Source organism: Perna viridis, chromosome 11 (assembly GCF_037379345.1).
Source record: "Perna viridis isolate PV_CMFRI_1.1 ecotype Kerala chromosome 11, ASM3737934v1, whole genome shotgun sequence".
NCBI classification, from domain to species: domain Eukaryota; kingdom Metazoa; phylum Mollusca; class Bivalvia; order Mytilida; family Mytilidae; genus Perna; species Perna viridis.
In genome coordinates, this window is record NC_142455.1 from 11,545,100 (window position 1) to 12,085,790 (window position 540,691).

Genomic DNA, 540,691 nt, shown 5'->3' on the forward strand with positions numbered 1-540,691 from the left:
TAAAACAACTAATCCATTAACTAGCAGTTTGACAAAAAGATGGATTATGGATTATTTTATACTTTTAAAACATAATCATCTTTAACAGTTAGTACTTGTGTAATAATACCGACGGTCGTTTCTCTTAAATAAATTTCTATTTTATAAGATAAAATTTATGAACTTAACACCTATGTAAAAGGCAGAAACATGTATGCACTTTGCTAGATTGGTTAGGATTAAACTTGAGATAAAGCAGATTCAACCAGAACCCATGGTACAAAAATTCTAAGAAAACCAATCGACCCTTTTCTAATCGTAGGGCTAAGTGTTGAAAAAGAAAAAAAATATATGTAAAAAACTACATAAAGAGTGTTTAAGTATGTGAGTAACTTGTTTGTTTGTTGGGGTTTAACGTCCGAGCAGCAATATTTCAGCTATATTCAGACGATAAGTGAGTAACTAAATTATTTATTAAAGTGACATGTGTACTGTATATATGTTTTCAAAAACAAAAAATTATACTTATATTATTTTACACCCAGCCCATTGGACCTACAAGTTGAACCTTTAAATTTAACCACATGACAGTCCGAAATTGACATATTTTCATATATATTAGAGAAAACAGTTTCATCTAACTTCAAACAAATATAGATACTAGTAGCAGAAAAAGAAAATACAGACAGCAAAGGTTAAATAAGCTGCATATCTATTCACGATTATACACCAGAGGGCGTAGTTGTTTCATGGCATTGAGTATGTCTTTGGCTAGTTTCGAGGATAGTTTGTAGATAAATGCTTCAAAATTGACAAGATCTGAAATATTATCAACAAGAATGTCACCAAAATGTTGCACTGTGAGATCGTTGTATGCAGTGCACTTCAAACTGAAATAACGCTCATCTTCAACGTCCATATCGTCAAAGAATCTACATGTCCGTCCTTTCTTGTGATTGTTCGATAACATATCTTCCTGTCTCGACGCGTAGGTGGGGGATTGGTATTCCATACCTCAGTTGTGATAGATACGACCGCTAATTCTTGTTCAAATTCAGTCTAACTATATTGTCCATCTTCAAAGACAGATTTCAACTTGGTACAAATGTATAAGATCATTGTAACTTCGGAACTCAGTAAATGTCAATATACTGTAGAATAATGCTGGATCTGTTTCCTCTCAAAAAATTATGTTAATCACGATTTTGTTTTGATATATATAATAATCATCCAAATCTAACGTCAATAGTTTTTCTTCTAAGTCTGAGCAACAGTTTTTATGGCTTCTACTGTAATCGTGATTGAAGGCTTTCTTAGTTATACGGTCATCATCTAATTGCACCATTTTATAACTGAAGAAACAAGAAATTTTTAGTCTTTTAAACATTTTTTCATCAAGTCAATAATCTGTATCCGGTTCTTGCTTCATTGGACGAATTCTTTTAAAACGTACGTACCGGTCTGACAACAGACTGTTAGATGTAGATGACCGCATATTCTGATGTAATTGAAAACTCGTTTTTTGTTTGTTTGTTTGTTTGTTTGTTTTTATTATTATTATTATTATCATTTTGCTTTTGTTTTGTTTTGTTTTTTTATTTCTATTTCTTTAAAGGATATATATAATAGCTGTTGCGTTTCATTTCAATTATATAAATAAGCAAAAATAATGTAATTTGCATGGACTTGAATGAAATCAGACTTTGAAATGTCCTTATTCACAATTGACAAAGAAATTCCGAGCAATATCAAGATTACATGTATGCCAAGAATATTTTCGCTACATGATAAAGCGGCACCAAAAACCGAAGGTTTTGCGGTGATAAGCACGTGACTGGTGTATCTAATATCCAGTAAAATAAAAAGACAACTGCTGTCCAACACGCTCAGATGTAGAAAATAAAATATGTATTTAAATTCATGCGTGATAGTACGTTATGGAAATATAATTCAAACTCCTGCAGTCTCATTCCAATTCAGTTACCTTGGAAACGATTCGTCTGCAGGTGCGTGCACGAGAGCCGAAATGTTAAAATAAACTGATATTTATTTTATTTTTTTCATTTTGACAATTGAGCACGAGACATTACTACCGCGTCTCCTTTGGTCGTTTATAGGGCATTCAAAGCCTTAAATGTTAAGAAAATAATATTGCATTTCTTACAGGCGATTAGTTCGTTTGAGGGCTACATTATGCAGAAAGCGCGACAAGATATAAAAACTTCTTTATTCTTGAGTTGAATAAGGCCATGTTAAGCCATCTCGTACCGTACAGATCAGTAATGAGTCCCGGAAATTCAATTTATATATTAACAATAAAATTATCATAAATTTAGCTAGTTTTATTTGGCTGTAATCGACAGATCAGTTATCAAATTCGTTACATTATCCCCTATCAATAATTTGACAGAGCTAAAGCAACCGACGCGAAAACCAAAGACGGAAATTTAGATCATTTTTCACTTTTTAGTCGATGAAAAGCCCATCTTCTCGTGGTTTACCGAAAGTTTTAATATTAAGGTAACGTCTCACAATCCATCAAGATTTGAAATACATTTTAACAAAGTTAAATCGAAAGTTTTAGGTGTAAAGTAACGAATCTCAGGCAACGATGATATTATAAAAAAAAACTTGTCTACAATACGCTTTGCAATGACGTTACAGGATTGCAAATGCTTGGCTGACGGTGCGATTTTTCTTCTATCATATCAAATATCGAATTCTCAAATTAAACATTGAATTCAATATTTAAAATAAAATTACATATGTACATAATAAAAGACAAAAAAAATCATGGTGAATTTTGTAAAACGATGTAAAAGCATTTTGTCATCTTTTTGACATTAATCGCAATTTTTCATGCCCGGACATACTTAAAGAGGGGATGAAGAGTTGTTTGTTTTTTTATTTTGGCAGATAGAAAAATACTTATGATACTACATGCAATATAGCGAAGGTAACATCGAAAGCGCACTCGAGCTATGGGGCGCGTGCTCTTATTGCAATATTTTTTTTTTCGAATAGGCACGGATTCATTTTTAATTCATCGGAAGTGCAGTCTTGTGACTCGGTTGTCCCGTCGATTGCGCCTCTATTAGTGCACACTCGTGCCGAAATACCTGGTGGTTTTCATTTATGCATGCACGAACAATCTTCCATGAAAGAAATTGCCCGATAATCAATAATTTGTGTAATCAAAAGAAAATGTACTATGATCCAAAGAGCCTCTTGACTTTTAGTGTTGACAAAACAAATGTTTACATGAAATCAAAATTTCTTTAATCGAAAACAAATTTTAAAAAACCTGATAAAGAGATGAAGCAAGTATTTTTATCCGAGGACTTTATGTCGAAGTACCGAACAATCTGCACTTGTTGACCCCTGGGGGCCAAATAGCAGACGACACATTGATCAAAGACGGCTATCAAATCGCATTCGACTGGATAAACAAAGTTGAGTTGTACTTTTGAAATAGCACTCGTGGGTTTCCATTTCACTGAAAGAATAAATATTTATTTTTCATGTAACTTTTCGATACTCGTAAATTATGATTCGTTTTAATTGTACCAAATTAAAGGTACAAACGCCACCATGTTGTCACATGAGCTCTTCTGACATAAAGGAGAAAAACCACTAGTCGGCATGACCATCCGTCTTCTATTGAAAGCATCGTGATTATTCTGTGAACATCTTTATGAAACCTTGAGTTTGATCAACGGTTTAAATCATTAAATTTGTGCATTTCTGCAAGAAAATATAATTTAATATTGTATCAATGACAATTAATAAAAGTATACCGGGAGTTAAGTTTGTTTAAGACCGTTACAAAACAATATTGCACCTGCAGATCGGTCGATTTGTCGTGTCAATAGAAATACGTGTAACCAAGAAGCAGTCGTTGTACGGTGTCTACTGATTTGCTACAAATAAAGTAAAAAAGTCTTAGGCTCGACAAATGGTTTTAAAATGATTCCTATAGACACCACGGATATGAAAAGACCATTTCATTATTCATATATTTGAATTATATTTTAAATTAATTTTCTATTTTATATCAATTGAAATTCGATAGTTTATAGTGCATTTTGATTTTCATGGAAACGAGTGTCAGGATTTATCTGGGTTTATATTTGGGGGTAAAGGCCGAGCGAAGCAAGTCAAGAAAATATGGAAGGTAAAATTGTGGAAATCAAGATTTCATGTAAAAAAAAACGCCGGTCCACCATGTATGAATCCGCATATATGGTTGGGGTTGCGTTTTTCCATCTTAATCACCGATATTTTAGTATATTTATTTTTACATCCCTTTGTTTAGTTTATTTATCCTACTCCCTAAAAATCAAATGATGCTTTAAAGATAGTGCCTCATAGTACCAATAATGTCAATTGTCAGTCACGGATCCGAAATAGCACAGCAGTCGGAAGAAAAGAAAACTGTTACCAGCTCGCCGAGAAAAAAATCTTTCGATATTGACAAGTTTACGAAGCTATGATAATAATAAAACCTTTTTAGAATTCATTTTCATTACAACATGAAAAACAAAAGAAAAAAAACATTGGCAGACTCGGGATATTTCAGTTGATAAGTTTTTGTTTTTTGATGGGTTTTAGATTTATTCTGTTTCCTTTCAGATACTTAAATCAAGATGAATATTTTAAAACAAAGTTCCTGATTAAAAAGCACAGTATAAAACGCGCTCTAGTTTTAACACTTGTAAGCCTTTACTAGTACATATTTAAAACAATAATAATGAATTGAACCGTTCATTGAAGTTCGCGGACCCGAGTCTGTCGCACAGGTGCTGATTTGTTGGGCGTGAAGGTCGTTAGCCAGTTTAGCCTTGTAACTGACTAAATTGCATTATTACGACATATTTTGAGCTTAATGTATCAATTCATCTAAGCCAATTTATTCGCCTCACTTACATTATTCAATCTTTCTTTTGCCACAGAAAATTGCAATAAGCGACACATTCGTATAGGTACGCAATGCACTTCTGAATATAATGAATTACCTGCGTATACTCGATGTTCATATTTACAATTACAAGTGTAAAAGAGATCGTGGAAGTCTGGTAACTACTTTATAAACTAAAAAGACCATATTACTATATTACTAAGAGCTAATGTACATAACGTGGTTTTATTCTATTGGTCGTCATCCAATTAACCCAGATACGCTTACTTCCGTTGTTTAGTTTTGTTTTTCTAAATAGAAAGAAGCACCGCCATCACGTATCCATTTAAGATATCTGCTTTGAAAAGTGAAAAAGTTAAATTTAATTTTCACTTTTAAAAGAAAAAGAGGAAAGAGCATTTTGAAAGATAACCCATGGTACCGCCTCGCACATAACACATTAAAATATAGCTGTCGTCTCGTTGATTGGCAAATGAAAAAAATACTTGTATTTAGTCCTATTTTTCGTGCAACCTCTAGTTGTATGCTGTCTTTGTACTAATGTGCCTTTAACGAGTTCTTTACCTCTTCATTTCAAAGTTACACTTAAAGTACATGGGGCACACATTCCCGGTTTTAGGATTTGAGCTTAGCGTAACATGCATTAAAACCAGCAATTCAAAGCGGAATAGGCAGCATCCCCTAGTTTGTATCAGTTGTACTATTGTTGTCTACAACATGTACAGCCATGAAAATTATGTCGTTTGGAATGAGACGTATTTATCAAAATTTTTATTCACTGCTTCTTTTCAAGATCTACTCAAACATAATTTGTTAGCCTGTCCGTATTTATTCCATAAGCAGAATCAAACGTCGATAACTTAAATTTTCAATCGCATTTCAATTGTAGAAAATAATTTAAAGCGGAAAGATATTTGTTTGTTTGTTGGGGTTTAACGTCCGAGCAGCAATATTTCAGCTATATTCAGACGATGAACATGAAATTGATGATAAAATGAACATGAAAAAATGATGAAATGAAAAAGGGATGGGACACAAGGGCAATGGGGTCGACAAATTTTGATTGCCACTGGAAATAGGGAGATGTGGGTAGGGTCGGGCAATTTAGCCTCCTGTGGCGGAGCCCTGTGGTTCCTACTCCGGGAGAATACCACAGTAGGGTTCTTTAACGTGCGAGGAACGTGGCATCTTTCCCGACACGGTGCACCACTATGGTTTGCGGTCAGGTTTTCCGTATCATAGCCTGACAACCCCAGCATGTAACACGCCAGGGGTACCCCATTCCACCACCTGGGGCACACATCCCAGTTGCTCTGTGAGCACTATTTAGTCGCCTTTTACGACAAGCTTAGCGCTGCTGCAGGCCTATTCTTTTGACACCCGGACTTGCACGGGGCTAAAGCGGAAAGACAGCAATACACGACAACCTGGTTGGCGGTCTCATTGGGAAAAAGAACAGTTAACATTTTTCTTGGAAAATATTTTCACTTTGGTAAGTACCTAAATAACTTGAATAAATTATTTGAAAGTATTAATTTTCTTACCACAGCTCCAAAGAATCAAATATTTGAATTTGAAGTCCGCTGCTGTACATTGCTCTAATCGGACAGTAAAGAAGTCTGTCGGGTTGAAGAGTTACTTCCCTTTGCTTAAAAAAAGTCAAGTCAAAGTCGGTAATATGAAAAGATCTATTGGCGAAAGCGTGATAAGTTAAATTATTATCTACATATATTGTTACATGTAGATCTTAAAGACAATGCAATACGTGATAATCTGGAATAAAATACGGTGTTGTTTTATTAACTACATGTATGAATATAGACTGTATCTGGTTCTTCTAACTCATGTTGTCAGTTTTTTATGGACTGCCTACCAGTGTAGACATACAATTCGTCAAACTTTGAAAGATATTAAAATGGCCGTCAAATGTCGGATGGAGGGGTTACGCTAACGTGTTATTTTGGCAGTTTTATAATTGTCAATGTCTTGTTTAAGTGTCAGTGTGTCACGGTCAATATGACCAGTGCGTTTGTGTGGTCTTTGAAGGAAATTAAAAAAATCAAATAATATACAAATCTAATAGTCAATCTAAGCGGGGAAATTCGGGGTGTGAAGCACTTTTTGTTCTTAAATATGATTAATTTTGTGCTTTTGGCAAAATGAGCAAATTATAACCTTGAAGTTCCGGCCTCTTTTTAAAAACGTCTCGAATGGAACCCAAGTTTTAAAATTTCTTGATCCGCCATTGACTTCATACATTTTTCAATTTAGTATCAGTCTCTGTAAGAAGGCAGTCGGTGAAACATGGTATGAAATAACCCATCATTTTGATAGCGTAAATTTGACTATTTCTACCATCAGAATCAACGAAAAACGGCAATATTATCTCTATCATGTCAGCGCATTAAGTAAATATAATTTCACTGAAATGCACTGAAAATGAACATTTCAATGGCAGATTACTCTGTCAAACAAAACCCTCATTTTTATTGCATTATATTGAAAAATTTCTGTGCAAAGCCAGTCATGCAGAGATCAAATAATGGTCTTTTCAAATAGAGAATGTATCCTTGAGTGATATTACATTGTCAGATCGGTAGGGTTTTTGACATGCATGAATCTGATTTTTTTCCATTTTGGCAGAATCTTGCGAACACTTGCACTTAAAGACAAAGTTAAATTTGTGTTCTAATAACGGTATAAAACAAATTTTAGTTACTTACGAGGTTGTGGTTGGAATCAAAAACTTTGGGATTTGACAGGTGTGAATGACTGTGATCGTGTTCGCATTCTTGATGTACTAGAACTTAACAAAAAGACAATGTATTGATAAATTGTTATGAACAGCTCCGTGTTAAAACCAGGCAGAAACTAATGACAAGGGATTTATGTATAATATCTTAATCTAAAAAATCTTTTGATCGGAAATCATTCAGTAGACATCATAGAAGCTGTATTTGACAATTGTAAGTGCTTAAATGAAAGTTGGTCACTGGAAATATTAACACTTAAACTTTGGTTACGTTCTATAATAGAAAATATAACGAGAATAGATATAGTGTATATGTCAAAGAGACAACAACACCACCGGGATAACAATGTCAGCCTAAGGCCATCCATTGTTCTTCAATGAAAAATACGGTAAAATTTTCCACCAACATTTTAAATATACATATATTCCCAATACTTAATAGCAGAATCAAGGAGAGTTGTGTTAGGTAGGCCTAAGGTACGGGACACCAATCTTACAAATCATTGGAACGTTTGTATTCAGAATTTTACATCAATCTTATGTAAGCATCAAAGTAACTTGGATTGATTTCATTCTGTTTCAAATGAAAGCTTGATAGGATATGGTGCAATCGAATATGATACAAACATCACTGACTCCAAGAGTTAAGTCCCTTACCTTAGGTCTATCTCCATCAGACGTAACATGAGTGTTTGAACAGTTTCATTGATTATCTTAAATCACCCCCTGTCTGATTTTTTTACAGACCCATACTTAATTTATCACGATAGTACTCGCAATGTTCTTTAATGTTTATTGTCCTCCTGTCCGTCCTAAATTGTGTTTGTCCAATCAGTTGTACCCTCATACAATCTTCAATTATATAGTGTAGATTTGCATGACAAATCTAGATCGTTGAATACACATGTATATCCCAATATAAAAAGGTAGAAATAGTTTTAAAGTCAGAAATACTTTTCATGTCATTCTTTGTGACGATAAATATAAGTACGCATGTCACAGATTGGCCATTGTTTGTAAACCTAGAAATTAATACATTTTTGTACATGTAGCAAACAGCTGGTACCACGTTTTATCTTATTTATCAAACTTTTTGTAGCGCTCAATATCAAATACAACCCACCAATGATAAACGTTGACTTTCGATACGAAATAAGTCGATCTAGAATAATTTCGTATTTATATTTCTTAAGCAAAAAATGGACATAATAAATCCTGTTCATTTTCAAAATATGTTACAAACTCAACATGCCCTCTCTGCACTGACAAGTGAATTGAGCATGTTTTTGTCAAATAAATCCAGGCTTTAAACGGATAAGCTGTGAGCTCTCGGTACAGTGTCGATAGTTGGTCATCAACCTCATGCATCCAGCTACTTCAAAATTTGTTAATTATTGTGAACTTGCGCATATGATTAAAACTGTCTATTTTGTAGAAAAAATTGTTACATGTACTTAACAAATGATTCATAGTAAGCAAACCCACGAGGAGCTTTTAAGTTAGGATGTTATTACCGTAAAAAAAAACCAGGAAGTCACTATGCGATAGTATGGTATTGGAAAAGACATATTGTTCAGTAATTTTAGGAATAACATAAACCGGATAGTTCATTCCTTCTCCGTATCCGATTCTCTTCTCTGTAATATAAAGAAAGAACTATCGGATTAAGAATAACTGAAAATATTTGATACTCTTCGGGAAATCGGATAGTTAACAAATTGTGCAATTTAATATGTTGTCTTCTTAAGTATGCCATTGCTTGGTATCATTTTTCAAAGCGCGCAGAGTACATTTTTCTTCTTTTTTTTTCGAACACTCACACTTTCTGTAACATTCTGTAAGGAATAGCATTTCTCAAATTTCAGTCTGTTTTTCCCCAGATTTGAATATGTTATATAAACCGACATATTAATATCTCTGTGTTTGTGTGCTAGTAAGTAAGAAATATTTTTCTGTATAGAACTTTATTTTTCTATATCCCATTTTAAATGCATATGAAAATCTTTCATACTTTTTGTTCTGAATAATCATACATATTCTTGGACCGAATTTGTTTTATAAACACCCATATTCATGTTGACAATTTAGAAAGTTTCGACGGGTGCTGGTATATCCAGGATTTGATTTAAGTAAATTTACAGAATTCAGACGAGGTGATCCACGCATGTTTAAAATCCACCAACTTTACTTTTATTTCCTATTCAGAATCAGTTACAGATCACATAATCAGTCTTGGTTTTTCATTTGGGTGTTGCGCTTTTGAGATAATTATATTTAGATTGTTCACGAATTTAGCACTTTGCTAGAGTTATCGTTCTTGATTTGCTTTGATTTGGTTGATATTAGTGTGAAGTGAATGTATGATTTTCTCAAAAATGCAGATCTGAATACAGAAAGGACTAATGTTACCTACAAATATAGCATCTAAAGACTGAAAAAAAAATGTTTGTTTGGTGAGTTTTTCTACACCATGAATCTCCTGTACCACAGACAGTGCCTGAATTTTACATGGAATGGTATTAAACGGATTTCAATGTAATTGAGAGTATTGCTGTACAATCATGTGATCAATCATGTGATCACTTACAGTCAAACATGTCTTGTCGACCACAAACATTCAGCAACAACTTAACATTCAAACCTGTCTTAACGACCACCTGTATTCAGCAATAACCCATCTTACAAGATTAGGATTGTAACATCGCTGTTTATACGTAAATTTAACCTGTATAGAAAGACCACCTGTCTTATGAGATTATGTTTTTTCTCTTATGGGAGGACCCTTAAGATAGTGAGACTGTACTAAGAAATTTGACCCCCCCCCCCAGAACTAAGAATATATGTATACTAAATATGTATTGACTATGATATCTAATATAATTTCTTGTCACTCTTGAGCATCACAGTACACTTTGTCGACAATACCAAGGGCAGCAAGTTATTGCAAAATAAATAAATATAGAGTCGGACAAAAAATTTTATATTCATTTTTAGCGAAATTGGCAACATATTTATGCATTGTAAAGTTTTTGCTTTTTTGTTTTTTGTTTGTTTTTGTGTGTGTTTTTGTTTGTGTTTTGTTTTTGTTTTGTTTTAATAAAGCATCGTGAGGACACAGAGATTGAAAGACAGACCAGCAAAGAACAGAAAAGTTATAAAATATAACAGCAAAGTAGCTTCGAAATTCACAAACTGACAGTCATAAAAAGAACAAAATCGTTTTCAGTAAAAATATAACATTTTAATAAATTTAAATATGAACACATTTAATACATATATAAACAATTTACAGTGAACCAATATTTGCATCAATTAATATTATGGAAGACACGCTGCATACATTGTGATACGAAAATAGAATCACAATTAAATTTAAAAAAAAAAACATCTTAACCCTTAAAATAGCAAAACGTTGCACTTAAAGAAGTACTGTCGAGATCAACAGTTTCAAATCGACATCTGATCAAATGGAAAAAAATAAAAAGCGCAATTTCATTCATAAGTAATCATGTTTAAGACATTTTTATCACGCATAATCACGTATTTGACAGAGACGTTTGAATAGCATCGAAATTAAATCGGATATTATGTCTAAAGTTGTATTTTAAAACACTAGGTAAAATGCTACTGAATTACGGAAGTTATGGATATTTATTTATCTAATAGAAAATGATCAAAATTTAAAGGGTACGATTGAACAGTTAAACGATGGTGAAAGCGTCTATTGACACCGATCAAATCTTACCTTTAAACAGGTAAAAAAGAAAAACAATAATAAAATCATAATTCCATTTCAAAAATAAACATTGATTTGTAAAATTACGTATAGCTGTAATAATGAACACATTAGCATTGTCTGACTAGCCATGGTGAAAATCGTCGGAAGTAGAAAAGTCTTCCAGCATATTTTCTTGGTTTTATAATTTTCCCGATCTTAACCGGTGTGCGATTAAATTAATTTCTGGACTGTCACTTTTAATATAATGGAAAACAAGTATGTCAGTGTTGTTGAACGTTTTCAATGACAGTTATATGTTGGAGTCAAGATACCATTGCTATAATTCCCAATTCCCGAAAATAGCACAAACGAGCCTAGTTTCCATTTAACGGAAAAAAAACGGAAAATCTTAAAGTTCCCAACTCGTGTCGGGTTATAGATTACTGCTATCATCAGTATCAACCATGGCGTCTTGCATTGCCCGGTAAATGTTTTCGTCCATTGCCGTTTGATATTTCAAAAGTTTTACATCATCGGGATCGTTTCCGTCAGATATGTCTTTCATAAACGATATATAGGTCATTGCTAGACGAAGTGTTTCAATGCGGGATAGTCTCTTTTCATAATTAAATGCTGGTAGCCGTTTTCGGAGTTCGTCAAAAGCCTCATTTAAATGAAACATACGCCGTCTTTCACGTATATTAGCAGCTTTTCTTTGCGAAACAGTCTGAACTCGTTTTCTTTTCACTTTTCCAGTTTTTGAATTAGTAGGCGAGTTTTCACTACTGAATTCCGGGGAGGAATGTAATCTTTCATTGGGTTGATACGAAAAATTACCAATTGATGAATGGTGACCACTATATTCTCCTTGCCAATATGAAGAACCATTAGTGATTATCTCCTGCTGTGGAATTCCATTTCCAGAGTGATACCCGATGTATGGCTGGTATTGCACTACTTCTGGTTGTCTAGTTGGGTCCATCTGGTGCCATTCGGAAGCTGAATAATCGGGATATACTAATCCTCCAATTACAGGTGAAGACGAAGACTGCGGAGTCACATAAGTCATGCCTGTGGAACCGTCATATACCTGGCCAATTGTTTCACAAGTCTCTTGCTGAGGTCGTTCCATAGCAAAACCACAAAAGTTCCGTCCCTTGAACCGTGGTGAAATAAAGTTAAGTTATTAAACAAGTTTAGTACTTCAAATTCACAAATTCCTTCTACCTTTTGCAAAAAATTTTGTCAGCATATGTTTTCATCATATGTATGAATAAATATAAACTTATGATGATGACGTGTTCGCTACTGCAACAGGTTGCGGAATATTGACTTAGTGAAGATTGAAATGTCCCGTTATATCAAAGTAGTTTGGCCCTTTTATAATACCAGTCAAAATATCATCAAAAGACGCAGGTAAAAATTATGAGTTAAATAAGGTGTCAGTTATTCAAATTATTATTGGTCCAGGAGCCTTTAAATGTTAAAAATCTTATAAATTTTGACAGTTCGCGTGTTGATAGGCGGGGTTATTTGTGACACGTGACACTCGCGAGACTTTGACTGCCATTTTAAGTTTCAATACATAAATCAAGCCATACAAGATGTGACACTCGGTGCGTGTGCCATTGAATGGTGGGCGGAGCTTGTTAGAAATCCGATTTACTTCTGAAATATTTTAAACCGATGAAAAAAATATATTTTTGGTATGTAAACACACTCATAACTAAGATTAGTTGTTTGTTAAAATGTGGTTTCTTCCGCTATAATTATTCAATATTTTTGAAGTATACGTGATCACACAGAAAAACAAACAAATAACAATGACCCTGGGTTATACCAACAAATCAAAATAAATAATAGTCAACCATTTATTTCTGAAATGGACAGGACACATTAAGGTCGTTTGTAATTTTCAACGTTATAATTATAAACAGCACATATTACAAACGATCCACTGTTCGTATAATATTTGTCAAAAAAAAATAAGTACCACATATTACGAAATGGTTTCGCACATTTAATAACTTAATTTATTTCGTAAAGTGGCTCGGCGAGTTATCAGTTTTGAGATTGGGTAGTTAGACGTTATAAAAACGAAACTGCCGAGATATCGTACGCTTACTACACAAGTCGTGCACTTAATATGCAAACGTTGCCTTATAAGATCGCAGATTTCAAAAGTAACAAATATTAAATGTATGGGGAATATAATGATGCACGAATAATCGGAATTATTTCAGTAGTCTGAATAAATTTAAAAGCACTCTAGAGGGTACTAAATCTTATTTTATCAAAGGGTTATCTGTTTTATTCAATTTTAACAAGCATCTTTCTAATCTTGTATGTATTTAATGCTTTAGATGGGAAGAGAGTTATTTTTACCAAATTGCAAACTTTTCGTTTTTAGTAATCAAAAAGCAGGAAAAAATATCATAATTTATATGTAAGTATTCACGTTCAAAAAGCTGTTAGATGTTAGTTTTTTTTTATACAATTGGATTCTGAAACATTGTGTTCAAACCTGACACATTACAAAAAAGGTCATAAGCGAATGTCTTTCTTTTTGCTACTTTACATATGCTGTTTTTTTTTTATATTGATGAACCATAACTTAAGTATCCAAGAGCCCAGTTTATCTAATACCCACATTGACAAAGGAGGCTGACGGAGTTAGGGGTTGGGGCTGCTTCAGTAATTTATAGTTGTTTTTTTTTTCATTTAATCATCAAATATTTCGAGCAAAAAAGTAGGGTCGGGACCCTGCTCCTCTTTGATTCTAAAATCTTGGAATTTTTGGTCGGTTCTCTAACACAAAGCTTCTAAGCATTCAAGAGTGTAACTTAAGCGTTGTTAAACTCTGATATTCCCGAAATCATGTAAAATCAATCACTTTTAGTCGGTCTTTATACATCAACATTCTTTCTTTGGCAACCTGAGTATTCCAATATCATTCTGTTCACATATGATAAAACTTATGTATTAATAAAACAGTCTCCGGGACAATTCCGGTGACTGCAAAAAATGTTCTTTACTATTTTAAGCCGCAACGAAAAAATAATTGTCAAAGATGATCGATGCAATAAATAATATACTGGTAAAAAATTGACATAAGTTACATAATAAATCGTGACTACATTGTATCTAAGTAGAATAAACTTTGTCTGGGGAAATTCGAGGCTACTTCAAACTTAGGCATTCCGAAATCCCGTATGACTGACACTTTTAGCCAGACATAAAACTCAAACCTTCCTCCCGGGCCAGCTGTTTATTTCACCAACTGTTTTGATAAAGTGGAACTTGTAATATTACGTCGCTTAGATACAAGTAATTTCGTTTGGTACGTCCTGAAACGAAACCCCTTCCTTTCATGAGCAACCTGTGTATTCCAATAATCCTTTGTAAAGAAGAACTTGTCTTATCAGACACCTGCGTATTCCAAAATCCTAAATAATATAACATTTTTGTCTATTTTAAGTCAAACACTTTCATTGGTGTGAAAACTTGTAAATTTCCAAATACTTTTTTCGTCCGATTAGAATTCTTAACCATGTTTGTCGGATTACACAGATCTCAATGTATACGTTCAAAAAACTTAGGGAGAAGTTCGCGCAATCAGTCCTTCTTTAAAACATGGAATATTTTTAAACTATTATACAGGGTTTCGATGATATAGGTTACACAGTACTTAGGTACAGATCATTTTCTTCTCGTTGGGGGAGGCTGGGATTTTATGTTGAGTTAGAATTTTTTTCACGCAAGTGCGAAAGTTTTTTTCAGCAGCAGCGGAGTTATATGCATAGTTGAAAACCTATACTGCTAACCAACACTGGGGGAAATATTGAATCATAATTTTAATGTCCATGGCCGAGTGAAAAAAATGTTCTGCTCAAATTTGGAATCATTTTATTTTTATCAGAGTAATTCCATAATTCCAGACCCCCTTTTCCATGTATAAAAATGGTTAGTGCTTCATTTTTGTTCAGTGCACAATCACACATCAGACGCAGATTCAAGGAGTGACATACCGGGCGTATGTCGGTAAAAGTATAAAAAAATTGGGGAAATAATTTCTTGATTGTTCATAGAATTATAACCCCAACAATTTTCTTGCCTCGCTTGGAGGAAAGGAGGTCGGATAACGACGACGACACACCTCCTTTAGAATCTGAACAGTTTCAAAACTGTTCATTATTAGTAAAGCAATATAAAAGTCGATACACCCAACCCACCTCTAAATCCCCCTAAAAATTTTGTAAAGGATCTGCAATGTATAGTATATAAATACAATTTCGTCTATCGGTAATAACTCAACAATTGTGTTTCTCTCCACTACAGCAGTGCGAGTGTTAAACTTTGTTATCAAATAAAAATAAATTCTTTCATAAATTAACAAAAAAGACAAATTATAGAAAAATTCTGGTCTTTTGGCTTCCCTCAAACCGGATATGTCAATTGATATGTTTTCAATCCAAATTAACTCCTAAATGATTGCATAAAAGTGGGTTTTAAATTCTTAAAATGGGATATGCAGAGTGACATCTTGCCGGACACGCGACTCGTGTGCTGGTTCAAATTTCTTCTATTGATTCGCACAAACAGTGGCTAAATGATCTATACGCGCTATTTAAATATACTGACTGTACATAGAAACGCACCGTCAATCTAGACGAAATAGTGACCAAGGGGTTTTAATGTCCTTGACTGTCGGGTCTCGCACGGACGATAAGAATAAGTTTTTTTTTAAGAAGTAGAATAATCCCTTGTCCCTAATTAACTGCAGGAATCAGGATTGGAACGGTGATCAAAGAATATAATCCAAGAAGGAAAAAGACATGCACAACAAAGAAAATGAAATAATCGAAATAACATTTAATAGACAAAAAACAAAAGTAAAAGAGCAACCCGGACTTCCCTAAAAATGAGAGAATTGATCGGGTGCACATGAAAGGTAAGCGTCCTCTGCTTTTTCTAGAAACTATAATTATAGATAATAAATTGTTATTTTCATGACTTTTGGAAGTTGTTTTAAAAATGGAGATAGCTGAATTGTATATGAAGTTATTTCGTAGTAAAAGTCGGAATAATATGTTAATAGAATTTTTGATACTGCTCTCTGAAGACTAAAATCCTTGCGTCTCTACAAGAATGAACATTTTTCTCTTTTCATTCTTAATAAATTGCAAGGAAATTTTTGAAATATCAATTTGTCAAGAGTTTTTAATACTAAATCCATTCGGAAACGGTAAGGGTGTGCAAATAAAAGCTGGTGCGTTATTGTAACTTTTCAGTATATTTCTTGATCAAATAAGTCATCGAACTGTTTCGAATTACACTTATGGGTATACCGATATACTCCTTAAAAAATTATTTCTTTATTTTTAGAATTGCATGTCATCTCATCTGAAAACGATGGATAACCTCGATTGTGTAGATATAAAAGTAGTATGTCTACTAACTTTAAAAAAAGTATGTTTTGTCCCAAATAATTAATCAATACTGTCGAAAGCAGACAGAATACTAAGTATTTCAAAATGGTGGAGAGTGTACATTATCATGATGTCCTCTAGAAATCTTTGTCACGTGGAAGACGGCGAGGATAGGGGTATGTATTTGACACTGAACACAGGTCTTAAAGCAAAGCATATCGCTTGCATGCATTTTTTGAAAATTTTACTTACGTATCTTGAAAACGATACCACAAATACTTCTATTATTTTTACTCAAAGAATATAGCATTTCAAATTTTCAGACTTTAAAAATAAAAAAATACGCCACTCATGCTGAAATTACCCAACACATAATTCAATTCCAATATTTGGAATAAAACGGTTTTTTTTTTCGCTTTATTAGGTCTTTTTGTAATCGCAGACATTAGAATAAAAGTCTCCTAACTCGGGAGGGGGGCAGTGAATGCCATAACCACGGTATGATATACATATAGGTGGTTTTACTGTTTTTTTTTTAAACGTGCTCAGTCTAATAAATATAGCCCATACTTAATCATATTATTCAACTGCAACCATGCAACAAAATTCGAGGATAAGCATAGCGAAATTGGCGTGAAGGCTGAATTAAAATTACCACTAAAAGCTTTAGACGAGAGAAGACATAATTAAATTGAAATTTTTAATTCGTTATTCCAATTTTAATCTATTCATCTCCATTGAACGATGCAGACAGGTTTCGATACATGCGTTTTCCATATTCACAAAAGTCATAAATAGTCTTTCTTTGATGGTGTTTAAAATCATGCTTTACATATAATATATGAATTTATTCAAATATTATCAAATGTTATCAATTCTTCCGGTCCAGTAATCATGGAAAATTAACCTTTTCAAAGACTTGCTTTTAAACACCACGAAAGACGAACGCCGCGGATATAAAAGACGGATGGTGTGAACTGTCCGTTGCTAACAGGATTAAACTTCTGGTTTATTTGTAGTTTGGTTTTCGGACATGCTGTTTATTTGTATTTTAACGTGCTGTTTCGACATAATTAAGAAATAAAAAACATGTTAAAATTATTGAGAAGGATTAAGTCTTTAAATGAGAGGGTAGTTAATTCACGGGGTTTTATAAATATATCCAGGAAAGTGGCAGGGCGGTCATTGTTAAAAACTACTGTTCAAAGATGGCCGTGAGAAATCGTAGCAGTTATCACCGTACAGAGTGCATGTAATATTTCGTCATGTTGGACAATATAGGAAACACTTAGCATTTTGCTGTTATTTGAGAAATATGAAAATGTGTTCACATTGAAAGGAAAACTAGGTGAAGGTACATGTATTCATTTTGAAATGTTAAACAAGCACGATTGAAAACGAACAAAATGCCCCTTTTCCAAATCAAACCAAAACAAAACAAAAATGAAACACACACAAAAAAACCCAACAACAAACAATTAAAAAAACCAAAAAATTAAAAAAAAAAGTTTCAATGACCCTGTGTGGTTTCTTCTACAGAAATGGCCGTTTATTCGATACTATAGAAACGTACCTTTAACTCTTTTCTTCATTTTGTTGTCATTTCATTTTTCGGATTACTTACTTATAAAACATTTTTTTAGTTACTTTAATTTCACGTATCGCGTGTACGACCTCGTTTCCGATAACCTGATTTCGGAATCTGACCTATATAGGTTTCCAGCAGATAATTAATTAATTAATTCAAGTCAGTTATCCTTTAGTCTTTTTACAGACACCCTGGCGAAGCATTTCGAAATGCTACACAGAGCACATCTGCATCGTATCAAGGAGACAGTTACGCACATTTTTGATGTTTGTTCGAGTAACATAAAGCGCGTCTCTTGACGTAGAGAGGTCCTTGGTGTTGAAGGCTAAATTACTCAACGGGTAACATCGCCGCACAATATGAATAGGAAAGGTCAAATCGTCGACCTTGTGATCTCTCATTTCAAAACGTTTATAAAAACAGAGATGCACTTCTTTTCTTAAGGTTTCTGAAGTAATAAATTGATAATGCATGCATTCGATGTATTTTAAATTGACTTAATACTTCATACATGCTTTGTGAAGAGTAACTGTTACTGAGAGAGGTTTGACTCCGGCTTTTTTTTTATCTTTATCCCTAGTTTAATTCTACAAAGTACCTTCTTGTTTAAAAATGTCGGCTGGACTAACAGTCGTTCATTATTTAAACCATTGCCCATCAGCTATTTACTACAGTGACCAGTGAACCTGGCCAAACCCAACACTGAACAATTTAAAATCTGTGTAAACCAGACACTTCTTTAAATTCCCTTTGTTTCAAATTAAATTTATTTCTAATCTTATTAAACCGAACACCTGTCACAACCGAACAGTCCGGAAAGGGTTCGGTGTAGACAGGGTGCACGGTACGTACTGTAAAAAGTGATATTTAAAAAAAATGACCATCTAAAAATCATGCAGGAAGTGATGGGTAGAAAAATCTCATGTAGTATATTTTGATATATTTCAGAATGATTCAGGTTATTGAAATTTATCAAAGGTTTCATCTATGTTTTAGGGGCGAGGAAAGGCATAGTCAAACATTCCATAATTCATTGTGAATCCCCTATGAATGATAGAAATTCCATATTTTACGACTTTGTAAACTTACTTCCGGAGCAAGTTTCGGTTAATTTATTAAACCAAGAAGATGATGACATTCTTATAACATTCCTTGGTGGCATTACCGAATTTGCTAGTAAACTGGACTCTGACATATGGTACCAGCTAATGCTATGCGTCGCAGGTCACATACATAAATTGCACACTAAGTTCAGGAAAGTGTTTTTAAAGTTAAGATTCAGTACTTGTATTTAACATTCAATTAAGTGTATCATAGTCAATATAATTATGCTACATACCTACAATTTTGTATCATCTACCTACAATTTTTTTTAATACAGTCATATTTACATATACATGGTATATATGGTTTGTAAAAGTATTACATCAATTAGTACCCATATGTGCGTGTAGTTTTCTTTTTTTTTTTGTCAAGTGACTATTGTATTGTATTTGTGATCTTTTTTCTTGTTTTATAAATCTCCATCTTTTGTAGGAAACAGAGAATCAGTCTTTTACAAGAAGGATTCAAACGAAATATTTTTGTCCATTATACAAACATGGAAATCCAAATTTAACTTATGATCAAAATGTTCGTTTAATAAAACATGTCCATAGATATATCATAGAAACTAAAAGATTTTCTGTTGTTTGATGAAATAGTGATATGCCCATGTTTTCTTCACCATCACCACATTCCTCTCAACTCTCTTATTTTTTCTTTCCTTTTCTCAAACTCTTCTCTCCTATGTCTTATTTTTCACTTTATTTTTTTATCTAGTGTTTGAAACATGTAATTGATGCATGCTCGGTTTGACAAAATATTGTATATTGCTATTGTATATGGGAGAGGACCTCGTAAGTATGTTTTACTTTTGTCCAATCTTTTTTGTTTATTACAAATAAAATATGTTTAAACTAAACAAACAAAATGAATATTTCTAGTCAACATACACCAAAATGATTATCACTATATGACAATTTTTCGAATGAATCGATTTATCCTCATTCTTTGTGAAGAAAACTACATAAATGCAAATCGATTTGAAATATTTATGTTAAACATACTACAACAAAAGACTAAATAAAACTGTAATCAAATACTTCATAAATCGGTACTCTACAATCCAAGAAGCATACAAACTGATCCGATCCGATTAAATATTTATTTACCTTATTAATCAATAAGTAAATGACATCATTTATTGTGCCGAGCGTTTTGTCGTTCGTTGCGTAAAGTCCATCCATCCTTTCTGACTTCCCCCCACTAGTTTTCAGATTTTGTAAAGAACCAAATATCTATCCTGTATATTATCATGTTAACCAAGAGCTTCGTTTAGAATGCATACTGAAGAACCAATGGTTTAAAGTTGTCGTGTAATTCCATTCTTAACAAAATTCCAGGAAAAACGGTGCACGTCCCACTCCACCTTCATGGTTGAAATCATATGTGTTGGTTTACCATGTGAATACTGTGCAATGTTTACAAAAAAACTATCCGGACAAACATACGACACGGGATGTCGTAAAGTGTGGACGTGCAAGGTGGACGAGGCATGTGATACAATTGTGAATGGGTGGGTTAAAGCCTTCCTAGCCCGTTACTATGACCTAAACGTACGATTTTTATCAAATGTCTGGAAGTGTTCTGTAATTTCGGCAATAGTCTAAGTGGTCTACATTGTATTATGAAACCAAGGTTATATATTAAGTCATATTGAACTTAACCATAGTTTTCGGTTAAGTATCCGGCAAACCTAAAGGCTAGAGATTCTAACGGTAATACCAAATACTGCAGAATAATAAAACATTTTACCTGATAACTTTTCTGAAATTATTTGTATTTCTCAAATGTTATCAAGAAACATTTTTAAACATTATTAAAATTTTAACAATCATTTCAAAACTTGTTTCGTTTATCAATAACCCATTCCAAAATAAATACAGTCTTGAAAAAAAGCGTGTACAAAAGATCGACGACCTCTCATGATAAACTTAATATCGGCATTTCTCCGTATTTTCATAAAAATTAATCATTTGGATATTCATAGTCAATTTACTAACGCACGCAGTTTTGTTGTCAATCTTGTGCAGCTTTTGATACGACACGTGACCGCCACGTGTCTTACAATATACCAGACTACTTAAGCCTCGATATGAAAACCTACCTGCGAGCGCGCGTGAGCAAACGAACAAGCTCTTGATGCAGACAGCAAACCTTGGATTATGGTAATGAAACTTAAGATGGTTTTTGCTTAATTAATACGCTAATTCAACATGATATAGCGAAGTACATATTGAAAATGAAATATGCAATGATAACAAACAAACGACAAGGCAGACGTTTGATTATTTTTCATACCTTCCATTGGAAAAGTCGGTTACCAGAAGAGAAACTACGAAACAAAAGTCTGAATTAATTATATAAAATAAATGCTTAATATTTTTTTTCGTGAAAGTCAGACAATGGCTATGCCTGAAAAATCTATTCTTGGCTAGAAAGCACCAGTGTCCCGTTACCATTTATGAGGTATTTTACAATTTATTATTAATATTAGTCAGGAAAAGTACCAAGAATTTAATGATCTGATTTACTTATTTATTTCGTAAAATAAAGACCTTTAACTTACGTGTAAGTTTGGGATTAAATCTCTGTTAACATGATGTAGGCAGTAATCGCCTCCAAGGTAAAAACAAAACAAAACAAAACGGAATAATTCGTTGGTTTCCGAAGATCAAAAACGTTATATTTTGTTTACAGTCGTGCCAATTGGTTAACAACCCCACACGATTAGGTCACATGTTCCTCACGAAGTCAGCTGTTTCCCATCTGTAAAAGAGTCTCCTGCATGTATTAGTGGATTTTCCCAAGATTAAATAAAAAAAACACAAGCCTGTTACAAGAATCTCCTAACTAAACGTGTTTTACTCCCGCATGATCTGCCTCAAAGGAGTCGGAACTTGACCAAGGACTTCCTTTATTTTCATTTACACTGTACATATAACTAGGCCGTGATGTGTATCCGACTATATCATAAGTTATTTACAGTACAGTGATAAGTACACCAAAAACTTGAATTGTGTAAAGCCAAGATTTGATTGTAAGGCCAAGATTTCATGCAAAAATAGTTTTTTTTATCAATTTTAGGGGTAATTAATGCACTCTCCACCCGTATGAATCCGACAATCCGACTTTCTTGTAAGATAGAACGATAAAATCTCCCACTAAGTGATCTTATGAGTTGAACTATCATGACGTGCATATACATTACTTTTTCAGACATATTTTTGTTTTAGAAAGTTTAGTTGAGACGACAAAAAAATCCACTTCTCGTATTCATGTAGCAGAAAATACTATAAAATCTTTAAATGCGTCATTAATTTAAATTTTCCGCATTTCATTTTTATTATTTACATATTTGCATAATTAGCGAGAGCACACACAGTTCTTTTCACCGGTGGTGTTTCTTTTGACAGTGAAACGTGTCAGTCACGTGATTAATGTTGTTTCAGACTATTTAGTCCTCTTGAAAAATTGGCTACCTGTATTTCACACGTGGACAAAATTAGATGACGTTATGTTGAAACTAGTACTTTTGAAATTTAAGCCAGGTTTGGCTGGACTTGCGTCGAATAATATGGATGAGCAATTGTCAATATTTACAAATGAAAAAAAGAGAAATTCAGAAGAAAATAAATAAACGCTGTAGCGCACGTTTGTAATTTGTTTTGTCTTTCTTACGGCAAATTCATTTTTAATGGTGATGGAACTGTCATGTATGACACAATAATATTTTTTTCTCTTTATGGTTGTTTATTTCATATGTGTAATCGAAATAAAAAAAATAAAATAGTGACGATCTAGAGATGAAATGATAATGATTGAAAACGCTTGAAATGAAAATGCACTTTGTTTGATTTATTTGCAGAAGATTTTTGGTACAAAATACTGTTTTGTTAGACCTTCTTTCAATTGAATGATGTGTATTTATTTAAGGAGGTAGACCTAGGGTAAGGGACATAACTCATGAAGTCAGTGATATGTTTGTATCATATTCAATTTCACCATAGCCTGTCAAGCTTTCATTTGAAACCGAATGAAATCAGTCCAGGTTACTTTGATGCTTACATGATATTGATGTAAAATGCTGAATACAAAAGTTCCAATGATTTTTATGAGTTGTGTCCCATACCCTAGGTCTACCCCCTTAAGTTTATATGTGTATATTTTTGTTGCTGCAAGTTCGTTGTATGTATGCTTTATTTGTTATGTTCATGATGGAGAAGACAAGATAAGTTGGTATAATATTTGTCTGATCCATTTGCTAATAATTCAATAAGATAAGTTTAAACTACATACTATCTCAAATACATAAGAATATAATTATATAGATTATCATTCAATAATGCACTGAAACTTAATGTTTCTCTTTTTTGTCTTTAAAGAGAGAGAATTTCAATTGTTAAGTGTAAGCACTTCTAAGAATCAGGCAAAATGGGAAAAATCGGGAGCATGCATGTCAAAACCCCACCGATCTGACTATATGATATCACTCAAGGATGCTTTCTCTATTTGAAAAGACCATTATTTGGTCTCTGCATTATTGGATTTGCTCAGAAATTTTTCAGTAGAAACTGTGAGGTTTTTAACAGGGTTATCTTCCCATGAAATGTTCATTTTCAGTGCATTTCAATGAAATTGTTACTATATTGTTTAGCATGATATGGAAAATCATGTCTGTTTCCCTTGATTCTGATGGTGCAATTAGTCAAATTACAGTATTAACTATCAAAATGATGGTTTTTTTTCATACCATGTTTCACCTACTGCCTGATTCTGACAGGGACTTACACTTAAAAGTCACTCATGCTATTGCAAGAGAGAGTATTCATGAAATAATGCCCATAAACCGTTCGTTTTCAGTATGGTAATACATTGTAAATATCACTTATTACCGATATAACTTGCAACAAGAATCTTCAAGTTGGCGTATCAATTTTGAACAGAATATTAAAAAAGAGTATTTGAGTCCAATTCATATCGAGATCTCTTTTCTTTGAATAGGCAATTCCTTCAAATTGAAAGTAACTTTATTCGCCAGTTTTTAAGCACTTACAATGTATGGTATTTGTGCTTTGTTATTTTTTTTAATTGATATTTTAAGTTAAAGTTGTATACTTTGGCTTCATATCTATAAATACTTTTTATCTGTTTACTTTCGCATGATCACTTTTCTAGACTACTTCAGTTGTATCTGTCAAAACTGACGCTGTAATGGTTAAATTTCTAATAATTTTGAATTTCAAAACTTTAGTCTATTATAATGAAATAAGATTTCCTCCAGACGACAAAAATGGTTACTTAAATGTAAGTTTTTGTAAGAATCAGGCAAAATTGGAAAAATCAGAAACATGCTTGTCATAACACAACCAATCTGACATTGTAGTATCACTCAAGGATACTTTCTCTATTCAAAAAGACCATTATTTAATTTCTGCATCCCAGGCTTTTCTCGGACATTTTTCAATAGAATGTTAGAAAAATGAGGTTTTTGACATGTTCATTTTCGGTGCATTTCAATGATTTTATAACTCATTTTACCAAAATGATATGGAAAATATTGTCTGTTTTCCTTGATTATGATAGTACAAATAGTCAAATTGCACTATCGAAATGATTTTTTCATACCATGTTTCACCCACTGCCCGATTCTTACAAAGACTCTACTTAAGAGCTTCGATTTTACTCAGTTTACATATGTGGCGGCAACCAACAAAAGGGGGACTATTAGATTTTGAGTGGGGCAGGGTGGAATAATTCAAAAATAATTAGACTTGTTTGACAAAAAAATGTTTTGTTCTTTAAGATGGGGAAACAAATATTTTTATCCTTTCAAATTAATCAGACCTAGGCATAATGGTTTCACATATATGTGAAACACTAAACTTTGGAGAATCGTATGAATTAACTTGAAGATAGAAGTACAACTTTGTATATACTTGTCCAAATACCATCGTTTTCATCTTGAGTTAGAAACTGCTTGTTTTTATGCGAAAATTAGACTGAAGATACTGAAATTAAAAGTATTCAAAGAAAAAAAAAACTGCGTTTCTACTAGGCTCATTAACTCTGTCCGTGGCTTTACCGTCGTTATCGTATAAATATGTTTAAAGAGAGATAATTCTATATACACAATGGTAACTGTGTGATAATATTGGCAAACAATATGGAACCATTCAGAGACATCAAAAAGTATTCATCATCAATCACAGTTAAGTTTCAACGCAGGAGTACCATTGAGTTTTAACAATATCATATCATCACATCATTTTTGCATACATTTTCAATGTAACATTGTAACATTCAACATGTAATATTTTGTTTATATTTTGTTCAGTGATAACATTGATTTGCTTTCTAGCTTATATTGAAATCATCGACATGTGCCTTTATGGTATAATTTCTGTTAAGATAAGAAATTTGCTTGTACTTTATTTAAAATTTTACACGTGCTTCAAGTTGTGTACATCAAATCCTATATTTTGCACACTTTTTTTCCGGTTAACACTGCTTTACAAACAAGTACTATCTTTGCAAAAAAGATAGCCGACGCAGTAGAATTTGTTCTTTTTTAACCATCGATTTTCTATCCAATTTGAGTATTGTCTAGTTTAACCAACTCTGCCAGGTGGCAATTTTATGCTGCTTGTTTGCCTTGCAATATATCGGAAATAATTGATAAACCTTAATGGAAGCGGGAGGTTAAACCCGCTTTAAAGCCTAATTTTACCCAATATTTCCATTGGAAATGATTGCGCCAAGTCAGGATCATTACGGTTGTTCCGAACTTTCCGGTTTTGCCTCCGTTGATACTTCCATTTGTTATACGAACCTTTCTTTTTTTATGTTTTCTTTTGACTATAATAGCGTTTGAAATTTATCAGATATGTAAATTTCGTTTTACACTGCATTCATTATTCAACATATTTTTGTCACAAGGTACATGTTTGTTCTCACCGATTCTATAGTTTTCACCATACTTCGGATTGAAATTCCTCAAAAACAATTTAAGTGTTATTATCCTATTTTCTGTGTTATATATGTTTAAAGAGCGACAACTCTAGATAGACAATGATAACATTACTTAAGTAATACTCCAGTTATGAATCGTGCAAAATATGATTCATGGTAGGAAAATTTACATATTTTTGATATTTTGTTTAAAATTTTCAGGTACCCATATACCTCCCATTTACGAATCTTTTTGTCGCCAAAAAATGAACAGAAGAATTTTTGTATTTTTTGGCTACTTTTTATACCTCGTTGAGGCAAAAAATCTATTTTATTTTTTCTGCAGAATGTAGTAAACTGACATATGTATGTATCATCATGTAGACCAATGTCTAAACTTTACAATAGTACCAAGAAATTTGCGGTAACACTTAGGGTTTTACGGTAAAATGTGAAAAATGTACGCCGAAAAATCGCTAAATTGACATATTTTTGAATGTCAAAACCCCTAGAGTTTTAATGCTTCGGTAAAGAATGGCTTATTTGGTATTTTCTATTAATTAGTATTATCATACTTCTGGGGTTGTTTTGATGAATTTGGCGATTTTCGTAGTCAGAATTTATCAAAAAATGCGAAAAATGATCGAACTACGATATTCTGAAAAAAGCGAAATAACGGGTGATATAGAAAAAAATCTGAAATTCTGAGAATTCCCCTTTTTACGATTTTATAGTAGTTATTACCCCAAAAAGAAAATCTAGACGCCTGAATTGATCAGATATATTGGGAACATCATTGTCTTAATTATGAATACCTAAAATATGAGTTCTACAATGTCAAAATGCTGTGAATAAAAATTTAGTTTGATACTGAGACAAGTTTTCTAGGTATAGGGGTGATATTTTTAACATTTTTTGAAAATCCTTACTTGAAAATTAGTTTTTCGTGGTTTATTTGTGTAGAAAATTAAATTATCTATCGAATGATACTAAATTTGAGACGTTTTAGTTGAGTAATAACTTGTAAAGTCGAATTTATGACTTTTGACAGAAAAATCGAAAATCCCATTTTTCGCATTTTTTTACTATGAAAATGGCTAAAATTCATAAAAGAACCCCGGAAGTATAAAGTGTGATAAAACTTAACAGAAAAAAACAAAAAAACAAATTAGTCATTTTTTACTGAATCATTAATACTCTAGGGGTTTTGACATTGAAAAATATGTCAATTTAAGCGATTTTTCGGCGGTGTAGGGGTACATTTTCACATTTTGTCGCAAAACCCTAAGCGTTACCGCAACTTTCTTGGTACTATTGTAAATCGGAGACATTGGGCTATACGGTGATACCTGTATTTGCTTAGTTCATTCACATATGCTATCAAAGAAAGGCTAAGGCCTTCAAACAATTGAGTCACAATAATCTTTGCTTTTTGACCCAGAGGGGTGCAAATATAGGCTTATACTGAAAGAGAATCCGAGAATATTCTTTGGCAATAAATTTATTCGGTAATGGGAGGTATAGAGGTACCTAAAAATCACCATAAAGTTGATGAGTGGGGGGTGGGGTGCACGGTGGACCCTCCCAGCCCATGGACTAAAGTATTAAACACTGTTTTCCAGAATTTTATGGATGTGTAAGAGTTATTGCCTTTGAAAGGGGAAATAATGCTGAATGTTATTTTTACTTATTAATTATATTTAATTAGAAGCTCTTTCTTGAGTAACGTACTTATTTACATAACGATGTAAACAGTGAAGTTGCCATTATTACATATACTAAAAACTTTGATGAATGTTCAGAACTTACTGTACAATACACTCCTGTAAAATATCCTTTGTAAATAGCTCAACTTTCCGTGCATTCCACTTACAGAAAATTACATCGAATAAATATAACTGTTTCCCATAATAGCAGTCTACTTATAAATAATAAGTCAACTGTCCATATTATATGACAATTTTTTTTTTGGAACCTCAATAATGCTATGACCGTCAATTTTGGCTCCAATGCAATTTCAATTTTGACGTCAACCCACAAATGTTTTAAGTAGCTGTATATGTAAGAATCATTATCATGCAAAATCTGAAAAATGTGATACACCCCAAAAAATGCTACATATTTTTATTTTTATAATTAAGTTGTTTTATAGGTCTATATTATGAAATGTGAAATTATTAATTCACATTTTTTTCACGCTTTTTACTCATGAATCACATTTTGCATGATTGTTTTTCGTTTTCTGTTTTTGTTTTTTTTTTTATGTGATTATTTAAAAAAAAATCTTCTCCTCAGAAACTACTACACAGAACTCAATGAAAGTTGGTATTTTTGTTTTTAGGATATCCTTAACAAAATGACAGTTTGGATTTTTGATTGACTGAAAACACGGCTGTCGTTACTTAAATTGATCATAGCTGTCAGACAGTAGTGTTTTGCATATATCTCCAAAACCGTTAGTTTAAGCTAATGTCTTTCAATTGCTAAAATGATCCTTATTATAAGGCCTACGAAAGTCTTCAAGGGATCAAAGGTGTAGACGACTCCATGTAAGAGTTATTGCCCTTGAGAGGAGAAAAATGACTTTTTTACAATTGTCAGCCAATATCTTGAAAACTATGATAGAATGAAACTTTCAATTGCTGAAATGATTCTTATTCTTATTATAAGGCCTACAAAAGTCTTAAATATTAGGGATCAAATTGTCAGCGGACTCCATGTAAGGGTTATTGCCCTTGATATGCAAAAAATACGTTTTTAGCAGTTTTCAGCCAAAATATTGAAAACTATAATAGAAAGAATCTTCCTATTGCTGAAATGATTCTTATGATAAGACCTACCAAACTATTCTTGGAGTCAGGAAAACTCCTTGTTCGAGTTCTTGCCATTGAAAGGCAAACATTTAACCAGGTGAGCTATTCAGGCTAATATGAGCCTCTTGTTTTATTGCTTTTAATTGGCTTATTTCGTGTGTTTCTAACGCCAATAATACAATAGAAGTTCTTTTAAGGAATGACTGTCACACTTTTTTCGGTCTATGAAGAAATTACCACAATCACGTGGTGCACACTAAATAATCTGCGTAGCAGATTATTTTCAAGTGTGCACCACGGGTATAGGTCTACCAGAAAGCGTTTTACATCTTAAATTAAATTATTAGGGTTTATACAACTGATAATTGGGGTTGGAATATGAATAAAACAAAGGGTGATAATCAGGAGAAGAAGAGTCCATGTAACTAGTAGTAATTTCAAGACACAAACCGGAAATTTGGAAACAGTTGGAATAGTCCTGCTTAATTTTGTACAGACATTACCTTTTGGAATGATGTATAAAACCAGATTTTGTAGCGCAATATATCTCTCAATCCTATTACAGTTACTACTTTCCGGTATTGCAATACACACAGACAGCACAAAGTTGCCATGGGGAAAAGTTGGTAAAGTAAAAAATAAGAAAAGCTTTATTCATGATAAAACCCTCTTTAATGTGATCAATTATGGCATCGACTAAGGTTTGTAAAGTGTCACTTTCCAAAAAATGTTTCTTTGGTACCGCAACAGAAGTAAATTTGTTAGATCCCTTGTCTTCATGCACATTCCCGGAAAGAATTTTCGCCATATTCAATTACATTTCTTTTTGTCTGTTAAAGAGAAAATATGCGCATTTTTTAAAATAATGATTATCACAATTACATAGTATTTAATATCATTGACAATGGAATTATATTCAACCTAAATTGTATGGGTGGATTTGGAAAATGTTTTCAATTGAAATATAATTGAATTTTAAAATATACTAAAACGTAACCTAGGAAACCATAATTCAAGCAGAAAAATAAAATCCCAGGATAAAGACCTATCAAGGGTAATAGACACACATAACAAAGAACTTGAAATGACCAAATTAACATTAGAATACTTTTAGTTTCGTATCATTACTTCCTGTCTGTAGATGATCCTTCTTTTTCCGTTGCAATATTGTTGTAAAATGATACATTTGGATTTGTGCAAATACAGTAGTCACAACTATGTACATTTGTAAAATAAACTTAATATGCATATGCTAAAATATGTTTCACATATGTAAACTCGAAATATGCCATGCATATAAGATTGATATATGCTATGATTCGAAACACAATTTAGTCTATTCATTTCCATCTTATATGCGTTAAATATGATATACACATAAAACGCAAAATGTATGTAAATTTCTGTAAGAACCAGACAAAATGGGTAAAATCAGAAATATGCATGTCAAAACCCCATCGATACACTTGATAATCAAGGAAGATTTCTCTATTTAAAAAAAAAAAAAAAAAAAAAAAAAAAAAAAAAAAAAAAAAAAATTATTTGATCTCTGCATCACTGCATTTGTTCTGAAATGGCTCTAGATTGTTAGAAAAATATGATTCGTTGCCCTTGAAGTATTCATCTTCGTTGCATTTCAATTAAATTATAACTTAATTAGTGATATGGGATCATAATGCAAGTAGTCAAATTATACTATCAAAATGGTGTTTTGTTTTATACTATGTTTCACCCACTGCCTGATTCTTACATAGACTTATATATAACATTTGCAATACATATCACATGCTACATAGTGATACAAATGTAATAAATTATGATAAACACAATCCATACAATTATAGCTTGTGAACATTTACATGTATACAGGTGGAATATGCACTTTACTGAAATATTTATGATAGCGTAAATTAAAAAAAATATTGCGAAAAATTGCAACTAACTTGACATGTTTGTGATTTGAGGTCTTCTGTCAAAATCGCAAAAACCCAAAATCGCAATCCTCACTAAAATTACAAACTCGCAAAAATTAATCCGCAATATAATTTCTGAACCTACAGTTTGCAAAGCAAGCTATTGATAATGAGAATGGACATGGTGAAAGGACAACAACCCCAAAAATGAAAAAAAAAAAAAATCAGCTCAAGGCCACCGATCGATGAGGAAACACTTACATCACATGGTCTGAAACAACATTATACACAAGCATAGCGAATATATACTCGATATACTCTGGCAACATTAAAGTAAACTGAAAGTGAAAACGAAACAACATAAACAGAGGCAAAAAAATTCCTGACTTCAAACAAAAATGAAACCCATCATCCACGCCTTGCCTCCCCATAACTCTCCTGCTATTTGAGTTGTTTTGATTACATTATTTATTGTTCATTGAAGTTCCTCATAATAATTAGTATTAAATACCTAAAAATCTATTAGGTATCCTTATCATAATTTATTGTTTGCATCAATCACAACTGATTACATATACGTTACTGTAACAGTTAACTGACATATCAGCTCCATACCAGTTTAACTCATAGTCTATATATTTACCTGGATGAATATCAAGCTTTAATGATATTTCTCTTTGCATTGTAGCATCGCTATTTACAATTGCAGCACATTTCAGTACATGAATGTTGGTTAGATGTTCTGGACCCAAGGTAATGTTAACTTTCTTTTCAGTGGTGAACAACAGCGAAGTATCTCGTACGAAAACCTGAAATGTTTTTATACTATAAAGACCTAGTCAGTGTAAAACATGACATAGTTTAAATACACCACTTTGACCCATTTATTATACATGACACAGTTTAAATACACCACTTTGACCCATTTATTATACATGACATAGTTTAAATACACCACTTTGACCTACCCATTTATTATATATAGATGGAATTATAACATACTTTGTGGTTAATTACGGTTTAAGAATATAGAGTACTAGTATATAAACTAAATAAAGTGATCAAGGTAGGTACCACTCTCAAAATTCACTTTTTATATATTTTTTATTCTAAAACTTTTCCAATTTTCTTTGACCAGTTTTCCTTTTGCACACAACCTGAGCAAAAATGTCGTGGAGATAAAATAGTTTATTTTTAGAATAAAGAAGACTTCGGCCTCTTTTGAGGGAAAGATATTTTATTACTCTGGTGCGCTTTAACAAACATACATCTGCCATACTTAATATGAAATCACTGTATTGTACTGAATTTACATCTACCCCAAGATATTCAATTGCAGATCTAATAACCTCTCATCTTTAATTTTCAGCTAAAGTCAATATCTAGGATATTCCTTAATGCAATATTTTTATTCATACTTTTGATAATATATTGAATTTAGCGCTGAAACATTCCTGACTTAAAATTTTGTCTTTGACAGCTGTAGATTTATTTTATAATATGTTATTTACACTTTCATTGTAAATGGAATAGAATTTATATTTCTTTTCCCTAAGTTTGACTTGTGCTTGTGTGTTAAATACACACACACACACACACACACACACACACACACACACACACACACATATATATATATATATATATATATATATATATAATGCTTTACCTAAAATAAATATGCAGTTCAAGCTAGCAGAAATTTTCTTGAAACAAAATGCCTTTACTTCAAATTTATGGCCCAGCTAAATCTAACACCAAGAAACATAAAATGTTAAAATGTCCATTCAAATATGGAAATTGGTCACTAATTATATCTAGCTTGCACTACACTAGACCACACAATATTTGCCTTTTCAAACAAAAAATCTGTTCTGGTAAATCTGTACACTTATTTTAAAATTTGATGTTTACACTTCTGTTGTTAGCAATATACTCTGTTATCTAAGATGTAGTTATTAATTTGACATGGCATGAGAGCTTCTTTTTGTATTACTCTTTTCCGATTTACGGTTGTGCATTGCCTATAGATACAGGGTTTTCATTACTAAGTATAGAAGATGTGTTAAAGCTTAACAGCAATTAATATAGTTAATTTAAGAAAACAGAGTAGGTCCTCCCTTGAGTAATGACCTTTACCTGTAGAATTTCCTTAGGTAGTAAACTAGACAATTAATAACGAGGTTTAAACTTTCATTTCTGTCATTTAATGGGTATTGAAAGAAAGTTTCAATCTCAAGATTGAAGAAAACTGCCGATGTAATTTGTTTTGAGTATTTTTTTACTATATATATTTTGCATTAAGACTTGCAGAGGTAACTAGATACCATTGAGAAAGAATCCAACTCACTGGGCCTTGCCATGGTAAAAAATCTGTACACCAATCATGTACAACGCATGCAATTTAACACGCAAAATTCTTTACAGCCAAGACAAAAACCATATGTATGGTATTCGACACATTGTTTGGGACTGATTTACACTCATGCTAAATATTAGAAGCATACACACCAAAAGATAAAAAGAGTAACATCACAGATAAATTAATTAGATATTGAAAACACATTTCAAGGTCAAAGTTCATCAACCATGGTAGGGCCACACATCGTCTTTAGCTGATCGGTCATTATACCCAATATCAAAAGCATACACCAAATTACAACAAAAAATGTTTCAGTTCGAACACGGGCTTGTATACCTAATTAATTAATTTGACCTTCAGGACAAATATCAAGGTTAAAGTTCATCGACCATGGTACCGTCACACATCGCCTTGAGCTGATCTACTATCATGCCAAATATCAAAAGCCTACACCAAAAGACGATAAAGTTACAGCCCGGGCCCGACTTGTTGCAGATGAACAGACAGATTACTATTGGGCGTCCTTCAAATATAGGCAGAACAGTAACAATTAAGCCGACTGAAATATTCTATGCGTTTCAAGATAATATTTTTAACTTAGAGGACAGACAATGTAAGACGGGGTGCTTTTGGTCTCACCGAAGTCTCGTTAGTTCCTATTTCAACACCGTCAAGGTACATATAAATAACAGCAGCTGGATTGGATCCCAAAGTTTTACATATTGATATATAATTGCCCTTAGGCAAGGAAATTGAATGAGTGTGGTTTGATGATGTATCAAATTCACTGTCTGCCAGGGAAAGAGTCATCTTGTCAATGTTTTCTATAAAGAAAAAGTTAAGAACTATAAAAATTCGAACGTTTTTTATGTCGATACGTTTGAAATTGGCATCAATGTATTAATGTACGGTATGTAAATTGTATGATTTATATAGAAATCTTTATATTACCGCTTTTAGAATCATAGTTAAAATGTGTGTTTTTTGGTGTTTTTTTTTTTTTTTTTTTTTTTTTTTTTTTTTTTTTTTTTTGTTTCTTTGTTTCTTTGTTTGTTTTTTTTTTATCAATTGTCTTTTCGATTTATTTAAAAACTACATTGTATTTAATTGTATTAACATTGACGATCGTTCTTAGGGTAGTATTTTATGACTTATATGCTCTCGTAAAAATATGAAAATACCAACAATACTGTACGTGTAAAACAAGATAAAAATACACAACTTGAAAAATTAAACAATCAACACAGAATATGTTTTGTTCTGTAGATTTGTAATTATACAAAACATTTACATTGAAACAACTAATAAACTTTTCAATTAATTTGCAGTTTTTGATTCTGTTTATTATTTTGTACTTATTGATATTGAGTACATTATAATCGTTTTGATTTCGTTTTTTGAACGCTACTTTTAAATCATCCTTCCTTATCAATTAAAAAAATGAGTATCATATTAGTTAAAAGTAATTTAACAGCTTTTAAATAAGTTTTGTTTTATGAAAAAATAAATTAAAGTGTTCTACTTCTGTACTGTGGTACATTTTTGGTCTTATATTTACAAACTCCGACACGATTCACGTGTCAGCTAAATTCTTCCCAGATGGATATAATGAATAATTAAATAGAAGTCTTTATAAAAATCAGACGGGAGGTGATTCATGCATGTTAAAAACCCACCAACTTTACTACTGATTTCCTATTCAGATACAGTTACATACCACATAATCAATCTTTAAGAGTTGCGCTTTTGAGATAAGATTTAAATAGATCGTACATGAAATTAGCACACTGCTAGAGTTATCGTTCTTCTTGATTTGCTTCGATTTGGTGTGACATGAATGTATGATTTTCTTAAGTGCAGATCTGTATACCGAGGAAACTTATGTTACAAAAAAATATAGCATCTGAAGACAAAAAATAACATTGTTTGGTGGGTTTTTCTACACCATGAATTCCCGCAGGCAGTGTCTGAATTTTATGTGGACTAGTACTTAAATCATACCAAAGATTTAAAAAGGTATTTGAGATGTATAATAAAAGTGATTCCACTCGTTTTCAATTTGCCATAACACTCACTGAAAACAATCAAGTCAGTTTGATCTGCTATTACATTTTCTTGATCAAGTACAAAGGCACATCTATAAATGCCGTCATCAGCATACTTTACACCTGCAAAAGATAAACATTCGAATCTGATATATATCCGAAGAACTTTGACTTTGTCTTTTGCCCGTATACAGTAGAATTGTAATATTTATTATTTTTTTTTATTTAAAGATTACTATCACATCACATTGGCCTTTATTTATTTTGGTAAACATTTTGTAATGACTAACGCAAACTTATTCGTTTAAAATGTCAGTGGTGAAAAAATCGTACTCCTTTTCCAATTAGTTTTTGAAGGAAGACAAATTCTGTTTACTTCAGTTAAGGGATGAGGTTACTGCGCAGTAGTGGAAAAGTTTTATGATGAAATCTCGAATTATTGCTGAGATTGTCAAATTTTATTTAACTCCTTACAAATCAAAATCCTACTTACAGATGCATCGTTTAATCTTACCATTCGAAAAGCTCAGTTTGACGACGGTTTGGCTACTTGTTGTTGACAAATTAATGACATATCTATCTTTTAGCTGTGAAACTACAGTATCGTCCTCTGAGATCCCTTTAATTGACCCATCACGTCCAATTTTTTGCCATCGAATATTTGTATTGGTTCCAGATACTCTACATGAGAGTGTTGGCTGATCTCCCTCTTTAATTTTGAGTTGTTTGCTGTCGACACTTACAGAAATAAACTGTGCTGAAATGTCTTAAATAAAATGCAGTTCTTAATCGAAATATAATAGAAAGTTCCAGTAAGAAGATTTTTAAAATAAAACATTATTATTTAGACAAGCAAAACTTGGTACAGAATTTAAAAAAAAAAACCTTCTAAACTTAGTCGCCATCACTTTTACAGTCCTCAGTAAAAATACCCCTTCGGATATCAGATTTCTAATCGCCGAACATATAATAGACATATTGCAAACTTCCTCGCAAGCAATTAATGATATAATTAAATCATACTTTCAGGTTATCGTCAAGACCGTTCAACAGACGTATTGAAACAAAACAGTTCTCTGCTAGGATAAAATCCTTGTTTTAATTGGTTAATTGGATACACGAATCAAGAGAACGGTACATATTTCTTCGAGTTTAAACTAGTTGTGTATTCACAATTGTTGGTAGTTTTGATGGAGTGCAATACAAACACAGCAGTTATTGAAAGAAATGAACTTACCATTTACAATTTTATTATATCCTCTCCAATCTTCTGTGCTTCTCAGAAAACTAACCTTTTGCTATAGATAACTCCCTATTGCTCATTGTACCCATTCAGCATTTTTGTCATTATGTCATTTCATAACGAACGTATATTCTATATCTTTTGAAAATCTTCAACATTAAGGCCATTGATTTAATTGAATGAAATGGAATTTTGAAATGAATATATGCTTTTAGAACCGCATTTCCTATTCGCCCAATAACATGTTTCTGTTCCCATATCTTAATTAACCGTATTTTCTTTGAATGGACAACACATTTATACTTATTTGCAAATCTGTGCCGGCCGATGATTCGTGCATGACAGGTTTCAGTGTTAACATACCAGGGAAAACACTTATTATTGTATTCAGGACGAAAGGTTCCGAATGATGTTTTACTTCGGATTCAGACCTCGTTTTATGACTCAAACTGATTTCAAAAGGCCATTGGTTTGACTAAGGTTTTTTTGATTGATATAGTTGTAAATCGACAAAGGTTACCAATGTTTGCCGAAAAAAGAAAAAAAGGTATATAAAATTTGAGGAAACAGTTTTGTATAATATTATACGATTGGTCTGCATAAAACGTTAACAGTTACGTATTTTATGATGTTTACTTAACTAATTTAGTTCCTGTTAAACGTATGCTTAATGTCAAAGAGTAATCAAGGAAACCAAGGTTACAGCGGTAATCAAAAGAATGTAATCTAGGGACAAAGACCAGACATGGAAAAGAGACATAAACAACAAAGAACATAAAATAACTAAAATCATACATACAAAGTAACAAAAGCAAACTCGACTCCACTAAAAACTGGGAGCATGGACCAAGTGCAGGGTAAGCGTCCTCTGCTTTTCTAGAAACACCCGCCGAGTGAATTTAGGCACATAAAAATGTGGTATACCAATTTCACATTTGTTTTGTGAAATGCGTCATGTTTTTTCCCAATTTTTAAATGGTTATTACGTTCGGGTGACGTAGCAACCAAAGCATAAAAATTTCTTATTTTCTTTCAAACAATTGTTCATAACATAGCATAAAAAATTTTCTATTTTCGTTAATTTCACTTAAAATATATACTATACCTTTAAAGTTATCGAATAGTAGTGTTAAAAGTACTATCATTACAACCATTTTGAACATTTATTATGAATTCCGTTGAATAAATTTCAAACTAAAAGATCCAACTGCGTGTTCAAATCTTAAAATGATAAGACTGAGAACAAAATAGAAAAGGAAAGCTGTTATTGATGGGCTTACTTTATAATAATAAAAAAAACCTATTAGTACAGGTTTAAATAAGAATCACGTAGAGGATTAATGTTTTTGTCAACATTTTTAATAGTATTTCTGACCCCGTGCAGGTCCGGGTGTCGAAAGAATAGGCCTGCAGCAGCGCTAAGCTTATCGTAAAAGGCGACTAAATAGTGCTCAGGAACCTAGCCGGGCGCTAGGCGCTCTGCCCACAGAGCAACTGGGATGTGTGCCCCATATGGTGAAATGGGGTATCCCTGGCGTGTTACATGCTGGGGTTTTCAGGCTATATTACGGAAAACCTGACTGCAAACCATAGTGGTGCGTCGTGTTGGAAAAGATGCCACGTTCCTCGCACGTTAAAGAACCATGCTGTGGTATTCGATAGGAGTAGGAACCTTTGCGCTCTGCCACAGGAGGCTAAATTACTCGACCCTGCCCATCTCCCCTTTTTGTAGTGGCAGTCGAGATTTGTCGACCCTGTTGTCCCTGTATCCCATCCCTTGTTTCATTTCATCATCATTTATGTTCATTTTATCATCCATTTCATGTTCATCGCCTGAATATAGCTGAAATATTGCTGCTCGAGCTTTAAACCCCAACAGTCAATCAATCAATCATTAATAGTATTTCTGCATCCAACATGTCTCATTGATGACTTGATATCAACTCAGTTAGCTGAGGAGGTTGGCAAAGTATAAAACAAGAAAGAAAAAGACTGATTACATAAGAAATGTAAGTCTTATTCAGTAACAGGGTGAATTCTTGAGGGAGAATCTCTTAATCTTAAAAAAGGATTGTAATGTTGGTTAGAAAGTTCAGAAGAAAACTTTATGTTGGTTATAGAAAGTTCAGAAGAAGATTTAATGTTGGTTATAGAAAGTTCACAAGAAAACTTAATGTTGATTAGAAAGTTCAGAAGAAGATTTAATGTTGGTTATAGAAAGTTCACAATAAACATTAATGTTGGTGAGAAAGTTCACAAGAAAACGTAATGTTGGTTAGAAAGTTCAGAAGAAAACTTTATGTTGGTTATAGAAAGTTCAGAAGAAGATTTAATGTTGGTTATAGAAATTTCAGAAGAAAACGTAATGTTGGTTAGAAAGTTCAGAAGAAGATTGAAGTTTGGTTATAGAAAATTCACAAGAAAACTTGATGTTGATTAGAAAGTTCAGAAGAAAACTTAATATTGGTTATAGAAAATTCCGAAGAAGATTTCATCTTGGTTTTAGAAAGTTCAGAAGAAAACTTAACGTTGGTTAGAAAGTTAAGTAGAAAACTTATTGTTGGTTATATTAAGTTCAGAAGAAAACTTAATGTTGGTTAGAAAGTTCAGAAGAAGATTGAAGTTTGGTTATAGAAAGTTCACAAGAAAACTTGATGTTGATTAGAAAGTTCAGAAGAAAACTTAATGTTCGTTAGAAAGTTCAGAAGAAAACTTAATGTTGGTTAGAAAGTTAAGTAGAAAACTTATTGTTGGTTATATAAAGTTCAGAAGAAAACGTAATGTTGGTTAGAAAGTTCAGAAGAAGATTTAAGTTGTTTAGAAAGTTCAGAAGAAGATTTAATGTTGGTTATAGAAAGTTCAGAAGAAAACTTAATGTTGGTTAGAACGTTCAGAAAAAAAACATAATGTTGGTTAGAAAGTTCAGACGAAAACTTAATGTTGGTTATAGAAAGTTCGTTTTTATATTTGCCCGCTTCTTGTGTGGACCTGTTCTTTGCATACGTTTACACACCAATCATGTACAACGCATGCAATTTAACACGCAAAATTCTTTACAGCCAAGACAAAAACCATATGTATGGTATTCGACACATTGTTTGGGACTGATTTACACTCATGCTAAATATTAGAAGCATACACACCAAAAGATAAAAAGAGTAACATCACAGATAAATTAATTAGATATTGAAAACACATTTCAAGGTCAAAGTTCATCAACCATGGTAGGGCCACACATCGTCTTTAGCTGATCGGTCATTATACCCAATATCAAAAGCATACACCAAATTACAACAAAAAATGTTTCAGTTCGAACACGGGCTTGTATACCTAATTAATTAATTTGACCTTCAGGACAAATATCAAGGTTAAAGTTCATCGACCATGGTACCGTCACACATCGCCTTGAGCTGATCTACTATCATGCCAAATATCAAAAGCCTACACCAAAAGACGATAAAGTTACAGCCCGGGCCCGACTTGTTGCAGATGAACAGACAGATTACTATTGGGCGTCCTTCAAATATAGGCAGAACAGTAACAATTAAGCCGACTGAAATATTCTATGCGTTTCAAGATAATATTTTTAACTTAGAGGACAGACAATGTAAGACGGGGTGCTTTTGGTCTCACCGAAGTCTCGTTAGTTCCTATTTCAACACCGTCAAGGTACATATAAATAACAGCAGCTGGATTGGATCCCAAAGTTTTACATATTGATATATAATTGCCCTTAGGCAAGGAAATTGAATGAGTGTGGTTTGATGATGTATCAAATTCACTGTCTGCCAGGGAAAGAGTCATCTTGTCAATGTTTTCTATAAAGAAAAAGTTAAGAACTATAAAAATTCGAACGTTTTTTATGTCGATACGTTTGAAATTGGCATCAATGTATTAATGTACGGTATGTAAATTGTATGATTTATATAGAAATCTTTATATTACCGCTTTTAGAATCATAGTTAAAATGTGTGTTTTTTGGTGTTTTTTTTTTTTTTTTTTTTTTTTTTTTTTTTTTTTTTTTTTTTTTTTTGTTTCTTTGTTTGTTTTTTTTTTATCAATTGTCTTTTCGATTTATTTAAAAACTACATTGTATTTAATTGTATTAACATTGACGATCGTTCTTAGGGTAGTATTTTATGACTTATATGCTCTCGTAAAAATATGAAAATACCAACAATACTGTACGTGTAAAACAAGATAAAAATACACAACTTGAAAAATTAAACAATCAACACAGAATATGTTTTGTTCTGTAGATTTGTAATTATACAAAACATTTACATTGAAACAACTAATAAACTTTTCAATTAATTTGCAGTTTTTGATTCTGTTTATTATTTTGTACTTATTGATATTGAGTACATTATAATCGTTTTGATTTCGTTTTTTGAACGCTACTTTTAAATCATCCTTCCTTATCAATTAAAAAAATGAGTATCATATTAGTTAAAAGTAATTTAACAGCTTTTAAATAAGTTTTGTTTTATGAAAAAATAAATTAAAGTGTTCTACTTCTGTACTGTGGTACATTTTTGGTCTTATATTTACAAACTCCGACACGATTCACGTGTCAGCTAAATTCTTCCCAGATGGATATAATGAATAATTAAATAGAAGTCTTTATAAAAATCAGACGGGAGGTGATTCATGCATGTTAAAAACCCACCAACTTTACTACTGATTTCCTATTCAGATACAGTTACATACCACATAATCAATCTTTAAGAGTTGCGCTTTTGAGATAAGATTTAAATAGATCGTACATGAAATTAGCACACTGCTAGAGTTATCGTTCTTCTTGATTTGCTTCGATTTGGTGTGACATGAATGTATGATTTTCTTAAGTGCAGATCTGTATACCGAGGAAACTTATGTTACAAAAAAATATAGCATCTGAAGACAAAAAATAACATTGTTTGGTGGGTTTTTCTACACCATGAATTCCCGCAGGCAGTGTCTGAATTTTATGTGGACTAGTACTTAAATCATACCAAAGATTTAAAAAGGTATTTGAGATGTATAATAAAAGTGATTCCACTCGTTTTCAATTTGCCATAACACTCACTGAAAACAATCAAGTCAGTTTGATCTGCTATTACATTTTCTTGATCAAGTACAAAGGCACATCTATAAATGCCGTCATCAGCATACTTTACACCTGCAAAAGATAAACATTCGAATCTGATATATATCCGAAGAACTTTGACTTTGTCTTTTGCCCGTATACAGTAGAATTGTAATATTTATTATTTTTTTTTATTTAAAGATTACTATCACATCACATTGGCCTTTATTTATTTTGGTAAACATTTTGTAATGACTAACGCAAACTTATTCGTTTAAAATGTCAGTGGTGAAAAAATCGTACTCCTTTTCCAATTAGTTTTTGAAGGAAGACAAATTCTGTTTACTTCAGTTAAGGGATGAGGTTACTGCGCAGTAGTGGAAAAGTTTTATGATGAAATCTCGAATTATTGCTGAGATTGTCAAATTTTATTTAACTCCTTACAAATCAAAATCCTACTTACAGATGCATCGTTTAATCTTACCATTCGAAAAGCTCAGTTTGACGACGGTTTGGCTACTTGTTGTTGACAAATTAATGACATATCTATCTTTTAGCTGTGAAACTACAGTATCGTCCTCTGAGATCCCTTTAATTGACCCATCACGTCCAATTTTTTGCCATCGAATATTTGTATTGGTTCCAGATACTCTACATGAGAGTGTTGGCTGATCTCCCTCTTTAATTTTGAGTTGTTTGCTGTCGACACTTACAGAAATAAACTGTGCTGAAATGTCTTAAATAAAATGCAGTTCTTAATCGAAATATAATAGAAAGTTCCAGTAAGAAGATTTTTAAAATAAAACATTATTATTTAGACAAGCAAAACTTGGTACAGAATTTAAAAAAAAAAACCTTCTAAACTTAGTCGCCATCACTTTTACAGTCCTCAGTAAAAATACCCCTTCGGATATCAGATTTCTAATCGCCGAACATATAATAGACATATTGCAAACTTCCTCGCAAGCAATTAATGATATAATTAAATCATACTTTCAGGTTATCGTCAAGACCGTTCAACAGACGTATTGAAACAAAACAGTTCTCTGCTAGGATAAAATCCTTGTTTTAATTGGTTAATTGGATACACGAATCAAGAGAACGGTACATATTTCTTCGAGTTTAAACTAGTTGTGTATTCACAATTGTTGGTAGTTTTGATGGAGTGCAATACAAACACAGCAGTTATTGAAAGAAATGAACTTACCATTTACAATTTTATTATATCCTCTCCAATCTTCTGTGCTTCTCAGAAAACTAACCTTTTGCTATAGATAACTCCCTATTGCTCATTGTACCCATTCAGCATTTTTGTCATTATGTCATTTCATAACGAACGTATATTCTATATCTTTTGAAAATCTTCAACATTAAGGCCATTGATTTAATTGAATGAAATGGAATTTTGAAATGAATATATGCTTTTAGAACCGCATTTCCTATTCGCCCAATAACATGTTTCTGTTCCCATATCTTAATTAACCGTATTTTCTTTGAATGGACAACACATTTATACTTATTTGCAAATCTGTGCCGGCCGATGATTCGTGCATGACAGGTTTCAGTGTTAACATACCAGGGAAAACACTTATTATTGTATTCAGGACGAAAGGTTCCGAATGATGTTTTACTTCGGATTCAGACCTCGTTTTATGACTCAAACTGATTTCAAAAGGCCATTGGTTTGACTAAGGTTTTTTTGATTGATATAGTTGTAAATCGACAAAGGTTACCAATGTTTGCCGAAAAAAGAAAAAAAGGTATATAAAATTTGAGGAAACAGTTTTGTATAATATTATACGATTGGTCTGCATAAAACGTTAACAGTTACGTATTTTATGATGTTTACTTAACTAATTTAGTTCCTGTTAAACGTATGCTTAATGTCAAAGAGTAATCAAGGAAACCAAGGTTACAGCGGTAATCAAAAGAATGTAATCTAGGGACAAAGACCAGACATGGAAAAGAGACATAAACAACAAAGAACATAAAATAACTAAAATCATACATACAAAGTAACAAAAGCAAACTCGACTCCACTAAAAACTGGGAGCATGGACCAAGTGCAGGGTAAGCGTCCTCTGCTTTTCTAGAAACACCCGCCGAGTGAATTTAGGCACATAAAAATGTGGTATACCAATTTCACATTTGTTTTGTGAAATGCGTCATGTTTTTTCCCAATTTTTAAATGGTTATTACGTTCGGGTGACGTAGCAACCAAAGCATAAAAATTTCTTATTTTCTTTCAAACAATTGTTCATAACATAGCATAAAAAATTTTCTATTTTCGTTAATTTCACTTAAAATATATACTATACCTTTAAAGTTATCGAATAGTAGTGTTAAAAGTACTATCATTACAACCATTTTGAACATTTATTATGAATTCCGTTGAATAAATTTCAAACTAAAAGATCCAACTGCGTGTTCAAATCTTAAAATGATAAGACTGAGAACAAAATAGAAAAGGAAAGCTGTTATTGATGGGCTTACTTTATAATAATAAAAAAAACCTATTAGTACAGGTTTAAATAAGAATCACGTAGAGGATTAATGTTTTTGTCAACATTTTTAATAGTATTTCTGACCCCGTGCAGGTCCGGGTGTCGAAAGAATAGGCCTGCAGCAGCGCTAAGCTTATCGTAAAAGGCGACTAAATAGTGCTCAGGAACCTAGCCGGGCGCTAGGCGCTCTGCCCACAGAGCAACTGGGATGTGTGCCCCATATGGTGAAATGGGGTATCCCTGGCGTGTTACATGCTGGGGTTTTCAGGCTATATTACGGAAAACCTGACTGCAAACCATAGTGGTGCGTCGTGTTGGAAAAGATGCCACGTTCCTCGCACGTTAAAGAACCATGCTGTGGTATTCGATAGGAGTAGGAACCTTTGCGCTCTGCCACAGGAGGCTAAATTACTCGACCCTGCCCATCTCCCCTTTTTGTAGTGGCAGTCGAGATTTGTCGACCCTGTTGTCCCTGTATCCCATCCCTTGTTTCATTTCATCATCATTTATGTTCATTTTATCATCCATTTCATGTTCATCGCCTGAATATAGCTGAAATATTGCTGCTCGAGCTTTAAACCCCAACAGTCAATCAATCAATCATTAATAGTATTTCTGCATCCAACATGTCTCATTGATGACTTGATATCAACTCAGTTAGCTGAGGAGGTTGGCAAAGTATAAAACAAGAAAGAAAAAGACTGATTACATAAGAAATGTAAGTCTTATTCAGTAACAGGGTGAATTCTTGAGGGAGAATCTCTTAATCTTAAAAAAGGATTGTAATGTTGGTTAGAAAGTTCAGAAGAAAACTTTATGTTGGTTATAGAAAGTTCAGAAGAAGATTTAATGTTGGTTATAGAAAGTTCACAAGAAAACTTAATGTTGATTAGAAAGTTCAGAAGAAGATTTAATGTTGGTTATAGAAAGTTCACAATAAACATTAATGTTGGTGAGAAAGTTCACAAGAAAATGTAATGTTGGTTAGAAAGTTCAGAAGAAAACTTTATGTTGGTTATAGAAAGTTCAGAAGAAGATTTAATGTTGGTTATAGAAATTTCAGAAGAAAACGTAATGTTGGTTAGAAAGTTCAGAAGAAGATTGAAGTTTGGTTATAGAAAATTCACAAGAAAACTTGATGTTGATTAGAAAGTTCAGAAGAAAACTTAATATTGGTTATAGAAAATTCCGAAGAAGATTTCATCTTGGTTTTAGAAAGTTCAGAAGAAAACTTAACGTTGGTTAGAAAGTTAAGTAGAAAACTTATTGTTGGTTATATTAAGTTCAGAAGAAAACTTAATGTTGGTTAGAAAGTTCAGAAGAAGATTGAAGTTTGGTTATAGAAAGTTCACAAGAAAACTTGATGTTGATTAGAAAGTTCAGAAGAAAACTTAATGTTCGTTAGAAAGTTCAGAAGAAAACTTAATGTTGGTTAGAAAGTTAAGTAGAAAACTTATTGTTGGTTATATAAAGTTCAGAAGAAAACGTAATGTTGGTTAGAAAGTTCAGAAGAAGATTTAAGTTGTTTAGAAAGTTCAGAAGAAGATTTAATGTTGGTTATAGAAAGTTCAGAAGAAAACTTAATGTTGGTTAGAACGTTCAGAAAAAAAACATAATGTTGGTTAGAAAGTTCAGACGAAAACTTAATGTTGGTTATAGAAAGTTCGTTTTTATATTTGCCCGCTTCTTGTGTGGACCTGTTCTTTGCATACGTTTACACTTCCTTTACGTCCTTTGGTAACCAGCCATTCTGTTTTTATCCCAAATGTTACAATTGTTACATTGATTTGTTTCACTCAAGTGTTATAACGAGTAGGTCATTCTAACAAAATAAAGCGGCAAACTAAAGGAAAAAGGAAAAAGTCGTTGTGCAAGGACGAATTCTCGACAGAATATATGACAAAATTGAACATTCCATGGAGAGAATTTGAGGTTTTCACCACCGATAATCTTTATACTAATGTTATATATAAATTTGAGCCACATGTTCTTTAATCCACAGCAATGGACAGAAAAAAATGTTAAATATTTCCACCATTGTTTAACAATGTAGATTAACAAATATAACAAATTTAACTGGGGCTGCTCCTGAAGAAAAAAAAATGCTCTTCCGAAATTTTTTATCTAATTCAACGTAAAATCCAGGGCCCCCTATCGAAAAGGAGTGGTCTGTGCCTTACTGAGAGACATTCATGGTGTGTTTGTTTCTTTTTTTGATAATCAAATCAATTGTTAGAACTGTCATTTGGTCGCTCCCTCCCAGAGACTCGAAGTCGTACCGCTGTGACATCTATTAAGTCTAATAATAAACACACACACACACACACACACAGACATATATATATACAACGTCTCAGAATGTGACGATTCTATTCGCTACACTGCTCCATCGGATCAAATTGATACAGGGAAGATAACGTAAACTTATAGAAGGGCCTGAAAAGTTCCCAACGATGTTAGAACAGTCAAATTTGCGAAGCAAATTTTTGTCGTTCCCTCCGCGGGACTCGAACTCATACCGCTGTGACATCTATGGCAACACCGCCTGCAAATTGATACAGGGAAGATAACGTAAACTTATAGAAGGGCCTGAAAAGTTCCCAACGATGTTAGAACAGTCAAATTTGCGAAGCAAATTTTTGTCGTTCCCTCCGCGGGACTCGAACTCATACCGCTGTGACATCTATGGCAACACCGCCTGCACTAAGTCCAGCGCCCTAGACCACTCGGCCAGCTAGGCTATATAAAATATAGCTTTCGCTGGCCGGGTGATTCCTCCTCGTAGGAAAATCAATATTAAACAACGTCTGAGAATGTGACGACTCTATTCGCTACACTACTACATCGGATCAAATCAATATAGGGAAGGTAATGTTAACTTATAGAAAGGTCTGAAAAAATCCCAACGATGTTAGAACTGTCATTTGGTCGCTCCCTCCCCGAGACTCGAACTTGTACCGCTGTGACATCTATGGCAACACCGCCTGTACTAAGTCTGGCGACGTAGATCACTTGGCCAGCTAGGCTATATATAAATATAGCTTTCGCTGGCTGGGTGATTCATCTTCGTAGGATTAATCCATGTTAAAGAAAGTTCACAAGATGATTTAATGTTAGTTAGAAAGCTCACAAGAAGATTGAATGTTGGTTATAGAAAGTTCAGAATACGATGTAATGTTGTTTAGAAAGTTCACAAGAAGATTGAATGTTGGTTATAGAAAGTACAGAATACGATGTAATGTTGTTTAGAAAGTTCACAAGAAGATTGAATGAAGGTTATAGTAAGTTCATTTTTATATTTGCCCGCTTATTGTTTGGACCTGTTCTTTGCATACGTTTACATTTCCTTTATGTCCTATAGTAACCAGCCATTCTGTTTTTATCCCAAATGTTACAACTGTTACATTGATTTGTTTCACTAAAGTGTTATGATCAGTAGGTCATTCTAACAAAGTAAAGCGGCAAACTAGAGGAAAAAAGGAAAATGTCATTGTTGAAGGGCGAGTTCTGGACAGAAGATATGAGAAAATTGAACATTCCATGGAGAGAATTTGAAGTTTTCAGCTCCGATAATTTTTATACTGATGTTATATATAAATTTGAGCCAAACGTACATTAATCCACAGCAATGGACAGAAAAAAATTGTGAAATATTTCCACAATTGTTTAACAATGTAGAATAACAAATAAAAACATTACCTGCGGCTGCTGCTGAAGAAAAAAAATTGCCCTTCCGAAATTTGTTGTTCTAATTCAACGTAAAATCCAAGGCCTCGTATCGAAAAGGAAATGGTCTGTGCCTTATTGAGAGACATTCGTGGTGAATTTGTTTCTTTGTTTGATAGAAATATGGTTGAATATGGTAATTTTAAACATGGTGCTGATAAAACAAATCTGCATGTAAAATATTATTAATAACAAACATCTGAAATCGCGAAAATTCTCGTTGGTCACATGACAACACGAAATCTGAAAACATTTCGAATTTTGCAAAATGCCAAAGTTATAAAGTTCATAGTAGTAATTCTAAATGGTTGTGATATCAGTATCTAACCAATTATGTTCTTTTGACCTAATTTTTGTGCTCTTGATTCCGAAATATGTAGACTTGATATGAATTCCATACACTTGATTCGAATTTAAAACTATTTTGTTCGAATGGTATGAGGGTAGTGGCAGTAAAATATGCGATTGTGCAAAGTAATTCGATGAAGCTATTTACCGCCGTTCATATTTCCTCATACTTGAAAGCATTCTTTAAATATTAATACAATCGAATAATGAAGTGCATTATGCCATCAAAACATTTATAATCTACTAAATCTGCATATGAAATTCTCGGAAACAAACTTCTAGTTCTACTTGCAGTGAACATGAGTGTCATGCGTACAGGAACATTAGCCTGAAACATATCTTTCAGAATTATTGCAATATATATATATATATATATATATATATATATATATATATGTAACTGTCAAATTGCAAATGTTTGTCGTTCCCTCCGTGGGACTCGAACTCGTACCGCTGTGACATCTATGGCAACACCGTCTGCACTAAGTCCAGCGCCGTAGACCACTCGGCCAGCTAGGCTATATAAAAATATAGCTTTCGCTGGCCGGGTGATTCCTCCTCGTAGGATTAATCTGGGGCTGCAATTCAGTACACGATGTATGGTAGTACGGGACAGTTCATCTATGTGTTATTATGTAGGATAGAGGATCAAATTTTGCAAATTTGGCAGTTCCAACATCGTTGGGAATTTTGCAGACCCTTCTATAAATTTACGTTATCTTTCCTGTATCAATTAGATCCGATGGTGCAGTGTAGTGTTTAGAGTCGTCACATTCTGAGATGTTATATATATATATATTATGTAGGACACAGGATTAAATTAATGACATATCACAACAAAGCAATATTATACAACGTATCAGAATGTGACAATTCTATTCGCTACACTGCTTCATCGGATCAAATCGATACATGGAAGATAATGTATACTGATAGAAGGGTCTTAAAAAATCCCATCGATGTTAGAACTGTCATTTGGTCGCTCCCTCCCCGAGACTCGAACTTGTACCGCTGTGACATCTATGGCAACACCGCCTGTACTAAGTCTGGCGACGTAGATCACTTGGCCAGCTAGGCTATATATAAATATAGCTTTCGCTGGCTGGGTGATTCATCCTCGTAGAATTATTCCATGTTAAAGAAAGTTCATAAGGTGATTTAATGTTAGTTAGAAAGCTCACAAGAAGATTGAATGTTGGTTATAGTAAGGTCGTTTTTTTATATTTGCCCACTTCTTGTTTGGACCTGTTTTTTGCATACGTTTACATTTCCTTTATGTCCTATAGTAACCAGTCATTCTGTTTTTATCCCAAATGTTACAACTGGTACATTGATTTGTTTCACTAAAGTGTTATGATCAGTAGGTCATTCTAACAAAGTAAAGCGGCAAACTAGAGGAAAAAGGGAAAATGTCGTTGTTGAAGGGCGAGTTCTTGACAGAAGATATGACAAAATTGAACATTCCATGGAGAGAATTTGAAGTTTTCACTTCCGATAATTTTTATACTGATGTTATATATAAATTTCAGCCAAATGTTCTTTAATCCACAGCAATGGACAGAAAAAAATGTAAAATATTTCCACCATTGTTTAACAGTATAGATTAATAAATAAAAACAATTAACTGCGGCTGCTGCTGAAGAAAAAAATATTGCTCTTCCGGAATTTTATTTCTAATTCAACTTAAAATCCAATGCCCCGTATCGAAAAGGAAATGGTCTGTGCCTTACTGAGAGACATTCGTGGTGTTTTTGTTTCTTTGTTTGATAGAAATATGGTAGAATATGGTAATTTTAAACATGGTGCTGATGAAGAAAATCTGCATGTAAAATATTATTAATAACAAACAACTGAAATCGCGAAAATTCTCGTTGGTCACATGACAATGTGAAATCTGAAAACATTTCGACTTCTGCAAAATGCCAGAGATATATGGTTCATTGTAGTAATTTTACATGGTTGTGATATCGGTATCTAACTAATTATGTTCTTTTCATCAAAATTTTGTGCTCTTGATTCCGAAATATGTAGACTTGATATGAATTCCATACACTTGATTCGAATTAAAAACTATTTTGTTCGAATGGTATAGGGGTAGTAGCAGTAAAGCATTCGATTTTGCAAAGTAATTCGATGAAGCTATTTACCGCTGTTCATATTTCCTCATACTTGTAAGTATTCTTTAAATATAGATATAATCGAATTATGAAGTGCATTATGCCATCAAAACATTTATAATCTACTAAATCTGCATATGAAATTCTCGGAAACAAATTTCTAGTTCTACTTGCAGTGAACATGAGTGTCATTGGTACAGGAATATTAGCCTGAAAGATATCTTTCAGAATTATTGCAACACACACACACACACACACACACACACACACACACACACACACACACACACACACACATGTATATTATGTAGGATAGGGGATCAAAAAATGATACACATTTCCACAACAAATCAATATTAAACAACGTCTGAGAATGTGACGACTCTATTCGCTACACTGCTCCATCGGATCAAATCAATATAGGGAAGGTAATGTTACCTTATAGAAAGGTCTGAAAAAATCCCATCGATGTTAGAACTGTCATTTGGTCGCTCCCTCCCCGAGACTCGAAGTCGTACCGCTGTGACATCTATTAAGTCCATAATAACAGATGAACTGTCCCGTACTACCACGAGGAGGAATGACCCGGCCAGAGAAAGCTATATTTATATATAGCCTAGTTGGCTAAGGGTCTACACCACTGGACTTAGTGCAAGCGGTGTTGCCATAGATGTCACAACGGTACGAGTTCGAGTCCCGCGGATGGTACGACAAATTTGACAGTTCTAACATCGTTGGGAATTTTTCAGACCCTTATATATATATATTGCAATGATTCTGAAAGATGTCTTTTATACCAATGTTCCTGTACACATGACACTGAATACAATCATGGGCAAATTTGTGTCAGATTACATGAACATCTTATAGGATATATTGATGTTGTAGGCCTTTATTAATTCCAATGATTAAATGAACCATTTATCATTCTATATTTATTAATGAAGAGCTAAATAAAATCTTAAATTTTGGATACATAAAAAACTAGTTATAGTCTGAGCAGGAACGGACTACATTTAGCTTTCAACCGATTTAATTTCTCCTATGGTTGTAAAGTTGTTCCTCCGGATATCTCGGCACAATTTGTGTGAAAAAGTTTATGCCATTTGCAATTGCATTTCTTTTTTTCTGTAAGAGATAAAACACACAATTTGAACGTGTGAAATATTTGAAATATGCAGTAAAATATTTACCCTTTTTAGACGATATTGATAGCTTAATCTGAAATAATTTTTAATCAATTTCAAAAATATCTTTAACTACAAGTGTTATTGTATCTAAACTCATTTGTTGGGAACAAAAACACGTACATTTTAACAAAATATCCAAAACCTGGTTTATTTATACCGAACGTCGCATGCGAGACTAATGATAGACGCCCAGCCTTTAAATTGGTTTAAGAATAATAAAATGGATTCAAAAACAAGAAAAGAATTCAAAAAAAAATATTTACATGATCTAGAACAGGTATTATATATAATGGACAGCCGTTTACCTACCCTATCTCGTCCCTTCCAGCTGTCCTCCCTTATTTCAAATGGTTTACAGACGTAAGAAAAATGGGTAAGTACGATGCTTGGTTGTAAACTGTACTTTACTCATTTTAAAGAATTATAAAGTCATGTTTCTATTTTAAAACTAGGTAAAAAACTGTGAGCAATGCTCATTTACAAATAACCCTACTGCCCTATTCCGAAAATGCATCATGTGACCCCAAAATCGATTTAGATCAAAGTAGGAGATGTACAATTGAAAAAAAGTTTCTGTGAATGTTTCATTAAATTCCATCAATGGTGTATGATATGTAATGGATATGAGATGGAAACCATTCTGCGTATCGGAAGGAAGGAAGTGCCGACGAACGGTATGAATGAAGGAAGGACGGACACCACAATTATCACTATATACTCTACACGTCCACTTAGAGTGATGGTATTTAAATATGAAATACTGTTTTCGATGGGCTTTTTTGTTGGGTACTAGCAAATATTGTAAATAGTGAAATTATTGCAGCAATTGAATTTTCTCTATTGTCGCGACAAGACCTGTAAGGCGAAAATGAATCTGTCGTCAATATTCCTCATCATATTATTAGGAACAACAGCATATTACTGAGAAGAACCGGGAAAAATTGTACAGGTTGTCGGTATATCGTATTTCTTTGGTGTACAAGATAAAGTCCTAGAACTTTATAACTACATTATCATGGTTATTAGGCATTTCATTTGTATAAGTAACTCGTTAGGTGTTTCTAGGAGAGCAGAGAATTCTTTTCCTACGCCTCATAGGTTTTTTATTGGGTTCGATGCTAAGAGTTGTCCTGAGTATTGAAGCTCAGCGAAAAGCTTACTAAGAAAAAAGTTCTTTTTTTGTAATTATACTGTCAGTTGGAGAATACTGCACACTCATGAAGTGCTGAAGGGATGTTGCCACAGATGAAAGGAAAGTTGACAATCGGAATGAAAAGTCATCATGTTTGTCGTAAAGTTTGGCCAATAGTTCTCCTTTACCATCGATTTCTAAGTGTAGGTCAAGATATGAGCCTGCTGACCTTACAGTGTTTGTAGTATCCTTTATCTCAAGTTCTTTGGGTAGATGCAATGTATCAAATCCCCGAAATTAGGATTGTTTAAAGATAATACATCATCTTTAAACAATCCTAATTTTGTAAATATCTTCCTCTGTATATTTGGAAGATGATTTGGAATTATTTCTTACAAAGTATGAGGAATCTCTACCAAGAACAATATATTTGTATCTAGGTGTACCATCTTTTTTGGAAAAAAACAACGATGTATAATGTCGGTTTTTAACTGAGTATTGGGAATAGAAGTATACAGTGTTGACAAATCATAGGTTTTAATGCTATTATTTTCAGATAATAGTCTTGAACTGATTGTCTCCAAAAGATCTTTCGAATTTTTCAGGATCCACATTGAAATAATACCACTACGGGAGTAACAAGTGTTGGGTAGGACTGCAGACCCTCTTTGACAGTTGTGAGTATAGAAGTTAAAAGTTTTGAAAGAGGTTTGGTGGTACATTTTGCAGATCCAGCTATGAAACGTTGTTTGTATGGATTCTGGTGGAGTTAAGGTCTTATCACTGCTATTATTTTCTACGTCTACCTCTGATAGTAAACATTTGATGTAAAACGTTTTGCAGACAAAAACAATGATGTTTTGGGCTTTGTCTGCTGGTACCACAACATACTTGTCATGTATAGGAGACAAAGTTTTTGCTACATCGAAAACTGATGTAGCTTTGGCACTCATTGACCTACTTAAAACTTTCATTCGTTTCAAAATTAAATATCTCACGGCCTTTAACCACTCTGACAAAGTTCGAAGAATGATTAGAAACGTAAACAAATGGATTTTTGCCTCAACGAGAAAACAAAATTCAAAAATATTTTAGTTTTCCTCTTTAAAAGAAATCGTAAATGTGAGGTATCCGGGAAGCTGAAAATCACATTTTGGTTGATGAGTAGGCGGTGTGCATGGAGGGTTATCTCAGCCCACGTACTATGAAGGTTATTGGAAACATTTCTATATTAGATGATAGAGCCGTTTGTATGTCTTTTCTTTATTGGTGGTTTACAAATGTGTATTGATATGTGGGATTATTTCAAAGATGATATTTTTTGTATTACTTAACAAAAGCTGAAAAATTAACTTAAGACAATTTGAGAGAATGTAGTTTTATTATGTTTATTAGAAAAGGACACGCCAGGTGACTTTTCAGAACATTTTAATGTACATAAAATTCAAATTATTATGTTAAAGACTTCAGAGGTATTCAAATGAGAAAAAAAATAATAGTGATACTAAAGATGAAATTATTAGTTCTGTTAATGGTATGGATAACAATATATCACCAGGGCTTTGTGGGTTGCCAAAAGAGTTCTATGTCAATTAATTGATATTTTTTCACTATTGTTATTAAAAAGGTATGATAATATTTTTGTTAAAAAAAAATTGTCAGCTAGTCAAAGAACAAGTTATATATCTTTAATTTGTAAAGATGTCTCTTGATGATAAATGTTATCGTCCTTTTAGTTTAATCAATACTGATGTAAAAATTTTAAGTAAAATTATAAGTAACAGAAAATAAATTAACTTTCTGAAAAAAAAATGGTGTTGATCAAACTTGTGCTGTAAGGAACAGAAGGGAAATAGTAATCAAGAGAACCAAGGTTATAGCGGTAATCAAAAGAATGTAATCCAGGGACAAAGACCAGACATGGAAAACAGACATACACAACAAAGAACATAAAGTAACTAAAATCATACATGCAAAAAAAAAACAAACAAAAAAACAAAAGCAAATGAGCAACTCGGACACTGAAAACAGGGAGCATGGACCAGGCGCACCGGTAGGGTAAGCGTCCTCTGCTTTTTTTTAGAAACACCAGCCGAGTTGCTCATAAAAAGTCAAGTTCGAGGTAGACTAAAGAGAAAATGAAAACTATGACACGTTGAACAAATCAGTTTTCATGGCGCAGATGGATACACCGTAGCGATTCACGAGTTCATGATGACGACCTTATTGAGAGATATTGATGCTAACGTTGTTGGTGGATACTAAAATTGTACTATTATTCTTCATAACTTTAAATTTTAGAACTGTATGGATTAAAAGTAATTGTAAACAGTTTAATAGTAAACATTTTTCTAATTGATATTTACGGTGCGAAGTTGACTTTTATAGGTTTCACTGAGTTTTGGTGATCAAGTGACTTATTCTGTAAAGTACAATATTACTTTTTCTGAGTTTTTGTTTTTGCGATTGATTGATTCAACTTTATTATACCAAGGTTTCCTTTATTTTAACCTTTGTTTCCTTTATTTTAACCTTTGTTTCCTTTCTCATCTTTCCTTTTCGAGTTAATGGGATGGTGGGATTTTCTAATTTACATCAGTAACATATCGACAAGGCATTTGAAATTATTTGTCCTTCAGATGTGTTGTTGTGGCAGCAGGTATTATAACATGTTTATTATATATAGATTTGAGATATAATTATTTATCCAAATAATTCTTATAATAATTTACTTGTATCAAAGTTGATATTTATATATAATTTATTCTTGCATGTGTACAGGTATTCATTGTGATATCTATGTTTTAGTGTATTTTAAATTATGATGTTTGAATCTGATGATATAAACTGTTTGAAATTTAAACGAAAATTCCCTGGTCTTTTTAGTCCAGGTTACTTGCTTCTTGAAGGTAGGTCGGACCGTTTATGTCTGCATCAGTCCTTACAGACAGTAATAATGGTTTAAAGAAACATTTTATCATAGATGGAGCAGCTTTTTATACATTGTTTTTATTTAAAGTTAGGCACCACATATTCATCTAATGAGCTTTCAAAACGTACGCAAAAATAGCCTGACACAACGATTAGTGTATTGTGTTACGTCACTCATGCAAAACGTGAACATCTAGTATGCAGAATTGAAATTATATGTTTTAAATACCACAATGCGAGATTTCTTTGTTGCGATATGAAATTAGAGCATTTTTCGCAATCAATTCTAAATTTTCAGTATATAGTGGGATAAATGTGGTTGAACTAATGTTTAACTTATTTTTTTCTAATTTTGCTTCAATTTTCATACCGCTTGACCGGTGTGGAAAAAATGTTCTCATGACTAGTGACTTTTTTTTATTCTCAGAGTTCGATTGGCTTAGAAATCGATTGTCTTGGACTCTATCTTGAATCGCCTCGATTGCCATTGTAGTTATTTCCGTTAAATAAGATAATTTTGGTGTTTCTTTCCTTAAATAAGAATTACGAAGGGACTCGGGAAGATTTGAACTGAAAAAAACCTTCTGGTTTCTTTTGTTTGGAATGTTTGCATTTGTGTAACGTCAACATGATTCCCACGAATCGGAATCATAACGTTTCGCGCACTTTTCATTTTTGGGTATTTTTGACCTTTTGACATTAGAGAAACAGAATCTACACTCAAAGCTTGTTGATTATGAATTTCTCACATCTTGTGAAATAAATGTTATAGTTTGAATGTCTCGGCAAACCTCGCGATCAAAATTATAAAATTTATTTCACTCGATGTGAGAAATTCCATAATCAACTCGTTATCGTTGTAGAGTCTATATATATATCTATACTCTTGACACTTACTTCGAATGATATCAAGCTTCAAGGATATTTCTCCTTTCAATGTATTATCGTCATTCACTATTCCTGCACATCTGAGTATCTGATTTTGATGTTCTGGACCGATGGTCAGCTTCACTTTCTTTTCAGTGTTGTACATCAGGGAATTATCCAGTGCAGAAATCTGAAATATAACGTAAGTGAATATTCTATAATCTCTGTAAATTCCAGAGCCTTGTGAATATTACATTCAACTTACGACCACGTTCATGACATGTATTTGTTATTCTATGTATCTTAAACGTTCCATTATTGAAGTCTCTTTTTGTAATAGGAAGTCTCGTATATTCCCTTTGGTCGAGACATCAGCAATGTTAAACCAAATAACAATACATAATTAATTAAGTTAAATGTTATTTGAGTACAAATCGGTCCGTCCCCCATTTGGCAAAGCCTAAAATCATATAACATTTTTTGGTGTTTTTAGTTTTACAGTTTGACTCCGATTTTTAAGCTAGGATGGTTGTTTGATATATACAGTTAAAAGTCATTTGCGTTCGGTTCCAATAATATGGAATAGAATGCGTCAAGGTGAGCCGATATCTCTTCTCTTGTTAACCCCGTTGATTTCTCTGTTTTTAATAGAAACATAAGATATATTATCACACTAAGATATAAATTTATGGGCATAACAAGTGTATCATGAATAATAATGTATAAAAAATTAGATGATATTGCTGAAAGGTGCATAGCGTATTATTTGACACATTTTGTGTGTCATTTGAAATATTTTGTCATATCATGCGACAATTTTTTTGGTATCATTTTTCGTGTATTTTTTTGTCATATTTTGCTTTTTTGGTCTCACCGATTTCTTGTTAATTCCTACTTCAACATCGTCGAGGTAGATTTTGATTACAGACGCTGGATTGGATCCCAAAGTTTTACACGTTGACATGTAATTTCCAATAGGCAAGGAAATAGAATGAGCACTGGTAGCTGCTGTATCAAATTCAGTGTCTCCTATGGAAAGAGTCATCTTGTCCATACTTTCTATGGAAAAAAAATTACCAGTCAAATTTGATACCCTTTAAGGAGGTAGACCTAGGGTGAGGTACACATCTCTTACAAATCATTGAACTATTTGTGTTCACCATTTTACATCAACCGTATGTAAGCATCAAAGTCACTTGGACTGATTTCATTCTGTTTCAAAGGAGAGCTTGAAAGGCTTTGGTGAAATTGAATATGATACAAACATATCACTGATCTCAAGAGTTATGTCCCTTACCCTAGGTCTACCTCCTTAACTCATTTCATCGTTATTAATGTATTGAGGTAATCTGTTCTTCCACGATAACAATGAGCAATGCAATGTTTAATATGTTATAGGCATGTGAATTGGTTATAGAAGCAAGCATCGTTAGAATAAACAAATTTTGAATTCTCATTTTTAACCTTATGCACATTTCCAGCTTTTTCCGTTTCAGTTTTAGCGGGTCTGATTCATTATATGTACAAAACTCAAATATATAACAGTTTTCCGTGGATAGCAGAACAATTTTACACATAAGATGTGACGTATACAAATGCACGTCAAATTAACGCAACTCTCAGCTTTGCATAAATTCCATTTTTCATTGCCTTTTCAATCTTAAAAAATATGCTTTTATTGAAGCAAATGGAACATCAGAGACATATTTGTAAGTACAATGCAACTTGTCCAGCACTTTGTATATAAAGCAGGATTGTGGTAATCGTAATTGGTAATCGTTATCGAGTGTAACCCATTATTACATAATGTGTAGTAGAAATTTATCTGCAATTGACATAAAATTCGGTTAGATGTAATTGTTATTTAATCGATTTAATCTCACACAGGCCTGTAATTACCGATTACGTTTCAATTACGTTTCGAGTACAATTTGAATCATAGGTAAAAATGAGCTCTGCACACGTTTCACACACACTTTTTACTTTAAAACACACCTTGTGTTATAGGTGAAATTTTGCATGCGTGTCGAATAAGCATAAGTCATTAAAATAACATTCACTTTATAGACACATCTTAAACGCCTGAGGGAAAATTATTTTAAAAATAAAGTATATTAATTAAGTGACACGGTTCAAGTCCTATTCCTCCCGTCTTTGATTCGACCAATTATCAAACTCTTATAAAAAAATTAAATAAGTTTAATATTTTATTTTATTCATTAAAAAAATAATGACTTTTAAAATATATTAAGCAATATATGTACTTAGTTGTTATTTCATTTCAAAAGAAGACAATAAAGCACTTTTCAATTTCGTAAAACATCTAAACAGACACGAAAAATGAATATTGGTCAATTTTGTTTTGTTGTGTGATCTGAATCCAGCAATAGTTTACATTTGAAATCTTCTTTGTAGTTCCTGAGGTAGACTTTTCAAGTTCAAATGTGAAATTATTTCTTTTAATGAGTGTACTCTGCATTGACATCCAACCAAATGGTTGTCTACCTTTGAAATATATAAAGAACATACTAGAACCATGTGTGGTATAGATTACAGACTGATTGTACTAGCATGTCCATTTTTGTTCTAAATATTTGGCTAACCTCTTTTGAACATATGTAAACATGTTGAGCTGTATTTAATATTTAATATGATGCCTTTTTCAAATGGAAGGTTATTTAATAGTAATTTCCAATCATTATTATTATTATTTATTCTCAATGAATTATTAAACTATTTCACAACGATTAAACGATTTGACTTGTAATCCATTACAATCAATTATTTTTAAAGAAATAATTGGGAATTACTATTCAACTACATTCAATACCATTTGAAAATGGCATCACTTGATATACTGCTCCATATATTTATATATGAACATTTTGGATTGTAATAGTAAAACAAGTCATACATTAGTTTAATCGATTAATAATCGATAACATGAAATCTGTCCTGTCATCTAATATATTAAAGATCATGCCATACATTAGTTTAATCGATTAATAATCGATAACATAAAATCACTCCTGTCATACACTACATTAATAATCAATTGGTGTTGTTGCCTGTAATTGCGCCCATCCTAGCTATGCAGCACAAAAAAGAAAAATCTTGAAAACGATAAAAAGTAACACTTATATATTCTAATTCATTGATCCCGATGAGTGTCATTATCTTTCATTGTCGCAAAACCTCCTTGTTAAGATTTAAAGTGCATTATATTGAACACTTACCATGTTGCTCCGAAAGACCCCAGAAATAACCCAAAATAGTCTTTGGAAGTCAGAGAAACAATGTTATTTAGCATTGTGACGTCATTAATCATTCAGTTTATGTTCAGTTTGAAAAAAAAAACAAAATATGCCAACTTTCTTAATGGCGTCCACATATGAGAATACGTCTATTCTAGTAATGACTTTTCGCGGGTTTATAATCTACGTAAAATACCATGCCTGATTATTTAATTTAAAAACTGTTTTGATACAATTATGTACTGTGGTAATCATAAGATTGCTCTATGAATCGTCCTTTATAGCAGATAAAAGAAAGTGGTACTCATTGTAATTCCTATATGTGTACGTAATTTTAAAGTAATAAAAGTTCTCCGGATACAAAACGAAATGATTGTCCTTCTGACAAACTATGAGTCAGTAATGTGTTATTAAGTCTTAGTGAAATCAATGCTTTCGTTGTTTCAAGTTTACTTGTTATGATAATAACCTGTCTGAAATTTGTGGTCGTTCCTTACGTCTCGTTGCAATAAGGTTTGTTTAGTATATCCAGGTACAATTGTTAAACATTTATACAATATTGACCCGAATCCGATTTTATTATCGCATAAAGCCCAAGCTGGTTTTAAAGGTTAAGACAAATATTACACCAAAACCCGAATAAAGCCAAAAGAGCATGACCACAGTCTACCTAGTTTTCATAGTTTTCCTTTCCTATTACGTCTACTTGACTTTTTATGAGCAACCCGGCTGGTGTTTCTAGAAAAACAGAGGACGCTACCCTACCGGTGCATCTGCTCAATGCTGCCAGTTTTTAGTGGAGTCCGAGTTGCTTTTGTTACTTTATATGTTTTATTTTAGTTACTTTATGGTCTTTGTTGTGTATGTGTGTTTTCCATGTCTTTGTCCCTGGATTACATTCTTTTGATTACCACTAGAACCTTGGTTCCTTTGATTGCTCATTCAATAAGCGGTAGTACTCACTCAAAACAATCAAGTTTGTTTGAGCTTCTGCGATGACATTGTTGGTATCCAAAAGGACGACACATTTATAAATTCCATCATCTGCAAACCTTACGCCTACAGTAGAAAAATATGAAAGGGAAATCAAGATAACCAGAATTCAAAAGTTAAACAAAAGAGTACGATCCAATGATAACTACGAACTAGAGAGGGAAAATAGAAACATACAACAAATAAAATGAAATAACCAAAGTAACACGAACAAAAAAAAAAAACAAAATCAAATGAGCAAACGGTCTCAACTTAAAACTAGGCACCAGTAGCAATGGTAGGGTAAACGTTAGCCGACAGATTTTACCCTACGCTGTTTTATATTTAGAAAATGTGATTTTTGTGTCATATGCTACAAATATGCCTTCAAGCTGATAACAGAATTAGCAAGAACTTTTTGCATATTTTCTACATGTTTAGGATCAACATATGAAACTCGCATGTTTTTTTTTTATTCCACCCATTTCAAGCTTGTCAAAATAAATTATATTTTATTTATTGTGTTACAAAAGTTTACTATTTATATATTTGTGGTCTGCACTATATCAAGAGTAGAAGGTAAATAGGAGAAAACAAACATTATTCATCCAAAGTAAACTCTCTTGACTCTTTTTCAACATAAGCGATCAGTATAATTGAAAATCGCGCACAATACCGTATCTGATTCGCATTTTGTAGTCCTGGATTTCAATGAAGTTATTTGATTGAAAAAATAAGCAACAGCGCGATTTTTAATAATAAATAACGGTGAGATATTTTTGTTCTTCTTGTAATTAAGATTCGAAGCGTACTTGCTTATATAATTTGGTCTAGCAAGTTTGAAATGTGGACGTATTGTATAGGTTTTTGGAAGCATGTTTTTTTCGATTTATTATTTTGTTTTGTTTTGTTTTGTTCGTTTTTTTCTTTCCTTTTTTTTGTGTCAGGTAGTGATTGCATCTTAAAAGTGAAAAACTAACATCAAGTTTTAAGATATCTCTAAGTTTAATGTTTCATTTTTAGAATGAATGCGTCGCCCCTTACACCTTATCATTTTGGCTATAAATTTGTTCGGGGAGTTGAATTATTGTATTTTGACTCAAAGCAGATTATACTCCCTGGCAAAGTGACTTGTGCCGCTGCAGAAGCAGGACATGCGTACCCTTACCCAATCACCTGATGTGGGGATTCATATTGCTAGTTTAAGTATTTTATGTGTTGTGTCTTGTTTACCTCGTCTTCAGATTAACATTTTTATGTTATTTTGTTCCGTTTTCACATTCAGAAAATGTACTTAATTTTTATGTATCTGAATTTTCTTATTATTGACGCATCGGTATTTTTTCAATTATTTTTTCTGTCGATAATTTGTCTTACCGTTCGTAAAACTCAGTTCGACCGTGTGTTCTGATTGCCGAGGCTTTGATAACAAATTGATGGCATATCTATCTTTCAGGCTTTCAACCACACTATTATTCTCTGAAATCACCTTTTTTAAGCCATTACGTCCGATCATTTGCCATTGGATCTTTTCAGTTGATCTACGTGCATGACATGAGAGTTTTGGTTGATCACCTTCTTTAACCTCGATCTGTTTGCTGTCGATACGTGCAGAAATAAACTGTGCTGAAGTGTGTTAAAATTATAAATATTTTTTACAAAGAACAAGCCTTGGAAGTGTTTTACTTTACCGTATTATGAGAATAAGGCATGACTTTTATTCTTTACTTTTTGTTTATTTTAATATTGTTTTTTTTTTTATCTTTTGGTCGCTTTCATTTTTATTTATAAGAAATTTCTGTCATGGCTTTTTTTTTAAATATTCTTAATTGAATATGATCAATATATGACACACAAACATGTCATGTCTTTTCCTTTTTACTTGACCCAATGCCCAAAGTGACAGAAATGATGTTGTCAGAGGCATATCCATTATAGGAAATATAAACATTATACCAAAGAAAAAAACAAAAAATGTTTTTATTTTAGTACTAATCTATGATTGATAATTGTATATCATGTAAAATACTATATAAGTACAACTTATTTATTCAAAACCGTTCCATTTACGAGAATTCAACTTCAAATTGGTTTGCACACCTAAATTGAATAATTTGAAAGCACGAACCTCGGAAATACTGACCAGTCGATGATAAATACTTTCAAATGCAAATAAAATAAAGTTTGCTAATTAAATATCTTTGAATCATATTTTTGCGTAATTTTGTTATCTAAAATATGCAAGTGTAAATATACGTATAGCAAACCACTTTTCGTCATTTGCAATTCAAAAAATGCCAACGGATACAAAAAGAAAGCAACACGACGTCTTTTCCGCATATCTATGGTTTTAGATGTCGCAAATAAAATCCAGACATCAAATTTTCCAGAGATTGTATGATCTTTCATCTTTCGTCTACTCTGCAGTTGATTTTTATGAGCAACTCGGCGGGTGTTTCTAGAAAAGCAGAAGACGCTTACTCTACCGGTACGCCAGGTCCATGCTCCCAGTTTTTAGTGGAGTCCGATTTTCTTATTTGTTTTGTTGCTTTGTAAGTATTATTTTGTTTTTTATGTATTTTTTGTTGCGTGTGTCTGTTTTCCCTACCTGGTTTTTGTCCCTGGATTACATTCTGTTGATTTCTGCTAGAATCTTGAATCCCTTGATTACTCTTCCAGAGAATGTATGAACTTGAACCTTTTGATATTTTATTTCAATCCGGGGAATACAAATTTTACCTGTAATTGTATCGATGAACATTGTAGAAAATACCATCACAAGTACTGAATCAAACATGTTCAGTAGATTTTGTATGAACAAAAATAAAGATTGACGGATCAGCTTTTTGCCCTGTAAAGAAGAATCATATATATTGAAGAAATAAACGACAGGAAACTTTTAATGTTGATTGACCTCTTCAACGGTTTACAGAAGTGTCAGAATCTGTAAAACCCTAAATTAAGTGTAATAACTTAGATGGTTTGAATTATTCGAAAATATTTGAGTATTTCGTTAAATCAATAATTACAAAATCACCACCTTATTAAGAATGGTTCTGTCTAAAAACAAGGCAATGGGTGAATCATCTTATCTCAAGATAATAAAACTGGGTAAGTAGCTGTCTTTTTAAGAATCATGTAAAATCTGAAAAATGTGATACACTCCATAAAAGGCTACATATTATTATTTTTGAAATTAAATTGTTTTATGGGTCTGTACTATGAAATGTTTAATTATTCATTCAAATCTGCCTGCTCTTAGGAGATAATCCACATTGAAAACCCAGTAGAATATACTGTATTTGAGCACGATTTACAGAGTTATCTCCCTTAATTTTTAAATCTACAGTGTATTCTATATATTTTTTTTTATCTCCTAAGAGCACAGGTAATATGAAAAACCACATGTTAATTTCTGTTTACTATGACATTTCAAACAAAATATCAAAAATAAAAATATGTAGGCTTTTTACCCATTAATCACATTTTGCATGATCCTTAGCTGGAGGGCTACTTAAGTACATTTGTCATGTCTTAAAACAACTCTTCATAAGTTCATTTGCTTAGAAATATAGTAATAACTATATACAATATACAATGTAACATAACTTGGTTATATTGTACAAATTTCCGGGCTTTTCTTTAGTAGACCGTAACAAAATTTAAAGTGTTAATATCTTCAGTGACCAACTTTCTTCTGTACTTTTATTTTTAAATACAGTTTCTATGAAGCATACCAAAGGATTTCTAATCAAAACAAATTTGGGATTAAGACATCCAAGAATCATTAATCATAACCTTCCACTTTGCTTTATAGCTGAGCTGTGTTTAAGTTTGATTCTTCATACAAATCAGACAAGAGATGATTCATGCATGTGAAAAACCCGCGAATTTATATTTATCTCCAATTCAAAAGACCACATAATCAGCCTTATTTCTTCATTTGTGTTGCAATTTTGAGAAAAACTTTATATATATTGTACATGAATTTGGCACTTTGCAAGAGTAATCAATCTTTATTTGCTGTAATTCGGTTGAATTTAGTAGAAGATAACTGTATTGTTGCATATTAATGTATGGTTTTCTCAAAAGTATAGATCTGAATACAGGAAAGGTTATAGTTTCGTAAAAAATATAGCACGAAAAAAACATGTTTTTGGGATAAATATACACTAACTTACGGAATTATTAATGAAATCTATATACAATAATTATATTCGGAAATTACAATTGTAAATCAACTAAAATCAAGTACTATCTTTAAAAAAAACAGACAGCCGACGCAGTAAAATTTTGTTCTAAAAAACTTCTAAGTTTCTACATTTCTTTCAAGAAAATAATACATGGCATGCAATATTTAAGGTTCCGATGAAGTTTTTTTTTAACGCAGTTCCAAATTTTCGATACAGATTATTTCGCACGCCACTAAGTTATCAGTATTTGGCCAATCGGGAAAAAGAACTGCGATCAGGTAACTTGCGTTTCCATAGAAGAGCATCCTTAAGATCAAAGGGTAAAAAAGCGAAGCTATACCGACTGCGTCGGAAAAAGATGAAATAATTCATTCAAATAAATATGTTCTATAATTAAGTCATAATAACATACATTGAACTTACTTAAATCTGTAGAATAGATAATAAGACTGTCATAGATGATAATTTTTGCCGATTTTATAAATTTTCAGAGTAAAAATGCAATCGATGAACATTAGCTAGTGTTGGGCAATTACTTTTTTTAAAGAAATGGGCGTTTCTCTTCCATAAATGGGCATGGACATTTCTACATTAAGACGACCAAAGTTAGACAGTCATGCGCAGTTAAATTAAAACTAGGCATTGGCGGCGATTTGTGTGCTAGTATCTGAGACGTTTCGTCACAATTGATGGAGATATTCTCATTGAAACATGTAGATAATATTCATAATATGCCTCGTTTTATTGAAGAAATAGTTACTTTTACTAGTACCAAACGAAACTCCAAAGTTTTTTTTTTAAAAACTTTGAGAAGTTTATTGAGCGATTCTTACTCGATCTGTACACTCATCTACGAAATCCAAGATCTTCGATAAGTACTCGTGTAAGAACTTACAGACGTCACTTCTTTCTGCTTAACGTGCTTTAATTTTATCAAATAGGTATTTTTGGTTTGGTATTTAATTGAAGTAAATATAATATATTTTTTTCGTTTTTAATTTATAACAAAATTTGATATTGAAAATCAAATGTGATGCTTAAACAACCGATTAATCTGTAAGTTTTACCTGATAGAGATGTTAGTTGCTTAATTGTAAATCCAGAGCATATCCAAACGAAAATGTTCATGTTTTTATTTAATAAAGGTAAATGTAGCCACAAAATGTATTGTGTTTTTTTAGTTTCGAAGACATAAAGCATAAGTTATAATGAAACATGAATAACATAGTAACTCCATAACTGTGATTCGTCATTATAAACAAAAGGCAATGTCTCTTTTTGACAATGTTTATTTATATTGAATGTCATTTTTCTATCTTGGAATTTACAAAAAAACTCAAGTATTTCAGTCAGTGGGTTTCTTGTTGCTACTACAGTGTGATCAGTCTAAACCAAACCCATTTCGGACATTAAGATTGGTTTGGTTTAGACAGGTGTTCGGTTAAGACAATGTTCAAAATACATTTACATTTATATGAGGGGACTGTAAAAAGTGTCTGATTTAGGCAGGTTCGTAGTTATTCAGGATTTGGTGTAGACAGGTTCACACTGTTTATTAAAGTACTCCTAACCATTTGATAATAATAAATGATAACGATATGTTGCAATAATTGACTAAATATATTAGTTTTAAGAGTAGTATGATCAAAGAGTTAAAACCGTCTGATGTTAACCATGTACACAAATCAATACAATAAATGGCATTTTTGCAGTTTATGGGGAAACTAATTTCGTTTCAACTAAACATTATGATATGTATGTAATATAATGTACTGTTTAACCAGAATTGCAAATCAATTACAGTAGGTAATTGTGTTCGCCACATCAAAATGTCAAGCGAGAAATATGTTCGTGAACAAACAGAAAATATTTGTCAGATCGTAAACACAGTATCTATCGAATAGATCTGAGTCAGAGGCCTGGAACATGTTGGAGCGCTGGATTTCACTTAATTCCTCGGAAAAAAATTTATGTCGAAATATTGTTAACTACACTATATTTTTCAATGATAGCCAACGTGTGATACCGAGCGTTATCGCAGGTAGTATCTCTGCATATTCAAACACCAAACAATGTAAGCAAATCTCACATTTCGTGAAGTGGTTTAAAACAAAATAAGTCTTATTTTGGTAATTAGCGATCTTTCTTTCATGGCTCTATCATTTAAGATTACCAGTTCTAATTGTCTAATAAATAATACAAATTTTCAGTGACAAGATAACTTAAGATTTTCATGTTATACTTTAAGATATCTAGGATAAAAGCTGAGGTTCTTAATCGGTTGGAAGGTATCCAAAATACAGAAAGCGAAATAGCAAAATGTAAATGAGAACACTTCTTTTTGGCTTTGTTTCTCTTTTGTTGTATTTTTTGTTGTCATTTTTGTTGTTTTTTTTTGTTCTATTGTTGTTCTTTTTTTATTATTGTTTTTTTTTGTGTGTGTATTTTTTTTTTTTTTTGCATGTTTGTTTGTTTGGCTTTTTTATATAAATATAGCCTTCATTTAGACAGGATAAACACATGTAAGTACCTTATACTAGTTCACAAAGTGGTCCTGTATCATATTACATATATACATCATACAAATATCTTAAAAACAATGATGTCATGGTGTTTCATAAACATATAGAAAAATAACCTTCTGAATAAGATTTTTAAACGACTTTAACATGTTACAATTTCTTATGTTTTTGGGCGAATTGTTCCACACTCTGGTACCAGACACTGTTAGCGAACATTGATGATATTCAGTACGAGATCTTGGAATAAATAACAAATTATAATTATACTAGAACTAATTGCATGTGCATATTTAATTATATATTCAAATATGTAGGTGTGCAATTGTGAAGTATTTTAAAAACTAAAATAACCTTTATGAATACAAAATAGTATGATATCCATCTTAGTACAGATAGTGATGGAGTCAAAATAATTCTGATATTAAGTGAAATGCGGGAAGCCGCCTTTTGTAACTTAAAAATTATTACATTTATTTATTGTTTGCGTTACACCATACAGTACAACAGTAATTAAAATGTGGAAATATAATACTGCTATAAACTTTAAGTAAAGCTTCATTTGACATAATTGGTCTTAGTCTTCGAATTACACTTATTTTTATAGATATTCTTAAGAAACTATATCAAGGTGTGTCTTCCAAGTTAAACATACATCTATGGTAACACTCATCAATAAAATGTCTGATGTATCATTTTCTAATACAACATCATTGATTCTAGTACAATATTATTAACCTTTGCCAATTTTAGACTTTTTCCAATCAGCATACAATGAGCATTGAGATTTTATTTCAAGTTCATAGTTAATGTGTTCTTATTCATTCAGTTTATATACGTAAGTTCAATTGATTTTATCTTTAATAATTTGTACAGATTTGTCACATACATCAGTAGAGGTGTCGTCTGCATATATAGTTGGAAGACAACATTTAAGATATGACTGATAATCATTTACAAACTTTAAAAAATGGAAAAAAAGTATAAAAAGTGGACGTTTAATGACACAAAGGTATAACACTATCTTGTTATGTTAATTATGAAGACATTTTAAGTAGCAGTCTTAGTATGAATCATGCAAATCCTGTAATATGTGAAAAATCCCCACAATATACTTTATAGTTGCTTTATAAGTCTATATAATTGTATTATTATTCATTCAAATCTCTCGTTTCTTAGGGGATATTTCACATTAAAAATCCAATAGGTTCTATTGTATTTTAGTGTCATTTACTTAGTTATCCCCCTTAACTTTTGAATTCTACAGTACATTCTTTTATTTTTTTATCTCCATTGAACAAGGGCTATATGAAAAGCCACATGTTTCTTTCTGATTACTACATTTTAAACAAAATATCAAAAAAAAATATGTAGGCTTTCCAACCATGAATCATCTTTGCATGATTTTTGTGTGGAGTGCTACTAAAAACTCTGATATTGTTATTTATCAGGTAATGTTTTATATGCATTAGATCCCTATAACATTCGAGTTTTATAAAATATAACTAGTGTTTGATTTTCATGAAAAAAGAAAAAAATATCTTACAGGTTGAATATTTTTCCGTATATGGTAAAAGGATAAATAATATCTAAATATAAATATGATACATGATAACAATAGCGCAATTATATCTCATCGGTATTTAGCCAGATCTTTACCCCAACATGAAGCCCAGAATAAAAGACAGAAACGTTTATGATAGGTGAATAATAAAAAAAGGTATTTTTTATGAAAAAAAGTGTACGAACTGTAAGGAACCAAAGGTATAAAATTTGAAAGCTAACAGCCCATATATGTGTATATTATACTGCACTTTAATAAGGCTTACTGGACAAAATGATGTTTGAAAAAGAATCCCCCTTTCTGATCCTTAACTTACGGACAGAAATGCTGCATGATATTGTGGTTTTCATACATTTTAAGGAACATCGCGTTAGATTAAAGAAATTTCACCTGGACCAATTTTAAGATTTTACTGGAAGTAATGACCCTCCCTTCACCCATACGGAAATAGCATTGTGAATAATTGCGCTCTCGTATTCATTTGTGTTGTGTCAAAGTTTTATCAGAAATTCACAAGAGTTGTAGTTCTTTTTCCACCAAAATCACTTTTAACTTTGCAAACCTAAAATGGTATATTTTACTGTTTATAGTAAAACCTCATCTAATAAGGCATATATACTTCTTATAGGATATTTACGTCATGTTACCTTTGTTTAGATTTTTCGAAATACAAATGAGCATGCTTTGGTAATTTTTCATTTTTTAGTTCTATGATATAATAAGTTTTAGTAATGATTTCATATCATTGTTTAATCAAATAACTTTTCTGATATATTCTTTATACATATCATGCCTTTGAATAACATTTGTTTAAAGCTTTCGGAAGACTCGTTATAAAGGTGACGAATGAAGTCAGAAATTCTTCAACATTCACATAAAAATATACGTATATTTTATATATGTAGATTTTGAATGATATTAAACATCAGTGTGTACAAAAGTACTATAATTGCCTTATTTTTGTTGCTATTCCGATCTATAAAAGAGAATCCAAAAAAACTTAAACCAGATAATTATATCTAATACGAAATAACAGTTTCAAATATAGACAAAACCATTTCTTCAATTAGTACCCCTCGGTGATGAATTTGGCTTCCTATTACGATATTTTGGTTTTAAGTACTACTAGTACTAGGATTTGCTCAGACAATTTTCTATAGAATGTTACAAAAATGAGGTTTTTGACAGTAATCTGCCCTTGAATTGTGCAAATTCAATGCATTTCAATGAAATTATAACTCAATACACCAACATGATATGGAAAATCTTGTCTTTGTTTCCCTTGATGATCATGGTGCAAATAGTCAAATTGAACTTTCAAAATTGAGGATTTTTCTATAGCATATTTCACACACTGTATGATTCATATAAACAATGACACTTTATCCTTCACAGATATTTTTCAAACATGAAAACATTAAGTATTTTGTTCTTTGTATGATCAGTTACAATTACATTTGGCTTTATAAGTATATATTCAGATCTGTCTTCAATAAATTCCGTTAAGACGTTGGTAGTGAATTCAAGGAGACATGGATTAAAAGGTATTACTAGTAGATATAATTCAATTTGAATCGGAAAAGCTTTCTCATTTGTTGGTTCTCGTTGAACATGCCAGATCGAAACGGTCAATAAAAAGTGTAAACTGTCCCAAAATATGTTGTTGAGTATAACATATTCAAACAATAAAAATATTCCATATAATTCAATTTTTGATGACTGACTCCAAATCTTACCAGATCCGTCATCAAAACGTTATTACGAGTAATCAAGGAAACCAAGGTTATAGCGGTAATCAAAAGAATGTAGTCCAGATAGATTGATTGATTGTTGGGGTTTAACGCCCGAGCAGCAATATTTCAGCTATATTCAGGCAATGAAATTTTTGGTGCCACCAGAAAAAGGGGGTGGGTAGGGTCGGAAAATTTGGCCTCCTGTGGCGGAGCGCAAAGGTTCCTATTCCTATCGAATACCACAGCAGAGTTCTTTAACGTGCGAGGAACGTAGTATCTTTCCCAATACGGTGCACCACTATGGTTTGCGGTCAGGTTTTCCGTATTATAGCCTGACAACCCCAGCGTGCAACACTCCAGGGGTACCCCATTCCACCACCTAGGGCACACATCCCAGTTGCTCTGTGGGCAGAGCGCCTAGCCCCCGGCTAGGTTTCTGAGCACTATTTAGTCGCTTTTTACAACAAGCTAAGAGCTGCTGCAGGCCTATTCTTTTGACACCCGGACCTGCACAGGGACAAAGACCAGACATGGAAAACAGACATACAAAGAATATAAAGTAACTAAAATCATACATACAAAATAACAAAAGCAAATGAGCAACTCGGACTCCACTAAAAACTGGGAGCATGGACCAGGTGCACCGATAGGGTAAGTTTAAGTTAAAGTTTTATTAAGTTTGGGATTATTTGAATTGCAGGGTGCGGACCAATTGCCTTTAATGACGTCATAATACCAAAGCATATTGTACAAAATAAGTTTTGTACGTGTAAACTGCCTCAAACCAGGTTATTTCGTAAAAACCTATTAAAATAAGAAGCATTCCTTAAAAACCAGTCCAAGGATAAAGACTAGACTATACACACAGACGATAAAACGTAAAATATCAAAAATAACACGTACATATTAAAAAAAGGGTAAATGAGCAACTAAACCTAGGCGCACGGATGAGGAAATAGTTAAAGTAGGAATCCTCTGCGTTTCTGGAAACAACACCGAGTTGCTCCAGGGTAGACGCAAGAGGAAAGGAAAACTATGACACGGTGAATAATTTTGTCCTCATAATACAGATAGATACACCATTATTATCCAACAGTTCATATTGACGACCAAATAACTGTTGAAGTGATGACTTTAACCAAGTAGCAGATGCGGAATAAAAGAAACCAACAAACAATTTTCAAGAATTATCATATTTATACCCCAGAGATAAGAACGTTTATTCATATGACACAAAAGACAAGATGACACGGTCTAGCATCCAAGTCATTAAGTACTCAATGAGGTCTTGAATATCCACATATATAATTAAATCTGTATTTTGTATTCCGTCGAAGAAAACTAATGCGGTTTGTAGAATATTCCGTTGATCAGTGTATTTAATCTTGTTCTTATTTAGCCTTCGTTGAGTGATTGATCAAAAAGGACTACGGAGAAATTTTCTAAGAACTGATTTTTTTGCTCGTAATAATTTAATCAATTTTAAGAGCGTAGAAGCATTTTGTGAACAACACAGAATCGTTTTGGGATAATTGAGGGAAATCAAATATAATTGTCGTCTACTGAGCGAACAATCTGATTTTGATGGAAATTATCAAATTAGTTGTGATGTTCGTTTTGTTGCTTAAAAACGACATACAAAATATTTAATTCGTGGTTTTTTTTTATGGAATGTTATCAGCTTACAAAAATTGTTGAAGCTCTTTTTGTGGTAAGTACTTACTGATTCTTGTACTTGTATTATCGAGTTTAAATAATTGTTAGAAAAAAGTCCACGAAACTGATCTGATATCGTAAATTTAAATTGTGAAAAAAATGATAATGAAAAAACTCACAATTTAATTTTTTGTATTATTCGCGATTGTAAAACAATAATAATCATGATATTCACGTTCTTCCTTAGTCAGTGTGACCGATGAAGCATTTGTATACACTAAAATGAACCTACTTGTAGAAGAACTATACTTCTAGGCGTACGGAGCCGTCGAAACTTGCTAACGAAGATAATAAACCCGTTAAAATTAAAAGAACTGAAAATCAAATACTTAGTTTTATTATTCAACATATTTTACCCATTCGAAGCATTCAACCTAGGACATGAAGTTTGTTAAAAAAAAACTATTGAATATCTCTCAGTTTTTATTTCTAACTTAAATAAGAACGTTGTTTATTTTTTTGTCTTGGTATTGCAACGGGCTTTGTTACCGAACATTATTTTCTCTTTCAAGTATTTGAACATTCGTAACTTTACAAGTTCCACGCAGCAACAGGCGTTCGTTTCTACTCGAACTAACCGCTGCAGACAGGCCTTTCGAACATCTCCGGGGTAATTCAAATCATACGTCGTTCGACAATCGGATAACGTCGCATAAAGTGATTTAATTTTCCCGACTTTGCAAATTCTTTCATATTCTGACAGGGCTGACTGCCACGTCTAGTGTCAATATCTAAGGTCAGACGCTGTTCGCAGTTCTGTAATTTTATTGCATTTTATTTTGTCGTTTCACAACGAAAGATCATACCGATTATTTATTCGCTCACAGTTAAATATTTGAACTTTTCTCAGTCACCTCAAGGATCACGAAAGTATAAAAAACGACACTCTGAAAACATGCTTTGGCATAATTTTACCGTAAAAAACCAAGGAGAAGAGTTTATCAAAGATTAATTGGAAAAATATAACGTGTTTCAAAACTCTTTAGACCAAAGCCATGGTAAAAACGTGATAAACACATGATCAACATTTTGTGCAACACATGGGCTGCGCCTATTCAAACAAATATGAAGAAACTAGTCCAATGAGAATCGAAATAAATACAGTGAGACCTGTTTAAACCGAACTTCTACCTGACATTACTTAAAAATGTGTTGTTATTACCAAGATTAAAGTTACAAATACAATAAGACAAAGGGATTTAAAAAACAATGTCTGGTATAGACAGCCTTTTGGATTTTAAACAGTTTGATTAAGGAGGTAGACCTAGGATAAGGGAAACAACTCTTGCAAATTATTAGAACGTATTTATGAACTATTTTACATTAATCTCATGTAAGCATAAAAGTAACTTGGACTGATTTCAGTCTGTATCAAATGAAAGCTTGATAGGCTTTGGTGAAAATAAATATGATACAAACATATCACCGATTTCATGAGTTGTGTCCCTTACCCTGGGTCTACCCCTTTCAGACATAGTAATAATAGTAAAGCACGGGAACGTTTTATGAAGCACATAATGAATTTTCCAAGAAGACATCCCAAAAGTGGCAATAGAAGATTAAACTGAAACGGCTATGCTGTTGACATATTTATGTACAAATATGGTTTAATGCAATAAAAATATATAACTTGGATTGTCTTTTAGATTTGAAACCGAGAAGTTGAAATATGTTTCTGATTATGTTTTTTGTTTGTTTTTTTTTTTTGTGCATGTGTTTTTTTTTGTGTGTTTTGTTTTGTTTGTATTTATGTTTCTATATTACGTGGTGGATATTGGCATATAGTAATGTTTTGTTATTTTTAATTATTGAGTAAACCTTTTGAAGTTTTTACATTAATATGTGCATTTCTAAACGTTGAAGTAGGCATTGCATCAAATTTACTAAAAACGAAGAGAAAGAATCTTATTCAAGAGCTGCGATTAGATGAAAAATTCTTCTGCGACCCTTTGTAAAGGCAAATTGATGATGTACATATCTGCGAAGACTCACTATTATTATTGAATCTACTTCACGATAAAACAGCTGTAGACATATTCTTTTAACGACTCAGTGCTAAGTTTATTTACTCAGCCAATATTTTTGTCACATTGATGGCAATTTGTAATAGTGGTATTCTTTATAGATCTTTACTTTAATGGCGAACGGCGCGTGGAATTAAGTGATCAGTTCATATTTGTTTTCAGTATTCAACAACTGAGTCGAAATATTTCACCATCGAATATTTTTATTTTATATATTTTCGAAAAAATATATATTTTTTAATATTATTCAATTTGCCAATATTAATGCAAGTTTAACGGATGAACAATATTTTAAATAAATTTAAGATAATTAAAAGTAAGAGGCAACAGAAATCGTTAAAGAAACTACTAACTTCGGCAAGATTTGATACCAGCATATCGGAAACTAAATTTCAAAAATGCAAACAACCAAGGTGTGGTATTTGTGCCTACATTTTAGACGGTAAATCTTTTACATTTAAATCAGGAGATGTATTTAATATACAGAGCAGTTTTATGTGTACCTCAGAAAATCTTTTGTACAATGTAACTTGCAGTAGTTGCGGAGAAAACTATATTGGACAAACGGGAACATCACTCCGGAAAAGATTTACAGTCCTTCGACAACAAATCAAAATTCCAGAATATCGCAAAATACAATTCGGTGCACATTTAGAGAACTGTGGAAATAAGAACTATACAGGAACAAGAACGTATTAATAAAGAAACATTTTTATTCAAAAATATAAACCGACATTTTACCACTTGAAAATAAATAAGTAAAAATATATAAAGGTAAAATAAATGCTAGAAAGATGAATAATAATAGATTTGTCACCACGACGTTATTTATAGCTGTAATATTTATAATGAACGTTACTTTCACTTTCGTTTTAATTATAACGCGACGTCACCAAGTAACTCTTAATAACGTCTTCAACCATGATTATCTGCAGAAACAGTGAAATCGGTAGGAGAGGAAAGATATATATATATATATATGTCTCAGAATGTGACGACTCTATTTGTTACACTGCTCAATCGGATCAAATTGATACAGGGAATATATATAAACGTATAGAAGGGTCTGAAAAATTCCCAACGATGTTAGAACAGTCAAATTTGCGAAGCAAATTTTTGGTCGTTCCCTCCGCGGGACTCGAACTCGTACCGCTGTGACATCTATGGCAACACCGCCTGCACAAAATCCAGCGGCCTAGACCACTCGGCCAGCTAGGCTAAAAATATAGCTTTCGCTGGCCGGGTCATTCCTCCTCGTAGGATTAATCTAGGGCTATAACTTAGTGCACAATGTATGGTAGTACGGGACAGTTTATCCATGTGTTATTATATAGGATAGAGGATAAAATTAATGATGCATGTCACCTGGATGAACTGTCCCGTACTACCAGGCGGTGTTGCCATAGATGTCACAGCGGTACGAGTTCGAGTCCCGCGGAGGAAACGATCAAAAATGTGCTTCGCAAATTTGACAGTTCTAACATCGTTTAGGAATTTTTCAGAACCTTCTATAAGTTTATGTTATCTTCTCTGTATCAATTTAATACGAATAGTCATCACATTCTGAGACGTTGTGTGTAACTTTTTTATAGAGGAGCAAAATCCTTGTCACATAAGACAAATGGTCATTAAAAGGCATAGGATGCACTACATAGATATTTAAAACTCATTCTGTTGAAGAAAGATTATTGCTGAATATAGTTTGTTTGACTTCAATACTTTTCTTAATATTAAAATATAATAATACAGCTACATTGGATGAATAATGTGTGAATCATATGTAAATCATAAAATACTCAACAAATGTAAATCATTAATACACACGCGAAAACTTTATTTGATATCTAACGTTATCTATCTGATCAAATCATGATCAAATCATGATCAAATCATGTAAAAATCATTTGTTACACAACATATGATTCTGTTTCTGGACAGAAATAGTTTTCTCCCTATTTTGATGTGGTTTACAATATTTTAGGTACATTTTTGTCGATAGCATCCACAGAAGTGACAAACGAGAAATGCGAATGGAATTTTAAGTGAAGACATAGGAATTCAGCTCATGAAGAAGCAGAACCAATTAATTTCCACAAAAAAACCTGAATTTTCAGGTTGTTCAATTACTCAATGTAATCTTTTATATTTGAATTCAAATCTTGTACATTGATCACTGTCATAGAAAACATGGTGATCTTAAATGATTGTAAATTAGTGTCAAATATGTTTGTTTTTTTTTTCATATATCTGAGTTTGAAATAATTTAAACATGTTACTGTTGCCGTGGTGTTATTTTCGCAATTTTCAAAGTTAACCACTTTTCATGGGTGTAAATTTATGCAATCAGTTGTCTAAACATCGTCCATAACTCAAACAAGAAACTGTTTGCATGGAAATAATTTCGCGGATGTTTCGTGACAGAAAATAAAGCTAATTGCCTTGAATAAAATCCATCTTTATAGGTTGATATAATAGTGCTGATTCAAATATGAAAGCCTTATTGACTCTCAAGTGCTATTTCCTATAAGAATCAGGTATATCATATTGAAAAAACAAACAAATCTTTCAAAGAAATCTGGTTTAAAATGGTATCAGAAATGCAGACATGGCATTTATTTCTTCTTTAAGTGTCAGATATATATCATATAAAGTGTAAAGCATTACTATCAACAACAGAAGATACATATAGCTTTCCCCTCTATTTAAAAAAAACTTTGAACTAGCTTTTCTGCATGTTCTGACACTTCTAAACGAACGAACTGTTAATTCTTCTTCAGTAGACTATAAACTATGTGCCAACATTGTCAAAGAGTAATCAAGGGAACCAAGATTATAGCGATAATCAAAAGAATGTAATCCAGGGACAAAGACCAGACATAGAAAAGAGACATACACAACAAAGAACATAAAGTAAATAAAATCATACATACAAAGTAACAAAAGCAAATGAGCTACTCGGACTCAACTAAAAACTGGGAGCGTGGGCCAGGTGCACCGGTAGGGTAAGCGTCCTCTGCTTTTCTAGAAACACCCACCGAGTTGCTAATAAAAAGTTAAGTCCTCAATCTCGAGGTTCTGCAATAGCCTTTTATAAATGAAAATTTTTGATGCAATGGGTGAAGTATAGGAATATGAAATAATTGGTATGGATTTGTTTATGAAATATGGGAGAATTGTGTTGGTAACATTTTTGTGATGGAGGATGTTAGTCAAATTAATTGCATTTACACCTTTGTTGATAAACGGTAGTGGATGAAATGAACGTTTTTCTTCATCTTGACTTTTCACACAAACTGGTTTAAAGAGACTGTGGAAACCAATATCCAAAATGATGGCAACAAGTCTGTGTAATGATGAGGTGGGGTCAGAAACAGGAGTGTCAAGACTTATTTTGTAAATGGAGTGAGAGATATAGAATAAAGTCTGGTTCTAATATTATGAAGTCAAATTAGTCACTACGGTGTATCCATCAGCACCATGGAAACTGATTTCTCCAAAGTGTCATAGTTTTCTTTTCCTCTTTCGTCTACCCCGGATTTGACTTTTTATGAGCAAATCGGAGGGTGCTTCTAGAAAAAACAGAGAAGGCTTACCCTACCGGTGCACCTGGTCAATGTCACCAGTTTGTAGTGGAGTACGAGTTGCTCATTTATTTTGTTACTTTGTATGTATTATTTTAGTTACTTCATGTTATTTGTTGTGTTTGTCTGTTTTCCATGTCTGGTCTTTGTCCCTGGATTACATTCGTTTGATTTCCGCAAGAATCTTGATTCCCGTGATTACCCTTTGACGGGTGTTTAATGGGTTAAATAATATCAAATCTTATTAAGCTTTAAAATTTCCTACCTATGATGTTGAATTAATGTACCTGAAATTTTCAATAAAAAAAATCACTTTTTACAGAAATTCGGGTTTTGATGTATTACATAGTATTTTTTTTATATTCTGTTTAAACGGTATTTGAAACTATATTATTATTGTGAGAAAAGAACAATGCATTTGATCTCGAATTTTGTATTTTGTTATTTTTTTTTAATTCTCTATCATTTTCAATCCAATTGTATACTTTTAAAAGGAGACTTTTTGAATAAATGTTAGTAGTTTCCTAACGTGCAGCCCCGTGCAGGTCCGGGTGTTAAAAGAATAGGCCTGCAGCAGCGCTAAGCTTGTCGTAAAAGACGACTTATTAGTGCTCAGAACTCTAGCCGGGGGCTAGGGCGCTCTGCCCACAGAGCAACTGGGATGTGTGCCCTAGGTGGTGGAATGGGGTACCCCTGGCGTGTTACATGCTTGGGTTGTCAGGCTATAATACGCAAAACCTGACCGCAAATCATAGTGGTGCATCGTGTTGGGAAAGATGCCACGTTCCTCGCACGTTAAAGAACCCTACTGTGGTATTCTCCTGGAGTAGGAACCATAGGGCTCCGCCACAGGAGGCTAAATTGCCCGACCCTAACCACCTCTCCCTATTTCCAGTGGCAATCTAAATTTGTCGACCCCATTGTCCTTGTGTCCCATCCCTTTTTCATTTCATCACCATTTCATGTTCATTTTATCATCAATTTCATGTTCATCGTCTAAATATAGCTGAAATATTGCTGCTCGGACGTTAAACCCCAACAAACAAACAAACAAACAATCCTAACGTGCTGATGTCAAATTTTCTTTTGAAATATCATACAGATATATTTTTATAATAAAAGTATTATTAGCTTGCTATAAACTACATTTATTATTTAGATAACAATGGTTTATCAATTATCCCTTTGTAAAAACAAAATGATAATTCATAATGTGAAATAAATTTGGTAATTTTCCTTTTGGACTCTCTCCCGTTTCAAAAAGTCACAAAACGAATACCAATCGCCAATTACTAAATATATGATTATGTTGCAAACAGTAAAATGTAATTCCTCATGCCAAGAACGCTTGAAAATTTAAATTGTGCGCGGAACAAGTTCCGCATTTTCGTTTAATCTGAGCGTAATCATAATGTAATTATTTATTCTTTCCAATTAATTGTCCTATTAATCTTTCGCGTGATATTTGAGAGATGTTTTTTTTTTTTTATAATTTGTTCTGTGTAATAGTAATATATATATGTTAAATAATTCAGATGGTTTTACCTGCACTTTATGTCATTTCTACATACCATGGCAGAAACCTCTCCTCCGTCCAAACTTTTGACCTAGAATGGTAAACCTTATAAATGGCAATCGTTATTGATCGATATGATAAAAAGCTCATATCAATTCAACAACTACGTTCAGTGAAAATGACATTGACTTAAATCCCGTGAGCTTTAGAAAGAGTCATTTTTCTACAGGAAATACGCATTGACATATGGTTCTTACATAATTGAGGATTTAAATGCGAAACTAAATTGCCTAAACATCGATCGATTATGAGTGAACAATTTTCCTTCGAAAGATTAGGATTTCAATGATTATTAAAAAATAAGATGAAAACAATAAATAATATACACTGTCCAAATAAAATATATGGACAAACATTGACAAATTGAATGAGTTTGCCATCATGGTAAAAAAATGTTTGCACAGTGCCGATTAACACGTGCACAATGTATTGGTTTGCTCTAGTTTCGTGGCGGGATACTTTTCCTGACTTCCAGTTTTCCTCATAACGCTTAAAAGGTTTCATTTTTAACGGCTTCATTATTTTGAATATTTAAATAAGAACGAAGAGTATGTGCCCCAACCCCACAACTTATGTTCTTTTCTTAAATGTATATTTTTATGCTATGACTGTAATCATATTTTACTTTTTATTTGCAAAATGAAAATATTTTAATTTATATTGAATCACCTCCGTAATGACGTTCATGTTTCTGACCTGCATGTATACCAAAACATTTAAGTACTAATGCGGAGTTAATGAATCTTATGTAATACATTAAGCACAACATATATTGTCTAAATATTGTATTTGTATTGTTTTAAGTTTAGTAGTGAAGCCGTTTGTTGATGTTAGTCTACGTTTGTCTTTTGCTTCCTCCTATTAAATGGGATAATGCATTGGATAACAAGGTGTTGCTGCAGGCAGCAAAAAAAGCAGGATTAAAAAAAAATAGACAGCTTTGCAGTTAAATGTCGTCCTTGAAAAACTAACATATATAGTGCCTGATTTAGAATCAAGAAAGTGGTAATTAAGGTGATTGGATTACAAAAACCCATTCTGTCCCTAGCTTTGTCCTCCAGAGGAGCTCTCATGAAATTGACCGATTTGCGATTGTCGTTAAATCTTACCCCAAGAGAGAACAACTTGCGGCAGTTTAGCCTTCTGCATGACATGCGTGATGTATTGCTAAGCCATAGGCGAAATAAATTCCGGATATTGATGACATCCCTTGCTCTCTGCGGGAGATATTAATTACATTTTAACAAAATACATTTATTCCTCAATAAGATTTAACATAAAGTGCATTTTTCTCAACTTAACGTTGTCAGATCTGATTACCTCTAACATTACACTGAAAATAAGAGCTGTTTGATATATAATTGAAAACCCTGTTGGAAACATGTTCGAATGAATGTTAATTTATTTACATTGTGTATTTACACAATGGGATTAGTAGCAAAGAAGCATTATCGGTAAACATTGCATTTTCAACATCCTCTTTCAAAACAAAGTCAAATCGAATAGAAATATTTTGGAGCTTTTCAAAGTTACTTTTACATTAATGTAAAAGAAGCGGTTACTCAGAAAAAATGAACAAAACCATTCACAAAACTAATTCACTCCTAATTCCTGACATTAAAATAACTGAATACGTTTAAACACGGTAAAAGCGCCAGTTGTAATTTTTTAATTTTTATTTTGTTTTATCTTTATTTTTTCATTTATTTATTATTTTATTGCTGAAGATAAACTTTATCTATACACATCCACATCTCGTTGTGAAAAAAGTTCTTAGTTATTAACCTAACAGATTTTAAATGGAAATAAATATGTGAATTTGTTCTGATATTTGCATCAAGAGATTTGAAATATTAATATATGTGTATTTAGCCAATTGTTGCACCATATTATGTAAAAGTTTTATTATATTTGAAAAGAACACTACATCCGGAAATGGACCTTTGTGAGGTGAGACGACGCGTGTAAAACGAGGTGAAACGCACTCGTCTTAACCAATGAAACGTCTTAAAAGTGGCAGCGTCATAAGCATATTTCAACAAAGGCAAGATAATTTTGTCGTCACTATATACAATATTTCATGAAATTTCATGAAACTAAATAATATATGTTTTCACGGTTAAAACATGTGCTTATACTCGATGATCAAAGATCGGGTTATCTATCACTTGTTTGGAAAATTCTTGGTCTTTTCACTCGTGAAAAAAACTTAATTTTCTTAAACTCGTGAAAGACAGCAGGATCTTTTTTCAGTCATGTAAACCTATTAGACTATTGGTTGGCTAAAAGACAATAACAAAAAAAAAACATAATAAAACTGGTCTGAACCAAACCATTTTAAGACTTTGTCTGGTTTAGGCAGATTTGGTTCTCCAAAATTCAATATTTATTTTAATTGATATAAAGTTGTCTGTTTGTACACATTTAGTATTATTTTAGGTTTGGTTTTTGAAAGTACAATTATGTTTATTTATCGACAGCCAACATCATGGAGTGACAATTTTGTTTTCAATAAATGTTTGATCATTACCTAATTCCATTGAAATCTTTTCAGACATGTAGTTCATTTAAGGAAAACTGAAAGAAACAATCATTTTAATGTCCTTTTATTTCATTACGTGAATCTTGTTTTTGCAATTTTGTAAAAACCTAAAGCATGTACACAATTGGAATGCATTAGTATTTTATTCTGGTTTTTTTTCTATCAGATATTGAAGAATGTATGCATTATTCAAAGTTTAAAAGCAGCACCAAAGGTGGGTGTATTATTTTGATTACGTACAAATATTGGTTAGTGCCAGGCAATGTATAATTGCCAATTCCAGTATGCTTATACAAGTATTTCAAGCGGTAACCTATCAACAGCAGCAGTATAGCCAAATATGCAGGAAGATGTGAATCCAAAAATGAATTGGACTTAAGAAGATAGACCTAGGGTAAGGGACATAACTCATGAAATCAGTGATATGTTTGCATCATACTCAATTTCACCAAAGCCTCTCAAGCTTTCATTTGAAGCAGAATAAAATGAATCCAAGTTAATTAGATGCTTACATAAGATTGTTGTAAAATGGTGAATACAAACTTTTCAATGATTTTTAAGAGTTGTGTTCCTTACCCTAGGTCTACCTCCTTAAATAAAGAAAAACATCGAAATGGGTAGCCTAATCCTATACAGAAAAGTCCTACTAAGTGCAATACACTGAGTGAATCTTCCGGGGTAAAGTTTTTAAGTTCTTAATTCTGAAATTTTATAACAATGCCTGATATAAATCGGGTCGGACAAATCTGGCTACTGAGCTGGTGAATATCCTCAGGTAACTTTGGTCCATCCATTGTCGCGTCGACTCATTGGTTGCTAAATACAAAAATATTACTAATGTTTAATGTTGCAAATTCCGGTATATGCGTGAATGCGTGAAAAGGAATACCGTTTTGGTTCTATTTTTTTTTTTTTTGCAAACAGTCCATGTAAATGACATTGTGGACGAATAATGGTACGTACTACATTAGACGGTTAGTATTGATTGTGGGGGCTATGTGAACAAAACCGTTCTGTAAAAGAAAGCAATGATTGAAAATATTTTTTTTCAAGGATTCTACGTGTGCTGTCGTATCAAGCAGGACTTTTTTTTATGTACCTTGGATGTTTTTAAGGTGACTTTGACTAAAAACGCAGAAAGCGTGCTTAGTAATGCGCTATCAAATTTGTAATTGGTAATTGAACGTTTCAGCTAGCTAATTTAGTGGTAAAATCTACTGTTTCAAAGTGCAAATTGGTTACAAAGCGCTTGTCATCTGTCATTATTTGACTATCTTTGAGAAGGAAATTTAACAAGAAGCAGTTCCTAGACAATGTGCACTAATAACCCAAATAAAAAGTGTTCTTTTTTCAACGAAATAACATAATGTTTGGAGTTTCACTTTGGTGCTTATTTAAGTTATTTGTAAGGCTAAAAAATTAAGACTTTTTTTAACTAATATAACGTGGCATTGAAATGACAAAAACTCTTACGATAGCAAAGACAACTTTTTATTTTAATAAATTATATATTGCATCTGAAAATATGGACAACTTTTTCATTGTTTTCAAAAAGGTCTGCATATGAGAGAATAACTTTCGAAAATATTAAAAGGCGAAAAAGGAATGCATAATCTTCAGCTACGGTCTTTGGATAAAAATAATAAATTCTAACCATCAAAGCTCTACCATTACGATTATTGATTATATACAAATCCTAGTTTGATAATTACGCAAAATGAAGTTAAACTTTGATTAAATTATGAATTAAGTTGCGTATTGTTGCAAGTTGCATATTTGGCAAGATAGATCATCATATTCTCGACAATATTCTTCCGTAAGATGATGCAATAAATGAAAAAAAGAAGACAGATTTATTTAAAATATATGATTGATTGCGATATATTTATAATGTGAATGTAGATACCAAATAAGTTTGTAAGTCATATGCACATAAATAGTATAACATTGTTGACGTAGATTCACAGTAATACCATCATCCGCACTTAAATTTTAATTTTATTCGTGATGGTAGTTCACTGACCTCGTGAGTTCAACATAATTGTTTGGTCGCAAAAAAAAAACATTTTACGTAAAGTGAATGGTTAAATAATGTATCCATAAACGTAGTGGTCAAAGGAGTTTCATAATTGAGTTATGGATGCACATAAATGCCTTTCTGCACAGGCATTCGTAGCATCGGACAAAATAACAATTTTTAATGCATATTTACTCAATAAATATGATTCAATATCTTTCAATTTACAGACGCGTTGTATTCAAAGAAATTGATGTGCATTGCATTATATTTACTTCAGATTTTATCCAGAAACAAAGGCATCAATCAAAATTGTGAAATGTCTGGATATTGAGATGAAATGCAAAATGCTGTCTTTATAAAAGCATCATTAGTTTTGTGATGAATGAATTTGGAAGCTAATCCGGTTTACCACAAGTTGCAATACGGACATCGATTTCTGTTTAAGAGCAACGCTGCTATTAAAGAGAACTAATCATCACTCGGTGTATTTTATTTCTGTCTTTATTCTTAATATGAATATTCAACATAATTCTGCAGTTTTAGACAAATTATTTTAACTAGTTTTAATTTATCAGCATCTCAACTCGGCAGATGTCTCTGTAAAGTATGGGACTGTACCAATGTGCCTTTTGCATACATGAAATTTTGATGCAGTCCATTTTACTTATTTTACTTTCCCATTTGTCTATGAAGTTTTATGATCGCCATCATGAACTCGTGGATCGTTATGGTGTATCCATCAGCGCCATGAAAAATAATTTATTCAACGGGTCATAGTTTTCCTTTCCTCGTTTGTCTACTCCGGACTTTAGTTTTTATGAGCAACTCGGCGGGTGTTTCTAGAAAAGCAGAGGACGCTTACCCTACCGGTGCACCTGGTTCATGCTCCCAGTTCTTAGTGGAGTCCAAGTTGCTCATTTGCTTTTATTACTTTGTATGTATGATTTTATTTACTTTATGTTCTTTGTTGCGTATGTCTGTTTTCTATGTCTGGTCTTTGTCCCTGGATTACATTCTTTTGATTACCGCTATAACCTTGGTTCTCTTGATTACTCTGTCTAACTTGTAAGCTTTATTTGATTATAGTGTTTGTATTGTTTTTTTTTTGGACTAGTCGACCCAAGTTTATGTTTCTCTTTTTAATCCCACCCCCCCCCTTTTCATAGTTTTACATTACAAATCTCTGAACGGAATCATTAATGTGGGCAAGAAAACTTCTCAGTAGTTTTTTTTTACCGTCCTTATCATTCCATAATTAGTTATTTGGAATGTTTACTAAATCGGATTTAACAAACACCATTATGATTGGTTGTCAATATTTACATTTATCATTCTATTTCGAAAATTGGATCAAAAAGAAAAATCTCGGAGACAATTAATCATAATAAACATGTGATTTACTTTTAAAAGAAAATACATTCTGATGTGTTAATATATTTTATGTTAAGAATATCAAAACAAAAGGATAAAAATTGAAAAATTAAATCATGAAGTAATTGATATTCAATACCCAAAACCGAAGCGACAAAAATTTTCCAAAATTAATCAAAATCCAAGGGCATGGCCTGAACGTAATAACAAGAAATGGAGACGATCTTCTGACACAATGCCACGATGGGAATTAAATACAATTACAAATAAAAAATAAAGTTGAGGAAAACACAAAAACTAGAGCACTAAAAAACTCCCACAAAATATCAGGTGCTCCTGGTGGATAAGTATGTTATACTCCGCCAGCGGCACCTGTCACAATACAAGTGGGTAAATTCTACTAAATTTTCAGTTTCCGATTCAAAAGTTAACCCAAATTTAGTTCTACCATTTCTGCATTAGGTAAACTTAAGTCACAAAATGGTATAAAAGTGGAAATAGGGATTGGCATGACGAACTAATATTTTAAATGAGAAGAATTGTCTATCTTTATGTATGTTTCGATTGAAAAAAAAGAAAGGTCAAAGTATAATTATAATGCAACGTTCTTGGACACTACTCTTATCAAACGTTGTTTGACAATCGGTGACGTTACGTAAAATCATTTTGTCCACTTTCTTATATTTTCTGAAAGACTGCCTGCAGCGTTTAGAAAATATTTCGGGCGTCAGACGCTGTTTCGGATTTTAGGATACGTCAGACGATGTTTCGGAACTTGATAATATGGAATTTTCCATTTCATATTATATTACAACCCTTCGACCGAAATTAATCATGGAGCAAACATTAGGGTTAATGTTGACGTCTTTGGGTTATCAAAGAATGCAAAAATAAGATTTTGTCAATCGTATGCCTATCTCATTAATCATAATGTAGAGAAGTATGTTTTATTCGTGGTAATTCATTTCGTCGGAATTGTATTTGTGTGTGAATATCTGAAATCACTCAAATATACGTAAGGCATTCCAGTTTATTTCAGAAAAAATATTTCTTCTTTGCGTATTAAAATTCATCTTAGATAATTTAAAAATACCAATAGTTCATCCAAAAAATATTTATTATCTGCATTTAGCGTAAATATTCCATCATTGAGTCAATATTAGCTTCAGATACAATTACTTATGTTAGTTTTTCTGTGACAATATTCTACAACCTACTTCAAACACTATTTAATTAGCAATTAATCCTCTGTGAGTCATATTTAATTTATCTATCGAAATATTATGTTTTAGTATTTGAATTATCCCTTTTTCTATTTGTTTTATATAACTACCGTTTTTATTCCGCAACATCTGTTGTTAAAATTATCTAATATCTCTCTCACAAGTTTCATGTGTTCGCGCCAATAATCAAATAAACTCTTTTGTGTTGAGTTAATGATAAATAAATTTGTGGGTTAAACAAGAAATGGTAATTCGTTATTTTCAATAACATGGTTTCCTCTGATAGTCGGTGATAGTAATAGTATTTCGAAAAATGGACTATATGTGTTGGTTAACTCACCGATTTCCAAAGAGTGTGTTAAACAAAGCCTGTAATTGATGCAATTACCAAACATTTTTCAATTTAGTCGAAAAATTAGATGTTAATACGTGAAAGCAATCGCATATTACTTTATCAATAACTTAAAGATGGCCTATTGAAATGACTGTGTGCTTTCTTTAAGTTCTATTTAGTTCGCTGTAATTGACAAAACCAACAAAAACAATTAATTGATCCGTTTTTCCAAGGTAAGTTGTCAGATTTTGTATTTTAAGTACTATATTATGTAAGAATCATGTAAATTCTTAAATATATGATACACAAAAAAAGGACAGAAATTTAGATTCTTGTTATTAAGTTCTTTTATGGGTCTATCTGCTGAAATGTTGATTACGATCTATATATGGGGATAACCCACATCAAGGATTAAATTCTTTCGATTGTATTTCAGTTTTAATTTGCATAGTAGAATTCTGAATTCTAAACTACAGTCTATTTAATCCATATCTCCAGGGATTAAATGAAAAGCAACATGTGAATTTCTCTTTACCTTAATATTTAAAAGAAAATATCGAAAATGAAAATATATAGACTTTTGCATGATTCTTAGAAGGAATATGATTGTCATTGTATTTGAATCAACATATTTTACAGCAATTAATTACAAGAATGGAAATCTAGTAACAGAACGAACTAAAGTCTCTTTTTTCCGTTTTTTTAGAAGAACAAGTGATGTGGGTTACACCCAATCTCAGTATAATGTAGTATTGAGATATGCAATTTTTATTAGTGAAAGCAAAAATATAATTCGTTCAGCACAAAAGTGCAAATAAATTGAAATCTTGTTTTACGCCTTAATGTTTTTGAATACATACCAGCCAACACCTTTGTATTTCCGAATTCTTTAGTTTGTCCTATGTTTTATCCATTTCTAAACTTATTGACCGATGTGAGAAAATATTACTGTTCTCTAAAAAGATTCGAGTTCTCATGCGCTGATTGGCCATAAAAGAAATTTCATAATCAACTCGTTGTATGTTCTATATATCCAAATCCTTTATATTTCCCAATATTTTACGATTTAACAACCCAAAATTTGTTCGTACCGAACAATCCGACACCCTAATATGTTTTCATACTAAACATTTCGACGCCTTTATTTTTCCGTAAACTTAACAATCCGACAACCTGATATACCATAATACTTAACAATCAAACACCTTAGTGTTTCTAGAAAATCAGAGGACGCTTACCTTACTGGTACATCCGGTCCATGCTCCCAGTTTTTAGTGGAGTCTAAGTTGCTCATTTACTTTTGTTGCTATGTATGTATTGTTTTGGTTAATTTATGTTCTTTGTTGTGTTTGTGTGTTTTCCATGTCTGGTCTTTGTCCATGAATTACATTCTTTTGATTTCTGCTAGAATCTTTGTTCCTCTGATTATTCTTCCAGAAATTTGATAATCTGTTTATTTCATTTTCAATCAAGTTATTAAAAAAAAAACAAAGCTATACTAATCAAATGTACCACCTAGCTCATTTTCACTCTTAATATCCCTTAATTTCATTGTGTATCATCAAAATTATTTCCAACACATTTATTTATCATACTTAAATTCATTGAATCAAATGTATTGTTTTTTCCCTAAGGGTTCAATATATCAAAACCTCAGATCCTATAGGGACAAAATTAATGTATTAACAAAAATATGTACGTAATTTATTGATAAACAGTACCTTTGTCATTCGAGCATTATTTCTCATACTTACGCGTATCAATTGAACCTAACTACAGGCAATCTAACATGTAGGCATTTAGATTAAAGCCATGTTACCTTAATATAGTACATGTGAAGCGGATGCATTTGTAGAGATGTGTAATTTGGTTAAAAAACTGGTGCGGCTGAAACATATTTAGCCTGTGATGTGTCTTTATAAACAACTGGAATTCTCGTTGTTCACGTGACCAAAACATGTGCGCGTTTCCATCTCGTCACAAATACCTTCGCTTCATTTAAGAAAGCGCTTTTCCCAATTTTTAACTTGCTATTCAACAGTTAAACGATTGACATCTTAAATTTTTTTCTTGAAAATTGGCCATCTCAACAATTTTAGCAGATTGATTTTGAATTGTCTTTTTTTTTAAATGGATAAGATATGAGCAATTTGATGGATGCTGCCGGGCTACTGTAGGAACGATACCCTTACCCCGAACCTTGTTATGTTCGTTTTTGATAAATATTTCACATTTTTCGACATTGTTTCCCCTGAGTGATGCCCTTGATTTTTTGTAAATTTTCATCAGGTTTGATTAATATGCACTTCTATTATCAAAAGTGCAATCTTCAAATACAGAAGTTTTTTTCTACCTATCAAAAAGCACATGGGCTACTCGACAAATGTTTCTCAAAAGCTGAAAAAGTAATCCACGTGCTGAAACGGTTTCCTACATCCCATTTTATACAATGTTGCTTATTTAATATTACGTATAACTTTTTGTAAGAATCAGGCTAAATGTGAAAATTCAAAAACATGCATGTCGAAACCCCACCGATCCACTGACGGACATAATGCCACTATTTGATCTCTGCATTACTGGATTTGCCTAGAAAATTTTTAATAGAATGTTAGTTTTTTGACAGAGTAATCTGACCTTGAAATGTAATGTTCTTTTTCAGTGCATTTCAACTATAACTCTTATTACCAAAATGACATTGAAAATCTTGTCTTGTTTCCTTGATTCTGATAGTGCAAATAGTCAAATGCACCAACTTTCAATTTCATTTTTGTTATTTTATGTTTACTTGTCTTGCCATTTAGTTTTATACATAGAAAGCATTTCAAACCTGTAGGTACATGTATCTTAAATCTGCTTAAAATGAAAATAATGCAAATCTAAAAGGCAGTTTGGCTGTTCTGTTGAACCACTTTGTGAGAAGAAGTAAAAATAAATTAAATTATCTTTGCAGTAAAGTACATCTCACTCATCCAAAAATAAAGTCATTAATAACACAGAAGAAATTATAAAGATAACAGCATTAGTTGGTTATTAAGTGTATTTAATTCATTTGATCGTGAATTATCAGCAGAATGAATGTGACTTAGGTGAAAAACAACAAGATTGCTCATTTGATCGGCATAAATTTATGTAAATTTCAAGGCATTTGTTGTTTAATGTATTTTTTTTCAATCCTGAAGTCATTTATCAAGGATAGAATACCTGATAAATGTGTTTTGATGAGCTGATCAATTAGTTTTTGTTATCAGATATATCAAACATTTGTATTTGATAATTGTTATTTTTAGAGCAACATCTGTAGTCATATTTAATGTTTGGACATAGACTGTAGATATGAACTAATTAATATATATAAAAAGTGCCAAAAACATTTTTTTTTGTTTTTGTTTTTTGCTTTTTTTTTTTTTTTTTGAAGTATTTACCAGTTTCAATTAAGATTGATTTTGTTTTGAGCTTACGTATTGTGTAGGTAAAACATATCAATGTATTTAATTAACTATTTATTCATTTTGAGTTTATTGGGAATAAAAGATATGTAACATGACGTGTACGCTAGTAACTGCTGTCCTTTGAATCCTTAAGTATCAGTCTTAGTAAGAATCATGCAAATTCTGTAAGAATGTGATACACCCAAAGAAAAAGGCTACACACTTTATTTTTTGTTATCAATTTGCTTTATAGGTCTATATGGTCTATATGATGGCATGTATAATTATTTATTCCAATTTGTCTGCTCTTAGGAGATAATCTACATTGAAAATCTAACAGTGACTATTGTATTTTAGTATAAGTTTCAGTTTTAGAGTTAACTCCCTTAATTTTGAATTACATATATATATATATATATATATATATATATATATATATATATATATATATATATATATATGTGTGTGTGTGTGTGTGTGTGTGTGTGTGTGTGTGTGCTTTCAAACCATGAATCACAATTTGCATGAGTTTTATGCGGATTGCTTATTAACAGTTATATGTATTAATCAATGTAGTTCTGGATTTCAAATTTGTTCGGTTGAGACAGGTGTTCGGTTTTCAAAGATTTAAAATACATGTATATTAATATCAAGTATCATTAATGTAAAGTGACATTAAGAAGTGTCTGTTTCGGATTATTAAGGGTTCGGGTTAGACAAATTCTACTTTACTGAAATATGTGAATATTTGGTATATTATTCATATAGAATATTATGTATTGATCCAAGGTGCACTTGACTATGTCAACCGGTAAAGCTTTTAATCATTAATTAATTGATTGAAGTTTAACGGTATATGGCAGATAGTTTATGCATTTCAGAACGGGAACAATTGACCAATCGAACAGATCTTGCCTTATTCAAGTCCGACAGACTGAGCCGTATTTTTAATGTGCTAGCCCACAAAAGCAACTGTCCGCAGATACGCATTCCACACTATTCGTACTCTTTATTTTTTAAGTGAAATACCACCCTTGCATTAAGTTGGGCTCTTATGATAAATTATACCCACGTAAACAAAAATAAATAATCTTTAATGCAAAATGCGCTTTTATAAAATGCTCAAGGCTATGCAAAGTTCGAAATCCTTGAAATATAAGTGGATAGCCATCTTGCAGAACTCTCCTATATAAAGGAAGATCATACCGATAGCTTCCGATTGGCTCGTGACGTCACTAAATCGGTTTGGTACTGATACAAAAACTGCAAATAATATGTAATCAAAGAATATTCCGTAAATATTTCTACGATCATGTTATCTAATCACCAAAACACGATGACTTGTCAAGCTTACGATTGCACGAATTATAAAAGAGAAATGTTCTTAAAGTTTTTTTTACCAGCAACACGAACATTCTTCGGAAGTAGCCATAAGATTTTCCTAACAAATACCAGTCATCTGGCTGCAAATCCTGTTGTTCGTCAATGATGTTTGACATTTGCTTATACATGTTTTTCCTCAATCTCTTCTATTTATTTTGAAAATGTTGAAATTATAGAGGAAAAGTCCGAAATTGGCGATTTCTGTTGACATCGTAATCAATTACCTATTTACTTTCACTTTACAAACCGACTTCGTGACGTCACAGTTCAACCGGTCATGGTGGCGCCCTACAAATTTCCTAATTATAAATCTCGATTTATTAATTAAGAAAAGGAAATTAATTTGTTTCAATTAAAATTTTCATGAATATTTAACAAGTTAGTTTTGATATTTATGACTTGCACAATAACATGGTCTTCTCCTTTAATCCGAGCCAGCTGTTGTCACTCCATCCCATTACATGCCGCGTTTGCAATTTCAATAATTCGTGGTTTTGTTTAGACAGATTTTACTTATAGAAAATAAAGAGTGACTTTCAAGTGGGACTTTTTGTACCTTAAACAAACTATGAGACCATAAACTTGAAATGATTATCCGATAAAAAAAAATAATATAAATCAACCTTCCACAAACTTTTTGGAGACAGAAAGAGGGGAAAAAACTACGCCATTGATTTTTCAATGATCATTACCTCACGTCAACCTGTAGCTGTTTCAGATCGTTGTATTCTGAAATGATATTTCTTAAAAATTAACAGGTGTTTCAAGATATCTTGATTGATGCAAACGAACTCCTACGAAAACCTTACAAATATATCTGATATTGGATTTTAACGAGAATTCGAAAGATATATTTTGATTCCATAAGGACGGTAAATCTGTGCATCATTCGAACATTTCTTTAAATTCAAATTAATTTTAAATTTACGTGTAATCATAAACCAATAAACCACCTGATCTCACTATAAAAAAGGTTGTCTGGATTTTCATCTGCTTAATTGCATTTTAATAAGTGAATTTTCATTGGTATCTGTTTGTGAAGAATTAAGATCACAACATAGCATATTGTCAGTCGATTCAAACCGGAAGCATCGACAATTTCAGGAATAAAATAATTACTATGTTTTATAAAATGTATAAAAATCAATGAACATGGTATGCGTTATTTGAAACCATGTCCTATTTGGTGGTCAAATTTAAAGAAAAAAGGCATACAAGATATACTTAGGAAGGTCATATGTAGTACAACATTTCCTTTACACGTGACCTATGCATTAGCATTAATATCATTACAATAATGATAATAATAATAATAATAATTATGTGTTAATTCAAAATGGCAGCTGTCGATCAATCAAATGTGCAGTTTTTAGTTATTGTAACTGCCAGATTAGTACTACGGAGATGCGATTAATGTTGTAAAAAGCAACAAAAAAAAAGATAACTTAATGTACAAAAACTAGAGCGATAGATCAAATGTAATGTTTTTTTTTTTTTTTTTTTTTTTTTTTTTTTGTTAAATTTTAGAACTAGTTCAATACATACATAAAAAAACTATTAAATAATGTTATGTATCCATACCATTTCTACAGGATTGCTTATATATGTATTACTATATAGAATTGATAATGGTGAACTTTATCCTTCGTATAATATGATATTGCACTTGCATGTTTGAGTATTAAAATATCATTTCCCTACTATAAATGCAATCACACTATATAAGTAGCACTCTTTGTAAGAATCATGCAAATTCTGTAATATGTAAAGCAACATTTTTTTTTATTTCTGTTGTTAAGTTGCTTTATATGTCTATATAAGGAAATGTATAATTATTCATTTCAATCTGTCTGTTCTGAGATAATTTACATTGAAAATCTAACAGTTTCTATTGTATTCAAGTGTTATTTACAGATTTTCTCTCCCTTAATTTTGAGTTTTACAGTACATTCAATTTAATTTATGTCTATTTACTGAAACATTTTAATAAAATATGAAAAAAAAATATAAAAATATGAATGTCTTCCAACCATGAATCACATTTTTTGGTTCCCTTGATTATTCTTGCATGATTCTAAGATAAAGTTATACTTAACCTTTGACCATGTAATGCGATATATAAACACTTTTAGAGCTGTCAATGTCTCATGAACTACGAAGTAATAATTAATAGCAATCCTCACAGTTTATTTTCGAATCAAAACTAATATTTCATAATTAGGGATGGATGGCAGGAAATTTTAAATTTTCCCAAAACACCATTATATGTAGATAGAAATGAGAATTCCTAACCTCTCTTCTGAATTGAATAAAATTGCAAACCCCTTTTTTGACTGTTATTGTAATAAAAAGTTGGAAAAGCTACATCATAAAAATCTAAAATTTATCGAGACTTTCTCTTGCAGTACCTGAATGTTTAAAGACTCCCTCCAACATCAACCACTTTCAGCACTCTTTTCTTTATAAATGACAGGTCCGGTAATCAATTTTTTAGGATATTTGAATCTTACCCTGCGAACCAATTGCAAGCAACGTAAATGAAGTCACAGCACCATCAGACGGCTCTATACAAATCAAGTTAAATCATTGATAGTAATAGGATAATGAATATGATCCCGAGTGCGGAAGAACACATAGACTGAATGAGTGTGCAGAACTTGAATCCTTACGTTTTTTACCTTCACATAACAACAATTTTTTCTGCATTTATGTATCTGCACTTTTTAGCAAATCATACATTTATCTCTCACTAAAATCAAACACATGAAATCAAATCAAGATCGATAACTATTGCAAAGTGCACATTTAATGTACAATCTATATATTCTTATCTAAAAGCGCAAAAACCAAATGAAAAACTAATACTGGTTATATGATCAGTTTCTGTTTCTGAATAAGAAATAAAACTGAATTCGGTGGGTTTCTGAAATGCACGAATCACTTTTTGTCTGATTTTTAGATAGACTGCTACTTAATTGTATTATTACACATATGTCACTATCTATATAATAATTATTTAACGCCTTGGTTTTTTTTGCATGATTAAGGAAACACTGCTATGTCCCTGAATTGATATAGGAGAAGACATATTTAAGCCTCTCCTCTCCAATCTTTTTGATTAAATGTCAATATTTTTTTTTAAATGAACAAAAATGAATTATTTTATTAACCAATTAATCATTTATCATCTACTGAATTTTGATAAAAAAAACTGAATTTATTATTTGAGTATTGCTTAGTTTTTAAACTTGGACATGAACATGAACTTTTTATCATTTAAATTATTCTCTGTTTCTTTTCCTCGACAAAAACATGCAACTTGACAGCATTAGCCAATTTACTACAGAACAATGCCAAATAAAAATATGATTAAATAACAACAATTTTTGTGTGACGTCATAATTGCCTCTTTGCAATCAAAATCAAAAAATAAATTTTCTCTTGAAACATAATTTTCTATTACAATATCTGCTAAATCCATTTACACAGGTAGAGATGAGATTATATCTCGAGTAGGCCCTGATAGCAATTTTCTACACCGGTAAATTAGTTAAACATTTCTATACGGAATTACACTTATGTAAAATCTTAAACTTTGCTTGTTAAATCAAAGCTGCTTCGCAGTATCTTTATCATTAGAGTATAAATTCACTGCAGTGGATCTGTTTTTTCTGAACAGGTAAGAATGTTCTTTAATTGGAGAGTAATTTTCGGTATTATGTTGTCTACACGCTTTTGTGAATGGCATGGATTCTGACAAAGTAAATGGCATTGATAAATATAGGTACTTATGTGATTTTCAGACGTGATATTTCTTAAAGAACTATTAAATTCGAGTGAAATCTTTTTAAGTTTCAAATTATTTTGAACAAGTATGTTGTCTTAAAGCTCAGTATTGTAGGACTTAAGGCGGTAGACCTAAGGTAAGGGACACAACTCTTTAAAATCATTGGGACGTTTGTATTTAGGCTCTTTATATCAATTTCATGTAAGCATCAAAGATTGATTTTATTGTGTTTCAAATGAAAGCTTGAAAGACTTAGGTGAAATTGAATGTGATAAAAACATATTTCTGGTTTCAAGAGTTATGCCCCTTACCCTAGGCCTTAAAGACTGAAATGCCTATTACATAAGTTACATACTTATTTCAGACATTTGACAAATATTTGTCACCATAACGAATTCAAACTTTTTTCTTTCGATAGTTTTGGTTTTCAGTGCTTCTTGAATACAACTAATATTTTGATTATGATCTTCCTACATATTTGTTTTTAATGCTGCTTGTGAGGGGTTACTCCTTGAAACACGTGTACAGCATATCGAAATTTACAATTTATACAAATTGGTATTTTTTATTCATGACAGTAAAACCTGTCAAATCCAAACCCTGAAATATTGAAAAAGAGTTCTGACAGATTTCACTGTATTCAAAATTTATCAGCCTTAAAGTTTATTTTACCATAAATCTGCATACTTTTACAACATGAAAAAGGAAAAGAATGATAATTATAATATAGTTAAACTGTGCTGTAAGTTATTTGTTTTATGCAATATAATACTTGCGCACAATAAATGCTGGATTAACCCACCTTTCATTTTGACCTGTATCAAGTCATTGCTATTGCGGTGGTTTCGAATTTCCGGATTGTACCCTTATATTGCAATTTGGTATACGGACGTTCCTTTATGACTGTTCCGTTTGACTTTTGCCTGTATTTTTTCCGTTCGGTAATTTTATTATTTACCTTTACTTGTCCTAGGTCTGGTTTTCTTCTTATGTAGATCTGTCCACAAGTTAGAAATTATTATTTGTTGTTCTTTTGAATGAGGATCTCCTTCATACTGCATCAAAACATGATCTAAATATTTAAGAGGGCACCTATCTAAGTTTTAAATGCAGAACTGCCTTAGTAAACATATCTGATATTAGTATTTCCAGCTCGTTTTCATATATTAAAATACAATGGAAAGAAAGCCTGTTAAGTATAAGGTTTTTTTTATAAATATCAGGCAAACTAGGAAAAATCAGAAATTGCATGTCAAAATCTAACTGACATGACAATATATCACTCAAGTATTTTTCAATAGAAGGTTTTAGACGGAGACGCCTATAAAATGTTTATTTTCAGTGCATTTCTATGAAATCATAACTCAATTTACCAAATTGATTTGGAAAGCCTTGTTTTTTCCCTTGATTCTGATGGTGGAAATTATCAAATTGAACATTCAAAAAGGTTTTTTTTTTCATACCATGTTTCGCTCACTGCCTGATTCATACAGAGACTGACACTTAAAACATAGTGGAAGGATAGCATGTTAAGTTTGTATGCACCACATGATTGGAAGCTTTCCGGTAAGTTTGTGAAGCACCAGGCCAGAAAAGTAGAAATTTAAAAACTTATAAGTTTTGTTTAAGCAAGCAATTTTGATGTGATTTCAATCTCTCAGACACATCAAATTGATTGATTGGTAAAGGTTTTATTTTTATTTTTATTTTTATAAGTCTAAATGATTGTACAACGACACCGATAAAGATGCTAATACACTATAACAACAATAAAAATGAGCACAATGTTCGGCCTACTAATGACCGTCTTCAGTGTCTTAAAAAAGTAAGTGTGTAGGAAAGTAAATTGTATGTGAACACAACTCACTATCTAATCAGGTGAATACCAGTAACATTTTAAAATTTTATCGACAGTTAACAAAGATATTGAACATTGTGTTAAAGAGACACATGTCTATTAACATCTTTTTCGGAATCGTTGTGCAATCCTTTATATACATATGACTTGTATGTTCCAATGTCGGCATTTTTCTTATTGAATAATATAGATTTTATTGTTAGTATTGTTATTTCATCTGGAATGCATAGAAGAGCCTATGCTTCTTGTCATTGACTTATTGTATATTATTTCTTGTTTTTAGCAGTCTTTTAAATTTTCTCTTTGTTCCTCTTTGTTTTGTTGTTTTGTTTAGTTGAATTTTATTTTATCTGACTATAATATTCCATAAGTCTTTGTCTCTTGGGTCTCTGATTTCATTTAAATATTGTACTCGATCTTCATTCAATAATATCGTTGTTTGTTTACTTTAATATGACTACCAAAGTATGGAAACAAAAGGTATATATTCCCCAAATTTTAGATTTTTCTAATTTTCTACACTAGTTGCCCTTATTTTGCACTTACTGAATGCAATACCATTAGCCTAAAAGTCTTTGGCACTGATTACCTGATTTAAATTTTTCGCAATTCAGTTACACTGATCTATTTTTCCTATCGGGCAACTTATAGTAATGCATTGCTCTTTATCTTGTTATTTTTCTATTCTAAAAAGGGCCGTCTGGAAATTTGCTTCGTATTCAGAAAGTGAGTGCACATCTGTCACCAGAAATACAACGCTTTTAAGTCGCATTTATTAATATTTACATAACAAACCCAACATCCAATGAAACATGAAGTGTATGCCTGTATGTATAAAGAAAAACATTTTTCGATAAAATGTACATTTAATAGTTTAGCTAATTGTTAAGGAAGACTGAGTAGACCTTAGAATAAAATTTGCATACTGACAGTCTGCATTTTGTTGATGTTTGTGCAAGCGTGACTTAAGTTATATTCTTGATTTGAAATTCAATAAATAGTAAGAAGAATTCTCAATTTTGAAGATCATAATACAGTAGATAAAAAAGTTTGAAAGCAAGGTTATGTGAACCGGTGCCTAATATTTTTTTTCTTGATAAGTCATAACAAGAAAAGTCTTGATAAACCCCTGATAGAATGTCATCTGATGTCATAAAATGGCGGGCGACTCGGCCCAAACAGATAAACAAACAAGTCGTACACGAGTGTTCATCATGGGAGTTACAAAATTATATGTTGGCCATTCTTGATTGATTGACTGTAATAAAAAATAAAAAAAATAACATGTACTTTTATAACGACAAAATTACATATGCCTCAATACGAAGGGTAATAAAACAGAACCGAACTGATAAAATCTAGGCAGTAATAAAAGGAATATTCTTATAGAAAAACATATGGCAATGTAAAGGGCAAAAGTCGGAAAAGTTGGAAAACTACCGCAATGGTCATGACTTGGTACAAAAAATGTACAGGCATTTTAAAATGAAAGGTGGGGGTAAACTAACTGTTAAAGCCGCTAAACTTCCCGCTTCGATTACGGTTCATTATTACCGGTGCAGTATTTACGATGCAGTATCTCATAATTTTATCCGTATACACTTGGAGTGAACGTTAAGTGAATATCCAAATTAAAAAGTGGGTGCTATCATATAAGGGAGTGGGGCATCATTTCAAAGGGCATTGTTCGCAGTTTTTTAGTTAATAGTATTTTTTTTATGGATATCAAAAATTGTGTTTGCTTCTTATTTTCTTATTTGGTAGATAACTTCATGTTTTCGGAATACAGTATTAGCAATCTTTTATAGTTTGAATAAGAACTTTTCTCATGAGAACTTCATGTTTATTTTGGATGATTATATCAAGTGCTTAAAAAATGTGTACTTTGACTTGTAGCAAAATTGAAAAACTACTTCATTGCAGTTTTAAATCACACGTTTTTACTCGTTTTGTCGAGTTTAACGTTTTATGCTTTGCCTGAAATACGATAAAAGAGCTAAAATGACGTCATCAAACAATCCAAATAACCAAATTATTAATTCCATGCGGGTACTAAATTGTCTATAAAATGCGTATTTAATGCACAATATAGAAGTGGAGTTGACTGATGTATTTGTATGCTTATTTTAACTTGATTTTTGTAACGTAAAATACCAACTTTGATACTCTTGAGAAATAGAATGTTCTAAATGCAGCAGAGTAATTTTTCAAAATGTTGCATTATTGACATATTCCTATGCGCGTGTATGGAAAAGATATATCAGATAGAAAAGCATAGTAAATATAAATCATGAATCTTCATTCTGTAAGCTTAATTTATTCATTTTGTTTTTGGTCTTTAAAGGGACAAAAATGATTAAATTCGGTGTGAAAACTTACCTAGAGTAATCTATAAAAAAAGAACAGGTCCGTGGCGTTTATTATTGTCAATACCCATCATAGAAAAACAAAAGACTTTGTTTGATAGAAATCTTTATAAAAACTGTTGTTTACTCAATTTTAAAATTTGTTGTCTAATCGGGTTGGCCATTTACACAAGAGTGGCACAAACTTATATTTTTTTAAAAAGGTGTACGTATTAATATCATTTATACTGCAACCATTCTATTTGAGCAGTTAAAATGTAGTGACTGAACATTTACAAGTAATATACGGTCACTGACTGGATATAACTTTCTGTTGTGACATCACAAACGTTATATTGTTTTGAAGTTGCCAGAATGTCGTCCGTTGCAAATTGAACATGTTGTTTTTCATGCTTAAAATATCATTTATCTCTTAAAATATTGTTGCCGTTGAAAGACAATAACAGTGCACTGACTTGACAAAAAAAACTTTGATATACGAATTCGGTTCGAACCGGAAAAAACGTTCGGGAGAGCCTAGCATTTTCCCACTGTTCTAAGTCTCATTATTATATCAGGTTTATTTTAAGTCGGTGCTCTGTTGTTGTCCATACAAAACTATCGACTGTATTATTTCTATAATCAAGTCAACTAATTTTCATGTGGTATTCATCTATTTACGTCTTTATAATATAAACGACCAGTTTCCTCAAATACAACAAAGTGGGATTATTTGTCATTGTTATCTAATTAAGAAGCCTCGTTTTGATGATGAATTAATAACTGATTACTAAATAGTGAGGTATTATGAACATAATTAAGGACGTTAGAAAAGGATTCTTCATAACAATGAAATCAATAGTCAATGTGATTTACCTGTTTTTTTTTCTTAAAATTACAACTTGCCAACAGTACAAGGCATGCAATAAAGGTGAATTTACCATGGGTTTATGGGTTTATTATTAAGTTTTACATGGTGACTTCATTTTAAATGAACCATTTTCTATTTGAAATTGCCTTACTGATGAAGATATCGAACATCCCTTTATTTTTACTCATGGGTTTATCAAACATTTGACCTTTTTAGATTGTCACTAGAGCAATTCATATTGTCCAGTTTAAATAACTCATTGGTACTTTTGAGGTAATATATTTGATTTAGGTACACTGAAACCTCCAAAGTCTTCTAACTGTATTATATACAGATTATTCAATAAATAGCTGATTAATGATTATGACAATCTTATTTGCATTGTAAATATAAGTTTCATTGGACATAGAACATTTCATTCGCAATCAGTTTAAGTTTTGGGATACATCGTATAACAGCAAAAAAGAAATCAGAAATAAATTAATGTGAAGTTGCATTATTACACATTGTATCTTCCAAACAAGTGTATTTGTTTTATTTTAATAATCAAATCCAAACTTTTAGAACGTATAATGTTCATACATTATTACTGTTATTCTAGAGCTACAAAAAAGAACAATAATATAACTTTTCAACGTATGCAAATGTGCGTACAAATATTATTTTTTTTAATAGTAAAGACACGAGGTAATCACGAACGTGCAGATAAAATATAAAAATTCTTGCGAACATTTTATAACGCAATTATTCGATGCTGCAATCTAAATTTCAGCAGGAGATGTAGATTAACCCTAATGAACCAAAAAAATACAATACAAAAAGAAAACAAAAGAAAACAAATTACAAAAATGAATCAGATAAACCCACTTATCTTCATTAAATCCTACTACAATGGTTCTGTATTTCTAGCCTTTGTTTCATTCGGCAAAGTATACATCGATTTCAAATAAAAAAGTGTCAAATTGCCTGCAACATGTGGGTAAAAGTATGGGCAATCAATGTAACAAACGGTCATTAAGGTCATGAGAGAAAACTGTAAATCTGTCTAGAATATATATTTAAGTTAGAACAAAGACGCATATGAATTGATTAGCAATAATGTCTTTATTCAAAGAGACAGTTATTGTGTAAGAGAGAATGAGGTTAAAATAAATATTTCTGACCAATTGTTTTAGACCATATGTCTTAGAGTTCTTAAAAGTTTTGAACCTATTATTCTATACGTTTAGTGATTCCGAGTTGCTCATTTACTTTTGTTGCTTTGTACGTATTATTTTGGTAATTTTATGTTCCTTGTTATGTATTTTCCCTGTCTGGTCTTTGTCCCTGGATTACATTATTTTGGTTTTCGCTAGAATCTTGGTTCCCTGATTACACTTTTATTTCAAGCTCCTATTTAACAATTTGTAACAGGTACCAATGCCTAAGTGAACCATACTCTAAAATCTGAACTCGCTTCATTTTTCCTGGTAATATCATTGGATATATTTTGCTTTCCGATATCCAATATTCTGTTTCTGACCAAAGATGAAATATTAAAGACGATGTATTTTATTTTATCCACAGTACTGTTTTGACTACTGATTTTACCAACTTTGTTCGATGGCCTTTGACTACTGATTTTACCAACTTTGTTCGATGGCAGTTTTTTGCCTCCGTTTTTATTGCAACATACCGGAAACAATTCACTGAAATAACAGCAGGGTATCTAGCGCACTACAAAACCTTGTTAAACCCACGATTTTAATCGTTTATGCCAGAACCGAGGCTGGACTTTTCCGATTGTTTTTCTAATTTCCGATTTTTTAGTATTGCAATTTGTTGTATGGACTTTCCTTTTTCCATTTTTAATTATGATTATATTGCCTAGCGTATATAAATTCAGTAGTTTTATTATTACCCTTTAATGCCTTTAATCGCATTTGGGATTTTTTTTACACTATTTATACCCTTAATTGTAGGTTGGAGTAGCTATTTATTCTACGGGTACTTTTATTCTAGGGTATCAATTTTAGTTGCTTAACGAGAATAGTTATGATGTCTATTTCAAAGAGACAACAATCCCATCGTAATGAAAATGTCAGCCCTAGGCCACCCATTGGTCTTCAATGAATGGCGACGAAATCCTCGTACCACTGGGCAGGCTGCAGCTGGTAAAACATCATTATACACAGGTTCAGTAAAGAGTTGCCCCTAAATACTCAAGTAATACAAAAATGAACTAAAGGTGAAAACGAACTAAGACATACCGGGGCCATAAATTCTTGACTTGAGACAAACGCAAAAAATGCGGCGGGGTTAATGTACTTTGGCATGATCACAACCCTTCCCCTTTAAATTCTGGCCGCTGTAGAAAAAGTATTACACAATTAAAATGTTGTTTATTGAGAGGGGGTATCAATTGTCATTGCCTTGCTTTGAAATCAGTCAGAGCATTCACCACAAAAATGTCTTTATCTTGAATATCAAGTTTGGAAACGAAAACACACATAAATTTGTATTCTTCTTAAAAATATTATCCACAGAAAAAAGACAGAGACAAAAAGGTGGAATCGCTTGAAAGAGTAAACAAGGAAAGCAGAATTTGAGCGTAAATCAAACGAATGCAATCCAAGGACAACAGGAAAACAGGCATAAACTACAAATAACTTGATATAAACTATACAACACACACAAAGAAATAAAAGTTAATTCGTAACTCGGTTCCACTAAAAAAATGAGAGCATGGACCAGGTGCACCGATAGGGTAAGCGTCCTCCATTTTTTCTAAAAAAAAAAACCTACCGAGTTGCTCAGAAAATGTCACGTTTGGGTTGAAAGATCCTCTTCTGTTTCTGGCCAAGTATTTGTACATATCTTTCAAAAATGTCGTTTGTTCAAATGGACATACCATTTTATATCGATTTTTTTTTCATTCTAACCCCATTAAGAAAATATGTTATTCAGCACATCAATTTTGCATTAGAGGTAACAAAATCTTGTTTAAGGGCTATAAATATGTCTAGGTTGAACTATCAGTCAGGTGATAGACGAATAAAAAATCAATTAGCGTTCTTTAATCAGATTTTTTCATTGTGACCAATCAAATAAAAAGGCTTGTTTATAGTAAATGCGTTCAACATGATCCCTTTTCTTACAATAAAAAGGATTGAAAATATAACGTACGAACTTGTTTTCCGCCGTAGCTAAATAATAAAAAAGGCTTATTGAAACAATTATTCTTTCTTAGTATATCAATGATACAACAAGCTTTAACCCCCTTTTTCTACGTATACAAAAAGTAGATTTCTTTAGCTAACCGTTAATCTTGTCCCGTTGGTTAATCAACTTTTAAAATAAAAATTCTACGTTTTTTCGCCTTGTTTTTTCTTTACCTTAAAAACGGAAACAAAAGTATTGAAATTAAATGGTATGTAAACCTTGATATTTTGGTTTATATATTACCAAATGAATATTTGGTGTTTATTCTGCAAACGGTACATGTGATTGAATAAAGTTTATAGAAGTAAAAAGAGGAGGAAGGAAAAAGAGAGATTGGAAAACCGCTCATATATTGTATAGCGATTTATTGATCACACTTATAAAACTTGTCAGAACTGCATCAATTGGAAGAATGTCTGAAAGGAAAAGAGAGTAATTTAGGCAATCAATGTGCCAAAAAGGTCATAAAGGTCAGAACTACAAACGTTATGTCTAGTAAATGATACATGTGTGTATTAAACACCGATTAGTGTTTTTCCTATACTTATTTGCTTTGGTTCATCGTAGAAGAAGATTGATTTATAGATATCAAGTTATGATTTCTCCTTGTTATGACGTTATAAGATCTTGTAAAAATATAATAAATCTATCCAAGACATTGAGCATGAGCCATTGGAACAAACGTAAGTTTGATTTTAGTGCGACATATTAAATAGAAATAAGGCATGTTAAGCAACATCAGCTGAAGATATCACGGATACAATCCCATTTGCAAGGAGTATCCGTTTATAAAGAAAAGTGTATTCCTTGAGTGATGTTTATAACCTATTAAGGCCTAAGATTCTGTTCTCTTCAATAAAAGTATCGTGTTAGGCATTTTCTTCTTTTATTACTATACCATACAAAAGTGAGTGGTTCTTTCGTAAGTTTTGAGAGGATGTTTTGACACAATCTTGTCAATAGAACTATTATCCATATACACTATGTATACCACAATAATATATACTATAGTATTATTGCGTAAGGTTTTCCCTTTTGCATAGTTATTGGTCCAACGATAGCCATATAGGACTGATGCGTTGCAATTATAACTTTATTAACTACCTAGTCCAATCCGTCATATTAGTATGATCTTCACCAGGACAATATGACGTATTGGACGGGAAAAATACGTATTGGACGGCTAAATTTCGTATTGGACTAATAAAATTCGTATTGGACGACTAAATCCCGTATTGTGCACTTTTGTATTATGTATTGTTTTGGCAGATTTTTTAACATATTTAGTATAATATTCAAACGGTAGTGAATAAAGAATATTACATGCCAAAATCTGTACTGCAATGCCGTTTCAACAGGAGACTCAGATATCAATCCAATGGCTATCAGTCCGTGAGGTAATGTAGGTCGAGGGTTGATACCGGATATGATACAGATTTTGACATGTCATGTTCATTATATCATAATTTTTAACTATACTTCAAGTGTGTTCTTTGTTGGTGCGATATAGGTCTAGGGGTGTGATATAGGGTTAACGATATAGTTTAAACAATCTCTAATAATCAGTAAAAAGGGTATATTTTAATCTAGATATATGATATAAACCATTATATCCGAGTTCTACTCTTACCAGTATACCTCTGAATCAATGACATATAAATATGTTATGGCGTCACTAGGACATAACTCAAAACATTCATCATGACATTATGTAGTGATTTTAATTCGTACATCAGATAAATATTATCCAAGCCATCACATAAATGGTCATGCCATTTTATCAAAATGGTGTGAACAAATACGAGCAATATCAGGGATTGTTTCAGCAATTTCGTAAAGGTTCTTCCAGAGGGATATGGGATATAGGAGGTTCTAGGCTATTATTTGCTAATTTTTGTCACATTTCTGTAAAAATTAACAATTTTTTTCTAATAATAGGGTTCTGACCACCGGAACATACCACTTACATTAATCTGCCACTAAATGTTTTAAAGAAGCCATTCTTTTTATTCCATTAACGTGTTCTTAATCAATAACAATACCTGTACGTTTTACTGTACATAATTGACAAAGAGACTACAATAAGTCGGTAGCATAGTTCTTCTATCGTGGATTATATTTTTTTTTCAGAGCTTAGTTAAAAATGATTTTACACATTTTGAAGACCTTTCGGTTCTCTCTGCAAGTGTTTAGGTTAAACGCTGGTACATTTGCGTATCACCAAATCCGCGATTTGTTTCTGCTGTGCTTTTTTGTCATCATGTTAAATAAAGGAATTTCTCGGTATATATGGCGAGTCAATAAGCTCCATCTATGTAATGTGAATAAAATCCAGTTCGTCAAGAAATGGCAAATGATAGTTTACATAAGCATTCACCTGTATATGTTAGGAAGCAGAAATAGCTACATATAAAAAAAATATAAATAAGCGTGAAAATAACTTACAACCAGAAACAAAATCTATGAGTTATATCAAATAAACCTAATTTATTCTTATTGTGCATGCTAAATATTGCTGTATAGAATATACTGCTGTTTCATTCACTATAATGTTTCGACATGTTAACCATTAATCAATATTTCGAATCGATTTTATTTGATGAAAGTCGACACATGGTCTACTGTTGGCAAAAACCTAATTTTTGGTTTTCGAGTGACCAATGGAGAGTTTGTATGAGGAAGTCGGGTTTTAAAACTACTTACAATTTTACAGAATGGTTAGAATGGTATTCATGTTGAACATACTGCAGGGATAACGACTAGACAAAATAAATAGACATGCGCAACAAAGAACATAAAATAACCACAATAACATGCATATCATGTAGTAACGAAAGAATAAAGTGTAGAAGATAGCACATAAAAGATGTAAACACTTATACAGTTTACCTTCATATATCTTTTTTTTCAATTTAAATGTATTTATCCCGCAGATCATTATAGGACCCATTCAACAGGTGGGTGGTATATTTTGCGTCTGTTCGTCATTCACCCCATCCTAATGTTTCGTCACATCATTTCCGCTCTCAATGAATAGATTGATTTTAAATTTAATATTTGCTTTATGTTGACGGGTCATGCCATTCCGGCTGTTGTCAAATATAAACTCCCTGTTTCATGGAATTTTGATATGTTCAACTATATGGAATGATAGACAAAATTTTCATCAAAGAAATCTCTGCTCTCAATTCATGGATTAAATTACATATTAGTAAGTGTCATTATCTGAATTGGAAATATGTTGTAAGCCATTTTGGCTGCTGTTCTATATCAACTCCGTGCAGGGTAAAGTATACCTAATACGATACCACTAGTAACAATGCTATTCATGAGTTAAACCAGTTATTAAAGGTAATTAAGAATAAGTTATTTTCTCTCTGGGGCAAACATTACGTTCCTTGTCTCTGATGCTTAACTTCCGCAATACTTGACAAGGTTTATTGTCATAAAACTCTCTCAAGTTATAACGGACAATAAGGAAGTTTACTAGACGACAAGAACTATATATAAGAACGGAAGGAAACCATAAGTTTAGCAATCTTTTAAACTCAAAGTTCAGTAAACATAGACGTACAATGGTGTTTACATTCCAAAATAACATATTCACAGTTACCCATTATCCCATCACTCTTTTCCCCATTTTGCATGGCCTATTGTCCAATCATAACAACATATTCTCATCCATAATTTAACATTTTATGAGCAACTCGGCGGGTGTTTCTAGAAAAGCAGATGACGCTTACCCTGCCGGTGCACCTGGTCCATGCTCCCAGTTTTTATTTGAGTCCGAGTTGCTCATTTGCTTTTGTTACTTTGTATGTATGATTTTAGTTACTTTATGTTCTTTGTTGTGTATGTCTGTTTTCCATGTCTGGTCTTTGTCCCTGGATTACATTCTTTGGATTACCGCTATAACCTTGGTGCCCTTGATTACGCTTTAAAAGATGATTATACATGTTAAGACATAACTCATGAAGTCAGTGATATGTATGTATCCTATTCAATTTCACCAAAGCCTATCAAGCTTTCATTTGACACAGAATGAAATCAATCTAAGTTACTTTGATGCTTACACGGCATTGATTGTTGTTTTCATTTTTTATCCGACATTTCTTCATTATGTTTTCAATTAATTTTCGTTCCCAATTTCCTCTTGCCCATTACTCGAAAATTTTCATCATGTACAATTACCGTTTCCAAATTTCCCCATACCCTGTTAAGTGCAAAGTTTTGATTTAGCTTTTTTAGTTGGGAGACAACAAAGACATAGAAATCAGACATTATCAAGAATAAGTATCAGGTTTACAACGGAAAATAATAACACGCGCCGAGTGTACCGATATTAAAATTGTCATATAATATTTTAAACACTACTTGAGTTGCAAAATTGCTTGTATCTTCAAATGAAAACGATGATTTAACATTTTTAGTAAAGAATTCACACAATATTGTTACTTGTTGTTCGTAAATTTTAGCCAATGATTTAACTTCTCAAATAATATAACCATTCTAAGATTTTTGGGTTAAAATGAGCAATTTCTTACACATACGTTATATTCGCAAGAATTTTAATGAATATCAAAGCATGCCTCCAGCGGTACCTTTCGACCATGCAAAAATAGAATATGTTACAGTTCTGTTATACACTTGGTAAAATTAAGCTTCACTTCCTGTTGGGACGAAATATGAAAGTGATATATTGTAAAACGGGAAGTGGTTATAGAATAAGCGGAAGTGAATGAAATACGAACGTTTACAAATACAAATTGTTTTTTTTTTTTTTTTAATTTCTACCTTCAAATAAATGCTTCCTTTTTATGCTATATTACAAAGAACAAAAGGTAAATGCCAAGTGAACAATGGTTTTCCGCTGAAGAAATAACATATTGAAAATCTGTTTATTTTTTAAAAATAATATTTGTTGGTATTCTCTGGTACGAAACTATAAATGGAAATAACGATAATGTTCCCTTAGCAAATTATATTCTTAAGTTTGCTTAATTCATGAAATTGAAAGGCGCCATCTTAAATCTTGGATAGCGTCTAGAGAAGATTCACTTTCATAAACCATCCAAATGAACAAAATGACAGAAAATGGAAGAAAATCATTCGGAAATGAAATGCCACAATTTTCCTGATACAGAGTGGTCATATCTATAGTAATCTGGTTGTGTCGTAATCCGTTCAGATATCACATATCGTAAGGTTTGCCTTTTAAATTGTAAATTTAGTCGTACGAAATGACGTTTGAATAGAAAATTACATAATATGATGTCATTACTAGTGACACATTTCTCACTCTCGACTTTTCATGAAATCAGTCACTCTTTACCAAACCTTTCTTTAACAGTGTTAACTTCAGTGATTCTGAGCGAATAAAAATATAACATAATTATTTAGTTTCATCTTTAAGTGTTTATGTATATAAGTGGAAAACTTTTTTGTGAGGTTGGAAATTACATTAGCAGTGAACTACTATCGACGTTTCGTTCTTTTCTTTCTATTATATATATGATCCGTTTCAATTTTTTCACACAGTATGTTTGATGATACAAGCAAAGGAAAAAGAAAAAAAATATTTGAAAAAAACGTGATATAACTTAATCAAGAAACCGAAAAAAAATTACATGTCATAAGAGATGAACGAACTCACTACTTTGGTGTGAGATTTGTTTCGCTAATTAAAAAAATCATTGGCTGTAAATAAGATATATATATAATTGCTAATGGGGATATATAACACATAAAGAGTTACTAATACATTTTTACTTTGATAGAACTCATCTGAAATGTCTATTTTCAGCGTTTTCAGCGCTTGTGGTAAATGAAAACTGCATTACCTAGCAATATGAGCTTCTTCAATCATGTTCCTGCTTTATATTTGATAATAAATGCTCAACAAATATATCATCTGAATGTTATCCTTATTACACATATCATGAAAGTGGTCTAATGTGTAAGACAAAAATTGCCTATTTATTTTATCATGATAAATTGTGATAGAACTTTAGGACATATAAACAACTTCAATGCTAGTAAGATACATCAAAACATGAAATACACACCACTGTTAAACCTCCATTAAATGTAAGTGTTTGTAAGAATCTCTATTTGAAAAGACCTTATTTAATCTCTGCATCTCTGGCTTTGCTCAGAAATTTTTCAATAGAATGTTAGAAAAATGAGGTTCTTGAAAGAGTTATCTGCCCTTGAAATGTTCATTTTCAGTGCATTTCAATGATATTCTAACTCAATGGGTCAGCATGATTTAGAATTTTTGTTCTGTTGTCGTTGATTCCGATGGTGAAAATAGTCGAATTAAACTTTCATAATGGTGGTTTTTTCATACCATGTTTCACCCACAGCCTGATTCTTACAGTTACTGACAATTAAAACACAAAATTGATATTGTGTATTAAAATCAGTGTTAATTATTTCAACCTTTTCTTCAACACTTCAAAGTTTGAAAATTGTTTATCTTATGTAATTAGGTACATCATTACATGTTCAGTGAAATTGTATGATTTCGTTTGTATATTTGTTTTGATCTAAGGAGGTAGACCTAGGGTAAGGGACATACCTCATGAAGTCAGTGATATGTTTGTATCATATTCAATTTCACCAAAGCTTATCAAGCTTTCATTTGACACAGACTGAAATCAATCTAAGTTACTTTGATGCTTACACGGCATTGATGTACAGTGCTGAATACAAACGTTCCATTGATTTTAACAGTTTAGTCCCTTACCCTAGGTCTACCTCCTTCAGAATGTGATAATGGGGGTACTCACATTTCATTTTTCTAGTAAATCTTCTAAGTGAAAAGGGGGATTACATGTGCTAGTTTTGTCAAACAAAAGGATTGAATACATTGGATTTTCTTTGTAATATTACTACATAACTCAATTAATTCATAAAGCAACTAATTGATAGATCTGTATACCTACATCAGAAAAATATTATCAATGTCATCGTTTTATATATATATATATATACGACAATATTGTGTTAACAGAAAGTTTAACAACAATTTATTAATAAGAAACATATGGTATACTAAAGCTGTTGATGTATGTAGATTAAACTAACCTAACCTCATAATATCCAGCAACAAAAAGGATATGCATATATGGAACGTTTTCAGTCGTCTATATTAAGGGGTGTTTTCATTTTTAAATATTTCATTTTTAAGAAAACATCATGTACCATACAGAAGTGTTCTAACAATACACACCCAAGTTTGTTGATATGTATCGAACCACATAAATATCAATTTCAGAAACAATTACAATGTTTCATTATTGCCAAAATGCGACAGAGTTTCAAATCGCAAAAATGAAAACTCGTACCATGGATTTCTGAACATTACTGTTGCGGATGTTTGCTCAAAGTCGCAAAAATTAGAATTGAATCTTCAACTGAAATGACAAATTCGCCATAGTTATTGCACGCAATTATTTCTGAATTTTCAGTATTTCTATATTTCAAAATACTTGAGTATATATTTACGATTTAGTTTGTTATTCAATCTGCAATAAAAAAAATACTTGATTGGTGTTTTGTAGTTCTCTATTTGTAGAGTCTTTAAGTAGCACTCCAGCTAAGAATCATGCACAATGTGATTCATGGGTAAAAAACCTACATATTTTTATTTTTGATACATTGTTTGAATTGCCATAGTAGACAGAAATTAACATTTAGTTTTTCATATAGTCTGTGTTCTTAGGAGATAAAAATCATATAGAATGCACTGTAGATTTCAAAGTGAAGGTAGATAACTTGACACTCAAATACAATAGAATCTATTGGATTTTCAATGTTGATTTTCTCCTAAGAGCAGGCAGATTTGAAAGAAAAATAACACATTTCATAATATAAACATATAACGCAACTTAACAACATGAATAAAAATATGTAGCCTTTTTTAAGGTGTATCACATTTTTCAGATTTTGCATGATTCTTACCCAAGCAGCTACATAAAACTTTTTAAAAAATTTCTAAAATTTTTCATATATTCATTCAACCTAGATCAAACACACGAAGCAAATCTATTGGATAGGAGTTGTTTACGTATTAGAGATAGATTAGGTACTTGATTTCTATTTTTTAGTCGTGAATGTATAAAGGGATGCTATATGACTCCTATCTTGGTCGTTAAACAGTTCGTTATTTACAGAAAAAAATAATGTCATAATAAAAAAAATAAAAAACCGACAACAAGTATCAAAGGACGGATTAAATGTCTGCCATGGAAACTTCAAAGATTACAGAGGCTGCCATTTTGGTCTCTGGAGTATCATTAAGGTTCATTTTATTAGCTCTTTACGCAACATTTGATCTACTGTAGACTTGTATGGCATAAAGATTTGATTAAATTATTGGAACACTTTAAAACATTCAGCCCTACATTTGTTTTAATAGAGGAAATGATATTGGTAGTTTTTAACACATGTTAAAATATTGAAAGAACGACTTTAATCTCAATTGATGGGGCATCTAATATTCATATCATCTTCTTGGTAACTAAGAATCAAAATTTGCTTAAAACATGTCTTCAATTAAGTCATATTGAGAGCCTAATGGACCCTGCTGAGTTTTTACCTCTCCGTTCTTAATTTTCATCCACTCTAAACACCTAATCACCGCTTTATGAGTGAAGTACTCGCGCTGCTTTTAATAAACCAACAGATTCGAGCTTATTTAATTGAAAGTAGGCGATAGGAGTTTTGAATCTTATCTTACAAGTGCTTTGAAACGCATCAGAAAGCTAATGTCTATTTTGGTTCTTTGTACGTACCTGCAGGTGATTGAGATACTTATGGCTATTATTCGTTAATTATCCCATACTAAATTGCAGAACTAGGCATTAGGTATTATCTTTTGGTATCCATAGTCCATTTTGATTTTTTTTCAAATTAGTAATTCGACGTGTAGTTTGTTTAATTTTTAAAATATTCCCCTCAAATTGCTGGCAAAAAGTGTGGGCTTCCTTACAGCCATTATTATTCGAAAAAGTGTGTGTTTCCTGTTTCTGTTTAAGTCACCTACACAGCCAAAAGTGTCACACATGAGAATCTATTTATTAAATATTATTTGCAAAAAACATGATTATCATATGTCTTAAAGTCAAATTTACTACGAGAATCATATGATTAGCAAGACAAAGTATGTTAAATTGAAACTTTAAAAGTACACAACAACTTCATAAACAACATTTGTTTTCTTATATAGCGCCTTACACCATCCTAATGATTCTGTTCAAAATTCAGCTTTACAAGACTACGTGATTCATTTTTTATTTTTATTATTATTATTATTATGTTTACGATTCCTTTTCGTTTTGTCTTCGTTCTTTGACATTTAGGTTTTGAGTATCACGGTAATAGTAGTTGCCTTTGATTTTACTTTCAGTAAAGAAGAAAATAAACGGCTATATTTTAGGTACCAGTCTTGTATTGCGAATTCCTGAGCGGGTGTACTTCAAAACAAGAAGGCTAAAAATATAGTGCACTTTTTTTGGCCTTATCCTATTTTAATTTTTGTTTGTTTATTTGATTTAATTTTTTGTTGCAAATGATCATCATTTTTCATCAACAGGGTAAATATTAAGCTATGACACTTACTAAAAACGTGTTTTGAGGAAAAACAGTATTTTCATGAAAAATACTGCTTCAGAAAAGGGGTCCATTAAAAGAACTTAAAATAAAAGTGAAAGTAGAAAATGTCTATTTTCAGTTCGACCTGTTCTGGTGTACCCAATTGCCTTTTTATTTGAAAATTTGAAAATTTCAAGTTTACTATGTATGATTGATTGATTGATTGATCAATTGATTGTTGGGGTTTAACGCCCAAGAAGCAATAATTCAGCAACATCCAGGCGATGAACATGAAATGGATGATAAAATGAACATGAAATGATGATGAAAGGAAAAATGGGATGAGACACAATGATAATGGGGTTGACAAATTTTGTTTGCCATTGGAAATAGGGAGAGGTAGATAGGTCGGGAAATTTAGCCCCCTGTGGCGGAGTCCAATGGTTCCTACTCCGTCAAAATACCACAGAAGGGTTTTTTATCGTGCCAAGGACGTGGCATCTTTCCCAACACATTGCCCTACTATGGTTTGCGGTTAGGTTTTCCATATTATGACCTGACATCCACAGCATGTAACATACCTGGGGTATCCCATTCCACCACCTGGGGAATACAACACAGACAAGCTGAGTGCTGCTGCGAGCCTATTCTTTTGACACCCAGACCAGCACGTGGTGGTTTATTGTAGTGGCCCATGGCGCAATGAATACAATACTGTGGCTTTGAGTGTTGTATATAACAGTTAATTGGCACAGGTGCTCATTTAGTTAATAGCAATTAGATTAGCGTTCAACTGGTGTTTACGTTTACAATGCGTTAATTGAAAAACTTCATCGTTCAGCATCATTTTTTCAATAATGTATACCATGATGAAACTGACGGCTGCTATTTCACTGATTAAATATAAAATGTTTTACGATGTATGAGTTAATGAACATAAAAAGCAGCAAGTTCGACAAGGATATAAGGTTACTTGTTGCAAGAGCAAATATAACCAGTATAAATTGACCAATGTATAGGTATCAATAAAATAATTCCTTAAACCGAAATCAGCTGACTTTTGACAACATTTGATATTACAAGTATTTTTGTATGAAGACAAAAAAATAACTTTGTTGAAAACTTTGTAAATCAACCTGAAGAACCTTTTAAGAACCAGACTGGACAAACTGTGACATTTATTTTCAGTGTCACTCAGTTCAGTAAGGGTAATTATCAAACTTTCCGAACGGACGTAAGATAGAGAAAACTATATGTTCTGTATATTTTACTTACAGTACCTGAACCGATCCGTGAAACAAAAATTGCGATCGGTCATCGATCACCGATCAGTCATCGATCCGTCAAACCGATCCATTAAGACGTGACCACAGAGCGGTCACTATATTTTACGGTTTTCGTTGTTTTCTTTGTCAATTTTACACATATTTACAAAATGCAATATATTTAAACATCATTTTATATTTTTATTTCACATTTCCTTTATTTTAAACAGATAATCCGTCATTTAACATAACAAAGCTGCGATCAGGTCGGTCACCGGTCATCGGGTATCAATCCGTGAGCAATCGATCAGTCAGCGGTCATCGATCCGCCAAAATTGTTGCGCTGATCGGTTCAAGGTTCAACCAGATGTCTTATCCCAACCGAATTGATCTTAGTCCTTTGTTTTATTTAATATCAAATATATATCTTATGACCTGTAAGGAATCTTGTAAAGGATTATGTCTCCTTTCATTCATTTATACATATGAACTTTTTTTTGTATTCGAGTCGTACGCAAACAAAACACAAAATTATCCAATAAAATAATTCAAGTAAACATAGTATAACCAATCTCTAAGCAGTAGTTTCTTGTTTGTAAATTCTTGTTCGTGCGGGTTTCTTCCAGTATGATTTTTTAAATTTTTTTTTAGGGGGGGGATGCTTTAGTCCATCGTTACATTGATTGAACTTAACAGATTATCTTCGTAAATTAAACACTTAAACACTTACTATCACATATTTTCAATGTTTGAATCATCATCGCAATGTTTCGCATAAAAATAAGATACATTATCACCTGTCTGATTCTGACATGAACTAAATCATGCAATTTTTACTAATTTGTTCTTATCTTGAACCAGCGTTAGTGTTTTCCATAAACATGATGTTTATCCCTTGAACTTCTACTTAAATTCACATTTGCACTTTTCTCTTTAGAACAAGGAAATGTTCAGTAAAATTATATTTGATTCGTTTGGATTCACAGTGATCAATTGCATGAGAATTTTCTTTGCAGGAAATACCGAGTGAAAACGAGAGCACGTGAACTGAACTCATTTTTACATCGATGGTCGTCTCACCTCACAAACATTCATTTACTTAGAGGGTAAATTCTTTAAGTTACGTTCGATGTACTTTACTACTTCTAACACTTCTTTCCGACTGCTATTAATAAAGTTTCTTACGCTAACATTTTGTATTAAGTTATTCACTGTTTTGATTTATCTAATAGAGTTAAGCCATTGTAATTGAAAGTATGTGGTATTAGTGGCGTAACTAATCTAGCAAGTGCTCAGTAAAGATCAGAAAGCTTTAGCTGATAGCAAGCTATTTATTTAACAGCAGTGTTTCTATATTCTCGAGATTCTATATTTGATAAGCAGCTAATAGAACCTGTAAAATTTGCAAGAAATGCTACATTCTTGGTACATATTCCGAAACCTAGCAGGAGAAGACATCATTTAATGATATCATCGAAATTCTATATAATCAACAGTATGAAAAGATTACAAAACCAAGAATTATATCATTTAGCGAAAATAGTCCACAATAGAAAAGAACAAACAAAATTAAAATTGATGTTTTAGTTTCCACACATTGTGTGTTGGTAATCGGACTTTGCAATGATAGAAATAAAACTCAATATCAACCTTTTGTAACAAGTGACCATGTTTCATCGTCGTTTATCAGAACAAAAACGGACAGACGATTTTCCAGTCGTGCAGAGCATTACTGTAAAAATATACTTAGAAATACTCTATATAAATTGGCATATGGTTGATATTGGTTTTTTTTGCAATGATTGCAATGATTTGCAACTTTCCCTTCAAACTTAGACATTACAGGTGTCGGTAAAAGCCTATAAATGTTGTAAAATCATTTTTTCCTTCTAATTGCTACTCAGATAATCTGATGTATTACGTTGATATGGTTTCATGAATTCTTTTTAATTGAGGACGCGGTTCTGACTCAAATAATCTGAAATATTTCGCAATAAGTCGCGAATATTCATTTCCGGAGAGGGTAAATTCTTTAAGATACGTTCGATGTGCTTTACTGCTTCTAACACTTTTTCCGACTTCTATCGATAAAGTTTCTTACGCTAACATTTTGTAATAAGTTACTTACTGTTGTGATTTATCTTATAGAGTTAAGCCGATGCAATTGAAAGTATGTGGCATTAGTGGCGTAACTAATCTAGCAAGTGTTTAGTAAAGATCAGAAGGCTATTTATTTAACAGCAGGGGAAGACATCATTTGATGATATCATTGAAAATTCTATATAATTAACAGTATGAAAAGATTTCAAAACCAAAAATTATATTCACCTACCGATAATAGTCCACAATAGGAAAGAACAAACAAAATTAAAATTGTAGTTTTAGTTTCCACACATTGTGTGTTGGTAATCGGACTTTGCAATGATAGAAATAAAACTCAATATCAACCTTTTGTAACAAGTGTCCATGTTTCATCGTCACTAATCAGAACAAAAACGGACAGGTAATTGTCCAGTCGTGCAGAGCATTACTTTTAAAATATACTTAGAAATACTCTATATAAATTAGCATATGGTTGATATTGTTTTTGCAAAGATTGCAATGATTGCAACTTTCCCTTCAAATTTAGACCTTACAGGTGTCGGTAAAAGCCTATAAATGTTGTTAAATCATGTGTTCCTTCTAATTGCTACTCCGATTATTTGATGTATTATGTTGGTATGGTTCCATGAATTCTTTTTGAGGAAGTGGTTCTGACGCAAATTTACCTGCATTATTTCGCAATAAACCATGAATATTGCAGTTATAAAGAGGACAAAATCCTATAATTTTTTTTTACACACAGCAAAGCCTGACTCATTTGATCATTTTTTTTTTTTTTTTTTTTTGGTTTTATTATTTTTTATGTCCATATAAGGTATTATACAGCTATTAATTGACACGTTTTCATTTAAACTTTCGACGTATGAAGATGTGGTAGATTTTAAATAAGTTAATTGGAAATCTGTTTTAATATAATTTATATCATTAAATGATAATGATAGTTACTCGTTAATGGTATACTGTAATTTTACTTTTGTTTCGATACGAACAAGCGCGAATAAAACTTAAAGTTGATTTTGATAATCTTCAGGGCAGAGAAATATTGACTGTCAAGGGGAAATAACTTAGTAAATATTTCCGGTAACATATGTTGGACGGACTATGTACCCCCAATTTATCGAGGTTGGACATTTAAAGAAAACAAATATATGCAATTAAAGCATACATTTATGTTTTATTCATTCATTCATACATTCTGGTCATGTATTTGAATTTTGACGTATTTGAATTGTCTAATTTATCATGCTTCTTTATTTGTTGCCGATATTGAAATGACATGTCGACATTTGGCGTGACTTTTTATTGTCTTGTCAATGATATGAAACACATCATGTTATCATGATTAATATAATAATACATATCTGAAATTACATACGGGAACTTTGTTTCCAAACGTTAATCATTGAATAAGATAGCATTAGCTGTATCCTGATATTACATACGAGACCATCTCTCCTTACGTGAAAAATTTCATGCGTAAAAGTTCACCTCACAAGAGCGGCGCAACAATACGGCCTATGTCAATTAGCAGGGAACATCGATGATATCAAGAAATCAACGTAGGTGACATTTAGAAATATTACTATCTGGTGCATTAGATGTAATTTAAGCACTTGAAAAATTAATTTCAATCTTCATCCTCAAATCAACGTATCAAGATAAAATGACGAGATTGAACGAATAGGTTTTATCTTTTTTATCATTTATTATGATATTGGAAAAGATTCGTAATATTATCGCTTTTGTAATTATGATGTTATATTTAACGTACAAAGTACTAAGTATATGAAAACATTACCTTCTTAGTAAATTGACCTAGATAAAAGACGCTTAAACGTCCTTATACTTGTTTCGTTTGTTTGTTTCCTATGTCTTTTTATCATTTTGAACATTCTAAAAATGCTTCTTGCCCTTGGTATCTTCCATTCAATATATATGTTGAATAATGAGACGTGTGTATTTAAGCCAATTCATAATGCAACCAATCTATATCTTCTCTAGAATGGTAGTCTGAGATGATTTTATAAGCCAAAAAAGCAGCCGACTGCATGATGTGTACATTTTGTTGAAACACTATCAAATAGGATTATCGTATTTGCCGGAGCTCGCCATAGATACGCGGATTGTCACGTTTTTGTTTTTGTTGGTGACAATTTTATGCTGTCCATTTGTGTTGGATTAAACCAAAAGAAAAAAATAACCGTAATGAAAGCGGGGATTTAGCGCGCTATAAAACCATGTATTACCCACATTCCATTTTGGAATGCGTGTACCAAGTCAATACCGTTACTATGTTTCCAACTTTCTAGTTATTACCCTGATATAGCCAATTGGTAAACGGACTTTCCTTTTGACTACTGCTAGATTTAATCAGTTCGATAATTTTGTTACTACCCTTCATTGGACTTAGTTCATCACTTCAAAATTTCTACCATCAACAACAATGAAATCATTCTTTGTTATGATATGTGAGAGATTTGTTCACAAACTTACGTTTTAACCCGTGTTTGACATCATATATGAACATTATCATTTTTAGGATTGTAATTTAATGATTTCAGGAGGTGATCGAACAAACAAAATGATAAGACGTGATTAAACTGTTACAAATTATCTAGCCTTTTGTGTGTAACGGAATTTTGATTACTTTCGTAACCTGAGAATTTACTGATAAATGATCAAGTTTCTACAATCTATAAGAAACCGAGCTGTTCATTTCTGATTCACCTTTGTTATAGGTAAAACTATAAACGAACCAATTAGTTGAAATTGCTACATGTACCTTCAATTCTAAATTTACAGTCAGTAACATAGTTAACCTCAGGCACTAGATTCTTCCCTTGTTTAAGGAGGTAGACCTAGGGTAAGGGACATTACTCTTGAAATAAGTGATATGTTTGTATCATATTCAATTTCAATAAAGCCTTTCAAGCTTTCCTTTGAATCAGCATGACATTAAGTCCATGTTACTTTGATGCTTACATGAGATTGATGTAAAAAGGTGAATTCCAATGATTAGTAAGAGTTGTGTCCCTTACCCTAGATCTACCTCCTTAAATGACCATTACATGATGATTTTTTAGGTTGTTACGTGGACAATTGACAAAGTGATTTAAACAGTCTATCAGACACAATGCTAAATACCTGTGGAATCAAAGACAGTATAAATCTCCTTGTCAATTGTTTGGTTAATTACCTAAGGCAGTTCATTAGGTAATGACCATTCAATTAAAGGAACTCCAACTCTACTTGCATTACTATGTGCGTAAGTATATGAGGCACCATCTTCCTAAAATCATTAAAATGATTCGGCTATTAGTTTGCGTTCCATTGTGGTTAAACCTGCGTTCTATTGTAATAATTTTAATTTCAGGGCAACTTTCTTTACTTTTTTTTTTATCAAATCGGTTTTTTTTTTAATTTCTGTAGCAACTTTAATAATGACCACAACAACAATAACAAAGTGTACCAAACTGACAGCCGAATTGTAGGCATTTGTCAAAAGGAATATTTAAGAAAAATTATAACGGCAATTGTGTTTTCCCGTAGATATTATAGAGACGATGCGCAAATATAAGTACAACAAAGTTTGCCCTATATCAGACATATACAATTACGACCAAAGAACTTGTTCTAAAATATCAGAGACAACATAAGCTGTACTAAATTAAGGCAAAAAAGAAAATCAGGGATATACACAATTAAGTGCAATGAGCTTGCCTTAAGATATCAGAGACAACGTAAGCTGTAGAATTGGTCTCTCGAGTTATATAAACGTTTTATTCCATAACCCCATTACGAAACACCCAATATCTAGTGTTTTCATTTAGTTAGTTCTTTTTGTTATGTACGCATGGGTCGGTTAAATTGGGTTTCGTCCGTCTACATTGTAAAAAATGACCTTTTGATTATAAAAGACCGTTTACATTTCCATCATTGGATTATATTATTCCATTAAATCTATACAGCCGTAGACATAGTTTTTCCCACAAGGCCATTTGACCAATGTCTTTTATTATTCTTAAACAATTCATGATCACGGTGTCTGGGCACCAAGGGGAGGTAAAATTTAATAGTATAATTTGAATATCTGAATCAGACCGGATTAAGGTTTAAAGGCAATTTACTTATGGAGTTTTTATCTTATGCTTTAATAAAAATTCTGACTTTACTTTTTTCTATAAAGCTAGTTGCCCCTTGCAGGTCCGGGTGTCAAAAGAATAGGCCTGCAGCAGCGCTAAGCTTGTCGTAAAAGGCGACTAAATAGTGATCAGAACCCTAGCCGGGGACTAGGGCGCTCTGCCCACAGAGCAACTGGGATGTGTGCCCCAGGAGGTGAAATGGGGTACCCCTGGCGTGTTACATGCTGGGGTTGTCAGGCTATAATACGGAAAACCTGACCGCAAACCATAGTGGTGCACCGTGTTGGGAAAGATGCCACGTTCCTCGCACGTTAAAGAACCCTACTGTGGTATTCTCCCGGAGTAGGAACCATAGGGCTCCGCCACAGGAGGCTAAATAGACCGACCCTACCCATCTATCCCTATTTCCAGTGGCAATCAAGGTTTGTCGACCCCATTGTCCTTGTGTCCCATTCCTTTTTCATTTCGTCATCATTTCATGTTCATTTTGTCATCAATTTCATGTTCATCGTCTGAATATGGCTGAGATATTGCTGCTCGGATGTTAAACCCCAACAAACAAACAAATAGAAAGCTAGTTGGGCAAATACTAGATAAAGCATTGTTGCCCACAGATTAAGGTCCTACTCCCGAAAGTTCTATAGTCGCATTCCATGTCCTGAATGGCCAATTTAAGGCGTTTGCAATATGACATACGGCCTCCATTTTTCATAAATATTCCCCCTCAAATTGTATTAGAGGGGATGTTTTGCATGAAGCAAGAGTCGCTATCCTTTTTTCACCGTCGTTTCAAGTTGCGTAAAGGATTTTCAATTATACTCTTATCTCTAAATTTTTCAGCAATTACACTACATAAAATAATCAGCATGTTTTGTTGCAAGTGTCTTATCACCAGAATGCAATAACACATATATATCGTTTTATTATTCGAAATAAGCAACAGTAACATTTTAAATACTGAGTTTGATAAACATTGTATTATCGTAACACGTTTCCTCTAATATCGTTTGAAATAAAGAAAGTAAGTAGTAACTGGTATGTCTAGATGCTATTATTTTAGTCAGTGTTCTTCCTCTAATTTGCGGAAAGCATTTAATATTCATTTTTTCCAGAAATAAGGTATTCAGACAGTTAGTGAACCCGGAACATGAAACGTTCGGTACATTCCCATTAGGGTCAATATGATACGATCTAAAATCATATAATATGATTTGTCACTTTTTCTGAAAGCTAATTATTAAGGTGACAATTCTAGACAAAATAATTTCAAACCTATTTCCAATTCTGAACATCACGCACATTCATAATGACTTAGACCATGATTAAACCTGTATCGTAAAGCACGCAATGTATTAAGATTATCCCATATTCGGGTTTGTGGTGCCTTACATTTTATTTCAATCATCGTTGTTAGTTTCTGTGAAGTAAACTGTCCACAATGTAACCCTTCTAAACTTTTCTTATATGTTCCTACCTGCTATGGGTTCGTCTAGATGTAAACAAAAACTAAATATTTTATTTAAATGACCTCATATAAGGTGAACAGAAATGTTTCTAGAAATAATGGGATACCATTGTACATGAGCAAATCAGGAATAAATAATAACAAATATTGTAATTGTCGTATCTAACAACGGAACAAGTCTTGATAAACCAAATAATGGATAAGATGTCCTCATTTTAATTCATTTTTTTTAAATGAAATGGTGTAAGGACGTTATTATTTAATATTTTGTATGATTTATATCTTTTTTTTTATCAATTTCATATATTTTGACGCTGGTCTATTTGGGCCATTTCAATTACCTGTAACATTTCTTAATTTAAGGCTCTCCGCGCATGATTACTTTTCCGGATCACCTATGGATTTGTTTGTGTGTGATGTCTTGTATTCCTCACTTTCATTTTTTTTATGTAATTCTAGTTCATGCTCTTTACTTTATTGTGTATATAAAGCGAATGTGTTTCTTATTTCTATGTTCAGGCAATACACATGCATTTCGAAGCAGGCCATACACTTGCATTTCGAAGTATAAAAATTTTCTTATTTCTTCGGCATTTTTGTTGATATCAAACTATGGTACTTATAAATGAGGTACTAGTTTCGTACAATAAGGCTAAATCTTAAGGATATTTTCAGCTATCAGAGCAAAGCAAGAAGCCTCCTTTCGGTTCCATGAGAATTAATTATAGATTGTCAAAATAGATTTGATGCTATTATATCCATATTATAATTAAGGGTTCAATTTTGGATACATCGATAATGAATTTCTTCTCCGCCTTCTCACATGCATGCCTCGTGCAACGGAACTAAATCAGCATTCCAGTTCATTTCACATTACATGTCAGTTACTTCTTATGTCTAAATGATCTTTCGTGTTATTATAACTGATTTCACAGAAGTTTTATGCTCCCAGTTTTTAGTGGATTCCCATTTGCTCATTTTATTTTGTTTCTTTGTACGTATTATTTTGGTTATTTTATGTGTGTTTCTTTCCCCTGTCTGGTCTTCTTCCCTGGATTGCGTTTTTTTTTTTTATTTCTGCTAGAATTGTAGTTCCCTTGATTACTCTTGTACAAGACATTGTGATACACATTTGAACGGCTACGTCTATTTTTGTCCTTCTTTTGAATGATATTTTATTCAAGCTTTTTTTCTGTTTTCTGTCGTCTTTTTCATTTTCTTATGTTCAAGAGTAATCAAGTGAACCAAAGTTATAGTGGTAATCAAAAGAATGAAATCCAGGGACAAAGACCAGACATGGAAAACAGACATACACAACAAAGAACATAAAGTAACTAAAATCATGCATACAAAGTAACAAAAGCAAATGAGCAACTCGGACTCCACTAAAAACGGTACGTGGACCGAGTGCACCGGTAGGGTAAGCGTCCTCTGTTTTTCTAGAAACACTCACCGAGTTGCTTATAAAAAGTCAAGTCCGGGGTAGACAAACGAGGAAAGGAAAACTATGACCCATTGAATAAATCGGTTTTTATGGTGCAGATTTATACACCATAACGTTTCACGAGTTCATGATGACGACCATAAAACTTCTGTAGTGATGACTTCAATCTTGTAGCAACATAACCCTGTTCCAGAAGCATATTAGAGTTCTAGCGCGATGCAAAAAGTTGCGTAGTTTCGGCAAGCTCTGGCATAACGTATGAGTTGTGATATGAACACTCCATACGCAGGTGCTGAAGGGATGTTGTCACAGATGAAAGGAAAGTTGACAATTTTGAATGAAAAGTCATCACGTTTGTCGTAAAGTGTGGTGAACAGTTTTCCTTTACCATCGATTTCTAAGTGTAGGTCAAGATATGAGGCTGACTTCACAGTGTCTGTAGTATCCTTTATCTCAAGTTCTTTTGGGTAGATGCGATGTATCAAATCCCCGAAATTAGGATTGTTTAAAGATAATACGTCATCTATATAGCAGAAACTGAGATTAAAGGATCTAGCCAAACGCTAGTCTCTCTTCCGGATCAAATTGTTAAATCTTAAACAATAAATTTCAAACATAATCGACGCATCTGCTTAGAACGCTATAAACCAATAGCATTATATATGTATAAATTATTCGTTGAGAGTAAAGAAAATGTTTCAGAAAACCGTGTTTCAGAATATTGGCAAATTATATCTTCAAAGATTTAACCCTGAATGACGATTGTTTTTAAACCGTAAAGGACAATGACAAAATTACTGAACTGCAACAGAACAGATAACAAATGGCAAAATCAAGCCAAAAACCGTATAAAGTTGGAATCAACCGCAACGATCCTGACTTGTTACACGCATTTCCGATAGAAAAGGAGGGTTAAACCAGGTTTTATAACGTGTTTAACTCCGCCATCTCAATAACGGTTAACTGTATCTTTATAACTATCAAAAATACATAACCTTTCAGGTATTGACATGCACATTGGTATTTCAAACTCTTTGTGGAAGGTCATCAATGATAAACCAAGACAAAGGATTGCACTTATACACCAGAGTCTCTCGAATAATTCTTAAGTTTAAGGCTTCCGTCTTTGACACTTTTCTTTCATATTACATTAGAAATTTGACAGGTTGTGTAATGGAAACGTCTGTTAGTTATCTGTAAAAGGTTCGTAATGACAAGATTATTGTGAATCCTGTAAAAATTGCATAACAATGTCGGTTTTGTCCTAGTAACTTCCGGACTAATTGTTCTGACATTTTCCCGATGCAGCATAAAGCACTTCCTGAGATTTGCTTATTTAATGAATAAATCCTTGGTTGGATAATATTTTGTTGTTTTAAGAAGATTGGGATGTGAAGTATTATATAAAATACTGTTGAATACCATACGTATTAATTATATTAAATTCGGTCAGTTCACGTAACATTTTATTCGGCCAATCAAATTTAAGCTTTCATGATTTTAAAGCATAATTAAAAGAGAAGAAAACGAGTATTCTGATAAGTCAATACATCAGATATTATTTATCATATTTATCAGAATTAATAGTATTAAAAATTTCAAAATACCTGAAACATTGAGACTTCATTAATTGTATTGCGCATGGCAGAACCCCTCCGGTGATGAATTTGACTTCCTATTTCGATAGTTTGTGTTATGATTACTTCTTGTATACAATTATGTTTGAATTTAGATCGTCTTATATATTTGATTCTAATTCTGCTGATGAGAAGTCACTCATTGAAACACGTGTACAGCATATCGAAACTTGCAATATATATGATTGGTATTATTGTATTCTAAAAAAATAGAGTAGAAAACGTGCAAGCTGTAAATGGATGGAACAATAAGATTGCAAACCATTATAACAGCGGATTGAAAACAAATTAAAAAATCAGTAGAATAATTGACGTTTGCATTTTAGAAGGAGTTTGGTTTTTTTTCATTTTTCATGAACCAATATGTACTTTTCTCATCGGCATCGTTCTTTAAAAAGAAACAAAACAATATTGCTTATTTCAAAAGAAAAACGTAACATGGACTTCACAGCTGGAAGATTCATTCAAGCTGTAATTCCGTTTAAATGTGGTTATTGTGTTAATGTAAACGACGTCATTCTTAATTATTTGTTTTTCTTAGCTGATGGAATATGTAAATTACTCTGCAGTAATTAATTTATTTCAGCGATCATTTTCGTTACCAGGAGAGAGATTGCTGACCCCAAAAGTTTTACAGAAAGTGCAAATCTAAATTTATTTTAAAATAACCGATAAATTTCTAAATAAAATACAAAGATATGTTGGCTACACAGCTACACAAATCCACTTCAACTTCAATATTAAATATAAAAGTACAAAATGTCTTTATTTTCTTCACAATCAGGTCGTCAGCATGTTCCAAACATTCCTTTCTACAATTACATAGTAATCTTACATGTCATGTTGTTTTCTTTCCAGGTGCATATCTGAAACATATCTTTCAAGAAAGGATCAGGATGCTACTCAAAATAGATGTAATTAGGATTTTCATTATAGCATGTAGGTATTTAATTTGCATAGAAAATATTATTCGAGTAAATTGAATTACTTTTGCAGACACCTCGTACAAAAACCTCAATGCTATGCGTTTAATTAAATCACAATCCGTGAGATTTCTTGGAAAAACTAATTATTTTAGAATGTAACAAAATAACAGAAGGGGATAACATACACATTATGTATGGATATATTGTTTTATGCGCCAGGAATTTAATTAGACCTCAAAGACAAGTTGAAGCTGAGTGTCTATATTTACCTTCATAGATTTTCTATAATGTTGATGTAGTCATCAAGGCAAACCCCAATTCGAACAGTGATTAATATTTAACCGTTCTAGACACCGTCAAATTCAATTCTAAAAAAAATAATATACATCAACTGGAATTGATTTTAAAATGGTTGAGCAGGATTCACCGCGTTTATTAGACAGCGTCTTCTTTTTTTTTCCCCAAATTTATGTGATGTACGAGTTGTGGTATCAAACCAGATGGTGTAGACAATGAACTATCAAATCTTACTCATCATTGAGGTTTATCAATCATACACCATTTTTTAAAGGTACAAACGAGCCTGTTTCCTATTTGTTAATCATATTTTATTTCGATTTCGGTTGTTGTCTCAAAGTTTGTAGAACTGAGAGAAGTTTTCTGATTAATTGTGTTTAAGTTCGGAAAATGGATAATAAATAGTTTAAAAAATTGGTTTTATTTTCAAGTAATATAATAATAGTTATATCAAAAACCAAAAATTAAGTAGCAGTCTTTGTAAGAATCATGCAAAATCTGTAAAATGTGATACACCCCAAAAAAGGCTACATATTTTGTATTTTTGTAATTAAGTTAGTTGTTTTATGAGTCTTTATTATGAAATGTGTAATTATTCATTCGAATCTGTCTGCTCTTAGAAGATAATCAACATTGAAAATCCTATAGATTCTATTGTATTTGAGTGTCATTTATATCTCCCTTAATTTCGAAATCTACAGTGCATTCTACATATTTATTTCTCCTAAGAAAACAGGTTATATGAAAAACTGAACGTAAATTTCTGTTTAGTATGGCAATTCAAGCAAAATATCAAAAAAATATGTATGCTTTTCACCCATGAATCACATTTTGCGTGATTCTTAGCTGGAGTGCAACTTAAAAGACAAGCAAGACACTTAGCAACGGCGAACTAAAAAAAAGCATCATAAGCACTATGTAAAAACCAAAATAAACAGATGACTTTTTGCAAACTTTAGATAAATTGGTATCGCTTTCAAAACAAATTAAGGAGCTCTTTAGCGAGTTAAATAGTTCCATCGTGCACATGTATCCTATATATTATCATTGCAAACGTATGAAGTACCAATCCATACAAAATTCAGACACTGCCTATGGTAAAGTGGTTCATGGTGTACAAAAACCCACCGAACAAACGACGGTTTTTCGGTCTACATACGTTATATGTTTACTAACAATAATCATTTCCTTATTTAGATCTATACTTATAAGAAAATCATATATATATATATCTCACACTAAAATCTACCAAATGGAACTGAATCAATAACGACATTTTAAAGACAGAATAACTCACATAATACATTAATGAATTACTGATATGTTTAATTTTTAAGTACCAGTCTACATTAAATTCAGACACTGCCAATGGTAAAGTGATTCATGGTGGAGAAAAACCCACCAAACAATTGATGCTTTTTAAGTCTACATATGCTATACTTTCACAGAACAATAACCATTTCCGCACTCATTTCTGCACTTTTAAGAAAATCATACATTTATTTCCCACTAAATCAACCAAATGAAACCAAATCAAGAATGATAACTCTTGCAAAGTGCCAATTTCATGTACAATCTATATATTTTTATCTCAAAAGCACAACAAACAAATGAAATGCTAATACTGGTTCTGTGATCAGTTACTAAAACAAAACTGAATTTAGTGTGATTTTGACATGCATGAATCACCTTCTGCCTGATTTTTAGAAAAACTGCTACTTAAGAAGGTGAGTCTCTACACTAAGATCACGTACAAACATTCAATATGTTCAAATGAAATAATGTTTACCATATTAATTTGTTTAATTACACAGTTACAAAATTAACGGCTTTCTGTATCAGTTTTAAGGTATGTCTCTACAGATGAAAATGAGTTCCGACTTGTGCGTGATTTAATGACTAGTTACGAGAAAAGAATTCGTCCTTCACAGAACAGTTCAAAAGCTTTGAATGTTACATTTGGTGTCGCATTAGCACAAATAATTGATGTTGTAAGTATTTTATCTAATGCTATGGTTTAAATGTACTTATTAGGTATTGCATTGTATAAGTGATAAAATGAGATAAATTTGGTTTGGAATGTTTACGATTTTTTTTTATTGTATGTGACCATTAGGACCAGACTATGATATCATAAAATAAAGTCAGATCTATAGTGAAACACGTCTAAACCGAACCCTGAATAATCCGAATTCCTATATTCACCATTCACTTTTAAAAGGCCCTTCTGAAGGTATACGTAGAGTAAGGGACATAACTCTTGAAATCAGTGATATGTTTGTATCATATTAAATTTCACCAAAACCGTTCAAGCTTTCATTTAAAACAGAATAAAATAAATCCAAGTTACTTTGATGCTTACATGAGACAGAAATAAAGAGCCTTGATACCAACGTTCCAATGATTTGTAGGACCTCTTTAATATCAGTTTAAATGAATCTTTAACCTTGATAAATCAACACCTGCCTAAACGGACAAATTTTAAACTCTAAAAAGGAAACGGTGGACAGGTTTTACTGTATCAATAGTACATTTTTTCAGACACATTACAAAATTTATAGACCTGTCTATTATAGATGTAGTCATGACCTACAAGAATTGTTCTTGTAAGACAAATGTATTATTAAATAAAATGATGTTATAGGTAGAGCTAGACTTCCTTACAGTAAATCTTTGGAAATATATATATAGCAAAGAAATGTCGAAGCCATTAACCTTTCTCATTGTACAATTACTGTATACCTCCGACAACACTTAACAGAAGAGCAGTTAGAGGGCTACAACATGTTTATACTTTTGAATCATTCTTAATTTTGAAAGCAAAAAAATCGAAGGTATAGAATACTGAAACCATAAACCAAATGACTTAAGGGCATCGAAAATAATTAGTTAAGACAAAAGGTTACAGAGAGATATTTTAAAACCAAAAATCAAGTGACAAAGTGATAACAAGGCAACCAGGATTCGAAGGTTTATAAAAATTTTAAATAATCCACGGGTACCGACCAAACAAAGACACAGATACTCACAACAAAAAATATGAATGACCCAAATAGCACGAACATAGAACCAAAAGTAAATGAGCAACTTTGACTTGACGAAAAACTTGAATCATGGTCCAGGTGTACTGGTCGGGTAAGCATACCGGTTAATGGAAAATAAGCATGGAGTGTAATAGAATTCATAACGACAAAATTCGGATTTATCATTTGCTCGTTGCAGCCCAAATGTGATATCCAATATCAAATATTTAAATGAGTAAATTAGTGTTACCTAACCGTTCTGATTGTCAATTTTCCTTTACATAATAAGTATAACGATATCAATAGGAAAAATCATAATGCACATTTAAAGATCGTTTCATGACATATATTTTTGGGTATTTTTGCGATAGAATACGCATTTTTTTTTTCGCCCTTTTTCTTTACATTTCAGTTACTAATTTTTTTTTTTATATCTTTTATTTCAGGATGAAAAGAACCAGATAATAACTACTAACTGTTGGTTAAACCAGGTATGTTTCCAGTGAGAAAAGTTAAAACCAAAGTCGGTCCATTTTCGTCTTATAGGAAAATGTTTACTTCATGTATTTTGCCCATCAATTAAGACCCGTGTTGACCTGTAGAAGTTGAATTGTTCGTGGCTTGGCGTTTGGTGGATGACTTGTGTGATATTTGCAAACATACCACATCTTCTATTTTTCTACTTAACAATCCTTTTACATTCTGAGGCCCCTCCTATTGGTTTCATTTTTGAACTGGCAGTTGCTTAAGCAAACCTAGAAGGATTCATCTTCCTATTATATTGTAAGACTCCGGTATACTTCTAATGCGAGATTAAAACCATTGTTTTCATCTAACGAAAATGTATACATTTTTCAGGGATGGTTAGACTACAACTTAAGATGGGACCCAAGGAAATATGGAAATATAAGTGTGATCCGTCTCCCATACTCAGAAATCTGGCGACCTGACATTCTTTTGTACAATAAGTATGTATATTATATCAGTTCTTACTTAGCTTTTAAATCAAGTCCCAGAAATGGGTAACTTCTAGCAAAAAGTCTGTTACATAAAAAATGAACAATTCATAATTTATGATTTAAGAATTACGGGGCATTGAATGTCATTAAAGTATAATTTTGTATTATAACAACAATACATTTGTTACTTTGTATGTATGATTTTAGTTACTCTACGTTCTTTGTTGTGTTTGTCTATTTTCCCTGCCTGATCTTTGTCCCTCGATAACATTCTTTTGATTTCCGCTAGATTCGTGGTTTCCTTGATTACTCTTTCAATTAGTACATACGGTTTCAGCTAACTGAAAAATTCGATAATCAAAATTACTAAGACTTAAAAAGAAAACGAAGAAAAAACGAAACAACTTACGACAATTACCGAGATAGAAAAAAAATATTGTAATCTCCTACGTAAATGGATGTAATATCAACTGTGTCCACTTTACTTACAGCCAGGAAAAGCATCAATATCTAGTTTGTTCTTTCATTCGGGAGCTTAAAAATGGCATCACGGCAGTTCCATTTTCGTATATTATGAGGGATAATAGTAAATGAGATTAAGAACCAAACCAGTTTCAGAAAATGTTTGATAGCTTCGTGTTCAATAATTAAATACAAATCGACTCATAGTCAGTTCGGTCAATTGCAATTCAGAGCGTGTATCATAACAACAATTCAAACCATATATCAGCACGATTTAAATCATATTAGAAGTTTGTAAGAATAATATAGCAGGGCTAATAAATTCAAAGTAGTATGAATTTATATTTCTCCTGGAGCGTTTCAGGTTTCATCTTTCTAATATTATTCCTAAGGATGGAGCATCAGCGACCGTTTTATTTGAGCAATCAAAATGCATCAACCGTATATTTATAAATGATATACGGTCATTGACTGAATATAACATTTCCGTTTCCGTTATATTTCAGTCACGCACATTAAATTGTTTTGAAGTTGCCATGATGTCTTTCGCTTCAAATAAAAACGTTGTTTCCCTTTCTTCAAATTTTGTTGCAGTATAAAAACCATTAACACTGCACTGACTTGACAAAACCTTTGATAGACGAAATCGGCTCGAAACAGCGAAAATACTCGGCACAGCCTTGCATTTTCCTACGGTGTTAAGCCTCATCTGTATATCAGTGCAGTTATTGTCTATATATCTAAATGCTCAAAAACACGAAGGGCTCAAAATCTTACTCTCGGAAGTGACAAGATGAACTTATCGTGTATTACAGGAAGTCTCGCGTATTTCCTTTGGTCTAGACATCAGCGATATAACAATATAGCAGTGCATTATCGACAAAGTTCAATGTTATTTAAGTAAAAATAGCTCCGTCTCTCAGTCAAAGCCTTAAACCATATAAGATTGATACATCATAAAAAATTCGAATGATACAGTAATGGTACCCTCTGATGTAGTATTCTCAACATTTTTTTTTCAGTGCGGATGTTACGTCATCATTATCACAAGTCAGCACAAACGTCATCGTGACATCAGACGGAAATGTGACGTGGTTATCGATGTGGATATTTAAAAGTTCTTGTTCAATCAATGTGAAATATTTTCCTTTTGATGTTCAAAATTGTTCCATGGACTTTGCTTCATGGGCTTATGATGCTTTCCAGCTAAACATAATAAACAATGCTGATGATGGCGACCTGACAAATTATGTCAGTAGCTCCGAGTGGGAGCTTGTAGAATTCAATTTTCAAATAGAAGTAATCACATTTTCGTGTTGTCCAGAACCGTACTCGTTTATCAAATATTTCTTTGTGCTCAACAGAAGACCGCTTTTCTACATGTTTAATTTAGTGATGCCTTGTATGTTAATTACTCTCGTTGCCTTGTTGGGATTTTATATGCCTAGTGAGTCTGGAGAAAAGGTTTCTATGGGGATTACAACACTACTGTCGATGACAGTCTTTCTGATGATAGTTGCTGACAGTCTGCCACCATCGTCGTCTGATGTGCCTTTGATAGGTAAGATATGAATGGAAAGTGAATTATGTATGTATACCTCTTTTATGATAAAAAAAAATTGTTTCTCTAGTGTTATCACATATTAAATTTTACAGTTACCCGATAAGTAATGGAAATAATTCCTTGGTTTGTCATTTCGATATCTATTGGTCAGAATTCTTTGTGACGTCTACAAAATACCGGAAATAGATATGAATAAATTCTGACGTTATGGCCATTGATTCGCATGCCGCTGACCGCACGTTAGAGTTAAACGTTTTAAATACTCTGAAAACTGATATTTCGCACTCTATTTACATGTGTAATACCAGATTTCTCACTGTCGATAGTTAAATTTGTATTTTGGAAGAGACCATCTCGATGGAGACGCATCGATGATCCACTAAGAAATATGTGCGGTTACTGTTGTCTTTGAAGTCAAATATTTTTAAAGTAGGTAGTTTTAAAGAGGTTAACATATAAGTTGGATGAACTGAATGGTCTCAGACATTAGAAAAAGCTCGATGAAGAAAAATGAATTTCTTAAACATCATATTAACTTCAAGAATAATTGTCTTGTTTATAAGTAACCTGCTGACAGTTGATTTCCTTCCCCCGATCTTACCATTCCATTTGTTTTTTAAGATTAGATATTCATGGGAAATATCTCAAGTTCTTATACTCATCATTAACTTGATGCGTTTTTCATGTGTAAAATATTCATAGAAAACGATGAAGGAACTTGTCCTTGTAATATCAAAATCACTTCAAGAACCCTTGGGAATTCGATGCATCAAAAAGAACTCTTCATTGAGAAAAATAAAATTGATATTAGCTGACTAAGTATTCTTGTATTTTACGTCTTTTAAAAGTGTACTTGAGGAAAATGTAATGCCCTCTAATTTAAAACAGGCGAGGTAGGTTATATTGAATGTGTATTACATTCAAATGTTATTTCGAATTGACAAATCTTTTATAGAATTTGGTCATAAATAATGAAAGTTAGGCTTTTTACAATATTGGACAGGCAATATTGGCAGAAAATGCGTCCTTTGCAGGATAAATATACACTACATATTCAGTGTCCTAGCATATCGGAAATATGGGTATGAGGCTAAGAAACGGGGGTTCAGCGAGGCTTTGCCGAGAGATTTACGTCCGTTTCGCGCCGAGTAACCCACATTTCCGATATGCTAGGACACTGGTTTTGTATTGCCTTTATCCTGCAAATAAAAAAAATATTGAAGTCAATTCTATGTAAAATCGCTTTTTTACGTGGTTACAAAAAGTACCCCTACTGCGCCTTTTTATTTCCAATGAAGAGAAATATTACATGCAGAAGACGTACAAAATGTATGACTGATTTTCTAAGCGACATCGACAAGGAGGCCGCCATATTGTTTACAGTTTCCAAGGCAGAAAGTAGTTCCCACGTTATTCTAAAAATAACTGCCCAATATCGATTTACAATATTGGACAGGCAATATAGGCAGAAAATGTGTCCTTTGCAGGATAAATAATGAATGTAAGGGCTTTTTACATGTTTTTGGCCACTAAACGCAAAACTCTGGCTTTCCCTAACTAACATGACGTTACATTACTTCATATAGAAAGATGCTTGTATCACTGCACAAAGTTCTCATTACAACTATCAAAAGAGCATACTTAAACGTTTTTGTACTAAAAAGCTATGTCAGGAATGGATTTAAATATTAAACCTTTTTTTAATTGAAATACATCTAAACAAATATCAACAACCTTCAATATTCAGGTAACTGTCTCAGCGTTTTTGGCAAAAACCACCATCGTACCAATACGTGTAAGATTTCTGGTTAGAATCTGTCAAAAACCAGCACACAAATTCGAACTCATGTCAGAATGCATCTGTACAAACATTGTGAAGCCTTTAAATGATCTTAAGATTCCACACTTTTTCAATAGAACATTATCATGACAATGCCAGAAGTTACAACAATCAAATGCACCGTCACTTGTATTGAAACCTGCAAAGAATTAATACTCTGAACCCAAATTGCTGTTGCAGCTCATCTGTACAAACATTGCAAAAACAGTATCATGACCGTTATTACTTAAACTGTGCTTAGATGTCAATGCACAAACAAAAATCAATATTTGTAACTCTGTTTCCTGTTTAACTACAACTGTACAAACATTAATTTGGAAATAATTTAAAAACCAGCGTACTAGATTGGCACGCTAATCGTGACAGACGACATAATTACGCGGGAAAAGCCTCCATTGCATATTAATGCAAACACATACGAAGTACCAGAAAAAGGCAATAAGAATTAAGTGCATTTCAATAGGAGTTAAGATCTTAAAGTGTTCATTCGCGATAACTTGCAATGAAGATCGGTGAAATTCAAAATTTTTGTGTACACATGTGGAATGTTCTTGCGAATTTAGGATGTCTTTACATTTTTTTGTATTAACTTTTTTTCTCTGGAAAACATACATTTTTGGGTCACTAAACGTTCATACTTACACTTTTTATTATGTAGTAACAAAAAATTTATCTGGCTCACAGGAAATTGTCGTTTCATATTACTTAAATGATAAACACAAATCTCACAAAAGAGGATTAGTTTTAGTTTTACTGTCTAATAAACCTTTACCAAATACTACTTATAAATATAAACAGAAGTTTATATGAGTTTTTTTCCTGATAACATTTAAAAATATGAGACAATCATCCATCCACCAAAAGTCAAGCAACGAACAATTAACTACCATGAGACACTCATATTGACAAGAGGGCTTTATAGAAAGCATGAGTTAAAATAGTTCGAAGGGTGTAATGAGAGCATATGATTCAGCGTTAAACAAGTATATTTGTTTTACTTTACATAATTATGACCACTACATCTTTCTTTCTCGATGAAATGCCCAACAAGTCCAGCCAACTAATGAATGGCAACAGTCTAATGCACAGAGGGCATTCATGCTGTTAGTATTTTAAAATTCTACAAACAAACTGGCACACCCAGTACTTAACACAGCCTCTTGATGGAAATAAGTACAGTGCAACGGAAATAGCGTCATGTTCATACCATGTGATTTTTTTTCACATCCTGTATTTTTAAGCTAGCTGAGTGATACGTAGTAAATCATGAAGAGGTTATACGCATGCGAATGACATTTTACTAGAATAATGCGGCCGAAAATTCTCATCCTTTTTCGTTTGCACGAAGAAAAACCTAGCTACATTAGACAAAAGAATCTGTCCGGATTTTTGTTCAATATGATTCTAAATTTAAAACTGGACTGGTTGATTGCTTCTTAACGTCTTATGGTAGGCATTTCAGTAAAAAATATATTTGACCAATCGAAAATATCCTGCTTTGTATTAGTCCGACATGCTGAACAGCATTTTAATATGCTTACTCATAGAAACAACAGCCCACAAGGAAGGCATATTACTCTTCTCGGACACATCACCACATTACTCCGAGCAAACTATAAGCGTCAGCCTATATCTCTGTAATGTCGACGCATGCTTTGTGAAGAAGCATTGAATATGAAAGTTAAAGTCTGTGATATTAACCCACGACCTGGCTGAATATCGTTAAAAATACCGAAGCATCAGCAGTGGTATAATTCAAATACGCCAAAATCAAAAATCGAGGCCTGAACGTGAACATATGGAACTGAGACGATCTACATACGCAATGTAGCGAACCGAATAAAAAAAAGATTACACATAAAAAACAAGACGTTACACACAAAACTAAAGCACTTAGTCTAGCAATATGAACTCCCACAAACACTGTGACATCAGGTGATCCGAAAGGATAGGTTGTCCTGCTCCGCCTGTGGCACCCGCCATATTACAAGTGAGTATAGTCCGGTAATAATCTAACACTATTGACATTAAGATTTAATCTGACTGAAGTGTTTACTATTACGTGTTTCTTTAACTCTTGTCAGTCCTTGTTTTGTAGTGTTGAATTTGTTTCGTCATTTGCGACCTCATCTATGCTAAAGGCAACATAAAGTCCTATCTGATATATGTTTCAATCCATGGAATCTGCCTCATTTTACCATTTGTTACCTTTTTAGTACTGTACGATGCCGTTTTTCTACATGTACTTCCAATACGTAAACATTACTGTTTCAACCCATTATCGTGTTTCAAATCATAAGACATGTTATCGCTGAAAGGTAAGTAGATTTGCAAACTCGGATTGAGAAATATGTGACAATTGCTATAAATCTGTTTAGATATAATCTGGTTTATGCATTGATATGTTGCCATGCGATTTAAATTTATTTACCTCAGACAAATCATATCCCAGAATGCATGGCTTCATAGCAACATACTATTTTAAGGACCAGCAAATGTGTTTATTACCCTGATAGACAGATATATAGCAATATTTGTATTTATTGGCTCCATCTGGTCATTGGATAATTTGTTTTTCCTTTACTATTCAATTCAACAATATTTACTACTATTTATTATTCCCAATGTTTCCAGAAAAATGAATGTTCATATTATTGTATGATGTGGGTGCGGTTTATCTACTAGACGTGTTAATGCAGAGAAAATGTCATTAGGAAAGGGAAAAAAAGCTGGGTTGTTTCTAATGCAGTTTATATATAATATCTAACCAAATTATTTTGATAGCTAGATTTTGACTCGGATAAAACCATTTTTTTCCACTTGGCTTTCATTATCTTTCTATTTGTCAACCTCAATCGAACGCAGCGCTCCGACCGTAAGTAGACGCATATTCGCTATTTTTAAGCTTTTATAAATACTTCTGCCACACACAATTCTCCCGCCTCTTAATTCAATTTTTTTGCAGTAGATCGGAAAAGCTTCGCGTATGTTCATGACTTGTGGATACAAACATAGCATAATAATATAATAACTTCCGGTATACAGCATGCGCGTTTCAGGGAATAACAACATTGTTTACTTCCCGTATAGCAGAGGTGATAAGCTAACGGAAGTGAGAGCGGTTACTAGATCTGCGGAGTAAATGCTAAGTTGTAAATACAGCCTTTTTGGGTTAATCAGTGCAGTATGCCAAAGCAAATTTGCAAACATTTTTAAAATGAAAAGTACTAGTACATTGTTTTCCGGAATAGCTGAGATAAACTACATTAGATGAGGGATTCAAAGTATAAAAGTAAGAGGTATTTAAGTCTGCGGAGGATTGATTGATTGATTGATTGAATGATTGATAGATGTCTTCCTACCAGGACCTTATTACAAGAACATTTGAAAAACTTTTAATATCAAAATGATTGATTGATTGATTTGACAGGGTGAATGAGTGAAAGAGTGACAGCCGAAATTGTCATGGTAGATATATCATGCATCATAAGACGAAAACATTTTATTGATCGTGCAGACCTTGATTTGTACTAGTCAACACGCCGAGATATGTTTTTAATGTACTAGCTTACAGCTTGGTATGTTTGCACAGGACTGTTTTTTTTAATGATAGAATTTTTGTTTATATATCAAGAAAAAAAAAACATTTATATACCTTTAGAGACACTGGTACTCTTTCATTGAGGATGCATCATGGCAACGGCGACAAGACATCTTATGTTATAAACAATCTAAGTAAGTAATCTTCCCCAGTTATTGTATGGCTCAATTACCACTTAGCTACCGCTAGCCATGTCCATCTCGCCCTTGATTTGATATATCATTGCAATAGTCTATCCTTTGGGGGGAAGATCCGATGGTTTCGGTATTATCGTTTGGCAGTGTTAACATAAATCATTAGGTAAAATCAATACCGCGTTTAAATTTCGGAAAATCTACATAATAATGTAGGACGTACGTCACTAATGCTCCGTTTAGTGATAATAAACCAGCTTCACCTGCGTATGGAGTTTTTATTTCCAAGTTGTTAAGGCATGCCAGATAGGAGCGACTATTCTGACTTCAACGTCTTAGTATGCCATTATTGCCTGAGAGACAGGCTTCTGGACCAAGATATAAGATACTTCTTATTCACCGACTCATGCAGCGCTATGAGTTTGTCGTAAAAGGCGACTAAATAGTGCTCAGAAACCTAGCCGGAGGGAGGGGGGCTAGGCGCTCTGCCCACAGAGCAACTGGGATGTGTGTCCCAGGTGGTGGAATGGGGTACCCCTGGCGTGTTACATGCTGGGGTATTCGGGCTATAATACGGAAAACCTGATCGCAAACCATAGTGGTGCACCGCGTTGGGAAAGATGTCACGTTCCTCGCACGTTAAAAAACCCTACTGTGGTATTCTCCTGGAGTAGGAACCATATGGCTCCGCCACAGGAGGCTAAATTGCCCGACCCTACCCACCTCTCCATATTTCCACTGGCAATCAAAATTTCTCGACCCCATTATTCGTGTGTCCCATCCCATTTTTTTCATTTCATCATCATTTCATATTCATTTTATCATCCACTTCATGTTCATCGCCTGAATATGGCTGAAATATTGCTGCTCGGGCGTTAAACCTCAACAAACAAACAAATGTAGTTTTTACTTGTATATTATTTTTATTTTCATCTTGAACTTGACGCGCCTTCCCCACAAAGTTCAAGACTTCTTTTTGAGCTACTTAATTATGATTGTACTTGCATTTAGTTCTTTTTATTTTCATTTATTTATTGTTCATACCTTCTGTACTGTTATGATTAATGGGTTTACCTATTTTGACCCTTGGCAATTCTTTGTTACCCGTTTCTGTTGAAATTGACCGGAAATAATGAACCGTAATGAGAACGCTATAAAACCTGGTTTAACCCACCTTTTATATTTGAAATGCCTGTATCAAGTCTGAAGCATTGCTCCATGATAGTTTCAGTTTTTACTCTGATATTGCTGTTTGTTATTCAAATGTACGGACTTTCCTTTAGACAATTTCTTTTGACTATTGCCTCGGTAATTGTGTTATTACCTTGCATTGATGACAATATGAAAACAGGTTAATCGAACTTAACTAACAATCCTACCAATATGATACTAGGGGTGTTAAGTCTGAGGCATATTGGGTTGAGACTCACGAATATCAAAGCTCATTCGGTGCCATTTTCCTTTGATCTCGTGTTTTTTTTGTCTTATATCTTTCAAACTTTCACCAAATCTCATCCAGATTGGCAGCTCTGTAGTACCAAGATTAACTGACATAATTATTTGCTTAGTTAGGCAATATGGATGACAAATAATGTAAGAGATGAAATTTCCCTAAATCAGTTTTCTGAACAAGACGCCTTTCATTGTTGTAATCATAAGCTTTCATTCAATTCAATAAAAGTACTGTGCAGAGCCAAATCCAGACACTTTGAAAAGGATGGTTGCTAGCCGAGGTTCCTTAGAAAAAGGGGGTACTAGGATATTATATGCCGTTTTTTTTGTCAATTTTACCCCGTTCTGGATCCGATACCTCTGTTAAATATGGATCTCTATTTAAAACTGTGATTGCTGTCAAATATAAAAAGATATAAAATGAGTTATGTACAGGAGATTGAAGAATGTAACGAAGTTGTGTGATTAAGGCCACACTACTTACAGACATTCAAAAAAAAAAGATACTATATTCAATTTTTACATATTCCTAAAATGTGGCCATTTGGTGCCTTTTCCCTACCTACGTATCAAAATTCAAAGATGTCATAGAGAAAACAGCAGACCAATATTATAATTTCAAGGAAGGCCTTAAACCAGAAAAAAAAATTACAAAATGATGTTTTACCCTCTACATTTTGAAGAAGGCTATCTTTGACTTGTATAATGGCATGACCGGTCTAAATATGTGGCAAAACGTATGCTTGTTGGCTTGCTACACAATGAATCAGATTCGGGATGGACAGAATATAAAATTTTCATTTTAGTAATTCAAATGTTAATATTACTAACGGTAGGTATTATAACATTTGATTACTAAATTAATTTTTTTATATAACATGAGTTTATCACTATCTGGACAGACCTTGCAATCATTATGACTGTGAAAATACAAAATATGTATAATTAAATGTATTTTACGACTTAAAGGTGAAATGATATTTTTATGGTATGAGGAAACTGGTGCACTTAAAAATGTGTCAGCTATGGGAAAAAACAATTTCTACAATTAAAACGTAAGTTGTTTGAGTCGTTTATTAATATCAATCTATAAGTCTGAGTGCTTAATGCAACAATAAAAACACGCGACTATTTCTTGTACTTGCCAGACGTCAGACAAAAATGGAACTATGGCTCATTTGTTTTTCGTTCAAGGTGTCAATCAACAATGAACGGATAATGCCAATTATAAAGTCATCCATTACCATAATAGCCCAGACAAAACTACATTGTAGTAAATATTTGACTGGCCAATGACCTATACTAGCCTATAAAAGAGTCAGGTAGTCATTAGCATGATGGCTACAATGCAACCGTCGTACTTAAATAGCAGTCCTCATAAATATCAGACAGGAAATGATTCATGCGTTTACAAAAAAAAAACACCGATATCACATTTATAACTTATTTAGAATCAGTTGCAGACCACATTACCAGCCTTCATTTTTCATTTGGGTGCAGCGCTTTTGAATTAAAAATGTATATAGATTGTACATGAAGTTAGCTCTTTGCAAGAGTTATCTTTCTTGGTTTGCTTTGATTTGGTTGATTTTAGTGTGAAGGAGACTGTGTGGTTTTCTCAGAAGTACAGATTTGAATACAGAAAAAAGTTTTGTAGCAAATCAAAATTTAGCATCTGAAGACCAAAACAAAAAAAACTTTATTCAGTGGGTTTTTGTAGGCCATAAATCACCTAGCTATAACACAGGCAGTGTCTGAATTTTATATAGATCGATTCTTTAATGTCATTTTTGTGTCGAAATGTATAACATGTGCAAATAATTTAATATGACCATTTTTACTGTTAGAAAAGAAGCCGTCGTTTTTATTTTATTTTACTTTACCCTGATCAATAAAATATATCTTGAACTTTAAACCACGCCCCTTTTAACCGGACTACTTTTACCAATGAAATATTCCTGTCTAAAAGAAAGGCGTGTGTATTGGAATAAATTATCATAATTTTTGCACAAACATTAAATTATAAGGGATGTAACTAATATCTGTATAGGTATATATAATCTTGTATAAAGAACTTTGGTTCAATTTACGCATAACATAACTGCAATGGGGAAAGACTAAAGCTATAATAAGGCCCTACGTAAATTTATTGCTTATGATTTATCATATACATACATGTAGATTAACAATGTAAAACCCCTTGATGACTTTGCAACTGCAGTCCTAACTCTTATTTGAGGAAGTACTTAAATAGCAGTCTTTGTAAAAATCATGCAAATTCTATCAAATGTGATACACCCCGCAAAAAAAAGCTACACATTTTTATTTTTGTTATTAAGTTGCTTTTTAGGTCTATACGGTGAAATGTATAATTATTCGTTCCAATCTGTCTGCTCTTAGGAGATAATCCACCCTGAAAATCCAAAAATTTCTATTGTATTTTAGTGTCATTTACAGAGTTATCTCCCTTGATTGTACAGTATATTCTATATAGAGTTTATCTCCCAAGAGCATGGGTTATATGAAACAACCACATGTTAATTTCTGGTAACATTTTAAACAAAATATCAAAATAAAAATATGTAGGCTTTCCAACCATGTATCACATTTTGCATAATTCTTAGCTGAAGTGCTACTTATTACAAAACTGTCATTGGCGAATGGTTACTTTGTTGATATCATATGCAATATGATTCGATAAACTATGATCGATACAATGCAGAACTTTACAGAATAAGCTTTACGGAAAATTCCATATTTCCTGTTTTATTACATACCTTTACCTCTTTGCAAACTTAGATGTAAATTAAGATAACATGTGCAAATGACATGGACGGTATCATTTCTTAAAACTATATTCTAATGTTTTGAAAACACATTTTTTCGGCATTGTTTCGCGGGTGGAACCGACGACCTCATGCATGAACTCGAGACGAGCACACTACCATGAGACCATAAAAAGGCAGCTGCGGAGGAAACAGAGACAATTGTACCTATGTGTCGTGCTGAAGTTTACCTTTAGGCTGCAAGCTAGAAGTTCTTTTATCCAAGATGTGGTCCCCGTAAACTTTACCTTAACCAAAACAAATTTACCTTTGACCGATATCGTGCAATGAACAGAAGAGGTCATATTTCATACAATGAATGCGCAAACCTTTTAAAATTTGATACAATTGCCTCGGTCTTATTTTATTCAGAACATTCCAGTAGAAAAATCCCAATTATCATAAATGAAGATGGGTGCAAAAATTGTGTTTGCTCATTTAGTATCAGTATGTATGAACATTGCAGTTGTGGATCTAACCCTTTTTATAGGAAAATATGCCGGTTTCATGTGTAAAAATGACAAAAATGGAAAATATTGTTTTAGCACATCCCTTTTTTCTGTAGAACCCCAGCTGGCACAACTCCTTGTCTGGATCCACCCCTGCCTTAACAAATTTTATAAAATTATCCTAGCAAGCGTCTTAGTTAGTTGCGCTTTTATGAAAATAACACGCTCAATATGCTAGATCTCGGAAAATTCATATTCAGTATTATTTCAAATATGTAAACATTGTCTCCATCTTCCATGTACTATAATGCCAATTACTTCGTTAATATTTTATCATTGGATTTCATGATGAACTTTGTAGTTACGATCTCTTTTCGTGTCTGATAAATCTACATTCAATACCTCTCCAGGGAATTTGTCTCAAAGAAAATCCAGACTATAGAAGTCCTTGAGCAAAACGCAAAGATCACGTCTGCGACTCGAATAAACCTGACTTGTAAAGTTAGATTAATTTCAATGTAAGCCTAAATTCAAAAGAATCGACGGCATTTTTACAAAAGCTTTGTATGAATATCCGCTCCAATAATGTTTTAATACATGGTATTACTTCATAATAAGCAAATAAGTCTTTGGCAAATATCCTTGCTGTTCGATTTTAATCAGATATTTCAAGGCGATTCTCAAAACTATCCCTGAGCCGAAATAATTGACGGTATGCTTGTTCGTGACGTTGATGACGTTTAGAGTAAAAGTTTAACAATACATATAAAATATTTGATAGATCTAGTTATAAGATAGCATTTTTAATTATATTCTGACCCCACAATTTTTTTCAGTTCACTAACTCAGAATTAAATGGTCATTCCATTACCCAATTTACTCCGCAGACCTATAACTGCTTCCTGGTTAATTGCATGTACGTATCACTCCGCTAGCTTATATGCTCTGCTATTCATGAAGTGAAAAAAAATCACAAGGCATGATCTCTACTCATGTGTGAAAATTTCGCGAGGCTGTTTCCGTTGTACTGTACTTACATGTATTTGCATAAAGGGTATGATTAAGCACCGACAGTGGCTGCGATGTAAAGCTTTGAAATAGCGAATATACCGTCTGCGCAGGAGATGGCACATTTCCCAGAAACGCAGTTTTATTTCAAAAGACAATGGTCATCCCATTACCCAATTTACTCCGCAGACCTAATTGTGTGTTCAACAGTTTTTCATCTACCAAGATCTATACACAGTACTGTCTCTTGCAAAACGATCTTATTATTTCAAACACATGAAAATGGAGGGTGACCATATAATCCACCATTTTGACGGACAGCAAAGTCGACAGATTTTCCATCATTCATTGCCTATATTTATGAAAACGTTCGCTCAAGATACAATGTAACTGCCTAACGACCAAACTATTAGTTAAGTTGCGAAGTGTTAGACACGGCCGCTAATATAATGCTGGTCATCGATACAAATCATCTCTACAGGGTCTTATTAAGTGTCTAATTTTTACAAAGATATGTCTCTATGAGTTCGACATTGTCCGTAATATCGACAGTTTATAATAGATGGCTATATAATTGTCATGGCCGTATCTGAGATGATTGACAAGTCGACTGAGAAGACGTTATTTTCTGCGGGTAGCTTATTTGGCTTTTCTTCTGACCTGAACGAGTTGTGGTATAGAAAAGTTATACCAATGAATGTTCTCTTTATTTATTTATTTATTTATTTTATTTTTTATTTTTGCTTTTGTTTGTTTTTATGTTTCTTAAAACATGAATGGCAATTTTTTGCTTCTTGTTTCTGGGTTGATCTTGTTTTGTTTTTTTCTAACTAAATTGATGTATTGTTTAATTGTAATTCTGCTTATGAATTACCTTTTTTTCCCCTTTGTTTGTTTGTTTTATTTTTTTTAATATATGTCTTCCTGTCCCCAATTATCTTTTTCTTCTGTTTTACATCCTTTTTAGTGATTTTTATAGTAAATTTGTGCTTAGAAGTGGGATCTTTCAATGTTTTGATTGAAAACTCAGTCGAAAGACCAAGTTGTAACGGTTGTCGTATTCATATCAATCTGCGAAATATTTTCAGTGGCGGATCCTGAAATTCCTAAACGTGGAGTGGGCTGACTAACATGAGGCGAATTTATATTAGATGTACAGTTAACATAATAAAGGTTCTCGGTGGGGATGTAGATATGGCCTTCTATAAACCATAATCATTTGAGTCAAGATGAAGACTGTTTCCTGTGTTTTCAGTAATCAGCATGTTCATAACTATCTGTTGCATAATATTTAAAAAAATCGGTTGCCGGATAAGACGGCTGTCGGCGGAAAATCCCTATTAATCAAACTCTAAATGGATGCTCTGCAGTAAATTGAAGAAAACGTCATAACTATGTTTGTTCCAAATAAGAACAGTCATATTTCAAAATGAAAACCAAACCAAGGTCATCTAGACAATGAGCTAACTCCTACCTCGAAAGAGATACCATCTTTACATTGCCACGTTCGGGTTTATCTGAATCCCTGTCGTTTAAATTCTACGATTTTGTCGATAAAATTCACAAGATGGTTCAAAAGTACAGTTTTAGCTTGTCAATTTGCAAGACCGGGGAGTGAAACATGATGTTTTTTGTTTGTAAATTACTATAATTATACCAGAGAGACACGTTGACAACAAAGACGTGGAAAATTTAATAACTCGAGCTACTTACCAAGTCAGTATATTTAGAGATCATCTACAGATAGTGCCTGGAACGATTTGTTTAGTTGAAATCAGAACAAATACTAATTGCAAATATGACTTTGATGATAATGTTGCGCAATTGACCTTAACTAAGTTGTTCCTTTTCAGGCTCGTGCATTTATTGCAATTTGAGTTTGAAGGACGCGTTTACCTATTAAATTTGTCCTAGTTCATTTACACCTTTATATAACTGTTTTAAACGATGAATGAAGACATTGTGATATTTATAGAGACGGAACACCAGCGAAATCCTTAATTTGTGTCTGAAACATGAACGGCTCAAAATCGTTTTGTCGGAAATGCCATGGCACGTATGTACGTAATTTGGAAGTGATTGTTTGAACTTACATCGCCTGGTGGGAAGTCTCGCGTATTCCCGTTGGTTCAGACATCACTTAAAACATGTTGGCGGTACATTACCGACAATTTTGAGTACAAGAAGTCCCCACTCTCATAGGCACAGCCTAAAATCGTAATTACAAGTAATGTATCATGTGATAAATGATGTCTATATTTAAAGGAAACTTTGTTCAATTTAGGGTTTGGTTTCTAAAGAAATAATATTTAGACAAATGTTATCCATTATTTTTAGCTTTGACCAACTTTATGTTCGAATTTCCCATCCGATAGGTAGCTAATGTAAAATTTCAGGAAAAAAAATTATGAAAACAATATGTACGAATAATAATTCCACGATTCAATGGTTGATCCAGTGCCTAGGTCTGATGGTCGGAGCCCTCGTCCCTCTTATTGTTACTTTCATTCGTTATTTAAGTATATATTGACCAATTATACCCTGAATCCCCTTTTTGCTGGAACATCCTCTCTGGAATTGCCACTATTATCAGAAACATTTTGATAATGTAGACTAACACGAGTCTTAAATATATCTAACTATTATGAACACACGCGCGTTAGAAACTTGTCGAGATTTCCCGTTTATTTCATTTTACTTGTTTGTCTATCATTAATTGAAAGTACACGGTTAAAACGAACAAAGTGTATAATATGCATCTATATATATATGTCCTCAGTCTTTCCGGTTTATATTTTAATATAAAATAACATGTTGTGCAGGATACATTCCTAATTATGGATTATGGAGAAACCGTATATCTAGATAACTTTCAGATCGGATATACCGGTCGAACAGGAAATCCTGAAATCGTGATAGGCAAGAGATATCGGGCGGCTCTGAGGCACTAGCTGCAGAACCCCACCAATGTCATTACCCATCTTAAACGGTTATTAGTCTATTCCGTAATGTGATTGTAACCTACATAAGATTTATCCTTGTGAGAACTTCATTATCACTAAACTGTTGGTTGCTTATATAAAGATTAGTGTTGGTAAGCTATTGTGTTCAGTCTTAGATCTCATTGGTTGAATTGTGGGTGTGAAGAAACCGATCGGGTGATTGATTTTTCTTTTTTCAAAAGCTATACTAATTTTTGAATTAGATAAAATTTGATTTTTCTTTATGATTTACGTATTTTACATAAATTCATTGTTCCGTCAAAGGCACCCAAAGATGTGTTCACGTTAATGTTTAGAATCTAAACACTAATTATTTTCACAGTTAACTTTTAATGAACTATGAAATAGTATTATAAGTCCCCAGACTTGGTTCCAAAGAGATTAGATTATTTTTTAGAATCTAAACGCTCATTTATCGTCAAATCCTGATAACCATATGGTATTACCTAGCTGACATTTTCACCTATTTCAGATTTATGTTTACAAAATCTAAACTCTCATATCTCTCGGTCCAAAATAACCTAATTGTATTACCTCACTGGCATTTTTTCTATTTCAGGACTTTACTATGGGATTAATATTGCAATAGTATCTTTTGCAACGGCAATGACAGTATTTACTCTCAACATTCATCATAAAGGTGCGAGAGGTTACGAAGTTCCGAATATATTCCGAAAATTATTTTTTGGTATTGTTGCGAAGTTGTTATTCATAAAATTGGATCTACCACCAGAGCCGGGTATGGTAAGTTATGATTATTAATAAATAAGTTACAGCTCTTGTATGGTATAATTTTCCTACTCTTCCCATACCCTTACCCTATTCCCAATCCATACATTCCGATCACCATCCGTCCTAAAATCCATGCCCCATCTACACATCCTCGATCACCATCGACATTCCCTATACTCCATTCTCCATCCCCCATTGATCATAATATGGAAGCCTTCCCCATGCAAGTACTGTGCTTTAGTACAAAATAAAAACGGAATGTTTAAGAGCGTTCATAGTTTCGTCAACGGTACTTTTGTGCCAAAATTAAAATTGCCAACGGGTTGCTATTGTGATTTGTATCTGGAAAGTTTGCTTCTTTAGCCGGTTGTACGTGTAAAAGGAACCCCGTTTATCCTTGGCAGGTATTCCTACTGTTAGTGAAACTGTGAACGCGCTTATACGTCACCATGAGTCAATCGTTTTCGCCCTGGACTGCATGAATATCTGCCAAACAAATGTAGATCAACAAATTCTCCAATTCCTTTTATAACATAGAAACCGTGTCAAGGTCTTAGTCTAATCAAAAGATTACTAAATGTGAACAACTGTGAGCACATTATGCTCTCTTGACATACCCCCTCCACTCCAACGGAAACCAAATAATACAATCTATATCTCGATTAAATTTTAACAGAAGCTTTTACTGTCTGCAAATTTGCCTTAAATAATTATTCTACATTTGTTTTTGCTCACAAAATGGATTGAAATATAACTTTTGTTCAAAAAGCTTGGTGCAAAATCGTTTCAATTTGTCATTCACATTTTTACACCAATCGGAACTACATGTATTTGTTCTTTTTGTTTCACATGCCAAATTGTGTGTATACATGACTTTGTATAGGTAGTAATTTAAGACTTTTATGTAATAAAGGTTTAAAAAAAATCACCTTTCACATCAGCCCTGTTTGATACATTCGAAAATACTGAATCGCATTTTAACATCGATGATGACTTGGCAAAATACGACTGTCTTTGAGTATAATATTTGAATATGATACAGGAATACCTAAGCAACGCTAGAGGGTCCTAGAGGTTGGTTAGAAAGCCATTTTCAGACATGATGCAATTAGGAGGAAAAATATTATAAACTCTTACGTTGTAAGAGTAACACAGGAGTACATTCTGTAGTCCTATATTATTGCCAGTAACATATAATAAAGAAAAAGTATGTTTTCTCAGAAAATGACTAAGTAATCGAATTTACTTAACTCCGCACCACGCATTTCGGATACATCCCGAGTAACTAACTTTATTTGTTAATTATCCTAAGCTAATAATGTCAGTCGATGAATGATATGCGATATATACAAGTGCCGTGTCATTGTCCTTGACCTTTTGTCATCTTATTTACGGACCTTTCGGTGGTGTTGACACAATCTGTTTACAGAATCTAAGAAAAATGATATTAATGTCAATAAATCTGTCTTTCTCACTGAGACGGATGCATGCTGTCACACGTTGACGGATGGGTATTGAATATTGGAAAAAAGTTTCCAGAACTTTACCTGTGTATACGTAGCATACTCTACAACTGGCACGGTCTTGTTAACTGGCTTATCAATAGTAGGTTGATTTGGAAGCCTGTCTTCACAACAGATTTAAAATTTATTTTGTTTGTTTTGGGTAATTGTAACCCTTAAATGATTTTGTGCTAAACAACCATTATCTAATTGCTTGAAACCGTGTTTCAGTGCAAGTTTCAATATTTTTTTGTCAGAAACTTTACCGTCACGCGACGATGGCCTTTGAGATGAAAGAACCATGACGGAAGTGACACCTTCCTAACTGAATTCTAAGTGATTTAGACATATTTTAAAGATTGTGTGAAAGTTTTTTTTTTCAACAGCATGATAAATACCTTGTTAGCATATACCAATCATATGTCAAAACCAAATATCCTTCTAATCGAAAGAAATCGAATTTGACAGTTTCTGATTCAGATGAAGGAATGACCACAGTTGTTTAAGACCGGATTAAAGGGTATGTTATCTACAATTATATTTTGAGAGGATATTGCACCCTTTCTTCATTTGGTCTTAGCCTGTATTCATCTGATTGCCGTTCGAACCTTAGTTTCTTTATAGACAGAATGGTCGTATATATTTTGGTACTAATAAAGCTTTACTGACAGAAAGTGTGTATATTCTAAGTTGAAATAAAATTCAAACAAACACTATAAATAAGCAAGTCTGTCTTCTTTTTCTCAAGATAGTTGTTAAAACTATGCTTTAGGTTTAATCCACAGAAAAGCATGGTATGACTTAAAAAAAAACTCGATATAAGGAGAACGCTTTATTACCAATTAAAGCTCACATAAGGCATATCAACATGTCCTGATAAATATTATGTTACATGTTACGTATATCTTAAAATAATAATATAATACTTCAAAATATTAATAAACATGGTCATTTCGTCAAATCAAGAATAACGACGGCAATTCTTCCGTGATCTTCGTGTTAACTGTTGGATGGTCGATAAATGAGCATGCGTAGAGCATGCTCAATATACACTTCCGCTGTTACTGTTCTACCCTTGCCCTACCTCGCGAAGTGTATATTGAGCATGCTCATCGACTTAACACAAAGGGTCCATTTTCTGAAATACGACGATATCCAGTGAAATTCGATATTACGGCGAGATTGCACCATGAACACATTTTAAAACTGATCGTAGTATAAGAACGCAAATTTAATTTATAACCTCCTGTCGCGGCGGTCTAATAACTTTACAAGTAATAAAGCTGTCATTTTATTATTAACAATTCATAAAATAAAACTCGGTCTTTATCTTTGATGGATGTCTACTTAGTTCCGTCTGTGTAATCCAGGGATATTATTCTTTAACTGTCAATAAATCAGACAAACCTCCCACGAATAAACATTATTTGCCGATCAATCGGATTGTGTGCCTTCTATTAAATGGGTATACATAGTACTACAAGTGTGAGGATTTTTTTTTCAAAATTAAACAATATCAAGGAGGTAGACCTAGGGTAAGGGACATAACTATTGAAATAAGTGATATGCTTGTATCATGTTCAATTTCACCAAAGTCTATCAAGAAACAGAATATAATTAGTCTAAGTTAAGTTGATGCTCACATGAGATTGATGTAAAATGCTGAATACAAACGTTCCAATGATTTGTAATAGTTGTGTCCCTTACCTTAGGTCTACCTCCTTAGATGCTATTTATATTTTTTAGGGAAAAAAAAGAAACAAAAGAATGGGAAAAAACGGGAAAGATACTATGACTACGATATTTTTCATTTAAAAAGGGTTTTGCAACCGACATGATTAGATTGACCGATATGCCGTTTAGAAATGATAATCGACCATCACCGGATTTGAACGTAAACGAACAGCATAGAAGGTGTCGTGCTGGAAGCAGGAGCAGCACAACCTTAATGGGCACCTGAGGTTTTAGTGAAAATTGCTGTTTGTCTTTTTGCTTTGTGCGACTTTTTGAAATAATGTCCCGCTTATGTTTATGGACACTTCGTTTCATCGGTAATAAACTATGTCTACTTCTCCTTTGTCAGATACAATGAGGAGAAAATCGGCAAGAATTGACCACACTTGGTGCTTAAATAAACAGCTTTGAGAGGCCATGTCAGGTTTTAGACTTTGCCGTGCACATAACTGATATACTATCATAGCAATTGATAGTAAGTTTCGATTTCAAAGAACAGCGCTTTTTTGTATTGCGTCATAATTTATGATTATTGAAAGTTTACATTATTACCAAAGGCTTGTTTGATTTTTTTAAAGACCTTTCCAGTGATAAAAACCTATAATTGATCCCCGGTACCTGCTGCATGTAAATTATCATATCTTTCAAGTAATAACTAACATCTGTCTATTCTATATTGTTAAGTGTCAGTCCTTGTAAGAATCAGGCAGTTGATGAAACATGGTATAAACAGCCCATCATTTTGATAGTGTAATTTGACTACTTACACAAACAGGACCAAGGAAAACAGACAAGATTTTCCATATTATGTTGGACCATTGAGTTATGATTTCATTGAAATGCACTGAAAATGAAAATTTTATGGGCAGACAACTCTGTCAAAAGTCTCATTTATTTTTAAGATTCCATTGAAAAAATTCTGCGCAAAGCCAGTGATGCAGAGATCAAACAATGGGCTTTTCAGAGAAAGTACTCTTGAGTAATATTACATTGTCAGATCGGTGGGGTTTTGACAGGCATGTTTCTTATTTTTCCCATTTTCCTGATTCTTACAAACACTTACACTTAATTTCTGATTCATATAATATCAATGAACGTTTTGAACGCCAGGACATACAATGTACAATGCATTGTTAACGGTTTACGATTCACTAGCAAATTTGCTCATAAGTAGTACTGCTGCCCTGCATTCATAACAACTACGATACCTGTATGAGGTGACCTATATTTAAATCATAGACTGAAGTCATCAAAGTCGCTTATCGCCTTATATTCTATGCCACCGATTTTAGCTTGCTTTCAACATCCGAAATGGCACGAATTCGAGCGCCTCACCCTCCAACAAATCTACTGTCCAAATAATCATAGACAGTCACCTGGGAGCTTGTAAACTATAACATACACACCCATAGCCCGGGGGGCGGGGTTCTTGGGGGTTCTCAATATCCCCTTTTAAGACAATCTGTGACTATTAAAGTGGATAGCACCTCATGGTGCGAGGTGTAGGGCTCGCTTCGCGAACTCAATATCAATTGCCAAAGTACTAAAGTTTCATTAATGAAGTCCAAAAAGCAGGAAAAGCCTAAAATATCACAAGCAAATTACCCGGGAAAATGTTAAAATGTTTTATATTAATTTTTCTGTGGGCACTTTTTTAGCAAATTAAATTTACAATACTTAGTTTTGCTCAAATCAAACTATGACTGCTGTCTGCTGTCGGAGCGACTGCCAATACATTTCATTTAAAGTGTGACCGGAAGTAAACTTATTGAATATATCATTCTTACGCATTGAAAACTTCTACCCAATACTAAATGGCCTTTCTAAAACCATTAATCTTTCTCCTTTGTTTATGTCTTATTACCTAACCTTGTTATGATTTTGACATTAGCCGTCTGGGTAATCAGAATGTGTCTTCCTAAATGGCCATCAATCGTGCAGTACTCCCACAAGGAAAAAGATATTTACCATATCAAAATACTTCAAGCAAAATCCTTAAACCATCAATTTGACACGTGCGTGCAGTTAAATGCGTCACAAATTGTGCATAAATTTATATACGTATGTTCCAATTGGAGAGATTAATCAGAATCTTGCATCATTGGAGACGGGATGGCGACACACGCTACTTTTTACCGTTTTCCTTGTGTGTGGAGTTTTTATCTTTCTTTTAACTTACTTTCGAAGTGTAAGTTTTTGTAAGAATCAGGTAAAATGGGACAATTCAGAAGCATGCATGTCAAAAACCCACCGATCTGACAACATTATTTCACTCAAGGATGCATTCTCTATTTGAAAAAACCATTATTTGATCTCAGCATCACTGGATTTGATTAGAAAATTTTCAGTAGAATGTTAGAAAAATGAGGTTTTTCACAGAGTTGTCTTTTTTCCTTGATTATCCAGAAGAAATGGTATTACTGCCACTGCTCAAAACATATACTAGTAGTAGAGTAAGCTCGAAAAACGAGTGAACTCAATAAAATTCTGGTGGTGTAAATAGTCAAATTAAAATTTCAAAATGGTGGGTTATTTTATACCATGTTTCACCCACTGCCGGACTCTTATAGAGACTAACACTAAAATACCTCCATTTCTTAAGTTACTTAATTGCCTTCAAACGTTAGATTTAAGTTTCAAAATTCATCTAAAATAAAAGACTTACTTCATGTTTAAGTAGCAGTCTTTATAAAAATCATGCAGAAGGTGCATGTCAAAAAAGCATGAATTCACCTTTATTGCTAATCCAGAAACTGGTACATATCACATTACCAATATATACAGACTTTTGTTACGTGAAAATATAGCATATGTTGTAGGACAAAAAATCGTTCGTTTTGTGCATGGGTCCTCTATACCATGAATATCCTCTGTCATATGCTGTGTCTGACATTTATATGGACTTGTACTTAATTAATGAGGGGTCCAAATGCAAAAAATCTTTAATTTTGATTTGCTATTATATGATTTCCTGTTTTACTCTAGTTTTCTTATTTTCTTTATTATTGAAACCTATAGCAGGGACAAAGGCGATGTTGCTATGTTTCGCCAAAACATTATTTCGGTGTAGATAGGATGCGAAAATAGTTCGAACTAGATGAAAAGTAGAAACAAAGACCTTCTTTGCCATTATATTTTTTATTTATCAATTTATTTATTTATTTGTGTTTGCTTATACGACAGAAAATGACACACCTAATTTGAAACCATACACAGGAAAAAAATGCAGCATACGTGTTTCATATGTTTCGAGAAACGAATGAAAAATATTTATATTTAGAACAAACAGCTTAATTCATGAAAACAGGTACGTATAAATCAAACGTGTTCTCCAGTGCACTTCGTATAATATGAAAAGAGTATGATTTTAGAAATTACGTTTTTACCATCCTCCCAAATCAGGGTTTTGAGTCCACCCTCGCTCCCTCAAACCCCCATCCTCCCAAGTCAGGGTTTTGAGTCCACCCTGGCTCCCTCAAACCCCTGACATCACTCATTCATATTTAGCGGGTATCGTTCAGCCTATTCCGATTGGTTGCTTCTCCGGATGAGAAGCACCAATGAAAATCAATTTAACATGAAATATCTGTGGAAAGGTAAACAATAATACCAGGTAATGGACGATCCAATATAGTAACTGAAATTTGTATGATGTCACAAATGATGCAGTATGAGCAAAAATGATAATTGTAGATTCTGTTTAGAGTCTTTACTGAAAAAAATGACGTTATATGTAGCAATTTTGTAAGTTATATCGAAGAGTTTCTATTACGTGTGGTTTGATTGGATTTTGGATCCGGGTTAAATTCAAGTAACTCACTAGATGGCGCTGGACGATACCCGCAAAATATGAATGAGTGATGTCAGGGGTTTGAGTGTGTAGCAATTTTGTAAGTTATATCGAAGATCCAGGTTAAATTTAAGTAACTCACTACATGGCGCTGGACGATACCCGCTAAATATGAATGTGTGATGTCAGGGGTTTGAGGAAGCGAGGGTGGACTCCAAACCCTGACTTGGGAGGATGGTTTTTTACATATGTTTCTTTTTTTTCCTTCTTTTTTTGTTGTTTTGTTTTGAAAGCCCCCTAATTCTTAGAAATGCATACGAAGTTCTGTATGAACTGTACTAATTAAAATGTCATTTCCTATTTGACCGACTTCATAATTATTTGAACAGTACGTCCATGCCCACAAGTCAAGTCAAGAATATACGTTAACTTAATATTAGTCTGGCACTGCAGCTTGATATACAATATAAATCAATTATGTCCTGATGGTAGGCAAGAAAATTTGTTCTTATCCTGAGAAGGTGAAGCTTTTCTCCTTAACATCACAAGAAATCGACCATAAAATTAACACCATAACTTTTCACTTTTCCTCAGAAAAACTTCGAATTTATTTTCTGCGGTTTTATATAACAGAACTGTAAAGAAAAGTGCTAAGTCATAAATATCTAATTATACGAGTGCATTGCTGCAGGTAATATGCAATTTGTTCTGATTTGTATGAGGAAATACCACATTTGTCTCTGTCAGAATATGGCTTGTTGCAGCGGCTTGCAATCATTCATACGACCTTAAGACTGTTATGTAATACTTTACGAGGCTTATTTCTTATTTATTGATTAAAACCTCTGATTTGATAGAAACTCTGAAAAACAAACTGGAAAGTAAAGTAATATTAATGAGCTCTACTTTCATTAAGCTTCGCAAAATAGACGTTCGATTCTTTTTTCTCTTTTTTTTTTACAAAATTGATTAATTAAGTAACTATTTGATTGAGGGAGGTTCAGCGTTTCAATTTGTCTCGTTTATTCCAAATCGACTCTTCATTTTTGGTCTTTTCTATGATTTTTGGTGACCTAATTTAAATGACCTGAACTTTGTCCTGAGTTTTGCGTTAGATGTATTTAGTGGCTGATCACGAGGGTAGCAGGGATTGAAATACCCACTTTTGTTGTACAGATTTATCAGTTTGTTTTTGGCAAAAAATAGCAAACAATAGCCTGGAACCCTATTTTTCCTTTGCCCTCTTGCGAAGTATCTGTAATCGTCTACTCTGTCCTGTCCTATATATTTTTTTACAAATTTGTTCATTTCTAGACTTGTCTTATTATTTAAAAAAAAACTGATTTTTACCCATATTATATTATGATGTCAATATCCTCAGATTCTGGTACTAGATATGTAAATTCTGTTATAGGCTAAATTCGGATCTTTTACAATTGAAATAATACGTGCAAAATGCTAACAATGTAAACCGATTGCACAAAAGTGCATTCATTAAACGAAACTTGAGGCTTAATCAAATTTTGGTTGCTGCATTATGCTGTATACAATCCGTCAGTATTAACTGCGGACTCAAGTCAAACGTTGCTAAGGCAACTGTTGATTTCAATTGATATTGTATATCAAGCTCCAAACAGCGTCTTATGGTCGAAACTCGCTATAGACAGTCGTCTCAGAAAATAAAGACTTGTGAAGTCGGGCAAAATATCTCCGCAGACCTATAACCGCTTCCTGATTTATACTACATATCACTCCGCTTGCTTATAGGAGGTGATAATTTCACAGGGCACGATCTCCGTTTATTACAAATTCTAGAAACTGTTTCCGGTGTACAGTACTAATTTGCATGAAGGATGGGTTTGCTCACTAAGTGTGGCAGAGATCTAAAGCTTTGAAATAGCGAATATACAACTTCGAAGGACATTGAAAAACTGAATGATTGAAGCGAAGTTATCCGAAGCTTATTTGAATAATGGAGACATGTAGCAGCTGTTTGTAATGGAAGAATAAAACGCTTGCTGCGGTGTGGTTGTATATAACAAACAAGCAATATGCATAGTAGTTGCGTTTATTTAACTGTGACCGGTCTGATTTAAAATACTTGTCTATATAAAGTCCCTGCATAAACCCACCAGGTTGTAAAATCTCAAACAAGCTTAGTCAGAAATGTACTATTAAATATCAGCTAATTGTCCGGTTGATGTAATTGTAGGTCATTGTCAATCCTTCGAAGTAGGCTCTCCTTCCGTTTGTGAGGTACAAAAATATTTTCATTTTTAGATTCTGAGAATAACAAGATATACATGTACTTATAATTATTTTACAAGCTCGTCGTTGTACTATAACAAAAATGGACAAAAGATCCATACAGATATCTGAGCTAGGAAAAAAACCAGATATTTTAAAATGCAATGTTTGAATGTATTTTTAATGGTGTTGAATTGGTTGAAATAATGATTGTGGTGCCAATGTCAATTTTATTGTAACCTGTGTATTTTGTGACATTAAACAATAATGAAATGAATATATTTGCGCAGATGTTTTATCTAAATTTATTACTATTTGGTGTGTATGTGTGTGTGTGTACGGTTTTGTTATTTTTTGTCATTTTTCTTAAAGTAAGTGGTTAGGTGCATCAAGGAACGATTGAAAATATTGCCAAATGGTTTGACGGAAAGCCAGTCCTGGATCTGCCAATGTACATGGATTTTCATGTTATAATGCAACAGTGCAAAACTTCGATAAAGCATAAAACAAACTCCCCTTTCTCTATGTTAAAAGTCTCAAAAGAACTCAGTAGAAAAGGCATATTGAAAGAAATTAAAAGCAAAAAAGAGAGTTTTCTTCAATCATGTCGAACATTGTACCAAAATATCTTGAAATCTCCAAAAGGATTTCGAGTTCATCATGTAGACGGGCAGACAGACGGACGAACAGCGGTATACCATAACACATCTGTCAAAAAGACGGGCAAATAAAAATGCGTTCTTGAAGATAATTTTTCAAAATATAATTTAAAAAACTGTCAACTTATCACGATTATTATAGTGGTAGCTCCAACAATTTCACAAATGACTGCAAACACAAATACGAGTTATCTTAATGTTCAAAATACTCTGACAAAAATATCTCACAAGACACAATAACCATCGAGGTATGTCGTTAAAACAAAAATATTCAATTATTTTTACCCTTGATGACATATAGCATTAAACACTAGTATCGATAAGACTAAGCCATGCAAAGAATGTAATTTCATTTTTCAATGTGTTTACTTTTTAGTTTGATTTGGTTTTTCTTATCGATAAGACTAAGCCATGCAAAGAATGTAATTTCATTTTTCAATGTGTTTACTTTTTAGTTTGATTTGGTTTTTGTATTTGTAAGACTTGCTTCAAATCTTTCCGTAGTAAATAACGTGCAATGGTTTCGCTTCGTCTGATTCCGTAGTAAATAAAGCGCAATGGTTTCGCTTCGTCTGATTCCGTAGTATATAAAGAGCAATGGTTTCGCTTCGACTGATACCGTAGTATATAAAGAGCAATGGCTTCGCTTCGTCTGATTTCGTAGTATATAAAGCGCAATGGTTTCACTTTGCCTGATTAGATTTCGAATGATTTGTAGTTGCTTCACGTGCTTCAAGTTTTTTTGTTTATTGTTGTTTTCCCATGTTTTTGCTTTTCCTTTCCTCTTTGTCTACCCCGGATGTGACTTTTTATGAACAACTCGGCGGGTGTTTCTAGAAAAGCAGAGGACGCTTACCCTACCGATGCACCTGGTCCATGCTCCCATTTTTCAGTGGAGTCCGAGTTGCTCATTTGTTTTTGTTACTTTGTAGGTATGATTTTAATTACTTTATGTTCTTTGTTGTGTATGTCTGTTTTCCATGTCTGGTCTTTGTCCCTGGATTACATTCTTTAGATTACCGCTATAACCTTGATTCCCTTGATTACCCTTTGCCTGTTTGTTTCGTTCATTTGTGTAGTCCAGATTGCGATACCATTGCTCTTTATATACTACGGAATCAGTCGAAGCGAAACCGTTGATATTAAAAATAAATTATTGATATCAATAAATATAACATATTTATTCACACGTTCATAAATATTGATATCAATAAATGATTTATCAACACGTTAATAAATATTTATCAACATGTTAATAATTAATTATTGATATCAATAAATTGTACGATTTATAAACACGTTAATAAATATCTATTAACATGTTATTAAATCATTTATTGATATCAATAAATAGATGAATTATTAACGTGTTGATAAAGAGGGTGCCACTATAGGTGTTTTAATCGTGGTCAGAAAAGTGTTTGTAATGCTTAGTTTATTGGATATTGCCCAGCTAGCATCATCTGGAATAAGATTTAATAACACGTGAACATTTATCAACATGTTGATAATTCGTTCAATTTATTGATATCAATCAATGATTTAATGTTAATAAATATTTTTCAACATATTACTAATTCATCTATTTATTGACATCAATAAATCATTTATGCACATGTTGGTAAATATTTATAAACATGTTATTAAATATTTATTAATATCAATAAATAGGGAATAAATTCCACAACAGCTTGCCATATATTGTAACACCGACAAACAGTAATGAAACCATTTTTAAGTTATGGGGTTTCCATACGCTAACTAAGTTCAAATATATACATGTGCCTACAAACTACATCATTAAAAAGCAAAAGAACTATATTTGGAAACCGTTTGACCCTTCTGATCTCAAAACAAGTTCGACGTGTCCAGAGCCGAACCGATGAAATTAAGGCGTGAAAACAATACTGTTTTGTTTCCGGAACACAAATCGCGGAGTCTACAATGAGTTTTACCTCGTGGCTCATTAGTCACAATCTGCCTTCATTGTCTGTTTCTCTAATTTAAGACTATTGCCGCAACAGACTCAGATAACACGTCACGTATATTTAGCGATACAATCTAATAATCGCTTTCAATTCTGTTAACTGAATCAACCCCTTCGATTTGGCTGCTAATTCAGTTACATTTATCAGATACCATCGGTTCAACTAGGTATGAAATAATTTTACAGTTTCAAAATATGATTGAATATACACTTAGCCGATACTTGATCGGACAAAATATTGTTTGTAGATGCTTGTAAATTCCAAGTGGTCCTGGATGTCAAAAAGTTATGATTATAAGAGCTATTCGCTACTCCTACGTTGAAATATGCATCATATTTAAAATGTCAAAGCTTTTATTTTCACTGCTTAAACCAATAGATCTGAAAAACAAGTTTGTTGTCCCATAGAATTGCAACCTACAATCAGTCTGGTTTAGCCGTAAATTTTCGATAAAAATCTGTTAATTTTAATATATTTATGACAAAATGCCATGCGTCTTGTATACACAATGACTTCACAGTTGAAAACGTCCTAACCATTTCGGTTTACTCTGAACATGATAAAAATAGAAAATAACTGCTTTGTCTAAACAAAAGTAACAATTTTCTTTCTTTAAACGAAAGAGTGTAGAGCGTTTCTTTTCATCAAAAACAAATATATTGAACTAACTGCAGACATTAAAATCCCTTAAACTACGTGCACGTACTCTTTTGGGAGATTGATGGGCAAAGGCAATGCCGCTAAAAAGAGGTATTGCATTTGCCAATCGATCTCCAAGTTATCTCTCACCACAGTAGCATGTGCTATCATTATACGACTTCGGGCGGATTTTTAGATAGATGCATACAACAATGCACCCGCAAAAGGCATGCTAATACAAACGCACTAGCTTATGAGCTATTTTTCCTCCTTATCTTTCAGGTTCCTGTGCCTCAGAGCGACTACTACAAATACGAAGATCAGCCCTCCGAAAATGGCGGGATTTCGTCACGGTTTACTGGGAAACTTAGTACTAGTAGTGGAACTAGCGAGAATTGTGATAATCAGTTCTTGAAAGTACTACATAAAGTAAACCAAACGATTGAACGGAATGAAGTAAGACTTGCAGAACAGGACAGACGAGACTATATAAAGCAGGAGTGGCAACAACTTGCTCTCGTTATTGACCGGATGTTAATGTTTATATTCATTTTTGGACTGTTGACAGTCACCATTGCGCTTTTCTCTCCGGGAAACCAAGACGTTGGGGATTTACCGGAAGGAATCTGACCATGTTTCTTGTAGTGTGTTGCTCGTGAGAATGCTTTGTTGTGATTGAGAGGATTGGATGTAATGCAGTGACATCTTATCGTTTAGCTTTGACAATCACAAGCAATTATTGAAAGGATATAGATACTTACAACTGAATATTAATGAAAGTTACACAACATGCCTCGTAGATTCTCCGGGAAGTATCATGCTTCAAACGTTCATTAGAGCATTGACAAGAATGTTGCGGTTATCGAGAACTCAAAATCGTACGCACTGTTTAGAGAGTTAATGGATATACACTTCAGAATTTCTTCTAAGAAAAATCGGCTTAAGGTCAGAGTGAATTTTATGCTGCTCGTGTGTCTTTGTGAGATGGAAGGGCCGTGCTCTTTAACTGTACAGTAGGAACTATTGTCACATCTCGTGACACCAGATGGAGAAAAGATGGTGCTAAATATAAATCGTATATCTTTGTGTGTAAATATCGTGTGTCAAAGTATTTATAGTACTTCAAAATGAGGTTTTGAAATCATTCTTGTCTTGGGGAAAAAAACCTTGCTGCAGTGATAAATTATTATTTCTAGTGTCTTACAGCCTTCAAAAATTAGCCACAACTTGTCAGTTCTTTTCACACTTAAGAACAACTGGATATCAATCGACATTATTCTTCTCCTGTCCACAATGCGGCTCAATTTCAACACCAAGAGGCTAGATATCAATTACGATAGGAAACATTTTATAAATCCGTAACATCTCACGTTTTAGTGACTGTAACGAGAACTAGACTCGTTAAAACCACCATCAGCGACTATGACAGGATCTCTTCCTGTTTTAGTGATTGTCACGTGAACTATTCCCGTTAAAACAACCTTCAGTGACCAATGACCGGGCCTCTCTCTCTTTTAGTGAGTGTAACTAGAACTCTTCCCGTTAAAACCACCTGACCGGTCTTTTTCCGTTAGCGATTGTGATGAGAGCTATTCCCGGTGAAACCATCGTCAGTTACCAATGACCGAATCTCTTCCCGTTTTATGGTGACAGAACTATTCCCGCTAAAACAACCATCAAGGACCAATAAAAGGGTTTCTTCACGTTTTAGAGATTGTAACTAGAATTATTCCCGTTAAAACCACCTTCAGTGCATGACCGGGTCTCTTCCCGTTTTAGTGATTATAACGAGAACGTGCATGTTTTTCCGTTAAAACCACCTTCGTTGAACAATGACCGGGTCTTTTCCCGTTTGTAATGGTCACCTTCAGTAACCGATGAGAGTGCCGTTTTCCTTTTCCGTAACAATAACTTTTAGTAACAATTATCTTTTGGTCGGTGGTAAGAATTAACTTAAGTCGTCAGTACTGTTTTGTTTTCAAACTCTTTGGTCTGTGTGAGTAAGTACATTTTCTATTCCAAGTACACACACTCACTTTTAGTGACCTCAAAACAAAAATTGTAAAACCTGACTAAACTTAACCTTGAATAACTCGAAAACTTGTCTAAACTGAACACTTTTCGATTGATTGGTTGATTGTTGGGGTTTAACGCCCGAGCGAACACTTTTCGAAGCCCTTTCATTAATATCAGTTAAAAGTATTTAGAACATGAACAAACCTAACACCTGGCTAAACCAGACAAATTGTACAGTCCAAAAAGGATTCGATATAGACAGATTTTGGTGTTATTTCGAGCGATAACATTAAATTTGAATTAAACCGATCGAATGATAGTACAACTGTTCCTTTTGTGATCACATATTGGGAACACCTGCGGTGACCGATGAAAGGAACACTTTCCCTTTTTATCGATCACATTCAGCGATCAACTGTATTTTATTTTATTTTCGTTCCCGGAAAAGTTCAGCGACCAATAATTAAAAACGATCATCTTTAGTCAATTGTTCTTTTTTTGATGAACAATGGAAGGAACACTTCCAATTTTTACTGATCACATTCAGTGATCAACTATAGTTAATTTCAAACTCTTTCCGATCACCTTCAGTGTTAATAATTAAGAGCGATCATCTGAAGGCGGAACAACTGTTCCTTTCGTGATATCGATGAAAGGAATTTTTTATCGATCACATTCATTAATCATTTGTAGTTTATTTCAAATTCTTTACGATCACCTTCAGTGACCAAGCATATCAAATATAATGTGATGATTCATATAATTGTGATGCATGTACTTATACTAAATGCTTGCTGATATTGTATTTGTACATTAAAATGAATTTTATTAAGTTTTAATTTGTCGTCCTCATTGAACTTGGAAGTCCAATCAAGGGCAATCACGATTAAAGCGATGACAAAAAAACTCAGTTGGTAAAGACGATAAGACATGCTTAGATGCAGATATTTAGGAAAGAGTCTCAAGCTTTTTTATTAGTAAGTGATTTTTTGTCAGAAATGCACAAAGTTAACAAAGCTTTCCCTTAAAAGTAAATGAGAATACCGGACTCCACAAAAAATGTTGAATCGTGGACCAGGTGAGCCGATAGGGTAACGCCTACCAAAATTTCTGGATGCATGTATCGAGTTGTATTTTTTTATTTTCAACAACGAATTACTTTGAAAACAGCTTTATTTATGGTATTCTGATGAAGATATGGTCTGATTGTCAAATGAGATTTGCGGTTAACATATGACATAAAATTTGAAATGTTGAATGCTATATGCGAAGCCTTGTGTCCCCATCGCCTAAAAAAGTCCTTAACTCATTTAAAATTTGTAGAATTAAAATAGCGGTGCAATGTGATCAACGATATATTGTGTTTAACAATTCTGCAAAATTTGAAGAAAAAAATCCGTAAATTAATCATTCCAATTGTGCAAAATACAAAACAAAAAAACAAAAAAACAAAAACAAAACAAAAACAGCAAAGTCCCAAAACAACAACAAAATATGTCGAATCAAAATGGCGGCACAATACGATCAACTACGTATTGTGACTAACATTCCTACAAAATTTGAACATCCGTTGAGCGGTTTTCGATGAGTTGCGTCCACAAAGTGCTAATATGGTGAAGCGTGTACAAAATTAACTAAATCCCAAAACTCCTGTAAAATGTGTCGAATCGTGATGGCGTTGCAACTACATAATAATGGTGACCATGACAAAATATGGACAAAATCCGTTAAGAGGTTTCCGAGGAGTTGCGTTCAAAAAATCGTGTGACGGACGGACGGACACACAAACGCATGGACACCGGTATTTCTGTGTCCCTTTCCGCATTGCAGCCGGGGGAAATGTAAAGAAAATGAACGGACATAGTGAAACGCAACAAATGACTAGCATATAAATTTATTTCAAACAGTATATACCTTCAGAGGTTATCGTGAGGTTTTCAACATGTGTAAACTTTCCTTTCGACAAGCTCTAAAAGGCGCCAACAAAATGAGTAATAAATCTACAGGTATGTGTAAAGAGGTAAACCAAGGGTAAGGGACACAACTCTTACAAATCATTGGAACGTTTGTATTTAGCATTTTACATCAATATCATATAAGCATCAAAGTAACTTGGACTGATTTTAGTCTGTTTCAAATGAAAGCTTGATGGGCTTTGGTGAAATTGAATGATACAAATGTATCATTGATTTCAAGAGTTCTTTCTCTTGCCCTAAATCTACCTCCTTAATTCATAGAAAATAACCTTCGTCGAATCAAGTAATACTTAGTTTTAATCTTATCAGTTCAATAACTGTGCAACTTTTCCTTTCGTGATCGCATATTGGGAACACACCTGGTTACCGATGAAGGGAACACTTTCCCTTTTAAATTTGTGTAACATACTACACGAAATGGATACCCATGAATGTGACAGACGGACAGGCGGAGGCGAGCTGCTTCACCGCTGTAAAACAATACAATACAAAGTGGAGACCAATTCCAACGTGGCAGATCAATCGAAAATGGCCAAAATGATATTTACTGCGCCAGCAATATCTTTCTATTTTCTTCTCCTTTTTAACTATTAAAAAATGTTTCAAGCAGAATAGGAATTAAAACATTCCATCAACTTCTACAATTCTTCAAAATTTACTTTCAATCTAACTGAACAACTAGAGGCTCTAAAGAGCCTGAATCGCTCACCTGGAGATTTTACATCATTTAATGGTATCATATGGGACGAAAAATTCAATTAAAGAAGCTCCTATATAATACTACTTTATGATTATCATTTCAGCTAACCGCTTAGCCATTTAAGCAACACGAAATCTGGATAATTTAAACAAGAATTTATAGATCTATACATCCCTGTAGTTTTAAAACATTGGTACTTGGGGTTTCAGAGTTGATAACAGCAAAAAGAAAATTAAAAAGGACTTGCAATGCTCAACGTTTTCTATAAAATGTAGTAATTTAACTTGTTTTTTTATTTACAGTGAATAGTTATTATAACTTAGTGTTAATGGAAAAAACCCTCTATAGAGTAGTAATCAAAACATCCTTGTTATCTTTTAGAATATTTTGTCTACAAAATCACGCATTAACACACTTCTTGTTTTTTTCAGGCCATGCGTAAAATCGTTAAGAACTATCATATCAAAACCATCACTTTTTTGGCATCATCGAGAGGTTATGTTTGAACAAATGATTCCAGTAGTACGAGGTTTTATACGATGAAACGATCACTTACCAAAAACAATATTTATGAAATGTCACAAAGCCTTTGAACCTCAGAAAAATGCAGAATTGATTAGTAGTCTGTCTGACATTTCTCGGTATGATATTCAGCAACCCACATTCGGTTTCTGGTATCGTTCTGGAGTAACGAGTGTATGTCAGCTCTTTTCCAAAAAGAAGCAACGTCCGTGCGAAAGGTTAGTCAATGACGTTAAAAACTCCCCTAGTCAAAAGAAGCAATATATTCAAGTATATTCTTTTAAAATTATTTGGAAAAAAACAGCTTTCGGAATCCTGATTCGATCACCTTGTCAAAAATGTCCTTTTTCCGACGCAGTCGGTATCGTTTCGCTTTTTACCCTTTGACTTTTAAGGACGCTCTTCTATGGAAACGCAAGTCACCTGATCGCAATTCTGTTTCCCGATTGGCCAAATACTGATAACTTAGTGGCGTTCGAAAAAAAAACTATCGAAAATTGAAATTGCGGACCATGTGATATTTTCTTGAAAGTGTAGAAACTTATTAATAAAAAGAAGAAAATTTTACTGCGTTGGCTATCTTCTTTTAAAGATAGTACTCTTTTCACCTTCCGAGGCAATTACAGTAACAAATAGCCCCTACTATACTTTTGACCTCAGGTTAATTTTATCGATTGGAAAATTCCTTTTACCTCTTTTTGTGTTTCTCAAGCTTCTTTCTATTTTCAAGTTGGAAGAAAAGTTAAAGAAAACAGACGTTGATGGGCGCAGTGATAGAACAATTCACATGAACCTTCCACCCTTGTGAACAAAGGCCTTGGGGTAAATAAACGAATACACATTACGACAGTCAAGTATCTATTGAAATCTTCTGTCTGGCACAATTTTGATTACAAACTTCACCATACCAGAACATGGTACATTGATGTATTACTCTTCAACAAGTAAGCCTTTATGTTGGATTACTTCCCCTTGCAAGTATCTAAAATCAGATTTCTTCATGCAAAAGTACAGGGCACAAATTTTATATAGTTTCGTTCAAACTTATTGAATATTGGTCTTTTATGGAACAAGGAGATTTCTTAAACTTGCTTTTGACCATATGATATGTAAGTAAATTAATAAACTCACGTACAAGGAACATGCACATGACTGATTTACAGAGTGGGATTTATTGTCCGTTAGCAGATATTTCATGCATTACATGATGAAAACATTTAATATTTTGAATAGACCGTGCTTTGTACTAGTACAATTTCTATTGTGCTTGTTCACAGAAGCAACAGCCCACTGGAAGACATGTTATCTCACTCAGGCACATTATTCCGACTCAAAGCCTACCAGTCATCACTTTGTCTCATATAAGCTGCCTGCTTGGTGGAGAAGCAGTGATTTCCAATTTTGAAGTTTTTAGTCTGACTTTGCAATCATGAAAACACCATATTACACACAATATTAGATAATAATAGATAAAAACATCATTAACTAAATTAAATCTGTACTTGATAGAAGTTGCAATAACTGTAACACAAATTAGAACCGTTGTCACAAACAAGAGCTGCCTCTCTGAAGAGCATTTAGTTAAATGAACATGTGAAAACAATATACTACAGGATCATGGTTTAAATTAAGGTTCTTCCCATGTCAAGTATGTAAACATTTTACATTATAAAATAGGAAATATTTTTCATTCTTCTATGTATTTTGAATGAAATACACTCCATTACAAACCATGCACAAAAACTTAATTTCAGTTTAAATGTATTCCCCTGATACAACCAAGATTGGGAGGTCCTTGGCAAGCTGTGAAAGGTACTATTAAATATTTTGGAAAGTTTCTATACCCCTTGCCTGGGTTTTTTTTTCTTTTTAAATGTGTGCATAAAAATATTATTTTACCAATTTCTTGAAAATGTAAAAAATTCATTATGATGTATGCAAAAAATTAAAACTTTTCAGAACATTTCAGTTTATCATGTATTGAAATACATTTATAAAGGATATATCAGCATTCTTGTGTGTGTACATGTGGTTTCTAGATCTTGACTCAGTAAGTATCTTAAAACCAGCTTAATTTGTATCAAAAAAGCACTTACATATACTTTACAATGTTAAATATCCAGTTCTCTTGTATATCACCATAAATTGTGACCAAAGGGAATGAATTGGATCTCTGAAGCCTTTATAGGAATTAATTGGATCTCTGAAGCCTTTATAGAATTCAAAACTTGCCTATCAATAGGAGCAAGGATTTTGTTCATAGTACATGAAAATCAAAATGCACCATGGTGCACAAACTGAGTTGCATCCCCATTTTAGAGGAAGAAATATTTTTACTTTTGACTTTTTTTTCAAATCAGATGTGAACCTTTTGAGACTTATTTTCTTCTAAAAATAATCCTTTGCGATGTTAGTTGTGCTTGCAAGGTCTTCACATGAGAAAAAATCTTTAAAAATTTACAGTACGCAATCAGCAATTATCTCCCTTCATGCACTTCTCTACATAATATGATGGCTAACATTAAACAAAGCTTCATTGAAAAACAGCAAACAGTTGAGAGGGGATCCATTTAAGAGAAATGTGAACAGAAAGATGGGCGGGTATTAAAAGACCGGCAGATACAGTGATTATGTACTCCAAAATGTTAAAATATCTCAGAGTTTGGTTTCAATCAGATGTAAAGTTTTTAAGTAATGGTTTGAAATCCAAATTTTTATGCAAAAATGTAAATTTTTTTTGGCATACTAGACCATGACCTGAGGTTGTTTAACCCAAACAAATCTTTAGAAAAAAAATATTACCATATAATACACCACAAAAGTACAATTAAAATTAAATTTCATGATATTTTCTATTAAATATGGTAAAATAAGTGAAATATAAAATGGTAAAGCCATGGATTAAAATTATCCAACAATGACATCAACTAATTTTACCATATAAATGACCAGGAAAAACTTCTCAAGACTATTCAAAGACACTTTCTTGGTTTCAGACCATTTTTCCTGAAAGCAAATGGAGGAAATAGAGGGAGACAATTCTTATTACCTTTCTATCGAACCCCGACCCAAAAAAAGGAAGTGATGAGAGTATTTTTACAATGTACATAGCCCGGAAATCAATCAGGAAGGTGCTTTGTTATTTTAAGTAGCACTCCAGCTAAGAATCATGCAAAATGTGATACATGGTTTTAAAGTCAACATATTTTTATTTCTGACACTTTGTTTTACATGTTATAGTCATAAAGCAAACTGATCAAAAATAAAAATGTGTAACAATTTTAGGGGTGTACCACACATTACAAAATTTGCATGATTCTCAAAAGAACTGCTATATAATTTCATTAACATGGTAAATGCATTGAGCAAAGAGGCACCCTCAAACATGAAAAAGACAGGTCTTAAAAAAAAAAATTAAATTTAAAAAAAAGTGAATGGTGATTGATTTTATATTATTGATGTTTTACACTTATTTTCTTGATGATAAATAACAATAATTGTACATTAGCATGTTAGATACTCAGATAATGTGAAACAAATCCAGTGAAACCTGTCTAAACTGAACCAAAACTAGAAAAACTGTGAGTAATGCTCACTATACTGAATATTACATGTCAAAATCTGTATCACATGTGGTATCAACCTGAGACTCCTAAGGGCCACTGGCCTGCTGGGGTGATATATGTCAATGTTTGATACAGGATGTGATCAAGATTTTAACATGTCATTTTCATTATATCATATATTTTAACCATATGGTCTATGAAGGGGTGGCATATAGGGTATATGATATAGGTCTAGGGGTGTGATATAGGGTAGACAATGCATATACAAAAAAGTTATATTTAATCTAAATATAATAAAAACTGATATCCCCATTTGATAACATGCACCTTTTGACCTCTGTTCAATATCAGTGAATAATATGAGATGGGTACCCCTATATGTAGTACAGACACACCTGTCAATATATACCCCCACTTGCAACCTGTCAAAACCAGATATTTTTTTCCCTTTTCACCAGTTTAATGTATTCTGAACCTGAATAAACCAACAATGATCTAAACCTAACAAAGTCAACAGTCTAAAACGGATTTGACTTTGATAGGTTTCATATTATATGTGAGTTTAAGGAGGTAAGGCACATAATTCTTGAAATCAGAGATATGTTTGTATCATATTCAAATTCACCAAAGCCATTCAAGCTTTCCTTTGAAACAGAATGAAATCAGTCTAAGTTACTTTGATGCTTACATGAGATTGTTGTAAAATGGTGAATACAAACATTCCAATGATTTGTAAGAGTTGTGTTCCTTACCTTAGGTTTAACTCCTTAAAGTAAATTTTGATGGTTTCAATTCCTGTCCTACACCCATAAAATGCTCAATAAGGGTAAAATTGTATGGATCTTTCATAGTAACCCATCATTTACAATTCTTTCCATTTCATGATAAATGAGTTCATCTTCTGATTCTCCATTGGAACCAGAAAACATAGTCTCAGGAACTTCTTGCGGTTTTCTTGCACTACCTGAAAAAAAAACAAACAAACAAAAAAACACACATTTTAGAGTTGCTATCTTAGAAATTAAAAAAATTAAAATTGGCAATATTAAAGAGGAATGTAATAGTTCAATAGCCTAAGAACAAATCCAGTTAACAACATTACTATATAAATCATAGTTCTTACAGCCTTTATAGTAAGCTTTTTCATCAACAGGCCCAAATTGTATTAGAACTTTTTTTTATATAAATACATAACTAGCCAGTTAGTGGAATTTCAACAGGCATACTAGCATTTGTACCAGACTAAGGCTTTTGACTACCGGTTTATAACAAAGACAGTTCTTACTAACAGGCAACAGTCATTGGATTTTGAACAAAACTTCACATCCTATGACTAGCTGTTCTCATTTTATGTCACATCTCCATTGTTTTTTCATTCTGATCCAGTAAATCTCCTTCAGAAAATTATAAATAAGTAATAAATTGGCATTCGTCAAAAAAATAAAGGGAGTTTCCCTATTAAGAATATATACTTTCTCAATGTTTCAGTTCAACGGATGCAAGCATAAAACAGAAACAACATTGTTCTAAGCGAGAAGAGTGAAAAAAAATAATTAAAACTTAATAATCAACAATTCTAATGGAATTTGTAAGGCTGTAGGGAAAATGACATTTGTAGTAAAAATATAGGGATAATAGGAGATTTATAGAAAAATAGGGTGCTTGATGGGCTAAATAGGGAAGAAGAAATTTACAAAAAAAGGGGAATAAATGTATGATTAAATCAAGAAAGATAACATAAAATCTGGTTTCGTAAAAGCAGAACCACACAAATCTGCAGAAAAAAACCCACCTTAGATATTTTTTAAATAGTTTCTTATACATACCATAGGGTTTATGACCATGAAATTCTGAAGGTGTACTGAAACATTTAACACCAGGAGAGACCTTGGTGAATGGTGAATCATCATGGTAGGATATATTAATACCCATTCTCTTCTTATCTGCTTCAATATCTGTTTGAACAAAAAGATGTCATTTTTTGTATCTTCATTTTAAAGAAGAGGTATTTTACTAGAAAAAGAAAATGTTATTGTCTTAAAATACTTAAGCATCAGCATCAGACATGATTTTACTAAGCCAACAAAAAAAATTCATAAATTAACAAAATGTGTAGTATATTTACAGTAAAAAAAGAATAACCCTGAAATCAAGATTTGAAAAATCTTATTTTTGATATAAATCAGAACAAATCGTGTCTGTAGCATGTGTTAAGATCAACCACTTCAAACAACCCTTAAAATGAAATATTTTCAATTCCAAATAAAAAGGTCATTAGGTTTTTAATTATAAAAAAAAAATTCTTTCAATATTGTTCTTCATAGATAGACATAATTAGTTTTTTATAATTTGGGGATCTTTTGTGCCAAAAAGGGAATCTTTTGTGTCAATTTATTTTTCAAATTTTGTAGTTGAACTGTGTCCAAAAAAAAATCCTTTTGTGTAAACATACAAGTGAATTTGCAATTTATATATATTTATACTATAATGATAATATATATTGTATATATTGTAAATATCAAATTTATTTGATATAACATATTAGTAAACATAAAAATATTGAAACATTTGAACACACACAAACTGCCAACTTGTAATTTCACCAGACATCAGATGATTGTATTTCTCAATAAGAAATGTTTCTTTTTCAACTTCTTAGAGTGAACAAACTACTTCTACAGATCTTTTACAGGTAAACTGGCACAATTGGTAGTACTTTTGGGGCAAATTATGTACATAGGCTCAAAAGGATGATGTCCTAGATTCATTTTACCTTCCTCTAACTGACAGAGAGTACTGTATTCCTCCAGGTCTTCTAGAATTGCAGTCAAATCATCTGAGTCCTCAGCCTCATCTTGTTCTAGAAAATAAAGATAAATATGCAAAATACACACAAATACACCTATCATCTACTGTTACTCATTAATAGCTAAATTATTTCAACTCTGTGCAAATATCGCAAGGTATGTGCTAGAGATCCCTAACAAAGCAACCAAATTTTGCTCCAAAATAAAGAGTTATCTCCCTTTTTCAATGAATTTCAATGCTAATTAGTGGATGACTTAAATATTACCTGTAATTAACTAAAATGACACTTTAATTAATGACAGGGTTTCAGTTTTTTACATCTTTCATTACCTAAGCTGACAAAATGGCTGAAGAGTTCGAGTAAGTCAGGGTTACTCTCTAAGATTCAGTACGGACGGACTAGTCAGTTCAAGTGTTCAAGAAATGGAAGTTCAAGAAATCCATGGTTATTTATGTTGATTTTATAATAGAAAAGTCTGGTACCGTATTTTGGTTTGTATTATGTGCACATTTTTACATAGAATTATTTCCAGAACATTGAGGTGCTTATTATACATTAATACATAAGAATTGACCACGACATTAAAGATTTTGGTACGTGAAAAGACATTGCGTAATGTAAACAAACAAACCGGAAGTGAAATGCTACTGACAGAAATTTTATTTAATCATCAAATACATCTTTAAGTATTAAATTTTTAGTGATATTTTATTAAATCATGTTCAAATTACTTAATAACATGTTTCAAACAAAGGTTGTACAATATTTCCTTCTTATGAAGCATGGTTAGAAATTAATATGAAACAACTAAAAACCAAAAAGTAACTAATTCCGTTTTCGTCAAACCCTCCTTATCAAATGCTTTTACAGCTGAAAATGATAATTCTGATACATCTTTCTGATTGTTTCTTACAATTTTCACGACTTTCGATTTTGTTTTATAAGCCATTTCATATGTCCCGTGTTAATTTTATCATGCTTCGAAATTAAATTATCAAATTTATCTAGCTACTGATGTTTACATGATGTTTTAGTCTGCACAAAAGTTTCTTTCCTTTACATTTTCATAGGAAATACCACATCAAGGTAAATAAATTGACCGAATAAATTGCAAAATATCAATTTTTTTTGTCTTACAAAATTTTACTGCAACCTAAGTCTAAAAAGCTTTTTTTCAGATGTTTAGACCTTCAAAATTGCACTGCGCACAATATATAAATGTACACTATACACACCAAAATATGATACTTCGAATTGTGTTAGAGAAATCCAAGGTGTTCGAGCCAACCGAGTTCGAGCAAGTGAAGTTCGATTGTATTTTTTTTTTCTCTCTTTAACCATTGCAGTTAATCAAAAACCAACATTCAGTTTTAAGAAGGATTTGTGATACGTGATGGATGAATTTTATTTTGGAAGTGAAAGTTGTCATGTGCAACCCACGGCCTGGTTTTTGCATAGACATCCCCTAAAAACACCAAAGTAACAGGAAGCACAGAAACATTTTTGAATTACAAGGCCACTTCTCATCATAAACACTTATACCTTGAACATTTGTGAAGCTTCCAGATTCCTCTTGTATCATGAGATCTCCAGCTGCTGCTTTAGGCTTTCTCTTCTTTTTAAGTTTCTGGATTTCGGATTCAAAGTCTCCACCAGTTACATACAACTCATATGGATAGATGTTCCTGCAAAATACAATGTCAAAAACTGTTACAGCAACTTCATTAAAAAGATCAATCTCAAGTATGGAACCTTCATTGTTTAAATCTTAGATTCGTGTTGCTAAAAACAGTAAAAAAATTTGATGGGAAATATAGAGAATACCAAACAAACAATAATCTACATATGCCATATTTTTTGTAACAATAGTCATCTGTATTTTTGAGAATACACTGTCATATTGATGGATTTTTGTCAAAACTACACCATCCTCTATTTATTGACAAAATATGCGTCATTTTTTTTTTAAATTGGGAAATTTGAAATAACAGTGCAATACCTTGAGTTTGTAGTTACAATCATTAATCGTATAAATGATAACAAGAAAAATTATTGTAAATTTATGTAAAAGCACCATATTCATGCAGTACTAAAGCTAACAATGGGGAAATAACTTACCTTATTTGGGATAACTTTTGAGCCATTTTTAAAAAAAGTTTGGAAATTTTAATTAGGGGGAAACAGCCTTTCTGGGCAAAAAAAATATCACTGACACTACATTCATCCCCTATTTAAATCCACCAAGGATGATTATTGTTGCGAAGTGTAAATATACAATCTACATGTATAAAATTTTGTCTCAAAAGTGCAATAATTCATTGAAAAAATAAGACTAGTTATGAGGTCCATGACTGTTTCTGAATTATTAATGTTAGTGAATTTGGTGAGTTTTGACATTCATGAATCACCTCCTGTCTTATCTTACAAAGACTGTCTTAAAAAAATGGTTTGAGCCAAATACATACATTTTTTAATTGAAGTTTTTGTGAAGCCAGTGCTTTAACTTTATTATTTTCCAATAATATTTACAAAAAAAGTTTATTGGAAAGAGTGAATAAAAAAGATATGATCACAAGCAAAAGATTTAATATAATCCGAATATTTTATTTTTTATTTTGTTATTTTATTTTTTTCTAATTTTTATTGTTTTGTTTACCTTCAAATATTTGTTGTTATTGTTTTACATTTTTCGGTTTTGTTGTTAAGCAGAAATTGGTCAAATATTTGGTTGTTCACTCTATATAATTATCTTATCAAATATTCCAGTGTAAAAATAATGATAATTCTTATAGTGAAATAAATTCGGTAATTTCACTCCTGGACTTTTCCAGCTAAAATGTCACAAGAATATCAATCTGGCATTCACAAAATTTTAAAATTCATATTGAAAATAATATACTATGGAGAAAATCTGTATTATAAATAGAAAATTTGAAAGTATTATTGTTTGTGGGGTACCAATTTTCATGGTTTTTTGTAGGTTTGGTAGACCATGAAATTTGGTCCACAGCAATAAGGAAATTTACCATTAATTTATCTGTCACTATTGTCAGATAGTTTCAAATCCAAGAACTCAAGAATCCATGAACTGATCATTTTTCTTAAACCACAAAAATTTGTACCCATGAAAAAAAAAGTACCTTCACAATTGGTTATTGTGATTTATCAAAATATAATGTGCCAAGAACATCGAAGATTTAAGTAGTACTCCGGCTAAGAATCATGCAAAATGTGCTTCATGGGTGAAAAGCCTACATATTTTTATTTTTGATATTTTGTTTGAAATGCTGTAGTAAACAGAAATTAACAGTCGTTTTTTTCATATACCCCGTGCTCTTAGGAGATAAAAATTATATAGAATGCACTGTAGATTTCAAAAGGGAGATAACTCTGTAAATGACACTCAAATACAATAGAATCTATTGGATATTCAATGTTGATTATCTTCAGGCAGATTTGAATGAATAATTACACATTTCATAATATAGACCCATAAATCAACTTAAAAAATATGTAGCCTTTTTTGAGATATATCACATTTTACAGATTTTGCATTATTATTACAAAGACTACTACTTAACTTGTGTGGGGAAATATTCTTTCACACTGGTGAACATATTTTGGTTAATTGTTATCCTATAAACATTTCATGTTTTTTTCCCATATTGTGTTTTACCGTTTAATATTCCAGTTATTCAGTTAACTCTAAAAGCATGTGGTTCTTACTAAAATTAAAAATTTTAATCAAAACTGATACTTGTCAACCTTGTATAGAAATTCTTTGGGCCAGCACCAGGAGCAAAGTTAGTCTCTGTCACATCTCTAAATACTGCAGACCACTGTTTCTTCTTACACACCTGACGACAAAAACATTTTCCTTTTATGGCCACAATAAAGTAATTTTTAGATTCTCTGTCATTTTTTCCAAAAAAAAATAAATAAATAAAACGAGAAAAAGGAAAATAAATCTTTTTTTTTTTTTTTTATTTCCTACTATTACATGTATTATTTAAATTGCAATAGGAAATTACAAAACAATACAATAAAACCCATCAAAATTAATTTCCATCTTCTCACATGTCTGATGCTCTTTTTCATGAAACAAATGACTAAAGCCTCTTTTTTAATTCTGAATACTTTTATTATCCATGTCAGAATTTGGCTAAACCTAATGATTTTGGAGATATATGCAAAAATCTGCTGTATGACCCCTAAGTTCTATTTTTAGTAATGGTGGCCATGTTTTTTAATCGATCAAAAATCCAAACGGTCATTTTGTGCAGGATACTCTAAGAAACAGTCATTATAAGTTTCACGCAAAACTATTCAATAGTTTCAGAGGAGAAAATGTTTGAAGAAATTGTTAACAATGACGACGACTACGGATGCCAAGTGATGGCAATAGCTCACATGGCCTATGGCCTGGTGAGCTAAAAATCATGAAACTGTTCATAGGTTTTACTAGTATGTAATAATGAAATAGCTTCGTTCTCAATGGAAAAACATCTCCTGACCAAATAGAGAAGGGAAATTGTCCAAGTATGATGTATTCTTTTCATGTTAAATTGGATTTCTGCCTTTGTGCAGAGTCCAAAGAAAGAGAAAATATTGGTGTAAAAACATGATATAGTTGCAGAGAAAACTGTTACAAAAACAGTGAGACAGAATGACAGACAGACAGACAGAAGGACAAGTGGAGCAACTAAACTCTTTCCTCTGGGGAGAGCGGTCTAACCATACCTCTTGATAACCACCTCTTTCATGTACAGCCAAGAATAACTGGAAGACTCCAACCTGCACATGATGCCAATTTGCCATAAGATTTACATTTACATCATTTCTTTTCATAAATCTAGCTAGGTCATGGAGGAAGGCTTTCTCATTCTTCTTATACATCTAAAAACAGAAATAAACATTAGTGGTATATATCAGTGGACTATAGTTTGCTTCTAAGCAGACAAGATTTTACAAAACTAAAAAAGAAGAAATATGAAAAATGGTAAGTAAGCATACACTAATAAGAATCAAAATGATAAAATTGATATTTGAAAAAGTACAAGAAAATCATGTTTTCAGACCTTTTTACTATAAGACAAAGCCTAGTTTTAGTCGTATTTTATGAAAATGAGTAACAAAATATTAGTATTATGGAGAGATTTACATTTCATAGCGTGTAATTTGCAGTCAACATGAGAAGAAATTACACTGAAATTGTAGTGGTAAACAGGTCTGTGTTTTTAGGAAGAAAATATCTTCCATGCTCTGGAGTATTGAATTTATAAACTATTTAGGCAAAAAAAAAATATAAACTATTTAGGCAAAAAAAAAATATGTCTGTTTCCTGCTACCCTATCTATCCCAGTTTTTTTTGTGCCTACCCTTAACATTTCATGGAAATTTGGCCTGAAGCGCCATTAGAGTCTAGATTATTTCCTGATAAAATCCATATAAAAATATTTTTGAAAAATAAAATAATATCCCTACCTATCACCCATATCTTTTTCTAGCTGGTAGAAGGAAACCAGACTATTGTTATTTTTGGCTGTTACAGATGAACAATTAATAATTTTTGAAAGGTGATTCGTAAATGAAGTTTATGTCTTCTGCAAATATGGTTTCTATTTATATGGAATAACACTAATTCTTCAGCATAATTTCAATCTTTTCTGTGTATCTAAACAGATCACCCTTAAGTATAGTTGTAACTAAATTTCCTAGTTTTTCCAGACACTGTGAAATCTGTCTTAACCAAACCCTGAAAATGTAAGTACAGTTGGACCTCGATGTGTCAAACAAGGAAGAGTAGAAATCTCGAATGACAAACCAATTTTTAAGTCAATGCAAAACTCCCCTTACTCCAATACAATTTTACCTTGGATGACTCGAACTGGGATAACTCAAGGTTTTCAGTCAGTCAGTCAATAGGACTTCGAGGTTAATTAACCCTGATGTCACAAAGTCAACTAATTAGTTGGAAAATGGATGGCTTTATTACAAAACATGATCAAAGTGTGTTTTAACAACGATTAGCATGGCTTTTGAAATTATTTGTTGACACACTGTATGGCTTGATTTGTGTATTTAATTAATCCAAAATAGCGAATGAAGTGAAAAAAAAACAAAACAAAAAAACAAATTGTGTTAACCACACGTCAGAATCCACACTAACAGTGATATCGGATATTTTAATCAAAATAAATAAATTACAGATGAATTGTAACGGTATCTGAACATTTAATTAAACATAGAAAAGACTATAGTAAGTGTGTTTCAACAACTACATTTGTTTCGCTAGTGAATCTGCAATTTTATAGTACTAATGTAAAGCACATGGTTTGACAAAACTCCTGATTGTGAGTCACAGAAACAGCATGTTATTAACTTATAACGTTTTTGATGAATAAAAAAATAAAAAAGGAAATTTTCCTAAAACAGTTGGCGCCGTGCACTATTTAAAACATAATATACAAACACAAAAAAATAACTTCCGATACAAAACACAAGACATCATGTACCGGTAGTACCCAGTAAAGTGAAGAAGATATTCATGTACAAGCACAATAAATGATGTAAATAGAGAAACGATTGTCGACCAAACTATTTCAGGGTTATACTTGACCTTGGATAACTTGAACCTCGGATAACTCAAACATTTTTGCCTGGTCCCTTCGACTTCGACTTAACGAGGTTCAACTATTTGTCTAAATCAGCCACACTACAAAATCCCTGTATATTAAAAATTAAATGTATTTTGAACCTTGGTAAAGAGAAAACCTGTCCAAACAGAACTAATCTAAGTCCAAAAGTGGTTTAGTTTCACTGTATTTTTTTTATAGAGGTCAGTATCCTGGTGCCCTGTAGAAAAGTGAATCACTGAGACTTAAGGATTGTTCTGGAATCATAATTCTCTGTCATCAATGGGTCAACGAGAAATGTAAGTGAACATGAGCACTCTAACTGCATTGTCCACGCAGTTGTAATGGTTAAAGGCCATACTGACTGGTGCCTTGTACTAAGCTGAATCACTGAAGCATTACAATCCTGTGGACCAATATCTTCATTGAGTCAAGAAGAAAATAGGTGAAAAGGAGCATTCAAACTGCATTGTACACCTCAGATTGTAATGGTCATTTCAAATTTTTCAGGTCATGAGGATTCATTTGTATCAATTCTATGGGTCATTTTCAGTGATATTCTTTGCTTTAAATTACCTCCAAATTAAGGCTGCTTCTCCTTATAAAAGTTTTCCAAGTTGTCAACCAAAAAAAAAAAAAAAAAAAAATTAAAAAAGAAGAAAAAAAAAAAGAAAAAAATAATCCCAAATTTGATATGTTACTACCAAATTAGTAGTCTAATTGTAGAGCATGGTGTTTCTTTGTGAAATTACACTAATTAAATATTGATGACTTTTCTTCTCCAATCATCCTATAGAAATTGAAGATTTTTTGTGTAACGTAAATTTATAATTTAAATAAAGATTTTTTACGGCTATTAAAAAATGGTGCAAATTTTTCCCAATTCAAAAGGATAAGGTACATGAAATTTTAAGGTTGTGGCCATCAATATCACTGAAGGATTCAGACAAATAGCCTAAAAAATAAAGTGTATTTTCCCCATTTCAAAAGGATAAGGTACATATAGTTTTAAGAACATCCTTCAATATCACCGAGGGTATTGGACACATGGCCTCCTCCAAAGTGATTCAAGGTTACCTCAACATCAAGTCTAAACCTCTCCTCCTTAGATTTATTGCCCAGTGTAGTGTTATGGTTCAGTCTGGAATAGGCAAACTTCTCGGCAGAACTGGCACAAGAGCTAGCAGATGATGGTGGGTAGTTATAGCTCTCAAAACCACTGTCTTTACACTGGAGATCATCTACTGCTGAAACAGATTCACAGATAAAGTTAAATGGTCTTTATTCAGGCATGCTTTTAAGACACAAAAAACAGGGCATTCATGGAACATTGATACCTGCCATGTAATGGTGATAAAAGGAGGATGGCTAAATGCTCAAAATGGCCTAACTAAAAAAACATCGCATGGATTTCCCAGAAAATTGAACTTGATCTGTATTTAAAGGAATTTAACAACCGAACAAAGTTTAACAAAAAATTGTTAGTCAGTTCTCAAGTTATCACCTGGAAACTGTTGAGGGACAGAAAGACAGACATGCAACTTCTCACAATATACATTGCAACTTTGGGTGGTGGGGTATAAAAATAAAGGAAAGTTTGTTGCATCAGAAGTTATTTTATCAATACACCATATCTTTAACCTATACAAGTACATGGTACAAACCACCAAACTGAAGCTGCATACTTAAGTAGCAGTCTTTTTAAGAATCATGCAAATTCTGTAAAATGTGATACACCTGAAAAAAGACTACATATTTTTATTTTTGTTATAAAGTTGCTTTATAGGTCAATATGATGAAATATAAAACTATTGGTTCCAACCTACCTGCTCTTAGGAGATAATCCACATCCAAAATCTGACAGTTTCTAATGCATTTTAGTGCCATTTACAGAGTTATCTCCCTTAATTTTGAATTCTACAGTACATTCTATATAATTTTTATCTCCTAGGAACAAGGCTTTTATGAAAAGCCAAATGATAATTTCTGTTCACTATAACATTTTAAACAAATTAAATATCAAAAATAAAAATACATAGGCTTTCCAATCATGAATCATATTTTGCATGATTCTTATCTGGAGTGCTACTCGATCCCATAAAAGGATTTTCTGTATTTTAAGCCACAAATATTTCTAAAATCCTGAAAAGTGTTGCATGTTGATTTCTGTTGTGGGTATGTAAATTCTCATGACCAATTTTTTTTTTGTAGATATCTAATAATTTCTATAATTCTCATGAAATTTATAATTCACAAGGGCATTGCTGAACAATACAGTAAATTTATAAATTCTAGATTACATTGATCATTACAATATGCGCTTCTCTGACCACTGCAAAAATAGAGAAAATTAGTACACAATGAAAATTAATATTTAATACAGTACAACCTTCCTTGAGTTTCCTTACCATACTTAAATTGACACAACTGTAATCTGTCATCTTTTGACATGGATACCATTCTTTCTGCTTCTTCTCTTGACTTCTCATACTTGGCCTTCTGAGATTTAGTTTGCTGTTTTGGTGATTTTCCAATTGTTGACTCCTGCCTCAGACTTTTACCACTCTAAATGAAGAGACAAATAGTAAAGTTCACAATTTCAGGATGACTGTAATATTATTTCAGTACCAATAGTTGGACGTAATTTTCAGTCCATTTCGTTTCCAAGTTATGAACCTTAAAACAATTTTTTATTCCTACAACATTTAAATGCAACATACAAAAAAAGCAAAAATTAACTGGCATGCCTGATAGGGCTCTTTTTTATGTCAGAAACATTACATGAACCCCACTTGCAAAAATTCATTTTCTGATTGGGACTGTGGCAGATATTTATCCATAAAAATAAAGTAGTAAGGAAATCCCTGTCTCGATTTTCTTTTTTTCAAACCTTTTGTGATATATTATCAGTTGAATACAGGCACACTCTATCAGCCTTCACCCAAGCATGACTATGGACTGGTCCAAGGAATTCTACATGAACAGATTGCATTTGGCTCTGGTCTCCCTCACAAAACAAACCTACGGAAGGATCCTGTGTTACAAGAGCTGGCCATCTGCAAAGAGAAACAAATTGTTACATTGATAAATATTTTTTTTTTACCTGTTTTTTTATATATAAATTACTCTAACAAGAAAGTGCATGAAAACATTTTTTTTCTGAAATTGTGTTATGCTTCACTGCAAAACAAATTTTGCAATTAAGCATAACACAATTTCAGAAAAAAGTTTTCGTGCACAAAGGGGGGTTGTTGTTGGGGGTGTATGTGTTTCAGAACTCACCTGTATTTTAATATCTAAGTATTGGGGTTCATTCTTTGATAACAGCATAGTCTAATTATTCTAATGTAATTAAAATCTAATGGTGGCACCCCTATTATGCTTTGGTGTTCTGACTTCCCTGTGCATTTTTTTCTGGAATAGCCCTTAACTTTAAAATTTCAGGTTTACTGTAAGACTGTGAATTAAGTCTGGAATTACAATGTATTAGGAAAAAATGGTTTTAATGCTTTATATTTAAAACTAAAACTTGGCTACAGCCCTTGATATCAGGTTTTTAATTATTACTTTATCTCCCTGTGTTATTTTCTTCAATTTTCTATTTTCCTCAGATTAAGACCGATTTTTTTTACATCTAGCCATGCTTGACGAAAACTCTCACCTTTCATAACCATCTAGCTTAGCCAATACTAATGTTCCTTCAGAATAGATATTTCCTGGCTCATCTTTAAACACTGTATCATGAGAAGCATCATTTATGGCAACATTCTGATTCATTCCACTCCCTTGTCCTCTATTAACCCCAAAATTACATGAAGTTTTCTTAGCAACTTTATTCTTCACTGAAACTGATTCCAGATTGTCCTGTAATTTCTTCTTTTTACCAGGTTTATTAGGAAGGTCATTTTTATTTTTTTTCTTCGAGACTGCTGGTATTTTTGTAGTTAATTCAAGTTCATGAGTGTGTACTGTATTATTTAAGGTGGAATCTAGCATGTTTATATCATCCACTGGTTCACATTTTACCTGTATCTTATCTACAATTAAAGGGATAAAATTCAATAATCTGTCAACATGGAACTCCAGAAATTAAGGAATTCTTCCTTACAAACTTCTACACTTTATTGGCCTTAAATGTAAAATCCTGTTTGAATTTCTCGTTTTTTTTTTCATTGTCTTAAGCGTGGCTAGATGATACTAATTATGGAAATCAACTGATAATTTATCACAAAAGGTTTGAAAATAGAGAATCGAGACAGGGATTTCCTTATTAGTATCACATTGCATATGCTTAAGACAATGAAAAAAAAAACAAACCAGAAATTCAAACAGAATTTTACATTTTAGGCCAATAAAGTGTAGAAGTTTGTAAAATCAGAACTAAATTGTCAATAAAACAAAAATGGTAACAGCAAACATGGCGAATACAAAAGCACAAATACAGTAAAAATATGATCAATTACACATGGTGACTATCAGTCCTACAAAATTTGAACAGAATCTGTCAAGTTGTGTGTCTGTCCATCCATCCAGAGTGTGACTGAATGGATGAATAGACGAACACTGGTATTTCTATGTCCCATTCAACGTATCTGATACACACCCCTACAAATTGAACTCTCCACAATATATCTGATCAATGCATCTTTTCATAACAAACCTAGCTTTGGCTTAAATATAATAAAATTAAGCCGATCTTCTGTGTTTAAATTCATCAGATTTTCTGCTTCTGTGACAGCATCATCGACCACTGATCTCTTGTACGAACTTTTCATGCCAGTTGTGGATTGTTGTTTTATGTTCACTTTTTTCCTTCCTTTCTTTTTGCTTTTAGTTTCAGCTTTCATTTTCTGAAGAAAAAATATTCAGATTGATCTGGCCTTGGTACCACAAAAGTCTGACAATATTCATAACTTCCATTGCAACTACAGTAGAGGTCTAAGGATTTTATAGTCACAGCTTTAAATAGTCATCAGTTCTTTGTGGTGACAGGGCTAGAAAAGATAGGTCAGACTTTGACCTATAAATAAGATATGATTGTCATTTGGAATGATGTTATTGAAGGACAGCCATACAAGACCGTAACATATTTTTAAGTAGCATTTCATATAAAATTAAATTTTGGATGGCATATTATAGGAGTTGGTTCCCTATTATTGTGTATTTTATACAGAATTTATTTTTGAAATTTTCGTGAAGAAATTTAAGGAGGTAGACCTAGGGTAAGGGACACAATTCTTAAAAATCGTTGGAAAGCATCCAATTAACTTGGATTCATTTTATTCTACTTCAAACAAAAGCTTGAGAGGCTTTGGTGAAATTGAATATAATACAAACACTGATTTCATGAGTTATAGGTGATGACCCTGGGTCTACCTCCTTAAAGTTTTCTAATTTTGGCAATTTTTTTCTTCATTTTCATGAAAATGCACTATGAGTAGGGGAGATAACTCATGTTAGATCATTAACTTTCGTATATTCTTTGTAAAAAGTTTTCTTTGTAGAAGGTAAGCCATTGAAAAAAAAAAAACCACACATTAGTATCGAGAGATTTTTTTTCTTTGTTTGGCTTGTTATAATAGATGGCTTCCTCTTCAGACTTATATCTTTCAGCTCTTTTAAGATATTTTTTAAGAAAGGAAGTACTTGAGAACAATGTTTCAAATGGATATGCAAAACTGTAATTCATAAAAATTTACAAAGAAAACACTACAAATTCAATTGGTTGTAAAAGATATATCTGATTGATGTTGGCAATTATTTTAATCCTTTTATTTTAAATACTTAAAACAAGCAAATTAAATTTTAATTTAAAAACCATCATGTACCACCCATCCTTACAAATCATGTTTGATTTTATTTGAAACTGTACTTAACACCCTTCCACATAAATTACAAACTAGTTCTAAAATTTGGTTTAAACATGTCCATTTACATGTTGCAAGAAATATTTGAAAATATTAGATAAAAATAAAGGAGAAAAGTTTTCAGATGATAGGGAAACTCCAACCTTCCCTTAACTTCAATTGAGTGCTTCAAGTGTAGTGGAAACTACACCAAGACAACCCTAACAAGCAGGGCTGTCAATATCAAATTGAAAAATGTACATCATAGTAGCAGGTCTAGGGATAAGGTGCAAGGGGTTGGCACCCCCCTTTTTATTTGAAAATTTGTCACGTTCATGTGTAAAATTGACAAAAAATGGCAAATAATGTCCTGTTCCCCCCTGCCTTTTTCTCGGCTGGCACCCATCCTTTTCAAAGTGTCTGGATCCACCCCTGCATCAATTTGATGTATAGTGACATGTCGATGAAAACCTACTGTGCAACTTATTATTCAATTTTAATCAATTCAATGAAGTATTCTCAAAATCTACCCTATCGAAATTTATTATTAAGGGAAGGCACTTTTTCACCACGACATTCACCCATAGAAGTTCTATTGATATTTTATATTAAACTCCATATTCTATCAAGAGACCTGAACACCCACCCATATACAAAGAATATAAATGCCTGAAGGCTTAAGACACATGCAAGTAAAGAGACTGAAAAATATGAAATGCCTACATATTTAATTTAGGTGTATGTTCTCTGTGACCATATAGTGTCACATTAGTAGCAGAAATCCAAGCATGGCTGTGATTTTTACCCAGGCATTCTACATGATAATGAGTAGGGTATATTAACAATATAAGTGCCTTCCCCATCCCTTATATGTTTTACTGGAACAGCCCTAAAATATAATATTCCTGAAGGCTTAAGACATGCAAGTTAAGAAACTGAAAAATATAAAAAATGTTATGCCTACATCTTTAGTTTTAGGTGTATCATCTCTGTGACCATATAGTGTAACATTAGTAGCAGATATCCAAGCATGACTGTGATTTTTACCCAGGTATTCTACATGATAATATGTAGGGTTTTGGTCAACATCAATATCACAAAAAAATCCTGTTGTTGGATCTCTTGTCACCATACCTGGCCATCTGTTGATGATAAAATAAAACGAAATGTCACATAGAATTAAGACAATATTTTCTAAATGGTAACATACAATGTTTATATCTTTTTATGATAATCAATAAATAAAAGAGCCTTAGTGAGCGTGTTCACATACCCCATGTGTCCCCTTGTTGGATACTCAAGTAAATTTGCTTGTAAGAGAAATACATGTAGAAGGACCCCAATAAAAAATAAATACCTGGTAAGAGTGTTTTTTTAGGCATTAGACCTTTATCTTCTAACTAAATTCTGTTACTCAGAATGGTAGTTTCAGACTCCAGACTGTGATTTCTTTGAGTTTTAGTTAATCCAAAGTAAATTTCATCGTAGCGGAACAAAACGTACACTAGACCTGTAACTTACCATGGTGAACTTGTATACCAAAAATCAAGTCATAATCTGCAAGCATTTAGAAAGTCTGAAAAACTGTTATTTCTGTGAATTTCAAGACCCGTAATTTTGGTAAAAATCATTGGAGCGGAACCAACTACAAACTTGTCCTGTAACTTGTGGTGAATTTCTGTATTAAAAATCATGTAACTCATCATGTAATGTAATTTTGGTAAAAATCATTGGAGCGGAACCAACTATAAACTTGTCCTGTAACTTGTGGTGAATTTCTGTATTAAAAATCATGTAACTCATCATGGTTAACTTATATACCAAAAAGTCACGTCAATATCTGCAAGCGTTTAGAAAAAAAGTCTGGAAAACTGATGATGGACTGATGGACGGGTCAAAAACATTATACCCCTTGCAACTTTGTTGCGTGGGGTATAACTACAGTTCATACCTTCAAGATTGGTGTTGGCCTTCATAATATTTCAATTTGCAAGTTCAGCAATGTTCTTCCTTTTCCCCTGATATTTTCTAAAGGGATGCCCATATTTTGAATTTTTAGCAGCTGATCAAAATTTTTCTAATGCAATAACTTTTCTGGATTTTAGATATTTCAAGAAAAAAAAGAGGGAAGGAGGTGTTTTTTTCATACTCCTTTGTTGCACCAAAAAGTAATTGAAAAAAAGAAATATGTGAGCAACGGCTCACTAGTGATATCTTCCATTTCAATCACAATATAAGGAAAATAAACTCCAAGGTAGACTGGAAGCTGTTGTCAAATTCTTCAAGAAAAAAAAAACAAACCATATGGCATACCTACGTGTACAGGAAAAATGTGTTAAAATTTTAAGCCAATGTTATGAGTAGTTGCTGAAAAAAATGTTACACACTGAAACAGGAACATCAGTAAAACAGTATACCACCTCTCCTTTGGAGAAATAAGAAATAATTATAGTGAAATTAATCTAAAGCATGCAATGATTTTATTTGTTTTATCATTCTTATATTAATTCATATTTAGTTTTAGCATCCACTTGTGAGTTAAAATTCATATCCATATGTATATATGTCCATAACCAAGGGATTAATCAGTAAAGAAAGTGAGTGTACGAATATTTTGAGTCAAGGCAATATTTAGTAGGAAAAGCTCAGGGTGTAAACATTGAAGCATAGAGGCAGATCCAAGAAAGTTTGAAAAAAAGGGGTGTTCAATAAAGGCTCTTGAAAAAGGGGATTATATACAGGCTATCATTTGCTTTCATTTTTGCTCAGATTTTGCATGAAATGAACAAAAAGAGGAAGGGGTTCCAACCCTGGAAATCTCCTGGATTCGCCACTGATGCACATGTTATATATAATTACAACTATGCCACTAATGCCTATAAGTTAGATATTCAAAACATTACAGAAATTAAGAGGATATAGGATACACACATTGAATCACCATATTACCATTTTCAGTGACGTCCATATCTCCTTCCAAGAAATCTAAATAATTTTATCGAAAAAAAAATACAACCAATTACAAATCAAGCAGTTTTTTTCTGATTAATGTCTTGAATAGCAGTTGTTAGCAAAAAAATAACAACACATTTCAACACTCGATTATCACAAAAATAAGTGGTTATAAAATATTAAGAGTCTATGAAAGGAATAAACAAAAATTAGAACTCTATTTATTTATTTTGTGTGAATTTTTAGTCAATAACAAAACTTTTCTACTAATTTTATTTTAATAAAAAAATTAACACAAAGGGAGACAACTCCAGTGCAAATACCAACCTGCAGTACCCATGCATTTTTGCCCAAACAAGAGCACCCTCTGTGAGCTGGGACATAACATATTTATATCCCAATTTTTTCGCTAGCTTGTCATAGGCAGTGTAGTCCTCTTCTGGCTTATAACAGGTGTTGTACTGAGAGTCACGATTCATGTAGCAATACCACTTGTCATCATCGCCAATTTCTTGGGCACTCGTGTTTGGAATTTGTCGCCATTTTTGGCAGTCAACATTGTCACATTGTATCCAGGTATAATCTTCAATCTAAAATGTACAAGTCTTTTAAAAATTGCAGAGTTGTCAAAATCTTTTACATGCTGGCTGGACAATGGGTTACCAACACTGACAATTGGTAAGACCCATCAAATTCTGACCAGACCCATTTTTACTATGAATTTTACTATATAATTAAAACTAATAACTGATCAAGTCTTCAAAATATTTTAGTTTGTTAAAGAACTAATGTATTACCTTTTTTCCAGTTATAATATAATATTAAGATAATTGAAACTCTATTGATCGTACTAATCTCAGAATACACTTTTTATTCCATTATTTTATCAAGTTTATTTCCTTGCAATACTCAATGACTGCCACATTAGTTATTTTATCAAAAAAATTCACGATAAAAACTTTATGGGATGAAATGATTTTGGGATAAAGTAGCATAATATCGACATGTGCAATACAAACTTCTGGTTTCCAGCCTAAGATCAGATCAGGGTAGCAGTAAAAATCATCGTCTAGGTAAACAAATGTATGTTGGTAACTTCAGTCCTCATAACTGATTGATTAATATTGGACCAAACTCCTATGATAACAAAAACCGGACATCCGCTCAGACAGAGTGAAAATTTCTACCAAATCTAGCATCCAATTTGTCCTAAGGTCTGAGGGATTTCAGAAACTCTGAAATTTATTATTTTGCAAGGCCAAAACATTTCCACCTGTCCAAATTTTGTTCTATTTACCAGACTATAAAGAAAGTCAAGAAACTTAAACTGTCCTAAAGTTGGTTATATTGCTAACTTGGTAAAAAAAAAAACAATCAGTAAATGTACCTGTTTAGTTATTTTTTTGTACTGTTCATTCTGTTTTGTCTTAGACCGTGTTGATGGAGAGGAACAGCTTGACACATCACACATATCCTCTAATACATGTTTATTTTTTAAGATATCATTGATGTATTTATCAGTAACATCCTCAGACTTCTCACTGGAACTATCTGGTACTGTGGAATAAACAAAAAGAAAAGAATAATTTTGGGGAAAACTGGTCCTATGGCAGATTTTTTATGCATTTAAGCATGAGAACATTTTATAAGTAGCACTCCAGATAAGAATTATGCAAAATGTCATTCATGGTTGGAAAGCCTACATATTATTATTTTTGATGTTTATTTAAAATGTTATAGTAAACAAAAATTGACATGTGGCTATTCATATAACCCTTGTTCTTAGGAGATAAAAATTATATAGAATGTACTTTAGAATTCAAAATTAAGGTGGGTAACTCCATAAATAACACTAAAATACCATAGATTCCCAACATGGATTATCTCTTAAGAGCAGACAGATTGGATAATTACATGTATATACATTTGTATTTCATAAAATAGACCTTCAGAGCAACTGAATGACAAAAATAAAAATATGTTGCCTTTTTTAAGATATATCACATATTACAGCTTCTTACAAAGACTGCTACATGAATTTATCAAACTGTACTAGTCCGACAAGTTCATCTGTATTTTCAATATGGTAACGCATACAAGGAACAGCCCAAAAGCTTACACAACACATCACCAGATCTTAAATTAGAAATGGAATTTTCCAATATCAATGGTCAGAATAGGACACGAGCAATTTACTGAAACTGATTTTGGCTTAAAGACCGTCTAAAATATGAACACATAGGAATTTTTACTGGTCAATTGATCCGACAATAACAAGAATTGGTCCAAGGCAAAATTTATGGGACTTGCCAATGACAAACCTTCAGAATTACTGCTTACACAATTCCGGTCAGTCCAAAAGGAAAACTTATCAAGATGTCAAAAATAATGATCAATTTACACTAACATGTATTATTAGTGTAAATTTCAACCATTATCTTTACATTTAATTCATGTGCCTGATCAGTGTAATTGGTGAATTAGGTGACTGTTTACACAAAATGTTGACACTTGTTGAGAGGTCAATGGTGATAATGATGAGTGCTAGAAAAATCACTGCTAATAAATTTTAGTGAAACTGACTGTTTTTACTTATCGTCCAATTGGGATTTTAATTGCAATCATCCATGCATGTCTTATTTCCAATATTACCATGTTTCTTTCTGGATCTTGTTAGTCTTCGGTACTCCATTTCTACATAAAAAAAGTTTTAAAACCATGAAAACAAAAACATATGAAAGTGTGTTTAAATCATTCTTTACAATCTTTATGATAAACCAGTGGTTCAAAGGATTTCATGTCGATCCGTCACCAATCATAAACTCGATGTATCGTGCATTAAAAATTCATACAATTAAAATATTAAATATACATGTAAATATTGAATATATAAATTATCTTATCCTTTCCTCTGTCTTTTTCTTAAATTTCACAATTCAAAAGTAGATGATAGTTCATAAGATATTGTTATGAGTTCAGTTTAGAGTAATTACATATGATTATTACATTACAAAATGAAAAGTAATTGTCTAATTTAAGTAATTTTTTTTATCATTTAAGGGTTATTGTTTTCTTTTTACTTGTTTTTAATCAAAATTTTTGTGAACATATACATGTATAAATGAAACAGCCTGCAAAGCATGTCTTTATCTCTGAATAAATATACCAAACTTTATAGTTTCTCCAATTTAGATACCTACATGTACCTTGAAAGTGTGATGACCATAGTCATGAATAAAACTGGATGTAAATAACCAATTCTGGCATATGACAATAAATTTTACGTCCACATAAATTTATACAATATAATTATTAGAGGGGATGGATCAACCTGCTACCAATCAAAGCCCAAGGATGGTTAAAAGGCTAGTGGACCTGTAAAAATTCCTCTAACAGACCAGATATACATGTATCAATATAAAAAATCTCCAAATAGAATTTGGATAAAAACAGTCTTTGAATTTAGCCACAAGTCCCATGGTCTTGGCAAGTAAAATTGGTATGCCGCATTGTTAAATTTTGATATTCATAGGCCCGACTGGCTTGAAGATATTTAGGTACGGTACAGAAAGACATACTGTACTGTGACTGATCACCAACATAGTGGTACGCCACTCTGAGAGTAGTAGCCAATAACATGTTTATTTCTTCAGAATAAAGGTCTGTACATGTATAGGATTCAACTAGCCCGAAACATGAAATGTACACATCATATCAGTAGCCGAATAAATTTTTAATGAATATGAAGCAAGATTGAACAATGTCACACAAGTTACTGAACATTTGGTTATAAATGTATCTTATTATGACTGAAAGTCTAAAAAAATATAATGTTAAACATATACAGCTTGCATATGTACATTGTAAATGTACATGTAGTATTCAGCTAATTTTCGACATTTATGGTTACCATAAATACACTGTATACATGTACATGTACATCAATGCTTTAAACTTTTTTTTTTTTATAGATTTTACAAATTACAAATAAAAAAAGTTTTAAAAAATATAGGCTACACATATTTTTCTGTCTTCTTGTAGTGGGTTATTCAGGGGCTTATAGCACAGGGATAAGGTGTTCAATGATGGTGAAAAGAGGGCCAATGGGGGAAAACTGTGTTCATACATGTATATATAAATGTAGACCTGTGGTCCAACATAGGTGGACAGCACATTTTTACTTGCATGTAAATCATATACACATACCTGGAAACTATAAATATTGGGCAAGAATTAGGACGAAAAAGTAATAGGGTGAACTGACCCGGATTCAAAGCAAACTACAAAATTACAACCCCCCCATAATATTGTTGTTCCAAGTTAAATAATTCAGAATAGATAGGTCCAAAAATGACAACTGCATATATCATATGATGAATTGTGCACATTTCTTGGTATGCATATATGATTCAGAAAATAAAATTTAGGTTTTTAAGAAGTACAAGATCGATATCTAGAGTAAATAGGCTCTAACAGGGATTCCTCTTGAGTGCAAACCTCCCCAAATCATAGAAGACAAAGATCTCATACTGGTTATCAGTACAAACTGATCGAGAGCCCGATTTCAGCCTGACTGGAAGTTATATCCTGCACAACTGTCATTTAGAGTTAAATTGGTATAGTTTCATATTTACTTTTACTTAAAAATGAAATGTTTGTATGGTTATAACAACAGAATTAGTAATATTCATACACCTCTTTTCTTTCTCTTGTACCGTACATTTGAAGGAGGAGGTTTTTTTGGTTTTCAGGTAATAGAACAAGCGGCTCCCAGGACCCTGAATCGCTCATTTTGTTGAGTTTTGCCTTTGAAAGGCAATAAATTTAAAAAGAAGTTGTCCAACAATTTTGACTCAAGAAGACTTTGGTAGGAATTATCATAAGGATCATTTCTTTCTATCTATCATAGTTTCCAAGATATTGGCTGAAAACTGTAAAAAAAAAAGAAGAAAAAAAGTCACTTTTCCCCTTTCAAGGGCAATAACTCTTATGAGACTGACTTTATAGCTGATCTGATCAGAAAGAAAGAATATCGTTTGGCTAGATCCTTCAATCTCAGTTTCCGTTATATAGATGACGTATTATCTTTAAACAATTCTAATTTTGGGGATTTGATACATTGCATCTACCCAAAAGAACTTGAGAGCAAGGATACTACAGACACTGTGAAGTCAGCCTCATATCTTGACCTACACTTAGAAATCGATGGTAAAGGAAAACTATTGACCAAACTTTACGACAAACATGATGACTTTTCATTCAGAATTGTTAACTTCCCTTTCATCTGTGGCAACATCCCTTCGGCTCCTGCGTATGGAGTGTTCATATCACAACTCAGGCTTCTGGAACAGGGTTATGTTGCCACAAGATTGAAGTCATCACTACAGAAGTTTTATGGTCGTCATCATGAACTCGTGGATCGTTATGGTGTATCCATCAGCACCATGAAAACTGATGTATTCAACAGGTCATAATTTTCCTTTCCTCGTTTGTCTACCCAGGACTTGACTTTTTATGAGCAACTTGGCAGGCGTTTCTAGAAAAGCAGAGGGCGCTTACCCTACCGGTGCACCTGGTCCATGCTCCCAGTTTTTTGTGGAGTCGGAGTTGCTCATTTACTTTTGTTACTTTGTATGTATGATTTTAGTTACTTTATGTTCTTTGTTGTGTATGTCTGTTTTCCATGTCTGGTCTTTGTCCCTGGATTACATTCTTTTGATTACCTCTATAACCTTGGTTCCCTTGATTACTCTTACAAGGAATCATCTGACAAGTTTTATTCCTGAAGACTTTTGTATTCCTAATAATAAGGATCATTCCAGCAACTGAAAGAATTTGGCTAAACTTAATGGTTTTGGAGATATATGTGAAGAACTACTGTCTGTCTGACCTGTATGTTCTATCATTAGTAACTGCGGCCATGTTTTTCAAAAGATTAAAAAATCCCCACATCAGTTCTACGCATTATACCCCAAGGAACATTCATACCAAGTTTGGTTCAAATTGGTAAAGCAGTGTCAGAGGAGATTTTTGAAAGAAATAATATTAAAAACAGCAATAAAATGTAGAAAAAGGGCAATAACTCCAACATGAGTGAACAGAGATTTAAGGTCTCACTAACCACTTCTAACGTTGCCATTACTTTACATGTTAAAAGTAATTTTCAAAGTCTCACTGTGAATTCCCAGGACAAATGACACCTTAAAGCTGCATACCGTTGCGAAGCTTGGAAAATAAGGCTTCCAAAATCATTATGCTAATGGTACGATGATAGTAGAAATTCTTCACAAAATTTACTTGAATAAATAATACTAAAAATCTACATTTTTACCTGTTCTGCTAACTGACAGCATGGAGGCAAATTACTCACACATGTAAACAATATTCATACACTTTTGTAGTTAATTACATATATGATTTTAAAGTACACATTCTCAGCTTTATTTTGACTACTCTTAATCATAATACACACAAATAATGCATTTACAATGCATATGTCTAGGTTCGGTGTGTTTTTGGTACTACATAGGGGGGTGGCCATTTGACCCAGAAGTGGTTAGTGAAACCTAAATGAAAAATTGACCAAAGACAGATCTCATTATGCTAAACATTTTTACCCCAGTCAGAATTTAGCTAAACTTATGGTTTTGGAGATATATGCTAAAAACTACTGTCTGACCCATATGTTCTATTTTTTGTAACAGCCGTCATGTTTTTGAAGGATAAAAAATCCCCAAATCAGTTCTATGCAGGAACATTCATACCAAGTTTGGTCCCAAAAAATTGTTAACGACACGGACGCTGAGAACAGATTATATTCAAATTTCTGGAATTGTACAATTAATGAAACAGACCCGCTATATTAAACCAAAACGGATTGCTGCATCCAGGTGGGGATCCAGGATTTTAGATTAGGGGGACGCAAAGTTAAAATTTCACTGCGCGGAGGCAAACAAATTTTTGAGATAAAATTTTTTTAATAGTCTTCTAGAGTGGATGCAATGTAGATATCTTTTGTGGTAATATTAGCGTGAAATTAAAGTTTTCACCTAAAAAAGCCTTAATCTACCCCTGACAACCCATGCTTTGCAAATTATTTTTTTTGGGGGGTGGGTGCATGCCTGCCATGCCCTTGGTATCTGTATCTATATGGTAAACATGAGAACTCAAGAATTTTATATGAAAACAATGCCACCCTAACTAGCCAGACAATCCACATCATATCAGTTAGGACCTATAGGACGTAGGAGTTCCAGAGACATATCTATAATTAATCCCTTTTGGGATTGGGTGCTGGTGGTGGTAAAAAAAATACATATCTCCCAAAAGGGATTAATCTATAACTATTAAGGCCTCTCTAGCTATTAGTTCTATAACATAAAACTACACATTATGTTTATCATTCATGTTTTCATTGGATATTTTCGTTTTTTTTCTTATAGTCAAAATGCGAACAAAAGATGAAAATATCTGATGAAAAATTGAAATTGAAAACATGAGAGATAAACAAATAAAACATAAAATGTGTGGTTTTATGTTATAGAACTACTCTAGCAATATAAATAATTACTTCATCCTCTTACAGGTTAAAGGATTCTTATAGTGATCTGCCTAAAAAATAAATCCTCAAATAGAATGAAATATTTTACATTTTTCACCCGGGCAATTCATTTTGACTAACTTTTATTAACTGGGAAATTCTTATTATTCTTGCTAAATTAAGACCAATTCTTAATGCCCTTTTGGACAGAAAAATAGAGACAACATTGATGAGATCATCATAATAATTGGCGTGACATATTAAAGTATGCAAATGTACACCTTCAACTTTCACAGTAAGGATGCTAGAAGTCATAATTTGCCGCCATACCAAATATCAGATAGTCTCCAAAAATATTCGATATATATTCAACATCAGGAGTATGATCATGAACAGCAATGACTAAAATTTAAAAATAAAATTTTTAAAAAAATCATAATAATTTGAATTATTTTATAATATTTTTTTATTTCGTTGTTTATAGATTATAAATTTCAACCTAGGTCATCGATGCGCTTTTTAAAACGGGTTATTTCGCCATGCAGTTGAAGATGTTTTACTGTCGAAAACATTGTTTTTGTTAAGAAAAATGCAGGTAAATTTACCTTTTGGTCAACCAATATTCAATTTTAATCTATTTCATATTTACTACAACATTTATTACATGCGAATTCACCATTATTTACTATAGTAATTGTCTGTCATGGTCTGGCCCAAATATTAGTGATGCCTGATGCTGACTGCTGTGTCCTGTGGCTGTGATGGACTGGTTGTGGTTGTCTGGGGTTGTCTAAATTTTCATTCATTTCAAGAACCTCACCGTCCTCAGTACCTGCGCTTAGTTTTCTTAAGTGTTGAAAATATGTATATTTCTTTTTTTCGGAAGCATCACATCTGTTAAGGCTGAACAAGTAACCTATAGCTTACAATGTCGAACTGGTGTAACTGCGTGGGAACATCCCCAGGAATTAGGCCTAAAAGTGCTGTTTTCACTATTTCATAAGTTTATATGGGGTAAGCATTGCCTGAATAAGTGAGCTTCGTGAGCTTTACCATACATGTACCATCTGTGCGAAACTCACAAAAATAATAAAGGACAGTACAAAGAGTGATGGTCGACCTGGATGAAAATTTTTGCTTCGCAAGTTCAATATTTTTATTTACATTTAAGCAGCAAGCGAAATCAATTTTTCTATTTGAAAATCCGTCTTGTTAATTAATAGGGGATTTTTTTTTTCAATAAATGAATAACTTGAAATTTTGTTTCCAAAATTCCAACCCCATACCCCCCTTTCCCCTAACTCTCAAAATTGTTGAAAACTTTATAGCACTTTGCAATACTTTACATTTTCTATCCCTTAAATGCATCTTTAGCAACATCCATTTCAGTTTTGGCGAGTTAGATAAGTCTGTACAGATACTGGAAATACTACAGTTCTACATGAATGGTGGGAATATTTTACACATACATGTATCATGTGACGTAAACAAAATTCAGACAACAGCTGCCAATTCTAAACAAGAAAATGATTGCCTTTCCTATCTTAGAAAATCTATACATTGATTCTGATTATATAATCAGAGTTAAAATTTTTTCCAAGGTGGGTTAGGTTCTTGACCACAGCAACAGTGGAACAGGGGAGACTTACGTACAATGTACATCCACCAAACTTTTTTTAAAAACATCATATTTACTTCTTATAATAAGTAAAAAAAAAATAGAAGAAGACTCGAAAACTAACAGAAAAGATGAATTTATTTTTACTGAAAGGTAATCTTAACCTATGTATCTTTATTTGTTTGGTTTAAGGAAGTGATGAATTTTCTTCATAAGGACAGTCACTTTTTGTTACTTCGGGGACACAACTTTTTTACCATTAGTATATTTGGGAACCTTAAGGGAAATGTAGATAGTACATGTAATAACTGTATAGCTCAAACCACTTTGCAGTGCTTGCTATAAGCTCAAGTACATGTACATGATGTAAAACACACTATATTAAGGTCGGCAAATTGTAGATATTATAAAGTATACCTTCTGCTTATACGATTTACAATTTATGATCCCATTTTGTCCATACTTCCATACAATAATTTTGTGATTTAATAAATAAAAAAACAAAAACATATCATTGGTCCATTGTATATGTACATGCATGTTTGTAAAGCACCCTGAATGAAAGGTAATCCCTACAAGTAGTATGCCTTTCAGGGGTTGTTTCCAGTCTGCTGAAAATATATAGTTTATATTAAGGCTCCAGAAAGGATCTAAAATGCTGCTCATTAACGGACAAATTTTACTAATGACCAATGACTGTTTCCCAAAAGTGGACATACAAATTTTTCAACTCTTATGATTTACAGTCTGTGGTTTTTTTAGTCTGTAAACATCCTGTCTAACTGTCTAATAATTGTTTATGGAAATTAACTGACAGGTGTGCGATAATATTAACCGATGCGCAACCATCTCTGACTGTAACTGATTAGTTGATTGCATATTTAAATTAACGGTAATTTAAATGTGCCTCCACTAAGCACAGAGTCTGCAAAAACTTGTTTTGCCCTGTCCAGTCAGTCCCACAGATATTTAGCCAGTCCCACTCATTTTCGTAAATTTACTGTTAGTGAATTAAAATTCTTTAATGACTCTGTGGTATGCCAAGTTGCTTTTCATTTTGTTGTATTGACTTGTTTGTTGAGCTTTTTTCCCAATCTGTTTTCAGAAATGGCTATTAATACAGGTATATTTATTTCCCATTTTGCATGTGATTAGTTTAGTAACTTTAGTTTGTATCAATATAATTATCTGAATATCAATAATTTTATTTTATCATAATCATTCTTCAACAGCATATCTTTTATTCCATGAAAAGTTTTCTGCTTCAGTCTACTCAAAGTCAAACTCATCACCACTGTCCATTTCCCCATTTGCTGCTAAACAGTACATGTAGCTCTTGATTTTTGTCTGTTTTTGTGATCTAACTCTTAAATCACAAAAAAATGATTCAAGCCATTTCCCCATGATCATCATCATCTTTTATAGGTTTTGTATTATTAGTCCAGGCTTTCAAGTGGGCCCTTATTTTCCTAATTTTCCTTATTTTTCAAAAGCAGCCCTATTTTTGTTGAGAAATTCCTTATTTTTTGAATTTTGAAATTTTTAAATAGTAATTTCCCTTTATATTGTTTGTATTAATGGAATCTAGCTTTGTATACTTTCAGAAAATGAACACTATGATCAAATAAAACACCTCAGAAGACATTTTGATGGTCATTAGCAGTTCACAGCATTCTTTGGACCCATACTAGTTAAAACTTCTAATGGTCGAACTAGAATGCTGAATACAACTGTTGATGGCCACTGACATGATCTTCTGGGTTGGTAAATAGCTTTTATATTGTTGTCTTTATCCAGTGGTAAGTAAATTATTTTTCTTTTAGTATTATGATTGAAAAAGAAAGAATGTCATCCCTTATTTTTGTGTTAAAAGCCCGAAAAAATCCTAAATTTAGCCCTTATTTTTTACAAAAAGTCACTTGAAAGCCTGTTAGTCTGAATATATGACAGTTGCTTGGTCATATGGCAGGAATGGCACTAGTAAAGTGTTGAATAGGCCACATTAGTCATTAGCACGATGTCAACAATCTGGTACCTGATGTTAACCCTGAAATGGAATTACGCAAACCAGTCAACATCTAATAACCAAACAAATAATCAAACCAACAAAGCATTGTGACGGCCATTTTTTACTGGCGTCCTTGGACCATCGCTCATGATAAAAACATCAGACAACCCCGTTTTTTTTACAGTCAGGACCGGCAGGACCGACGAATTTCGCGTACTCTGCAAGCAAGCACCATTGCGTACACCAACGAAATGAAGTGACTCTGAGAATTTTCATAAATTTATTACTTGATTTATAAAATTAAGAAAAAGATTTATAAATATTTTACCCACTCCATCATTTTCCCACCAATCTTCAGTGGTAACGAAAGTACATGGTGCTGAAACTGTAAAGTATAACAAATCAGTTTGGAATTATTCATTTATCAATCACAACCCATTTGAAAAAAAAAATTTTGATCACTCAGAACTTCTCAGCTAGTTGCTGATGAGATAAAAAAAGTCTGATAGATACAATGTTTTATCTGCTTGTTAGAACAGCCATGTGTGGTTGAATTGGCCCTGTTTATTTTTTTGACAGTCACACATTCAGATATTTTGTAACAGACATGAGTTACATTCATTAAATGGGCAAAAATTGTACTAAAACGTTATTTAAACAATTTTTTATAATTTATGATCCATGGCCATACACTATAAAACCACAAGGGAAACAGGCCCTCATCTTGGATTTCATTACCTACTTCTCTCTGAATACCAAAAAATTGAGTCAATCCCCATGCTACATGCCTTGTTATTATCTTTAATGGTACAGGAAGGATCTCTGTCTCATTCACGATTACTGTCTCGGGTCTCCTCACAGTGGTATTTTTTATAGTTCTTGTACAAAGTGGAAAGTTTTCGTAAATCCTGCCCAAAGCAACGTAACTGACGATTCTGTTGTAATCAGGTATTGTGCAAGGGACAGCTTCTTTGCTTTTGAAGATAAGCCACGAGATATGTGGAATGAATTTCTGAAAATAACAGATGAAACTATTTCCTTAATTAAAATATGCCTCAGTGATTGTCTTGAATATTTGAACTAAAACTTGGGGTACCTATACAATACATGTGGAGCAGGTCATATCTTACATGTTCCCCTACAACTTGTAATATATTTATATTGTTTGCTTTATATGCTAAATTTTTTTTTATACCTCCTTGGCTTATACATGTATTAAGTACACTGTTGCTTTTAAACAACCTAAAAACAGCCCTTTCCTCCCAAATTCTCAATGACTAGCCCGAATAATAGAGGACTGTATAGGATTCAACTAGCCCGAAACAAGAAATGGACACATCATTTCACTAGCCCAAATCAATTTTTACTAGTCCCGGGCTTCGGGCTAGTGGCTAAAGGCGAGCACTGCCTAAAAGACTCATTCTTGACAGAAAAATAAAACATAAATTTGCAAGAAAATGAGTCAGCATGTTTTTGTGTTTTAAATTTACCTAAGAAGTGGGTACAACTTCCAAAATGAGAAACTTTGTATGATTTAAAATTTACCTAAGAAGTGGGCATAAATGTAACTGCCAAAATGAGGACTGGAAAATGGATGCAATATAAATATAAATGAGCTGTATAATTATCCTATTATCTTGATAAAGAAAACAAATACAGTAGTTTGAGTGATCTGCAAGTACACACTGCAGTTAGTTCTTTAAATTGTCACTAATTGTCTGGCAGATGTAATGTTTTTACTATTTCGCATAGATGCTCCAAAATGCATAAGAAAAATCAGGAACATTTGTTATTGGCAATACATTAGTATAGTTACAGAACTAAATGTTGTTGCAGCAACGGAGCCTTCATGGCTTTCGTTTTATTAAATTGTATCTTATTTCTGAAAAAAAAAATTGGACTTGGCAGGTTACTGGTCAGGCTTGGGGAAAAAAAGTTGGAAAAGGCACTAATTGGCAGGTTACTGGTCAGGCTAAGGACACAATAACAATACAAACATACAGTAAAACCTCTCTAAACCAAACCCCTTTTGGACAGTAGAATTCGGTCGGTTTGGACAGCTGTACGGTGTATCAAGGTTCAAAATACTTTAAACCGACACAATGGGACTTCAAAAGTTGTCTTGTTTTGGCAGTTTTTTTGGGTTAATTCAGGGTTTAGACAGTTTTCACTGTATACATGTATGATTCAATAACAAGATGTCTTGTTTGGACTAAACTCCTTTAAGTTCAAAAATGAATACTGACTCCACTTCAGTTGACATTAATGGAAAGAAGGAAAGATGTGCTCAATGTATTTTAAAATAGTAGAAATAAAAAATGCACATTTGAATGTAAATAAAAGTTTTCTCGTTTATTATTTTGAATTAAAACTTCAGAATTTCAATTAAGTTTGGAGAAATGGACCACAAATAATGGGCTTACAAACATCAACCTATTACATGAACATGTTGTTCAACTGAAAAAGGCCCTGAAATACTAAAGTGGTTGTCTCATTCATACACTACTACATAAAAACCCCGCAGTTTGAGAAATATGCCCCGAAAATGCTCTTTCACCCATTATCCCACCTAAAAACCTCCATGGGGATTTTCAAAAGTTGGCAGGTATGGTATTATTGTTGTAATTGTTGTAATTATTGTAATGTTTTAAAGCTTACAGAAAGCTAGGTGAATTGGGTGGGACCACACCCCTTTTTAAATTAACTCATAAAACCTAGCGCAGAAAGTGCCAGATGTGCTAAAAATATATATATAAAAAAAAAAAGATTGACCCTCCAATACATTGTCTCCTCCTTTTGTTAAAACTTGCAGACAGCTCTGTAAATGTACCATTTAGAATAAAATTGTCAGTTTTGTTGGTTTGGTCAACAGTAATTTGTTCAGACTAACAAAAAAAACAACAAATTGCGTAATTTCACTATTCTGGTCTTGGTTTCAAAATACATCATGATCAAACAACCTACATATTATGTACCTATATTCATCAAAAACACTTCTTTATAACTACTTGTATACAATGTATCTTTGCTTGTGTTAATTTTATGTTGAATTAAGGAGGTAGACCTAGGGTAAGGGACATAACACATGAAATCAGTGATATGTTTGTATCATATTCAATTTCACCAAAGCCTCTCAAGCTTTAGTTTGAAGCAGAATAAAATGAATCCAAGTTAATTAGATGCTTACAAAAGATTGATGTAAAATGCCGAATACAAACGTTCTAATGATTCTTAAGGGTTGTATCCCTTACCCTAGGTCTACCTTCTAATATGAATTTTTGCTCTATTTTTTTTTATCTTGCTTCATAACATTCTCTCTAAGTGATTGAAAAGGCAATAACATGATATAAGACCACTGAAACATCCATGCTCAGATATACATGTACATGTAGTTGTATTTATTCAAAAATTAATCAGAATACATGTAATATTATATACATGTTCAAGAGGTAGCTATAAGGGTGTCTGTATAACTTTAAGATATGATTGGGACTTTTGCATTTTGTAATAACCATTAGGTCAATGCCAAGGTCCCCAAGGGTATTCATCAACCAGTAGTCAGGCTTTGTACATATAAAATGTATATCATATATTATCGAAATTTGCAGTATTACAAACATTCTTTGTATTTTACATGGTAGAACCTTTGATATATTGATATTTTATTCAAATGATGCTGATGAGAGGTTATTCTTTGAAACATGTGTACACCATGTTGAAATTTGCAATACTAATACAGTTAGTACTTTGTATTTTATACTTCAAGGGTTCTGTTTCAGCAGTCATAATGCATTGATTGTATATGCGCTCCATTTATCAACAGATACATGTACATCAATATGGCAATATGTCATGCAAAAATAAGTGTCATTTTATGGTTTTGCCCGTATCATGGTAGGGAGCTTCTAAGTGTTTTACTTGACATGCTTGTAGCTCTAGATACACCTTTATATTTCTTGCTTTAATTTTATGACATCAATTTACATACTCTTAGGGTAAAGAGCAGACATTAACCTAACTAGGAATTGTTTTATATACAGTAAGCTCCTTAATGATCATGCATTACCGGTAATTGCATTGGAAGAACGCAATTAAGTGCTTTCTATTGATTTTATGGCCATGACGAGAATTTTTGACTTGTAGTTCATCAATTTAAAGATGTTTCCATGTAATTTACAGGTAAGGAAATATCATAAAATAAAATGTTTCAGAAATTTGATAATTAGTCATGATGTACAAAAATGTATTAAGCATTAATTTGTCTTACATGTACTTTATGAATTCATGTAATTCAGGCTAATTTTTAAATATCAGTCTTTATAAATATCAGACAGGAGGTAAAACTTGCATGTCAAAACCTATGAAATTCACTTGTATAATTTCTTATTCAGAAACTGTTAAATAAGAAGTCCTGGTTTGTCATTCCGTTGTTGCACTTCTGAGATAGAAACTACATGTACATGTATATAGATTTTACTTGAAACTAAAATTTTGCAAGTGCTGATTGTTGTTCTTGAAAAGGTTGAATTAAGTTGTTGATTGTATTTTTTTTTTTTTCAAAATCCAGGCCTGTTTGTAGAAAGGAATATATGAAGTTACATAATAATATGATCTACATTTACATATATGTAGATCCAAAAAGTATTGTTTGTTTAGTGGGTTTTTCTGCACCTCTATCATTGGCACTGCCAGATTTTTAGATGGATTGGTACTTAAAATAACATGTTATATTTTTGTTTCATCAATCTAAAACATAACATTCATGACATTCGTGCTAAAGGAATCTTATATTATCATCTGTGAAAGTTTTTGACCTTGTACAGATCTATGTGTATGACTTCAACAAAAAAAGTGTTTGTTCATGAATTTTAAACATGATATACATGTATGTCCTCTAAACAACTACATGTATTGAATATATAATTATGGGTTCAGATCCAAGGTTATGAGTTTTTGGTGGTTTTGAAAATAACATTACATGTACATTATGTATTGCCATTTAGAAATTTTCTGGTTTTTTCCATGTTAAGCATGTGCATGTACATGCATATTTGTACTTTTGATTTGTAAGCTTGTGATATACATGTACATGTATGACAGCTAATTGGAAAAAAATACATTATTATTTTGTTGTTGTTGTTGATTTTTTTCTTTAAAAAGAAGGACAAACATAGATCAAAAATGTCTTCAAGATTTTCAACTTAGAAACAAGAATTGTTTCTCTTGAAAAATAAATCTTGTATTGTAAGGTTATATTCTAATATGATGTGCTTCAAAGCTCTTTAGACTACAGCCGTGGTAAAAAAGTTATAAACACATGACCAACGTCATAGACATTTGACAGTTTTTTTGGGACATCATACATATACATAAGTTTATCAAATTTTAGTCATTACAATTAAAAGTTTTGGTTTTGTATCCTTACATAACAATGCCATAATTGATTTGTTGAAATTCTAATGATATTGTATACGAAATCAATTGATACACTAATTAAGTCCTTTATACTCTAGCTCTTAAGTAAGGGTATATTGTGATACTTGTGTCTGTCTGTCTGTCCTTTCACCCCTGTGTGACTCTCTTGCAATGCTGATTACTATAGTATACATTCAAACTTCGATTGTATGAAGCATATTTACCATTCAGGAATTATGACCCTTTTCCACTATGAAAATTTTGGATGAATTTTTCACCAGGAATTTTGTTTAGAGGGAGTATTGAACCACAAGTCCCCCTACTTCTTTATCATATATGCTTGAGTCATGAATTTTAGAGGCGACATTGGATGTTTTTAAAGGGGTATCTCCATAAAAAGAGCTCTGGAGTAAACATTGAGAATTTTCAGGTATCTGTGATCATAATAATAACTGATAATAATGAATTTTCTCTAGTTTCGAAGAGTGAACAACAAACCTAACAATAAGATTTTCAAGCCGTGTCAAATTTGTAGATAACCATATTAAAGCCCTAACTGTCATGACTAACCATTTTTGAAGTCCAGTAATTAGCGCAGAGAAACTGACGTCTAAACATTCATGCCATGTTCACAAAAAGGCGGAAAATATCAATATGAAGTGTTTGAATTTTAACAAATTAACTTGAATTGCTTAAAGAGAAAGTTTTTATAATACTGCAGTTGATCTAATTGAAATCTATTATGACGTTAAAAAACTGTCAGGGATATGAAATTATAGCATTCAATTTCAAGGGGCGTTATTGCAAAAAACATCACAAAAGAAATATTGTCCTGTCAAAAGATTAACAAATTACATTAATTTAGTTCTATTTTCAATGTTTTTGTGAAATTGTTTGGACTTAATGCGTTTATGTTGTGATAACCAGATTTTGCCGATAACATTATTCGAAATTGTGAATAGATACTATTGGTCTGCACTGAAACACACTTTTCTATTATCACAATATATGATGTTATCATGCAATCAAATAATTTAAATGCCAATTTTACCAATAAATTGATGACAACCTTGTATAATTTGTCTGTCGTGCAGTCAAGCATGAAAGTTTGACAATTGTCATATGTATTCATGCACCTGATTAAATTACACTCGGTACTACAGACAACATTGCATTTTTTTGGTAATACAGCCTGACTTTCATGACCTTTTGAAGGTTTTTTTACTAATGATTGAATTTTTTTTCTTTTGTGGTTTTTATATGTGAATAGAGTTATCTCCCTTGCTAGTTCAATTTATTTCTGCACTGGACATGTAATTGTAAGATTGATGGAAAGCCTGATTCATTTTCTCTATTTATAAAGTAAGCTTGATTTATAACTAATTAGTATTCATTATATTAAATCATTCCAATTAAATATAGTGCAAAATAGTGATGCATGTACATGTATTTGGTGTATTCAGGTTTATTTTTGTGAAATCACTTCAGTACACATTCTGTGCATGTAACTGACCATTCTGGCAAGGTTGAGCAGCACATTAAGAAGTGTAGAAGTAATTAAAAAGATAACTGAAAGTTTCAAATGATTGAAAATTAAGAAGATCTGAAAAATTCCCAACAATGTTAGAACTGTCAAATTTGCGATGCAAATTTTTGGTCGTTCCCTCCGCGGGACTCAAACTCGTACCGCTGTGACATCTATGGCAACACCGCCTGCACAAAGTCCAGCGCCCTAGACCACTCGGCCAGCTAGGCTATATGTGGTCCCGCGGAGGGAATGACCAAAAATTTGCATCGCAAATTTGACAGTTCTAACATCATTGGGAATTTTTCAGACTTTCTATATCTTTACATATTTTCCCTGTATCAATTTGATCCGATGGAGCAGTGTAGCGAATAGAGTCGTCACATTCTGAGACGTTTGTATATATATATAATTTGGCCGAAATATATCTAACAAACTTCACTATTTTTTTAAAAATGACCTTGACTACAGAGGGGGTTGTAAACCAGATTTCATTTCTCACATTTTTTAAATTATCATCACATCAAGTGTTTTCAGTACAAATATTTAGATATGTGTTTGAATAAAATTAACTATAGAATCTACAATGAAATCAAGTTGATTATAGAATTTGATGTTGTAAATTTCCATAATTAAAAAGCTTAAGTTGTAGATTCTGTTTCTTTTAATTTTTCCACATCTGTGTCATGGCAGAAATTCTAGCTATTGTCTGCCTATGATGTCAAAACTTGTTACAAGTGAACAACATTAGAAGCATCACAATGTTGCTTTCCACCAATGAGAATTGTAGACAGTGAGATACAATCACATATCAACCAATCGCAACTCTCAATTTTAGCCAATCAGCACATGAGAACATGAATCTCTCCAGAGATGAAAACATTTTTTCTTACACTGGTCATGTGGTGTAAAAATTGATTAAAAATTAGAGAAAGTAATTTTCCTAATTTAGAACTACATATGCAGTCATATAATGAGAATAGGTATGGTGAATATGTCAAAGTGACATATGAAAATGTAAGCCCAAGGCCTCCCATTGGTCTTCAATGAACAACGTGTAATCCCTATTGTTTGTCTTAATTACCTTGGAAATTAGGCTGTTTTGTTTACCCTGTTGAAAGTCTCCCAATTTGTCAGAAAAAAAATGGCAAAACTTATCCCAAATTGAAGATAAACTACTTCCCAATTTGTAGTCAAGGGGTAGGATATGGTGGTTCTGTTAAAATATACACTGATTACATTTTATTGTTAACGACTTGTCTTTTTGTTAACACCTTCTTTAAAATTAATCACTGTAACAACAGATGTAAAGCTTTGTTCGGTAATTCGAAATTTTCTGATTTAAAAAAATGATGCATATTATCCCCAGTAAAAAAGGGATGAGGTAGTTTTGAAAAAAAAACAACAATATGTACAATAGACATAGAGAAAATCAATTGTAGCCAGTGAATTTCATCTGATACCAGAATTTAAGATAGGACGCCTACATCGGTTATACAATGTATAACCATATTGATAGCTTGGTATCTTTTTTTTCTGTGGTTTTCAAACCACAAAATAAAGTATGAATCAATAGTGATATAAAATTACTGTATTTTTATAAAAGATGAAATATAAAGGAATCCTGAATTGATATATCCAAATCAAGGGTATGGAAATTTTGACAGCCCATGTCGGATATTTTATCAAATTTCATCAGACATTTGTGTCAATCTTTAACCATCATGACTTAGGGCAGAGGGGGATTAATAAGTTTTCTTTGCCTATTTAGCTATATTGGCATGACAAACCCCCTAAGTAAGGGTTAGTATTATCAGGTATTTTTTGTGTTCTTTTTTAAATTCCAAAATAATTCCAAATTAAAATAATACCTTGTTTCAACAATTCACAGTCATAAATTCATATGTATAAATTATCATCATATTTTTTGCCAAGGCTCTGATTTACATGTTCATATACATGTAGTAATAATCTTCCAAATAGCAGCACATGAAACACAATAATTATTTGCCAGATCTATAAAATAGAAAAATACACTCATGATTATTTACCAATTTTTGATAATTGATAAGTCTGGCATCTTAAGGGAACTTTTTCTGTACATATTTCACATCCCATGTGCAGTACACCTTGTACAAGATTTGCCTGAAATTTATAAAGATCAACATAAAACAAATTAGTCATGATGCCACTTACGAAAATGTAACTGTCATATAAAACCGTAAAAAACATCAAATTTTGATACATGTTTGTCAGTTTATTGTTTTGATCTAACCACGAGATTGACAATTAATTTGCAACTGTACTCATATTTATAACATCGTAAAAATAGTTTACATTTATTGTTTAAATAAGTATTCAGTTTTGTGCTATGCATGGCACTGCATTGTGCATTTTTTAGGGTAGTTAAAATGAAACTTGCATGCATGTACATGTAAGAACATGATTAAAGAACTTTTTATAAAATTTGTTTTTCACACTTTATACATGTATGATGTGTCTTGTCTATCAATTTGATAATATTCATTGGTTGTAAACGAAAAAAAGTTTTGAAAAGAGGCTAATTTTAGCATTTTCATTTAGAAGTTTAAAATTTAAAGAGGGTACTGTATGAAAATGGATCTTAAAAAAAACATAGTTTGAAAGTTCCTTTTAATTGCCTTGCCCATCCTCGTGGTATTTGATTGTCATATTTTGTGGTTTAACTTTAACTTAGGGAGGTGTCCATTCATATACAAATGCGGCATCTTTTCCTGGCTGATTGCACTGGGGTAGGGAGGATTTTTTTTATTAGGGCCTAATCTAGAGGAAGAAGTGAGCAAAAACTTCTCCTTGTTTGTGTCCACTTCACCCATTTGTTATTGACAGGAAGAAGTTTTTCTAATAGATTATGCACAGGCAAATATTTTTCACATGAAATTCATGTTAATTAAGCTTCACGTGAAATTCATTTGAAATTCACATGAAATTCACATGATTTTCATGTGAAATTCACTAAACATGAATTTCATGTGAATTTCACATGAAGGCTCCATTCACCCGAATTTTACGTGAACTCTGTCACTTAGTTTATTTGCTCAATTCAGGCGAAAATCATGTGAAATAATTTTGCCTGTGTATAGACAGAAACATCAATATGGTTATTTTCAAACAGTATTTACTAAAAGATCTACATGTAGTTTAGGCCCAGTGGTACTGTGTCAGTGATTTTTTAAATTATTGGTATGGTTGGAGCAGTACCAACCGTGTATTTCCTACACCCATGGAGTGTTTCTTATAGGAAAGGAAAATAACAATTTTAACCAGTTTGTTGCCACATATATGTCTTGAGTGGGGTGACATGCTGTCCTGTAGGTTGTTACCATTGTGGACTACTGTGAAGGTTTTATTCATGGATACCGATTTTCATGGTTAAGGGAAAAAGCGTCAGTTTTTCGATTTTTGAATTCGTGGATTTGACAACTCCATATATACAAATTAATGGGTTTTTTACTTTGCATTGGGAACTGAATTTAAATTACTAAACCGACAAAATCCCCAAAAACCACAAAAACTGGTACCCCACAAACAATGATACTTTCACAGTATAATGTACATTGTACATGTAGGTGTTCTTACAATATTAGAAATAACAGTACAGTTGAAAGTCAGCTTTCAATATAGTTGTTTGGAGAAAACGATATGTTCCATTCCGTCACTATATGCAGTGACTGAATGGAACAATTGATAGTGCTAATTAGGTTGAACCTCAATATCATTTAATTCTAGTGAAATTATGTATTTAAATTTTCAGACCAAAAATGCCAACAGAGAAGCAAGTATACTCCATGTAAAATCTAGTCATTAAATGGCCGTCATGGAAACAGTGGTTGCTGTGGCAATTGGTATCTTAGCAACAATCTTTGTTGCCTCCCTTGCCGGTCTATTATATGTGTGTAGGGTGAAGTGTAAAAAAACTGATCTCATTACTTCTCAACTGAAGGACACAAGGTAAGCATACACTGTACATTAACCAAAAATTATTTCTACTCGCATATAAAGAAAAGAAAAAATTATCATGAGGGACAAATTTGTATGGTGAATATAACTATTGTTCTGTGACATTGTATGATTACTATACATATTCACTTCTGTCAGAATCAATTTTGATTTCTCCATTCTTCACAGTCAACCTAAAACATTGGCATTAAGGCTTGACATGAAGCTTTCTGATCTACAGACCTAAACAGTATTTATAGATACATTTACATGTAGTACTGGTCTGTGAATGTTATTTTTACATTCCTACCAGCATTTTGCCAGCTTGTGGTTTTAAGCTACTGGTTTGTTTGTTTGTTGGGGTTTAACGTCCAAGCAGCAATATTTCAGCTATATTCAGACGATACTACTGGTTTATTGTGAAGACTTCATTGGGGTTACTATTTTAAAAAATGTCTTAAGCTTTCTTCTTTTGCACACATACAAGGATACTTTCTATTAACAAGATTTCAATTACATACAGAGAGAAGAATTTTAAAAAGTTCCAATTGAAATATTTTTTACCCAAGTTTTATTTTTGATGGAAACACAATGGAGTGTTGAGCCACAATTTAGAGTGGTAACCCATAAATGAACTTTCTTATTTTTATTTTGGTCCCAGGGACAGATTCAGACTCTTTGAAAGTAGGGGTACCAGCTGGGGTTCTTCAGAAAAAAGGGAGGGGGTGCTAGGATATTATTTGCCATTTTTTGTCAATTTTACACTTGAAAATGACAAATTTTCCAATAAAAAGGGGTGCAACCCCTACACCCCTGTCTGAATCCACCACTGGGTTGATAGTATTGTGTATAAGTTGACAAATTAAGGCTTGGCTTCAGTAACAGAACAATATATTAGTGAATGGACATGAGATGTACTATTGTGCAATAATCATTTGTTACACATTTTCAGGTATTTTATGTTTAACTTAAACAGTGAAATTTAGTACCCAAGGAAATACATATTTTCTAATGAAAAATACTCAACCTAATCTCAAACCAAGAATTTAAGTAGCTGTCTTTGTAAGAATCATGCAAAATCTGAAAAATGTGATACACCCCAAAAATAGCTACATATTTTTTTTTGTAATTGAGTTGTTTTATGGGTCTATACTATGAAATGTAAATATTCATTCAAATATGCCTGCTCTTAGGAGATAATGGACATTGAAAATACAGTAGATTCTATTGTATTTCAGCGCCATTTACAGAGTTATCTCCCTTAATTTTGAAATCTACATTGCATTGTATATAATTTTTATCTCCTAAGAGCACGGGTTATAAGAAAAACCATGTTTATTTCTGTTTACTATGGCATTTCAAACAAAATGTCAAAAATAAAAATATGTAGGCTTTTTACCCATGAATCACATTTTGCATGATCCTTAGCTGGAGTGCTACTTAAAATTAAGGAAAATGCTATTTACAGTATCGTTGTCTCTAGCTGAGTTGAGGCATATTCTGCATATTGGGTAATTTTGTGGGATGCTTATTTTGGCATATTTCAGTGGTCTGTCTAAATATCCAAAAATTAATTCAACAGAATATTCATTCTGGTTTTAAGTACTTTGTGCAACACTAAGCAAATCAGAAACACCAAATTTTCATATACCTTTTTGCCTAATTATCGTTTAATTTTACACCACCAAAATAATGGGCCGTACGGTAGAGTTATTTTTGTCGATTAAGGTTGAGGATTGGAATTGACCTATCAGTGGCCCCAAGCTTAGAGATTTGTTAAGCTGGTCATAATTCAGCAGCATTTACAAAGTTTCTTCATTGAAATTCATTGGATTAATATATTTTTTTTTAATCTTTATCCCTTGTTACATTGTACTTCAAACAAAAAATATATAGACAGTAGCTCTTGTATACCAACATGTAGTTGTACTAATATGTTTTCTGAAAGATTGTGAGTTTCAGCTTTCTTCATACATGTAAGTAAACAAGATTCATTTTAGTCCATGCCATCATTTTGAATAGTTTTTGAAGCTCATTTGTTGTATTAATAGATGTACAAATTTCTCATTCCATATTCATTGACTCAGTACATGAGTACTATGATTATTTTAGATAAAGTTCTACTACAGTGATATTTTCACTCTATTAGATTACATACATTATCAGTAGCTTTTGAAATGAGGAAGCAATTTTATTCTGACATTTGAAGTCAAGAAAAGTCTTGATATTTGATTTTCTAGTTTCTGACGATATAATTTTTGTCAAAGGAGTTATTGTAACTGAAACTTGATACAATGAAAAACCCTTAAGTCTAAAACTGAAACAGTTGTTGTTTTGATCAGATTTTCATTGATCATAATATTTAAAATAACGCCTTCTTTTTGGCTGACAAAATTGGCCTTATATGTATAACTGTTAATCATTTATGTAACCCAAAACAAATACATGTAATTTATTATGTGTATCTCTTAGTTGTATTAACACATTTGTCGGTCATTCTGTAAAATTTGAGGGAGGAAACAGTTTCCACTTCCGACCTCTAACCCCCATCATCCCTCCTACACATGGCACTTGTTAGGATATAAACATTGTATCAGTTGAATGTTTTTATTTTTGTGCATGTACTCTATTTATTCACTATAGTCCACACTATACTTGTCTGCAGATTTGAAATGATATACTATTTATTCACTATGGTCCACACTATTCTTGTCTACAGATTTGAAATGATATACTATTTATTCACTATGGTCCACACTATTCTTGTCTACAGATTTGAAATGATATACTATTTATTTGCTGTGGTGCACAATATACTTGCCTACAGATTTGAAATGATATACCATTTATTGGCTGTGGTGCACAATATACTTGTCTACAGATTTGAAATGATATACTATTTATTCACAGTGGTCCACACTATTCTTGTCTACAGATTTGAAATGATATACTATTTATTTGCTGTGGTCCACAATATACTTGTCTACAGATTTGAAATGATATACTATTTATTGGCTGTGGTCCACACTATACTTGTCTACAGATTTGAAATGATATACTATTTATTCACTATGGTCCACACTATACTTGTCTACAGATTTGAAATGATATAAAGGGTAGCAACTGCAGATCATGGTGGATATTGGGTTCCCACCCTTTTGCATATGGAATTTTGCCAATTTTTAGCGGTCTATCTGAAATAGGCAAAATAAATTCCGCAAAATATAAACTCTTGGCTTAAGTACTTAATGTGCAACTTACCAGCTGCCAAATTTAGAAACATTAAAACTTTTTGTGTACCATTTTCTTCAAAATTACTAAACAACCTTCCATATGTTATAATGTACCCGTAGGTGTTCTTACAATGTTAGAAATATCAGTACAATTGCATATTGGCAGCCAATCTAGTGGTTTGATGATTTGATGTAAATAATACATATGTAATACTTGCGGACTAAAAGCTTTAAAATCTGATGTTTTATATTCATTATTTATTATATCATGTATATAGAGCTTTTTGATTTAATGAGTTGGATGAGGAGAGTCTGCTTGATCGGTAAAATATTCTTGCCTTAGATACACAAAACACCTGCCAATGGATCTTTAACTATGATTAAAATAAATACATGTACAACCTTAGTCTTATTAAAATCAAACCTATCAATTGCTCCTTTTAATCACTGCATAATGATTGTATTTTTGTTTAAAAAATTGTACATGTATGAATGTTGTGCCTTATTTTGGCTGAACGATTAAATAATTATCCAACTCTCTTTCCATTTTATTAATATCTGGATAGGTACACCTTTTATAAATTTCTGAATCTTCTCCTTGATATTATTAAGTAACAGATAACATGATATCTGTTATGGGACGAAGATGACGAAAAAAGGGAAGACCAGAACAACAAACTGACATACACTAAACTTTCCATCCTTCTGTCCAAAAGGTCAAAAATTTAGACATACAGACAGAAGTACAGCTGATGCCCCTATTTCCTGCAGGCTGGGCATAGAATTTAATATTACAGTAATTATTTAATTGCCATATTTACTAAAGATAGTCATTCCAGAAAATCATTCAGTTTTGTATTTCAGTTTCAGTATCATTATTATTCTTTGGAAAAAAGATACATGTGCCAATACACTGTACATTATAAATTCATATCCATTGTTTGAGCTCATGAATTTGCATTTATATAATATGAGTTAAAATTCTGAAGTATTGAATTTTTTTTCTTTACTTCTTTCTCATAGGTCAATATACAGGTCCTACTTCATATATAGATCAAATTGATAAACCAATTAATTTCATAATTTTAACACTTTTTCAAATTCCACACCTTAATGAAGCTACAAAAATGCTTTATGTAAATAATCTGCTGTAATTTGAGATCAGATTTTATTTGCCTGATATATTAGTGTTTTTTTTTCAATTGTACTCTTTTCCTGTCCATTTATTTTCTTTGAACCAACAAGGCTACAAAAAGAACCTTCTGTTTAGATTAAATACCCCTCAGATTTTTACGTGACTGATTGTCACATACGAAATTTAGTATAGTTCCACTTAAAAATCATGCAGAATTAATAAAAGATGATAATTGCATCTATTAGAAATACATTGCTACTGTTTTCACTGCCTAATCTCTTGCTATTACAATAATAGCAAAAAAGCGGTCTCGTCAATTTTTCCTCAGCATTGCCAATGCACAGAATAATGGTAATTTATATCATTTTTTACAAAACATCAGGTTTTTCTTAAACTATTGACAAAAAAATCATTTCTTGCCTTATTAGGATGGTTTGATATGTATTGACTTTATACTGTCATTATTTGATAATTTCATTTCTGTAGCTTCAATTTAGCCTGAATCTACTGAAATTGTATTGGTAAATTTCCTGCCAAAAAGTTATATTAGTAATATAATCTATACTGAAAAACCTGTCGAAACCAAACCCTGAATAATCTGAAATCCTGTCTAAACCAAACCCTGAATAATCTGAAAAATCTGTCTAAACCAAACACTGAATAATCTGAAAATCTGTCTCAATCGAGACACTTTTTAAAGTTCCATAATATCAATTTAAATGTATTTTTAACCTTGGTGACTGAACACTTGTCAAAATCAAACACATTTGTCTGTCCTATAGTGGTTCTGTTTAGGCAAGTGTACTATACAGGGTATGACGTTAAAAGTTTTCCTATTGCCCAGGACAAGTAAAACTACCATTCCAACAAGTACCGGGTAAAAGTTAAATTATACAACCAGATTTTAGTCATTTTTAACATACATTCACAAAAGGACAACCTAGATGTCACTTAGGGCCTGTAGAATTTTCATCAACTTGCCTGATAGGACAAGGTTCATAAAGTGTTAATGTTATACCCTGCTGTAATGGTATCATACCGAGAAATAAATCAAAGACAAAGAAATAGACAGTTCAGAAATTCAAAGGGCTTCTCTCTGCCAGATTTTAAGGTGGAGTCATACTTTAGGTCTATTCTATTGTTTTGTGTTTTTATATCCTTGATTGTGACCTGGTGTGACTTTTAGAAGTAAATCATCTTTGATCTGTGGACCATCATTTAAATGTGTCTTAAAATTGGAACAGTGGTATTTTAAAGTACAGCCCTTCCTTATGATTCTGTAAAGAATGATTCATACCCAGTAATAGAAACTTTGGGTTTATTAGGTGGAACAGCAGTACATGTATATACTTGTGTATAACCGTAGCAATTTTATATGCTGCTTATGTGATTCATGATACATTCTTACATTTTCTTTATGCCATATTCCTTTTTTTATAAGAAACTTAGTATTTTGTCAATTTTGTGCAAAAATTTGGCGAAATATGAATAAAAAGGCAGCCTGAATCCCCCTTTTTTCTGAAAAAAAACTTTAAATATATCTGAATCCGCACTGGTGCAATTCTTGTATGAAGGAAGTTAATTTTAAGGCCAAAATTAAAATTATGCTTGTTTCCACTCACCCTACCTACCCATAAAAATAGACCCTGTCAAAATAATTTTATTGCCATTCTATGACAAGATTTTTTTTTAATCTTCAAAGCAAAATTTTTCACTTCTTTGATCATTGTTTTAACATAATCAGACAAACTGCCTCAATGGTCCATGGGTAGCGTACTTACCTGGAATGTGGGAGGTTTTGAGTTGGATCTATGGCTGAGTCACATCAAAGACTTAAAAATTGGTCCTCTGCTTCTCCACCAAGCACATGGTATTTATGGATGTATAGTGATGATAGGTTGGCATGGACACAGAATAATGTGTCAGATTGGGGTGTCATACCTACCTGTGGGCTGTTGCTTCTGTGAGCTAGCACAATAAAATCTGGCTTATCTTGCCGGATTGGTACAAAGCAGGGTTTGTTCAATTGATTAATTTATCTCATCCTGAAATGCATGAAAAATCTGCCAAAGGATGTTAAACCATAATAATTCAATCAATCATTATTAAATGCAGGAGGTATTAGTGATCATGCTGACAGTGTTTTCTTCTGTCCCTCCATTTGTATGTCCATCCATTCGTCTGTCCCTCAATTCATCGGTGCAACCCCAGTGGTTGTAAACAACTTTTCTGAAGTTGCTGAATAGAATTTGATTAAATTTGCACACATTCCTCATAAGACAGGCACGGATCCAAAGACTGGCATACCAGGCGTATGCTCCCCCCCACCCTAAATCGGTAAGAAAAAAAATTTTCACCACAAGTTTCACCCCATAATATGTTTTGCCTTGCTTTGCACGGCATTTAATTCAATTTACACCCCCCTAAACTCAAATCCTGGATCCGCCCCTGTAAGATGATACCATTCTAACCTCATATTTCCATCTGAGTAATCTTTGGGGTTTCAGGGGAAGGGAGTAGGGATATGATACCTTTGGGTTCAAGGTATAACAGAAATATGAACCTGGGAATTGACTTTACCAGGAAGTTTACCTGATTGTGATAAACACTACATAATACTAGTATCTCAATATATATATAAATATCAATATTATTATCTGATATCTGACAGATTTTCTGTTTACTAGGTTAATTTGGGATAAGATTAATTTAATTAGGGCAGTTGATGTAGTTTCTTTTATAAAACTTCCAAAAAAGATATTGTTATATATGTAGGACTTAGTTTTTGTTATGAACACAAATTTGAAATACCAAAATGAGGAGTCAAAACAATAACAAAAGAAGCGAAAAAACTACATGTGAGGGTTGAAATATTTTGAGATATCATTCAAATGTTTGAGTCATGCTATGTCTTTGGTTCAAATTGTTAGTGGATATTAGTATTAAGACATTCCTAATGCTCAGACAAGAGAAAATAGGAGAGACATGTATTGAAAATAGATGCACAGTAAATCCTTAGTTGAAATGAACGATTTTACCCTAGTGTGAATAGTGTTTGACAGATTTTGGGGAGATTCATTATTGCTGCTACATGTAGATTATTACCAGATAATACTTACTTGCAATATGTTAGGAGGTGCTGTTGGAGCAGGACATGCTTACCCTTCCAGAGCACCTGATGTCACTCCTAGTTTTTTGTGGGAGTTCATACTGCTAATGGTTTAGTTTTTTCATGTGACCTCTTGTTTTCCTTATCTTAAGTTTTTATGTGTAATCTTTCTTATTGAGTTCACTACATTGTGTATATAGATAATCTCAGTGTTTAAACCATGTTTTTAGCTTTTTACATATTTGAAGCATCCTTCTGATGACGCTTCAGTATGTTTATGCTGATATTTAGCATCATTGGGCAAATTTACAACCAGTATATATCCTCCTTGAAAGAAGATTAGAATGTTGGTTCTGTATGAAGTGTCTGAGGGATTCAAATTTAACTTCAAGAGTAGGCGGTCCTTGGCTTTTCCAAATTTGAAATCAATAGTCCACTTGAGGAAAACCTAAAATCCTAAATAAGTGTCAGTAAAGTGGAAGGTCAAGGACCCAAGTAAATGAATTTTCAATTACCCTCAGTCAGAAATTGAGGGTTCCATTATTTTAACTGAATGACTGCATGGAACAATAAGTAGATGTGATTTTAATTAGTTGGGCTAGGCAGCATATGGATATATGCCAGAAGGAACTAAGTTGCATGATTTCTACAAAAATACTCTTAACTCAGGGTCATATAGGTCATGTGTAATATGGAACATTTTGTTAGGCTGATAATATTACTTCTTAATGAATAAACCAAAAGGAGAAGGGTTGATAAAGGCTCTAATTGGTATAAAAACATAGACTATTGTTCCTACACCTTTCTATTCCACAAAAATTGTCATTTTGAACTTGGTCTTAACTGAATAATCTGTAGTCCAAAACATGTTAAATTAATCAGATTTCACTGTATATGTGTGGACCATCTCCTGCTAAATATTGTGTGGTAAGAGAAACTACCTTTGGGCCTGAAATAAATGTTCAAAGATTCATTATTTGTGTTTCAGGCCTGATGTACAGTTGATAGAAGAGGACACACCTCAGCATCCATCGGACCTTGAATTAGATGATGTGCGGATATCTAATCCTCGACTAGATCAGTTATTACAAGACGAATCATGGGTGGATGATGCTACGTATGTATAGTTACATTGGATTTCAGCGTGTTGCATTCATCCTGATTGTAAATTCTCAATGCAGTTAATTAATATTTTCATCATCAGGTGACTGAACAGGTTCATTAACATTATCTACAAATTTCATTGACAACATACTCGTCTTTAAGAAGCAACAATGTTAGATCTTTAGCTTGTTATCCTACAAGAATTTAAGTATGAAAACATTGCCATCCATATTTTCAAACTAGGTATAAGGTTCAATTGCATTTTATCATAAGCAAAGTTGAAAGTCTAAAGACTTTGTTATTGACTATAGAATTCTTATGATCTCACCATGAAGGTGTTTGATGTTGTTGCTTTTTTTTAATCCTGCAAAGATATATTTTTATGCTGATTAACAAAAGATATGTTCATTTGCAGTGGTCTTGTTCCGCACTGTATAGCCATTCTGAAGACCTGCCATATATTGACAGAGAGACTTGTTGGCATGACGATGGGGAATTCACAGATGATACGCACACAGGAACTACTCACAGAAATAATTGCAGTAGCAAAGCGAATTAGTCCTAGGGTAGATGAGGTTGTTAATTCTATGTATCCACCTCTTGACCCTCGACTTTTAGAGGCAAGGTATGACATATTGTATGAGGGATTAGTCCTAGGGTAGAGGAGGTTGTTGATTCTATGTATCCACCTTTTGACACTTGACTTTTAGAGGCAAAGTAAGTTATATTGTATGATTGGTTTAGTCAGAGGGTACCATAGGTAAGTTTGTTAATTCTATTTACCCCACCTCTGATAATTATCAGTTGAAATCAACTAATCGGCGCTCTGTATTTTAATCATGTGAAGACGGTGTATTTCTGATACACGGTCACTATTTTAGCAATACCCGGTCAGTTATCGTTTTTTAGTTTACTACAACCAAAATGGCGACCAAACATTTTGCGTCGCTTACAGCAGAAGATATTCAAAACAAAACTACCATAGAGGCAACACAAGGGTAAAAATTGGAACACATCAGGAACATTAAAGAAAATTATTGCTATTTAAATATCGGGTATAAACAATTTTTTTTTTCTTAAAAAACAAAAAAAAACAAAAAACAAAATGGTTGATAGGGTAAATTCGTTACATAGTGATTGAGTGGCTGTGTACGGAATTTACTCTGGTCAGTAGATTCCATACCTGGCTCAGCTGCGCCTCACCGGATATGAAATATACTGACCAGGGTTAATTCTGTACACGGACACTAAATCACTATGTAACTAATAGTATCCACCTCTTGGCCCTCGATTTTTAGAGGCAAGGTATGACATATTGTATGAGGGATTAGTCCTAGGGTAGAGGAGGTTGTTGATTCTTTGTATCCACCTCTTGACCCTCGACTTTTAGAGACAAGGTAAGATATATTGTTTGAGTGGTTTAGTCAGAGAGTACCATACACAGCCAAATGTGCCACATATGATTATCATATGGTGCTCGATTCATATGATAATCATATGGTAATCATATGAAAATCATATGAAATTTATCATATGGTAGTCATATGATAATGTGGGCTTAAAAACATATGATAATCATGTCTGTGAAAAACATGTGATTATCATATGATAACCATGTGATTATCATATGTTAACTGAAACACATGATTATCATATGGTGCTAGATTCATGAGATTCATATGATATTCATATGATGCAAACCATATGATTCTCATGTGTAGCACATTTGCCTGTGTTGGTAAGGTTGTTAATACTATGTATCCACCTCTTGACCCTTAACTTTTAGAGGCAAGGTATGACATATTGTGTAAGGGATTAGTTCTAAAGTAAAGGAGGTTGTTAATTCTATGTATCCACCTCTTGACCCTCAACTTTTAGAGGCAAGGTATGATATATTGTATAAGGGATTAGTTCTAGGGTAGAGGAGGTTGTTTATTCTTTGTATCCACCTCTTGACTCTGGTATGATATAACAAATGATGTCTTAAAAGTGCATATCATCGCAAAGCTTGGGAAGTAAGGGATTCAAAATCATTATACTATAGATGTGTGATGAAATTTTAACTCTTTTCACTATTCAAACTGAAAGCATGAGCAAATTACTCACATATGTAAACAATATTCATACACTTTTGTAGTACATGTAAATTACAGATATGATTTAAAAGTTGACATTCTCAGCTTTAATTAAACTACTATTGATCAACATACACAGAGAAAATGCACTTATAATGCATAAATCTGGGTTCAGTGTGTTTTTTGATACTGCACAGAAGGCCGTTCGACCCGGAAATGGTAAATAAGGCCTGAACATTTCTGTACATTTTATTTTTTGTAGGTGCACAGCTCTAGTTCTGTCGGTCAGCCATCTTGTTTTGGTAACCAAGCACGCTTGTCAGTTTGCGGGAGCAATAGACTGGATTGACCAATCATTAGCTGATATTGAAGAACATTTAAAGGTACATTGTAAAACCTCAACATTAAGTTTGTATAATTAGAACTGTGCTATTTTTAAGGGATATATAATGTATATATAGCCCTGTTCCTCGGTCTGTTGATTTGTCTCAATCAAAACTATTTTGTTTGTTTTTAGCTTATAGCTTGAAAACCAAAACAGATAAAAAGAAACATTCAATTGTTGAAATGATCTTTATCAAAGTATTATATAGTCCAAGTAGAATAGCAACTCTTTATTTGATTTATTGCATTTAAGGTGCCAAAAAATATTTTTTTGACTATGTTAGTGAATCAGGGTCTCTAGACATTCAAGTTATATTATGAACATTGCAATCAGTCAGAACTAAACACTGATTAACGTGATTAAACCGATAACCTGTCAAAGTAAATGTGTTCAAAACAACTTGATGTTTCTATGGGCATTAAACATATGAAACCAAAAATCTGTAAAAAAAAAAAAAAAAATTAATCAAATGCTCTTTGTCAAGAGAAAGCATTTAGATCTGTCAGTGTTATAGGATTTTTCAGAAATTGAGGTTTCCTAGGGAAACATCCATATAAAATCTACTTTCCCACAGGCAATGACTGCTTTCCTAACAAAATAAATCCTTACAGCATATAAAGTTTTCAACTTGCCACAGGAAAGTGTGACTAAGTACCTAACTTTCCCTGGCCCAAATTTCACTTGCCCCAGGTAACGGGAAATAGGAATCCTTAGAACACTGCCAGTTTTACTGAAGGTAATTAGATACATTATATGCTTGTATTAAAAGACAAATCTTTATTCAGAAATAATATAAGCTGAGAACATGGACCAGTGGCACCATATACTGATTCATTTGTATCATCATGTTTAACTGTCAGTTATCTCCCTTTTTTAAGCCTCATCACAGCATTCAGTGCCCCTTGGGAGTAATTTGTCCCAAAAACTCTCAAATTTTCTTCTTATTCAACCACAAATGACAGTGGAGATCTTTACTAGCAATGGACATAGCAGAGGTAGATACAAAATATAGTCCATCTCTTTTCACTGTAAAAATTCCTGATCTAGGATCATATATCTTCCCATCATTTAGCCAGACATGGTCAAATTTGATGACTTAATGTGGTTTCAAACTTTTGGTTCGAGTCAAAGAGGCTGTAAATGCATAGTTGGTCTTATAGTGGTAGTGATGATGATTATCTAGAAAAAAAGGCAATTTAATTATACATACTGACATTTATTAATATTATTCAAAGAGGATATATTCAAAACAAGGAAGTGAATGGGATTTTTTTCTCTTTTTCTACAATTTCTCTTTTATTCCCTCTTCAATACAAATGGATCTATAGGTAAAGTCAGAAATCTAATCATCTCTCTCTGAACTGTTTTCATAATGGCATTTTCATTCTGTACTTCATAATTTTGTTCTTCTTTGTATTGTTTTGTTTCAGTATGTTTAAACAAGGGCATACAGGTTATATGCATATACTGACCTACATTTCTTGAAGAATGTTTTTGTCTGAACCTACACATCATGTCCAAGAGGTCATCACTGAAAGAGCTACCTAAAAATGAGTTCTAAACAATGTCATCCATGTTATTCATTTGGTTTTAGGATGTCTTAAATATTATTTGAGAAAAAAGTTGAAAATCTGTTCAATTATTTTGTATATATGAAAATGTATTTCAATTAGATATATGAGGGAAAATGTAGAGTCTATATAGTAGAAGTATTATTATGATGAATAAATTTTGCTTTCTTTAAATTTTCAAAATTTCAAGAAAATTCTGAATGACTGTAATAAAGTTGATAAGTTCAGCTTCTCTTGCTTCTTTATAATTTGGTTGTTTTATTTACTTTTTGGACGGCTAGATATTTTTCGATTGATATGATATGAACAAGTGTTATAATGAATTTGCCATTGCGATTTGAAGTTGTGTGATTATGACTCATTGTCAATTAAACCTGATTGGTTCAAAGCAATGTTGTGATGTTTCTTGCCTTGTTTTTCCGTAACAATTGGTGATGTCATAGACAATCACTAAAATTTCTGCAATTATATTATTTTGAAGAAGTGTCATTTTTCTGTTGCCATAGATTTTATTACTTTTGTTGTCTAGGCCTTTCAGAGCTTACTAGAAGGTGATTTACACTTATTGAAAACCTTTTGGTGATCTCAAAGTTTCTTAGGTGGTGATGACTATTTGATTCATTTTCTGTGTGCTGCACTGGGTTTTATTCAGTTTCATTTATATTGTTTGCCTTAAGGAGGTAGACCTAGGGTAAGGGACACAGCTCTTACAAATCATTTGAACGTTTGTATTCAGCATTTTACATCAATCTTGTGTAAACATCAAAGTTACTTTGACTGATTTCATTCTGTTTCAAATGAAAGCTTGATAGGCTTTGGTGATACAAACATACCACTGATTTCAAGACTTAAGTCCCTTACCCTAGGTCTACCTTCTTAAATCACCTCTAAATAAGGCTCCCAACATATCCAAAAAAATGGCTCATAAATGATCCCAAGTCAGATAATTTATTTCTCAATTGTTAGTTTCAGTGTTTCTGGTTTATCATTTATGATTTGTGTTTTTCTTGTTATCCTCTATAAGATTAATGATTTTAACTATAAACTCATGATCAAGGTTATATACCAATATCCCAAACTTCCCAATTCATGTTTACCCAGTGAAAAGAGGATGGGATAGTTCTATAATAGCCAACAATATCACTGAGTGTTTTGTTAATATTAGCAAATTTTTTTATGAAGTAAAAATTAATTCACCTGGACTGAAGATCCATGTGAATGGTTGTCTTCACTTTACATCTGGAAGGTCACATAAGACAGGTTTGACTATTGAAGAATTTAAACTATACCAAAAATTAACCTTTGCATTCAAGTATATACTGTAAACCACAAAAATTTCGGGCCATTTTTTTAGCTCACCTTGCCGAAGGCTATGTGAGCTATTGCCATCACTTGGCGTTCGTCGTCATCGTCGGCCGTCGTCGTTGTTGTTAACAATTATACATTATATCTCCTCTGAAACTACTTGATTAATTAGAACCAAACTTGGTATGAATGTTCCTTGGGCTATCCTGCATAGAACTGATGTGGGGATTTATGATTCGTCAAAAAACATGGTGGCCATTACTAAAAATAGAACATAGGGGTCAGACAGTAGTTTTTCACATATATCTCCTAAATTGCTAGGTTTAGCTGAATTCTGACGGGGTAAAAGTGTTCAGCATGATGAGATCTATCTCTGGTCAAATTTTGGTTTTAATCTGTTAAGCCATGTTGGAGTTATTGCCCTTTTTCAACGATTTTTGCTATTTTTAATGTTATTTCTTTCAAAAATCTTCTTCTCTGACACTACTTGACCAATTGAAACCAAACTTGGTATGAATGTGCCTTGGGGTGTACTGCATAGAACTGATGTGGGTATTTTCGATTTGTTGAAAAAAACATGGCTGCCGTTACTAAAAATAGAACATACGGGTCAGACAGTAGTTTTTCACATATATCTCCAAAACCATTAGGTTTATCCAAATTCTTTCAATAGCTGAAATGATCCATATTATTCGGACTACAAAAGTCTTCATACTCCTTGTAAGAGTTATTGCCCTTGAAAGGGGAAAAATTAATTTTGTTTTAAATAGTTTTCAGTCAATATCTTGAAAACTATGATAGATTAAAAGAAACTTTTAATTGTTGAAAAGATCTTGTAATAGTCCTACCATGGACTTTTTGAGTCAAAATTGTTGGACAACTTCTTGTTTAATGTATTGCCTTTGAAAGACAAAATTCAACAAGGTGAGCGATTCAGGCTCCTGGGAGCCTCTTGTTAATGTTATTTCTTTAAAAAATCTCCTCTGAAAATAGAACAAAGGGGTCAGACAGTAGTTTTTCGCATATATCTCCAAACTGTTAGGTTAAGCCAAATTCTGACATGGGGTTAAAGTGTTCAGCATGGAGAGATCTATCTGTGGTCAAATTTTCATTTTAATCTATTAAGCCATGTTGGAGTTACTGCCTTTTTTCAATGTTTTTTTGTTGCTTTTAATCTCTTTCAAATATCTTTTCCTCTTTCACTACTGGACCAATTAGAACTGAACTTGGTATGAATGTTCCTTGGGGTTTCCTGTATAGAACAGGTGTGGGGATTTTTTATCCATAGAAATACATGGCCACTGTTACTAAAATTAGAACAAAGGTATCAGACAGTAGTTTTTAGCATATATCTCAAAAACAGTTAAGTTTAGCAAAATTATTTCTATAGCTGAAATGACCTTTATTATAAGGCCTTCAAAAGTCTTCAGTGATCAAAGTTGTCAGGTGACTCCTTGTAAGAGTTATTGCCCTTGAAAGATAAAAAAAAATGACTTTTTTTTTTACAGTTTTCAGCAAATATCTTGAAAACTATAAAAGATAGAAAGAAACTTTCAATTGCTGAAATGATCCTTATGATAAGCCCTACCAAAGTCATCTTGAATCAAAATTGTTGGACTACTCCTTGTTAAATTTATTGCCCTCGAAAGACAAACTTGAACCAGGTGTGTGATTCAGGCTCCTGGGAGCCTCTTGTTAAATTTTGTGAGTACTACTCACTGCAATTTTAAGTAGCAGTCTTTCTAAAAACCAGACAGAAGGTGATTCATTTGAGTCCAAAATCCACCAAATTAAGTTTTATTTCTTGTTAAGAAACAGTTACTGATCACTTAACCAGTCTTAGCTTTTCATTTGGTTATTGCACTTTTGAGATAAAAATTACATAGATTGTACTTGAAATTGGCACTTTGCAAGAGTTATCGTTCTTGATTTGGTTTCATTTGGTTGATTTAGTGGGAAATAAATGTATGATTTTCTAGAAATTGCAGATCTGAATGCAGACATGATTATGGTTATGTGAAAGTATAGCATATGTAGACTGAAAAAGCATCATTTGTTTGGTGGGTTTTTCTACACCATGAATCACATTATCATAGGCAGTGTCTGAATTTTATGCGGACTAGTACTTTATACTTTAAAGCTTTATATTCTTGATTTCTTTGATTTATTTTTAGATATTACGAGCAGCCAGTTCTGCCGATGAATCAACTCGCACATCGTCATCTTCAGGATCGTCGGAAGATAGTAACACTGAAGCATCAACTACTGAAGTGGACAATCCCTCTAATGAACAGTCTGAAGTGTAGGAAACCAACAGTGTTAAACAATCATGTGATTAGCCGAAGAATAGGTGTCAAATTATGATATGATTAGTGGAAGATTAAGTTAATTTCTTTCATGTGGTTAGCCGAAGATTCGATTTATAAATATTATTTTGATTAGCCGAAGATTAATTTTATAAGTATTGTGTGATTAGCTGAAGATTCAGTTTATAACTGTCATGTAATTAGCTGAAAATTCAGTGTAGAGCTATCATGTGATAAGCCTTAAAGAGAACCGCAAGGCCTTCCTTGTGATCTCATGACCTTCATACGTTCTCTTGTTGTAATTTTATTATGGGTCATTGTCTCGTGTGCATTTTCCCAACATATCTATTGACTGTATGTCACAGCAGTTACACAGAATATCTTTGATCAGCTTAAACAGTTGATATTTACTTGAGCCAGTACAGTGAAAACAAAACAATCAAGTAGTGAAAATAACCAATTTGAAGCTGCTTTTCACTTTTTTTGCCTCTAAAATCATTGACATAATAGCAGTTATCAAACACCTTGTAATTCACAAGTAAGATACCCAGTCAGTTAACTTGTTGGTAAGGTATTTTTGAAGTTCATTTTGAATGTTCAAAAATACATGAAAATCACAAATTCTTGCCTACTGAAGATGTTTGGTGAAAAATTATCATTGAATAATGTTACAATGGCAAGTTTATAGAATGTACTGTAAACATATTAATTTTTGCGGGTGCTCATTTTTGTGGATTCTTTCAAGTGAGCATATTTGTGGGTATCAATTTTTGCAGTTTCAAACAAAATGTTTAGCGTTGAATAGTGTTAAAATCAATTTCATAGGTATCATTTTTTGCTGTTTTCTGTCCACCGGGAAAATCAGTATGTTTACAGTATAATGAATGAAAGGAGTTAATGAATTAATTGTTTAGCTAACTGAGCACAATTCACCTTAACCTGATAATTTTTATGGTTGAGTTAGCAAGAGTGCCTGTGGCAAAATTACAAGGTTATGGTCACCATCTGTAACAATTTCAATTGCACAAGCCGTCTCAGATTGTACTGATATTATACAGTGTTTGAAAGGAAATTATTGGTCAGTAGGAACATAGGAAAAAATGGCAAAATAGTGACAATGATACTACTGAAGTGTAAGTTTTTTTTGTAAGAATCGGGCAAAACAGAAAAAATCAGAAACATGCATGTCAAAATCCCACCGATCTGACAAAGTAATATCACTCAAGGATACTTTCTGTTTTCAAAAAGACCATTATTTAATCTCTGCAACACTGGATTTGCTCACAAATTTTTCAATAGAATGTTCGAAAAATGAAATTTTTGGACAGAGGTTTCTGCCCTTAAAATGTTCATTTGCAGTGCATTTCAGTGAAATTATAACTCAATTTACCAAAATGGTATAGAAAAATCTGTTTGTTATCCTTGATTCTAATGGTGCAAATAGTCTAATGAAGCATTCAAAATGGTGTTTTTTTTTCATACCACGTTTCACTCGCTCCCTGGGATTAACACTTAATAGCTTGTTATATTTGCACTCTGATAATTATTGTACAGTACTTTACATGTTGATGTAGTCATTGAAAAAAAAAATAATTCACATAAACAGGGTTATCATTGTCAGATCAAATTACTGTGTTTTATACTATTTTTCTATATTGTACCTTTATTTGTCATTTTCAAACATGAAAACAATCAAAAATTAGAAGAAAAACATTTTGTAAGAACAGTTTTCTAAAGGCATTCAATGTAAAATGTCTGAAACTTATTGATATTACATGTATGTTTGTATGTTTTATGCAAAACTTTTAGTGCCATATTTTTAATCTTTTCTAATGCAAACTATCTTCCAATACATAAGCAATATTTTTTTAGAACCATTAGTTATCAAAAACTACCATTTTTTGTGAAACTTGTTAAATGTAAGATCTATTTTATATGTCCTTTCTTAAAATTTTTACATGTTGTTCTTACAGGATTTGGTTATAGTTTTGAAAATATTACCGATTACATTTCCATTTTGTTACCGCATACATTGCCAAAAATTCATAATTGAATAATTCATGCATTTAAATTCCTGATACATACATAATATATGAGTTATCTCTCTTTACTGCAGATTGAAACTTTCAGGTACAGCTCTACTTGTACTGTACTTGTTGTATTTTACAGCATCCTAATTATTGCTATTTTTGTGTTGGACAAAATAAGTAATATTGCAGCTGTACCTCTGTATTTTTACCTAAGAAATTTGTAAGAAATAATAGTATATTTATTTTGAGATCACTAACATTAATCGGAACACCTCAACCTTTCTGGTTACACAAAAAAATAACTTCAAAGGCACTAGGCGGAGGGATCTGTCCATAATGTGACTGATCAGGTTCTAAAATTATAGTTAAACTGGTTGAATTTTTTAGCATTACTTTTTTTCTTAGCTCCTCACCTCGCGCCAAAATTCTTGGAAGAGTTGTTCTTTATTTCTAGTGCTATCCAACAAAAATTTTTGATTCGCATAAGACTACAATTCCAGCATGTTTTTTTTCAGGAAGAAATTCTCCTTTCTGTATCTGAGGTTATTTTTTAGTGTAGCCTAAATGGCCAAGTAGTTCCGATGCGCTAACATCATAAATCATTTGTGGGAGGGACTAGGATACATTAATTTTGCATTGCTATAAATATGTCTATTCTTGTCACAAAGGTAAGAAATATTAATCTTTAATGATCAAACACAAAATCATTTTCAAAATTTTGCAAGGTTATACATGATTGGTCTAGATTGTCATGTGACAAATGTCATTCTGCATGATCTCAAATCAGGATGTGATAGTTCCTTAAAGAAAACAAATCAACAAGAGGGGCTTGATTTGTTTTTCATACGTGAAAAAAAAAAGGTTTGTCATGTGTTTAAAGTTATCAGAATGTTTGTTATTGAATGAGATATTTTAAGAATGAGAATTTCATTACAAAGCATGTAAACATGCTTTGAAAAAAGTTTTTGAATATTGCTGAATATTTTTTTTCTTGTATTTGTTAATTTTTATTGAAAATGTTGATGTTTTTTTTTAGATTCATGAAATTGATGTATGACCTATAATGAATATAAAAGAAGGTTGTTTATGAAGTTGGCAAGTTTTATTCTTAAATCACAATCCTGAATCTTACATGCCTTACTACTGACTATATAGAACTGTTCTTTGGTAATTTAATTTATGTTTACATCTTTATCTAAGCAGGATACTAAGATGGGATGTTGCGAAAAATGAGTTCATACAGTATTTTCAGAATGAACTGCATTTTTTTATTTCTCCATAAATCAGTACATGTATCAAATGCAAATACACATTAATACATCATTTTTGCTTTAATTATAGAATTTACTGTATGTTTATGATATTAATTTGTTACTACATTTGTATATATATATATATTATAGTTTATTTTAAAAGGAGGTAGACTTAGGTATAAGGGGTGTTACTTTTACAAATCCTTGGTATGTTTGTATCAATCATTTTATATATTTCTCATGTATGCATCTTAGTAACTTAGGGTGTTTTCCGTTATAATGTTCATTTCGCTTGAATCACAGATTTGTGTTCCATTATTGGTTTGTACCCTGTGGTTCATCTCAGTCGACAAACCAGATAAACTGGAAGTAGAATTAGAGAAAGTTGGTTCATACTGATTAATGGAAAACAAGCTTAAATTGATTTCAATCTTTTTCAAATGGATGCTTTACAGGCTTTAACAAAATTGAATTATACATTACAAACATATCACTGATTTTAAGAGTTATGTCCCTTAGCCAAGGTCTACATCAGAAGCAATTAATTTTAGCATAATTAATGAAGAGTAAAACATCAAATTAACTGTGATCAAAAGAAAAATAGAGAGAATTTGTTTATGTTGAAGAATTATACACCTCTTTATGCAGATATATTTTGCAATATATATTGAATTATTGCAATATTATGATGGTTTATTGCAATGATCCAAATTACCGGTAGCTGAATAACATGGATTTTTTTTCTAGATTCATATTCTTTTTTCTATTTGCACTATTGTGACTCAAGAACTGTGTGCCTTTCTTTCTTAAGATGATGCAATAAATTGTAATAAACTTTTTTAAGAAAAAGATATTAATGATAAGTATTATTCATGTGCAAAATGACATTTATATTGTGATTATTGCAATAAATGTGTAATGTCGACAAATGAATTGCTAGGCATTAAAACAAAACAGACCCCTTAAGTATCAGTCTTTTTTAAAAATCAGACAGAAGGTGATTCATGCATGTTAAAAACCACTGAATTCAGTCTTATTTCTTGTTCAGAAACAATTTATGATCACAAAACCAGTCCTAGTTTTTCATTTGTTTGTTGTGCTTTTGAGATAAAAATCATATAGATTGTACATGAAATTTGCACTTTGGAAGAGTTATCATTCTTGATTTGGTTTCATTTGGTTGATTTAGTGGGAAATAAATGTATGATTTTCTTAAAAGTGCAGAAATGGTTATTGTTCTGTGAAAGTATAGCATATGTAGACTGAAAAAGCATCATTTGTTTGGTGTGTTTTTCTCCACCATGAATCACTTGACCATTGGCAGTGTCTGAATTTTATGTGGACTGGTACTTAAAAATTAAACATATCAGTAATTCATTAATATATTATGTGAGTTATTCTATCTTTAAAATGCCATAGATGCCTTTTTATGATAAGGGACTTGAGGTATGTTTTGTTTCATGTTGATTTTTCTAAATATATAATTTTTACAATTTTTGTGGATTTTATAACCAATATCAAACCATTATAACTGTTCAACGCAACCTCTAATTAATTAATTAATCAAAATATTTTTCAAATTATTTTACAATTTTTTGTATATATTTATTGAGCATTTGTTATTACAGTTAAACACTAGCCTTGATTTTTTAGAACATGTTTACCATTGAGTAAGCTATTTTATTCGCTGCAACAGGAAGTGGGAAAGGTATTATGGGATACTGTCTGAAAAGTTAGGTGTCCGTCTGTTTGTCTATCCCTAAACAGTTTCCATTTAATAGCTTTTAGAACGGCTCAATGATTTTTTTTTGTAACTTTGTGCGCTGGTAAATACCATAAAATACAGATGATGTTAAATTTTCAGCAAAATCTAAAATTTAGCTTTTGAGTGCCAACCCCTTTTTTTCACCATTACATGATGTTTTTCTGTAATTGTATGTACATATATTAATTCCTTTTGTAGAAAATACAACAGAAGTTTTGTGATCTCATTTACAGGGCTTCAGTACCTCACACTTCTGAAAAAAAATAGCTTGTAAAGTTTTTATGTGTCTCAAACGTTCGCTCTTTTTTAAGATAAGTGGAGTAAGGGCCAACTTTGCTAGTACACAATATGACGCAAGTCAGATACTACAGATATGCGAGTAAATTTGTAATAATCTTTTAGCTACATTTTGTATATTGAGTGCTTTATCAATGTTTATGATTTGAAATGTATTGGCTGCAGGTTTTTTTTGTTAAAAAAGATGTTCATCAAAATTAGTTCATTTCTTATGTCATTCAAAGATAAAACATAACATATGAAGTATGTATATTATATTATTTTTTTTTTTTCAAAGCCTGAGAATGTTCTAATAACTCAGAACTTAGATGTTCATGTTTAGTGCCACTTACGCAGTTTATTGTTACAACATATCAACAGATAATTTGTTTCCAAGTCTTTTGTACATGTACATGGTTTGGTAATTTTTTATGTATTATACTTTTTTTTTTTTGCATGATTCATTTGTGGACCTGTACTTTAATCATCTTTTGCTGCACATGAGGAGTTGATGCATGTTTTAATCAATGTCTGCAAGTTTCATTTAGTTAGTCGATCAAAACAAGCATTTTTATTTTTGCACATTTGCACATTGTACAAAATTGTACAATTTCTGGTTCATTAGGACAGTCGCCAAAATATAGCTGAAATATTGCTGCTCGGGCATTAAACCCCAATAATCAATCAATCAATCATTAGGATAGAAAACTCCAAATAGGAAAAAATTTTCAAAGCATGAATTCTAATTTTTTTCAGAATTGAAACATGTAGGCTGTAAGTTTAGTACAGTATACACTGCAAAACAAGACATTCTGAATTATTTTTTTAAGATCAGCATTGTAAATATGTATTATTAGTATTTTCAAAGCGAGCATTCAAAGATTTAGAACTTAAAATTGATAAAAAAAGATTCCTCTCTTACTTGATAAATGTTGGTAAAAATTGGTACAATTTACATTTTTTTTTTGCATAACATATCTGGTACTTAATTATATAATTTTATCTGTTTAACAAACTTTGAATAAACATTCCCAAAATTTGTTCAAAATTGTACAATTTCTGTCCTTAACATTCCAGATTTGGTACAATGTTGTACAATTTCTGCCCTTGATATTCCAGATTTGGCCTAATGTCGTACAATTTCTGCCCTTGATATTCTAGATTTATAAAGTGTTGTATAATTTCTGTCATTGACATTCCAAATTCGGTAGTGTTGTCTGTTATTATCATTCCAAATTTGGAACACTTTTTTAATACAATTTCTGCCCTCAACATTCAGTTGTATAATTTCTACCCTGGATATCCAGTTGTACAATTTCGTCATTAACATTCCATATTTGGTACATTGTTGTGCAATTACTGCCCTTAACATTTCAAATTTGGTAAAGTGTTGTACAATTTCTGTCCTATACCTTCCAAATATGGTAGTGTTGTACAGTTTCTGTCCTAAACATTCCACATTTGGTACATTGTTGTACAATTACTGTCCTTAACATTTCAAATTTGGTAGTGATGTACAATTCCTGTCCTATACCTTCCAAATTTGGTAGTGTTGTACAGTTTCTGTACTAAACATTCCACATTTGGTACAGTGTTGTACAATTTCTGTCCTAAACATTCCATATTTAGTACAATGTTGTACAATTTCTGTCCTTAACATTCATCTTTTGTACAGTGTACATTTCCTGTCCTATACATTCCAAATTTGGTACATTGTACAATTTCTGTCCTGAACATTCCATATTTGGTACAGCATTTTACTTTATCATCTTGTACTATTACTTTTTGTGATACTCGTACTATTTGTTTATGCTTTAAGTATGTTAAAAATAAAATGTTTATGAACATTCTCATGAGTTTGTTTTGGAAATGAATTAGTGTACTACAAAGATAAAGTACTCCAACAAAGATTTATGCAGAGAAAATTTGATAATGTGGCCAATGTCGTTGAACTGTCTGATGTATGGAATAGCTGGATATGCAGCATTTATATACAACCACATGAAATTTTTCTGTCATATAATGGTATCACCCTGTCCACCTTGTCATCATCATCGTTGCCATTGGTGTCTGTTAACTTTAGTTTATATTTAATAACTAAAGTGATATTGAAATTTTAATGCATTTTTTCTATGAACATGGCAGAGGGCCCTATAGTCTATTAAAGTTTTTGCCCCACCCCTTTTGGGAAATGGGGGGGGGGAATGGGCATTATCATTATAATTAGTAGGAAAAGATTATTGTTGATCCAATTTATATGATTTAGACATTGATTTGTTCCTTTTGAAATTCTGTTTAAAATTATTTACAGAGTAGGGTTATCTTGAACTGTTTTGAGTTAAAGGGGTACATAAGAGAAATCAAGGGAACCAAGATTAGGGAAAACAGACATGCTCAACACAGAACATGATATAGTCACAAGAAGTAATACTTTGAACAAGCTCACAAAGAGAACAAGAAGAAATACTTTGAACAAGCTCACAAAGAGAACAAGAAGTAACACTTTGAACAAGCTCACAAAGAGAACAAGAAGTAATACTTTGAACAAGCTCACAAGAGAATACCCTGCTCCAAATGCAGTTGAATGTATATTCCTTAAAATCAACTTCCTCCTTTTACAGTTCCCCGACAGTAATTAATTCCTTCATACACATCCACATGTGATGCCCAACATTCCTATAAAGTTTCATCAAAATCCTTTGAGCTTGAGAACTAAGACAACATAACCCTGTTCCAGAATCCTAATAGTAAGAAGTTGAGCAATGTACAGAAGTCCATGTAGTTACAGTAAGCTTTGGCAGAACATATAAGTTGTAATATGATAACTAAATACAAATCCAGGTGCTGAAGGGACAATACAGAATGAGAAGTCGTCGTGTTTGTTGTATAGTTTTGTTATGAGTTTTCCTTGACCATTCATCTCTAAGTGTAGGTCAAGATACAAAGCTGACTTCATAGTCTGCATTTGTAGTGTCCTTTATCTCAAATTCTTTGGAGAAGATGCGACATATAAAATCCCGGAAAAACTAGGACTCCATCTATATGTTGGAAACTGAAAGTAAAGAATCTGTCTAAACAATGTTCCTCTTCTTGGACAGTTCATCACAAAAAAGTGTCCACCAAACTGGACAAATACGTTGTTGATAAAAAATTCACGCACTTTGAAAACATTTTCAATTATAATTGGATGATAATTTAGATGTTTCTAGAAAAGCAGAGGACGCTTACCCTACCGGTACACCCTGGTCCATGCTCCCAGTTTTTAGTGGAGTCCGAGTTGCTCATTTACTTTTGTTACTTTGTATGTATGATTTTAGTTACTTTATGTTCTTTGTTGTGTATGTCTGTTTTCCATGTCTGGTCTTTGTCCCTGGATTACGTTTTTTTGATTACCGCTATAACCTTGGTTCCCTTGATTACTCTTAGATTCATTTAATTACTAAGTATAAGGAATCTCTACTGAGAACTACATATCTGAATCTAGGTGTACTGTCTTTTAGCGCAGTCTTGGACAGAAAAGTAATTTGATCTGTGGGTGGCTACATCTGAACATTATGAACAATATAAAAGATATTTTTCTTTCCACAATTAGGTTTATTATACAGTGAAGTGGAATTGGCCTAGTAGTTCCAATTATGAATATTGGTCAAAACAATGAAATGATACATTTTTCTATAAGTTTTAACATTATAGAACCCAATCTTAAAGGGAAGAAAACTTGAAAGCGAACTTAAAATTTAAGGCATTAAATGTACATATACTGCAGACAAAAAATATGAAATCAAAGGTGGAAAAAATGAAATTGGCACTAAAACAATTATTCAATTTGACCAATTGATAAGTTTTTTTTGTCAAAATGCTAACTGCCTAAATTTAAGAAGAAAGCACAAAATAAGTGATCTACAATATACTTGCATTGTCATGCTTCAATGACATGATTATTTGCAATGAATTTCTCAATCATATCTAAAGAGATTAAATGATATCATGATTTGAAAACTATTATAATGTCTTCAGTAACAATATTCACCAGGGATCCAGCTTTAAACAGGCTTAAATCCCATAAAAAACATATACATTAATTCAGACGGACTGGAGTCAGTAAGATCTGAAAACTTCATTTAATCCACATTGCACTACCAAGAGTTTAAGTGTGAGTAAATGTTTAGAATGATGTTACACAGCCCCCTCCTCCAAGAACAACATCACAAAACTGTGGATAGTGAAATCATATCCAGGGACTAAAAAATATTTGATAACTACAATGTATTAAATGAACACAAAGAACGGATGTATTCTGCAACTGGTACAAGTTATTATTCCCATCTGGATTTTTTCCGTTTTTTGCTGGCGATTGGTTCCTCTAATCCACCACCTACTTTTGTTATGACGCCATCTGTTGTTGCTTGAACAAAGTTAGCTTTAAATTGTGCCTGAAAGGGTGAAAATTAAAATCAAATTTAGAGGACCAAACCCAGAATGACTAGTACAAATTTTTCTTGTAAATTGATCATACTGTGAAAGTACTTTAATTCATGGATTAGGGAAGAAACACAAGTTCATTTATTCTTAAATTCACTGTTTAAAGTTTTTCAGTATATACATCAAAGGAAATCTCCATTTCGTTTTAGAACCAAAATTTTTCGTCTGGCCTACCCACGAAATCCATGAAAATTGGTGGCCCAGGAACAATAGTACCTTTACAGTATATTTTTTTAGCAATCTGTCTTACCCAAAGCACAAAATAATGATGTCAATATGACCTTGAAATCTCCATAGAAAATCACTTTTGGATAATTACAGAACCCATGAATTTATGTGGAATGTGCTAAGGCAAAAAACAAAATGATATATATGTTTTCAGCTACCCTACCTTCTCAAGTTTTTTGTACCACCTTAGACATTTTATGGCCATTTGACTCAAGCACCATTAAAGTCTAGATAGTTTCCCCATTGAATTAATGTAATATGTTTTTGAAAAATAAAATAATTTCCCTACCAACATACCCCATTTTTTTCTAGCTGATAGCAGGAAACAAGACTTATTTTTAGGGGCTTTATCATAACCCTATACATAAATAGAAACATTAAATATTTACACTGTAATCAGAAAGCATGCAGATCAGTAAGTAGGTAGATATGCTGGTAATGGGGGAAATGCTGAAGGGTTAAAATATTAAAAAACAGTCCATCCAATAAGCTGTTACAAACACTGAACTAACTAAGACATTGAAAACATATAAAATTAAAAGCCGCATCAGTTGTCATTTTTGTAAATTTTCATTTCTGTTGAAACTTTCAATTGTTTCTACTTAATTGTACTTTTCCTGTATAATTTTATTTTATATTCACAAATAAAATTCATTTAATACATCAAATAGGTGTCTATATATTTATTGTCTTGCAAGACAAAAAATTGACATAGATAAATTTGTATGCATGTAACTTCTGGTGACCTTAATCTGTGCATATGCTGTAAGCGTCGCTTCTTAAAAAAATCTGATTGCAAAGCGAAAGTGGTTAGTCAACAGCAAGGAAGACTGACGGACTTAAGACGAAAAAGAAAAAAGTTTGAATATAACGCAAGGATCCTTTTGAAATTAAGGTATTATGATATAATATGTCACAAATATGGTCAGTAATTGTCACATTATTTGAAAACTAATAAAAAAAATAGATGCAATAAAATGTAAGCAAGACACACGCTTATCTGTGTATCCGTTTTTGTTATTTCTTTACCAAGATTAAAGTATTTTTAACCCAGGTGAATTTCTCGTCTGCAACCTACAGAAGTAATGGTGAAAAATAATTAGATCTGAGCTATCGATCTTCTCTGAATATAAAAACGTTGTTTTCACAATATTCTGTAGGTATTGCCTACATATATTGCTTCAATTGCGTTACTACGAACTTATTTCATTGAATCAGCAAAATTCAGTAGAATCAGAAATGAACAAATTTGGCAACTAATGCAGCTTTAAGCAATGAAATTAAATACCCTGAAAAGTATGATTGTGTATACTAACAGATTCTCCAAAAATTAACTTACTGTAAATGCCTGTCTCATAGCTGCCACTCTCTCTGACTGGGTACCAGCAGATGAACCAATGCCTCTAAAACTACTCAAACTGGTTGAATCTTGAGTCCTAGTGCTCTGTTGAATTAGAGAAACATACATGTAAACAGTGCAATACATAAAGTAGACACCATACCAAGCTGAAATCTTCATAATTTCCTTAGTGATTTACCATGTTTTTGGGGGACGAGATGTTCATATTAAACTCTATTCAGCATGAATTTCCTTGCTTCCATTACCACTCAATATTACTGATAAAATGGTGATACAGTTAAGTAATGAATTATATTCCCATCACTGTGACTACCATTATATCAATGGTTTATTTCAAGCACTCCATTATTCCGACGAAGTCGGTATAGTTTCGCTTTTTACCCTTTGACCTTAAAGACACTCTTCTATGGAAACGCAAGTCACCTGATCGAAATTCTGTTTCCTGATTGGCAAAATACTGTTAACCTAGAGGCATTCGAAAAAACTGTATTGAAAATTGAAATTGCATGCCATGTGTTATTTTCTTAAAAGAAATGTAGAAACTTAGAAATAAAAAGAAGAAAATTTTCCTGCGTCAGCTGTCTGTTTTTAAAGATACATTGTAAGTACTTGTTTTTGTTTCTAGAAATGCAGATAGGGTGCTTACACTACTAATGTACCTAGTCAATGCTATCATATTGTACTAAGTCCGTACAGTGGGTTATTTTTGCGGGTATAAAATTTTGGCCGTTCTAATTTTGTAGGATGCTAACAACTAAGCAGCATATATGTTGGCAGTTTTAGAATGAGCTCTTTAATATGCCAAAATTAGCACCCCATGAAAATTACCTGTTTTACTGAAATAGGTGAAGTCTGATTAGTAACTCACTCACTAAATTACTTGTGATTTTCTCCATGTTTCCTTCTGATTTTATAATCTGTACATGCATACATTTTTTTTTTTTTTTGGGGGGGGGGGGGGGTTCTGTTTTTCTCCATTTTGCATCATCTTTGTCACTTGACTTTCAGTTTTAGATTCCATTATTACCGAACTCAAACCCTAGATTTCAAAATTTTAAAACTTACTGTTTCAGCTCCTAGACCAGGTCTTTCCTTCTGACCAAGTCCTCCCTGGATCTTTATTTTCTTCCCTTTCTCTTGCTTGTATCTACTCTTCCTAAACCAGGCACTTTTATTGGCTATGTCAATGAGGCCTTTGGGTACAAATTGGTTTGCCACTTCTAAATGTCGTACTAAACTGCCAGCAAAATCTTTATCTTTTTCTGTTACAAGTGTGTAGGCAAAACCTTTTTCACCTGAAATGGGATGAAAAAGTATATCAGTATGATATGTTCAACAAAAAAAATATTATATGTTGAGAAATATGTTATAAATCTATAAACAGATGGCCAAGACAATGTGATAGCATTGAAGCCCCTGCTCTATAAATTCTGGTACAATAAATCATATATTAGATTGGGATCGTTGGGTTTTGAATACTGAATAGGGCTATACCATATGGCAGGTTACTTTGGCGGGTGAAAAATTTGTGGATTTTGAAGCAAAAAAGTGTATGAAAAATTTTGGCATTTCTAATTCTGGTGGATGCTCTGTGGTGTTACAAGTATTTGAGCACAAAGTACATAATATTTTGTAGAATTGATTTTTGCATTTTGATGACAACTGCCAAAATGCAGAAAATTTAGCAACCCACAAAAATTATTTGCTATACAGTATAAGTTCTTGACATGGTAAAACAGGGAAAAAAATAGCTTTTTAAGTTGTCTAACATTCCTTCTTATGCTCCATTATATTTCATTGTATTATTTCTATCATGGGATGGTTCAACGTACCAGCTCTGCCAGTTCTACCAATACGATGAGTATGTGTGTCAATATCTCTGGCCACATCATAATTTATAACAGTCTTAATGGCTGGGATATCTAAACCTCTGGCTGAAATAAAAGAAAAAAAATTCATAATTGACGATAAGGGCAAAGCAGAAAAATCACTGTACAATGCAATATGTAACACTGTTGCTGCCCCACCTACATGCTATTTGAGAATAATGGGCAGTAAACTAAGACAAGGCAAACATGAAGTTGCACACGTTGTGGTGCTATACAAACACCAACTCTTACAAGATGTTGATATTGGAGAGCAATCAAAATTGCTTACAACATATGCCCCATTAATATAAAGTCACACACTAATTTTAAAATCAATCCTTCCATTGAGAGCTGAGATTTTTTAGTTGGGGGGGGGGTATCATACATTTTGAAATGTTCAGAATAGACACAGTAGCAAAATGGTCACTATGGTTACAGAACAGAACATAAAACCAGATGGGAAATACCATCATGGAGTTGTGGCAAGCAAAGGTCAAGGATTCACAGCACCAACATGTACCATATCAACTGTTCCAATGGGTTTTTAGCTTATAACTTCAGGCTCACACTACCCTCCCTATCCCCCCACCCTAAAAGAAAAAAATCTGGCATACTAATAACGCAAAAATTAGAAAACAATTTGCAATAAACACTCCCACTTGCTATGGTTAAAATATAGGTGTAACTAACTCTTTTTCTGTTTTGCTGAATCAACATTCAGTTGTAGTCTTTGTAAGAATAATGCAAATTCTGTTACCGGTATATGTGATATACCCCAAAATAATTACACATTTTTATTTATTTTTTTGTTATTAAGTTACTTTATAGCTTTATATGATGAAATATATAATTATTCATTCCAACCTGTCTGCTCTTAGGAGATATTCCACATTGAAAATCCAACAGTTTCTATTGTATTATATTGTCATTTACAGAGTTATCTCCCTTAATTTTTAATTCTACAGTGCATTCTATATATTTGTTATTGCCTATGAGCAAGAGTTATATGAAAAGCCACATGTCACATTCTGTCTAGAATCACATCTTTAACAATATATCAAAAATAAAAATACAACCAACGAATCACATTTTGCATGATTCTTATGTGGATTGCTACTTAAATCTTCCAGTGAGGTCTGTGCAATATATTACATGCAAAGCAACTTATAACTGTCTGCTTTTGGATGTCATCGATCTGACTATTTTATCTTTAAAGAAGTTAAGTACCATTCTGTGTAAGAATCAGGCAATGGGTGGCACATCATTTTTCAGTTTTTTTTGCCTCAGAAATATTAAATACATCTAGAAAACAACTGAAAAGCTATTTAATTTTATCCTGAAGCATCTGTGACATAGATATTTTTTTACTACTCATATAGCGAAAAAGTGTGGGAAAATTTCCCCACCATTTCTCCATAGTGTATTTCAACTAAATTTGACCTATCAATATCTTAAAAGTCAAATTTTACTAACACTTTGACGGATTTTCTGGAGGTTATTTAGTATAAATACTTGGATAGCGCAAAAAAATTTCAGTGTTTTTTTTTTTATGTGCCACACCTTACACACATTTTGCCTGATTCTTAGACAGAGTAGTACTTGAAATATCTTAGGTTTGAAACAGCTACATGTGACTCAGTCTTCATGGTAAGTCTTAGGTGGCAGACAGCCATTTTTCTGAAAAAAAAAAAAAAAAAAAACAGATCCGAACATAAGTTTCATACCTGCCACATCAGTAGCAACCATTACAGGAACTTCTTTCTTTTTAAATGAGTGGATAACATCATTTCTCTCCATCTGTGTCATGTCACCATGTAATAATGCAACTAAAAAAGATCGAAACACAAATTGTAATGGAGGACAAAGTCCTAAAAATGGTATTTAATGCGAAATAAAGTCATAGCTAAGAAATACTGAGAGTCTGATTTCAGTCTGACGGGAAGTTATGTCTTTTTTTCCATACAAAGTTCAGTTTTTTCATATCATACTAAAAACCAAGAGTTTATTATATTATTGTTCTTCAAAAATCTAAATTCAAATGCTTTCAAAGTTCCTACATGCCATAAAAGTAGGCCTTTCTGGCTTTAGCCAGAGAGTCTAAAGTACAAACACTAAGTTAAAGCAGCCTCACTAATAAGCAACAAGAAGTGACTAAAACCATCAAGATATATAGAAAAAGCAACAAGAGGGGAAAATAGCTTCAAGAAAATTTTTAATATCTATATATAAGAAATAATTTTACAAGATCAACAAAAATTGGCAAAATCAGAAGTAAATATACAGTTAAAAAAGAATCATATATGAAAAATCTGGATTTGAAATAGCGGAAATCCACTAAAAAATGGAAGAAAATCATCCCTGTATATATTCAACTTCCTATCCTTACAGTTACATCTGACTCATACAAATGTCATATTTAACTTTTCTTTTTATACTTTTGTGTAACAGTAGAGAATAAAAAAGTTGCTTGACAAAATTGACAACAGTACCAGTCAGGAATTGAACTTTGAATCTCTGGCACAGTAAGTGGAGGATAAACCAAATGAGTTAGAGAAACACTCTATTCACATATCTAATAGACCTTTAACCACAAATCTGTTGTAGAATTCAACAAAATAGAACTGCATTGGTTTTCCCCAGACATGATTTTATGAAGCCAACAAAACAGGAAATCTGTGAGCAGTGACTCACTAGTGATACCCCTGCTTCGATCACAACATAAGGAAAATATAAGTCCTTGGTAAAGACTAAATTGTTGTCAAATTTTTACGAAAATACATCCAAACATATGGCATACCAACAGGAAGAATGTGTTGAAATTTCAAGTTGTTTTGATGAGTAGTTGCTGAGAAAACTGTGATGAAAAAAATGATACAGAAACACAGATTAGGGTAAAACAGTATCCCGCTCCTTTGGACAGGGGTTATACTATAAAATCATGGCAGTTGAAAGAGTAGCAAAGCCTCAATATTAAATACAGAAACACAGTTTTAAAATACCATACTTTTAAAGTCCCTGGCCCTCAAATTTGTTGTCAGTTCTTCTGCATTTTTCTTTCTGGTTACAAAGATCAGCACACTTCCCACTAAAGTAAGTTGAAATATAATTAATGAAATAAATTGTATTTCTTTTGTTACTTATGTTATGCTTTTATTGTGTTTGCAAATTGAATGATGAATCTTATCTACAAACTGTCAAAAACAAATCATGTTACATCATGCTTTATAATAAGGTTTTCTGCCTTTAATATTTTCATACCCAACACAACGAAGTTGGGAAGGGTATAATGTTTTTGACCTGTCCATCAGTCCATCTTCAGTTTTCCAGACTTTTTTTTTATACTCTTGCAGATATTGACATGATTTTTGGTATATAAGTTCACTATGATAAGTTACAAGTCAAATTTAACTTTCGTTCCTCTCTGAAGATTTTTACCGAAATTACGGACCTTGAACTTAGCAAATTTCGCAGAAATAACTGTTTTTTTTCAGACTTTTTTTCTAAACACTTGCAGATATTGACATGAATTTTGGTATATAAGATCACCATGATAAGTTACAGGTCAAGTTTATGTTTCGTTCTGCTCTGATGATTTTTACTAGAACTAGCAAAATTCACAGAAATAACAGTTTTCCGTACTTTTTTTCTAAACACTTGCAGATATTGACATGATTTTTAGTATAATAATTCACCATGATAAGTTACAGGACAAGTATGTAGTTGGTTCCGCTCTGATTATTTTTGTCGAAATTACGGGCCTTGAACTTAGCTAAATTCACTGAAATAACTGTTTTTTCAGATTTTTTTGCTAAACATTTGTAGATTATGACATGATTTTTGGTATAAAAGTTCACCATGATAAGTTACAGGTCAAGTATATGTTTTGTTCCGCTACGATGATATTTGCTTTGGATTAATTAAAACTCAAAGAAATCACAGTCTGGAGTTTGAAACTACCATTCTGAATAACAGAATTTAGTTAGAAGGTGAAGGTCTAAAGCCTGAAAAAACACTCTTATTCCTTTTTTCATCGGGGTCCTTATTTCTCTAACAAACAAATTTACTTGAGTATCCAACATTGGGACACGTGGGGTACAGTACTTGAACCGATCTGTGCAACAAAAATTGCCATTTAGTCATTGATCACCAATCAGTTTCCAGTCAGTCATCGATCTGTCAAACCGATCCCTTTAACTGGTGATCGCATCATGTGACCACAGAGCGGTCAATGTATTTTAAAGGGTTTTTTTTGTTTTCTTTGTCAATTTTACACATAAGTACATAATGTTATAGATTAAAACATGAATTTATACTGTTATTTTACATTTCTTTTATTTAAAACAGATCTTACATCATTTTACATAACAAAATTGCAATCAGGTTGGTCACCTGTCATCGATATGTCAGCGATCAATCAGTCAACAGTCATCAATCCGTCAAATCATTGTGCGGATCGGTTCAAGAACTGTATGTGTGTGCGCTCACTAAGGATCTTTCATTAAGTATGGGTCTGTTAAAAAATCAGGCAGGCGGTGATTCATCATATCTCCAGATAATCAAACAAACTGTTTAAATACATTTATTACATCCTTTAAACAATTCTTGCTGTGTTCATTTCCTCAGATCTGCTATATACTATGAAATATTTTTGACTGGTTATATTGTACAATTCTGGCAAAAAATTTTCCCTTTCTTTTCTGTAGTAGAACACAGCCAAATTTTAAGCATTACAATCTCTTGTGACCAACTTTTATTTCCACTCTTATAGTTGAATACAGTTTCTATAAGGCCTACTAAAGGATTTCCATTCAAAAAAATTTTGAGATTAAGAAATGCATGAAGTACTAAACATAAGCTTCTATATGGTTTTAAGGCAGAACTGCATTTAAAATATGTACATGAGAAAAGACAAGGGAAATAAAATTCATAAAAAAATGTTTTCAAACTGTGTATCCCATTTTTCCTAAAATGAAGTTAATCCTTTAAAAGATGTCATAGTAGAAATCAAAGATTTTTCAACTTTTAACTTACTGCTGGTAAATTCTACAAGTCTTTTAATCATCCAGGTCCATTTAGCAGGTCCTATTGGTAAAACTTCAACTATTTGTGTAATGTCTTCATTTGCCTAAAAAGTAAATGATTATTTATTTTACATAACAATTATGATAAAGATTTCTCATTTGATTCAAATTAGGCTTTGGGTCATATTGCCATTCTTACTGTTGTTGGAATAATTTTTAAAAAAGTAAACTGGGTGAACTTTGCTGTGAAATCACAAGTCAACAGAGGCAACATTAAGTGTGCACCCTTTACCAAGCACATTTTTCATATCATTGGGGTTGTTGTTAAATTATTGTATAGGGCAAACCATAGAATTACAAATCAAAAAGAGAAAATGGACATCAATATGACATACTCTAAGAAGGTCAAAACCCACCATTGTAAACTAGACCTTAAGATGGAATCCACAAGGACAACATAAGCAAGGAAAACACAAAAACTCCGGGAGAAGATCAATATACCAAGAGAGAAAACAACAAGGCAAGACTTGCAGCCAGATTGACAAGCTTGACAAGGACCGATGAAATTGGAAAATCGTCATAGTCGACCTAAGTCCTGCAAAAGGATGAAAAGGTTAAAGTCAAGTCAAGGGGTTGTTGCCTCTTTGATATATTCACAATATCCATTCTTTTTATATATTAATTTGATCCTTTGACCTTAACATTGACCTGTGAACTGAAATATTAAAAGGGTTGAAAATTTTTCAATGAGCTAAAATGTACTAAGTCAAATTACACATGATTATTGATACTTTTGTTCTGAAGGATGTTATGGCATTAGAATTCTTTCCAAAGTGGTTTGCCAGATATTCATTTATCAGGGTTTCACTCTCACACACAGGGCAATCTGCCCTGTTGCGTGAGGGTTTCCTCATCATTCATGGGTGGCCTTAAGCTGATATTTTTCATCCTAGTTGGGCTGTTGTCTCTTTACCATATTCACTATATCCTTTCTCGTTATATTAGTGCATTTTGAATTTGTTCATTCTGACTAAAGTACATAAAGTATGTTTCAATGGGAATTTCACATTTCTTTGAGAAGTTTAGTATATAATCAAACCATGAAACCAAGAATATTGATGAACCACATACAATAGTCCTTCCACGATATTAAGATTTGCTTACCTCCCCTGCCTCTCCCTGTACAACTCTACATGGGTCTACCAAGATATCCCTGGCTAATTTTTCTACTCTCTTTCTGAATGTTGCACTGAAAAGTAAAGCTGAAACACAGGGGGTTACTAAGGTCCTGCAACAGGGAAACGAAATACTAACAGTAAAGGTAAACTGATACTCATGAAAAAAAAAATCATAGTTTTTTTTTTAAAGTACAAAACCAATGCAAATTAAATTTCTACACTGCCTATGGTGGAGGTGATTTATAGTGCAGAAAACCCACCAAACAAATGATGCTTTTTTGGTCCACAAATGCAATATTTTTACGCAACAATAGTCCTTTCAGTATTCAGATCTGTATTTTTGAGAAAACCTTGCATTCGTGTCCCACTGAAGTCAAACAAATCAAGAACAATAACTCTTGCAAAGTGCCAATTTCATAAATAATCTATATATATTTTTCAAAAGTACAACAGCCAAATGAAAAACTGTTGCTGTTTATGTGGTCTGTAAATGTTACTGAATAAAAGTAAAAGTAAATTTGGTAGGTTTCTGACTGGCATTAATCACTTCCTGTTTGGGTTTTTATCATAACTTCTCCTTAAAATTGATGTTTGTGCTTATTTTTGGTAATTCAACAAGCAGTGGATTGTGGGTCTTGCATGATGCAAGTACATCTTACACTAATGTAGCACCTTAGTTCATCCTTTGTCATTCATTGTGTTTGTACTACTTGTTTTTTTTTGTGCATAGTTTCTAGTTTTTTGTGTTAAGAGTGATATGTTCTATGTATTTTGTTAGCTATATATTCCTTGTTGTGTTTTATTCAAAAGTTTCTATTGGTTATTTTCCTAACCATGCACGTAGCTGCCATTAGGCAAAAAAGCTTTTGCCTGCATTTATTTTGCCAATTTTTTTTTTTTTAAAATACATCCAGGAGAGGCATAAATGATGCTCTAAAACGCTATCTCCCCAGAGCTTCGGTGGGGGGGGGGGGGCACCCCATGGACCCCCTACCAGGGCTCTGTCCTGGAACTGCCCTGAATCCCCAGACCCCCTGCTGTAAATTTTGCCTACACTTCAATTTGTCCTCAACTACGCGCCTGCTAACTTTGGTATTCAAACTTTCTCCTCTTTAAATGTGTTGTCATCATGCAAAATGACAAATTCAGCATACATATTACAGTCCTAAGGAAATACACAAAAATGCATCATCTGAACTAAAAATGTATAAACCACTTCAGAGGACAGACATCATTCATTGTACAAATAACAGTCTTTAGATATGGTACTAAAAGAAAGACACTTTCTCCTTGTCTTTTTTCCAAGATTTTTTTAGACTCTCTATTCAAGTTTCAAAAGCACACTTAACATGTGTCTTGAGTTACTTGAGCCTTGAACTACTTTGGTAATGAATACAATAAAACCTGCTTAATCAGAACTATTTCAGAATGTAGAATATTTTCTGTGCAGACAGATGTTTGGTTTACAAAACTTCATAATGCATTAAAACTGATATTAAAGAGAATTAAAACAGTTTCTGGTTTATTCAGGGTTCAATTGAAACAGCAAGATTTCACTATACAAAACTCATGGCTTATATGAGTAGGTTTTTTTGAAGTAATAAAATTGCAATACAGATTTTGCTGTTGATAGTACATCATCATATTTTAGTACTTACTCTGTCTTTCTGGTCTGACATGGTTAGCTATAGATCTTACTTGGGGTTCTAGAAATAAATATGCAATATGTAAATATAGAATTAAACTATACATCTCCCCCCTCCCCAAAAAAATAAAATAAATGATCAAAAATGAAAAAAAAAATAATGAGTAATGATTGTTTTTTGTAAATTGTTCTTTGTGCTGATGTAACCACTAATTTACTGATTCTGACACAACAGCATGTAAATGTTATTTAATGATCACTGGTATATTCATGCCGCAATGGAAAAGGGAGGTTTAGCCTGTTAAAAAACCTAGATTTAACCCATTATTGAAATGCCTGTACCAAGTCAGGACCATTGAGGTACCAGCTGCTCAAGTGGTGTAATATATATTTTACCAGATTTATTTTGGACTTGACTTGATTATGGATTAGATTAGTGTTAAGTAGCTTTGTTGTTATCCTTATTACATATCTATAAAATGTTACTAAATCACTATGTGATGTTTTTTTTCTCAAATCTCATTAATTTCACATTAAATATTAGGATAGCCTTAAATCTGTGACAGACAGAGCGTATAGATACACCTTCAAAATTTTGAATGCAATACAAATCCTAACTATTTTATAGTAATGGAATCATATTTGTAGCACATCTAGGAGTACATACATGTTAAACATCTATGTCTGCATTATGAAACATTTGTACATGAATATTATGTGTGTTTTCCATGAAAGAGAAAGTCAACTAGGTATTGTTTCAAAATCAAAGATACGTGAGCACATCTTGAAATGAATTTTGATGAAATGTTCAAAAATATATTATTAAGTAAGAAAAAATTATTTTGATCATTACCAATTTACACATTACTCATATGATCAATTTTATCACTTTAACCAGTATACACACAGGAAAAAATGCATCAAATGTTTTTTATAATATTTGAAAGTATACAGGTATGTTTCCAGACTGTTCCGAAACATGTTTCCATAGGCTGGAAACATACAAAAAACATATGTTGCTATTTTTCTGTGTATGTACTTACCGAACCCCATATCAAACATTCTGTCTGCTTCGTCAAATACTAGATATGTGACTCGTTGTAAATTAGTAGCCTTCTTCTTTACCAGATCTATCAATCTACCCTACAGCAAACAAAACATAGGGTATGAGTTACAAAAATCAAATACTGTGAAAATACTATTGTTTGTAGGATACCAATATTAGTGGTTTTCATGGGTAAACCAAACCATGAAATTTGGTTCACAACAAATAAGAGATTCCCATCACAAAATGTCACATGTTTCATCTCACCTATAGATAAGAAAATCTCACATGGCTAAAAATAAGAATATCTTTGAATCAAAAGTGAGAAAAAATACTCATCTTGACATTTTGATTGATAATATCTCAAATTATATTTAAAACTTTTTAGCAAATAACGGTGGAACTGCTGTTTACGACTCCAGCGAATTGCAGTTTCTCTACAATTAGTTTTAATTTCTTAGTCTGCCAGGTACTGTTTTGATCTCTTAGTCTGCTAGGCACTGTTTTGATTTCTTAGTCTGCCAGGTACTGTTTTGATCTCTTAGTCTGCTAGGCACTGTTTTGATTTCTTAGTCTTTTGTATTCTTGTGATGAAAGAAAGTTTTGATGACAATAAATGAAGACCTAGTTACTTCATCAACAAAGGGGAGGCCAGTCTTTACCCATAAATTTTTAATTTTTTTTGTTTCAATTTCAACAAATAAGAAAGCACAATTTGCTTATTTATTATCTCAAACTTACAGGAGTAGCTACGATAATCTCAGCTCCTGCCTGACAGGCCTTTGTCTGTTCCCACATACTCCCTCCTCCATAGGCACACACCACCTGGATGTTGTAACCCTTTCCAAACCTCTTGGCTTCTGTATATATCTACAAAGTTGTGGTGTTAACTTGAACATTCAGAATATCATATCAATATAGAAAAGAAAGTCTGAAACAGGCATGACTTATTCCACAAGGGGATTTACAGGGAAATAGTGGAAATTGACAAAATCTGATTTATACAGTAAAATTAAGAATTGCAATGGTCAAAACTGATTATGCAGAATTCTAATAAACATTAAAAGAAAACAGCCCCTGCTGAAACCTTCTGGTACCATTTTAAATACAAGGGTTGATATGGTTGATAAATAAAACATGGCTGATCTGGTTGACATACAACATACCTATATAACCTTTTTAATATATTTTTAATTCATTACCACAACTCAATGTTTTGTGCTTCACTAAATCAATATAAAAATAACACATCTGATCTTTGTTTATTGTGTAATTAAAAGAAAGTTTTTGCTTTGTTTTAGATTACCTGTTGTGACAATTCTCTTGTGGGGGCTAAAATTAATCCTATTGGACCATCTCCTGGTTCTAACTCTTTCTGTACATAGAATAAAATATCATCAGATAAAAGTCACATCAATTAATGGAGGTGCTTAACAGTTTTTCAAAGAAGACTTATAAACATTTCAGAGACATATGGTTCAAAACAGCTACAGTAGGTTTCAATAGGTTTATAGTAACAGAGTTATAAAAAAAAACATTTCTACAGGTATATATGTATGTGTACATTTGACCTATCAAACAGACCCAACATTCTGGGACAGATCTTTATTGTGTTAGCCCATATAAGTAGGTAAATTTATCATGCCACTAGTATCTATATGTATGTGTTTCATTACAAATTGATATGATGATGTAGCAGATATTGTATTTCAGGATGAGGGCATTTGACCTATCAAACAGACCCAACATTATACAAGTTATGACATACTGGGACAGATCTTAATTGTGTTAGCTCATATAAGTTGGTAAATCTATCATACCACTAATATCTATATGCCACATGCTTGACTGAGAAGCAGTGACTAACAATTTGAAATATCTAATATGACTTAGCCAGGGCTTGAACCCTCAAGCTTCTGCTTTTAAGACCATCGCTCTACCCTGAGGTCATAATGCTTGGCTGAGCGGCAGGGACTAACAATTTGAAATCTAATGTGACTCAGCCGGGGATTGAACCCACAACTACCGCTTTGAAGGCCACCACACTACTCCCAAATTACAAAAGTAGTATCTCATTGGAAATTATTGAATTATTTAATCACATCCATATTTGTAGCTATGACTGATTTGTATATATTTCATGCCTTGTCCTAATCATAAATTGATATCAATTAGAAATTCAAAGTAGCAACATTTGTTATAAATTTTATCTAAACCTCTTTACAAATGTAGACCTGAGAGCACACTTAACAAACACTTTGATGGATATTTCAGGAGGTTATGAGGTACAAATACTGGGATAATACTGATTTTTTTTGTTCATGTGCCACACCTTATACACAGTTTGCCTGATTCTTAGACAGAGACTTAAACTCTTGTATCACCTGTAACATAATATGTATCAGCATGGGCCAAAGATAAGCTGCTGTTTTACCACTTCCTGTCTTAGCTATACCTATGATATCTCTACCACTGAGACCAATGGGAACTCCCTAAGATAAAAATAGAACAAAAATGTATATAAATAGATGATATAATAATAGAATTCCTAGGTGCAAAAATAAATATATAAACAAAATATTCTAAACAAAACAAGAAGATACATATCGTTTGCAAAGTGTCATTAATGGCAAAATCTAAGAACAAGTAATTAAAATCTTGTAGCTTCTGGAAAATATCACATTTAAAGTGAAAACGGTACTCAGAATATATATTTTTGCTGATCATTCGCATCTTCTTAAAGTAAGTAAATGTTGATATAAAATAGTTACTCTACATGTAATACCATGATCTGTGTTCTGAGTATACTTTTTTCAACTGTACATACATGTATAGATATAAATTCTTCAATAAAATAAGAAGTTGTTCCACACAAAACAGAGATAATTACATGTATCAACAACTGTGATTTTCACAAATTACATGAACTTTGGTTCATATTATTTTGTATAGACATTTCAATGGCTTTTAAAGAAGTTCAAACCTATTACACGGAGCATGTCATCTTGTTAAGTCATACAGAAGTATTTATTTTCAGTGAGCAAATAGTGTTTGAAAAGAAAGCAAAAAAATTGCCTTTAAATTAAGCAAAATGTTTTTTTTTTTGGCATCAACCTAATTACACTGTATTGCAAAAAAAAAACACAAGCCTTCTTTCAAGGGGGAGATAATTTTCTTTTTGAAATATGAAATAATGTCAGATAATTGTTCTTTATATCATTTTTTAAGAAATTTTATATACCAGTTTTTTTTAATATTAAGCAAAACAGTGAAATTTCCCTACAGAATCTATATGCAATATTGTAAAAAAGTGCCTACATTTAGGCTCAATTATCTCAAAATTAAGTACACTGATCTATGTTCGTTATCTTAAAATTCTAGAGCATGTTCATTCAAAGTCATCTTAAAGGAAAATTTAAAAAATCTATCTACTGAAAGTATTGGGTAAGATCTACTTTAATACTTAACACAAAAAATTTGTAAACTAACCTGAGCCTGTATAGGAGTGGGTTGTGTATATTCAAGTTTTCTAATTACTGACATTAATGCCTCGTCAAAACTAAAATGGGCAAAACTACACACAGGCTTGGGTACAGAAAATCCTGATACCTGCAAAATAGTAAAAACATAATAAAACTAGAAATAATTGTCATGAGCAGCATGATAGGATGTCCCCCAGCTCACCCATTGTCACAAGAGCATTTAAAATCACTGTACACTTCCATGAATTTCTTTGAATTTTTAAAAAAATTTACCAGCGCCAATCTTGGAATAAATTGCAACAAGGTCTATCAATATCTATTATAGTGAACTGTTTTTAATCCAAATGTGAACTTACTACATTTTTTTCATATTTTCTGATGAATTTTTAAAAGTTCAAACTGTTGCCATTTTAAAATGGTGGCCATATTGGATTTCTTCAAAAGGAGTTGCAAACTTCATTTGGTGCCCTATTTTTTATGTAAAGTTTGGTTTCATTGCATTCCACTGTTTCAGAGGAGTTACATGAACAGAAACGAAGGTTAGACAAAAGAAAAAAAATAAGAAAGAGGGTAAAAATAATATGTTACCCAGTTTCATTGGGGGGAACATAATATATAAAACAGTGTTATCGATTCAAAATTTTCTTTGTAGGGTTGGGCTTACTAGGCTTCAAATGGCAAAATTTTATTTCATTTGATGTTGCAAAAGATAGCAATAGAAATATAGGTAAAAACCAAATTTTCTAACTCATAATCACAAATCAGAAGGAAATAATAAATAGTATATGAACTGGCAAAGTCAAGAATAAAGCAGAAAAATGTAAAATAGCCAGTATGCTCCTGACTTAGTACAGGCATTTATATGCAAAAAGGTGTGTTAAACTAGATCTTATAGGTAAGATTTCATATCCGGACTTTTCAATGATGACACAGGAGACATTCAGAGATTCTATAAAATTGATTTGTTAAATTTCAAAGAATGACAAATGGAAAATATGCATATATGCTTAATGTGCCAATGGTTACAGAGACTAGTTGGAACCCTGTACAGTAAAAAAAAACACAAAAGTGAATATGAAATTAAAGTAGCACTCCAACAATGAATCATGCAAAATGTGGTGTATTCATTGTATGGTTGAAAAGCCTACATATTTTCATTATTGATTTTTTGTTTAAAATGTTAAAGTAAACAGAAATTAACAAGTGGCTTTTTACATATGGTACCCTTAACTAAACAAAACTAAGGAGATATGAATTATTTAGAATGAATTGTAAAACTCAAATTAAGGGAGATAACTTTGTAAATGACATGAAACAATTGGATGATCCCTACAGACCAGACAGATTAGAATGAATAATTAAACATTTCATCATATAGACCTATAAAGTGACTGAAATAACAAAAACAAAATTTGGGTGTATCACATATAACAGAGTTTGCATGATTCTTACAGAGACTGCTACTTATTTTTCATATATTGCAAAACCATTTACCATTAATACCTTTCAAAAGGACTTAAGCCCACGTCCTTATAAAATTCAGATACTGCAAATGGTAAATTGATTCATGGTGAAGAAAAACCCACAAAAAAAACTATGCTTTTTCTGTCTACATATGCTATACTTTCAAATAACAAAAGTCTTTTCTGCATTCAGATTTGCACTGTTTAGAAAATCATACATTCATCTTCCATCATTATCAAACAAATGAAGCCATATCAAGAACGACAACTCTTGCAACGTGCAAATTTCAGGTACATTCTATAGAATTTTTATCCCAAAAGTGCAATAATCAAACGATAAACTAAGATTGGTCATGTGATCAGTAACTGTTCCTGAACAAGAAATAAAACTGAATTCAGCAGGTTTTTCAAATGCATGAATCACCTTTTGTCTAATTTTCACAAAGACTGCTACTTAAACAATATTTTACTCTTTCATAACATTTTAATACGCACAAATAGAAGAGTTACCTACTCTAATATCTAATTTTGACCTTAGTTCTACAACTTGTTGATCTGTCAGTTTGGAGACTTCTTCATGTTCCTCGTAGAAATTTTTCTCAAACGGTGCATAATTTATCTCTGAATGATCAATAGGAGGTAATGGATCAATCATCTGTAATTGGACAAAAAGTTTGTTACCTAGACTTACCAGGGTACTCATACCTGTTAACCTTTGTAACAGTTCATGTGGAAGATTCTCATTGATACTGTCTAATATCGTCTGAATATAGCTGAAATATTGCTGCTTGGACGTTAAATCCTAACAAACAAAACAAGATACTGTCTAATGTGAAAGACTTTTTCATATTTGCAATTTTTTTCATGTTTAAATTCAATTATTCAGTTATTTTTCACATGAAATAAAATAAATTAAACCAAAAACCTCCCACAAATCTTATTTTTTTATATGGGATAGTCTAAACTTTCAATGATTTTGTGGGACCCCCCCCCCCTTTTATGTGGGAGAGTCAACAAGTATGAGGTACTGTTAAGACCATGATTAATATTTACTATAAGTATCTCATTGCAGTTCCTTCTTCATGAAAACTTATTTTACAATAGCCAATTAAAATTGAAATATTAAAATTATTATATCCAGTTATGAGGTTGGAGACATAGTTCTATAAAGTGTCTTGATTACCCCATAATTATCAAGTCGGTATTCAGATGTTTTTTGCATTTGTTGCACTAATCACATATTCAGACAGGCTGTTCCAGGTGTCAACTATGTGGTTTGTGAACAAGCATTTAAGAAGTTTTTTATCTGAGCTGGAAATTTTTTACTGTGATCTCGGATTCTACCACTATTATAAGTTGTAATAGAGGTGGTAGGGCTTGATCCTATATGCCAAACATAATTTTATAGGTCTGAATCATGTCCCCTCTTACTCTATAATGAGTCAAGGTATGGAGTTATAACTTTCATAACCTGTCTTCACATGACAGGAGCTCTCTATTGGACAATTTCAATGGCAGTGGTGTGTTTTTTCTTGTACGGGTTCCACAATGAGTTTGTGCATTCTGACATACATTGTCATGACATACTTTGCCCTTTTTTTTCTGATTTTTTTTTTCAGAAACAAAAATAATTTCTGCTGAATAATATTCATTAACCTGCCACTTTTTGAACTCTGTTAAAATTTCTGATTGATTTTTGCAGTTTTACTATCAAGCCGTTTTTCCAATTTATCATTTATACGTCAATAAATCCGAAAACGGCTTACACTAAGTTCTTAAACCATGGGTAGATATTTTGGTATTTTTAGTCAGGCCACTTAAATATGCCAAAATTAGCACCCTGAAAAAAAAACTGCTACATGGTACCATAAAAGAAGCTTACCTTATTTTTGATTATAGGATTTCCATCTTCATCATATTCAACTTCATCTAATTCATCATGAATAACCCCAGCATTAGGATTTTCTTCCATGTATCGGAAAAACGATTCTTGGACATCTTCTTGTTCAATGTCATCTCTAACATCACTGTATAAAAAAAGATTGTGCTATAAAAATCTACTGATAGTTTTTTTTTTTGGATATTGGTAAATTGTTTGAAAACAAATTTTTCCTGTTCCATTTGTGATTACATGATGTTATACAAGCACCAAAAATGAACATAAAAATGGAAATTATAATGTTAAGTAGCACTTCCTAGTAAACAAAAATAAACATATAGAATTTCACATAACCTGTGCTCTTAGGAGATGAAAATTATATAGAATGCACTGTAGATTTCAAAATTAAGGGAGATAACTCTGTAAATGACACTCAAATACAATAGAATCTACTGTATTTTCAATGTCGATTATCTCCTAAGAGCAGGCAGATTTGAATGAATAATTACACATTTCATAGTATAGACCCATAAAACAACTTAATTACAAAAATAAAAATATGTAGCCTTTTTTGGGGTGTATCACATTTTTCACATGTTGCATGATTCTTACAAAGACAGCTACTTAAAATATGTACTTACATATCTGTTTTTTTGTCTTTTGATTTCTGATGTACTCTATCCTCAGACTCTACCTCTTTCTAGAACAAAATAAATTTATACCTGTATATCTGAGCACTCTAATTAATTTAAAGGTCCTTATTTTTGTTGTTTTATCAATTTTTGTAGGGTTATAACTTATAACTGTAAATTATATCTCAATTCCAACAATCACAACACTTTCCCTTCTTGAAACATCTATGTTTCCCATTTTAGTGTTCGTGTATCATCTATCATGTGTTTGGTGAGCATTTTGCATGTGTTTACCTGCAGAATGGGAGTGTTTGTTTAAATGCCTGATAGAAGCGTTCATTAGTTATTGTAAACTTATTATTTGCTTTTTTTTCACCTATTATTTTTATATTTTAAGTATTACTTTTTTCTATTATTTCTTTAAACAAATATTTTTTAATTTTCTTTCTTCATCAATTGTGAGTACAAATGTTTTAATATTTTTCATTGTTCATCTTTTGTGTGTTTAAACGCATGCTATAAGCAGTTTAGCATGGGTTTAGGTACCCATGTCTGCGGTAAATATAAACGTCTGCAGTACATGTAATTTGAATACTAAATAATACATCAACATCAGCAATGACATTAACTATAAAGGTGCAAACCCTGAGAAATACCCAAATATCATCCAGATTAAAGCAATCAGCCATGGTCAAAATCCATCATCAACCTTTACACAACCAACAAAAAAATCAACTCTGAATATTCCCTCAATGTAAAGCTTGAAAAAAACTTCAAGAACTTCAAACCTGAACATTACTCCAATATCAGCCGTGACAAAATCCAAAGAGATATCAACCAAGAATATGACCTCAACATCAGCAATGACAACAACCATGAAGATATCAAACCTGAACACTACCTCAATTTCAGCCTTGACAACAACCAAAAAGACATCGACCAAGAATTTCACTGTATCTCAATATCAGCCATGGCAACAACCAAAGAGACACCAACCCTGAACATTACCTCAATATCAGCCATGACAACAGCCAAGGAGACATCAACCCTGAACATTACCTCAATATCAGCCATGACAACAACCAAGGAGACACCAACCATGAACATTACCTCAATATCAGCCATGACAACAACCAAGGAGACACCAACCATGAACATTACCTCAATATCAGCCATGACAAAAACCAAAGAGACACCAACCCTGAACATTACCTCAATATCAGCCATGACAACAACCAAGGAGACACCAACCCTGAACATTACCTCAATATCAGCCATGACAACAACCAAGGAGACACCAACCCTGAACATTACCTCAATATCAGCCATGACAACAACCAAGGAGACATCAACCCTGAACATTACCTCAATATCAGCCATGAAAGCATCCAGAGGATCGTCACTATCGCTGTCATTGGCTCGTTTACCATCAGTTCCAGGACTTCCAGGAGCTGGTTGGTACTCTAAATTCTCATCCTCTTCCTCTAGGTCAAAATATCTAAAAGTATAAGGCAGGTCATGCCTATCACATTGTTTCTGAATTGCTAGAATTGCTACAAACATGTAGCTGTTGAGGTAGCTCGATTATTGTTTTTTTTTATATTCATCAGTTGCAACCGTTCAAATCACAAAGTATAGAAAAAAACAGTAGTAACAATATTGCAGCTCCTGAATTGCTAATAATGTAACGTTATTCACATGTTACAATTCTATAGGTGAATTTGAATCCGGTGGAACTAAACATATTACTCATTATTGGCAAAAAAAATATTTTTTCTGTATTGGACAGTGTACCCAAAAACCTATCCTATACCTTTTCTTCAATTTCAAAGCAAGTAATGATTGTGTCGATTTTTTTCAATTAAGTGTCTCAAGCAAATCCCTTTTCCAATGATCTGGTGGACTATATCTTTTTTAATGATTTCTTTGAAAATCAATTAGAAGACAAATGACTTTATAACAATTCAAAATAAATTGCTGTAAATCAACTCATTTTCCTGGCCTTATTTTTACTAAACTTGCAGGCCAAAAAAACTGGTAAATAATTTAATGTTTTCAACTATAGAAAATGCATTAGACAGATTTATATCATGATATTACATACTGACTAGCGGTAAATTTTCGCAAAATTCTAATTTTAGCTATACACTGTATATATATACAAAGTTAGGGTTATCACAAAAATAAAAGCTCACCAAATTTAAGTCCAAATATTTCACAGTTATCACCCGTAGACAGTATCTATAGATGCGAAAAATAAAGACTGCAAAAAATTAATACCCCTATTTATAGAGCAAACTGCGAAATTTGGCATCAGTGAAAATTACCAATTAAATGGTATAAGTGAGTAATCTGCAGTACACAGAAAATATAATATACTAAACTTACTCATCTTCATTAGTTGCCCTTTTTTTGCCAATATTTGTGTGGTAACCAAATGATCTTCCTGGCATGAACTTAGATGCTGCATTTTGTGGCTGCATGCCAAGTCCAGCTGTTTCTGAACCAATACTGTGCTCATCTTTTTTACTGCTACCACTGCTCAAAGAAAATCCTTGGAAACCAAATCCTCTTGTCTTTCCATCATTTCCCTTATGATACATTGTACTGTGTCTAAAAAATGTTGCAAATACATTGTGGCATGGCAGTTAATGCATATCATGCTTTCACTAGTTGTACATTGTACATACTACATGCAGTTACAGTTAACAAATTACAATACCTGTATAAGTATTTTTTTTCCGGATTTTGAAAGCTTTAGTCTTTTTCATTTGTAAAAAATGTGAAAAAATTTAATGGAATATTTTTTTAAATAGTATTTGACATAAGATATTTCAGTTTCTTCAATTATTTACAACACAGTGTAAAAACCTTAAGGAGGTAGACCTAGGGTTAGGGACATAACTTGAAATCAGTGATATGTTTGTATCATATTCAATTTCACCAAGGCCTATCAAGCTTTTATTTGAAACAGAATCAGTGTAGGTTACTGTGAGGCTTACATTAGATTGATGTAAAATGCTCATAGCAAAAATTCCAATGATTTGTAAGAGTTGTGTCCCTTACCCTCACTCTACCTCCTTAAATGAAACTAACTGTACAAGGTATATGAATAAAGCATGTTACTTCTTTCCAATTATTAAGCATATGTCTTCCCAGACTATCCGAAAAAATGTAAGAATTCCCTCCGCTTTATTCCAAAAATAAAATCATTAAATCATCAAACTCCTTTTATACTATAATACTAATACATAATCAGGGACCTTGACTCTATTTCTTTAATAGTGAAAAAATGCTGATGTATAGTCACCCTTTAAAAAAAATGTATAAAGAATGTTTTCTTTTTCGGATTATGTCTGCTCCCAATGTTAACTGCAGCAGTGCTAGTACTTCTCCTTACTACTTACAGTCAAAGTACATTTTACATAAAGTTATGCATAAATAGCTTGACAGTTAGACTAGTTCCTAATCCCAGGGCGCAATTCAAACAATTAGAGAAAAGATTTGTGGCACAAATGATATCTCCAAAAATGTTATTGGCGCAAATGATACCTCCAAAAATATATCATTGATACAAAATGACACTTCCTAGGCAAGGTTATACTAGTCAGAAATCCACATATATTATAATTGATATAATAGTACATGCACATGCTGCATATGCCAATGGATCATGCATCAAAAGCATCACATGGTAATATTATCAACAAAATTGTTTTTGCAGGTTAAAAATATTTCCTGCAAAAAGTTGAAAAACTGCATAGAGAAAAATGACGTAGATATGGTCATGGTGAAAAAATTACCATGCCATACCATGCCCATTGCCATTGGCATGGCATTTGTGCCCAAAATAAAATCAGATGTATGAACTTACCAATGATCTAAGTGAACAATAAATAAATTAAAAGATTTCTATAACAGATCCTCTTTGAATTCTAGAGCAAGAACGCAAAAACATCTAGCATTTTCATTGTTTTCATTTGTGATATTCTGAGCAGAGAGAGCTGATGGGATTGGGGACGGTAACATGCAATTTTTTGGTTATAATTTGATAAGTCGTCCCTATGCCAGATCGTTCCACAGGATCGTTCCTACGCGACATTTTTACATAGATTTATTCATTGAGAATTGTTTAAAGATATATATAAATCCATACACGCTTTTACCTTGTTAAAAGCATCGGTTGATATGTAAGAGTACTTTCATTCCAGCGTGTTTTCAATGTAAGAGTAATTAAAGGAACCAAAGGAATGTATATAATTCCAGCGACAAAGACCAAACATGGAAAACAGACATACACAACAAAGAACATAAAGTAACTAAAATCATACATACAAACTAACAAAAGTAAATGAGCAACTCGGACTCCACTAAAACTGGGAGCATGGACTAGGTGCACTGGTAGGGTAAGCGTCCTCTGTTTTTCTAGAAACATCCACCGAGTTGCTCATAAAATGTCAAGTAGACGAAAGAGGGAAGGAAAACTATGACACGTTGAACAAATCAGTTTTCATGGCGCAGATAGATACACCGTATATAACGATTCACGAGTTCATGATGACGACCAACTTCTGTAGTGATGAATTCAATCCTGTTGCAACTTAACCCTGTTCCAGAAGCCTAATTGTAAGTCTAGCGCGATACAAAAAGTTTGCGTAGTTACGGCAAGCTCTGGCATAACGTATGAGTTGTGATATGAAAACGCCATACGCAGATGCTGAAGGGATGTTGCCACAGATGAAAGGAAATTTGACAATTCTGCATGACAAGTCATCACGTTTGTCGTAAAGTTTGGCCAATAGTTTTCCTTTAACATCGATTACTAAGTGTAGGTCAAGATACGATGCTGACTTTATGGTGTATGTAGTATCCTTTACCTCAAGTTCTTTAGCATGTATCCCCGAAACTAGGATTGTTTAAAGGCAATACGTCATCTATATAGCGGAAACTGAGATTAAAGGATGTAACTAAACAATATTCTTTCTTTCGGATCAGATCAGCTATAAAGTCAGCCTCATACGAGTGAAGGAATAGGTCAGCAGCAAGTAGAGGAGCACAATTTGTTCCCATTGGAACGCCGACCGTTTACCATTTCTTTTTTTTCTTTTTATTTTTTGTTTCACTCATTATAAAATTGGCAAAAAAATGTTAAATTATGGCCAAGCACATCCTTTTTTCTGAGGCTGGTACCACTCCTTTTAAAAGTGTCTGGAAACGGCGCGCCGGCCCTGCAAATAGCTGTTTTTCCTAATTCATTTTATTCTTACCTTGCAATGAATTATAAACAAACATTATAGAAATCTATAATGAACGATATTTTTCAAACATAATTTGGCATGCGCCATCTTCTGCTTTGGTCTTCTATGAACAACATTTTTCAGAAATGATAAAAAGTACCCTCCTTTGTTTTATATGGCTATCATTGGATATCAAATTTTTCCAAAAAAAGTTTATTAAAAAAATATAAGAACAAGACAATTATTTCATAATAACTTGACATCGCTATAAAGTGGTCTTTTTATGGCTTTTTTCTACTGCATTCTTGCTTGCAGTGTTTTTCTTCATTTCATTTACTTTCACTTCTTCTCTTCTAAGTTTCGCTTCAGTCTTTCTTATCTTCTTCAAAATTTTCTCTTCCCTTCTTTTCATGACCGATTTCCTTCTTTCATTATATTCACGGCCCATTTTTCCTTTAAAATAAAATGTTTATTTAGATGGTATTCAGTCTCGTAGAAGACTGTACTCAATTTCGCTGATAATTTCTGGTAACATACAAAATGTGTTTGTAATCACTTTGATTTGTCGCGAAATTCTCGAAATTAAAGATTGCTTGCTACAGGTACTAAATAGTATGTTAAATCAGGACAAGAATGGTTGTTACGTGTATGTTAAATCAATACTATCAAGTTAGTTCTTTTATGTTCATATCTAAACATATATAAAAAATGCGATTAAATTCAAAGATTTAATTGTTTACGCAAAGCAACAGAGAACTTACCTTTATCCTCTAAGATACCTTGTCTCCGTATCTCAACCATCATCCTCAGCTCTGCCTTGGTATAATTGGTCTCTGAAAATGTGATTGTTTTGAATTAAATAGTCTGCAGTCTTAAGTATACAAATCGTGAAATCTTCCACGTTAGAGTCGGGTGTGCTGTACACAACCAAAAGTGTCATATATAAAAATCATATGGTTTGCAATATGATTATCATATGAATCGGGCCATTTTTCAATTGTCTATAAACTAGTTAATTATTATATGGTAACTGTATGTTTTTCACATACATGGGATTATCATATGATTCCATGCCAAATTTAACACATTGATTGATTGTTGGGGGTTTAACGCCCGAGCAGCAATATTTCAGCTATATTCAGGCGATGAACATGAAATGATGATGAAATGAAAAATGGGATGGGACTCAAGGATAATGGGGGTCGACAAATTTTTATTGTCAGTGGAAATAGTGAGAGGTGGTAAAGGTCATTTAGCATCCTGTGGCGAAGCCCAATGGTTTGTACTCCAGTTTGCGGTCGGGGTTTTCGTATTATGGCCTGACGACCCCAGCATGTAATATGCCAGGAGTACCCCATTCCCCCATCTGGGGCACACAACCCAGTTGCTCTGTAGGCAGAGCGCCCTAGCCCCCGGACAGGGTTCTGAGCACTATTCAAACGCCTTTTACGACAGGTTTAGCGTTGCTGCGGGCCTATTTTTTTTTACATCCGGACTCGCACGGGCTATATGACAATCATATGACCATCATATTGTAAATTATCACATGAGAATCATATAATTATCATATGAATTGAGTATCATATAATTAACATATTATGTGGCATATTTGGCAATGTAGTTTGTAGTCTTTGATATACGACTTGTGGGGTCTTTCATATTCAAGTCGAGTGTGTTGTATGACATTCTCGAAATAGTCAACAAAAGTTTATTTTCAGGACGAATAAAATGAATTTTCACAAATAAAGCTTTGTTTTGATGTTGAAGGTAATTAAATTCCACAAACAAATAATGCTTCCCCAATTGATAATGGTTCTTTTAATATTTTCACCTTCTTTTGTGTCCTTTGGAGCAACAGGTATGGCTGGTAATACAGGTAGCCTGTTTGGTGGTCTTCTCCCTGGGGCTACGCCGACTATATTGAAGGTCGAGCCGCCTGGTTTCGTCCGTATTAACCCTAAAGATTGGAGCTCATTTACAATTTCTTCATGTTGTCTATCTTCTTCAGTCATCATCCCACTTTCTAATCCGTTCGGCATTGGGATAACTCGATTCTCGCGTCTAAAGCATCCACCACAATTGCATTTCCGAAAAGCAGCTCCCATTTTGTGAAGCACAATCAGGAACTGCACTGCTACGTTGCCAACTACAGTAATATAATCCGTCTATGACGTTACTGACATTTAAGGCCGGGGAAATGATCACGTGGCGTCGTCTGTTTTATTTTTTTTTCAGTTCGCATACTTCATGAACTAAGTATATATTTCAACGCTGGAATAATACAAACTGCTGTGAAAGTCCTTTGCTTTTGTTTGTGCTCAGTTTAATTGTTGTCAGGTAACCCTTGCAGTTTATGTCGCTGATTTAATATCTTTGCGGTTTACAGTCTGCATATGACGCCACATGGTCGCATGTTTGAAGAATCTGTAAGACTAGTCAGTCTCCTTGCTGATTAAGTTTTATCTCGATTGTGTTTCTTTCATTCTATGTGTTGTTAGTACACATTGAAACGGCACAAAAACAAGTTAACTGACTTAGGGAGTATATTCAAAGTCTTGACTAACTGATGAAAGTTTGGACACTGGTTTGCACTACAATGGAACATGTCAAAATCGTTACCTTTTCAGACTGGGCATTTTGTCCTGTTTTGGCAGGTGTTTGGTTTACACAGGTTCAGCATGCAATTAAATTGCACGGCTTCAGTTTTATAGGGAAGTGTACTATATCAACTTCCTATATGACACATATGAACATTGTACAAAAAATTGTTAAAAACTCCAAAATTTGTATTCAGAAATACTTTAGTAGCAGTCTTTGAAAGAAGCATGCAAATGCATAATTATTCATTCCAATCTGTCTGCTCTTAGGAGATAATCCACATTGAAAATCCAAAGGTTTCTATTGTATTTTAGTGTCGTTTACCGAGTTATTTTTCTTAATTTTGAATTCTACAATACATTTTTTATAATTTATATCTCTTATGAACACGGGTTATATGATAAGCCACAAGTTGTCGTCTGTTTACTTAGGCATTTAAAAAAAATATATCAAAAACAAAAATACGTAGGCTTAATTCAAACAATGAATCACATTTTGCATGATTCTTAGTTGGAGTGCTACTTAATTCACTGAAAAACTTTACTAAACAAAGCACAATGTGGAAACTCGTGCCTTTTGAATTCAAGTTAGTGGAATTATCTCCCCTAACAAAACTAATCTTTTTTTTTATTTGTAACATGTATGGCTCAAGATTATACATGACTAAATTATTAAATTTAGCCCATCATTCAGTTTATGAATTTCATTTTTAAAAAAGTAAGTCATTTTTTATGTTGCTATGGAAAATGAACAAATAAAAAGTTATCATAGAATTCAGAAACTGATACAGACCACATCATCGGTCATTTGAATGTTGCACTTTGGAAATAAAAATTGCAAAGATTGTACATGGTATTGGTACTTTTCAAGAGTAATCGTTCTTAATTTGGTTGATTAATGTGGGAGATTAATGTATGTAAAATGCAAAATAAATGTAAAATTGGCAAATAAAAGCATGAAGCACACCTTATCAAAACATCTGGATATGCCCCTGTCGATTTTAGGACACCCAGAAATATTTGAGGAGCTCTTGAAATAAAACAATGATTTGTGAAAGTCCTGATATAATTCAGAATTAATGTCCTAAACACAAATTGTGGAGGTACAGAAGTATTGGAGCTCCCGAAATTGGATTATGGACCTCCATAAATATTTAAGGACCTCCTTAAATAATGATAATGCTGACTATCTCCGCGTCACATACCCCTGAACAGCTATTCTAGGTTGACTTACAAATTTACAAGTTGTACGATTTTGAAGAGCATTTCTTATATAATCACAATAATTGTCGTGTTTTTTAAACCCTCCTATTGGACTGCACGCGTTATTTTTTTAAGACACATAAGGAAGCTACTCCATAATCTGGAGCATACGGGTTGTTGTTGTTTTGCTATTGTTTTTATTTTATTTGTTGGTGTTGTATTATATTTTTGTAAACAATTACGGTATGTCGAATATGCATATTCAGTTACTCCTACAATGTAAGCGGTTTGAATTCCGTTAGGATGGCACAATAAGTCAGAAAATAGCTTGCCAGACATCCTCTGGCACTGATGGAGTAATGTTCAGTTTGCAGTTTTGTGTGTTATCGGCTTCCTTCCCTCGTTATTAAGAGAACCAGATTGGTCCTATATTATGAGTGTACGTGGCGCAGAAAAAAAAAGTCGATCCTGCCATTTTTGTTTTGTTTTGTTTTGTTTTTTGTTTTTGCACTTATTATGATGCCAGAGATAACAGGGATTTTTCTCTGTTTCAAAAATGGATGGCTCAGAATACACGTTCGAAGATGTATAACCAATCAACTAAAGTATGCACAGATCAAAGCAGTGGCGGGGCGGATGCGGAGGGGGTGTAGGAGGGTTGGAATCCCCTATTTTATTGGAAAATTTTTCATTTTATGCGTAAAATTGGCAAAAAAAATGGAAATACTAGCTATTCTAATACCCCCTTTTTCTGAGGAACCTCGGCTTGTACCCCTCCTTTTCAAAGTGTCAAGATCCGGCGTACCGACGCTGCTGCCAAGAGTTTTATTCCTAATTCGTTTCATTCTTAGCTTTGCAAAAAAATAAAAAAATAAATATTTATTTTTAAAGAAATCTCTCATGAACGATTTTGTTCAAACATAATTTGGCATGCGCCATCATCTGTCTTGGTCTTCCATGGACACCCTCTTTCAGAAATCACAAAAAGTACCCTCTTGTGTTTTATATGGCTTTAATTGGATATCAAATTGTTTCTAAGAAAAGTTTATTAAAAAAATAAGAACAAGATAATTATTTCATAATAACTTGACATCGCTATAAAGTGGTCTTTTTATGGCGCTTTTTCTACTGCATTCTTGCATGCAGTGTTTTTCTTCATTTCATTTACTTTCATTTCCTCTCTTCTTAGTTTAGCTTCAGTCTTTCTTATCTTCTTCAAAATTTTCTCTTCCCTTCTTTTCATTACCGATTTCCTTCTTTCATCATATTCTCGGCCCATTTTTCCTTTAAAATGAAATACATTATTTTTAAATGTTTATTTAGATGGAATGCAGTCCCGTGGAAAACTATACTTAGTTTCGCTGATAATTTCAGTTGTCACACAAATTGTGATTGTAATCGAAGTGATTTGTCGTGCAATTCTCGAAATTGAATAATGTTTGTTCCATTTATGTTAAATCAGGACTATTAAGAAAGCCATTTACGTTCACATCTACAAAGAGTTATTATGTTTAACGATTTGATTCTTTTAAGCTTTAGAATCAAGTTTAGTGGTCATCGTTTACCCAAAATAAAAAAACTAAAAGAACTTACCTTTATCCTCTAAGATACCCTGTCTCCGTATCTCAACCATCATCCTCAGCTCTGCCTTGGTGTAATGAGTCTCTGAAATTGTGATTGTTTTGAATTAAGTAGTCTGTAATCTTAAGTATACTACTTGTGGGACCTTTCATGTAGAGGTCGAGTGCGCTGTACACAGCCGAACTGGGTGCACATATGAAAAATCATATTATTTTATAACATAAATGTATGATTATCATATGAATTGTCCATGTTAACATTGTCTATAGACTGATTATTATATGGTAACCATATGTTTTTTTCACAAACATAGGATTATCATATGATTCCAAGCCAAATTTAACATATGATCATTTGACCATCAAATGTAAATTATCATATGAGTATCGTATGATTACCATATGAGTATCATATGATTATCATATGAACTGAACACCATATAATTAACATATTATGTGGCACATTTGGCTGTGTAGTCTATAGTCTTAGATATACGACTTGTGGGGTCTTTCCATGTTCAAGTCGTGTGTGTTTTATGATGTTATCGAGATAGTCCCAAAAAGTTTATTTTCAGGACGAATAAAATGAATTTTCACAAATAAAGCTTTGTTTTGATGTTGAAGGTAATTAAATTCCACAAACAAATAATGCTTCCCCAATTGATAATGGTTCTTTTAATATTTTCACCTTTTTTTGTGTCCTTTGGAGCAACAGGTATGGCTGGTAATACAGGTAGCCTGTTTGGTGGTCTTCTCCCTGGGGCTACGCCGACTATATTGAAGGTCGAGCCGCCTGGTTTCGTCCGTATTAACCCTAAAGATTGGAGCTCATTTACAATTTCTTCATGTTGTCTATCTTCTTCAGTCATCATCCCACTTTCTAATCCGTTCGGCATTGGGATAACTCGATTCTCGCGTCTAAAGCATCCACCACAATTGCATTTCCGAAAAGCAGCTCCCATCTTGTGAAGCACAATTAGAAACTGCACTGCTACGTTGCCAACTACATAAATATAGTCCATCTATGACGTTACCAACGTTTAAGGGGGAAATGATCACGTGGCGTCGTCTGTTTTATTTTTTTTTTCAGTTCGCATACTTCATGAACTAAGTGCAGTTTTCAGCGCTGGAATAATACAAACTGATGTGAAAGTCCTTTGCTTTTGTTTGTGCTCAGTTTTATTGCTGTCAGGTAATCCTTGCAGTTTATGTCGCTGATTTAATCTTTGCGGTTGACAGTCTGCATATGACACCACATTGTCGCATGCCTGGTGGCTCTGTAAGACCAGTCTCCTTGCTGATTAGATTTTATCTTGCTTGTGTTTCTTTGCTTCTATGCGTTGTTAGTACACATTGAAAAGGCACAAAAACAGGATAACTGACACAGGGAGTGTATTTAGTCTTGACTAACTGGTGAAAGCTTGGATACTGGTTTGCATTACAATGGAACAGATCAAAATCGTTACCTTCTCAGACTGGGCATTTTGTCTTGTTTTGGCAGGTGTTTGGTTTACGCAGGTTCAGCATGCAATTAAATTTCACAACGCGGCTTCATTTTTTGTATTTATTTAGGTTTTGTGGGAAAGTGTTCGCAAAGTATCATGAATTCTGTGCGAAGTACTATGGTAACAAATAGCATTTCCTTTGTTAAAATTACAGTGGGGGGAGTTGTTGATTTATACGACTGTCTTTCCAGCGAACTCAGAGATACGCTAATAGCACACACGAAGGAAGAAGCTTTCTGACAGTTTATGCAAACAAGGAAATTTTAAGACACTGACGTTTGACGAACTATTAATCACTTTTTGCAACTCACTCTTGCTGCCGAGTGGTTCAGTCAAGAAGGGCGATTTCAAAATAAATGCAACCGCACTGTCATTAAAAAACGACAAATTACATGGAAGTGAACTTCAGTAATGATGGCCAAAATGGCCAAAAGACCAGTAAGTCTAGAATGTCCCAGTATTTTTCCTGAAGAAAAACGTTAAGTTGCACGTATTGTGTGCTAAGCACATCCCCACTAGTACTGAAAGTTGGTATTGGGAGGGCAACCAAAATGACCATATATACCCAATCTATGAAGTCACACAACAAATTTGAAATCAACCCATACATTGGGAGCTGAAATTTTTGTGAGGAAAATTTTCTCTATCATTCAATATAGAGAAAAATCACCACAAAACAAAAAGTCGATATTGGTTAGCACCCAAAGTTGCTTACAGCATATGACCTAATTATATGAAACCACTCCAAATTTGAAATCTATCCATCACTGGGGGGTCGAGAAAATTGCCACAAAATTCGGATGGACAGAGGGAATGAAGGACAGACAAGGTGATTCCAATATACCACCCATACAAGAACTTTTACTTATTCCAGTGAAGATGCATGTAGCAAGTCAGAACAATAACACTAATTTTCACTTGTCAGGTGTTCGACATAAAACATAATTTTGCTGGATGTGAAAAAACTACCTTTTTTACAACATTCCCCATTTTTTTCTGAACATCTGTTTTACTTTTGAAAACAGAAATTTTGTTATCCTGAAAGCAGTAAACACTCGCACAATAAAACAAAACAACTAAGTATATCTTTGTATTTTAAAATGACACTTTCATACATATATGTAGGATGATGGGTGTAAACAAGCAGGTATATCTACAACAACAAAATACCAGAGCCCAGTTTCATAAAAAATCACAAGTTGAGAATTTCCATACATCCTTAATTTTTCCTCAAATCTTCAATTTCAAGTGATCTGATTTGTCCAAAACTTGAGTTGAGGAAGGATTTGAGGAAAATCTCAATTTGAGATTTTTTATGAAACTGGGCACAGATTCTATAAAAATCTTCAATGATCATGAAATAAGATTTCTTTCATACAATAACAAACTTCTGTTACATGATCTTTTATGAATATTAATTTATTTTACATAATGCAATAAACATCACTTATTCAAAATTTTTCAATTCATACTTCAGCACTAAAGAAATTCTTTTACTTTAATTTCCAAATTATTTTGGACCAACCAAAATAATTCTTGGTTTCTTGCCCTCATTCGTTTATGCTAAGGGTACCTCGTTACCTATTTTCATCACCATACCAATGTAAAACAAAAAGAAACAGCCTTGTAATTTTTCTGCCTATGGCCAATGTAAAAATTACATTTTTGTTTTGTTTTGTAGTACTAGGTAATGTTTAATTCATGAATATCTTAATTCAGAAAGGAGACTTGATGCATGTACAACACTATGCAGAAATTGTAGATTGTGATTTGACCTTGATACCCTATAAATAGATATCTTACATATGTATATTATCAGGACTTGAAAGGTTGTTGATAAACGTCATGTGATTATGGTCAACCTTTAAATTGCCCGACCTAGTTCAGTCAGGGTAAAATGTAAAATTGATGTAGTGTTTTTTTTTTGCCAAAAAACTAGCATCTACTCCATTCATTGCGACTCAGTACAATAGAAATAGATTTCACTCTTCACAAGTCAAAATAATATTACAATAATTTGGTCCATTTATGTTTGCAAATCTATGAACTGTTTTTCTCACATTGGATAATTCTGCATCACATCCTGTTTGGCCAACTCTAACAACATAGGGTCGTCGAAGAATTTGTTGATGCTGACATCCTCACTTAAACCCTGAAATACACAAATTAAGTTTTGATACACAGTAGCTAAAAAAAAGCCTCTCCCCCTTTTTTTCAATGTCTCTAAAACGAAAAATTGGATAATATTGAAAAATATAAGGTATCTTCCTACATATATTACATATATGAACACTGACCAAAACGTTGTTAAAAATCACAAAATCTGTACTCACACAAATACTTAATTCACTGAATAACTTTACAGAAAAAGCACTAAGTGCAAACTCAAGCCTTTAGAATACAGATTATCTCCCCTTACAATACTAATCATTTATTTTATTTGTAACATGTATGGCTCAAGATCATATATGACTAAATTATTCAATTTAGTCCATAATTCAGTTTAAGAATTTCATCCAAAAAAAGTTCGTAATTTTTTTTAAAGTTGATATGTATGTAAATAAACAAATAAAAAGAAGCCGCATAATTCAGAAAATGTTACAGACCACATCATCAAGTCACTTAAATGTTGCACTTAGGAAATAAAAATTGCAAAGATTGTACATAATATTGGTACTTTTATGTGGGAGATGAATGTATGGTTTTCTCAAAAATACATATCTGTATAAATTAAGGAGTCTAGTCTTGAACAAACATGATGTATGTAGATCGAAATGTTTTTTTCAGTGGATTTTTTCCGCACCATGGATCACCTCTATCACTCAGCAGTGTGAATTTTAATGGACTGGTTCTTAATCTGATAGTGTAAATGTTTGTAAGAGTATCTTTTATTTTACCTTTCTCCTTCTGGACTTGATCATGAATTCTCTGGCTAAATGTGTGGCCGGTTGTGGTTCCAGTGGTCGAATGATGATACTCTTGTCAAGTGGATCTCCAGGGACGATCTGCCAATGGTGAAACACGGACAGACAGAAGGCCTGACCAAGGGTGTGTGTTCTCAGATCTGTCTCGAAACCAAAAGAATCAATGGCAGGAATGAACGCTTTGATTGTATACAATGGAGATCCTGGTACTGGTGCATCCTGGGTAACATGACCTCTGTAAATTAAACAAAAAACTTAATGTAGTTAGTTAACGAAGTCAATACTTAAGCACAAAGCAGCTTAAAGAAATTCAGTGACACTGCTTCAGTACAGTCAATTTAATATCCTATGAAATGGAACTTACATTTATGGGTAAGGTTTATTCTCAATTTTATCATGCATATTTTAAACACAACAATAAAACATGAGAAGTAACAAAGGGGTACAATATGGGGTATGTAATAGGGGATATGTGATAAAGATGACAGCCTTCACTCACAACAATAGGGCATTAATGGATCATTACGTGACACTGCACCAAATAATAGTGACAATAGCTGGATGGCAAAATGTTCAAACTTAAAAAAAACACAATTTGGATTTTGCCGAAAATTGATCTTAACCTGTATTTTATTGTTCTAAACAACTGTAAAAAGTTCCATTATCAAATTATTATAGAAACCATGAGGGGGGGGGTGGGGGCAGATGGGTGGACACTTATTTCCTGAGGGTATAATACCTCACCACTTTATGTGTCAGGGTATAAAAATCACTGTTCTATTATTCCAGGGTCTTGATATTTATGGCTTGTCATTTTTTTTCACTAATTGAGGACCTGATTAGAAAACTATTATTTTGAATGGAAGTGTGTATCATCCTTAAAATGAACACCATGAATATTGTCACCTCAACACAATAGTAATTTTATGTACATGTATATATGTACGACTTGAAAACTTTCTAAGTATTACATGTAAGTAAAAGGTTGAAGTGTTATGGTCATACCTCCTTCTTGCCAGTACTGTATAAACAGCTGAAACACAATCAGCAGGGGCCATAACTTCTACAAAGTAGTATGGTTCCATCATTCTTGGGGTAGCCTAAAAACAAAGGAGGTTACAAAAAGGTCATAACTTCTACAAACTATATAAAAGTAGCCTGAAAACTAAAGTTCAAAATTAAACAGACCCATAACCCATGTAAATTAAAATGATTCCTTCATTCGAGGTTAAAGGTCATAAAAGGGCCAAAACCTAGGCAAGGTAACAGGACTAAAACAGAAGTTTGAATTCCTTATGGCCCCAAACTTTTACAGTAACAAAGATCTATAGTGGGATGGTAAGAAATAAAACAGGTATTAAGTAGCACTCCAGCTAAGAATCATGCAAAATGTGATACATGGTTGGAAAGCCTACATATTTTTAGTTTTGATATCTTGTTTAAAAAGCTTTAGTAAACAGAAATTAACATCTGGTTTTTCATATAACCCATGCTCATAAGCGATAAAAATTGTACAGAATGCACTGTAGAATTCAAAATTAAGGGAGATAACTCTGTAAATGGCGCTCAAATACTATACAATCTACTGGATTTTCATAGAACCATAAAACTTAATTATCAAAATAAAAATATGTAGCCCTTTTTGGGGTGTATCACATTTTTCAGATTTTGCATGACTCTTACCAAGACAGCTACTTAAGTCAATTTAATGTTCATTTTTTTCTATAACCATTCAAAAGGTAATTAAAATTTTTATTTCCTAAAATTTTTTCCTTTCCTTTCGGAGTCAGTGATGTGTAAGAAGTGCCATATATGTATTTAATGAAAAAAAAATGATTCGGTGATGAAAATCATTGGTAAAGTATTTAACCATAAAGTTGTAAGGGCTGTTCCAGTAAAACATTTAAGGAACGGGGGAAGCCACTTTTATTCTTTGTATATGGTTGGGTGTTCAGGTCTTTTGACAAAATATAAAGTTTAATACAAAACATCAAAACTTCTATGGGTGGCTCCCCTGGTGAAAAAGTGTTTTCCCTGAATACCTCAGTGCTTTTCTAGGAAAAGGTGTATAGGAGGGTTGGAAAGCACATTTTTTATACTCCACCACAATTTTTAAAAGATGCTGTCTAACCTCCATATACATTTTTCCTGGAAAAGCCCTCATATCTTTCAATGAAACAGCCCTAAGAGAATCTACACAAAGAAAGATTTAAGTCATATACATATACTTACCATTAAGAATGCTGAGTATGCTACTCTACGAGCTGTAGGAATAATCTGTCCTCCACCTCTGTGTATAGGTTCCTGAGCTATCACAGCATCTAGGATCTTAAACTTCACATTTCTGATGGCTTTAAAGCGAGAAAATTTAACAGTTTTAAAACAATAATAAAGAAACAGAATTGCTGGCCAAACCAAGATTTTAATAATATTGATGGAAGCTTAAAAACAAAAATTGTTAGAATATCAGCAAAAAAAATACTGAAGCATCAGCAGTGGGATGATATAAATCTGTAAAAATCAAAAAAAACATGGCCTAAATGTGAACACATGAAACAGAGATGATCTACATACACAATGTAGCGAACCAAATATAAAAGATTACAAATAAAATCTAAAAAATAAGGGAAACAGAGGTCACAAGAAAAAAACTAAAGCACTAGCAATACGAACTCCCAAAAAAAAAATCAGGCATCACCTGATTTAAAAATCATACTGATTTTAAAAGACCTGTCAATCTGAAATATCTGATGAAATCAGAAAGATCATGGGTATGCAATTTGAGTTTCTTCACTATTAGTATCAAATGTAATTAGTCCTCATAAAAAAACGTGTGAAAAACCAACGCCTACTACCTACTTTCAAATGCCAATAGAGCCGTTAAATGAATATCTTACGTTCATCACAGAGAGGTCCTTCTCTGGTTGCCCACTGGAATCCCTGTACAATACTGTCTTTTACTGCTCCTAGTAAACTCTTGTCAACCTGCAGAAAGGTATTATTTGGTTCATTATGTATCACATGTATACATGCTAGTCCATTGTTTAGAAAGTATGCTTCTTTCTTTTGTTACATATACAGTGAAACATGTATAAACTTAACCCATTAAAGACGGAATAAATTGTTTGGTTTAGGAAAATGTATGGTATACACAGGTAAAAATCCTTTGAAACCAATACAGATGATTTTTTTTTATTTATTCAGGGTTTTGTTTATACAAGTTTCACTGAACACGTGTACATGTTACAGTAAACTAAGAAATTATTCCATATATCTATTATTTGGATTTTGTCAGTTAAGATATTACTTATACATGTATTTTGCAAAATCTATTAGCCTTGTTTCAGGTACACGTATGTTAAAACAAACTTGTTGCAGGTGTTACTTGTAGCCAGGACAAGCAGGTCACATTTTGTATGGTCATTATTTCTAATATCGCCAAAACTAATCTATTGTCTCATACATTAAAAGAACAGAGAATAAGCTAACATCAGACTTGCCTACCCCTTTCTGGTGAAAATAGTAAGACTCACCTTAAAAAAATAGTAATTTGAGATAAAAAATCATAAGGATCATTTTTTGTCACAAAAAGCTGGTTTATGGACACAAATAAATCAGATCATAAATGGTAATCGTCAAAAAGACCATTGGGTCAGCTTTTTCTTAGCTGAGGCATCACAATTTTCTTCACAACTAAATTTGACATTGTTTTTTACGAGTTTCTTAAAAGTGGAAATGACCGTTTGTACAACTATTTAAATAAAAAAGACTGAATGGAACTGAAAACATGACAGAAATCAGAAAAATTTTGCAAAATCATAAGGAATCTTAAAACAATCGTAATGACACAAGATGGCTTTAAAAATTGTTTACCTTTTGCTAATATAGTAAGGTTAAGCAACTCTGTATCATCTTTATTTTACTGAATCACAAATTGAGCCAGGCACATTACAAGGGCTTTTAAAACTGAAGCACTATACATAAATCAATAATTTTATTACATATGTAACATGCTTTCCGATAGGATAAAAAATCTTGTCCATCATCTCATACACCAAAGTTGGTATGTGGCTGTGCCGTCATCAATTTTATTATGATGATTTACTATTTAAATTTTGATACTTAAATCAAATTATAAGAAATGATTGTTATATTTTTACGGTCTATTTGAAATGATCTCAATGCCTGTAGTGCACACTTAAAAATAACCTGCTATGCAGGTTATTTAGTGTGCACAATATGACTGAGGTTACTTCATCATAGACCAAAAAAATATAACAGTCATACCTTCATTAGAAATATAACATTTTTAACATAATATATATCATACCTCAGATGGCAGTGTATCATCTACGAGAATATTAGGACCTGTAGCATCTGGGCCAAAAGCCCAAATAGATCTGGCAGCCAACAAATCCCAGTCATATTTGGTCTGAAAGAATTCTCCAAGCCTTTTCCTTGGCCAAGTGATTTGTACTACTTCATTTTCAATATCCTCCGCCAGACCTTTCTCAAGTGGTTCAGCAATCATAGTCAGTTTGTTTCTGCCAAAAAAATATTATATAGAATTATACTTTTAACTTGTGTGTATATTTTTTGGTCAGGCTCAAATGCAGTGTGCCAGATGGAGAAGCAGAGACTCAGTCTGGAATTGACCTTCTGCACTCAATACCTACAGAAGCTAGTATCAGAAAAAAATGCCTGCAATTGTATTTGTTGAATTGAGAAGATCTATCGAGTTTTGTCTTTAATAAATTCAACTATGAAAATGTGATGAAATTTTCATCCCTAATGGTTTGTTTGTTGGGGTTTAACGTCCGAGCAGCAATATTTCAGCTATATTCAGACGATGAACATGAAATTGATGATAAAATGAACATGAAATGATGATGAAATGAAAAAGAGATGGGACACAAGGACAATGAGGTTGACAAATTTTGATTGCCACTGGAAATAGGGACAGGTGGGTAGGGTCAGGGCAATTTAGCCTCCTGTGGTGGAGCCCTATGGTTCTTACTCCGGGAGAATACCACAGTAGGGATCTTTAACATGTGAGGAACGTGGCATCTTTCCCAACACGGTGCACCACTATGGTTTGCGGTCAGGTTTTCCGTATTATAGCCTGACAACCCCAGCATGTAACACGCCAGGGGTACCCCATTCAACCATCTGGGGCACACATCCCAGTTGCTCTGTGGGCAAAGCGCCCTAGCCCCCTGCTAGGATTCTGAGCACTATTTAGTTGCCTTTTACAAGCTTAGCGCTGCTGCAGGCCTATTCTTTTAACACATGGACCTGCACGGGGCCATTCCTAATGTTTAGCAGTAACTAAAAAGGCATGAACTGGTAATTGATATAAAAAAAACCAGTATATGCTTCCATTCAAAGTTCAATGCTTTCATTTTCTCCTGGTACAAATTGATCTTTAATCTTGATTAAAACCCACCTCTTATTTGGTGTTTCTGCAAAACACTTTAGAGATGAAGTTTCTACAACTGTTTCACAAAAAGAAACAACAGGATCAGCTACCTTGATATCTGAAATAAACAAAACAAACATTAATATACATGTAAAAACATCAGCAGAGTACATCATAAACTTATTGATTACATGTAACATAAGAAAGGGTCAAAATGCAGCAGTCTTGTATTTGCCTTATGCCTTAAAAATAATTTGTATTTCAGAGCCTTATATCTGGAAACCTATTCATTTTCAAGGATGCTATTTTTTGCATTTCTGTCAAGTGAACATGTTCACAGTTTAAAAAATTATTAGCATTATATAGTGTTAAAAATCAATTCTGTGGGTATTTTTTTTCAGGGTTTTCTGAAAATAGTGAAAATAAGTATATTGCAAAAATTAATACCTTAATAGTATTCAAAATTAAGATGGGTAGGTAGATTTGCTATTTTTCGAAATGAGTCTTGGTTGAATATTTCCATAATTTTTATGAAGAACAGATTTTTTGGTCCCAAAGTAAATTTCTGGTGGCCATACAAGAAAGTAAGTAAATTAACCAAAGTACAAAATTTTCTATTCCTTAAAAAAGTTTATGTATATCTGGTAATTTAACTCACATTTCAAAATTCGAAAAAGAAAATCCCAACCAGCTAGAAAGAAATAACTCACCAATTTCAGAGTACATTTTCCTGAGATCATGCATAACACAGTCAAGGTAAAGTTCGCCTGTCCCTAAAACAATGTGTTCTCCTGATTCTTCTACCTGAAGCATGAAAATGATACAAATGTAGTACTGTTATAATACGATGGGTTGAGGGAAATAGTGGCCTTTGAAATACAGGCAGCCTTTACAGGACTATCTTGAGTAGACATTATCAGCAAGTTTTTGAGTTTAATATCTTCATTTATCATGCTTCTACATTTCACTTTCTTTCACAATATCAAATCAAGTTTAAGCTGTGCATGTTTTTAATACATGTATGTAATTCAGATCTGTTTCCTTAAATCTGGAAACCATTTCAATTTTTTTTACTCTAATGCATTACACAAGTAATACTGACTAATACTGTGAAAGTACTATTGTTCATTAGGTACGAATTTTCGTGCTTTTCATGGGTAGGCCAAACCACAACATTTGGTTCCCAATGAAAAGGAGAGATTTCCATCGATGTATATACATGTGAATTCAAGAATCCATGAATATGTTTTTTCCCGAATCCACGAAACTGGTATCTACAAATTAAAGTATTTTCACAGAAGCCATAAACTTTTCTATCAGAAATACAATCAGTACTGCAAAATTTCCATTGATACTCTGTACCAACTAGAGACAACCTGTCAAAGAAACACCTCTGATGTTTTTAAACATTACTAGTACTTGCAATTATTTTCAAGTAACTAATTAGCCATGATATGTAAAAATGTCAATAAATGCCTTCAGCTTAGCTATAAACAATAACTTAAAAGAATTCTTCAATGAAAAGGTGAAAGAATCTGAATTTTATTAATTGTATACAATTTGGTCTTAGAACCAATGATAAATTTTGCCCAGCCTATAAAATTTGGTCTGAGAACCAATGATATATTTTGCCCAGCCTATACAATTTGGTCTGAGAACCAATGACAAATTTTGCCCAGCCTATACAATTTGGTCTAAGACCAATGATAAATTTTGCCCAGCCTATAAAATTTGGTCTGCAAACCAATGATAAATTTTGCCCAGCCTCTACAATTTGGTCTGAGAACCAATAATAAATTTTGCCTAACCTGTAAAATTTGGTCTGAGAACCAATGATAAATTTTGCCCAGTCTGTAAAATTTGGTCCGAGAACCAATGATAAATTTTGCCCAGCCAGTAGTAGTTTCAATTAATGGCTTGTTTTGTACCTTTGTGTTCAGGAGAGGATAACTCTTATTGACTTTACGTAAACCATCCAACATTTTTGGGAGTTCTGATGGATTGACAGGCTCTACAGCAATCTTTATCACTGAGTTAGTGTTGAACTTCAGGGGTCTGAATATATAAATCTGAAATGAAATTTAAATTATTACATATACTTGTTCACATAAATATTATATATCAAACTAAAATTCAAATTTAAAATGAAGTGAAATTGTCTTTATTTAAATAAGAGAGATGTCAACGTAATATTTTCACAGAAATTAACAAGAACCAAAGCCGATACAACAAAAAATACCTTAGTAAACAATACAATAGTTTGTCTAAATGATAAGATCTGTTACTCCATAAAAACAGAGTCTAAACGATGAACAATAAAATGCTTCACAGAGCACAGCTTGATATGACCACAAAGGTCAAACCCTATCAAATTGGGCATGTATGGACTTGTCATTTAAACTTGACACAGTTATGAATTATGATTATGATTAGATATTTGACAAAGTATAAGAATTTGCCCAGAATCAGTGGTCATTTTTTTTGGCCCCTTATTCTTAAATGGTTCCAGTCAAATCCTCTAAAATCAATCCAAACCTTCCTTTGGGGTATGACAGTAAAATTTCAAAGTAATCCATTCCCTTTTACTCAAGTTATCATCCAGAAATCATTAAAAAAAATACTTGTTTCTGGTCCCTTATTCTTACTTTGTTTAAGTCACAAACCCCAAAATCAATTCTAATCTTCCTTTGGTAGTATAGCACCTTGTAAGACAATTTCAAAGAGATTCATTCACTAATTGTCAAGTTGTCTTGGAATCAGAAAAGTGTATGTTTATGGCCCCAGTTTTGGTCAATAATTTCTAAAATGTTTAATTGTTCGTTTGTTTGTTGAGATTTAACGTCCGAGCAGCAATATTTCAGCTATATTAAGACGACTAAAATGTTTAAGTCTCAACCCAAAAATCCAAGTCTGACCATTGTAGTATAAAATATTGTGGATTAATATCCTACTAAGATAGTAGACACCCCTATAGTTTTACTGGAGTTACTACATCCTATGAAATACTGGCCTTAGGCCCCAAATTCTAAAAATGATTGGAGCCACAATCCCAAAATAAATACCAACGTTCCTTTTGTGGTTTGAAATATCATTATATAAAAGATCAACCGTCAAATATTGAAGTTATCACACGAAAACCAAGTGTCTATGGACAAAAACACAGCCAACGACAACACAGACAACATAGGCACTGCCATACCATAATACGATCTCAATTTTTTTGCGGTTGTATTGAAAGAAAACCTGTGAGTAAAGCTCCCAACCAAAGTAATTGTATGATTAAAATATAAACAAATAAGTCAAACAATAAATTGATGTTGCTTCAGTCTAAATTCAAATTCAAATTCAATGGTTCTTACAGTAAACCTCCACATATATACATCTTCATGTGGCTGCAACAAATAATTGCAGAGAAAACTGTTACAAAAAAGTGTTGAGGGACCACCCAACACACAATGACAATATCTACCTCCCTCAAACAGGCGGAAAAATTAAGCCTACCTCTTCATTACTAGAGACATCTGTAATAGTGGATGTTTTAACAATGGGCTGGTCTATTCCTTCTATTAAGATCCAGTTACCAGCTGGTACTCTATTAACTTCCACTTTATATCTGTAGATTAAAGAAACAATATTTCACTCAAGTTATACTATAAGCTTCTATAACAATAAATTAATGAAGTAAGAAAAAAAATAATATGCAATAAGTATAATATGGCACTATATTAAAATTAATTGTTAATTATCAGAGCAAATTTCATGTTTTGATCTACTTAAATTTAAGGAGGTATACCTAGGGTTAGGGACACAACTCTGACAAATCATAGGAAGGCTTGTATTCACCATTTTACATAAATCTTGTGTAAGCATCAAAGTAACTTGGATTTATTTAAATCTTTTTCAAATAAAAAGCTCGATAGGCTTTGATTAATCTGAATATGATGCAAACATATCACTGATTTCAAGAGTTGTCTCTAATGCCAGGTCTACCTCCTTAAAGACATCTTTAAAATACTATAATTTCAACACAACAAACCTTGCTTCTGTAACCCACAATCTACCAACTTGACCAAATCTAGAATCTTCCTCATCTTGTAATGAATAGTTCTCTCCCAGGATTCTTACTTCCTGGTTTGAATGTAAAGTCCCACTGACAACCCGACCAAACACATGGAAACTTGTGGCATCTTGTGTTGGATAAAGTTTGGTTGTGTGAACCATCAGAGGACCCTGAAAACAAGGACTTCAATGAGTTTTATTTCAACAGGATAAATTAAGATATGAACAGGTGAAATCAGACTTTTTTCTGTTTAAGTTCTACTTCAAAATCAAAATTTTAACAGGTGTTTTCATCAAAAGTAAAATGGTGAAATTTGCCTGGTGGCTCCTCCTATTGAAAACACTGGAAAGATAGTCCATTTTTTTCAACATTCTCATTTTGAAAAGATATACTGTAACATACTATTTTCCAATTGTTTAAGAATTGGCAATAATAAAAATTTTGTCTATTGAAAAATAACATAAAATTTCCATGTGCATATTGTTTATTGCGCAAAGTGCAATAAACAAAATATGCACATGGAAAAATTATGTTATTTTTCAATCGACAAAATTTTTATTATTGCCAATTCTTATAAATTAATTTTAAAACATAGTTTTATCTTTAAACATGAGAAAAGTAGCTCTGAATTTAACTGAATAAGGGCGTGTCAATATTTTTTTATCCATTGAGATATAACAAAATTATTTTAACCAATCAGATTACAGTATCTATCTCAAATTAATTTATTTTGCAGTGGACAGAAAACAACCAGAAAAAGTACCAGCTAAATGGATTAACAACACTATACAATGCTTATCATTTTTATTAGCAATTGCAAAAATTAATACACTTGCAGTATCAAAGGTGAAACAGAGTATCCAAATAAGGTAAGTTAGCAGTTTTTGTGAAAAGATTCTTAATCTTAATTTGCTCATGCAGCCAATCTAAATAAAGTATCTTAATAGATTAAAAAACTTTTCACTACGCCTAACTAGGTTTTACTAATCTTAGGCAACAAGCTTGAAGCTTTTACCGCAGACTATCCTAGCATTTCTGTCTATTTCATATAATTAAAGGCAACAGGTATATAAAATATGTAAAACATTCTAACATCAAGTTCTACGAAGACCATAGTCAAACAAATGATAATCCGTGACCAAGTTAACACACACAACAGACCACTAAACCTACATTATAGATGATTCAAACAACTTCATAGAGATGCTTTGCTTCATAGTGATAGTTCTGGTGGACAGTACATTTTCACAAACTTTCAAATTTAAGTTTTTTAGAATTGAAACAATTCGCAAGTTTATCACCATGTTTACATCATTCTGGTATTTTACATGCATGTTGTTACTTTACCCCTTGCTGTTGTTCGGGATAAAATAATTGACAAGTTGTCCCTATGTTTACATCATTCTGGTAATTTACATGCATGTTGTTACTTTACCTCTTGCTGTTGTTCGGGATAAAATAATTGACAAGCATTCAATTCTTGGAGTATCTGTAAATTACATAAGAAACAAATATACTTTAAAGAGTGAAAAGGGTAGGATTGGTAAATCAATTATAACTTCATACCTCAGGGTCACATTGGACCATTAACTCAGCCAGATCTGAATCATTAGGACCTGTATATACATGCTCTATCTTGATCTGAGCATTAGCTGCCGGAGATTTCACATGGTCTACCACCATATCAACAAAACCAGTGAAATCACCAAAGAATCGTCGACTAATCAGTCGCATCAGTGGTCTAATGTTCAATTTCTTTTCTTCTTTGGTGAGTGAGATTCCCAATTCATCACAAACTCTGGGTAAACATTCATCAACATCACCAACAACCTAAAAAGACAAATAAAATGTCATTTGATTGATTTATTGTAATGTAAGGATGTTTGCTGCTCATGTTCAGCCATTTTTGTCAGATTTTCTAACTACTCTGGTTTTATCCATTCATAGTGTTAATATTTTTCCCCAGTGACCCACACCTCAAAATGTAATTGAAGAAGTTTCTATGAAATTTTTGTTATTTTTTCTGTATTTTTTAATAAATAAAACCTACTCAGAAAGACCTAGGAAAATCAAGAGAAACCTTTTTCCGGCCAAAATTTCGAATGTTTATATCTCAAAAATGAGCACACTAACCCATCAATTTTGTCTACTTACATTGTTCTGGCATGAAAGATCTTAATAGATTTTGAACCATTTGAAATCCTTGTTAATTTTAAACAGCAGCAAAGGTTTGTTTTTTATTTCTGATAGCACATATTTCTGTGAATAATCAAACAGACCCTGCTTTGTACAAGTCTGACATAGTGAACCAATCAAACAGACCCTACTTTGTACAAGTCTGACATATCTGTTAACCTTTGGAACGGTCCATGTGAAAGATTCTCCTCATCGACAATGTCTCATAAGGGAGATTTTCATATAAAAAGCAATTTTTAAAGTAAAATGCAATTATTTAGCATTTTTATGTGGGAGATTCAAAATTTTTCATCGATTTGTGGGAAACCCCAACTAATGCGGGAAGGTTAAAACATATGGCTAAACCTGAGTTTTAGAATGCTAACACAAAGAAGCAATAGTCCTCAGGAAGTCGTGTCATCACACTCAATTATACTGACTCAAGCACCAGTCATCACTCTATCTTATACATGTTGTATATGACACATTTTTAAGAAGTATCAAGAAATACTTATGATTTATTATTGAGAATTTAATTATAATGAAAAAAAAGTTGATAAAAACTGGTACATGTAATAACTTTGAAGTGTTGTAATATTTCTTCACATACCTGAGCAAATAACTTATACATAGGTTCCAGAACAAACTCTACAAAACTTCTAGGAGAAGATCCAGTGGCTGGTTTCTTTGTAAACTTTCTCCTGTTTGTAAAACAAATATTGTTCACTAAATTTTCTAGCATCAATTGGCAAAACAGTTTCAAATTTTGCCAAAATTTAGACGATTCCAGGCCTGAGTGCCACAAACATTTAAAAATATGCAAGCCTGAGAATATTCTTAACCTCTATGGTAACTCCAATCAAAGTCTTTAAAACTGTTGACATCATAACTGTGAAGTATTTCTCAGACTTTAGTACTTTTTCAAGTTTTATTCATGTTGCCTATGGAGTTTTTTAGTTTAACTTGTGTTATGGTGTTTGTTTCATTTGGTCTAGCCTTTATGGCAATCTTCTCCGCAGACCTGTATTCGCTTACTGATTTACTATGTATCACTCTGCTAGCTTATAGGCTCTGCTCTACAGGGTGTGAACAAATTAACAGGGCATGAGCACTTGCCATTACAAATCCCTGAAGCTGTTTCTGGAGTACTGTGTTTATTTGTATAAAGAGGTGATGTTAAGCACTGGATGTGGCAGTGGTTTAAAGCATGGAAATAGCAAATAAAACCTCTGCACAGGAGATTGCACTTGTTGACGGATCAAAAATATCCATAATGTATGTTTGCTAACATAGTAGATTTATTTTACTTACGTTGTACTATTGAAATAAATATCACCCCATAATCTTCTAGCAAACTCCTTTTCATTGATTCCACCTGAAAAATACCAATGTGAAAATTAAATTTTATTGAACAATGAATATTCCCTGAAATGGAAACTTATTACATAATAATTTGTTCTACCAGTATATGTAATTTTGTGTTGAAATAACCAACTGCATGTTTTACTTTTTATTGATGTTTTAAATTTGTGAACTTTTACTCAAAGACAGTTGCTTATTTGAAACACACTGAAATATAACATACAGACATGGTTTTACCGAGCCAACCCTAAAAGCAGAAATTGTCGAAATTTAATGTAAACGTACAGTAAAAAACAACTGTAACGGTGAATTCTGGATTTAAAAAGCATAAGAAAATCATGTTTGAATGTAAGTGTAACTTCCTAATATTTCATGAAAAATTCAACTGTCTTATGCTTTAATATTTAATAAAGTGGGAGATTTAACTGCAATGTAATAAATAACTTAAATTCTTGTATTGATAACAAATTATACATGTATGTACAACATACCATATGTATCACTGTATATTTTAGCAAATGATCCCAGGGTGAAACAGAATCTGTAGTAAGAGCTGGCAAAACAGACATTGCCCAACACAGGGGATACAGTCTGTCCTTCATCTTCTTCTGAATAGACACTGAAACAGAGGTTAAAAGTTATTTTTGAATACATAAATCACATTGTGAAAATAATGCTGTTTGTGGGGTATTAATTTGTGATTTTGTGTGTTTGGCATGACCTCAAAAATTTATTTAATCACCTGTAAGTTACTATTATCTGGCTTTATTTACAAATTCTGATGAAGGCAGAGATTGGGAAAAAATGCAGATAATTATAACTTACTTTATGAGTGGTTTCCTTGTATCATTAAATATCAGTCTCTGCAAGAGCCAAGAGGAGGAGAAAAGTGGTAAAACAAAACACTTCTTCAACTCTGAACTTTCTAATATCAGTACAAGTTGCTGTAAGAACCAGGCAGGAAAAAAATGTGGTAAAAAATACAATTTTGTTGGTGTAACTTCTTGAAAATCTCTCATCAAAACTAAGAAATAAAATTGGGACAATACCTAATAAGACTATTGATTTCTTCCAGTATATGCCTGAGTTTGTAGTAAGCATCTGTTGGAGGTAACTTCAGCTCCAATATAAGTCTATCCACTTTATTGATACACACTGTAATTGGTAGTCTTTCCTGTACTGCATGCTTTATAAGACGTTCTGTATTCAACATAACCTACAACAAAAGTTTGAACTACAATGTAAATTCAGAGTAGTTTTTTTACAATGGTATTAAATCACCTATCTGAAGTAACAAATTGTATAAAAAAACTAGTTTTTGCATTTATTTAATGAGAAAATCAAATTCTCTTTCAGCTTTGTCCCAGATTAGACCTATTTTCTTTACAAACACCCTCTATGGCAAAATTTAGATTTAAACATGCTCACTTTTGCATGCACTCGCATGCTGAAGATCTAAACTTTACCATATCAGGAACCAATTCTATCCAAAAGAAAACCTATATGTACCTATCTGTTCATGTGATATAAACATAATTGTACATAAATATGTATCTAATTAAATGGGTGAACTACCTTAGAGGCAGAAATCTTACAGAAAATTCATATATTTTCAATAAAACAATTAATGGTATACAACCTTTAGCTGTTTCGACAGTTTATTTCCTATTGAAAAAAAAAAATTCTGCCCAAAATATCAGCCATCTAAAAATTTAGACACCAAAAATACAAAAAGAGTAATCGAGGGAACCAAGGTTATAGCAGTAATCAAAAGAATGTAATCCAGGGACAAAGACCAGACATGGAAAACAGACATACACAACAAAGAACATAAAGTAACTAAAATCATACATACAAAGTAACAAAAGCAAATGAGCAAAAAAAAAAAAAGGATCTTAACCAAAATTAATTCTTAAGATGAGATTACTGTTTGTTCGCTACATCACAGTTGTAATGACGTAGTGTTGTCATTGGAAATTGCTTATATTTTTAAGTATCAGGACAGTAGCCCGAGATAATAAAAAAATATCAGACAGTAAGAACAAGGGAAAACTGATAATGTTGTCTACTAAGCCAGATACTCACTCCTTCAGCAGCATCAACAAATATAACAGCTCCATCACTGAGTCTGAATGCTGCTGTTACTTCATCTGAGAAGTTTACATGACCTAAAACAGCAGATAATGTTTAATATTCGTAAAGAAATTAACGACCCAACAAAGCTTTCCTTTATAACAAAAATTTCAAACCAGTTTTTTCCACTCCCAATTCCAACTCTTCCCTCAATTTCTTTTATTTTAGCAATATGATTGGTTAAAATGCAAGTTTAAAGAACTATAGTATGGAAAAAAAATGGATTTTGAAAAAAACATGAGTACCAATAGGATCACTTCAGGCTCTACCCTTCCCATCATGATATCAGTGATGACTTCTGACTGAACCTTCAACCCAGGGCCCAGTTTCATAATAAATCTCAATTTAAGAAAATACCCAATTTCAAGCAATCTGATTGGTTGAAATTTCAGTTGAGAAAATATATGAGGAAATCCTAAATTTGAGATTTTTCTGAAACCCAGGCCAGGCCTTATTTGACATGTTTAGCAACATTAATATACTCAATTAATACACTTAGCTTCTGTCAACTGTATATATTTCCAAACTTAAAATATACCATATTACATGCATACATGGAGTATCAAACATACATGTATTCTTGACATTACAACTTATTCCTTGAATTCTTTACCTGGAGTATCAAATGTACATGTATTCATGACATTATGACTTATTCCTTGAATTCTTTACCTGGAGTATCAAATGTACATGTATTCATGACATTATGACTTATTCCCTGAATACTTTACCTGGAGTATCAAACGTACATGTATTCATGACATTATGACTTATTCCCTGAATACTTTACCTGGAGTATCAAACGTACATGTATTCATGACATTATGGCTTATTCCTTGAATTCTTTACCTGGAGTATCAAATGTACATGTATTCATGACATTATGACTTAATTCCTTGAATTCTTTACCTGGAGTATCAAATGTACATGTATTCATGACATTATGACTTAATTCCTTGAATTCTTTACCTGGAGTATCAAACATATTGATGAGGTACGACTTGTTCCTTGTGTCAGGCAGCACAAGAGTGATTGGTGTGGATTTAATACTAACTCCTCTCTGAAAAACATAGATATAACAATAATTATTTTCAAAAGAACTTACACAGTTTTTCTCAAGTCTAAAAGAAAAGTGGCCATAATATACCTTTTATAGGACAATTAATACAAGGTAGATGACAAATCCATAAGTTAAACTTTGAAAAAAATAGCAATCTTAAAGGAAAACAGTACAATTAGAAACTGTAATAGCATGAATTCTTATTTGAAATAGCCTTGTCTAACCAAACCATAAAAAAACCAAAAGATGTACCTAAACCAGACACTTTTTGTAGTCCCTTCAAATCTGATTAAATGTATTTTAAATCTGGGTAAATCTGGGTACACCTGTCTGAACTGAAAAATTCTACAGTTCAAAAGGGGATAGGTTTCCAAAATTAAAGGTCAAATATTTTTTTCCAAGGTCATTATTAGAACCTATATATGTTATGTTTAAGAGAGTTGAATACATTTAGCTAAAAAACACTGGTTTAGAAAAGGGCAATTATAGGCTTGATACCAAACCTTAGATCTTCTTTTGCATATCTCAACCATGAAAAGTTATCATTTTTCAAGTGAATTTCCTTAAAACAAAATGGCGGCCATATCTGCGCCATCTTTAATTTTTCTAGAAAAAAAAAAATTTTGCAATTATAAGTTTCTCGTGGGGTCCTACCAGATGCTATAAAGTTTATATGTCATTGCCAATATCACTTTCGGACGGTTTTGCATGGTTAAAAGTATTTTAAACCTGGGTAAATCTTGGTAAACACCGGGCTGCACTGAAGAATTCTACAGTTGAAAAGGGGATAGGTTTCCATAGGTATAACTTTATATGTAAATCATAACTTGATTATTGATAAACTATTTTACCTCTTGTTCTGTGAAAAGGATATCTGTGTACCGAAGCTAAAATAAAACAATAAATTCCATTAAAAACAAAACCTTACAAAATGGGCATTCAATAACTTAAGAAAATGGACAAACAAATATTTTTTCATTGTTTCATGTACATGTACATTTACAGATATATATGTAAATCTATGTTGACTAATGAAAGGACTTGAGCCAACTTTCCTGTAATTTAGTCATAGAAAAGTTATTACTCTAATTAGGCTATACATCACAAATTGATAATATTCTTGGCCGAGTGGGGGTATCCTAGAACAAAAATTGTTACAACATGAAATCAAGGAAAATGCATACTGCTTACTGACAGAATAGAATAAAACAGTTGGCAAAATTAATAAATGCCCTTACCATAAGGAATTTTTTTTTAAAACAAAAAAAATCATTTTGAGGCTGGACTAATAACGGCTCTAAATTGCCACTTCTCCTAATTAACTTATTGCAAAAAATAAGACAGACCTAAAATCATACAAATTTGAAATTTTATGGATGGAATTTCAATATAACTGATGAATATTTTTTGCTCAAAGTACAGGAAAAATTGTATTTTTGACTACAATGACAAAATTGCAAAAACTAATGCATGCAGTAATTTGTGAATTTACAGTGTCAGAGAATTCATGAATCCTGTTGTTAATTAAAAGTTTTTTAATATTAATACTCCTTCATTATGAAGAACTTTTTTTGGCATATGAGAAACAGTGTATTTTTCCTATTTTTTTTTATATATCAGGTTAAGACTTCCTTTGTAAATAAACACTTTATATACTGCCTAACCATGAACAACAAGCAACTCATAGCCATATGTTCATCGCCATGGCAACAAAATAGTTAAAAAGTAAAATACCCATATCTCCTGAAAAATTTGTTGAATCAAAATGGTGACGCAATTTTATCCACTATAAATGGTGACTAAATTACCAACAAAATTAGAACAAAATCTGTTGAGTGGTTTATGAGGAGTGGCATTTACAAGTGAGAACGAAGAGACAGACACAGTTATTTCTATGTCCCCTTCCGCATAGTGGCGGGGGACAATAAATTTAACAAGTCACAAGAATTGATGTCCATAGTACAAGCTAATATTGTACTTAAATTCAAACTAAAAATAAAACATTATACACCAGAATTGTGTTACAATTTGATATGACTTACATCCTTTTCATCATTAATCTGCATTTCTGGATGGGTCTGTAGCATTAAACAATCAACAAAGGATGTCTGTAATATAAATAACATTGTTCCTTTAGTAACAATAACCTTGTGTCACAAAAAAAATGATCTGCAGTCAAAATAAATGTATTTGTATTCAAATCAGATTAATGATTGTTAATGACTGTAGTGTAGCTTCACATTCAATGATAATATTTTTTTTATCAGGATGAGATAAGAACACTTATCATACATTTATCCAGAGTATGAATCATACACTTTGTGAACAGGTAAATATTCATATTTCTCACCAGAGGAACAAAAATTAAGTTTAAGAGGTAGACCTAGGGTAAGAGACAGAACTCTTGAAATTAGGAGTATGTTTGTATCATATTCAATTTATCCAAAGCCTATCAAGCTTTCATTTGAAAAAGAATGAAATCAGTCAAGTTACTTTGATGCTAACACAAGATTGATGTAAAATGCTGAATACAAAACATAATGATTCGTTAGAGTTGTGTCCCTTACCCTAGGTCTACCTCCTTAAGTATTTTCCATTTGTATATTTGATAAAACATTTATTTGATGGAAAAACAACTTGCCAGTGAAAGAGTGCTTATTTAAATCTCTGTATAAATTATGATACAGTAGTGCTAAAGCACATATGCCCATCCCTACTTTTTCTTTTAAAAGTCACGTAATTCTAAAGGAAAACATTGAAAAATGCATAGGAGCTTCTTTCAAAACAACAAAAATATTGTACCATAAATAATTAATACCACTGAAAGCATTTTTATGTTCTATACAATATCATGACTAATTCCTCCATCAAACGACAGGCATTTACAACTCTTACAGATTTTGACATAACCATGAACTGAGCACTATTCATACCTTCCCATGATGTAAATGTCCACACAATGTTACATTTCTGATCAAATCTGGACTGTCCATTAAATCTGCCAAAAACCTAAAAAAAAAAAATTCAAATGTGAAATTTCACTTTCTGACTGAATAGGAATGAAATTTTAATCATTGATTTTGCTGACACATTCCCAGTAAACTTAATTTATAACCATCAAATCTGTAATCTTTCTCTCCAAATATTAATATAAATTCAATTGTCTTTAACATATATTGATTTGGAAGTATGAAAAAAAAAACACTCAGCTTTTTAAAACAAAAATGTAAGAAATTCAGTTCTATTTGAATCCCTAAAAAAAAAAACAACAAAAAAAATTGTATTATTTTAAGTCTTTTAGCATCCACTGTACATAGACATTTGAACAAAAGTACAGAACTCTGAGCAAACATATAAATCATATCACAATCTAATGTCAGTGAAAATATGGAGTAGTCATAAATTAAAATCAAAAGAAAACTCAACAATTTTCAAAATGAAACAAAGCCTTTTTAACATGTTTCTTTTTACGAGGCCAGAATTAAAAAATACAATTTAAATGTTTTACACATTGTTTCTTATCTTGATTAATAATTTATAACTTAACTTACTCCATATTATAAACTGTGTCGGGGAGATCCTGCTCTGCCATGGTAAATTTCTTTTTCTTTACAGGAGCAATGATGGGCTCAGTCAGAGGTTGTGTGTCTTCCTCCTGTACAATTGTCTACAACGCATGGAAGATAATAATCATTTCAGAGTACCAATTTCATAATGTACTTTTATCTACATGCAGATACACTTAAACTAAGATCTTAGCTGGTGACTTAATGCATGCCATGTAAAAGATTTTTCATGAATTAATACTTAAGTGTTAGTATTCATATGAATCAGGAAAAATGGAAAAAAAATCAGAAACATTTGTGTCAAAAACCCACCAATCTGACAGTATAATTTCACTCAAGGACGTGTTTTATATTTGAAAAGACCATTATTTGATCCCTAAATCACTGGCTTTACTCAGAAATTTTTCAATAGAATGTTAGAAAAATGAGGTTTTTGACAGAGTTATCTCCCCTTGAAATGTTCATTTTTCAGTGCATTTCAATGAAATTAAAACTCAATGGTCCAGCATCATATGGAAATTCTTGTCTGTTTTCTTTGATTCTGATGGTGCAAATAGTCAAATTACACTTTCAAAATGATAATTTTTTTTCATACCATGTTCCACCGACAGCCTGATTCTTACAGGGACTAACACTTAAATCAAACACTTATTTTTCACAATTTGTTTACAATATATTTATTAAATAACAGCTGCTGATCTTATTTTAAAGAAAGCAATCACAGAAGTATATACAGTAAAAATATAATCATATTGCTAACATTTGGATCTGGAAAAGATGGAAAATAATGAGATCAGCGGTTCACTTCACTCAATGTCACCTAAATTTTGTTTAAAATGTTAACCTTTCAAGTAACTTTTAGCTTACTACATTCTCTGTCAAATGAGGCAAGCTAATTTTCCATCTCTGAACTTTAATAATGTGAAAATTTAAAAATGTACATGCATGTTTTACAAACTATTTTTGAATGTCTTAAACACAAAAGATTATAAGTAGTAGTCTGTGTAAGAATCATGCAAATTCTGTAAAATGTGATGCACCACAAAAAAGGCTACACATTTTTATTTTTGTTATCAAGTTGCTACATAGAACTAAATGGTGAAATGTATGATAATTCATTCCAATCTGTCTGTGCTTAGGAGATAAACCACATTGAAAATCCAACAGTTTCTATTGTATTTAAGTGTCATTTACAGAGTTATCTCCCTTAATTTTGAACTCTACAGTACTTTCTACATAATTTTTATCTCCTAAGAACAAGAGTTATATGAAAAGCCACATTTTAATTTCTCTTAATAATAACAATTGAACATAATATTAAAAATAGTAACGTGTAGGTTTCCAACCATGATCCACAGTTTGCATAATTCTTATCTGTAGTGCTACTAAACAGCATACCTCAACCTCTGGCCCATACACCTCCTCCGCAGTAGGATAATATTTTTTGTCCTCATGTAACACCACTTGCATTTCTGGTGCATCATCTGCATCATCAGGTTCCATGTCATCATCTTCCTACAATAAAATAAAAAAGACTGTAAATACATGTATGTATGTAGCATGTAATTTTGTAACAAAGAATTTGGCTTACCTATACAAAGCTATATTTCAAGATAGATAATACAATGTTAAGTAAAACATTAAGTTTCACACGCCACTGTGATACCCCCATCCAATGAAACAAGTACATGCATTTGATATTGAACAGCAACTACTATTCGCAATAAAGGCCCTATCCATACAAAACCTCTTACCAAGTTTGAAATCAATCCATCCATTGGGAGTTGAGATTGTTGCCATGAAATTTGGAAGTATGGAATGACAGACAAGGTGATTCTAATGTACCAACCTCTCATTGAGATGTCCCCTGGTACAACTTATGACTTGTAATTTGTAACAAATACCTCAGATCAGCACTTGCTTCTGATGTGGAAATCAGCCAACAAAAAATTACCTGGCAAGACTGCGATAAACATGTTTTAATCATATACCTCTCCTCCATAATCGGCCATTATGTCATCTCTATCCTGATCATCATCAGCATCTTCATCATCTTCATCACTGTCTAACTCAGGACCAATGTAATTTCCAAACTCGTCATACAGGTCCTGATCCATCTTGCTATAGGGTCAGAGAAAACCTGATAAAGTCTAATAAAATTTTAACATCAGCTTGCTGTTAAAGGAGTGTTTCATTATTTTCAATGTCTGTTTGATGTAGTTTGTAGCAATTGCAGAATATGTCCTCTATTTATTAGACTGGACCTTTTCACTTATATTTCATGACAAGCCATAGTGAGGAGTTTTTAAAACATATACAAAAATATATAATTGACCACATACATGATGTTGTGGTGAATTATTTCAATTCAAATAGGACTGCGTAAATTCACTACCTTGTAGTGCATATGTAGATGTTTTTGCCACTAATGAAATCACCAATTCTTTTTGGCAATAAATGAAATAGCATATTGATTTACAGTGTATTTATCAATAGCTTAATTTCCAATTTTGTCAGGGTAAATTTTGACAGAGACATATGATTTTAAAAATATAAATTTTCTACATTAATTTTGCTTGTTCAAATAAGTAATTACTATCATAATGCATGTATTACCGATATATTTTCAAAATACAAATGAACACCAATATGTATAAGAGTTCAGCAAGGACAAGATATTTTTTCTCTGATCAAAATGAAAAGTTACTGTTCATTTATATTTTGCACATTTGTCATTGTGGTCAAATTATGACAGTACTCTACTGCTGACAGTAGGAACACATATATTGTTGTTTAACCTGCTCGGGTACAATCACAAATTTGAATTTTTTTGTAACCAAGATCAAGGGCCTTTGTGTGTGGATCATACATCATCAGTCAGATCAAGAGGTGTTTACAAACATATTCATATCAGCTCAACATTTCATATATGGTATATTATTATTTTCATAAGTTTGCCATTGTGAATTACTGTACACCCCTAAAAATCTGTGTATGAATTCAAAATCAGATGTATATATTAATATTGATTTTCAACCAACAATGAAATAAACAGAACTGATTAATGGTCTGCAATGAAGGAGATATTCCTCACTAAAATCAGGTGGTAATGAAATCCACTCATTAAAGCCCAAGAATTACACATTTGCACTAAAAACCAGGTTAAACAAAAACAACAATTGTGGCCGATGACCCTTGTCATTCATGCTTTCCTTTAGTAGGTCAGCATTTACAATCATTTTTTTTTTACATTTAAAAGAATATCCAGGCGACATATAGAGAAACAAAAGATGTCCACCAATTGTTGTTTTGAATCTTTAAACTTTTGAAGTTTTAATACTTAGACCACCTGAGTGGGGTTAACCCACTGTAATATGTATAACCATCATTCAATTTGCTGATATAAACTTAACTTTGCCAAGACAATGACAATTATAAGGAAGCTTATGCAATCTTAAATGTATAGAAATTCATCATAATAACACTTGAGAAACTTTTGCCAAAGCAAAACAATTCATTTGCAGAAGCATTTAAAGGCTCAGTTTTACATTTAAGGTTTCACCATCCTAATTTATAACTTTCATGGAAGTCAGTTATTGATCAAACAAACCCTGCAAGTTTTCAACAATATAGGCAGAAATCAGGGTCAATTCGACGTTTTTCTCCTACTTAGTGGTAAAAGAAAACTTCTACATTTTCATTTCCAATTCGAGGAAAAAGCATTTTGTGTTGAATGCACAATGTGTATTTCAGTTAATTCAGATGCTTGATTTAGCAAACAGTCAAAGTGTGTATACCTGTAAAGAAGACAAACTACAGGAAGAACTAAATATTATCTTTATACCTGATAGACCCTTTTTATTGTTTTTTGTTTTAAATCTGCATGTGCGATAGCGGCACCGGAAGTGAATTGACAACGTTGTTCTTTCGCATTTCTCTAGAGGGTACCGTTTTAAATGAAGAGATAAATTCCGAGACTCTCGAAAGGAAAGCTAAATTTAACACAGTTACGGATATAAACCCGGAAAGTCAATTTCAGTTGATGAAGTCATGTCTGGGTTCGTGAAAGGCCTTATAGCTGGAACATTTACTACTCTTGCTGCCATTGGGTCGTACAGGATCATTGTTAAGGATGATGGAACGGATTTTTCATCCAAAAGTAAAAAAAAAAAGAATTTTGAACTATACATACTTTCCATTTGTGACTACCTAAGACTAAGTGTCTTAATTTGTTTAAATGTGTTTAAATATTTAATATTACAGTAAGATTTATCAACACGAATGGAATCAATCAATACAACTTAGGAATTAGAAAGGTACTTCATAAATACAGCCACAACACATGTACATGATATAGTGGCCCATTTCCACTGCCATAACAAGGGTTTCTATTTTAAGGAACAAAAGTTAAAACCATTTTCTTATAGGTAATTACTATTTCCAGAAATGAAATGATTTTGTATCGTTTCTTGAATTACCTATTTCTGGTTTATTATATATTTTTTTTATTTATTTATCAAATTTTTTTCAGAAAAGTTTATTATATCACAGTAATTTGATGTTTTAGTTGTGAAAAAGTAAAAAATAAAGACGAATTGATTTAGATCTCATATACATATAGTCATAAATAGTAGCTTTTAATGATTATATTAGGTTAAGAAAATAAAAGTACACTGTAGTAGGAGAACTTCAAACAAACATTTTTCTTCGTTTAGCCTAAGGTTTATTTTTCATAGTATAAGGGGTATCTACCAATTTCCAATCTAATATGTTTTGTAGGTTCTTTATCACAGAAGAAGACAGCTAAGTCTATTCTAAAGTATGGTATTCCTGACAGAGGTCCAGAAATTCGCTGCTATGAAAACCATGTTTTAGCTTATGATCAGGCAAGAAAGATTCCAGTTTGGGTTGCTGAATATATTACTAAAGATCATACTAAAGGTTAACAGATAAAAAGAGACAAAATGAATTTACATTTCTATTCCTATTTCATTTCGTGTTTTACAAATTAGTATTTGTTTTAAACTTTTCTTGTGTAACTGGATTTCCTCGATGTAAGTGCTTCAGCTAAAAAGAAATTGTGATAGATTGCAGAATCAAAAAGTGCATTCTACTGTAGTTCTTCATACATTTTTGAAAGTTGAAATTTTTATCACACTTTTTCTAAGCAACTGCTCATCACAACAGCTTGAAATTGTAACACATTCTTCCTGTAGGTAGGATATATGGTGGGATCCATGTTTTGTAAAAAAAATTTATATTTCCTGCATTTCAGGACATAAATGTTTTATAATTCAAGCAGACCCTGCTTTGTACCAGTTTGGCAAACGAAGCCAGATTTTAATTGTACTAGTTAACAGAAAAAACAGCTACAAGATAGGCATACATGCCACCCAACTCACAAATTATTCTGACCAGTCATTACTCTGCCACTTGCTTGGTAGATACCAATTTCCAAGTCATCAGTATGACTCGGCTGGGGTCCTGTAATCCATGATCATGGATATTCTAGTGTCATAAATCTCAAAACATTTTGAACTTTTTTTACTTATATAGGCTCAGCCAACAGGAGAAATATAAAGTTCAAACCTGATCCAAATGTACCAGACAGGTTTAGTGCAGATAATTCTGACTATCTCGGAAGTGGTTGGTCGAGAGGTCATATGGCTCCTGCTGGAAACAACAAACACAGTAATGTATGTGATCTGAAATGGTCTGAATTTGATGATAGGCCACAATGATACTGTTTGGCCTAAAATACCACTGAAATATGACTGAGTTTCACATTTGGTTGTAAAGGGCTGGGTATGATGTATAGGTTTACATATTTTTTTTCCTTCAAAATTACATTAAGTGCTTATGATTTGACTTCTTTTTGGTTAATTTTTTTATAATACCAATGATTTCAAGTACAAATTCAAGGTTTTGTACATTTACTTAATAATTCATTATTCCTAATTTGACACATATCTTAGCAATGTAGAAAAGAATGGGGTAGTTTTGAAAAGGGTGAACAATATCACTGGATCTGATGGATATGCAGCCTCCAATTTTGAAATACTGTATTTGTGTGTTGGGCAAAAATGTAGCAACTGGCAACTTTGGTAGGTCTTTTTGGCACTACCTTCTATTTCAAGATCCTGAAAATACCCCTGCCATGTGACAGGTCTTTAAATAAATTTCTATATAGTAACATTAAATACTTTTTAAAAATATTTAGGTACGGTATGGTCTTGCAATCTTCATTCATAGTGAATATAAAAAAATGGACCTTGATTTGATAATGTAGTATAGAGTATAATGTATTTGATGGGTATGATAAAAAATGATGGCTTCATTCAATTTCTAAAAGCAAATACAGCAACAGTTTTGGGCAATTTAAGTACTCTTAATCCAAAGTAGGTATGAAAAATCTGAATTATTCAGAATAGCTAAATATATATGCATGCATATATACCACAACTCATTTCATACTGCCCTTATGAGTTATTATTGATAGGATAATTAATTGGATAGTATGAATGACCAAATATGATCATGAGTGCCAAAGAACACCTAGATAAATGAGTGTGCAGAACTTCATCTAAAACGTTAATGGGTTCTTTGCGCAAGTGATTAAGAATTTGGTAAGAATTTGTAGCTGGAAGGAATTTCCTGTTGTATACATTGTACATGTTTGTTACGTATGTTCCAATGTTTGTTCCATAATCCTTATTTTGACAGGATGCTATGAAGGAAACGTTTTATTTGTCTAACATTCTACCACAGAACTATGAGAACAATGCTGGGTTTTGGAATAGGCTAGAGTGTTACTGTAGGGATTTAACCAAGAAATTTAAAGGTGTTCAGATTTTCAGTGGACCTCTTTTCCTGCCAGAAGTTAATGAAGATGGGAAAAAGTTTGTAAAATATTCTGTAGGTAAAGCATTCAGTGATTAAATAGTGGTGGACATGGGGTACCTTTCTTCTTAATTCAACCCCTTCTCTCCTTTCTTCTACCTCCTTTCTCCTTTCTCCCATGCCAATTCTCCTACCTACTTTCCCTTCTTATGCTATCTCCCACTACCCAGCTGCCCTCGTCCCATTTAGAATATGTAAGAACAGGAAAAATAGCATGAGAAAAATGTTCATCTCACAGGTACTTTTGAGTATACACCCGTAGATTTTGAATGACGTTCAGATGAACCCAATTATTAAGACATAGAGCCGAGTCTTGTTTTAGTTTGATACACCAAATTCTTTAGAGGTTTATACATGTAAGTTGTACCATAGCTATTCAAATGTAACTATTTTGCTGATGTTATGAAAAGGGTATTTTTTTAGAATACAAATATGAAATTTATTTCTGCATTTGGATATATGTTTTTGGTGATAAACTGAAAGTTGAACAAACCATGAAACCAGTGGTAGATTTAAGCCTAAAAAATCCTTCTTCTATATTTTCACCTGCTTAATAAATTGAGATTGAGTAAAAACTTTGTTGTATTAGTAAAAAAATTACCAACTCATAAAAAATGAAAAATACATTCTGAAGGGGGGACTTGCCAATTGTGGTCAAGGCAGAAAATTAGATTTAAAAAAATGCAGATCAGAAAATTTATTTTCAAATGCTATACAGCTAGATTATCTATATTCTTTTTTAACTCACCTTGCCCAAAGGTATATATAAGCTATTGCCATCATTATGTGTTCGTCGTCCTTCATTTTCATTGTCTGTTGTCTTTCATTGTTGTTCGTTAACTTTTTCAAACATCTTCTACTCTTAAACTAATAAACAGAATGTAAGCAAACTTTGTATGAATGTTTCTGAGGGTATTTTTAACAATTCAAGTGTGGGAATATTTGATCTAACAAAAAACATGGCAGCCATTACTAACTAGAGGCTCAAGAGAACCTGAATCGCTCACCTGGTTTACCATTTCCTGATTTGAAAAACTTGAGGAATGAGACAGGCTAAGTTAAAATTAACTGAATTGTCAAATGTGGAAAATGCTTGTAATAGCATTTTTATGACCTGAACCACAATTTTGCTAAAGGTAACAGTTTTTTTAATTACATTAAAAATAACTGTCTTCCGTCCCCTATGATCTGTTTTTAGTACAGGCTGCCAACCAATGTGCTTATTTTCATTAAATGATTTTAAATAGTATTAGAGAAGAAGATGTTCCATTTTTAGTAAAAGCAGCCATATTTTTTTCACGGATCATAAATCCCATCAGTCATTTTGTGCACAATACTCTAAAGAACAAGTTTACATCCAGTTGGTCTAGTAGTTTTAGAGGACAAGACTTTAGAAAATTTGTCTACAACCACAACAATGACAGATTCTTAGTAGTGGCAGGTGAGCTAAAAATAGTACAATTGGGGTCAAATTGCAGAATTTTGCAAATTACACAAAAACAGTTGGGTTTAGCTAAAATCTGGCAGATAGAAACATTGTTCAGCATGATGGGATGGACCTATACTGAAATTTTCAGAAAGATCAGTTGACGGATGATTGAGTTATGGGTCCTTAAATAGATTTTTTCCCAAATTCTACATTTCAAACTTTGAAAATCTTCTCTGCTGGAAGGATTGTAACCAAACATGGCATGATTTTTAATAGGATATCCTTAACAATCTGTGTGTGTGGAGATTTTTTATCTGTCTAAAAACATGGCCTTCATTACTACAATGTAGGATTTGTGGAAATAACTCCAAAACCATAATAGGTTTAGCCAAAATTTTCACAGAGTAAAATTGATCAGCATGGTGAGACAGACCAATGCTGATTTTTCATAAAGATCTGTTGATCAGAATTGGAGTTATTGCTCTTGAAGAGTGAAACAAAAATACTATGATAGACTTATTTTATAAAATCTAAGTTTTTAACTAAGATGCTCTCTATTGATGAAATGATTCTTGTGACAATAATACAGTAGGGTTATGAGTCTAGCTTTAAAAAGCTAAAAAGACTATTATTGAGCAAGTGAGTGAATCAGGCTCTCAAAAGCCTCTAGAACTGTACAGGCCAAACTATTTTTTATATATTAAAGACCAGAATATTCATGCCCACATTTTTTAAGAAGATATATTTATTTACAAAAAACTGGATGCCCCTCTTTCTTTCAGGATCAAATGGTTGTCCCCTAAAGTGCATGTCTCACTTTTTTTTTTTTTTTTTTACACAATTTTAAATATCACTTCTTTTTGGGTGAATTGTGTTTAGAAAAGGTTATCAGAGAAATTGATTTCCAGCCTACATGTAGCTACAAAAGATATACATGTGTCCTCAAGTAGATAATCAGTTTAGTAAATATGCATTTTTTTAAAAAAATATTTTTCAGATTATTGGTAAAAAAGAAGTTACAGTGCCAACACATTTATATAAAGTTATTATAGTGGAAAATGAAAAATCAGAACCAACAGGAATTGGTGCCTTTATCATTCCAAATGAACCAATAGGATATAAGTATAAACTCAAAGATTTCCAGGCTGACCTTGAAAACCTTGAAAGGTTAAGTGGAATCATTTTCGCTCCAAAGCTTGAAACTAAGGGCATTAGTGATCTCTGTCAAGTAGACTCTTGTGAATTGATGGAAAGGGAGAAATTTGAACTGTACATGATAGGGAGAAAGCTACAAGGGGCTCGAAGTTTGAAATATTTGGACAAAGTGTGGGGTGAACTTGATAAAAAAGAATTGACACCAGACCAGCATTTGATAGATTTATACAATAGGAGGAAAATGGAACTTTTATATGAAGAAAAAGTTGAGGGTAAAAATAAAGGTTAAAAAAGTCACTATGTTTGGTACTTGGGTTTGCTACCAGTGGACTGGTCCTGTTGAAGGAGTCTAAAATAAGTTGTTCATTTCATTGCCATGACAACAATAGTAACAAACTACCATTTTTAGATATATGTGAGATCTTATTGTCCAAGGACTTTATTGGATGCCATGACAACAGGATTTTTAATATGATTGTGTGTTGTTCTGTCCTTCATTCCATGATTCCTTGTGAATTTGTTTTCACTGCATAACTTAAGTTTGTTATGAAGAATGGAATAAAAAAGATCAAGGATTAAGTCACATTTACAAGAATAAAAAATTTATGAAATTTTGTTTCTGAAAAATTACTTATGATGGTTTTTGAGAAAATTTGCAACAATAAAATCTTGAATGACAAAGAAGACATTAATAAATTCTGTTATATATTTTACATAGATGTCAGAGATCAAGGTCATGTGAAGGTCAGTATGTTACATGACACAATACATAATCCAGATACATCAGTGGAGTAAAGATCTATTCCCATGGCCATAAGATATAAAATGATGATCTAGACAACTTTCCCTTTAATAGTGTGAAAAATACATAACTTGAGGTCAGTGGTCAATGTCACATGACCGTCATTATGGTATATGACACACTACCACATGTCACCATCTCAATACTAGAAAAACCCAAAAAGTTAAAATGACCTTGAAGTCAATGGTCAGGGTCATATCAAACTCAAAAGTCATCATGATACATCATCATGACATGTCAGTTATCTGAGGTCTAGACAACCCTTCCCTAAAAACAAAAACCTACAAGAGTCATCATAATATACAACACCCTGCCCTGTGGTAATATACCCAAATGCCAAATATCTAAGGCCAAGGCCAAAAGACATACAATTTATATTCTTGACCATCTTTCCATGAAAAAGAGGATACAATTGACCTTGGTGTCCAAATTCAAGGTCACACAAAAGTTCAAATGATACCCATTACTTTACCTCATGGTAATACACCTCATACCAAAAGAGAAAGTTTGGTAAGGACCTCTTTTGGCCTCATAATTTGTGCATTTTTTAAAAATTTGATTAAGCCAATTTCAAGTGAGTAGTAGTATAGTAAAATGGTTGCAAACACTGGGTACAAGCTGTTTTTGGTGAGATTTATGACGTTATTCCAGAAATAACAGTATGTATTTATGTAACTTTTACAAAGACCTTAAACTTTTAATATTTTTGCAATTTTTAAGATGTTTTTTGAGTGGAACGGAAGTGGCCAAACATTTGTTCACTCAAGATATTTTCACATGGGTTGTAATTGACAATTAAACACAAAATATATGAAGCAGGAGTATGAACGCACATGGGGCCATTGTTAAAAAGAGTAATCAAGGGAACCAAGGTGAAAGAGTGAAAAACTGCACAAATTCTGGTGTTATCCAGCTTTTTAACAGTTTTTTTTCCATTTTAGCCAAGTTTGATGGGCATAGATGACCGTGTGTGTTCAAATGTTTATCATAAACCAACTAAAAAACTAAAAAACAATTTTCATCAGGTAGACTTTGATTTCAAGTCCAAATTTGCTCTTACTGAACCAACTCCTTTCTGAAACTCATACTAATTAGACTTGAAAATAGCAAAAAAGTTATGACTGTATCAAATGTTTCCTGAAAAAAGAGCATATAACTGACCTTGAGCTTTAAAGGCAAAAGTAACATGGAATCAAATATGGCACTGCCTTAAAGAACTTGATATATACATGCCAATATATGCCTATATTCAAAAAAGCAAACAGTTTATGGCCCAGACATTCCCCAGTAACTGAAAAAGCCCATGGTTGTCAATGAGGTCAAAGGTCAAGGTCACAGGAAAGTAATTTTGATAAGTAACACATTGTCTTATGATACATGCATCCGCATGTCAAATATCTTAGAGCCTAATAAAGTTAGGTCCAAACTTCCACTGAAAAAGATTGACCTTCAGATCAAAATTCAAGATCATAATAAAGTTATAATAGTTCTCTTCACGTTGAATCAAGGCAATGTAGACACCTGCCAAACTTCTTAGGCATAGGTTAAATGCCAAAAATTTTGGTTTGGGCAAGATTTCCCTTCAAAAATATTTAATTAACCTTAAGCTTGTTGTCGAAGGTCGAGGTCACGTGAAGGTTATAATGGTAAGCGACATGCCGTCCTCAGTTGCGGTTCTAGGATGTCATGATAGGTGGGAGTAGAATTGCGAAAAATCAAGATTTCATGCGAAACAAGTTTTTTCTCTAATTTTTAGGATAGGGTGTACGCCCGGCAAGCTTGGCCTTATGCTTAAGACTAAGACAAAGGTCAGAAGATAAAATGCTGGCAAACTTTGAAAGGAATAATTTTAAGAACATTCAATATGCACACTAAAGAATATGTCCATCTTCTTCGAAGGGGACACAAACTTATATCTATATATGTCACTGGCGTCAATGTGATGTCCGGAAATGCAGTTACGAACATCCCAAGATGGAGGACGCTGATTCTGGTAAGAAATAGTATTGTCAGTTCTGTAATGATAACGGATTATTCTCCCGTGTTTTATATTTTTATTTATGTATTGTTAGATTTTAAACAAAAATACAGAGAATTTATTCATGGTTCATTCGCTAAATGAAGAAAACGACCGTTAAAAAAATAATGTCCGTAACTGTTATGAGACACGGGAGAATAATCCGTTATTATTACAAAACTGACGGTATTATTTCTAACCAGAATCTGGGTCCTTCATTTTTGGATGTCCGTATTACGGACATCACATTGACGCCAGTGATATGCAAATGTATAGTCATGGATCAACTACAAAATTGTGGCACTGATATAGGCGCCATGTTTTTTTTTTATCTATGGCTGCTTTATAAAATTTTATCAAACATCCCTAGGTCTGCACTTTGTTGAAAAAATCAGCTACATAAGTGCGTGTACGTTTATTGTAAGTGAGAATAGAGTAACAAATTAGCACGTGCATTTACACAGGGACTTAATTATATAATATTACACTCCCTGCACAAAACATTCGGGAAATTGTCGATGCGGACGACAGCCGCATTTGGACTCAAACTCGAAGAAAATATTATACAACAGGTACAGTACTGCGAAACCGTTTGTTACGAATTTTGCAAAATATCCAGAATTGATCTCGCTTATATTAGAGTGCTTATTACGCAAGACGCGAATGAAAACACAACGAAACCGGAAAATTTACAATGAAATCGAATTATATTAATTGACATTTTGTCTTTGGCAAAGAAAAGCAGATTCATATATGAGAAAGCCCAAAAGCAAAGCATTTGAACATTCATTTCTTTCCGAAGGATACTATGGACCCCGATTCCGGAAAGGCTTCCTGAACCATTTACGCCTGACAGGATGTAGTAACCCATACTATTTGATTTATCGGCAATTTCAATGATAACATATGTATTTGATATCAACATGCTTAGCCTTAATTAATGTAAAATTTATCTAATTTTTCAGATCTTTAAACAAATATGAAATATAGACATATATTAGTAGATAAAAGATCACATGGTGATTAATATCCCGTGATACTCAACGGAAGTCTGGTTTCACTAGGGAAAGACACAAAATGGCAGCTTCTACTCTTTTCCGGATTTTCCTCTCGCTGCTATCGTCTGCTTCACTTCTCACCGCAGACGACCCTGCACCGATCATCGACGTCTGCCAACAAAAGAGCGTGTGTCGGTGTGAATACACGAATGGAGAATATGTTGATCTGACATATTTGTCAAATGACAATAGTTCTAGTCCAAGGTATTGTCAATTTCTCGCTCATCCTCTTATAATGATGTATGATGTTTCGCAGTATTTTTTCCTATCGTTTTCTTATCGATTTTGTTCGGAAGGATATAAATTGTTATAAGTTTTTTAGGTAAGGATACACAAAAAAATGGAAATTTTACCTTAAAATAATATTCATCGATAATATAGACAACGAAACTGCTTACATGCTTGTTCTTCATTGACAAAATCCTCATTGCTAAAATCAGAAAAAAATTTTCGAACGATTCTTGAAATCATGACATTTTATTTCAAAAAAGTATTTTTTGTCGTTTGTCTCTGCTTTCAGATTTAAAGATCAACAGTCTGAAATCCTTGGAAGCGCAAAATATTCCTGGAATCCATGTCATTCATTCGATGAGGGTGATGCATGCCAAAATGTCACAGTATGTATAAATTGAAAATTTTGTTTCTATCAGTTCCCCTCAGCATTTCTCACTTTTTTTAGTGTACAGGGGAAACGATTGTGCAAATAGGCGGGAACAGGTGACAACACTACTAATAGTATGGTGCATACAACTGCCTTTACTCTTTCTAAAAAAATGTTGAGCCAAGAAGTAAATTTATTTGGTTACAAAAATTATTTAAGAGGCCTTTTTTTTTCAATCTTTTATCCTTTTTCTACATTTTGTGTGAATTTCTCTCTGGGATATAATTTGTGTCATTAACTCCTAACTATTTTACACAACTGTTTTAGAAGTGTCGTTGCTAGCAAAAATGCACATAAAATCTTTGTTTCGGTTTTAGTTCTATTTTGTTTTTTAACGTCAAACTAACGACATTTTCCTTATCCTTCAGATGTGCGAAACTATATCTGGACCAAGCCCAAAGTATGTGCCTATTGGAACACTTAGTAGTTCTGTGTTTGATCACAATGAAAAGAACGGTGATCTTCAGCTTCAATATTTCACTTACGGAGAAGAAAACAGGTACATGTATACGCATAGTATTGATATACGCATATTCGGTTTCGTGGACACTCATGAAGAACTAATTATACTGTACCATTCGCTGATGGATACAATAGTTTGAAAACATGAGAGCGCACTGACTGACCAAAGAAGGGGCGCGCGCCGTCACGTTTCAGTGATTTTCTTCCAGTTCAACAAGACTGCTGGAAACTACCATTTTTTGGGGAGAAGGGCGATGGTTATTTATGGTAAAAATTCCACCAACAATTAAATTTGTTTCGTATGCCCCATTTTGTTCATTGCATTTTCTTCAAGATTAAAGATGGAAATGTTGTAAATACGCGTTCAACATTTAATAATTGTAAATCTATATTGTGGGTGCATCTTTTGAACATTTCAGAAAACATTATGCATATTAAAAGTCACTTTAGATCTATTGATTTAACAGGACAACATTAATTATACTGATTTGTGACCATAACCAAGAAGGGCAATTTATAGTCAAAGGTGAAGAACCAGCAGGAAGTGGATTATATGTAAGTATCGGAGTATAGGGACTTGCTCCCGCTATCAGATATGCGGCTCGACAAATATACACAGGGACTTGCTCCCATTATCAAATATGCATTCCGACAAATATACAAAGGGACTTGCTCCCATTATCAAATATGCTGCCCTACAAGTATACACAGGGACTTGCTCGCATTATCGAATATGCAGCCCGACAAATATACACAGGGACTTGCTCCCATATTCAAATAATAGTATGCAGCCCGACAAGTATACCTATACTAGTACTAGGTACTTGCTCCCCCCATCAAATATTCAGCCTTACTAATATATAAACACAAAAAGGGTGATGCTGCTTCGTGTTTATATAGTCGAACTGCATATTTGATAGAGGGTTCGGAGATTAAGTTGTAGAACTGGAAACCTCTCCAAATTCAAAGGAACTTTTACCTACTTCAGTTGAATAAGTATCCATTTGTTTTTGTTGAAACTATTATAAAATCGGTCTTTACTGCAGGGCAGTCTATATGTATGCGTAATATATATACTTCGTTGCGGTAGTGCTTGATTTAACGCAGGAACTTTACTCCCGGAGGACGAAATGATCTATGATTACTTGCATGTGCCTTCGTCTACGACAAGATTTTTTGTTAAGACAAGCAGCTGTGTCTATTAAAGAGATGATTCTAACAGATGATTGTTTCCATTACCAAGTTCATTTTGATAAAAGGTATACATAGAAGACATTAAAGCATGCTTAGCATATAAATTCTGTTCGGAAAATAAACTACTTATTTGGAAAAGTCAAACTTAATATTGTGTTTTCTTCAGAACATTTCTGTGAATATATATAGATATATATTATTGCAAGTCCATATCCATTTTTTTCTTAGTATTTTGAACTACACAGCATGCATGTCTGTCGGACATCGGATGCCCCAGCCATTTATACCCCAGACAGTGGTTTAGGCGCGGGAGTAATAATAATTATCATGTAAGTACTAATGATATTCGAACCGAACTAATTCAAATTATACATAATTCAGTCACTGCATGTAAGATCTCCAACAACATTCAATTCAATAGTTTTCTTTAAATGACCTTTCTTTTCAGCCAATCAAATTTCAGCTTTCATGAGAGCAGAGGATTCTAAAAAGGTCAAAATAAAAAATAGAGAGGAGAGTTGTTATGCTTACAATTTTGTGTCTCTATTGCCAAAAAAACCCAGTTTTGTAGATAAAGCCCATTCAAAATTGATTTGAATGAACGAAAAGGTAGTCGTAACCAAATGTATACCTGAGAAAAATCCAATCGACCCGGCCGCTGCACTAATCTAGTGTTTTGTTCTTGTAGAATTGCATCCTTAGTTGGTGTTTACTTGTTTGGTGGAATGATTTATCAGAAAGCTAATGGTGCATCAGGGAAAGAAATTATACCAAATTATAGCTTTTGGGCAGCAGTGGGATCGGGTATTAAAGTACGTATAATGCCATTGTGGCGTTTAAGGTGTTTGTCAAAAAAGGAGTTTACTGTTTTTTGGGGGGGTCTTTAGATGTAATTTTCCTCCTCAAAATGTTTTTTTTTAATATCTTATGTTAATACCTGTATTCGGAGGTACTTTGTTGCCCACGTTTCATTAACCGGCCCAACAAGATACCCAGTTATCAATTCTTGAGTGAAAGTATTTCCAAATGGGAGGAAGTGCTGCAAGTTTCGTACAGAGAAAATCATGTTCTGGTCAGGTGAACCATTGTGCAGTGCAACTTATGTAAATGATATTAAATAGACTTCCAGAAACATAAAACTGAACATCGTTAACAAAGCTCTATCTGAAGAATAGGCTACAAATACAGTGAATAATATTTTAAATCGTTAGAAATGGAAAATTAGGACTTGGCCATTTCCTTTACAGTATAAACTTGTTTGTGCGAGAAAGGCCGTGTACGATTGCATTAAAGGACATACACATTCAGTGCACATATTTAATGAATCAACATAATGCTTCTATGACGAAAATAATTGGTGACAAGTACTATTTTTAAAAAAAGATAGCCGACGCAGTGAAGTTTGTTCTTTTTATTTATAATTTCCACCAGGAAATAACGCATGGAACGCAATTTCAATTTCCTTTTTCGAACCCCACTAAGTTATCAGTATTTTGCCAATCTGGAAACAGAGTTTTGATCAGGTGACTTGCGTTTCCATGGAAGAGCGTCTTTAAGGTCGAAGGGTAAAAAGCGAAACTATACTACATATGAGGTGTTCATGAATAAAAATATGACAGGTCATATATATGTAGGAATCATAAAACAACGATAAATCAGGATACATATAGTAACCTATTTTGTTGTTTTTCAGGGTGGATTTGTATATGTGTTTACATGTGGAAGATCCGAATATCAAGAAATTGACGAAAGGAAACGGATTAACACGGGTCCAAACATATAAAATTAGTGACTCTCTGGGATGTTTTGTTAGTGGTTGCGATGTTTGCAGCTTCATGAAGTGTTCTTGGTCTATGGAAAAAATTTTATTAATCACTCTGTGTACTTTTTCTTATATGTGAAAATTTTAAAATTTGAGATGGAAGTCCTTTTTGCACAAGTGCACATATGAGAACATAACCACATTAATCATGAATCAAATTTTCAAAATGGATGATCGATGCAGCTTCGTCAGACGGTCCAAATTTTACAATCAATACACCAATTAAATCCCAAAGTCAATAAACCCAATAACATAAATTTTCGATTTGTTTCTTGATATACTGATACATTACATTTTCGTCATATGAACGTATGTGCTGCGTCCTTTTTGTCGGCCAGTGTACATGTATATAAATTATCATCTGTATTTTTCTTCACGATTGATAATTTAGATTTTAATTAATCAAATGGGAAAAAAACAATGATGTAAGTAATTATGTCGATTTTAAAAGCTCCCAGGAGCTTATGTTGTATTGTTTTAAATTATCGACGTTACATAAAGTTTTTGTATTGCATTGTACTGTATAATTATGATAACAGAAAACAAATGCGACGAATGATGCTTGTATTACGATCAGTGAATGTAAGTAAGATTTAAAAGACCTCACTAACACAAGTAATTTGGATAAATATTTATCAACTTGTGAATATGTTTGAATAAATGTTATTTTAGTGTGAATGAGAAGTATTTATAAGTTGTGTTAAAGCCTTAACAGTGTGAAATAAATGAAATATAAATCTGTATCTGGGGAATTTGTTTTTGTATCTCTTTGGAGAGGGTATACGGTTATATCCTTGTCCTTGCGCCCGTCTTTCCGTCCGTAACCATTTTTTCCGCGTCACAGTTTTCTCAGCAACTACTCATGAGAGCGATTTGAAATTCTTCCTGTAGGTATACCATTTGATTGGAGCCATTTTCAGCCAAAAAAACGACGACAACTTCCTGTCCTGATGATACATGTACATCACTTGTGAGCATCGCTCACAGATTTCTTGTTTTACGCACATTACATTTATGCTTTTTAAATATCAAGAAACATTTTTTTCTAACTTTTTCAGTTCGGTCAGAAATATTTATAGCCATAAATAGATATACGGTAGTAAAAATTACTTTGTATCTGTTTGTGTTACAAAATAAAATTTCGTTTATAGGTAACGATCCAGAGATTTTATAAAGATTTTTGTTTTGTCAAAATTCGGCACAAAATAAAAAAGCCCCCTCCCCCCCCCCAAAAAAAAAAAAATGGATTCAAACCTCTGGATTCACCACTGTGCCCAGTAGGCTGATAATTATCCATAGCAAATCTAGAAAATCAAGAACCCCATTAATGCAATTATTTCAAACAAAAGCAATTCATTTTGTACATGTACTGTACACCTTTCAGTAAATATATCTGCTAGCATTCTCATACGAAGTGATTTTTAACGTCCTTGACTACTCTTACGTATGAGGGTTTTATAATATCTATATATATATATACGTCTCAGGATGTGACGACTCTATTCACTACACTGCTCCATCGGATCAAATTGATACAGGGAAGATATGTAAATGTATAGAAAGGTCTGAAAAATTCCAACGATGTTAGAACTGTCAAATTTGCGATGCAAATTTTTGGTCGTTCCCTCCGCGGGACTCGAACTCGTACCGCTGTGACATCTATGGCAACACCGCCTGCACAAAGTCCAGCGCCCTAGACCACTCGGCCAGCTAGGCTATATAAAAATAGAGCTTTCGCTGGCCGGGTCATTCCTCCTCGTAGGATTAATCTAGGACTGTAACTTAGTACACGATGTATGGTAGTACGGGACAGTTCATTTAGATGGTCTAGGGCGCACATTAGTAACTCGCAATTTTGGACCTCGTTTTTTTTCTCGAGTTTACGTTGCAAGACAACTTTCAAATAATCATGAAAATACCGTATTCAGTCATTTCATCGCCAAATTTTGGTAAACTAGATGATGAACTAGGAAAAAAATATGAGCAATGCAAAACTTAGTACCCCGGCCACTGCCCCATTTAATGATATCCACTTTTTGACTTCAAAATTGATTTAGATCAAAATTTAAAATAGCAGGTGCTCAATAAGAACAGGAAATACAAATTTGATGACAGTTTCATTAAATTTCTGTCAGTGGTGTAGGAGGAAGATCGGTACCACTTTGCATAACGGAAGGAAGGACAAACACCATATCACTAATTATAAATTTCATCCCACGATCTTCGATTATTGGGTTCTAGTCGAGTGGAGAAAATTGCTTCTTTTAAAAGTGCCCCGTTACAGAAATATTTTGAAAAAAAAGAGAATCCAATTAACGCTGGCTGTATGCATTTTGCACGGTCAAAGATAAACAGCTAGAATACTTCGGAAACAAAACAACAATAATATATACTAGTATGTGTAGAAATTCAAAGAAAAACACACGAGAGATCAAACAACATATAACCGAAAAAAAATGTGTTTCTAGAAAAGCAGAGGATGCTTACCCTTCCGGTGCACCTGGTCCATGCTCCCAGTTTTTAGAGGAGTCAGAGTTGCTCATTTGCTTTTGATATTTTGTATGTATGATTTTAGTTACTTTATGTTCTTTGTTGTGTATGTCTGATTTCCACGTCTGGTCTTTGTCCCTGGATTGCATTCTTTTGATTACCGCTATAATCTTGGTTCCCTTGGTTACTCTTGCACCAGATTTGTTGGTAGGATAAGCCTCCTCTGCTTTTCTAGAAAACACCACCTGTGTGGCTATAAAGTCAAGTTTATGTAAAGAGAAAATGTGGACAGAGTTTAAAATCACCAATGTTTAGCATATATAGATAGCATCGACATATCGATTTAACGAAATTAATGATTCCTGTGTGATAATTTTCGATAAATTGCGTGTGAAATAAATCCGGTAATTTTACCTTCGGAATACCTCCGCCAATATGTCACAACACCAATCACGAAATTTCAAATTTATGTTCGAAAGTAATAATAAGTTATTGTGAAAATCTATTTCATAAATCGGACAATCTATGGGCTTTCGTAAATGACCCCAAAATAGTATTTGTTCCAAGAAAGCTTTAAGATTTTACTCGTGCTTGGAACAAGTTCGACGCAATCGTTAAATATAGTCGTTCGTTTTTCTTTTCTTATTACACAAATAAAAACCCCTTATTTTTTTGTAGCGGAAATAGCCTGGTAATTCCGATGTCGTCATCATATTTTGGTTATTCACTCTTTCCATTTAATTATCCTATTATTTTTACTAATGAACCTATGATATATAAAGTAACTTCAAAGCAACGAACTTGGTGAGCTGGCTGAAAAGTTGTTTGTCGTTTTTGCCTGTGTGTCCTCTGTTACATTTCCAGTTAAGATTGTTCTCTTTTTGTTCTGAATGAAATTTATTGTATGTGAAGATATGATGACTACCAATTTTTAAAAGTGTTAAGTTTGTTCACTGAGTTCATATATGAAATTATGTTTACTTGTGATAAAAGTCTTTATCTAGTAATTTGAATCACATGCCGGAGATACGGACCAGAGAAAACGTCAAAAACATTCTCTTTCAAACATCGCCGCAGCTGATAAAAAAAGTGTTAATATATGTTTATTACACACTGGAACTTAAATTATGTAACCTGATTTTTTTAATTTCAAATTCGTTGAAGTATACAAAACCATGGATCTTATGGTAGACTTCCGGGCTTTCGTGTGTCTCTGTCTCATCACATTGACTTACATTCGTGACTCATCTGGATTTAACTGTGCTAAGATAAACTCATGCAAGTGTCGCCTCGACGATGGAACTGTTATTAATCTCCGTCCTTTGGGACAGAAAGAGGGGCCAAAGTAAGTAACACAATCTAGCAGCCCCATGTTTTGGCAAGAGGTATTGCTAGAGCAACGTGGCTCATAGAAGGGATTGAGTCTAAAGGATTGCTTTCTACTGGGAAGGTACACAAATGTGCTGTTTCTGTGAGAGGCATGAAAGACTTATTGTTGAGAAACTTTTGTCCGGCAATCACTTTGTTTTTTATAAAGATAAATAAACATGTATGTAAAACCTGTCAAGTTGATATCTCACTAACACATTTTTTAGAGGATTCACGGGAAAAAAATAAGTCCTCAATGATAAGGAAAAAAAACCACTCAAATCACGATTGCTTGATCCGGAAATATAGTAAGAAAATACCAAAGAACAAATGACACATTTTACGTATCTTAGACATACAGTATGTTAACAAAATATCATGCACCTTTTGGTATTTATTTTTCTTTTCAGGTTTAAAGACATCCAGGATGCAGGTGTTGGTGATTTTTGGTCATATAATCCGTGTTTCAGCTTTTCTGAAAACGCATGCAATGATGTTGCTGTGAGTATAATGCGTCAAAGCTCGTACATAATTATTAATAGTTGAAAGTTGCGATTTTTTGCAATTTGCTATATTTTTTTTACGAATACTGCAACCTTTTTCGATAACTCAACGTGTTCACAAATAGTGAACACTGCCTGAAGCGAACCATGAATAATGCGCAATCCTGTCTAAACCTGTCGAAAGTCCGTTTTTAACAAATTGAACCGAACACCTGTTTTAACCGAACTAAATTTAAAGTCAAAAGGGGTTCGATTTAGACAACTTTCACTGTATAAGGTGCAGAAGTCAGTAACATATTTTAAGAAAAAAAATGTAAAATAAAAATGCCATGGAACTAAAACTACATATTAGGAACGATCGATTACTATTGACACTTCGCAATTTATAACAGCAAAATAATTTTTTTCCGAATTTAGAAAGATGTGTGAATGTCCCTTACAGTCTTCCGTAGATTTTTTATTCAATTACTTTCAGGTGTGTCAATTGAGAAATGGGGCAGGTATCAGTACCGGTACACAGGATAGCGCAACGTTTACTTATGACAGCGCTAATGGATTGGCTTTAGTTTACTCAGAAACAACAGATATAAAAAGGTAATTTTATATCTTTTTTTCGTGATTGGATGGCAGGAAATATTTTCACATTATTTTTACATTATTTTTACACAACTTTAACCTTAGTAGCTAATTAGAGGATTTAAAAAATTCACATGAAATCATGTGAATTATGCCTTTGTATCAATTTGAAGCAAATTTCACATGAAAGTTATACAAATTTTATGTGAATGGATTTTGAAGCTCGATTCACATGAATTTCTTCAGAACAATTATTTTCAGGTGCACAAAACATCAGGAGACGGATCTGCTATCAGTCATATACCAAACAAACAAACAACTTTACACACAGAGAAAAAAAAAACAGTCATGAAAGGAATTATACGGGTAAAAATGGATCATACTAAATGTGCAACCGCATTAAAATCAAAAGAGTTGCACCATAATATTGTCAAGATTCTCTCACGGTACAACACTCCCAAAAAACCTGTAACCTTTGGGTTTTGACAGCCGTTCGCGGAAGATTTGATGATATTATATATGCTTTAAGCAAAAAAATTGGTTATCGTCTCAAATTAGCTTTGTTGTAGACCCTTATCAACTTGAATGTTGACTACTCCAGCAACGATATAGGTTGTCTGGCAAGCTATTTTCTGAGTTGGTGCCATCCTAACGGAGGAACGGAATTCCAACCTCTTACGTTGTAGGAGTAGAATTTTGACCAGTTAGATCGCTTGAAATTAGATTATGAATGAAAAATCTATGCTTTTGAAAGCAAAACATTAACACAAGTAGTTATATGAAGTCGGACTTAGCACATGCAGTTGACCTGATCACCTTAAATTTGTACTATTTATAGGACAACTTACGTGTACCTTGCATGTGAAGCCAACGTAGATGGACAGTTAAACCCACTGGGTGAAATTATAGCAGATGGCAACTATGTAAGTAAAGTAGTATACAGTGGCGGATCGGGGAGGGGGAGTACTTCAGGGATTTATCCCTATCCTTCCTCTCTAGTCAGGGAGCGAAGGTGGACTCAAAACCCTAGCTTGAGAGGATTGCCTTTTCCGTTTTGAAACATTTTGTAAGTTCCATGCATACCATTTAACAAAAATGAGAAGATAATAGCCTGGAACCCCTTTTTTCGGATTCCCTACCTATTTCACGAATCGGCAATTTTTTGGGGGGTTGTAATTTTTCATTTTCAATATTCAATAACAATTGACAAGTATCAATGAAGTCGAAAAAAAACGATCAAAAGTACTAAAGGGAAGCGAAAAAAAAACCCCAAAAACAAAACGAAAGAAACATACAAAATATTTAAGAAAAAAATAAAAAGCTTAATTAGAGTCAAGTAAATAATATATAAAAAAGTTACTGTAACACATTTTCATTTTTGATATAAATTTGTATGTTAGGTTAAGGCATTTTATTTGTGGGTAAAACTGGTTTTTCAAATGGAATTGATTGTAAAAGATACATGAGGTGAACGTTGTTTTTTTAAATAAATATCTTTTAGTATTTGTATCTGAACTCGAAATACGCATGTCCAAGACGGGACGATGATGACGACGATGATGGGGATGGCTTGTCCGGAGGTTCAATTTTACTAATTATGTAAGTCTAAACAAATCGGGGACATGCGGAACCTCTTTACCCTAATAAATTTGAAAACGATTGCATTAGTAATTGCAAAGAGTAATCAAGGGAACCAAGTTTATAGCAGTAGTCAAAAGGATGTAATCCAGGGACAAAGACCAGACATGGAAAACAGACATACACAACAAAGAACATAAAGTAACTAAAATCATACCCGGACTCCACTAAAAACAGAGAGCATGGACCAGCTGCACCGGTAGGGTAAGCGTCCTCTGCTTTTCTAGAAACAGCCGCCGAGTTGCTCATAAAAAGTCAATCTAAATTTCTAAAGAAATATACTTAAAGTGTTTTTCTCTTGCAACTCTCATTCTGAAATCACGTATTTCAAATGAATACATTTTCTTTACAAAAACCTATTCGGCACTTCACTGTTTTAAGTAATTGTTTCATATTGTATATGTTGCATGTCATGTACACCTAAAACCTGTATATAAATCGAGAGGAAATCTAGTTCTCTCGAAGTGGGGTTTGAAAGAATGTCTTTCGAATACATGCGCATACACGGAATGATGGGCGATTCTTGAATCAAAATATCAAACAAAATTAAATATATCGACTTCTAACCAAGTGCTCTACAGTAGAAGAGTAAATCATTAATGGAACCAAGATTCTAGCGGAAATCAAAATAATGTAATGCAGGGACAAAGTCCAGACATAGAAAAACAGACAAACACAACAAGGAACTTAGAATAACCAAAATAATACGTACAAAGCAACAGAAGGAAACGAGCAACTCGGACCCCACTAAAAAACTTGGAGCATGGACCAGGTGCACCGGTAGGGTAAGCGTCCTCTGCTTTTCTAGAAACGCCCACCGAGCTGCTCATAAAAAGTCAAGTCCGAGGTAGACGAAAGAGGAAAGGAAAACTATGGCACATTGAACTAATCTGTCCTCATGGTGCAGACCGATCAACTATTACGATCCACGAGTTCATGATGACGACAATAAAACTTCTGTAGTGATGACTTCAATCTTGTAGCAACATTACCCTGTTCCTAATTGTAAGAAATATAGCGTGATACAAAAGTGCGCAGAACGTGTACAATATGACAACATTACGTAACAGTCTGGCTAACATACTGAACAAGAGCGGATCCAGTGATTTTGTGGGTCATGGTAATTATTTGCTCGTGTTTTTTCCCCCCAAATTTATAACGAAATAGATAAACTTTCCAGCCCTGGCATTCCTTCACCTATATCTGCCACTACTAAAGACATTACAAGAACAATTTTCATATTAAAAAAAAAACAAACAAAAAACACTGGTTCCCCTCCGCCACTGCGTGAACCATGATCTTAATTATGCCACAAATAAGTATGTTGCTATTTTAGTTTAAAATTTATACAATGGTATGCTATTATTATACTTCAAAAATTTCAGTTTCTTCGTACTGATAATAGTCTACTTTGCTAGTGGATTCGCATATATGACCGTCGTGAAAAAGGCTGGTGGAGTTGACCGAGTTCCGAACTACACATTTTGGACTGCCCTTCCAGGATTAATAAAGGTAACTATAAAATGTCATGTCTGAACCTGCCAACAGGATTTTTTATTGTAAGGTGAAATTAGTAATTCGGTCGTTTTTTCAGTGCTAATTTGATTACTAAGTCAGATATTTCATGATTACTTGATTATCAAGGTAACCTTTGAAAATATTTTCTGATTATAATTTTGTAATTACATGTATGTTATTATATACATGTACTGATGAACCGCTGATCGCGTCTATTTTATAATTATATACAGTGAAACATTTCTCAACCGAATGCTGAACTGACGATCTGTCTCAATACATTTTGACATTTTAAGTAGCAGTCTTTGTAAGAATCGTGCAAATTCTTTAAAATGTGACACACCAAAATAAAAGGCTACACATATTTATTTTTGTCATTAAGTTTTTTTATAGATCTACATGATGAAATGTATAATTATTTATTCCAATCTGTCTGCTTTTAGGAGTTAATTCACATTGAAAATCCAATAGTTCCTGTTGTATGTTAGTGTCATTCACAGAGTTGCCTCCCTTAATTTTAAGTTCTACAGTGCATTCTATTTAGTTTTTATCTCTTATGAACAAGGGTTCTATGAAAAGCCACATGTAATTTTTTGTTAATTTAAGCATTTTTAACAAAATACCCAAAATAAAAATGTGTAGTCTTTCCAACAATGAATCTTATTTTGCATGATTCTTAGCTGGAGTGCTACCTAATTCAAACGCCTTCCAAAACTAAACAGTTCATACAGTTTTTAAGAGGTTCGGTTTAGACAGGATTCACTGTATTCACTGTGTTCGCTTATGAAACTGACCGAATCCTGTTAATTACATGCATATGGAACTGTATATGTGTATGTTACTGTAACTTTTGTAGGATGGTGCTGCCTTTACTTTTAATACAGCAAAATCACGAGCCGGATATGGAGAGATTAAGTAGTAACTACTTTTGTTGTACAAACAAATAAAAAAAAAACAGATAAACATTTTTTAAATTCATACATAAAATAAAGGATCGTGTACAACAAAAGTCTTCGTCACTTTGAAGCTTTATTTCTATCATACTCCTCGATTGCAACCACCCATCGACAAACCGTTTCACCGAGACTGCTTATGTGTCTGACCTCATCTGGATTCATGTTACCTTCCGCTATCATCCTGCGCACTTTTTCCATTCTTTGAGGCTGAAATTAAGATTGCTCTATATAACAAGGTAAAGGAGTAGGGACATTAAGGGCTTTTATTGGTGAAATCAAAAATGAAAATTAATCCGCAAGTTTTGCGAGGGATAGTTTTGAATTTTGAGACTTGAATCCGTAACAACCGAGGATAATAAGGATAGTTTATCATAATTATGTGAAAATATTAAGTTGTTTATTGAATGTGCACATACATGTAGTTTTCTGGAGTAGGATTGCACTATGTATAGCGGATTTCTATCATACATCAGACAAATACGCAAAAACACCCCTTCAATATGAAGTAGGATCTATTTCATGTTGAGCGTAATGAGGACTCCGAATGTACCGAACACGAAGGTAGTACCGCAAAATATATAGTTATGGCCATAATCTTATCTAAAATTATGCAGTCTGATATATTTATGCCTAACCTTAGGTCTCACTAACCACTTCTAACGTTTCCATTACTTTTCATGTTAAAAAAGTAATTTTCAAACTCTCACTGTGAATTCCCAGGACAAATGACATCTTAAAGTTGCATACCGTTGCGAAGCTTGGAAAATAAGGCTTCCAAAATCATTATGCTAATGGTACCATCATTGTAGAAATTCTTCACAAAATTTACTTGAATAAATAATACTGAAAATCCACATTTTTACTTGTTCTGCTAACTGACAGCATGGAGGCAAATTACTCACACATGTAAACAATATTCATACACTTTTGTATTTAATTACATATATGATTTTAAAGTACACATTCTCAGCTTTATTTTTACTACTTTTAATCATAATACACACAAATAATGCACTTACAATGCATATGTCTAGGTTCAGTGTGTTTTTAGTACTACATAGGGAGGTGGCCATTTGACCCGGAAGTGGTTAGTGAGACCTTAATTAGAATTATGGTTAGTCTTTATTTTTCATAGGGTCAAATAGTTACATATAACATGACTTTTTAATGCTTAACCTAAAGTATTTTAGCCTAGGCATATGCATAATATGGATTTATTGGCCAATCGAATCATATGCAACATCCGGAATTTTTTGTCCAAACGCAGATGATAGGTCTAGTATATTAAATATGCCGAATACAAATGCATCCAAGGAGCCACAAATATGTGCTCGAATGGCTGACATGGCTATCTGTGGTTTGGTTGTAAGCTCGCACATCAAACTAATTTAAAGTAGGGTCTGTTCGATTGATAAAGCGTTCTTGTCCTGAAATGCATGAAAAATCTACCACAGGAGGTTGAAAACTACAATCCATCAATCAATCAAGTGTCGGGGATTTTGTTTTTGTTCATCTGTCCGAAACAAATTATAAATGCCATTAAGATGTCAGCGAAGCTGTGCCGATAATTGAAAAAAAATGGAGTTAGTCTCACTTCGAAGCATCGTCTATGGCCTATGAATTGCACATGTGAAACAAAATAATTGGAAAATGCAGGGGCGGATCCAGAAATTTATAAATTTGTGATTTTATTCCAGATATTTATATATATCTTTTCAAATTTTTTCTTGCAAATATTAAAATTTTCTCAGTTTTCAAAAAAAGGGACCCGGACCCCCTGGACCCCCCACTGAACTGGTCCTGCTTCCGAGTTTTAGGTTTCATGATATAACCAAACTTAAATTGCCTTCAAGAAGAAAACGAATCTCAATCAAGCTTGTTTTCATGTATAAACATACTTACTGATATATTGTCTTTGTCTAAGTTCCTCAATTTTTCAACAAAGTCGCTCGGGTTTGCTAACAAAAGTTTAATATCTCTCCAAGTACTTTTTTCGCCTAGCAAAATGCTAACAGCCATGAATGTTGACATTAACTTTGATGGCGCTGATGCAAAAGATCTGATCTCAGCATAGTCCCTCTTTCTAACCTAGGAAAGAAAATAAAACAAATCACCAATGATCACCCTCAGTTCTGCTCTATGCTTTATGCTGTCATGGTGTTACGAGATAGATATATTGATTATGGTTTATTGTCTATGACAGACACTTCAAGGATTCCAGGACAAATAATGGCTGACCAACCGTTCGATCAAACAGTGCGTCGTACTTCCGGCATGCTGCGTCGGATTTTTATATTGTGTCAGCTCACAGAAGCAACGACCTGCAGGTAGGCATGTTATACCACTCGGACACATTATTCCGACTCCGAGGCAACCAGTTGCCATTTTGTCCCCTAAAATACAGTGTGCTTGTTGTAGAAGCAATAATTATTGCTACCAATTTTCATTTTTGGGGTTTTTGATCCTTCAGGATCAAAATATCTTGTGTCACCGGTTCATCACTGGTACGTCCTTACTATTTCTGAACACTACACAAAAATATAGTTCAAATGTAATTCCTTTTATATCAACCAAAGATTTAGTGACTTCTTTTTGGCCTTTTACCATTTATAAACATACGTGAAGAGCAATGTTTTTAACCAAGTAAAATTTGCTGGAAAATTCAAATTGATAAAAGTGTCTAGTAGAAAATCTTTTGTTTAGGAAATTATTTTATTAACCTGAACTTGATTTTAGTTATGTGTAATTATAAATGAAGGATAAATACTCTGTCAATATAGTTTTTGAAAGTAAATACACCTTCACTTTAAGTTTGAAATTGGGGGATAAGGTGAACTGGAACAAAACTTGAAAATGTGTGTGAAATTGGATCAGTAGTATGCATTAACTTTCAGTTTATACATATTAGTGAGAAAAAAACCAGTTCTTAATAATATTTAAAATGCAAACGTATGATCACAATTTTCTTTAACATCATGTAATCCTTGAAATTTTGTTCATGCTACAATTTTCACAAGAATCAAAAACCTCCAGTGCTTTAAGCACTTTGATTACGCTTATGTAGTGACTTGGCTTGGAATCGACGTCCCCGCCACTCGCACTTCAAGCGAGTGCGCCACTCATTGTTCTTTATTTACGAGTTTATTTATATAAATCACTGTCCGCCTGTCTATCTTTTTATGTATCAGTGAGTCATACAAAGTCAAAATTAGTTCACCATTTATATTTTTACTAGTAGATGTCCTTTTGTGTCTTAAATAGCGTCTTAAATTTCCTTTCCTGTTAAGTCTACCTCGGGTGTAACATTTTGTGAAAAACTCGGTATGCGTTTCTAAAAAAAAAGCAATGAGCCTACCCTACCGGTGCACCTGGTCCATGCTTCCAGTTTTTTAGTAGAGTCCTGTTTGCTCATTTACTTTCGTTTGTATATACTAGTAATTATATGCGTTTTGGTTTGGCTATGATCGACATGCTCTTTGTTGTGTGCGTCTGTTTTCCTTGTCTAGTTGTTATCCTTGGATAACGTTCTTTTTCATTTCTCTTTCGATAACGGTATGTTGATCTGGTAAACAAGGACTGTGACTGCTGGACGTTTAATTCAATTTGATTTTATAGTCCAAAATTTAAATTTGAAATGCATGGCTTGCTCTTTTACTACGACCCTGCTCCTGCCCTCATCAATATACAGTACCTATTAGTTGATAACATTGTTGTTTTTATTAACTTGTGTACTTGATCATGTGCTTGGACGACGATGAATATCCAGCGAAGCATAGCCACCTGGAAAATAAAACTACGCGGATGGCTGGACATACCACTATACATTTCAACTCGTTGAAAAATAAAAGCTGTAAATAGTATTCAGAGGTTCTTACCAAGGAAAACGATAAATGTTATATAAATTACACGCATATTCACAATAATTTAAGCATCAATCGTGGAACATGAAGATTTACTTACATTTTCCAGCTCATCTAATACATCTTCAATGTCCATTTTAACCTGTAATGAAATTACACATTTGTATTTATGTTTTGATGGTTAATCAAATATGTGTCCAGATACAATTTATCTTAGGATTAAGCTCCGGCATGCACTTTCTCAATTTCTTGCAAAGAGGGTAAATTCGCTATTTCAACGCTTTACACTCCCGTCACACTCAGTGCTTAACCCCACCCCTTTATGCAAATTAGCACAGTACCCCTGAAATAGCTTCGCGGATTTTTAATGAGTAAGTGCTCGTGCCTTGTGGTTTTTCACATCCCGTATAACAGCACCTAAAAGTTAGCGGAGTGATACGTACTTAGTGAATTAGGAAGCGGTTATACGTCTGCGTTGGATATTGATACTTTCTATATCGTATAGCTTCTTTTCCAATGTCGTATATCATTTGTGCCATGTATGTACAGAGAAATCTCTCTAAACGGAACGCTGATCATAACAGAACTTGTCTAACTTGACTACTTCAGTTCCGAAGTAATTTGAACGCACATGCAGCTCGGCATGTGTTAAAAACATATCTGCACAAAAAGAAGTGGCCATAAACTGGACAAATGTACCAGTCTCAAAGGAGCTCGGTCTCACAAATTCATTGTCTTTAAGGAAACTGAACACAACTGTGAAGATATTTTCACCTAATCTCAGGCGTGGATTTTATGGCAAATCTCAAATTCCCACCCCCCCCCCGCCCCCCGCGTTCCGAACAATTGGTCTGATTAGTCGTATTTTCAAGTGAGACAGCCTCGTGTTTTTATGCTTACCAACAAAAGATGAAGTGATCTAATTCGTTTTCTGCGTGATTCGGAGCTTTAAGTTTTATTTATGTCGATCCGATTTCTAGAAATTACGTATCCTCAACTGGATAGCAGTGGTTTGTTTTCATAGAAGTTGAGCGGCAACTATATCGACCTGCTTTCACTATTGGTGATACAGGTAAGAAGGACGATGTGTATTTATGATAATTTCTCATTCGATATTTCCCCGTGCAGGTTCGGGTGTTAAAAGAATAGGCCTGCAGCAGCGCTAAACTTGTCGTAAAATGCGACTAAATAGTGCTCAGAACCCTAGCCGGGGGCTAGGGCGCTCTGCCCACAGAGCAACTGAGCTGTGTGCCCCAGGTGGTGGAATGGGGTACCCCTGGCGTGTTACATGCTGGGGTTGTCAGGCTATAATACGGAAAACCTGACCGCAAACCATAGTGGTGCACCGTGTTGGGAAAGATGCCACGTTCCTCGCACGTTAAAGAACCCTACTGTGGTATTCTCCCGGACTAGGAACCATAGGGCTCCGCCACAGGAGGCTAAATTGCCCGACCCTACTCACCTCTCCCTTTTTCCAGTGACAATCAAAATTTCTCGACCCCATTGTCCTTGTGTCCCATCCCTGTTTCATTTCATCATTTCATGTTCATTTTATCATCAATTTCATGTTCATCGCCTGAATATAGCTGAAATATTGCTGCTCGGACGTTAAACCCCAACAAACAAACAAAAACATCATTCGATATTAATTAACACAGCTCATGAGTACTTTGATCGAAGCAGCACACTAGATAAAGCCCTATAAACAAGTAGCTTTTATTTTGCATACCTTTGTAGATTTCGTACCCCAACGATAAGTGGAACCAGTATCGTATTGCATATCCCTGAGCGGGTGTACGTCAAAACATGGATGCCATAAAAATATAGTGCATTTTCTTTTTGCCTCTCTACAAACTAATGTTTTGTCAAAAGACATGAACAATGACTTACAAAATAGAGCAAACATCACACTGTAAGATGAAGAACTTTTTTAAAAGAAAATCTAACATAATATCATAAAAATGTTCCACTGAAAACGTTGGTTTGGTGAGTGCAAAACGAAAGTGAAAGTAGGGAAAATGGCTATTTATAGTTCAAGACTACTTTTCTGTCCAATCTTCGTGGACTCACCCTATTTTCTTTGCGGGAAATTATTTTTTCACATGTCCTTAGAAATGCTACATAAGTGAAAGTTTTATTGAATCAATTTACATATTTTTAAATAAAATCCTAAAAATATGCACTTCACTATAGAAGTCCATGGGAAAATTAATACGATACTGAGACCAAGTCAAAAGTAATTCCGGCTCTCTGAAATTAATGTAGTTGACCTGAGGTATGGGAGGTAATCCAATTGATTATAATAAATGGACAATGTTTATAGACCCTTTTGTGCTCAATATACACTTACGCGAGGTAGGGCTTGGGTAGAACAAGAATTTTCCTCGCGGAAGTGTATATTTAGTATGCTCTGCGTATGTTCATCGATTATCCTACAGTTAGCACAAAAAGGTCTATTTCCAGAAAAAAAAACTTGCATTATAGCCAATGAAAACACGAATATCCATACAGGTTTTTTAAATATACATGTAACTAATGCCGAACAAGCCGACGACGACAGTCATCAAAACAATACAAAAAGTCATACAATTAGTAAAATATTACATAGAGTACGCGTACGGTTTCAAGTAGCAAAATAACACTTCTTACCTGTCATAAGCACCAAAGTTCAATAACTATGTCAGAAAATAAATCAACAAATGAATATTGATTCCATGGACTCGCAGTTGAATGAATACTATACTCTGTTACAAAAAAAAGACACACACACAATTGACCTACTACATTAAAGCTGCATTAGCTGTCATTTTCGTAAATTTTTGTTTCTGTTGAAATATACCTTAACTTTATTTCTACTAAATTGTACTTTTCTTGTATAATTGCATTCGATATCCACAAATAAAATGTGTTTAATACATGAAATGGGTGTCTATATATTTATTGTCTTGCAAGACAAAAAATCGACTCATGGTGACCTTAATCCACGCATGTGCTGTAAGAGCCTCTTTAAAAAAAACAAAAACAAACCTGTTTGCAAAGCGAAAGTGGTAATTAGTGGTAAGGAAAACCATCGGATTCAAGCCGTAAAAGACAAAAGTTCGAATATAATACAAGGATCCTTGTAAAATTTACGTATTGTGATATAATGTGGCACAAATATGGTCAGTTAATGTCATTATTTATTTGAAAACTAATCAAGAATTAGATGAAATGAAATGTAAACAAGACACGTGCATACCTTTGTATCCGTTATTGTTATTTTTTTTACCAAGGTTAAAGTATTTTTAACCCAGGTTAATGTCCTGTCGGCAATCTTCGGAAGTAATGGCGAAAAATAATTAGATCTGAGCTATCGATCTTTGATTTTAAAAACGTTGTTTTCACAACATTCTGAAGGCATTATCGACATTTATTGATTCAATTGCATTACTTACAAACTTATTTCATTTTATCAGCAAAATTCGGTAGAATCAAAACTGAACAAATTTGGCAGCTAATGCAGCTTTAAGAATTGTATATCTTGATTGCTTTTCATTCGTGATTTTATTTAGTTGTTGAGTGTATTTAAATACACTATATGTACTTACAAATGTAGTATATTTCAACGCGTTTATGCTTGAACATTTAAATGTGTGTCAATATGACATAATATGTTCAATTAATTGTGTAGGAATATAGATTAAACAATTAAAAATGCGTAAATTCACGTAAAATCGAATTTGAATTCCATTTATATGGATCAAAATTAATCTAGTTCACCAATTTTTGTATATACGTAGAAGTCTTTATGAATATCAGATAAAGCATGTAAAAACCCCCAGAATTTGTTTCAATTTCTTATTCAGAAACAGTCACAGATCTTAGTTTTTTATTCGGTTGTATTTTTGAGATAATAATTATATTTATATAGATTGTATTTTTCATAAAATATTATTAAATACACACATATCCTAATATAGGGAAGGCAAAGCTTCAGTAGATATTGATGTAGCATTTTGCTTTGACGAAAGTTTCTCAAGTGGTCATTATCTACAAATTTTTAGACGATATTCTATACATAAACAAGAGTGAGCTGTTTAAGAAGTAACATAAATGTAATCAGTAAACATGGTAAATACCAATAAACATACATGTAGATATACGGCTAGTCTGAACCCATTTTTCCAATTTTAATGATTGTACATAAAATCGGCATTTTGCCATAGCTTTCCTTTCCTCTTTCAACCCTGGACTTGACTTTTTATGAGAAACTCGACGGATATTTCTAGAAAAGCAGAGGACGCTTACCCCACCAGTGCACCTGGTCTGTGCTGTCGGTTTTTAGTGGAGTCCGATATTTAGGTTGTTTCATGTTTTTTTTTGTTGTTGTCTGTTTCTGTTTTCCATGTGGTCTTTGTCCCTAAATTACATTCTTTTTATTTCCGCTAGAATCATGATTCACTTTATTACCCTAGCAAACGATGTTATTGTATTGGTCGAATTAATAGTGAATTGAATGTATGATTTTCTAAAAAGAAAATACTGATTTGTTCACGGAAAAAAACTATGGTAACGTAAAAATATGGCGTATACAAATTGATAAAGGATATCGCCTGCGTGGCTGCAGCTAAAGTAGACAGAAAAAGCATAGTTTGTCCAATAGGGTTTTCTATACTTTTCATCACCTCTCCCATTGGTGCTGTATCAATTCTAAATACATTGGTACATAAATATCACTGCACCCGACAAAACAGTGAGTCAATCATTAAAGTAAACCGTAAATCTTCCTCCTGTCTTAATTCTCCCTACCCGTGTGACTTGGGATACTCGACACGAGATATGGAAAGCAGAAGAATCCTTACTGTATCGACGCATCTGGTATATATGTTATGATTTTGTTCTTTTGTTGTCCTTCATCTATGCCACTTAGTTGTGGAATAATCGTGAACTCATTTTGCCTTTGGTGTCAAAAATGCATTTGAAACCCAAAATTTCGCAAGCATATTCCAGTACTACATCAAAGTGCATCCTACCGTTTTTTTTACGGAAAAGTTGCAGTTGAAATGAAAGAAAATCACTGAAGTGTGATGGAGCGCGCCACCTCTTTGGTCATGCAGTCAGAATGCCCAACCGCTCTTCAATGCATTCCTGTATCCACCCTTGTGTGTACACTTCAGCATAATTACGTTTAATTTTTATCGGAAAACTGGAAAAGGGGCAGTTATAATAGCAAGTTATGTTGGACAAAGAAAAAGCAAAATGATGACTAAAAATATTCATCCAATGAGCAATAAATAAATAAATAAACAAAAAACAGTCATACTAACGCTTGCCATGTGAAAAAGTTGAATTATGTGACTTTGATTGTTAACCTTGGAAATTATAATTGTCCTTTTTCCAAACAAACCTTAAGTTGAAACGCGTAAGGAATGTTTAAAATTTTTAAGGATAATAAACTATCTTAAGTTATTCATGTGCAAGGATATTGCAAAATGATGAAAGATATCTCCCCTCAAAAAAGAAAAAAAAAAGAAAAGAAAAGAGCAAAATAGTCTCTCTTCCTTGCAATTTTATTACCAAAGAGTATAGTACAATTCAAATGGTCAAAACGAAGAATTAAATGTAACAAAATCCTACAATACAAGTTCCCTTTTCTTCGTTCAAGTGCCGTGTTTTGTTCCGAGTAGTTACAATGCATACTTGAAGTTCCTAATTACACTGACTGCATCAATATATATGTCTTTTAAAGATTGCTGTATCCTTTCTTTTTTCTTCTAAAAACCAAAACAAAGCCGTCCTGAAATATAATGATGATATGCAATAAATAAATTCACACCTGCTCTACAAAATGGTATATTCCTTATATACATATCTTTTATTTTCTTATGTTCAAGTTTGAAACTACATTGTAATCATACTAAATATTTTAAGCATTCAGTAATCGTTGGTTTATTCCACCACTCATCATAATAGGGTATGTAAGTCTCGTCATGTGACCTTGTGGTTTCACGAGAATGGGTTCTGGTCTACCACTCAAAAGCATGGGGATTTGTCATTTACAGAGCATTGAGTTTATCTTTTTGTGTAAAAAATACCGATAAAAAATGACAAATACCTATTTCTACATGATAAAGGTATTAAGAAAAAAAGAACAGAAAATAAAAGATTTTGCAATGTTACACAGCGTTTCGAGTACCCAGAATTAAACAATAAAATGCAGATCGGTCTTCGGTTTTCAATACGTTCTGCACCGAAAATTCCGCTAAAGAAAACGAAACTAGAACGAGACTTGCATACCCTATACCAGAAGAAACAGAATGAGAAACATTGGAAAAGAAGACTTGTTTCCCTTTTTATTTTTAACTTGACTGTAGCCTTCCGTATAATTGACTGATTTGGATGATTCTATAAAAGCAAAAGAAACTTCTATCAAGGCAACTTATCTTTGTTAATCTTTGGAAGTTTGTCATTTTTCCTTAAGTAGTTAGCTTTGTAACGGCCGACAAGACTGCAAAAAAATGTAGATATCTTTTTCCAAATCAGAACATAAGTACAGGTAAATGATAATTACATGTAAATTGCTGGAATGTATTTCATTATCAGTTCGCTGCCATTCATACCTTGATCAAAAAGGGCAATTCTGCCCAAAACTGTTGATTCGGTATTATATCTCTTCCTTTCTCTTTCTGTAGAAACTTTTTATAAACTATTCCGATGGTAAAATAAAGAATCACAAGTCCTGAAAAACTTGAAAAAACAAACACAAGAAAGAAATTGTCATCAATATTGTATAAGCATAGCAAAGCTAACAACTTAACTAAATGAACGCCTACATAGAAGGACAGTTAAAAAAAAAAAACCATTCATCCATGCAGCATTTAAGACTACAAGCAGTCTAGCTTTTATTGTAAATCCCCTTCACGTTAAGGGTGTGTGCACCACCTCTCACAGTCATATAACGAACAAAACCTGACCAAGGTGTGCTCCAAAACGGAAAATAGTACACAGATATACTTGTGATATTCAACAATATATATAAATTCAGTATGCTGCTCTGTGGTTACTCCAGCAATGCTAAAGATTGTCTAGCAAGCTATTTTCTGACTTGGTGCCATCGTTGGGGTATGGAGGAACGAAATTCCAACCACTTACATTGTAGGAGTACTCTGTGGTTAGTTCATTCAAAAAGTAAAATTTCGACCGATCTAAACCTTGCATTGTGGATTTGATAGAGGTCAGATTGTAACGGATATGTGTTATATTTATTGTGGAATTATGCGTTATAGAAGTTTCTACTTGTTCACTAATACCATATGATAATATTAAGATAATTCATTGTAAAGAGTGGATACCAAATATTATGACGACAGCCGAATACAGCACAAGATATATAATGAGTGTGCATTAGTTAGATCTTCTAAAGCGTTCTTGGCATAATTTATTGTGTTTTGGTTTCTCACGATTGGTATTGATTATTATATTTATTATTTAGATTTTCTTCGTAAGGTATAACATTATTTCAATTTTGTTCGATCGGCCGATTAATCTGCATATCGGTGACGATTTGGCGGGAGAAGGTCCGAGTGTAAAGGTATACCGAATTTATTTCATTATGTGAATTATTGAAATTTATCACTGTACAGGGAATATTCGATAAATTTCTTGCTTTCTATATAATAACACCTACCCAATCACCACAAAATAACCAACTGACAATGACTGTGATTCTGGGATAGTCTCACCAGGGACCCGCCCACATGAATATTTGCTCCTCAGAAATATCAACTGCAATATCATATTTAAAACCATTTTATTAAGAAAGCACACATAATTTGTTCGCACACACTCAAGTTAAACCGCAACTGTAATACCACTATATAGTTACTTAGTCGCATACGTACACAAATCATAAATGTAGGAGTTACAACATGTATTCCATTCTTAACTTTATTAATTCAATATTAGGGAATCTACTTGTACATCGGTTTAAATGATTACACAATGGATAGCAATATATCAACAAATAATGTAATTTTTGCATTTGTTTTCTAATGTAACATCCCCTATCTGTCCTAAAGATGTATAAATCATATATGTATTTTTTGTATTTTTATGAGACTTACCCTTTTAGCCCAAATGTAATAATGGTAAATGTGCCCTTGATATGGTTGTGATTTATTAGCACTGTCATTATCTTTATCTAAAACAACTTACATTAAAATTAGGCTGGATAGGTCCCTGAACTTGTAATTCTCCTTCAAGAGATTCGTCACAAAGCAGATATACTGCTGATTGTTGCCTGTCAAAATAAAGTACTTTTTGATTTAGTTTATTAAAAGATACTCAACTGTTGGAGTTAAAATGCGACCAAACATTATGTGTTCTCTTCCGTCAAATACAAAATTGATTACTTATAAAATAACTTTTTGGAAGAGTTATTAAATAAACCATGATTCGAGCGGAAATAAAAAGAGTATAATCTAGGGACAAAGACCCGAAACGAAAAACAAACTTACACAATAAAGAAAACAAAATAACCAAAATAATACATACAAAGTAATAAAAGAAGTCGGGACTCCACAAAAACTGGGAGCATTGACCAGGTGTACCGGTGGGGAAAGCGTCCTCTGCTCTTCTAGAAACACACGCCGAGTTCATGAAAAGTCAAGTCCAGGGTAGAAATATAAGTAGAAGTACGGTCGATTAGGTATATCATGCTAGTTTCGCATAATTGATAATCGGTTTTGGGACCAGGGTATATATACACCGGTTTCCTGATTTTCAATATCGAGAAGGGCGTAGACCAGTAAGCTGTACACTCTGTTTACACGAAGTTTGATTTTTTAAGTTTGTGTGATTATACTTTGTATGTCATGCGTTTGTATTTTCTGATTATACTTGATATCATTTTTTGTATATCGTAATTGGATCGACTTAATGATTTCAGTTTGTCATGGACTTTTGATTTGATGTATATTTTGATTAAACTGGTCTGCGAACCTGATACTACCTACGAAAGATCTGTTAATATTTTATCCAGATAACAAGATAGGTTGGGATCACTTCACTTGAGTTCATTGTATGCAGAAGCAATCTGTCTATCGGTTCCTTAAGGAGGTAGACCTAGGGTAAGGGTTATAACTCTTGAAATCAATATGTTTGTATCATATTCAATTTCACCAAAGCCTATCAAGCTTTCATTTGAAACAGAATGAAATGAATCCTAGTTACTTTGATGCTAACATGAGATTAGTATAATATGCTGAATACAAACGTTCCTATGATTTGCAAGAGTTACGTCCCTTACCCTAGGTCTACCTCCTTAATACCTAACTATATATGAGCCATTGGTTATCTAAGCATGATATAGAAAGAGGCATAAGCACATAAATATTTTATGTACGTTTGAACATATTAAGTGAATTTAGAAAATAAGAAAGAGGAAAGAAAACTATAACACGTTGAACCTTACTGCTACTAGTTCTGTTCTAACACAAAAATCATATCAGTCCATCAATAACTACACTGTAACATGCTATAATCATTCACCCGTTCACTAACATATCATCACCCCTTTAACAAACATTATATATTTAAACCGTTAAAAATATTATGCTACCACCCCTTATCACATGTTAAAATAACAACAACCCCTTAAAAACATGTTATTATCAAAACATTTACAAACATGTTCGTAAAAGTGTGATTATCGATACATTAACAAATTTTGATTATCAGAATAATGAATAAGTGAACATTATCCACGTTTAAAGGGTAAAAAGGAACTATATACAAATAAAATTTAAATAAAACGTAAAAAAGTCAGGGGCAAAAAGTAATAAAAAGAAACTTAACAACTGCCAACCCACACCACTGAGATAAGATGTCCTTCAAAATTGAATTTTGCCCCTCGGCAAAGGCCGTATTCATTATTCTTACATGTATTTACGTTTGATTTGAGCCACTTCACAACATATATTATTTTAATTTGATTATCAACCCATTAACATAATTGAGTACTTTAACAACCACTTTGATATCAACCCATTAAAACAGATTGCATACATATCTGCATATGTTCCGTTCTCTGCTAGCTGCAAACTAAGGTACAGAATTAACGCTCCATTTTGGCCATCATCAGTACATTGAGCAGTTTCTTGTCGGCCAGCTTCAACAAATGTTGATTGATACTGAAGACACACCTAAACTAGTAAAAAACAATACACTTTTATATTAATTGTGCTCATTTTTTAATACGTCATTCCGCGACTTGTTCACTTTTTTGCATAATTTCTAAGCACGACTGAAAAGCATGGTTGAGACACTGGAATCTTAATTCACAATGAGTCGGATGTGAATTCGTACGGATCACTTCATATAATAGAAATTGGTTATAATTCCTTTTTAATTCAAAGAAAAGTAACATAATTTACGGAGCCAATCCAGGATTAAGCGGAACAGCAGCCTCTTTATATATTTGAGCAACGGTATGTTGTGAAACAGGAAGTGGTTATGCGGTCTCTGAAGGAGAAATGAATCGTACCGCTGCATTTTGACATGTTCCTTCTGTGAAAGGTGCACATGGATTATAGGAAAATTTTCTATCTCCGGATGCGTCAGGTAAATCTTTAAACCTGAGGAAAAGAAAATAAAAGTACAGAAAAGCCGGATGAAAAGTTACTCCTGTAATTTCTTCAAAGGACCAATATACCGAGTCAATAAAAGTTGGATGTGAGCTTGATATACCCATAATGCATGGCAAAGATATAAAAAAAAAATATCTGGAAAGGTATAAAAATTATCTATCCATAAACAATTTTCCACATCTTATGTATGGGCTCCGCCTTCTCTCCTGTAAATATTTCATAAACATTTAGTCTGAAAACTAATCATGAGTGCATTTTTACATGAAATAATATAGAAAATAATAAAAATGAGTCGGACCAATATTTTTAAACTGACCCGCATACAAGCAGTCGTCACTTTATCTCATGTATGCTGCGGGCTTTATGAGGATGCAGTGACTTCTTATTAAGTCTATGATGGAACTCGTCCAGGGACTGAACCCGCGATTTGCCACCGGTTAGCACGCTAGCACGAGTCAACTGAGAATAGTATAAAACACTGTGCTTGCTACAATAACTTGCGTACAGAGCTCTTGCACTCTCCGTAAGAAGTTTGTTTTGTACAGGGGCCACACCCAATATATGCCTCTACGTGTATAGCCAAAAGGACTGATTACATATAACGTTATATAATAGATAAATCTACCTATTTTGGAAGGACAGACTGAGACCATAAGAAATGAGTGTAACAAAATGCGCCACAATAAAGACATGAAAAAATTACCTTGCAGTGCCATCATAGTTTGCTAGTGGTGAAATGTCAATGAAAGTTCCATTTTCAAGGTCACATTTGCAGGAGTTGACTGTTTTAATAGTCAGGCAATATTTTGATAAAATAAAACTTAAAATACACAACTGTAAAGTAATGTTGTCACAATAAATCATGTTAATCGCAGCCTGATATGTGTGCATGTGTGTATGTACCAAGTTTTATTGATATAACTTAATATACATTAATGCATAGGATACATACTGAGATAATTAAAGCTATATACAATTTTGATAAATATCTAATATAATAGATAAAGATTTATATATTTATTGAAGATCATGGAAAAAGATATATTAGACGAGAAGGACATGTACGTTAGTGGCCTAATTTAGCCCTTGGTAACGCTGTGCAGAATGTTAGAATACACATACATAATAGTTACATATGGACTACTTGGTCAACCGGACAAATTTATCATTGTACGATTTGACTGACTCAGTCTACATTGCGGATCCAGGGGTGCAGGGGGTTAGCACCCCGCCTTTTTGTTGGAAAATTTGTCATTTCCGTGTGTAAATATGACAAAAAAGGTAAATAATGCCTAACATCCCCCTTTTTTTCCGAGGAACTCCGGCTAGCATCCCTTTTTTTTCGACGCGTCTGGATCCACCCCTGGTCTAATATTTTTTCCCTGATCGCTTGCAAAACAAATAGAATTTTACTTAATTTGTGACTGTTCGGATTTCAGTTATAAATAAAATGGTTAAGACAGGCTTCCGACTGTAAATGGTATTGTTTAGACAGGGTTCCAGTTATACATTGTATGGGTTAAGCATGGTTCCAGTTATAAATGATATAGTTTTGACAGGGTTCCAGTTTTAAAGGTTCGTGGTTAAGGCAGGTTTCCAGTTATAAATAGCATAGTTTATAGACAAGGTTCCAGTTTTAAAGGTTCGTGGTTAAGGCAGGTTACCAGTTATAAATAACATAGCTTGTAGACAGGGTACAAGTTTTAAATGGTTAGTTTAGACAGGGATAAATTGTATGGTTTATGCATGATTCTAGTTATATGAATGAAATGGTTAGAACAGGTTTTATTGTTTATTAGAGCTTGTCCTTGAACTGGAATCAGAAAACAACACCTACCGCGCCGTTTTACATACCAGATGTATTTAAATATTAAATCTTTCAGTTATCCGATCCAATCTGATTTAAAGCTTAACATATTAAACTTTTGATTGTTTCTCAAATAATAAAGTAAAATATTGTTTGTAAAGTACTGGGTCAATTTTGTGGTTAAATCCTTTCAAAGGAAACGAGACACGAACACAACAAAATAAAAAAAGCTTAGGATTCTGGTTTTCTTATGGATATACTCATATCATAAAATATTTATCTCCTGTACAGAAGTGTTCGGGATTTAAATTGTTCCTACATACATGTGTCAGTCTTATATTTGTTATTGTGAAGTCTTCTTGCTTCGTATTAGCGGTAAGTGTTCTTAGACAGGTTTTGGGGTTTATGATTGTGTTTCGAAGAGTGACTAGAAAATAAGAATACAGAGACAAGGTCTGATTTCAAGAATAGGAGAAACCCAAACAGGCCTTATCAATACGCTTTTGTTGATAATTCTTACTTTCCCTCCTGCGTATTGTGGACGATTTCGACAAATTGCTTATTTTAATTTTCGGAAACACCTATACCAAGTCAGGACCATAGCAGTGATTTCAAACTTTCCGGGTTTTACCTTGATACTACCATTCGTTACACAGACTTCGCTTTTTTACTATTCCCAAAGACTTCTGCAAAGATTTTATCAATTCGGTAATTTTGTTATACAAAATGTAACTGTTCATTTCTTCTCTAATATGTTGCAAATCCGATATAATAGCGTACATGTAAATTCACACCAAACATGCTCAAAATCTACACTAACTTCTTAGTACACCATTGTGAAATAAAATTTAAGGGAAAGTTACTGGTGCGAAATTAAATGACTTTTGTATCTAATTGGTAGAGACATTATGAAAGTTGGAAAAGTATGGGATGTTTTTTTGTAATGGATTGGTTAGGATTGTAGATCTGAGAGCAGTTCCGCCTTTTCATGATTTAATTATTTAAAGAACTTTGCCAACCTTTATGATATCCATCTTCATCGGTTTAAGTTGTATTTTTAAACAAGACATGACCAGAATCGATCTATATCCAATGCTGTATATCAAGTTTTAAGTACACGTTTAAATAATGGTCATGCAAATAGGGAAAATAAGATGATAAGCCGGTTTTTTGGTTAACTTTCTAAGCAACCTTAAAGAGGTAGACCTAGGGTAAGGGACACAACTCTTACAAATCATTGGAACGTTTGTATTCGGCATTTTACATCGATCTCATGCAAGCATCAAAGTAACGTGGATCGATTACATTCTACTTAAAATGAAAGGTTGATGGGCTTTAATGAAATTGAATATGACACAAACATATCACTGATTTCAAGAGTAGTGTTCCTTACCGTAGGTCTACCGCCTTAAACTATTACAAATTGTTGCCCAAATTCTGCATGAAATCTTCCGACAAAAGGAAGGGTTCCAACACAAGGATCCCCTGGATCTGCCGATGATGTGAATGGCATAATTTCGTAACTAGGCTCTATATTGTCTTAAGTTGTATAGTTAGTACTTCACAATTATGGCAGCTCATTGCATATGATATCATGTTTTATGAAACACTTAAGAGATATAAACCGAGGTCCACGAACGAGGTCGATATCTCGTCGAAGTGTTGCACTATAAATTTAAACATGATATTGCATGCACTTAGCTGCCATAATGGTTTTATTACTTGAACATTTCTCTGTTAAAATTTTAAGAATCTCGCACTCACTTAGTGAGTTACTTTTAATCTTTAAACAAATACTTGGTAATTGGTATACATTTAATGTGGTCGAGTAAACTGTAACCAGTTTTTATGTATTTTTTTTGTGCCTTTTCTAAAGTGAACACATTTAGGCAAATACTTATTAGATATATGGCCAATTCAAATGATAATTTTGGCACAGAAAACAATTTACTAAAAAAATATAATCAACTAGCGTCAGCCTTGGGATATCACTTGAAATAAATACGCTAAGCCTGTGGTATCACGCAGAAATACATTATTTAATTGGAATCTATAAATTACGATATGTAAAATTGTGAAATATGCTCCATAATTGTACCAAAGCTATTTTAGTCTTGTACTTCAAAATTCTTTAAATGCAACAAACTGGCAAATATCAAACCACGACCTCTCCGTCATTCTATACAGTTTAAAATTAAGCATACACGTATATGATTAAAATAAACACTATATTTGGTAATTAAACATTACCATGACGGTCCATTGTTCACGCTGAAAGTACGTGTCAACAAAAATACATTAAAAGTATAAAAAAAGAGAGTATTTCCTTTCTTCGTGAAAGTCAAATTAACGAGAACTAGAAAGGATCTTAATCAACCATGAAAGGGCATTGTCAAAGAGAACAGAGTTATCTGATCTTTGGTTGGATCACAATACATTATTTCTATATTAAACAGGCAATAATTATTATCTAACATGTTACGTGTATTTCTAAGGAATTCTAACTAATATAGAAATCTGTCAGCATGTGAAAATTCAATCAGTGACACTTCTAGAATGTTAAGCGGAAAGATTCTAGTAAATGTATTGTTATATGATATCATACAGACGGGGAGCGATTTGTTTAAATGGACAACCCTCATCTACAATCTTCAATTGAATTTGGTAAAATGAAGTTTTTATTTTGAGACGGTTGATAAGTATGGGTAGGGGTTGAGTATATGAAATCATATGCATAATGGTAAACAACCCACACACAAAAAATACAAGTAGAAACTATGTATGGAAAAGTACAGATTTAGTCTGATTCTAGTGTGAATATCGTGCAGTACAATGCTGATTCTAGTGTGAATATCGTGCAGTACAATGCTGATTCTAGTGTGAATATTGTGCAGTACAATGTACGAACGCCATGTATGAGCATGAAGTTAACAAATAAACGCCACATCTCAAACCCAATGATATACACTTATTAGGGAACTACAATTTGGTTTTTATGGACTAGGATGAAATTTAGAATAAAAAAGCAGGATCGCAAATTTCAAGAAATACAAAAGCAAGACAGGCCAAAAAAAATAAAATAAAAATAAATAAATAAATAAAATAAAATAAAATAAAATAAAATAAAATAAAATAATAAAAAAAATAAGTAGATGAAGTAGCAAGATCTATTAGTATTCTAATATTTTGTCTTTAAAGTTAAGTTTTAAAAAATCTGCACTAGGCTCCGCCGAAAAAAAACGGGACCTATATTTTCTAAAAATAAAGATATAGATTTGAAATTTACAAATTGGTTGCTCCCTTTTATTATATAGACATGATACAAGATAATATCAGACTGCAAGACAGGATATTTGTTTATTTTAGCGAATAAGCGTAGAGAACTAGCCAGAAACTTGACGTGCTGTCGAGTAGGCAGTTGTTTTCCCATACTATAAATTATATACACATTTAAATCACAGGTGAACACACAGAGTCTTGTGCACAGTGAGCATGAAATTCAAGATAGTCAGACACACATACTCTCTCTCTTTGGCGTGTAAGGCGATCTTGAATACCCACTGTATTCAAGAACCTGTGATGTACTCCAACCTTTTATTCGTAAGAAGAAACGATTTTGCAATACACGAATGATGTACACTTGATAGGAATTTTAGGTTCTAGGCGCAGGTACACAAGGAAAAATGGGGGAGAGAGATCCAGAAAAAAGGGTCCAGGTTTTTGCCAAATTTTAGCACGTGACGCATTAGCTTACAATTCCATGTAACGTATATCATGTTAGTGATTTTAATCACCTTAGAGCTTAACTTGTGTATAAGCAGTCAGTTGCGGATAGTTGAAATGGTTTACTATCGCTTGGCGGATTAATATTCTGGAAACACTCAGTATATATGTAAAATGTTAGCTTTTCTTGCGTGGGTCGTCACTTTCACACAAGGATCGACCCTTCCGTTTGTATCCACGACAACGCACGAGTGCGTATTGATATTAACACACTATTAATGTTGAAACTGGCAAATGTAATTATAAGCAGCTGACACCGATACACCCAATTAAATGTAAGGTCATTAAAAAATAGTATAATGCTAGACCAAATGAAAACTAATAAAATTTCACGCCTTTTATTCAAAACAAAGAAATGCAATTGATATTGTTTTTAAATACACACAATTTGAAAAAAAAACTTTCTATTCAACCGATGAAAGGGGTTGTCACGTTAGGTTACTAAGACCTAAGTAGATTTGTTATAATGGCGTTCTCACAATGTGAAAAAAATGTTTTAAAACTTTACGAATTTTAGTGGAAATGAAGCATTTTAAGGTATGTACAATTAAATTATATTCATATTTATACAATCACAAATACCCCTTAAGTTTCAAAAACACAGCACTAGATCTCTAATAAATGATAATTTCTTACTAAATTATACACAAATTAATTTTCCCATTGCAGGTTACATTCACGGACCTCTTTTCCCCAGACTCCATAAATTTATCTTCTTTATGATTATTCCATACCTTCTAAATAAGCGAATTCCACACGTTTAGTCATATCATTTTTATACCAAGGTAACTTAAGGATTACTGTGAACTAATGTCCGTCCTTGTCCACTGTGTGACACTTTGATTGGTATTTAGCTGTCGGTTTCCCATCTTCACAGTACGTCAGGATACAGGCACTAGACACTCTGTCAGTTTAATTCCGAATGAGGGCAAGGAAATAGTGTCCATATACCACAGACTGACTTACGAACAAGATCAACTAGTGCCTGTGGCCAGGGCTCCTGTGTCTACTTCCACGGACACAAGTGGACACATCGATTCCTTGATGCGTCGTAAATAGCTACACGTATTCGTAGATTCCATTAGAGCATTATAAAATTCAATGGAAGTCACACATTTCGTTTAGAATTTGAAAGCTAGGTTAATATCGTACATACACCATGAAAACAACGAAAATTACTAGGGGCGAACAAGGGGTCAGTTTCTGTCAAATTGCCCCTTCATCAATTGCTAGAAAATTACAATAAGATTTTGTCATGATAACTATTACAAATATGTGAAAGAGTAATAAAGGGAACCAAGGTTATAGCGGTAATCAAAAGAGTGCAATCCAGGGACAAAGACCAGAACATAAGGTAAATCATACATACAAAGTAACAAAAGCAAATGAGCAATTCGGACTCCACTAAAAACTGGGAGCATGGACAAGGTGCACCGGTAGGGTAGGCGTCCTCTGCTTTTCTGAAAACACATATAGGAGTTCGTTTTTATTACTATGACATTTATTAATACTTTCTTGAAGCTGTATTTCACGAATTAATTGCTTTCCAGCTCATTTTTTCTTATTTTTGTACATTTCAGTCTTTCAGTCTGTCCTCTCGCTCCCTTTCTTCTTAAGCTCACCTCCTCTCTCTTTTCTCCCGTCCCCTTTCTCACACTCTTTTCCTTTCTCCCATCCCCTCTCCTTTCACCATTCCCCTTTTCTCCTACCCACTAAAAAAAGACAAAAACAAAACAAAAACAAATGAACATAAATAGGCACCAAACAATGCCTGACTTAGCGCACTTTCTTACGTCATTGTTACTCGTTTAGATTATTATATAACTGATGTCCAAATAATCTGATGTCCAAATAATCTGATGTCCAAATTACTGGACTGAAGATTTGTTTACGAGTAAGGAACATATTTTTACTATTTACAATCGATTTATACTGCTGAAATACGCGCTAAATCAAGGCTATGTAATTTGCACATGCCCCAAGTCCGGGATTATTTTGTGTCTCTTTATGTTCATATGTATGTTTTTTTTAGTGGTTAGATTTCTCAGCTTATCTTCGGTCTTTGCACATTTGCCTTTCTGTAGTAGTATATATAGATAAAGGAAAAACACGGTTGTTTCTTCACTAAAATTTCGTCACTATGAGTATTTTTAAAGCCGTCGCTTGACAATTTGGAATACATAGCGATAGTACCTGTGGGTTTCGTCCGTACTCCCGTTACACAAAAAAGCACCAATTTTTCATTCGTTGCTCCTCAAACATCACAGAAATCAAACTTTCGCAAAATATTTATTATATATTGAAAATGTGCAATGTGTATTTAAAATTTTGATCTGAATGGGTTTTGAGTGTTCTCCACAACAAAACATGGGTATCGTGTGTGTGTGTGTTTGTGTGTGTTTGTGTGTATTTATATATATATATATATATATATATATATATATATATATATATATATATATATATAGGGTACAAAACTCGTATCCGTAACTCCTCCTACACGTTTTGCTGAAATATTGCTGCTCGGACGTTAAACCCCAACAAACAAACAAACATCCTACACGTTTTGGGAATACAGAGGTAGGTATCGATTTAGAGAGCATTGTTTTCTAGTTTGTCTTATTATTTCAAAATGACGTGTCAAAATTTTATGGGGCCTGTATGTGTAGCAATATTGCCATGTTAGTCTATAATAAAGAACATGTAATAGTATACAAGGCCAGCGAGGTCATTGGGATTTTCAATAATCCTCAGATTTGGAAATCGTACTGAAAAACATAACATAGATTATTAAAATAAACGTCAGTTCTTACGTGAGTTGATGGATTAAGAAATATTAAATATCGTGAAACCTCTTTAATTATGTACAAATGTATCCTGAATAAACCCAAAACCCCTTTATTCGTTGATATTAATGTACTCTTTATAATGGTTATAGTGGACCTAGGTTAAGAGACACAACTCTTACAAATCATTGGAACGCCTGTGTAAACCATTTTAAATAAGTATCATGTAAGCATCAAGGTAACTTAGGTTGGTTTCATTCTGTTTCAAATGAAAGCTTGGCAGGGTTTAAGAAAATTGAATGTGGTACGAATATAATGTAAGCCTGTCTGATTTCGAATAAACTTTTCTTAACCTATTGTTGAATATTGCCAAGTACCGTCTTAAATAACATAAAAGATTATCCTGGAAATCCACGTTTGTTGTGATAGATTTCGGACAGATATGTTTGGTTTTCCGTCGTGACAACGTCTTATTCTTTTTCAGTCTGTTACTCTTTAAGAGTGCAGTTGCTCGTAATAACATGACGGAGTAGAGAAATTAAGAAATAAACAGATACCAAATTTCGACCTTTAGTGAACGTGTCTGTGAACATGTCACATTTCAAACTTATGATGGGAGCATTTCATACTTATGATGGGAAACCCCTGGTTATTTATAAGTCACTTAATGTATGTATCTGAATGCATGAACGAACAAGCGCTTGCAAACAGAATTTAAAAAATGTGTAAAACTGCGCAATTTTGATAAGGTAGGTTTAAAGTTAGAATAATCCATCATAAAGCAAAGCTTGCCAGACAAGTTACATTAGTTTAATTTGATAAAAAGTACGAAACTGTTTAGATTAATATAATTTAATGTCAGGGCCGGATCCAGACACTTTGGAAAGGATGGATGCCATCCGAGGATCCTCAGAAAAGGGGGAGGGGTGCTAGGACATTATTTTCTATATTTTGTCGGTTTTACACATGAAAATGACAAATTTTCCTAAAAAAAGGGGTGCCAACCTCCTGCACCCCCTCTGGATCCGTCACTACATGTATTCTCTTTGGGAACACCACCAGTGGCGGACAGACCGGACTACGCACAAATAAAGCAGAACTATTTTGCAATCGTACGAAGTAGAACAGTGCATTAATTACAACGCAAAATAATGCATTTTCATCAATTGTTTTAATTTCAGATATGGAGGGAAGCTGAAAAAAACTCAACTCTACTAATTACTGAGTAGTTTCTGATGGCCATCTTTTGCAAATATACAACTATTGCATTCGTCTAATTCAGAAAAACCTCACGATGCCTCCGACCACTCATTTAGGATTTAACCGTAAGAAACAGACAATAGATAATTTATCTTTAGAGAGACCCCAAGATCTTCAACGTTTCTACGAGTCGGTGGAGCTCGGTCTCAAAAGGGTCGAATATCGTTTAATAATGCTACAAAACTCCTTTACCGGCTCAGATAAGCGTCTAGATGATGAGTTCAGACGAAGCCTGCCTTCCATTCAAACAATCCTTCGTTACATTAAAAAGCCAGTTATTATGTCAAAACTAGATGTACAAGACCTCTTTGATTCCTACGAACAAGCACTTGGGGATCCGACTTTAGAAGTGAAATTCGATATGGAGTCAGTACAAACGGTCTTGGAATGTGTTAACAAAATATTAAACGTTCTTAGACATGGCTTCGAAGAAGTTGTTGACAACATGTTACAAATCTTGAACTTTATGAAGAAATATTGTTTAAGTTTTTGTAGCATAAAGGCAGATCCTCTCTTAGAAACTGGTATCAATTACGAAAAGACACGAAGGGAATTTATTCTCGCAGTAAGCACAAACCTGACCGAAATTTCGGGAATGGCAGATAAATTTGAATCAGAGGAAGGAATAAAATTATCAGACTTTGGGTCCGTAGCTCGTAGCTATGCCGAAAGACTTGACGCTAAGTATGCGCCATTTTTATTCATGTTCTGCCAGGCGGTTCAAAACATTAAGGATAGTGTAGCGGAAATACGTAGGTGGATACAGGAAGACGATAGTTACGCCACCTATATTCAACTTGACATAGTTGAAAAAGAAAAGGAAAGAGACGAGGTCAGCCGAGTACTGCGTGACCTTCAGGTCAAATGTTCTTCGTTAGATCACAAACGCAAAGTTTGTAAAAGAGATATAAGTGAATGTGTTAGTGAATTAAGACGGCTTGCTAGCAAAGAGAAGTCTCTTAAAACTCAAGCGGACTCTATTCTAGAAGAACTGAGAGACACAGAGGTCGAAATTGAGGTAAAGGAAATCCGAAGGGAGGAGAGGCGTAAAGTTCTCCAATATGCCACTAAAAAGGAAAAAGAAAAGTACGATAGACTTATTGGAGAATTAGAAAGTTTAAAGTCAAAACAACCGGGATTAGAACGAAAAGCAGACGATATTAAACGAAAACTGGAATTTTTACGATTTCGTAGAGAATTGAAACACAAACGCGAAGAACAAATGAAAGAAATCAATGTTGATTTTACGGCAGCCGACAGAGAACTTAGAAAACGTGAAAAGGAAAATGATAGACTTCAAACTGCTGTGTTAAAGCTACGAGAAATTCATCGTTTTAAAACAAGTCCTGAGGTGCTAAAGAAATTATTTTATAATATGCCACTTAGCCATGGTAAACGAAAAGGAGGAAAGAATAAAAAGGGAGGAATAGGTAATGTTACTCTGAAAAAGGCCTTTTCTAATTTGAATAATGTTTTTTTTTTTCATTCATTTTTCATTTATTTCACATGGAGAACTTTGGTTTTCAATGTTAAAGACAAATTCCTCTACATTTGCTGAAGTGATCAGCATAGCAATAATATTTTATCAAGTACATGTACCATTATGTCAGTCATGCTTTTTTTATACGATGTTGATCTTTCTGGGACTCAATTTAGAGATACATGTACTGCTTAAGAGTAACCATTTTATTTAAGCGAGGCGGGAGTGGCTTGAGTCATATCGTGATATCCTAATTTTCTTCTATTGAATTATGACTTTTTCATACCCTCAATTACATATCCCCAGTTGTGCACCTTCTTTTTTAGATTTTAATATGAATCAATTTGGAGGTTTCACAAAGCAAAATATTGACTTAGTCATATATGAATATGGGGATGGGGGGCATCTTTTATCCGTTACTCCTCCTACATGGCTGAATGGAATTTAATGAAACTTTCACAATCTTTATAACATGTTCCGCTTGTAAACCCATATTTTAGATTTCGATCCAAATCAATGGAGGTCAAAAGGTAAACAATATTAAGTTGGTGGAATAGGCTCAAAATTTTACTATCTTCCTAATTTTATCTTAATATGTATTTCGTCCATAAAATCAATCTCCGTAACAGTAGCGTACATAGATTTGTAACCGTCAATTCCCCTCCCCAATGCTTTTAAATATAACATTATATATGATATTACGCTATATATTTCTAATATCTTATTAATCTTAGTTCTAAAAATACAACTGTTTAAATATTTTTGTTGCCCAGATTTACCGGAAATATCACCAAGTCCGTCTCTAACGACACCCTCGCCGATCGTCATGATGTATTCAGGTAAAATTCTTCCACTAACCCCCAAAATAACTGAATATTTTTCTTTTTCATTACTTGTACTAATTTTAAATCAATTCCCCCCTGATACGGTTGATTAGCTGTCTTATTCTCTGTTGGTTTTGGAAATAAATAACAGTTCTTAATATCTTTTACTCTGTTTATTAACATACAAACGCAATATTGTTTTTTTAAAACCATTACTAATTTACTTAAATACTGCAAATAGTAATTAAAAGCAATTTTTACTAATTTTTAACAATAACAAGATGAGAATCCGGGACGGCTCAGAAAATGTTTTAATTTAAAAGTTTCTAACAAAGCAACCAATTTTTGCACATTAACCATTTCTTTACATACCTGGTAATTGTTTCTTTTTAAGTCGTTAATATTGTTTGCGACTTCGTGCACTTGCAATTTTTGTATATGATTTGCATAATTTTATTTCACCACCTTATGTTGCAGATAGGTGCCATAGAACCGTCATTATATCTAGGTTCATACGAGATTTAAATATACCTCTTTAAAAGTACAAAACACAAGGGTTCTACCTGTGTTTTTTTTTTAATTTCATGAAGGCAGGAAGTTTACATTAAAAGATGAAATGATCGGTTAGCATTACAGCTGATTGAGGTCATTCGAACTGTTGCGCTACACATATAAAACATTACTAATGAGCTTTTAAAATCGGTCTAAAATGTCGTGGTTTTTTGTTTTTTGTTTTTTGTTTTGAAAAAGGAATACACTTATTTTGTTACTCATTTAAGTCAATATTACATGCCACTGATTTTGGCTTGCCTTCATCATCCAAGCGAACTAAATGCTCTACTAAAATAACTCACAATCATTCAGTGATTGTCTCATTTTCACCATGAACCCTGGCGAAGGTATATGTATGGACTTCAGATTTACATAAATCACGAACTTAAGTGAGCAAAAACTTTAATATTTTAGGTCGATTTAAGGAAGGCTATGCAGAGAGGAAAAAACTTTCATTTGATAAAATGTTTTGTATGACCATGCATACAAACTCTTTCTTTGATCGTAGTCGTATAATTACTTTATTTGGAAAATTACTGCCCTTGAAGAGTAAAAGTGATAGTATTTTTTGTTGATGTTTCGGCTTTAATTAAAAAAAAACAGACTTTTAATTGATGAAATTTTGTATATGTTGAGCCTGTTAAAGTGGAATACAACCCCTTGGAATGGTTATTGATCTAGATCGAAAGGCTGATGGTTTTTTGTTGCTTACGATCTCTGTTTTGAAAACTATAGCAGAAAGGAAAAAATTTTAGTTGATGAAATTTTTTTTTTAATAAAAATACCTACAAATTTAAGCCCGAAATTTAAGAATAATCAAGGAAACTAAGGTTGTAGCGGTTATCAAAAGAATGTTATCCAGGGTCAAAGGCCAGACATGGAAAACAGACATACACAACAAAGAACATGAATTATCTAAAATCTTACATACAAAGTAACAAAAGCAAATGAGCAACTCGGACTCCACGAAAAACTGGGAGCATGGACCAGGTGCACCGGTAAGGTAAGCGTCCTCTGCTTTTTTTAGAAACACCCGCCGAGGTTCTCATAAAAAGTCAAGTCCGGGGTTGACAAACGTGGAAAGGAAAACTATGACACGTTGAATAAATCAGTTTTCATGGCGCAGATGGATACACCATAACGATTCACGAGTTCATGATGACGACCATAAAACATCTGTAGTGATGACTTTTATCTTGTAGCAACATAACCCTGTTCCAGAAGCCTATTTGTTAGAATTCTAGCGCGATACAAAAAGTATGAGTGGTTTCGGCAAGCTCTGGCATAACGTATGAGTTGTGATATGAACACTCCATACGCAGGTGCTGAAGGGATGTTGCCACAGATGAAAATTGTTAATTCTGAATGAAAAGTCATCACGTTTGTCGTAAAGTTTGGTCAATAGTTATCCTTTACCATTAATTTCCAAGTGTAGGTCAATATATGTTTGATAAATTCTTACTGTAGTTATTTTCATAGCAAGCCGAAGTTTCTCTTTTTTTCTGTGTTTTTTTTTATTTTATAATCATGTTTTCAAGTATACATTAATACCAGTTTTTAAGAGAAATCAACATTGTGAATAACGTTTCTATTTTAGAATGGGATTCAATTCTTCCACTCATTTGGTTTCAGATAAACTTGATAAAGCATGCCGGGTAACAGCACAGACTATAGAGAAAGAATGGGTACCTCTATACCGTATGCTGCCTTTCCATCCCCCACGAGGGGAAGAAAATTTACGTGTTGATATTGACGATATTATAACGAACTTCATGCGTGAAAATCAGGAAGTTCAAGCAAGACAGGCATTACTCCGATGGAGGCGTGTTCACACTAGGGCGACGCTAGATGACCTCACAACGACCCTTATGTATATGAAAAGAAGGGACATTGTAGAGAAAATTAGCGATGAACTTTCAAAGAAGAAGTCTTCTTCTCAGAGTGACAAGAAAACCTCTCAGAAAGTCGGGAGGTCTTCGAAATTTGCGGTTGGGCATCCTATAAAAATGAAAATGGGAACGACTGCTACTGTTCATTGAGGCGTAGCGACGCTTTATTATGAATAGTATAAGGAAACGTGATATGCATTATGTTAAGTAAAATTAGAAATAACCTATTCTATTATTTGTGACTATTTTTGTGTAGCCTAGTAGGAATTATACTTTTGCAAATCCTCACTATAAAATTGTAATAACGAGGTTTCAACATGTAAAAATCGTAAGTTAGATGATCTACCTGTGGAGTCCCTTAACAATAAATACATTACTTCATGCACATTTACATGTACATATGATGCCCAATCTTCCAATTGTATTGGCAATACATTTACACCAAAATCCCTTGAACAGTTGAAGGCGAGTTGCCCTTACAAGAAATGTGAGCAGACTAACGAATGGACGGACCAACTAACATACAAATACAAGTTGATTCCTACAATACTACAACTTTTATTGCAGGATTAGAAAAATAACAAATTAATATTTAATGAATGATTACATGATTTACTAGGTTTACATGTAAAATGAACTGCAAAATTTTCCTATTCTTCCTTAAATCAGTTCCAACCGCACAACCAGATTACCATAAAATATGTTTTTATAGGACCGCAATTTTTTCGTATAATGGTATTCTGCCGTCGTCGTTTTCGATTTCGTCCGTTAACTTTAGTATATTGAAGACAACTTTTGTAAAACTCATCCGATGTTTTTGAAATATTAACACATTGTTCCCAGGAACATACCGAGGGCTCAATAGTTTGTTAGGTTTTTGCCTCACCCCTTGTAGGGCTAAAAATAGAAAAAATGAAGTTATCATTAGAACTGATAGGACAAGCTTATTGCTGAACAAAATTTTATGATTCAGATGTCAATCCGTTCTTTTGAAATTCTGATAAATATTTTTGATAGGTGCATTTCCTCCTCCTATCCTCTTCATTTCTCGTGGAGTAAAGGGCGAGACACAGATCTCTCCACCTCGGTCGGTTTTTGGCAACCTCTTCTGCTGCCTTCCAAAGTTGCCACCCCATCTCTTGTCTTTCTCCGTTGTTCTTTTCCTCGTTTCTTTTTGTCTTCTGATGCCCATGTTGGTGTCTTCATTTTCTTTCCTATATCTAAATTATGGCCTATGTAGCACCATCTTCTGGACACCATCAGCCTCCAGTCCTCAGATCCATACAATACCGACTTTACATTACTGTTAATGATCTTTATTGTGGTCTTTATGCTGTAAATGTTGGATTTTCAAACCTGAATGAGGACAATAAAAGCATTTCTGGCCTTCTGTAGCCATGCTTTGATATAATCAGTAGCTCCTCCTTCCTTTTGAACCCAAATAGCTACGTCCTCAAGCTCTTTCCCATCAATTTCCACTGGTTTGTCTATATTCACATTCATTTTCATAGTTTTTGTCCTTACAGCAATGATTTTTAACCGAGCTTTCTCTACCTATTGTTTTATGGCTGTTGGTTTGTCCTGTATTCGTCGAACTTGATCGACAGTAGGGCGATCTCATCGGCAAATCCAAAAGCTGCTAGGTACGGTTTAGTTGTTCCACCTCCTTCCTGATTCTTACATAGAATTGTAAAATAAAATACCTACGATTTAATGCTAAAGAAAAAAAAAACAAACCAAAAAAACCAAAAAAACTTTTATGATTAATCCAAAAAATATTTCGATAAAACACTTCTCTGGGCCTAATTTTGTTTGATAAACGTCAGTCTATAAAAAGTTTTAATACTAAACATGGATATCACGTCAGTCTATAAAGGGTTTTGATACTAAACATGGATATCTCGTCAGTCTATAAAGGGTTTTGATACTAAACATGGATATCTCGTCAGTCATTAAGGGTTTTGATACTAAACATGGATATCTCGTCAGTATATTAAGTTTTGTTTGTTTGTTTGTTGGGGTTTAACGTCCGAGCAGCAATATATCAGCTATATTCAGACGATGAACATGAAATTGATGACAAAATGAACATGAAATGATGATGAAATGAGAAAGGGATGGGACACAAGGACAATGGGATCGACAAATTTTGATTGCCACTGGAAATAGGGAGAGGTGGATAGGGTCGGACAATTTAGCCTCCTGTGGCGGAGCCCTATGGTCCCTACTCCGGGAGAATACCACAGTAGGGTTCTTTAACGTGCGAGGAACGTGACATCTTTCCCAACACGGTGCACCACTATGGTTTGCGGTCAGGTTTTCCGTATTATAGCCTGACAACCCCAGCATGTAACACGCCAGGGGTACCCCATTCCACCACCTGGGGCACACATCCCAGTTGCTCTGTGGGCAGAGCGCCCTAGCCCCCGGCTAGGGTTCTGAACACTATTTAGTGGCCTTTTACGACAAGCTTAGCGCTGCTGCAGGCCTATTCTTTTAACCCTCGGACATGCACGGGGCCAGTATATTAAGGGTTTGATACTAAACATGGATATCACGTCAGTTTATAAAGGGTTTTGATACTAAACATGGATATCTCGTCAGTCTATAAAGGGTTTGGATACTAAACATGGATATCTCGTCAGTCTATGAAAGGTTTTAATACTAAACATGGATATCTCGTCAGTCTATAAAGGTTTTGATACTAAACATGGATATCTCGTCAGTCTATGAAGGGTTTTAATACTAAACATAGATATCTCGTCAGTATATAAAGGGTTTTGCTACATTTTGTTAATACGTATGGCTTCTGTTGAGTAAGAAATTAATGAATAAAAACGAGACACGAGATAACAACCAAGAGAATAAATCGCTTACAACAAACTATTTTTATGCATAAGAGCGAAGGAATTCTTTATTAACCAATACATTACCATTATACCGTACTACTTTACCGATAATTATGGCTAGAAACCACTTATTCCATTTCCCATAGGCTTCTATGCTAATTTTTACAATATTCAATGGCTTCTCTGGACTTTACCTTAACTTTAACCTGCAGAGGACTATATATCAGCATGATTCTACATATGTCAGCTCACAATCCTCAGAATGGCATGTGGGGTTAGCAGACTTGCAGTGCAGTGCTGGTCACCGGAAGTGAAGGGTCTATAAATAGCATGGGAAATCCCAGTGTTTTCACAAGATAGGGGTATATATAGAAATCATTATGGAGATTAGGCTTCACATCGCAAGAAGCAAAATGCACCTATAAATTGTACGGAAATGTTTTTCTTTTCAGAAACTGTTTAATTTTTTTAAATAAGATGAGAACTTTTTTCACAGCACTATGGCCTCGTGCAGGTCCGGGTGTTAAAAGAATAGGCCTGCAGCAGCGCTAAGCTTGTCGTATAAGGCGACTAAATAGTGCTCAGAAACCTAGCCACAGAGCAACTGGGATGTGTGCCCCAGGTGGTGGAATGGGGTAACCCTGGCGTGTTACATGCTGGGGTTGTCAGGCTATAATACGGAAAACCTGACCGCAAACCATAGTAGTGCACCGTGTTGGGAAAGATGCCACGTTCCTCGCGCGTTAAAAAACCCTGCTGTGGTATTCGATAGGAGTAGGAACCTTTGCGCTCCGCCACAGGAGGCTAAATTGCCCGACCTTACCAATTCCCATATTTTTCCAGTGGCAATCAAAATTTGTCGACCCTACTGTCCGTGTGTCCCATCCTTTTTTTTTTTCATTTCATGTTCATTTTATCATCAATTTCATGTTCATCGTCTGAATATAGCTGAAATATTGCTGCTCGGACGTTAAACCCAAGAAACAAACAAACAAACACAGCACTATGAGGAACAGGGGTAATTTCTGCGTAGGACTATTTTTGCGTACGTTCCAAATGCTCATTGGTTGATTTGGTGGTCTGTAACCTTATCTGCAAAGTGCAGTTCTTTCAAATCACATGATTTGATTTAGAGGAACGAATATGCAACCAATTACAAATAAGAAGTGAAAATGTTGATTTCTATAAAATATTTACTAACATTAATAACAACAATCATATACCAATAGCAACGAGCATTTTTTACCAGGAAACATTACTTTTCCACTCTAAAATTACTTTTGTACGGACACATATTCAACTATTTATAGGCAAACAATCAAAATAAAATGTATGCTACATGTAAAACATTTAGGACGAGGTCTAATTACATGTCTGTTTCATATATAAAGGACGCATTAAACTTCAGTGTTGATTCATATTTGTACACGGACAGAGACAAAATTGCAGCAATTTTGACAGACCAACGCAATACAAAAAAGTGAAAAATAATGAAACGAAGTCCTGGGAAGAAATTTAATTGAAATGAAGTACTTTAACATAGAATGATACTTGTAATTTTACTTCAAGAGGCGTTACCCTCCTGTAGTTCCATCATTTAAATTTGTTAAACAACGATAAATTAGTCAATTTAGTCAATAGGCACGGAAAAAGAATTGTGTGGGGAAAACGTTCGACAAGGAAATTATTTTGCACGAATTTTTAGAATTAAAGATAAGGCCTTTTCTCATATAAATCTTCATTGTCTAAGAATGATTTTCCTTCTCATTCAATGACATTTGGTGAACTTTTTTTTAAACATTAAACTAGCTTTATTCTTAATATCAGTATTTATTGCATTCTATAATTAATGATTGTTTTGTTTGTTTGTTGGGGTTTAACGTCTGAGCAGCAATATTTCAGCTATATTCAGACAATGAACATGAAATGGATGATAAAATGAACATGAAATGATAATGAAATGAAACATGGGATGGGACACAAGGACACGCCAGGGGTACCCCATTCCACCACCTGGGGCACACATCCCAGTTACTTTGAGGGCAGAGCGCCCTAGCCCCCGGCTAGGGTTCTGAGCACTATTTAATCGCTTTTGACGACAAGCTTAGCGCTGCTGCAGGCCTATTATTTTAACACCCGGACCTGCACGTGTATAAACCCTAAAGATACATATTATAAATAGATAAGTATTTAGAAAGATATATGCAGTTGCAATCAAAAACAAAAATGAAAGACACACAATGCAAGGAACCTTAATCAATACATGTACAAGCCGTAACGACCCAATCAGCAAATAAGTTGATGGAATAGTTAAGCAATCTAATAAATGTACAAGAGTATGTTGTCTATTTTTTTTCAGAACAAACCTCTATTGGGATTTTGCAATAGGAAGAAGCTATAGAAGATTTGTTTATTGTCCCCCGCGACACGGGGAAAGATGATCTTGTAATACATTTATTTAATTATTTAATGATGGTGATGGTGTAAAAAAGGATTAATCAAAATATAGCAATAGAATAATTTTATAATTTTGTCCGGTAATTCGTTAAATTAATTCGTATTTCCTTGATGTTAGTTTAAGTGTTATTTCTATAGGAAACAATCATCATATATATTAAATCAAAAGATAGCAATAGACACTTTTATTATCTTTTCCGGTAATTCGTTGAATTAATTCGTATTTCCTTGATGTAAGTTTAAATGTTAAATTTTTACAGGAAACAATCATAATATGGGGGGGGGGTCTGAAAAATTCCCAACGATGTCAGAAAGGGAACCAAGTTTATAGCGGCAATCAAAAGAATGTAATCCAGGGACAAAGACCAGGCATCGAAAACAGACATACACAAAGAACATAAAGTAACTAAAATCACACATACAAAGTAAAAAAAGCAAATGAGCAACTCGGACTCCACTAAAAACTGGGAGCATGGACCAGGTGCACCGGTAGGGTAAGCGTCCTCTAGTCGAACTATCAAATTTGCGAATCTTTGGTTGTTCCCTCCGCGGGACTCGAACTCGTACCGCTGAGACATCTATGGCAACAGCGCCTGCATAAAGTCAAGACCCCTATACCACTCGGCCAGCTAGGCTATAAAAATATAGCTTTCTCTGATCGGGTCATTCCTCCTCGTAAGATTTATCTAGGACTGTAACTTAGTACCCGATATATGGCAGTACGGGACAGCACATCTAGATGTATTCATGTAGTCTAAGGCGCTGAACTTTGTGCAGGCGGTGTTGCCATAGATATCTCAGCGGTACGAGTTCGAGACCCGCAAAGAGAACGACCAAATACTTGCAAAATCTTCTAATTTAGGCTTTTCTGAACATTATTAACATCTACACCTAGGTTTTTGAAATTTGTTTTCAATATTTTCACCCAATAAGATGTTTTGCCTTTAATACTGAACTCAACGCTATGTTAATTAAGAATCTGCATGCATTAATTTGAATGGTAGACGACCCATTCTTATGAAACCACGAAGGCACGTGAGAAGACTTTCATATCCTATCTAAACTGTGATTGATATATTATCAGATCATTGGAGGGTAAATTTGATTGCACATAGTATTAGAATGCAAACTCATGACAACTGATTCACAAATAGATACTTTTGGATAAAAATATCGTATAAAATCCAATATCCCTGCAAACTGATTTATTCAACGTGTCATAGTTTTCCTTTCCTCGTTCGACTACCCTGGACTTGACTTTTTTATGAACAACTCGGCGGGTGTTTCTACAAACGCAGAGAACAACAACCCCCACGGTGCACCTGATCCATGATTCCAGTTTTTATTGGAGTCCGAGTTACTCATTTGCATTTAATACTTTGTATGTATAATTTTAGTTAATTTATGCTCTTTGTTGTGTATGTCTGTTTTCCATGTCTGGTCTTTGTCCCTGGATTACATTCTTTTGTTTACTGCTATAACCTTGGTTCCCTTGATTCCTTTTTAAAGAGGTTAAAGGTTTAAGTGGTTTCCATATTCTCCTCATGCAAAATCCCAATTCCTCATAAGAAATCTCCTTTCCTTAGCCAGGTTTCTAACCCACATACCATATTTCGAACCCACATTTCCCTTTCTCTAACTTCCCATATACCATAGAATGAAAAACAAAATGTACAAGTTATGAAAAACTCATTGCGGTATTTCCGCTAACGTACAATATATGTAAGCTCCGAAACTGTTATTTACACTAGGTAATGTTAGGAACAGGAAATTGTACAATCAATTACTTTTCTATTTGCAGAGGAATTTACCATGATAATATCTCTGTTTGTAGTTTAGTTTTGAAGCGGATTTAATTAGAGAAATTAGTTTAAAATGGAATCATCAGTAATAATATTGGTTACAGTTCTTGTTAGTTTTACTTGTGGTAAGATAATGATTTCGAAAATCATAATTAAGGATCTGTGCATGTTGATCTTCATTCGTTTTAGCATGTTAACCTGAAAATCTATCGGTGCAAAAATCTCAATAATTTCAAATTCCCTTAACAAACTAGTTGTGAAAGTCGGTCACTAAATATTCTTTGAAAAAAATGATCAAGTTATAGGTGAAAACAAATATAGTGATTTTTGAAACTGCATCGCCCTGTATCTTAATTTCATTATTGTGACATTTATCTTCGATAACTGCTAATTAAAAAAACAACCGACAGAAGAAGTAGAAGTAGCTTACAACAAACTATTTTTATTCATAAGAGAAAAAAGAAATTCCTTGGTAACCAATACATCCCTTTTACACCATGCTAATTTACCGGTAATTATTTGCAAAGTGTAGTTCTTACAAATCTTCTGATTTGATTTGAGGGAAAGAAACGAATATGCAACCAATTACAAATTAGAAGTAACTGTTAATATTACTGGGTAAATTAATCGGGTGTCAATTTAAACCACGTGAGGAGACTTACATACGCTTTCTAATCTGTGATTAATATATTATCAAGGCATTGGAGGGTTAATTTGATTACACACAGTACTAAAATGCACGCTAATGACGATTGACAAATGGATAGACTTTTGGATAAAAATATCGCTTAAAATCCAATATCCATGCAGATTGATTTGTTCAACGTGTCATAGTTTCCTTTCCTCTTTCTACTCCCCGGACCTGACTTTTTATGAGCAACTCGGCGGGTGTTTGACTAGGAAAGAAGAGGACACGAACCTTACCGGTGCACCTGGTCCAGACTTCCAGTTTTTAGTGGAGTCCGAGTTGCTCATTTGCTTTTGTAACTTTGTATGTATTATTTTATTTACTTTATGCTCTTTCTTGTGTATGTCTGTTTTCCATGTCTGGTCTTTGTCCTTGGATTATTTTCTTTTGATTACCACTAGAAGCTTGGTTCCCTTGATTACTCTTTAAAGAAGCTTAATGTTTATGTGGTTTCCATATTCTCCCTATGCGAAATTCCTATTCCTCATAAGAAATATCAATTCCTTAGCCGTATTTCTAACCCTCATTTCCCTTTCCATAAAGTCCCATATACCATAGAATTAAAAAAAATATTAGAAGGTCAATTGTTCCAGAACAATTAAAAGGTCTTTCCCACCAATTCTCTCCTGACAACTATCATGTTCATGAGAAATGACCTTGCCTCACTTCTAATGGCTTATTCTGTTCTACCCTGTAGAGACAGCTCGATCGACAGTATTTTTTTCTTGTATATAATTTAAAAGGCGAGATTTTTGACAATTATTAAATTTGCAAAATAGTTCTGATTCTTATAAGAAAGATGAATTCTGTAATAACTGTGTTGTAATAAACTATTTTTTCATGTCAATTTCATCAATACAATCAGTTGAGAACAAAATGAACTTGTGATTTTCATGAAAATAGATAAATTCAAAGGGAGATAATTATAAAGTATTGCAAAGCAAAAGGTCTCAATTGTCACTTCCAGATCAAATGGCCACCCCTCTATGAAGTACTAAAACACACTTAACCTAGAATTATGCATTGTAAAGGTATTATTTGAGTGTGTATTGAACAAATGTGGTCAAAATAAAACTCTGAGTGTGGACCCTAAATTGGTACTTTTGAGTCTCTACAAAAGTATGAGTATTGTGTATTAGTGTGAATAATGTGCCTCCATTGTGTAAGTTGGAACAACAATGTCGGAACAAAGTGACTTTACAAAATTACTGTACAATAACTGTTTTTATTATTTTGATAACCAAGAATTCGGTCTCTGTTCTTGCTATTTTAAGGCAACTAAAAGAGTTAATGTAAATTGATTCAGTACATGAGTACTTTGATTTTCCTATTTTAATGACAATTGAAATTTATTAATACATTTTTATTGATGGTGATATTCTCGCTATGCTGTTGTTTAAATGTTTGACCATAAATGGAGTTGTTTTGCATTTAAAGATCGTAAATAGTGGTTTTTACTGATAAAAAGCTGGACATCCCCGATTTATGTGCCCATGATAGGTCTAAGCCACTTCTTAAAAAATGTATTGGAAGTATACTTTTAAAGACAGTTTTCAGAAACTAATATTCACGCATGCATTAACATTGTTTACTTATTGTCTTATAATATAGGGTTATTGCATGATACTGGTGAATATCGTCCGGAGCAGAATATTATATTGCACGAGCTTGCGAGTTTTTTTTCTAAAAAAATGCATTAATTACGGTAAGAACTGCTGTTTTTAACGTGTACACCAATTTTCAAAGAGAGAGGTGATTTTCAATAACGAAAACCGACAGACACCACTAATGGAATTCGTTGTATTCGAATATAGTTCTAGATGTCGCTGGACAGTTTTCCTATATAGATACATATTTAGACAGTAAATACCGACTTACCAGAAGTAGTAACTCATACAATAAAGACTAAAACAAAACACTACAGCAAAAAAGTGCCTAATAGAGATTCAGAAATGACCGCACAAATGAGGTAAAATATTTTATCAAAGTTTGACAAAGAACCAAGAAATCCAAAAACATACTGCAAATCATTTAAGATCAACAGTGAAGGTCCCAAATCTATACGACTTACGGTTTAAAAGTTTAGTGACCAACCGAACAATTTCATTTTAGGTCGCGAAACCGCGTAACCAGGGAAACCTCATTTACACTAGATAATATCTGGGACAGGAAATTGTACGACCAATTTCTGTTCTATTCAAAGAGGAAGTTACCATCGTGTGAAACTATCTCTTTTTGTAGTTGAGTTTTGAAACGGATTTAATTAAAAAAATAAGTTTAAAATGGAATCATCAGTAATAATATTCGTTACAGTTCTTGTTAGTTTGACTTGTGGTAAGATAATATTTACGAAAATCATAATTAAGGATATGTGCATGTTGATCTTAAATCATTTTAGCATTTTAACCTTAAAATCTATCGGTGCAAAAACCTCAATAAATTCAAAGACCCTTAACAAACTGGTTATAAAAGTGGGTCACTTAATATTTCTTTGAACATAATTTATCAAGTTATAGGTGAAAGCAGATATAGTGATATAGTGAAACTGCAGCTCAGAAAAGAAAATAACTCTGTATCTTAATTTTATTTATTGTGAAATTTACCTTCGATAACTGCTAATATACTTCCTGTAAATATTAACCTTAGGCGGCATTACAATCTGTCTGAAGGAAGTTAGGCTATTAGAGTCAACGTAAAGTTAGTATCGGCGTCGTTAAATTATATGGAAGTTTTACAGGACCTGACATTGCCTTTAGTCTGAAGGAATTTCGGAATTAGAACGTACCTTCTATCTAATGAGTATAACATTCATACACTTGAACAAAGTCTTTTATTCAATGGATGTTTATTTATGCATATCATTAATTAATGAAACGACGTATCTGTGTATATAGCCGTAAGGTGTTGTGAGCACTTCTCACACCCTATCCCCCATTAAGTATTTTGACTGAAAGACTTGTCCATTTGCTAAAATCTCTGTCGGTTACCCGAACATTGGCATCGTTTTGTTACTGTTTTAATATCACGAGTGCCGAAGAACGCATAGATTTTGTTAAATCCTCAATCGTTATTGGTACGAGTGATAATACTTTGGTTATTAACGATAACCAATTGATTGTCCTATTTATTATATAGATTTTCTACATAATTCATCAATATTTTCAATATGAATTTTTCAATTCGGCTATTGGCGGATTGATATCAAAGTTGTGACGTTTTGGCGGGATTAAGCGCGAAAATACTAATTGCATTGTAGCTAGCCTTTGACAGAAAATCAATCCAACCATTCACTTTCTAGATAACTGTTAGAACAGTACAACTAGATAATTACAGGTATTATTTTATTTTGTAGTATCTTTTCCACAAGATATAAAAGTTACTGTGTCTGATGGTATACTATATAAGAAAGTAGGAGACAGACTAGCAGTGACTTGTTTTACAGAAAAGCCTGCCAGATTCTTAATAACTAATCCCGTGATATGGGAGAAAGTAGGACGTGACGGTTCAAAAATGAAGATATCCTTACTAGCTAATATTGCTGAAGGACTGAAAGGCAAATACTCAATCGATGTGCCATATAGTGAAGAAGGATTGGCTTTCACGCTTAAATTGAGAAATGGTTTGTATTAGATAGATACCTTATAAAAATTGGTGAGGTGGTATGATTGCCAAAGAGATAGCCGTCCACCAAAAGTCAAGCTACGAGCAATTAAACTTCTACAGGTCACCACATGGTCTTCATAATAGGCAACACACATGTCATAAACCAATCTGTATAATGTCTTAAAATAAGATAAGTTATACTATTCATAAAAGACTAAAATCGATATAATCTATAGATAAAGCGGAAAACGAAAAACAATAAACCAACGGCACCACTTCATCTTCCAGGTTTGGGACAGGCACTTAAAGTATGTGGTGGGGATAAGCATGTTTGTGAACAAAAAACAAAAAAAAGATAAAAAAACGAGTGGGTTGAATAATCAAGTTTTGAGACGTTCAATCATTTTCAAAATGGTGCTATGAATTGAATAAACCCGAAATATGGTTTTTAAACTGGAAAGTCCGTGGCAGAGTCCTACTCTTTAAACATATTTTAAGATAATTGTTTACCTACTGAACAAAATCTTTCAACATTTGTTTTTGTTATGATAATTCTCGAGTATTTTCCCTGGAATTAGGGGTCCATGTATAATCTGCTGTTTATCGTGTTCAAATACTAGTACTAGTAATATGTAAAGTTAGTTTAGTCTTTGGATATTATGAATTGTATAGTTTGAAGATGGGGTCTACAAAGGATTGACTGACAGGTAAGTACAAACAAAGTTAGGAAATATCTGACGCGTTACTAAACAATTTCAACTAGGAACGACACAACAAAGAATAACAATAGGTAATCAAGCGGTATAGTGGAAGAGGTAATCAAGCGGTATAGTGGAAGTTTTATTATGGTTATTACTATTCAAGTAGCAATGCGTGAAGTGCCGATAAAACAAAATTGTAAAAAGATGATGAGGATACATATTTTGATTAGATTATAACATATCAGATTAATAAGCAGCTGTTAATTCATTAAGAGTTTATTCTTGAGGTTAAGCAGTCAGACGTCACGTGACAGTTTGTAACAGAAAACCTTTATATGATATATAAAGAACCTTCGTATTACGACAAGCTTAATGCAAAACAAGTTTTAAACTTGCCTTATATGGTCAAGCTACTAAAACCAAAGATTTTCGCATAATATAGTAGTAAACATGCTGATAGCAGTGACCTTATTTGTACAATTTATTGAATCACAGAAAATTACTGCAAGCCAAAGTAACGATGGGTGCATCAGGGAAGGGGTTCCAAAGGAGTCTACACAAATTATTGATTAATTATGAATGATATTCTCATTATCAAGGCAATATTTCTGAAATCATATTAGTGTTATCAAAATTAGTACTTGAATATAATTGAAGTATGTGTGATTTGGTGAGAAAAGTGCAAAATATCAGACTTTTGTCAAAAAAAGTTATAACATTTAACTTAAATTCAATACAGGCATCTAATATTAAAGGTTAATCTGTAAACTGAAAACAATCCCAAATACTGGGCCACCAATTATAGTTATACAGCTGAATACCAGGGGAAATAATTCGTCCTGGTCTAATGTCCAATGTGTTCCAAGAACAATGAAAAATAAATCGAAATTTACAAAAAGACTTTTTTTCATAAGAATACAGTCATGTTATGTTCGTTGTCTGATACTCTCTGATAAAACGAATCTATCGTATTTGGATTTATGTCTTGAGATTGACACAGAATACAACACCTAAACACATACATGTAGGCCAAATAATAAGCGATACCTACTTCGAAAGAGTACTCGCTATTTCTGTTCAAAATCCAAAAACAACTGATACACATACCAAGTTATCTCAAACAGAAGTATCAACACGTCCAATAGGATTTTGTTAAAACATATCATAAAATGTCTTTTTGCAAATGCCAAAATATATAATGTTTCTACAAGGAAGTGGGACGAAATGTTATGAAGTTATTCAATGTTTAATTTAAAAACAAGGGAGTCAATATTAGAACCAATAAAACCATAATTCAAAGTTTAAACAATGATAAGGTGGATGACCCGTACGGACAAGTTTATTCGAATATTTTTCCTGACTAAAAAGATTCTGTTTAAACTTTAAAGCCTTATTTTTTTTCATTATCATAAAAGCTAGGATATGAAATTCATTTTTGATGTTTTTCCCATTGATATTCTGGCATAACGGAAAATTGCCTTATGCATCACAACACTGTATATAATGCAAAACATATAAAATTATACAGTGCTACCCGTTGCACAAGTGACGTCTTTCCTACTTGAAAATTTCACTTTCAATTTCAAATATTTTATTGACTTAAAGTAAATGAAAGGAGGGACTGGATATCAGGCTATGCCTATATACATCCTCTCCCGAAACAGGATGGATAATAAAGTATATAATATCAAATATTAATAATAATTGTTTAAACACACGATCGACCAACAATGCACTAAAAGGAAAATTTTTAAAAATAATTTTAAGTTACACATATTTTAGGAAATGGAATATGTAAAATTTATAGCGTCATGTTCAATTACAGTATACACGAATATAAGCAGAATTGTATAAAACAGCATATACTATGTAGTCACCCAGGCGTGTACTTAGTTTTAGATATTATTGCTAAAATTGAACAGGATTTTATTTTTCTGGACACGTGAACAATAATTGTAGTTTATCGAAATGATAAAATCTAGAACTTTTAAATCATTTTATAAATTTTGGATGTTTGCTATTATATTCATGGTTTTGAAGAAATATATGATTATCCTAAGTTACATTAAAGAAGAACGTAAAGGTTGCAGGAGAAGCAGCCGGTAAAATGTGGAACAACAATACCATGCATATTATAAATACAAAAAGCGAACCCTTAGCATTATTATAGGTTACATTAATGGACATCTGATCGTAAGACTGAAATCGTTTTGTGTCTGATATATATTGTAAAACAGTAGTTGCGATGTGTTTGTTCTCCTCCGGAGACAGATCATCCGAACCACATAAAAGGAAATCAAGAATGGGGAATCGATCAGGATAGTTCCTGAGAGCATCTAGTAATATCGCACGCTCTCTGGTATAAAGGAGACAAAAAAAAGTGATAGGCATTCTCAATATTTTCACCGCATGCACACTCTCTCAGAAGATGGTTTAAAATACTTGAAAATACATATGATATGCAACGTGCATGCATACGTTTTCTAGAATTTACAAGCAGATGACTCCAAATGTTAATTATTTGAAGTGGCCATATACAATTTTTATAAATTTATAAATTATATATAAAATTTGAAGTGTTCATCCTTCTACAGGAAATTATCAGCGGAATATTGACTTTTGTGTCACAACATAAATTTGAAGTAGAATATATGTACTGTAAATAAGGGAAATGTCGATATAATGCGGAAACAAGTCAATATATAGAGTACACGATCGCTGGTATAATAGTTGCACATCCTGAATTCCTGAATGAGATTAAACACACGGAATAAAGCGCTCGGCTTAAAATCTAAAAACAGGGCCTAAATGTAGACGGTTGAAATAGAGACAACTACATACACAACGTAACAAACGGAATAAAAAAAGATTACACATAAAATATGAAGATAAGGGAAAGAAGATGTCACACAAAAACTAAAGCACAAAAATATGAACTCCCACTAAAAATGCCGGGAGTGACATCACGTGCTCTTGAAGTGTAAGCATGTCCTGCTCCGCCAGCGCCACACGTCGTATTGCAAGTGTGAGTAATCCTGTAAAAATCTTGCAACAATGATGAAACTCCACGACACGTGTTAAACACTATTGAAATTAGGGCGTTATCATTTATGTTTAACTAAGTAAGATGTTTTAAGCGTAGAAGACAACATGGAAATAGACAAATATACGAAACCTACAAAAGGGGTATGTTAAGAAAATATCAAAATCAACCGAAATAAATTTGAAAACTGCATAATTCACTAGTTGAATATGTGACATTGTTTAAAACAAAATTTCACTGCTGTTATTGCATGTTTTGCACTAAAATTGTAAATAAAGCAAAATTAGAAAATTTAACCGAATTATGTTAAAATAGCTTATTTCACATCTATTATGTAGAAAATATAGAGCGCATATGTCGAACTTTTTGATAATTATACTGAATATAGCCTTGTGTACTATCAAAACTCCTAACAAGGGATTTTGTTGTTCATAGCCTTATATATCTTGGGATTAAAAGACTGCCCCTTATTAATGACAAAATCTTGTAGTTTTTTTGTCGTCCTTGTAACCAAATTATGACACAACAGTTTGTATTGTCTGTATAATGGTATTCATATAGTATTTTAGCTTTAAAATATGTAAATAGAAAATTTCAAATAGTAAGTTGAGATTTGGCAAAAAGTCGGCATGAAACTCGTGAGTTTACTCCTTTGATCAAGGTATTAAACGCAAAAGCTCCATAAAACATACGCCATTACATGTATCAATAAAATTTTATTTAATTTGAGGATTTGATTTTGAACTTGATATCACAAAGCAATAAATCATGCAATGAAAATTAACATAGGGCCAAAACTTTATATGAATATTTCAAAAGAAGTAAAACGTATATGTCACAGAACCCAGTAATACGTTATCCCGACCTTTCCAAATAATTGTTTAAATAAGATTACAAAAAGTGTAATCGAAAGAGTAATCAAGGGAACCAAGGTTCTTGTTGAAATCGAAAGAATGTAATCCAGGGACAAAGACTAGAAATGGAAAACAGACGTACACAACAAAGAACATGAGGTAAAAAAATAATACTTACAAAGTAAAAAAAAAAGCAAATGAGCAACTCGGACTCCACTAAGAACTGGGAGCATGGACCAGGTGCACCGTTGGGGTAAGCGTCCTTTGTTTTTTCTAGAAACACCCGCCCAGTGGTTCATAAAAAGTTATGTCCGGGGTAGAAGAAAGAGGAAAGGAAAGATACTACACGTTGAACAAATCAGTTCATGGTGCAGATTGAAAATATTTACATTTATATTAGCTGGATCTGCGTATTTTCATGTGTTTACACTGCATAAACAGTGGGGTCGAATTTATAACATTCATTTGTATGGAGTCAGTTATATAATCATTAGTAAATTGCTTTTCACATCTCCATGAAATTATTTTCATCCGGTATGATGATATTCCTGTTTTATCTGGAAATTTTGGAAAGCACATCTTCAGTCGGACTTTCAGCTATACCGTTAATGACTTCCACACAGAAAAAAACACGTTTGCTAACTGCAATGGTTCGGCTGCTTCATATGGATCTGAAGGGAGAATACGTCTTGTACAAATGGCTAACTTTCATAAACTGCCCCTTATATTTTTGTCGCACTCGTCTATGAAGACAGCTTGCACAATTTAGTATGCTAAAATTCATTTTCAAATGGCCTAATTTGGACGGTCCGGAAGATTGTGGCCACGATGATAATCATTTAGACCCGAAACGTATGGTTTATATTTTTCCGTCCCCTGGTTTCAGTAGGTATGGTATATATCCAATCCCACGGACGAGGTATGGAGTGCAAGCAGAATGGTTATTCAAATGATGGAAATATGAGTATTTCAGTGTTGACCAAACTTTTTTTTTTTAATTTTAATACTTTGGTCTTCAAAGGTAGTGTAAACGAATATTTGTAAGCGAATCGAAATGAAGCATGTACTTACTGAACCAGATAAATCTACAGAGAATACTACGGAGTTGTTTCACATTCTTCAGCTGTCGATAATCAAAAACTGCTTGAATACAGTTCTTTGATAAATATCATCTCTTGAAATCTCACGGCCTAGGAAAATATATGACTTTGATCCGAAAATGCACTTTTTTCACCTAGTTTAAGTCAAGAATTTAAACAATGAGTGAAACCCTGTTCCGAATGTGCTTTATTATTGTCAACCGAGTCACTGTTCACTAATAAGGCTTCAAAATAAAAAAATGACCGAAGTTTTAGTCATATCAGCACTTTGTCAATCATTTATTGGAAGGTATTTGGAACTATTTTCAAACCAATTAGAAGTCAAAAGTAAGATTTTAAATAAACCGAAGCACGTGTTGAATACGGTGTACATTGAATAGTCATTTACCAAACTAATTTGGAGAAACCCAGAATAAATGTCAATAAAAAGAAATATAATTTGGACCATTTTCGAAAATGACACAATGAATTCCTGAAGACTGTGTTATAGTATATTAAATAGCAGTCTTCATAAAAAGTCAGACAGAAGGTGATTCTCGATGTCAAAACCCACCGAATTCAATTTTATTTCTTGTTCAGAATTACTTACAGACCACATAAATAGTCATAGATTTTCATTTGAGTGTTGCGCTATTGGAAAAAAATATAGATTGTACATGAAATAAGCAAGAGTTATCGTTCTTGATTCTGTTCTATTTGGCTGATGTTAATGGTAAGTAAATGTATGATTGTCTCAAAAGTACAGATCTCAATATTGAAAAGACAACTGTTATTTAAAAATATAGTATATGTTGATTGAAAAAGTATTGTTTGTACGGTGGGTTTTTCTTCACCATGAATCACTTTAATACGGACAGTGTCTGCATTTTCTTATTGGATTTTTACTTAAATCTCTTCAGTTTGAGAATTCAGATATCTGGAGAGTTTTGAGACTCATTTTCCCTTGCTACCTCTTTTTCTGTTACAGGTACAATAATACGTTGTCTAAATAGTTTGTAAAAGTGACCGCAAAATAATTCTCCTTTAATTGACGGTAGTCAATAGTGTTCCTGGTGTAATTTAAATCGGATTCGCTTTAAGCGTGATTCGGTATTCCCCCACGTTTGTGTAACCCAAATTAGGGTTAACGTCTGTGACAAATATTTCTGCTTTGTCCCTTACCTGAAAAATTACAAAGAACAAAGAGCTGCTGATTAAGTACTTCTCCGTCTAGGAATCGGCCAAAATGTGTGGCACATGAAGGAACAAAACCCAGAGATTTTATTGCATTATCAAAGTATTTACAACTGATAACCACCAGAAAGAACAATCAAAGCGGGTGTTTGTAGAAAAGCGGAGGACGCTCCCAGATTTTAGTGGAATCCGAGTTGCTCATTTACTAATACTACTTGTATGTATTATTTTAGTTGCTTTATGTTCTTTGTTATGTTTGTTTATTTTTCATGCGTGGTGTTTGTCCCTGGATTACGTTCTCTTAATTTCCGCTAGAATCTTTGTTCCCTTGATTACTCTTACACAGTTTGTTTGTTTGTTGGGGTTTAACGTCCAAGCAGCAATATTTCAGCTATATTCAGACGATGAACATGAAATGGATGATAAAATGAACATGAAATGAAAAAAAAAGAAAAAAGGATGGGACACAAGGACAGTAGGGTCGACAAATTTTGATTGCCACTGGAAAAAGGGGGGATGGGTAAGGTCGGGCAATTTAGCCTCCTGTGGCGGAGCGCAAAGGTTCCTACTCCTATCGAATATCACAGCAGGGTTCTTTAACGTGCGAGGAACGTGGCATCTTACCCAACACGGTGCACCACTATGGTTTGCGGTCAGGTTTTCCGTATTATAGCCTGACAACCCCAGCATGTAACACACCAGGGGTACCCCATTCCACCACCTGGGGCACACATCCCAGTTGCTCTGTGGGCAGAGCGCCTAGCCCCCGGCTAGGTTTCTGAGCACTATTTAGTCGCCTTTTACGACAAGCTTAGCGCTGCTGCAGGCCTATTCTTTTAAACACCCGGACCTGCACGGGGACTAATAAGCTCTTACACAGAAAGGTACTAAAATTGCTAATTTATAAAATTATCATAATCAAATCTACATTGACTAGAGTTTTTGACATAACAAAATATGCAGACGACTTCTCACACTAGAGTCCCGGCAAAGCTTCAGTTACGGAAACTATACAAAGAGAAATATGGTTATGGCAAATTGTTACAATTTCATGTATAATCATTTAATCTAAGTATTGAATATCTATAATACTTTCAATGCTAAAAGAAGAAAATAATGGGTGATTTTGACATAAAAGATTTGGGAGAACTTTCCTAGATATCAATTACTGATTGAAATATGAGAAACAAATACATGAATGCATTGGAAACAACATCTGTTTTCTTCGTATTCCAGGAATCACATTTGAAGATGATGGTTATCTTAGATGTTTCATTGAAAATAATGGAAACGTATTAGCAGATGCCACAACTGAGGTTGTCGTGCTGAGTAAGTAAAATGTGTAATTAAAAAAAATATATGGGAAGGCAGGATAATATACATCCTCCACCCACTTTGGTCTGTTTGGACAGTACAAAAAACGGATTTGTTTCTATATTGCAGGCCAAGATACATGTATGTAACAATTCAATTACTACGTATACGGTCATAAGCTTTAAAAAAAAAAAGAAATGTGCCTCGGTAGTGTTGTTGTTTATTTTCTGTATTTGTTGAAATGGGCAAAATATTAATTTTAAGATAAATTGATTATTATAGTATTAGTAAATATATTTTCCATTCTGGACCTTATTTAAATCCTATATCTATAATAATTGCTCAAAAGAAGGCTGCAAAAAGATCAGCGGATCAGTACAGTATGCCAAGGTATTTGTTTACGGAGCGATGACAGATAACTTGTTCAAAAATCCACAATCTATAATAATTGCTCAGGAAAGTCTGTAAAGGACCGCAGATGAATACAGTATTCTCAGGAATTTGTTTACTGAGCTAGGACATATAACTTGTCTATCATTTCTTGTTTCATTTAATAACCAAGTAATTTTTCTATTGCTTATTTTGTAATAGGATATATACATACAAGTTTTATTACAATTCATTCATACATACTTAGTTCAAAATTGAAATGGCAAAATAATTTCTAGTTTACTTCAGTATCATTCTAACATCAAGGGATAAAATGGACTTGATATTCCTACACTTGCATCTGTTTTTGTTAACCGAAGATGATTTAATATGATCTATTTTTGGAATGTCATAATATACTGGTCCGAAACCTATAATGACATATGGACTGGTTATCCCATCAATTAATTGGTCTGGTAAAAAATTGAGTCATCTATTTCTTTATGAATTCGACAAATATTTCCACAATAAAACCAATTGCTTACACTACCGTTTGTCAACAAAGATAAAGATGAAATTAACTTACCTGACATCCTCCATCACAAAACGTCACGGACAAAATTCCCCTGTATTTCAAAGACAAATCAATACCGATTAATTCATATTCATATACCTCACCTATTGCGTCCTAAATGTTCAATTATACAGTACCTGTATGGGAAAGTTAGTGGAAAACCATAAATCTGTGCTATCCTATTTTGGCCTCCTTACCAAAGACGATAATTGTGATCTACCGTCTATGTACTGGATCATATAACGTCACAAGAAGCCGTACAAACATTGCTACATAGCTGGATCTGCAAAATATACCACCTTCCTCTTTCTAAACATTTAACTTCCATACTCACAGCAGTCAAAGATGGTCTCCAGTCCTACCACGACACTTCTTACACCCGTAGTGGTATCAATTAAATGTTGATCCTGTTAATCAATATTAAGTTAAAATCCCGATTCAAAGCATTACACATCGTTGTTACTAAAAAAGCGATATACTTAGATACAAACACATAGCTCTTGATAGAAAATCCTTATACTTTGCAAATGATAATTCCAAATCATCCTCCAACTATACCGAAGAAGAATTTTTAAAATGTTGGATTTTTTATAGACAATATATTTGTGCAGGATGGTGGACACAATTTTCAACAAAGGTCCGGAATTCCAAAGGGAACAAATTATACTCCTTACAGCACCTGCATATGGAGTTTCCTATCACAACTCATACGTAATTCCAGGACTTGCCATAACTACGCAGATTTTTTGTATCGCGTAAGACTTCTTTAAATCAGGCTTCTGGAACAGGGCTATATTGTTTTAAGTTTAAACTCATTACTACAGAAGTTTTATGGTCGACAAATTGAACTCTTATGCTTACCCTACCAGTGCACCTGGTTCATGCTCCCAGTTTTTAGTGAAGTCCGAGTTGCTCATTTGCTTTTGTTACTTTGTATATATGATTTTAGTTACTTTATGTTCTTTGTTGTGTATGTCTGTTTCCCATGTCTGGTCTTCATCCCTGGATTACATTCTTTTAATTTATGCTTTAATCTTGATGCCCTCAATTGCTCTTTAATAAATACTGCATTTATACGTTTGATAGGTTTTTTTGTCTAACTGTTTTTTTTTATCAATCTTATTTCCATATTTGTTTGGAAGATTCAAATCTGTCATATGACAGACATATTATGGCACGTTTTTACAAATTGTGGAATGGCAGGTGATAAGTGTCCTGTAAACGGAGTGTCTTTTTTTTTAATTCGAAAAATATAACTTTTGCAAAAAATCATATACCAACTTGATTATTGACAACAAAGACCTGTAGAAATTAGAATCCGATTTTGTGGCTCAGATGGTGGCTGTTGTTAATCAAAGTTGGTTCATAGTATTAAGGCAGTAACGGCGTTTTGTTTTTGTTTTTGTTTTTGTTTTCATTTATTTTACTGTTTGTTTTAGAAAATATGGACAAAATGATATTTTCTCTTGGAAACACTTATCTTGACACAATATTTTCTAATATCAAACCAATCTATCTTCAAGAAGGTTATTATATGCCAACATGTAAACCAAATGGATCCTCTGTTTAACAATGCATTAAAGTTATGTTATGTTACGGGATAAAATAGGTTTTAAGTCTTAATTAAAACTGCTTGACTATTTAATTGGTAGATTTTCTTCCTGTCTGTACACATGGACCTCTTTTTCATGTCTGTACAGAATTATTTCAGACAGAATTCTTTTAAGAGAGATAATATGGTTGACGATACTTCAGTAATAATTTTCTTGACAGCAGTAACTTCTGCAAACAATCTGCTTTTAATAATGCGGAGGTAGCTCTTTTAGTTCTTTTTCTCCAGTGCTTTATGTTTATTTTTATTTCTAATAGAAAATATGGACAAGATGACATTTGCCATTGGAGGCACTGAACTTGACACAATATCTTCTCGTGCCGAACCAGTCTACCTTGAGGAAGGAGATTATATTCCAGTTTGTAAAACAATCGGATCTAATCCAGCTTCTACAATTAAAATATACCTCAACGATGTTGAAATAGGGACTGGCCAGACTGTTGTAAGCATGTGCAATATCAATCTCGTTTTTCTTTTAATATACAATCATATACTTCTTTTGGTGCAAGTATATTAGGATTTAAACATCTCGTAACTTTTATTTTATTGTTTTATTGTTTCGTCAGTGATTGTTTTTGCTGGTAAGGCCATAATTGTTATAATTTTAATTTTACAAAATTCTGAGGATAAAGAAAAAGTCAACAAGTGTTGCTTTATTTCGATTCTAACCTTGTTAAGAGAAGTTTCATTTTTAATTCACTTATGTGTTATTTTCTGCTAGTGTTACTATCATATTTATCTTTATAAGGGTATGTGTAGCACCTTATTATATTACTCAAAGCATTAAGTGTCTTTCATCTTTCATACAGGTATGAACTTGTTGGGGGAGAATAAAATCAAATAGTATCATCGTTTTCTTTTTTTTCAATTTATATTAAAGGGCAGTTGGGATCATTTAACTAAACATTAAGAAAAAAATACCTCCTCACCAGTTTGTTATCTACAATTTAATAATCTTCTACTGGCACAACTGATGTTTCAAAAGCAATTTCAATTCGTCAAATTTACGATTGATGCCTCCAAATCTTCCAAAAAAGAACTTTCGTGTTTTCTCCTTTTATCATTGCAATACAAATAGAGTGTAGTTGAAAACTTGAGAGTTATTTAGAAATATTAAAGTCACCTACATAATGTTTACATTTTGTTTTTTTTTCTTTGGGGATTATGTTTCAATCAAGGAAATTAAATTCAACAAATGTTGGTGTGCACTATTATTTCATGTTTCCCTAAAATTTGACATTAGTATACTTTTGCCGCATCTCAGGTTTCAGCTCAGGATAAAAGTCGAAAAGAACCACCCCGGGTGTTCAATACTGAAAAGAGGATGAACCTAAATATAGCTGCACATCATAAAGGCCAGATACTCAAATGTGTCGCAGCAGTCCACAACGATACTGACATGCAAGGAGAAATATCTTTTCTACTTGATATATACAGTGGTTAGTATTAGTGGTTTATACAGTATCATCCATACTTATATCAATTTTGCTTTCTCTCAGGTAAAATTATCCTCATGGATCTTAAGTTGTTGACCAGAAACATATTGCTATTCACTGGAATAAAAACTGTTATAGTGATTAAATCTCAATTTAATGAATTTTTTGAAATGGAAAAAAATTACAATGCAAAGCTATATTTGGCTGTTATCTGATCATAACAATGCAAAATAAACTTAAAAAACAACCCAACAGTACAGTTTACTGTGCATTAATGTATCAAGAAAAAGTCGAATTCTGGTGCATTCATATATTTATATTTTATAAATCTGTTTTTTTTTTAAACTCGATAAGTTTCCTTCGAACGAAGTTTTCACTGTTTTCAATGTTACAAGAACCAACTACCCTTTTAGGTTTGGAATCAGGTATTTTTCTTAAGAAACCATTTATTTAAGTTTTCCTTGCTAAAAGCGACAGTAGGACTTAATGTTATACTTTGTCTGGGGTGTGACATGTATTTTGTGGACGCAGCTGTTCGGAGTCAATTCTCTGATACCTTAAAAATGTTCCGTTTTCCACTTGAATTACTTTCAAATTGTTAAAGCTATTCCGGTTTGTTCATCACGGAAATTGTTGCTAAAGGTTATGGTTTTACAATCTGGCTTTTCATGAATATATTACTAAGTTCCTGAAATTAATATTGTTTCAGATTCATTCGTGCGAGACAATTTATATACTGTGATTACAGTGGCTAGCATAGTTATCGTATTGTGTTTGTCTATTGTCTGCTACTTTTTCATAAACAGAAAGATCAGAAAGTGTAAACCGCGTATAATAGAATCTCAAAGTGAACCAAAACTTGAAAATGGCAATCGTTCCAGTGCAAACGCAAACAGGGGTGACAGTGAGATTATCGATGATCTTTATGAGTTAATTGACGGAAACCAAATGACACATCATGACTATATCAGTAAAAATGAAAGTATGAACTTATTGGCACGACGAAGAAATTGTCAAATTACATCTGAGCTATATGCAACAGTGGTGCGGGATAGTTTATCTGAAAGAAGTTCTAGTAATGATTCAAACGAGGATAATCAACAAAGCAATGAAAAAGACGGCGAAGGTAAACAACATATATGTGAGGTACACTTAAACAATGATAATGATGGACTTGATGTAAGTTCTATGGAAAATCTACACATCTATTCTGCACCAATAAAAGGGTCTACTTTTGACGGAGAAGAAGACACAAAACAAAATTAGGGAAACAATTTACATCAATTAACCGGAAGAAAAAAGAAATATTTAGATGGGAAAATGGTAAGACAGGAAAAACAGATGATTCGTACCTGAACACGCTCACTACACCTCATGCCAAAAATATGTAATACTTACTAAGCTGTTCTGAGGCATTTTGAAGATGAAGAAGAGATGAAGCGGGATTCCAACTTTAACCTGTACAATCCACGGAGTAAGGAGATAGATCGGATTCAAGTGAAATTGAAAATATAAACATACAAAATGATTCATAAAACCCCATCTTCCTTTAAACACTAACAGTTTCCATGAATACCTTTTACTGACTTCCTTAACTTCTTTATAAAATATCGCCTAAGGAAGAAATGAAACGAATAGAAAAGTTTGGAGTCGCTATCATGATCTTTTCTCTGAAAAAAGAAAGTTTTCGACTTAATAGGCTACAATGAAGAGATCGATGTGTTCAGCAGTCTTTTTAGTGGAAATAGTTCATCTCATTTTCCAACTTTTAAGTTTTCAAATATTCTAAATTAGCAGAACTATTTTGAACAAAAATTACTTACGAATTCTAATAAAAATTGCAAAAATCAAACTGTTTAAAACCTTTTGTCTATGTAAACAAACTAGATAAATTGAATGAACATGTGAAAATCCTAATTAGAAAACAGTTTACTTGATTTTTATGAGCAACTCGGCGGGTGCTTCTAGAAAAGCAGAGGACGATTACCCTACCGGTGCACCTGGTCCATGCTCCCAGTTTTTAGTGGAGTCCGAGTTGCTCATTTACTTTTGTTACTTTGTATGTATACTTTTAGTTAATTTATGTTCTTTTTTGTATATTTCTGTTTTCCATGTCTGGTCTTTGTCCTTGGATTACATTCGTTTGATTACCGCTATACTCTTGGTTCCCTTGATTACTCTTACTACTTACGTTTAAACTTTCTCTCTAAACCTTATAATTTAGTTTTGACACTCAAGTATCTCAAGACTAGTTGAAAAAAATAATCTGGAATGGAATGGGAAACATATAAAATATAAGGAATATTTAAGTTTAAACTTTCTCTTGGAAATTTATCATTGGGTTATGCCATTGAAGTATTTAAAGACATGATAAATTTCTGTTTTCTGGGACATTAAACATTATGACTGCAAGTTTCAACCCATTTTTTTTAAGTAAACTAGATTCTTACATTTCACTGGAAATCAGTTTTAACATAAAAAATTTGTTTATATTAAACGACCATACTTTCATACACTTGTTATTCTGAGTATAGGAGTGTCTGAAAAATTCCCAACGATGTTAGTGGTCTAGGGCGCTGGACTTTGTGCAGGCGTTGTTGCCATAGATGAAGGAACGACCAAATATTTGCATCACAAATTTGACAGTTTTAACATCGTTGGGAATTTGTCAGATCCTTTTATAAGTTTATATCATTTTCCCTGTATCAATTTGATCCGATGGAGCAGGTAGCGAATAGAGTCGTCACATTCTGAGACGTTTATATAATATAGATTTGTTGCGACATGCATCATTAATTTGATCCTCTATCCTATATAATAACACCTGCATGAACTGATTAAACTACAATACATCGTATACTAAGTTACAACCCTAGATTAATCTTACGAGGAGGAATGACCCGGCCAGCGAAAGCTATATTTTCATATTTGCTTACATCGTTGGGGATATGTTGATTTCAACACGACATATAATTCATCTGCTGGTAATGCAATAGTGATAACAAACAAATTGGTCTAACATCCTAATCACATTTGCATGTGTCGATAACAGAGTGGACTTAAGTAGGTGTAGAAAGCAAGCTTTACATACATATATTGTTATGATGCTAAAATTGAGTGTTTGTATTGAAATGTTGTTATTATTTGTTCATTTCTTTTTTACTTTAAATACAGAAATAATATTATTTGTTTACATGTACTAAGGAACATTGTATTTTTCTTAAGAAGTTCATAATATTGTAAAATTAAGAATTCTTGACATTTGAAGCTATGGGACTGATGAAGACACAGATTAGAAAATTTTCCGAACATTAAATTGAGTAACATTGTACCTATAACTATGACAGTTGTATCTTGTCAATATCTTTACTTTTGTCATAAAAAAATACTAACATTGTAACTTGCATTTTTTACCTTGATTTTTTTTAAGTTTGTATATGTATATCATTTGAATGTTTCATTTTGGGTGTTTCTAGAAAGCGGAGGACGCTTTTTACATATTATTTTGGCTATTTTATGTTTTTGTTGTTGTGTATGTCTTGTTTTTCATGTCTGATCTTTGTCCCTGGATTGCATTCATATTTTCCGCTATAACCTTGGTTCCCTTGATTATTCTTTGGACTGTAGCACATTCCATTTTTCAAAATTATGCGACAGGTCAACAATTTTAAACGTCGATGAAACATCAAAAAAGGAAACATTACATTATTATTATTACATTCCGTATGTTTCTCTTATTTTTTTTCTATTTTATTTAAGATGGGCACTGAAAAAAGTAGCCCACTTAATTGGGGCCGCGGCCTATAAAAATAGCATCACATGTACGGCCGATTTTATTCAGTGAGAATAGCGTGTTTTAATTATACGTACCAAAAATGTAATGACTTAACTATTAAATAATTTAAAAAGTGTCAAAATTGATTTTTGAAGGTATGTTTTCAATAAAAAACAAAATGGATGAGTTAAATCATCTTACAAAAATGTGCAAAATGTGTCGCTTGTCACACGTTAAAACTGAGTTCAAAGCTAGAACTCTAACAAATAGGCTTCTGGAACAGGGTTATGTTGCTAGAAGATTGAAGTCATCACTACACAAGTTTTATGGTCGTCCTTCATGAACTCGTGGATCGTTATGGTGTATCCATCCGCACCATGAAAACTGATTTATTCAACGGGTCATAGTTTTCCTTTCCTCGTTTGTCTACCCCGGACTTGACTTTTTATGAGCAACTCGGCGGGTGTTTCTAGAAAAGCAGAGGACACTTACCCTACCTGTGCACCTGGTCCATGATCCCAGTTTTTAGTGGAGTCCGAGTTGCTCATTTCTTTTGTTACTTTGTATGTATGATTTAAGTTACTTTATGTTCTTTGTTGTGTATGTCTGTTTTCCATGTTTGGTCTTTGTCCCTGGATTACATTCTTTTGATTACCGCTATAATCTTGGTTCCCTTGATTACTCTTTTGAGAGAAAACAAACAATTTACTGCTAATTGATAAACGGAGGTTGCTAAAGTACTGATTGTATTGAAATTGATATACATGTAGTTGGAAATAAAGCATGAACATAAAATAAAACTACCATAAACGCCAAAATCAGAAGTTGAAAAACAGCAAATGAAAATGCGGAAAAAATATCGAATCTCAGAATGGAAAGAGAGAAGGACAAGTAGAATGAAAATACGAAGCGCAGAAATAAAAATATATGGAAAACTATAACATGAATATTGTACCTAAAAATAGCAACATTAAAATCAAAACAAACAGATTTGATGCAGATAAACATTGACGTTTGGTCCAGGATTAAAACAAAACCTGTTGATATATATCTCCCTTGTTTGTCGGGAAAAAGGCAAATCGTCGGCTATCCATAGCAGCGGGCAGTCATCACCGACGGCAAGTGATTTTAACTCCTAATATTTTAATGAGGCAGCAGTTGCTTAATTATAACTCGTGGTTGACTTGTTACGTAAAAAACTCTGTTCCAATCATGGTTGTTGTTTCTGTCTTTGATTTACTTCTTTTACTTTCAAAATTCAGTTTTTTTTTCTAATGTCGCTGGAACTGGAGTTGGCTTCGATCAAGCTTTTATTTCCAACCAGATATCTGCAATCACATTGCCAAAAAAGAATAAATTACTTCTTTTAGCCTGTGTTAAGCGATTACATCTTTATAAAGTTTTCACAGATATTGAAAAGGCTGAAAAAAAATTTATCTTCTTTGCTGTAAACCTTGTTTTTCTTGCAGTTCCGCGATACAATAGTACGGGATTAAATACTATATTTTTATTGTAAATTTTTCACTTCTTGTAAATTAATTGATTCGAAAAGTTTTCTCTATTACAATTCAAACATTTTGTGCACACGATTTTCAAACCATTCTTAAAAGTGGACTTTATATTAAGGGATCGAACGACATTTACTGATATAATATACACGTACATTAAGAGAGCTTTTCATCGTTTCAATTTCGTTTTTTGCGAAATTAGAGATGGAATGTTATGATTTATCAGGCGCAGATATTTGATTTGTTGTTGCCTCTGTTTCTTTTTACAAAATAACTTATTAAGAAAGAGATAAAACAAGATAAAAAAAAAAGAAAACAAACAAACCAATCGAAACAAAAGAATCAAGACATTACAAGAGCAAGATTGTTTTGCCATATCTCAAAGTGTTAAATCTTTGTCCCTTGCAAATAAAAACACTACAACCTACAATAGTGATTCATGCATTTCTTAATGACAAATATTTTATGATTTAATATCCTTCAGTAGACCTCATAGGAACTGCATTCAAAATAAAAGTGCAACTAAAAGTTGCGCATAGGAGATATCAACATTTAAAACTTGGTTATATTCTACTACAGAAAAGTACGAGAGAGTAATAAAGGGAACCAAGGTTATAGCGGTAATCAAACGAGTGCAATCCAGGGACAAAGACCGGACATGGAAAACAGACATACACAACAAAGTAACTAAAACCATACACACAAAGCAACAAAAGCAAATGAACAACTCGGACTCCACTAAAACCTGGGAGCATGGGCCAGGTTTTAGTCGGAATTTTTACGCTATAACCAGGCAAAAATATTTCACGATATATAGAAGATGAAGGAAATGAACATACGAAGAGTTGTTTTTACGTAACATATGTAATTCATTAATTATCTTGAGATAGAATGAATCAACTTCTGCCTGGGTTTTACAAAAACAAATTGAGTTTCAGAAAAAAATTAACACAACATTGTAGGTTTCATGCAAAGATAAGATTGAAGCCAGATACATTTAGATTTTCATACAAAATATCAAATTACATTTAAGAAGTCTATAAATGTTTTTACGACTTATGAATATTTCAGTGAAGTTAAGAGTATATTTAACTTAAAAGAGATAATTCGTTTATATAATCCTGACCACCCCTAAAAATGGTAAAATATGAAAGTCCTTTTGAAACAAATACATCGAGAACTGTAATTAGTTTATAATCATTTTTACGATATTTTTTTTAATTAAAAAAAAAATCCCATGTACATGAGTTTAATCATCTAAAACTAAAAGTCATTAAAAAGTATTTAAAAATGTCCATCAAAATTAAAAGAGTCCCAACTACTATACTAAACCTAAAAAAAAAAGCAGTGGTCCTTTTAACAAAAATCGTAAATGTAAAATAAGTCATCGGTTCTGACGTCTAAATAGATCAATGTACTGTGACGTCATGACTACGTCTATTTGTTGTGAAACGGGCTGTTAAGTAAGTAAGTAATTTTATATTTAAAGATGGGTTAAAGAGTACAAACAACATATAACATAAGCTCTCGAGAACTTTTATACCGGCAGTTTCGTAATCTATACTCACCGTACTTTCGATGTTTGTGCCCATAACCTTCTCAATGAGTTTTCAGGTGACGAATTACATAACAGCACCCATAAATCTTGAATAAAACTATAGTGTATGCAAATCTCGTCACGTGACTCTATGGCTTCATGAGAATGATGGGATTTCGTTTACCTTTGAAACTTGGTCATTAGTATATCGATGAATTCAGTATTGAAAACGAAACATTTCTTCATAACCATGGTTCCCTTGATTACTCTTTCATGTAAATATACAGATAAAAATAACAAATATCTAGTTCTTCATGATAGAAATATAAAAAAAAAGCATAAAATAGTTTTTGCATTTAAAGACCGATCGGTCTTCAGATTTCAATACATTCTACATCTGAAATTCCGGAAAGGGAAATGAAACTAGACTTACACACACTATTGCAAAAGAATGTATATTAGTTTCAAAGGTTTTACTTACAGTACTTTCGTTGTTGCTGATAGCCTTCTTAAGGAGTTTTTAGAAGACGATTAATATCATCCCACAGCTATACAGCCTGTATAAATCTTGCCTAATACTGCAGGCAATCGGAAACTCAGAAGAGTAAGCGGAATGATGTTATGTCGAAAATCAATAATAAAAAATGTGCTCTTGTGATATATGAAAATGAATATTCAGTAATGGATGAGCAAGCATCAGTATGTAAAAAATAAAAATAAATATGAACTGTCAACCAACTTATTTACCTGGGTAACCATTTTTTTTTTTTTTTTGGCGATTTATTATCTCACTCTTATTTCAAACAATCTCGCAAATAGGTATTCTGATATAAAAAAGACTAATAAAGGGTTATTGTTCTTGAAATCCAGTTTAATGACCTAGGTTTTTCTTAAGCTAAGATATGCTGATGCAACATCATTTATGAGAAAAATATGACGCAACTCAAAATCCTTATGAAATATATGATGCACTGCTGTTTTATATGTCAAAAAAGTTATGAACTATATAGAACATACTTTTAATTGTACTTCTTAGTATCATAAATATCCCCACGAATCATATAGAAATTATATTAGTTTCGTTAAAATGAGAGTACTGATGATAAATGTTTTGAAAAGCATAATACTAACCATCGAGGATAACCAGTTAAAATGAGATTTCTCCATGCATGGCAGAGTCATTGTGGACTGTTGCAACACAACACATTTGAGAATCGTGCCGTTACGTTGTAGGGTGAGTGTTAGGTTCATCTCTTTTTCAGTATCAAACACCTGGGGGTGGTTCTTTACGATTTGTATCTTTAACAGAAATCTGAATTGATGTCGAAAAAAGTTTTTAATGATTTTACTATTTTTTTCTTATTTATATTCTTTAGATTTGAGACAAAAAAATAATTAAACTTGAATATCGCAAATGATAAACACGATTTTAAAACCATTCTTAAAAGTGGACTTTATATTAAGGGATCGAACGACATTTACTGATATAATATACACGTACATTAAGAGAGCTTTTCATCGTTTCAATTTTATATTTGGTTTGAATATCATAAGAGAAGAAGAGCCTCGGTACGTTTGTTATGATATTGAAATGAATTAAAGCGATACTCAATTTTATGAGTAAAAAACTATTTTCTTTGTGATTCTACAAAAAGGTTGATCGCTTCACATTTAGCATCCAACACAATAGAAATTCTAGCGATCAACCGTCTATGACTTCACCGGTTATTTCTAGAACACGTTATGCGACACCTTCAAGCATACAACAGCTAAACATATTTTACACGAACGTTTCATTTCATGTTTATGGTTTGGTATAGAAAAAGAAACACCAAACAAACGATGCTTTTGCAGTCTACATATGATATACATTCACATAATGATAGTCATGTCTGCATTTAGATATGCACCTTTTCAGGAAATGATACATTTATCTCCAACTTAAATCAAACCAAATCATAAAGAATAACTTTGGCAAATGTCAATTTTAATGTACAATTTATTCAATGTTTATCTCAAAAGTGCAACAACCAAATGAAAAACTAAGACTGCTGTCTATGTGATCAGTAAATGTATCTTAACAAGAAATACAACAGAAATTGTTGGGTTTTTATAAAGACTGCTACTTAACACAATTAAACTAGAGAATGTAATACATATATTTTATCATATAGCAGACAATTTTCACGGAAGCCAAATTTTGTGATTGATATGTGTGGAATGATTTTCTTTAAGTCCGTGTGGACACACATTCTTGTGCCTTGAAACTGTGTGAAATGAAAGCTTAAACATAGGAAGACATTAAGTTTTTTTTTTTTTTAGAGATTTCGATCAACTCCCTTCATAATATAGTGAGTGATAAAATCTTGCAAAAAGTTCACGGTAAATGCAAAAAAAAAAATAATAATAATAATAATGTATTTGGTCTAAGCCTTACCAATTGTTGGTCAGTCCCTATTTCAACGTCATTGAGATACATTTTAATTACAGAAGCTTGATTGGATCCTATAGTTCTACATGATGACATGTAATCTCCTTCTATGAGGTAGATTTGCTTGGCACCAGAAAAGTTTAAATGAAGTTCTTTGCCACCGATTGAAAATGTCATGTTGCTCATATTTTCTACAAAACGATAGAATATAGATAAAAAATGAAATTCATATCTTTGACACGAACAACGCAAACCAATTATAGATATGTAAGGGAAAAAGAAGGGAATCAGGATTTGAATTTTTTTTAATCCAGGAGTAATGACTAGGCAAAGAAAATAAATACACTCAACAAAGAAGTGTAATGATTAAAATAACGAGAACCTTTTTTCTGTGTTTTTGCTAAGTTCAAAACCCTAATTTCGGTAAAAATCATCGGAGCGGAACGACAGTAAAACTTAACCTATAACTTATCATGGTGATAAAAAAAAGTCCGGAAAACTGATAAGGGACGGACTGAAGGAGGGTCACAAACATTATACCCTTCGCAACGTCGTTCCATGGGGTATAAATATGAAGTGCTGTAAAGGTCCTTCTACCACAGCCAAGGTCAAACAAATGACCAACTTCATATTCGAGGAAAGGTCTCATTTCCGACAGAGTCACAGTAGTACTTGGGTCTATTATGGTCACTATTTCGTGAATTTCCTTGCCTGATCAAAGAGTATAGATTGCCACTGTTGAAAGGGTGTGGTGCTTAATGTCGGGCAATTTAGCATCATGTAGCGGAGCCGAAACTCCTAATTCCCTTCGAATACTACAATACAAACGTGCGAAAAACGTGGAATTTTTCAACACAGTGAGGTTAATCGTAATATGGTCTGACGACCCCAGCATATAAGATGCCAATTGTACGCCATTCTACCATTTGATGCTTAGTTGCTCTGTGAACAGACAGCTCTTACCCTTGGCATGGGTTCTTTGTGTCTTTTGGTCGCTTTTTATCAGAATTTGATTTTTTTTTAACGTCGTTGCGTGGGGTATAAATATGAAGTGCTGTAAAGGTCCTTCTACCACAGCCAAGGTCAAACAAATGACCAACTTCATATTCAAGGAACGGTCTCATTTCCGACAGACGTCACAGTAGTACTTGAGTCTATTATGGTCACTATTTCGTGAATTTCCTTGCCTGATCAAAGAGTATAGATTGCCACTGTTAAAAGGGTGTGGTACTTAAGGTCGGGCAATTTAGCATCATGTAGCGGAGCCGAAACTCCTAATTCCCTTCGAATACTACAATAGCTTTCCTAAACGTGCGAAAAACTTGGAATTTTTCAACACAATGAGGTTAATCGTATTATGGTTTGACGACCCCAGCATATAAGATGCCAATTGTGCGCCATTCCACCACTTGAGGCTTAGTTGCTCTGGGAACAGAAAACTCTTACCCTTGGCATGGGTTCTGGGTGTCTTTTGGTTGCTTTTTTTTACGAGAGGCAAAGTGCAGCTGCGGTCTATTTCATTGACAAAGGGACCCACACGGGGCTCAAAGTCTCCATATTCTTGGTTGTATATTAGATATTACCACAGATTTCTCCCACAAACGATCAATTATAACTTTGAGTGAACGTAGCCACGCACTTAGTATACCCTTTGTAGTGTGCATTAATGATATCAAATCTAATGTTTCAAGACATTGACAACTGTTGTTAAGAGAAAATTGGAAAAAAATCAAACGCAAAACAGCCGCTTATGGTCATTTTATTTTATCAAGCGGAACAAAAATTGTATTCTTTATTTCGCAATAAAAAAAAATGTAATTTATTATATAAAATTTGATTTGGATCTTCAACTTAACATTTATTTGGTTCTGAAGCTGCTGCGCATGCTTATTGAAACACATGTATAACGACATTTACTATATTTATATGATTGATATTATTTGAATTTGCAGACAGACATCATTCAAAACGTTGCTAATAACAACCAAATTTTCTATGGTGTTGAGTAAACTGTTAAATGTTGGCTCACACTGGTGGCATAAACTCATTGTTTTTGAATCAACAATAATTTTACACAAATCTACCAATAAAACTCACTCAAAACAACTGTTTCAGTTTGTACTTCTGCTAATACATTACCGTCATTTTCTATTACACATCTATAAAAACCATCATTTTCAACTGCTATTCCTGGAAATTGAAATGGAAATAATGCTTATATGTTTTCATTTTTGGAATCAAAATAAAAAATAAATAAAATTAAACAAACAAACAAACAAAATACAAACATACAAGACAAAATGAACTAGAACACACATAAAGACAACGTAAAACAAACCAAATAACAAGAACCATGTTGAAGTTCATAATATGTTGATAAAAAAGACCGAAAAGCGTCAACAATTGGACAATTAAAAAAACGTCAAGTACATGGTCTGTAAACGGGAAACAAACCCAATCTACATACAAATGAAGTGAACCGCATAAAATAGATAACACATAAAACTGAAGATAAGGAAAAAACGACCTGACACAATAAAAACTAACGCACTTTACAAAATGAACTCTGAATAGATCTCAAGGAGCAGTCCTGCCCTACCAGCAGCACCCGTTATATGGCAAGTGAGTATGATTCGATCATAGTATAGCAATAACTCAATCGCAACTTCTCGGCCAATCTCGTTGATTCCGAGCATTGCCGGGATTTGCCAAGAATGTACCGATTAGCAACAACTATAAAGCTCCCAACACAAGCCGCAAAGGAGTATCATGAAAGACAATTGTCACTGATGAATAACATGCTATTAACAAGGTATCAAGATGTAAATAAAGTAAAAAATGTGGAAATTAAGGAAAAAAATAAAAAAAAATATGTGAATCAATTTAAAATGATCAAAATCACCATTAAACATCTGACAATACAAGATACGAGTATAAAAACGCGGGATCATTTAACCTTGAGCTTGTACTACGTGTAAAAAAAATAACTTAAAGATTTCAAAGAAATTGAAACGTATCTCTGTGATTTTTCAACACCCTCACATGATGATCTGTGATTGAGAAAACATAGTACTTAGCTCTTCCGACATGCACCGATGCAGTTATGCCAAAAGAGCTATTTCGCCGACAATCGTATGGAAAAAAAACCGCTAAATATAAGTACGGCACTATTACAAAAGTAAATGACGGGTAAACAGAGCAATCAATGATTCCTGGAGTAAATACGTAAAAATGTTACACTTGATTTACTTTACAAAAATGAAGTATAAAAACATAAGCTGATATATAACAATTTCTCGTAATTTGACTTGTCGTCAAGGTTTTACGATTTGTGTTATTGAGAATGCATTTTGAAACATATGTTATTCAAAATGATTTTCAAGACACCAGTTCTGACCGTCCGTAGGCGATAATGTTTATTAAGTGTAACTGGAAAGCATAGTTTGACTCCCAAAGTTATACATGTACTCCGCCACCGAGGATCGAACCCTAAACCGCTCGGTGACAAGCCAGCGACAAACCGATTCGGCTAAAGAATAAATCCTTCAGCCAAGTCAATTAAATGGATATTTAAATCTCATAATTAATTGAAGTATATTGCTTAATGTATGGTTTTGGGATAACATAACAAAATGTCGCTCTTAACAGCAATTTAACACACATTCAGTACTATAATATATATTCTTTAGAATTATAAAGCCTTTCAATTTTATTAATGTTTGTTTACAATTTTCAATATCTATTACTATCGATTGGTATTTTCCAGACGTAAAACAAAAACCATATTCTATAGACATGTAGATATTTGCTAAATATACAAACAAAGTTTAATCAAAAACATAATCTTAAAATTCAAGTGTAAGTTTTTGTAAGAATCAGGCTAAATAACCTGTGTTTCAAGTTAGAACCATAGGCATAGATGTTATTTCAAATAGACCGAAACAGTCATCCCTTATGGTTAATTTTAGCATCAAAATGTAAGGTGTAAATCAGCAAAAAGTTTGACGACGTCACATTTACAGTACGAAATTTAGTTTATGATATGGTGGACACATTTTTTTTATCTTATCAGAGAGTAATCAAGGGATCCAAGGTTATAGCGGTTATCAAAAGAATGTTATCCAGGGACAAAGACCAGACATAAAAAAACAGACACACACAACAAAGAACACAAAGTAACTAAAATCATACATACAAAGTAACAAAAGCAAATGAGCAACTCGGACTCCACTAGAAACTGGGAGCATGGACCAGGTGCACCGGTAGGGTAAGCGTCCTCTGCTTTTCTAGAAACACCCGCCGAGTTGCGCAGAAAGAGTATTACATCTGAAATTAAATTATTTGAAAATAACTTGCTGCACAGGTTGTGTGCACCACATGACTAAGGAACAAATATAACAGTCATTTCCTAATTAGGAAAAGGACTTTTTATAGTGTTTTATACGGTGAGCCCGCCAAACAAATGTGAATTATTCATTTTACCGGTTATTACTAATCAATATTAATCAATTACGCACTTTATTTCAAAACTTTGCCAAGTAGGTACCTCAAAAAGGAAAGATTTACTCCAATTATTCATTGTTGAAGGACAATTCATTAAGGATGCTTTCTATTCGTAATTGTCGTGTGCACCAATGATGAACGTAATTCTTCCACCAATACTGCTGGTTTACTTCTGTTTGTTTTCATTGCTTTGCTTAAAATGTAGATCCTTCGGCATGTTAACGCATGTCTTTTACAAACTGTCCCATTAGTTTTCTTTATTGGACCAGTTTGCTAATCTTTATCAATAACAGATTAATGTAATATTTCTCAAAAAAGGGTATTGAGCATGAGAGGCCTTCTGAAAAAAATATTTATTTACACTATATTAACGGTTAAAGAGTAATCAAGGAAACCAATATTCTTGCGGGAAAATGTAATCCAGGGACAAAGACCAGACATAAAAACGCAACAAAGAACATAAAATTAAAAAAAAAAATAATACGAATAGGGCAACTCGGACTCCACTAAAAAGATATATTTCACATACATAAAATTTTCATTTTGTAAATTCATTATATTTGGATCAGAGTGAAAATATCAAAATCAAATGTTCCTGATCGATAAATCGAACTATCATGTATTATTGATAAGTTATGTTAGAGCGTTATGCGATATTATTTTATTGATGGTTTTTAATTACAAAACGAATCAGTGTTCAGTTACACTTATAAATATGTATTCATAAAAACATAGCTGTAACATTCTAGAAGCTTGTATACAGATGAATTTTATAAATAATTAAGAAATATCATTAACTTTTTTTAAATGTTTTAGCAAAAAAATGCATAAAAATATGTAAATTATAACTTACCACTAATTCACTAATTAACTCGGCAATAAAAACTGCAATAGTACTTAAAGCTGACTGATGACAACTTAACTGCAGTGGATTTTTTTGTCTTTAAGATAACATATAATAAACTTCACAACAGACAAATAATTGCTAATTTGATATTTTCATAAACGCAGTTATATACATATATATATACTAAAGAGTAATCAAGGGAACCAAGGTTATAGCAGTAATCAAAAGAATGTAATCCAGGGACAAAGACCAGTCATGGAAAACAGACATACAGAACAAAGTACATAAAGTAACTAAAATCATACATACAAAGTAACAAAAGCAAATGAGCAACTCGGACTCCACTACAAACTGGACACTGCTTTTCTAGAAACATCCGCCTAGTTGCTCATAATTTATGCATTGCATGTACTCTACTGTATTTTCATAATGTATGATAGTTTCATCTTTTAGTTGACGTTGGTGTCCGTATACCTTCGTTTATTTGCGATAACTTAAGGAAACGTATCCGATTTTTTCGAAAATTGTACTCATTGTTCCTAGTAACATGGCGTAGGGCGCCGCACCCCTTTTTAAATTCAGGGTTCAAAAGGGGGAAATGGGTGTTCACTTTGACATTGATATATAAAGTTTATTGTTGATCCGATTTTTACGATGCAGATGTGAACGTGGTTTTTACAAAATGCTGTTAATGCTGACAGAGTAGACTTATCCTTAACAGTTTTGAGTTAGAAAAGTATAAAATTGGGCCATGCCCAAAAAGAAATGTAATTTTCTCTTTGGAATTCCTTGTGGAATTCCCTGCCTGCATTTATGTCAATCAGATTTAAAATATCTCATTACGGTTTTCGAGATCAGAAGGATCACACCCCCCCTCCCAAAAAAAAAACGACTTTTTTATTGATGCGATTTAAAAGTTTGTCTTAATGGTTTCTTTATATAAAAACACCTGTCTGTATCTTGCAATTAGATTTGTCCCCCACCTTCCCCCGCCCAAATAAAATTAACAGAAAAACCTTGAGAATATAAGAAATTATACCTTTCTATGTCTTAAAATTTAGGGTGTCCGGTATATATACAGATGCAAAGAGAGACTTGAATGGAAAACGTCTAAAAGCTTATTTTAAGATAATTAAAAATTGAAATGATAAAAAAAGAAAAAAAATGAAATACACAAAATGTCAGTGCAATTTGTTTTTTGTTTTTCAAAGTGACAAACTAAATGAATCTAACAGTTATTATTTCTCAAAATTATGCCCTGATTTACAGCAAGAATGTAAATAAAAGAGCAATAACCATTATATTCAACGGTTTCGTCCACTTATTGGGTGAGTTTTGAGCGTCCTGTGCTTTATAAAGAATATTGCCAACGAATATAAAGTGGGAGATAACAGCATACATTAGTCGTTTACAAGTACATCTACATTTCAGCATGAATTCCTTGTTTCACTTGAAAAATGTTGTAAATATTGTTACGAACTTGCGATATCGAAAACCTTGATGTAGTAATTTCTTGGTTATATAACGATTTCCTTCGTTAAAATCCGAAACGTCATTACACGACAATATAAGATATGAGTCGTCGCCACCTAAAAGTGGATAGTTAACGATAGAAAATGAAAACTCGTCCCTGTTGTCGTAAATTACAGTATTAAGTTTACCATTTTTATATTACGAATACTTAGAATTATTCTTTATTATCAGTAAATGCTGTATTCAAAGAAAGTTATGCAGGATATATATCTTTAGTATAAATATTGAAGACGTCGTTTTTAAGAGTCAAAAGATCGTCCAAATATCTGAAGGTGCTATTAATGTTTCTACCAAATGTCTTTATTTATTGTTTATTATTATATATATACACAATGTATATAACGTAGTCTACGATATTCAGCATTTTCGAAATAATGACTTTAAGATTATCTGTTGTTACTCTTTATACAATAATAATAATAATAATAATAATAATAATACAAAAAAATATATATATATATATCTATAAACACCCATTTGTGTGCGAGATTGCTGTGATGTCAAACAGCTAACCTGCCAAACAAGCTAAAGCCGTGGGGCGTCAGAGCGAGCTCCTCCCACATTAAAAAAACGGGATATTGCTAAAAAATTGAAATTCTGTAAATTCAAAGAAAGACAATTATTTGCTATTAAATGTACATAAGACAACACTATTGACATGTTTTTCACTCTGTATGAAATTTGTACACTGATTACTTTTACAATATTTCACAATAGATGTATCTGACTGCGTGAGTTCTAAATCACGATATTTGTTTTCAATTTCCATTCCGAAAACACCAATTAAATGTACTATAGAAAAGCATAGACATGATTTTGTTAATAGTATAAACTTTCGTTACATACCTAGTTATAACTTTTCTCGAGCCATATAAGAAGTAAATTTTAATCTCGAAGCGCAAAATCCTGTTTTTTTTTTTAAGGACAAGCTCTGGCGTCCAACGGCCCCAGCTTGTCTGGCAACGCAGCCAATAGACGTCAGGGCAATTTCTGACTACTAGTATAACATTTGTCCAGTTTATATAGCTCTATAAAAGATGTTCTTACCCTCTGCAGACGGTTGGCATGTTTTCGACCTTCACTATCAACAATAGACTAATATCTTAGCTAGGTTTTTAATGTGTATATCTTTACTTGTTTCGTCTGTTAAGAGGGATTCCATACAAATACCAGGCAATGGGTTGCACATGACCAATTTTGTTTTAAACATAATTCATCCATTTCATATTGTAAATGAATTCCTTCTCATAGTTGAATGTTGGTTTTTTCATGAACTGCAACAGTTAAAGAGGAAAAAATACGTAAAAAAGCATTGAAATCCCCCGATTTGTGCAAGATTTTGTTGCTTTGTCATGAATTTTTCCGAGCCATCCATTTTCGCTTTTGAAAAATCGTTCCACTATTTGACATACATGTGATCAAGGAGTTAAATACAGACTATAAAAATCCATGATATGATATAAACATTATTGATATTGTTGTAAATGGAATTAACATTTATTCGCTCATACGGTCTTAACATAGGCATTAAAACAATATATATGGAAAAGCAGTTTTGGCATGACATGGGTTGTGTCTTTTTGTATGACTTATTGTGTACCGTGGTTCTCAATGCAACCCCGCTTGGGAAGAATTAGGATTGTTTTTAACATATGATGGGGACATAACTTTTGGTAGGTTTAAACTGGTCTGGAGGTGACATCGTTCTTAGTTCTTAGTTTGTACTTTGTGTAATTTATATTTATATTTTTTATTTCCGTTGTAACAAGGGACTCAAACATTTTTAGCTGAATTTTAGGTGTGTTTAATTGTGTAATATTTGTTTTCATTTCGGCTTGGATTAAAAAAGGTAGTTTTGAGATCACCACGAAGTGCTTTAACCCCGCTGCATTTTTGCGCCTGTCCCAAGCCAGAAATTTGTGGCCTCTGTATGACTTGAACCATTTTCTACTTTAATTTATTTTTGTATTACTTGAGTATATAGGGTAGCTCTTTCGCTGTACCTGTATATAATGGTGTTTTGGGGCCAGCTGCAGCTACCGTGGTATGGTATGAAAGGTTTCCTTGATTGAAGGTCAATGGGTGGCCTTAGGCTGACATTTTCATCCTGGTGGAGTTGTTGACTCTTTGACATATTAACAATACCTATTTTCGTTATATTGGACTGTCAGACAAAGAAAGAATAAAGCAAGTCAGTTCACTTTACAGAGGGGGGGGGGTGGGCATTGTTGTTTAAATTCTTAACTCTACACTAACTAAAACAATAAACAGTGATGTAGGGTGTTGTACTTATTCTCGGGTAAAGTGTCATGAAGATATAAGCTGTTTTTATACATTAGAATAGTTTGGAAGTGCAGAAATGTACATAGCAATATGTTTGCCAGTCTGTTGGTCTGTCCATGTACATATAAAGTACAACTCTTCCAAAACAGTTCAATGATTTTGATGCAGCTCGTGTATTATTTGTATGAGTGTTGATATATATGTGCATGGAATACGACAGTCATCATCGCATGCTTGCAAGCGTTGATAGTCCATTGTTTGTGGGGGATTGAGGTTCAGGTTCAAGTAGGATGTGTTTAGGGATTATATAAATAAACTTAAATGGGATATACTAAAGTTGTCACTTCAAAATATATATAGTGTTTTGACTCTCTACAGGGAAATGCTTAAGAATCAAAACAAAACAGCAACAAAAACAAATAAACAACCAAAAAATATTTAACAAGAGAATCAATCTCTTCAACACACATATTTCGCTTAGCCTTTACGTAATTTTTAAACCAATCAGCTAAATTATGATACATATGTATTTACACTTTCCAAAACTGTTGACCATTTGGATGTTTTTGTGTCTTTCAAATGGAAGTATATTTGTATTTAAACCTAGGTCCTTTGTTTCCGCTATATAGATGACGTATTAATTTTTGTTTAACAATCTTAGTTTCGAGGCTTTGATAAATTGCATCTACATCAAAGAATTTGAGATAAATGATACTACAGAAACTATGAAGTCAGCCTCATTTCTTGACCCGCACTTATAGTATTATGGTAAAGGAAAACTATTAACCAAATTATACAACAGATTTGATGACTTTTCATTCCGTATTGTCAACTTTCCTTTCATCAGTGACATCATCCCTTCAGCACCTGCGTATGAAGTTTTCATATCACAACTCATACGGTAACTACGCAGACTTTTTGTATCGTGCTAGACTTCTTACAATAGCCTTCTGGAACAGATTTGTGTTGCTACAAGATTAAAGTCATCACTACAGAAGTTTTATGGTCGTCATTATGAACTTGTGGATCGTTACGGTGTATTCAAGTGCACCATGAAAAATGATTTGTTCAACGTGTGATAGTTTTCCCTTCTTTTTCGTCTACCCTGGACTTGACTTTTTATGAGGGACTCGGCGGGTATTTCTAGAAAAGCAGAAGATGCTTCCCCTTCCAGTGCACCAGGTCCATTTGCTGCCTATTTTTTAGTGGAGTCCAAGTTGTTCATTATTGTTACTTATGTATTATTTTGGTTATTTTATATTCTTTGTTGGGTGTGTCTGTTTTCCATGTCTGGTCTTTGTCCCTTGATTTGATTCATTTGATTTCCGCTGGAATCTTGGTTTTGTTTTATTACTCTTTCATAATTGTTATAGTATAAACTTAACGAAGCTTGATTAGATTCTTATTTTATTGATTGAAATGCATTTGTCATCGTCTTTGTTTAGTGAAATAAACAAGGAAATCAAAAATATTTTAGAATTTTCACAAGTAATTATCAACAATGGATATTTATAATTTTTCAAGCAGATGACGCTTACCCTACCGGTGCACCTGGTCCATGGTCCCAGTTTTTAGTGGAGTCCAAGTTGCTCATTTGCTTTTGTTCGTTTTGTATGTAGGATTTTAGTTGCTCTATGTTCTTTGTTGCGTATGTCTGTTTTTCATGTCTGGTCTTTTGATTTCCGCTGTAGCCTTGGTTCCCTTGTTTACTCTTTCACAGTTCTGGAAAGGGTACACTTAAAATCATATCTGTTACATGTACGTTTTGAATTGGAGATGGGAGTGAAGATATTGAATGAGGATAGGGATCGAAAATTGGTATGACGCTGACATTGGTTCACGACAATGAGGATGACGATAAGATCATGAATGGGTCGGACATCACCAAAGAAATTGGGATGAATAACGTGAAAGTTGTGGGATTGGCATTGAGACGTGATTCAAAAAGGTAGTTATAGCAAGGGAATGATGGTGTGAAATGAGAATCGGAATAGGGATAATTACGGGATGGTGACGGGTTAGAGATAATTACGGGATTGTGACGGGTTAGAGATAATTACGGGATGGTGACGGGTTAGAGATATTAATGGGAAAGTTAATGAAGAATGAGAATTCGGATGGGGATTGTAAGGGGATGGTGAACGGGAATGCTGACGGAGAATGGGAATTTGGATGGATATGGTAATGAATGGTCACGGGGAAGTGATATAAATGGGAAAGCTGATGGAGAACGAAAATTCGGATGGGGATTGTACATGTAATGGAAACTGTGACAGGAATGAGAATCGGTACGGAGAAAGTAAAGGATAAGGCTATAGAACTGGGACGGGGTAATAAAAACTGTTTTATTTCTTACAATTCAAAAGTCAACACTGAAAAAAAAAAGAAAGTGATGTATTCATTTGAACGAAAGAGCAAAAGTGTAAGAGCCGCGTTAACAACACATTTTCCCCCAAAAAATACTTTGTATTCTATGCATATATTTTATAACTGCATATTATCCATTTATCAATAAGATAGTTTGATTGGTGCAACGTTGACGTTCAATATGAGAATGAGAATAGTTTAAATGCTTTTATTCACTACAATGGATTATCCTTGTGTTTAAAAAAGTGACTATTATATGCAAGGTTGAATTTTACACCGCTGGTGTTGAGTTGCGAAAAAAATATCATTATTTATTCACATTGCAATCAGATAATTAATTACGTATAAATCTTTCCAATTCCGTTTTTACAGGCATTAAAGCATTGATTGTTCTCACGAGGAAAAATCTATCGTTAAATAAAATGTAACTCAACATTACTAGAAAATAGCGTGTGTAACGTGGATGATAGTTTAATTTGAATAATTATCGTCAGTAACAAACACCTATCCGATATCGGTTTTCAATATTTAAAAAAAAATCAGCCGACGGCGTTTGTTATTTCGTGTTGATTTTTTTTTCAGGTCCGCCAGTGTCAAGTAACAAAAATATCGAACAAACCAAGATGGGTCGATTGTCGTGAAATTGATCAACTCAGCAGTGTACTGTTAAACCGGAAAACACTTCCAACATATATTTCGCGCTTTTTATCAGTCCGATCTAACGAAGCTTTAAATTTGTGACAGTTCATCAAAACCATAATATATTCTAGTCGACAGATAAGTTCATATATATGTCTAACCGCAGAAATTGTTCTACTAATCCGCCGCTAATATTTCCCGGACTTTGTGAGATATTAGTTTTTAGTCGATATAAATTAGGGTTATCTTGGTATGCCTTTAAATTCCAATACTCCTAAGAAATATTAATAAAAAATACTATTTTTGAAAAAGGTAGCCGACGCGACGGGGCGCCGAAAGAGATTTGATCTTTTTGTAATCAAAATCAATTTTGAGTAAACAAAATTGAATTCCGTCATAACAAAATCATTTTTGTCGTACAAAACTATGTTACACAGACTTGTTTTATGATCAATTCATTTTATAATAACGAAATTCAATTTTTTTTGCGACAAAATTCAATTTTGTGTCACAAAAGTCGATTTTGTATGCAAATTAGTTTGGATAAGCAAATCAATTTTCTCTCATTAGGATTTTTGTAAGAAGGCCTCTTATTGGATATAGTAACCGCAGGTCTCGCAGGTTTCTGATTACTTCGAGCAAGGGAATACCATATGGTTGAAGCGCTATTCTGCAAAAGTAATACTTTATTATATATAACTTACGTTTGCAGAATAGGTCATCACCCATATGATATGTCCTTGCTTGAAGTAATCGGAAACCTGCGAGACCTGCAGTTACTACATGTATATCCAATGAGAAACCTTCTTACAAAATCGTGATGAGAGAACTCATTTGCATGTCCAAAGAATTATGTAAACTAACTTGCATACAAAATTGACTTTTGTGTCACAAAATTCAATTTTGTCTCACAAAATTGACTTTTGTGAAAAATTGAAATTTGTCTCACAAAATTGACTTTTGTGACACAGAGTTGAAAATTTGTAGTATATTATAGATTTTGTTAATCTGAACTCATTTTTGTTGAACAAAATTCACTTTTGTCTGCATAAAATTGAATCTTGAGTACAAAACAACGAGAGTCCCTTTCGACGCCCCATAGACGCAGTAAACCTTGCTCTTTTACTTATGATTTTCCACATTTCATTCAGGAAATAACACTTTGCACGCATGGTTTCAATTTCCAATACAGTTTTTTTCGAACGCCACTAAGTCCTTAGTATTTTGGACAATCGGGAAACAGAATTTCGATCAGGTGACTTGCGTTTCCATGGAAGAGCGTTTTAAGCTCAAAGGGTAAAAAGCGAAACGATACCGACTGCGCCGGAAAAATTTTAATTCCACAGGATATCTTTGACGGTTTAAATGTCTACTGCTCTTTAGCAATGCTAAGTACATATAAAATAGTTAGATTAATGAAAAAATTCATTTATCCGTAGTGCTATTTTTACAGAATTCCAAATGAGTAGAAAGAGAACGCTAAACTTTCAAAACTGATCAATTAACATGTTAATTGTAGGAATGGCATTCAACTTCAAATGTTTGAAGTAGGCTATATACATTGTAACATCGGAACCTTTGACGTAGATACATGAACAAGTTCATTCTAATAAAAGGCAGCCACTGCCAATGGTAGAGAAACAGAGAGCATGAAACGATGCTTTTTCGTCCCTCATGCTTTCACGCAATTGTAAGCAAATCTGAACTTTGGAGAATATCATACATTTATCTCCCGCAGAAAGACACCAAATGAAGACCGACAATTCAACAGGACAAAGACAAATAACACATGTGTGCCTGCTATATTTGATGAATTAGAAATAAAAGTTGTGGGTTTCTGACATGATGTTGTTACTTGTACTCCTGTTTGATATTTATGGCGACTGTTACATGTACTTATGAGAAGCCAGCAATGATTGTCTGTTTGAAAACAGAATACCTACTGTATACGCAAATAATTTCGAGGCATTTTTAGTAATGTGGTAAATGATACCAAATAATTGACGAAATAACATCCCTCCCCCCCCCAAAAAAAACAAAACAAAACAAAACAAAAACAAGACCGATCGATACTTTGGTCCATGGCACTGTGTGACCATTATCGTCCGTGATCTGTTAAAATTTTAAAATTTTGATAGTTGCTTTTAAAAAGCCTTTCAAGTCTCAGCCAAAACATTGTCAACCTTATTTTAAGAATTCACAACTACGGAATATTGTTCATCAAAGGATAAAAAAGCTTTCATTAGGACTTGATTTGTGAGGTCGTTACGCTTTTATTTTAAAAGGGCAATTCAAACTTCCTTGTTATTCAGAACACTTTTGCAATTAGTTAAATGAAAATCTGCTTTTTAAAATTATCTGGTAAACAGTACGTTTCCAGATAAACTGTGATTTTTACATTAAAATAAAACTATAAATAATCTTATTGTTAGCTCAAATGCATATTTTTTTGTGATTCAAAATAAAACAATTCGAACGCTAGAAGTTATTTCAAGATAAGGGCAGGACGTTTTAAGCCTTCAATCTACTTAATTTACGACAATGAAAGAAAAAAAAAAAAAAAATTTAATGAGTAAAATTATCAATAATACAAAAATAACCTCAAAGAGTCATTAATGAGGTCCGTTTACACCAGTCACCCACCCACCACTTCCGTGAAGGCAAAAGTACATTGTGTAAGAGACATTTTTGCGTGACGCAAAATCAATAACAGAAAGCTTTATAGCAATAGTACTTTTAGAAATGAGTTTTTTTTTTCAAGAACCAGGCAAATTAATTGATGCTGCATAAATAATCAAACCTCGCCAACTTCAAATTATTTTTTTTTAAATTTTTACTTTTTGATTTCGACAACACTGTAAAAATTTGTTGAAAGTTTTTTTGTTTTATAGCACATTTTTAAACTTACTATTTTAAATTTCAAAAGAGGTAAATCTCCCTTACAAAGTTTTCCAAGAGGGAGACAATGCACATCTGGTCCTAATTATTTCGAGCATATCTAATACAAAATACACTTTCTTTTACTAACAATATATGACAAATGATTCCTTATTTCGTAGTCGTGCTGATGACAAGACCGGAAAGTTCCCCATGCCTTGCCGGGGCTACATGTACCTCAGCGGATGGCTGCCCGACCTTGCAGGGAATGGGAATTTCAAAAGGAACCGATTGACATCTGCATCATAAAAATCAATCAACAACAAACTTTTCCTATCAATTCTAATGATATCATCCATTTCCTTCCTTTAAGCCCTTCAATTTCCAAGAAATAGTGGGGCAAGAACTTCTAAAACTATAAGGCCCGCTGTCATATCCTTTGGGGAAAATGTGTAAAAAATCCAAAAGTATCGTCTAAATCTTTTTCAGTTAAATCCCTATGTTATAGCGCGTCAAAACCAAATATTTTGCCCAGGTTATGATATTCTCGATCCTCTATTGTGATATTTTGCACCCCCTGCTGCAATAAATCCCCCCACCTGCTGAGATGTTTTAACCCCGTTATGACACCCCCTTTTTGTGTAAATTACCCCCCCCCCAGATGTTTTAACCCCCTGCTGCGATAAATTTACCCCCTGTTATGATATTGCAACTCCCTGCTGCGATATTTCAACCCCCTTGCTGTGATAAATTAACCCCCTGCAGCAATTAAATTTACCACTGGTGCGATACATAAACCCTCTGTTGTGATATTTTAACCCCTGCTGTGATAAATTTTCCTCATGTTGCGATATTTTAACCCGCTGCTGTGATATTTAAACATCCTGCTGCGATACGATACATTTACCCCTGATGCGATACATTAACCTGTTGTGATATTTTAACCCCTTATGTGATATTTTATCCTCCTGCTGTGACACGTTAACCCCCTTCTACAATATTTAAGTACCTTTCCTAGGATATATTAACCCCTCTGCTGCGATATTTTAACCCCCTGCTGCGGAAAATTAACCCTCTGCAGTGATAATACCCCCACCCCCGTTACATTTATAATATTTTCATCCCTTTGTTTTATTCAACATGCAGTAAAAATATCATACAGGGGGGTCAAAATCTCGCTATGATTATTTAACCCTGGGGTCAATATTTCGCGGGGGTCAGAATATCGTATTACATTGGTACCAGTATATTAAAAACTATAAAGGAAAATCGTATAACTTCATAGTTCATTCTTTCCGCTTGATATTTAATATCGTTTTTGAACATTGAAGTTCGTTTATGCGAGAACAAAATGATGCAATTTGAAGCCTTAATGGTCTTGTGATGATCGTGACAATAAAGAGATGTAAATTTCAATGTCTCCGTCAGATTGCACATGTATATAAATCTGCTGGTAACCCCTGTCATGACAAGGGCATTGGTATTCAAATAAATCGATGTGTTTTCCAGAAAATATCATAAAGACGACGTATACAGTGACGCATAGGAATCTGGTCTTATCATCCGCCATCACAGCACGTTTGCTAAAACATACAATTTATTGCATCACTTATGTCGGGATTTCTCCACTCCCTTGTTGTTTCTTAATCTACCATTTCATCTTCTTTCGATACAATGCTTTGGACGCTTCCTTATCTGATGAACCAGCTGTAAATATGAGAATGCTGCATTTCAACCGGATGCATAGTTCGCCAAATAAAATATTCCAGATTTTAAAGGACATCGACTTGAATGTCTTTTTTGTGTGCTAATAAATCAAGAAGATTAGTATGTTCATCATGAAACGGGAATATGTGAAACATCCTATGACACTCGCTGTGCGTCTGCGTTAAAATTTCAATCATTTCCATATTATATATATATTCAGTCTGAACAATATTATTATTCTACTTGGAACATGCACTAGAGGATATCTACAAGTTCTTCCGCGGTTTGTGATAGAAATATGACTGAGGGTTTTTTTAAATCGTCCTTGACTACCCTTTTCGATCTCGCATAGACGGAAGTAGAACAATGCATCAGAATTCTTCATATCTACTTAAGTACCATAAATTAAAAATATGAGTCCTATATCAAAGATACTAAAGATAAAATAAACAATTAAGACCTGATTATAGACATAAATTTAGCCAATAAGGCTATATATTAACCTCTTAATTTGTACAAAAATGATAGCATATCCTTATTGACAATTTCGTTGAATGTTGCTTATAGATTTTGTCGTCCTTTGCCGCCAAAAAATAAAAATTAAAAGTGCTGTAAATGTGTTAATCGTTTCAGTTTTTATCAAGTTAAGGATGATGAAATGACACTAATAACATTGTCTGGATAAGCATGTCAGAATGCTTTGTCTGTGAAAAGTCAAAATGAACAATTAGATCCACGACCAACTCTATGGTGACATGAACAAAAACATACATTTTTTTTGACATAGCACTTGAATTAAATTTATGCGGAACTCTTTTTGCAACATTTGTGCGCACAAAGTAATTAAAATCCTAAGACGCTACAGTGATGCATTTTTTCGCCTCATACGCAAACCTGTGGAAACCCTACTATAGCAATGCATTTGCAGAGGTTTCGAAAGGTATGTTTGTATCGCAGATCTTGCACGTGTGTTCAGATACATGTACATGTACAAGGTGACGAGTTTCAATCGATACATGAAAAGAACAAGGACATACATTGTATCTCTGAATCTATTCCCGGTATTATATGACAATTTAAATGTCGTTTTGAAATTCACAATGACAAAATGTTTGAAACCGATACTTTCTGTCGCGTGACCAATGACATCAATCGTGATTTATTTTCCTTCAACAGGATATTCTCGTAGATTCAAAATTCCGCGCTTTCAACAAACGTTGTAAATTATATTATTAATCTGGTGTTCATTTACATTCGGGGTGTTTGGTCGCTGTCTTCCTTAATGTCCGAAACTATGTCTACAAAGTTTATGAAAGCATTATTTTAAAATGACTTAGAGAATGCTTGTAATATACCTGTAGAATTCACCTCATCTGTCCGCCCGTCCTTCAGTTTACATCTTTTGTTAGCCAAATTCACAGTGCATGAACCGCTTATTTGATTTGGATGTAGATGTGCATGGAGGAGGATGGTTAGAGTCGATGACTTCAATGGGATGTAAACAACTTAAGTACAAGTTTCTATAAAAATTAGCCATAATTGGAAAATTCGTTAAACACGCATGTCATAAACTAATCGACCTGACTACATAATTACATTCAAGCAAGTTCGATCATTTTTTTTATCTCTGCATCACTAGAGATGTTAGGATTTTTTTAAAGAATGTCAGAAAGTTGAACAAAGGTCCCTTAAAAACAAAATTTGGGTTTGTGTTAATGAAAGTCGAGATTGATTTACCATAAAAAACGCGAAATACATCTCTGACAGGGAGTAATGAAGTGCTAAATTATGTCGATGATGTAAAGGAGGGGAAAACCTTAGAAAACGCAACATCGGGAACAAGAAACCAAAACATGAAGAACAAACATACAACACAAATGAACCACAAAGGACATACAGAAAAACGAACACCTCACATCCCACTTATAGACGAGTATGGTACTCCAGGACAAAGAGAAGATTCTGCTTCTTGTCAGACATCCGGCCGCGCTACTCGTTGAAACTCGAGTCAAGTGACGAGGGACATTTATGACAGTATGAGTTTGTTGATAATTTTGGAAATGGACAATCTTTCCATAAGGGTCAATGTTGTTATGGGGACGACCGTAGAACCAAGAGATGACGACTTTAACCTATTCATGCCCCAACAGTATTTGTATAAGTCATTGAGCCTTATCTATGAAACAACCAAGGCATAACCGTCGCAATCTCTCCAAAAAGGCAAACTTTGCGTTCGCTGTCTTTCGTATATTCTTATCATAATAAAAATCCCGAAAATTTATTGATGATTTTAAGGATTTGTTTTTGTTTTTGTTATTTTGTTTTGTTTCGTTTAAAATTGTATTTGGAATGAACAAATTAGCTTTCTACTGCAGTTGCATATAGTTGACTCCAATAACAAAGGCCGCTGATTTAATTCATCTTTTCCCTTCCAGTAAGTAGTAGTCAGATACAATGTATGATTATACAAGGACTTGTATAGATGTATGATGGGATGTTTCCTCAAGTACCCACTTCTATTGATAGGATGTAATTGTCAAGAGCTACTAGTTCTTCAATAGCTCTTCCCAATACCAAATACATCATTTTATTAGTCGTAAGGAAAATTACTTATGTATATCATATGCCATTATTTTGTCAAAAAAGGAGTAATAAAAAAGTAGATAAATTTTTACTGAAAAACAAGATAAAAACAGTCATTACACGAGTCGTTAGCGCCAATATAGCTCACGATAAGCGCCAGTCTGCAAGTATATCTAGCTCGGCCAACAACCGCGTGTCGTAAGCGCCAATGTACAAATAGCCCTGCAAACATACTTGTGTCGTAAGCACCAATGTACAAGTAGCTCGACAAACATACATGTTTTTAATTGTCTTATTTAAGCGCCAATGTACAAATAGCTCTGAAAACATACTTGTGTCGTAATAGCCAATGTACAAGTTGCTATGCAAACATGCACGTGTTGTAGGCGCCAATCTACAAGTAGCTTTGCAAATATGCATGTCTCTTAACTGCCAATACACAAGTAGCTCGGCAAACATACGTGTGTCGTAAGCACCAATGTACAGGTAGCTCGGCAAACATACATGTGTCGTAAGCACCAATCTGCAAGTAGTTCCCTAAACATGCATGTGTCTTGCATGTATACAAGCGCCGATGAACAAATAGCTCCGAAAACATACATGCATTCTTGAGTGTTTAGCTGCATTGTCAGAATAACAGTGTTATCATATTTGAATCAACAATGAGGTTTATAAACAATGCACGTTGCATTTTGCACCGACCTTCATTATGCTTTACAATTTGAATTAGTGAACCTATCGCATGTGGCCAACACTTGATTATGATCAGCCGATGTGAACGATTAAAAGGAAAAAAACTCCATGTCTAAGGATAAGTTATGTTTTCTGGTCGGTTTGGCGTTGAAGGGTTAAGGATGAAGTTATCGTGAAAATGATATAATGAGAATGGAAATGGTGAATATTGCAAAAGACCGAGATGAAAAATGTCAGCTCAAGGACACCCATGGGTCTGAGGAATGTTAATCAAGTTGCACGTATGGTCATCGTTAGCTATTAAAAACAATAACGCATGCAATAAGCAACTGCAAAGTTTCCGTGGACCTTTCAATAATCAATTTTCATGTGCATGTGGTATCCATCGTTAGCTAGTGAAAAAAAAAGTTATACAACCTTAAGACAGCAAAACAACAGAGTGAGCAATAACAACAAATCCACGGTTGATCAGCCATTCACGTTATTAATTACCTCTTGACATTCATTTAAGCCTCTGTATTGAACCAAGAACTTAATATTTTTTAAACAGACGGATTCCGCTTATTGACTGCTACCGATTTAGTTTGTTAAATGACCCTATCAGATGTTTAAACAATGATAAAACTTCATTGAATGTCACTTGTTGTCCATATACAAACAGATTAGTCTGTCGTGGCTAGAATTGGATGTTTGTACAAGTCTTTTGCTCTAATTCTTACTCATACATTCTAAATTCTCACATATAACTCAATGTTTACTGTACATTCTACTGAACAATGAAGTTTATGACAAAACATCTCATTGAACACAAATGAAAAATTGTCAAGAAAATAAAAATAAATTTCGTGGTTTTAAAAATGGTCAAGCGACGGATCCTAGATGTTCTCTCTTAGTTAAAAAATTTTGTAAATTTTGTGCAAAATTATAAAATATGAAAGAGCAAATGACACTCTAAACCTCCCTTTTCTAAATTTTTTGGTCGTTTAAAAATGCCTGAAACCACCCCTGCGGACGTTATATAAATACCCATTAACATTTTTTGTATTGATATTTTATAATCTTTAAAATTCTTTGCCTCTTCATTTTAGCCACACCCAAAAACAATTGCAAATATTTTGCAGGGTCCTGCTTCTTAAAAACTACAATGCAATACCTGGTTTGATACATATAAATTTTTGTTCTTAAGCAGGTTTGCATAAATCTAGTATGTTTTTATCTGAAAAGCTGCATCATGCAAGAGACCTTACTTTGTCAATTCTCTTTAAAAAAATGTAGATATTGAGAAAACAAAATCAATAAGATAACTAAAAATTTGACAGATAAGTGTCAAACTTCAGTGTCTAATGCTGATTAAGACACAATACTTTCGATTACCAAGTAAGTACCGTGTTTGTCAGGAATATTTGCTTTAGGATCACAATTGACCAATTTTTGATAAAGGTATTAAGTAAAGATCGGGCGTCATAGCTATTGTTTCTCTTAGGAAACACTCTTACGACGCGAGTTTCACTAGTAAGGGAAAAGTCGGGTGCAAAATCCAAAAAAAGTATGCATCTTATTCACTCAGTAATTTGTAAACGTCTAAATGCATTTTATTAGAACGGGCCTGTGGCATCGGCCTCCTTGACCCGATTTCATAAATGAAACAAAGGGGTCGATGTTGTACCACTGTGGTGGAGTTGTTTGCTATGAGTAAACATGCATATCAAGATTGGTTCTAATTGGTCAAGTAGTTTCAGAAGATTGTTTGTTTGTTTATTGGGGTTTAACGTCCGAGCAGCAATATTTCAGCTATATTCAGACGATGAACATGAAATTGATGATAAAATGAACATGAAATGATGATGAAATGAAAAAGGGATGGGACACAAGGACAATGGGGTCGGCAAGTTTTGATTGCCACAGGATATAGGGAGGGGGGGGGGTAGGGTCGGGCATTTTAGCCTCCTGTGGCGGAGCCCTATGGTTCTTACTCCGGGAGAATACCACAGTAGAGTTCTTTAACGTGCGAGGAACGTGGCATCTTTCCCAACACGGTGCACCACTATGGTTTGCGGTCAGGTTTTCCGTACTATAGCTTGACAACCCCAGCATGTAACACGGCAGGGGTACCCCATTCCACCACCTGGGGCACACATCCCAGTTGCTCTGTGGACAGAGCGCCATAGCGCCCGGCTAGGGTTCTGAGCATTATTTAGTCACCTTTTACGACAAGCCTACCGCTGCTGCAGGCCTATTCTTTTAACACCCGGACCTGCACGGGGCAGTTTCAGAAGAAAAGTTTTTTTTTAGAAATGTGTTCTTACCTTTGAGGTTTGAAATTGGTGCGTAAATATAGAAATAGAACAGGCAAGGAAATTTGATAATCAATACACACTCAATACACAATAGAACGAATATTTCCAAAAGTAAATATTGATTTTTAAAAAAGTTTGGCGGACCGATTTTACTGTAGCCCTTATCAAAAGCTGAAAATTATTTCACCTACTTTCAAATATAAACGACCGATTTAAAAGATACGGATATTTCATTTCGCCGAAAATAGTCCCGATAAGACAGATTTCAAATCGTTTTCTTTGTATCATGCGATAATAGTGGCTGATATTTGATAAACTTTTAAAAATAGAAACGACATACAATGCACATGTATTGATAGTAAGACAGGAGCGGGTCCTGGCAATAAAAGTTATGGTTCCGATCAATATACAGTGTATTAATCTTTAGAATCTGTCACCTATATGTAGTAAAGAAACAACTGCAAGGGGGTGGGGTTGGTAAGTACACTTCTGGACATTTCACAAGTTTAAATAAAAAATTATGTAAGCACTGCGATAAAGAAACGAAAAGATTTGTATTAGGAAGTTTTCTCGACCGTTTAATTTTATTGAAAATAATAACTTAATTACGGAAGAAAGACAATTGAACCATGCATCGATCGGCGTCTGCCATAATATGCGTCCTTAACACTGCAGCGTGTATATTAGCATTTTTTCTTTGTTTACACCTCCTCTTTGGGTAAGTCAAACACCGTCATAAACCATTGTTTTCTTTCAGGATTTTTTTTATCAAAAAATAATTGGTGTGAAGGCGGAAACTTGTTAATTTGCTAAAAAAGCTTCTCGGTTAGACCTATAGAGCTATACATGTATCAAATGAAGATAATTTATGTTTTATAACATTTACATGTATTCGGCAAAACATCAAAGAAAATTAATCTGATAATTTACATAGATAAGATAAATATTTTTATCCCTGTCACCTACAATTTCGATGTTGTTTACGCCTCTAGGTCAATGTAATACATTTTTTTACTGACATGTTGACAATAAAGTTTAAAGTCGTTCAGTTATAGATTGATTTGTGGCAGTTTTCCTATAATTAACTTTTGACATGTCGCTCCCTCAGTCCGGAACAACTTCAAAAACACAAATGAGGCGGAACTTCCGGGATTGTGTGGTTTTTCAGGGATCTCCATGGATAAATAAAACTTATCTTTGCCACGTTTTTTTTTTGGTGTTCTTTTTGCGATAATAAGAGAAAAAAATATTTATTTTATATAAAATTGAATTTTAAGCCTGTGTATCTGCCCAAAATTTCACAAAAAGTTAGTTCATTGCTCATGATCAAATTATTTTTTATTTATTGATTTTGTTTCGATTTTCTGTGTTTTGTGAAAGGAAATAAAAATAAACGAAAAACAACAAAAACAAACAAACAAACAAACAACAGAAAAAAAAACAAAAACAAAATACGTAAAAAATGCTTAAATTTTGTCATTCATCGGGTTTATATTTATATTATTCATGCGTTGTCAGGGTGTCATGTTGAACATGTTTTTTTTTTTATTTACAAAGAGCAGTAAGCCAAGCTTAAGTTAATTATGTCGATATATTTCATTACAACATACATTTACATAACCAACACTTATGGAAAAAATCCAGTAAATGAATTTAAACAAGTAAACAATTTATTTGTAATATTAACCCTTATACTAAAAATAGAACTTGTACGTATCCTAATCCTAACAGTACGCCTGAAAGTTCGATCGATAAGTGTTCGATTAATAGATCGCTAATAGATAGCTAATAGATCGATTACCATTCGGTTTATGACCAATAAATGATCGATACGTTATGTACATGTTCAAGTGTAGCCAAATAGATTATACAAAGAGATTATATAGAAGGAACTTATGTCAGTAATTATGTAATGACAACCCATTTGCAAATCGACCTGAAATAGAAAATCAAGCTTTCATTTCTGATAAAGATAAATTCATTGTACAAAGTAGCGCAAATGAAGAGCATCTTCAGCAATGGTTCATGACGTTTGGGAATATTGAACGTATGTGCTTATCCACTACTGCTCGTGGCGAATTCCTGAGAGCTTTTGCTTTTGTTACTAGGCTTTACAGAGATACTGTACCGTCTATCATGATGTTCATACATACATTTTTATTTGTATATGCATACATACATATATATATATATACATGCACACTAACAAATGTATCAACCATGCAGCATCTACAGGGAATGTAGTCAGTGTTTTTCGTTTTCGGTGGAGACTGTGGCGTTAACTAAACCTTTAATTACATTGTAATTTTCTCAGTTTTCTTTCTTTTGATATACCCAACAAGGGCCCAGAAGGTGCAATTACTTGTATCTATTTCTTTATAGAGAACGCTTACCCTACCAAATCACCTAGCTGGTCCGTTCTTTCAGTATGTAGTGGAGTCCGGGTTCCTCATTTACTTTTGTTTCTGTGTATGTGTTATGTTCTTGCGTGTGTCTATATACACTGCCTATTCTTTATCATTGGAATATGTTCTTTTGAAATCCGCTCGAATCTTGGTTCTCTTGATTATTCTTGTTCATTGATACGACACATCAGTGCTTGGTATATCCAGAAATTTCGAAAAAGGGGGGGTTCATGTCACTTTCTATGTAACACCACCCATTATTGTCCAGCATAAGGGGTGGAGAGCCCTTCCAAAATTGAATCAACCTCTTGTTTCGTAATATTTCCATAGATGTAGCTCTGTGTTCCTTTTTATCGTTATAATGATTATTATTTTTTATAGATTCTTTTCGGGCCGTGCACTACGAGTTGTACACCATGATAAAGGCTTAATGGGGTCCCAAAATTAAATCGCACTATTGTAGCTTGAGTCTTGTTTAAACATAATATTAATATTGCTCCATTCGTATATGTATATGCAACCACGATCTCTCAATTGTTTTTAATCTGCAATATTACACTTGGCTACATATGTAGCAGTCTGCATTTTAAATATTCTGCGTCCGTAATGGAAAGCTCGTGATCTCCACACATTTACATGTACTTTAGTTTTATAGATACATGTACATATATATGAATCGGAACGACTAGGATAATATATCACTACATGTATATCTGATATCTAGATCGACTAACCAAATTCCACCCAGATATAAAGTGGTTGTACATCTTTTTAAAAACAACATGCATTAATGGAATTTAAACAGCATATTCACTAAAAGGGTATAAAATAAGATTTGGCTGCAGATAAAAGGTGAAAATTGTTTTACACTTGAATGGAACACAACCTTTAAATTACTCTAAACTACTCATGTATATATTTTTAAGAAAAGATATGTGTAATTGGAGGTATGGTGCGTGGTATTTTATATCACTGTGTTGGTAATTATATAATCGGTTATCGGTTATACCCACGTCAAAAGTCACATGTCTGTTATACATTTTTGTCGCCTTAAGGCTAAAAACCACTAATTCCACTTCCCATAGGCTTCTATGCTAATTTCACAATATTCAATGGCTTCTCTGGACTTTACCTTAACTTTAACCTGCAGATGACTATATATCAGCATGATTCTACATATGTCAGCTCACAATCCTCAGAATGGCATGTGGGGTTAGCAGACTTGCAGTGCAGTACTGGTCACCGGAAGTGAAGGGTCTATAAATAGCATGGGAAATCTCAGTGTTTTCACAAGATAGGGGTATATTTAAAAATCATTATGGAGATTAGGCTTCACATCACAAGAAGCAAAATGCACCTATAAAATGTACAGAAATGTTTTTCCTTTCAGAAACTGTTTAAATTTTTAAAATAAGATGAGAACTTTTTTCACAGCACTATGAGGAACAGGGGTAATTTCTGCGTAGGACTATTTTTGCGTACGTTCCAAATGCTCATTGGTTGAATTGGTGGTCTGTAACCAAAACCGATTTTAAAAAAAGATTAAAAAGAGGGAAAAAATGGCTTAAGTTTGAAAGTTCACAAAACGGAGTGGAGTACTTTATTTTCTATTCAATGTTCGTATGAACGTAATAGAAACAATACATCTTAATAACACGTTTAAAAAATATAAAGAGAAAAAAAAACATAAGATACAAGAAAGATGAAAAGTAAAATGCATCATCACAATTAAATTTATCATTTTCAACCCTCAAAGACTATGTAGATCATACTAGAGACATATGATACATGTGTATATTTATGTCAATAATCATATAGGCTGTACTATATTGTAGACAGAATTATTCTGTCGTTTAGAAAGCCATGTTTATCATTTTGCATTCATCATTTACTAATCTGACGTTTTTTTTATTCAACTTTTATTTTTTATGCTGCACAAAATGCATAAAAAATAAAAATAAATGAAAAACGTCAAGTTAGTAAATGATGAATGTAGAATGATAAACATGGCTTTCTAACGACAGAATAATTCGGTCTATACTATATTGTACTTATAACTTCACTCGAGAGGGCATGCTTTTGTTTGAAAGTTCTCATATTGTTATATTGTTATTTCAACATATCTGTTCTCCTAGATATTCCGTGTTACTTTGCAGAATTTAAATGAAAATGTCATTAAGGCCAATAAATTTTTGGCGGGAATTCCAAGATCGATAACTCTGTCACACATAGAGGGCGATAGACGGTGAATAACGCTCTGTGTACTGGTAGCGTTTGAAGTGGACTTAAAGAGGGAAATATATTCAACATGGAATTATCAGGAATAACTTTAATTACAATTTTTATTGTTTCAATTTATGGTAAGTTGCAGTTTGCGAAAATTACAACTTAAGGTCTGTGCAAGTCGATCATCTATGTATTTGAAATCATTTACCTGAACAGTTTGACATTGTCAACAATACCGGCGCCATAATCTAAATTTTTAGAACCGGCTTTACATAATGAAAGTAGATCAATTTATATTCTTTTAGAAAAGATGAAAAAAGATAAAATGCTTGGTTCGTCAGAGATTTTTAGGCGCAGATGCATTTGATTGATTTCAGCTTTTGAACATGTGAAACCGGCTTTGAATTTATTTTACCACGTGGGTTTAATCATTAAAAAATGCAGGTAGACTAATTGAAATTTTCCACGGTTCGATAGTCATGGTATTATTCAAGTAGATAATATGGTTAAACATTGACAATTGCTTTCAGACGATTGCGAATGTTCTATTTATGTCAAATTTATGTGGAATGATCTGCTTTCGTTTTCGTTTTGACTCGCTGTGCATTGCCCAGAGTTTATTGGTCATAAAACTTGTCTGGCATCTAATTAACAAGCTTATTAAGATCATAATTTTATATTATTGTATGTGATAAAATGAAACATTGATGTGAATTTTAAGGTTCAGAATTTCTTAATTATTAATGATTTATGTATAGTGGATCTTCAGACCTTAATTAAGGTGAAAATGAAATTAAATACATTGAACCTAGGCAGCTAATTGGAAATACCCGGATGAATAATGAAATTGGAATAAAATATGGCAGTACTTTTTTAAATGACAGTGTTTTTTTATGATGTAATCTGTATAGAAAGTCTACATTGTTGTGTAGCTATTGATTACTGTTGTTTTTTTTTCATGTACACTATGCATTACATTGTAGTGAAAATATGACAAATATTTCTAGTATTAACAAGACCTTGAATGGAATTTGTATCATTTATAGATTTTGAAAACATCAAAACCATGGATTAAATTCTTGTTCAAAAATCTATTGATTTAGGAGGAGAATTCCCAGATTGCTAAATTTATTCATGAGTAAACTCTAGATTAAGCAACCTCAGGGAGAAACATTATCTAGACTATTTCTAAGGATGGTGCTACTTTCATTTTAGATTGACAAAATTTATGAGGGGCACTAAGCTTCATTAACACTCCCCCATTGCTTTGTAGTGTTGTAATTTAGAGGGGGTTACATAATAACATCTGTCTAGGGCTCTTTGAACACCAATTTACACCTATAACATTCATTTAAATCACTATTATTCTTTTGACCATTGATTTAACAGGGTTAACTGAGGATTAATGCTATAGCATTGTTGTTGACATTTTCTCACAGAAATTGAATTATCCACACCAGTAAATGTTAAAGGCCTGGAGGACAATGTCATTTTGTTAAGTACTAAAAATTATAGTTTTAATAGGGTAATGAATATTATTTGAAATTATTGATATGAATGTGATAACATTGTTGACTTGCTGATAAAAAAAGATTTCAGTTTAATTATATGTACATGTACATGTACATGTATAGTAAGTAATATAGCATTTATATTATTTCACCCAATTTAAAAAAAAATAGGTGAGGCTATTTACTCATTGACTATCATACTGTACTAAAAATATTTGTATCATAGGTCAACCACACATTTACAATGTACATGAATTTGTTTATGAAAGAATAATAATCCATCTCCTATATATTAAAAGCAGAACATCTCCTTATATTAAATATAGTACATGTACATATGTATATAATACATGTTCTGTAAAATGTATGTGCCAGTGGAATTCCAATAGTTAAAAATTACATTGTATTAACCCAACTTACATGTAACATTGTAAAGAAGCAAATTTTTATCATTTATTTTTCTACAGTGATGTACATGTGCAAATGTACATGTACTTGTGCATGTAACTGTATACATGTATGTTTTGGTAAATCACGTGTATGTATGTACTTGTAAAATATATTCATGTATGTGTATTCAAATATACATTTTGTACATTTGGTATTTTTCAGAAGTGGCTATGGTACTTGCATGTACAAGTGCTTTAATTAATTATACATGCACAATGTACATGTACATTTTACATGCACACATGTAGTTAATGGAATATTCATTTGTACATGTACATTGTAGATGTGTTACATACATGAACATGTAAATGTAGGTTTGTACAGTATACATTTGTACATGTACTCTGGATCCTCAATTGACCAGTCATATGCATGTCAGTCCCATAAATCATACAAATTATTTTAATATCAATCTATATACAGTGAGGTTATTTGATGCAGAGGAGGTTATGACAACCAGTCCACATCTGAACTTGTCTGTCACCTATAATGATTCCTCATTTGTCAAAGGGCATCACTTTACTTTTGTAAAGGTCAACATGCTTCTGATGAGAGATCTTGTTAAGATTTCAGAAATTGGTACTATTTTGCTGTTCTAAAGGTCGCATAACATACATGTACATGTGTATTTTACTCGATGTACATGTACATTAATCTAGAAAGATAACTTGTCCAGTACCCATCAGGTGTTTAGGTTTTGTGGACATACATGTACATATACAATGTATAAATTGTACATGTTACATACATGTATAGTGTAGTTGTTTCATATATGTATATACATGTATGTGAACGTGTTTATGCTCGTGTGCCCCAACATGTAAGACCAGTATGTAATTGTATGGGTAGTAAAATTACATGTATGTGAATATCCTGCCCAAAGTCTATTTCACATGATGTGGCTGACCTACAGGTAATTTCAGAGATTCTGAAAAAGGGGGTTTTGGGCTGTTATTGGTATCATTTTGACAAAATTATACATTCAATAAAGAGGTTTTCCAGCCAAATCTGATGAGGAGGGTCTGGGGTCCACCATACATCCTTACTTGATGTACAAATTAATTGCCTTTCAAGTTTGATGGTGGGAATTGCTGCCTGACAAACCCCCAAAACTATGTAGTGGTATAATGTTATGGCACAGTCCCTGTCATCTTGGTTTTAAATAGAAAATTATGCCAGTACTCTATTTGCTGTCAATATTATAAAATGTAGATGCAGTACATTGTATTAGGATAGTTTTATAGTAGCTGTACATGTACATGTACATGATTGCATACATGTACAATGTACATCTGTACATCATAATGTAAACAAACACACAGTCTACATTGCATCTCCCTCTAATTGACCTCATGGGAATAAAGATGCTTATTCAATATTCATTTTAATACATTACATAGAAAAAATCCATCTGATAATGGGATATTTGTTTCCACTGTATTATTTCCAATTATTACTAATATTCTAGAATAAACAGTGTATAAATAGTAGAACAAAGTGAGATATCCCAGACAATATAACACAATTCTAAAGCTATCTCTGGCATCTCTCCATGCAATTATTTAGTACCTTGACTATTAATTATAGAGATTGAAAGCCTGACATATGTATGCAGAAAACTGCAACCTGATGCAACACCTGTTTCAGCTACTATTTGACAGATTTGCATATTATATGTACATGTACATGTATAATGGTTATAAAAATGCATTTACACAATTTTATGATATTCATCAGCAAAATGTTACAATTACTAACAATGCACAAATGTAGTAAGTTAAAATATGGTACAATGTACCAGTATGCATTGATTTGTATCAGGTACATTTGTACATGTAGAGTGTTGTACACATGCATTTTGTACATGTCATAGCATTGTTTGAATTTTCAAATCTAATTTTGTTTTCATTCTTTTTAATCTAAATCTGTTTTTATTCTTTTGTTCCCTCCTTCCAACCTTAAAAGACATGACAAGAACAGTGACCACCTTGTTTCATTACTAAGACAAAAAAAAATACATGTATGTCTGTTTCCTGATACCCTACCTACCCTAAACATATATGGCCAATTTGGCTCATGCACTGTAAAGAATCTAGATTTATTCTCCATTAACTCAATGTGAAATGTTTTTGAAAAATTAAATAATTTCCCTACCTACCTACCTACCTACCCTATTTTTTTCTGTTGGTTGCAGGCTACAAAACTGTTTTTTTTTTTTTTTTGGCCCATGGTTAAAAAAAGCTTCAGATTTCTGGAACTTGCCTGTTGGATATAAGACAAAAATGCTGTTTATTGTACAAGGCTAGATATAATGACTGGATCAATAGCTAAATTTAGAAGGGAAATTATTGATGGAGATATATATCGTAAGTGCCAATCAAATTGATTTCTACTTATTACTAATGCTGATCCAGTGTGTTGGCTAAAACAGTAACATGCTAGTTACCGTAACACTGAAAAAAAATTATAAATTCAATGTACATATGCATGTATGCAAATTTGTAACTTCAAACCTTATAGAAAAGATGATGGTAATATGATACAACAACAGCGCACATGTATAGGTACATGTATACATTGTACAGAACTTAGTAGTGTTTTGTCAAGGTGTAAACATGTCAGATAATGACTTGTTTTTATATTTTTTGCACTGCTGATGAAATAGAATCACAGAGGCAATTATGCATTTCTTGTCTTGTAAAGCTATTCATTATATTGGTTTTTACATGGTAGGTGTAATACACAGTAATTCATGGATAATGTTATTAAATGCTGTCACCTTTTTGTGCCTTAGCCAATATTTTGGAGCTATTCGGGGCTAATCTGGCAGTAGCAATTCTTTCGAAGTACATGTGTCTCTTTCATGTCTTATCAGAAAAAAATCTGCAGTGTACATTTATACAACGTATCTATTCAAAATTGATCACATTGTCTCCATGATTTGGTTATAGCACAGTGCTAAATTGGGAAAAGTACAACTCTTGGCTTTTCCCAAAACATATACTATATATATACAGTGTATATAGTTCTGTTTCCTTATAGTGTTCTAATCAGAGTTTAATTCAGATCAGTACTACATGTACATGTACATACATGTATGTTTTATTTTGTACAAAACTACATAAATGTACATGCACATATACAAAAATGTACAACCAAATGTACAAACATGCATTTCAATTGATTAAAAAAAAAAACAGACATAATTTCTAACATGATCCTGTGTTCCCAGTTTTTCAACTTCCTGTGAAAGGTATAAAATTTCTAATTTTATTAGTGGCTCTTTTATTGTCCAAAGTTTTGGATTTGCCTTTTCATACATGTACACTGTACCATCTGCACATCATGATAGTGCATTTGTACATACATGTACTTCATCCAATTTATATGGAGCAAATGTAGTTCGTATCAGTATAACTTGAAGGTTTAAATGTTCTAGATAATGTCTAAGTATGGGAAAAAATATCTGTTCATATACATGTACATTTGTATTCTTACACCATCAATCCTCAGGCATACTGAGTATTATATGCTTGAAGTATTTTTAAATTTAGATACACATTAATTGTATAAAGGTTACATATAAAACCAATAAAATCATAAGTCAGCGTAAACACTCAAGTTGTAAAACTTCTATTAGTGTAATGTGTCCCCAAGGTCAACGTTTCTACACAAAACTTCTGAGCTTGCATAATGTAAATTTAAATACCCGGCTATTGTAGCTAAGTCTTTTTTCTTCAGAGATGGCTTACATTATAACTTCTACTTTCACAAGAAGAGTTATTGAAATACCCGTCAATGAAATTTTGGCGGTGTCTTTTGGCTTGAAGATACATGAACTTTGTGCATTTAAGATTTTACAATGCATTTTAAATATGAAATCTCTTAAGTGGCAATTCTGATCAAGTTTAGGAACACAATAGATATATTCGTATAGGTTTTTTTTTTTTCATAATTCCTTTTAATACGATTTTAATGAAAATCTTTTGCAGCTTTAAGGCCTGGGAAAGTTCACATGCACTTTTATTATCCCTGCTAGGACAGTTTAAATGAATTTAGCATCTTTGCAGACTGAAAAAGTAGCAAAAAAATTTGAACTATGAAATGCTGACTTTCTTTTGGAGCAGAAACTGGTTAGATACATGTACATGTACAAATGTAAGTCAGGTGTTAAAATGCATAGTATTAAATTACTTGTACATGTATTTCACATGTATAAAAGTTACATGTAAGTTTCTGTAAGAATCAGGCAAAATATGAAAAATCAGGAACATGCATGTCAAAAACCAACTGATCTGACAATATATGTATATATGAATTTCACTCAAAGACTGATGCTTTCTCTATTTGAAAAGACCATTATTTGATCTCTGCATCACTGGATTTCTCTAGAATGTTAGAAATATGATGTTTTTGATGGAATTATCTGCCCTTGAAGTGTTCATTTTCAGTACATTTCAATATATATTATAACTCAGTTTACCAAATTAATATTGGAAAAGTAATCAAGGGATGGAGAACAAACAAACAGAACAAAATACATAAAGTGGCTAAAATCATACATACCAGTGCTGGACACTAACGGTTGTCCGATTGCCCGGGACAAGTGAAAATCCCATTCGGACAAGTGAAAGTCAATCAGTGCTAGCCCGATCAGGCAAATAAAAAAAATCCAGGTGTTTGAATTTAAAAAGTTTAAAATAATCATATTTATCTCAAAATATCTTCAGAAAATTTCTTGTTATTAATGATTTATTCGTCAGGATTCTTTGGCAACTTGCACTGCTATTTTCGATCTAATCTGGTTTTTCCCTTTCACAGGTACATATGTTATATAAAAAACTACCAATCGGAAAGCTCCGCTATAAAAAAACAACAAATCAAATAGCGTTTCCATTTTGATCTCTGTTGAGAGTTTGACGGTGACATTCGATGTAAATTTTGGCTATAATTAAGCTTAAAAGCGTATTTTTTCAATGAAAAACTCAATAATACTAAAAGATATTATTGCTTTAAACATAAAACTCTCCCAATTAATCTCATTATGTATCAAATAAGTGCTGATTCGTGTCTTGAAATTTACACCCGAAATCGACACCAAATTGGCAAATAACACATTTTCAGAGTTTGACATCTGTCAAAACAGGGTACATCTTATATTTTGTTTGGCAAGTGGTTTTGGAGTTCTGGCAAGTAAAATCTGTCATGCACTTGCCTGAAGGGACAAGTTGGTTAAAATTTTAATGTCAAGCCCTGCATACAAAGTAACAAAAGCAAATGAGCAACTCTGACTCCACTAAAAACTGGGAGCATGGACCAGGTGCACCGGTAGGGTAAGCGTCCTCTGCTTTTCTAGAAACACCCACTGAATTGCTCATAAAAAGTCAAGTCCGGGATAGACGAAAGAGGAAAGGAAATCTATGACACATTGAATGAATCAGCTTTATGGTGTCTTTTTCTTCCTTTATTCTGATGGTGCAAATAGTCGAATTAAACATTCAAAATGGAGAACGTTTCACCCACTGCCTGATTCTTACAGAGTCTGACACTTAAAACTATACCTAATTACACATAAATTTACATGCACATCAAAGAATTTGGTACAGTTGAAATTGACCAGGCAATGTCTTTGATATGTGTGACCTAGGAAATCAGATTTCTCCCACAGCACACATACAATGTACATTGTACATGTACTGTATAAATGTAAGGTATTGTTGACACTTTTTGTACATGTACAATGTAGGTTGAAAAACTCATGTGAATGTTTCGTGTCATTTATATAAATAACAGAATTCTATCTCAATGAAAAATTACATAATGCTGGAAAATACTGTTGAAATGTTGCATCTCAAATTTATTCATTTATTTGACCTGAAACAAGGTTATGCAAATTTTATCTGTAACTGGCCAATCCAAGAATTGTGGGAAAGCAAGCCATATGTGGTTCAGGTTGATTTGTGATGTGTAAATATCCTGTTTAAAATTTCATAAAACATAACCTGTCTTCCAGATAATGGGAACTGTGTCTTAGTTAAAAAGATATTTATTTATTTCATATTGTTGGGATATTAAACAATTTTTGGAATGTTAAACTGAACATAGTTGTAGAACAATGCGATTGATCATCTTTTTGTTAAATATTTGTCAAAGTGTTTTTTAAATTTTATCTTGTGAAGGGTCATTGGTGTACATGTCAGGGTCAGTTACCTCTCCTTCATTGTAATTCTTGTGAATTATCCTTAAAGTTTCAATGGCAAATTATGTACTCTACTTCATCTTGACATCAAATGAATACATACAAAATGTTTAACTAATTTACGGTCTATTTAAGAACTTGCAAAGCAAGTAGAAAATTAGTTAACATTTCATGGGAACGCATACATGTTACTATATTTGTATGTGTTACATGTATAGTAATAATTTAACTTGCTCAGTAGGATTGAATTTGTGATGTTTAAAGTAATAGTCCTTGTTAGAATCATGCAAATGCTGTAATATCGTATTTTGGTGTGTATAGTGCGCAGTGCAGTTTTGAAGGTCTGAACGTGTGAAAAAAGTTATTTAGACTTAGGTTGCAGTAAAATTTTGTAAGACAAAAAAAATCAATATTTTGCATTTGATCTGTCAATTTATTTACCTTGATGCAGTATTTCCTATGAAAATGTGAAGGAAAGAAACTTCTATGCAAACTAAAACATTATGTAAACATCAGTAGCTACATAAATTGGATAATTTTAATTTTGCAACATGATAAAATTGACACAGGATGTAAGAAATGTGCTACTTATATGCATGTACATTGATGTCTATTACATTTTTCCTGGAATGTGGATAGAAATGTACAATACATAAGCTTTTGATAAAGTTATAGGTTTACACTATTTATGGATAAGGTTTAATTAATGTTTTTCATAATATAATGTGCATGTACATGTATGGGTTCCTACAAGTACACAATACATTTAGTATTTTTACTTTAATAATGATGCATGTATTTCTGAATAAACTGCAAAAATTATCTCTTGAGATCTTATGCAGAAATTAAGTACAACTGCGCATGTATTTAAACATCTAGAATATAAAAAAAACCTTGTTGTATTAGTAAAAGTGACCATGTCATAATATAAATTTAAATCAATGGTTATGTGCAATATTGGACACTTTTAAATTACTCATTTTTTTGGGAGCAGGTGTGCATTATTTTGTTGAAATATGCATTTAAGTCATTAAAAGTGAGGTTTGTAAGAAACCTTGGTTGGAGCTCAAGTGATGAATAGTCAACCTTTGTAACTTTTCAGTAGGAATAACTTAAAGTAATGAAATTTATCATGTGAATAAGATAATAAATGCTTCACAATGAAGTGGGAAATTTGAATCTTAGGTCAAGAGAGGTCAGTAAAAGGTCGCCTAACAGTCAAGAAGTTGTAAAATCATTGAGACTGTAATTTAACTAAGAGGATACATGTACTGGTACAGGTATTACATGTACAGGTACATGTATGACATGTAAAATAATGATAAATGAGGTACATAAACAAAGATTAATTGAAAAGTACATATTACCAGTAGTGTATAGTATCCATGTGGAGCATTTATATGTACATGTACATGTATGTTTATTAAATGTAATTTGGAGAACTTGGATACTTAGGATCTCAAATTTTATTTGATGATACTGAAAATTACTGGAGTAATGACCCCCTTCTTTCTGAATTCCTGATTCTGCCACAGGTCCTGTTGTGATTGTGTTCTTGGCTTTCAAATTTGAGAAATAAGTACATTTTGTATATGTACATGCAACCTCTTTACTTGAGTGACCCAACTTATAATATCTATGCTTTGCTTGAGGTACATTTTTTTGTACATTGAACATATACCATAGTGATCATGCTGTCCGTCTGTCTGTTCATTTGTCCACAACTTTTTCATTACTTTTCTTTGAAACTGCTCATCATTGTCATTTGATATTTTGACTGACGCTTTAAAAACACATGTACAATGGATGTATGTCACATCATCAGATTCAGTTTCAGAGTGAAGTGATATCAACCTATCGTTTGACAACTTCTCTCATATTTTGACAGCATGGTCACTGGAGGCTTGCCAGGTATCCTTTAGCCAGCTTTGCCTGGCTGTTTTTCCTGTTTAAACCTTGCATCTTGTAACTCCTGCATTGTATGGTACTATTTTCAAGTTCATAATCAGAAACATAGATCTTTGTAGTAGCTTTTCCCCTTGTGATCATCATAATTGATTATACAATTGACGAATTACGCATTAATTTTTCATTGGAGATAGGCTGTAATTGAAATTCTGAAATACCCAGAGATTGCAAGACAAATGTATAAATTACCTCAGAGGATGTTGCTCTACTCGACCTCCAGCTCTGGAAATGATATTATCAGTATAATTTGTCAGGGATAGCCATTAAAACAGCTTGGGGTAATTGGAGGCCTGCTTGGCTCTTTTAAACTTCTCTGTGTGTTGAACAATTGATGATAAGTTTAGCATGGTGCTTGGCATTAATTTCATTGTTAAAACCATTTAAGCTGAAGCAGAAAATTTTTAATATAAACAAGATGTCAGAGTGTTTGTCTTTCCTTGGTTTATGATCTGCTTTTTTTTTATCTACATCAGATAAATTTTGTGGTTTCAAATAGGTTAAAAAAAGGGGGGGGGGATTTTACCTTTGCGAGTTGACTATGCAAAAAAAGGCAAATGACAGTGATACAACAGTTGATACATGTACATGTAGTAGTGAAAGATTAAGACAGATATAGATCTGTTCCCAAATTTAGGAGGGTTTAAATACAAAAGTACCAATCATGTGGGTACTTACATTTGTATATTGCTAACTTCCATTTGTAGTAAACTTGTTTCTAGAAGTTACATGTACAATGTACCTCTCATTGGCAGCATCAGAATCAAATACAATTATTATAAAAAATAATAATTATATACAAGAAGTACTCATTACCTAAAGCCTTGAAATAGAAAGATGAATCCAGCGCCAAGAGGAAATTAGCAGCAGCCCACTTTCCAATGGCCCCTGAAGTTAAGAGTTGGCTTCTTAAATTTCTACTTTGATTGTAAAGAACTATATACATACTGGTTACCCAAGTTTAAGCTGTGGGCTACCAAGCCAAAATTTTAGGTAAAAACACTGATTACTGCCCACACAGCCTAATAATAATTCATCTAGGTGTATTAAATTTTGCCTACATGTATATGTACAATGTACATGTATGTACTACATACAAAATATATGTTAGCAGAATAAGACTGTATAATTAGTAATTTGCAGATTGAGATGAGTTTATCAGATATAGTTATTCATACTATGCTCTACAGAATCTGAAACAACAAATAAGCTTTTCTATACATTGTAAAGTGTATACCAGTAGTTGCTAATTTGGCCATAAAAAATAATGCTGTTTCCTACTACCAGACCGACCCTAGATTTTTGTGCCTACCCTAAACATTTTATGGTAATTTTGACTCGAGCACCATTGAAGTCTAGAATCTCTTTGTAAAATGTTTTTGAAAAATATAATTTCCTTACAAAGCTACCTATGTTTTTCTTGCTAGTACACTTTTACAAGTAGCAGGAAACAAGACTATTATTTTTTGGCCTTATGAAATACATTCCTGTTTTTTAACTTCCTTGACATTTTCATGTACATGTACATTGTACATTAAATTGTAACTTAAGCAAAATAAATACATCCACAATTGCATAATGAGCAATTATCATTAATTTGCTTTATTTTGATAAGATAATACATGTTTTCAAAACAAACATGTAGCTATGTTACTAGCAAGGCAGAATTATCATTTTCCAATAGAAATGACACTAACATCAAACATTCCTGCATTTTTTCATAAATTTGATAGTTGGACCAGATCTTGGTATTGTCTGAGACAAGAGAACTAAAAACTGTCTTAAGTTAATTAAAAAAAACTATCATATAGGAAAAATGAAATTTCATGTTTTTTTTTAAAATAGTATGCATTTACACAGTGTATGCTTTTGTACATGTTCATATTTTTAAATATATTGCTCACAATACCTTGTAGTTGCTTGATAAACTGACTGTACTTATATCAAAGCTGGTTAGCTCCCTTGGAACAAAGGTCATATAAGATCATGCTGTCACTGGCATTCATCATCATTATGGGAGTTATTTCCCTTGTTATACATATTACTACTGTATGTGAAATTGATGTTTTTCAACCTTCTAATTCAGATAAGGTCCTATTAAAAAACTCTAAAATCCTTAAAAGCTGAATTAGAAATCATGATTTTTGAATGATGTACCTTTGTAATATTGTAGATTCAGGCTCCTTGAAACCTAGTTTTTGCTCCAAATGTCTTCATACAGAATAGGTACGCATGCATGCAATTGGTTATTTATTACGGAAAGCATAAAGGTGAAAATTAGAATGTCATGTACAGGTAGTAATTTAAGTGGACATGAATTTTATATAAATACTCATTACATAAATACATGTGAGTACTGCCACCAGTTCTAGAAAATGCATTTTTTTGGCCTTGAACCATTGTTACTTAGAAATCCTTGCAATATTAACTTATTGAAATATATTGATAAGTTCATACCTGGCGTAAATAAGATTTGACAGTTAATATGTGATAACACATGTACCTAATCTACTGTGCAGTGTGATTTATTCTGAGTAACAAGCCCTGCCATGATTTATTGTCTGCCAGCTGTCACCCAGAGCTGTACTGTAATAATATGGTTTGGATTAACATGCATGTTCTTTGGACAGAGTTATGGTCTAGATGTCAAGATCCAGGTGTTCTATAAAACACTCAGACCTTGAGATTTCTAATTAGAGTTGAAGTAATAATGGTCTAAATGTATTTGCCTGGCTTTTAGCATCCTTCAGTCAAATTTGGTTGACAGATTGAGATGATAATGATATGGATGTTGTGTGATGTTTTTAGACTAAATATATGTATAGTGTATTGTTTAATATTCAATATGATCACCATACTTTGTATCTATAACTACCAGTATTCTTTCATAATATTAATCCAGGCACTACACTGTATCTCAAATGTGCAAGAATGATATACATGTACTAGTGCATTTTGTTTGTTGATGTCTGAAACTAATGTGCTTCTTAGCAAAGTTTTAGAAAATTCTTGTGCATTTTTTTTTAGGGGCTGATGGTATACATGTATGCATGGTGGAAGGTGCAATAAACTTAACTGTCTTAATTTTCACCATGACCTGAAATTAAAGAATAATTTTAACAGTGTTCTAGGATTTTTTTAAATTTTAGGTTTCCATTGGAAAACTCGAAATATAGATCAACTTTCCCACACTTTAAGTTAGCTTTCTGAACTTAACAAATCCTTTAAGAAATTCGCGCTTTCTTCTTGCCAAAGGGAAAGTGTGGTATAATAATCAATTTTCCCCGCACCAAAATTGCGCTTGCTCTGGTAGAATCCTAGAACACTATTCAAATTAGCTGGCATGTTCTTAAGTGGGAGCAATAGGCTTTGCTGACAGCTTATCCAGCCTTGGAGGTCTTGGATTGAGCTATTTTAATTGTCTTATAATGGCCAGATTCAGTGATTGATTGTACATGTAGTTAATGTATTAGGATGCATCTTTCCTGGGCAGGGTTATGATTGTATATGACCCTGTGTAATGCGGCCAAACACCTTTTCTAGGATCAACCTTTGTCAGGTTAATGAATGCCAGAATCTGCTCATGTTAATCTTAGTCATTTTGTGTGTTGTACAATGGATGTACTTCAGCCATTGCAGTGGAAAGCTTGCCAGCATTTTGTTGACAAAATTAGGTTAGTGTGACCTTTGTAGGTCAATTTTGTTTTGGAATCTATACCTTGTTTCTGAATGAAAGTACTAGCCCCATTAATATGCCCCTTGCCAAGTTTGGTACATGTAGACTGACAGGACGTTAATTTCATGTTGAAAAATCTTTGAAACATTCATTGTACATGTGCCTAGCTGCACATTGTGAACTGTACAATGCAGGGAACACTTTTTGAGGGGGTAATTGGACATTGCCCCTCAAATGCTAAAATGACCTAAAAAAAGATTAGGAGGCATGGGTCAGTGGACTATTTTGATATTTGTAAAAATTATGCATTATTCATGCGTGTACAAAAAATGTATTAGTGGTCATTGCATTATTTGAAATCATGCACCCATTTAATGTCACAAGTATTGGTTATTGACCAATATTAACTAGTTCATTTCGAGAGTTATCACTGTAATGGACATGTAGTTTTAGCCAAAAAAAAATGTACAGATGATGACATGAACACAAAGCGATGTGAGAATCTTTCAACTACCATGTCCCAAATTACTTACCTGCTTGGGATGTGTTGTACCCCTATTCATTGGGTGGTTGGGAATCACCATATCTGTCCATCATTCAGTCTGTCTGTCCAAAATTGTGTCGCAATTACAGGTACATGTATCTCCATCAGATTCCACTGGACAGATTGATTTAAAATGTGGTATGTGTCTTTTACAGGTGGGACATATACATTCATTGTATGTGATTTTGATTCCTGTTGGATATCAACTTCCTGTAAGATTGAGTGGGGTGTGTCTAAGCATGACAACACTTACAATTTCATGTTTTCTAACTATGCAAGAATGATAGAAGATAATATTGTTTTGTCTAATTTGTCAGTCTATCAATGGTAAACTGGTAACCATTAATAACCTGGGAACCTCTATGCTGTTCTTTCCTGTCACAAAATGAGTTTCAAGATCACCTGGACCATTTAAAACTTTATTTTTTAACCTTGGGAGGCGAAACAGAAGGCAATAAATGTCCGAAGTTGCCCTTGACACAAACTATGAAAGCTGATGTTTGGATGCTATTAATTTCAGTGTACTTATTTTATGACCTATGTAGTGATATATTGGTGAAATACTTTGTTTTACTAAATGACCAAATGATTTGACATTATTGTCATCATACAAAGAGATTTACATGGTGACATTTGACAGTCAATTGCTGTTTCCAAGGTCGTATTATGCAGTGGTATGCAGTATCTGTCAGAGGCACTACTCTCTTCTCTTGGTATAATTTATGTATAAATATGAATGATATACCTTACTTAGGGATTACTTAGGTAGTTAAGGGAATATACATTTGTACATGAAGGCTTATTATAAGCTAGTGCTACTGCAACTTCTGATAAAAGGCATGCAGCTATTTTCGGAACTTTTTTGGGCACTTGAAAAGTTGGGAGATATATGGTGATCATGCTGTCTGCCCGTCTGTCTGTCTGTGTGTTTGTTCTTCTGTTTGTTTATCCATCCAAAGTTCTAATCTGCAGCTTCTCTTAGAATGCTGAATCTAATAAGAGGAAACTTTCACATATTCACTTTATCACACGATGCCATTGTGCACCACTAATTATTGTTTCCCATCGGAATGACATGGAGTTTCAGTCATGGCAGAATTTGTTGGACCATCTGACATGACTGGTACTTTTAGCCAACGGTCTGGTAAAATTTGCGTGATTTCTGGACCAGATGTCCGGTACATTTTTTTTTATTAGAAACACCTCAACAGGAACTTTTGGTTTAAAGATGATGTCTGAATCGAGTAAAAAAGCAATGCAAAATTCTTGGGTTTTTTTTGTTTTTTGTTTTGGTCTGGCAGATAATTGTTCGGTCCAGCAGATTTTGTTAGGTTAATGGACCAAATGTACGACAGGTTGAAAAATGATTTTGCCAGGTCTGGAATTTGCTATAAACATGTACATGTATGGTTTCTAGGTAGGGGGCTGGGGGTATCAGTTTTCTACTCAGAAAGGTGAACTTATTCCAACTTGATGCTTTCAAACCAAATGTCTGATTCCCATAAGAAAGCTGCTGTTAAATACTCGTTATTAAATCGTAGCTACCATTGCTATTTGTATTGTTAACCGCTTGTTTTTTTTGTGTGACTAAAATAGTATGCTGTTGATGGTTGTATTGATTTCTATTTTAAACATTTTCCAATTAATTCAGAGATTGAACTGTTGACACGCTCAATATTGCATGATTCTATTGAAAAATGTCTCCTGCAAATTTTAAAATGACATGATAAAATATTTAGACATTCTGCAATTGTTTCTGGTGTGTTTAATTGAGAAAAATTGAAAAATAAGTTGGTAATTAAAATCCATAATATTAAATTTTATCTGCTTCCACCTTTTTTCTGAATATATTAAAGAAGGCATTCCTTATATAATTTTTATAAAGGTGGGACTGTTACAATGTGAATAAGCCAAGAGGAGTTCGAGGATATGACAATCCCTTTGTAATCAAAAAGATTTCAAAACTATGAAAAGGAGCTTATAAATGTAATTGGATATTAGCACTGTAAAATTGAAGAAAATTTGGGTCCAAGTTATCCCCCTTTCAATCCCTCTCCTTAAAATTTTGGTTGTGGGTCTGAAAGTCCTTCCTTTTATGAAGTGCTATATTGTATCAACTGAAAATTTGATCCTACATTGTTCTGTATGCTTGGCTAGCCATTGCGGCATTCAGGGAAGTTTTGAGTCATATCTATTGATGCATTAGTTGCTACCAGTATTGACAAGTTAAAGTAACTCTATCGTTCTAGGAATAAGGATTATGGGAAATCTATACTATACAAGTCTACACACTAGTCAGATTTCTCCACAATCCTCCCCTTTACATATGCATAAAAATATGAACAGCCTGTTCAGTGATCTCTGGCTTTAGCAAAACTGACTTGAGGGATTTTTCTCTATTGATTTATTAAAGATATATGCCCATTTATGTAAATATGATTGTAATGCTGAACAAGGAAACTTGATAATCCCAAAAATTAAAACTGAATGTTTTAGAGATTCATTCATATATTCTTGGTCTGTCTTGTGGAATAAGTTACCCAAACATTTACATAATCAAGCCACTGACAACTCATTCAAAATCAATCTAAAGAAGTACCTTAACACTTTTTAATAGAGTATTAAAAGAGAAAATTGTTGCTGCTTACACTGTTTTTTAATGTTCTATATTGTATTGTCTTAAAGTGATTGGGTATTGTCAAATCAGCTTTTGTTTTTTTTTTGTTGTGTTGTTTATTTTTAATTTGTAGTAGATATATTTTTGTGTGTGAGGGCCTCGGGGAAGATTAGGAGATTTCGATCGATGAGTAAACTGAAATCCTCAAAACCACAAATTCAAGAATCCATGAACTTGTGTTTGTTCACTAATCCACAAAAAAACGCTTTTCTAAAACAACATGTCAGCAGCATACTATAAACTATACATGTATATTGTATGTATCTATTACTTGAGTCGATTATCTAACAAATCGGCAGTTATCTAAATACTTAACATACTACAGATTCGCCAAGCAGCAGATGTTGTAATACAGGATGAATCTACAATGATATCCATTGGTGATCAATAAATTGTCAAGTTCATGTCAATATTAATGAATTAAATTTGCTTTATGACCTAATACAGCCTTTTAAATCAAGGTAATTATGATTTCACTGAAATAGATGGGCCTGGAGGCTAAATGGGGTCAATATTCAAGCCACCTGTCTTTAACTGGTTGTGTTTAGATGGTTTCTTCAGGTTGTGTAAGGCAAATAAAGCACAAATTTAATAGTTCTAAATTTTCAAGTATCATTGAGAGGATTGATCGGTAATAATTTATTCATAGCCAATTATGAATCAAAAGGAAATGAACAATTATATATATTATTGTTCAGTTGAATAGGTTTGAAGCATGCTTAATGGCTTTCAAGCATTAAAGCCAAATTATTAGGAATGTGCATGCTGGGATGAAGTGGTGCATGGCTCTTGTATGTGATTTTTTTTTTTTTTTTTTTTTTTTTTTTACATTTGACAAAAATAGTTTGTTAAGGGAATTGTTTTACTATTAGGCAACCACATGGAAGTAAAAACAAGAAGAGACAATGAATTGAGGAAGAAACTACATGTACATTGTACAATAATATCCATATTTTGAGACTATGACTAGACTCTAAAAATAGAATATCCACAATATGAGGACTGAAAGAATGACCCACCCAACTTTACCCAGTAAATAACACATAAGAATACTAACAGAGAAGCAATCTGAAACTCCACTTAAAATTGAGAGTATGAAAAAATATGACATGTATTCAGATCAAAAATGATAAAATCTTTAATAATATATTCTCAGTAACTGTATTTTGTATATTATTATTATATTAAAGTACCAGTACATGTAGATGTTCTCTTGGTACATTTAAATAGAAACCGTTTCTCTTTTAACCATAAATTCCTAATTTCTATGTCAAGATATGGTCCATGCAATATGTATGTACACACTGTACTGTCCAAATCATTTTCTTCGTGCTGTTGCTTCTGTGAGCTAAAACAATAAAGATCTGGCCGAGCGTAATGGTCTGTTCTAATTGTCAAACATTTTTGTCCTGAAAAGCATAAAATATCGGCTTTTGGATGTGAAACCATATTCAGTCAATCAGTCAAGTTAAATAATTTAGTTGAACCCCATGGTGTGATGGATGAACACAGACTAACAGACTAACAGACAGACAGACAGATGAACCATGAATCACTATATCCATGTATATGTACATTTGTACATGTGATATTCTGTATATGCTTATAAAAGTAGCCATTAAGTATAATTTTATGGTTTTATTTACATTACAATGTGGAGTACATTATGTATTATGACAGTTCCAAATAGCAAAAATATCCTTGATTTGTTCCGATTAGCATGAACCATTCCTGATATTCCTGAATTCTTGTCAGTACATCTCCTTAGTCCATTAACACTGAATGTCATAAATGGCGAAGTATTCAGAATTTTGAATGAGACAGTAATCCCCATGGAAATACAGACATTTTTGCTAGCCCTAATGGGAATGTACTACTTTCATTATCTGGATGCAAATGTTTGACACTAGGGAGCACTTTCATGTATAGTACATGTACATGATGATTGTATTGTTTGGGAGTTTGGGTTCATGCCAAAACGTTATGAAAAGAAGGAGGGGTTAAATTCTTAAACTTTTAGACATAATGTTTTTTTGTCAGTCTTTAATTTATCTCAGATTATCTTTTATTTTAATAAAATTAGTTTTAAAGGAGTGATCAGTATAGAAGTGGTGAATGGTGGCAGTTAAGGGATATTTTGGAGTGGGAATCTTTGTAGTTGGTAAATGTTTCAAATAATCAGTCTAAAAATTCAATTAATTTGAGATTCAGTAATTGTAATTTATATTTAAAAATGACTGTCTATCCTACTAAATTTTTACATCAGCTGGTCAAAATGTCCATTAAAGGTTTACTGACCTTGATAAATCCTTGTTATCCTTGAATGTTACACAGCTGATTCAGCATAAATATTTTTATAGGACAGTAACACTGTAGTATTATGATTTATATAGAAATACTTGGCTGGCAAATATAAAAAATTATTTGGGAGCAGTCTGTTCATTAAGGTTTCAAAATTAATAAGACATTTTCCAGCAATGATTGATCATTTATTGTTTTTATCCAGCAACTCTATTTCATTCTGGAAAATATATACAGGAAAGAAAGATGATTAATCATATCATTTTGTACCATCTCTTGAACTTAAACGTCATTGAAAGCTAAAACTGCTGCTTTCTGCTTGACAAATGCATGTGGTTCTTAAAATGAAAAAAAAGGGGGGGGGGAAGTTAGGAACCAACATAATATGCACAAATTCACAAATCGACGAACTTTTGTTTCTTTCTGTAGCCATGAAAATTGGTATTCATAAATTATAGTACTTTCACAGTAGTGTGAAATTGTATGCTACATGTAACAGAAAAATTTGACATGGTTTCATTTAAAACCATCAGTTTGTTTAGAAGAAACCCTAGTGGCAAGATAAACGGATATTTTGTGGTACATGTATTTTATTAGCTTTGTACATGCACAGGTATGTATATGAAAACCACTGAGTATGAATTTCGATTAATATTGAATGGGCCTACATTCAGGGTGTAATGGCGCTTGCAGATTTATAGTCATCACTTTTGAATGGTCAATAACAAATGCATTGAATATATGTCAAATGAATGGTTCAGATTTGGTAACTGTATCTGTCTTCAGAATATAAACAACAACTGATAAATGGCACATATCATTTCCATCCATTAATTCGCCATCTAAAAATATAATCCTCATTGTTATGCTATGATAAATGCAGGTGTTTTGTTACTGAAATTAATTGAATAGCCAGGCACATCGCTTTTGTGTTTTGGATACAATATAACACCTTTCATATTGCACAGGCTAACACTATAACTAAGACATTTTTAAGAAATATGAACTGCACATACATGTACTGCACATGTATCAGTTTCCTTGCCATCTACGCAAGACCCGAAAAGGTTGTCAAGAACGTTAAAATCTCCACCAGTGAGTCATATACATGTAGTTGTTTACGTTGTGCATCATACCAATATCAGCTTGCATCTTCAAATTAAAAGAAATGTATGTACAGGAAAATAATTGCAACTACAATGTATCTATCTTTAGTCCCCTCAAAGTCCCCATTGGGTCTCTTTATCTCTCTTGAAAGGATTTAATGATGATAAAACTGTTTTTGGCTCCTATTTTGAAAATAGTACAAGATAAAAATTTTCAATAGCTAAAATGATACTTTGTTACAAAGCTTACAAAATTTTTCATGTAAGGTTATGATTGTTCATTGAATTTTTGTAGGAGTTATTGCCTTTTGAATTCTTGAATTGATTCTTATGACAGTGGGATGATATTGTAAATATCAGAGATTCATTTGAAGAGTTGTTGCCCTTGAAAGCCAAATTAATGTTTCTCGTTTTTTTGTTTTTTTTAAAGCTTTTATATTGACAGTAATGTGTTGATCTGATAATTTTTGTCTTTATTTACTTGACTTAGTACTCTCACTGTAAACACTTACAACCATGCATACTTGAAGAAGAAACAAAGAGCTTTAAACTTATTTTAAGCTTCTTATAATGTGACTATCAATTTTACAGCCTTGTGATAAATTTCCCAAGCTCTGAAAAGTCACCTTATGTAAATAAGATGTCTGCTTTCATGTCCTTTAGGGTACGGGTGTAAATGACTTTAAATCTTGAGGTTGAGGGAATTAAATTTCTTCTCGTCCATTTTAAATTTGTGTCCCTTATCACATGTGTTGTAATCTATAAGTGTAAAATGAATTTGTCGGTAACATTGTTTTGCAATTTCAATCCATATGGTCTTTTTTTAAATGACAGTTTTGCAAGATACGTTGAATATATGAAAGAGGATCTTACTGAAATGTGGCAAATGCCTATGCGGGATGGAGCTTCATATGATATTTGTTCTCAAATAACATTTGACTTTAATGATAATGTACCACTGTGTTGTTTTATGGCTTATGTCTTGACCAATGGAAAAGTTGATAATGTACCACTAAGTTGTTTTATCCCTTGTGTCTTGACCAATGGAAAAGTTGATAATGTACCACTAAGTTGTTTTATCCCTTGTGTCTTGACCAATGGAAAAGTTGATAATGTACCACTAAGTTGTTTTATCCCTTGTGTCTCGACCAATGGAAAAGTTGATAATGTACCACTAAGTTGTTTTATCCCTTGTGTCTCGACCAATGGAAAAGTTGATAATGTACCACTAAGTTGTTTTATCCCTTGTGTCTCGACCAATGGAAAAGTTGATAATGTACCACTACGTTGTTTTATCCCTTGTGTCTCGACCAATGGAAAAGTTGATAATGTACCACTACGTTGTTTTATCCCTTATGTCTCAACCAATGGAAAAGTTGATAATGTACCACTACGTTGTTTTATCCCTTATGTCTCGACCAGTGGAAAAGTTGATAATGTACCACTAAGTTGTTTTATCCCTTATATCTCGACCAATGGAAAAGTTGATAATGTACCACTATATTGTTTTATCCCTTATATCTCGACCAATGGAAAAGTTGATAATGTACCACTATTGTTGTTTTATCCGTTATGTATCGACCAATGGAAATGTGAGACTTCTTACAATTGTGTTTAAAGTTCAAACATTCCCTCCCTTAATGTAAAGGTCATTTTGGAAAGAGGTAACTTCCAACAGAACAATTTTGAGCCATTCATGTTTCAGAGCATCTACAATGTATATATAAATGTGTATAAGACTTCATTGACATTCCATCCTTAAAAATAGATCATGTGGAAATGGGGAATGTGTCAAAACATATTTCACTATCTAAATCTGACTGTGATAAGGGACCAATAAAAAAGTACATGAAAATCCTCATGATTATAGCTTTGCTACACAGAGATAAAAATTAGCAGTCGCCCCTTAGCCCATGGCTACTGATGTGAGCTGGGCTACCAAACATTTGGTAAAATTCATTTGAACTTATGAACACATAGAAAATTTTAAACAAAAATATGGTCTGGGCTACCAGCTTGTATTTCATAATTTTTACCCCTGCTGCAGAATTCAGCATTTTATGTGTCCCTCTGTCAATTTTTATCTTTTGTATCTTAACTTTAAATGTCCATAATTGATTGTCAGAAATAGGAGCTTAGGTGAACAGGGAGATAACTCTCAATTTTGAGGTTAAGATATGGGGTTAAATGACCCTAGATTCTTGTAAATTGAAACTAGTTGTTTTACCCAAACCCTGAATTTATCAAGGTTCAAAGTCCATAGTCAAACATCCAATAAAGTGTAACTGTATGTCTGTTTTAGTTCATTTGAGCCAACAGTAAATTTAGCTTTAGCTGGACCAAACTTTAGTCTTAAAAATGTTTTCGGCAGGTTAGACTGTAGATTTAACATTAAAAAGCTCTAAATGGAGTTAATATGCATAAAAAAGAAACTTTAAACAAGTTCACATGTATTGGTCTAGCTGAAATGATATCTCTACTACAATCATGAGAAAACTGCAAATGCTCAAATTACTTTATTTGACCTATAATTGTTGCTTTTAATTTACATGTACTCAGCTACCTTCAAAATGATTGTTTTTGTCAGAAATTGACTTTTTCTCCAAAGTTTGAACAGACTTTTGAATAAAGCATTTTAGGTCAAGTCAGATCACTTGTCTTAAACAGACAGAGATCTACCTGTGCATGTGTAAATCAGAAAATAATAAAACTTTTCTGTTTTCTGTACATTTAAATCTCACCTTGAAATGTATCTCTATTTCAGTACACCTGAGAAGAAGATTGTGTATTTGATAAAAATAGTGTTGTAATACAGTTTTAAACTGAATGCATATGTGGTTTTATTTTTATGGCCTTAAATGGTTCTGAATCATTGAAATATTGGAAGGAGTAATGTGAATAAACGCTTGTTGATTGATATGATGGTATTGATTTTGAACTTCTGAAGGTCTCAGTCTTGCATTAATATTCCCATTGACTCCCATAGTAAAGTGCATATTTCTAGGATTTAAAAATACACATGTTAATTGATTCAATTCAACTTTCACTTATGTAGCATTTCTAAGGACATGTGAAAAATCAATTTCCTGTAAAAAAAGGTAAGGTGAGTCCACGAAGATTGGACAGAAAAGTAGTCTTAAACTATAAATAGCAATTTCCCTACTTTCACTTTTGTTTTGCACTCATCAAACCAACATTTTAAGAGAAACATTTTTGTTATAATGTTAAATTTTCTTTGAAAAAAGTTTTTCATCTTATAGTGTTATGTTTGCTCTATTTTGTAAGTTATTGTTCATATCTTTTGACAAAACATTAGTTTGTATAGAGACAAAAAAAAAAGCACACAACATTTTTATACCCTCCATGATTTGACATACACCCACTCAGAGATATGCAATGCAAGACTGGTACTTCAATTCTACAAGGATGCTGAAATACTATAGTACAGAGACATTCATGTACCATGAACACTTTTAGAGTGGCCGTAAATTTCTTTTTAGTCTTCGAAGAAATTTTATTTTTGTCTGCATTTAAAGTGGTAGAGCTTACCACTCACAATACGAAAAAGAGTAACAAAAATCTCTTACAGAAAAAAAAAAAAATTATCGAGAACCACTCTAAAGGTGGTACACCACTACATGTATATCTGTGTCCAGTTATGGTATGTCTCTTTCTGTACTGTATATGTCTGTCTTATCCAACTTGTACTGTCAGTTTGCAAGAGAAATATAGAGAATTAATCTTTGTATGATGAAAATATAGTTCAATATGTTCAAAATGATGGACTTTTCATTTTAACAAACTTTCTCCTTGGACAATTTTTAAACATTCATACAATTTGAAAAATGTAACGTGTCATAACCATGCTGACTTGAATTGACCCTAGACCTGTAAGTATGAATGAAATTTTGGCACGCACAAATTAAAAATTGCGTCCATTTAAATATTCCTTAATTAGGTATGAGCATTGTATTATGTGTTAATTATTATGGAATTTCATATTGGCCCTGTTATTGGTTTGAGGTCAGTCATATTGGTCAAGGTGGTTGTAATGATCCGGAGGCATCGCCAAGGGCCAGTATGGCTGTCAAGGCCAATATGATTGACCGAAACCTTCAACTGGGCCAATATGCAATTACATATTTAATAACAATTTTATTAACCAACTCAACTAGATGATTTGTAGAACAGTTATTTTCGTGTCTTACCAAGAACATGTAGGTTTATTTGCATTAATCAGTCTTAAATATCCTTTTTGTATAAATGGAAGATTTTTTTGTGTTTCTGCAACTTTTAGTCCAGGTGATCAGAATTCATGAAATCCAATTCTAACTAAAAATTACAGTGTCAAACGACCAGAAGTTATAGTGCAGCATTTGCCCTGGTTTGATCCATATTGGCCCTATATAGATGCCTGGTTTGAATTCATATCAATTGGTCAGTTTTTGACATATTTAAATATATTTTAGTTAGTTGGTTAATAATGCATATTCCAGAGCGAACATTTTTATTGATGTTTCCTCAGTGTGTAAAAATGTTGATAATCGCACGTAATTTTTTGATGAAGCATGCAAATGAAAAATCAGAAATGAAACGTTCAATTCTTATAATTACATTTCATGTATTTTCCTTATTTATTTCTAAAACATTTTAGATATACATAGGAATTGACCATACACTGTACACTGTGATCAATAAAAGTAGTCCACTTAATTGTGGGTAATGTCCTAAAAAAAGATTTGTTTCATGGACTCACGTTACATCATTTGTAAAGCCAATTATCAAATAAGACTGGCATACTTTATAATCAGGTTCCCTGGTCAATCTCATAAGCAACCCTAGGATCGCTGAAAGTATAGACTCATGTCACCAGTGAGGGATATGCACAATATATGAGTAAATTGCCGCTTATGAAATAAAATAAAAACAAAGATGGGATCATCTAAATTATCTTTGTAATTGTGCATTTATATTTAAAGATGATGTACATGTAAGTAATTAGAAAAAAATATTTAAATGCATCTCTCTTTAAATTTGAAGACTAGAACATTTAAAAATAAATAAAATAACATCATAATCGCTCAGCCAATCAAAAGACGGAAGACGTCACTGGCGACCCGGGGTCATATTTGAGAGAAACTTGTGGAACAAAAATATTACCTTGAGCAGCAGGGGACTTGAGAATTGCACTCAGTCTGTCTGTCCCTCTGTCAGTCCGGAAAATTGAAGTGTTCTCTATTTTTTTCTTTGCTATACACTTGCAAATATTTAGCTGATTTTTGATATGTGTGTCAACCTTGATGAGTTACAGTTCAAGTTGTTTTGTTCCGTTCCACTGATTTTTGTCTGAGTTGTGGCCCTTGAACGTTGAAAAATTTACTGAAATTTAAGTTTTCTGCCGTAATATTGGCATTAAAAAACATGATAATATCTCCGAAAGTACATACTGCGAGCTGGTAATTGAAAAGCCATGCAGATGAGTACAGTAGCTTAACCTTACATAGTCAACAGCAATAATTTTGATTATGTATGTATTATTTTATTTTACAGGATCTTTGGCACAGGATAAAAAAATAGAGCTTACGGTTTCTGATGGTATTCTCTACAAAAAAGTAGGGGATAAACTAGTACTGAATTGTCATACTAACCAGATGGCCAACTTCTTGATTACTAATCCTGTGGTATGGGAGAAAGTAGGACGTGATGGTTCAAAAATGAAGATATCATCGTTAGCTAATGTTGTGGAAGGACTGAAAGAAAAATACACCATCAATTTGCCACCTAGTGAAGCAGGAATGACTTTCAACCTTCAAGTGAAAAATGGTTTGTATAGTAGACAACAAATTTTTATTTTATTGCAGTACAGGCATGTTTGACAAACAGATTAAGAATTATCTAAGGCAACTCATTACACTATTAATTTCATATTATGCCCCTGCTTAATGAGTGGGTTGCATATTGGAATCACCTCGTCCGTCAATCTGTCTGTCCAACCAGATTTTTTCGGTCACAAATGGATGGATTTATATTTGGTGTTTGGCTTCATATACACTTGTAGAAGGCCATATGTTGTAAGCTATTTTGGTCCTCTATGATATTAACTTCCTGTACAAGTTAAGAGCAGGACAACCTATGCGACTTAATGTTTTAGCATCCTTATATTTAACAAAGCAGTTTAAATAATAAAATACATATGCATGTGCAATGTATCTGTTTTACATTTTAAAATTTGGGCATTTAACTTAAAATGCTTTAAGAAGAGAAATTGCAATTTCCAGGAAAAGTCCTGTCAAACTCATTTACACAGTAAATCTTATTATTAGATTCACGCATGTATATAAACTCTAGAATTTCAAAATTTAAACTGACATAGCTGTTTTTTTTTCTTTTCCTATTTTCAGTAGTTACATTTGAAGATGATGGTCATTATAGATGTAAAATGGAGAATAATGGCAATGTTTTAGCAGAAGCCCAAACTGAAATAGTTGTCTTGAGTGAGTATGATTGATATATACATGTTTATACATGCAATTTATTTATTTTTTTTGTTGGAGGAAGGAAGTTGCAGGAATATGAGAAAAAAATGTACTCTCCCTCTTTTTCAACTGTAAAAATGATACTGTGATGCTGTGGTGATAATCACTAAGGTATTGTGGCCCTTACTGTTTTTGAATTTAATAAAATGAACAAGTTCTTAAAAGAATTAAACTATTTAAATCGAGTAAAAGCGTATTGATGTCTAGGATATTGTTCTACAATGTTCTTTTTCACTATGATCTTACTAAGTTTGATTTTGGGGGTTAAGATTTGAACTCTTTAGGAATGAGGGACCAAAAAAAAGGGCCAGAAACAAGCATTTTCCTGATGTCTGGCCAATAAATTTGTTGTAAGATGTTCTCTTTTAAATTGTACTACAAAGTGTCATATTACAAAAGGAAGTCTTGAATTGTTTTTTGGTAATTAAGCAAATTAAGAATGAGGGGACCCGAAGGGGCAAGATACAAGCATTATTTTATATCTGGATGTTAACTTGAGTAAAAGGAATGGATCCCTTTGAAATTGTACCCAGACTTGCCATACTTCAAAAGGAAGGTTTGGATTGCTTTTTGAGACTGTGACTGAAATGATTTAGTAATTGAGTACCGAAAAGAGGGCACTTTGATTTTTGTCAAGTTTTTAAATCACAGTCAAATTCTAATGCTGCATCAATTTGAATGGTGAGTGCGTATCCATATTTAAACTACTTGCCTCAACTGTTCAGTGTTGGACCTCTGCAGTTGTATCAAGCTACACCTGCAAAGCATTTCATTTCTTTTTAGTAATTCTCCCCTCTATTACCTTGTTATTATCATAATTTGCACCTCAGTTTAACTGTGCATTAAAGTTATAATATGTGGTAATGTAGATTTTAGTCCTTAATCAAGACTGCTTGACTATTTAATTGGTAGATTTTCTTCCTGTCTGTACACCTGGACCTCTTTTTCATGTCTGTGCATACTTGTTTCAGACATACATGTAATACTTTTGAGCCAGATAAAATGGTTGATGATACTTCAGTATTAATTTTCTTGACAGCAGTTACCACTACAAACAAGCTGCTTTATATTGCTGAGGTAGCTCTTTTTGTGCTTTTTCTCCAGTGTTATATGTTAATTTTTTTATTTTTCATAGAAAATATGGACAAGATGACATTTGCCATTGGAGGCACTGAACTTGACACAATATCTTCTCGTGCCGAACCAATCTACCTTGAGGAAGGAGATTATATACCAGTTTGTAAAACAATGGGATCTAACCCAGCTTCTGTTATTAGAATGTACCTCAATGGTGTTGAAATAGGTGCTGACCAGAGTTTGGTAAGGCTAAAATAAAATAGAATCCTGTATTTTTACTGAACCCTTAATAATCTGGAAACCTGTCTAAACCAGATACTTTTAAAGTTCCTTTAGATCATTTTATTTGTATTTTGAACCTCGGTTAATTAAACTTGTTCTTGGATTTTTATGGATTTGAATCATCCCAATTCTAATGCTTTAGTATTTTTTTTTGCCAATATCTAAACAAAATCCAATTTTAAGGAGGTAAACCTAGGGTAAGGGACTCTGGAAATCAGTGATATTTTTATATCGTAATCAATTTGACCAAAGCCTGTCAGGCTTTCATTTGAAACTGAACAAAATCAGTCCCAGGTACTTTGAAGCTAACATCAGATTAATGTAAAATGCGGAATACAAAAGTCCCAGATTTGTAAGTGGCATGTCCCATACCATAAGTCGACCTCCTTAAAGTCTAAAAGATATTTATAGGGGTGTTACTTTAATGTCAGTGAGTGGGTACATGTATCTATAAATAGAACAACTGGTGCGACTTCTTTTTTTTCCTGTTAGAACTGTACTAATCCAGTCAGATTCAAATAAATTTTAGCAACTTTGTTGTACTTCCAGGGTAAATTACAATGTATTTATTTTTGTAAAAGTATTATGAAATGAATTTCTTAGAACCTTTATTTAGGTCACACTTCAAATAATGTTGACTTCTTCTTGCTCGACTTTAGCTCCTGGCTTTCCAATTTTGTGGTCATCAAATCAAAGATTGATGCTTCTAAATCTTTGCATGCAACATGTACATTACAGCTATCTCTTACTTCTCCCACTCTCTGTTGATAATATGTAGAGTATGTTTAATAACTTACTATTAAATGTCTGTATTTGTAAGAATCAGGCAAAATAAGACACATGCATGTCAAAAACCCACCAATCTGACAGTATAATTTCACGCAAGTATGCTTTTGCTATTTGAAAAGACCATTATTTGATCTCTGCATCACTGGATTTGCTCTGAAAATTTTCAATAGAATGTTAGAAAAACGAGGTTTTTGACAATTATCTGCCCTTGAAATGTTCATTTTCAGCGCATTTCAGTGAAATTATAACTCAATGGTGCAGCATGATATGGAAAATCTTTACTTTTTTCCATGATTCTGATGGTGCAAATAGTCAAATTACACTATCAAAATGATGGGTTTTTTCATACTATGTTTCATCTACTGCCTGATTCTTACAGGGACCTACACTTAATAGATTTTCATGCATTAATATTCTGTTTGTTTGCTTGTTTTTTTTTGGTTTTTTTTGGCTTGAAATGTTAAAAAAAAAATGAAAATTAATACTTCAGATTTTTTGTGAACAGGATATTATGTGTCCATAAAATTTGACATTAGTTTTGCTAAATTTCAGGTTTCTGCTAAAGATACAAATCGTAAGGATCCACCCCAAGTGTTCAATACTGAAAAGAAGGTAAACCTGAAACTCACTCCACAACATAGGAACCAGATACTCAAATGTGCTTCCTCAGTGCACGACGATCCTGCCATGAAAGGAGAAATCTCCTTTCAACTGGACATCTTCAGTGGTTAGTATTAAGCAAATTATATCCACTCTTCTATACTTCAGTGTAAATGGATATTTTTCGTGATGATTTCATTTTCGCTATATTTGTGGTAGACTTGAAAATGGAAACATGGTAATTCCTCCTAATATGTGTGTTTTTATGATTTTTTTCCATGTTTTAAAATGGAATTCAGCTTTCTTCTTATTAAGATTTCGAGTTATAAATGTACAATACACTCAGCGACCTTTGTTTCTCTAACACTCAAGTCAGAGTTTAAATCCATATTATTAGGTGAAACACCGTGACAGTTGGATTTTTTCATGGTGAAATTTGAGTGTTACACCCACCCAGCTGAGAAATTGTGTATTCCAGTTGTTAATTGTGTGCAAAGAACCACCAAGTTTGGTGAAAAATCACCCAGCACGGTGAAGTCAATCTCATTGATATGGATGTTAGTAGCCGAACTCCCAGGTCACTGATCACCAAAATTAATTTGGGATCCCAGAAAATCACAACAAGGGAGTTTGAAGGATGTGTGAAAATTCTTAATCCAATTGCCGAAATCAATACTAGTTGATTTATCCAGCTTTAATCCAAGGTGTCGGTACAATAAAATTGCGGTTAAGACGATTAGCACGTGGTATTAAAAATTGCCAAATATAACATGAAAATCGTAAAAAAAAAGGACATTTATCGTTGATGCATACTTCCTTACTGTCCTGTATTGAGTAATTATAATGAATTCCAGCCCATGTTATGACCACAAACACACACCAGAGACATTGTATACAATGTGTTTATTTAAATTTATAAAAATAGACAACTGTATACATATGCAAGGTTCATCAAGGGATTATTTTTATACAGGAGTAAACATTGGTCGACATCAATGAAAGTTCAAAACCGTTTAACAAAACTTATAATTGAAATAAAGATATATATAGATTGTATTTGAAACATACTTTAAATAAGAAATTTCTCAGAGTTAACTTGAAGCATTTTTGCAGTCGAAAACAATCTGCGGAGGATACTGTCTCGTCTTCATTTGGACGTCTTTTAACTTATATAATTATTACTGACAATGTTCCCAGTCCTGATTAAGGGCTTCTACTTTACAATTCTGTATACATATTATCTTGGCACTTGTAATTAGTTTCTTTATTTCTATAAAAGTTCTTCAATTATTAAAACTATCAGAAACTAAAAGTGTCACTGGACTGTTTTTACAAGTCCAGTGTGGGAAACCATCGCTCACTAGCTTGCCAAATACAAGTAGATGTGTAATTTAGTGAGTTCTGATTAGCTTACACTCGTCAGTTTGGTGACCGTCATTTCATTGGCAATTTCCAAGGGAAGTTAATCAGCCAACTGGTTATTTAGTAAAACATCACTTACCATCATACATTAAAAAATATTCCCTACATTGTAAAAAGTTTAGCTTGAATTTGTCAAGTGAAATTTGGCATGATATGCACAATTTTTTATTGACTTGTAAAGCATTGTTTACAATCTGCCATTTCAATTTCCGGTAAACGTGATGTGCCAAAACCTATGGGACGGTCCCAATCTTGTATTAATATTCAATTGAAATTATCTTGGTAATTCAAGATATGTTACCTTGCAAATTAGTTGTTTATTGTTCATTTTATTACCAAGATATGTTACCTTACAAATTAGTTGTTTATTTTTTAAAATAAAAATGAACAGGAAGCAAAACATTTTTTTGTTTCATAATGACGAATCTGTTGAAATATAATTTTATTTTTAAAAAATGAGTTCAGAAATGGAGTACTTTAAATATTTTGTTACTGTAAAGTACATGAAAAACTTAAATGGGAGGGAATATTCGAAAGTGGAAAAGTTTTTGATAAAATTAAAAACAAATGAAAAGATAGTTGAAGAAAGAAAAAGAATGGCAGAAGAAGATGACACAGACAGTGTCCTTGATCCTTGATGAGATTGAAGCTGCCGTTAATAACACTTTTTTTTTTTTTTTAAAAAAGAGTATTTGTGTTACTGGACCATGTTGAAAACATATATTCATAACTCACGGAATTAAATTTTATCCTCAATATTAATGTTATTTTTGTTTCATTCCGTCAAGTAGCTTTCAAAACTTAGTCGCCAAATTCGGCTAGTTGAATTTGTCTTTTGCGAGCAAGATCAATATTCCACTAGCCAGAATGGCAAGTTGGGGAAAAAATGGTTACCCACACTGCAAGTCCGTCACTAGAATCAAATTACAAAAATCAATACTTTCAAAATGTTTTATTTATATTTATAAATAATAATTATCAATTTACATATGCAGAATTAAAATTTCAAAAGATTGCATTATTACTTGATAAATATACGAAGTAATAATTCTACATGATATCTCCCACTCATTGGACGAAGCTGTAAATAAAAAATAACACACCAACAATTGATAAACATGTACAAAATATATTTAAAAAAAAAAAATGATGGTGAATTTTTAATGACATGACTCATTTTTTTTATCTTCACTGCTCCGAATTACCTAAGAAACAGAAACACAATATACATCGTATCTTACAATGAATTCCCTGTTATACGACTATTGCATCATATAAACGATTGGTGTTGGCTGGGTGGTAAACACTCAAAATTTCGGTTAACACCGAGTTTCACTCAGGTCGGACATGAGTGTTAGAGAAACAAATGTTGTTGAGTAAAGTGTAACTAGTAGGCACCCTGTAGCAATCAGTCTGTCCATCTGTCCACAACAGATCATTGTCCTGGCTGTAACTTGTTTTTTTTTAGGGGATAATTTTTAATATTTGGCATGACAGTAGATCAGCTCGAGATGAAGTGTTGTATGTTTAGTGACATCAAGGTCAAATTAATAATAATAATAATAATGATTTTTGAATGGCAAATTCTTACTGGCATGAGGGTATATCAGCTGAAGTCAATGTGTAACATACCGAAGTTGAATTTTGACGTCAACATCAAATTAATGATTTTTGCATGATTGATTTGTGTCTGGGCTGTAATGAGCTTTACATGATCAAATTAATTTTTTGTGCACGGTTGATGTACAGGATTTTTACTACAGCAAGGCCCACTGAGGTGGATTCCATCTTAATTATATCTGGTTTTTACATGTATTCAACATTTCTGATTGACATGTATTCAACATTTCTGATTGCATGTTTCTGTTTTTTTTTTTTTCTTTTTTTTTATTTTGGTCAGCTGAATAAAATTACATGTAAAATCTAATAATAAAAATCTACCATTTTTACAAAAAAAAAGCAGAATACGCTTACCCTACCGGTGCACCTGGTCCATGCTCCCAGTTTTTAGTGGAGTCGGAGTTGCTCATTTGCTTTTGTTACTTTGTATGTATGATTTTAGTTATTTTATGTTCTTCGTTGTGTATGTCTGGTCTTTGTCCCTGGATTACATTCTTTTGATTACCACTATAACCTTGGTTCCCTTGATTACTCTTACAACAGCAGAACATAGAACAACATTTATATAGAAACAGGGATCTTTCAACCTGTGTGGGAAAATACCATCTTTAAATCATTTAAAAAATGTTTTTATTTCCATAGAAACTGAAACTGTAGAAATTACAATGTATTGTGAAATTTATAAAATAAACAAAATTACTTAGCTCAATTTAGCTGTTTAATGAAAATTGGGCTGACTGTAAACCAACATTTTAGTGCAGAATTTGTTTTCACAAATTTCTGAGGTAGAAAAATTTGTGAAAATAAATCCCAGGTAATACACATGTATGTCCCTTCAGTATTGAATACATGTTTACTGACTCTTTGTGAGGAAAATAAATAGCTGTGAAATTGAATTGATATCTGAATGTTAGTATATGTATCAGCAAAAATAAGTTGGTTTTGCAGAAGGTCTGCCTGTGTATGTCTGTCTGTATGTGACAGGTAATTATCTCCACAGCACACTTTGGTCGGGTAGTGTAAAAAATGCCCGTCATTGACCGAAAAATTTTGCATTTGACCGACGACCATTTTCCAATATCGGACATGAAAAATTGTCAACCCTTATAAATTACAATCTGCTTGTTTTTTTTTAGTGTATAAACATCCTGTCAATATTTCTCCTAATTGTTTATTGGCAATTGATTCACAGGTGTGTGTCAATTTTAGCCACTTTTGATTTACCTGTAACTGATTGGTTAATTGCATAATTGAATTAATAGTACACATGCAGCCCCATTGCTTATAGGAATTAATTGAAGTGACTCAGAGAATTTTCATACATTTATTTGTTGATGTATGAAGAAAAAAGTTTGACAAGTCCATCATTTTCCCGCCAATCTTTCAGAGGTAACGAATGCACATGAAACTGAAACTATGAATCAGTCATAGTAATTAATAATTCATCGATTGAATCATTTTAACACAGAAGTCAGCAGACCATTTAAATCAATATACAAAATGTGTTCGCGATTTTCTTTCATAAATAATCAACTTTTTTTTTTCATCACTCAGAAGTTTTTGGCTGTATGCCTATGTGATGAAAAAGTCTGAGAGATACGATGTTTTGTTTACATGCTAGAATGTCCATGTGTAGTCGAAATCAAACTTGTTCACTCGCTCTGATATTTTGTGAAAGACAGAGTATGCGATGAAACAACTCGGTGTCTAATATTTACCTTAAAATAACTACATAAAAAGGTTTTTTTAGTTTATTTTTTATCTTAGCATGTAAAAAACTGACACAAATGTCCGCTGAAGTTTGATAAAATGTCCGGCAAAATTTCCAGACCTATGGTCGGTAAACACATTATTTTTGCACTATCCGTCACTTTTTTGTTAGTGCATTTCTTCAGAAACTGCTGATTGAATTTCATGGAACTTTGTAACAACAAGATGCAAGGTTGAGCATATTACCAATAAGTTAAGATCCACTGAATTTTGTTTGAATTCTACCCCTCTGAACTTTTGAACCTGGAAACAGGGTAGATATAAGTTTTTATAGGATAATCAAACTTGACTTTCTAAGCACAACTGCTTCATGACTAGCACTTTAATTAATTGAAACTTTGTAGAATGGTTTTATTGAAACTTTGTAGAATGGTTTTATTGAAACTGAAGAATGGTTTGGTACCAATAACATGTATGAAGTCATCTCTTACAAACTTATGTAACCAGATTTAGTGAATTTTGACTGTTAAAGTCACTTTGATAAAACCTGAATTTCACCAGTTTTGGTTTAAACAGGGTAAAATTTAATCTGGGTTAATACCTAGTTTTATTGCAAAAATATGTTAGAATGCAGAATTTTATCTAGTTAAAAGATATTTTGGATATTCCATTGGTAATCACTTGTTCTATCGTAGGTAACTTACGCACTTCTGTCGATTTTCACACTTTACACAAGGTTTTTTTTTTTAAGAATCAGACTATATGTGAAAAATCTGAAACATTTATGTCCAAAATCCATCATTCTGACAGTATTATTTCACTCTAGGAAGCTGATACTCTTCTGAAATACCTTTATTTGATCTCTGCATCACTGGACTTGCTTAGAATTTATCCAATAGAATGTTAGAAAAATGTGTTGTATTTTTTTGACAGTTATCTGAATTTGAAATGTTCATTTTCAGTGCATTTCAGTGAAATTATAACTCAATTTACAAAAATGATAGGGAAAGTCCTGTCCTTTTTTTTTCCCTGATTTACCAAAATGGTAGGGAAAGTCCTATCTTTTTTTCCTGGATTTTGATGGGGCAAATAGTCAAATTAAACTTTCAAAATGGTGGGTTTTATCATACCATGTTTCACCAAGTGCCTGATTCTTACAGAGACTGACTTTTAATTATCCTATGATTCTTTTGCAGTGGACCCCATAATCACATGTGACAATTCCTCAGCTGTCAATGGAGATAAGTGGGTAGAACTCAAGTGCAGTATTAAGTTGAAAGGAATCAAATGCAGTAACAATGAGGAAAGCATTTTATGGGAGAACAGTGATAGTGGAGAGCAGTATAAAGTATCAACCAAGGATGCCAGATACACTGTATTCTGTGAGGTAATTGTTATACCTACTAAAAGTAAAAATCAGATTATAGATACATTGTACAAAATTGTTACGGATTGCTTTGAAAGGGTTATGAATATTCATTTATACCAGTGCCCAGCCTTGCTTTATCTTACTGACTAAAAAGACTTCCTGCCATATTTTTGTAAGGGATTGATCTGTTTTTTTTTTTTCTTATATAAAATTTGACTGTTGATAACGCACCACAATGTTTTTAAACTCCTGATGTTTTGACAAACTGAAAAATATGAGACTGCCTTCATGTGCAACACATACTGTGTATCTGCATTTAAAGTTAAATCATTTTAACTGCATATTTAATTAGCACTCCAGCTAAGAATCATGCAAAATGTGATACATAATTGGAAAGCCTACGTGTGCTCCAGGTGGTGGAATGGGGTACCCCTGGTGTGTTACATGCTGGGGTTGTCAGGCTATAATACGGAAAACCTGACCGCAAACCATAGTGGTGCACCGTGTTGGGAAAGATGCCATGTTCCTCGCACGTTAAAGAACCCTACTGTGGTATTCTCCCCGAATAGGAACCATAGGGCTCCGCCACAGGAGGCTAAATTGCCCGACCCTACCCACCTCTCCCTATTTCCGGTGGCAATCAAAATTTGTCAACCCCATTGTCCTTGTGTCCCATCCCTTTTTCATTTCATTATCATTTCATGTTCATTTTATCATCAATTTCATGTTCATTGTCTGTATATAGCTGAAATATTGCTGCTCGGACGTTAAACCCAAACAAACAAACAAACAAACATATTTTTGTTTTGATACTTTATTTGAATTGCCATAGTAACAGAAATTAACATTTCTGAATTTTTTTAACTTCTGACAAACAATTTTTTGGCATCTGTGTTTCTTATCATCCACATATATAGGATGTCACTTACGCTGCATTTTTTTTCAGGATGTAGGAGACGGAGAGGTCAAGACCACTTTTAGAGTTAAACAAGTCACTGAAGCTGATTTTAAGTCTGACTTTTTCGTAGTTTTTATAAATAAACATAACACAACTAAACGAAAGCTGGTTCCATTAGATCAGAGTAAGTCTTATAAATTCGTTTGAGATAATATTAAAAATATGAAAGTGTCAAATTAGTAGATATGTACTCCAAGGTTTTACTTTCAAATGATATATATTTTTAAGTAAGTATTTGTTCAGTTGTCTAGTCCTTATAAGTTTCAATAATGGAAAAAGCTGGCAAAAATGGGCCGATTTTCAAACTTTACATTTAAAACGGACATACACATATACATGTAGTACATGTATCCATATGCAGTAAAGTTTGTAGAAAAATGAGTCATATTTGCAGCATCTTGAAACTTGTTGACACATAACTGGACTTTAAGACCTGCAGCTTGGAAGTTTTTATCAGACTGAAAACAAATCTGCCTGTCAAATTTGTATGTGTTTTCTACTAGGATGAGTAATGACATATTACTAACCTTTTAGATGGTCACATTTGTTTAAACCAACAAACTTGATGATTGGTTAAAGGAAATATCTGTGGCCAATGACAACTATTGTTATATAGTTATTAGGAAGAAGAGGAAGTTACCTGAGTAGTGATTCTTGTCACATCTGTTGTACTGAATACATATTTTCTTATTCGAATGAAATTTCAATAGACTTAAAAAACCATGTAACCGAATTTATCATTACAGAGCAGAATTAAACAGTACAGACAAATAATTAATAGGACATTTGGTCTGAACAATGATGGAATTTTTATATATATACACACATTTGACCTATGAACTATAGACCTGTCTGGTAGGAAATGCAAAAAAGAATTGAAAATGGTTGACTTAAATACAATGTATGCCATAATGGAAATACTGCTTGTGGAGATATTTGAAAACCCAACCTTAATCAACTTCTGCAAATGGCTGTCTCATAGTGTTGTAGATAACAAAGTTATAGTAATCATGACACTTTGTCTTACAGCTGTTATCTAAGACAAGGTTAAAGTTCATTTGTTGTTTTTGACATGGTACAAAATCTTGTAGACATTCAAAATCTACATTTTTTACATTTTGAAGGCGAATTTGCTCCATCGTAGGATTTAATTTGGCATTTGGGATGTTACTTGAATTGTCAGCTAGGGGTAGGAATAATGTGTCTGATGGGAGAAATAGGCCTCAGCTTTCTGTGGGCTGTTGTTTCTATATGCTAGGAAACCTTGCCAGACTGCTAGATTATAATAGTTACAAAGCAGGTTCTGATGGATTGGTAAATTGTTCCGAGTTAAAATGCAATCTTGAAAGCAATCAATCAACTTACTGTAACCTTTAATCTTTACTTCAGAATTTTCAGAATTTACTTCAGAACTACCCAGCATACATGTAGTCCCACAGAAAGGTTATTTTTTACAGTTTACATAATTCTATTTGCTATTCCTTTTTTTCAGTTATTTGTTTTTTGATTTGTCAGAAAAAATGTTTACCATTCGTAGATTATCACTTCTCATTTTCACAAAGAGTGAACACTCATTTGAGTGAATATAACAAATGGTAATTTATTTAAGGCCATTCAAAGTTAATTTCTTGGTTCTCAGGAAGGGACACAACTCTTACAATATCTGAGGAAGCGAGGGATTTTTACCTTTTATTAATTGCTTCAAGAAGATAAAGGGGGGGGAGTGTTTTGTATATTGATGAAATGGGTGAAGAAACAACCTTAAGGAGATACACCTAGGGTAAGAGACACAACTCTTACAAATTATTGGAACGTATGTATTCTGCATTTTACATCAATCTCATGTAAGCATCAAAGTAACTTGGATTGATTTCATCCGTTTCGCATAAAAGCTTAATTGACTGAAATTGAATATGATACAAACATATCACTGATTTCAAGAGTTATGTCCCTTACCCTAGGTCAACCTTCTTAACAGAGACCATGAAAGCTTACGATCCAAGAATTTTAATATAGTTGGCCTTTTTTTTATAACTTTTTTGCTTATGACATTCTTGCCATATATCTTAATTATGCCACATGATTGCATGCCTTTGCACAGTTTTTAAAAAATGCCATTGTTTTATTCATATGAAATTCTTTATTTGATAATCATATGTATATCAAATGATTCTCAAGTGTAAATATTTGCATGATAACATATGTACACATGTAAGTGAAAGAAAATGTTTAACATGTGTTAATCATGCAAGATTCATATGAAAACTGAAATATATGAAAATTGTTTGATACTAGATGCATATGTAAATCATATCAGAACTCATTACGTCCAAATTTTGTATTGTTATTAAATATGGTATTAATGATAAATGGATAGTTAACAAGTTTAGTAACTCACCACTACCGGTATTTCAGATTTCAGATTTTCCTGAAAAACTTTGCATTGAAGTTGTAATCAGTTAAAATGGATGACGCAGACAATTTTCTAAAATTCTAACTATGTAATTAATCAATTCAAATACAGGTTTAGTGCTAGGACAATATAAACAAAACAAAAATTGATGGGTCAGTGTGCTTGTTTTTGAGATGTAAACATTTGAAATTTTGACGGGAAAAGTATTTCTTTTGATTTTACATAGGTTTTGTCTTATTAGGTTTTATCTATTAAACACTCTAAGGAATTAATAAGGATTTCATATAAACATATGAGTTAATATTTTAAGGTGTGTTCAGTGAAATGGTAGAAAGATGAGTGGGGGTCACTGGGCAAAAAATATCAATGCTACAAAATGGATAAAACCAGAGCAGTCTGAAAATCTGACAAAAATGAAAATGGCTTAAATTCTGATAAAAATGAAAATGGCTGAAAATGAGCAGCAATCACCCTTAAATATAGGACCTATGTATCAGTTATGATGTTAATGTTAAACTATATTTAGAAAAAAAAAAGAATTTTCATATTGTACCTCATTTGATTTTTTTACCTATTTTATTTTAGCCCCAGAGTTACAAATATGGTAACCAATTACTATAGTCAGTAACATTACTGAATTTAGAGTTTTCCAGAACGGAAATGATGCATTGCATATAATAATAATAATAATATATATATATATAATATAATATAATATAATATAATATAATAATAATATATATATAAAAAAAAAAACAGTTTTTGTTCCATATAACCAAAGTTTTTTCCCAAAAACTGTTGGAAGTAACAATAATATGTTAGTACAGTTAAGACCTACCAAATAGGGTTTTATAGTGGGTATACTTTTCATATTTTACACTTTTACATCTACACTTATATATAGTCCTATATAGGTCTTTAAAGAGTGAGAAAGTGGATATCAAGCTGTGTTTTAAAGGTGTTTTTGTTTTGTTTCTTACAGATTATAACAGCGCAACAGGGATCAAGTATGCAGTTTTCCTCTTGTGTTTTTCTCTTCTGTCAGCCGTCTTTTTATAGGAATGATGCGACTTAGGATCAGAGTTTACTTGTTTATGAAGTTCAAAAGTCAAAATATGGTATAATCATGCTTGCGTTAGTTGTAACTCTAAGTGTATGTTGTGGTACATCAATTTGATAGAAACACTTGTGGGATAGGAAATGGTTGTGGAAAATATTGTTCAAAAGGGTGATAGGTGATAAGTTCAGACTGCTCATGGCTATTTGTACACATCTTGTTGCCATTGAGATATAAAATATTGTGTATACTCATAAACAAGTAAACAGTTTTAACAAATTTGTTGGAGATTAAGATCTGAATATGATAGAAGAGTAGTGTTTGAGGTGGCAGGTCCTGAAACATGGATGTGACAGACCAAGATGGATTAGTGGACTTAGTTACTTTTAAGCAATACTGTAGCAATGGTGAAAGGCTGTTCCAGAATTAAATGAACTGAGAGCATCAGAAACAAACAAAAACAAATTCTTTTGCAAGCTCTCTCTTACTAATTGTACCAAAATTTAACAAAATTCAATCATTTTCACTGTTCATAAAAGTTTGTGGTCAGTTTGATGAACTGGATCGAGTCTCATAAAAAATCTCAGTTTGAGATTGTTTTAAGAAACCCAGGCCTGAAGAGTCTTAAACATTATTGGCTAATGGTGCTGTAATGTATTCACTCCCCATTTAAATGCATTTAAAGTAGTAGATTTCATTCAAACTACAAACTTTTTATTGTTTGAGCATGATGAAATTGGCTTTAATTCCTAAACTCCTAAGCATTTAATTCTTGAAAAGTTCTGTAAACTAGGTTGTATAAAGTGTTTGCTCATGTACATGTATGGTTTATGTTCTGCCAGTATTTGAATAAGGTTGTGAGAGTAAATATTCTGCATACTGTATGGGTTATTAACGTGTGGGTTTCAATTTTCATGGTTCGTCAGTTTTTCAATTATCAATTCATAGGCTTCATTAGAAAATCTTAGTTTTAAATTGGAACTTTATATTTGGTTTGAAACTTGCATTTGTTCAAAACAAAATCACTAAAGCCATGAGAATTGGTATCACACAAAAAATAGCTTTTATGTATATATAAATAATTAAATGTAAAATTCTGCAAGTGCTATTATAATATACATTTGTAACATTTATTGAACTTTGCATTTTTCATGGAAAGTCATTAATTTCTATAAGAAAATGTGCAACCTTCTGATATTATTATGGGCAATTAAAACTAATGAAAAAAAAATTGGAAAAGTATTGTGTAGTGCTATGCAAGAAAATATTAGAAAAAAAGATAGAGTTGCCTCCCTTTTAGCATTAGTATGGTATCTTTGGGGATATATTGTAATATATGTAGTAAACTCAGAAAATCCATAGAAACTTTGTATATTGTGCAATTCATCATGATTTATTCATATGTGCTCATAAATACATGTATACACATATGTAAGTTCATCAAAATTATACATTGATATTTATTAAACTGTGAAATGCTGTTTTTCCCTGCTGTTGGTGTATGAAACAAGCCATAATAATGACAAAAAATAATTGTTAAATATTACCATATTCTGCAGGTATTCATAGTATACATGTAATCTAGAAAAAAAAAACGGAATTCCATACTTCAAGCCATGCCAGTTTTTTGTTAGTATTGAAATAAACCATTATCAAGATGCATCCTACTGTAGCACGGAGGGACATTTTTAATCAATTCTACATTTTTCCAAGTTCTTGCTCTGCTAGTACTACATATACATTTACATGTATTCTTGTCATGATTTTCAAATTTTAGTGAATAAGCCTACTTTGTATTAAATGTAGTGTTAAAATGCATCATTTAATTGCTGTGAAAAGAATATATGTAACATGAAAGTTGTAACATGAAATTGGCATTGCTTTTTGATAAAGTACTCCAGGTCTCTCATGGTATCGTACTGTTATGTCGTATGCCACTAAAGCTTATATTTGTTTTGCCATTTCTACTCATCGGTATTAGTGATATTTTTTAGCTTTAATATTTAACTTGTCAAAAGCCACCAAAACTGCTATTAGGGTGTAAAGGGATCTGAAATGTATGGTTTGTGATAAATGGTAGTCAAGTGGTATTGATCCTGCACAAACTTTTTTGGGTAATGAAAAAAAATGAAAAGAAAATTCAGTTAGGAATAATATAGAAAGTTCATTCTCTTCATATATTGTTATTTTGAATTGATAAATAGTTTTTGTCATTGCTCAATGGAATAATAATTGTCCTGAATAAAAATAGTTGAAATCCCTGGACATATGAAAATAACATTGTCAAAATGATAGGAATAATGGTAAACAATTTGTTAGGTCCCTTTTGTAGAGCAACAGCTTGCAGGATGGGGGAGGTGGTAAGAAATGTCAAAATGAAACAGGCTTGTAGTGACACTAGGCTTGCATTGCTCATAACATTCCCATCAACCATATTTTAATTTTATTCGTATTTAATATGCTTTTTATTCTTTTATACTGAAATAAAGTACTTTTGTTATTCATTCATCTTTACATTTAATTTGTACATATGCTTATGTTGTGAAGATAGTGAGGAGCTTGATTAAAACATTTATTGCCAAATGTACATATATTTGTACATATAGAATTTGCTTTTAAAATACCTCGTTGTACAAATGGTTTTGTGTAACAGAAGTTAATGAAAAAATAAAAATTGGCATTTTCTCTTCATTTATTTAGTGATAATCTAGGTACACTTTTAGCAAATTAAATAAGACGTGATGTTTCAGAGACAAATTTTATTAGTGTGTTTTTTTATGTTATTAAAAAAATGTCAACATTGAGCTTAGGTCAGAATATTTAATACCTTTTTTATACTGATTTGGATTTCTTTTTTTTTTGTTAAGATTTGTTTTCTACCAAAAAGTACACATTTCTATGAATCAACATTTTTAGATTAGTGAATAATTTAGATAGCATTTTCCCATGATATGAATGCTTAGTGCTTTATAAGGTTTTTTTTAGGAGTTTTATTTTTTATGGTTTTGCTATGTCTTTATTGTGAGTGTAGTTTCATAGAGGTAGAATTGGTGTAAGTATTACAGAAAAAAACTGTCTAAACAGAATCCAATTATGATGAGCCCTAACTGATAAATTTGTTTTCAGTGTTTACAGTAACATAACAATGCCATTGGAAGATTGAGTCTTTGTTTGGCAATGACTGGTTCAGTTTAGACAGGGTTTACTTTTTTATGGTGTAAACTGTAAATTTTGAATATTTCGGTGTATTTGTTATGTATGAGATTATTTTTGAAAAAAATTAAAGTCAGAATCATAACAATCATAATAATGACTTTTAATATCTCTTAATGTACTGAACAGAAGGTTTTTTTCTATTAAATGCAAATTAGTTTGTAAAAGTAACATGATGGGTTTATTTGGGATTAATTTTTAAGAAAGAAGTTTTGAAATAAAAACTTATACTTTATTTACAAATTATTTTATAGAGCCAATTTTAACTGTGCCTTGCAAGTGTATATTTATAACAATTGTTCACTATACAAAGCATTGCGGCTTCACATAATTAGACCAAGTCGAGTTATTTTGTTGACCTTTGTCTTCTTAAATTGTTAGGTGGCAATTTGTTTACATTGTTTAAGGAGGTAGACCGAGGGAAAGGGGCACAACTTATAAAAATCATTGGAACGTTTGTATTCAGCATTTTACATCAATTTCATATAAGCATCAAAGTAACATGGACTGATTTCATTTTGTTTCAATTGAAAGCTTGATATGCTTTGGTGAAATTTATTTGTTATAAACGTATCACTGATTTCATGAAGTATGTCCCTTACCCTAGGTCTACCTCCTTAATAAGGGTTAAAAATTCTGGCTCATACGTATTAATAAAACAACTGTAGTTAAATATGGCCTTCTATATGTTGTAGAACATTTTAGTATTTTATTATTCAGTGAAATTTCCAGCAAGTTCCAGCAAGGCCATACATATGATATGCACAAGGAAAAGAAATTGCCATAAAATTGAACTTCAATGATTTTGCAAATAAGTAGAAATAATAAAATCTTTGGCTTGAAGTAGCATTCTGCCATGGTCATCTCTTACTTTCTTCATTGGCAACTATTCGAACAAGAAATCCGATGTATATAGCTAATTTCCATTTGTGTATAGCTGTTTGTTCATATTTCCATGTATAAACGATTATATATGTATATTGTGTTCTCTATTGTTTCATTTTTAGTCTGTCTACCTGTACACATACACAATGGGTTAATACCCTTGGTTTTGATTAGTGTGTATTAGTTTTAGAGCTCTGTAGATTAATGCATTATTGCATTATTTTTTCCATATGATTTAGTCTGTTGCAAAAGGTACCTATTAATTAACAATTTTTTAATTTTCAAAACACTGGATTTTATTCCTGGATAAAAAAGGCAATCATATTGAAAAAATGCTTATCCTTTGCACAAGTTTGTTTTTTTAATCAACTAAGTCAGACCTTTGAAGCTGGATTTGTCTATTGACACTGGTCAAGCGGTCAGTTAATTCTTCAGCTATAACAGTCTAGGTTTAGAAGTTTATTAAATGTTTTCACAAATATCAATAATAGCTGTTTGTATAGTTTCTGTGTTAAATTTGAACACTGTTGATGTAGTTTTTAGTAATTCATTATTTCTGTTGATTTTTCTTGTAGTAAAATAGGATATGGATTAACTCCCATTGGTAGGTCAACAGTAATGAATTAGTGGATAGTGGTTTCTAAAAATACAACAATCAAAATAATCGATGCTTTAGAATATGTTGAAGGTCAAACAAAATATGAAGAAAGTTGTGATTTGAAAGTTTTCATACATTCCTTTGCACAGTTCTTCTTGGATTTAATGTGTATATGAAATAATTTTTGTTTGCTATGAACTCTTTCATTTACTTTAAGCTGATTTTGTTAGAATGACAATATTCAGCGGTATTTATTTTTCAAGTGCATTTGTTAGCTTGACTTGATATATAAGCAGCATTAGTTATTAAATAAATTTGTGCTTATGATAGCATTTTGTATGGTTATATTTCATAGTTCGTTTTAGAGGTTTTCAATTCTTTATTTCTACAAATCAGGTGTTGGTATTGTATTTTTTTTTGGACCGCAAAGTGTTTTGTAAACAATATTATTTTGTATACTTTTTGGCAAAGAGGGGTGTGTCTGTTATGAGTCGGGGTTGGGGTGGTGTGTTGGTTTCCAAAAGCGCCAATAGAAATTCAGGAGCAAATTACCGTTGATTGGTTTTGGAATTTAGTTTTCATTTTTCTTTTAGAGCTACAAAAAAATCTCTCATCTTTGCAATGATGCCCATTACTGAAACGATATGTGTAGAATTCTATCTCCAATATAATTGTTTTACACAATGATTGACAATGCAATGGTGATATTCATGTAACTACTCAGTTCAGATAGCATAATATGAAAGAGTAATCAAGGGAACCAAGGTTATAGCGGTAATCAAAAGAATGTAATCCAGGGACAAAGACCAGACATGGAAAACAGACACACACAACAAAGAACATAAAGTAACTAAAATCATACATACAAAATAACAAAAGTAAATCAGCAACTTGGACTCCACTAAAAACTGGGAGCATGGACCAGGTGCACCGGTAGGGTAAGCGTCCTTTGTTTTTTCTAGAAACATAGTTAAGGAGTTTCGATTATGCACATAGGATTATACAATTTTTAATTGAAAAAAAACAAATTTTTTGGGGATATTTTATAGAAAATGTGAGTTAATGAATTACCTTTATATGGATCGATATCCACACTGTGTTAAAAAAGAAGCTTCAATTTGTAGTACAGTGCGTTGATTGCTTACTTGTTGATAAGTGAACCGAGAAAAAAGTATTTTTTAACAAGACCAACATCTGAATGTGTTTTTTTATGTTGTCAACATGTGTGAACGACTGTTGTTTTTAAATTTGCATTTTTATTCATCCATTCACAGTTCATTGATTAAAATGCTTCTCATTGTATTTTGTGAACTTATTATCTCCCTTATATCTAGAACAACGTCGCAAATTAGCGAGCATCATTTACATTTTTTTCTATTCCTTGATTTTTATAAGAAAGTTAAAGAGTCGAGGATACAACTGGTTTCTTGCTCGAATATCGTTGATAGTCGAAAGCACACGAACACTTTAATGTAAAGGAACAAAAAAGGCAGCATTTTATCAATATTGACTTGGTAGGATAAGCGGTAGCATCATTTCGTATTAATGACCGATATTGAAAAATATAATTAGTTCCCGCCACTATGCCGAGAGTTGTAGGTGCACAAACAATTCAAGTAGATGTATCAGTAGGGGTGTAAGTGAAAAATATTTATATATTGATACTTTATGTGACTTGGTCCATAAAAAATCGAATTGGAAATTCTCATACAATTGTAACCGGAACATTATAACAGAACATTAATTAGGTAGAGGGATAATTACGAACGAAGCTACGTTATACGGATCCAGTGTTAATCCACACTATACCCAGTAGTAACTTACACATAACATAATGTAATCTATTGACGACATTCTATTACACCTTGAATCAGGTACTGGTCGTATCGTCGTATTATTACTGCAATAACTGTTATTTATTTACAATGCATTACTATCATTCATCAAAAAATGACAAAATTTGATTAATTTTATCATATCTTCCTAATTATATGTAAAGGGGAGAATAATGTCCATAATGACCATCTCTTTTGTAGCAGAAATATTACAATTTATTTAGAAATTTAAAATGTAAGGTTGGCTTACTACTTACTAAATATATTTTTATCAGTATGTAAGTTTCATTTTCTTTTATTTCATACGATGTGAGAATTATTTTTTTCTCGAAACTCTTTATTTCGTGATTTCTATCAAACCTTTTATGACACTGAAATCCGTGGAGACCGCTAATACTAAAATAACTAAGAAGGGTCTTCAACTATGTTAGCTATTGATTGAATAATAAAAATCGTAATAAAACATACACGAAAAAAAAAAATCCAAGGATTGGGATAAAACGAAGGCTTGTTTTTGTCATAATTTTGATCTTGATTTAAACCTCTTATATCGTTGATCACTCCGTTCTCGCCAAAAATCGATAAAAAAAGATCAGATCTTTCTATTGCTATCTATATATGTCAATTACAGATCTAAAGTGTCAAAACACTTGTTCATTCTAATCATTTACTATTGTCATCTAATTATTACTTACCATAAAACAATAATTAAACGAGAGTATTCATGTTTTGCCGGACAGCGGTGATACACATTTCAAATATGAATTGGCTAGTTAGCTAAAGGTGTTTGGCATTTTGGACTATCTGGAAATTTTCTTTTAAATAGTTGTACAATTGAAGGAATTCCTTGGAGGATCCAAAATGGCTAGTCACCTGTGTTTTATTGTGGTAGGTACAAAGTTATTTATTAATTACATGTTAATATGTTAATGAAATAAGAATGCATGTCATATTTTAATTGTTTAAGTGCACACGTGTTCATTATTGAATACACAGCGACACGAATATGATGTGTAGGCTGAATGAAGCAAACAAAAACAATTTTCATCGACATGTGTTTTAAAATACAGGTAAGTCGATGCATGGTGGCAATTGTTTTATTCGAATATGCTTGTTCTGTTTAGGACATATTTTAACCATTACAATTCTAAATTAAACTATTTATATATATTTGGGTACAGGTTTTAAACAATAAAAAAGATAATTAGAAAGATCAACTTGCCTAAGTAAAAAGGAAAACACAAAATGGATCACCCTAGCTTACACCATAGCTTAATCGTTTCAAATTTTAAATCAACATGTAACACTAAAGTAGAAGTTTATGAAGGTCCAAAATAATCCACACAAATGTTAAGAGATAACTAGAATGGTTTTTATGTTGCAAAAATCAGCATTCAGTCTTCTGACATAAACGATAGTCTGTACTCTTAAGCTTTAAGTTATAAGTCGTTTGACAGTTAGAAAACAACCATTTAGGGTGGCACGTAATTGCCATTGTCATTTTTGCTATAATTGGAAGAGTTTTTCTATTGTAGAACATCAGATGCCTGATTTTTGAAATACTACTTAAAAGTTTAAAAGCAATGTGACTATATCTTAAATAAAGCTTAAGTAGCACTCCATATAAGAATCATGCAAAATGTGATACATGGTTGGAAAGCCTACATAGTTTTACAGTTGATATATTGTTTAAAATGTTATAGTTAGCTGAAATTATCATGTGGATTTTCATATAAACCTTGTTCGTAGGAGAAAAAGATAACATAGAATGCACTGTAGAATTCAAAATTAAGGGGGGGACTGTAAATGACCTAATTAACAATAGAAACTGTTGGATTTTCAGTGTGGATTATCTCCCAAGAGCAGACAGATTGGAATGAATAAATTTACATTTCATCATATAGACCTATAAAGCAAATTAATGACAAAAATGTGTAGCCCTTTCTAAGGGTGTAGCACATATCACAGACTTAGCATGATTCCTCTAAAGACCACTACTTAAATAACATGACATGATAATTGTAAGGCAGTTACAAACGAATGAGGCCATGATTAAAAATCAAACGAAAAAAAAAAAAAACAAAACAAAACTGCGTTTATTACTTGACACAAACATTTTCTAAATATGCAATAACAACGTAGACGTTCATGACGATTCACAAAGTCATGTACACATAATGAATGGTGATGATTAAAATGTATTTTTACGTTGTAAAACGTAGTTAACCAATTTTACATTTTACATTGAAATTAACACTATTTCAAATATAATTAAGGAGGCATATATTTCAATAGTTTAAAATTTCTTGGGAACTACACCAAGGTTTTGACGTTCAGTAACATTATTTTAAATACACGAGTAAAAATAATCAACGACTCAAATGATCTTAAACTAAGTTTTAATAGGATTTTATGATTTAATACTTCCTTAAAAAAATGAAGTCTACCAATTTTGTTTTTATCTTAATCACAAAAAAACTTTCAAATAAGCAAATGTAGGTTATCTAATTGGTACTTGAAGGGTTTAAATCCTTGCTCATAGATTAAAGTTATGTACATATTAGTAGGCGTTAAAATATATTTAAAACCTGACCAAATTAGTTGTTAAGCAGCAGTCTCATAGAAATCAGACAGAAAGTGATTTGTGCATGTTAAAACCCATCAAATTCACTCTAATTTGTTTTATTCAAAAACAGTTATCGACCTCATAACTAGTGTTAGTTTGTCATTTGGCTGTTGCACGTTCGAGTACAAATGGATTGTGTATGATTTGGTTGATTTAACACTTTAACACAACATATAGCATATATAAAACAATATTTGTTCGATTGTTTTTTTTTACACGCTAAAATACCACTACCATAGGCAGTGTCCACGATTGTCATTAAGAGGTATTCATAAAATTTGTGCAATCAAAAAACAAATTTAGAACTTTTTTTGAAATTTTTCATTTGGGTCATGCAACTTTTGATTAAGTGTACATTTTTTTAATGAAGGTGGTAATTCATTTTCTGTATGGTAATTGTATAAAAAAAGTCGATTTTTTTCTCAAAACTAAAGATCAAAACACAAATCTAGTGATATCGTTTAAAGTAAGTTGACACAATACTAAGAGACATGATATGTTCTATTGACTATTACATATTTTTCAGACGAAATTCGTACAGGAAACGTCAACTAGTTTGTGACCAAATAGTCATGTTTGACATTTTGTTCGGACAGAATTTATTAGCATCGTTGACAAAAGGGATTAATAATGAACATAAATATACTTTTAGGTCAACTTAGATAAATACAAAAAATATGAAAATAGCGATGCCAATAAACATTTGTCATTAAGACAAGGAAACTACAGAAATAGCAAAATTTTAATTATAGATAGAAATAATAAAATATTGTTTTTACTTTAACAGCCATTTTGGTGTAATGCATTTTTACTTCAACACTGAATTGTTCTAGTGGTTACTCTACCTTTAGACGATCTTGAAGATTTCATTCTGTAAATATTTAATTACGTCTTTCGCAACTACAGTATATGTTGGTTTTAAAATTTAAGGGAAAGAATATTTGCATACAATATTTATCAACGCCTATACTGGTACATATGTATCATAAAACACACACACTGTACACAATCTTAGCTCAGAATGCCAAACCATAAAATGTATATAGTTCAAGTACAGACACAGAGATCGTTTCCGTGCTAAAAATGAATAAACAAATTTTAAATTATTGTAATTAGAATTGTCTACATTTGCATATTTAACTATAAAAAGCGCAGTCACTATTATGCTTTCTTTGTGTGAACTTAAATTTTGTTATAGGAAAAATTTTGATTAAGGCGATTTGAATTTATCATTTACCTTAATTCAGCTCTAAAAGTTATTGTACTTTGTTTGTTAAAATGACAAGGTGACCTGACATTTCTTATAAATGAATATAATATTCGTATGTCCATTTTTGTGGCCGAGTATTTTTTTCGAATAATTGTATATATCCAACAACATATTTCAGCATGACATAATACGATCTCCAATAATTTTTATTCTCAGTAACAAAGTTTTGCTGGATAAACTAATTGGTTTGATACACAGCGTTTCCACAATTCCAAAACGATTTACTAGTGGTAAGATAATGCTGTTTCTGACAACAGATTGAAAGTTACAAAAAATAATAAATAATGATAATAATAATAATAAAATATTAACACCACCATGGCTGTCGTAAAACATGCTAAGCAAACGCTATCCAATCACTAAAACTAAAATGCAACCAAAACCAAATGAATTAGCATATAATCTACTTATATGGGTAGAACAGGGAAATAGAGTTACATAAAAATGCTTCGTCCGCTGAATAATGTACACATATCATTAACAAATCATTAAAACATTTTGATTGAAGTACGTGTATTTTTAAACGTAAACGTAAATTTACAACAAAGTCATTCGTATATTTTGAAAGTAAAAACTGGTGATAACTTCCGAACTGATGAAGCAGTAGTCAAAAAGAATATATATACTGTAAACGTACTATTTCAGAGGTGTACCAATTTTCGCAATTTTCGCGGTGGACAGAAAATCGGGAAAAATAATACTCGATTTTAAACATAATATAATGCTTATCATTTTTTTCAATCGCAAAAACTAATATCCGCTAATATGTATACTTGACAGATTGCGCGAAAATTAGCAACTGTCAAAATTAATGCTTTTACAGTAGTCAAAAAGAAAACAGTCCAAATAACAAATAGCAATAATTAAGGCAAAAATCTTAAAGTCCTTATCTTGGTAAAACCATTGATAAAAACAGTACAGAAGATATATGAATCCATTGTCTTTAACCTTTTTTTGTCAGACACAGAATATTCCTCAGTTAAGGAGGTAGACCTAGGGTAAGGAATACAACTCTTAAAATTCATTGGAATGTTTGTATTCAGCATTTTACATCAATCCTATGTAAGCATCTAATTAATTCATTTTATTCTGTTTCAAATGAAAGCTTAAGAGGCTTTGGTAAAATTGAACATGATACAAACATATCATTGATTTCATGAGTTATGTCCTCTACCCTAGGTCTACCTCCTTAAATCTAGATAAAGGAAACGAAACTTTGTTTTTCAGGAATGCAAACAAAGGAATAGTGAATAGCATTGATTTCAATATAGTTTTTTTGTTAATAACTTTATGTTACGTTTCACCATATCCGTTCTTTTTTTCTATTACATAAAAAGGCGACTGCGATTATGGGAATATAAATGGGGAAGCGAGATATTCTTAATAGTTAAATTTTACACTCCTTGAGACGTTTAGGTTTCCCGCACGCACGATACCCAAACGCAAGCTAAACGCACACCAAACGCACCATAAACGAACGTTTCTATCGTGCGTTTAAATGAACGCTCCTATCGTGCATTCAAACGCACGATAAATCGAACGCAATACAATGTGTAAACGCACGATAAACGATGCACGAACGCTAAAATGGGAAACGTGAACGTCTCAAGGAATGTAGTTATAAAGGAAATTCAAATCATACGAAAAACAACAAAAATGTTAAATAAATGAATGAATAAAAAGATAAAAAAAAAAGGAAAAAGAAAAAAGAAAATAAAAAAAGATATTTAAAGAAGCTAGTAGGTGGTATTACTTTATAGGATTAACATTTGTCTATAGAAGCAATCATGTGATTATGATATATGTTTTAATCGGAACGAAAAATAGTGCATCGTTGACAATGCTTAAATTGAGGCAAAATAAATTAAGTTTAGTAAATGATATCCAGTATCATTTGTCTACATTGTAACAACATTAGTATTTTATATAGGCAACTATTAACTTGAATCCATGTTTTGTATAGCGCAAAATGTTTTTTTAGAACCAGTGAATTCATCTACGAGCCACAAAATCAATGCAGGTTTTTTAAAACTAAAAGACATGAAAACAACAACACTGTAATGATATACACTTTAAGATTGTAACATTTTATGGCACCAACATGTAATTAAAAGTACATGTAGTAAATACTGTACCTTACATTGTTATAAACTTGTTTACTTAAGTGTTTGGAATACATGTAATGACATTGAAATGTCATCTGTTGGCATAAAGGTACATTCTCTCGTCATACATTTGCCACATCGTTGACTTGTTTGAGTTCAATTTAGATGGAACATATCTTTAGTGAATAACACAGTTGATAATTGTAAATGTTTATGAATTCCTTCGGTGAAAAGCGTCGCTTTTAAGTTGAAAGTCCGTATGTTTATATTGTAGCGTTCCTATATCTTTTTCTTAAAGATCTTAGTACAATTTAACTAACTTATGTCCAAACCAGGCATTCTTTGAATTGAAACTATAATGCAACAGTGTAAACCAAACATCTGCCTAAACTATATAAAGTTTTGCTAGTGGGTGAGTAGGTTCGATAAAATTCTTGTATTTTCACAATGAGACTCTACATTCTCTTCGAAAAGTTTGATCGTTTGTAATAGGTTTTCATTTCTTTTTTCCAGGTACTTGTTTTCTACATTTCATCGTCACTGGTAAGTTTGATATACAAGAACAAACGACAAAGTAGTCGACTCATAAAATAGATGAATTAATTATTCGGTGTCGTCAATTGATTTGAAGAAGCTTAAATAGTAACCAAAACAAAAACAAATGAGCAAACCTGACTCAATTGAAAACTGGCAGCATGGAACAGGTGCACCGGTAGGGTAATTGTCCTCGCCTAATCTAAGGGCTTCTTTGTTATGATTTGTTCCAACCATTTCTAATTTAAATCATTTGTGACTAGTGTTTCCCATGAAAGCATTCTTGATATATGAGGACGATTTGGAACAAAATTCTCCATCTGATGGATTAATCAAATATACCGGTAAAAAGTGTGCTGAAAAAATAGATACACCCCGCTATTATTTAAGACAAATCTAGTAATGTAAAAGGAAAAAAGTCGTCCAGAAAATAACCCCCAAAAATATTTCAAATATTGAAGGTAAGACTTATTAAAAAAAGACCATCATACTGTTTTGAGTTATTATCGGGAAACAGACACAAGTTTTCCACAATGGGCCATTCAAAATTCGGGTGGATTGTGAATAATTAAAAGTTTACAAATCCAACAGGTATAAAATTATCTATTTCAAATTACAGTATATTGCAAAAAGAAAGTGATGCAGTATCAAGAGGTTTTTATTTTATAGGCTGCAGTGCTTTTTAACCCGTTCAATCCATTGGCAAACTCCCAGAAAACTACAAGAGCTCCTATTCCGATAGCTATACACCCATATTTCTATAATGTACTTGATTCAACGTCATTGCAAACGTCGACGACAATCAACTTAGGTCAAAGTTCAACGACAACAGCAACAACAACAGCTGCAACAACTTTACCTCCAAATTTTTGTAGAACGTCCGCTGATTGTGGAATGGGATCTTGTTGTAGAGATATGAACAATCAAGTTATTGTCATGTCTGAAGTGTTTGACGCCACAGGTAACCTAAACTATTTCTCTTTAACCATACGTACTATTCCGTTCATTGTTTTTCTTTGAAATTGATACAGCATAATAGTATTTGATCAATCGTTGAAATAGCGCTTTTCTGTAGCAGAAGTAGAGATTCCAAGCAAACATATTTTTACATGATATTTCTTACTTTGTAGCCTTCTTACTATGATATTACTTGCTATATTTTGAATGAGATCAGTGCGTATGCGTATGAATTGTGTTTTGTCAAGACCTTATCAGCGTTGGTGGACATTTTATGCAATTAATGTTATTCACACCCATTATGCAACTTGTAAATTAAAATAAGCGTTAAATACGTAATAAGTTATTTACACGATAAATAGTTTTTACACAAGGTTCTGTCTTATGTATGGTGTTAATATTTTGTCTATTCTACCTTTTCCTCATACTTTTATACACAATTTAATATCGGGAGGTGTATATTGATCATGCTGTCCGTTCGTCCGTCCATATTCCTGATTCTCAACTCATCTATAACGGCTTAACAGAATTTGATAAAAAATTAATACATTCTTTATCACATGTTATTATTTACAAGGAGAGGAGCGGGATGAGCATTACTTACAATTTTTCTTGTTTCTAAGTATTTTCAATTAATCAAGCAGGAATTTAAGAGAAGCTCTTTCATCGCCTTTTTTTTCGTTATTCATATACGTCTGAAACTTAAGGAGGTAGACTTAGGCATAGGGACACAACTCGTACAAATCATGGTAACGTTTGTATTCAGCATTTTACATCAATCTCGTGTAAGCAACAAAGTAACTTGGACTGATTTAATCTGTTTCATATGAAAACTGGATTGGCTTTGGTGAAATTGAATATGATACAAACATATCACTGATTTCAAGAGTTATGTCCCTCACCCTAGGTCTACTTCCTTAATTAATCCTATCATTCAAGAATTAAGTAGAAAAATGAATGTATTTATCGGTAACTTATTGATTCAATTTATTGAAACGAGTAATAAGTGAAAAGAAAATAACTGATACCATTAGTGTGATATGCAAAAGTGTCGTATTTAGATTTATGTGACATCTCACATGAAAGTACTGTCTATGTTTACGTTTATTATCCATCCAGGTCCGTATTCGAGTAGAACAGCAAGGAATGGCACATGCACTCCCTATCTTGCACAACTTGGAGAACGTTGTAATGATTTTTGTGGTTGCGAAACAGGTAGGACAGAATATTTACATGTTTAAAGACACACATCTCATTTCTCTAAGAATAATGCAAGAGCACTATTTGTTTTATGTCGACCTTAGAATGTTCTTACTGTCATAAAGTTTTACATTTGTATTCTTCCGCTGCTGTTGACCAACTAATACGAGATCACAAACACATCATAACCACTTATTTGACAGCTAAGAAGTATGTTGTTATTGATGCCGTTTGATTATGCCTTCTGATTATTATTTTTATTATAAATTTCACGCATAAGTGCTAAAATACACCCACATAGATATACAAAAATATATATGTCCTCAGAAAATGGTCGCTTACATATGAGAGGCCAATGTTTATATCATATCATGTTCTAAAAATACTATATAGTACTAAAATGTTTCTATTCTGTATTTGCCCATAGATGCATTTTTTTGTTTTCCTACTGTCTCCATATCTCTTTTTCCATTTTGTTTTGTTTTCCCAATATCTCTATCTCTCCTTTTTTCATTTATTCGACTTTAGTAATTATATCATCATGATTGGTTCAATTTCACTTAGATTTGTCATGCAAGCAATTGGCTGCTTGTAATTAAAAAAACTTCAATGCACGAAAGTCTTAAACCTTCCTACAAAAACAGACCTTATAACCTGTTTCAAACCTTTTTTTCAGGAATGACATGCTTCAGAGATGTAAACAAACCCTGTTGCGAACCTGCTGTTTGCCAGTATAAAGCTGCTCTTGAGAAGAACGTAAAGTTATGGATGAGATGCTTTGAGGACGATAAATGTGAGGTTTACGAGGATGATTCATCGGAAGAGGACAGCAGCGAAGAATCACCTTATAACTCAACAACACCGGCTATTCGTAAATTCCGTGTCCCCCATCATCTTGTTCCTACTGTGAGAACTTTGATCGCAAAGCAAGATAATGACGAATCAGATGAAAGCGACGAAGATGAAAACAAAAGAGCATTTGCGAAGTTATTGAATAGCAGTTTCATTCAAAATATAACTAACGCCATAATGGACGACGATTCAGACGAAGACAGTAGTTCAGAGGAAAACGAGCTCGTCTTTCTGCTGCAGGGCATTTTAAATAATTTACTGAACGCAACAAAACCACCTTCATTGGTAAGGACGACAACTCCATCACCTTCAACTACAACTGAATCATTGCTGAGTCTATTCTTCAATTCACAAAAGCCGACAAATAGCATTCTTAACACGAAGAATTTAGCGTTGAAAAACTATGTCGATGTCAAACAGGGGTTAAACAATGGGGCTTCTCATCGACAATCGATACTGAATACAATCAATAATCAACACGCATCCAAAGGACTGCATCGTGCAAACACTAATTTGATATCATCGATGAATGGGCAACTGCAACATCTTGCAAATTCAGAAACAATGAAAATTCTCAAGGCATTTCAGACTGGAAATATGGGAATGCCACAAGTGCAATCAGGAGGAGCACAAGGAACAACTTTGGACCCACTCACTGCCATGATAGCGGAATCTATTGCCTCACAACTAAATATACCAACTCCTATGCTAGCGGTACCTACTGCAGCCGTGCCTAGTATGCAAAATGTAGGTCTTATGCATGCGCAGCAGGTGCTATCAGGTGGAGGAAATCTCAATATCAACATAAACCAAGGAAGTGGAACAACGACGACTTCAGCGCCAGTAGGTGTAACTCCTGATCTCACCTTCCTCGCAAGTAATATCAACCCAAATAGTAAACTTGCACCAAAATTGCAACGTCTGCAGTTGTTGTTAGCACAAAAGAAAGCAAAGGCTGCCATTCCAATACCCCCTACAATGCAACCGTCTACATCACCAATTCCACAAATACCACCAATGAATAACTTAATGCCAACGGCTCCATCTAACCCTACATTGAACCAACAAGCACAACTTCTAAACATGTTAACAGCACCAGGACAAATGGGTTCGTCGCAATCTTCAAACAATAACCAGATGATGCAAATGATTCAGGCCATGAGTCAATCGCAAGCCACAGCAACTACACAGAGTCCGTCTTTCAGTAATCTCTCAAGGGCAAACGCAGCAAAAGCAAAACAGGCAATGGAGTTGCTGCAATTTCTTAAAATCAGAAAGGCAAATAGGAAATTAAAGAAAGCTAAAAAGTCAAAGAAATTAATTAAATTCAATAAATCTATCGTGAACAGTCTTTCAAAGAAAGATTCAAAAACAAGAAAGGCAATCAAACAGCTGCAAGCTCTGAGAATGTCACAGAGTTCTAACCCGACCGTCTCTTTCTTAAAATTTGTCAATGTAACCAGGATCAATGATGAAGATAGTTCATCCGAAAGTGACGAAAGAGATAAAACCAAATCAAAGAATGGAACTATTGATGACGAAGACAGTGATGAATCAGATGAAGAAATTAACCTGCTTCTCTCAAAAATTTTAATCGAACTAGGGAAAGCTCCTAATGTCACAAGACCTACGACCACCTCAACAACCACAACTCAAAACATGCCAACTACTACCACTACAGCGCCATCTACTAAAACTACAGCGCCATCTACTACAACTACAAGAATGACAACTTCTTCCGGTACCACTACTCCTATGAACATGGCAGTGAAAAACATTTTGTTCCAGAACCACATCAACGTTCTCCATAACAAGATAGTCAACCAAAATACCCAGCGAAACCAAAAAACATCACAAGTAACTAAACAGCCGGTTGATTTGAAAAGCCTATCATGGAATGATGTAGTGAAATATTTCAATGCAAAACGAATGGGTTAAAATTTCTAACGTTAAATATTCCAAGTACATATGACATTGCAAATAAGTGCTACCGTATCATTGGTTAACAAGTCATTCACAAGTTTCAACAAAGATTTTAACATTAAGTACCTGTCAACGCAAAATTCAGACACTGCCAGTGATTCATTGAGTATAAAAACCTACCAAACAAAAGTCTACATATGCAATATTTTTACAGAACGAAAATCATTTATGTATTCATATTTGCATTTTTGAGAAAATCATACAATTATCTCCCACTAAAAAACTGAAAGAAAATCAAGAACGATAACTCTTGCAAATTCAAATTTCGTGTACAATCTATATAATTTTTAACTTAAAAATGCAACAACCAAATGAAAAAAAAACCAAGACTAGTTTTGTGGTATATAACTGTTTCCGAAGAAGAAATAAAACTGAAATTGGTGTGTTTTTTGTATGCATGAATCACCTTCTGTCTGATTTTTATAAAGACGGCAATTGATATGTTGGTAGTTTTTTTTATTTTTGGGAAGTAGATATTTCTTTAGTTTTCGTAATGTAAAATGTAATGTATAATGTAATATACTTTTTAGATTTAATAAAATGTCACTGTTTTAAACAAACTTAAATCTTTTATCAAAGCTGTGTAAGATTTGAAAAAATGTCTCTGTTTTGTAGAATAGTCGTAGTAGGTTTCATGATATTAGCAGTCAAATGTAGCATACAATGTATAATTAGAACCCCCTATCCTACTTCGATCTGCCTATGTCAATGAAAAATGAATTTCATCCCCTGATATGTCTCTATGATTATTTTAACAGTTGCAAAACAGTTCATTCTTTTAATTCTATATTTTTGGTTTCTTCAATGTTCGCCTTGGCCATGTCCATATTTGTTCACTTCCACCATGACAGTTATCAACATGAACACTTTTCCTGTCAGGAGACACTTCCAAGCAAAGATTACGGCCATTATTTATTATGAAATTTTCCTACAAAATAAACAGAAAATGCTATTTCTTTCTTTTTTTTATATATTTTGTAGTGAGTAGGAAATAAAATAACGATTAATAATTCGTACATTACCTAAGAATATAACTCATTAATATTTAAAAAAAAAAAAAAACCTGTTAAGCTAGGAAACGTCACCATAAAGAAACTGGCTGATATAGAAGCGATAAGAGGTTTGTGTCCGAAAGCAAAGAGAAAAAACAAACAAGTAAAAACAAACTGAGAAACAAACACTAAAAACCATAGTCAAAACGCTTGAGGACAATTTAAAAATTCGAAAAAGAGAAGCATGGTTGACTTCTTTTTCATTTGAGTCTCTCATTCTGTATCATCACATTTTATCTGTATTTTTTCATTCAGCCTATCTATAGAAATTCATACTAAAAGTTTTGTTAATAGGGGCTCTAATTAAAATAAAATGAAAACAAAATGAATTCTATACCCAGGTAATCCACAAATTGAGAACAGGTTTTTTTTATTCTACAAAACCCATAAGTGTTCAATTCAAAATCTTTAGATCAACGAAATAAAAACAAACGCTTAAAAAAATTTACTATCTCTTGACCTACTTTCTCTGTTAAAATATTACCTTAGCATTGTTATTTTGACAACTTTCATTTCGTTCAATTTTGTACAAATAAAAAAATACAAAAAAACAAAAACAAAATAACAAACAAATTTACAAACAAAACAAAATCAAAAAAACAAAACAGAAACAAATCAAACAACAAAATGTAAAAAAAAACGAAGAAACGGTCACCAAAACTTTATAAATGACATTAAGAAAACAAATACAGGTACAGGAGTTCGGAAAACAGATATAAAAACAAATCTTCATGCTTTGTTATGGGATTTACATACTAGATAGGATATTTTATGGTCATATTACCTTATTCACGAACTCATCACGAGCAACAGGAGACTAGGTCCCATAACTACAGTTTAAAGAGGTGATTCATTATTTTACGATAACTTTCTTTCTATAATCTCTTAATATGCTGAAAGTTTCTATTCGAGAGGAAGAAAAAGCGGGAAATTTATTAAACTGTGAAAATTGCTACAGTCAGCACAGGGGTTAAAGAGTAATCAAGGGAACCAAGGTTATAGCGGTAATCAAAAGAATGTAATTCGGGGACAAAGACCAGACATGGAAAACAGAAATACACAACAAAGAACATAAAGTAACTAAAATCATACATACAAAGTAACAAAAGTAAATGAGCAACTCATTAAAAATAACGATGATAAATTTTAAATTCTATAGACGCATTTGTCTAGATCATGTAGCAAAATACGGTAAAGTACATTTAATAGTGGGTACCAATTTTCGTGGTTTAGGGAAAAATGATTAATGTGCAGATTCAGGATTCTTGAGTTTGACAACTGTATCATACGAACGGAAGAGAATTTTTTTCATTTTGGAACCAAATTTCGTGACTTACCAAACCCACAAAACCGCATAAATTGGTACTCCACGGACAATACACTGTAATACTTTAACAGAATGCAAGACCTGCAATATCGACATCACAATAAACCATTAAAGAACAATATAAAAAAATAAGCTTAAAACCTCATTAGATTACAAAAGCTGTAATTTAAGGGAAATGCACACAATATACCGCAGGGTTGAACTAGTTTAATTTGCCTTTACTATGACCTTCTCTAATTCTAGCAAGTAAGTGTCAGTCCCTGTAAGAATCAGGCAGTGGGTGAAACATGGTATAAAATAAAAACACCATTTTGAAAGTATAATGTGACTACTTGCACCATCAGAATCAAGGTAATAAGACGTTTTTCCACATCATGTTGGTAAATAGAATCGAAATGCACTGAAAATGAACATTTCAAGGGCAGATAACTTTGTCAAAAGCCTAATTTTTTCTAACTTTCTATTGAAAAATTTCTAAGCAAATCCAGAGAGACTGTGATCAAATTATAATCTTTTCAAAGAAAGAGAGCATTTTTTAGTGAAGTTTTGTTGGCAGATCGGTTGGTTTTTGACAATGCATGTTCTGATTTTTCCCATTTTGCCTGATTCTTACAAAAACTTGCACTTAATCTAAATAAAGAAAACAAAATACACAATACAACTAAATGCAAAAGTGGTATGTGTCTAATATAGAAATGAAGAACATATAAAAACCAAGCATAAAGGAATGTACAATAAACACCAGAATGCAAGCAGTGACTAGTCAGTTCCAGACCTCAAATGAATAAGATTTTATTTAAAAGGAGGTACGAAAGAAAATGAATCATGATAAACAATACTCTCAGAAATTTATAACATATAAATAAAATATGAGGCTCAATATTTGGGTCAGTTATTTTCAGATGTTATAAAACGTTAACGATGGTTTATATAAATAAGTACCAATCATGAAAGTCTACACATGTCAGTCAAGATGTAATTGATATTTATCAATTGACACCTTTATTCATGAAACGACAGTGAAATACGTAAGTTCAAATGAGAAATACTGCACTGATTCGTTCATCATTTTGTTAACTGGATAGATATGTCTTAAGCGTTTCAATATTTGTGACTGCACTTCAAATGAAATACAGTTCATATGATTTATATTTAACTTTATTTTATTTTGTTATTATTTTTTTCCAACGAGTCGACGAGATAGGAAGTAAACACCTATTGTCTATCCGTCTGTAACATCTTGATATTTGTCTGGTATCAATTAAAAGACCCGTCCCACTCAATATTTTTTTTAAACTTGAACACATAATAGTGAACGGTAAACAGATGGAGTTTATCGTTCACTATCCTTCCTATCCACGATTTGGAAGCGTGGATAGGAAGGATATTTGTCAATACCAGATCCATATTTTTTAATCCATTACTTATATATGTTCTAACAATGACTTCAGCTTCTTTATATCGTATTACATATTATGATTTCTAATCACAGCGCTGCTTTGTGTTGAAAATATGCAGGTTGTCTACTTAAATACATTCGCAATGGTTTTTAAGATACAACAAAGACACTGTAAATCGTGCTAAATACAAATCGAACTTTGACCTGGATAATTGACCCAACAAAAAGCAAAGTTTCCAAAATTAAAGAGTTATGTACTACATTTTGCTAGATTTGTTGAAAATTTACATTTCGTAGTGTTTACCCGGGTTTTAAGGTGCCTATTTGTGAGGATGTACGCTCGAAAATAACATTTATATGATATTTAACACATGCTTTTGAGTATGTATGAAAGCGAATTCAATTATATACTAGCAAAACAAAAACAAAAACATTTTGTTACAAAAATCCGTACGCGTTCCACACACATAAATCAAAACTTATCATCCCGCCCCCACCTAAAAAAAAAACAAAAAACAAAAAACAAAAACAAAAATAAACAAAAAAACTGCACTATATACCTGTGTATATGTCCATGTTACTAACGATGTTTTCGGTAAACATGGCATAATAACAACTGATCTTGGTCTTTTGAAACCAAGGCATCCCTCATCACGCCGTATAGTACTGTCATTGGTTAATGTCCAATGCTACAAATACAAAAGTAGCAAGCATGTATATAGTTGATTTCGGTATATTGTACACGTGTTCTCACCAACAGCAGCAGAACCTTATACTCAGATAGAGGCTAAAGATAAAATAAAGGATATATAAGAAGTTCCACAATTATCGAGATAGGACGCCAAATCCTGCAGTAATGATTGATAAATTTTATTTCGTGCTTTATAGTGCTGTCACACCGGTAATTGTAATTTTGCACGCTGGGGAAACCAATCACTTTTTACTTCCGCTTCTACAAAAACGGCATCAACATTGTTAGCCGCTAATGCAATAGAGCTTGTTACAATCCACAAAAAAAGCGTTTTGCTGACTTATCAAATGTTGATATGCAAAAATTAGACAAGTGTCAAAAGTACTCAGTCACGTATAAATTTTCCCTCTGTATCTTTGCAGAAGATTTTTTTCAATAAAAATAATCAGTAATTAATTCTCAATAATTTATTTTCATGAGTTTTGATGATTATTCATAAATATTAAGAAATATGTCTGAAAATACATTGTTTATTTTGAAAAAAAAGATTTTCTTACCAAAAATGGACGAATATTAGCAAGTAAATTCCTATGAAAACTGATATCGATACAATCTTACATTATTTCGAACTAAATTTATGACATTCAATTCTGTACTAACCTCTCTGACTCTCCTAAAACTGATACGGTAAAACATGATAAAAAAAAAACATGATCAAACTTAAAAGTTTATATTCAACATTTTTTATTTAATAGTAAGAATTCATTAGAATCAGTCGAGGAATTTTTCAATGATTATTTTTTCTAAAAAAGTATGATTTTACATGGAAAGTTATATAATGTATGAGAGAATACTTTTGGAATATCTCTGTAGTTGACGCAAGATGACAAAAACCTCCACCGTTCAACAGCTCAAGCTGATCTATCTGCAGGAAGAGGAATACAATAGCACATTTAAAAAATAAGACAAGCAGACATTATCAAGTTTGAAGCCGACGCACGAACGGCAGACGATGGGCTTTACAACAAGAGTTTCACTGACACGTACCTACATCCTGGGCATATATATAAATTCCTAATGATGTTAGAACTGTCAAATTTGACAGTCCTAACGTGGCCTAGTGGTCTAGGGCGCCGGACTATGTGCAAGCGGTGTTGCCATAGATGTCACAGCGGTACGAGTTCGAGTCCGCGGAGGAAACGACCAAAAATGTGCATCGCAAATTTGACAGTTCTAACATCGTTGGGAATTTTTCTGACTTTTCTATACGTTTACATATCTTCCCTGTATCAATTTGATCCGATGGAGCAGTGTAGCGAATAGAGTCGTCACATTCTGAGACGTTATATATATATATATCAGAAACTGTATGTTTATAAAATATCCTATTAAACACCGAAATGTGCAATACACATAAGACAAAATGCTGGAAATTAATGTTAGCTTTTGTCCTATATATTACAATTATAACAGCCAAGCAAAGATATACGAATCTCTTTAAGACAGAATGCTGTGTTAATGAATAATATGCAATGCTTTTTAAAATTACATATTATGGTACTTTATTCCCAATCAATACATGTGTGAAGTACAAGTAATTATAAATACCAACGTTGTAATGGACAAAATAGTTATTGATTTTCTACTGAAATCAAATCAGTAAGATTTAAAACCGATAACAAGCAGTAAGTTGGATTTAATTACTCGATTGTGATAGGCATTGGCCAAGATAATGCTGAAGACAACGAGATAGCCTGAAATATCAACTCCGAATACGTTCGGATTGTGCAAATTCGGGTAACTTGCTAAACTAAAAATGTACACCTTGAAGTATTGAAACTCTTGATTCGATGTTGACATACATTGTAATAATTATACCTGGTTAAAAGCATAGTCGGTACATCTTTGTAGTTGAACCTCTCTGTTCATCATAAACGACATTACTGGAGATTCTATACACATGTCTGATCTATCATTCCGTATCTGCATATGCAAGTAAGATACGTATATATTATATGTACATGTAAAAGCTTGTAACTCTATTGCATAATAAAACGAGAATGGATATGGTTAATATGTCAAAGAGACAATATTTCCACCGAGATGAAAAAGATCAGCTCAAAATCACCATTCTGCATGCTACAAACGTTACTAAGTATTTGTGATAGTATCAGCAATGTAATTAACGTAATTCAATTGACCGATTTGTTTGTTTGACATTCTTTTTCTCTGCATTTCATGAAAACTTGCAGAACATACTGCGTTGACTTTTAGATCCATTTAACTGATTTTGGATACGTGGCAAACCGATGATAATCATAATACCGACGACATAGAGGTATAACGGTAAGGTCTTATTTCTGACGTCAAGTTTTGCCCAATTTTATCGACAGCGCGACAGAATATTCCGTACCCCCCCCCTCCCCCCAAAAAAAAAAAAAAAAAAAAAAATTAAGAATCTAGTCATATTATTATAACGGAGATTTCATTCATCTTTGTTTTACCGCAGGATGCCCGATCCGTGGTAAAACAATAATAAATCTATACAGCTATCCAATATCAACCAATGAACTCTTTTCGTTTGATTGATTGATTGGGGTTTAACGCCCAAGCAGCAATATTTCAGCAATATTCAAGCGATGAGTATGAGATCGATGATAAAATGAACATGAAATGATGATGACATGAAAAAGGGATGGGACACAGGATAATGGGGTCGACAGATTTCGATTGCCACTGGAAATATGGAGAGGTGGGTAGGGTCGGGCAATTTAGCCTCCTCTGATGGAGCCCTATGGTTCCTACTCCGGGAGAATACCACAGAAGGGTTCTTTAACGTGCGAGGAAAGTGGCATCTTTCCCAACACAGTGCACCACTATGGTTTGCGGTCAGGTTTTCCGTATTATGCCAGGGTTACCCCATTTCACCACGAGGGACACAAAACCCAGTTGCTCTGTGGGCAGAGTGCCTTAGCTCCACGGCTAGGGTTCTGATCACTATTTAGTCGCCTTTTACGACAAGCTTAGCGCTGCTGCGGGCCAATTCTTTTGACACCCGGTCATCGCTAAAAGCTAAATGTCCTTCTCACACTTTTCAACCGCTTATTCAGTAATGTTTGACGCCCGGCTCGGTACTAGATTTGCGATATTAATTCACCAGCGACGAAACGTAGAACCACATTAATGACTTTTAATGTACATACAAATACGCTGTAAAAGGTAAATTTCGTACAAAATTAACCAGAGATATAAATCTTCATCAGGTGTTACCTCTTAAGAGTGATATCACGCAGACTAACTGACCTTGCTTATGTAATCTTTGACCGTAATTGTAAATGACAGTTCATTAAGACAAAAGAATATATCTTCATGTTAAGGTATAGAATATTGACTGTCAGTCATAAGGAAATATATTTACTAGACTTTTGAGCTTGATTTATTAGTTTACTTGTTAGGTCAATTCTGAAAATCTCGTCTCATTTGTTAAAATAATAAAGCGAAATGTCAGGTATTTATTTCCATAAAAAGTTGATATTTTTTCTTATCCTGGATGTGTGAAGTTTCAAGTTATTTTTAAGAGCATAAGTGAGTACAGTCATAACAAACAGTAGCCATAGTAACATGCTGAAAAAATATTACTGTTTTCACACAAATCTAGGGTGCCTTTCACAAACAAGCAGCCAAATACTATGTTATATAAAAGTATCAGGCAGCCATAAACTATCATAGGAGGAAAGCATACACGGACGCAGCGGGAACAAGGTAAAAATAACAACATCCTTTCGATTTATTTTCTCCCAACTTTAGTTCCCTACTTTCGTGCGAAATTAGGTATTTTCAAAATCAGTCAACTACGCTGAGGAGGCAACCTGATAGGGCAGGTAACTGAAACATGTCTTTCTTCATTTAAATTACTTTTGTTTATCAATATTGCCACCAAATTTCAAATTTTGATTTGAAGTTTTACAAAATTAGAATGGGTCAATTCTGTGTACGAAACAGTGCGCCTAAATGCAACTGTATAGTGCACCTTCAACACAGTGCCTTCTTTACCACTGATCGAATTGAGTTCATTTTTAATGTTTGTTTGGCCTCAATACGTTTGGCCAAATCATTACATTTTATCACAAATTGTTAAAGAGTAATAATACTTCGACAAGCAAATTTTGCATTCGGAAGTGGGCATATATACACGTGCAACAATCGTATACTAAACTAATATCTATTTCTCCTAAATTGTAAATACAAAACAATACATAAACTTGAATTTCACAACCATGATTGCATAGCATATATGATGTCTTACAGAATGAAACAAACCAAAACGCCTGCATGAAGAACTTTACCTAGTTAGAACCCAACCACACTCATGCTATAAATGTCAACTTTCCTTAAAACTTTACTATGTCATACTTACATGCCCAGTCGCATGACAGTCATACGGAAGAAATAAGTTTGGATACACGTTCTTCAAATACCAGTCAAAACTGTGGCAATTAAGGGAATCTCTTAAAGATTTACGTTCGGAAACATCACCAAAATCGAACTGAAAAATCAGATATCATGACAAGTAATGCCTAGGTTGCTTTTTACTACCGATTGATACTCTTGTATTACAATTTATTGCGCAAAAATACGTATTATGATAAGTTTAACAATAAAATGATAGACAATAGCGCAAAATCTTATACAATGTTTATAAATTATTCTTGTCATTGTGTCCATTAAAAATAGACATAAAAAAAACCGGTTTCTCTTAATTTTACCCTTATCGTATTATATACTACAGCAGCAAAGGTTCTGACTCTTTCTGTGTAATAGCATTGAATTTTCAAATACCGAAAACACTGAGGCTTCATTCCTTGCATTGGGCATGATAGAACCACTCGGTGATATATTTGGCTTCCTATTTCAATAGTTTTGGTTTTGAGTTCCTCATGTATAAATGAATGTTTTGATTTGGTTTTCGTATATATTTGATTGAATACTGCTGGTGATATATTACTCCTTGAAATACGTGTACAGCATATCGAAATTTGCAATATATACGGTTGGTATTATTTGTATTTCAGAATAAAGCATTTGAGAATTGACAAAATAGTCCTTCCACCCATTAGCAAAGTAACAAGAATTGTTCGTTTTCTCTCTTACTAACCGCTCCAGATAGGCCTTTCGAAATTTTCGGACATTTTACAAATCAAACGTCGTTTGACAATCGGATAATGTTGGGTTAAATCATTCACCTTTTCCCGACTTTGAAAAAAGATTCTTGCATTTTCGAAGAGGGCTGAATGTAGCGTCTAGAGTGAGTTTGGAACGTCAGACGCTGTTCAGAACTTGATATTAGTGTTGTGAAAATATTGACATCACTAAAGGTTATTGCATGCTCACATTAGCATTTTAAAACTTTGACATGGCGAAGTTTATTGCATATTCGGATTTGTGTTGCAAAATATTGCAACAAATACTCCTTTTCAATAACTGATACGGATAGGCGAACTCGTTGTGAGATATTCTGTCTAGGAAATATTTTTGCAAACTCTCATAAGTATTGTTTAATATGCCATCATAATAAAGGTTATTACTAACTCACAATTGTATTGTAAAATATTCTGTCGTGATAAAGATATTTATAGTCATCCATCCAAACTTCGGCTAACCTAAGACTGTTCTTGATCAGTACCTGTATGCCATTTCCTTAACACGAGTACGGCATAGAATTTCTGAACATGTGACCTACATGTGAACATGGAACTATTTCAAGCATACCTCCACACATCCATGTCTGAAATAAACATATCTACAAATTAAGATACGCATCAAATTGCAAACAGACTGTCTACGTTTCGTATCTGTTTTCAATATCTGGCATATCTACTGTTTCAGTATTGTACTCTCTTATACACTTAGAATTGTACAATTCAACTATGTAAATGTCTTGCTTTATGTAAATGAATGCTTACAGATGCAAGAAAAAATTATGAAAATATTCCAATACAGTGTATATGTACCAGTCGATATAATACCTGCATCTACACTTCATGACAAAATACAATACAATCGTTATGACAGAAATGTCTTTAATATAATAATACTTTTTTTAGGCGTAGAGTCGTAACTGCTATGCCCTCCTACGCTTTTCGGATAGACAATTGGACAGTTAGAATACTTAAAACAGAACATTACTAACGAATGATAAAAAATGAATGCTACGGTACCTTAAATGACAGTTCCAAGTTTTCAGCTCCCCAGATAAAGAAACCCGCATCATATGTTCCAAGAAACTTAAAATATTCGACACTGATTGCAAAGCAGCACCCAAGAAGAGTTGGCGAGCTGTACAAAAATAATGTGAACATTATATTTTAGGGGGTTTCGATCAATAAAGTACACCCTTTCCAAACAGAACAATAAGTAATTTGTACCAAAGTCAATTTCTTTTATAACACACACAACGAATAAAAAAGAAGTCCGTTTTTTTGCATCAGGATAACCTTACAGTGATTCAGATAAAAACAAAAAACAGGCGCACAATGGCATCATGTAATTACAAATTTGCGAACTTTTTACCAAATTCCATTCAGTGTTTTCGGAGGAGTTGCGGATTAGAAGTAGGAGCAGGCGGACACCATGACCACTATATAACTCATGCTTTTCAAGCCGGTGAATTAAACAGATGAAGTCAATTTGACAGATTAGGTTTCAAAGAAGGCAGATAACTAACGAAACAACTTACGAACTCGAATGAGAAATGAAATATTGTTTGATTAAGGGATACTTTAGATCAACCTCTCGAAACATAAACCTTACATATTTGATATTTTTTTTCAATGCACGTTCATTGAAACTTCGAATCCCTTATATGGAAACCTATAAAGTGTACATAATTTGCCAATATTTTGTATATAGAAACCAGTTATTGGCACTGCAAAGATGTAAGGACCTAATAATATGAATAAAACATACTCATTCAGAAGCACTCCAACATTAGAAAAAACATTTCAAAACAATTAGAATAGTTTTGGCACTAGATTTTAATCGTGCTCCTCATTTAAACGTTTCGAATCGTTACGTATTCGATGATAGATAAACTCACATACTACCTTGGACGTAATCTTAAATACTGAGTCTACAGCTTTATCTTATGTTTCCGGTTTCATATTCTGGCTATTTCGTACTTGTTTGTCTCAACAGTGAATATATGAAATTGCATTGCTTCATTGTATAACAATTAAATGAAAACTCAGAGGTATAGTTCCCCATCCGTTCGATTGTTTCTGAAATATTGCTCATCGAAATAATTTCAAGCGCTTTGATTATATCAATTTTACCACTTCCTCTCTCAAACCACTCGTTTATAAGAAGAAAAACTGTGCTATCAATATAGCCACCAAAAATATAGATAACGGTGAAGATATTGGAAACCAGTTTATTTATTTTTTATTTATAATGTTGGAAATTTAAGATGAAATAAACTCCTGTTAAAATCCATTACGCTTTACATTTGAAAACATATATGGCGTCAGAGCTCCTTCTGAAAGTGTTATTTCCTTTTTTTTGGCATATTTCTTCAAACGAAAATGGCTACTGAGAATGAGGTAAATTCACGATATGTAAACAACCATGGAAGTGGTCATTTGTATACTTAGTCCTTAGTGAAAGTTTACGAACATTTATGATATTAGAACTTTTTTGCAAGGGAATACCTAACAAATTAAGTAGTGCTCCAGCTAAGAATCATGCAAAATGTAATTCATGGGTAAAAAATTTTATTTTTATTTTTGATATTTTGTTTGAATTACCATAGTAAACAGAAATTAACATTCAGATTTTTTTTTACATAACCCGTGTTCTTAGGAGATAAAAATTATATAGTAGGTACTGAAGATTTCAAAATTAAGGGAGATAACTCTGTGAATGACACTCAAATAAAAAAGAATCTATTGGATTTTCAATGTTGATTATTTGCTAAGGGAAGGCAGATTTGAATGAATAATTACACATTTCATATTGTATAGACCCATAAAACTACTTAATCACAAAAATAAAAATATGTAGCCTTTTCTTCGGGTGTATCACATTTTCAGATTTTGCAGGATTCTTACTGCTACTTAAATAGAACCAAATAGAAACAAAGGAAATAAATAAAAATGAATACTAAGCCCATATACACCTTTAAAATCTTTTGAAAGCCAATTTTGCTTACCTATGAATAATATAAGGAGCAGATAGTTTAAGACATACACTGTCCATTGCATCTCTGGTGGCACCACACAAAGATTGGAATGATTTAAAAGTTCAACTTATGCCATTGTATATAAATGTTAATCTGAATGAAAGTTCTCCTGTGCAGAGGATATATTCGCTATTTCAAAGTTTACACCCCTACTAAACTCAGTACTTTACCCCGTCTCTGTATGCAAATTAGTACAGTACAATAGAAAAATCTCCCTTTGCAAATTTGTAACGAGTAGTGTTCATGCTTTTGCGGTTTTATTTTCATGTATAGAAGTGAATCAGATTGCGGTAATAGTTACTGTGGTGTTAGGTCATTAAATAAACCTTAAAATATACCTTACTGGGTTAATCACACTTGTTCTATTTTTCTTTTGTTCAGCTGATAAAGGTCGCCAGTTAAAATTAAGATCGAAATCAAACCCGCCAATCATAAGATTCTGTATATCGGCTGGACGGAATTCAAAAGTCTCGTGGGATATATGGTCTGCTAGAGGTACAGCAACTGTTCGATTGTTTTCTTTGATTCGCTCCAATAAGGGCTCGAGCCAACCTACATAAATGATTTAATTAACTCATGGTGACGTCAACTACAAAATTTCCTAACTTGGTTGCAAAAATCCATACCTATTTATTCTCCCAAATTAGGTAAGAAACTCCAACAAAATCAATGAAAAAATAAAATAAAATTTCATTACATCGTAAGACTTGTGGGAGGTTTTTGGTTAAAATGACTATCTTTTCTGTAAACAATACCAAATAACTGAATTTTTACATACAAAATTTGCTTTACGTGAAAATCTCCCAACATAAACAAGGGTCAATGGGGAAGAATCTCTCGCACGAACTTTTCCAATGTTAAACAGGTATGAAAAGCATAGTTCAGCCTTCCTCGGTAATCACTGTAACATTTCAATTTATTTGTTTGTTTGTTTGTTGGGGTTAACGTCCGACCAGCAATATTTCATATTTCAGCCATATTCAGACGATGAACATGAAATGGATGATAAAATGAACATGAAACGACGATGAAACGAAAAAAAGGACGGAACACAAGGACAACAGGGTTGGCAAATTTTGATTGCCACTAGAAAAAGGGGGCGGGTAAGGTCGAGCAATTTATTTGTACGTTGTAGGGTAATTTCCCTGCTCAAATTTAATGTTTTTCTATACATGTTTTATTTCATTTTTCCAAGATATTTTTTTCTTAAAATGTTTATTACATGCAATGACAACTTCAAAAGAAGTAACGTTATACTAGTAACACATGTACATGTTCAATTTCTATTGTACAGCAACACAGTTACACATTTCTACACTTTAAAATAACTTGTACTCGACCAAAAAAAAAAGATGACAAGGTCACATGATGTCAGAAAATGTCCTGATAGGTATAGAATCTAGTCGAAATCCACAAATTACATTACGTTTTAAAAAATGTGTATCATATCCATTAAAGTCGGTGTCGCGAACTTGTTTGAATTGGACACAATTCTTATTATTCCTTGAACTGTGATAGGGAAAATGAAAGTAGCATGCACGCATCAACAGTAATTTCGTAAAACACATCTACGTTTGGGACAAATTACAATATCTGCTAGAGTAATACATGAGCACGGTATAGAGACGCGTTGTTGATTCTGATTTCCACTTCGAAATAACACAAAATGGCATTGTTATACATAGCATATGCAAGGCATGTTTAAAGTTGTCAGATTCGGTAGCACTGATTTCACAAAAAGTTCTTGTCCTTAATCTCTTAGCAGTTCATAAATAATTGAACGTGTAATTCAACATATTTTCACGTTTATTTTTGACTCAGAATCATTACTGTAATGTTTCATTTCAAATTTTAATACATACATAACTACTGTGAAAGTACTATTTTTCGTGGGATATCAATTTTCGTATATTTTGTGGGTAAACCAAATCACGAATTTTGGATCGCAAAGAAAAGGAGATTTCCTTTGATGTGGACACTGAAAGCCTCCAAACAACGAATTCAAGAATACACGAACTTGTGTTTCTTCCCTAATCCACGAAAATTGGTATACCCGATTCAAAGTACTTTCACGGCAATTAAGGCAATGTTCAAATCTATTATGTCCTAAATTCCATTCATTAAACATTGTTGTTTCGTACAATATATCTTACCTTCTGTACATTCACAGTGAGAATCAAGAAAAATGGCAACTTCCGTCCTGACTTTAGAAAATCCAAGTAACCTTGCTTTTACTAACCCAGATCTTTTCTTCAGTCGAAAGAGATGAAGAAAGGGAAATTTGGACACCTCTTTTTCCAATTGTTCGCAAAGATGATCTGAAATTCATAAATATAATTAAATTAAGGTATTGTCATGGTTATGAAGATGTTATAAGGTGTTTTTATATCCTGTTTAACTAATATGAGTAGTATGATATAACGAGTTTTAAGCATCTGCTGACTGATACAAACTATACACTTCAAAATTGACCATTATAATACCATTTACGTTTGATTTTGTGGTTGCTTTGGCTGATATGATTAAATAAACATGATTGATTGATTGATTTTTGGGGTTTAACGCCCGAGTAGCGATGAAATGATGATGACATGAAAAAGGGGTGGGACACAAAGATAATGAGGTTGACAAATTTTGATTGCCACCGGTTTGTTTGTTTTGTTTGTTGGGGTTTAACGTCCGAGCAGCAATATTTCAGCTATAATCAGACGATGAACATAAAATGGATGATAAAATGAATATGAAATGAAAAATGGGATGGGACACAAGGATGATAGGGTCAACAAATTTTGATTGTCACAAGATAAAAGGGAGGGATGGGGAGAGTCGGGCAATTAAGCCTGCTGTGGCAGAGCGCAAAGGTTCCTACTGCTATTGAATGTCACAGCAGGGTTCTTTAACATGCGAGGAACGTGGCATCTTTCCCACCACGGTGCACCACTATGGTTTGCGGTCAGGTTTTCGGTATTATAGCCTGACAATCCCAGCATTGAACACGCCAGGGGTACCCCATTCCACCACCTGGGGCACACATCCCAGTTGCTCTGTGGGCAGAGCGCCTAGCTCCGGCTAAGTTTCTGAGCACTATTTAGTCGCCTTTTACGACAAGCTTAGCGCTGCTGCGGCCTGTTCTTTTGACACCCGGACCTGCACGGGGCTTTAATAAACATTATCGCGAGTAGAAATTTAGACGGTTGACGATAAAAACAACAAAAAACAAAACAAAACAAAAAAAAAAAAAAAAAAAAAAAAAAAAAAAAAAAAAAAAAAAAAAAAAAAAAAAAAAAAACACAAAGCAAAAACACTGAATATCATATTTCGCATTTTTAGCAGTAATGAAAATAGCAAACTTAAGACGTTTAGAGTTCTTTAAGCTGAACCATCCAATTACATTTGTAATTAGTTATTCTGTCGAAATTTAAAAAAAAAACTATGCATATAATAAAAATGAGAAAAAAACCTTGTGTTGAGGCATCATCAACAAGGAATATCTCCTTCAGTAAATGAGGAGGTGAAGTATTAAGGATGCTGTAAATAGTTCTCCAAAGTGTGCTCCATGCTTCGTTGTGAAATATTATTACAACTGAGGCTTCAGGTAGTAACTTTGTGTACCTTCTAGTCTTGCATCTAAATATAAGATTTAATACAACATTTCAATTAATAACATAACGATGAAAATATAGAAATCGATAAGTATTCTGTTAATTTTTTTGTAAACACATTTTTGAATAGTTAACTAGGGGAAACAAATATCATTTAAATGAAAATTACGGAAACACAATAACTATTCGAATTAACAAATTCAAGTGGCACCACTTACACCAAGACAATCTATAAGAGAGGTTAGTCCTTGAATCACGTGTACAGCATATCGAAATTTGATAAATATATATACGTCTCAGAATGTGACGACTCTATTCGCTACCTGCTCCATCGGATCAAATTAATACAGGGAAAATAACGTAAGCATAGAAGGGTCTGAAAAATTCCCAACGATGTTAGAACTGTCAAATTTGCCAAGCAAATATTTGGTCGTTCCCTCTGCGGAACTCGAACTCGTACCGCTGTGACATTTATGGCAACACATACCACCTGCACACAGTCCAGCGCCCTAGGCCACTCGGCCAGCAATCGTCTGAATATAGCTGAAATATTGCTGCTGGAACGTTAAACCCCAACAATCAATCACTCGGCCAGCTAGGCTATATAAAAATATAGCTTTCGCTGGCCGGGTCATTCTTCCTCGTAGGATTAATCTAGGGCTGTAATTTAATACACGATTTACACCATGGTACATGTAGTACGGGGACAGCTCATCTACATGTAGGTGTTATCATGTAGGATAGAATATATGTCACAAGTCAATAGTATACAGACGTATTAAAATGTAACGACTATTCGCTACACTGCTCCATCGTATCGAATAGAGTCGCAGTTAACATTATGATACTAATACTGACAAATTTAAATTTTATACATTATGAAAATTAAAAGCGTTTGCACTCATACCAGTACGTTTTGCAAAAGAAACATGCCATTTTTTGTCAGAATTTTGATTGAAGTGTTAGTGTCACAGTCACTAACATGATGCCAATATTTTCAATTTCTACCTATTCTGCATTGATTTTAGACCCGTAGGGATAAATTTGGATGCTCACACTCATAAATTTTGCCCAAAAAAAATTAGAATTTCGATTGAAATATGTATGCCCCAGTTACCAGTATGATACTAATAATGACAATTTTGACATTTTATACAATGATTTTTTTACCTAAATGTAAATTAAAAGTATTTGCACTCAATAATTACTTTCATCTAGAACTTCGTGAAAAATTACTAGTTCAAGCCTTTTTTTACACTTTAAACTGAATCATAGACCTGTAATTAAGTAAATCTTATTACCTAAATTTAATTACAGGTCTATAACAGAATGTAAACTATATTATATATACACGTAAACAGTGATTTTAAACAATGTGTGATTAAGCCATGAGGCGCCGAGTGTTAGAAATGAATAACGAGTGTTTGTGGAGTCTGAGTGATAATCATTGAAACTTGGTAGGTGAGCGCTATATCGTAAAACTTTCATGATTCGTTGCACAATTTGAAATTTTAAAATGATAAAAATTACACCACACAGAAAAGATTTACCATTTGGAACAATTTTCATTATTCCCGTTCTAAATAATGACATCGCGCAGAATAGATTCAGTTAGCGCCAGAAACTGTCCACGGGTATAACAGTGAAGAACAGCTTTTCGTATTTCTTTGTCATGACCCAGGACAGTTTCTGTCAGGATTTGTCAGGGAATAGGGCAAAGTGGGTTCTGACCCAGGACAGCCTCTGTCCGGATTTCTGTTCTATCCTGAAGAAGTTTTCCGCAGAATTTTAGAAAGCACCCGAGTTCAACTCTATTTTTAGAAGGCTCGTTTGTTTGTGAACTATTAAACTATTAAAACCTTTGCTTTTCGTGTTGTGTGAATCTTACAACTCAGAGAATTTCAACTGCATATATGAAATCCCATTTTCTAAAAGCGGCTTAATGCCTTGTTAGTACATATAGCAGACATAATTTAGAGACATTAACACTGAGGTCATTAACATTCTAATACTTTAACCCTGATTATGATAATATTTTCGAAATACTGAAATACATGTATATGTATGACGATCCTCAGTCTGACAAAACAAGAATGGCTCAAAAAAAAAATCTTTCTATCGGAAGTGACGTTTGCAGTTATGTAATTGTTTAAAGTTTTGACGCAGACGCACATATGTATCGCATATTCCCGTTGGTCGAGAATTCAGCAATAAAACAACACAACGGTGCATTATTAATAAAGTTAGATGTTATTTGGGTACAAACAGCTGCGTCCCTCATAAGTATAGTCTCAAATCATATTATACTTTTTAAGATATTTAAAAAAAAATAACAGTCATGTTCCAATGAAGCCTTAACGTACAGAAGGAAAATCAAACTCACAGAATGTGTCTATGGTCTCCTGCATAACGATTAGTTGGAATCAAATCGCTAGCATACTGATTAAACATGTTATTCTTCCACCCTGCGTCGTATTTTCGTTTTTCAGAAGTAGACAAGTCGTTGATGCTAACCAGGACACCACGACCATTTGCCCCTGAAATATGATGCAACTTTTCAGCAGTGTATTAATTTCCACTGTTACCACAGTATATGACATTTTATGTAATCTAGGTGGTCCTTTTAATTTATGCATATTGAAAAATAAAGAAGATTTTTATTGTCCTACGGGCAAGTATAATTGAACGTTGTAAAACTAATCTGAGCTTTATCCAAGTGAAATGCAGCCTTTAATTTTTTAGATATATTCAAGAAATCATGGACAAAATAAGAAAATAAATAGCCTGGAAACATCTAAATAAAAGCTCTGGACTTAAACCGCTCACCAGAATGCTTCTGTATTGTTTATTAATTTGTTGGCTTGATACACTCAACACTTTTTAATAATACAAAGTTAGAATTTTGATAGTTTAAAAATATTTATTTGCTACAATATCAGCAACGGGATTGGACCTCTCCCGGTATAAACACTGATTTTAGTGGTACATGTATACACAATGACGACAATTACATATATATATATATAAACTACAATAAAAATCAGATCATTTCTTGACCATAATAAATATACGGTATCTACAAGGTGACTGGAGAGAAAGAAGTGTTTTTTTATCATGAAAACCGGTTCGTATTTTTGATAAATGGTTACATGATAAAATATAAACATTTTAATTTACAGTTAAATTTTCCTATGAATTATATTTATCTTTTTCATCCCATAATTATAATAAATGGGAGGTTTTGAAATGGGTTGATTGATTCGCTCTTTGAAAATGCCTAAACTTCTGAAATGCCTTACGTCAGACTTGAGTAAGTTCCGATCTCTGATTGCGCTAAAACCGAATGATTTACTAGTGCTAGCGAAACAGTGCTGTTGTACAACGTAGTCATTTTTGTTTCGCAGGTTATAATGTGTTACCTCATTTACTAATGGGGGTAATAAATCAATAAGATATTCTGGGGCAGTATTATGAATAATATAGAAAAGGTTGAGGCGTCGATGTTTTCGCCTATCAGGCACGAGACCGCAATTAATTTTCAAGTGCATTTCAATATACACATTTGAGCAGATTAAAAAAATTCCACCGGCGCAAACTGAATAAAACTTCTCTGGCCTAAAGATATGTACAAACATGATTTTATATATAAATTGTAGAAAATTTTACCATCATTTTCTGAAATTAATACATATAATTCGGAGATGGGGTAAACATGACAAATGAACTGAGTTAAAAGTCCTAAATTTTAACCTTCTTCCTCTGAACCAAATCACAACTTCAAGTCAGATTTGATTAATGAAAAAAAAATCCCATGTAATTTTAACCTATTTTCTACCAATTAGAGGCAAAACTTCAGCAAATAAGTTTCCAGTAAAAATATGAAAAAATGTGGAAGGTACCTACTACCAAAGTTGGAACTATATATATAACTATACAACGAAAACCAAGGGGAATCAATTGTGTTCTCGTACCATCAATTAACCGTTCCCATGCGGTCTCAAAGTAAAGAGATTCCCTGCAGGGAAACGGGGCAAACATGTAACTATCCTGCCAGCTTCTAGTTGTATTTTTTTCTAAAATATCAGATTCTAGCTCTAGACAACAATCCCAAACCTCACGCATACTCCATTACAGGTCGAGTAGCATCAAATATATACGAGCTAAATTAACTTTATTCAACACATATTTAAGCTTAAGCACGCATAATTTTCTACTAACAGACAGACCAACATTAAGAATATGCGTGTGAAATTTACCATTGCTGTCAAAACTAGACGCCTAGATGCTTATACGATGAAACAAATTGTACTCTTTCATCTTTAAATAATAAGCTGATATCATTATTAGTAGTAAGCGATGCTTTTGTCTTATGAGAATTGAATTTCACCAACCATTTACGAGACCACAAAACTAAAGTTTCCAAATCGAAATTCAAAATATCTTCGATAGTATGAGGATGTTGAGAGGAATGTGTCGTCTGCAGACAGTCTTGTAAGACTTAAGAGTTCGTGTGCTATATCAATGACATATACATGTATTAGGAACAACAAGGTCCCTAAAACTGATCCCTGAGGAACGCCTGCATGGGTGTGTAAAGTTGACGATCTAGAGTTTCTTATGAAAACACATAGAGTTCTATTAATTAAATAACTCTCAAACCATCTGTGTAAATTACCATGAAAGCCATAAGCTTTTAAATTAACTGAAAGTCCTGCATGCCATACCCTGTCAAAGGCTTTTGAGGTGTCACAAAAAACGACTGCATTTAAACCTTTATCTTCTAAGGACATAACAATTCTATGATGAATATCTATCAGCTGGTGAACAGTTGAGTGATCTGGTATAAAGCCAGATTGATACTTATATAATAAGTTGTTTGTAAGTAAATTGTTAAATACATGTTTTAAAGCAACTCTTTCAAATACCCTGCCAACAGGTGATAACAATGATATTGGCATATAATTTTGAACTTCCGATTTATCTCCCTTCTTAAACAGAGGCAATAAACCAGAAATTTTCCACATACTTGGGAAGCTTAAAAGAAATATTAAACAGTATTGTAAGAGGAAAGTTTATTGCATCTTTGGTATTTTTTAGCATATGATGACTGATGCCATCAAGACCCAAAGCTTTGCAAGTTTATGAGTTCCAAGGATGTCACGAATTTCAACTTGAGTAATTTAGAGTTTTTCAAAGGAAGCATCAATGCTTCTCTGAAATACCGGTTATTCAGTGCCCGTATCATCAAAGTAAGACACTAGGTAAAAATATATATTAAAAATATCTGCGTTTGTACGATCATCCGGAATTAATTCATCATTTGCGTTTTTAGCTGAGTAATCATATTGGATTCCCCTGAACATTTTACAAGTTTTTAAATCATTGACCAGTACGATTTAGAATTAGAACCAGAAAATTCATTTAATACGCAATCAGCGTTAAGATAAAATTTCTCTTTGCTATGCTCTTTCACATTATTAACGTGATTCCACTGTTTTTTTTATCTTTTCTAATAGTTGATTCTGACTTAGAATTTCTCACAATTGTGTGGAGACCTTTTTCTGATCTCGCGTAGCAATTCAGAACTGAAATTGAACCACACCTATCATTTGAACGAATGGTAATCTCCCTTTGAGGAACACATTCGGTTATAGATTTTGAGAACTAAACTATAGACTAAATTAACGTTTACTTCGCTCATTTATACCAGGAACACAGTCAGCCGAAAAATTCTAAATTAGGGAGTACTTACCTTAGAAAATAGTTTAAAAAAAAATTCACCAAACTTTTGATTGACATTAGGAAAAGTATAAGTACATTTGTTTTAGCAAAAATTATCTAGGAGAAGAATACTTTCAAAAACTAATGCGTGAGCGTTAGTTGACCTCCCCTGTGGCTTCTTAAAAGCTAAAACAAGTACTTATTCGTGCATGAGAGCTGCTACATACTCGATCTATTCAAACTCTTAATCTTTTAGACCTCATACCTACTGGAGAATCGCTGATGTTTACTTTCCAATTGTTAATGTTCAGATCTTTTTTCCTTGGGTACAGATTTGTATCGTCAACGTTGTTTTTCTTTGCAATATTAATTGCAATATGCTTATCCTGTTCGTTTGCAGTAATGAATAATTTAGCGTCTTCAATCTGGTTGACTCTGTCATCCCGTTGGGTGTCTTCCTCCGATTTGTTCAAAACAATAGTATATCTTTTGCTGGTAAACAACACTACGCACATCCACAAGAAACAAAATAAAATGGTGAAACGGATAAGGAACTTCTTGTCTGCTCTTCTCATTTCACATTACAATCTAAAAGAAAAGGATAATTGTCGCAATCAATTTATATGATTCTTGAAGTCAAACGCGTTTAAATTTAAACAAATTAGGTACAGACTATTATATTCTAAAAGGGAGGGGCTGGGATTTTATGTTGGGTTTGATTTTTTTCGCGCACGCGCAAAAATAATAAATTTATTTCAGCAGATGCAGGAGTTAAAAAAACAATATTGGAAAATGTAAATTGTTGAGTGATAGTGGAAATGTTGAATCATAAGTTTTCTTTCCAAGACTGTGTAAACAATTGGCTCAATAATTTCTTTTTTTTTTCGAAATAATCCCACCCCTTAACCCACTCAGTATAAAGCTGGTCGATGCTTTACAACTATTTCTCGTTTATTTCTGTTTAATTTAACCATATAACAAGAGTATATGCATGTCGAGTAAGGCTTTTAGAGTTCAAACGCTAATAAATCAAAGTACTTAAGTTCTGAGTCAAAGAAGACCTTCATAGTTTGCTCTGTTCACATTTTAAATCATAAAAAATGGATTGTACAATATTTAAATAGGGGAAAGTAATTTTTAAAACTCTAGATCTGTTTCGAAGGAGAGGGGAATATACAGTTTTACCCTTGTCTATTTTTCCTTAACAGTTTTTTTCTAAGCAACTACTAATCAGAGCAGCTTGAAATTTTACAGCATTCTTCCCGTAGGTATGTCATTTGATGGTATTCATTTTCGAATAAATCGACAAATTCCTGTTTACCGATGACTTTGTTTATATTTGACTTTCAAATTATATTCTGAAAGTTGAAATTTTCTTTGCAATTTTCTAAGCATCTACTCATCACAGCGCTTTGAAATTGTAATAATAATTATATTCTTCCTGTAGTTATGCCATATAGTGGGATCTATTTTCGGAAATTTCTGTCTACCGAGGACTTTCCTTCTTTTAACATTACATTTTGCAAATTGAAATTTTCGTCAAACTTTCTCAGCAACTACTCGCCCCGTGCAGGTCCGGATGTTAAAAGAATAGGCCTGCAGCAGCGCTAAGCTTGGCGTAAAAGGCGACTAAACAGTGCTCAGAACCCTAGCCGGGGGCTAGGGCGCTCTGCCCACAGAGCAACTGGGATGTGTGCCCCAGGTGGTGGAATGGGGTACCCCTGGCGTGTTACATGCTGGGGTTGTCAGGATATAACACGGAAATCCTGACCGCAAACCATAGTGGTGCACCGTGTTGGGAAAGATGCCACGTTTCTCGCACGTTAAAGAACCCTACTGTGCTATTCTCCCGGAGTAGAAACCATAGGGCTCCACCACAGGAGGCTAAATTGTCCGACCCTCCCCACCTCTCCCTATTTCCAGTGGCAATCAAATTTAGTCGACCCCATTGTCCTTGTGTCCCATCCCTTTTTCATTTTATCATCATTTCATGTTCATTTTATCATCAATTTCATGTTCATTGTCTGAATATAGCTGAAATATTGCTGCTCGGACGTTAAACCCCAACAAACAAACAAAAAACATATGTAGGATATAAAATCGAAAAAATTGACAACTTCCTTATAATCGAGGACTTTTATTTTTTTACTTGATATTTTGAAAGTAGACATTTTTGTTGCGTTTTTCTCTGCAACTACTCACCACAGTGACTTGAAATTGTAACATATTTTTTCCGCAGTTGTGCTTTATACTGGTATTCATTTTGGGGAAAATTCAACAGCAACTTCCTGTTTACCGAGAATTTTGTTTTTTTCTTTTGACTATATGGTAGGATCCTATTTTGAACAAATAAATCGACAACAACTTCCTGTTTACCGAGGACTTTGTTTATTTTCCTTATATCGTGGTTGAAAGCGGGGGTGTAACTAGTGAGCCATCGCTCACAGATTTCTTGTTGAATTTTATTCTGTTAGATACAAAGCTTTTTTTCAAGAGATGGTTTATGAACCGAGCAATCAAGACACCTAGACAAAACAAATAGAAGAAAAATTACCCACAACTTTTCAGACACATATATTTGATGATACACATGTTAAAACAATCTCCCATGTTTTGTTTTTTTCTTCTGTTCCACCAATTTCACTACAAAGCATTTGCTCCTGCTTATTACAGGATTGAACCATTTTTTTCACATGTATGCCTGAAAGGCTTTAAAATTAGAATTCTCCCAAAGTCATGTAAGTGCACTGTAGGCTTTTGTAGCTAAACAAATGTTGAACCCTGTCAAAGCATGTGAATTTGCCTTTTTGCTGTCTAATCACCATCAATATGAATTAATACAAAGAGACAAGAGCATCAACACAGCAGCCGTAAGTTCTATCCGATTACCCACGGGAGGATTATGTCACCTTTACAGTACTACAGTTACTAACAGAATCCCAATAAGGAGCAGTCCTGAGAGACTCAAAAGGGTATTCAAACAACTTGTATCTTTCAGTACTTTTGGATTCCATATACTCGATGGCTAAATCAGGAAAAAAAATTAGCAAGTCCTATTCTAATTAACTGCATTGGTGAGAACTATTCCAAATGAACATAAACTGAAGACTGTTGGTGAATAAAATCTTTGCCAACTAAGACAAGAACTGATCTGTTACACATTTTTCAACGGGTTTTGTGTTTATGTGTCTAGATAAAAAAATAACAATAGAAATATAATTATGGAAACTGAGCTTGTTACAATGATTTTGAAACTGTTAACAAGTAACAATATGTAATACAGAGCTGTGTGCAGGATGTTCGTTGGTACATATGTAGGACATACAGCAGCTACATTTTTTATGTTGTTCAAACCTTCTTAAGTTGGTAACATGACTTTAATCATGTTGTAAACAGCAAAAAATGACAAAGCATCAGAAAAGAGCCAAATTAGAGTTTCTTATATAAATATAATAAGGTAACTCAGTGCAAAGAAGACTACAACTATTGCGCATTGATAATTTAAAAAAAGTTTTCCATAATTACAATATTTTATAAAATAAATCCGATTTAAAATATAGAATGACTGAAATAACGCATGTACTTTAAAGTATTGCATACAATTTTAAGTTGATGTTCTCTGAAAAAAAAAAGGAAATGGCATATTTGTTCAAATGTATCAAATAACAGTACTATCTAGTAAAGTAGACATTTTTTTTTACAGAAGTAGACAATTATTTAAATGGTATATTGTCAAACAGAACCTGTTATATTCATATATTCTGCATCATATTTCAATAATTTAACATTACATTTTCGGAGAAATAATGTTACGTCCCTGCACAAAAACGCGAAGGTACTAATTAGCGGTGGACGCAGGTGTAGAAAAAAAATAATCAAAACTTTTTTTATGAAGAAAGAATGATGTCTACATTAGGGGATGTTTTGTGTAGTTACCAATCTTTTAACAAATAACAGCAACTTTTTCCTTAACCTGACAACCCGCAGGGGCGTAGCTAGGCCTGTTTTAGTTGTACGCAAAATTATGGCTAGGGGTCTTTGGGGGGGGGGGTCGCTCAAGGCCCCCAGTGAGTCCGGCAAGGCAAAGCCCTGAGGGAAACTCCTAAATTTTAACGATTTTGGAGCCAGTTTTTCAGAGCCTACACTACGTTCATGGTATGCATATGTGTTAAATAATCTTTATTTCATCTTTAAAATGTGTGTTTTTATTTTTGTTACTATTTCCGAAAGTACGCAACTGCGTATTTGCGTATAGGCAGCTACGCCCCTGACCCGGTAATGTTTTCCACAAGTTTCTTTCAAATATATATATTTCGCGATCCTAGGGTCGCTTATCATATTGACCTACAGGGAACCAGTGAGATTACGTTTCTCCTACGGTCACGTGAGATATTAATACGCATGGAATGGTTGGCGACTGTTCGACTGTCACCATTTGATCAAACAGTGCGATGCAACAAGTCGTAAAATAGTGCTAGTGAATAAAATGATGGTTTTGATAAACTATGGTTATTTTTAATCCTTTCCATTTCACGTTTCACTCTTCCATTGACTATGGACTGTGCCTAGGAACTTGATCGCGGATGCTTGTGAGTGCTACTGTAAAATATGATAGCCGCTTAACGAAGCACGATTTTGTGTGATGCCTAGGTCAATTTCAGCCACTATCGTGGCTTCTTTGACTAAACACAATCCAGCAATCACGACGATAAAAAAATAGAAATAAACAACAAAGAACATGATATACACTTCATAGCATGTACTCAGATGTAGGGACAACAGTAGTCCTAGATTGCTCTGACGTCCTATTTGATTTGCCAGACAAGCTGGGGCCGTGGGACGTCATAGCGCGTCCCATATAAAAAATACGGGATTGAGCGCACCAACTTTGACTCACGCTATGAAACTTAAAATTTACTACTTTATTGGCTCTTGAAAGTTAAGTTAGGGTATTTAATGAAAGTTTGTACTATCAAGAATATTATGTATATACTTTTCTGCAGTATTTCGTGTTTTGAGAATAGAAATTTAAAATAATTAACAAAATATTGTAACTAATATGAAGTTCAACATCACGATGTCAAATATTGCGATTTTTTGGTAAAAGTAAGCACTATGCAACTTTCGTACAGAGTGAAAAACATGTCGATAGTGTTGTGTGATGTATATGCAACAATGAATAAATGCATTTCCTTTAATTTACACAGTTTCGACTTTCTAGCAAAATCCGGTGTTTTTGATATTGGACGAGTACTGACGTCCCACGGCCTAAGCTTGTCTGGCAAACCAGCCGCTGGACGTCAGAGCAATCTCGAACTAGGGCAACAATAAATGATTGATTGATTGTTGGGGCTTAGCGTCCGAGCAGCAGTATTTTAGCTATATTCAGACGATGAACATGAACTGGATGACAAAATGAACATGAAATGATGATGAAATGAAAAAATGGGATGGGATACAAGGATAGTAGGGTCGACAAGTTTTGATTGCCACTAGAAACAAGCATTCTGACAGTATTGTTGATGCAATACAGTGTCCCCTTTCGGCCTTTGAACTCATTGCCTTTATGAGATGTTTTTATATATGTGAACTAACAATGGATTGTGTTATTTTTTAACAATCAAGAAAAGATAACTCTTGAACAGCAAAAGCAAATTCCATCAAACTCAAACCTGAGCTTCATTTTACAGTAGATAATAACATTTTTGAATTACAGAAAGCTGCATAAAGACATTCTCTTTCTATCACCTGGAAAGTTGAAAAAAACTTCGTTATTATGAATTAAAGGGCAAATCACTCTAGAATGACAGCAGCAATTTGCATCAAAATGATGAAACATAAAATTTTATGTAATTTTCTATGCCATTTTGCCGCAATAATATTTAAATTTAATTTGTAACTTGTCATGATAAGACTGGCTAACAAATATGAAATCAATTGGATGAGGTATTACAAAGAAAAGTCTGGAAAACATAAAATTTTATGAAAATTTCAATGTCCAAGGGACACAATTTCTGTAAAAATCATTCAATCGCAACATCATTCGAACTTAACTTGTAACTTGTCATGATAAGACTAAATACCAAATATGAAACCAATTGGATGAGGCATTACAAAAAAAAGTCCGGAAAACCAAGTGTGACTGACGGACTGACAGACTGACGGACGGACGGAGTGCAAATCTAAGTCCCCTTTCGGCATTTGCCGAAAGGGGAAAAAAAGGAAGGGATAGGTAAGGTCGAGCAATTTAGCCTGTTGTGTCAGAGCGCAAATGTTCCTACTCCTATCGAATACCACAGCAGAGTTCTTTAACGTGCGAGGAACGTGGCAACTTTTCCCAACACGGTGCACCACTATGGTTTGCGGTCAGGTTTTCCGTATTATAGCCTGTCAACCCCAGCATGCAACACGCCAGGGGTACCCCATTCCACGACCTGGGGCACACAACCCAGTTGATCTGTGGGCTGAACGCCTATCCCCCCTAGATTCCAGAGCACTATTTAGTCGCCTTGTACGACAAGCTTAGCGCTGCTGCATGCCTATTCTTTTGACACCCGGACCTGCACGGGGGTGGAGCAACAATAAATGAGCAACTCCAACTCTAATAAAATTTCGTAGCATGACCAGGTGCGCTGATAGGGTGGCAGTAAGCGCCTTCTGCTTGTATAGCCTGAAACATTCGCTAAGTTGCTAAGAAAATGTTTCGTCCATGGTAGTCAAAATATCGTCCAAATGTCTGAAGGTGTGTTTTTTTAAACTTGTCATTAAATGTTTTGTTTCGTAATCTCTGTTAAGAGAAAATGAATAATAAGAATGGTCAATTAAAGTAAATAAATGCATTCACGACTGCCTGAAATATCTGAACTAAAACATAAAGATTATTTGCACGTTACGTGGTTAGTCAAAATATGAAAAAAAATATTCATTTCATCCTAACAAAGTAATGAATTAAGCATACGGACGTTGGACCAAGATAGATCTATCTGCGGCAAACAAGTAAAAAAAAAACTTCCCATCATTTGACAGTAGACGGTTAAGCATTTTCAAGTTGCTTTATCCAGATCAAACATATATATGTAAAATTATATAATTCATAATTCTCATTATATAATCCAATAATTAGTATTGAAATATAAACGTACCGTTACACCATTCAATAATTAATCCCTGGATTGATATTCACATACAGATGTGCATGTAGCCACGTTACACTAACTTCTAATGTGTATGTATTTTATGAGAAATAGTGAACGTAAATTGAATGTACTCTAGATAACATTCAAACCAAACCTTTAAAACTGATAGAATTCAAACCTGATCGATATGTATCAATGGATTATACCACTAAATTTCTCGTTGTTGCTAATTTATCATATTAAAATGATGTATTCATACATCGATTTGGTCCAATCTATCCGATATGAATTTGAATTATGCCTCTTTCTACACGAATTTTGTTGCTGAAAAAAAATACAACAAACATGTTCAATGGTTTGGAAATTATTTCACAAGTACATTTACTACCTCCATAATGCTTTCATTTTTTTTCAGTCATGACTGTAGTGGATCTGAGAGCGTTTCCCAACTAACCGTCTTCGATGTACACCAACTGAAGCGTGGGAAGTGACTTCAAAAGACCAGTTAGGTTTCACTTGTACAAGTACTTCAGTTGGCATGTTTATGTACTATTTCAAATTTCCCTCTCAGATTTTTCACATTAAGCTCGGTATTTTTGAAATACAGTGTAATTCTACAAACATGGCTGATCAAGTGATTCAAAAGCAATCTCCTGCGCAGAGGGTATACATGTATTCGCTACTTCAACGATTTTTCACCTCTGCCACTCTCAGTACTAATCCCGCCTCTCAATGCAAATTAGTTTGTATCATGAAAACACCTCCGACGATTTGTACTAGTGGAATAATTCGTACTGAAGCTGTTATAGGTCTGCAAAAGAGGTTGGTTAAAAAAGTTGAACACTTGTCTTGACTAGTTGGAAAGATTTTACCTTACTTTCATTATAAAACATTGGTACTGGTAACAGTTCGTTCCAGTCATATTTTTTAGAGTCCGCTCTTGTAATATTTGTAGTTCATCCGGCTCCATAATTGATCCCGTAGAGCTACCTCTGTTAGAATTGTTACGAGATATGGCTCTCGTAGAACCAGCACTGAAACATTTTTTAAGGTTTGGAACAGACCTCATTCGTAGTGAATCAAAACTTTGTAAAACAAATAATTTTAACTAGAGGCTCTCAGGAGCCTGAATCGCTCACCTTGTTAAATTCTTGTCTTTCAAGGGCAGGAACTGTCTGACAATTTTGACTCCATGAAGGTTTTGGTAGGACATATCATAGAATCATTTCAGCAATTGAAAGTTTCATTCTATCTGTTACAGTTTTCAAAACATTTTTTTTGCACTTCAACTGCAACAACTCTTACATGGAGTCGTCGGACACCTTTTGACCCCTGGAAACTTTTGTAGGCTTAATAATAATGATCATTTCAGCAATTGAAAGATATTGGCATATGCAAAAAAAAAATACTATCTGATCCCTATGTTCTATTGTTTAGTAACGGCGCCATGTTTTTAACTGATCAAAAACCCAAACGGTCATTTTATTTAGGATACCCTAAAACAATAACTCCAACATAGTGAACAGATCTTCACCAAAATTACATTACAGATAGATCTCATCAAGGTGAACGTCTTTATCCTATGTCAGAATTTGCTTAAACCTAACGGTGTTGTAGATATATGGAAAAAAACTGCTGTCTGACCCCTATGTTCCATTTTTAGTAACGGCAGTATGTTTTTAACAGCTCAAAAATCCAAACGGTCATTTTGTGCAGGATACTCTAAAACAATTATATTAAGTTTCATCCAAATCCATTCAGTAGTTTCAGAGGAGAAGATGTTCGAAGAATTGTTAACGACGACGACGGACGGACGCCAAATTATGTCAATAAGTCACATGGCCTATGGCTAGGTGAGGGAAAAAGGTAAACGCTGAGTAGTAAAGTACATTTGTTTATGACTCGCCCCGTTAAGTCTCATAACTCTAGAAATAAGAAAACAACGGAAGTACAGCACTTGAATAGTACAAACTTCATATTTACGCCATAAACCACCTCAACCCCCATAGAACCCCAACTGTATTTGGATCCAACATTTAAATTATCAAATTGAATTTTACAATTTTAAAATCTTCAACATTTCACTGTTAGTTCCAACTAATTTTAATACATTTTCTATATAAATTAATACTTTAAAATCCACATTCCCCATTCCCTACTTCATTTACCATAGCATGGAAAGTTGACCCCCATACAAGTACTGATAAAAACATCCTACTAAAACAGTAATAATAACTTGAGTACATACGTGTATCATACGACGCGAGCACACCGGGTCTGTGGTATACTATTATATGTCAATTATACCATGGTAGTGCTAAATGTTGTTGATTAATGCAATTATGCTAGAATATACTGAAACTGTAGTGTTATTCCATTAAACAACGGACATATATTTAAACTCTCCATCTTTCGTGCCCTCTTTCGTGTCCAAATCCCTAATTTTATTCAGCATCCAAATACGGAAATAACAAAGGCGGATTATATACATTATGAATTTTGATTTATGATCATTTATTATTTACAATACGTCTCGTAAAAAACTTTTATCTAGTTGCGCCTTATCAATTTCGATTCGCAATTTCCTTAAAGTTTGCTCTATACTCCATTAAGGCGAATTCACTCATTTAAAGTAATGTAACATACACGGTTATACATGTTGTTTAAGTTTATAACATAGCCACATGTGTTTCTCAGCCAAAGGAGATAACTCTATTTACCCTAGTGTTATCTAAATGAAGTATGATACTCAACTGGATATGTCTTCCTTTCCTCTTTCGTCTACCCGGATTTGACTTTTTACGGGCAACTCGTTGGGTGTTTCAAAAAAAGTATAAGACGCCTACTCTTCCGGTGCACCTGGTCCATGTCCCCATTTTATTATAGTGTAGTCCAAGTTGCTCATTTACTTTTGTTTCTTTGTAATTATTATTTTTGTTGTGTGTATCTGTTTTCTCTGTCTTGTATCTGTTGTCCCTGGATTGCGTTCTTTTGATTCCCACTAGAATCTTGGTTCCCGTGATTAATCTTTGAAAACAAGGAAAGTAAATATATAAATTCTGGCCTCAAGATTCTACTCTGCAGTATAATGAAAATAAATAATCTAGTCAATTAGCATTTTAAAAAAATGAATATTCTGATTCGCAATTTTATTCTACGAGGAGGAATGACCTGGCCAGCGAAAGCTATATTTTTGTGTTGCCATAAATGTCACAGCGGTACGAGTTCGAGTCCCGCGGAGGGAACGACCAAAAATTTGCTTCGCAAATTTGACAGTTCTAACATCGATGGGAATTTTTCAGATCCTTATATATATATATATATATATATATATATATATATATATATATATATATATATATATATATATATATAAGGATCTGAAAAATTCCCATCGATGTTAGAACTGTCAAATTTGCGAAGCAAATTTTTGGTCGTTCCCTCCGCGGGACTCGAACTCGTACCGCTGTGACATTTATGGCAACACAAAAATATAGCTTTCGCTGGCCAGGTCATTCCTCCTCGTAGAATAAAATTGCGAATCAGAATATTCATTTTTTTAAAATGCTAATTGACTAGATTATTTATTTTCATTATACTGCAGAGTAGAATCTTGAGGCCAGAATTTTATTTTTTTTTAGGTAGTGTAGGCCGGAGTTTTAATTTATTAACAAACAATTCATGCCAATAAAGTCATAACGTGAAGGTTGGAGCAAATCAGAAGTTATGTTGTACGAGTAAGCAAGCACTTTGTGGTTATATGTAATGGAAAAGGGCTTTAAGAACTATTTCAGAAAAAAAACAGCTCATTCCATGAATTCAGATTTTATTTAATTTGAGGGGTTGGTTACTACCCATAGAAGTGACATCGGAGATTTTTATTGAATAGTATTTTTCTTAAATGCATACAGACCGTTAGACTATCACAACAAACAATTGTTTAAATTTGAAGTTTCTAGTACAAATTGTTCTCAAGCTACGATGCGACATGGGAAAAAATCCCGTAAAAGTACTATAAAATAAGGCATACACCAATCTCTTCGGTCACCAACCCCTTCCCCTAAATACCCCCTATCTGGTCTACTTGTATATTAAAGGCATGTACTGACTTCTGTATTCTTAATCAGTCTTAAATTAGCTATAACATGTGTTCAGTTTAAGAATACATATGGTTTATCGTGTGTGTATTTGTAATGGTCCCGTATCAAACCTGTATGTTACTTTGTATATCCTAAGGAGAATGGGCATCCGTTTCCTATGAGTAGATTTACATTTTTTTTCTGTGACATTAATTTGATCCTCTATCCTACATAATAACACCTATATGATCTGTCCCGTACTACCATACATCGTGTACTAAGTTACAGCCTTAGAGTAATCCTACGAGGAGAAATGATCCGGCCAGCGAAAGCTATATTTTTATATAGCCTAGCTGGCCGAGTGGTCTAGGGTGCAGGCGGTGTTGCCATAAATGTCACAGCGGTAAGAGTTCGAGTCCCGCGGAGGGAACGACCAAAAATTTGCTTCGCAAATTTGACAGTTCTAACACCGTTGGGAATTTTTCAGACCCTTCTAGAAGTTTACGTTATCTTCCCTGTATCAATTTGATCCGATGGAGCAGTATAGCGAATAGACTCGTCACATTCTGAGACGTTATATATATATTTATTTATTTATTATCTGTGTATTCGACCCAGTGATATATCAATATGTAGGATTAATTGGATTAGAAAAAAAACAAGACACGTTTTTTAATTAAAGCTCTTGGTTTATACACGACTTATAGTTTGACAGACAATCCATTTTCGATATCCTCGCTTGAACTACGTATGTGCTGATTCAAATACCACACCAATTAACAATTAAATGAAAACTCACTGTTGAATAAAAAAATTACAACATTTGTCATTACATGATGACAAACCAAGATCGTTGTCTGTTTTTTTTCTGCCAGTCACGTTATCAGTCGTGCTTAAAACGTATTAAGAACGCTTAAGTTTAGTTTCGTACAAGGATTGATAAAGATTCGAAACTAACTGATCACTGTTAACATCGATGCAATAAAGTATAGACAGTCTATAGCTAGCTAAAGGCTGTTTGGTAGTTTTAAATAATATTTTGTCGACGTTGACTCTACCTCATTTCCAACTAAGCCAACACTCTCAAATGAAAAAAAAAGTAAATCTACTCATAGGAAACGGATGCCCATTCTCTTTAGGATATACAAAGTAACATACAGGTTTGATACGGGACCATTACAAATACACACACGATGAACCATATGTATTCTTAAACTGAACACATGTTATAGCTAATTTAAGACTGATGTAGAATAAGGAAGTCAGTACATGCCTTTACTATACAAGTAGACAAGATAAGGGGTATTTAGGGGGCCCCGTGCAGGTCCGGGTGTTAAAAGAATAGGCCTGCAGCAGCGCTAAGCTTGTCGTAAAAGGCGACTAAATAGTGCTCAGAACCCTAGCCGGGGGCTAGGGCGCTTTGCCCACGGAGCAACTGGGATGTGTGCCCCAGGTGGTGGAATGGGGTACCCCTGGCGTGTTACATGCTGGGGTTGTAAGGCTATAATACGGAAAACCTGACCGCAAACCATAGTGGTGCACCGTGTTGGGAAAGATGCCACGTTCCTCGCACGTTAAAGATCCCTACTGTGGTATTCTCCCGGAGTAGGAACCGTAGGGCTCCGCAACAGGAGGCTAAATTGCCCGACCTTACCCACCTCTCCCTATTTCCAGTGGCAATCAAAATTTGTCGACCCTATGTCCTTGTGTCCCATCCCCTTTTCATTTCATAATCATTTCATGTTCATTTTATCATCAATTTCATGTTCATCGTCTGAATATAGCTGAAATATTGCTGCTCGGACGTTCCTATGTAACACGCCAGGGGTACCCCATTCCATCACCTGGGGCACACATCCCAGTTGCTCTGTGGGCAGAGCGCCCTAGCCCCGGCTAGGGTTCTGAGCACTACCTAGTCGCCTTTTACGACAAGCTTAGCGCTGCTGCAGGCCTATTCTTTAAACACTCGGACCTGCACGGGGCTATGACGAAAGGGTTATTAGTCAAATTAGATAGATTAGGTATTAAATGAGGTAGATTAGGTATTAAATGTAAATTATTGCAATTGATAGATAACCATCATAATAATACATATAGTGCAACTATTGTTAATCAATGCCAATCTGACTTTTTTTCTTGTCAATGAAGGTGTTCGACAAGGTGGTGTCCTTTCAGGTTTACTATATGCAATGTTTATTAATGATTTGCTAACTGATCTTCAGAATGTAAATTCAAATTCTGGGGTTAATAATGTTGTAAGTTGCGCCCCATCATTAGCTGATGATATTGCTTGTATTAGTGCAACCCCCGTTATGTTACAACGTATGCTTGATGTCTGTTATAAGTTCTCACGAATGTGGCGATTTACATTTAACGTACAGAAGTCATACTGTGTGATATTTACGCTTAACCCGAGGTCGGCTACATTAAACTTTAACTGCACTATAGGACAGGAGTGTATTCCCATTTCAGACAACGTAATCCATCTTGGTATAATCTTAAATGCTTACTTGAAGAATCGCGAAAGAACTATTAAAGCCTGTCAAAAAGGAAAGAACTCGTTTTTTGCATTAAATGGAATTTTTTCGGATACAACAAACCCGAGTGTTCTTGTTAAATTATATTTCGCCGTCATCCTTCCTGTTACATTGTATGGTTGTGAACTTTTGTCCAACCTCAAAGCGCAAGACTTGCTTACTATTAACCGATTTCAACACCTGATAGTCAAAAACATTATGAAACTCAAAATTAATACTCGTCCGGGTATGTGCGAAAGTATTCTAGGCTTCCATCCTATCAGAAGGGAGATTGATAAACGCAAATTATTCTTTCTTCAAAAGCTGTGCACTTTGGACAACAAGCATATACCTAAAGCAATCTTCTTGAATCGATTATTTTCATATTTGATGGACCCCAGTCGTAAACATCTTGATTATAATCCTGGTATAGTAACATTACTTCATAAATATAGTTTACATGCATATTTACTTGGATTTATTCAAGATGGACTCTTCCCCTCAAAACAAGAATGGAAAAGAATCATTAAACAGAACGTGTCTAACGTACAAGCCAGAAAATGGTCTACTCGCATTAATAACGATAGTGACTTAGTTTAAATACATAATACTGTCACATTTGCAAAATATTGGAGAAACTCAAAATCAGTAAATGAAATAAAAAGGTCATACTTTATAACAAAAGCTATTGACGGACTGACGGACGTTCCCCATGGTTCACTAATATTATGTTTAATATGTAATAGACAATACGTAGACCTTTTTTGCCATATTTCTTGTACATGTTCTGCAACCAACGTCTTGAGAAAAATCTGGTGGGACTTGATAATCGAAAACTTCGACCTAGAACTGTTTACAGAACTTGAATCGTACTCCTAGGATGATCTTTTTATTATTCTACTTGGGAAAATACCGAACACTATACAAAGCAGCGATGATGATGCAATCAACTTCACTAAATTGTGCCACGCTCATGTTGTACAATGCGCCGCAGAATACAACCGCCAATTTAGACTTGTTCGTGATAACGTTAACGTGGATTGTACTAATACAGATATCCCCGATTGCATGTTTCATGGAATAGTTGTAAATATTTGATGTCTTTTTCCATTTTTTACATGTAATAATGTTTTGTTACTTGCTATATATATATAAACTGTTCGTATATCTCATGTATTTTAGGAAATAAAGGTTTGAATGAAGATGAAATAGCCATGACGTGTATTTTTACTGATTCTTTCATTTTGCAATATTGATACTGCAAATGTCTACTTTTCATACGTGTCGTACATTTACAACATTTCGATCACATCTTCTTTGGCCATTTTGATTTTTTTTGGTGATGAATTTCTTTTATCGGCGTAGTCTGAATCCATGCAATTCTGTTTAGAAGCCCCATGCAGGTCCGGGTGTCAAAAGAATAGGCCTGCGGCAGCGCTAAGCTTGTCGTAAAAGGCGACTAAATAGTGCTCAGAAACCTAGCAGGGGGCTAGGCGCTCTGCCCACAGAGCAACTGGGATATGTGCCCCAGTTGAACGCCTTGCTGGTTTTGGTCCTTGACTTGACTTTCTACAGAGGCAGAATAAATAGGTGTGGTTATATCGCTCCTTCTTTCATCATTCGTCTACCCTGGACTTGATTTTTTATGAGCAACGGCGGATGTGTGTAGAAAAGCAGAGGACGCTTACCCTACCGGTACACCTGGTCCATGCTCCCAGTTTTAGTAGATTCCGAAATCCTCATTTACTTTGTTTCTTTGTATGTATTGTTTTAGTTACGTTATATTCTTTTTTGTGTTTGTCTGTTTTCCATGCCTAGTATTTGTCCCTGCATAACATTCTTTTGACTTCAGCTAGAATCTTGGTTCTCTTGATTAATATTTCGTTAGCATACACACTTTTTTTTTGGTTGATGAACATTTGTTTCTTTTCAGTTCTCAAAGTTTACTTCACTGGTTAGATTTTGATTTTTATTTAAAACAAAAAGCAATCAGCTAATGATGCGCCCCGTGCAGGTCCGGGTGTTAAAAGAATAGGCCTGCAGCAGCGCTAAGGTTGTTGTAAAAAGCGACTAAATAGTGCCAGGGGCTAGGGCGCTCTGCCCACAGAGCAACTGGGATGTGTGCCCCTGGCGTGTTACATGCTGGGGTTGTCAGGCTATAATACGGAAAACCTGACCGCAAACCATAGTGGTGCACCGTGTTGGGGAAAAATGCCACGTTCCTCTCACGTTAAAGAACTCTACTGTGGTATTCTCCCGGAGTAGGAACCATAGGGCTCCGCCATTGGAGGCTAAATTGCCCGACCCTACCCACCTCTCCCTATTTCCAGTGGCAATCGAAATCTGTCGACCCTATTATCCTTGTTTCCCATCCCTTTTTCATGTCATCATCATTTCATGTTCATTTTATCATCAATTTCATGTTCATCGTCTGAATATTGCTGAAATATTGCCACTCGGACGTTAAACCCTAACAAACAAAAAAAAAAACAAAAGATAATGATGCAGTCAATGATTATGACATTTGAATAGTAATGGACGAGTTACATCACTTGATTTTTCACTTGCCAAAAGTGCCTTTACACCCGAGTAATACATTGTATAAGAATGAATAATTAGCATTTATTAGTAAAAATATAAAATTTTGTGACAAATTTCGTACAAGAAAAAACTATATTGTAAAATATTTAGTAAAAGTACTCTTCTATTCAAAATGCATCCTACAGGAAAACTATTTCAAGTGTAATCTTCATTCAGCTTCCACGATTATTTTAAATGAAGTATTACAGTTTTAAAACACTCAGATTTCATGCGTTGCAATTAGTTAGATGTTCGGGTCATTTGGGGTTGCCAGAGCTTGCCAATACTACCGCGGTAGACCTTTGTTACAATTAGGCTTCTGGAACAGGGTTATGTTGCTGGAAGATTGAAGTCATCACTTTCACAGTTTTAATCATGAACTCGTGGATAGATCTGTTCATCGAGTCAAGATCTTCTTTTCCTTTTTCGTCGACCTCGGGCGTGCAATTTTACGAAGAACTGGGTGGGTGGTGTTTCTAGAAAAGCAGATGATACCCAACCGTTGAACGTGGTTAATGTTCCAATATTTTAGTGGAGTCCGTGTTGCTAATTTACTTTTGTTTTTATGTACGTGTTATTTTCGTTATTTCATCTTTTTTGTTGTGTGTCTTAATTGTCTTGTATAGTCGTTATCCTCTGCCTATCGTTTCCGAATCCTGGTTTCCTTGTTTACCCCTGCAATGGTATGAATGTATTCTGTTTACTGCTCCGATTGTTTTATATTTTTGTTAAATCTGCTTCGCTTAGACATTTCTTGCGCCTGAAATGAAGACCCCGAATAATATCATATTTTACCTATCTATTTATGAAATCTTGCAGTATTCAACATTTTAAAATATGTAAAACACCGAGGCTTCATTCCTTGCATTGCATGTGGTAGAACCTCTCGGTGATGGATTTGGCTTCCTCTTTCGATAGTTTTGGTTATGAGTACTTCTTGTATACAACTAATATTTTGATCATGATCTTCACACATACTTGATTTTAATGCTGCTGATGAGAAGTTACTCCTTGAAAAACGTGTACAGCATATCAAAATTCACAATATATAAAACTGGTATTTTTTTGTACTTAGTCTCATATTTTCATAATTTACTACCTGACAGGAATTATTGTGTCCTGATAAAACTGGACCTTACTCGGTACCATAGTTGTGCACCGTATTGGGAAAGATGCCACGTTCCGCGCACGTTAAAAAAAAACCCTACTGTGGTATTCTCTCGGAATAGGAACCATAGGGCTCCGCCATAGAAGGCTAAATTGCCCGACCCTATCCAGCTCTCCCTATTTCTAGTGGCAATCGAAATTTCTCGAACCCATTGTCCTTGTGTCCCGTCCCATTTTTCATTTCATCATCATTTCATGTTCATCGCCTGAATATAGCTGAAATATTGCTGCTCGGGCGTTAAAACCCAACAAACAAACAAATTTTACGATGATAGAACCCAATATAGAGAACACGACAACCCTATGCCATCCTCAAGATATCGCAGCACACTTATGACAACAGATATGAGGAAAAAAACAGCAATACGAACGGAAGGTACAAATGATTGTTTGGAGTTTCTTACAGGCTGTGAGTAATCAGGGGATCCAAGATTTTAGCGGCAATCAATGAATGTTATCCAGGCACAAAGTCAAGACATTGAAAACTCACACACAACAAAGAACATAAAATAACCAAAACAGTACGTACAAATCTACCAAAGGCAAAAAAGCAACAAGTCGGACTTAACTAAAAACTGGGGGAATGCACCAGTAAGCGTCTTTTGCTTTTCTAGAAAGACCCGCTAGGCTGCTCAATAAAGTCGAATCCGGGGTAGACGAAAGAGGAAAGGAAACCTATGACACGTTGAACAAATCGGTTCTCATGACGGCTGCGATGTATACACCGTGAATTCATGAAACCTCTGTAGTGATCTCTTCCATCTTAAAGAACAGAAAGATAATATAGAAACCGCAGTTAAAAAAATCAAATTACTGGATAACAGTGCCGTGAACAAAACTTTTATCTTGTGGCAATCAAAATTTGTCGACCCCATTATCCTTGTGTCCCATTCCTTTTTTCACTTCATCATCATCATTTCATGTTCATTTTATCTTCCCTTTCATGTTCATCGCCCGAATTTAGCTGAAATATTGCTGCTCGGGTGTTAAACCCCAACAATCAATCAATCAAACAAAACTATACTCTGACGAAGTATCGGATGTCTCTGAAAGTAACAATACCGGCAATAAAACGCTATAAAAAGATACAGAATCTGTAAAAGATGATTCAGCGTTTCATCCTTGGCCATAGTTTTTATGTAGTTTACCGAAGTTTCCAAGGGCAGACCAAAAACATTCAGTATTACAATAAATGTATGCTTTGTTTCCATCTAGAAAGAACAATATTTATGACAGGAAATTACTATCCTCCAATTAGTTTAACATTTTAAGTAATTAGTGCAATAAAATGATATAAGAAAAATGCAATTTCGAGATATTTGACAAGAAGCAGACACTTATACTTGAATTTGAATACTCTGAAACACGTTAGATTATATATTTACTTATCAACACGATAAGAAGTTTAAAGTCAGTTATTGTAAATGTCAGTACCAACATTTCACAGGAACATTAGCAACTCTTTCTGTAAATCATTACCTGTAGTTGATTTAATAAATATCTAAAGTGTAAGTTATGACGTAATACTTTGATTTTTATGACGTCATTAATTACGACCAATTTTACACTTTCTGTAAAAAACATTGCTGGTCTTTTAGGCTTATTGCATCCTTTGAATGAAATCAGTTTTGTCGCAACAACTTTAAACAATAAATAACATCTAAGATATCTGAGGAGCATGCGGGAACTGTAGTTATCCATTTTTAGTTTCTATTCTTTGAAGTTCAACTACACTATCTCATTAATGGAACTTCGAAAGAGGCAAACCAAGAGCATTATCGTTTGTTGAATCTCATGTTCATGCAGTAGGATTTGCGAAATTCATTTTTAGTTTTCCACATCTAGACGATATTTACCACCCCAACAATCAATCAATCAATGAATCTACGAAAAGCATACTAAAATTGTAAAGACCCATCGCAGTTTTGAACAATTCTTAAAAAAAAACCGGTTACAAATGTAGTTAAACAGTAAACTTTGAGGATTAAATGCCAAACAACGACTATATTATCGTGAGTATGAAACCAAATTAGTTACCAAATTTAAACAAATAGAATACTATTTTTTAAAGTAAACATTTCAGGGCAGAACTTAATTTATAACATGCTACAGGATTCTGTTGTGTTTAGATTCTGTGTCAGACTGACACGAACTATCTGATCCTTATAGGATTGATTCTATGACTTCCGAATAAATTCATTTCATATTGCCGTTCTATCTACTTCGTTGGTAAGTTAGATCTTTTATCGTAGAGATAATTACTGAAATGTTGACCATCCACTTGCAGTTAAGTTCTAAATTACCTTCCTACAAATAATTGCATAACTACTGTGTTATCTTCTAAAGTGTACATTCTTATACACAAGAAGGTAATTAAATGATAGTGATACGTACAATTAACCTTTTTGAATTTTATATTTTTTTTTAAGTTCAGAATTGGCCTGCAGCAGCGCTAAGTTTGTAAAAGGCGACTGAATAGTACCCAGAAACCTAGCCGGGGCTAGGCGCTCTGCCCACAGAGCAACTGGGATGTGTGCCCCAGGTGGTGGAATGGGGTACCCCTGGCGTGATACATGCTGGGGTTGTCAGGCTATAATACAGTAATATGTTAAACCCCAACAATCAATCAATCAATCAATCAAATGTTTGTTTTTGTTTTTTCTTCACTTACAAATTCTATTTATCGAGCTCTTATAATGTAGAATTATTTAACTTTTTGACCGACTTTGGATGGATTGTCATAACCGTTTCATAATTTCCTTATTTACTGAATATAAACAACATTCTTTATGGTGTCTTCTTGACAACAATAAGAACACATCTGACATTATGACGTATATATAATTCAGACATGATATTCAAATAAGATGCACCTTTTAATCCGAAGTATCTATTCACATAAGATTGTGGCACCAAAAAATATTTGGCAAGCCAAGATATACATATATCATAACAATGTGACGGCTTATCAACATTGCGTAATTTTTGTCTGGGATAAGTGATTACAGAATTTTTCATTTAAAAGTTGATCTCTAGGGTTCATTTTCTGTCGACGTTTTGACATGAATTTGCTTGTTGTATATAAAGTTATTTTGACTTTTTCATATTTACCCACGAGTTAAATAAATTAATGATTAAAGTATCAATTTTCTTCTCGTTGTTTTATGATAACACATGAATGCCCTTACTTGGCTCAATGCCAGTCATTTTGAAATGAATGTCGGTTTAATTCTTGTAGTTATGGGTTATATATAATCAAAATTAGAATGGCTTATGACTGGGTATGAGGGGAAAAGTAAGTTTATTGTTGCGAGGGCTCAATGAACTTAATATTCAATTACTGCGTGTTTTCTTATTCTGAACGTCCTATAAAAAATCGACAGAACTAAATAATACAGACACCACGCCATACCATAATTTGACCACAGAAATAATATTTATTAGAAAATATTGTGTAAATCTGAAAGAAAACAATATCTGTAGTAAAAGTTTCTATTAGCAAGAAATCTGTGCACATGTACATGTATGAATAACAAATAACAAGGAAACAGTGAAAGTACATAAATAACAAATTTAAAATAGTAAGACAACTATTGAGTTTGTTTATTTTTGTTTAATAAAAATTCACTGAGCAATTGTTAATGCTACTAACAGCTAAACAAACCTGAAGGAAACTGAAAGCTAGGAATTTAAAAATATGGTGCATTTGTCACATGTTATAAATTATTTTGAACAGGAATTTGTTGTGTTTCAAATTTAATTATTATTAAAAACAATGGCAAGAGCTCAGTCATCATAATTCGATAACAAGTCAGGTTAGACGTGGGATTCAGACGATTCTGCTGTAGTAATAGGCACTGAAGTAGAAGACGTAGCACACATTGTTTTTTATTACGGCTGACACATTATGTACATTTGTACCCCTTTTATCAGATCCTTTAACATCAGAGCTCAATCAGAGCTCAGAACTTCAGAGATATGTCGCTTTTTTACATTTTGATGTACCTCGAAGCCGATGACTATGAGATCGAATTGCGGATTCAGATTTATGATCACTGAGTCGAATATCAATACCGCCGTCATCTAGGGTAGATATTCGAGTGCTGTGGATACAGTGATTAGTGTGTTTCGAAAGTTAACAAACAGAACTAACTCTAGCACCATACTGCCCAAAGGGTCTTTTCCAACCGATGAGTTATACCAAACATCACTGGATGAAGTAACTGGTGCTGTTGGTTTAGTCTCTACCAAAGGTTTTGGTTCTTAGAATTGAACTTGCTCGTATATCAAATGAATGTTAGAACTGGACAGTTTTATGTATTCTATATATATTGTAGGTGCAATGTTGTACATATATTGTATATGCGTTTTAATTCTTCTTATTGTATTTATTTATTATTCTTTTTGTCCTTTTCTTTTTGTAGTTTTTAACGCTTTGTTTGGGTCATAAGCATTAATTTGACAGGATTTTTTTTAATTGAAAGAACTGTATATCTGTAGAAAACACCAAATACCGGTACCTTCTCCCGCTTCGTTAACTATTAGTATCGCAACAACAATGGCTAGTTCGTGTTAGTAAATAATATCAAAATTGTATATATACATTTTTTAATGACTTCAGTTGCATAGGACAAGGACCAACAAATATACAGAATTATTTTTATATAAAGAGGAAGAATTTCTTATTTGTTTCTTTTTGTTTCTTTTTTTCCTTTATTTAACTTCCGTTTCTCTATCATCAATTAATTTGACAGGATGTCTCCTGTTTTCAAACATACACATACCTGGTAATTCCTACATCATGCAATCTTTATTGATAATGTCATTCATGTTTTCATCTCAGTGATTATTTGTTTGACGTTTTGTTAACACTGCTACACATATTCTGCCCTGACCATCTTGCCCCGTTTCGAAATTATATTTTTGTACTTCCTTGAAATTGAAGGCCCACTTCTGAAGAGACTCTGGAGTGTTTCTATAATAAAAAATTTGCTTGTAAATTTTCTGTAAATCCACAAGCACTATCACACCCTTATGAGTACTAACATCAAACCCAGTTTTGGAATTTTTTACCATTACTGCTATGAACGGCTTTTATATTTGCAGTAGCAAATGTTTCACTGTTAAAAATATCAATATCCATTGATTTCATGAAATGTTTCTGAAGGCCGGATAGTTTGACATTAATTCGTATGCGTATATAGCACATTCAGATTTCCATATTTCGCCATAAAATCTAAGAATATAATTGAGTATGTGCAGTTCAACAGACCCAAATTCATCTAAGCTTGAACTATCGCCGTCTTTCTCCTCTAAGAAGTTCCAAATTCATCTAAGCTTGAACTATCGCCGTTTACTCTAAGAAGTTCGATGAAATATTAACGCTTTTAGTATTGTTGGCATCGTTTGTCATGTAAAATTTTCTTTAAATCTACGTCTATGGATACAAATCTAGGTGCCATCTTTTTCAAGGTTACCTGCCTGTCGTCTGATGAAATATGGAGTAAATCTAAACTAAGGTTACCGTAAGAATCAAACTGCATATCTGAAAGTTCGAATGAAATTTCCTAACACATCAGTCAATCCCCGAACAGCACTGAAAAATTTCGGGATATAGATTGTTTGTTTGTTTGTTGGGGTTTAACGTCCGAGCAGCAATATTTCAGCTATATTCAGACAATGAACATGAAATGAAAAAAAAAGGATGGGTCACAAGGATAATAACGTCGACAAATTTTGATTGCCACTGGAAAAAGGGGGATGGGTAAGGTCGGGCAATTTAGCCTCCTGTGGCGGAGCGCAAAGGTTCCTACTCCTATCGAATACCACAGCAGGGTTCTTTAACGTGCGAGGAACGTGGCATCTTTCCCAACACGGTGCACCACTATGGTTTGCGGTCAGGTTTTCCGTATTATAGCCTGACAACCCCAGCATGTAACACGCCAGGGGTACCCCATTCCACCACCTGGGGCACACATCTCAGTTGCTCTATGGGCAGAGCGCCTAGCCCCCGGCTAGGTTTCTGAGCACTATTTAGTCGCCTTTTACGACAAGCTTAGCGCTGCTGCAGGCCTATTCTTTTAACACCCGGACCTGCACGGGGCTCGGGATATAGATTGACGATAACTATTAACCTTTCTTTAAATTATTGCCCGGGCGGTAGTTTTGTTGGCGCAAAATTAACCAAAATAGTAAAACTATTCATTGAAATTTTATATAGAGAAAGGTAAATATGCTTTAGTACACAGCAGCGTTAAAAGGCTCAAACACTGAGGCCGGAACCCTGAGATATCAAAAAAGGGTAATGTTCAGAAAATATTAAATATCAGCCCAAAAACTCGAGCGTTTAAAATACATTTGAAAATTGCATAATTCACTTGTTTGTGCCTTCGTTAAAAACAAAATTTCATTACTGTTAAAACGTGTTGCACAAAAGGTGCAGATGAAAATGGAGCAAAATTGGAAAAGTTAGCAGAATTGTGTTCAAATATCTTATTTCATGAGATTTTTATGTGGAAAATAAAATATAGAGGGCATTTGTCGAACTCTTTGATATTTATACATAATTAGCCTTCTGTGCCATCACAACTCCGGACAAAAAATTTTGTTCATAACTTGCGCATTATATTGTTTGATTAACAATTACCCCTTATCCTCTCATTTTTGTAAAATTAATCTATGGAAACTGGGTGGAATAAGTTTTTTGTAACCCTCCTTGTGGCTAAATTATGACACAACAGCTTGTATTTTCTGTATATTAGCGAGCACCGCGAAGCGGTGTGAGCTCTACGGTTATTACTTATACTATCTTAATTTCCCTTAAGGTTCCCTAATATACTAACGAAAAAAAAGTCATGTCCCGGAAGTAACAAAAAGTGCCTGTCCTTACGAAGAAAATTCATCAACCAAACAGATAAAAATACATTGGTTTAGATTGCGTTTCAGTAAAAATAAAATCACCTGTTCTAATAGTTTTCGAGTCTTTAAAAGAAGTGAAACACGTGGCTGTACGTACGTGCATCTTTCCCAACACGGCGCACCACTATGATTTGCGGTCAGGTTTTCTGTATTATAGCCTGATAACCCCAGCATGTAACACGCCAGGGATAACTCATTCCACCCCCTGGGGAACACAACCCAGTTGCTCTGTGGGCAGAGCACCCTAGCCCCCGGCTAGAATTCTGGGCACTATTTAGTCGCCTTTTACGACAAGCTTAGCGCTGCTGCAGGCCTATTTATTTGACACCCAGACCTGCACGAGTCCTGTCGCTGTTGTCAAAAAACCTAACCCGCCTTGGAAAAAATATAACTCCGATAATATTACCCAAAGCGTATCGAAGTATAGATTTTCTAAGATAGGAAAGGCAACCATTTTTTGCTTAGAATTTGCAGCTGTCGTCTGAATTTTGTTTAAGAGGGGTTTGGGATGGAATTTTGGGGAAAAAAAACTTATTTTTCTCATGTTATTCATTTATTGAAAAAAAACGTCCCCATTAATTAACAAGGCAGATTTTTAAATAAAATATTGATTTCGCTTGCTACTGAAATATAAATTACATGTATGGTAAAGCTCATGGTGCTCAATAATGTAGGCATTGCCTACCCGATATTAGTATTTAGATAATATCTTACCTTTAAAATAGGCAAATATAAAACTTCAAACAGTAATTGAATCTTCGGCAAAAAAGTAGGCCTGAAACTAGTGATAGTGAATTTACCCCTGTATGATTTGTACAAAACGAAAGTTTCTCTTCTAAAAATACAGCTTGTTCGAACCAAAAAAAAAAAAAACTCTAAATAGACCGAAGTTCAAGTGAATCACTTATTCAGATTAGAAGATCTCAAAGTACATGCAGTAATTATTTTTTATGCTTCAAACGGAGAAATAACACAAGATTCAATTGTGGTTCAAGCTATATAGAAACGTTAAACGATACAAGCACGACTCCGATAGAAGAATCAATTATGAAAGAATTAGTTGCGGTAATTGGGTATCCCCATAAAGGCAATCTCATGAATATTCTATTCATCAAAACTGATATTTAGATGTCCATTTCGGTCCACAGTAATAGTAACAGCTATGAATTGTGTCAGCAATAAGCACATAAGGTTAACAATATAGGGAACCTAGACGATTATCCATAATGTCCATCATTTAATTGTCAATAAATTGTATACTAGTTAATTCAATATCGAATGGACCTCGAATTTCTATAAAAATCAATTAAGAGAGAGATAACCAAATTTGATCACGAATGGCCAATATAAAACTACATAGATTTTTCGGGTATCGCTGTCGGTTAAAAGTATGTATATTTTATTAAGTTTAACGGGATGCGCATTGACATTGAAATTGACATAATTTTGTTTTCAAGAAAAGCTCAAAACATTGTAGCGGCTTCTTTCCTTGTATAAAACAATAATGTAGTTTCTGTGTCATATTCTGGTAGAACTTATCAGTGATGAATTTGGCTTCCCTTTCGACATTTTTGGTTTTTGAATTCATCTTGTATACTACTAAATTTTGAACCCCAAACTTCCTTAGTATTTTGTTATGATGTTTCTGATGCAAGGTCACTTCTCAAAACACTTGCACAGCATATCACGAAACTTGCAATATTCATATAACTGATATTTTTGTGACCCTGCTGTGGTATTCGATAGGAGTAGGAACCATTTGACTCCGCCACAGAAGGCTAAATTACCAACCTCTCCCTATTTCCAGTGGCAATCAAAATTTGTCGACCCCATTGTCCTTGTGTCCCATCCCTTTTTGATGTCATCATCATTTCATGTTCATTTTATCATCAACTTCATGTTCATCATCTGAATATAGCTGAAATATTGATGCTCGGACGTTAAAACCCAACAATCAATCATTTGTGTTTTGATACCTTAGTCAAGCAAGCTCACTTTATTACTGCGTTCTTTGCGTACTTTACAGATACCTTCTAATCCGTGGCGTCAGAATAAGGAGGGAGACCTAGGGTTCGGGAAATAACTCTTTGAAATCCACCAAAGCCTATCAAGCTTCATTTGAAACAGAATGAAAACTGTCAAAGTTGCTTTGATGCTTTCATGACATTGATGTGTGAATACAAACGCTCCAGTGATTTGTAAGAGTTGTGTCCTTTAACCTAAGTCCACCGTCTTGTAGATGATGTAGCACAATATCTTTTTGATATTTAATATCTTCAGATCATTAAATGAAATCAGATTCGAGTATTTTATGCAAACATTTCAAATTTATCTTCTACTTTAAATGGAATGGAATTCAGATTTTGACATTTTTTGTGTAAAGTTTTTTCCCACAAAACTAGGTAAGATATTAATAAATGTCCTTTATGATTCATTATTTTCAATGCTTGTTACACGTTCAAGTGAAAGTTATAGCTAGTTTCGAAATTAAAAAAAAAGGTAAAAAAATCACAATGATTCATTGTCAAATTGAAATTTGTGTGTCGGCAACCCTTTTTCGTAGAAAAGAATAGCAGTGAAAAGACCTATACTGCTACTGGTTGTAGGAGCAGCAATACAATACCCGAGCAACAATATTTCAGCTACATTCAGGCGATCAACATGGGAGGGATGATAAAATGAACATGAAATGATGATGATGAAATGAAAAAAAGGATGGGACATAAGGATAATAGGGTCGATAATTTTGATTGCCACTAAAAAAAGGGTGGATGGGTAGGGTCGGGGAATTAAGCCTCCTATCGAATACCGCAGCATGGTTCTTTAAGGTGCAAGGAAAGTGGCATCTGGGTTGTGTGGCCCAGGTGAGTGAATTGGGTATGCCTGGCGTGTTACATGCTGGGGTTGTCAGGCTATAATTCGGAAAACCTGACCGCAAACCATTGTGGTGCACCGTGTTGGAAAATATGCCACAATTTTGTCACCTTTTACGACAAGCTTAGCACTGCTGCAGGCCTATTCTTTTGACACCCGGACCTGCAGGGGGCTCTTCTACTTGCTGGCCTATTCCTTCACTCTTATAAGGCTGACTTTATAAGTGATCTGATCCGAAAGAAGAAATATCGTTTAGCTGGATCCTTTAATTTCAGTTTCCGCTATATAGATGACGTATTATCTTTACGCAATCCTAATTTCGGGGATTTGATACATTGCATCTACCCCAATGAACTTGAGATAAAGGATACTAAAGACACTGTGAAGTCAGCCTCATATCTTCACCTACACTTAGAAATCGATGGTAAAGGAAAAATATTGACCAAACTTTACGACAAACGTGAAAACTTTTCATTCAGAATTGTCAACTTTCCTTTCATCTGTGGCAACATCCCTTTAGCACCTGCGAATTGAGTGTTCATATCAGAACTCATACGTTATGCCAGAGCTTGCCGAAACTACGCACTTTTTGTAGATATCTAGAATTTTAATAGGCTTCTGGAACAGTGTTTTGTTGCTACAAGATTAAAGTCATCACTACAAAAGTTTTATGGTCGTCATCATGAACTCGTGGATCGTTACGGTATATCCATCTACGCCATGAAAACTGATTTGTTCAACGTGTCATAGTTTTCCTTGCATTGCCTCTTTGGTCTACCCCGGACTTGACTTTTTATGAGAAACTCGGCGGGCGATTTTAGAAAATCAGAGGACGCTTACCCTATCGGTGCACCTGGTCCATGCTCCCAGTGGTTGCTCATTTGCTTTTGTTACTTTGCATGTATGATTTTAGTTACTTTGTGTTCTTTGTTGTGTAAATGTCTGTTTTCCATGTCTAGTCTTTGCCCCTGGATTACATTCTTTTTATTACCGCAATAACCTAGGTTCTCTTGATTACTCCTTCAGCACAATGTGTTATCTTATCGATGCTTTATATGCACTTTTAGCATGAAATTGCTTAGAGAACCATGCACTGAATGGTTTAAGTCAATGTATGGTTGTTAAACACTGATTTACTGAAAATGATATGGCAACAGTTGAGGTCTCCAATTTAAGGGTAACGTAAAGGAAATTTCAAAAATAATAAAACATTTACTGCACTCAGCTATTGATGTATTCAATACCGATCATTTTTCCTAAAAAGTAATAATCCATACACAAATACTTTTAAGAAACTTTTTTCGCCCTTTTAACTGAAATATTACGCAAGAAATACATTACGAATTATACAGGTCTGTATGATAATTTTTTGTCTTGCGGATGTATGATGTGAAAGCGCGCCACAAACTTGCTTTATCTATATGTTTACAACGAGATACTAATACTCTGGAAGTATTAAGAATGATTAAATAAAATGTTCATGATATCTTTAGTATCAAGGGTATTACTTTCTGAGAACCAGGAAGTAATTTGTTCTTCTTCCTAAAAGGTTGTTATTTCTTATCATCAGAATGACGGACAATATTCATTCTTGCTACTGACTCGAGACGATAAGTTGTATCTAGCTATATGTCAGACACATTCATATAACATTGTCGATGTTTTCAAATTACTTTTTTTTGTTGTGTCAGGAAAGTAAAGTATCAGCGACTATCCTTTAACATTTCCATTTCTATATTTATTAAAGTGAACGGCCAAAGTAACCTCGACTTATTTCTGAACAAGTAAGGTCTTCAAATGTTTTATTGATGGAATCGGCTTAGTCAATGTGTATTGATTTGTATTAACGAAACTTTTATTTACCAGACCAATTTATAGCCCTATCAACAATTTAAATTTGATATGTATGTAACACCTTTTACGTCTCTATACATTGTTCTTTCATTCTGTAAGAGCCCCGGGTGTCAAAAGAATAGACCCGCAGCAGCACTAAGCTTGTCGTAAAAGGCGACTAAATAGTACTCAGGACCTTGGTCAGGGGCTAGGGTGCTCTGCCTACAGAGCAACTACGTGGTGTTTCAGGTGTTGAAATTGGGTACCTCTGGAATATAACATGCAGGGGTAGACAGGCCATAATACGTGGTGCAATGTGTTTGGAAAAATGCCACGTTCCACGCAAGTTAAAAACCCTTTCTGTGGTAATTTATCTGAGTAGGAATCTTCGGGCTCCGCCACAGGAGGATAAATTGCCCGACCCAGCTTTGAACATGAAATGATGATGAAATGAAAAAGGGATGGGACACAAGGACAATGGGGGTCGACAAATTTTGATTGCCACTGGAAATAGGGAGAGATGGGTAGGGTCGGGCAATTTAGGCTCCTGTGGAGGAGCCCTATGGTTCCTACTCCGGGAGAATACCACAGTAGGGTTCTTAAACGTGCGAGGAACGTGGCATCTTTCCCCACACGGTGCACCACTATGGTTTGCGGTCAGGTTTTCCGTATTATAGCCTGACAACCCCAGCATGTAACACGCCAGGGGTACCCCATTCCACCACCTGGGGCACACATCCCAGTTGCTCTGTGTCGCCTTTTACGACAAGCTTAGCGCTGCTGCAGGCCTATTCTTTTAACACCCGGACCTGAACGGGTATGCTGAAAAGAGGTAACACCTTGAAACACGTGTACAAGATGTAAAACTTTTCAATATTTAAATGATTGATAGTTTTAAATATAAAATGATATGAATAATTATTCACAAAATTACTATGGACAAAAATTCATGTGTAAAAATATGTAAGTTTAGAAAAGCATACCAACTTAAATCGGAATAAAGAGAGGATGGTGGTTATGTATTTCATATCAAGAAGTCTATAAATTTTCAATTATAAAAGGCTATTGCAGAACCTCGAGATTGAGGACTTCAAGGCTAAACTACCTGACTGTTCTTGCAAAACCTCTCTATTCAAATATGGCCCTTCTGGTCACGTCGTTACGGGAGATTTAACCATCATCGAAAACGAATCTCTGCTTAATATCCTTTCTAAATGTCCCAAGTACCGTGAACCACGCTCCATAAATTGGAATTATAACTTTAAAGTTCTTATGGATGCCGTCGAGGACTATACAAGAATATGGATAAAACGAGAACAAGAAGACATTGATTCTCTGTTAGAGTGGTTGAAGGCCGTGAGGTCTTTAATTTTGAAACGAATGAAAATTTAAGTAGGTCAATGTCAATGAGTGCCAAGGCTACATCAGTTTTTAAAGACCCCGATGTAGCAAAAACATTGTCTACTATACATGACAAATATGTTGTCGTACCAGCAGACAAAGCCCAAAACGTTTTATTATCAGAGGTAGGCGTAGAAAATAATAGCAGTGATAAGACCTATACTGCTACCACACTCTCCAAAGAAGAGATTGTGGAAAACCATAAATCTGTGCTATTCTCTTTTGGTCTCTCTACCAATGACGATGATTGTGATTTACCATCTATGTACCATCTATTTACTGGTTTCCTAACTCCACAAGAATCCATACAAACAACGTTTCATAGATGGATCTGCAAAATGTACCACCAAACCTCTTTCAAAACTTTTAACTTCTATACTCACAACTGTCAAAGAGGGTCTGCAGTCCTACCACAACACTTGTCACTCCCGTAGTGGTATTAATTCAATGTGGATCCCGAAAAATTCGAAAGATCTTTTGGCGACAATCAGTGCAAGACTATTATCTGAATATAATAGCATTAAAACCTATGATTTTTCAACAATGTATATTTCTATTCTCCATACTCATTTAAAATCCCGACTTAAAAACATTATACATCGTTGTTTTTCCAAAAAAGATGGTACATATAGATACAAATATATAGTTCTTGGTAGAGATTCCTCATACTTTGTAAGAAATCATTCCAAATCATCTTCCAAATATACAGAGGAAGATGTTTCCAAAATGCTGGAAGTTTTAATCGACAACATATTTGTTCAGTGTGGTGGACGTGTTTTTCAACAAACGGTCGGCATTCCAAAGGGAACAAATTGTGCTCCTTTACTTGCTGACCTATTCCTTCACTCTTATGAGACTGACTTTATAGCTGATCTGATCAGAAAGAAAGAATATCGTTTGGCTAGATCCTTCAATCTCAGTTTCCGCAATAAAGATGACGTATTATCTTTATACAATCCTAATTTCGGGGATTAGATACATCGCATCTACCCAAAAGAACTTGAGATAAAGGATACTAAAGACACTGTAAAGTCAGCCTCATATCTTGACGTACACTTTAAAATCGAAGATAAAGGAAAACTATTGACCACACTTTACGACAAATATGATGACTTTTCATTCAAAATTGTCAACTTTCCTTTCATCTGTGGCAACACTCCTTCGGCACCTGCGTATGGAGTGTTCATATCACAACTCATACGTTATGCCAGAGCTTGCCGAAACTACGCAGACTTTTTGTATCGCGCTAGAACTCTTAACAAATAGGCTTCTGGAACAAGGTTATGTTGCTACAAGATTGAAGTCATCACTACAGAAGTTTTATGGTCGTCATCATGAACTAAAGGATCGTTATGGTGTATCCATCTGCACCATGAAAATTGATTTATTCAACAGGTCATAGTTTTCCTTTCCTCGTTTGTCTACCCCGGGCACCCTATTATCCTGATGTCCCATCCCGTCGTTTTATTTCATGTTCATTTTATCATCCATTTCATGTTCATCGTCTGAATATAGCTGAAATATTGCTGTTCGGACGTTAAACACCAACAATCAATCATTGTCTACCCCGGACTTGACTTTTTATGAGCAACTCGGTGGGTGTTTCTAGAAAAGCAGAGGACGCTTACCCTACCGGTGCACTAGGTCCATACTCCCAGTCCTTTTCATTGAGAGTGAGAGATCTCATTATATAACAAAACTTGGCATTGAAAGTTTTAAGGAAAGTGTAAAATACAAAGGAAGTGTTGTGCAAAGATGATTTTCTGACGGATCACGCCCCGTGCAGGTCCGGGTATTAAAAGAATAGGCCTGGAGCAGCGCTTAGCTTGTCGTAAAAGGCGACTAAATAGTGCTCAGTTGCAGAGGGCTCTAGCCCCCGGCTAGGGTTCTGAGCACTATTTAGTCGCCTTTTACGACAAGCTAAGCGCTGCTTAACGGGCCTGCAAGGGGCGTTTATGAACAACTGTTGTATTTTTCGGTCTACTTGAAATAAATTCAGTGCCGTGGTGCACACTTGCAATACCCTGCTGGTCTTTTAGTATGTACCACGTGACTGATTATTTCTGCATAATCTAAAAGAGTCATTCCTTATATGTGATCAAACCTTCCACAGTACATACAAATGTAATAAAAATTGTCAAGAAGTTAGCCTATTTAGGGTACAATTTACTATTAGGTCTGATATTTACATTTGAAAACGTTATGATTCCATTATGATTACAAGAAGGTGATGAACTGTGTCAGAAATTCAATACCAATATAATCGTTTTAGTCAAAGAGACTGATTAACTTTCAGGCCTGTCGCACTGTATCGGAATGACAGATTATGAATACTGATTCAATTTATGATATACACCATGCTGTCTGTATGAAAACAAAAGTAAACAATTATTTGTACATATCGATCAGGAAGGTGTTCTGTTGTTAATTTCAATGTTGGTAGTTGACTATGTTTGTGTAATTTTCCATCAATATGCGGTTGTTTGTCTTGTTAAATTTGTCATTTCCATGCTATCTGTGCCTCAATCTCTTTTTCTGTTTATTTTGGGTTAAAATAATAGGGGAAAAGTCCAAAATTTGCGATTTTTCGGACATCGTAATCAATTACATATTTACTTTCATTTAACAAACCGACTTCGTGACGTCACAGCTCAACTGATCATGGTGGCGCCTATAGGCGCGGGGAGTTCAAATTGCCTTATTATAAATCGCGATTAATTAGTTAAGGAAATGAAATTATTTTGTTTCAATTTAATTTTCATGAACATTTAAAAGATTAGTTTCGATATTTATGACAATTACATAGCCTTCTCCTTTTGAAAGTTTTCTATTCGATCTATTGATAAAATAAGTGGCAACGATATGACATCGTGGTGAGATCGTCCGATCTTACGTTTACTCGATCTATTGGTAAAATAAGTGGCAACGATATGACATCGTGGTGAGATCGTCCGATCTTACGTTTACTCGATCTATTGGTAAAATAAGTGGCAACGATATGACATCGTGGTGAGATCGTCCGATCTTACGTTTACTCGATCTATTGGTAAAATAAGTGGCAACGATATGACATCGTGGTGAGATCGTCCGATCTTACGTTTACTCGATCTATTGGTAAAAATAAGTGGCAACGATATGACATCGTGGTGAGATCGTCCGATCTTACGTTTACTCGATCTATTGGTAAAATAAGTGGCAACGATATGACATCGTGGTGAGATCGTCCGATCTTACGTTTACTCGATCTATTGGTAAAATAAGTGGCAACGATATGACATCATGGTGAGATCGTCCGATCTTACGTTTACTCGATCTATTGGTAAAATAAGTGGCAACGATATGACATCATGGTGAGATCGTCCGATCTTACGTTTACTCTTGCCTTGAAAAATAATCAAGGCTACCAAGATTCTAGTGGAAATCAAAAAATGTTGTGCAGGGACAAAGACTAGACATGGAAACAGATACACACATACCAAGAACATAGAATATCCAAACTAATACATACAAAAAAACACGATTAAAATGAGCAGGTACACCTGTAGGGTACGCATCTCTGCTTTTCTAGAAACTCTCGCCGAGTTGTTCATAAAAAGTCACAACCATGGTACACGAAAGATGAAAAAAAAAAACTGACACATTGTACAAATCGGTTCACATGGTGCAAATGAATACAAGATTTCATGATTTTCATAAAACATAGCTTTCGCTGACCGGGTCTTTCCACCTCTAAGGATTAATCAAGTTTTGACATGTAACTTGGAACACAATGTATGGTAGTATGGGACAGCTCATCTAGGTGTTGTTTATAGGGTAGAAAATCAAATTAACGATATATGTCCCAACAAATCAATATTATACAAATGTCTTGGACGGCGACGACTCCATTCCCTGCACTACTTCATCGGATCAAATTGACAAATGGAAGATAACGTTAGCATATAAGGGTCTGACAAATTTCTAACGACGTTCGAACTGTCAAACAACATGTAGAATAATGTATCAGCTTTCCGGTGGTACCACAAACGTTGCCATAACACTCTAGGTTGACAGGCCATAATACGTGGAGCAAAAGGTCAACTTTGATCCCCTACCGCACCGAAAAAAAATCGCTTAATATGACATATTTTTCAATGTCAAAACCTTAGAGTAATTATTCATCAGTAAAAATGGCTTTTTTGGTATTGTTTTATGTTTAATACTATCACAACTAATGCATCTATATTTTTGCTGACTTGTTTCGATTTAAAAAGTCCCATAAATTCGACTCTGCGTTAGTGCTCCACCAAAACGTCAGAAATCGATTGAAAAATAATCCAATTTTCACGAAAGAATGAAAAAAAATAAAGTAAAATAAAACCCTACTCCTAGAACACTGGTCTCGGTATAAAACAGAAAAAACATCAGTCACACCATACTGACACTAAACCTTAAATGTTAGGCGCCCCGTGCAGGTCCGAGTGTTAAAAGAATATGCCTGTAGCAGCGCTAAGCTTGTCGTAAAATGCGACTAAATAGTGCTCAGAAACCTAGGCCACAGAGCAACTGGGATTTGTGCCCCAGGTGGTGGAATGGGGTACCCCGGGCGTGTTACATGCTGGGGTTTTCAAGCTATAATACGGAAAACCTGACCGCAAACTATAGTGGTGCAACGTGTTGGGAAAGATGCCACGTTCCCCTACTGTGGTATTTTCCCGGAGTAAGGCTCCGCCACGGGAGGCTAAATTGCCCGACCCTACCCACCTCTCTCTATTTTTCGACCCAATTATCCTTGTGTCCAGTCCCATTTTTCATTTTATCATCCACTTCATGTTCATGGCCTGAATATAGCTGAAATATTGCTGCTCGGGAGTTAAACCGCAACAAAAAAAAAACAAAAAAAAAAAAAAAAAAAAAAATCAAAGAAAAAGAAATTTTCATATTTTCAGATTTTCCTGTATATCACACGTTATTGTCATTTGTTTTATTAATTCCGTAGTTCAAACAGGCTTTTGTATGATTCATTACATTTTCATAGTGTCTTAGCTTTCAAATATGCCCAAGTGATAAATATATGAGTTCAATTAAGTGATAAATTGTCACTCCTAACTTGGACAAAATACCTCAACATGAACCACATTGTTGATTATAAGCATAAATACTTTAGGGGTTTCGAAATAAAATATGTCAATTTAGGAGATTTTTTCGGTGAGGTAGAGGTTCATATTTTTCATTTCAATCCCAACCCTACGTGTTACCGCAACTGTTTTTGTACCATTTAAAAGCTGATATATTTGGCTGCCAGGCGATACCCATATTATGCTATTTTACTTCGTACTGAAGAAAACGACATAAAATGGATTTTTGCCTCAACGAGGTATAAAAAGTTAAAAAAACGCACTTCAGTTAATTATTTTTTGCCGACAAACCGTTTCGTGTATTTGAGGTATAAGAGTACCTGAAAATTATATTTTTGTTGATGACTAGGGAGGAGCTGTTTTTCATTTTGATCGTCTGAATAAAGCTGAAATATTGCTGCTCGGACGTTAAACCCCAACAATCAATCAATCTCAGACAATGTTCTAATATATTTGATAACGGGTTGTCTAATTATAATCTGATCGTCATTTTAATGTAAGAGTAAATTCATTTTCTAAAGAGAAAGAACATGAATTGGGGGTGACCTAGGGAATCCTCTCGATAACCCCTTCAGTATCAAAAGGAATGGTTTAGCTGAAGTTTTGAAAGACAACGTGGACGACAGGTGACAGAAAATCAAGCTATATATATATATATATATAGCATCATGCATCAGCTAATTATATACTGCAGCGCAAAATGGAAAACAATAGTTATAATCTATTTTTAGATGATAGTAAATGTTAATGGAATAAACATGTGACATTCAATCAGACTAAAGTGACATATTGTTCAGGGTTTAATATTATACACCAGTAGCTTGAACGAAACTCAAAGTAGGGAAAATGTATAAACTAAAAATAGGCAATGGTGCGCATCAAATTGTCTAAAAGTTTGTTTTTGCGATTGATTTATCTAGCTTCACGACGTCTCCGCTTCGTGGCTGTTTGCTACTTTGAAAAAGAAGTAACAAGGAATTAAACGAATGAATTAGATTAACACATTAAAACCTTGATTAACACATTCATCTGATCTTGTATTAAATATACAAAGCACACCCCATTTGTTTATTGAAAAATTGCATAATTCATACCAATTTACACGAGTTATAACTTGTAACTAAATGATTTAAGGAACAAAATGAATAAATATGTGATTACTTTTCATACATTTTGCATTTTAACTGCTATGAGGTTTGTTTACAAATTGTATGTCGTGATAAAAATGAAGTCTTCAGATTGCAACAGACAATATTTCATTCTATTGAAGGCATAACACGTTTCATTCGCAATGATTCGGAGTATAAAACGGAAGCTGCATTCAACCAATAACACTAAATCTCTTTATATGTGCCGTTTGGGAAGTTGTTTAAATGACATGACTACGATATAAAACATTACTTCCTTAAGTTACGTAACAGATGTATGTAAGATCTGAGATCCGCTTCCTTTGTATTTTACAATTTTCTTAAAACTTTCAATGCCAATTCCAATGTTTCGTTATGGAATGAGATGTCTCACTCTCAATGAAAAGGACTGGGAGTATGGACATCGTGCACCGGTAGGGTTAGCGTCCTCTGCTTTTCTAGAAACACCCACCGTGTTGCTCATAAAAAAAATAATTCCGGGTAAAAAATGCATTTAAATTGAATTAAAGAGTTTATATCTTTCTATGTAATTAATTTCTCTTCATTCATTGAAGTTATGAAAAAAAAATTGAGAGTCCCGTGCAGGCCCGGGTGTCAAAAGAATAGGCCTGCAGCAGCGCTACGCTTGTCGTAAAAGGCGACTAAATAGTGCTCAGAAACCTAGGGGGCTAGGCGCTCTGCCCACAGAGCAACTGGAATGTGTGCCCCAGGCGGTGGAATGGGGTACCCTTGGCCCGTTACATGCTGGGGTTGTCAGGCCATTGTATGGAAAACCTGACCGCAAACCATAGTAGTGCACCGTGCGGGGAACGATGCCACGATTCTCACACGTTAAAGAACCCTGCTGTGCGCTCCGCCACAGGAGGCTAAATTGCCCGACCTTACCAACCCCCCCCTTTTACCTAGTGGCATTCAAAATCTGTCGACCTTATTATCCTTATGTCCCTTTCCTTTTTTCATTGCACCATCATCGTTTCATGTTAATTTTATCATTCTTCTCATGTTCATCGCCTGAAATCCTGTGCAGGTCCGGGTGTCAAAAGAATAGGCCTGCAGCAGCGCTTAGCTTGTCGTAAAAGGCGACTAAATAGTGCTCACAACCCTAGCTGGGGGCTGGGCGCTCTGTCGACGGAGCAACTGGGTTGTGTGCCCCATGTGGTGGAATGAGGTACCCTGGCGTGTTACATGCTGGGGTTGTCAGGCTATAATATAGAAAATTTGACCGCAAACCATACTGGTGCACCGTGTTGGGAAAGATGCCACGTTCCTCGCACGTTAAAGAACCCTACTGTGGTATTCTCCCGGAGTAGGAACCATAGGACTCCGCCACAGGAGGCTAAATTGCCCGACCCTACCAATCTCGGCCTATTTCCAGTGGCAATCAAAATTTGTCGACCCCATTATCCTTGTGTCCCATCACTTTTTCATTTCATCATCATTTCATGCTCATCGTCTGAATATAGCTGAAATATTGCTGCTCGGGCCTTAAACCCCAACAATCAATCAACAATCAAATTCGAGAAAGGATACATTTGTAATATGAAAAGGGTAAAAATATTTTTAAAAAAAGGTCATTAGCAAATCACTGCCTGGTTTTTGTATGCACACTCTCGCGATGATATTACTGTCTCTTTTAGTTATAGACCTGTATAATGATTGTAAACTTCAAACTGAAACAAAAATTAGATAGTTTATATCTAGATTATTAACCCTTCTTAATATACATGTGATACACCGCAGAGTTTCTTTATTAAGAAACTATCTAAGATGTTTGTACTCCTGGTATAAACTATTTGTGTTATGCAAAAGGACGTCTAAATAATGTGATTGGCAATCTAATAAAGATGATTGCATCACTAGTAAGCGGAATTGAGTTGTTAATATCTTACGTATTTTGTATCATTTGTAGAAAACTAATTCAATGCAACAATGTTGGAAGCCCATTTAAAAGTAGTTCTTAGTTTTTTTTTTAATATATCCGCCTCAAAAACAATCAAAAAGATCACTTTTATACATTGGACATGTACTTCTTTCGTGCAGGGGACAAAGACTAGACCACGAAAAGAGACAATCAATACACATGGCTAAAAAATAAATGAACGACAAAAAAACTAGGACTATACACTATGTGCAGCGGTAGGGCACGCATCCTCTGTTTTTCTAGAAGTATGTATCAGGTTGCTTTTATTGTCAAAATAAAGTGGGACATTCAAGATCAAGATGATAAATCAAATATTCAACAACAAAAAACACTATTGTCAAGTTCGATATTAGTTCAAAACAACGAACCGTATTAAATGTTCTTATATATCTGAATCAAATATAAGTCTGGACGTTTTTTTTACTTGTCTGCAGGGTAGTCCAAACCAAAGAAAAAAAGGTTTACAATAAATTGATTTCGATTTTGTGTGCTATATTTCTTGTAAAAATCATATAAACTGTTAATGTAAGTTGAAACATTTCTTAATTCAATGAACTTGTCACAAAATCTTCATTACATGTTCCCTTAAGTGGGGAGTGGGGGTCTCAAGTTAGTGAGCAAAGCCCCCATTTCTTGTAGTTTTCTTCGAGATTTTTCCCCGTGCAGTTTCGGGTGTCAAAAGAATACGTCTGCAGCAGCAAAAGCTTATGTAAAAGGCGGGCAAATAGTGCTCAGAACCCAAGCTGGGAGCTGGGGGCTCTGCCTACGGAGCAACTCGGATGTGTGCTCCAGGTAGTGAAATGGGGTACCCCTGGCGTGTTACATGCTGGGGTTGTCAGGCTATAATATAGAAAACCTGACCGCAAACCATAATGGTGCACCGTGTTGGGAGAAGCCACGTTCCTCGCACGTTAAAAAACCCTGCTGTGGTATTCGATAGGAGTAGGAAGCTTTACACTCCGCCACAGGAGCCTAAATTGCCCAACCCTACTCATCACTCCCTTTTTCTAGTGGCAATCCAAATTTGTCGACCCCGTTATCCTTGTGTCTCATCCTTTTTTTTTCATTTCCTCATCATTCATATTTATTTTATCATCCATTTCATGTCCATCGCCTTATTCAATCAATCTTTTAGATTTTCTGTGTTTATGTTCTGACTGCGATTCGCTATTTTACAATTTAGAAATATTGAGGATAATATAAGAGTTTATAATCCCCTTGCTTTCTTTAAACATAGTAAACCTTTACTCAACGAGTGGGTGGTATATTGGGATCACTTTATCCGTCCGTCTTCCTTTCGTCAAAAAATACCAGCTCTGAATTAATTGATATTTTTCAAATTAAGTGTTTGACTCTATGTGAATGAACATTCGGTGTAAGCGATTATTGGTTCCGTCCAGTATCAACTTCCTGTTATGTGTAGCCTTGCTTTTCAAAAATTTTTAATAATAGTTACAAAAACTTTGGCTTCCATCGATGGAATTATTTCAACTTTATATACTTAACACGTGTACAGCATATCAAAATTTACAATAAAGAAGCCTTAGTATTGGCGAGGTAATATTTGAATCTGATCACTGCATATTTTTAGGGTTCCTACCATCTATGAATTGTTTTTTTTTTTTTGTTTTTTTTTTACAAAATATCATACAAATGTGTGACTATTGTCTTACCAAGTTTGATCCTTAGGAAGAACCAATGTAAACTTTTATGATTATGTTCATCTCCGTCATCATTCTGTGATCAATTTCAAATCATGTCCTGCCTAATGAATATCTTCAGGGTCCTGTATTAGTAATAATGAATACTCCATTGGAGATTCTGCTTGGTACAGGGGCGATATATTGTGAATGTGCGATGTTTATACGAATAAAAAGTTAAGTTGATGAAAGAAGAATTTATACTATTACATTTATTAATAAGAAAACAAAAATTAAATTTCTTGATTTCATCATGGTGTACGTCTGATGTACACTATCGTTATCCCCAGACGTGACCTTTAATGTGTACGTCTGATGTACACTATCGTTATCCCCAGACGTGACCTTTAATGAGCAACTTGATCGGTGGGTGTTTTTAGAAAAGAAAAAAAAAACGCTAATTTTACTGGAGCACCTCCTCTATCCCCCAGTGTTACTGGAGTATTGGTTTGTTATTTTCCCTAGGTTCTATATGCATGCCATTTTGGTTATTTCATGGTCTGTGTTGTTTGTGTCTTTTTCTAGTTGTTGTCGTTGTCTTTGAATTATATTATTTTTAACTATTGTTGGAATCCTGGTTTCCTTGATTGTCCTTTTCCGAGAAACCCCTTGTAATCGAAAAATAAATTCTTAACCTTGATACAAATTATACAGTTATCATCGGAAGCACATTTTCTCCTTGTTCTATTTATTTCATTTATCTGGATTTGCCTTAATAACAAAAAGACACTCGACGCATAAATAATACCAATAAATTACACGATTATTTGCGTTATATCTATAATTATTACGGGATGTTCATAATTAAAGAATGCAACAATAAGCGAATAAATATAAGCAAGTTGTTTATTCTTTTAATTCATATATTCTCACAGTTCGGTTTGGTACAATCTTCGAAACAATCTGCTATATATTTTGCATTTCATTACACTCAAAATGTCTTTTTTTAATCTTTGTTAAATGCTGATATTTTTGTTAACTCAGAATGCGCTTTACACCGATTTGCGTAACACGAAGAAAAAAGCGTCGACCAAAGGGCGGACATCCCGTTACTTTAAAGCAATTATTTATAATTGCCATTTTTAGACACAGCCTACAACAGAACATCGCACTTACATTTTTATTATGTTTGTTGAATCATTGCAGAAAGGAACGATAGCTAAAAGCGCCTATCGAAAAAACGTGTCGCTACACTTTGGCAATATGGTGCTCACCTTGAAATTATTTGTGTGACTTCAGGTCAATAACAAGGATAGAACAGGTAAACATTGTCCATTTAAACAAAAACAAAAAATTTTTGACGGATATAGATACTGTAAATAATTCCTGTTGATTTTTTATTTGTCTTTGAACAGCATTTCATTTTAATTTCAAGGCTACTTTCACTTTATTCACTTCCATAAACGCACATTTCATACTGGGTTCTCGGAAATGTTGTAGAAGCTTACGCATAAAAATACTTGTTTCGTAAAACCTAACTGAAGTTATCCTTACAACAAGACTAGTACATGTTATTTTCATTTTTCTTTTGTTAAGCCCGGACCCATGAATTATGCAATGATACGCATTTACTGAAACTTTTATTTTAACCATTCGGGTATATTAGTCGATTATGTCATGTATTTTCGTTATCTTACTAAATATTTGCTCGTTAAAAATGGTGATTGAGAGTGCATTAAATCACAACTATCTTTAACTATATGTAAGTCATTCAAAGACTAAAAGATATGCTTAAAACAATACACCTAAATAATTTATAACAAAACAAATCCTAGTATACGTATACGATAGCCCCGTGCAGGTCGGGGTGTTACAAGAATAGGCCTGCAGCAGCGCTAAGCTTGTCGTAAAAGGCGACTAAATAGTGCTCAGAACCCTAGCCGGGGGCTAGGGCGCTCTGCCCACAGAGCAACTGGGATGTGTGCCCTAGGTGGTGGAATGGGGTACCACTGGCGTGTTACATGCTGGGGTTGTCAGGCTATAATACGGAAAACCTGACCGCAAACCATAGTGGTGCACCGTGTTGGGAAAGATGCCACGTTCCTCGCACGTTAACAAACCCTACTGTGGTATTATCCCGGAGTAGGAACCATAGGGCTCCGCCACAGGAGGCTAAATTGCCCGACCCTACCTATTTCTCCCCGTTTCCAGTGGCAATCAAAATTTGTCGACCCCATTATCCTTGTGTCCCATCCCTTTTTTCATTTCATCATCATTTCATGTTCATTTTATCATCCATTTCATGTTCATCGTCTGAATATAGCTGAAATATTGCTGCTCGGACGTTAAATCCCAACAAACAAACAAACGTATACGGTAAATTTCTACACCAAATATTGTATGATATATTACCTCTCAAAATGAAGTAAAAAACTAATTTTAAAATGATGACATTTATCTATGATAACATCAATATATTACGCTGTTTTTCCTACAATTTTCTATTTTCAAGTCGATATCACTGCAGGAATTAGCTGTACAAAGATAAAAATTCATAAACCGTAAATAATGAATATATTAACAGTAGAAGTTAACGACTTATTCAATATCAATTATCTCTAACCTGGCGACATTATTGTAATAAATCAAACCAGCGCCTGAGTTAAGGCACGATTAATTTTGGTACATGTATTTTAAAATACTTTCTTACCATGAAAAATTTAATACCCGATTAACACCACAGCCAGCGTATACCATCTATCTATCACCGCACACACTGCACGCTACTAACTAATTGGTAGAGGGACGACTAAGGCCAAACAAATAATATAAAAGGAACAGGTTGACAAACATCACCAATAATTTAATATGATATTTGAAATCTCAAAGATAATAGCCCCGTGCAGGTCCGGGTGTTAACAAAGCTTGTCGTAAATAGTGCTCAGAACCCTAGCCGGGGGCTAGGACGCTCTGCCCACAGAGCAACTGGGATGTGTGCCCCAGGTGGTGGAATGGGGTACCCCTGCCGTGTTACATGCTGGGGTTGTCAAGCTATAGTACGGAAAACCTGACCGCAAACCATAGTGGTGCACCGTGTTGGGAAAGATGCCACGTTCCTCGCACGTTAAAGAACTCTACTGTGGTATTCTCCCGGAGTAGGAACCATAGGGCTCCGCCACAGGAGGCTAAATTGCCCGACCCTACCCCCTCTCCCTATTTCCTGTGGCAATCAAAACTTGCCAACTCCATTGTCCTTGTGTCCCATCCCTTTTTCATTTCATCATCATTTCATGTTCATCGTCTGAATATAGCTGAAAATTGCTGCTTGGACGTTAAACCCCAACAAACAAACAAAATCAAAGATGATAAACGAACACCACGGCACAAAACAATGTGGAAATGAAAATGAGCTACCCATACTCCGCTAAATTCTGAGAGGATGGACAAGATGCAACGGTAGGGTACCACCCTCTGCTTTTATAGTAACAGCTGCTGAGTTTCTAATAAAATGTCATGTCTCGGGAAGACGCAAAAGGAATACAGATGAGATCAGTTCTTACCTCTAACAAAACTGTCCTAGGACTGTCAGAAGAACAGTTCTATGACAGATTTAAAATATTTCTAGAGCCAGCTCTTCTGATACTTCTAGCAGTAGACCCAGCTTTTCTGGTAGAACTGTTCTCATAGAGCCGGCACTGATAGAACTTCCCGAACAGCTGGCTGTAGAACTGTTCTATGACACTTTTAGAACTGTCCTAGAGACGCCCTTTCTGATAGTTCCCTTGAGACGTGATTTGGTCAACATTAGAGCTATGCTTTGGTATTTATTGGCCTTCGTAGTATAGCATAACATGTTCGTTATAATATGTTTGAATTTGTTTAATTTAATGGTTTATCAAACTCACAATTATTTAAATCTTATGAATAGTACGCTAAATGATGATCGTGAAGAAAAATCACGACTTTAATAAAAAATATATTCAATGATAGTTAGGTCTCTTTCTCTAGAATCGACGCACAATAAATCTTAGTTTCAGTGATTTAGTAGTTGCAGTAAGAGTGCTTTTATAGCAAAACAAATGTTGATGTTTTAACAGAAGTATTATTGTATGGAATGCATACTTAAGATGATGACAAAGCACTACACTGTTAAGTAGCTGTCTTTGTAAGAGTCATGCACAATCTGAAAAATGTAGCCCCAAAAAAAGGCTACATATTTTTATTTTGTAATTAAGTTGTTTTATTTGTGTATATTATGAAATGTGTAATTATTCATTCCGATCTGTCTGCTCGCGGGAGATAATCAACATTGACAATCCAGTAGATTCTATTGCATTTGAGTGTCATATACAGAGTTATTTCCCTTAATTTTGAAATCTATAGCGCATTCTATATAATTTTTATCTCATATGAGCACAGGTTATATGAAAACCAAATGTTAATTTCTGTTTACTAAAGCATTTTAAATAAAATATCACAAATAAAAATATGTAGGCTTTCCAACCATGTATCGGCCCCGTGCAGGTCCGGGTGTTAAAAGAATAGGCCTGCAGCAGCGCCAAGCTTGTCGTAAAAGGCGACTAAATAGTGCTCAGAAACCTAGCCGGGGGCTAGGCGCTCTGCCCACAGAGCAACTGGGATGTGTGCCCCAGGTGGTGGAATGGGGTACCCCTGGCGTGTTACATGCTTGGGTTGTCAGGCTATAATACGGAAAACCTGACCGCAAACCATAGTGGTGCACCGGGTTGGGAAAGATGCCACGTTCCTCGCACGTTAAAGAACCCTGCTGTGGTATTCGATAGGAGTAGGAACCTTTGTGCTCCGCCAAAGGAGGCTAAATTGCCCGACCTTACCCATGCCCCTTTTTCCAGTGGCAATCAAAATTTGTCGACCCTATTATCCTTGTGACCCATCCTTTTTTTTCATTTCATGTTCATTTTATCATCCATTTCATGTTCATTGTCTGAATATAGCTGAAATATTGCTGCTCGGACGTTAAACCCCAACAAACAAACAAACAAACATCCAACCATGTATCACATTTTGCATGATTCTTAGTTGGAGTGCTACTTAAATGATAAGATATTTTAATGAGTAATCAATCTTTCAACATTTATTTGATTTAAAGGCTATTGAATTTGTTTTGTTTTTTATTTTTGTATGTTAATGGACTCCCATTTGTCTGTTAATTTCACAAATTAAAAAGCCCCGTGCAGGTCCAGATCGGGCAATTTTAGCCTGCTGTGGAAAAAAAGAAATGCACTCTTCCAAAACTGGGCAGGGAGCGATAAGGCTTTTCAAACACAGCATTAGTTTTTAACCATAACGAAATATTATAACTGAAATTGATATGTATATCAAAGTTCTCAAGTCCTGTATAAACAATTCTCAAATATATACTTAAAGACCACTGTCACATTGGAATGAGTAATCAAGGGAACCAAGGTTATAGCGGTAATCAAAAGAATGTAATCCAGGGACAAAGACCCGACATGGAAAACAGACATACACAACAAAAAACATAAAGTAACTCAAATCATACATACAAAGTAACAAAAGTAAATGAGCAACTCGGACTCTACTAAAAACTTGGAGCATGGACCAGGTGCACCGGTGTAGGGTAAGCGTCCTCTGCTTTTCTAGAAATAAATATATCGAATAAAAAAACAAACAAACAAAAACGGCAACATGCACTATTATACATGCAAATGTGTTTGTACTTGACGAATAAAGATATCTGTCTTAGAGTATGTTGATTAGACTAGACAATTAGAGAGGAAGATGAAAACTCATATCCTGTAAAATTGGATGGAATTAATGACAACTTCATTAAATATCGGCTTTTCAAATTTCAATTATTGTTCACCTTTATCCACTTTCGTCATAAATCAAACCATTGAACTGAACAGCAACTGATTTCTAACGTCAGTATTACTCATGCTAAAATCGTCGGTAATCCCGAACTCAAATAAACGAGAAAATATCGGATTTTCATGTTGATCATTATCTATTCCTTCTTTCACTATATATTTTATATAAGTTTTATAGCAATTAGCGTTTTATTTTTCCGTCAATTTAAACACTGATAACTACTTAACTTTGTTGTGTTACATGCTGTGGTTGTCAGGCTATAATACAGAAAACCTGACCGCAAACCATAGTGATGCACCGTGTTGGGAAAGATGCCACGTTCCTCGCACGTTAAAGAACCCAGCTGTGGTATTCGATAGGAGTAGGAACCTTTGCGCTCCGCCACAGGAGGCTAAATTGCCCGACCCTACCCATCCCTCCCTATTATCTTGTGGCAATCAAAATGTGTCGACCCTATTATCCTTGTGTCCCATCCCATTTTTTATTTCATGTTCATCGTCTGAATATAGCTGAAATATTGCTGGTCGGACGTTAAACACCAACAAATCAATCATTGTTTTTGTTGTACATAAAGTGTAACGACAGTTAAATTATTCATTCAATTGTGGCAGTGTAAGTTAGTGGTTACGGCTGAAAGAAACATGTGGTAGCCCAGCGCGTGTTTTTTTTCCACAAATCTTCGTTAGCTTAAAATCAAAAGGCTTCAAATAGAATGAGAATGATCGATAACTTGTTCCGCAGATAAACAGAATGGGTAGTATTCAAGTTTGAACCTGTTCACGCGAATATTTCGTATCTATTTAATTTAATGAGCGCGCACTTTCTTTACAAAAATATATTTATATACAATTAAAATGTCTTAGTTTCATTGCAAGTCAAACATCATTGAACCAAATATCGAACAAAAAAAAACTATTCCAAAAAGGTTATTATAATTACATGACAAGAACTCACTAAAAAGACACTTATGAATGACACTCTTAAGTAGATTGTTCAAATAATAATTATGTATTGATATAGTAAAGCGGGATATGTTTTTGGTTGATTTTTCGCGGTTTCTGCAGTCTGTTTTCATGCAGTTTGAAAATACGCAATCGTTCCTTAAATTGTATTGTGACATATTCACATGGAAATGTTTGTTTAAGTTCACACCAATATTTTTTGAGTAGAAATGACATAATTCAAATTCTGTCTGTTCTTAAAGTATTGAAATTATTTATTCAAATATTTTATTTTCATTGTAGATCAAAATTCATTTAACACATTGTCAAACAATAAAAAAGTAGGCCAAAAGCTAATTATTAAAACAGCACAAGGACTCACTGAAAAAAGACACATATGAAAGAAAGCCGTATCTTGATTGTTCAAATAAAAGAATTATTAATACGTTGTAGACTCTACCACTATAAAGATATTACAAAAACAACATCATGTCTGTTAAACATTCTAATCCAACTTTATTCATTGAAGGAAAATTAAAATAGTTTTACCTTCTCCTTTTTGAAATATTTTTACTGATTAGTAGTATTACGTATTTGTCTTGTATCTTTATTTCAATGGTTTTCTGTTTGTTTGTTGGGGTTTAACGTCCGAGCAGCAATATTTTAGCTTTATGCAGACAATGAACATGAAATTGATGATAAAATGAACATGAAATGATGATGAAATGAAAAAGGGATGGGACACAAGGACAATGGGGTCGACACATTTTGATTGCTACTAGAAATAGGGAGAGGTGGGTAGGGTCGGGCAATTTAGCCTTCTGTGGCGGAGCCCTATGGTTCCTACTCCGGGAGAATACCACAGTAGGGTTCTTTAACGTGCGAGGAACGTGGCATATTTCCCAACAAGGTGCACCACTATGGTTTGCGGTCAGGTTTTCCGTATTATAGCCTGACAACCCCAGCATGTAACACGCCAGGGGTACCCCATTCCACTACCTGGGGCACACATCCCAGTTGCTCTGTGGGCAGAGCGTCCTAGCCCCCGGCTAGGGTTCTGAGCACTATTTAGTCGCCTTTTACGACAAACTTAGCGCTGCTGCAGGCCTATTCTTTTAATACCCGGACCTGCACGGGGATCAATGGTTTTCAAAAGTTTGCGCCAATACTAGTTCAACTGAAATGACACAATTAAACTTTATATCTCTTCTTTGAGTTTTGACTGTTTTATTGAAATATTTTGTCTTCGTTGTAGATCAAACAACATTGAACCAAATATATAACTGTTATTATGTAGTTCGGATAGGTTATTCCAAATAGAGGACAAGAACACGTTCAAAAAATCAACTTAAGAAAGAATGTTTTGTCGAGATTGTTCAAATGAAAATAACGATCTATTGGCTCGTATAAAGGTCTTACCACAGGAAAGATATGACTAAGAAACAACCAACATATTATAGGTTATTCTTCATAACTCCCTCAAAAAAAGTAATTTATGAAAGAAAGCCTTATTTACCCTACCGGTGCACCTGGTCCATGGTCCCAGTTTTTAGTGGAGTCCGAGTTGCTTATTTACTCTTGTTACTTTGTATGTATGATTTTAGTTACTTTATGTTCTTTGTTGTGTACGTCTGTTTTCCATGTCTGGTCTTTGTCCCTGGATTACATTCTTTTGATTACCGCTATAACCTTGGTTCCCTTGATTACTCTTAAAAAAAGGCCCCGTGCAGGTCCGGGTGTGAAAAGAATAGGCCTGCAGCAGCGCTAAGCTTGTCTTATAAGGCGACTAAATAGTGCTCAGAAACCTAACCGGAGGCTAGGCGCTCTGCCCACAGAGCAACTGGGATGTGTGCCCCAGGTGGTGGAATGGGGTACCCCTGGCGTGTTACATGCTGGGGTTGTCAGGCTATAATACGGAAAACCTGACCGCAAACCATAGTGGTGCCCTGTGTTGGGAAAGATGTCACGTTCTTCGCACGTTAAAGAACCTTGCTGTGGTATTCGATAGGAGTAGGAACCTTTGTGCTCCGCCACAGGAGGCTAAATTGCCCGACCTTACCCATCCCCCCTTTTTCCAGCGGCAATCAAAATTTGTCGACCCTATTATTCCTTGTGACCCATCTTTTTTTTTCATTTTATGTTCATTTTATCATCCATTTCATGTTCATTGTCTGAATATAGCTGAAATATTGCTGCTCGGACGTTAAACCCCAACAAACAAACAAAGTTAAAAAAGAATTTATAATACAGAGAAGGCTTCACCACCATAAGAATGTGATAAACAAACAAAACAAAATCCTTGTATTCATAATGCCAAGAAACTACATGTATTATTTATTATTAATAATTCTTGAATAAAAAAAAAATCTGCGATATTTTTTTTAAATGTTTGAAAAATACTGTTACATATATCTGACCTTTCATTAATATTTCACCGAGTATAAAATTACATGTTTTCTTCTGTAAGAAAAACGAACAAAAACAAAAAAAAAAAAACACGAAACCAAAAAAAAAAACAAAAAAAACAACAAAAAAAACAAACAAACAAAAAAAAAAATAATAATAAAAAGACAGAAAAAAACTTTTCCATATCACTTTGGTCAAATAAGCTATTATTTGATTGACATGCACTGCAAATACAATTATCAGGGGTAGATAACTGGTAAAAACCTGATTTTTAAAGTTCTAATGAATAGTTTCTGAATACTTGCAATGGTGCAGAGATTAAAAAAAGAAGTTATATCTAATTGAGAAGATTAATTGAATTAAATTATACTATCAGAGAGTTGTGTGTTGCCATGCATAATAGGATTTTTCTTATTTGTGCGTTTATCTTACAAAGAATTTTACAGAATGACAGGAGATGACCGTACATTACATAGTTTGCTCATCTGTACAGGCGATGACCGTACATCACATGTTTTGCTCATCTGTACAGGAGATGACCGTACATCACATGTTTTGCTCATCTGTACATGTACAGGAGATGACCGTACATCATATATTTTGCTCATCTGTACATGTTCAGGAGATGACCGTACATCACATATTTTGCTCATCAATTGAAAAAGAGTAACCCATTGAACAAGATCTTTGAGTTAATCTTTTAAGAATAATTAATCTTAATTTTGATTGACTTCGATTTTTTATACATTTAACACTTCAAAGTATAATGTAAATACGACAGCTCTATTCATCAAATAAATAGCTTCAATGGCATCTCAAGGAGAGATTATAAATCGAGCCATAATGAAAAAAATAGACATTAGTTTATTGCTTTTGACGTTAGGTGTTTAAGATAAAAAAATATCATTCCATTCCCTTTAAAACGACAAACTAATCAGTCAATGATTCCGATTGAATTCAGTAAAAAATGTAAAGAATTAATTATGTTGTATTTACTATACACGTCTGTTGCAGTTCACTTCGCAATTCAAATATAAATTTATCCGAGGTTAAAATGTATCACTCAGTTTAAATCAGATTAAGTTAGTCAAGGTGTTTCAATCAATCATATATTTTTGCATTATCAACATACGGTTCCGGCTAAATTTTATACTGAGGGATTCTTTATTATTTCCTTGATTTTAATGTAGTTTACAGGTCTTTCATAACTCGTCATACAATGATGGCAACGCTAAAATTCTAGATAATGTTTCACAATTACATTTTAGAGTATTTGAAATTCTTTATTTTATAAAGAAATATACTTGCATATTCTTTCAAGTAATCACTACACGTAATTCCTTTATCGTAATTCAGAATACATGTTTACAGCCTGTAAAACATTGGTTTGCAAAAGCATATGACTGTAACTATATCACCTCTTTGATTAGGTTTGAATGACTCCTACTTTGGAGCATACTTTGGAGCATACCTAACGGACAATTATATCTTTAGACAATAGTCTCAGTCAAAAATAGAAAACAACATTCTAATAAAACATACTGAGTCGTCAAATTCTAATAGGACAGGATGCTGATATTGTAACAACTGATGCCATAAGTAACATCTTACTGATTACTAATTATGATATATGTCTAAGTCGTGTACTTGTGCTATTTTAGGTCAACGTTGTTGTTTCAACAATGAGTTCAAAATTTACCGCGTTCATTTTCTCGTTATCTGATGCGTTCACGTTCACTTTAATTTGCGTTTACTCCATGGTTTACCGACGCCTTCACTTTCGCGTCTACTTCCTGTTCACTGTCTCGATCACTTTAGCTTTTATTCCGCGTCCACTCAGTCGTTGACGGTTAAATTCACACCACGAGTTTACACTTCTGTTTGAACTTTTTCATTTCTCTTGACACTTTGACACGAAGATCACGTCTCTGTACACAAGTAAATGATATTTACAATCTTAGTGAATGTCAGAGTAAACGCAATTTCAAAGTGAATGCGAAGTAAACACGCGAGTGAACGGCGAAATTGATTCAAAAGTAGACGTAAAATTTTCAAAGTTAACCTTTTGCACATAAAGTGACCTTCAAGTTAACTTTTGACAAACCTTTACAGGTTATGCTTGGTATACATGCAACTGTATCACAAGATATCAAAAAGGAAAATTCATTGTACATACATTAACGGCTCTTGATCTAAGACAACGGTATTAAGCATTTTGTGTAATCGACTTTTTTTGCGAGGATAGGAAGACGTGATAATTATCATTTTATGTCATTTAACCCATAAATGAATAATAATCTAGTACTTGCATATTTCCTATTTGAAACATTATTCAGAAATAAATGTTATTGTATAAGAACACCCAATGTCTTGTAAGTTGTTCATATATCCTCTTCTTAAAAAAAAACAACAAAAAAAACAACAACAAAAAAAACCAGGTATACTCTGCTGTCAATCCCTCGTCTAATCTACTCCTCCTCTCAAAGCACTGAATGGAACTTGATTAAGCTTTCACACATTCTTTATTACGAAAACCATCGCGGACGGTATATATATTTTCTGAATGAGGTTGTGGATGACCTAATACAACACATAGACTTCGTCATCATCGGGGGGGGGGGGCATATTTTCATCCGCAACTCCTCTCAAACCTTAGACTGGAATTTGATAAAATTTCAACACAAACACATAATGCGATTGTGCATCTCTTATTTTGTTGTATAAGTAAATGATTTCAAGGGTTTCCTCCAAAATTTGAGAGATATGAAGTGAGCCAAAAAAACTGGTCGAAAAACGAAATCGAGATTGTAATTTTTAAAAAAAAATCGACAAATAAGATACGTAATTTGATATTGTGTTTATGTTGATATACAGAGGTATGCCATAATTGTATCGCTTTTTGGTATCAATAGAAAAAAAAAGAAATTGAAAAACGTTGATGACAGCGATGAAATATACAGGATATTAGCATTTAAATAAATGTTTATCTAGGTATTAACACAACTTCTATTTCATTTGTATCGAGAAATCTGCAAACAGTTGATGACCCTGACGAAATTAGTTCATATAAAATGTTTACGTTTGCACTTTAAGATAATATTTGTAATTTTTTTTCTTTGTATAGACTCAAAATTTTCATTTATTTATTACTAAAATATTGCTTTACTTACATCAGATCTCTTGTTACACAATCAGTTAAATTAAATCTGGTAAACTAAGGATTGTTTTAACTTCGGGGAGGTATTTCATATTGTGAATTTTGTTTGACATTGGACAAAGAAGCACTGAATTGAAGTCTACCTTATGAAATATTGAAAAGGAATAAACCCCATCGACGTATCAGTTAATCTATTTTTATTTAGTAGACAAAATTTTTGGACAGCTATAGAACAACCTCTCAAAATATTTAAGGTTTAAAGCTTTAGACAAACAAATATCAAGTCATCACCTTTAATTGCTGAAATTATTAAATATAGAATGTCAAATTTAGCCTTAAATAAGTTTGACTAGGTACTCTCTACACCAAATAACTTTTTTTGTCTTAGATGCAGTCTCGATTGCGTTTTGATCACTCGTGGCTGACATAAACGAGTTCATGCTCTTCATTAACTTACAACCATATATGAAATATATTTAGAAAATGTTTATATTGACATACATTTAGACTATTAGTCTGTGCCTTTGAGTAAAGTGTGGGTTTTAATAGTAAACTAGAGTGCCGGTTTTGATTCTCGTAACTCGTCGATAATGTTATTCTTTGGAAATAAAAGTTTTATTTTAACGGGTTACTGTATTTCAGTCTGGACCTAGTAAGATATATATGCATTACATTTGTCAGTTTACACAAAGACTAAAGTATACATTTTTTTAGGGAAAAAACACCGTGACCTCATGGCTAATGACTAATCTAACATAAAGAAATTGACAACAGATTGTTTACTTTTCTTTAACGTTTATTGAAGTTTCTACATAAAGCATTTTCTTTTTTTTTAAGTGCCTTTGGTTTGGGATTGAACATGCAGCGGATTGGTGCTCGACCCTACCCACCTCTCCCTATTTCCAGTGGCAATCAAAATTTGTCGACCCCATTATCCTTGTGTCCCATCCCTTTGTCATTTCATCATCATTTCATCTTCATTTTATCATCAATTTCATGTTCATCGTCTGAATATCGCTGAAATATTGCTGCTCGGACGTTAAACCCCAACAAACAAACAAACAAACATTCTTTTGATTTCCGCTAGATTATTCCCTTGATTATTTTTATATAGGAACATTAATTATCTTTTTGATGATCAGTGTACGAAACAATTTCAATGACAAGACTAACAGATTCAATTGGATTTCTATTTCTAAATTTATCTAAATGTATAAACAAAAAAGTTTAAAAATAGAAAATTTATAGCCTGTTGAGTGTATACCCAGGAAATGTTTAAGATATAAATTTCTCTCCATGATGCAGCAGAAACTGTGACCCTGAAAACATTTCAGCCATTTAACAAGTTTACAAGTGTCAAGTTATGTAACGAATCCGTGCAATAAGAAGCTCGGTACAATTTTTTATCTCAAGATATATGATACAATACAAATTAAGTAGAGAAAGACGATATTGACAATGTGTACGGGTAGTAGGTTGGTACAAATCTTCACCAATCTTCAACGTATCATAATTTTGTTTATAGCCCCTCATATCGACACAAAGACGACATACTTTCTACTATTTAAGTAGCACTCCAGCTTAGAATCATGCAAATTCTGATTCATGGGTGAAAAGCCTGCATATTTTTTTTTATTTTTGATATTTTGTTTAAATTGCCATAGTAAACAAATTAACATTGAGTTTTGCATATAAGCCGTGTTCTTAGGAGATAAAAAATATATAGAATGCACTGTAATTTTCAAAATTAAGGGAAAAAACTCTGTAAATGACACTCAAATACAATGGAATCTATTGGATTTTCAATGATGATTATCTCCTAAGAGCTGACAGATTGGAATGAATTACACATTTCATAATATACATCCATAAGACAACTTAATTACAAACATAAAAATTTGTAGCCTTTTTGGGGTGTATCACATTTTTTAGATTTTGCATGATTCTTACAAAGACAGCTACTTAACACTTGTAACTTCATAAGATTAAAAATCAACCCAT

General features: G+C 33.2%; 21 protein-coding genes, 2 long non-coding RNA genes and 1 pseudogene across 44 annotated transcripts in view; 9 read left to right on the plus strand and 15 right to left on the minus strand.

Moving 5' to 3' along the window:
• Positions 1-8,643, minus strand: part of LOC148602981 (uncharacterized) — an 11,098-nt gene extending 2,455 nt beyond the window's left edge. The window contains exons 1-4 of one of the 2 annotated variants that reach the window (XM_088553451.1): positions 8,403-8,643; positions 7,621-7,703; positions 6,442-6,545; positions 1-1,331 (exon numbers count right to left, since the gene is read on the minus strand). The exon at positions 1-1,331 is cut by the window's left edge and continues 2,455 nt beyond it. In XM_088553451.1, the coding sequence (XP_088409577.1) occupies positions 1,160-1,331; positions 6,442-6,545; positions 7,621-7,703; positions 8,403-8,496 (453 nt within the window). In that variant the 5' untranslated portion in view covers positions 8,497-8,643 and the 3' untranslated portion in view covers positions 1-1,159. Of the gene's footprint in view, positions 1,332-3,321; positions 3,476-6,441; positions 6,546-7,620; positions 7,704-8,402 lie in introns of those variants that run through there. The other variant, XM_088553452.1, reaches the window with a different exon arrangement.
• A 2,225-nt stretch (positions 8,644-10,868) lies between these two features.
• LOC148602982 (uncharacterized) lies at positions 10,869-12,735 on the minus strand. Its single transcript, XM_088553144.1, has one exon. It carries the CDS (start codon positions 12,497-12,499, stop codon positions 11,801-11,803), a length of 699 nt encoding a protein of 232 aa, XP_088409270.1. The 5' UTR covers positions 12,500-12,735; the 3' UTR covers positions 10,869-11,800.
• Positions 12,736-29,920: 17,185 nt separating this feature from the next.
• Positions 29,921-38,046, minus strand: LOC148602983 (uncharacterized). Its single transcript, XM_088553341.1, has 6 exons — positions 37,918-38,046; positions 36,084-36,335; positions 35,600-35,692; positions 34,164-34,348; positions 31,806-31,971; positions 29,921-30,079 (listed from the first exon to the last, which is right to left on the minus strand). The coding sequence occupies exons 1-6, from the start codon at positions 37,973-37,975 to the stop codon at positions 30,060-30,062; spliced, it is 774 nt and encodes a 257-aa protein (XP_088409467.1). The 5' UTR covers positions 37,976-38,046; the 3' UTR covers positions 29,921-30,059.
• Positions 38,047-40,378: 2,332 nt separating this feature from the next.
• Positions 40,379-44,327, minus strand: LOC148602984 (uncharacterized). Its single transcript, XM_088553342.1, has 4 exons — positions 44,199-44,327; positions 42,365-42,616; positions 41,881-41,973; positions 40,379-40,630 (listed from the first exon to the last, which is right to left on the minus strand). The coding sequence occupies exons 1-4, from the start codon at positions 44,254-44,256 to the stop codon at positions 40,404-40,406; spliced, it is 630 nt and encodes a 209-aa protein (XP_088409468.1). The 5' UTR covers positions 44,257-44,327; the 3' UTR covers positions 40,379-40,403.
• A 7,202-nt stretch (positions 44,328-51,529) lies between these two features.
• Positions 51,530-63,766, minus strand: LOC148602985 (junctional adhesion molecule A-like). Of its 2 annotated transcripts, XM_088553343.1 has the most exons (6): positions 63,661-63,766; positions 62,299-62,547; positions 60,913-61,008; positions 57,570-57,754; positions 56,726-56,885; positions 51,530-51,703 (listed from the first exon to the last, which is right to left on the minus strand). In XM_088553343.1, exons 1-6 carry the CDS (start codon positions 63,716-63,718, stop codon positions 51,618-51,620), a joined length of 834 nt encoding a protein of 277 aa, XP_088409469.1. In that variant the 5' UTR covers positions 63,719-63,766; the 3' UTR covers positions 51,530-51,617. The 2 variants fall into 2 exon arrangements, with proteins under 2 accessions (XP_088409469.1, XP_088409470.1); XM_088553344.1 differs by lacking the exon at positions 60,913-61,008.
• Positions 63,767-72,036: 8,270 nt separating this feature from the next.
• LOC148602986 (neuronal acetylcholine receptor subunit alpha-10-like) lies at positions 72,037-163,534 on the plus strand. Of its 4 annotated transcripts, none has more exons than XM_088552734.1 (8): positions 72,037-72,641; positions 126,705-126,785; positions 128,912-129,060; positions 130,539-130,583; positions 130,951-131,060; positions 132,536-133,074; positions 147,948-148,132; positions 160,962-163,534. In XM_088552734.1, the coding sequence occupies exons 2-8, from the start codon at positions 126,743-126,745 to the stop codon at positions 161,307-161,309; spliced, it is 1,419 nt and encodes a 472-aa protein (XP_088408860.1). In that variant the 5' UTR covers positions 72,037-72,641; positions 126,705-126,742; the 3' UTR covers positions 161,310-163,534. The 4 variants fall into 4 exon arrangements, with proteins under 4 accessions (XP_088408860.1, XP_088408858.1, XP_088408859.1 ...); XM_088552732.1 differs by lacking the exon at positions 72,037-72,641 and adding an exon at positions 87,182-87,550; XM_088552733.1 differs by lacking the exon at positions 72,037-72,641 and adding an exon at positions 95,619-95,810.
• A 1,039-nt stretch (positions 163,535-164,573) lies between these two features.
• Positions 164,574-195,575, minus strand: LOC148602987 (uncharacterized). 2 transcript variants are annotated; one of them, XM_088552722.1, is made up of 16 exons: positions 195,523-195,575; positions 190,354-190,395; positions 189,089-189,258; positions 188,029-188,291; positions 185,714-185,891; positions 183,564-183,753; positions 182,565-182,940; positions 181,794-181,959; positions 181,312-181,468; positions 179,981-180,147; positions 177,009-177,164; positions 176,034-176,125; positions 173,811-173,953; positions 172,233-172,319; positions 171,286-171,414; positions 164,574-170,423 (listed from the first exon to the last, which is right to left on the minus strand). In XM_088552722.1, exons 1-16 carry the CDS (start codon positions 195,554-195,556, stop codon positions 170,305-170,307), a joined length of 2,469 nt encoding a protein of 822 aa, XP_088408848.1. In that variant the 5' UTR covers positions 195,557-195,575; the 3' UTR covers positions 164,574-170,304. The 2 variants fall into 2 exon arrangements, with proteins under 2 accessions (XP_088408848.1, XP_088408847.1); XM_088552721.1 differs by having other exon boundaries at positions 179,981-180,150.
• Positions 195,576-195,746: 171 nt separating this feature from the next.
• On the plus strand, positions 195,747-233,181 carry LOC148602988 (transmembrane protein 98-like). Of its 5 annotated transcripts, none has more exons than XM_088551881.1 (7): positions 195,769-195,836; positions 197,965-197,982; positions 209,601-209,797; positions 218,251-218,379; positions 218,782-218,991; positions 220,704-220,824; positions 225,877-233,181. In XM_088551881.1, the coding sequence occupies exons 3-7, from the start codon at positions 209,655-209,657 to the stop codon at positions 226,006-226,008; spliced, it is 735 nt and encodes a 244-aa protein (XP_088408007.1). In that variant the 5' UTR covers positions 195,769-195,836; positions 197,965-197,982; positions 209,601-209,654; the 3' UTR covers positions 226,009-233,181. The 5 variants fall into 5 exon arrangements, with proteins under 5 accessions (XP_088408008.1, XP_088408007.1, XP_088408012.1 ...); XM_088551886.1 differs by lacking the exon at positions 225,877-233,181 and adding an exon at positions 222,257-222,687; XM_088551882.1 differs by lacking the exon at positions 197,965-197,982 and having other exon boundaries at positions 195,747-195,836.
• A 2,047-nt stretch (positions 233,182-235,228) lies between these two features.
• On the minus strand, positions 235,229-259,636 carry LOC148602989 (ATP-dependent RNA helicase DDX42-like). The gene is made up of 20 exons (XM_088552390.1): positions 259,490-259,636; positions 258,004-258,228; positions 256,981-257,113; positions 255,625-255,683; positions 254,987-255,131; positions 253,619-253,759; positions 251,649-251,768; positions 250,544-250,651; positions 249,466-249,534; positions 248,901-249,029; positions 248,158-248,257; positions 247,128-247,175; positions 245,456-245,553; positions 244,302-244,395; positions 242,275-242,355; positions 240,995-241,096; positions 239,235-239,336; positions 238,468-238,697; positions 237,382-237,486; positions 235,229-235,765 (listed from the first exon to the last, which is right to left on the minus strand). The coding sequence occupies exons 2-20, from the start codon at positions 258,216-258,218 to the stop codon at positions 235,649-235,651; spliced, it is 2,196 nt and encodes a 731-aa protein (XP_088408516.1). The 5' UTR covers positions 258,219-258,228; positions 259,490-259,636; the 3' UTR covers positions 235,229-235,648.
• A 1,343-nt stretch (positions 259,637-260,979) lies between these two features.
• LOC148602990 (uncharacterized) lies at positions 260,980-263,045 on the minus strand. Its single transcript, XM_088553200.1, has 3 exons — positions 262,684-263,045; positions 261,614-261,685; positions 260,980-261,305 (listed from the first exon to the last, which is right to left on the minus strand). The coding sequence occupies exons 1-3, from the start codon at positions 262,955-262,957 to the stop codon at positions 261,118-261,120; spliced, it is 534 nt and encodes a 177-aa protein (XP_088409326.1). The 5' UTR covers positions 262,958-263,045; the 3' UTR covers positions 260,980-261,117.
• A 2,635-nt stretch (positions 263,046-265,680) lies between these two features.
• On the minus strand, positions 265,681-267,380 carry LOC148602991 (uncharacterized). The gene is made up of 3 exons (XM_088552739.1): positions 266,921-267,380; positions 266,246-266,317; positions 265,681-265,936 (listed from the first exon to the last, which is right to left on the minus strand). The coding sequence occupies exons 1-3, from the start codon at positions 267,252-267,254 to the stop codon at positions 265,764-265,766; spliced, it is 579 nt and encodes a 192-aa protein (XP_088408865.1). The 5' UTR covers positions 267,255-267,380; the 3' UTR covers positions 265,681-265,763.
• Positions 267,381-268,813: 1,433 nt separating this feature from the next.
• LOC148602992 (116 kDa U5 small nuclear ribonucleoprotein component-like) lies at positions 268,814-299,166 on the minus strand. 5 transcript variants are annotated; one of them, XM_088553924.1, is made up of 25 exons: positions 298,085-299,166; positions 292,428-292,557; positions 291,835-291,951; positions 290,422-290,537; positions 289,804-289,879; positions 288,913-288,978; positions 287,722-287,757; positions 286,780-286,870; positions 285,763-285,845; positions 284,727-284,893; positions 284,169-284,296; positions 283,627-283,690; positions 282,926-283,016; positions 281,707-281,970; positions 280,117-280,310; positions 279,582-279,693; positions 278,009-278,149; positions 276,791-276,884; positions 276,108-276,198; positions 274,992-275,205; positions 273,559-273,646; positions 272,894-273,012; positions 271,667-271,761; positions 270,635-270,896; positions 268,814-269,889 (listed from the first exon to the last, which is right to left on the minus strand). In XM_088553924.1, the coding sequence occupies exons 1-25, from the start codon at positions 298,144-298,146 to the stop codon at positions 269,794-269,796; spliced, it is 2,997 nt and encodes a 998-aa protein (XP_088410050.1). In that variant the 5' UTR covers positions 298,147-299,166; the 3' UTR covers positions 268,814-269,793. The 5 variants fall into 5 exon arrangements, with proteins under 5 accessions (XP_088410050.1, XP_088410053.1, XP_088410052.1 ...); XM_088553927.1 differs by having other exon boundaries at positions 292,428-292,576; positions 298,085-299,165; XM_088553926.1 differs by lacking the exon at positions 298,085-299,166 and adding an exon at positions 294,281-294,410 and having other exon boundaries at positions 292,428-292,586.
• Positions 294,464-300,536, plus strand: LOC148602993 (nuclease EXOG, mitochondrial-like). Of its 2 annotated transcripts, XM_088553929.1 has the most exons (5): positions 294,464-294,595; positions 295,216-295,377; positions 295,993-296,132; positions 297,160-297,351; positions 299,763-300,536. In XM_088553929.1, exons 1-5 carry the CDS (start codon positions 294,487-294,489, stop codon positions 300,207-300,209), a joined length of 1,050 nt encoding a protein of 349 aa, XP_088410055.1. In that variant the 5' UTR covers positions 294,464-294,486; the 3' UTR covers positions 300,210-300,536. The 2 variants fall into 2 exon arrangements, with proteins under 2 accessions (XP_088410055.1, XP_088410056.1); XM_088553930.1 differs by lacking the exon at positions 297,160-297,351.
• Positions 300,537-303,739: 3,203 nt separating this feature from the next.
• On the plus strand, positions 303,740-308,677 carry LOC148602994 (uncharacterized). The gene is made up of 7 exons (XM_088553931.1): positions 303,740-304,001; positions 304,318-304,414; positions 304,827-304,957; positions 305,388-305,475; positions 306,343-306,443; positions 306,803-306,926; positions 307,808-308,677. Exons 1-7 carry the CDS (start codon positions 303,817-303,819, stop codon positions 307,895-307,897), a joined length of 816 nt encoding a protein of 271 aa, XP_088410057.1. The 5' UTR covers positions 303,740-303,816; the 3' UTR covers positions 307,898-308,677.
• A 2,738-nt stretch (positions 308,678-311,415) lies between these two features.
• Positions 311,416-317,026, plus strand: LOC148602995 (uncharacterized). The gene is made up of 7 exons (XM_088553932.1): positions 311,416-311,771; positions 312,205-312,295; positions 312,773-312,891; positions 313,712-313,796; positions 314,375-314,472; positions 315,897-316,023; positions 316,886-317,026. The coding sequence occupies exons 1-7, from the start codon at positions 311,602-311,604 to the stop codon at positions 316,946-316,948; spliced, it is 753 nt and encodes a 250-aa protein (XP_088410058.1). The 5' UTR covers positions 311,416-311,601; the 3' UTR covers positions 316,949-317,026.
• Positions 316,983-323,626, minus strand: LOC148602996 (dynein axonemal heavy chain 2-like). Of its 2 annotated transcripts, none has more exons than XM_088553934.1 (4): positions 323,495-323,626; positions 320,946-320,987; positions 318,888-319,073; positions 316,983-317,192 (listed from the first exon to the last, which is right to left on the minus strand). In XM_088553934.1, the coding sequence occupies exons 2-4, from the start codon at positions 320,979-320,981 to the stop codon at positions 317,046-317,048; spliced, it is 369 nt and encodes a 122-aa protein (XP_088410060.1). In that variant the 5' UTR covers positions 320,982-320,987; positions 323,495-323,626; the 3' UTR covers positions 316,983-317,045. The 2 variants fall into 2 exon arrangements, with proteins under 2 accessions (XP_088410060.1, XP_088410059.1); XM_088553933.1 differs by lacking the exon at positions 323,495-323,626 and adding an exon at positions 322,575-322,691.
• A 2,750-nt stretch (positions 323,627-326,376) lies between these two features.
• On the minus strand, positions 326,377-332,353 carry LOC148602997 (uncharacterized). Of its 2 annotated transcripts, none has more exons than XM_088553524.1 (7): positions 332,174-332,353; positions 331,368-331,458; positions 330,890-331,026; positions 329,039-329,123; positions 328,512-328,609; positions 327,445-327,571; positions 326,377-326,621 (listed from the first exon to the last, which is right to left on the minus strand). In XM_088553524.1, exons 1-7 carry the CDS (start codon positions 332,332-332,334, stop codon positions 326,568-326,570), a joined length of 753 nt encoding a protein of 250 aa, XP_088409650.1. In that variant the 5' UTR covers positions 332,335-332,353; the 3' UTR covers positions 326,377-326,567. The 2 variants fall into 2 exon arrangements, with proteins under 2 accessions (XP_088409650.1, XP_088409651.1); XM_088553525.1 differs by having other exon boundaries at positions 327,396-327,571.
• Positions 332,354-333,551: 1,198 nt separating this feature from the next.
• On the plus strand, positions 333,552-346,075 carry LOC148602998 (uncharacterized). 3 transcript variants are annotated; one of them, XM_088553045.1, is made up of 4 exons: positions 333,552-333,652; positions 341,028-342,536; positions 343,360-343,425; positions 345,595-346,075. In XM_088553045.1, the coding sequence occupies exons 2-4, from the start codon at positions 341,141-341,143 to the stop codon at positions 345,999-346,001; spliced, it is 1,869 nt and encodes a 622-aa protein (XP_088409171.1). In that variant the 5' UTR covers positions 333,552-333,652; positions 341,028-341,140; the 3' UTR covers positions 346,002-346,075. The 3 variants fall into 3 exon arrangements, with proteins under 3 accessions (XP_088409171.1, XP_088409170.1, XP_088409172.1); XM_088553044.1 differs by lacking the exon at positions 333,552-333,652 and adding an exon at positions 337,452-337,597; XM_088553046.1 differs by lacking the exons at positions 333,552-333,652; positions 343,360-343,425 and adding an exon at positions 337,452-337,597.
• A 9,776-nt stretch (positions 346,076-355,851) lies between these two features.
• Positions 355,852-373,328, plus strand: LOC148602999 (uncharacterized). Its single transcript, XM_088553041.1, has 6 exons — positions 355,852-355,981; positions 357,000-357,266; positions 365,358-365,450; positions 368,248-368,432; positions 369,255-369,429; positions 370,136-373,328. Exons 1-6 carry the CDS (start codon positions 355,930-355,932, stop codon positions 370,690-370,692), a joined length of 1,329 nt encoding a protein of 442 aa, XP_088409167.1. The 5' UTR covers positions 355,852-355,929; the 3' UTR covers positions 370,693-373,328.
• Positions 373,329-395,305: 21,977 nt separating this feature from the next.
• Positions 395,306-396,935, minus strand: LOC148603000 (uncharacterized). Its single transcript, XR_015916867.1, has 2 exons — positions 396,789-396,935; positions 395,306-395,433 (listed from the first exon to the last, which is right to left on the minus strand). It is a non-coding gene; the product is annotated as an uncharacterized LOC148603000 (long non-coding RNA).
• An 8,700-nt stretch (positions 396,936-405,635) lies between these two features.
• On the plus strand, positions 405,636-451,897 carry LOC148603001 (uncharacterized). The gene is made up of 8 exons (XM_088553936.1): positions 405,636-405,771; positions 431,617-431,889; positions 432,468-432,560; positions 433,738-433,922; positions 435,303-435,477; positions 441,299-441,489; positions 442,418-442,553; positions 445,825-451,897. Exons 1-8 carry the CDS (start codon positions 405,720-405,722, stop codon positions 445,899-445,901), a joined length of 1,182 nt encoding a protein of 393 aa, XP_088410062.1. The 5' UTR covers positions 405,636-405,719; the 3' UTR covers positions 445,902-451,897.
• LOC148603002 (uncharacterized) lies at positions 424,136-428,846 on the minus strand. Its single transcript, XR_015916910.1, has 3 exons — positions 428,808-428,846; positions 426,940-427,776; positions 424,136-426,112 (listed from the first exon to the last, which is right to left on the minus strand). It is a non-coding gene; the product is annotated as an uncharacterized LOC148603002 (long non-coding RNA).
• A 1,338-nt stretch (positions 451,898-453,235) lies between the features above and the next one.
• On the plus strand, positions 453,236-464,517 carry LOC148603003 (uncharacterized). Of its 2 annotated transcripts, none has more exons than XM_088553937.1 (5): positions 453,236-453,318; positions 458,945-458,974; positions 459,635-459,926; positions 461,042-461,137; positions 461,799-464,517. In XM_088553937.1, the coding sequence occupies exons 1-5, from the start codon at positions 453,292-453,294 to the stop codon at positions 463,910-463,912; spliced, it is 2,559 nt and encodes an 852-aa protein (XP_088410063.1). In that variant the 5' UTR covers positions 453,236-453,291; the 3' UTR covers positions 463,913-464,517. The 2 variants fall into 2 exon arrangements, with proteins under 2 accessions (XP_088410063.1, XP_088410064.1); XM_088553938.1 differs by lacking the exon at positions 453,236-453,318 and adding an exon at positions 453,344-453,500.
• LOC148603004 (polypeptide N-acetylgalactosaminyltransferase 5-like) lies at positions 464,374-486,560 on the minus strand (annotated as a pseudogene). The gene is made up of 11 exons (XR_015916911.1): positions 486,251-486,560; positions 482,648-482,801; positions 480,123-480,289; positions 478,816-478,980; positions 477,001-477,214; positions 474,645-474,762; positions 474,020-474,211; positions 472,844-472,972; positions 470,305-470,409; positions 468,296-468,424; positions 464,374-464,885 (listed from the first exon to the last, which is right to left on the minus strand). The product of XR_015916911.1 is annotated as a polypeptide N-acetylgalactosaminyltransferase 5-like (transcript).
• Positions 486,561-540,691: the final 54,131 nt, after the last annotated feature.

What these genes read in the sequence shown, in the direction of transcription:
- LOC148602982 (XM_088553144.1), bottom strand. Translation starts at nt 12,499, where the DNA reads ATGGAACGACCTCAGCAAGAGACTTGTGAAACAATTGGCCAGGTATAT.
- LOC148602983 (XM_088553341.1), bottom strand. Translation starts at nt 37,975, where the DNA reads ATGTTCAAAATGGTTGTAATGATAGTACTTTTAACACTACTATTCGAT. An exon ending in CAAACTGAGCTTTTCGAATG is followed by an intron (nt 35,693 to 36,083) that starts GTAAGATTAAAC and finishes TATCTTTTGCAG; the next exon opens with GTGTAAAGTATGCTGATGAC. An exon ending in TAGGAACTAACGAGACTTCG is followed by an intron (nt 31,972 to 34,163) that starts GTGAGACCAAAA and finishes AAAACATTTCAG; the next exon opens with GTTTTCGTACGAGATACTTC.
- LOC148602984 (XM_088553342.1), bottom strand. Translation starts at nt 44,256, where the DNA reads ATGTTCAAAATGGTTGTAATGATAGTACTTTTAACACTACTATTCGAT. An exon ending in ACTATTCGATAACTTTAAAG is followed by an intron (nt 42,617 to 44,198) that starts GTATAGTATATA and finishes ATTTTATTTAAG; the next exon opens with ACATTTCAGCACAGTTTATT. An exon ending in AACTGACTTGATTGTTTTCA is followed by an intron (nt 40,631 to 41,880) that starts GTGAGTGTTATG and finishes TTTTCTTTATAG; the next exon opens with AAAACATTGACAAGATGACT.
- LOC148602985 (XM_088553343.1), bottom strand. Translation starts at nt 63,718, where the DNA reads ATGTTTGATTCAGTACTTGTGATGGTATTTTCTACAATGTTCATCGAT. An exon ending in GTTCATCGATACAATTACAG is followed by an intron (nt 62,548 to 63,660) that starts GTAAAATTTGTA and finishes AACACACTTCAG; the next exon opens with CACAGTTTATTTCTGCACGT. An exon ending in AACAAACTTGATTGTTTTGA is followed by an intron (nt 57,755 to 60,912) that starts GTGAGTACTACC and finishes TTTTTTCCATAG; the next exon opens with AAAGTATGGACAAGATGACT.
- LOC148602986 (XM_088552731.1), top strand. Translation starts at nt 107,341, where the DNA reads ATGATAGACAAAATTTTCATCAAAGAAATCTCTGCTCTCAATTCATGG. An exon ending in CTAACTGTTGGTTAAACCAG is followed by an intron (nt 130,584 to 130,950) that starts GTATGTTTCCAG and finishes TACATTTTTCAG; the next exon opens with GGATGGTTAGACTACAACTT. An exon ending in GACATTCTTTTGTACAATAA is followed by an intron (nt 131,061 to 132,535) that starts GTATGTATATTA and finishes TTTTTTTTTCAG; the next exon opens with TGCGGATGTTACGTCATCAT.
- LOC148602987 (XM_088552721.1), bottom strand. Translation starts at nt 195,556, where the DNA reads ATGACTTCTAGCATCCTTACTGTGAAAGTTGAAG. An exon ending in AAGCTAGATGGTTATGAAAG is followed by an intron (nt 181,960 to 182,564) that starts GTGAGAGTTTTC and finishes TTCTCTTTGCAG; the next exon opens with ATGGCCAGCTCTTGTAACAC. An exon ending in GGTTTAGACTTGATGTTGAG is followed by an intron (nt 177,165 to 179,980) that starts GTAACCTTGAAT and finishes TTCTGTTTTTAG; the next exon opens with ATGTATAAGAAGAATGAGAA.
- LOC148602988 (XM_088551882.1), top strand. Translation starts at nt 209,655, where the DNA reads ATGGCCGTCATGGAAACAGTGGTTGCTGTGGCAATTGGTATCTTAGCA. An exon ending in CCTCGACTTTTAGAGGCAAG is followed by an intron (nt 218,992 to 220,703) that starts GTATGACATATT and finishes TATTTTTTGTAG; the next exon opens with GTGCACAGCTCTAGTTCTGT. An exon ending in ATATTGAAGAACATTTAAAG is followed by an intron (nt 220,825 to 225,876) that starts GTACATTGTAAA and finishes ATTTATTTTTAG; the next exon opens with ATATTACGAGCAGCCAGTTC.
- LOC148602989 (XM_088552390.1), bottom strand. Translation starts at nt 258,218, where the DNA reads ATGTATCATAAGGGAAATGATGGAAAGACAAGAGGATTTGGTTTCCAA. An exon ending in GGTCAAAATTAGATATTAGA is followed by an intron (nt 251,769 to 253,618) that starts GTAGGTAACTCT and finishes ACTATTTTGCAG; the next exon opens with GTATCAGGATTTTCTGTACC. An exon ending in CAAGAGAATTGTCACAACAG is followed by an intron (nt 249,030 to 249,465) that starts GTAATCTAAAAC and finishes ACAACTTTGTAG; the next exon opens with ATATATACAGAAGCCAAGAG.
- LOC148602990 (XM_088553200.1), bottom strand. Translation starts at nt 262,957, where the DNA reads ATGGGAGCTGCTTTTCGGAAATGCAATTGTGGTGGATGCTTTAGACGC. An exon ending in TCCAAAGGACACAAAAGAAG is followed by an intron (nt 261,686 to 262,683) that starts GTGAAAATATTA and finishes TCACATTTTCAG; the next exon opens with AGACCAATTATACCAAGGCA. An exon ending in AGGTATCTTAGAGGATAAAG is followed by an intron (nt 261,306 to 261,613) that starts GTAAGTTCTCTG and finishes TTTATTTTAAAG; the next exon opens with GAAAAATGGGCCGTGAATAT.
- LOC148602991 (XM_088552739.1), bottom strand. Translation starts at nt 267,254, where the DNA reads ATGGACTATATTTATGTAGTTGGCAACGTAGCAGTGCAGTTTCTAATT. An exon ending in TCCAAAGGACACAAAAAAAG is followed by an intron (nt 266,318 to 266,920) that starts GTGAAAATATTA and finishes TCACAATTTCAG; the next exon opens with AGACTCATTACACCAAGGCA. An exon ending in GGGTATCTTAGAGGATAAAG is followed by an intron (nt 265,937 to 266,245) that starts GTAAGTTCTTTT and finishes TTCATTTTAAAG; the next exon opens with GAAAAATGGGCCGAGAATAT.
- LOC148602993 (XM_088553929.1), top strand. Translation starts at nt 294,487, where the DNA reads ATGTCTGGGTTCGTGAAAGGCCTTATAGCTGGAACATTTACTACTCTT. An exon ending in GAAACAACAAACACAGTAAT is followed by an intron (nt 296,133 to 297,159) that starts GTATGTGATCTG and finishes TTATTTTGACAG; the next exon opens with GATGCTATGAAGGAAACGTT. An exon ending in AAAAGTTTGTAAAATATTCT is followed by an intron (nt 297,352 to 299,762) that starts GTAGGTAAAGCA and finishes AATATTTTTCAG; the next exon opens with ATTATTGGTAAAAAAGAAGT.
- LOC148602992 (XM_088553924.1), bottom strand. Translation starts at nt 298,146, where the DNA reads ATGAAAATGAAGGACGACGAACACATAATGATGGCAATAGCTTATATA. An exon ending in GACACAGTTTATAATATGGA is followed by an intron (nt 289,880 to 290,421) that starts GTAAGTTAAGTT and finishes TTTTTTTTTTAG; the next exon opens with GTTTTTGGCAGATTTAATGG. An exon ending in GAAATCAATAGTCTTATTAG is followed by an intron (nt 284,297 to 284,726) that starts GTATTGTCCCAA and finishes CCTCTGTTTCAG; the next exon opens with TGTCTATTCAGAAGAAGATG.
- LOC148602994 (XM_088553931.1), top strand. Translation starts at nt 303,817, where the DNA reads ATGGCAGCTTCTACTCTTTTCCGGATTTTCCTCTCGCTGCTATCGTCT. An exon ending in GGAGTAATAATAATTATCAT is followed by an intron (nt 306,444 to 306,802) that starts GTAAGTACTAAT and finishes TTGTTCTTGTAG; the next exon opens with AATTGCATCCTTAGTTGGTG. An exon ending in CAGTGGGATCGGGTATTAAA is followed by an intron (nt 306,927 to 307,807) that starts GTACGTATAATG and finishes GTTGTTTTTCAG; the next exon opens with GGTGGATTTGTATATGTGTT.
- LOC148602995 (XM_088553932.1), top strand. Translation starts at nt 311,602, where the DNA reads ATGGATCTTATGGTAGACTTCCGGGCTTTCGTGTGTCTCTGTCTCATC. An exon ending in GAAACAACAGATATAAAAAG is followed by an intron (nt 312,892 to 313,711) that starts GTAATTTTATAT and finishes TACTATTTATAG; the next exon opens with GACAACTTACGTGTACCTTG. An exon ending in TTATAGCAGATGGCAACTAT is followed by an intron (nt 313,797 to 314,374) that starts GTAAGTAAAGTA and finishes AATATCTTTTAG; the next exon opens with TATTTGTATCTGAACTCGAA.
- LOC148602996 (XM_088553933.1), bottom strand. Translation starts at nt 322,625, where the DNA reads ATGCAATACGATACTGGTTCCACTTATCGTTGGGGTACGAAATCTACA. An exon ending in GGGGTACGAAATCTACAAAG is followed by an intron (nt 320,988 to 322,574) that starts GTATGCAAAATA and finishes ATTTCATTACAG; the next exon opens with GTTAAAATGGACATTGAAGA. An exon ending in TATTAGATGAGCTGGAAAAT is followed by an intron (nt 319,074 to 320,945) that starts GTAAGTAAATCT and finishes TTTCTTTCCTAG; the next exon opens with GTTAGAAAGAGGGACTATGC.
- LOC148602997 (XM_088553524.1), bottom strand. Translation starts at nt 332,334, where the DNA reads ATGATTTATTGTGACAACATTACTTTACAGTTGTGTATTTTAAGTTTT. An exon ending in AACGGAACATATGCAGATAT is followed by an intron (nt 329,124 to 330,889) that starts GTATGCAATCTG and finishes TTATTTTGACAG; the next exon opens with GCAACAATCAGCAGTATATC. An exon ending in AATTGCCCTTTTTGATCAAG is followed by an intron (nt 326,622 to 327,444) that starts GTATGAATGGCA and finishes ATTATATTTCAG; the next exon opens with GACGGCTTTGTTTTGGTTTT.
- LOC148602998 (XM_088553045.1), top strand. Translation starts at nt 341,141, where the DNA reads ATGCCTCCGACCACTCATTTAGGATTTAACCGTAAGAAACAGACAATA. An exon ending in GAATAAAAAGGGAGGAATAG is followed by an intron (nt 342,537 to 343,359) that starts GTAATGTTACTC and finishes TTTGTTGCCCAG; the next exon opens with ATTTACCGGAAATATCACCA. An exon ending in GATCGTCATGATGTATTCAG is followed by an intron (nt 343,426 to 345,594) that starts GTAAAATTCTTC and finishes ATTTGGTTTCAG; the next exon opens with ATAAACTTGATAAAGCATGC.
- LOC148602999 (XM_088553041.1), top strand. Translation starts at nt 355,930, where the DNA reads ATGGAATCATCAGTAATAATATTCGTTACAGTTCTTGTTAGTTTGACT. An exon ending in CACGCTTAAATTGAGAAATG is followed by an intron (nt 357,267 to 365,357) that starts GTTTGTATTAGA and finishes TTCGTATTCCAG; the next exon opens with GAATCACATTTGAAGATGAT. An exon ending in AACTGAGGTTGTCGTGCTGA is followed by an intron (nt 365,451 to 368,247) that starts GTAAGTAAAATG and finishes TATTTCTAATAG; the next exon opens with AAAATATGGACAAGATGACA.
- LOC148603001 (XM_088553936.1), top strand. Translation starts at nt 405,720, where the DNA reads ATGGAATTATCAGGAATAACTTTAATTACAATTTTTATTGTTTCAATT. An exon ending in TCAACTGGACATCTTCAGTG is followed by an intron (nt 435,478 to 441,298) that starts GTTAGTATTAAG and finishes ATTCTTTTGCAG; the next exon opens with TGGACCCCATAATCACATGT. An exon ending in GCTGGTTCCATTAGATCAGA is followed by an intron (nt 442,554 to 445,824) that starts GTAAGTCTTATA and finishes TGTTTCTTACAG; the next exon opens with ATTATAACAGCGCAACAGGG.
- LOC148603003 (XM_088553938.1), top strand. Translation starts at nt 453,453, where the DNA reads ATGAAGCAAACAAAAACAATTTTCATCGACATGTGTTTTAAAATACAG. An exon ending in TCTACATTTCATCGTCACTG is followed by an intron (nt 458,975 to 459,634) that starts GTAAGTTTGATA and finishes TTTATTTTATAG; the next exon opens with GCTGCAGTGCTTTTTAACCC. An exon ending in TGAAGTGTTTGACGCCACAG is followed by an intron (nt 459,927 to 461,041) that starts GTAACCTAAACT and finishes TTATCCATCCAG; the next exon opens with GTCCGTATTCGAGTAGAACA.